This window comes from Leptopilina heterotoma, unplaced genomic scaffold (assembly GCF_015476425.1).
Source record: "Leptopilina heterotoma isolate Lh14 unplaced genomic scaffold, ASM1547642v1 Lhet_128, whole genome shotgun sequence".
NCBI lineage: Eukaryota > Metazoa > Arthropoda > Insecta > Hymenoptera > Figitidae > Leptopilina > Leptopilina heterotoma.
The window spans coordinates 492,323-912,633 of NW_025110846.1; the positions used below are offsets into that span (position 1 = coordinate 492,323).

At 24.6% G+C, this 420,311-nt stretch overlaps 23 protein-coding genes across 42 annotated transcripts; 13 read left to right on the top strand and 10 right to left on the bottom strand.

Annotated features, from left to right (window-relative positions):
• Nucleotides 1-3,374: 3,374 nt before the first annotated feature.
• On the top strand, nucleotides 3,375-5,264 carry LOC122512825 (cuticle protein 21-like). The gene is made up of 2 exons (XM_043628905.1): nucleotides 3,375-3,520; nucleotides 4,402-5,264. The coding sequence occupies exons 1-2, from the start codon at nucleotides 3,509-3,511 to the stop codon at nucleotides 5,218-5,220; spliced, it is 831 nt and encodes a 276-aa protein (XP_043484840.1). The 5' UTR covers nucleotides 3,375-3,508; the 3' UTR covers nucleotides 5,221-5,264.
• A 2,578-nt stretch (nucleotides 5,265-7,842) lies between these two features.
• Nucleotides 7,843-11,987, bottom strand: LOC122512824 (cytochrome P450 4C1-like). Of its 2 annotated transcripts, none has more exons than XM_043628904.1 (12): nucleotides 11,654-11,987; nucleotides 11,463-11,569; nucleotides 11,095-11,185; nucleotides 10,771-10,956; nucleotides 9,591-9,660; nucleotides 9,378-9,504; nucleotides 9,228-9,270; nucleotides 9,040-9,155; nucleotides 8,837-8,905; nucleotides 8,537-8,714; nucleotides 8,262-8,441; nucleotides 7,843-8,120 (listed from the first exon to the last, which is right to left on the bottom strand). In XM_043628904.1, exons 1-12 carry the CDS (start codon nucleotides 11,829-11,831, stop codon nucleotides 7,951-7,953), a joined length of 1,515 nt encoding a protein of 504 aa, XP_043484839.1. In that variant the 5' UTR covers nucleotides 11,832-11,987; the 3' UTR covers nucleotides 7,843-7,950. The 2 variants fall into 2 exon arrangements, with proteins under 2 accessions (XP_043484839.1, XP_043484838.1); XM_043628903.1 differs by having other exon boundaries at nucleotides 11,642-11,987.
• Nucleotides 11,988-13,948: 1,961 nt separating this feature from the next.
• On the bottom strand, nucleotides 13,949-15,176 carry LOC122512800 (cuticle protein 16.5-like). Its single transcript, XM_043628869.1, has 2 exons — nucleotides 15,166-15,176; nucleotides 13,949-14,603 (listed from the first exon to the last, which is right to left on the bottom strand). The coding sequence occupies exons 1-2, from the start codon at nucleotides 15,174-15,176 to the stop codon at nucleotides 13,949-13,951; spliced, it is 666 nt and encodes a 221-aa protein (XP_043484804.1).
• A 485-nt stretch (nucleotides 15,177-15,661) lies between these two features.
• On the top strand, nucleotides 15,662-17,017 carry LOC122512801 (larval cuticle protein A2B-like). Its single transcript, XM_043628870.1, has 2 exons — nucleotides 15,662-15,684; nucleotides 16,373-17,017. Exons 1-2 carry the CDS (start codon nucleotides 15,673-15,675, stop codon nucleotides 17,015-17,017), a joined length of 657 nt encoding a protein of 218 aa, XP_043484805.1. The 5' UTR covers nucleotides 15,662-15,672.
• Nucleotides 17,018-18,835: 1,818 nt separating this feature from the next.
• On the bottom strand, nucleotides 18,836-28,167 carry LOC122512802. Its single transcript, XM_043628871.1, has 8 exons — nucleotides 28,055-28,167; nucleotides 26,215-26,276; nucleotides 25,568-25,948; nucleotides 22,913-22,979; nucleotides 22,603-22,837; nucleotides 19,828-20,033; nucleotides 19,626-19,786; nucleotides 18,836-19,534 (listed from the first exon to the last, which is right to left on the bottom strand). The coding sequence occupies exons 2-8, from the start codon at nucleotides 26,224-26,226 to the stop codon at nucleotides 18,836-18,838; spliced, it is 1,761 nt and encodes a 586-aa protein (XP_043484806.1). The 5' UTR covers nucleotides 26,227-26,276; nucleotides 28,055-28,167.
• Nucleotides 28,168-28,184: 17 nt separating this feature from the next.
• Nucleotides 28,185-29,595, top strand: LOC122512828 (cuticle protein 21-like). The gene is made up of 2 exons (XM_043628908.1): nucleotides 28,185-28,326; nucleotides 28,960-29,595. Exons 1-2 carry the CDS (start codon nucleotides 28,315-28,317, stop codon nucleotides 29,521-29,523), a joined length of 576 nt encoding a protein of 191 aa, XP_043484843.1. The 5' UTR covers nucleotides 28,185-28,314; the 3' UTR covers nucleotides 29,524-29,595.
• A 2,987-nt stretch (nucleotides 29,596-32,582) lies between these two features.
• LOC122512831 (structural maintenance of chromosomes protein 6) lies at nucleotides 32,583-40,353 on the bottom strand. Its single transcript, XM_043628912.1, has 19 exons — nucleotides 40,206-40,353; nucleotides 39,830-39,959; nucleotides 38,953-39,145; nucleotides 38,714-38,866; nucleotides 38,346-38,590; nucleotides 38,119-38,238; nucleotides 37,904-38,034; nucleotides 37,623-37,823; nucleotides 37,293-37,492; nucleotides 36,893-37,221; nucleotides 36,394-36,704; nucleotides 36,062-36,281; nucleotides 35,326-35,496; nucleotides 34,789-34,976; nucleotides 34,488-34,653; nucleotides 34,218-34,331; nucleotides 33,837-34,034; nucleotides 33,597-33,730; nucleotides 32,583-33,334 (listed from the first exon to the last, which is right to left on the bottom strand). Exons 2-19 carry the CDS (start codon nucleotides 39,935-39,937, stop codon nucleotides 33,304-33,306), a joined length of 3,213 nt encoding a protein of 1,070 aa, XP_043484847.1. The 5' UTR covers nucleotides 39,938-39,959; nucleotides 40,206-40,353; the 3' UTR covers nucleotides 32,583-33,303.
• A 993-nt stretch (nucleotides 40,354-41,346) lies between these two features.
• Nucleotides 41,347-47,753, top strand: LOC122512832 (ubiquitin carboxyl-terminal hydrolase 22). Its single transcript, XM_043628913.1, has 6 exons — nucleotides 41,347-42,248; nucleotides 44,217-44,349; nucleotides 44,419-44,634; nucleotides 44,774-45,188; nucleotides 45,582-46,145; nucleotides 46,220-47,753. Exons 1-6 carry the CDS (start codon nucleotides 42,129-42,131, stop codon nucleotides 46,275-46,277), a joined length of 1,506 nt encoding a protein of 501 aa, XP_043484848.1. The 5' UTR covers nucleotides 41,347-42,128; the 3' UTR covers nucleotides 46,278-47,753.
• Nucleotides 47,754-48,503: 750 nt separating this feature from the next.
• On the top strand, nucleotides 48,504-53,045 carry LOC122512756 (hexosaminidase D-like). The gene is made up of 9 exons (XM_043628792.1): nucleotides 48,504-48,545; nucleotides 48,635-48,689; nucleotides 49,263-49,478; nucleotides 49,562-49,910; nucleotides 50,004-50,078; nucleotides 51,695-51,890; nucleotides 52,040-52,315; nucleotides 52,395-52,481; nucleotides 52,582-53,045. Exons 1-9 carry the CDS (start codon nucleotides 48,517-48,519, stop codon nucleotides 52,754-52,756), a joined length of 1,458 nt encoding a protein of 485 aa, XP_043484727.1. The 5' UTR covers nucleotides 48,504-48,516; the 3' UTR covers nucleotides 52,757-53,045.
• A 152-nt stretch (nucleotides 53,046-53,197) lies between these two features.
• On the top strand, nucleotides 53,198-56,387 carry LOC122512757 (centrosomal protein of 112 kDa-like). The gene is made up of 6 exons (XM_043628793.1): nucleotides 53,198-54,276; nucleotides 54,548-54,921; nucleotides 55,045-55,240; nucleotides 55,405-55,626; nucleotides 55,774-55,974; nucleotides 56,073-56,387. Exons 1-6 carry the CDS (start codon nucleotides 53,959-53,961, stop codon nucleotides 56,319-56,321), a joined length of 1,560 nt encoding a protein of 519 aa, XP_043484728.1. The 5' UTR covers nucleotides 53,198-53,958; the 3' UTR covers nucleotides 56,322-56,387.
• Nucleotides 56,388-57,208: 821 nt separating this feature from the next.
• On the top strand, nucleotides 57,209-59,164 carry LOC122512758 (peroxisomal membrane protein 11B). Its single transcript, XM_043628794.1, has 4 exons — nucleotides 57,209-57,358; nucleotides 57,486-57,633; nucleotides 57,731-57,846; nucleotides 58,216-59,164. Exons 2-4 carry the CDS (start codon nucleotides 57,578-57,580, stop codon nucleotides 58,740-58,742), a joined length of 699 nt encoding a protein of 232 aa, XP_043484729.1. The 5' UTR covers nucleotides 57,209-57,358; nucleotides 57,486-57,577; the 3' UTR covers nucleotides 58,743-59,164.
• A 178-nt stretch (nucleotides 59,165-59,342) lies between these two features.
• LOC122512759 lies at nucleotides 59,343-63,297 on the top strand. Its single transcript, XM_043628795.1, has 4 exons — nucleotides 59,343-59,601; nucleotides 59,693-59,869; nucleotides 60,576-60,721; nucleotides 60,798-63,297. Exons 1-4 carry the CDS (start codon nucleotides 59,511-59,513, stop codon nucleotides 61,068-61,070), a joined length of 687 nt encoding a protein of 228 aa, XP_043484730.1. The 5' UTR covers nucleotides 59,343-59,510; the 3' UTR covers nucleotides 61,071-63,297.
• A 789-nt stretch (nucleotides 63,298-64,086) lies between these two features.
• Nucleotides 64,087-282,402, bottom strand: LOC122512760 (MAP7 domain-containing protein 2-like). Of its 18 annotated transcripts, none has more exons than XM_043628796.1 (18): nucleotides 149,479-149,826; nucleotides 146,217-146,452; nucleotides 97,565-97,633; nucleotides 88,917-88,976; nucleotides 85,617-85,682; nucleotides 84,428-84,617; nucleotides 81,160-81,506; nucleotides 78,632-78,814; nucleotides 76,098-76,535; nucleotides 72,566-72,745; nucleotides 71,797-72,107; nucleotides 71,202-71,439; nucleotides 70,910-71,031; nucleotides 70,303-70,544; nucleotides 69,974-70,094; nucleotides 69,508-69,836; nucleotides 65,153-65,397; nucleotides 64,087-64,909 (listed from the first exon to the last, which is right to left on the bottom strand). In XM_043628796.1, the coding sequence occupies exons 1-18, from the start codon at nucleotides 149,739-149,741 to the stop codon at nucleotides 64,896-64,898; spliced, it is 3,654 nt and encodes a 1,217-aa protein (XP_043484731.1). In that variant the 5' UTR covers nucleotides 149,742-149,826; the 3' UTR covers nucleotides 64,087-64,895. The 18 variants fall into 18 exon arrangements, with proteins under 18 accessions (XP_043484731.1, XP_043484734.1, XP_043484744.1 ...); XM_043628799.1 differs by having other exon boundaries at nucleotides 76,380-76,535; nucleotides 149,479-149,820; XM_043628809.1 differs by lacking the exons at nucleotides 146,217-146,452; nucleotides 149,479-149,826 and adding an exon at nucleotides 282,360-282,402.
• On the bottom strand, nucleotides 105,511-108,243 carry LOC122512767 (pre-mRNA-splicing factor CWC25-like). The gene is made up of 2 exons (XM_043628822.1): nucleotides 106,722-108,243; nucleotides 105,511-105,641 (listed from the first exon to the last, which is right to left on the bottom strand). Exon 1 carries the CDS (start codon nucleotides 107,963-107,965, stop codon nucleotides 106,724-106,726), a length of 1,242 nt encoding a protein of 413 aa, XP_043484757.1. The 5' UTR covers nucleotides 107,966-108,243; the 3' UTR covers nucleotides 105,511-105,641; nucleotides 106,722-106,723.
• Nucleotides 282,403-307,167: 24,765 nt separating the features above from the next.
• On the bottom strand, nucleotides 307,168-358,494 carry LOC122512773 (U7 snRNA-associated Sm-like protein LSm10). Its single transcript, XM_043628831.1, has 4 exons — nucleotides 358,283-358,494; nucleotides 358,101-358,218; nucleotides 350,972-351,090; nucleotides 307,168-307,328 (listed from the first exon to the last, which is right to left on the bottom strand). The coding sequence occupies exons 1-3, from the start codon at nucleotides 358,435-358,437 to the stop codon at nucleotides 351,019-351,021; spliced, it is 345 nt and encodes a 114-aa protein (XP_043484766.1). The 5' UTR covers nucleotides 358,438-358,494; the 3' UTR covers nucleotides 307,168-307,328; nucleotides 350,972-351,018.
• LOC122512803 lies at nucleotides 321,951-324,600 on the top strand. Its single transcript, XM_043628872.1, has 3 exons — nucleotides 321,951-322,180; nucleotides 322,369-322,647; nucleotides 323,266-324,600. Exons 1-3 carry the CDS (start codon nucleotides 321,989-321,991, stop codon nucleotides 324,598-324,600), a joined length of 1,806 nt encoding a protein of 601 aa, XP_043484807.1. The 5' UTR covers nucleotides 321,951-321,988.
• LOC122512804 lies at nucleotides 324,800-326,605 on the bottom strand. Its single transcript, XM_043628873.1, has 3 exons — nucleotides 326,340-326,605; nucleotides 326,074-326,270; nucleotides 324,800-325,791 (listed from the first exon to the last, which is right to left on the bottom strand). Exons 1-3 carry the CDS (start codon nucleotides 326,477-326,479, stop codon nucleotides 324,800-324,802), a joined length of 1,329 nt encoding a protein of 442 aa, XP_043484808.1. The 5' UTR covers nucleotides 326,480-326,605.
• On the top strand, nucleotides 351,466-355,883 carry LOC122512768 (acetyl-CoA acetyltransferase, cytosolic). The gene is made up of 8 exons (XM_043628823.1): nucleotides 351,466-351,635; nucleotides 352,769-352,890; nucleotides 352,986-353,098; nucleotides 353,238-353,437; nucleotides 353,934-354,163; nucleotides 354,285-354,473; nucleotides 354,603-354,765; nucleotides 355,309-355,883. The coding sequence occupies exons 1-8, from the start codon at nucleotides 351,587-351,589 to the stop codon at nucleotides 355,425-355,427; spliced, it is 1,185 nt and encodes a 394-aa protein (XP_043484758.1). The 5' UTR covers nucleotides 351,466-351,586; the 3' UTR covers nucleotides 355,428-355,883.
• LOC122512765 (5'-nucleotidase domain-containing protein 1) lies at nucleotides 356,072-357,840 on the bottom strand. The gene is made up of 2 exons (XM_043628821.1): nucleotides 356,384-357,840; nucleotides 356,072-356,206 (listed from the first exon to the last, which is right to left on the bottom strand). The coding sequence occupies exon 1, from the start codon at nucleotides 357,693-357,695 to the stop codon at nucleotides 356,403-356,405; it is 1,293 nt and encodes a 430-aa protein (XP_043484756.1). The 5' UTR covers nucleotides 357,696-357,840; the 3' UTR covers nucleotides 356,072-356,206; nucleotides 356,384-356,402.
• A 2,439-nt stretch (nucleotides 358,495-360,933) lies between the features above and the next one.
• On the top strand, nucleotides 360,934-375,332 carry LOC122512763 (excitatory amino acid transporter-like). Its single transcript, XM_043628818.1, has 9 exons — nucleotides 360,934-361,505; nucleotides 361,634-361,718; nucleotides 361,803-362,001; nucleotides 364,745-364,955; nucleotides 365,020-365,301; nucleotides 365,522-365,755; nucleotides 374,070-374,264; nucleotides 374,379-374,513; nucleotides 374,645-375,332. Exons 1-9 carry the CDS (start codon nucleotides 361,429-361,431, stop codon nucleotides 374,835-374,837), a joined length of 1,611 nt encoding a protein of 536 aa, XP_043484753.1. The 5' UTR covers nucleotides 360,934-361,428; the 3' UTR covers nucleotides 374,838-375,332.
• On the bottom strand, nucleotides 375,273-396,765 carry LOC122512772 (ER membrane protein complex subunit 6). Of its 2 annotated transcripts, XM_043628829.1 has the most exons (5): nucleotides 396,630-396,761; nucleotides 377,872-378,023; nucleotides 377,172-377,332; nucleotides 377,000-377,092; nucleotides 375,273-375,602 (listed from the first exon to the last, which is right to left on the bottom strand). In XM_043628829.1, exons 2-5 carry the CDS (start codon nucleotides 377,909-377,911, stop codon nucleotides 375,552-375,554), a joined length of 345 nt encoding a protein of 114 aa, XP_043484764.1. In that variant the 5' UTR covers nucleotides 377,912-378,023; nucleotides 396,630-396,761; the 3' UTR covers nucleotides 375,273-375,551. The 2 variants fall into 2 exon arrangements, with proteins under 2 accessions (XP_043484764.1, XP_043484765.1); XM_043628830.1 differs by lacking the exon at nucleotides 377,872-378,023 and having other exon boundaries at nucleotides 396,630-396,765.
• LOC122512771 lies at nucleotides 396,644-412,037 on the top strand. Its single transcript, XM_043628828.1, has 4 exons — nucleotides 396,644-396,782; nucleotides 409,099-409,197; nucleotides 409,968-410,209; nucleotides 410,332-412,037. The coding sequence occupies exons 1-4, from the start codon at nucleotides 396,700-396,702 to the stop codon at nucleotides 410,613-410,615; spliced, it is 708 nt and encodes a 235-aa protein (XP_043484763.1). The 5' UTR covers nucleotides 396,644-396,699; the 3' UTR covers nucleotides 410,616-412,037.
• Nucleotides 412,038-412,091: 54 nt separating this feature from the next.
• Nucleotides 412,092-417,645, top strand: LOC122512769 (palmitoyl-protein thioesterase 1). Its single transcript, XM_043628824.1, has 7 exons — nucleotides 412,092-413,088; nucleotides 414,823-414,932; nucleotides 415,138-415,265; nucleotides 415,753-415,911; nucleotides 416,061-416,178; nucleotides 416,265-416,423; nucleotides 417,309-417,645. Exons 1-7 carry the CDS (start codon nucleotides 412,974-412,976, stop codon nucleotides 417,432-417,434), a joined length of 915 nt encoding a protein of 304 aa, XP_043484759.1. The 5' UTR covers nucleotides 412,092-412,973; the 3' UTR covers nucleotides 417,435-417,645.
• Nucleotides 417,646-420,311: the final 2,666 nt, after the last annotated feature.

The following is a 420,311-nucleotide window of genomic DNA, read 5'->3' on the forward strand; positions in this document are numbered from 1 at the left end:
CTTCTTGTTCTCGTATTTTTCTTATTTAAAAAAAAATTCTTTCCATGTTTTTGTCTTTTACGACAATATTTTGAATTTTCGTTCCATATACAAAGTTATACTGTAATAAACACACAGTAACTTTGTATTAAAAAATAACTTTTTCTATACAAAGTATTTTTTTTAAAAATTTTTTGTGTTAAAAAAATTGAATAAATTTTAATAATTCCATGGGGGAAAGAAGGGAAAATATTAAATGTGAAATTTACGATACAAAGATTGTAAAAAAAAAAGATTGAAAAATATGAATAGAATATATAGTTGAATATTTTTAGAGGCGTTTATTCAGAATATTTAGAATGATTATTCTAGTCACGCTGTCGTTCAGTAGTAAGAGTCGCATAAAATCAGACGGCGAGTGAGGACGACGAGACGTGTGAGAATTTTTGCTTTTAACGCTGAATTTCTTGGTAATCTTCAACCCTTTAAGTGCGAGTTTCTTATTATTATTATTTTTTTTTTAGAAACATTTCCATGAAATTTTCATTCAGATTTTAAATTTCTTCGCAAATAGCGGAAATATCATGCGGCTATCGTAACACATCCGATCTACTGGGATATCTGAATATTTATCAAGAGAAATGGTCACCTTGATTTCTTTCTAGCTTTTATGTATTCCCTCTTAACCACGCAGACAGACATTTCACGAAGGTGAATTATCATCAAATAAAAAAATAAATTGAAAAATGTTTTAAACATAACTTTTCAAATTTCATTTTCGATTCATTTCGTCATTTTATTGGGAATTTATTGCAAGGTGTATAATCAATTGCGCAATGAAATTCTTTTTTTTTATTTTGTGAATTTAATTGTTTTGTTGTATTTGCACCTTTCTTTGCTAAAAGATGTGATAGAAAAATTTTTTTTTACAAGAACTTTTTTTTTTGTTTAATATTTATTGAATCACTTTTTTGTTTTTATAAAATTTGACCATTTTCTGGTCCAATACCAGTTGGACCATTTTTTAGTTTCTAGGACTGGACTATGGTAAAAAATTTAGAAAATCATTTTTTGACTACTTTTTAGTCCTGAAAATAATATTCCATTTTTTGGTCCTAAATCTATCGAATTTTTTTTTGCTCTATTGTCAATTGGACCACTTTTTGGTACCAGAACTAAAGAACTATTTTTTGGTTCAATAATTATTGGACCACTTTCTGGTACCAAAACTCTAGAACCATTTTTTTGTTAAATATTTACTGGACCACATTTTGGTCCTAATACTACTGGACCATTTTTTGTTCCCAGACCTAATGAACCATTGTCTGGTTCAATATTTACTGGACCACTGTTTGGTCTTAATACTAATTAACCATTTTTTGGTTCAATATTTTCTGGACCATTTTTGGTACCAATACCAACTGGACCACTTTTTGGTCACAAAACTTATGGACCATTCGTTGTTCCAAGTTTTATCAGATAATTTTTTTATACCAATGTCAATTGGACCACTTTTTGGTCTCAAAATAATTAACCACCTAACGGTCCAAGATTTATAGGGTCATTTTTTGTATACCAATAGGAATAGGATAATTTTTTATGACAGAACATTTGTTCTGACCATCTTTTGGTCCCAAAATAAATGAACCATTTTCTAGTCTAATATATTTTGGACCATCTTCTGGTCCCCAAAGAAATGCACCACTTTCTAGTCTAATATCCTTTGGACCATTTTCTGGTCTAATATATTTTGGACCATTTTCTGGTCCCAAAAGAAATAAACCCTTTTTTGGGTCTAATATCCTTTGGACCATCTTCTGGTCTAATATGTTTTGGACCATCTTCTGGTCTCAAAATAAATGAACTATTTTCTGGTCTAATATATTTTAAACCATCTTCTGGTCCCAAAAGAAATGCACCATTTTCTGGTCAAATATCCTTTGGACCATTTTCTGGTCTAATATATTTTGGACCATCTTCTGGTCCCAAAAGAAATGAACCATTTTTTGGGTCTAATATATTTTGGATCATCTTCTGGTTTCAAACGAAATAAACTATCTTCTGGTCCAAAATGAAGTAGAACATTTTCTGGTCCCAAATGAAGTAGACCACCTTCTGGTCCCAAAATAAATGGACCATTTTCTGGTCCCAAAATAAATGGATCACCTTTTGGTCCCAAAATAAATGGACCATTTTCTGGTCCCAAAAGGAATGGACCACCTTCTGGTCCCAAAATAAATGGACCATTTTCTGGTCCCAAAAGGAATGGACCACCTTCTGGTTTCAAAAGAAATGGACCATTTTCTGGTCCCAAAAGAAATGGACCACCTTCTGGTCCCAAAAGAAATGAACCATTTTCTGGTTCCAAAAGAAGTGGACCATTTTTCGTCCACTATTAATTAATTCACCCTTTTATTAAATATTGATTAATTAATCACGTTTAGTGAAAGATTTTCTCGAGACAATTTTGAATTTTGGTCCAGCGTTAATTTTATCAGTGTTGCGTGAAATTTGATATAGAAATGTACTTGTGCTTTGAATCTTTAGTGATCATCTTTATGGTATTGTCAGGTTACTGAAATTATGTTTTAGTACCTCATATTTTTCAAAAGGATATTTTAAGGGATGCTTCGAGATCTGTGTTGTTTATTATCGTTCTTAAACCAAGAGGTGTTTGCTATGTTACTGAATGCCATAAAGAAGTAACCGAGCTCTTGACGTCGTCCAAGAAAACCTGACTCGATGTTAATAACAGAGCTCGTAGGCGTATTTCTTCGCAATATTTGACAAAAAAAAATTTTGTGTTTTATTATACAAAAATCATCTTCAACCGAGAATTTACACCATGCAGATGACGATCGACTTTTGCAAATTTTTCTAAACTCTATTTCATCTATTTTTTATTTTATTGTTTTTTTTTTCTTTTCCAATATTTTATCTTTTGTATATTTTCGTTTCTTTTCTAATAATTTTTATTTTGTACTTTACTCGATTTTTTTTCTATTCGAATAAATTTTATTTCGTACTTCCCTTTATTTTTTTTTGTTTTCTTCTTTTTTATTTTTTTTTTTTTTTTTTGTATTTTTTTGTTTTCTTCTCCAATATTTTTCATTTTGTATTTTTTATTATTTTCCACATCTTAATTTCTAATTTTTTCGTCTAATATCCATGAGAACAGTAAATTTTGTTCAAACTAGAATTATTGAATCAAAACCCATTTGCGATGAATGAAAAAAAAAATTTTTTTGACGAACGGCGAATACGAGTCGAAAAAAAAATACTTATATGAAAAAAAAAAATTCGAACCGGAGACAAAAATTGATATCTGTCCCAAATATCGAGAATGTGTGCGTGTGTTGATCCAGTTTCTTGCCTAATTTCTCACCTTGCGAGAGAATCGGTCCCCCCGCAAGAGTCTTAGGTAGCTTACATCATACACGCAACATACTCTGTCCGAGACCTATAAAAGCCGAAAATTTCGCAGTGAACGACATCATTTGCAACCAGCAACTGTAACTCTCAACACACAATGGCATTCAAGGTACAAAACGAGTAAAACGTGTTAAACATAAATTTGTGCTTTTCAAGTGTTTTGAAAAAAAAGTGTTGTCGCAAGTGAAAATAGTTTCATTCTCTAAATTTTTCTCTAAACAAAATTTTTAGTGTTTTTTTTTATTAATTTTTGAACTAGTCTCGTGAATTGGAAACTTTAATTGGTCTTTTTTAATTGAATTCGTTTTTTTTTAATTATTTGGCTATTTTGTTTATTTGGTATTTTTTGTATTCGATTTTTTATTTATTTGGTATTTTTTGTATTTGGTTTTTTATTTATTTGATATTTTTTGTATTTGGTTTTTTTTTTGGTTCTTCATTCATTAGATTTTTTATTTATTTGGTTCTTCATTCATTAGATTTTTTATTTATTTGGTATTTGGTTTTTTATTTGGTTTTCTACATAGATTTATTATTTATTTGGTATTTTTCGTATTTGGTTTTTTATTTGTTTGATTTTTTATTTAGTCGGTTTTTTTATTTATTTGCTATTTTATTTATTCGGTTATTTATTTATTTGGTATTTTATTTATTCGCTTTTTTATTTATTTGCTTTTTTATTTATTTAATACTTCTCTTACCTTTTATTTTATTTATTTAGTACTTTATCTATTTTTTTATTTTCTTATTAATTTATAGTTTATTACTATTTTTTTATTTATTGTTATTTTTATTATTTTTACTTTTCTATAACACGAATTTTATTGCAAAGCGATTACTTGTTGAAGAATTTGAGAAACAAAAGTGTTACCACTTTTGTTTCTCAAATTCTTCAACAAGTAATCGCTTTGCAATAAAATTGCAAAATTTAATTCTTCAAGTCTCAAAAAATAATTATGAATTCGCCATTAAAGTAAAAATATTTTTTAGTTCGTAGTCCTCGCCGCCCTCGTGGCCGTCTCCCAAGCCGGATTCATCGGCGCACCTCTCGGCTACGCTGCCGCCCCCGTCGCCAAATTGGCAGTGGCTCCAGTGGCCAGTGTGGTGAAAACCGTCGACGCCGACTACGACCCCAACCCTCAATACAGTTACGCCTACGACGTGCAAGACGCTTTGACCGGCGACTCCAAAAGCCAACACGAAACCCGCAACGGAGACATCGTACAAGGAAGCTACTCCCTCCTCGAATCTGACGGAACTCGCCGCACCGTCGACTACACCGCCGACTCCGTCAACGGATTCAACGCCGTTGTCCACAAGGAACCCGCTGAAATCGCCTTGAAAACAGCCGTAGCCCCAGTTGCCGTCGCCGCTCCAGTCATCAAGACCGTCGCCCCAGTTGTTAAGACTGTCGCTCCCGCCTACACTGCCGCCTACGCCGCAGCCCCAGTTGCTCAATACGCCGCCGCCGCTCCAGTTGCCCACTACGCCGCACCTGTTGCCCAATATGCCGCCGCTGCTCCAGTTGCCCACTACGCCGCTCCAGTTGCTCAATATCACGCCGCACCAGTTGCCCACTACACTGCCCCAGTTGCTCAATATGCCGCCGCTCCAGTTGCCCACTACGCCGCACCTGTTGCTCAATATGCCGCCGCTCCAGTTGCCCACTACGCCGCACCTGTTGCCCAATACGCAGCCGCTGCCCCAGTTGCCCACTACGCTACTGCCCCAGTTGCTCAATACGCCGCTGCTCCAGTTGCCCACATCGCCAAAGTTGCCAGCTACGCAGCCCCAGCATACTACCACTAGTTCTTGTATTTTTTATAAATAAATTTTTCCTAATCTATATATTATCCAGTTGAATCGTTTCTTTACCTCCAAACTTTCTGGTTTTATTAAAAACACAGTAAAATCAAGATTTTTATTTTATTTTACTTTCTTTTTACTTTTATTATAGATTTTTATTATTACTATTATAATTACCACTCTCTAAATTTAAATTTATAAAAATGTTTACTAATTTTAATTAGTAACTGACTTTTTGCTTTTTAATCAGTTTTAAACTGATAAATTATAGTAGAAATTACTTAGAAATAAAATAACTTAGAAAAATTAGTAGAATTACTTAGAAATTAGTAGAATTACTTAGAAATTGGTAGAATTACTTAGGAATTAGTAGAATTACTAAGAAATCAGTAGAATTACTTAGAAATTAATAGAATTACTTTGAAGTTAATATAATTACTTTGAAGTTACTAAATTTATTAGTAAAATAAATAAATATCCAAATTATCCTTCAATTTCTCTTGTACTACTGACAAGTGAACTGGATAAATATATAATAATTATATTCTCAAATTTTTTTCATAAAAAAAAGTATATAACTTCTAGAAGAACTAGTTCTTGTTAGCAATGAAAAATTAATTAATTATATGATCCAGAGTGTGATCCAGAATATAATTATAAATCATAAATTAATTATCAGACGCAGAAGTTGCGCAATATTTCTAATTACTGATAATATTGTAATATTCAGTAGATTCTTAAGCTATAATTAAAAGTCTCTAAGAATCCTTATTTCAATATCTTATGTAATCATCTAATCAAGCCGTATTTGCTTCAATATGATTAATTTTTTTATTCCTAAGATAATGGACCATTATTTTTTATAAAATATATTGAACCATTTTTTTTAAACTCGATCTAGTGGATCACATACTGGTCCTAAAAATAATGGACCATCTTCTGGTACCAAAGGTAATGGACAATTTTTTTTTGTCAAACATATATTGGACCACTTTTTGAACCTTGATACATTTGACCATCTTCTGGTCCTGAAGGTAATAAACCATTTTTTGGACCAAAATACACGGGGTCATTTTTTTTAACAATAATCTAGTGGACCATCTTCTGGTCTCATTGCTAATAGACCATATTCTAGTCAAAAATATATTGGTTCACATTTTAAACCTTGATATAGTGGACCATCTTCTGGTCCCAAAGAAAATGGACAAATTTTTTGTCAAACATATATTGGACCACTTTTTGAACCTTGATACATTTGACCATCTTCTGGTCCTGAAGGTAATAAACCATTTTTTGGACCAAAATACACGGGGTCATTTTTTTTAACAATAATCTAGTGGGCCATCTTCTGGTCTCATAGCTAATAGACCATATTCTAGTCAAAAATATATTGGTCCACATTTTAAACCTTGATATAGTGGACCATCTTCTGGTCCCAAAGAAAATGGACAAATTTTTTATCAAAAATATATTGGACCACTTTTTAAACCTTGATATAGTGGTCCATGTTCTGGTCCCAAAGAAAATGGACAATTTTTTGGTCCAAAATATACTGGACCACTTTTTAAGCCTTGAAACAGTGGACCTTTATTCTAGTCAAAAATATATTGGAACACATTTCAAACCTTGATTTAGAGGACCATCTTCTGGTGCTAAAGAAAATGGACAATTTTTTGGTCAATAATATATTCTACCACTTTTTAGACCTTGACATAATGAACCATTCTCTGGTACCAAAGAAAATGGACAATTCTTTGATCAAAAATATATTGGACCACTTTTTAAACCTTGATACAGTAGACCATCTTCTGGTCCCAAAAATAAAACACCATTTTTTGGTCCAAAGTTCATTGAACTATTTTTTTAACGATGATGTAGTGGACCATCTTCTGGTCCAAAATACCTTGAACCACTTTCTAGTCAATTATCTGTTCCAAAATATCTTTAACTATTTTTTGAACAGTGATGTAATGGACCACCTTCTGGTCCTAAAAGCAATGGACCATTTTCTGATCCAAAATACATTGGACCACATTTTAAGCCTTGATGCAATGGACCATCTTCTGGTCCCAAAGGTAATGGACCATATTCTGGTCAAAAATATTTTTAAAAACATTTTAAACCTCAATATAGTGGACCATTCTCTGGTCCCAAAGAAAATGGACAATTATTTGATAAAAAAGAAAGGACTATTTGTTTTACATGGACCTAGAGGACCAATGGCTAGTCCCAAAGGCAATGGACTATTTTCTGTCCCAAACTAAATGGTACCATTTTTTGAACCGTTAATTATAGAATTTTCTTCTGGTCCCAAAAGTAATGGACCATGTTCTGGTCAATAATATATTGGACCACATTTAAACCTTGATATAGTGGACCATCGGCTGGTCCCAAAGGTAATGATGGTCAGGTCAATTTTTTAAATGTAAATCAAAAGTAATGCTTTGAATATAAATATATTAAATATAAAATATAAACAGATAAAAAAAATCTAATTTTATAAAAAAGTGAAAGATAGTGTTTCTTTCACCTTTTTTACGTATTCCAAAAATCAAAAAAATAATTTACTAATATCAAGTTCTCAGTAATAAAAATTTGCTCTCAGTACTAATTATAAGAAAAAGGAGTTATTATAATTTTTTTCAAAAAAATAATTATTTCCATATTGGTATTTTTAAGTATTTTAAGAACACAAATTGAAACAAAGTTCCGTTTTTCAATTTAAATTTTAAACTATTTTACTCTCTTTTCGATTCTTAGAGTAATAGGCTCAGTCGTTGTAAGTAGTGGGTCAACAGTTAGATTTATATCTTCAATTTTTGAAATTTTATCCTTTATCACAATATATTTTCGAAGGAAATTAGCAGTAAACACCTTTAGGGACATCAGAGCGTACGTGCGTCCTGAAATAGAAAGAAAATTTTTTGTTACGACAATATTTTCATAAACTTTTTGTTATTTCGTAAATTTCATAAATTTCGTTAATTTCTGTAGAAAAAATCGAAAAAGAAAAAATAAATCAATGATTTATTATATTTTCTTACCTATACAGTCTCGCATGCCAGCACTAAATGGAATAAATGAACACGCATGTCGTTTAATCATTTCTTCAGGTAGAAATCTGTCTGGATCAAACTTTAACGATTCGGGCCAAATTTTTTCGTCCCGATGTATATTAAAAATTGGTATAATCACACCGCAATCTTTTGGTATCTTGTAATCATCTAAAAGGAATTAAAAATTCGATAAAATATAAATTATAAATTATAATTGAAAAAATGAAAATTCGTTAAAGATATTTTTATTTTTAAAATATTACCTAAGGTAAAGTTTTCTAAAGCCTTTCGTGCAATTACTGGTCCAGCAGGAAATAGTCTCATTGTTTCTTTAATTATTCTCTCTAAATATTCCAGCCGATTTAGATCCTCATATTTAATTGGATCTTTTTCTGGATCCGAACTGCCGTAAATAGAAAAAATTTCCTCGTAGGCCTTGTCCTGTTAATAATCAAATAATTTATTTCTAAAGAAAAATATCAATAAGTGGAGAAATTATTAGATTAGTTTTATAAAAATTAAATAATTAAATTAAAAATATGAATAAGTGGAGGAATTTTTACCTGAATAGTGGGATGAGATGCCAACATGAGAAAAATAAAATTTAGGGTACGAGCCGATGTGTCATGGCCCTATTAAATAATAACAAAATTTTTTTAATTTTTAATAATTTTAAATTGGATTTTTATCATATTTAAATTTAATTAAAATTTAAAAGTAGTACATTTTTTTCTTTTTGGAAATAATTTGGCGAAATTATAATTACCGCAATTACAATCGTGTCAACTTGCTCTCTAATATCATGATCAGTGAATTTATTTTCACTGTTTGCCAATTCTAACATTAGATCCAAAAAACTTTTTGGTCTCTCTGGACTACTCTCTAAAAATATTAATTTTTTTCGACTTTTAAGAAATATTTTTCTTGAAAATTTAATTTATTCGCATATTTTACCTTCATTTTTAACTTTTAACACTCTTTTTCTTTCTTGTATGACCTGAAATATTATTTATGAAATTTTTTTTTGTAATAGTTCCTGATAGAAAGTTATTAATTTTTAATTAAAGATAACTTAAAAATAGAATGAATTCATTTTTGTCTCACATTATCAGTAAAATCTTGAATCTCCTTGATATTTTTATAGAAATCTTTTGCAAGTTGTGTCAAGTTAAATAATTTATTCGAATGTAACCAGGCACATTTGAATCGTTCAACGAATGTTTGAATTATTCTGTAAAAAAAATTAATGAATAATAATAAGAAAAATTAATTGCAGATAACTGCGAAATTACCTTTTTTTAAATTTAATTTACGCACCTTTTGTTTGTTTCTAAATATTTTACAATCTCTTTTCTTTTCGTTTCGATAGACAATCCAACAGTATTTTCTGTTAAAAATTGAATCAAAAAGAAAAAATCTGTTAAAAAAACTAAACCATTGGAAAAAACTGTTAGAAAATAATGAAATAGTTATTTTCGTATCAAGGGCGCAAAATAGGTGATTGCGACGATGGCGAAATGAAGGGACCGAGGGGACACAATTTCGCGCCCGAGGCGAAGCCGAGGGAGCGAAAGTGTCCCCGAGGTTCCGAAATTTCGCCAGAGTCGTAATCACCTTTGCGCCCATGATGCTAACATAATTTTTTGTCCTAACTGCATGGAAAGTATGTCATTGAGGGCACGAACGATTAAACGCTCATATTAGTTAAAAATTAAACTCTATATAAATGTTAACTCTTTGAAGTCTATAATGATACAAGTTTTAATATAGAAATAAGAAAACAATGTATTCTGAAAATATAGTAATTGACAATTTTTATAACCGAAATGTGAACAAAACCAAATGTGTCATAATTTTTTTTTAGAAAAAATCGAAAAAAAATTGCACATTTTTCTAGACAAAATAAAACAAGTTGAAAATGTTTGCATTTTTATAGTCAACATAAGAAGAAACTCGAAAATATCACATTTTAATGAAGAAAATCGAATAATTAACATGCGGGCGCAAAATACTCTTCCTCCTGCTCGAAGGTAGGGGAAGCGGGCGCAAAATATTTTGCGCCCGCTCGGAGGTAGATGAAGCGGGCGCAAAATATTTTGCGCCCGCTCGGAGGTTGGTGAGCGGGCGCAAAATATTTTGCGCCCGCTTCCCCTACCCCTGGGTGGTAATGAGTCACTTTGCGCCCGCTCTAAGTGCCCGAAATGACATACTTTCCGTGCAGGTAGGACAAAAAAATTGTAAAAACTAAACCTAAAGAAAAAAAGATTCTAAAAAAAATAAATCAAACGAAAAAAATTTAAACGATGGCTATAAATTTTCCTTTTAAAAATTAAAACAAAGAAAAACTGAAACCCAAGAAAAACTATTAGAGATTAAAGTAAAAAAAGTTTGTAAATTTGTATTTTTTTTTTTTAATTTATTTTTTTGTAAATTTTTTTTTTTTGCAAAAATAAACTTTATTTTTTTTTAAATAACGTGCAAATCAATAAAATCTTACCATAAAGACTGAAGAAAATTTCTAATGAAAAATAGGGATGCAATTCAAATTCCGGATCATCTACTCGATCTGATATAGTTTTTATTAATAAAAGCGATTTCTCATGGAAAATTGGTATGAATGTTTTCAGAATTTTATTATGAAATGTTGGTTGAATCAATTTTCGATGTTCACGCCAAAGTTTATCTTGAACCAAAAGATTGAAAAATTTTAATTAATTTCTAAATTATTGAATGAAAAGTTAAAATTTTCAATTGAAAATCAATCCTTTGTTAGTCAATAAAAATAAAATTTCATATAAAAAAATAATAAATTCAAACTCACGATTTGCAGTCATTAATCCATTACCTACCCATGGCTTAGCAAATTTATAGACATCGTCTTTCTCTAGTATTTTCGAACTATGAAGAATAATCTTAAAAAAATATACAAATATATTTCTTATTTATTTAATAAATATCTATTTCTATAAATAAATAGAGAAGGAAAATAATTTATATTTATTACTTAAGAAAAATTATAAATTCTTTTATCCACAATTACTTACAATATTTTACTCTCTAAATTTATTAATTCAAAAGGAAAAATTAAAAATTAAATTAAAAAATTAAATTCAAATTCAAAAACTAATTCAAATTAGTAAACATTTTTAATAATCCAAATTTAGAGAGTGAAAAAATTTTTTTTATTACTTTTATGTGTTCAGGATCTTTGGCGACGATCCAAACTCGATAGCCGAGAACAAAGCGCATTGGTGAGGGATATGAATCGAAAATTTTAACCATTTTTTTCATTAAATCTAAAATAATCAGATATATAATATTTATTTATTAATTCACAATAAAAACAAAAATAAAGAAAAGAAATTTACCTTGAGAATTACCAAGAAGAGAAAAAGCACATCCGATTAATGGAAAAGTATTCGGTCCAGGAATGAGAGATGTTGCATTGTACAACTTTCGATTTCCGAAAAAGTAAAAAATCGAAAAATACAAGAGGCTTAAAGTTAAAACTACACTCACTAGGATATAAAACACTGTTACCATCATTGTTATGGTCATTTTTAAAAAAAATAAAATTTAAAAAGTTTGATGAGAAAGAAAAATATACTGCAGTGATCTATCAATCTCTCTCACACTACTGATAAATGAACTTGATAAATAATAATTACATTCTCTAATTTTTCATTAAAAAAAAATTATAAAAATTTTCTAGAAGAACTTGTTCTTCTTAGCAATGAAAATTGAATAAAATTTATACATATACAATGCATGATCCGGAATACAATTTTAAATTGTAAATCAATTATCGCACACAGAAATTGCGCAATATGATCTTGCCCTTTACACCTATTAAATATATAGGTCTATATTCAACAAATAAAGAAACGAACTTTTTTCCATAATTATGCACCTATACATGGTTATACCTCTAGTAAGTGTACAATTATCACGAAAAAAAGCCATTAGCATTATTTAAAATTATATTTACCTCTTATAAAATGCATTTCATTTGAAGCTCAATTCAAGAAAATTGTAAGACAAGTTAAAATTTTTTATTAGTTAATGATTAAAGTTTAACCTTCAATTCCAAGAATAAAAAACTTTTACGAATATTCAGTGGATGTTGATAATAAAAAGTCAATCACTGATTCAAATAGTAATATTTTCCTACTGAAATATCTAATGGTAACTAATTATTATTTTTTTCTGGTCAAATTAAATTCCCGGCTATTTCCTGATTTTCCTGATTGGTAGAAACTAAAACCCGTCGAAGACGGGTACGACAGCTAGTATTTTATATGTTTTATTTATTTATTTATTTATTTATTTATTTACAAAAAGCCCATCTAATCAAGTTATTTTCTTAAATTTTTATTAGAGGTATATATGAACATTTTTGTAAATTTTAAATATTTATTTTATTTTTATTATTTTAAACCTTAACATTGTGGACCATCTTCTGGTCCCAAAGAAAATGGCCAATTTTTTGATTAAAGATATATTGGACTACTTTTTAAACATTGACATAATAAATCATTCCTTGGTCACAAAGAAAATGGCCAATTTTTTTGTCAAAAATAAATTGGACCACTTTTTAAACCTTGACATAATGAATAATTCTCTGTTCCCAAAGAAAATGCATAATTTTTTTGGCCAAAAATATATTGGACCACATTTTTAACATTTATATAATGGTCCATCTTCTGGCCCCAAAGAAAATGAACCATTTTTTGGTCCAAAATACACTGGACCACTTTTTGAATCCAGCCCTAGTCAATCATATTTTGGTCCCAACAGAAATTGACCATTTTTGGTCAAAAATATATTAGACCACATTTTAAACCTTGATACAGTGGATAATCTTCTGGTCCCAAAAATAATAGACCATCTTCTGGTCAAAAATATTATCGATCACTTTTTAAACCTTGACATAATGAACCATTCTCTGGTCCCAAAGAAAATGGACAATTATTCGGTCAAAAATATATTGGACCACTTTTTGAACGTTGATACAGTGGACCATCTTCTGGTCCCAAAGTTAATACACCATTTTCTGGTTTAAACTACATTGGACCACTTTCTTGAGACAGAACTAGTGAACCACTTTCTAGTCCTAAAAGTAATAGTCAATTATGGCTCCAAATTAATTTTGTGGTCCTAAAAATAATGAACAATTTTTTGGTCCAAAATGTATTGAACCATTTTTTGAACCTTGATCTAGTGGACCATCTTCTGGTCCCAAAAGAAGTGGACCTTTTGTCGTTCAAAAGTGCATTGTACCACTTTTTGAAGCCAGCTCTAGTGAATTATCTGGTTCACCATAGAAAAATGGTCCATTTTTAAGTCCAAAATTTATTGACCCACCGTTTAAATCTTGACCTTATCGGCCATCTTCTGTTGTTAAACATATTGAACCAGTGTTTTGGTCCAAAGTACATTAGTTGTTAAGTAATTATTCCAATTAAAAACATAAAAATTTTATGAAGAAGAAAAGGAAGAAGGATAAATATGGTAAATATAAAATAAAAGTTTTTAACAAGGGTTAATAAAATCAAATAGTATATTTCATCTCATGTTTTATTGTTTTTTCAAGATTTACAAGAACAATAATAGAAAATAAATTATCAGTTAACGCAAAGGTTAAAAAACTGCTATTGATTGATTCATTCTACTAATTACCAGAGATAACGAGCTGCTGGGTAAGACAAAGGAGATGCGTAGTAAGATTGAGCGTAGTTAAGGGAGGCAACTGGTGCAGAGTAAGATGGAGCGTATTTTAGAGCGGCAACAGGTGCAGAGTAAGCTTGGGCGTAGTTCAAAGAAGCTACAGGTGCTGAGTAAGCTTGAGCGTAGTTCAGAGAAGCTACAGGTGCAGAGTAAGCTTGAGCGTAGTTTAGAGGAGCAGAGTAGACAACTGGGTGCGATGCGTATTTTCCAGCGTAGACTGCAGGTGCTTGGTAGAAGGATGATGATGATGTGGCAGCAACGGGAGCTGCTACTGCGTATGATGCTGCAGGCACGTACTTAACGGCAGACACTGGATGGTGAACAGCCTTAACTGAGGCACTGGAGAGAGCAACTGGAGCATATTTGGCAATTGGAGTGGCATAAGCGATGGGTGTTGCGTATTTGGCCGCATACACAAGTGGTTGTTGATGAACTGTCTTCACAACTGATGATGATGAGTGTGCAACTGGAGCTGCAACCGCTTTCACCAAAGTTGTAGCTAGAGGTGCATATTCCAGTGGAGCACTGAGGTGTCCTGCATTGGCAATAGCTGCTAAGGCAGCGAAGACGATGAACTGAAATTTTGAACAATTTTTAATTACTCTTCATTAATTAATAAGCCGCCGTTCTTTAAATGCATTTTTATAGCTTTTTGGAAACCCCCCTAAATTGGTAACGTAGTTTATGGACGGCCCCTTAGCAGAAGTTAAATTACTTTTTTTAATTACTTTTAAATACTTTTCAAAGAACCTAATTTACAGATTTAATTACTCTTTGCAAAAACTCATTAGCAAATGCTGCTAATTCCTACAAATTCATTACATTTTTTACTTTATTTTAACTATTCTGCTTTGACTTTAACTTTAACTATTAACTGCTTATTATAAATCTAATAATCTGAAGACCTACCTTGAATGCCATGATAATGTTGATTACTTCAGTTGCTGCTTGCAAATGATACCAGTTAGTGATAAAAGTCCCCTTTTATAGAACCCTTTTTCATAGGAAATTATACAAGGAAATAGAACAACCTACATACTGACCGTGAAATTTTACTCTCGATCGCAATAACTATAATCACTATTTTCTTTAACACTTGTTAGTCTAAGAAAAGATAACTAATTATTATGAAACATTAAATTGACATCTGGAGAATTTCACGTACCCAAGTATCATATGTGAAATATTCACGTGTATGCTAATTTGAAAACATATCTATCATTTTTCTAACGCTTGCTAAAGTTGTAAATTTCTCAATGAACTCGTAAAACTGAAAGAACCACTGAGTTTCCCAACATGATCTCTTCGGAAATATTTATATTACTAATAGGCACATAACTGTCTGTTAAAATTCTATATCTCAAATAAAATAAATTTGTAAATCAATTTGTATACTCGATTATCATTGTCGTATTTCCCTATATGGTTAAATAAAGCAAGGACACGACCTTGCGGCTATAAATATGTCTAATGATTTAATAACGTTGATTACTTAAAGTATAGCCTAAGGAAATGATCTAGTTTCTTGCCCAATTTTCCATATTTCACTTCTCGAAAACTGTCGACTACATTTTTTCCCACCTATTTTTAAAACCTGACCACTAAGTATAAATACCGAATTCAAAATCTAAAATAGTATCAATTGCATCCAGCAAATCTTCTAATCAGTACCATGGCATTCAAGGTAGGACTTTAAAAGATTCTATACTTAGTAAACAATTTTTATTTTTATAATTAGTCTGAATTAAAAATAAATATTTCCTCTGTTCATAAAGTGAAACAAAGTATCTTGGACTAAAAAATACTCCATTACCTTTGGGACTAGCAAATGGTCCTCTAGGTCAATGAAAAAATAATGGTCCACTATATTTTGGATCAGAAGATGGACCATTACTTTTGGGACCAGAAGCTGGTCCACTAGATCAAGCTTCAAAAAGTGGTCCAATATATTCTGGACCAGAAAATGTTCCACTACTTTTTGAACCAAAAGATGATTCACTAATTCTGTGTCCGGAAAGTGATCAAAGTATTTTGGACCAGAAAATACTTCATTACCTTTAGAACCAGCAAATGGTCCTCCAGGTCAATGGAATAACAATGGTCCACGATATTTTGGATCAGAAGATGGACCATTACTTTTGGGACTAGAAGATGGTCCACTAGATCAAGCTTCAAAATATCGCTCAATAAATTTTATACCATCTAATAGTCCGTTTCTTTTAAAAACAGAAGTTGGTTCACCAGAACCATATTCAAAAACTAGTCCACTATATTCTACCCAAAAAATCGTCCCTTACTTTTGCTCCCGACAACATTAGGCAATACAGTCCCAAAGTCTCAGTACCAAATTTCCAACACTAAACATTTTTCAGTTCATCGCACTCGCCGCCTTCTTGGCATCAGCCCAAGCCGGCTTCATTGGAGGACACCACTCCCCATTGGCTGTTCCATTAGCCTACGCGAGCGCACCAGTTGCTCAGGCAGTGATCACCAAGACAGTGGACGCTGAATACGATCCTCATCCTCAGTACAGCTACGCTTACGATGTTCAGGATTCTCTGACAGGCGACTCCAAATCCCAACACGAAACTCGCGACGGAGATGTTGTGAAGGGAAGCTACTCTCTCTTGGAGGCCGATGGCACCAAGAGAGTCGTAGACTACGTGGCTGACCCCATCAACGGATTCAACGCCGTTGTCAGGAAGGAGCCAACTCTCGCCGTCAAAACTGTCCACGCCGTCCCAGTCGTCCACTCTGCTCCAGTCGTCCAAGCTCAAACCTACGTGAAACCAGTTGTGCAAGCCGCCGTCGTCAAGACCGTCCTCCCCGCTGAAACCACCATCTCCAAGTACTCCACTGGCTTCACCCATCATGCTCCAGTTGCTCACACTGTCGCTGAATATGCACCAGTAGCTCACACTTACGCCGCATACTCTGCACCAGTAGCTCAAACTTATGCCGCATACTCTGCTCCAGTTCAAGCTCATTACGGAGCTCCAGTTGCTGCCGCATGGTGAAGAATGTAGAACACAATGTTGCAAACTTTTTCCTAATAAAGTACTGATTTAATGAAAATTTTATGTTGTTTTTCTGAGTATTTCTTTGGTAGTTTATGAAGCTTCTGATGTAGTATTAGCTTCTAATGTAACAGTTTTATTAGCTGTCTCATTAATAATATTATTATTAGTTGATATTGGTATTTCAACACCATATATTTATTAATTTTATTATTATCAAGTAATAGTGCATTGTGTATCAAGAGCCAGAAAGAAGATATTTTCCGATGAGTTTGTAAATTGCTGCTCTCGCTTCGCTCAAGCACCAAATTACAAACTCATCGGAAAAAAATCTTCTTTTATTTTTTTGTAGTGCACTTAGTCTTTGTGTTACATCTGTTTATGAAAAGCATTATTTGTGTGATATCTGCAAGAAGATCTTCACTTTTCTTTAACTTTTATTTTAATTGCATTACTAGATGAAATTTTCGTTGTGCTTCACTGTACAGTTTAGATGTTACTTCGTACAGTCTGAATGTCAACAGATACACTCTACATTGTTGTTTTTATTTGTAACACTAAAGATGCATGTTTAGTTTTCAAAAATGCTTTTTTAGTTTGTAAAGATGCATCACTAGGTCAAAAAGATGCATCATTAGTTTTAAAAGGAGCATCTTTAGTTTTTAAAGAAGCATCTTTAGTTTCCAAAAATGGTTCTTTAGTTTTCAAAAATGCTTTATTAGTTTGTAAAGATGCATCATTAGGTCTTAAAGATGCATCTTTAGTTTTAAAGGAAGCATCTTTACTTTTTAATGATGCGTCTTCAGTTTTTGAAGAAGCATTTTAAGTTTTTAATGATGCATCTTCAGTTTCTAAAGAAGAATCTTTAGTTTTTAATGATACAGCTGTAGTTTTAAAAGAAGCATCTTCAGTTTTTAATGATGCATCTTCAGTTTTTGAAGAATCATCTTTACTTTTCAAAAATGCTTCTTTAGTTTTCAAAAATGCTTATTTAGTTTGTAAAGATGCAGCTGTAGTTTTTAAAGAAACATCTTCAGTTTTTGAAGAATCATCTTAAGTTTTTACAGAAGCATCTTTAGTTTTTAAAGAAGCATCATTAGTCTTTAAAGATACTTCATTAGTGTTAAATACTGCATATACAATCAGTATCATTATTATCCTACACAGTAACAGATTATTCTTTGTTTGTATCCTTGACTGTAAGTCAAGTTTTAAAATCTTTTCTGTAGGTTCGATCAAAATAGTAAGGATATTATGCAGTAAAATCAATTAAAAATATCTATTTACACTTTTTGTTTCATTTGACTCAACAAGCTTCACTTGGAGCAGCAAATATCTTACTGCAGCAGCAAAACTTTTGTTTTCATTAGAAACTTTCTATACTCGAGTTGAAACTTATCGTTGATTTCGGATATTTTCAAAAATGATTAAAGCTTATTTTAAGAAGCCTGTATTTGTAGTCAAACATCTGGCAGAATTTGTCCAATAATAAACTGTACGTTAATGGTACAACAACACTGTTTCTAAATTGTAATGGATCATTTAGAGAAAATATAAATTAAAGGTAAAAAACAGCATCTTTCTAGCACTACAGATTCTAAACAATGCCACACACCAATCAAACTAGTACCAATTTTTGGGACACAAAAATTAATCCAGCAAAAGCAAAATCGATTTCTTTTAAACAGAATTGTAGGGAATGGATCAGAACAAAAACATTTAAACAGAAGAACAGAAAAATTTCACAAAATAAGTAATTTATTATACGATAATAAATTGTAAGACAAGACAAGATTGTTACATTGTGTTCTACATTCTTCACCATGCGGCAGCAACTGGAGCTCCGTAATGAGCTTGAACTGGAGCAGAGTATGCGGCATAAGTTTGAGCTACTGGTGCAGAGTATGCGGCGTAAGTGTGAGCTACTGGTGCATATTCAGCGACAGTGTGAGCAACTGGAGCATGATGGGTGAAGCCAGTGGAGTACTTGGAGATGGTGGTTTCAGCGGGGAGGACGGTCTTGACGACGGCGGCTTGCACAACTGGTTTCACGTAGGTTTGAGCTTGGACGACTGGAGCAGAGTGGACGACTGGGACGGCGTGGACAGTTTTGACGGCGAGAGTTGGCTCCTTCCTGACAACGGCGTTGAATCCGTTGATGGGGTCAGCCACGTAGTCTACGACTCTCTTGGTGCCATCGGCCTCCAAGAGAGAGTAGCTTCCCTTCACAACATCTCCGTCGCGAGTTTCGTGTTGGGATTTGGAGTCGCCTGTCAGAGAATCCTGAACATCGTAAGCGTAGCTGTACTGAGGATGAGGATCGTATTCAGCGTCCACTGTCTTGGTGATCACTGCCTGAGCAACTGGTGCGCTCGCGTAGGCTAATGGAACAGCCAATGGGGAGTGGTGTCCTCCAATGAAGCCGGCTTGGGCTGATGCCAAGAAGGCGGCGAGTGCGATGAACTGAAAAATGTTTAGTGTTGGAAATTTGGTACTGAGACTTTGGGACTGTATTGCCTAATGTTGTCGGGAGCAAAAGTAAGGGACCATTTTCTATGTCAAATTTTTTTTGACCCTTGTTATTCCATTGACCTGAAGGACCATTTGCTGGTCCCAAAGGTAATGAAGTATTTTCTGGTTCAAAATACTTTGGATCACTCTTTGAAGCTTGATCTAGTGGACCATCTTCTGGTCCCAAAAGTAATGGACCATCTTCTGATCCAAAGTATCGTGGACCATTGTTTTTCCATTGACCTAGAGGACCATTTGCTGGTCCCAAAGATAATGAAGTATTTTCTGGTCCAAAATACTTTGATCACTTTCCGGACACAGAATTAGTGAATCATCTTTTGATTCAAAAAGTAGTGGAATATTTTCTGGTCCAGAATATATTGGACCACTTTTTGAAGCTTGATCTAGTGGACCAGCTTCTGGTCCCAAAAGTAATGGTCCATCTTCTGATCCAAAATATCTTGGACCATTGTTTTCCCATTGACCTAGAGGACCGTTGCGTTTGCTGGTCCCAAAGGTAATGAAGTATTTTTTGGTTCAAAATACTTTGGATCGATTTCTGAACACAAAACTAGCGAAGCACCTTCTTGTCCTTAAATTAGTGGACCATTTCCTGGTCCATAATATATTAGACCATTTTTTAAAGCTGGGTCTAGTGGACCATCTTCTGGTCCCTAAACTAATGCACCATTTTTTGGTCCCAAAGTTATCGTACAAATTTCTGATCCAAAATATTTTTGACCATTACTTTAACATTGACCAGAGTACAGTTTTTGATTTTCACTAATAATTCACTGTTTCTTTTTCTAATTTTAAATTTTTAAATTAAATTTTTAATCACTTGTATTGATTTTACTACTCAAAGAACAATTTCCAAGTTTTCGTCTACTTTTTTGGAACTATTTCTACAATACCTTGAATGCCATGTTGATTTGTTCAATTGCTGATTGCTACTGATGTCGTTCGGAGAACAAATTTGTGCTTTTATAGTAGAAGAAATCTGTTAGAAATGCATTATGAAATTTTCCATGTAAACATTTATTGATATTAATTGTCCAAATTTTAAATTATGAAAATGTGGCAAGAAACTGGATCAGAATTTTTATACGAGATAGTTTAATGAAAATGCGATATGAATTGTGGGACCTATCACTTCCGATTATACAATAAGATCTTATGAATTATTTACGATATAATGTAATCAGAAAAATCCGTCTAAATATGAATAACTTATTCGATTTATTTGTCCAGAGAATATATGATAATATTTATGAGGCAAAAAGTTTAGGAAAAAGTTTTCCATTCTTAATCTTTGTTTATTTTATTTCAAGTTAAGTAATTTAAAATGCTCTTCTTGAGGCGATGTTTCTTTGTCTTTGATATTAAATTTGCTTTCTTCTTTTACAATTTTTTTTCCAATTTCTAAGAATACTATTTTAACGAATGATGTAAATTTCCTTTTGGATTCAGATACGAAACTTTTTAAGATTTTAAAGATTTTTTAAGCTTTGGTAATGGTAAAATTGAAACGTTTCTTTGGTTTGTTTTCTTGATATTAAATTTATTTTAATCTTTTTTTTGACTCTTTTTGTTTATGTTATATATTTTTTTCTTTTTCATAAGAATACTGTCAATTTGGGTTTGGATTGAAAGATTGAAATATAATGGAATAAATTATCTCAATGTCGTTTTATATGGCGTGCATGTGAATAATAGTACTTTAATAGATTACATATGAGTGGAGTGATAGGTGTATTCAGTTGCACAATAAACATTTTATGGTAATAGAAAGTTTCTCAATTTTCATCGTCTTTCGACTTGCGAGATTGTTTAATTTTCAAAATGATTATTTGCTTTTTTATTTCGATTCCCTTCCACTGATTATTTTTCCTGGACAGTGGTATAAAAATGGAGTCTTTTTCTCTAGACAGCATCATTAGCTTGTTGCTTTTGGACCAATCAACTCTACAATGGCATTCAAAGTGAGTATCAGTGCTGATCATCAATTTCTTCTTTAAACAACTTTTCTCAATATTTCTCAACTCTTCTTTTTAATTCTTCTTCTTTTCCTTTTTGTAGTTTAGTCTTTAACTCAATTTTCCTTCATCTTTTTATTCTTTTTCTTTTATCTTTTTTTTCTTTATATTCTTTTTCGGCAATTTTTTTCTAAACGAGTAGCAAGCTTTATGAACTTTTAATTATTTGGCAATGTTGTCCAAAAGATTACCAAGCTGGTTGAATTTTCAGTTGTTCGTTCTCGCCGCCTTCGTGGCTATGGCCAACGCTGGAGTAATCCACGCACCATTAGAAGCGGTACCAGTACTAAAAACCGTCGTCTCATCAGTTCCCGTGGCTCATTCCTCAAGCTCTCTGATCAGAAAGGATCACTCCCATCAAGTGGTACATACCGAAGCTGTGGTACCAGTCGTCCAAGCTGCTCCCGTTCTCAAAACTATTGTCCAAGCTGAACCCGTCCTCAAAACCGTCGTCTCTTCAGCTCCAGTTGCTCACTCCTCAACCACCGTCATCAGAAAAGACCACTCTCATCCAGTTGTGCAAACTGAAACTTTGGTACCAGTTGTCCATGCTGCACCAGTATTGAAAACTGTTGTCCAAGCTGAACCAGTACTCAAAACAGTTGTTTCCTCAGCTCCAGTTGCTCACTCCTCGACCACTGTGATCAGGAAAGATCATTCCCATCCAGTTGTGCAAACTGAAACTTTGGTACCAGTTGTCCATGCTGCACCAGTATTGAAAACTGTTGTCCACGCTGCACCAGTAGTCGAAACTTTCGTTCCTGCTGAAGCTACAATTTCTCAGTACTCAACTGGATTCGCACACTCCGCTCCCGTGTACGCTCATGTTGCCGCTCCAGTCGCCAGTGCCTGGTAAAAATTATAACAAATTGAAACAAAATGTATAGCAATTATTCTTTGTCAATAAACAATTGATTTCAACATCTTACAGCATCTTTAGACTTTTTTTTCACCTTTTTTGAATTAATTTAAGTTATTAATCTTTCCATCAATTTTAAGGGACAATTCCACTTAATTAAAAGTAAACTTTCTGGGCACAGAACTAGTGAACCATCTTTCGGTTCCAAAAGTAGTGGACCATTTTCTGGTGCAGAATATACTGGACCACTTTTTGAAGCTTGATCTAGTGGACCATCTTCTGGTCCCAAAAGTAATGGTCCATCTTCTGATCCAAAGTATCGTGAACCATTGTTTTTCCATTGACCTAGAGGACCATTTGCTGGTCCCAAAGGTAATGAAGTATTTTCTGGTTCAAAATACTTTGGATCACTTTCTGAACACAGAACTAGCGAAACACCTTCTTGTCCTTCAATTAGTGGACCAATTTTTGGATCTTAAATTAGTGGACCATTTTCTGGTCCATAATATCTTGGACCATTTTTTGAAGCTCGATCTAATGGACCATCTTCTGATCCCTAAACTAATGCATTATTGATTAACTTTTAATCGAGATTGTGGAACCAGTCCTCAATCTTTTAACTAATTTTTAATTAATTTTCAAACCTTTGATTAATTTTTAATTGCTTAATTAAATTTAAAACAGTTATTTATAAATATAATAAAAAAGCTCTAGACTTTAGGAAAAATTTACAAAAAAATATTGTGTTGTGTAGTTAAATAGTACTTTAAGCAACTGAAGAGCGACAGCAATCAGACAATTAATTATGTAGCAATCAGACAATGAAACAATTAATAAAAATATTTTTTCTTAAAAATTATTTGTATGGGAAAAAGGGCTAATAATTTTTCCTTAAAAATAATTTGAAGGGAAAAAAGGCTAAAGAAAAAGAAGAAAAAAAGATTTCGTATTAAAGTAATTGCAGATTTTTTAATTTACGAAATTTTTAAAAGAGATTTATCAGTATAATTTTTTTTTCTTCTTCTTCAGGTGTAATTTATTGGTGAGTTTGTAAACTTGCAAACAATGTTAGGTATTTAATTGATTTTATTTTAAATGCTCCTTTACACTTCATTTTCTTCTGTATATAACAGTAAATTATTACCTTTTTTTTATGAAGGAAAGTAAAAGTTATACGATCTTATACAATGATATATGTTGTGTTTATATTGCACAATGACAAACATCTCTGACAAATTATTCAAATAAAATTCTCTTTTAAGTAGTCACCTCGAATTCAATTATTATTATTTATTGACTTCGACAAAATTTCAATGTCCCAGTATGAACAAAGATTACTTAAAATGTTAAAATAGAATAAGAATTTCTCATTAGTGGATTTTTCTATTGTTTTAATTTTAGCTCCGATGAAAGTATTTTTTTTTTATATTTTCCATTAGTGCGTCTATTTTTTAATATGAAATAATTTATTTTTAATTTTAATTTATTTTTTGTGTTCTTTACGATTTTTTGTTTTTAATATTATTTCTTCATTATTTACAGGTATTTTTTTTTTGTTCTTTATCATTTTTTATTTTTAACACTATTTTTTTAATTAATTTTTCTTTATTTATTTGTTTATTAAATATTTATGTTTTTTTTTGTTTTTTTTCATTATTTCTTACTTACATTTTTATTTGTAAAATAAATATTCATAATAAATATTCATATAAATAATAATTTATAAAATAGATTCTTAATTTTATTAAATTTATTTTTTAAATTCTCTTATAATAAGAATATATTTTGCAAAAGATGAAAAACAATGAACAAAAATATCCAAGGTTGTATTTTTAATTTAAGAAAAATTTTTATTAAATAAATTACAAATTTTCTTTTGTATTTTCAAGAAATTTGCAAAGAAAGTGACAAAATCTATATAATTTTAAGAAATTTATAATAACTTTAGAAACTGTGCACTGGAAAAAATTTATGAATTCAAAAAATAATTATTTGACTGTTATCAAGTGAATATTTATTTGTAACAAATATTTATTTATTTCAGTGGAATAAATAATTTCTATACAATTTCAAATGGAAATAATTTAAAACGACACAATTTTGACAAAAAAAAAATTTTTTACTTGATAACAAAATTTTTGATTCAATTAATTTTTTTTGTCTTATAATTGTTAATATCTCAATAATTTCAATTCAAAAAAATTTCCAACAAAAATTAATTTCAATTTAGAATAATTGCAAATCAAATTAATTTCAATTCAAAATAATTGTAAACGCAAAAATTATTCAATTCAAAATAATAACAAATGAAAAGAATTGCAAATAATAATTTAATTTAAAAATAATCGCAAGATATTCCATTTTGTTATTATTATGCAAATTACAAAATTTTCTATTTTCAAATATGAATTTTTTGAATAATTTCAAATTTAAACTTTTAAAAAATTCAATTATTAACTAATTTACTAATTAATTATACTTGTTTATATTAATTTCTTAAAATTTTAATAAATTCTTCGAAATATTTCAGTTATTTTTATAAATAGTAAAATTCTTCGCAATAATCCAATTATTTTTATGAATAGTAAAATTCTTTGCAGAAATTCAATTCTTTTCAAAATTTATTTAATATAGAGAAGATTTTCTCGGTGTAGATATTTATTTCAAAGTTTTTAGTCTTCCAAAATCCCCAAAGTAAATCTCGATTGAAATTCAATACCATTAGACAATAATTCTGTTTAGAATAATTTATTAATTCAAGATGGTAACAAACTGTATAATTAGAAAGATACAAATTTTACTTTAGAGGAAAAATTTTACTTCAGAATGAAAATTTCATTTCAGAGTAAAAATTTTACTTTCCAGTAAAAAAATTCTACATCAGATTGAAAATTCCATTTCAAAGTAAAAATTTTACTTTCCATTAAAAAATTCTACTCTAGAGTGAAAATTCCATTTCAGAGTAAAAATTTTACTTTCTAGTAAAAAAATGTTACTTTTAAGTAAAACATTCTATTTTAGAGTAAAAATTTCATTCCACAGTAAAAATTCCATTTAAATTATAAATTGAAATTTATATTAACAATTTAATATAAATATATTATTATAAATTGAGATCAATGATTGTAGATGCTGTGTTTAAGCCCATCCAGCTGAAGCGTAAGTCAGAGGAGCGGCAACTTTGGCGTAAGAAGGAACTGAGTAGGCGACTGGCGAGGCAATTGTTTTGACAATTGGTGCTGTGTAAGCTGGAGCGGCGTAAGCTGGAGCAGCATAAGTTTGAGCGTAAGCTGGTGCAGCGTAAGCTGATGTGTAAACTGGAGAACTGTACACCTGGGGAACGGTATTCACAGTTTTGACAATTGATGAGCTGGAGTGAGCGAGAACTGGAGCGGCCGCAACTGTCTTCACAACTGGAGCCGAATAAGTCAAAGGCGCTGAATAACTCAGAGGTGATGTGTAGTGCACTGGAGAGGAAATGATTCCAGCTGATGCCATGGCCAAGAAGGCGGCGAAGACGAAAAGCTAAAATTGATTAAAAATATATTAGTAATTTTTTATTTAAACTAAATTATTTTATTTAAAGTAAATTATTTTAATTTTTAATTCTTTTCTTAAGTAAAAATGAATTTAGAATATTTTTTTTAGTGTCTTATTGTTGTTACTAAAATTTATACTTTTTTGTTAATTACTATATTTTATAGTTAATAATTTTTTAATTATTTTAGTTAGTTTGCTTATTTTAATTTTCTTTTAATTGTTTTTAATTTTCTCTCAACTAGTCGACTCACTTTGAATGCCATTTTGTAAAGTGTTGATTAGTACGTTTGCTACTTGCAAATGATGTCTGTCTCTGAAAAAGATTTGGCTTTTATAGTGTATAAAACGTGGTCACGTCATGAAGTTCGTGCGTCCTTATAGATCAACCTGTGACAGACGCACACTAGAATGGAAAGAAATAGGAGAGAAATTGAGTAAGAGATATTCAAAGATAATAGATTATGTGAACTGCGCCCGTGTATTGCGCTATTATATCTAAAAATAGTTTCTCTCTCTTTCAAAAAAAAAAGAAAGAAAAAAAGAAGTTTGGAAATGTTGAATAATTTAACACGTTATTTATGAGACTAATTTCTATACACCGAAAATCTAATGCACTTGAGCAAAAAAAATGCCTTTCAACAAATTTTTTTTAAACCTCTGTAACAAATTTTTTTTCTATCTTTTATTTTTTTCTTATTTGTTTCTTATTATTCAGAAAAAAAATTTTTTAAGTTACATTATAATGTAAAAATCACTATTTATTCTCATTTTAGAAATATTTTTTCTATTTTCAATGAAAAATGAGACAGTAAAATTAAATTATAAATTAAAATTACTATGAAAAATTGAAGAACATTTACTGATTTTTAAAATGTTTTTTTTTTAAGAAAAATCAATTTAATTTACTTTGTTGTTGTAGACTTCTAAAAAACCTTGAATTCATATTTCCTCGAGAGTCTACAGTGGCCAGTGTTTTGATATTTAAAAAAAAAGAATTTGAAATGACTTTACAATATTATTTCTCTATAATAAAAAGTCTGTTAAAACTCATATGCGGTCCTTTCATATAATGACTTGTATAAAAATGAATAATGTTTTTCGTTATGACATAATATTAAAAAATAAAAAATAAATCGTGTCTGCAATAATTCATCGAGAGGAAAAAATTTATTAATTATTGGTGAGAGAACCAATATTTGTAAGGAAAAATTGTAAAGATTTGCGTTGAGAAAAAAATTTGATTCGAATAACAACTTCTGATTATAAGAAATTCAGTTTTTTGAATTTTTTCTAATTTTCCATAATTTCAGATTTTTTACCAAAGGGTGGAGACTATTAAATAAGTAAAGTATTTTTGAAGAGCACAAAAATAATGAAGCTAAATGCCATAAAAAAGAAGGAAAAATGTTGAATTTTAAGAAATTCGGTTTTTTGAATTGTCATAATTTTTAATAATTTTTGATTTTTAACCAAAGGGTGGAGACTATTAAATAAGTAAAGTGTTTTTGAAGAGCACAAAAATAATGAATCTAAATGCCATAAAAAAGAAGGAAAAATGTTTGAATTTTAAAAAATTCGGTTTTTTGAATTTTTGCTAATTTTCCATAATTTTAGATTTTTTACCAAAGGTTGGAGACTATTAAATAAGTAAAGTATTTTTGAAGAGCACAAAAATAATTAAGCTAAATGCCATAAAAGAGAAGAAAAAATGTTGAATTTTAAGAAATTCGTTTTTTCGAAATTTTGATAATTTTTTATTTTTTGCTAAAGGGTGGAGACTATTCAAATAGTTATATTATTCTACCGAAATAGCTAATATAATGGTAACTAATTATTAATTTTTCGGTCAAATTAAATTCCCGGATATTTTCTGATTTTCCAGATTAATAGAATAGAATAATTTAGATTAAAAATATTTAAAAAATTATACTAAGTAATTAAAATTAAGGCGCCAATTTGAATTATTAGTTAACAGTAAAATGAACAGTTGAACAATAAAAATTAAAACAAAAAAGAAGAAAAAGAAAAGAATTTGAATATAAAACGTATAAGTATATATATGAAATTATCGTAAAACTATAGAAAAATTACTTTCAAGAGACAAGGACACGACCCGGTCCTCGCTTAATAGGCCAGTCAAATTGGTCCCCCGACATTGCCTGAGGGTGTGATCCAGTTTCTTGCCCAATTCCTCTCTCATTACAAAGCCCTGACCACCAAAATCGAATGTATACAGTCCGCTTACATCACACATGTATATCTAACGTCTTGTCCGCCTCCTATAAAAGTCGTATTCTTTACTTCGAAAGACATCATTTGCAATCCAGCAACTGTAGCATTCAAATCACAAAATGGCATTCAAGGTACGAAGAAACCTGAAATTTACATTAATATATCATTATACAATTATTACAATTTACAATTCATTATACTCTCGAAAAAAAAAAGATTTCTTAATATCGCAATTAAGTCAATTTTAATTATTTTTAATTTAATTAATTTAATTTTATAATAATAATAATAATAATAATAATAATAATAATAATAATAAATTTAATTAATTAGGTGAAGTAAAATAAAATAAAGTTGAAGTTTACTAATAAAAATCAAATTACGATAAGACTCTGAAGTTAGCGTCGACGATGAGCGACGAAGACGAAACGAATTAAACAATTGTTTGTTAAAAAAGTGCGTCTTATATTTTTAACTCCCTGAATGAAGGAAAAAAGGGAAATTAGTGACATTTTCGTCTCTAAAATCTCTCGAATAATAGTTTTTGACGCTAAGCGTCGACGCTAACTTCAGGGACATCTTACAATTTTTGCTTTCGAAAATTTTTCCTTGAAGTGAAATTTGGAAGTGAATATTGCCGAGATAAGTTTTGATATTGCAAAGTTTTGCCCAGATAAAATAAGAAAAACTAAGTTAAAATAAAATTTAATAACAAGTTTAGGTTTTTACCAATATTTGCAAATTAAAATCTTTTTCTTTTGCAGTTCCTCGCTTTCGTTGCCCTCGTAGCAACCGCACGTGCAGGTTTCATCGGAGCACCAGTCGCCAAAGTGGCGTACGCCGCTCAACCAGTCGCCTACTCGGCTCCCGCTCATTATGCCGCAGCTCCAGTTGCATACACGGCTCCGGCTCATTACGCCGCAGCTCCTCTCGCCTACGCTGCGCCAGTTGCCAAAGTTGTGAAAACCGTCGACACCGAATACGATCCCAATCCTCAATACAGCTACGCCTATGATGTTCAGGATTCTCTCACAGGCGACTCCAAATCCCAACACGAAACTCGTGACGGAGATGTTGTTCATGGAAGCTACTCCCTCGTCGAGGCTGACGGCACCAAGAGAATTGTCGAATACACCGCTGACGATGTCAATGGATTTAACGCCGTTGTACACAAAGAGCCTGCTCATGTAGCCGCTCATGTTGCTGCTCCAGTTGCCTACGCCGCTCCAGCTGTCGCTGCACCAGCACACATCGCCTACAGCGCACCAGTGGCACACACCAAAGTTGTCGCTCCTCTCTCCTACGCCGGCAACGCTTACTACCATTGATTTACCTCAAATACGAACTATTTATTGCAAATTATCGAGTCTCATTAAATGATTTTTATTTTAAAAAGAAAATCGAAGTGTGTTTTTGGTTTTACTTCTCTGTTCTCTTTCCGATTCCTTAATCCTGATTAACGAGAATAATTGTTAATTATAAATCCTGTATTTTTGCTCTTTCGATTCCAGAATTCAGTTCCATTAACGAGAAGAATTATTGAGGAAGAAAAAAATTTGTAATCCTTGCTCGTTGTCCACAAAGCTTTTCCAGGTTCCACTCTCTATTAGTCGTGTGTTCGAATCTTCCTAAAATTGATAAATTCTAATTAGAATTTATAATTAATAATTACATATCTAAATAACATTATTAGTAAAGGATTTATTTTTTAATAACCCAATTTAATTAGTTAATGTATTCAGAAACAAAATTTTAATTTTTTCCCTGACCCTAAAGAAATTATTTTGATTTAATCTCAAAATTATTGGATACTCAAAAAAATGTTCTATAACATTTATTTACAAATTTCTTCAAAAGTAAAATTATTCAAAAACATCAATAACTTCTTTTCAAATAAATATTTAATCATTATTATTTTTCCATAGGATTTAAGATTTTCAAAAATTTCAAATTCAAACCTTTTTTTTTTAAATTCTTCTTTAAATCAATTATTTGCAATCCTTTTTGAAAAAGTTCTTTGAGAATGTTCAAATCCATTTATTTACAATTTAATTTTACAAAATTTCGATTACTTATTCCGAAATTCGTCAATTAAATGTATATTAGAAAATAGAAACTTCAAATTTAAAAAAAAGTAATTAAACTTTTTCAAAAAAAATTAATTCTACAGAATTGTTACTTAAAATTATGAAAAAGTCAAATTTTCAAAGATTTTATTTTGAAACATTTTCAAAATTCAATAATTATCTAAAATTTTAAGTGAAATTAGTATTTAAATCAATTTTTATTAGAAAATTCTACGAGAATTCAATTATTTAAATAAAAAAAATAAATAATTGAGTGCTTCCTAAAATTAAATTCTCTTAAAGAATTTTATTAACAAATTTTTAAATAATTGAATTCTTTTGACGAATTTTAATAAAATTTTTAAGAATAATTGCATTTTTTGAGGAATTCTATTAAAATTGTATTAAAAGTAATTGAAATTCTGCGATGAGTTTCATTATTTTAGAAAATAATTGAATTTCTAAAAAGAATTTTATTATTTAAGAAAATAATTGAAATTCCTTTAAAAAATTTTATTATTCTTGAAAACAATTGAATTATTGCGAAGAAATTTATAAGAAATTTGTAAATAATTCAATTCCTGTGAAATTTTTATTTATTGAAATAATTAAATATTTGCGTAGAATGTTGTTAAATTTTTGTTTAAATAATTGAATTCTTCTGGAAAATTTTATTAATAGATATTGAAAATCATTGAATTGCTTGAAATTTTTGAAAATAATTGAATTTTGGCGAATTTTATTATTTATAAGGATAATTGAAATTTTGACAAGAATTTTATCGAAATTTTTGAAAATAATTTAATTTTGGCGAATTTTATTATTTATAAAAAAAATTGAAATTTTGACGAAAATTTTTTTATTTATAGAAATAATTGAAATATTTGACGAGAATTTTTTTGTTACTTTTGAAAATAATTGAATTTCATTAAAATTTTTGAAAAAAATTTAATTGTTTTAAAGAATTTCTTTGATTTTTTTTTAATAATGAAGTTTTTTTTTAATAATTTTTATTGTAAATATTTGAATGTAATTAAACTTAATGAAAAATTTCTTTCAAGCTCTTAAAATAATCGGTTTTTTTTTAATAATTGTAATTGAAAATTTAATTGAATTTTCTGAAAACTGTTTGGAAATAATTGAATTTTTTCTAGAAGTTTATTATAATTTTTGAAAAAAAAGTAAATTCTTTGGGAGAAATTTTATAAAAATTCTTCTAAAAATAATTAAATTCATGAGAAGAAATTTGTTAATTATGAAAATAATTGAAACCTTTCGAGAAATTTTATTAAAATTGTGTTGAAAATACATAATTGAATTTCTAAGAAGAATTTTATGATTTACAAAAATAATTTAATTCCTAAGAATATTATTATTTATCAAAATAATTGAATTTTTTCAAAGAATTTTAATAATATTTTAGAAAATAATTTAATTTCTAAGAATGTTTTTATTTATAAAAATAATTCAATTCTTGCTGAGAATTTTACTATTTATAAAAATAATTGAATTGTTTCAAAAAGAATTATATTAAAATTTTATAGAAAACAACTGAATCCTTTCGAAAAAATTGTCCACCCCCTTTTTTAAAAAAATTAATTAAATCCTTTCGTGAAATTTAATTAAAATTCTATTGACAATAATTTAATTCAATAAGTAAATTTTTTCCGAAATTTTGAATCTGAAATTAATTCCAAAATTGAAGTTGATATTTGAAAATAAAAAGTTTCCTAATTTGAATAATAATTAAAATAATTTATTACATAGTAATATATTATTTCTGTTAACAATGACATATTTATCTAAAATCTAAACTGAAAAGAATAAAGAAGAATAAAAGACAATCACCTCAGTTCCCGAAATATTATCCGGACGGCATACACCTTGACTTTCACCCAGAGGTTGAATGATTATTACTTAATAAGACCGCGCCTTTATGGAACCAGAGGTAATTTACTGGTAAATCTACGCCCTGTACTCACAATGAACTACATTTATAAAGCGACCTTGACCTAGTTAATCAACCAATTCTCTGTAACTTTAAAGCGAGAATTAATATTTTTTTATAGTAAAAAAAAATTCTAAAAGTTCAAACGAACGAATAAACATTATTTAACGAATGAAAATATTCTTTTAATATTTTCTTTTGATATTTATATTTATATTTTTATTACTCACTGAAATAAAAAGCAAAAACAAATTCAATATTTTGAGACTTAATCTTTTTAATGAAGGAAAAAATTTTAAACTTTTTTTTTTCATTTTAAGAAACAATAAAGAAGAATGTTTAAAAAAAGAGGAATGTAAAGAAAAACAATCAATTTGTTGATATAACGAATTTTGGTACGAAATATATATTTTCTTCTATTTTATATTACACATTAACTCTAAACTAAACGTGTAATACTGTTTATATCAAGGCACCTGATTTCCGAATAGGAAATTACCTTCTTTTTTCTTAACGGAACGATTAATATACAAGAAAGACAAACGACAGAACGACGACAGTAGTTTTAACTCAATAGAGTTAAAAGAAAATATTTAAAAAATACTTTTCAACGGCCAGCACTGTTTTTTTTTTGTTTTTTCTTTTTGTTTGCAAATAAACAGTTTGTATTAACGACAAAATAAATTCTTTTTGATAATATCAAACTATAAATAAATGTCATATATTTTTAAGTTTGCTTTGACGAGACAAAACAACAAACGATGATTGCCTTGGAAACAAGATTTTTAAACGTAGAAACAATATTAATTTTTAATAGATATAATTGTTTCTTTTTTTCATTTTCTTCATTTTTTTGATTGTAAATAATCAGTTTAAATTAACGGCGAAATAAATTCTTTTTTTTGTAATATATTAAGGAACAAGTAAATACCTTATATAGTTTATGTTCACTGGGAGGAACACATCTTTCATTTCTCTTAAGGCATCATTACGGAATCATAAATAGGACATATACTTAATGGTATAAACGAATAAACACTAATTAAAGCGCTTGTGAACGAATAGAAGATTTGTGTGGATGGAATGGATGATTTTTAGTTTTCCGCTCTTTCTGGTGGAGCTAGCCTGCAAATTAAATAATCTTGTTAATTAAATTAATTAATAAACAAATTAATTTTTAATTCAATTAATTTCAAAATCAATTACTTATTAAATAAATTAATTTCTAATTCAATTACTTATTAATTAAATTAATTTCTAATTCAATAGAAATGATTATAAAAATTAAGCAATAAAAATCAGGTAATTATTTTTAGATAGAATTTAAATAAATAAAAAGAAAAAAAGTTATAAATTAATTTTAAAATATTTTTTGAAATAATCTTACCGATGAATTGTTATTTGGTCATTAACATCAATGCTCGATGTATCTAAAGGTGTCAAGAAAGTAAACTGACTTTGAGGATGAGATCTGGTGTGTTCTATCAAGAGGTCCATTATAATACGCCTGTTAATTTTATCCTGAAAAAGAAAAATTTTTGTTATTAAGCAAAAAAAAAAAATTGAATTTTTTACATTTTCATTATTTTTTTAAGTGAAAAAAAGAAAAATTTTTTTATTTAATTACCATGAAAACATCGAATTCATCGAGAAAATAAAATGGTAATCCAGTACAGTCCCAGAGAGCCAAAATAAATGCAACAGTGGAATAGGATCTTTCGCCACCGGAAAGAGATTTCGCATCATTTGTTGGCCTTTTCGCATCATTTTGAGGATTCACTTCGAGCAAAAGTGTTTTCTCCTTGTGATTAATATCAATTGTTCCCTAAGTAAAATTAAAAAATTAATAACATTCTAATTAGTTGATTTTTAAAAATATTAAATTCAAATATTAATTTTTAATTATTTTTCTTTCCACTATTTTATTATCAATTTATTGATCGATTTTTTTTTATTTATATTCGACGATAAATATTTAAATACTAAAAAAATAGATAGTAAAAAATACCTTGTACTTTCGTAGACGCAGAATAGTTTGAAAGGACTGTTGAACTTTGTATCCAATTTCTTTTTTCATTTCTTCAAATAAACGACGACGCTTCTCAAGTCTCACTTTATGTTTCTGTGTGATTAAAAATTAAAAATTAGAAAAATGTACAAAGAAATTTTTTGAAAAGAAAGAAAAGAAATCGAAAGAAAAAAATTGAAAAAAAGAAAGAAAACAAAACAAAAGAACTTATAAAATAAGTAATAATACATAATAGTTGTTTATGATTACCTGGCAAGATTTTGCAAGAACTTTATGAAATTCATCAATTTTACTGAATTTCTCCAATTTCTCCTGTAGCTCTTTATTCAAATCGTCTTTAGAGCCATATTGGTTTTCAATAATTTCGATTGTCGATTGAATCTCTTTTGAAAGACGAGTCAATTCTCTCTGGGATCTGAAAAATATTTTTTTGTTAATAAAATTAATGGAAAAATTAAAATTTACAAATTACAAAATACAAACTTTGAAAAAAAATACAAATACAGAAAAGAAAAACTTTTATGAAGGGTAAAAACTTATTTTTAAGTACCTGGTTACTTCAACTTTCTCGCCCTTATCCGTCGCTTTTTTAGTGGCAAGAACAACAGTACGTTGTTGATTTTCCAAATCAACTTTACATTTATCAATATTCTGCTTAGCGATATTCATTTTTCTCGCCGTGTTTTCATGGTTCGAGCTCAAAATAGATTGTTTTTCTTTCAATTGGGCTATTTCCTCCTGTAATGAAAGAAAACACGGAATAAAAGGAAATGAAAAGAAAATTTTGAACATTTTTCAAGTTCAAAACAATTTCAAATAAAAAAAAAAATAGTAATAATTATAAAACAGGATAACGATAACGATAACGATCCTGTTTTATGACCGAGTGATAAATATATTAAAATTGTGATATTAATAATTAATAAAACAACGATAAATAATATTAAATATAAATAAAATCTTTAGTATAATGTTATAAAAAGTGTAAAGTGATAAAAAAATAATTTCAAATAAAATACTGTTAAATATAAATAAAAACTTTAGTATAAATTAGTGAATAAAGAAACATATTAAAATTTGTTCTTACCCTAACTGGAGTAAGTCTCACTTCAGTTTCATTAACTATATTCCTATAACGTTTCGTATCAGCATCTAATTCTGCAACTCTATTTTGTCTCACGACAATTTCTCTCTGCAAAGCATCTTCCTCTGTTTTTACCTCCTGTAATCTTTTTTGATTTCGATCCATGTCAGTCGTCTGTAATATGTTCATCATTTTAAACGTGTTTCTTAATAATTGAAATTAAACATTTGATTATTGAATTTTATTAGAGAATTTTTAGAAAATAATAATAATAATAATCTATTGAATTAAACAAAGAATTTTTTCAACTTTTAAAAATAATCGTGTGGTTATAATTATAATTAAAGATTTGTTTTTTGAATTCCAATAAAGAATTGTATTGAAAATAATTGAATTACAGTGAAGTACTATTTATCAAAACAATGGAAATCCTGTGATGGATTTTAATAATGGAAATAATTGAATATTCTTAAGAAGAATTTGATTATAATTTATGAAAATAATAACGTATAGTAATTAATTATGTACGAAAATTGAATTATTTTTACTAAAATGAATTTTTTAAATTTTGAATAAAAAATTATTCAATAATTGAAGTTTATATTTAAAAATAAAAAAGTTTGTAATTTGCATAATAATAATAAAGTGAACAGAGCGAGTATTTAAAAAACATTTAAGTAACATTTGCTAGTAATTAAAAATTACTTAAATTAAATTAAAAGTATAAATGAATACTCACAAAAACTTCAATCGAATTGCTTGCAACTACCTCAAGTTTGTCCTTTTCACAAGCAATTGCAGTTTTTAATTTATTCTCAATTGATCTTAATTGATGAACTTTTTCATTTATCTTCTGTAACTCGGCATTTGCAGTGTTAATTCTTGCTGAAACAGCGCGCAATTCTGTTGAAGACCTCTTTTGCTCTTCACTTGCGGTCGCTAAATCTTCTTCTAAAATTCTGAAATTGAAATATTTTTTTGAATTTTACCCTAAAAATACTATATTATTATTTATTATAAATAATTTGTATTATTATTTTTTTTGGCACAAAATAGAAAAAGGAAACTAACTGGATTGCTTGAGAAGTTGAGACTTGAAGGTATTTTGCCCTCATTCCACGTCTGCCACCATAAGTTTTGTAATTGGGTGCAGGAAAGAAGAGATCTCCTTGTTGAGTGAAAGCTCGTTTACAATTGTTTGGAACATATTGAGCTGAACACATTACTTTGCAAGCTTGATCACTGGTTGGAATTAGCAAAACACATTCAATTTCTCGCTGATCAATTAAGCAGTTCGCTATCACTGGATCGGATATCTCCATCATTTCCAAGAGACTCGGAAAGTCTGGTGAACGTGTGCAATGTTGTTGAACATTGTGAACCTAAACAAAATTAATTATAAATAAATAAAATTAATTACAAATAAGTAAAACTTAATTTGAATTAAATAAAATTAACATTTTCTTTTTTTTCCAAAATTATTACAAATTCAGTTTTAATTTTTCAAAATATAGATTTAAAAGTAATGTTATAAAGTTAAGGGTTTAAAGAAAATTTAAAAATTACTCACTCGATCGTAAAATTTGCTGGAAATAATCTGAGGACATCTTTCGTCGCGAAAAATTTCGCGCATAATTAAACCGAGTTTACTTGCGTCTGCTCGATTATCGACGCAAAAAGAACTCAGTGAATTGGAGAGAAAATTCTCAACAGCAGGTATCCACTGGGGATCTTTTACTTTAATAAAAGCTCCAACTGGTCCTTTGGGTTTACATCGAAATTTACCTCTTCGATATTCTTCGTCGATTCGTTTCAAAAGACGAGGCATATTCGGACTGTAAACTGCAATGTCATCGTTCTTTTGTTTCTTGATGGCCGCCAACTTCTGTGAAATTTGTTCTGAAAGAAATAAATTAATTAATTTCAATCACTAAAGAATTAATTCCAATTAAAAATAACTCGAAACTTACTCATCTTATTGTTACTACTTTCAACTTGAACTCTCAAGGTATGCTCTTCTCTCCTCATGTGCTCTCTTATGTCAGCATCCAAATGCATCTGATCCGTTTGCTTGGTGCGTAAAGTGGCTTCAACTTCATCTAAATTCTGTTCAAACTGTGCCAGTTTCTCCCGACATTGCTGTCGTTCTGCTTCTTGTTTGCTGCTACCACTGTAAATCGAAAAATTCAAAATTAAAATTTCCATCTTCTGTACTTAATGGAAATGTGTTTTTTTTTTATTTTTTAAAAATTGTTTTCATTTCCCAATAAGACAAAAAATAAATAAGAATAAAATCTTACGCTTCCAATCGTTCAATTTCCTTTTTAAGAAGTCCAATATCAGTTTCTATTCGTTTCGCTTTACCCTGACAAACACGCCAGTCTTTCACTATTGCAGCATGATCGTCCTTACTCTGCAAATAAGCTTGTTTCGTCTGTCTGTATAATTCAGCACTATTCGCGGATTCAGCCCTTATTTCCTGACATTTAAGATCCAATTTTCTGTTGAGTGAAAATAATAATCAATATTATTAGAATTTTTTTCAAAAAGAAAAAATCGTCTTTATTCTTTAATTACTTACTCTAATTTCTCCTTGATTTTTGATAATTTTTCTTCTCGCTCCCCATCGATAGCTTCTAATTTCTTGACTTCATTCTCAGAATCAGAAAGTTTTTGCTGCAATTTTTTTGCAGTTTCTTCTTCACCAGAAACCTGAAGCAAATTTGAGAAAATTAATCTTAAATTCAATGACATTCAATTGTATCTTTTTGTTTAATTAATAGTTTAGTGACTTACAATCGCCCAATACAATTCGATTTGTAATTTTTCATAATTATCACGCGCTTCATCTGCAGAATTCAACATCTGCAAGCTATCTTGAATTTGAGCAATTTCTGCTCTTGTTTCTTCCATTGACTGAAATGAAAACGAATTTATGAACAATTGAGATAAAAAAGGGAAAAATATATAAAATATTGCGTTTCACTTAATATTTCACTAATAGAAGATTGTTATAAAAATACCTGTTCGGTAGACGCTAAACGACGATGCGAATCATCATTGCAAAGACGAGCTTCATTATAATTTTGACCAATAACATTCAAACGAGTGGCTTTCATAAACAATTCATACTTGTTTTGTGCAGTCGATGAAACTAAAAAGGATCTCGACACATCTTGATTTAATATCGAAATTGGATTTTCAACCTGAATATTCATTGCGTCAACAATTTTATCAAGTTCCTCTCTCTTATTAGAGACAAGTTCGCCTGGAAAAATAAAATAGTAGACAAAAATTTAAATTTAATGAAAATTTCATTATTTCAAAATTTTATTAACGTTTATTAAAGAAACAAAAAATGAAATGCAGAATGAAAAAGTATTTTAAATACCTCTCCAATTTTTGATTTTGTAACCAGAACTCGCACCGATTGCTCGACAAACTGTAATGACATCGCCATAAATATCGTGCTTGTAAGCACCAACTCCTGCATTTGTCAAACTTATTTCAACAGCCGCAGTATTTTTGCCATTTTGTACTAATCCTGTAAAGAAAACGAAGAATTCTTACATATAATGAACAAGAAAAAAAATCAAATTTCAATTACTACAAAAAAATAATTTTGTTTACCTTTTACGGAAGTTCCTCGGTTTGTAATTTTACTCTTACTACCAAGACCAATCATTATAGCAGTCAAAATCGCACTTTTCCCGCTTCCATTGCGTCCCACAATGAAATTAACATTTGGATTTAAATCAACTTCTAATGCATCATGGCACATGAAGTTTCGCATGAAAACTCGTTTCACTTTTCCGATAGTTTGCTGAAAAAAATTCCAAAAACAAGTCCATTCAATAAATATAGCAATAAAGTTTAAAAATTTGATATTTACAGAATATTAATATAGTAATTAATATTCTAATCCTTTTAATGAGTGTATTCGAAATTTTCACTACATTTTTTATAGTTTGCACAAATAATCATTCTTATCATGCGATTTAATAAGTATGTAAACAAAAAATATAATAATCTGATAAATCTATAGAATTACAAAATAGTTGAATTTGAGTCTGTATCTGATAAATCTATAGAATTACAAAAAAGTTGAATTTTAGTCTTTAATCTGTAAATATACTTTATTTTATCTAAATATAAAAAAATATGTAGTACATTTCTTCACAAAAAAATTGAACGTAGAAGGAAAAGATTTAGAAGACGTTTTTTTATCTGTGTTAGAAATATTAGAAATAAAAATATAAATCACAAATATCAAGCTTAAAGCATAAAAAAAACAAATGAACGTTTCTTAAAATTAATATTTTTCAGTAAACTAAAAATTCTTGAAATGTAAATAAAGAGATAAAAAACTATAATTTTCTCAAATTGTGTCACAGAAAAATGATTTTTGGACAAAATCAAATCACTTTTTTTTTGTCAGAAAAAAGTAAAAAAATAAGTGCAAAAACAGCACAGACAAAAAGAAAAATACTAAAAAATGTCAACTCACATCAGCAGCAAATGAATGGGAAATATTTTGTTCCCTTGCTTTTTTCGCTTGCTGCGAATCTCCATTATCTTCATTTCGCCTTTTCTTTCTTTCTCTCTCGTTCGCCATTGTCTTCTTATAAAATCACTTCCTTAAAAAATAATATTAAAATCAAAAATTTGATATCAACATTCGCCCCACAAAAAATATGCGCTAAACAAAAGAATGTCGAACTATAGGTTAGAAAACAATGTTTCGTTTATGAAAAACTAGAAAAGACATTTCATATCACTTATTAATTGAAAGTAAATGATAAACTTCTAATAGAAAATTATCCATTTCTAAACATAATATTCACTAATCTACGTTCTCAAATTAATTACAGACAAGTTTATACCTGCTTATTGCGACTACGACAAGAAAATGCCGCCTTCCTCTTGTTTGCCTTCCAACTTGAATGGTTAACCGTCAGTCAGGTCAGGCTAGATTTTCCATTCTTTTGTCAATCACGTGACTCTTGTTTGAAATATTTGAATTGCGCTTTCAACTGAAAATGTTTCTCTTTTATTTTAAAAAATAGAATTTTTTTAATTAACAAAAATCGAAATTTATCATATTTTTATATGCAATAAGTAACTAGAGTTTTAAAAATTAAAACAAACATAATTTTAGACAAATTAAAAATTTTTTAGACAAATAAATTATTATTGTTTATTTTGAAATTCTTTTTTCACTTTAAAACAAAATATATTTTTTAATAAAGTAAATTTTCGTCTTTTATTTTAAAAAAATTTTTAAATAAAGTTAAAATATCAAAAAGATTGTTATTAAATTAATTTTGTTATTTAGAAAAAATTATTTTTTTAAAAACATCTGTAAATGTTTTCTATTTCTTTTTTATTGTCAATTTTATTTATTTAAATTGAAATTTTACAACTGGGGAAAAAAGTACATTTCTAAGCGGATTAAAAAAAATTGCCGGTGGGAAAATATTTTGAATCGGTTTTATTATTTTTGACACTTTCGAGATAAGATGGAACAAAAAAATGTTGTTTCGCCTTTTAAAGACTGTAAAATTGTATACAATGACTATCCACCAGATGGGTCTTATTTTCTAATCCATAAGGCCCTCGTAGTGATTTTATTACTCTACCTTTTTCATTACACTTTAAGTCTTCAATTTTTACAGTCGCAATAAATTTTCTAATCCGTTTTTGGGGTTTTTCCCAGTCTCTTAAAAAAACATTTTTTGCTATATCCCCCCTTTTTCTACAACTTCTATAGTTAGGCCAAATCTTACTTTTTCTTTCTCTTAAAGACAATAGAAATATAACGATCATAAAGATACAAGTTAACCTAAAAACAAACATTCTAACCTAAGATCTATGTCAGTAATCATCTTTTAAAAATTCACAATACAAAGTTCAAAAATATGTCAATGTAATCATAACAATTTTTTTAAACAACAAAAAACAGCATCTCGTATCAGAATATCAGGGCCGTAATTAAAGGCTTATAAAGTGTATAAAGTTTCCCCCCACTCCTCTTGAAAATCAGCCGATTTGAGATCACACCTGCTCTTCTCAGAACATTGTCTGAAGTGTCTTCACCTGGGTGTTAATAAATTTCCCAAATATCTCTAGAGTGGTGAAAAAATCAATTGGTAGTGTGGAGAAAATTTACCGAGACATCAAGTAAATGGGAGATTCAAGTTTTTGTTTTAAGGAATAAACAAGAAAACGGGTGAAAATCAAGCGGAAGTGTGAACGGGGCCCGAGATAGTGACATACGTACATGGTCTACGCTTTTTTTGGCGTTAGGAGGGAGCAGGGAGGGGCAACCCCTTACCGGCGCCGCTGCAGTGAACACAGTGACCGGCTGGTATTCGTCGGTTCCCGGGTGACTTTATTACAACCCGAAGAACCATAAAATCTCGTGATTTACTCATTCCAACCTAAACGACGCACAATTGTCTCATCCTTATAAATGATTGCGGGTTTTAAAAAACAAACTTGACAGCGTGACAAGACGATAAGACATATGAAAGCAGTTTTCCAAGGCTTACGCGATTTTCCATGTCAACGACACGCGCGCTACTGCCAAGGCCAGCGTGTTACGCCCCGCGCACATTGTTCGTCACCCTGTTCGTAACATCGTTATTTGAAAAAAGTCCCTTGGTGCCCCACGGGTGTGCCAGGGTCTATAAATCAAGGGAAATCAAAACGGGGTACTCTCTGAATCTTTAGCGATTCCGAGCAAAGAACATTATATCGCGAATCACTAAAACTGTAACCACGCCATCGCCTTGTGCCAGCCTGAGATGAGCGACCATGGCTGCATACACTTGAATAATTTCAAGGCAGCCAAGGGTATACAGCCCTACAAAGTGATCCACTCTTATTTCGTCACCAGTACATCAAACGAGGCTCGCATCAGGAAGGTGGGACATTTTTTATCACTCCAAAGCGAAATGCCGGTTGCTTGTACAATTCCTCCTATCTCTTAGTTTTGCTAAACATTTTTTTTAAAAAGTTATTTTCCTAATTTTTATCGTACATTTCATAGATTTCATTTAAGTCCTTTATTTTCCTGGGTTTTGATATTAATTTTCAAGGGTGTCAATTGTTTCTTTTTTTTCTAAATAAATGTCTAAGAACTGTCAAAAAATTGTTCTAGTGGTTAGAATGACAATCCAACACATGGACACCACCCCCGTATTTACGTGCACGTTTTCCCAGCGCAACGTGCACGTCACACACGAGCTTCGGTTCATTCACGTTTTCATCAGGAGCGAAGTTATTGATTTTAGAACCCTGCGGTAATCATTAGATGCTGTAATTAAGTTTGCAATCCACTGATGCATGAGGTATTTCTGGTGTAGAAGGATTAAAAACTGGTTTATAAACTTGAGAAAAAACTTGATCATCTTTATATATATATATATATCAAAATAAACTCTTCTCATTTTTTGGCAAAGGTCCTGTGATGTCTCAAAATAACCTCTCTCTCTCTTTGTTGCACAATATCATGCACTTGCTTTTTTTATATTTTTTACTAAACAAAATTCCTTAACAAAGAAAAAATTTTTATTCCTACAGGTACTGCTTCATTGAAATTTTTTAAACAAATTTTTTAACAACTGTTTTAAACAATTTATTTTAAAAATTAATTCGAACGAAAATGAGTTTTTAAAATAACAACAATGAGATATTTTATTTTAATTCGAAACTCTTTCTTTTTACAATCTTAATTGTGTTTAATTAACACCGAGAGTTGTTAATTGAGTAGAAAATTTCAATTAACCTACAATTTTCTAAGCGACTATTTAGAAATCGAAAAGAAAAGGTCAATTCTTATTCAGTATTATTTTATTCTGCGTATACTTTTGTCTCAAGATAAATCTCGAATAACGGGATTTCAAATTGCAACCCCAGTACCGTTGCGATCAGCACGTTACTGGAATTAATGTTTTCCGAATTTAGAAAATAAACTATATTTATTATTTAAAAAAATACGTCTTTTTATAAAGAAAAAGATTTGGAATATTAAGTAATAATTTCTTAACAAACAGTATATGAAAAGAAATCAAAACAATAAAGAAATCATCAGCAATTTCTAATGAGTTGGAAATAACATCTGCAGATTGCAGGGCCGTATGTATTTTACAAAGGGGCCCTAAAACTTAGAGTAACAATTATTTTACGTTATAATTAATTATTTACAAATTTTATCACAAAATTTATCGGTTTAAAATTTTATTCTCTATTTCAAAAGGTGAAATGTTTTTTTAATAAAGAAAAACACTTTCACCAATATTGTGCAACAGCCACGTGTATTTCAAAATAATTACATAAATCGATTTTTTCAGCGTCACATAAACAATTTTTTATTCAGATTATAATATTTGTTATTTTTTAACAGAAGAGCTATTAGCTACTAGTTATTAGGAAATAAATAGTATTTATCATAATTTATTTCTTAAAATAATTCTCTTATTTATTAATTAATTTTCATTAATTGATTATTGTTATTATGACTTTTCGACTTATTTTAAAAAATTACGACTTTTACGACTTTTCTTTTAAATATTGCGATAATTTTTACTATAAATGCAACTTATTTCGATTTTTATATAGTGTGAAAAATAACTATAGACAAATCTTCAAAAATTATTCTTTAATAATGTTTCTAATTAAATTTTCAAAATTTACTATTAAAAAGTGTTTCAATATTGAAATTTTTTGTAAAATTTAATTGATAATAATTGACTTTTTTCAAAGTGTTTTATAAAAATTTTTGAAAATCAACTTTTGAAGAATTTTAATTGCGCCGAGGCCTGGATTTTATTTAATTTAATTAATTTAATTTAAATAATTTAATTTAATTAATTTAATTTTCTTTTTTTCAGGCTGTAAGTTGTCTCTGTCATATATGTAAAACGTACAAGGATCGATTGCACTCCTGTTTGCACTGTATCTTCTTTGGCTGTTATGTTAAAGGACATATTCAGGATCATGCCAAAACGAAAAAACACTTTTTAGGTATTTTTTTGTTTAATTTTAAATTCAATTAATTTTGAATTATGAAATTTTTATTTATCTAAATTGCAGCTGTGGATTTGTGTTATGGAAATATTTTGTGCTTCCAATGCGGAGATTATGTTTACGACAGAGAATTATTAGCTGTAGCAAAGTCACAATGGAGCGAATCGGCAAAGTCGTTAAGCATAGGAGAATTTTATCGAGCGTGGGAACCAACTCAAAGCGAAACGGAATTGTTAAGAAAACATCCGCGCAGGAGACGAGTAATCGAGAATTCTACAATAGGTGAAAAAAAATGAAAAATTCTCAACGAGAAAATATTAATTTAATTAATCTTATGTAATCTAAATATTTAATTTATTTCGAAATTCGAAAAGTAGAATAAATTCTGTTTGGAGATTTTATTAAACAATTTGTTTTTCAGGTTTAAGAGGATTGATAAATTTAGGAAGCACGTGTTTCATGAATTGCATAGTTCAGGCATTGATTCATACGCCACTTTTGCGTGATTATTTTCTATCTGATCGACATCATTGTCCACAACCAAGTCGATGTTTAGTCTGTGAAGTGGCACAACTCTTTCAGGAATTCTACTCAGGAAATAAAGCGCCCCTCACGCTTCACAAACTTCTCCATTTAATCTGGACGCACGCTAGACACTTGGCTGGATATGAACAACAAGACGCTCACGAATTTTTCATTGCAACACTCGATGTTCTTCATCGACACTGCGAGGCCGCCCCTATTCTCGTCAAGGATAATCCACATCATTGCAATTGCATTATAGATCAAATTTTCACCGGCGGTTTGCAAAGTGACGTTGTCTGTCAATCCTGCAAGTACGAGTCCTTAAAATTCAATTTTCTCCCCTAAAAAATTAAATTAGATTAGATTTACTGAAATTCAAATTAGATTTACTAAAATTCAGATTGGATTAACAATTTACTATTTACTGAAATTTAAATTCAATTCAAGGAAAAGTCGGGAATTTTTCTTCAAAGTACTGGAAAAAATTATTAATAATTCTGAATTTTGGTGTCTTTTTTGTTTGCCTCATAAACTATGAAATTACCACTAGAAAAATTCAATTTCATTAATTGAATCTCCGAATCTTATAAAAGGGCACTTTTACCATTTAAAATCAATGCTGAAAGTGCCCTTTTAAGATCCGTAGTCTCAATTGTTAATGAAAATAAAATAATTTTTTTACAAATCGGAAATTTAATTTACAGTGGTGTCTCAACAACAATCGATCCATTCTGGGACATATCGTTGGACCTGGGTCCAACTGCTGGCAGTTCAATAACGGACAGTACGGGTCCACCGACATCGCTTGTCGATTGTTTGGAACGGTTCACACGCGCCGAACATTTGGGATCAACGGCAAAAATAAAATGCAACAATTGTCAAACATATCAGGAGAGTACGAAACAATTGACAATGAAACAATTGCCAATAGTTGCGAGTTTTCATTTAAAAAGATTCGAGCACTCCAGCATTCAGGATAAAAAGATTTCCACATTTATTTCATTCCCCGAACAATTGGACATGACTCCATTCACTTCACATCGTCGCAATGGCAATAATAATAGTGCATTGAAAAATATGCCGAAAAATGGTGAAGACACTGCCTTTACTGATAATAGATATTCCCTGTTTGCTGTCATTAATCATGAAGGATCTCTTGAAACGGGACATTACACGGCCTTTATTCGTCAACAGCGAGATCAATGGTTTAAATGTGATGATCATTTAATTACGCGAGCTCGACTTAAAGATGTCCTCACTAGTGAAGGGTAAGAGCAAAAACAGATTTCTAAAGATTTAGAAAATTAGAAAAAAAAATTAAATTCTACTTTTTTATTTTCAGCTATCTGCTTTTCTATCACAAACAAATTTTAGAATACGGACGAAATAGTAAGTCGTAAGTCTGAATTTATAAGTAATTTATTATATATATATATATATTGTACTTGAATTTTTTCGGTGTTCGATTTTCGAAACCAGGGTCTCGTTTGTAAATTGTCAATAGCGAAGTTTCGATGGCGATCGAAGGCAATCTAGCCAAAGAATGCCGATATCAAAGATAGTTGCGTGACTAAGTGTGATTGATAATTAGTTTTTGAAAACAGGAGTAGTCAAAAAACTAATTAAAACAAGAAAAAAAACGCTATATTAGCGTAGAATTCTTTTAAAAATAAAAAGAGGACAAATCAATTTTTGTAAAAAAAAAAATAGTAAAGCCAGCGAATTATTTAATATTTATCATCTTTATTTGCAATTAACTAAGATAAAAAGAAAGTTGAAAAAATAAAGTAACGTTAAACTTTTGTTTAGCGATTCTCGATACAAAATCGTCCTCAAGCGTTTCCCATCCATCGTATTGTAAACTAGTTTTTAAGATTAGCTCAATTTTTTTAACATGACCGATTGTGAATTTTTGTAGATTGTCGACTGGTAAAGTATTCCTTATCCTATTTAAAACTAAATAATGGAATGATTTTTTTCATTCAATAGTTTTTATTTTTTTATTGAAAAATTCATTGATATTATTGACAAATTATTTATTTATAAAATTAATACACGTTCCATTATTTAGTTTTGTGAATTATGTTTGGAAAGCTGAACTTTAGATTTTTTTTAAAAAAGTATTTATTCTTTGATGTTTTTTTTTCGTTTACTGGAGAATATAACAAAACTCTTTCTCTCTCTCGACAAATAAAATCGACGTTGCACAAATTGTAGCTAGAAAAAGAAAAATCAATTATTGTTAAAACAGTATCGCAGAAAGAGTGCCAAAAACTCGTCTGTTATTTATGCAGGAAAATATTTCCCCCTGTAGCAAATTTAGAATTTTTTAAAATTGACTCCAAATATGAGTAAAAAGAATTTTTTTTGCAAATTTTATATTCATGGTGAAAATTTTTTATCATGAATATAATAGAGTGTGAAAATGCGCATTTTTTTGAATAATTCTCGCTTCAAAAAAATATAAAACAAAAAAAAATGATTGTGTAAGCTTTGTTGAATATATCAATTACACGTAAATTTACAAATGTACATAAATTTTTTTTCTGTGTTTAACAGAAAGAAAAAACTGTATTGTGTCTATACGATTTATTGTATAAGAAAAAATTGTGAACTGTACTGTTGAAACATAATAATTAAACTTGTACAGAAAAGTAAAAAAAAAAAAGAATGAACAAGTTACGCAAATGTCTTTAAACAATTTTCTGAAATAATGTTCATTCATTGATCCAAGGTATTTCTATACTCTTCTGTATACGATAATGATTCCTAAGGACCGATAAAAACGGGTAGAACAATGACGATTGTAATATTTTATAAAAAGGCTGACAAAAAAATATACCGACGTAAATAAAAACAAAATTTATTTAATCGAATTCACGTTTTTATATTTTGGGTAAATTTTTCTGTAAATTTGTTCTTTTTGATATCATTTTTCTCGCATGGAAAATCGTTTATTAGAATAAATAATTTTGATATTATTTAATAATTTGTATGATTTTTTGTAACAAGTGATTTTAATTTCACTTTTTATTTTACAATTGTGACGCGCTCCGAAAAAAAGTACCTAATAAGGAAAAAATTTTAGGTTGTTTGTAATTTTTTGAATTAAAATTTTGGAAAATATACAAAGAGGATCGACTCTAAATAAAAACGACTGGTTATTTAGTTCTTTATTGCATCTAAAATAATTAATAAAAATTGATTTTAATTTTGTACAATTAAAAACTTTTAATTTAAAAAAAAATAACGAAAATAACCTTAAAATTCTTTGCTTCTTACTTTTCTTCAGAGCTCGTCGTCTTATATTCGAAAATTATTGTTAAAAAGCAAGGCAGCAAATTATTTTTCCATAAAAAATAAAAAGTTTACATTATTTACATCAGCGTGAAAATCAGATTTAAATTTTCCCTCGCAAAATCCGACTTCTTGCGCAAATCTAATCAAAACAGAATTTAAAAAATAAAAATAAATTTACCGAAATTTTGAAATATTTTCAAAACTATGTCAAGAAAGGACAAATAAAATTCAAATTACAGAAAAAAATTTAACATGAAAGATAATTTAGATTGAAATAAAATATTAATTTCTAAAGAGCGTGTATTCATTAGCGCAGTGATGCAAATAAGAACATCAAAGATGGATGCTTTGACATTTGGTTCGCACAGGTAAACAGTGAAATTGAAGAAACAAATCTTGAGAGAAAATCGATAATAAGCAAGTGATACATTATTTTAAACTGTTTTTAACATTACAGATTGGTACATATTGATCTTAAAGGGGCCCCACCAAGAGTCTCTTATTTTGAAAAGGTATATGAAACATTTGTGTAAACATCGCACCTGATATTCTCATCAATGTTTACATACACACAGTTTGACAGTATAAAGTATTGTACATATTTAAACAAATTTATAAATTATAGAAAAATTTTTATTTTTATCTTTTACTTGATGTTTCTAAAGAAGGGCAAATTGGAATTGTCGAAAATTATATTGTAAATATTATAATATGTGGAAATTTTGGTTAAAACGCAATAGAACGAACAACAGCTGTTTTACGGTGTATAACCTGATTAATGTGGTTAAATAATAATTATGAAGAGGAATTTTTAATTGGAGAATTTTTTATTTCTTTTATTTGATAATTTAGATTATATTTATGTATTTGTTTATTTATGAGTTGACAATTACTCAGTGAATTAACAATATTTATTTATTTACTCATAATATAATTGATTGTTTTTGTTTTTTAGTAGTATTTAGTACATTTATGTAATTAGATGAATTAGAGTTAAGTTAGAGAATTGTTTATAATTTATTTCTGTTTAATATTATTTTTAGAAAATTGTAATATAATGTTAATTTGATTTAAAATTGTTTTAGCTATTTCCACTTTTGAGATCATGGGGTGCGACGGGTTTATTGTTAGAATGGGAAGACACTTTTCCGTACAATCGGGAATTGTCTCCAATTGGAAGCAATGGCCCGAGTAGTTTAACAAATGGGTACACGACCCAGGAGGCTCGTCAAATTTTACAAATGGCAGGAGATTCTGGTCTGGCAGTTGTTCCCCTGGTGCAAACATTCGGTCACATGGAGGTGAGATAAAGCAAATTGCAATTATTATAGAATTAGAATTTATGAATAGATTGTAAATATATAAAATGGAATTGTATTTTCAGTTTGTATTGAAACATGATGAATGGAGTTCATTGAGGGAAGTGGATCGTTTTCCGAGTTCAATGTGTCCGTCTAATCCTGGCTCTCTACCTCTTGTGAAATCATTAATTCGACAGATTGTCAGTTTCCATCCGGACATTCAGTATTTGCACATTGGTGCCGATGAAATTTGGCACATGGGCCTCTGCTCTGTTTGCACGAAACGTGTTAATTCTAATAAAGGTGGAAAGTCGTCGTTATTTTTGGAACATGTCGTAGGCATCGCACAATATATTAAAGAAACTTATCCGTGTCTAAAGATAATTATGTGGGACGATATGTTGAGATCGATAGATTTACACGTTCTGAACGGTAAACTATTTTATTTTCAGTAGAAAGTTTTTAATTTCTCTCTCTCTCTCTCTCTCTCTCTCCTTCGCAATATAATGTTATTTTCTTTTGCAGAATATTATATTGGCAAATATGTGGAACCAATGATTTGGCACTATAATTCGAGGGAGAATTTCGCACTTCCTTCAGGTGAAAAGAATATAATATTTACTTAAACGAAATTCAAATTGAATGAAACCTAAATTGAACAAAATTATTAAAAATAATGAATTTATTAAGAATTTTAGAATTTTAGTTAAAAACAATAAAAAATATTGAATATTGGAGAAGTTAGAAATGATTGCAAAAATTCAATTATTTTTAAAAGTACTAAAATTCTTCGCTGAATTTCAATTATGTTCAAAAATTTTTAAAAATTCTCGTCAAAATTTCAATTATCTTTATAAATAATGAAATTCTTCTCCGAAATTCAATTATTTTCAAAAATGTGAACAAAATTCTTCTTCAAAATTAAATTATTTTCAAAAATTTTAATAAAATTCTTGTCAATTTCAATTATTTTCAAACATTTCCCTAAATTCAATCATTTTCAATATTTACTATTTTAATAAAGTTTTCCAAAAGAATTCAATGATTTAAAAAAAATGTTGATAAAATCCTACACAAACATTTTATTATTTTCATAAATAAAAAAAATTTCACAGAAATTCAATTATTTACAAATTTTTTATAAATTTCTTAACAATTATTTATAAAAAATTTTAATAAAAGTCTACGCAAACATTAAATTATTTTCATAAATAATAAAACTCATCGTAGAATTTCAATTATTTTTAATAAACATTTTAATCGAATTCCTCAAAAAATGTAATTATTCTTAAAAATTTAATAAAATTCGTCGAAAAAATTTAATTATTTAGAAATTTGTGGACAACATTCTTTATGAGAATTTAATTTTAAGAAACATTCAATTTTTTAATAAATAATTTATTTTCGTATTTAAATAATTTAATTCTCGTAGAATTATTTAATAAAAATTGATTTAAAAATGAATTTTAGTTAAAATTTTAAATAAGCATTGAATATTAAAAGCATTTTAAGTAGCATGAATTTTGAGAAATAATTGAACTTTGAATAGGTTTCAAATTAAAATCTTTGAAAATTTTAAAATTTTAATACTTTCAACTTTTAATTCTATAGAATTAATTTTTTTGTAAAAGTTTTATTTCATTTTTTTTTTTAAATTATTTCAAGTTTTTATTTTATAATATGTATTTAATTGAAGAATTTCCTAATAGTCGATGAAATTTTCGAAAAATTGAATTGAAAACAAATTAATGTAAAAATTCTCAAAGAACTTTTTCAAAAATTATTTTTAAAAAATTGATTTAAAAAAGAATTTTAGTTAAAAATTATTTTTAAAAAATTGATTTAAAGAAGAATTTTAGATAAAAAATTGTAGAAAATAATAATTGAATTAAAATAATGAAAATAATTTTGAAGAAGTTACATTAACAATATTTTTACAATATAAAATAATGAATTTATCACTCGGTCATCTTTAATTATAAAACATGAAGAAATCAAACATTCCGAGTCGAAGACTCGGAGTGATCGATTTCTTTTTGTTTTATAATAAAAATATTCTTACAAGTTGTTGAATTTCAAAAAGGTTTGAATTTGAAATTTAAATTGAATGAAATCCAAATGATTGAAATTCGAATTTAATGAAACGAAGAATGAAAGTTTATAGATATTTGCTTTAAAAAAATAGTAATAATACTAATTTATTTTCTCTTGAGCAGATATGTGGGATAAATACAGTCTCGTTTTTCCGAATATTTGGGCAGCGACGGCCTTCAAGGGCGCCACGGGATCAAGTCAGCACATTCCAATAATAAGACATCACATAAGTAATCACGAGAGATGGCTCGAAGAATTAAGCACACACGTCAATAAAGTACATGAATTTCGTGGAACTGTTTTCACTGGGTGGTCGAGGTTCGTATAAATTTTAATATAATTTTTAATAAACTACTGAATCGTACATTGTTAAATCTTTTATTATTATAAAATTTCCATTCGTAATAATTAATTGTAAGTTTATAATTGGTTTAAAATTGATTAATTTTCATTTTTTTCTCTTTCAGGTATGATCATTATGCGACAATGTGCGAATTATTGCCAACGGCAATTCCATCGTTGGCAATTTGTCTAAAAGTTTGGCTACATGGCTATTCGGAGCAAACACATTTACAGGTTGCCAAATCTTTGGGTTATGTGGACCATCCCCTGCACATTTCACCGCCACCAAGACCAGCACCGATTCCCAATAATCTTTTATTTCCCGGGTGGCAAGTTGCCGTTGGAATCGAATGGTTCCTTAATTTCAAAATCAAATATCACAATATCGTCCACAGCGAACAGTAAATATTAATATCATTAATATCAAACTTTAAAAAAAATAAGATTCCTGAAGTTAAAAGAATTTAATTTTTTTTTCAGGATAGCAACATGGATGAATCCGTGGCAAGTAATGAACAATTACACAAATCCAATGCAACTCGAGAGTCTGGTACCTGCATTCACTGAGTAAGTAATTTTATCAATTAAATACATTTCCGAATTTTTCCTCAAGTCTAAAATTAGAAAAAAATCTGGTTTTTGCAACAAAAAAAAAACTTATTTCTAGCATGGCATTAGAATTGTCATCGCTCGAAGGATATCTACGAGTGCAAATGGAAAGTATTTTTTTCCCATCCACCATTGAAGAATGGCTGGGAAGTCATATTCATCCAATGAAAAATAAACTCATCGAATTAAAGCAAACCACTGAAAATCAATTAACGCGAAATAGTCATTGTTAATTTTTTTTTATTCCTCCAATGAAGATTTATCTTCAAATTGCTGTGAACAGAGAGACAAACAAAAATATCTACACTAGTATTAACTCACTAGTAAAAATATGACTTTATTTTTTAAATCGTGATATATTAAAGAAAAAAAGAGAATGACTGATGATGAAAATACAAAAAAATATGAACACAAAATAGTGTAAAGCGCACAAAATCAAAAATTCAACAGCCATATGAAAAAAAGAATTAACAAAAGGTACAAAATCTTTTGTAAAGTTTTTAAAAAAAAATATTTTTTTGAAAAATATTAAGGGATTTTTTTTAGAGAAAAAGAATTAAATTATTAAGAACAAGATTTAAAAATTTGATTTTTAGAGATTTTTAAATAATTCTTTACAATTCTTTACGATTTTTATTAATTTTTATTCTTACTTAGCAAAGAAGTAAGAAAAAAGGAATTTTTTAACGAAATTTTACAGTTCATTTTTAATTTCACTGGATTATGAAAACAATTTTTCACAAAAAAAATTTATCTTTGCTGTTGATATTTGAATTTTTGTAATACAAAGATAAAACCTTAGATGTAAGAATAGAAACAATTGTACAGGTTCTGAAAGATTATTTTAATTTTTATATGTAAAGAGAAGATGTACAGTCGAAAATAGTCTTTTAAAGTGTATATAGTAACTGTGTACTATATATAATTTTCGAAATGTATTCTAGTCCATTGTTAAAAGCCTCAATTTATCAAGTCTTCAATATTCTTTTTTTTATTATTTTTATTCGTCTTATTTTCATATATTTCATATATTTCTTATATTTAAAAATTGTAAAATTAGCTTTAAATAGTTTATAAGTAGAAGTACACAAAATATTTTCGTATTTTTTTGATAGATGTGACGTGAGAAAATATATTTCTATCACTGATTTGAAAAAGTGTTTTTTGATTTTGGGAATTTTTAATTTTTGGCAACATTTTTGTTTTTAATCGCACGAAGGAAGAAATTTCATTTTCTTTTGTTTTTTTTTAGTTTCCAGAAGGTAAACAAAGGACTTGGTTATAATTTTTATCATTTTGCTCATTTTGCTAATTGAATATTATGGAAAATGTTTTCAGTTCGTTGAAAATTTCATTTAATTGTGAATGAAATGTACATTTTGTGAAATTTATTAAATGAGATTTTTCAGTAAAGAAATTAGGTGATGAATGGGTCATGAACAGATGTAAAGATCAACAGGGAATGCAAGTACATCGCGAGAGGGATGAACAAGAGGCTTTGAAATTGGACGAATATTTTAAAGAAATATTAGCACAAGTGAGACCTTATATTGTTAATTTAACATCGAAAAAGGACGCACAACTCTGTAAAGTATGGCTCGAGAAGTTGAATTCAATTTCCGATCAACGACAAATAAGAAATAGGTATTTATTGGAACTTTATCGCCAACTCAGTTTTGGACAAATTAAAAGTGTCTTTCGGAATCCACCGCCAAATGGAAATTTAATTCCGCTGCCAATTCAACATCGAGAGGTGAATGTATTTTTTGTTTTTGAAAATTTTGTATCAATATTTAATTTTTAACTCAAATTAATTATTTTTGAGAATTAATAGAAATTAATATTTGTTCGACTAATAATTTAATTATTTTAGTATTTTTCAAAGTAAATTAATAACAAATTAATTATTTTTGAGAAATAATAGAAATTAATATTTTTTAGACTAATAATCAAATTATTTTAGCATTTTTTAAAATAAAATAATTAACAATTCAATAACTAATTTTTAATTTGTATATTTTCAGTTTAATTCGACTTCGTCCTTGACAGACATCACGGATTCGAGTTCTGCTTCTTATTATTTAAAAGTGGAACCAAATTTCAAAAACAATCGTCGAAGATATTCGAAGAGTAGAGCTACGATAAGAAATCGAAATAAAGACACAACGAGCGACACATCGCTACCATTTCTCGATGACGAACAAGTGGATCAAGTTAAATTGCAATTTTACAGACAAAAAATTGAAGCACTAACTGACATTGTCCAGGAATTACAAATTCAGAATGAAAAACTCGGCGATGAATTATTTCAATGTAAGGAAAAAGTTTCCAACTCTGAATCTTCCCTGCGAATTAAAGTCAAACAGATGACGGAGGAGATTTCAATCCTAAAAAATAAGTGAGTTTCTCTAATTTTTATCTTAAATTCTGATTAAAGTATTTTTAATTTTTACGGAAAAAAATTTTTGAAATTTCTAAAAACGATCATTTTTCTAAAGTAAATACTTTATTTTTGTTTCAGACTCAAAGAAGTGCAACAAATGAAAAATGTTTTGGAAGAAAATCATCAGACAATTGTTCAACAGTACCAAGAAACGATGAGCAATCAATTCAGCAAATTAAAAACTCTATTGGAAGAGGCACAAGGCAAAAATGTGGATCTAGAGGAAAATATATTTTCCCTTACTCTAAAAATAGAAGAAATCACTAAAGAGAAGGTCTCGTTTTCTAAAAAACAAAAATATAAATAAATATAGAGAAATAAAAATATTCAAATATTTTATTTAAATAAATTAAGTCTTGAAGAATTAAGTTTTTAAAAGAAAGAATTTGAAAGAAAATAAAAATTGATGTTAAAGAAAAGTTTCCATTTTTATTGCAGGAAGAACAGTCGAGAGTGATGGAAAAAAAATATGAAACCATTCATAGAGAGTACGAGACAATTTTGCAGCAGAAAGACAAAGATTTGCAATGCAAGGACGAAATAATTAATCAAACAGGAGTGGAACTTGCGCAGAAGGATCTGGTGAAACGAGAGGAAATCATTTCTCTAATTAATCAAATCAAAGAGCTGGAGAGTAAATTGGAAATTAAAATCCAGGATGTAATTTTCAATCAAAATTTTTTACACATTTATTTTCGAATGATTTCTCATGATTTACTGGATTTACTATCATTTAGTAAAAGATTTCTCTTTTCAGAGAAGAAAGAAAGAAATTATTTTATTTCAACTAATACAATTTTGTTTCAGGAAGGAAAACTGCAAAATATGCTAGTGAAACAATATACAGCAATGAAAGATGAATTTGCAAAAATGAGAAACGATATTGAATTCAGATCCCAGAAGCAAAATGAAGATTTGATGAACGAAGTGGTAACGTTGAGAAAGAATATTTTTAAATTGGAAAAATCGAAAGAGCGTCTGGCGCAAAAAGTATCTCAAATCATAAAGGTAAAAATATTTATTTATTTATTTAGAATTCAAATTAACATTTTTTTTATTTTTTGAGTTAATATTGTATTCTTTTTTTACATTGTATTTTTTGAAAGGATAAAGAGTTAGAGATAAAAACGCTACAAATTCAATTGCAAGGACAAAGAAGTGATTTATCGGTGTCATTAAATTCAGAGAAACAAAATGAATTGGATTCACTGGTCGATGTGCTGGAAAAAAGATATAAAGCTCTTTTAACAGCCGTCGACGCTTCAGCTGATAATCATATGCAAAATTATCTCAGGGTACAAAAATTTGTTAAATTATTAAGTCACCGATATTACTATGTTAATAAACCCAAATAATAATCATTGAATTAATAATAATTAAAGCAATAGAAAATAAAAGATAATTTAAAGAAAGTAATTAACATTAAGACAATTAAAGAAATAACAATTAAAAGAATAGGAAATTAAAAAATAGTAATTAAAAAAATAGAAATTAAAAAATAGTAATTTAAAAAAATAGTAATAAAAAGCATAATAAATGAATATCAATTCAATTGATTCAATTTATTCAATTAATTAAAAAATAATAAGCAAAAAATAATAATTGAATTATTATTAATTAAAAATTAAAAAATAGTAATAATTAAATTAATATAAATTGCAAAATAATAATTAAAACAATAGAAATTATGTTACAAATAACAAAATAAAAATTCGAAATAATTGCAAGAATTAAAATTTTTAATTTATTTTCAGTATCTATTTAAATTTTAACTGTTCTTAATTTTAATCATAAACGAAGAAATTTAAATCAATAATTAGTGTTAAATATAATTAATTTGCCTTTTTAATTTTTTTTTAATTGTTAAAAATGAGAAAGTAAATTTCCGTCTTTAAAATTTTTTAGAAAATAGTCAAATTAGAACACCAAGTGTCAAACTTAAAAACCAATCTTGAAAAGCTGGCCGATAGAGGAGAAAATACGTGAATTTTAAAAATTTATATAAAACAATTTTGTAATATTAATCTACATGTGAATAATAATAATAATAATAATAATACAATTTTTATAAATTTCATTTCATAATTTTTTAAGCGAAAAAAAATAGTAAAATGGTTTCCTAAAAAGAAGTAAAATTACTTACTGTAAAAAATAGTAATTTTTTCTAATAATAATTTATTCATAATTATAACAAATTAATTTCAAATTTCCCGCACTGCGCACAGCCATTTTGTTTAAAATCAAATGTTTATCGCCAGAGGCGCTGCTGTTCTGTCAACAAAACAAATGTCAAGAACTTACAGTACTTTTTATTTTTAATTTTTTTTTTAATGAAAGAAGAGTGTCTGAAAGTGTCACTTTGATAATTATAGAAGAATTCTGATAACAATCTGTAAGTTAACAAAGTTGTACAATTAAAGACAGAGGGAGAATTTTATTTATGATTTGATATAATATAGTTTCAATGTTTTTGAACAACTGGTGTTTCTCGAAGGATATAATTTATTTAATATTTTCAGGTGTTTGTTAAAATAGATTTTATTTACATTTCTAGTATACGAATTTAGTATACGATTGATTATACGATATTTGGAATAATATTGACTTTGAAATGGATGCATTTATACAGTTAAATAATCAAACTGCTGGTCGTGATAAGATTATAAGGTTAGTTTTTGCTCTAATAGTTTTAACCGTTTTAACTTTGTTAAACATTTTTAGCACTTTTTTCTATGCACTTAATTGACAATTTTTATTTTATTAGGGCTTTACAATATGGTAGTCGTGCTTACTGGTTTTATACTCAAAATAAACACAGTTCATCTTATTCCGTGGATGTTTTGAAAAGTCTCGAGTACACATTCAGCTCATTCAGAAAATGTGAGGACTTAAAATCATTTCGTTCTATAATTCTATCTTTATATATTTATATTTATATTCTTATATTTATATTTATATTTATATTCTTATTCTTATATTTATATTCAAATTCATATATTTATAATCATATTATATTTAATCTTTAATTCAAAAATAATAATTTTAACTTGAAATTATCTTTCTTGTGAATTACTCAGCACTTTTTGTTTCTTTGATATTTTTTTAACGATTCCAAAGTTCAATTTTCTGCAATATATATTTACATTTATAATGTTTATAATTCAAGGAAAATTTTCTTTTCCAGTATTACGACTGGGAAGATTTTTCGATTTATAATATTTATAATTCAAGGAAAATTCTCTTTTGCAGTATTACGACTGGGAAGATTTTTCGAGAGTTTATATTCAACGTTTTCGACAATAAATTATCCGGATGTTGTTCTGAGGATAACAATGTCAATGTCAAGAATTTCGAGTGCTCTCTTCCTGCTCGCAGATCATATTGTTTGGATTGGTCGAGTTGGAATAATGAAAGTCGACATTTCAAAGTGGACCTCAATATCAAATCGTTATTGGTTAATGATGCTTATCATGAATTTGACTCGAGATTTCTATGAAATTCTTCAAATTTTAAAAGACTGTAGAACTAATTTATTATGGAATAGAACATCAAAGGGTAGTGTTTTAAAATATTACGGTCAAGTTTGCAGTCATCTGAAATATCGCACTGATGTTATATCAGATACAATTAAAAATGGTTGCGATATTTTTATTCCACTGACTGCATTGGGTTATACGAAATTAAGTCCTGGGACTGTGGGTATTTTGGGTGTAATTTCATCCTTGGTGGGAATTTACACTCTTATTAATCCCACAACAAAATTGGTGCCATCGTGAAAAATTTTTAAAAATTGAGAGAATATATTGATAAGTAAAAGGTGATTTTTTTTTATTATTTAATGTATAATTTTTCTTTTTTACTCAATACTCGGTGAGAATTTTCCCTTTTTTTGATTAGCATCACCTTTTTTAATTGATGCATCATTATTTTTCATAATGATGCATAATATTAAATTATGAACTAATTAGTAATTGTGAATTAATACATGGTAATCAAGAAGACTCCTTGATAGTAATATATTAAAATTTTATTTAATGATGTGTTAAAATATTTTAATATAAATTATCAAGCAATTAATAGTTTTATAGTTTTACGATCTGATATAAATATTATATAAATCTTTATGAATAATGTTATGCAATATGCATAATTTATATTTTTGTATAAATGAAAATGTTAATATATGTTTATAAAAGTTCATGCAAAACGTTGTATGTTAATTTTTAAAGATATTTTTTAAAAACTTTCAGAGGTTTTTTAAATTAATTATTATTTAAATATTTTAATTTATTATTTAAATATAACCGCCATAACGGCACTTTGATATCCGGTTTTATCTAACCTTACCTGCAATGTAAACCGGTTTAACCTAGTCTTCTTTAAAGATTTTGAAACTTGTTTTTGTTTACATTTTAAAATGTTTTGTAATTAAGTGTTCAAGTTTTCACTAAGAAAATTATTTACAATTTAAATCTTACGATTGATTTTCGTATATTATTTTTTTTCGTTTATTAACATTATTTTCTTTTTGTTATTAACATAAAATGAATATGTCAACAGCTACGAATAATACAAATTTTCAATCGAAAAATGAAAACAAAGAAATCGAATGGCCGTATTATAAAGGGAATAAAGGTAAATATGAAATTAATAATTAAATATTTACATGTTTGTAAGTTATTAATTATGTTTATATCAACTTTAATTTTAATTTTAAATATTTTAGATACATTAAAAGATTATATGCCTCTTCTTATAATGGAAATACATCGACTGCAACCTTTCTATGACAACATTAGGCCTCGATTACAAGTGTTAAATAGGCCAGAGCTGCAAATTCGTAACGCTACGATTATTGGCATTGTAAGGAAAACTTACAGTCGAAGTAGACTTGATCTTATGGGTAATAAGATTAATTTATCTTTTTAAATGTTTTAAATTCTAAAACTAATGTACTGAAATTCATTGAATTCTTGCAAAGTATTCATAAAAGAATTTGAAAATAATTGAATACACTTCAAGAATTTTATCAACATTTTTTTTCATTAATTGAATTCTTTCGAGAAAATGTAATTAAAATTGTATTGAAAATAATTGAATTCGAGAAATTTTATTAAAATTGTATTGATAATAATTGAATTCCTCTAAAATATTTTATTACATTATGAAAATAATTTAATTCCTTTCAAGAATTTTATTATTTATGGAAATATTTTTATTTTTGCGAAGAATTTTCTTATTTATGAAAATAATTGAATTCTTGCCGAGGATTTTACAATTCATAAAAATAATTGAATTGTTTTGAAAAATTTTATTTGAATTTTTGTAAATAATTGAATTTTTTGAAGGAATTTTATTAAAAATTTTGAAAATATAAAATTTTTTAATTTAAAAAATAATAATAAATGGAATACCGCGTTCTGCGCGTGTATCATTTGCTATTAATATAATAATCATTGATCATTAATAACAATTTTAATAAATATTTATCTCTAAAGAAACATTTATTTTAACCACGTAATTCTAATTATAAAAATTGTTTCAAATTGTTGAATATTTGAATACTGGAATATTTTAAATTGTTTTCAATTATTGTAAATAAATTTCAGTCGACGATGGTACAGGGAGAATGCAAGTATTATTCGAATGGGACAAAATAAATAAACTCAAGGAAGAACGTAAAAAGATAGATTTGAAATTCCAAAGATTGAGCAAAATTGCTGAAATAAAAAACAGCGGACCAGAGGAAATTCAAGTTAGTAATTCTTTTAATGAATTTAATTTTTAATATTTATATTTATACAGAATAATTATAATTTACATAATTTTAGAATTTAGAAAAACGATGGATGCAGGAAACGAATAATGGTAAATTGGGTGTAGATTATCAAGTGTTGGATTACGTTAAAGTCACAGGATTTATTGTTTTGGATTATGGACAGCGTAAAGTATCGAAGAAGGATGTATCTCTAGAGAAAGGTTATTTATGCAAACCTATTATTCATGCTGGTAACATTCAACATCAAACTGAAAAGGAATACAACGATCAAATGCAAAACTGGATTTTGGGTAAAATCAAAAGTAGATATGTAAAAGAAAAATAGTTTCAAAAATCCGTTTTTAAAAAATATAAAATTGAATTTTGGGCCAAGTCAGAAAGACAAAAGTTGAAACAAAATAATTTAAAACATCCAATGTTATAAAAAAACTAATTTGTTAAAGTTTCAATTTTATTTTATTCAAGAGTCAGTTATTTTTATGAAATTTATATACATTTCGTAAAATAAAAATTAAAATAAGATTAATTTAGTTTTATATTTTCTACTTTACGCTAATTGCCATTCTTTTAGAACCAAATCAAAAATTTAATTGTCCTGAAGAATTTCAAATAACTAATTAAGAATAAATTATAAATAAATGAAATCTATAAAGTAAAAGTCTTAATCGGTATTAAGTATTTATTACATATAAGCATTTATACAATACGAAGTATTTTTTTTAGACATGACTGGTATTATTAGTGTCCTCATTTTTCTTAAATATGTAGAAACATTCTTCCTTACCTCAAAAAAAAACGTTGGTATTACGCATTGCTACAAAAACAAAAAAAAGATTTTCTTAGAAATTGTGAATTTAAAAACAAAGGGAAATAGGTTCACTGACGGAAAAATAAAATAAATAATTATAACAGCCAACCTAGACCGCAGAATAAGACCCAAATATTTAATTACACACGCAGGAAATAATAATTTCTGTAAATGAAACTCGTCATTAAATTTTTCCAATCGATCGTTGTGTAAAGAAAAAAATAACATCGAAAACGATCGGAAAACAAGAAAAAAAAATTTACGTACAAGATTTTTCCTCTCACATTACACAGCATAATGGGAATTTCATCTTTTTTTTGTGCTACAATATCGCGATTAATATCAATAATAATTAGACGATACATCTTGAAAGTGTGCAGAAAAAAATCAAAATTCTGTCCAGGAAAAAATAATTTTTACAATAGATAAAGAAAAAAATTCATTTGAAAAAAATTAATAAAATATAAAAAAAAGGAAAAAATTTATAAACGAGGTTTAATGAAAATGTTCACAATGCACCGGTATTTAAAATTTTTAGCTAATTCTCGAAATAATTAATAAAAAGTTCTACGATTTGATTTGTGGCGAAAGAAACTTTTTCTTAAACTCTCGTTTTTTTTTTTGATTTATAGAATTAATATATTTAAAAAAAACGCACACGCGCAAATTTTATCGTCTCGATAAATACGTTTTTTTTATATCTACGGTGTAACTAGCACGTGGCGTAAATAAACACGCACATTGCAAGCACGAATTTAAACATCACTTGCCATAGAATGCATTTTGTTTCGTTTCTCATTTTTTTAAACATTTACAATAAAAATATATAGCCACCAAAGGAATATGTTAGTAATTCTAACTTTACTTCACACAGAAATTTCTTTTTTTTTCTAAGATTGATCTCAATAAATACAAATCTACAGCATCGAAGTATTAGAAAGAATAAAAAGAAAGAACATTTAAAATTTTTAAAAAGAAGATATTTTACACAAAGATATTCTCGATGAAATATTCCCTTGAATTTCAATTTTATTTTCATTTTTCAACTTTTTCGATTTCCATTTTTACAGTACTTTACATTTTAACACTTTACAAACTAAAAAAAGTACTATTTCAATTTTTGTAAATAATTTTCGATCGAATACATTTTTTCGAATGTATCATTAATTTTTTTTTCTCTGAAAGAATCTAATTTTCTCGAGGAAAATCGGAGATTTCAGTCTGTCACGAGGGAATTTTTGATTTTTTCACAATCACATTTTCTGAAAGATAAACTAGGATAAAAATAAATTAATAATTAATAAATTTAAATAAATTCTATAATTTAGAATAATAATATTTTAATTCTGAATTTTAATAATTCAATTTAATTAAATTATAAATAAAATGAATTATTAAAATTTATTAATAATAATAATAATAATATAATAATAAGGATAATAACGATGATAATAACTACTAAAATAATGCAATGGTATTTCAAGATCTCTATTAAAAGATCAAGATTCAAATCAAAAATGATTTGCCATTACTTTAAGGAATTATTTGGTTATTAAATTACATATTTAAATATTAAATTCGATAATAATCATCGTCCGTGTGGGGATTATAAATTCGAGAATATTAAACAGATAATATCGATGCTGTACATTTGTAGAATAATAATAATATAGCCATGCAACAAAACAATTATCATCACAGTTTAAAAACTAATGTGGTAAATTTACGAAATCGCAAATAACAATGAAATCTAGTTGGACACCCTAAGACTACCAGTATTTTGATGGTCTCGGTCTCTCGCTCTCATTCTTCATGCACACACATTCCTCATTCTTTCGCTCGTTTTCATCTTTTTTCTTTTTATTTTCTTTTTTCTTTTTTCAACATAATATATCTTGATAAAAACAGTAAAATCGCTTGACTAGTTAGCGCACGCCCCGAAACGTATGGAAGAAAAGCTGTCGCTATCGTTTTCCTCGCAGTACTCAATTAAAAAATGCTACTAAATAATTCATTTTCATTCTAATCAAGGTGCTATTTAAATCTCTCTTTTCTCTCTTTCTTTATCCTCAAAGATGTAATCTTTTTATTATTATAATTATATTCACACCATTTTCGAGATGATATTTTACATTTTTTCCGTAACATTTTAGTCAAAATGTTTTATAATAATTAATATAAAAAATAATTACTATAATAATTGTAAGAATTGTAATAATTAAAATTCTAATTTTAATTTTAATTCTAATTCTAATTAGAATTCTAAAGGAAAAAAAATCGTTTTCCTCGTACAATTAGTACAATTATTATTTTTTTGATTTTTTTTATAATTATTAGTTATTTAATTCTGTAATATGTTCAGAATAAACATAAAATATCGTCATTGAGAAGATATTTTCACGTCATATAAAAATATCTTCGATGAAAATTCAAGAAACGATGTCTCGAATATACATAAACTATATTTATTTTTCCCCTCATTTCGTAATAAATGAAAAAATCCCTAGGCCGTGTTTTACAGGAAATCTTCATATTATAAATACAATATTTTTGTTGTTTTTTTTTTAATCTGCGAGAGTCAAGCAAAGATTCATCGAATCAAACTATAAACTTCTATCAGACAGAAGAATTTTACGTTTATATTATCTTACACGATTCCGAATTGCCCCTTTTTTTATATTTTATCTGCAGAGTATTTCGTGAGAATAGAAATTCATGAAAATAATTTTTTTCTTCCTGTATATATATTTATATAAATAAGAAAAAAATATGACTTCAATTAAATGTTATTAAACAAGGCATTTTTAAATATCTCATTATCGTATTTTTTAAATTCACTAGAAAAGTTAGTCTCGATATCAGTTAGCTTTTTTTGTGATGATGGATCTCTTTCTTTTTTTCAAGTTTCTATTTATATACTTGCCTTTCTTTTTTGATAGTATTATTAATTAACGTTATATATTATTTTGTCATTTTTTCATTATTTTTCGTTTCTTTTATTATTTTTCGTCTCTTTCACTATTATTCTTTCATTATTATTCATTTCATTCATTTTTTATTCATTTTTTTCTCTGATAGTGGATAAAAGTTTAATGGTTCGGAGCTAAACTGTTATCTGCCAAGGATAATTGTTTTGGATCCTATTGTTATACTGTAATTCATCTTCTCATTTTAGGATCCCTTTTTTTCTCCTCTTGTATCTAAATAGTTTGTTTTATTTACAATTGAAATATCTTCAAACTCGATACTCTCAGATTGATTCTATCAGATGCTCGCGGAGCAAATTGATTATTCTTTCTGTTTGTATCTTCCTGATTCTTCTCGAACGGTTTCACGTTTTCATTATGATAGTAGATCTAAATAATGGAAAAGTTTTGAGATTAATATTTCTGTTTCGGAACAATTCTTTCGATGTCAAATTGATTTTTTTTACCAACAAGTAAAATTATTAAATGGGGGGGGGTAATATTATAATATTAAATGAAATTAAATATTATTTGAACATAATTAAATTAAATTGAATTAATTTAATTGAAATTAATTGGGGAAAATAAATAAATTTAGTAGTGAAATGGTTGTGATAAAAAATGAAGACTCACCTGTTACTTGATTATCTTGTTTGTTATTAAAAACATCCTGGAACGGATTAGTGTTGGCATTAGTTGCTGACACAAAGGAATTGGCCATTGGAGTAAATGGCATTGCTGTTGGATTAAGATTTGAGTTGAGCGTGTCTTCGTTTGCTAGATTCGGTGTCAGCTCAAGAATTGGTCCACTACCACTATTACTCAAATTGTCAAACTCCGACAGGTCTAACAGGTTGTTGGTCACGTTGTTTTGCTTGCTATAAAATCAGCCAATGAAAACATACAAGAAAACACTAAATAATGACAAAACACTACTCACTACGATTACAATTTTTTTTTCTCGGTTAATTCAGCTAAACAACTTGGTGGCCTATTACTAGCAAAATTTATTGATATTTACAGATTTTCTATCGATTTCATTGCATTGCTAATTTATTTTAATTTACTTCAATTTTATTCTAATTTATTACAATTTTACTCCAATTTATTACGATTTTATTCCAATTTATTACAATTTTACTCCAATTTATCACAATTTTATTTCAATTTATTAAAACTTTAATTCAATTTATTATTTTCCGAAAAAAAATTTATTTTCGTTAGGTAATTATTTTTCTGAAAATATCGATAAATTTTGTGAGCAAAATATAGAAAGTGTCTTGCAAATTGTGTGTGACATTTATACGGGGTGTTCTTGTAAAAAAGAGAAACATTTTTAGAAAATTCGAACATTCGTCGGAACACCCGGTATATTTTTTTTCTAAAAAAGAACGGTTTCGTTTTTAAAAATGACTTTTAAAAATAATGTTAAGAGTGAAAGAAAAGCGACTGAAAAATCGTCTACTCTCTAATGTTATACTTAAAACTAAATTATTTCTCACATTAAATTTCTGCTAAATGAAGAGATATGATTTCTCTCATGAAACTGATGATTCTTATTTTTTTTAGCATTGTTTTCCGTTTTTACATTATTTTTCAGAAAGAACGAAAACTAATTTTAGAAGCAAAGCGTTAAAACTTGAAAATGCAAAAATTGACTCGAATTTTCTAAATTTTCTAAATTCAAAATGTCTGAACTATTCACATGCAAAATTGTTTCAAAAACCAAAAATTAGAAACATTTAAGAATTAATAATTAATAATTAATGAAATAATTAATTAAATTTACAATTCAGGAAGAAATTTCATGTGAATAGATCAGAAAACTTTAAAACTTGATTAAACTCGAAATTCATTAAACTAAAATACTTGGTTATCTGAATAATAATTAAAATGAAGTATGAAAATTCATGCCCCAATTTTTTTAGTAATAATAAAAAAAAGACAATCAAACGCGAATTATAAAAAAAAAAAATTACAGTACATGGCAAAAGTAGACAGCAGGTTGATATTGACAAATAATGATTGGCGACACAGGAAATAAAATGAATAAAGCAAATTTGTGCAAAAGAAAATTTCAAAAAGTGAAAGGCATTTCCCTTATTTAACATTTATGAGATTAACACAAAAAACACACCATGCAAACTACAAGTGAATTGAAAAAAAACAAGAAAAAAAGGATAAAAATCTATTTAGCGTCACGTAAAATAAAAAAAAAACTGGCGCATTTTTGTATTTACGCAAATATTCACCAAAGTAAATTAAGTATTTCCAGCGTGAAGATAAAGTTGCACAGAGAACTTCCTTGGGCAACAAAAATGATAAGGTAGACGTTTCGGAATGAGAAACAAAAATCGTGTTCCTCAAAGTATTTCTTAGCTTTCTGAATTTTTTTTTTATTTGATTTTTAAAAAAAAAGAAGTAAAATTCTGACATTACCGAATAAAATCTCAGAGCCGAGGAAAAGTGCAAAGAGAAGATCAGTAAAGATTTTTCAATTTGGTAACAAGTATACTTTTTCATTTACAATAGATACAATTCATCTTTTAATTAAATTACCACTTAGAATTTTCGATCTACTTTCTTTATTTTTATTTTTTCAAGAAGCAATTTATTCAATTACTTGTTTTTTATTCTTCAATCAATTTTGTAAAATACCGAAGCTTTCCCGACTAATTAAATCAATTTCTTATTGATTAAATTAGTTTGATAATTAATTATTCTCTTTAAAAAAAAAGATGATTGATTAAAGTAGATATAAATTAAAGTGAAATTAAAATTAAAAATTCTAAATAACGGAAGAATCTTTACTGATCTCAAAACATGAAATTATGAACAATCTTTTTAGATGATTAATTACGTTTATACTTCTTCTTTGATATTTTTACATTATGTACATTGAATTTATTTCTATGATCATTGTCTATGATTTATTTCATGATATTTCTATGATCGACATTAAAATTTTCAAAAATTCACGTTCTCAAATATACGTTAATTTTTCTTTACCTAGCAATGATTTTGTTTTTTCTTTTCATTAAACTAAAACCATAATTACACATTATAAATTATGAAATATACAGTAATTAGATAATATAATATACAATTGCATTAGTTACGAAGTAATTGTTAATAACGATACAGTTCAACGTGAATTATCGGCATGCCGAATTATCAATTTAAATAAACGTAGCGTTTTTTGTTAAATCACAACTGTCATCGTCAAATGCTCTGCGGCTACTTTTGCAATGTACAGTATTAAAAGTGTCGACGATAAAAATTCTTTCTCTTCTGCTTTTTTTTATCAATTCGTTTAACTTCGCTATATTTTTTTAAACTAAATTTATGATAATAGGCAGTTGCTTCTTAAAAAGAAGCGCAATAAAATCTTTTACTCGTTAACTGTGCTGTTTTCACGCGCATACATATTTCGCTTTCGTGTTTAAATGAGTGTTATAATTAATAAATTCCTGTCATAGTCATTTAAATTAGTTTTCCTTAAAAATATTAATATTATTTCTACAATCATTAGTTCTAGTTTAATTTAAAATTAAAACATTCAAATCAATTTGAGAAAAATAAACATCTTTGATTCGTGCCGAATTGCTTTACTTTTAAAATAAATGTGCGTTATAAAATTGATGAAAATGGCACTTTTGCACATTAAAATAAAAAAAAAAGTTTAAGAAAATTAAAATTTTTGAATTATCTACTTCTTTTTAAATACTGTAAAAGAATCAAAGTTCAGGAAAATGAGAACGAGAAAATAAAATTCTACAAATTATTATTTACAGGAAAAAAGTTTATACTTTGAAAAATAAAAATCGAGATAAAAATTTGAATTGATAAAATTTGAATTAATAAAATGTCGAATTTACTGTAAAATTTTTGAAGTTTCAGAGATAAAAAAAAATTGAATTGCTTAAAACAGAAAAAAATGCCTTGCCTTAGAACAACGATTGTTAAGAGAAAAATGAAACAGCACGTGCTGGTTAAATATTGCCAAATAATTAATTAATAATTTAATAACATACATTAAATTTAGTTCTTGCACACTAGATCTTTAAGATCCAGATAACTATGATAGAATTCGTACCTTACATCCATTCAAAAATAATTAAAAATTCAATTTTTCATGATATAACCACGGCAAGTTTTCAGTCATTAATAGTCATCTGTTCTACAGAGCAAACAACTCCCTGCGTCGTCACATATTGAACATTTTAAATGCAAATTTTTTTATTTATTTAGATAATCACTCCTATTTAATGCTATTATTTTTCTTATTAATTTTTGAGAAGTTTTTTTAATTTATGATAATTATAGTCCTTTGATTCTTTCACTCGTGAGTCAAGTTTTTATTTTATCACTCGTCCAAGTGTGAATTGTCAATTTTTCTTTTTTCTTTTACAACAAACACAATCATGCTCTGAATTTAATTTCCATATTTCTATTGAGCTCTTTTATCTTAATTTATTGACTCTTTTTTATTTGAGAAAAGTTTGAGAATTTGATTAAAACGATTTTCTTTTTATCTAATTTCTTAAATTTATAACAATCTTTGTAACTCGTTGGATAAAATTTTAAAAAACATTAAAAATACCTACTTACTAAACTTTTCCGATTTACTAAATTTTTTCGATTTACTAAATTTTTTACTAAAAAATAATTTGTTATTCTGATAAAAATTGCGAATTGCCAATTAAGTAAATTAAATTAGTTTAAACATTTTAAAATTCCTTTTTGAAAATAATTTTAGTCAAATATATCGTATGATACAAATAATATTGCAAATAATCGTGATATCGTAAAAATGTGATTATAATAATAAAAATCACGATTTTTGAAAAAATAAAGTGAAATTAAATTCAGGAATAAGTTTTGCATGATAATATTTGTTCAAATACAATCAATGTAGTTTGAAGTATTATTATTTCTTTTTTTTTTGTATGCCCTAGCCATTGACTATTTGTACTTTGCATACTCACACAGTGGCATTATCCAGGACAATCGTTTGGGTGTTGATACCATTTCCGTGATTCGTGTGATGGCCGTTTAGCTCCCCTCCATTATCCTGATTGTTATCGAGAATTGTTTTATTTTCATTGATGCCATTTGTGTGCATACCATTGCGCACAATGTCTGGAGTTGAATTGTTCTCCTGACGATGAGCATTTTGCTCGCCACTGATAAATTGTTGTGTCGCCTCGGAAATAAGACTGGCAGTCATAATATCGTCCACCTTATCACCGGGCATTGCTTTACTCTCGTCACTTGGACTGTCCTCTTTCGATTTATCGCCATCGCCACCTTCGCCCTGTTGAAAAAATTGCCATTTTATTAATTTATTCATTTTTTTTCTCTTCAGTTTTTAATTTTCACTCAAATTTTTTAAAAATTGACAATCAATTTAAAATAGAAAAAAAGTCGAAAAATAATTTTCCTTTTATTTACCTTATTGGAATTTGATTGATTCTTTCCACGAGTTCGAAGCATAATAGCCTCGACTCTCTTGCGTCTGGCTATTCGCTCCTCTTCTTCTTTTTTCAGACGTTCTGCCATTTCAATTCTTTGTCTAAACAGAGTATTTTGAAAATTGGTGTTAATTTCTAATGTTATCGATCGTGATGTTAATTTTTTTTATGAAAAAAGCGATTTTAAACATTTTTAATTTTTACTAGTTTAATTTTTTACTGGTAATTTTTAATTTTTACTAGTTTAATTTTTAACTAGTAATTTTCAATTTTTACTAATAATGAAAGGAGAAAATTTTTTTTACTTACTTTTCTGCTTCCTCCCTGGCTTTCTTCTCGGCTTCTTCCTTTTCTTGTTTTTGCTTCGCCTCCTCTTCTCGCTTTTTCCTGTCTTCCTCCTCGCGTTTTGTTGCCTCTTCAATGGCAAGACGTAATCTCTGTTCTTCGGCTTGTTTAGCTTCATTAGCGAGCCGGAGAGTTTCTTCCTCCAATCGACGTTGCTCTTCTTCCTCGGCTCTTTGTCTTTCGACTTCGAGTCGAGCTTCCTCCTCCTGTTAATATTTTTTTTGTTAAATACTGTAGTAATTATATTTAAGAAATTAAGTTCCATAAATTAAATTTAATAAATTATAATTGAAGGGAAAGAAATAAATTATTTAGGGAAAAAGTAAAAATTAATTAAAGAGAAGAAAATTATTTAAAGAAGAGGAATAAATCAGTTAAAGGAAAGAAAATTATTTAAAGAAAAGAAATGAATTATTTGAAAAAGAGAAAAAATTCTTTAGAGAAAGGAAATAAATTATTTGAAGAAAAGAAATAAATTCTTTAGAGAAAATTAATTTTTGCAATAAAAATCAAATCTCGTGATTTAAGAAAAATTTTGAAATTTTGAAGACAATAAATTCTAATTGCTTACTAATCGCAGACGTTCAAGTTCAGCCTCACGTTCTGCCTGTTCTCGAGCAATTCTCCGACGCTCTGCCAATGCAGCCTTTGCCTCCTCTTCTGTCGTGATCTTAATTTTTGCAATCATGGACGCTAAATGATAAAAATTATCTCGTTAGATTTTTTTAATTAATAATCATCTCTTGTGTTTTTTCAATTTTAAAAGACATTTTTTAATACATTTTAGCGATTAATAGAAATAAATTTTTAAATCGAAATTCAACAATGAATGAGTGCGTAGAAATTTGAAAAAGAATTTTTACCCGACATATCAATTTGTTCATCGATCTCGATTTCCGATTTCGAATCAAGTTCGGGCGATTTTTTGCCCGATTTGTCATCCTTTTTCTTTGGAGCAATATCTTGTGTTGAAGTTGACAAATTTTCCAAATTGGATTCTTCTTGAGTTGACTTAGCCATTGTTGTTGTCACCGCTTCAGAGAGCTTTGCTTCCTTTTTCATTTCGATGACTTTAACTTCTTGTTTTACATCCTGTTGAATCTAAAAATAAAGCAGTTTTGTCAAAAATTTTCCTTTTCGTCTACTTTAGGAAAAATTGGTTATTTTATCGAAAATGCACAATTTAATTTAATTTTACAGAATTTTTATTGAACCGAATTTTCATTGAATTGAATTTATATTGAGGTGAATTTTATTTGAGCCGAATTTTTACTAAATGGAATTTAAATTGAGGCGAATTTTTATTGAACCGAATTTATATTGAGCCGAATTTTTACTAAACCGAATTTATATTGAGGCGAATTTTCATTAAACCGAATTTTTAATTAACCGAATTTTTATTGAACCGAATTTATATTGAACTGAATTTATATTGAACCGAATTTTTCTGAGACAAACCTCAATTTTTTCCGAGCCCTGATCAATTTTCTCCTCCAGTTTCTCATCGAGTTTAATGTCCTTTCCCTCGAATGGTCGGATGATTTCAGTGGTGTTTTCCCGAATTAGAGGAACGTGCTCGACGCCGGGACTCTGGACAGGAGTTGCTTTAGGTGTGACACGCGGCGATGCCCTGGCGCTCTTGATGAGCTTATCAGAAGGTTTCCGTATAATCTCCGCCGCTTTCGGTGTCGATGGTTTCTTTGGAGTGCTGTGGACCTTTGGCAGTGGCGGCTTCGAATCTTTCGTTAATTTCATTTCTCCAAGCACATCTAGAATAGTTTTTTTGTAAAAAATATTTAACATTCGATTCTTATTAATACAAATTGTGCAAATATTATGTTCACCAAAAAAAAAAAAAATGTTTTGCTCTATGTACATAATTATTGTATGCAATACTCTAGACAAAATGAATTAAAAAACAAAATAAATTTAAAAAAAACATAATTAAAACAGAATAAATTAAAAAATATAATAAAAAACAAAATAAATATTGAACAAAATAATAATTAACGGGAAAATAAAAATTTCAAGAGAAACTAAATTACTAAACTGATTTAAAGAATGATATAAAATTACACTGAAAATGATTGTTGAAAAAAAAGGTAAAAAAATGACAAGGAACGGATCAAAGAGAATTAAGCGAAGTCAAATATAAAATCTATCTCTTGAGAGCTATAATATTTTTGCAAAAGGTGAATTTTAAGGAAAGGTAGAAAGCCATGCTCACTGTGTCGTTCTGGGATAGAAACGCCAGTTCCGGCGATAGAAGCAGGTCGTGGACGACGAGGGGTGGCTGTGCGGGGGCGCAGATTCACGATACTGTTGCCAACGCTGCAGGCACTCTGTTGACTCATAGAGCTGTGAGGTCGCGAATGACTGTTTGGCGTAGCTTCCCCGCTGCGGATACCTAACCACCCGACATTTTTAGTATCTTTTCATATTTAATTCACTCACTTATTCACAAAGACTGAGCACTTTCTTTCTTTCTTTTAGAAAACAAAAAAAAGAAGAAAAAAAATACAAATTGAAGCAACTAATTCAAAAGTATCTGAAACGAATTTAACTGTTTCAGATAATAAAAAAATAGTTAATAATAAACAATTTAGTAGATAGAAAAAAAGAAAAATAAATTTAATAAACAATTTCTCTCTCTGTAATTTAATTTAATAAATAGTAAAACAATAACAAATAAAAATTAAAATAAACAAAAATACAATCTGAATTAAAAAATGAAATTAAAAACAAATAAATAATATTGAAAAAATATAAAAATCTAAATAAAAAAAATTATTATTTAATTATAAAAATGTATAATGAAACAAGTTATTTAATTTTTTAGTCAGTACTCAGTCTATAGTATTACAAAAAATTCCCCAATTTTGAAAAATTAGAGAACACAATATAGAGAAAAAATATACATATTATCCAATATTTTTACCAGATTATAAATATTTATTATTATTTGTTGAAACAGAAGAAAAATAATTTTACGTGTTTCAAGAGGCTGTGATTCTAAAAGAAAAAAATTATTCTGTGCTCAAAGCAAAAGTGAAAAATATTTGTATTATAAATTAATAACTGTGAGAAATTACGACAAATTTGGTTAAAATGTGGTTAAAACTTTTTTACTCTGGTTAAAATTTTCACAAAACATAAAAATTTTATTAGATATTTAAAACACAAAAATTCCTCATTAGCAATTTACTGAATCAAAAATTCGAAAAACTGTTAGTCAAATAGTTTCTGTAATTTTCCAGAAAAGATTAAAATTAGTATTTTCTGTTTAAAAAAAATTAGGTTAGAATTCAAATTATTTTTTATTATTAAAATAATTTATTTTCTATCATCAATTTTTATCAACTTAATTAAATTATCAATTCAAGAAAAAAATTTAATTGTTCATAGTCAACAATTTCATACAGGCCCACCACCACTAAGTGCAAAGCTTGATTTTTGGAACGTAGAGAATTAAAAAGGCAAAAATAAAAAATATAAAAATTCAATATGATATGATACATTTCTGTAAAAGGGATGAAAGAAAAAAATTTTTTAAAAATTTACAATTATTGTCAAGTGAATGAAAAAAGGGAAAAATATAATTTTGTACTGATATAGAAACATATAATTCCATATTGAGTGTGAAAAAAATAAAAATAATTGTTCAGCTTACCAGAATCGAAGGATTACAGGGATACCATCACCTCTTTGTCATCAAAAAGACTGCGAGTAGAAAATTCTTTTTACAGGAGCTTATTGCTAGTCAATGAGTTATTTTCTAAATTTTTGAAATAAGAATAAAAAAAGTAAACAAAAATAAATTAAAATTATTTTTGATTTAATTAATTTAATTTAACAAAAATATATCCTCAGTTAAGTTAGTTCCCAATTTTTTCATATTTTCAATTTTCAACAAAAAAATTATTTTTCAAATGATAATTTAGAAGAATTTGTATACTAATAATATTTCTTTTAATTCTTTCTTGCTTTTAATTTTTTTTACAATTTTAAATCGTTTTCTACTATTTTTAATTATTTCCCACTATTTTTATGTAATTATTTTCTACTGCGTTTTTAATTTTTTTCTGATATTTTTAATTATTTTCTACTCTTATAATTTTCTTCTACTATTTTTAATTATTTTTTCCTTTTTTTGTTCCAATAATTAAATAATACATATAAAATTTCATCATAGTGGAGAATATTAAAAAGAAAAAAGTTCAAGGTTCAGGAAAAATAATAAAATTTTCGCGAAAGTTGAAAAAAAGAATAATTTGTAAGCTTCTCATTGATTCACAAAGGCTCCCATTTAATGTTACCATGCAACGTTTGTGCTCCCAACTCGTAAAGCTCCTATGTACAAGGAATCACAGCAAAATCCACAAAAGTTCAAAAATCCTTTGAGACCCCACGACAATGGTAAAGGGCAATAGAAAAATTTTTTGTCCCGTTTTATTTGAGCTGTGAATCCTTTTTCTAGCGGTAAGCGTGTAAGGGTCTCTCGTGAATATCATTCTCACATTCTACTTCTCGTTATTATTCCTTACGAAATTATTCCATTTCAAAAAAAAAAAAAAAAAAAATAATAAATTAGAAAAAATTCCTTTATGTACTAATATATTGTTCTTTATTTTTCATTAATTTTTTTTTCTATATCTCTTTACTTATTTTTCTTTCTTTGATTTTCTTTATTTATTTTTCCTTTCTATATTTATTTTTCTTTATTTATTTTTCTATTCTATATTTATTTTGACATATTTATTTATTTTTATTCATTATTTATTATTAGGAATAAATTAATTAATAATTGAAACTATTTTAATTTCGAATTTACGAGATAAAAAATATTGGAATATTTCGAAAAGTAGAATTGAGAGGTTGAATAGAAGGATGCATGGAATTTCACTAAAACTCATTGGTTCGAATTCAGAATAAATCGATTTTTACTTTCGAATATTACAAATTAGAGAAGATATTAAACTACACTATGGAGTTTTTTTTTATTTAACAAAAATTTTATTTCACAATTTTTGTGAAATAATATTTATTTCTACTGAAGTTTTCGATTTTTTTTTGTATTTATAATCGACTGAAGAATTTTTTAAAAATAATTAATTACCTACTTTCAATGAATTCAATTATTTTTAGAACAATTTATTTATAAATTTCTCGAGGCAATTCGGAATTCTTCCGAAGAATGTTATTATTTATGATAATAATTGAATTCTTTCGAAGAATATTATTTATGGAAATAATTGAATTCTTGCGTAGAATAATATTAAAATTTTTGAAAATATGTAGAATAATAATTAATTGTGTTACAACTTGCAAAATTTGCATTTGCGAGTATAATAATAAAATTATTAATTTCAATTACAAACAAAATCGAATATTGTCAAGAAATTAAAGAAATACTCAGGGAAAAATTTGCCTAAAGTTTTGAATTTTTAAAATTAAATTCTATTCAATAAACACTTTCGGATAAAATTTAAATACAGTGGCAAATTTCGAATAAAATTTCTCTAGTTTGTAAAATTCGTTTTAATAAAAATCCAAATCGACAAATTTTCAAAAAAACCAAACTCTAATTCTTTTCAGGAAACATTAATGCATCCAAATATAAATCACAATACGAGAATTTCCAAAAAGCAGCTACTAGTCACAATTTCTGTGAAATCTGAATATTGAAATGATTAAAAAAAAAATCGAAAATAAAATAATTTTCCCCCCCTCAGGAGTTGAGTGCACTTTAACGATCATACCTGGCTGCTGATGATTCTGATATTCTCTTGCCTTACGCCGGAGTCTCTCGGCCCTCGTGGGCCGTGGCACTGGCACTGAACCTGGCAATTGACCCATGCTACGAGAATTATCCGAATGCTTAAGAATTTTTGCGCCTGATGCAGCTAAATGACACATGCTTCGACTCATGCTAGAAGCGCCCAAAGGCTGAGCTTGCTGCTGTTCCGTCAGTGTGCTAAGCTCGCTGGGACGTTTCCTAGGTTGCGAAAGTTGGTCCAGCCTGGACATGGAGTAAGTCCTACCTGGCGAACGTGTGAAGGCTTTTGAACTTGAACTGCGCGCTGACGATGGCGGTCCATCACGTGGCGATGGTATCGTTGGCATTAGATCCGTTCGTCTCCTATTCACACGAAGATATGCCGAACTCGGCGTTCCAGGAGATGCATCGCTATCATCACCTGTAAATGTTTTTGCTTGAAAGCCACATCTATTGGCCTAAAATAATTACAACATCAAAAATAAAATATCACACAAACAAAACGTGAATCAATTTTCTTTTTCGGCACGATCAGCATTTCAACTGTAATTTTTTTTCTCCTTTTCTAAATTTAATTCAATTAAAAAAAATTTAACGTTCATGCAGAATTTCTACTCTATAATTCCTACTAATTGGATAATCTCAACATTTGCGAATTTGTACAATTTATTTTACCAATTTTACAAATCGAAAATACGCTCCTTGCTTTTTAACATATTTTTGAAAACGTTTTTCGTTTCTTTAATTATTTGCAAAGTATTTTTAGAATATTATTATTTTTTCTATTTAATTTTTCATCATGTGATTGATAATTAATTTAATTTTAATTAATTCAGAAAAAAGAATTTTAAGAAACAATATTTCTTTTAAATTCCCAAAGATAATGAATTTAATTCTTTGAACAATATTTTCTTTTCGAGAAAATTAGGAACGATTTTGAAATTTGTCTATTTAACGAATTTTTCTTCTGAATTTTCATTCGAAAAAAATTACCAATAAATAAAAACAACGAGTTTCTTTAAAAAATAAGAAAATATAAAATGATTACAAAAAATTGATAAATTTGTAATTTGTAATTCTATTTTTAACGAATTTTACGTTTTCGAAAAAATACGCAAACGAAAAAAACGATTTTCTCTAAAAAAAAAAAGAAAATGAAAATGGAAAACGAAAAAAAATTGTTAGGTTCGATAAATTTGCGATTTGTAATTATATTTTTAAAGAATTTTACGCTTTCAAAAAAAAAAATTCAAATGAAAAAAACAATTTTCTATGAATAAAAGGAAAAAAAATAAAAATAGAAATAAATCATAAAAATAAATAAAAATAACAAAAAAATGAAAAAAATAGAAAATATAGAAAAATAGAAAATCGAATATTAATTTTCATCCTAACTCCATGCAGAAACAAATTGTCGATTACAATGAAAATATTAAATTAATAAAAAAGGGGATTTCACGTCAAGTACATGCTTTCTCTCTTTAATTCAACGAAATCGATAAAGTTGTAACGATTGTGGAAGAAAATAATGGTAAACATTGTGTGCTTTGACAGGAATGTTAATACACATGCTTTTGTAAATAAGAATTTTAACGAACACACACACACTCACAAATCACGCACGTACAAAAGCCTTTAATATAGAAACAAAGATGAAATTTTATCAAATTAAATTATAATAAATAAAAAAATTTTCATTCAGAAGAATTTCATAATTTTCAAAGCAGAATTTCATTCTTTTATTTTATCAAATTAATATGAACGAGTTGGAGGAAAATTTATCAAAGCGCTGTACTTCAGGAAAATTTTTGTATCAAATTATTTAGCTATTTTTTTTAATTAAAAACTATATATGGAAGTTATTAAAAATATATTTTTTTTTTCAAAAGAAAAAGTACTTTTTTGTTCTGTTTTGCAAAATGATATTAAAATAAATTCATTTGACTTTTGAATTGATAATGAAATACAAACGGGAGAAAAATATTTTTCAGAAATCTTTTGAATTTCCTTTTTGAACAAAGTTTTTCTGCGAGTAAAGAATTCGTTTGCTAGAAAAAAATTCTTTAGTAGGAAAAATCTTTTAATAAAAATTTTACTAAAAATTTGTTTACTAAAAAAATGGTTTACTAAATACGAATAAAATTAAAACTAAAAAAAATAATTAAAATTTATTTCTTATTGCAATTGAATTCTTTTTCGGTAATAATTATTGAAAATAGTAACTGAAAGTGAAAAGAGAAAAAAAGGAAAAAGAAAGGAAAAAAAAGGAAAAAAAGAAAAGAAAAATAGAAGGGAAGCGAAAAACGAAAATTACAAAAGTATTGCATGCGAGTAAAAGTGTAAAAGTTTCTTTTTTTTGTGAAAATGTTAACGGAAAATATTTGATGAAAAAAAGTCGAAGTGCTAGTAACAAAATGAAAAAGAAAGATCGACAAATATAATTTTGAAGGCAGAACGTTTTTCCTGATTACATAATTTTTGTTTAGGAATTTTGTTCTGATTTTTTGCGAAACTCACCACAGGCCCCCCGGTGAATTAGTGGACTTCTAGCATTGCTATATGACTTATCGTCAAAAGCAAAGATGTCAGTAGTAGGAGGTAGAGAGAGACTTGCTCTCTTATTTTTAGCAGGAGTTAGGGGAGGATCAGAACTAGTATTCCAATTGAAAACTTCGTACATGGACGAAGACATTCTCATATCTGTGAACAAACCACCGGTTCATGTCTCACCACTCGAAATTTTTCAGAATTTTGTTTCTATTTTTTTGTTGTTGTTGAAAAAATTCACTTTTAAATTTAACACAATTTTCCAATTTCAAAATTAATTTTCAATAGAGGAAAATTTATTTAAATATCTCACAAGCTAAGGACGAATTATTTCGTTAATTCAAACGACTTTAAAGAAGGATTTTTACAAAATTGTTAATTTACATAAGTCATTAATTCAAATAATCAATTATTAATAAATAATTCTGAATTAATTTTACAAAACGAAAATAGAAGAAAAATAAGTAAACAATAAAAATAATTAAATAATAAAATTGTAACGAATAAAAATAAAAATAGATAAACAATAAAATAATAACAAAGAAAAATAAATAATAAAAGAATAATAAATAAAAATAAAAACAGTAATGAAAAAATTAAAACTCTGAAAATTGGATAAAATCAAATTGATAAAAGCTAAATTGAAAAACAATAAATTAAATCCGTACGAATGGAAAACATACCAAAATGACGAATAATAAAAAATAGATCCAAGTGGCAAATAAATTTCACTTTTGCATTAACGGAACAATAAATAAAAAATTGTGCCACTTAATAAGAAATGCAAATAAAAACTATATAAATAAATAATTAAGTTGTGAAAAATTTAAACAATATTTATTAGGTAGTGGATAAAATTCGACACTAGTGAAATGTAAACACTAACGAAACTTAAGCACAACTAAGACGATAATACACAAAATAAAATATTTTCAATTGAAAGTAGCTGCAATAATTATTTGATGAGAATTTCTGAGTCAAGAACCAATCACAATTATCGTTGTATTTACATAACTTTTATTAGTTTTTCAAGTTACCTTCAAAAATAATAGTCATTTAATTTGGTTTTAATGATTCTTTTTCTAATTTTAAGAAATAAATTCCTTAGGCTCGTGAGATATATTAATTACCAATCGATTTAAAAAAACGTTCAAGTTTTTTTAAAAAATTTAATTATGGGAAAGAAATTAAATGTTAACCAATTTTTAAATATTAAATAAATAATAAAATAACTTCTGTTAATTGACGAAAAAAAAATATTTTAAAATATTTACTTAAATAATTTATTTAATAATTTCGCAATTAAATTTAAATTCTATTTTTCAATTGTTTGAACTCTTTTAGTTTTTTAAATTCTTTATTTTTATTTTTTTCTGCAGCTTTTCCATATTTTAAATCTTTTGCTCTTTTCATAATTAAAATTTTTTGAATTCTTTTAGTTTCTTAAATTTTCTGTTTATATCTATTTGCAGTTTTTTCTATATTTTAAGTTCTTTTTACAATTTTTTCCAATTGTTTCTTTTCTAGAGTATTTTTTACGTCCCTGTCTATTTTCCCCAAAAAAAAATTATATTTTGCAAATTTTTTAATTTCTGAATTTTTTTTTTTGCTAATTTCGAAATGAACCCTTTACATTATTTTCGATTTCTCGGAATATTACGAAAAATAATAATTAACACCACTATTATATTGAAAATAATTTCCCAACGTTTGAATATTGTGAAAAAAATGAGAATCTGAGATGAAGTGAGTGCTTGAATTTTTTTCAAAACAAATGTGCTGCAAAATAAGCAAAAAAAAACCACCTGCGTGAAAAAAAAGTTTCTCACAATGTTCGAAGTTTGTGTGATCAATTATTATCATTTTTTCAAGAGGAAAAAAGTGAATTATTTCATGTTAAAAAAATAATGAATTTGAAAAATGTCATGTGTTTTTTCTTTCGCATGCAATTCATAACGAACGGAATAAGGGAACACGTAACAAAAAAATATGCGAGAAAATATTAAATTTGGATCGACAAAAAAATATTGACTGACAAAATATCTCTGAGCCAAATTTAAAATTCTAATCTTCTTAAATTGCTGTGCGGCCTGTTTCTTTCTTTAAGAGAGAAAGAGAGAAGAAAATCAGTGCAACTTATTGTCATTCATCGCAACATCGATTAGCGTAATTCTTACTCACATTTCGGATGATTAGCAAATTGATTTTCGCCGTTTTACTCCTTCGTAAAGAAAAGTACTCGAGAATATAATAAATAATATGGTGAACTAATTATTCTACGAATAAAAAAAAAGATAACACTACTTCCCGACTGACGACAGTCCGATACTCACACATCAAAGATGAGAGAAGAAGCTGGTTTTTGTTTTTTTGAGCAAAATTTATAACGTCGATGTTGGGAGATAATCGTGATAAATTCGGCCCAGTCTAAAATTGTTGGTTTTGTCCAGAAAAAAAAGGGAGAGAAATTATTTTCTGTTTTTTTCGCTCTAACTCACCTTCGCCTGGTTTTCGATCAAGACCACCAGCAGAAGTGGCTCGCTTTTTGTTATTATCTAATTCCCGTTCCGAGGATCTCCTAGTCAATGGTAGAGCAGTGGGGAACATCATAACATTCGTCGTCGATGTTGCACGTCGTGTTCCCCAAAATGTCGAGCCACCAGTGTCCGCGGGCTCCAACATTCGCGGCGTTGAACTGCCAAAGGCAAAAACAATATGAGATCTCTCGTTTCGTCTCTTCGCCTCGATTCGCGCCTCTCGCTCCTGATTCTTTCGCAATATTGCCTCGCGTCTCTCTCGCTCCGCCTCCCATATTAATCGCTTCTTCTCCTCGACTTGAATTCGTCTGAAAATTGAAAAAAAAAATTGTTATTAGAATATTGATAATTATATTTCAGTAGCAAAAAATTTTTTATTTTCAAATATCAATTTCAGTTTTTGAATGATTCCAGATTCAAAATTTCAAAAAATTCAAATAATTTCAAAAATTCTAATAAAATTCGAAATTCTTCGAAAAAATTCAATTATTTTCTAAAATTGAATAAAATTCTTCGCCAGAACTTCAATTATTTTTATACATAATAAAATTCTTCCCAGGAATTCAATTATTTTTCAAAACTTTAATAAAATTCGAAATTCTTCAACAAAATTAAAATATTTTCAGAAAATCCAAAATTCATCGAAAAAATTCAATTATTCTCAAAAATTTTAATAAAACTCGAAATTATCCGAAAAAATTCAATTATTTTCAAAAATTCTAATAAAATTCATCGGCAGAATTTCAATTATTTTTATACACAACAAAATTCTTCCCAGGAATTCAATTATTTTTCAAAAATTTTAATAAAATTCAAAATTTTTTGAAAAAATCCTTTTATTTTCAAAACTTTAATAAAATCTTCATCAGAATTTCAATTATTTTTCAAAAATTTTAATAAAATTCGAAATTCTATGTAAAAATTCATTTATTCTCAAAAATTTTAATAAAATCTTTGCCAGAATGTCAATTATTTTTATACATAATAAAATTCTTCCAAGAAATTCAATTACTTTTTAAAAATTTTAATATAATTTGAAATTCTTCGACAAAGTTCAATTTATTATTGAAAAGAATTTAATTACTTTCGAAAACTCTATAATAAAATTTTTCACAAGAATTCAATTATTTTCAATTAATGTAATAAAAATCCTGGGAAAAAGTTAATTATTTTCAAAAATGTTTCACAAAATTCTATCAAAAATTAAAATTTAATTACATTTTTAACAAATACAATTATTTTAAAAACATAAAATAAATTTTTTGTAAAATTCAAATTTACATTTTCAATAAAAAATATTAAAAAAACTACATCTTCATAAAAATTGAAAGTAATTCTTCAAAAACAATTCAATTGTTTTTGAAAACTCGGTTAAAATTCTTTAAAAGAATTGAATTTTTTTTATCAATAATTTTAATAATAAATAATAAATAAATAAATTTTAATAAAATTTAATAATAAAATTTAGTTAATTTATTAACAAAAACTAATATAATTTCAAGAAATTAAAGAAATGCTTCTTAAGAATTTAAATATTTTTGAAAACTTTAATAGTATTCTTTGAAAGAAATTAATTATTTTCAAAATTTCAATTAAAATTCTTGAAAGAATTCAATTATTTAAAAAAAAAATTGTAATTAAATTTTAAGAATTCAATTATTTGTTAAAAATTTTAATAAAAATCAATAATCGAATTTCAATTATAATTCTTAACAAATAGAATTATTTTACAGTCTGGAAAGAAATTATTTGTAAAATTCAATTACTTTCAAAATTTTCAATTAAAATTATTAAAAAACCACATTTTTTCCAAACAGAAGAAAAAAATTGTTCAAAAGAATTCCATTTTTTATCAATAATTTTAGTAAAATTTAGTAATAAAATTATTAATTACAATTATTAACAAAATGAATTGTATTCACAAAATTAATTTCAATATTTTAATAAATTTTCTTGAATGAATTCAATTATTTAAATAAATTGTAATAAAATTCCGAGAAGAATTCAATTACTTCATAAAAATTTTAATAAAGTTTAATTAACAAATTTCAATTATACAATAATTATAAAAAAAGGAATATTTACAAAATTTGAGAGCAATTCTTTGGTAAAATTCAATTACTTGCAAAATTTTCAATTGCAATTTAAAAAAACTCCATTATTTTCAAAAAAATTAAATTATTTATTATTATTCAATATTTTAATAAAATTCTTCGCAAAAGTTCAATTATTTTTAAAGAAATTTTAATACAATTCGTTGAAATGATTCAATTATTTTCAAAAAAATTCAATTATTTTTTATTTTTAATTATTTTAATGAAATTCTTTGCAAAAATTCAATTACTTTTCAGAAATTCTAATAACATTCGTTTGAAAGGATTCAATTATTTTTCAAAAAATTTTAAATAAAACTTATCGAACAGATATTCAATTATTTTTTAATATTTTATTAAAATTTTATAAAAGAAGTCAATTACTTCCAAAAATGTTATTCAATTTTTGTTTAAGAATTCAATTATTTTCATAAATAATACAATTCTTTGCATGCGAATTCAAATAAATTATTCATATAATTTCCCCAAAGAATCTAATTATTTTTGAAAATTTTAATAAAAGACTTGGAAAGAAGTATTAATTTTTTTAAAAATTATTGAATTCTATTAAGAAATTATATTAAAATTCTATTAAAAAAATTGAATTCCTGCAAACAAATTTTTTTAAATAAAAGTCTTAGAAAAAAGTATTAAAATTTTTTTTAAATAATTGTATTTTCAAGAATTTTATTAAAATTCTAAATTAAATATAATATTAATCATAAATTAAATTATTCAATTTTTTGAAAATAATTGCAATTTTAAAAATTTTAATAATTTTTCTTTATAAAAATTCAATTATTATTTTCAGTATATTAATTTTATTATTAAAAACATTCAAAAACAATTATTGAAGAAAAAATTAAGAAACAAATTCAACTAACTTCAATTTCCAAACTCTTAGCTTTTATAATTAAATAATATAATTAATATAGATTTAATTATAAAAATTAAAATTTTTAATATTTTTCCATTCATAATTTGTTCTCCTATTTTTTTTTTATTATTCTGAATGTAAAAATTGATCAGGTGGAATTTTTTAATTCATCTGCGGAGTTAAAAATATTGGAAAATAAATGAAATTACTACCTAGAGAGTTGATTTTTGTTCAGAAAAATGAAAAAAAAAAAATTTACCTGTCGTTATCACGTGACCTAAGTTCATCGATACGTTTTCGCCTTTTTTCCTCGCGCAACTCGAGGGAACGTTGAGCTGCTAGTGCTTGTTTCCTCAACTCTTCCAACTTCCGCTGTCGTTCCTCATTTTGCCTTTCACGAACAAGCTTCGCCCTGTCCACGTCCTTCGCACTTCCCGTCGACTCTCGTCCTGAAACACCATTGTTTATTAGTTTGTAACTTTCTCGCACAGATAATAACTCATTACAACAGTTGTGTCGAATTCCACACTTTTTCACTTTTTGTGCGAAATCCTCAAAAATATTCATTCCATCAGGATTACAAAGTGCATCGCCTAGAATTGTGTGAATACCTATAATAGAATCATTCATAATAGGCGTCACTTCAATTTTTTCAAACAAAAATTTTTAAATTTTTATTTCAATTTTTTTCGTTTTTTTCAATTAAAAAAAATTTTCATAATGAGGGAAAATAAAAAAATTCTAATTGCCTTAATTTTTCCCTTTTTGGTTTAATTTATTATTCATTTTTCGGGAATGAAAAATATTTTTCAATTTAAAAAAAATTACATAACAAGAAAAACGATTCTAATTGTCTTAATTTTTCCCTTTTTGGTTTAATTTATTATTCATTTTTCGGGAATGAAAATTATTTTTCAATTTAAAAAAAATTACATAACAAGAAAAAAGATTCTAATTGTCTTAATTTTTCCCTTTTTGGTTTAATTTATTATTCATTTTTCGGAAATGAAAATTATTTTTCAATTTAAAAAAAAATTACGTAACGAGAGAAAATAAAAAAAATTGTAATTGTCTTAATTTTTCCCTTTTTTGGTTTAATTTTTATTATTTATTTTTCGGGAATTCAAAATTATTTCTAAAAAAAATTACAACTGTACTTTTAAAAATATTAAATTTTTTCTGTGTATTTTAATGATTTTTATAATTTTTCTTTTCCTCTAATTGCATGTAAAAAAATTCGCATGGGGCAAAAATGTAAATACGAAGAGATGAGTGATAATTATTTATTTTTTTTTTTGCAAATTTTCAAAGAAACAAAATTCAAGAGTAAACCTCATATTAACGACTTTCATCCAAGAGTGAACAGCAAATATATACACGAGAGACGAGCACACGAGAATTTTTTTTTTTGATTTTGGTTTTTGAGTCTATGGAAATGAATTCTCTACCTTGGTTCTCATAAGGATCTTCGCCATCAAGAGAGTCCTCACTGAAGATACTGCGACGCCTCACATCTGCCGAAGAACAAATGAAATTTTGCAGAAAAAACAATATGCGTGAAAATAATGAAATGACACACAACACGCGAATCATTTTTCGCACAATTATTTTTTATTGTGTTTTTATTTTCTATATATTGTATATAAATAATATTGTTTATCAAATAAAAAACTCCATGCTTTTTTTTTGGTGAAGCTGACACACAACAGAAGGAAAAAAAATGAACACGAAAGCAATACATGCCTCATGCAAAAATATTTTTGTTTTTTTTTTCAACAAAAATATAAGAGAAAAGCGAACGAAAGCGAAATAATAAAAGAGTAAATAAAATAAAAAAAAATAAAAAAAAAAAATAAAAGAATGAATAAAATAAGTAAAAAAAATAATAAAATAATAAATAAAATAAATAAAAGCAACAATAAAAGAATAAATAAGAGAAATAAAAGAATAAATAAAATAAGTAAAGAAAATAATGAAAGAATAAATATAAAAATGATAAAAGAAATAATAAAAAATAAATAGAAATTAAAAGTGAAAAATAAAAAAATAATAAAAAAAGTCTTTTCAAAGCGATTTGTGTTTATAATCCGATTAAAATTAAATTTCAAAGAGAAGAATAAATGAATACATAATAAAATATAAATTAATAGCAATATAAATAATAAGAAATATAAATAAATATAATATAGATAAATTAATAAATAATACATAAATAATAATTATAAATACAAAAATTAATTCATGCGAAAAAGTAAAATTATTTTTTGAATAAAAAACTTCCAGGGATTGAATAGTAAGAAAATTTCAAAAATTTAATTATTATTCCAGAGTTTAAATTATTTTCTCAATAAATATTTCAGAGATTAAACTACTTTTTAAATAAAAAAAAAACTCCAGAAATTAAATTAGTCTTTAACTAAAAAATTCCATGGAATAAATTTTTTTTCGAATAAAAAATCCTAGAAATTAAATTATTTTAAAATTTCATAGAGTGAATTATTTTCTAAATAAAAAAACCCAGAAATTAAATAATTTTTTAAATTAAAAAACTCCATCTAGATTAAATTATTTTCTAAATAAAAAATTCCACAATAAACTAAATTATTTTCTGAATTAAAAAATCCAAGAGATTAAACTAATTTTGTAAATAAAAAACCTCCAGGGATTAAAATAATTTTTTTTTCAATAAATATTTTAGAAATTAAATTACTTTTTAAATCAAAAAACTTGAGAAATTAAATTAGTTTTTAACTAAAAAATTCCATGGAATAATTTTTTTTTTTAAAGAAAAAATCCCAGAAATTAAATTATTTTCTAAATAAAAAATTCCATAGAAGACTAAATTATTTTCTGAATAAAAAATCCCAGAGATTAAACTAATTTTGTAAATAAAACACCTCCAGGGATTAAATTATTTTTTAAATATTTATTTTAGAAATTAAATTACTTTTTAAATAAAAAAACACCAGAAATTAAATTAGTTTTATACTCAAAAATTACATTAAAAAAATTTTTTTTTGAATAAAAATACCAGAAATTAAATTATTTTTAAAATAAAAAATTCTATTGAATAAATTATTTTCTGATTAGAAAATCCCAGACATAAAATTATTTTTTCAATAGAAAATCCCAGAAATTAAATTACTTTTTAAATTAAAAAACTCCATAAATTAAATTAGTTTCTTAGGTAAAAAATTCCATGGAATAAATTTTTTTTTTTGAATAAAAAATCCCAGAAATTAAATTATTTTTTAAGTAAAAAAATTCCATGGAATAAATTATTTTCTGAATAAAAAATCCCAGAGATTAAAATAATTTTGTATGTAAATAAAAAACCTCCAGAGATTAAATTAGAAAACATTTACCCAAATAATCTACTACATTTATTTATATTTTATTTTATTTTTTTTTTGTTGAAAAATTTATGTCAAGAATGAAATGCAGAAAATTATTTCGAGAAATGTACTGGAGATAATATATTTTCGTAAAAATGTGCTATAAACTTTTTTCATCCCTCGACATACATATATAGAGATAGTGTTATTTAACTCTCATTATTTCGACCGCACTAGTTCATACTGAATGCATTTCGATTGAAATCGATTGGAACTTGTCCACTACTGGAAGGCAGTAAATTCAGTTAAAAGCATATATTCAGCAATTTCGTCGTCGCCAGCAATGGTCGAATAAAATCACACATACAAGGCACACATCGTTTCATCCACATGTGCATGACATTCAATTTGTTCCACAACAATTGCCTCTTCTCTTCTTTAAATCATAACTTCTTCAAAATCAAACAAGAAGAAAAAAATTCTCTACAATAAAATCTGTTTAGAAATTTTTGCAAAGGAAAATCTGGAAATTTATTTTAATCTTAATTATATTGCGATAGAGATTTTATTTTTGTTTTTGTTAATTAGTTTTATTTTCAATTTGAATTATTAAATTAATTGAAATATTGTTGAATAAAAAAAAAGATTAAAAACGATTATCAAAGATTTTAATTAAATTATCAAAAAATATATTTTTGTTTTAATTAATTAGAATTTGAATTTAAAAATACTAAATTAATTTAATTATTATTAAGTTATAATATTATGATCTCAATTTGTTTCTCAAAATTAATTACAATTTGAATTTAAGTTATTAAAGTAGTTTAATTATTATTAAATTATAATTTTGTTATCACAAAATTAATTACAATTTGACTTTAAATTATTAAAGTAGTTTAATTAAATATATTATTTAATATATTATTAAATATATTATTTAATTATATATATTTATAGTTTAATTTAATCAATTTAACTATTATTAATTGTAACGCGCTTCCAAGAAATTTCTTTTAAAAGCAAAAAAAAGTTTTGTAATATTAAATTATTTATTAGTAAATTATTTAAATAAAAAAAATATAACCTAATAGTATTTAAATAGTATAATTAATTTATAGCATAGTGATTAAATTAGCATTTTAGTAAAAATATTTTTTTTTTCATTAGTAAAAATTATTTAAAAATAATTATTTGTTTGCATTTTTTTTTTTGCGAAAGAATAGAGACACGCATAAATTAGTTATTTTTCCATTCAAAAAAACCAGAATTAAATCGAGAAAAAAAACACTGCAGAACAAATTTTTTTGGATAAATGCCAATGACAACATTACTTCCAACGATTGCTCAGAGAATTAAATGAGGCAAAAACGGTTTCAGTTAATCGACAAACTTTTTGGCAATCTTTTTGTTTACCTGGGGGATGAATCGAGATGTCTTCGCCACCAAGTTGAGCAAACCAATGCATCGTTTGTTCTAAATGGGAAATTAACAAATATAAACAAAAATTCAATTTTTGTCTCAATTTTTTTTAATTTTCAATTTTTTTTTGTGTAAAAATATTTCTTTTTTGTTTTCAATTTGCTTTTTTTATTTTTTTTCGTGTAAAAATATTCCTTTTTGTTGCAATTGCAAATAAAGAAAAAAAATCTTTCAGTGGAAAGTAAGAAAATATTTTCGGTGGAATAATTAAATTATTTTTCAAATAAAAATTTCTATAGAATAAATTATTTTCTGAATAGAAAATCTCAGGCATTAAATTATTTTTTCAATATAGAAAATCCCAGAAATTAAATAATTTTTTAAATAAAAAATTCCACAATATACTACATTATTTTCTGAATAAAAAATCCCAGAGATTAAATTAATTTTCTAAATAAATTCCAGAGATTAAATTATTTTTTCAATAAATATTTTAGAAATTAAACTACTTTTTAAATAAAAAAGCTTCAGAAATTAAATACAATTGCAAATAAAGAAAAAAAAATCTTTCAGTGAAAAGTAAGAAAATATATTCGGTGGAATATTGAAAAAAAATATTCCTGTCGAATAATGAAATAAAAGAATTATCGTGAAATAATAGAAAAAATATTCTCGTCGAATATTTCAATAATTTTTGTTCTATATTTCAATTATTTGAATTTTTTTTCAAAAAATTCCGAATTTTCCGCAGTGAAATATTAAATTTTTTTCAGAAACAAAAAGGAAAATTAAAATTACACAAAAAGGAAATAAAGAAATATTCGAGAATTATAAATAAAAAAAAATTTATTTCATTTTATTTAAGTAGGACAAGTTAAAAAAAAGAAAATTCAAAAATGGTTTTTTGAGAGAGAGAGAGAGAGAGAGAATAGAGAAAAAAAAATTGTTCACTGTGAAGGGTGTGAAATTTCGCAGTGTAGATAATTAGGACACACGTCATTAGTAATTCTAATGTAAAATGTCAGTTGACGCGACACTGCGGATATGAAAATGTCACTGTGCATCGGAAATTTCAGTACCTATCTGCTTTTTAGTTCCAAGATAGATATTTTCTCATTATGAAAATTTATCAGACTCTCTCTCTCTCTCTCTCTCTCTCTCTCTCTCTCTCTCTCTCTCTCTCTCTTTCTCTCTGCACACAATTTAACATTTTCGTGCGCAATGCATTCAATGAGAAAGATAAGAAAATTACACTTTTCCATATAAATCATTAAATACTCGACTTGATAATTTCTGCGGTGAAAATTTCATTCACGAAAACTCGATTCAAAATCGAGACGAAAATTTTTTAAATATTATTTTTATAATAATTAAAAAATGAATAAAAAATAAATAAAAAAGTAAATAAAAAAATAAATAAATAAAAAAATAAATAAATAAAAAAATAAATTAAAAAAGTAAATAAAAAAAGTAAATAAAAAAATTAATAAAAAATAAATAAGAATATAAATAAAAACAAATAAAAAAAATAAATAAAAAAATTAATAAAAAACAAATAAGAAAATAAATAGAAACAAATAAAAAAATAAATTAAAATATAAATAAATAAAAAAATAAATAAAAGAATAAATAAAAATATAAATAAATAAGAAAATAAAAAAATAAATAAAATTAACTAAGCAGATGGATAGTTGCATTTCCAGAGACAAGAATCCTGACAAAATTCCTCAGGAAAGGAATTAGAAGAGAGCCAGCCTATAATCCATAAACGGAATTAAATTGTCACTTCTTCTCTTAAACGTCACTAGTCTCTTATTTCGAAAATTCTCAACTCTTTTCCCAGTAGGGAATATTTTTCTTCTAATTTTGTTTCACTCGTCAAGTTCTTTTTACATTTTTCCAATTTTTTTTTTTTTTCAAGAAACTAAAAAAGGAAACGTCGATACATTTCCAATTCCATCAGGCTAATTGAAGATCTATATTATACTTTTGAAAAGAAGAAAAAAAAAGTTTCAATTATGGATTTCTTTTTTTATATATATATATGTATGTATGTGAAATTTGCTCGCAGCAATTGTAGAATTTGTCCTAGTTGGAAAATTATAAAAGGAAATCCGATTGAAATCCTGTACGTTATTTTCAGGTCAGCAGATACCATAACCGAGAGTATTCAATCATTTAATTACAAGCTTTTCAAGTGCAAAAGGAATACTATATAGAATTCATTTTCAAAATAGCTGTCGTCTCTCTCTCTCTCTCTCTCTCTCTGGATCTATTTAACCATCTCTCTGAATCATGATCTAATTTCAATTGTTTAAATTCGCGTTAATTAATTTAATTACAGTTGCATTGTTCTTTTAAATAAAAATTAAATTCTTTTTTAAATTGTAAAAAAGGGGGGAGGGGGGATTTTTTTCCACTTGATCAGACTTCACACTCGATAATTAATTTTAAAAAAGTAGCAAAAAGTAGCTTTCAAACTAAAAAAAGTAGTAAAAAAAATAGCTATCGAAAAATTAAAAAAGAGGACCAAAAAAAAACTCGTTTTAGAAACTTGCCAAAAATTCCATTCTATATTTTATTTTCATGACTTTTTCCTAATTTACATAAATAATATTTACTTCTTTCTTATCCTATATACTAATACATTGAATTCCTTCAACGAATTTCATATAATTCATGAAGGAATTTAAATATTTATGAAAATAATTTAATTCTTGTGAAGAATTTTATAAAAATTTTTAAATAATTCATTTCTTTCGACTAATTTTATGCAAATTCTAATTTAAATAATTGAATTCCTGAAAAATTTTTATTATTCAAGAAAAGAATTGAATTCTTACGAAGACTTTTACGAAAATTTTTTTAAATAATTGAATTCTGTTTGGAAATTTTATGAAAATAGTAGATATTGAAAATCGTTGAATTGCGAAAAGTTTTTAAAAAAAGCTTTTAATAATTACATTTTACAAAGAATTCTATTAAAATTTTTGACAATAATTGAATGTCTGTGTGATATTTTATTACATTTTTTTGAAAATAATTGAATTCCTGCGATGAATTTTATTATTTATGAAAATAATTGAATTCTTGCAAACGATTTTATTAGAACTTTTTTAAATAATTGAATTTTTAAGAAAAAATTTATTACTTTTAAACATGATTGAATTCTTGTGATGAATATTGTTATTTATGAAAATGATTGAATTTTGCAAAGAATTTTATTAAAATGCCACAAAATAATTGAGTTTTCGGGAATAATTTTGTTCTTTATCTTTAATAATCAAATTCTTTCGAAGAATTATTTATGTAAATAATTGAATTCTTGAGAAGAATTCTATTAAAATCTAAAAGAATAATTGAATTATTTCTAAAAAAAATTAATTAAAATTGTATTTAAAATAATTGACTTCTTTCGAACAATTTTTTTTTAAATGTTTGAAAATAATAATTGAATTCCTGTGAAAAATTCTAATATTTTTGTAAATAATTGAATTTTTCCAAAGAATTTACAAAGAACATTTTTTAAATAATTGATTTTTTCGAGGAATTGAAAATAAATTTTTAAGAATAATTACATTTTTGAAGTAATTTCTGTAAAATTTTATTAAAAATAATTGAAATCTTGTGATGAATTTTATTATTTATGAAAATAATTGAATAGTTGTAAAGAATTTTATTAAAATTTTCAAAAATAATTGAATTCCTTAGAAGAATTTTATTATTTATGAAAATAATTATTGAATTATTGCGAAAAATTTATTAAAATGTTCAAAAAGAATTGAATTTATGTAAAAAATGTTGTTATTTATAAAAATATTTGAATTGTGTAAAAAATTTTATTAAAACACCTCAAAATAATTAAATTTTCGGGAATAATTTTGTGATTTATCGTTAATAATTGAATTCTTGGGAAGAATTTAATTAAAATCTAAAAGAATAATTGAATTATTTCTAAAAAAATTTAATTAAAATTAAACAATCTTATTAGAATATTTATAAATAATTGAATTCTAGTGAAAAATTATAATATTTTTTTAAATAATTGAATTCTTTCAAAGAATTGAAAAAAAACATTTTTTTTAAATAATTGATTTTTTCGAGGAATTGAAAATAAATTTTTAAGAATAATTACATTTTTAAAGTAATTCCTGTAAAATTGTAATTAAAAATAATTGAAATCCTGCGATGAATTTTATTATTTATGAAAATAATTGAATAGTTGCAAAGAATTTTATTAAAATTTTCAAAAATAATTGAATTCCTGAGGAGAATTTTATTATTTATGAAAATAATTGAATTATTGCGAAAAATTTTATTAAAATGTTTAAAAAGAATTGAATTTCTTTGAAAAATTTTGTTATATTTTTAAAAATAATTGAATTCTTCGGAAGAATTTTATAAACATTGTTTTAAATAATTAATTTTTTCAAAACATAATAAATATTACCAAAAATTTTATTGTAAATAATTAAAATAGTTTAACAAATAATTGAAATTCTTGGATGAGTTTTATTTATTTATGAAAATAATTGAATTCTTGTTTAGATAAAAATTTTATCAAAAAATTTTTTTTTTAAATTGAATTTCTATGAAAAATATAATTATTAGTGAAAGTAATTGAATTATTCTCAAGAATTGTGTAAAAATTTTGTTAAATAATTGATTTTTTCTAAATTTTTTTAAAAATGCTGTTCTAAATTATGCATTCCTGTGGAAATTTTTAATTTACTTTATTTATTTTATTATTTATGAAAATAATTGAATTTGGCCTCGGACTGAATTTAGAAATAAAAAATAAAATAAAAAAACTAAGAAAGTATAAAAAATGTAACAAAAATCCTTTTTCTGAAAGAAGACAGTTTATTTTATAAAAATATATTAACATATATAAAAAAAATTCTAACCCGATTTTCCTTAAAACTGTTCTTTTTTTGATGAAAAAGAACATCTCTCGAAGAAAATTATTCAAGATGAGTCTATTACGTAGCATTCAAAGTAAATTACATCATCAGTGAAGTGTGCGATTGTTGAGAGAGGCATGAGTATTTCAATGAAGAGGATGAGCAAGTTGGATGTAAATCAGACGTGGAGTGAAGAGAGAGAACAGTAACTGCAAAATGAATGGTTGAGGGCGAATTCTATTGTTATCGCGGCCCACTTTGAATCAACTGAAAGATTAACACATATTTCTGTATACTACCATTACCATCACCATCACCACCACCACAACCAGAACGTGGTGCAATGAATGAGGGGATTTTCCTGTATTTAACTTTTCTGATATTGCTCTTATACAAACAATCCACTTAACCAACAAAAGCAACTTGAACAATTTCCTCCAAAATCTTCTCTCAACCAAAATTATATTACTGATGAGAGAAAATCTTCCTTGGAGAGTGAGGATACTACTTCTACTTTCAAGAGAAAATAAACACAAAGTTGTTTTTCTTCACTGCGATGAGTAAACTATATTCGTTCTTTTTTTTTTTTTTTATTATTTTTCTCAACTATGGGAAAAATTTATCATAAATTTTTAATTAAAAGAAAAATATTACAGTTGTTTTTTGATTTTTTTTCTCGAAATGACAAAAATCTATCATGAATTTTTTATTTAATGAAAATATTCTTTTCTTGACTAACAAAAATTTATCATAAATTTCTAATTCGAAAAAAGTATTCTTTTCTCAACTGACAAAAATCTATCATGAATTTTTAATTTAATTTGTCTAAATCTAAAATATTTACTTTAGATTCATCTCCTTTTTGGAAAAAAATTTAGTTTTTGAATTTTGAAAAACTAAAATAAAAAAATATTGACTTTATATTTTTCTACTTTTCTCGAAACTGGAAAAAAATTTGCTTTTCGATTTTTAAAAAATTAAATTTGTTTAAAATAATAACTAAAGATTTCTCTGCTTTTCGGAAAAAAATTTTGTTTTTTGAATTTCGAAAAATTAAATTTGTTTAAAATATTGACTTTGGATTTGTCTTCTTTTTGGAAAAAATTCTACTGTTTTCAAATTTTGAGAATTTAAATTTGGTCCAAAATAAATATTAACTTTGGATTTATCTCTTATTTCGTGGAAAAGTATTTTATTTCAAAAAATTCTTTTTTCGAATTTCGAAAAATTAAATTTGTCTCAAATATTGATTTTGGTTTTATCATTTAAAAAAACAGTTTTTTGAAAAAAAAATCTGCAAACTTTGGAAAAAAATTAAATTACCGATTTTTTTATTTTACAAAAAGGAGATTATTTTTTTGATAAAAAAAAAAATTTTGCAAACTTTGGAAAAAAGTTTTACTTTTCTGAATCAAGAAGAAAATTTTGAAAAATAGAAAAACATAAAGAAAAATGTAGACAAAGTTTTCATAACACGTTTCATATCAAAATTCGTTGGGTTCTAAAAGTATAAAGTTTTCACCGAGGCACATAAGAGAAAAGGATAAGAAGAAGAGGAAAAAAATAGATGGTTCCAGTTTGATAGGAAACGCTGAAAACGACTTCCTCTATTCTATCTTGATCGTAATTCTCCTCCCTTCTTCCTATATATATATATATCGATTATCAGTCCTATCAGGCCAACAATATTATCTCTCAATATCACCACAAGGGTCAAGAAAAAGATTCTCTCGACAATCTCATCATACCAGAAAATATCGATACAAAAAGGAAAAAAAAAATTCCCATTCTATAGACTTGAAGTATAATTTTAAGAGACATTTTTGTTCGGAATTTTTTTTTACACAATTTTTTTTTGTTGTAAAATAAAAAAATTCTTTCTTTGTTCCGAGGAAAAAGGAGCGAAAAGTAATTAAGAAACTTATTTAAAAAAAAGAATTTTTAAATTATTAATTTTTAACTAAAACTTGTTAAAAAATAGTAAATAGTTATTATCATACGTATAATTAATTTATAATTATAGTTTGATAATAGAAAATAAATTTGTAGTATGAATAATAATAATAAAATAATAATTATTAAAAAATAATGATTAAAAATAATTGTTTGTAATAATTATTATTTTATTACAGAATAAGTTTTTGGATTTAAATTATATTTTACAGTTTTAGACCGAAATTCAAAAATTTTGGCCTAAACTATAAATAAATATAAAATATAAAATATATTATAATGTTTGCCATAATTATTCTAAAAAAAGAATTATTTTAATAATTAATAATAATTTTGTTAATTAAAATTATTAATTAAAATTGTTAATTAAAATTGTTAATTAAAATTGTTATTCTAATTTGTTAATTAGTTTAATTTGTTTAAATTAGTAGTATTAGTAGGAAAGAGCATTTTTTAAATTTCTTGTAAGCCTGTTTAAATATGCAAATAAATAAATAATAATTAATTAACAATTAAGCAACAAAACAAGGAGAAAATTGTGTTGTATTTTATACTAATCTAAAAATATTGTCTGTGTACATTTTGTGCTTTATAATAAATTTTTTAAATTTATTTTGAGTGGCCAATATTTGCAAAATTTCTTAACTAATATATATTCCTAAATTAATTAATTTTTTCTATGTTTTTAATTTATATTCCGGCTATCAAATTTTAATACTTTGATTTATAGACTCTTTGTGTAAAAAATTTTCCGTATTTGCTACTTTCATAATAAAAAAGAAAAAAATTAATCACAAAATCACGCAATTAATTTTTATTTTCAATTAAATGGCACTTGCTTCAAATTTTGAAATTAGTGGTTCGAACACAAATTATTGGTTCAAATAAAATTTATTTGATTTAGATAAAAATTATTTGATTTAAGTAAACATTTATTTGATTCAAGTAAACATTTATTTAATTCAAGTAAATATTTATTGGATTCAAGTAAAAATGTATTTGATTCAAGAAAATATTTATTTAATTCAAGTAAACATTTATGTGCTTCAAGTAAATATTTATTTGATTCAAGTAAACATTTATTTGCTTCAAGTAAATATTTATTTGATTCAAGTAAACATTTTGTAGTACAAGTAATCGGTTATTTAAATCAAATAAATTTTTTTTTTTTAGTGTAAATAATATTAAAATAAATAAAAATAAATAATAAATAAAAAAAATAAAAACAAAGTTACAGTATTTAGTTCTAATTGTAAGTAAAAAAAAGTGTAGTCTGAATGACAAAGCGTGATAAAAAATTCGAAATAAAATATTTTCGCCAAGTGTATATTAAAAAAAGGCGAAAAAAATAATAATAAAAATTTTTGTATTGTTTGATTAAAAAAAAGCGTGTGTCACATATTGCATGCAAACTTGTGTCACTTGTGACGTGCACAAAAATGGTCTATCGTGAGTTCATATATCTGTATTTTAGACTCAGACTCTATAAACTTTTCTAAAGCTAAATTATAGCTAAACAATTTAAAAATTACTAGAAAAAACATAGAGTCACGAAAACGTGATTTCGTGGAAACAAAATAAAAAACTCTATATTTGAAATACTTTATTTGTAAAAAAAAATGTAAGAATTTAATTTTCCAATTTTTTGAAAGAATTTACAAAAAAAAAAAAATAAAAAAAATATACTTATCTGCATAATTAGCAAAAATAATTTTTTTTTAAAATTTATATTTGTTTAATTTTGAAAATTGTTTTAGTTAAGAAATTATTTAACAGAAAACTTACCCTTCGTGAGAGAGTGGCGATGGTGTGCAGAGCTGGACCTTTGGCTATTTTCATCAGGAGCGGCTCCAGCTGAAGAAAAAAAATTAATAGTTGAAAATAAATGATAGTCGAAAATAAATAATAATCGAAAAATAAATAATAGTCGAAATAAATAGTAGTTGAAAATAAATAGTAGTCGAAAATAAATAATAGTTGAAAAACAATAATAGTCGAAATTAAATAAATAATATTAAATAATTTATAAACTGCAATAAGGAAAAATAATAATATTAAAAAAAAACCAAATAAAAAAATAATAAAAATAATAATAAAGAAAAACCTAAAATTTGTAATAAATTTCTTAGAAAGAGGAAACTATAAATTTTCCTTCTGGAATAATGAAGTTTCGGGAGTTGATTTTTAATAATATGCGCAAATCAATTATGAACCGAGAGGATAGGTTTCCTAAACGGCATAGTGCACTGGCATTATCGAATAATAGCTCATGAATATTGAAACAGACGAAATCCCTTCATTGAAGGATTTTCATTAACGTCATGTCACAATGAACCAAGAGCATTCACGATTTCGAAAGTTCAATTAAATTCAGAAATTAGAGGAATCATTTCCTTTCATTCGAATTATTAGGCGAAAAATAATAAATTTCCCCAAATAATATTTTATCATTATTTATTAAAACTTCTATCATTTATTATAATTATAATAATTTTTCAATTGAAATAATTTTTGAGTACAAATACCATTTAATTGACTTAAATAAAAATCGAGATAAAAATTATTTGAGTCAAGTAAATAGTTATTTGATCGTAAATGTAATTGGTTATTTGAATCAAATCAATTTTTTCCAGTTTCTTTTATTTAAATGAAAATTGTTTTTCTTTTTTTTTCTTTCATCGAGATATCGAGAATTAAATATTTCTATAATATTCCAGTTGTAAATTTTTTACTGTTTGAAAGTGTTTTTTTTTCAAAAAGGAAGAAAATAGAAATAAACACGACTTCATCTTCTTTCTTCTTTAATCTTTATCCCCCCAAACTTAATTCTCTCCCTCAAACATAAAAAAGAAGTTATTTCCGGGTTTTCATCCTTTGTCCTCGAAACTTGATCCAACTTCTTTTCAGGACTTTCTCTCACTGTGAGACATGTATTTTTCGCAGAAATACAATCAGACTTTGAAATTTTTCAACATTCGGCAGGAGAAAAAAACTTTTTAATTTAATCAAGGGAGATTTATATCCTCTTTTTTTTTAATCTCAAAATTTTAATATTTAATCTTGGAAAATTTTTTTTACACCAAATAATAATTTATTTGAGTTAAATAAAAGTGTATTTTTCTCAAAATCATGATAAATTATTTATTTGTTTTAATTGGAAATTTTATATTCGACAAACATAAATTTTTTTGGTTGAAGCAAATAAAATATATTTGAAACTAAATAAAATTTTGAACAAAAAAAAAGTATATTTGAACCAAATAAAATTTGAGGCAAATAAAATTGATTTCAATCAAATAAAATTAATTTGAACCAAATAAAATTTATTTAAATAATTTAAAACAAATAAAATTTATTTGAAACAAATAAAAAGTAATTTTTTAACAAATAAAAAGTCCAGTTGGTCCTGAGTTAATTTTTTTTTCTGGGTGTACAAATTTCTTACCGATTTATTTTATTATTTTTTTTTGTAAAATTATTCTACTGATAATAATTTAAAAATTTTTATTAAAGTGAGAATTTGAAATTTAAATATTTTTTGCAAATTCGCAATTTTTGACTGGAAAATAAAAATAAAAAAATTGCAATATTCGTAAGTATCGAAGTTTTTTTTTGCCTCTCGCTTACTGACCAAATATTGAGTCTTTGTTTGATACAGAAAAGCGTGCGAAGTAGAGAGATCGTGCAATATTTGTTCGCAAGCTTGAGAGATAAGCAGAAAAGCACTTCAATATTGCATGGACAGAGAAAATAGCGCTGGATCAATAACAAAAAATATATTTTTGTTTCTTTCAAAAAAAATCTGTACAAATTCTTTATTTTCACGACTTAATAATTACCAAGTTAAAAAAATACTTTTTATTTTAGTTTCAAAAAAATATTATTCAAATCATTATAATTGATTTGAACAAAATAAAATTGATTTGAACCAAATATAATTTATTTGAACCAAATATAATTGATTTGAACCAAATATAATTGATTTAAAAAAAACTAGATTCAAACCAAATAAAATTGTTTAAATTTGCTTAAAAAAAATGCAAAAACAAAAAAACAATAAAAAAAATAATTTAAAAACTAAATTTCAAGAGTGGATGAAAAAAATTGTTTCTCCATATTCAATTATCTCTTCAATTTGAAAATTGAGGAAATTTGTTTTCAGCATTTATTTATTTTCAAAGGGCTTTAAAAAATCATTTTTTGATAATATTCATTTCGATAGTGGATGAAAATCACGTGATCGCTTTTAACAAAAGTGAAACAAACATTTTTATGGCATCGTTAATGAATATTGCTTCAATAGAATCTCTTGAAAGTGAAAATGCTATGGTTGTAACATTTTATGTTCTCATAATCTCCGCGGCTATATATTGTTATCATTCACTTTTAATGCGACAAAAACAGATTTTCTTTTTTGATGCAAAAAATATTTTTTATTTTGTTCGCGAAAACAAAAAAAAAAATCTCATGTTTCACTCCTGGAAACAATAAAGTAGATAAAAAATAAATTGCATATAATTTTTTTCTCCTTTATTTTTTCGTAGGGAAATAATTTTAATTTACCGGAAAAAAAATCGTGTGACCTTTGAAAATTACTAATTTTTCCAAGAAAATATAGAAAAAAAAAGTTTTACTTCGAACAGGGATAAATTTTTCTCAAATAGCGAAAGTGTTAATTGAACCAACTAAAAATTTCCTTAAAGTAGTGAAATTCTTTTTTTGAATTAAAAAGAAAAAAAAAATAACAAAATCGTAATTAAATAAAAATATTTTTTCCAAAAATATTTTTATTTAATTACGATTTTGTTATTTTTTTTTCTTTTTATTTCTCTAGAATAGCGAAAGTGTTCATTGGACCAAATAAAAATTTCCTTAAAGTAGTGAAATTTTTTTTGAATTAAAAAGATAAAAAATATAATCGTAATTAAATAAAAAAAATATTTTTATTTAATTACGATTTTGTGATTTTGTTTTCTAAATAGAAGTAAGATTAATAATTGAACACACTAACTCACTTGAATGAAGATAACAGTTCATAAAATGTTATAATCGTTTTGAGCCACTTTCGGTCATCGTTATACCTCCGGAAATTGCATTTTAATTTGATTTCTCGAAAAACGAGTGGAAAATTTCTCTCGTATAGTCGAAACAAGCGATACGCCTCAACAAATGCGAACAAAATTTTATCGGAGGAGAAGTTTTTTTTTGTTTTAATTTTGATATAGCCTATGTTAGCGAAGTGCGATGCTTTAACTTAATGGAAAACTAAAATTGAATTATATTTGATTTGAAAATCGCAGCGATTGCTCGTTTCTGTGGAAGAATTAATAATTTTTAAGGGAAAAAAGAAAAATGATCGGATTTATGTAAATTTTTCCTTTCTGCAAATATTTATTTTTTTTTTAAAAAGCGGAAGGCGGAGAATTATTTTAATTATAAATTATTTTCTTTTTGTTGAATTTTTTATTAATTTTCTTTTTTGTTTCCTAATTTTTATAATAATTTTTCTTTTTAAATGTTTAAAATTTGAAAATTGATATACTGATACTTAATCATTGAATTCAATTAAAGTATTTGTAAAAAAATTTTAAAAATAATTGAGTTTTATGACGAATTCAATTATTTTCAATAATTTTAACAAAATTCTTTAGCCAATTTATAAATAATTAAAAATCTTCGTAAAAAATTCAATTATTTTTATATAAATAATAAAATTCTTATCAGGATTTCACTTATTTTTAATACAAGTTTAATTAATTTTTTCGAAAATTTCAATTACTTTTAAAAAATCTTGTAAAAATTCTCCAAGAAAATTCAATTCTTTTAAAAAATAAGTGAATTTTTCACAAGAGTTCAATTATTTAAAAAAATTTTAAACAAAATTCAATTCTCAAGAATTCAATTATTTTTAAAAATAATGAAATTTTCGCTGGAATTCAATTATTTGAAATAAAATTTTAATTAAATTCTAGGGAAAATTTCAATTATTTATAAAAATTTTGTAAAAATTCTCCAAGAAAATTTAATTATTTTTAAAAATAATTGAATTTTTCACAGGAGTTCAATTATTTAAAAAACTTTATAAATAAAATTCAATTCTCAAGAATTCAATTATTTTTTAAAATAATGAAATTTTCGATGGAATTCAATTATTTTAAATACAATTTTAATAAAATTCTTCTAAAAAACTTATTTATTTTTTAAAATTTTGCAAAAATTTAATTATTTGCAGAAATAAATTTTTTTTGACAGGGATTCAATTATTTAAAAAAGTTTCAATAAAATTCTATTCTCAAGAATTCAATTATTTTCAAAAATATTTAAATTTTTGCTGTAACTGAAAATAATTGAATTCTTGTAAAGTATACCTATAAATAAAGAAATTTTAATTAATTGAATTAATTTCAAGAGTTTTATCAAAAATTTTTTAAATAATTGAATTCTTTCGAGAAAATATAATTAAAATTGTATTGAAAATAATTTAATTCTTGGAAAGAAATAATTTTATTAGAGTTTTTGTAAATAATAAACATTTTTTTTTAAAAGAATTTCATTAAATTTCGTAAAAATAATGTAATTTTTTACTTTAATTGAAAATAATTGATAAAATTTTAATTGAAAATTTTGAAAATAATTGAAATTTCCAAAGAATTTTATTAAAAACTTTTGGGAACAACTGAAATGTTTAGAAAAATTTTATTACAATTTTTAAAAATAATTGAACCTGTTTGAGAAATTTTCTTAAAATTATCTTGAATATAATTGAATTCTTTCTCAGAAATTTAATTAAAATTGTATCTGAAAATAATTGAATTTCTCAGAAGAATTTTATTATTTACAAAAATAATTGTTATTCATATCAAGAATTTTACAATTTATAAAAAAAATAACTGAATTGTTTCGAAGAATTTTTTTTATTACCTAATTGTTGAAAATAATTGAATTTTTATTAAAACTCTTGAAAATAATTGAATTTAAATAATATTTTTTAAAAAAAATTGTTTTCTTTCGAGAAATTTTATTAAAATTGTCGTGAAAATAGTTGAAGTCCTCCGAAACATTTTATTATTTATGAAAATAATTGAATTCCTTTGTAGAATTTTTATTATTTATGGAAACATTTTAATTTTTGCGAAGAATTTTTTTATTTATGAAAATAATTATATTCTTCCGGAGAATTTTACAATTCATAAAAATAATTGAATTGTTTCGAAGGATTTTATCTGAGTTTTAGAAAATAGTTGTATTTTTTGAAGGAATTTTATTAAAAAGTTAAAAAATAATGATTTTTTTTTTAAACAATTTCGTCAAATAATCATTTGCTAGTTAAGTAATAATTTATAAGTTAAAGATTCTAAAACTTTATATACAAAACAAAAACTGTTAAAAGCAATCAAGAAACACTCTTTGTAATGTAAAACAACTTCAAAATTGATGTTCATTTCGAATTTCCATAGATTTTCAAATCTGATTCTATATTTTTCCATTTCGCCCTTATTTTCGAATTTTCGATTAAATTTCTTCGATTTTTAAAAGTTCAACAACAACAACAACATTCGATTCTATAAAGGAAATGTTAAACGAGTCCTATAGAAAAACAAGATTTGTGGATAGTAACTGATTGCAATGCCGCCGCTTTCAACTCGTGCTACAAAGTGAGCTAATAAATTGAATTTCTTTGTAATCCCATTTCTTTGGAATTGTTCTCGTCTATATAATATGCAAAAAAAAGTGAGCAACAAAGCAGTAGCACATATATTGCTTAACAGGACGCGCCACTTAAATGAAACAGCCTTTTTTCTTTGTCAATTAAGAACGTGCTGTCATTACTGATTAAAAGACTTCATTAATAACTCATATATTATATCTATTGTAGAAATTTTTATATTCAATTAATTTATTTTTCCTTCTCTTTCTTTCATTATTTTTAATTATCTTGCGAGACTATAAATTATATCACTAATCAATAAATATTTTTATTGAATCGTTTCCTCTTATTTTTCACGTGCAACTTGGAGAGAATATTGTGTATATAATATACAATTCTTTTAATTTTTATAAATTATAATTAGGTAAATGTTCAAAGAAAAATAATTAGCGAATAAAAAAATTATAAAAAATTTTAGAATTTTAATTTTTAAAAATTATAATTAAAAATTAAAATAAAAAAATAGGTATCAAATAAAAACATTAGGATAAAAAATTATAATATAAATTAAAATAGAAAACTAATTAAAAGATTGAACGAACTTACCTAAGTGAAGTTCAATCAGAATTGTGCTAGCTGCCTCGTCCGAAGAGATCAATTATTTTGTAGTAATGGAATTACTATTCGTTTCGCACAGATATTTTAAATTCAAACTAAAATAAAAAGGATAATTCCCTTGCCACTCTGTAGATGTCGTCTCTTCGCCGCCATGACACTTTCATTAATTTCAAAGATATTGTACTATAAATCGCAACCAGGGATGTGGGTGATTTTGTTTTACATGATTTGGGTGGGTGTGATCTCTTCGGACGAGGCAGCTAGCACAATTCTGATTGAACTTCACTTAGGTAAGTTCGTTCAATCTTTTAATTGTACTACGCTGCCTCGTCCTCGAGATCAATTATTTTGTAGTTGTTCAAAGATATAATGGTTGTGATTTTGTACTCTGTGTTACTTTATTTGTTTTATACAGATTTGTACTTTCGTTGTTTAACATTCGAACAGAATTGAGAAAATTGGAAATAACTGAATTTTTAGCTCGATTTACGCTTAACAAAAATAAACTTGATGATTTAAGAAAAAGAGAATAAAGTGAAAATGATAAAGAAAAAAGAAAAATTAGACATGTTATTAATCTGAATCGCTTTCTTCAAAAATCGCTTCTGCAAACGTTTTTTCTTGCCTCAGTGGTAAGTTATAAAAGTTCGCAAAAGTTTTCGATTGAGCAGTCCATCCAGCCGCTTGTCTTATCGTTTCAATGTTTGCTCCATTTCTGAGCGCTGCCGAAGTCGATGCATGTCTTGTCGAGTACGCTGTGAATCCCGAGTCCACTCCACTTTCGTCCAAGATTTGTTTTATCCACCTGCTAATCGACTGCACAGTGGCTTCCTTGTGTGGCTTTTGGTAACATAAAAATAATTTTTGGCTGCTCGTATTTCCTGTCCTCAGTGCATTTGTCCTTTCTATATATGCTTGGAGCGTTGATGCCACACATATTTGTGGTTGTTTTTCGAAAAACGGTATGTTGAGCAGCGGCTGCTTCCTGTTTCTACCCGAAGTTTTTATTTTATCTGGTATTTTTATTTGTATGATATTTTCGCGAGTTACGTTTATGTATTCTAATCTGATTTTATGCAATGTTTGCAACCTCTGTCCTGTGATTAGAGCCATAGATGTTGCTAACTTTTTTGTTAAATTTTCCAACGTGATATTTTCGTTGGGATATAACGTTATCAAATGATTTAATACTAACTGCGGATTCCATGTTGTGTCGTATCTCGGTGCCTGTGGTTTCATGTTGGACACTCCTTTGAAGAACCTGACTATTTGTGGGTTTTTGCTGTGCTCATTATTCATTATCAATGACAACGCTGCCCTATATATATTCAATGTACTGTAGGATTTCACTGAGTCCAGTGTTTCGGTGAAGAATCTCAGAATCATTGGTACTGGGCTGTCGTACAAAGAGTTGTTGTTTAGTTGGCAGAAGCTCCACCAAAGATTAAGTCCTCTATTGTACTGGTTCAACGTTCTATCGGATAACGACGACAACATGATGTTGGCGGTCTCTTCCGTGTGTCCTCTCATCTTGAAGCCTTCCTTGATAACAGTGCGGCCACCTGGATAAGTTTGACCGCGAGTGGGTGTTGCTTTCTGTATGGACATGACAACAATTTTTTATTGGGCTCAAAATGAATAATTTCGGATGCTAAAAGAGATTTGAATAACGGATACCACGGTTGTGATGGCCAGTAGGGTACCACCACAACCCCTTCCGCCTGCTCGCTTTGGATTTCAGATAGGATTACTTGCAAATTCCAATTTCGAAAGCAACCAATTTAGGTCAGTCCGAATTTTGATCTTACATTCTTTTTTTTTTTTTTTTTTTTTTTTTTTTTTTTCTCGAAAATCTCTTATTAATTTTAACGACCCTTGTCTTTTTTCGTCCGGTAATACTACACTCATTTTTATACTATCTATAATTGAACCTAGGAATCTGCATTGAGTTGAAGCGACAAGTTTACTTTTTTTTCCCGGTTAATAACTAACCCAAGAGTTTTTAAAAGTTCTAGGGTTTTTCGAGCACTTTCGTTATACTCCGTTTCAGTTTCGGCAATTATTAGTATGTTATCTAAATAAATGACGAGTGTGATACCTAATTCTCTTAGATTCTGAACTACCGGTTTCAGTAATTTAGTGAACGTGTATGGTGCAGTGCAAAGGCCGAAAGGCATGCACTGAAACTCAAATATGTTCCCGTCAAATTCGAATCTGAGGAATTTTTTGTGTTTACTTGTGATTGGAATGTGCAAGTATCCGTCTTTCAAATCAATTAAAATCATATAGTACCCTTTACTTATTAAATTTAAGGTGACTTTCAAATATTCTAATTTAAAGTGGGGGGATTCAAAAAAAATTTTTCAGTGATTTTAAATTCAAGATGAATCTGTCACTGCCATCTTGTTTTTGACGCAAGAAGTACGGGGACAGAAACTGTTTTTTGTCATAAGGTTTTTGCTTTACTGCTCCCTTTTCCTCTAACACACAAATTGCCTTTAACATCTTAGTCTTTTCCTCTCGTGACATTTTTTGTTCACTGGGTTTATTTGACTGAGATGGTTTGTTTACAAAAGGCAATGTGTAAACGGTGACGCAATTCAAAATATGAGGGTCAGATGACAACAGTTTCCATGAGTCTATATGATATTTTAGCCGACAAGCAATTTTTCTTACCTCTATTTCCTGGGCGCTCGCTGATGGTAACTCCGATTCATCATTGGCCCTCCTTGTTGCTGTCTGTTGTGACTGCGCCTGGGAGGGCCCCGCCAGTTTAAATTGCCGGACTTGAAGTCGTTCCTTCCTCTCGTGGTGTTGGTGCCTTTTTTGACAGTCAAAGTATTCGTGGCTTTGGTGACATCCTCTCCTCTTTTCTCCACCTCCTTTGCGGCCCTCAACTTCTCGGAGAAGGTTTCCCCGAACAATAGGGAATCGACTTCTGTAGTTTCGGCCACTTCACTGACTACAACATTTAGACATGGTTGAATAATGGCCCTTCTTGCCATTGAGATGTTATGATGTAATGCTGCCATTATTTTTCCCGCGTCACTTAATGTTTCGAATAGTTCTTTGTGTTCATTGCGGTTTTCGGCATTTAATATTCGAGTCAATCCCGTGCCAATTGCCGCCAAAGCCGCACTCACTTGATTCTGGTAACTGGTTTGGTATGATTCTCTCTTCAAGGTCTTTGGGTGTTTTTTCAAAGCCGTCTTTATTTCCGGATTTAACTTTGGTGTGGCCATTAAAGTACAGTTTTCCGCTGGCGGATATTTTTCGAGGAGTTCCTTCTCTCGATCTTTTTTGAAGCCTGTTTTGAAAATGTTCGACCACAACTTTGACACGGAATCATTCACGGGCTCCCCCGTCGCTTTTTTCTCGAACTCCGTAGAGTCCAGTTGGCTCAACAGGGGATCTGCATTATCGACTTCCACTGACGCCTGTTTGGCAATCTTCTCCTCTGTTCCAGGCTGATTTTTTCCGGATTGTGTCGTTTCGTGAGCAGGTTTTTCTGTTTCATCCCGAGGCGGACTGCTCGAGCTCCGCTCGTCGGGGTGTGATGATACAGAACTCTCACTCACTGAGTCGTATCTGTTCCTGTCGAGGTTAGAATCATTGTACCTGCTTCGTTTGCGTGGCGCACCGCGTGGGTGACGCTCGCCGCTCCGACTTGCAGGTAATGTTCTGCGTGGCGTTTCTCTGCGTAAACGCTCACTATTTTTGGTTCTTCGGCTGAATTCCCTTGATCCTCTTTCTGTGGAGGATGAGCTGCTACGTGAGGATGTGGATGGGCGTCGTTTTCTTGAACGACTTCGTCGTTTCACTTTTTCCATTGATTTCTCCCGTTTTTTCGGAAAACGATCACCGCTGTGTTGTCTCCTCCGTTTCCCAGCACGCTGATACTCATCCGATGATGAATTCATTCTTCAAGAACACTTAAAAATCACTTTAAATATAACTTTTCCGAGACGAGAATTTTTCGCGATGTGCACGAAACACACAGAAACTCCATAATGTAAGTGTCATGGCGGCGAAGAGACGACATCTACAGAGTGGCAAGGGAATTATCCTTTTTATTTTAGTTTGAATTTAAAATATCTGTGCGAAACGAATAGTAATTCCATTACTACAAAATAATTGATCTCGAGGACGAGGCAGCGTAGTACAATTAGCAAATCAAAAAATAGTGTCAAAAACAATAATATAAATTAAAATAGAAAAAAAATTGTAAAATAAAAACTTGGGGTCAAAAATGATAATATAAATTAAAATAGAAAAATAATTAGCAAATAAAAAATATTGTCAAAAATGATAATATAAATTAAAATAGAAAAATACCTAATATTAACAAATATAAAAAATTAGAGTCAAAAATTATAATATAAACTAAAATAGAAAAATATTTAGAAAATAAAAAAATTAGAGTCAAAAATTATGATATATAAACTAAAATAGAAAAATAAGGAAAAATATCTGGCAAACAAAAATGAGAACTTTAAAGTTAAGTATCAAAATAAGCGGAGAAAATTTTCTAGTTTATGTTTTTTAAGAAGATTATTAAAAGATCCGATTTTAGAACGAGGATTTACGAAGCTCGAGTTCTAATTAACACGTGCAAACTCGGTTCCATTTATATATTTCTTGCTTATAGAGCGTATCCCTGAGGATGGACCTCATTCGACATATTAGAAGGTATTTGTAAATGCTTTTACCGAGTCGAACATTTAATTAATTTCGCAGACGGAAAATGCTAAAAAAAATATTTTCCTCTCGATAAAAATAGGTTAGTTAACATTCTCAATGTGTGTATAGTAGAAGCAAAACTCGTATATTTAAATCTTCTAAATTTACTATTTTAAGCAACTTCAATGCCGACGATATTATTTCTATTTTCTTTGTATTTTATTACTCGAAAAAATAAAAAAATAAATAAATAGAAAAAATATAATAAAAATAAATTATTGTGTTAAAAAAAAACTTGTCATAACTAAATAAATATTTAATTTACATTACTGAACAAATTAATTTGTTTCTTACAACAAAAAAATTATATTCTCATAAATAATAAAATTCTTTAGAGCAATTCAATTATTTCCAATACAATTTTATTAAAATTTCTCGAAAGAATACAATTATTTTTAAAAATATTAATTTAATTCGATTTTCAAGAGTTGTTAAATAAATTAAATTATTTGCAAAATTTTCAATGAAATTCTTTTAAAAAAATTATTATTAAAATTTTAAATAAAAAAATATTTTTTGTTATAATTATAGTAATTTTTGTTATAATAATTATTATTAATTTTGGAGTTGCACCAAAAATATTTTGGTAAACAAAAAACTGTTTGCTCGATAAAGGAAGAAAAAAAATGCAAAATAATGAAACTTTTGAATTTTTGATTCCTGCGGAAAAAAATTTATTCGACGGGGATAAATGTATATTCATATATATGATATTATTCAAACACTCTCGTGTGTTCTTCAAGGGTCGACAGAAACTTGAAGAATAGAAGAACAAAAAGGAAAAAAAAAATACGTGTTTTGAGAGACACTTTTCACTTTGATGGCGAAAAGTTACAGTTTCATTTTTTTTTCTCATCGTGAACCTGTATTCTCATTATGCAAATTTTCCCCTGAATATTCTTCACAATAAATGTCATCTTCGAAAATTTCACGTCAGATACTTTTTCCTTCTTTTGCTTATATTATTTTTCTATCCGAAAAAATAATTTCTGTACATTTTTTTTTAAATAATAATTATTAAAGAAAAAAAATTAAAAATAAATAAAATAACAACAACAACGAATAAAACAGCTCAAGACTTTGAAAATTTTTGTATAAAAATAATTACTAAAGAAAAATTATAATTATATTTATTTATATTATTTATATTTATTTATATTACCTATTTATATTTATTTATATTGTTTATATTTATTTGTATTATTTACATTTATAAATCGGTTATTTATTTCCTTAGAAAAGACATTAATTAATTTCCTAAGACTAGATTTTAAATAACAATTTATCTAGCGAAGGAATTAATTCCAAGAGTGTAAAAAATCCAAGGGGATAAAAAATCGAAAAGGAAAGTATATTACAAATTTATATTTGTTTATATTATTTAGGAAACTCTCTAAATTTGATTAAAAATAGTTATAAAATTCATGAGATTCAATATGGAGACGCTACTCTCCACCTGCGAACGTCAAGGTCACCGCTAGATGTCAGTTCAGTTCCTTTTCTTGGAATTCTTCTGGCCACCTGGTGGTGACCTTGGCGTTCTCAAGTGGAGAAATCAAACCACCATTTTATCCCTCAATTTTTAAAATAAAAAAAACTTTTTTTGAAGCCTCCTTTTCTTTCAAGTATAAAAATTTGTTTCTTATTAAGTATAAAAATTTGTCTCTTATTAACTATAAAAATTTGTTTCTTATTAAGTATAAATTTTTTGTTCCTAGTAAGTGTAAAAAAAAAACATCGTTTCTAACGATTATCGTTCGAAAATGTGAAATTTTTCGCAGGGATAGCTCATTAAGTTAGGGGTTAATTTTATCATCGTCTAGTCTCGCGAGACTTTCTTGGCTTCACGAGTCTTGTTAAGGCGTATAATATAGTGGACCTACAAAAAGTGACATCTTAATAGCTTAGATTTTCCCTGCGAAGCACAACTACTTGGGTAAAACGTTTTCTTATAACGATGTCCCCTCTGCTTCTTCTTCTTCTTCTTCTTCTTCTTCTTTTTCTTTTTTCTTTTCCTTTTCCTTTAACTCTTCAACACTTAAAATTCTCAACATTCTGATAGGGTCTTGCGCGCGTCGTCATTATTTCACTGATTTTATTGCCCGCCACTCAGCAACAACCTTACTCAGCAAAACCTTTCAGCTTCAGAAGTTCAGAGGAAATATCTTTCAATTTTTCCTTTGCATTTTCCTTCAAATATTTTCATAGCGTTAAAAGCTTTTCTATAAATTTATCAAAAAAAAAAAGTACCGAAATAAAAAGAACCGTCATATTCTATAGAGAATAATGTTATTATACTACCGCACAATTTTTGAGAAAAGTAAAAAATGTATTTTATAAATCTTTTTTTGAAAATATATATATATTTTTATTTTTTTAATAAAATTAATATTTTATTATTTATAAAAATAATTGAATTCTTTCGAAGAATTTTATCAGAATTTTTGGAAATAATTAAATTTAATTAATATTTTTTTAAATAATAAATTGTATTCTTTAGAGAAATATTATTAAAAATTGATTATTTATCAAAATAATTGAGTTCTTGCGAAGAATTTATTAAAATTCTTAAAAATCCTAATTAAATTCTTTTGCAGAATTTCTTTGAATTATTTTTTTTTTGAAATAATGGAGTTTTTTTAAAATTTTAATTGAAAATTTTGAAAGTAGTTGAATTTTATAAACAATTTCTTTCAAGTTTTTAAAATAATTGCGTTTCTTAATAATTTAAATTAAGCACTTAATTATTGAATTTTATTAAAATTTTTAGAAAATAATTAAATTCTTCTCCGAATTTTATTACAATTTTCTAAAATAATTTAATTCATTTAAGGAATTTTATTAAAATATAGAAAATAAATTAAATTCTTTCGAAGAATAGATTTTTTTCAAAATTTAGTAGTTTTTGAATAATTTAAATTAGAAATTTTGAAAATAATTGAATTAAACAATGAATTTTTTTTTAAATTTTAAAAATAATAGTGTCTGTTAAAAAATTGTAATTAAATATTTCATTATTCAAGTTTATTAAAATTGAATTGAAAATAATTAAATTCCTGTGAATAATTTTATTATTTATAGAAATAATTTAATTCTTGTTAATAATTCTTCTTTAATAAGAATTTTTGCTATTTTTTTTAAAAATAATTGAATTGTTTCCAAGAATTTATTAGAAGTTAAGAAAATAATTGAATTCTTTCGAAAAATTTTATTAAAAATTGAAAAAAAATTTAATTAAATCATTTTGTGAAATTTTATTAAAATTGTACTAAAAATAATTAAAATTATGAAAATAATGTAGTTTTTTTTGAATAATTTTAATTGAATATTTTGAAAATAATTGAATTAAACAAAGAATTTTTTCAATTTATTAAAATTGTATTGAAAATAATTGAATGCCTGAGAAGAATTTTATTATTTTTAAAAAGTAATTTAATCTTTACGATTATTTTGATACCTTATAAAAATAATTGAAATTGTTTCGAAGAATTTATTAAAATTTTAGAAAAAATAATTGGATTCTTTCGAAAAATTTTATAACAAATTAAGAAATAAATTGAATTCTTTCGTGAAATTTTATTGAACATGATTAAATTTTTGCAAAGATTTTACTAATTAAAAAATTAATTGAATCGTTTCTAAGGATTTATTAAGATTTTAGAAAATAATTGAAATTTTTGAAAATTGTTGAAAACAATTGAATTTTTGCAAAAATTTTACTATTTAAAAAAAAAATTTAATTGTTTTTAAGGATTTTTGAAAATTTTAGAAAATAATTGAAATTTTTGAAAATTTCTGAAAATAACTGGATTTTTGCAAAGATTTTACTATTTAAAAAAATAATTGAAAAAATAATTGAATTGTTTTTAAGAATTTCTTAAGATTTTAGAAAATAATTGAATTTTTAAAAATTGTTGATAATAATTGAATTTTTGCAAAAATAAAATTTCTTGGTATCAAAGAAAATTTGTTTAAATCAAAGACACTTTTTTCGAATTAGAAAATAATTTTAAAAAATTGAAGTAAAATTTTTATTTAAAAAAAGATATAAGTATTAAAAAAGTTAACAAAATATTAATATATTAATCTACTTATTTTTTAACACTTTTTATTCGATGTACAAAATTTAAAAGACCGATTTTATATGAAAATACAGATTTTTAACTAATAGTACAGTTATAAATCAAAAGCAAATATAGAAAGTTTTTCAGAGTCATTTACCATTGGCGAGGAGAACGGTTTTTTCTTTTTCTTTTTTTTTTAATAAAAACTTGAATTTAAAATACTTTAATATTTTAGTTTCCTTCATACGGTTCTATTTAAAAAAAAAAAAAAAATTATGCCAGCACCTGTGGTTTTTTCTTCTTTCTTTTATTCACCCTGGTACATTTACGTCACTCTCGAGGACTTTAGTTGAATAAAAAAGTACTTTTTTTTTATTATATTCAACTCGTCCTGGAGTCGAGAGAAAACCTGCCTTATACGCTTCGTCGAGCAATTTGACCACGGTTCAAAAACATTTCATTTTTTCTAAGTGACTGCATATTATGTGGGAACTGATTGTCGAAAAGTTAATTGCTAATTTTACAACAACAAAAAAATTAAAACTTTTGCTGTTTTTCAATTTTTTCTAAATTTTTAGTTTTATTAAAATAAACAATAAATGAAAATATTAGTAAATAGAAAAAATAAATAAAAAAATAAATAGAAAAAGAAAGAAATAAAGAAAAAAATAAAGAAATAAATAAATAAATATAAAAATAAATAATTTCAAAATCTCTTTTCGAATCGTCTTGCTTCAGTTAAAAATTTTACCGGAACTTGAAAATTTTTTTAGAGAAATAGATTTATTTATTGTTTCAACTTTACCATTTTTCGCCGATTTTATTGTTTTTCGAGGTGGAGAATCGTTTAAAATGTCCAGTCAACAGACACCTTTATGTTTCATTGATATAAAGTGAATGGTTTTTAAGAGAAAACACCCAACCATTCGTTTGCAAGTAACGATGAAAGCTATCAGACTGGAAATTATTGGACTGCATGAGTCGTTATTTTTATATCTCTTTTCTGGTCTTTTTTTTTCTTTTTTGCCAAAGTTTTCATTGTTTCGCGACAATATTTTTATGACTTTATTTAATTAATAAAAAGAAACACCTTTAATAATAGCTTTATAGTGATCGTTTCTTTTTAGTAGTTAAAGGGACGTTTTGGTCAGACGAGGCGGATTTCAAAATTTAAATAATAATTTTTTATTAATTATAACAAATTTTCTTTAACAGCAAGACATTTTTTTTTGCAAAAAATCAATTATTTTCAACAATTTTCAAAAATTTCAATTATTATCTAAACTCTTAATAAATCCTTAGAAACAATTCAATTATTTTCATAAATAATAAAATCCTTTTCATGAATTCAATTATTTTCAATAAAATTTCAATTATTTTCTAAAAATTCAATAAATTCTTTGAAACAATTTCAATTGTTTTTATAAATATATTTATTAAAATAATTGAATATAGTAAAATTCTTAGCTGAAATTCAATTATTTTCTAAAATTTTATATAATCCTTAGAAAAAATTCAATTATTTTTTTTAATAGGGGAATGTAGTCAAGGTTGGCCTACTGTCTAGGTAGGCCACTCGCGTTTTTTTGTCAAGTTCACTAGCGCCACCTACGCGCATTTTTGTCGAAGCTTGTCTTAGTGAAACCTAACTTTTTGTTCAATTACATTTTCGGAAAATCGAAAATTGTGTTTTCTGTGACGTCGGTACAAAAAAAGCTCAAAAAAAGTTTTGTGCATAATGTGAAAAACCATTAATAAAAGATAAAAAACAAATTGAATCGTCAAGGCAAGTATGCAGAAAATTTGTGGGACTCATGGTTGAAAGGAAAACAAAGTAAAAAATCGAATCCCGAAACGTATTTCTTTTTGTTTACAACAATTCGGTAATGTTACTTACTGTCAAGGTCGGCCACTATGTGTTTAAAATGCGCAAAGTTGAGGACGAGCTACTTCATTTGCAAAAACTGCAATTCTGTATAACTCATAATATAATTGATCATCTTATTAATATTTTTATTTAATTTTATTAATATTTTAGTGCAAAACTTTTTTTTATTTATATTTATTTTTTTATATTGTTTATTGTTATTATTTTGTTATTTCATTAAGTTACAAACTGTAAACAATAAAGAATCAATTTTCCGTAACTCCAAACATGTTATTTTATTTTTTAACGATTAATGCCCTTTGAATTTTAAACATGGCCGACCTTGACTGTAATGGCCAACCTGGACTACAAATTTTTTTTTTTTTAAATCTTTATAACTTTTTCATTTTTAAACCTGTCAATTTACTTTGTACAGAAAAAATGTTCCTATTAAACAGGACTTTCCAACCATATACTTCAATTGTCCAAATTCATTTTTAAAAAAAAGTTATAAACAAAAGTCAAAAAGGTGGCCGACCTAGACTATGTTCCCCTAGTAAAATCTTTGCAAAAATTCAATTATTTCCTAAAATCTTAATAAATCCTTAGAAACAATTCAATTATTTTCAAATATTAAAATCTTTGCAAAAAATTCCATTATTTTCAATAAAATTTCAAAAATTTTAATAAATTCTTCGTAACAATTACAATTATTTTTATAAGGTATCAATTTCATCGTAATGAATAAATTATTTTTTAAAAATAATAAAAACCTTCTCAGGAATTCAATTATTTTCAATACAATTTTAATAAATTTCAAAAATCAATTATTTAATTATAATTATAAACAGAAACAATTATTTTAAAAAATTAAAAAAATATTCTTTGTTTAATTCAATTATTTTCAAAATTTTCATATAAAATTATTCGAAAAAATACTTTATTTTTATAAAAACTTGAAAGAAATTCTTCAAAAGAATTTAATTACATAAAAAAACTCAATTAAAAATTGTTCAAAAGAGTTTAATTTTCTCTGAATAATTTTAATAAACTTTGAATAGTAAAATTATTAATTACAATTTTTAACAAAATCGATTGTATTCCATAAATTAAAGAAATTTTTTGAAAGAATTCAATTTTTATCAAAATTTTTAATAGCATCTATTGTTCGAAAGAATTTATTTATTTTTTTATATTTTAATAAAATTCCTTGAATTAAATTATTAAAGAAAATTGGCGTTAAATTCTGAGAAAAATTTAATAAAACAATTGTTTTATTAAATTTTTAAAGTAATTTATATTTTATTAATGAATAAAATAAATTATAGTAATTTTTTATTCTGTTGTTTAACAATGTTTGTAGTATAAGACAAAAGTATTCTAATTTTTGAAATTGAACCATGAAAGTAGTAAAAGTCGATTTTAGTCAGACAAATTCGTTTTAATTTTAAATCGAATAATTTGGGATTAAGTAGTAGAAATCAGCTTTTAGTCAGACAAAACTAGAAATTTTTTTTCGAAAATGTGTTCATGAAATTATCACAAAAAATTTGGATTAGTTTGTGAATTATTCAACATATTTGGTATCAATTCCTTGCAATTTGTTACTTTCAAGTTAACAGTGTGTCAATTTTTTTTATTTTGACTTTAATTTTTTTTTATATAAGATTCTCAAAAAAAAAAAAAAATAAATAAATAAATAGAAAAATTTGTTTTAAACCAGTTTTTTCAGTTTGTATCTCTAAGTAGTAAAAGTCCGTTTTTGTCAGACAAAACTCTTTAAGAATTCGAATATTTGAAATAAACACTTATAAAATTTAGTTATTGAACCAAAAAAAAGTAAATTTGATATTTTTCCTAACCTTCCAAGTAGTATAAGTCGTTTATAGTCAGACGAAGATATTAAAAAAAAAGTCTTTTTGAAACAAGTAAACAATATTATATGAAACGTAAAAAAAAATTGATAGCAATAAATAAATGGATAAATTATTCAGTTGTAGTCAAAATTTAATTTACTCAGTCAAAATTCAAATTTTTGATTGAGAATTCAAAATTCAAACATTGATCATTCTGGTACAAGTAGTAATAGTCAATTTTAGTCAGACGAAACAATTCTGAATAAGTAGTGAATTAAAGTTTCAATTTAGTCGAAATAATTTACTTTCAATTTTTTTTTCTATTCTAAGTAGTAAATTGTAATTTTAGTCAGACAAAAAATAAAAAATTGTAAATCTTCTAAAAGTAGTAAAATAGAGCTTATGTGAGACTAAATAAACTCTCCAAATTTAAATTAGTAAAAATGTTTACTAATTTGAATTAGCGATTGACTTTTTTAGTTTTGAGTTAGTAAATTATACTAATTGTACTATTAAATAGTGTAATTTCTGCTTAGTTAATAAATTGAATTAGTAAATTTTTCTAATAAATTCGTATAGATTGTAAATAGTATAAAATAGTATAAAATAGTATAAAATAGTATAAAATAGTATAAAATAGTATAAAATAGTATAAAATAGTATTAAATAGTATTAAATAGTATTAAATAGTAAAATTTACTAATTCAAAGGCAAAAAGTCAATGACTAATTCAACGTAGTAAACACTATTTAAAAATATTTTTTATCAATAGTAAATTAAGAGAGTAAATTAATTTACAAATTCGACAAAAGTGATATAGTGAAGAATTGAGAAATGAGACTCGAGTGAAATAAAATGAAAAATTCTCTTTCTTATTTTTTCTATAATATATAAAATTGTAATGTGTCAAAGTGAGAGTATAATGAAAATAATATGAAGTGATAATATTATAATGACTATAAGATAACAAAGTGATAATGAAATGATTATAATATGTAATGAAATAGCTTAAGAGGAATATAAATTTAATCAGCTTTCGTAAATCCTCACCAAGAGGAGGAACCCAAATGTTCTTGTGGGATGTGTGTCGATGGTTGCCGTTGCTTTGACTTGTAATGTAATTCAACAGCATTGTAACTCAAGGGGTTTTCCTCACTCTATATATACATAGTTCCAGTGCAACTGAATATTTGTTAAACACGTTTCTCGACTAAGCTCCAACTAAAGACAGCTTGATTGTTTCACTTTTAACTAATTGTTCTCCTCTCCAAATGGAATTTCTCTAACGAATAGTAATTTCAATTTTTCACAATCACTCTTAGTCACCTATTCTCTCTTTCTAATGAATCGAGAATAAATTGTTCAACAATAAACAATTAAGAATTGTGTAAAAATAAAAAAATTATGAAATATTAAATAATACATAATTAAAGTAAACAAAAAAAAATCTAAATTATAAAACGGTTGCAATCCGGTAATAAAAATAATTAAATTCTTTTGAAGAATTTTATTATTTATAAAAATAATTGAATTCTCGTTGAAAAATTTTACAATTTATAAAAATAATTGAATTCTCGCTAAAATTTTTACAATTTATAAAAATAATTGAATTTCTTTAAAGAATTTTATTATTTATAAAAATAATTAAAGATTTAAAAAAGAAAAAAATAATAATTTAATTAATATTTTTTTAAATAATAAATTGCATTCTTTCGAGAAATATTACTAAAATTGAATTAAAAATAATAATTGAATTCCACCAAAGAATTTTATTATTAATAAAAATAATTGAATTCTTTCGAAGAATTTTATCAGAATTTTTTTAAACAATTGAATTTATAATTAATATTTTCTAAAATAATTGTATTATTTAGAGAATAATTACTAAAATTGAATTAAAAATAAAAATTTGATTCATCCAGAGAATTTTATTATATTAATGAAAATAATTGAATTCCTTTGAAGAATTTTCTTATTTATGTAAATAATTGAATTCCTTCGAAGAAATTTATTATTTTTCTTTAAAAAAATTTCTTTAATTTATTGAATATAATCGATTTTATTAACAATTGCAATTAATAATTTTACTGCTAAAAATTTATTAAAATTATTTCTAGAAAAATTAAATTCTTTAAAACAATTTTATTATTTGTAAATAATTAAATTCTTTTGAAGAATTTCTTTGTGTTTTTTTTTCAAAATAATGTAGTTTTTGATTAATTTTAATTGAAAATTTTGAAAATAATTGACTTTAATAAAGAATTTTTTTTAAATTTTAAAAATAATCGTGTCTGTTAAAAATTATAATAAAATATTTTATTATTGAAGTTCATTAAAATTTAATTAAAAATAATTGAATTCCTGTGAATAATTTTATTATTTATAAAAAAATAATTTAATCCTTGCGAAGAATTTTACTATTTTTAAAAATTATTGAATTGTTTCCAAGAATTTATTAAAAGTTTAGAAAATAATTGCATTCTTTCGAAAAATTTTTTTTAAAAATTGAAGAAAAATTTATATGAATCATTTCGTGAAATTTTATTAAAATTGTAGTAAAAATAATTGAATTTCAATAAAGAATTTTACTATTTATAAAAATAATTAAATTCTTCCGCGAAGAATATTATTATTTCATGAAAATAATCGAAATTTTGCGAAGAATTTAATCAAAAATTTTGAAAATATAGTTTAATTCTTTAAAGAAAGTATTTAAAATTCTGAAAATTAGTTTTTAAATTCTATGAAAAGAAATTTTATTTTATCAATAATTTTATTAAAAAATTGACATAATTAAATTTTCATAAACAAATTTGTATAATTTTCTAATTTTTATAGAATAGAAAATAATATTTTACATTTAACTCAATTTTGGAATGATTTTAAATATTTTGTAAATAATTGAATTTTGTAATTATAATTGAAATTTCTCAAGTTTTAAAGAAGATATTTGAATATTTATCAAGAATTTATTAAATTTATTAATCGTTTTGAAAATTAAGGAATTTTACAGAAAAAAATATTTTAAATATTTAGAAGGAAACTAGAAGGAAACATTTAAAATAATTGAATTGTTTCAATGGATTTATTCAAATTTTAGAAAATAATTGAATACTTCCGAAGAAACATTGTTTATATTTTCAAAAATTTTAATTTATTTTTATAAATAATAATTTTTGAAAATAATTGTATTCTTGCGAAGTATGATATTAAAATTATTGAAAATCTAAACAATAATAATTAATTGTGTACTAAGAGAATTTTTTAAATTTTTATTATAAAATTATTCAAAAATTTAAATTTGAAAAAAAAATCCTGAAATTTGCATATTAGTTTTAAATTAATTTCAATTTCAATAAAAAAAATACCTGGAAGCTTTTTCATTAATTTGACAATATTAATGAAAAAGTTCTGAAGTATTTTTATTTTCATTATACGACCAAAAAAATTTAAAGCAAAAATTTGTTTTTTATTTTTTCCGTCGTGTATTAAAAATTTTAAATAAAGGAATTTTTGGTGTGGAATTTAGAATTTTCATTTTGAAATGTGTTAGCTGACCTTTCGCGTGCTAAAACTAATTCTTTTCATATAGAGCTTGATATATGGCATGGGCGAGTGCTTGTTTAAAGCAAACGACAAATGCGCACATATAGTAGTGGGTACTTGAAGTCAACTAAAATTTCGACACTTTCAAAAAGTTTCCGTCCCATTTCGCGTCTCGTACTTTATACATATTGAAAGAAAAAAAAAGACTCACTAAATATTTACCATCCTAAAAAGCTTCTCAATCTCTGGCTAAATTGATCGTTTTAATATTTACACGTCACTTGGTAAACTCTCTCTGTTTATAAAGTTGAAACTTACGAGACTCTCGAATATCAATCATCTAAAAACTTTTCTACTTTCAAGAAAAATGTAACATTGTTCTAGACTTATTTTTAGAATTTTTTTCAATTATTTATAATTAGAAATTAAAATTTATTATTATAAATTTTAATTTCTAATATAAATAATCGAAAAAGTAGATTATTTTTTTTTCAAATTTCAAATCTTTTAATTTCTTTCAAATTTGCCAAAAAAAATATATTGAAAATAAAATTATATTGAAAGTGTGGGCGGTAAAACAATAAAAGAAAATTTGACAAATTTATCAGCGATTCCCTCTGTCAGACTTAATGCACTCTTCAACATAACAATTGGACGAGGATGAGAAAGTGAATAAATTATCACACTACATGCCTATAGACTCTAATTTGCATTCGCCTTTAGTCAAGAGTTCAAACTCAACATAACTCTTCATTTCTTAGTGCGTAATACTGACACGTTTCTCAAAGGTGTAATTTCCGCATTCACCTTACATGGTAATTTTTAATTAACAACAAACAATTATTAGAATATTTTTTAGTCCACGAAAAATCGCTGTTTTTCATAATATACCATAAATCTGCAAATATTAATAACATTTTTCAATTTTATTATTTATTATTATTTTATTTTCAATTCAATTCAAAAAAAAAATTTTTGTTAAAATTCTAAGTAAGAATTAAATTATTTTCATAAATAATAAAACTCATGGAAGAATTTAAATTATTTTTTGTACTATATTTTAAATTCATTAATGGAAAAATTCGATTATTTTCACAAATAAAGTTTTGTAGAAGAATTCAATTATTTAAAATAAATTTTTTTTATAATATTTATCATGTTTGGAAAAATTAATTATTTAAAACAATGTTTATAAAATTCTTATGAAGAATCCAATTATTTTCAAAAATAACAAAATTTCTCATAAAAATTCAATTATTTTTAAACATTTTAATACATTTTTTTGCAATAATTTAATTATTTTCATAAATAATAAAATTCTTCTCAGGAATTCAATTATTTTCATAAATAATAAAATTCGCCTCAGAAATTCAATTATTTTCATAAATAATAAAACTCATGGAAGAATAATAATAATTCTACTCAAGAATTCAATTATTTTCATAAATAACAAAATTTCTCATAAAAATTTAATTATTTTTAAACATTTTAATACATTTTTTTGCAATAATTCAATTATTTTCATAAATAATAAAATTCTACTCAAGAATTCATTTATTTTCATAAATAATAAAATTTTACTCAAGAATTCAATTATTTTTGAAAATTTTAATAAAATTCTTAGGAACTATTCAATTATTTACATAAATAATAAAATTCATAGCAGGATTTCAATTATTTTTAATACAATTTTATAAGAATTGCCCAAAAATTGTTTTCGAAAAATTCCATTCCTCGAAAAATAATGAATCATTCAAAAAAATGTTTTTTTTTAAATTCTTTGGAAGAATTCAATTATTTAAAAAAATATTAGAATTTTTTATAGGAATTCAATTATTTTGAAATATTTTAATAAAATTGTTCTAAAGAAATCAATTATTTTAAATACAATTTTAATTACACTTTTTGGAAATAATTAATTTCTTTTTTATAGATTTTAATAAAATTCTTTTCAAGAATTCAATTATTTACATTAATAATTCTTCGAAACAATTCAATTATGTCGATAAATAACAAAATTATTCCCGAAAATACAATTTATTTTGAGTCATTTTGAATAAAATTCTTTGCAAAATTCAATTATTTTCAAAAATAACAATATTCATCACAAGAATTCAATTATTTTCTAAAGTAATAAATTTCTTCTTGAAAATTCAATTATTTAAAAAAATTCTAATAAAATCGTTCGCAAGAATTTAATTTTTTTCATAAATAATTAAATGCTTTTTAGAAATTCAAATTATTTAAAAATTTTTTGTAAAAATCTTCGTAAGAATTCAATTGTTTTCATGCACGGAGAGACCGAGATTACTAATTTTTGTATAAAATCACACTAGAATTTACTATTTTCACATTGCAACCACCGGAAATAAGGGGACTTTTTGTATTTTTTACTATTTTCTACACTAAGTCACTAATCCCGACAAATGTTCACCAAATTAGCAAAGTTTCTTACTATTTCGTCCAATAGTTCCAAACAACTGTAGTAAAACTCAGAAACATTGTGTACGTAAAATTACTATAGTCGTTGTAAATGCAGAAAGAAAGATTGAAAAGAAAAAATACGGATTTTTGTCGCCGGTTTCCCGTCAATTCTTGACTAGTGGAGACAAACTGGAAGGATTTTTACATACACAGACACACACACACATATATATTTGTTGGATAAATATTTGAAGACACACACATGTTTATTTCACTTATATGTATAGACGCGGTTAATTAATACACTAATACACAACTGCACGCACGACAACGAATTTCACTGAAAGTATACATCTTTGTTTCCTTATATATTGAATGATGAAAATTTACAGCACTTACGAGAAAGCAGTTTACTTTTAACAACTTATTATAAGACATACTTCTTGGGACAGGAATAAATGCAAAATTTATTAATTTATAATGGTCAATTTCTGAGATACCGAACGACCTACGTTTCACTTTATATTTAATTATTGTAGATAATATCCAAATTTATTTTACATACGCGAAACATAGTCACTGTCAATGATCGGAAGGCATCGGCTCATTTACGGAGATTGACGAGGTTAGCAACCAATAGAAATACAGGCGCCATATGACTGCACTCGCTAGCCACACTTGCTCACCAAAAATTACTACAGTGGATAGAAGATTTTAGTGGAAAATGTTTTCATTTGTCAGATTTTGTCTAATTAAATTAGAGAAAACTATAATCAATTTTCGCTACATTTACAACTCTTACACAAAATATTAAAACTTGCTATTTCAATGTAGCAAATTTATCTATTTCTTTTGTAAATTTATCTAATTCTGTAGTACATTATGCTAAAAGTCCCCTTATTTCCGGTCATTGCAACCGTTTTTAGTAATTTTTACGAATGTGGGTCTCTCCGTGTGGATAATAAAAATTTCTCAGGAATTCAATTACTTAAATTAAAATTTACATAAGATTAGTCGCAGGAAATAAATTATTTAAATTTTTTTAATAAAATTCATCGCAAGAATTAAATTATTTTTATAAATATTTAAATTTTTACATGAATGATAAAATTCGTTGAAGAAATTAAATTTTTGTTTGAAAGCAACGTTTTTAAAATTAATTATCATGTGAGTCATTTTTCGTAACTAATTCAATTAGAGAAATTTGACTACTTTTTATTTATTTTGTTAGTAATTTATTTATTTATTTATTATATTATATTTATTTAATTAGTTATATTTTTAACTAATTTAGATTTGGAGAAAATTTTTATTTATGAAAAATTTTTAAATGATAAATTTTTTTATGGATGGATGGAAATTTTATTTATGAATGGAAATTTTAATGGAAAATTTTTATATGGTAAATTTTTTCCTATGCAAAATTAAATTTTATTACCTATTAAATTTTAAAATTGAAAACATATAATGGAATAACGAATTTACTCTTGCATATGCAACTAAAATAATATAATATGGGAATATTGAATTATTATTTATTATAGTGATGATGAATTTCAGTGTCAAATTTTGTTCGGTTTCGTAAAATATATTATATGTACCTATACGAGGAAAATTAATATCATTCGATTAGAGTGACAACCAAATTTCGACATCACTTTCGGAAAATTTATTCAAAAATTAAATATCATTGAATTTCTATTGCCTTGGGTATAATCAAATCAACTGGAAATTTGGTTAACAGATGACGTGTGAGTAATTATTAGTCTAATAATAAACGTCGTTCCCAATATGTACCCGTGTGGAAAAGTGAGGTGGGCCCACGGTGGGTCCCAGGTGGGCTTCCCAGGTTCTAGGTGGGTCCCAGCAGGGATGGCCCAGGTGGGCGATTCCTTGGCTTGTAACGGTGAATCCAGCCACAGCCCACCTAGGAAAAATCCAGCTGGGGCCCATAGATTTAGTGTTCATTTAAATTAATGAATAAATTGTTTATTAATAACAAATAAGTCGAATTATAAATAAATAACGTTATTATTTAACGATTTTTACTTTTTTTAATGAAATTGTGACCAAAAGCAAATTCATAAATAATGTTAGCATATATGTGGGAATTAATATATATCCTTTCATTTATAAATTAAAAATTTATAAAAAAATTAGAAATTTGTTAATTAAATTATTAAACGGTATATATAATCACTAAATTGCATACTTATACGAATACAATGCAGAAAAATCGGAATAAACGCAAACCTAAGAAACAAATAAAATTTAACGCACGCGGGGATTGAACCTATGACCTACGGACTACTAGACTAACGCCCTAACCACTATACTACGGAGACTAACTACTGAACACCGACGTTTTATTGTCAGTGACTTGTTGATCTGCTGTAATGATTCAATAAAGCACTTACTGATACGAATACACCGTAACAAATAAATAGTTTAATAATAATAATAACAATATTAATAATGTAATAATAAACGATAAATATTCTTAAAATAATATTTATATTATTATGAAAAAAATATATCAATACATTTTTATTAAAAATGTGTTTTTTATTGTTTACAATCATTATAAACATTAATTTGTTGGTCTAAAAAAAAAAATTTTTTTTAGTTGTTTGGACTTAGAAATTTTTACTAATTAATTATGTGGACATTACATAAAAAAAATATTGTGAATACATTTTTGTTAAAAACACGTTTTTTCTTAATCTAAGTCATTATAAACATTAATTTTTTGTTGAAAAAAAAATTTTTAGGTTTGGACTTAGAAATTTTTGCTTATATAATTATTGATGTGGGTCCTCAAAAACTGGGAAGCCCAGGTAGGGCCCAGCTCACGCCCACTTACAATATTATTTCGCCTGACCGGAACCCACCGTGAGTGGGTCAATAGACAAACTCTAAAATGCTTCCGTAAAATGTTAACATGTTTGTCAATTGTCAATTCATGTACGAAGATGACCATAATTACATCAAAGTTTTATTATTAAATGTTAAAGAAAAACTAAACTAATTAATAATTTTCACTGTAAACGATTTTTGTTATTATATATAATAAATTTTACTAATGTTATATTGCAGTCGTTATTGTTTAAATAAATAATTGTTGTTAATTAGTAACTCCTGACACTAGCTTCCAGAAAGATGCAGTTTTTTTCTAATTTTGCAATTAACTAATTCGAACCACATGAAATAAAAATAATTTAAGGTTTTAACAATTCAAAAATTGTTTAAACAAATGATTGTTGTTATTTACTAATTTTTGACACAAAGCACCTAAAAAAATGCAGTTTCTTTTTAATTTTACATTTAACTAATCTGAAAAGTATGAAATAACAGTATTTTATGATTTAAACAGTTCAGAAATTGTTTAAACAAATAATTGTTATTGTTTATTAACTTTTGATACAAACAATTCAGAAACTTGCAGTTTCTTTCTAATTTTACAATTACTACTACTCTGATTAACTAATTGCAAAATAAGAAAAAACTTCATTTTTCTAGATGCTATGTGTCAAGAGATAGTAAATAACAACAATTATTTGTTTAAACATTTGATAAATTGTTAAAATTAAAATCATAAAACATCTGAATGATTTACTATTTACATTAGTTAATTGCAAAATTAGGAAAAAACTGCAAGTTTCTAAGTTATGTGTATCAAAAGTTAATAAATAACAACAATAATTTGTTTAAACAATTTCTGAATTGTTAAAACCATAAATTATCTTTATTTTATGTCGTTCGTATTACTTAATTGCAAAATTAGGAAAAAAATTGCAAGTTTCTAAGTTATGTGTATCAAAAGTTAATAAATAACAACAATCATTTGTTTATACAATTTCTGAATTGTTAAAACCATAAATTTTCTTTATTTTATGTCGTTCGTATTAGTTAATTGCAAAATTAGGAAAAAAATTGCAAGTTTCTAAGTTATGTGTATCAAAAGTTAATAAATAACAACAATTATTTGTTTAAACAATTATTAAAATGTATTAAAAACCGTTATACCTTGATGAGTTAATTATTAAATAAATAAATTCAGCTGGAACAACTTTAAAATTTCAATAAAACTAAATGTCTGTTAGTGTAGTACAATAAAAGTTTATAATTATTGACAATAATAAATTGTTTAAAATAATAATGATTATTATTATTATGAATTAATTGTAGAATGATTTATTGTGAATAGTTATATTTAATTTTCAGACTTTTTCTATTATAATGTTAATATTTTTATGAAAATGGGAAGCCCAGGTGGGGCCCAGCTGGCTCCCAGTTTTTAACTGGGCTAACTTGGGCAGATTTCCACACGGGTAATCAATGATTGTTCAAATATTACTGGTTTACATCTACAGATATCAATATTGTTCTATTAAATTTACACTCTTACGGCACAATAACAAGATTTTGTTCAAAGTTCAAACTTTCGAAAATGAGCAGTTTAATTCTTTTATTTATTTTATTAATTATTAATTATTTATTTATTTTAATTTTACTACTATTTATTTATCTACTTTTCTTTAATTTATTTATTTATTTACTTATTTTTATTTAACTACTATTTATTTATTTTTTTTGATTTTATTTTATTTATACTTTATTGGTGGTAAAAGAATATCGACGAAAGCTCTGATAATTTTTTTGCGTCAGTAGCAAAAGCAGTTTTAGTCAGTCAAAGTTGTTTACCACAAAGTTTATTTTACTTTTATCTATTTATCTGCTTAACTTTATTTTATTTTATTTATACTTTACTTCATTGGTCGTAAAAAAATATCGTCAAAAGCTCTGATAATTTTTTTACATCAGTAGTAAAGAACTATTTTAGTCAGACAAAGTTATTTACAATTTAGACTTTTGATCTAAAAGCAGTGCAAATCAATTTTAGTCAGACAGAGGGAGAATCAAATTTAGTAATTATATTCCTAAGGAGTAGAAGACATTTTTAGTCAGACAGAATGATTTAAAATCGAAAAAATTAGCATAAGTAGTAAAACTCTGTTTTAGTCAGACAAAACTAAATTCTAGTGATTTTAGCATTAGTAAAAAAAGATAAAGTTTAGTCAGACATAGTGAAAAAGTAATTTTTGTATAAAAGTAGTGTTAGAGTAATATTTGAATTTGGTGCGTGTCACCCATATCCTTTTTGTTCCCTCTCAAGCGACATCTATAAAGACGCAAAAACGATCGCGTCTATCACATTTACTGACGAGCCGTTTCACGGTGCACAAATAGCTTTTGTATCTTTTGTATTATTTCCAAGTTACAATAAATCTCTTTTGAAGTGTATTCGGTTAATACCTCGTTTATTTTTCCGCTGCCCAACCTAATCGATTCTAACAAGTAGTAAAAGTCAGTTTTAGTCAGACAAGGGGATTCAAAATTTGCTATTTGTTGTCTAAGTAGTAACAGACAATTTTGGTCAGACGGAAAATTAAAAAAAATTTAATTAACAAATAAGTAGTAAAGGTCAGTCTTCAGTCAGACAAATCGGATTAAAATCCAGTAATTACAGGCAAAGTGATTCAAATATTGTTAATTTTTGTCTAAGTAGTAGAAGACATTTTTGGTCAGACAAAACAATTATAATTTTTTAAATTATTCTTTCAGTAGTAAAGGTCAATCTTCAGTCAGACAAATCGGTTTAAAATCCAGTAATTACAGGTAAAGTGATTAAAAAATTTGTTAATTTTTGTCTAAGTAGTAAAAGACAATTTTGGTCAGACAAAACAATTTTAATTTTTTAATTTATTCTTTCAGTAGTAAAGGTCAGTCTCCAGTCAGACAAAATAGGTTTAAAATCCACTAATTATGACAAAAAGTAGTAAAAGACGTTTTTAGTCAGACAGAATGTTGCGAAATCTAGTAATTTTTACATTTAAGTAGTAAAAGCCGGCATTATTCAGACAAAAGACTGAAAACTTTTTATAATTCGACGAAAATAGAAAAATATTGTTTTCACGTAAATAAAGCGTATAAAGAACAGAAAGTCTGGAATAAGTAGTAAAAATCAGTTACTGTCAGACACCGCTGTATTCCCAACGATCAAATAAGAATATTCGAGTATCGTGAATGAAATATATTCCGTGACATGGATGTTGAAAAAAAATTAGAATAAATATTTTCCCAGTAAAGTGGAAATCGAGTCGATTTAAATTTCCAATAATATTTTATTAGCAAACGAGAAAACTCATTTTAAACAGTTACTACCACTACTACTAAATATTTACTACCAACAAAAAAAATTGTCTATTTATTCTTAATTTTTAAAACTAAAAATTTATTTTTAATTAAAAATCTATTAAAAATATTTTTTTAATTGAAAAAATTAAAAATAAATACTACTACTACTACTAAATACTTACTACCAACAAAAAAAATGGTCTATTTATTTTTGATTTTCTAAATTGAAAAATAAAAATAGATATTTGATTTTTTACAAGCAAATTCAATTAGTATTTAAATTTTATTTAGTTTTAATTTTATTAATTAAAAATTTATTTATTATTTTATTATTCATTTTATTTATTTTTGATTTTTTAAATTGAAAATAGATTTTTAATTTTTTAAATTAAAAAATTTTTTTTGATTTTTTTAATTAAAAATCTACTTTTAATTTAAAAAATAAAAAATAAAAAATGAATAATAAAATAATAAATAAATTAAAAAAAATTAGAACTAAATAAATAAATAGTAATTGATATTTGTTGATCAACAAATTCGAGACAAATGAAAAGGGTTGACAATAATATTAATAATAATAATAATTTGATATGTAATTCTGTGACGGCAGAAAGGATCAACTACATCTTTCAAGTGAATACTGTTCGAAGGTAACTTTAAAGGCTTATAGTCTCACATTGACATCAAGTAACGACCTAAATCCACTTCTGAAGCGAAATTCGTGCCTCAGCAGGAAAGTTGAAAACTGAACTTTCAAGGGATTTACCGCTGACTGCGATAGACAAAGAGTACTTTTCCCTTCAGAATATACGAGATGTATACAAGCTCACGAAGACGTACAAGTTCATCATAACCAACTTTATATGTATATTCACTCCCTCCAAGGAATAATAATAATTTCGGAAAATGAAATTCAGTTTATGTTCAAATCATTAAAGTGAAGTTCTCATTTAAATCTCCCTCCCTCACTCTCTCTCTCTCACTCACTTTGTATTCAAAATACACTTTCCATTCGCAAAATAACTGTATACACACATTAAAAAAATGAAAGTAAAATTTTAGCTGTAATAAAAAATAATTAAATCGGATTTTATAAAAGTCGTGTTTTTTTGGAGTTGAAACAAAAGGGATTTTACTCCTTTTGATTTTAACTCTGAATTTTTTTTTTCAAACCAAATTTAACGAAATTTAACTATTAATTAAAATTTCCTTTCTACATAATTCCTTTCCATTAATTATTAATTAAACTATTAATTAATTTAACTATTTTTTCGAATTAAAATTCAATCCTTTTTTTATTATTACTCTCACAAGAATATTTTTTTTATTTATAAAAATTGAGGGAGAAAATGGTGGTTTAATTTCTCCACTTGAGAACGCCAAGGTCACCACCAGGTGGCTAGAGAAATTCCAAGAAGGAACTAAAGTGCCATCTGGCGGTGACCTTGGCGTTCTCAAGTGGAGAAATTAAACCACCATTTTCTCCCTCAACTTTTATAAATAAAAAAAATTGTTCTTGTGCAAAATTAATTTGTAGACTTTCAGAATTTAAATTTTCAAAATTAATTTACAATTTCATATTTTCCCTTTGTTTATTAAAAAAAAAGTAATAGGAAAAAATAACCGAGACGTTTCTCAAGTATAACAGAATGTGACGGTAATTAATTTAAATACTCGTTAGAATGGAGGTTAACGTTTACATTATGTAAATTAATAACAAAAAGTTAATGTTTCGTAAAACTGTTTTTGATCTTAAAGCTCATTAGTTTATAGATATATAGAGAATGATTTTAAATGTAGAATCTTGGAGGTTAGCATAAATCGATCTTGGCACTGAAGTCGACCTTTTTTTCCTCTTCTTTTCACACATACACACTATCTTCTTGCTCTTGTATTTTTTTTGTGGTGAAAAAAATTTTTTTTTTTTTCATCTCTTACATGACAACCAGATAGAAGATGTGAGCTATTATAGTCTTATCTAACGCTGAGACCGCGCAATTATACTTTAAAGGCGAAAGTACCTTTTGGTTCCTCGCTTCTTCTTCTTTTTTTCATTGTCTGCAAGAAATCCCCGAAACACTTCATTTTTTCTTGAAGATAAAAAGAATTCTTCATCATTTTTTTTTTCTTTTTTTTTTTTTTTTTTTTTGAACAAAGAATAATTATTATTCGACCTTTTTCTCTAGTTGAACATAAAATTTTATTTAAATTTTGTTTTTAAATTCTATTTTGGAATTATTATTATTATTCGACCATTTTCTCTTGTTGTAAATAAAATTTCAGTCAAATTCTATTTTAGACTTAATTATTATTATTTTTCCCTAGGAATTTAAATTTTCAAAAAATCGGATTGAAACTTTCTGATGAAATTCATCTATTTAGAAAAATTGGAACCGAAACTGTTTCAAAATTAAATTATTTTCTAAATTCTAATGCAAAATTGTTCCCTAAAATTATTTATAAATAATAATTTGGAAAAAAGTTCAGCAGCGAATTAAATTATATAAAATAAATTCAATTACAATATTTTCTAAAGTGTATTTTTTATAAATTCTTTGTCTTGTTCCTTATTTCTCTGATTCTTGGCAAAGTTAAAATTAATTAGTTAATTAATTAATTGATTATTTAATATTTCAAGAAATACTTTACAGGATTATTTGTAGGAAAATATTTAAATGGAAATAATTTTGTAATTAAAAGGTCTTATTTACATAAAATGTAATTAAATGTAAATTTAATTAAAATTTATTGAAAATCAAGTGCAAATATTAAATATTTTAGTGAAATTAATAACACGTGGAAGAGAAATACAACGAATATTATTTTAATATTATTTTTCTTCTTTTTTTTTATTATAAACAAAGGAAAAATTTAATAAAATTGTAAATTAATTCTTAAAATTTATAAATTAATTCTGAAAGTTTACAAATTAATTCTGAAATATTACAAATTTATTAATTTTGCAAAATTTAACGAATCGTCTTAAAATTTTTCTTTTTGTTATTATTTTTGTAATTATAAACAGGAAAAATATACTAAACTTGTAAATTAATTCTGAAAATATACAAATTAATTCTGAAAGCTTACGAATTAATTTTGCAAAATTTAACAAAACGTCTTGGAAATTTTTTCTTCTATTTTTTTATAATGAAACAAAGAGAAAACATACTAAAATTGTAAATCAATTCGGAAAATTTATAAATTAATTCTAAAAGTTTACAAATTAATTCTGAAAGTTTACAAATTAATTCTAAAAATTTAAAATTAATTTTGTAAAATTTAACGAATCGTCTTATTGGAAATTTTTCTTTCTATTATTAGGGGAGAGTCTCCAGTTGTGAGACACCCCCAGTTGTGAGACAGTCAATTTTTTTTAACATGCAATATTAAAAAGCCGATTGGTTTATATAAAAACATTTCTTTTTATATGAGCCAACTTTTTCGTGTACGCCGAAGCGGATATATAAACTGTTTTTGTTAAATACCAACACTGTGTGTGATAATCGACTAAATAGCGTTTTTTCAATAAATGCAAAGTACTTTTTTTTCAAGTTAATTAATTGGAAAAGGTAAATGTAATGCATTTTCTTTTAGTGTTTTCCTTATATTTTGTGATGCAATATTGCATTGTTCCAATCTACGGTTGAAAATAATTTAATTTTCCTTTTTCAAAATAGCGCCAATTTCTGGGTGTGAGACACAGCATATCACCAGTTGTGAGACGGTGTCAACACCCATCTGGGCAGCATAAAAAATACGACTTTGCAGGCATACTATTTAAATGTTTTTTTATTTTGTTTTCTAGTATTTTTGGGCATGTCAAGTGGAAAAAAGTCAATTGATTCAGAAGAAATCAATTTTAATGCTCTTGTTGAAGCTATTAAATTGTGTTTATTTGATAGTCATATTTTGGCGAATAAATATTATTATTTAGTATATAATAATATATATTATTAATATATTTAATTATTTATACTAAACATAACTTTTTATGTCAAACTTATTAAATTTTAGCAATTTTTAATGAGTGTCTCACAACTGGAGACATTTTTTTTTTTTGAAAAAAGCGATGTGCTCGGAAAATGTATCGTAAAATTTTTTGAGTTCATCGAAACACTATACTTTCTTTTAATAAAAGTTGCGTATTTCTGTTACCTTTCGAACGGTGTATTTTATTATCAATTTCGTTTACCCGTTTACAATTTACGGGTCAAAAATGAAACCCGTCTCACAACTGGAGACTCTCCCCTATTATTTTTTTTTGTAATTATAAACAGAAAAAATATATTAATTTTATAAATTAATTCAGAAAATTTACAAATTAATTCTAAAAGTTTGTATTTTTGCAAACTTTAAAAATTAAGTTTCCAAAGTTTACAAATCATTTTGAACATTTTTTTTCTGTTTCAAATTATTGCAAAATTTACAAACATTGAAAAATCAAGACTTTTAGAAAATTTGTCACAAAGCAACTGTTATATAGATTCATCAAAAAATATGTCAATACTTTGGAAGAAATAATAAAATAAAAAAGAATTTTTGAAAAAAATTTTTCTAAAAGCTTTTGAAGCAATATAGCGAAAAATAAAAAAATATTGCTGTGGGGAAAAAAATTTGAAAATGGAGGTCACAGGAACGATATTGAAAGCAGTATAGTAGTTTTTCATATTTCGTGACAAGTAATATCTTCATAGATACAAAACTATTTTTTAACTGTGTATCGAGGTATTTTTATACAATGAATACTCGGTCTGTGGAAAAGCTCGTACTGGACACGATAAATGTCATGAGAAATATCAAACAGTTTCACTCGAGCTGAACATGAGTTAAAATGAAAAGTCGCGAACAAAAAAGAAGTATGAAGGAAAAATCCGTGCATCAACATAGAAAATAATATTGACAATAAATATCCATTGATATGTAAAAAATATCTATTTTTACTATATTTCTTTTCGCCTTTTATCACTATATAATCAAAGGCTATTTATATAAACAATAAAAGTTGTTTAAAAAAAATCAAAATTTAATATTTTCGAATCTTTTATTTTAATTCTTCAATATTTGACACATTTTTCAAAAATTACTGATTGCGATAAAAATAAAAAATTTAAATTAAATACGTTGAAACTTTATAACTTTTTATATTTTAATAAATAAATTTCTAATAAATAGTTTATAGAAAAATGTAGAATAAAATAATTTATAGAAAAAACTTAGAATAAAATTTATAATAAATTAATTTTTAATAAAAATAGTACAAATATCGGTAAAATTCGAAAAAAGGGAATTTTCAATGACTGGTATGAAACTTTTTCCGCCTGCATTAACAAAAAGTTTTGAGCACGAAAGAAATATTGTTGGACGAGAAAATTTTTTTTAAAACCAAAAAAAAAAGAAATTTTCTAAGATTTACATAGTATGAAAGATTTTAAAGGATCAAGAAAGACTTTTAGAGAGTTTTCAAGGATTGTATAAAAGATTTTAAGAAAAATATCCCCGTGAATTTAAATAGATTTTTAAGAACTTTTCAAACACACACACACACAAAAAAACATAAAAAGATTTTAAACGAGTTTGTTTTTTAAAAAAGGAATATATAAAAGTCTTGCAAAATTAAGGTCACAATGTTTTACAATGCTCTTTCAAGTTTAAAATTTTTTTTTTAAATTATCGTCTTTCGTCTAAAAAACTCTTCTCGAGATAAGTTCATAAATATATCAATATAGAAAATATTTTTATTTATTTATTATTATTTTTTATTTTATTTATTTCGTTTTTTCATTTATGCATTCTATTTTATTTATTTATTTCGGTTTTTATTTATTCATTTTATTTTGTTTATTTATTTCGTTGTTTTTATTCATTCATTTTATTTTGTTTATTTATTTCGTTTTTTATTTATTCATTTTATTTTGTTTATTTATTCATTTTGATTATTTAGTTAATTTGTTTGATTTTTATTCTAACAAACGAAAAAAAAATACAAAAATACAGCGAAAATTCTATTGAATTATTTTCTTTATTTATTTATTCATTTTTATTTTATTTTTTTTAATTTTTATTATTGCAAGAAACGAAAAAAATGCAGCAAAACTTTTATTGAAGTTCCTCTTTAAATTTTGAACGAATTTTTCGATAAAATAGTAAAAAGAAAAAAAAAAAAAAAAAACTCGAGTCCTTTAAAGGAGAAAAAAAATTTGACATTAAAAATATTTTCTGCAGTGAAAAAAATATATATATAAACGCTGAAGAGTATAGAGTTTCAGATATATATCGAATAAATGTTTGCCGTCACTCTTTGGCCTTTCAACTCATCCTTGGTGCAAGTGCACCGGAGGAAGAAGCTGCACTCGAATTCATCCGCCACATAACGCTATAGACTGAGATATAAACTGTTTCGACTTGGCATACCCTAAGGGTGTCAAAATGCAGACACTTTCGAATATTGAGTCAAAATCTTATAAAACGATGGAAACTATATAGTAGTTTGGTGGGTATCTCTCGATTGACTCAGCGAATTTTCAAGTAGACGTGTCACCTCGAACGATCAAAGAGGCCAGATACATCCAATAAATGACAAAAAGATAAAAAGTTGAATCGAAATATTCGAGTTAAAAATTCAAATTCTACTTTTTGTTTTTAGCTCTTTGTATTATTTTTATTTGTAATTTTTTATTACCACTCACTTAATTTGATTTTTTTTTATTTTACTCATTAATTATTTTAATTACTTTATTTTATACCTACATTTATTTATTTATTTTACCTTTACTTTTAATTTAAAAAAAATTTTTTTTCTGTATTAATAAAATCTCACTTTTTTGTTTCTATATTGCAGAAGATTAATTTTTTTCCACTTAAATTTATCGTTTTAATCAGCAAAGAATTGAAACATGACAATGGAAAATTTATTCTTCTTTCACTTCATTTTTTAAACATAAATTTTAATTTTCACAAATTTTTTTCAATTTTCAAACACTTTTTATAATTTAAAATTAAATCTTTCTGTTTCAATTGACTGGAAAAGAATTCAAAAATGACAGAAAAAAATGTGTGTTTTTTTAAATTCATTTTATAATTTAAAATTAAATTTTCTTTTTTTAATTGATTAGAAAACATGTTTTGCAAATCTGTTTGCAGTTTGTTTGTAGTTTAAAGTTAGTTGTTGTTTGATTTTTTGTTTCTCAACTTTTTTAATGATTTTTATTTATAAATATTTTCAATTTTAAAATTAATTTATTGAAAATTATTGAATTTTTGCAAAAGATTTTATCAAAAAATTTTAGAAAATAATTGAATTATTTCGAAGAATTTTATAATGAATTAAGAATTGAATTCCTTCGGTGAAGTTTTATCGAAAATAATTGAGTTTTTGTAAAGATTGTACTATTTTAAAAAATAATTGAATTGTTTCAAAAGATTAAATATTAATTAAAGTTTTAGAAAATAATTAATTAAATTAAGGAAACTAGAAATAAAAATAGAAACAATCAAAATAGTAAGAATAATACCTAATAATAATAATAATAATAATAAAAAATAAAAAAAAATAATACAAATAACTAAAATTAAAAATAGTAATAATAATAAGAATAAAATATTTTCTTGTGAGAGAGAAAAATTAATTTTCAGCAAAATAAAAAATGCATTGACAGTGCGAGGGAATAAACGAGAGGAAAAAATGAAATTGAAGTTATATATGTGTGAAAAAGAAGAGAAATGTCATAGAGGCGTAAAGAAAAAAAAATGGTATTGAAAAGACATGGCAGAAGATATTTCCAGGTCGCGGCAAGATATCACGATTACGAGACGTATTACTTTTTTTTCCCTCTCGGATTATGTCGAGCCAGGAGTTCTTTCCGTCAAGATTTTCAAATCAAAAAGGACGAGAAAGTATAATATGTTGACAATTTTTTTTTCTTTTTTCCTTTACAAAAAAAAAAAAAAAAAAAAAACAGGAAAAAAAATCAAAAAACAAGAGTTTCATTGTCAGGGTGATTCCATTTTATAAATATAATTATAAATTTTATAATGAATCATTATTGTAGTTAAAACAAAAGTTTTTAAATATTTACCGCAAAACGAACTTCTTTTTTTCTTACCAACAACCCTTTTATGAAAGTTTTGAGAAGATTGAGAAACTCACCTGCAACAGAGAAAAGAAAAGGGATTATTATTTGCTATTTTTTGTATTTAAGAAAATAAAATATTAAGTTAATTAAAAATGAAATATAAAAATTATTTATTCGCAATTTTTTAAGGATATCAAATTGAGATTTTTTTCGACAAATATTATTAAAAATTAAAAAAAGAATTGAATTCTTTTTCTTTTATTTTATTAACTTTTAATAATTCATCGCAAAATTCAATTCAATTCGTTCTATTAAAATTGCATTATAGAAATAATTAAATTTTTGCCAAGAGTTTTACAATTTATAAAAAATAATTGAATTGTTTCGAAGAATTTATTAAAATTTCAGAAAGTAATTGAATTCTTTTCAAAAATTTTATACCAAATTAGGAAAAAAATTGAATTCTTTCGTGAAATTTTATTGAAAATAATTGAATTCTTGTGAAGAATTATATTAAAATTTAGAAATATCAACAATAATAATTAATTGTGTACTTGATAAATAAATTTTAAAAAATTTTGATTACGAAATTATTCAAAAATTTCTATTTGAAAATAAAAATTTTCTATTTCCATAATTAATTTATTAATTTCATTTATGTTTTAATATTTTTTTAATTTTTAATTAATAATTCAATTAAAATAGAAAAAAATAAAAAAAATACAAAATAATTAAATTAAAATAAATATTTATTTGACAATGCAAAAGTAATTTTTCATTTGAATGAGAAAAAAATTTTTCCCCGCTTATAAATTATAACAAAAAACTTGAATGAATAGAGAGAGAAAATTATAAATGCTAATAAAAAAGAAAAAAAAAAGTGGGAAATTATTAAAAATGAATTGAATTGCATTTAACAGATGAGTGCATCTTAATTGAATTTTCCTTGGATAATACGTTTCTCTTGAGTGGAGAGAGGCCTCATAATTTATACCCTTGTTTCATATATAGACGACTTAATTCCACTATAATTGTTTCGTATATACTTAGGATAGGAATATACATATAGAATGAGAGAGAGTGAGAGAGAGAGGATGGGACGCATATCCTGGGCTTCGGGAATTAACGCTACACTACTCTGACACTTTGAATTATGGAACGCTGCCATAGCACTAAAACGATAACATTGCTCTCTGTCTCGAGATTTCACCGGAATGTGAAATAAAAAAAAAAAAGAATGCGGATTATTCCACTTGTACAATGGAAACTTTTTCCCTAATTCAGGTTAAATTCTCTCTCTCTCTCTCTCTTACTCTCAGTCACTCTTACTCTCTTCTCTTCTGCCTCAGAGAAAAACGCTTGCCGCAGTTATAAATTTTTTTCTTGTTCACGCCTCAGTAAATCGCGAAAACATTGTCTCATGATTTTTTTTTCATATGCGGATAATATAGATATATGTTCGCACCTGAGAATGTGGACCACTTTTAATTTTAAGTGTCTTGTTATTTTTTTTTATTTTCTATTTGTAACGATATAAGAATAATTTAATTTCTCAGGGCGAGAAATTGAGTTAATTTTTTAACTCAAAGGATTTAATTGTGTGCAGTAATTAATTTTTGCAAAAGGATTTTCATGTTCCTAAAATTCTGAAATCTGAACGTTTAATTAAACGAAATTAATTTATTTCTTCTGTATTAAAAAATAATTAAACTAATGTCTCAAAATATTTAAGTTATTTTCTTGTAATTAATTAATTAATTTATTTATTTCTTCTGTATTAAAAAATAATTCATATAATGTCTCAAAATATTTAATTTACTTCCTTGTAATTACTGAATTAATTTATTTCTTTATTTATTTATTATTTATTTATTATTTATTATTTATTTTTATTTCAGGGCGAATAATTTTTAAGAATATTTATACAGAAAAGTATTTAAATAAAATTTGCTTGAAATACAGAAAATAATTGGTTTTATTTAATTTAATTTAATTTACTTGATTTAATGAAAAAAGTTATTTGATTCAAGTAAATATTTATTTGTTAATAAAAAAGTAATTAGTTTGCTTGAAATAAATTTTTTCAGTTTACAACAGAAAGCAACAAAGTAATTAATTGCAAGCATTTTTTTTTTATAGTAAATTTAGAGCAATTTTTTCGAAATTAATTTAGAGTTAATTATTAACAAATTCTCTAAACGAAAATGTGAAATCGACTACATACAAAGTTCAATTAATTGACCCAATTGCAATATTAGTCGATTTGCAATTAATTGACATACTAATTGTAATTAATTTTACAATCAATTCTATACATGACGCATCAATTTTTAATTATTACTCAATTATCTTTTTAATTTGAATAAATTTGCTTCATTCTTCACTATGAGGAAAATTTTACGTCTCTTTATTTTTGCACATTAAATAAAAATTATTATTATTTTATTTATATTTTATTAAAAAGATATTTTTTTTTCTTTCTTTTATTTTATTTTATTCTATTGATTTTTCTTTTAATGAGGAAAAACTAAATAAATGTTCAAATTACATTATTCTTTATAATTTGATTAATCAATTTTTATATCGTAATTTAAAAAAATATTCAAGTTGAAAAAAATTTTATTCATTTGAAAGTTCAAAATTTGAGTGAAAACAAGGAAATATTTTTAAACTTGAATATTTTCAAATTGGAATTTAATTACTGACTGCAGTAAAAATGAAAAACGTACATTAAATATCTTTTAAATTAAGAATTAATTTTTAATAGTGAAAAAAAATTGCAAATAATAAAATATTTCATTAAATAAATAAATAAATAAATTCTGTAAATTCAATAAATAAAAAAAAATTAAAATTCAAAAAAGTTACACAATATATTTTTGTTCATTTGCATTCAGAACTCAAGGGACTATTTTATTAATTTTCAACAATTAAATTCAATTTTCCGCCTTAATTCCCTAATTTTTCTCCAATTTGGGTTAATTTTCAAGTTTTGAAACAATTTTAACTTGAAATAGTCGAAACTTTTGTATAGAAAGTAGAAACATCTCTCTACCTTTAGGGAAATGATTTACATTAAAGCCATCTTACTTTTCTCAAAAAGTATGTCAAGGACATTTCTATTTCATTTTGCTACTGTATCATCACACTCTGCTTTCCCTCAAATTAGTTAAACTCCACCTTAATTACTCTAATTTCAAGTTAAAATATCAGTTCTGATGAAAGTCCATCATTTCACATAATTCCTAGTAAGAATTTTTAATCACACGAGTAATTCACTTTTTTTTCTCTCATATCTTTTATTCGACAAAAATATTTATAAAAGCTCACAAAGTATTTCACTAATTAGTTTAGTAATTACAAATTAGTAAAAAGTTATTCACTAATTAAAATTAATAAAAAAAATTTCTACTAACTTTTACTAATTTTTACTCATTTTTTACTAATTTGTTACTATTTTTTCACTAAAATTTTAGTTCATAATTTTTCAACTAACTAAATAAATAAAATTTAATTTTAAACAGTTTAATTAGTTAATACATTAAATTTTACTATAAATTAAAAATTAGTGAAATGCTTGACTAATTTTTGTCATTTTTTACCAAAACTTTAGTAAATAATGTTTTTTAACTGCTAAATAAAAATGGAAAAATTTTAGTCACTTTTAGTCACTAAAACTTAGTAAGCAATAAAATGAAATTAAATAAAAATTAAATTAAATTTTAAAATAATTGGAGGGAAAAATTTACAAATTCAAATTTAAATTACAAAAGTTTTCTAAATCCAAATTCGTTGGATTTGCAAAAATAATTTAAATACCAATTTAAATAAATAATTCCTAACTTTGCGATAATATGAAATTTTCCCTATTATGCAACGAGTGGATGACAAAAAAAAAAAAAAAAAAAAAACATGAAACCGTGGAAAAGGGAGAAAAGAATTGAAATTCTAGCCAGTCACTTGTGTGGATCGTTAACAGACATGTGTAAATCGACTGGTGTCCTGGCAGATAATGGACTCGGACACGCCTTTGGCTGTTGAGAAGGCGCTTCAATGGATTTTCCACGTTTCCTACTCAAAGTGGTCGAACACAGTTGTCACTAAAATAAAATAAAATGAAAAAAAAGAAAGAAAGAAACGAGCACAATAAAATGTATTAACCTCCTACCTATTTCGATATACTGTAATTTCAAATAGAGCTCATAAAAAAAAAAAAAAAAAAAAAAAAACAACTAACAGCCAATACATTTGTTGAAATTCGGAGAAAAAATAGCTCCGCTAATGAGATTAACCAAGATTTCCATTAGAATTGGGTCATACAAATAGTGATGATTGGAATTAAATTTCCAATAAATTTATTTCTATTCATCTGTTTTTGTTCTCATGGCTTCGAATTTATCTGCGAATTCTTTATTCGTGTTTATTATTATTTCTTTATTTTATTATTTATTTTCTTATTTTGTTTATTTACTATTGTTTTATTTATTTTATTTTTACTACTTTTTTTTGTTATTTACGTAAGTAAATAACAAAAAAAAGTAGTAAAAATAAAATAAATGAAACAATTTACTCATGTTAATAACAAAAAAAATAGTAAAAATAAAATGAATGAAACAATTTACTCATGTTAATAACAAACTTAAATAGTAAAAATAAAATAAATAAAACATTAGTTCAAAATAAATAAAATATTATTATTATCTTTTTTATAATTAATTACATTTTGAAACTAAGTTTCAGTTTTTCCTAATTTCCTTTTCTAAAAAAATTTTTCTTTTATTGCAAAAAATAAATAATAATAATAATATATATATAATAATGTAAAAAATATTATAGAAATTTTTTTTTAAAAAATGCAAGAAAAAAAAATTATAAAAAAATACTAAAGAAAAAATTAAAACCAAATACTAAAAGAAAAATTATAAAAAATACTAAAGAAAAATTCTGGAGAAAAAATTAAAAAAAAACTATTAGAGAAAAACATTATTATAAATATTACCAACCGAAAATTATTAAAATATTAGAGAAAAAGTTGTAAGAAAATACTCGAGAAAAAATTATAAAATAAAATACTAGAGAAACCAAAAAAATACTGGAGAAAAAATTATAAGAAAACGTAGGAGAAAAATTTGTAAAACAAAATACTAGAAAAAATAAAAAAAATTATAAAACAAAATACTGGAAAAAATTAAAAATTAGAAAACAAATATTAGAAAAAAATTTCACTATTTCAAATTAGAAAAAAATACTAGAGATAAAATTATAACAAAATACTGGAGATAAAATTCGAAAAAATACTAATAAAAAAATTAAAAAAAAATACTAGAGAAAAGATTCTAAAAAAATACTCAAAAAAAAAATAAAAATAAAATTCTGATAAAATTTTAAAGAAAATATTCCAAATATTCAAGGAAAAATTATAATAAAAACTAAAGAAAAAATTCTGGAAAAATACTAAAGAAATAATTAACTTTTGTCAAATTTTTATTAATATTGAAAATTAAATAACAAAAATTCCTGAGAATTCCTATCAAATATATTTTTTTTAATAACAGAATAATCAATTTCCTCCAAGGAGAAATTACCTCTTATTATTATTATTACTATCATATTTATTGTTATATCAAAATTTACATCTCTAATTAAAAAATCCAATGGGAAAAATTTTAATTAAAATATCCGTATTTCAATTGAAACAGAAATATATACAATTAAATTGAATGAATAAAAGCGTGAAATGGAGAGCAAATAAAAACAATTGATCACTGCTTTTAAATTAGTATTTCTCTCTATTAAAAAAAAAAAAGAAAAAAAAAACAATTTTTCTTCGTTATATTTCTCAAAGAAATAATCATTTTTTCACTCTCTACTGCTTATTAGTTTTATATACTTTTTTTTTTTTTTTTTTCATTTGCCAACTTTTGACGCACGTTAAAGGAGAACTAGTGAGAGTGAAATGTGATTGGTGTTCCGATTCTCACCCGGTCGTCGCGCACAACAAATAATTCACACAACATTTTCGAGTTGATCCTATAGAGAGAATCTGGAGATCGTAAATAAATTTCCGTTTTACGTGACTTTGAATCGTGAGCGAATTTTTTTTTTTCTTTTTTTTCTGGAAAAGTGCCCGGGGAATCCTTTCAAAAGTCGACTTGCTTATATAAAGTTTGAAAACGAGTAGTATGTGCGAAATTTTCATATTTTTGAATTTTTGCAATACATTTTTTTTGAGAGAGAAAAAAATTCAAAGACAGAAAATTTTTTTGGGAAAATTTTATTTTTTATTTATTTTTAATGGAGAAACGACAAAAAAACCAAATATATTTGCAAATAAAAACATTTTTGCAATTAATAAGCAAATAGATAAGTTTTTTTTTAAACTTTCAGTTTTAAAATTTAATTTTCAATTTTTATTTTTTTAAGAAAGTAGTAACAGAACGTTTAGGTCAGACAACATTTTTTAAGTAGAAATCTTAATACGAGTAGTAAAAATTATATTCAGTCAGCCAACTAGAGTATTTTTTTGTAATTTCACTATCAGTAGTATAAGTAAACTGCACTTTTGTTTTTTAAAAAAAATTATGATTATAACTAAATAGACAATTAAGGGCAGACAAAACTTTTCGAATTCAAAATTTCATTATCAGTAGTCAAAGTCGATTTCAAATCAGACAATTCTTGAAATTAAACCAATTTTCCTATCAGCTGTTAAAGTTAATTGCATTTTGATTTTATAAATTTATGTTTTTAAGTAGTACAGGTCTATTTAAGTCAGACAGGTTTTTTTTTAAATAAAAAGATTCCCATCCTTTTTATAATAAAAAAATTCTATATTAAAAAAAAATTAAATTCATATAAAAATGTAAATTTTTAGTTTTAAGTAGTACAGGTCAATTTAAGTCGGACAGATTTTTTTAAAATAAAAATATTTCCATTCTTTTTAAAATAAAAATATTTCCATTCTTTTTATAATAAAAAAGTTCTGTATTGATAAAAAAAAATTATATTTTGATATAAAAATGTAAATTTTTAGTTATAAGTAGTACAGCTCAATTCAAGTCAGACAGATTTTTTATAATAAAAAGATTTTCATCCTTTTTATAATGAAAAAATTCTATATTGAAAAGAAAATTATATTTATATAAAAATGTAAATTTTTAATTGTAAGTAGTACAGGTCAATTTAAAGTCAGACATATTCTTTTATAATAAAAAGATTTTCATCCTTTTTATGCTTTCTAAATTCTAATTAGAAAATAACTAATTTGAATTAGTGACTTACTTTTTGCTTTTTAATTAGTCAATTTTACTAATAAATAGTAATTACTACTAATTTATTAGTAAAATTTACTTAAAAAACTAAAAAACAGTTTTCGTACCTTTGACTTAGTAAATTTTACTAATAAATAGTAATAGCTACTAATTTATTAAAAGTTACTAAAAAATTAAAAACTAAAAAAAATTACTAATTTGAATAAGTGAGTGATTTTCAACTTTTCGAATTAGTAAATTTTACTAATAAAGTAGTAGAAATTACTATTTATATAAAAATTACTATTTTTTTTATAAAATAATAAGTTTTTGGATTTATTATGTAATTTAGAAGATATTTTTGGCCAAATAATTACTATTTATATAAAAATCATATTTATGCAAAAATTTAAATTTATATTTTCAAGTAGTAACAGTCAATTTAAGTCAGACAAATCATCTTCAATTACTATATCCTTTCCAAGATTGTAAAACTGTTTTTTTTTCTTAATTAAAATATTTTTCTCAGTAGTAAAAGACTATTTAAGTCAGACGTATGTTCGAAATTTTTTCAATTCTACTATATTTACTTTTAAAACAAAAGTTTTTTTTGTATTTCTCGCCCTCGGCGAAAGTAAATCGCATTTTCATTTGATAAATTCGGCTCATAAGTAGTACCAGCCAATTTAAGTCAGACAAACCTGAAAATCGTAATTCTTCAGTAGTAAACGAGCGTTTGAGTCAGACGAGGAGATTTCAATCCCTAAATCATGGTTTTAGTGATAAAAGTACCTCTTGAGTAGTGAAAGATCGTTTAAGTCAGACGGTGAGATTTCAATTCCTAAATCATAGTTTCAGTGATAAAAAAAAAAACTTTTAAGTAGTAAAACACTGTTCGAGTAAGACAAGGCTATGGTAATTTTTAAATTTTTTACTTTAGGAGTAAAAAATAATTTGTAGACGAAGAAATTTACTTTTTTTTCACTTTTTCCTTTAATTTCAATGGAGAATGTAAACGGCAGTGAAACAAAATATTTAACAAGTACTTAAATATTTTTTTCAGTGCAGTTTTAGTAATTTAATTTTTAAAATACTTTTAGTAATTTAATTTTAAAATATACTTTTAGTAATTTAATTGTAAAATATACTTTTAGTAATTTAATTTTAAAATACTTTTAGTAATTTAATTTTAAAATATACTTTTAGTAATTTAATTTTAAAATAATTTTTCTCCCAGACAAAAAATGTTAATATATTTTCTAGTAGTAAAATTTAGTTTAAGTCAGACAAAGTATTAATATTTTCGGTTTTTTGAATATTTTAAATATTTTCGAAATTTAATTTTTACTTTCGAAAATAGTTTCAATTATCAATTAGTAGTCGCTGTAAACTATAGTCAGACCTTTTAAATTTGTCTGAAAGCAGTAGTATAATCAACTTTTAGTCAGACATTCGAAAATTAAAATAAAGTAATGATTTAAAATAGTGGTCAGTATTTAGAAAATAATTTCAAGTCTCAATTAGTAGTCACTGTATATTATAGTCAGACTGTAAATTCATAGGAAACAGTAGTAAAAACCAACATTTAATCAGACATTAGAAAATTTAAAAAGTAGTAGTTTTAAAAAGTTGTAGTTGTTCAAAGTAGTGATGAGAGTTTTCAAAATAATTTTAATTATCAATCAGTAGTCATTGTATGTTATAGTCAGACTGTAAATTCGTTGAAACCAGTAGTAAAAGTAGGTCTTAGTCAGACATTAGAAAATTTTCGTAATTTTACCATCAGTAGCGGTTTGTATTTGGAAAATAATTCCAATTAGCAATCAGTAGTGACTGTAATTTAGTCAGAGAATCTAAATTCGTTTCAAACAGTAGTAAAACCAAATTTTAGTCAGACATTTCATTTCACCCACTTTTTCCAAATTTTTTCCCCCAATTTTTTCTCACTTAATAATTTCAAAAAATTTCCATATTATTAATTTCACGTTCAACTTTAAAAGCGCGCGCGCGCGGGCGACATTATCATAAAAAGCGGTGGGATTTATTTAGCATAATAAATTATCCACGCTTTGAACAAATTATAAAAAAAAAAAAAAATATGACGAACAAAAAAAGAAAATTGAAAAACTCAAGTAGATTCTCTCTTTTTTCTACCTTCGTCGCCAGAAGTCGAGGAGTCATCTGGTTCTGGTGATGATCCAGGTGATTTCCAAATGTATTTTCGTTCCCGTTTTCCTCCATCGTGAGTTTCTTCGTTTTCATCAAAATTTCCTTTATCTGAAGCTGTTGATCTTGCATAATCTCTTGTGTCAGATGTCGTGTATGGTGATCTTCTACCATCAAGACTTGATGATCTTCGACTGAAATCCGTTGGCATTGCTGGTCGTTTTCTACAAATAAAAAAAAAATTCCCCTTCGTTTTTTGTCACGTTTACGCGCCACTTGAGAAAATATATCTCGTCCTAGGGGATTATTTTTTTTCTCTTTTTGTAGAAAAAAAATCCGTAGTTTTTATTTTTTTTTCACAATTCAATTTCGTTTTTTATTGAATCAAAAATTCTCAAACGAGTAGTAAATTTTTTTGCAATTTTAAAAATGTTATATTCAATTTTTACAATTTTAAAAATTATTTATTCAATTTTTATCATTTAAAAATTTTAAACGTAATTTTCTGACTTTATCACTCGGTAGTATTAATTATAAATAACAACTTTCTATTTAAAAAATAAAAATAATTCCTAAATTTGAAAGAATTAGATGTTAATAAAAAAAATGTAATTACTAAAAATAGTAATATTTTACTAAAAATTTGTGAATATTCACCAAAGTTAAGAATTTTAAGAATTTTTTACTAATTTTAAGTCAAATTTCACTAAAACTTTTGAAACAAAAATTTATTTACTAAAAAGACTAATATTTTACTAAAAACTAGTAATATTCACCATTGGTCAGAATTTTCAGAATTTTTTTACTAATTTTAAGTCAAATTTGTCAGAAACTTTAATAAATAAATTTAATTACTAAAAATAGTAATATTTTACAAATAAGAATTTTTTACTAATTTTAAATTAAATTTCACTGAAATTTTAATGAAAAAAATTTAATTACTAACAATAGTAATAATTTACTAAAAACTAGTGAAAAATTTCTTTCAATTTTTTTTTTCAAATAATGGAGTTTCTCTAATAATTTTAATTAATGATAAATTAAACATTTAATTATTAAATTTTATTAAAATTTTTAGAAAATAATTAAATTCTTCTCAAAATTTTATTTAAATTATTGAAAGAAAATTAAATTCTTTTAATTTTTAATTAAAAATTTTGAAATTATATGAATTAAACAAAGAATTTTTTTCAACATTTGAAAATAATCTTGTCTGTTAATAATTATAATTAAATCTTTGATTATTCCAGTGCAGTAAAATTGTACTGAAAATAATTGAATTTCTGAAAAGAATTTTATTATTTATAAAAACGACTTCATTTTTGTGAAGAATATATTAAAATTTTAGAAAACAATTAAATTCTTTTAGAAAATTTTATAAGAAATTAATGAAAAAATTGAATTTTTCCTGAAATTTAATTGAAAATAATTGAACTTTTGCTTAGATTTTAATATTTAAAAAAGAAGAATTGAATTGTTTCGAAGGATTAATTTTAATTTAAGAAAATAATTGAATTTTTGCAAGAATAATTGACTATTTAAAGAAATAATTTAATTTATAAGAAGAATTTATTAAAATTTTAGAAAATAATTTAATTCTTTTGGAAAATTTTATAACAAATTAATGAAAAAAATTGAATTTTTCCTGAAATTTAATTGAAAATAATTGAACTTTTGCCTAGATTTTAATATTTGAAAAAGAAGAATTGAATTGTTTCGAAGGATTAATTTTAATTTAAGAAAATAATTGAATTTTTGCAAAAATAATTTACTATTTAAAGAAATAATTTAATTTATAAAAAGAATTTATTAAAATTTTAGAAAATAATTTAATTCTTTTGGAAAATTTTATAACGAATTAAAAAAAAATTCAATTATTTTCTAAAATTTAATTGAAAATAATTGAACTTTTGCCAAGATTTTAATATTTAAAAAAAAAGAATTGAATTGTTTCAAAGGATTAATTAAAATTTTAGAAAATAATTTAATTCTTTTGGAAAACTTTATAACAAAATAAAAAACAAATTGAATTCTTTTCTGAAATTTAATTTAAAAATAATTGAATTTTTGCAAAAAATGTTACTCTATTTAAAAATAATTAAATTGTTTTGAATGATTAATTAAAATTTTAGAAAATTATTCAATTCTTTTGGAAAATTTTATTAAAGTAAGAAAAAAATTGAATTCTTTCCTAAAATTTAATTGGAAATAATTGAACTTTTGCAAAAAATTGTACTATATTTAAAAATAATTTAATTGTTTTGAAGAATTAATTAAAATTTTAGAAAATAATTTAATTTTAGCAAAAATTTTACTATTTTATAAAAGTAATTGAATTGTTTCGAAGTATTAATTAAAATTTTAGAAAATAATTCAACTCTTGCAAAAAATTTTACTATATTTAAAAATAATTGCAATTTTTTCGATAGATTAATTAAAATTTTAGAAAATAATTGTATTTTTCGAAAAAAAAATTTACTTTTTCTTTAAAATAATTGAATTGTTTCGAAGGATTAATTAAAATTTTCTGAAATAATTGAATTTTTCCAAAAATATTTACTATTTTTAAAAATAATTGAATTGTTTCGAAGAATTAATTAACATTTTAAAAAAAATTGAATCTTTTCTAAAAAATGTTACAATTTTTTTTCAAAATAATTGAATTGTTAGGAAGGATTAATTTAAATTTTTTAAAAAATTGGATTTTTTCCAAAAAATTTTACTATATTTATAAAAATAATTGAATTCTTCCGAAGAATATGTTATTATTTATGAAAACAAAGGAATTTATACAAAGAATTATATTAAAATTTTTAAAAATATAAATAATAACAATTAATTATGTACTTAATTAAGTGAATGTAAACAATTTTAATATTGAAATTATTCAAAAATTGAAGTTTATATTTAAAAATAAAAAATTCTGTTATGGCATAATAATAATAATAATTGAATATCAAGTTCCGCGCGCGTAAAATTTGCTGGTAGAAGAAATAAAAGATAATATAAAAAAATATAAAAAAACACTAAAAAATAAAAAAGACTTAGATTTGCTGGGAGAATAAATAAATGAGAATAAAGTTTAAAAAAACAGTAAAAAATAGAAAAAGACGTAGATTTGCTAGTAGAATAAATAAATGAGAATAAAATAAAAAAAAATGGAAAAAGACGTAAGAAAAGGAAAAAAATGGTTAAAATACAGTAAAAGGGGTGACAAAAAAAGGAAAGAGAAAGTGGCGCGTGAACGTACTCTCTAAACTCAACGGAGGACGATCTTCTAGAGGTGAAATCGCGGATCTCAGTGGATCGTTTATAGTTTGATGTTCCGGCGTCCTTGACCTCGAAGTTGGGGTCACGGACATTTGCCAATTCAGCGTTGGCAGAAGTCTTTGCTTCCTTGGCTGGTGATTGCGGCGGAGACGTTGGAGGCGATGGTGATGGACTTCCTGTACGGCCAGAACTGTAGCAGACAGCTGCCTTCCGGAGAGTCTCCCTGCACAGTTCGGAGAACATGCTTCTTCCCCCATGTCCCTTTTCGGAACCTTTCTTCTTCCGTTTCTTTTTGGGGTTCTTTTTTACTAATTTTCTCCTCCCACTAACCACTTAATTGTCCTTGGCATTTTTTTTTTTAATTTTCCTCTTCTTGTGTATTTTTTTTCCCTGTTACTTTCTCTCTGTCAATTTTTTAATCACATTTTTTTTATTGCATCGATAAATTAGTCTACTACTTTTTTTTCTTCCTCTTCTTTTTCTTCTTTTTGGCTGACCTTTTAACTTAATTTTCTACTATCGATTTTGTTTTCGGAAAATAATTTTCATCTCGCTTCTCTTTGGCACAAAGATTCTTTTTTAATTTGATTATGTTTCGCAAGATAAGGATACAGTGAATTTGTTTTGAAATTGTTTTTTGTTTTTGAATGTTCGTAAAAGTTCCGAATGTTCAATTTAAGGAATGTTTATTTTGTTCTTAAATTCAAAATTTGAATTTAAAAATTTTTAACTTCAAAAATTCAGTCGTGTAATAAAAAATAATTCAAAAAGTGAATTATTTCAAAATGTTTAATTTGTTTTTGATTTTTATTTTAGTGATGAGGAATTATTTGTATTAAATTATAATTTTTCTCGACAGACATATAATTATATTTTACAACAAAATAAAATTTATTTTTTCTAACAAAATAATTTTCAAAAAAATAAAATTTATTTGTTTAACAAAATAATTTAAAAAAAATAAAATTCATTTGTTTTAACAAAATAATTGTTAATAATTTTTATTCGACACAAATAAAGTTTTATTTCATAACAAAATAAAATTTATTTTAGCAAAATAATTGTTAACAGTTGTTTCCAACCAAATTATCAAAAATTTCTTCGTTAAATTTGGAAATTAATGAAAAAAATCATAAAAAGCAATTTATCATAATCTGAACAATAGGGAGATTTTATTTTTGTTTGGTACATAATTTATGTTCGAGTGGAATTAAGGCCTTAAGTTTCAAATGTCGCTGAAAGATTGTTCGAATGAATTTATTGCTTAATTAACAATCAGAACGTAAAACAAAGAAGGTACCACCGGTTGCAATAAAAACGTGTGGCTCGATGCCAACTGTTGAAACTTTTACGATTCCTAAAGTCTATAGGGGCTTATTGTTCACTATGCGGCACAGAAGAAAAAAAAATAGATATGAAAAGAAGAATTTTTTTCACCTTTGTCACTTGGACACAGCTTTCAGAAAATTTAGCAAACGAAAAATAAATACAATTGTTTCTTAATTTTTTTTTGCGAAAGAAAAAAAAATCTTTGAATTTTTATTCATCACTTAGGAAATTAAAATTTCTTTTTTTAATTATTGCGAATTTTGAGATGTAAATTGAAATTTAAATAATATGAATAAATTAATTAAAAAAGTTTTTTCATAATATCGTTATTAAAAAAGATTGAAAGAAAAAAAAAGAAATTGAAATGTTTTTTTCGAAGAAGATTAGTGTTTAAATAATTTAATAATTTTTCATTTAATTAACTTAATTTTCTTCTTAATTAACTTAATTCATTCAATTACTTAATTTATTAACTAAATCTTTCTATTTTTTTAAATTTAAATTAATTTACTCAATTTTTATTAAATTCAAATTAATTTAAATTTAAAATTAAACTAATTTAATTAATTTTTCTTAAATTCAAATTAATTTAAATTTAAATTGAAACTAATTTAATCAATTTTTATTGAATTAATTTTTTAAAATTAATTTCACCAATTTTTAAGTTAATTTTTCAAATCAAATAAATAAATTAATTACTTTTAAAGTAATAAGCTTAATTCTTTTTCCGAAAAGTTTTTTAAAAAAAGGTTCAAAAAGTATTAAAAACTAAAAAGTAAAGAGCATTTTATATTTTGGTTAAATATTAATTTTTTAAATTAATTATTCAATTGAAATTTTACTTTAAATTTATCCAGATAAATTATTATTTTGAAAAATTAATTTCTAGAATACGAAGCTAGAATAGAATATTTTTAGAATAGAAAAAGAACACTTTTTAATTTAAACTAATTTTTGAATTATAAAATAATTTTTTTTAATATAATTAATATAAAGAAAATTAATTATTAATTAATAATTAAATATTAAATATAATTAAAAAAAACACCGAATAGAAAAAACAGTTTTTGCGAATTGTTTTCCAATTTTGAGATTTGATAAGATTATTAAAAAATTAACACAAACTGAATTCACAGGAGAGATTGGAGAAATTTTTGTCATTTCAAATATATATTATGACAGCAATTAATCTTGATTCGGAATTTTAATCGCCCATACTTTCGAAACAGTGATTGCATCATTTTTATCTGTCAAACGTTAAATGACTTTTTGTAAATATTTTTTTTTATTATTTCATGTTTCATTTTATCCTTTTATTTATTTTTTTATTATTTTTGCTTTTTTTCTCATTTTCGTATTACTCTTTTTTTTCTTTCTTCTTCCTTCTTTCAATTATTAATCTTAATTTTACAATTAACAAATTCATAACAAAATTTGTTTCATAAAATTTTATTTTAGTTTATTTCACAAGAATAAACGAGATGAGCTTTATTTATTTAAATTAATACCGAAAAAATTGAATATTTTCCAAGTAAATACACCAAAAAAAGTTAATTTTTTCAATGATTGGATCTTTGATTAAAAAATAATTTTTGTGTAAAAATTTTTTTATAAATAATAATGAAATTAATAAGAATAAAAAAATAAATATTTTTATTAAATGAATTTCTAAATTGTAAAAGAGTGGAAAAATATAAAATTTGTATATTAATTTCTAAGTTGTGAGGAAAGAAAAAATGTTAAATAATTTTATTATAATTGTCTAAATTCTAAGAGAATAAAAAAAATAGTTATTAATTTCTAAATTGCAAATGAAAAAAAAAATAGAAAATAAGTGTATTATTAATTTCTAAATTGTTGCAAGAAAAAGATAAAATGAAAACTCTAATAAAAAATTAAAAAAGTTAATAAAACTTTTCGAATAAAAATACACTGGGGGAAAAAAAAATATAGAAACAAACTTTCCTTAGATGCAAAAAGACACTTTTTGGTAAATTTAATTAAAAAAAACACTAAGTAGTAAATATTATATTTTTCTCGAAGAATAATCTACCGGAAATCTATCAGTAAACATTTATACCCCAAGGACTTATTTCCACGCGGAAATAGAATCTATCGAGCGAATCTAATTCATCCCTATAATGAAATTGCCAATTAAATTTTCGTCTCTAGTGTAAGAAAAAAATAAAAAAGAGAATAAATAAATTATTTCGTCTCTATATAATATTTTTATTTTTAAAATATAAATATTTTCGTCTCTAGTATAAGAAAAAAATAAAAAATAAAATAAATAAATTATTTCAATTGTTTATTTTTCTCGATTTCCAGTTCGATTACCGACTGCCAAAGAGATTCGAGAATGAAATAGTCGAGAAGAGAATAATTCAAACGAAACCACGAGAATTACTTGTTTTTTTTTTATTCCATTTACAAGTGACGAGAGTTAATTGTCAAAAAATTGATAAGTAGCAGTGTTGTTGTAAAGAACGAACTGTAAGGAAATGCAAGAGCACATCCTCGTGGCGCGGCACGTCATCCCAGAGAGGGACACACGCAACGCATGCGACTCTACAAATGTTCAAAGAAAATTCCACGAGGACGATAGTGAGAGAACTGATCGTGCCGGACTCCAAAAGAGGACTGAGCCGAGCAACACCAAGAGGCGAATACAGAAGAGAGAGAGAGAAACAGAGAAACAGAGACACCAAGAGAGTTACCAACCCCCAGGGCCGTACTGCATATCCTGGTCCATGATCACACTATTACAGAACATCCCTCTCATTTCACGCAAATCATCCCGTATATTTCAAGTTGACAACTAAATTTCCAAAACAAACATTTTTCCTGCACTTATTTACATAAATGTAAAACATCCACATTGTTAACATTTTTTAAACCATGGGAATAATTTTCTTTTTTCTATTCTCTATATTTTTATTTTTTAACAATAAAAATATTGCAGACTTAATTTTTTCTATTTCAATTTTATTAATTTTTTATTTTAACTACATTTTTACCATTATTTGAAAACAATTATTATTATTATTACCATAATTATAATAATAAATCTAACTCTGCTCTCAAAATTTGAATTATTAACTGATTTTTTGCTTTTGAATTAGTAAATTTTACTAAGAAAATAGTAATTTCTACTAATTTTTTTTTAAAGTAAAATTTACTAATAGTAATTTTTATTACTTCGTTTGAGTAAATTTTACTAATAGTAATTTCTACTAATTTATTAGTAAATTTTACTGATAATAATTACTACTACTTTATTAGTAAATTTTACTAAAAAATTTACTAATAAATAGTAATTTCTACTAATTTATTAATAAAATTCTCTAATTCAAAAGCGAAAAATCAAACTAGTAAACATTTTTAGTAATTAATTTTCTTGCTACTTTCTAAATTTGAATTTTACTAATAGTAATTTCTACTAATTTATTAGTAATTTCTACTAATTTATTAGTAAATTTTACTAATAAATAGTAATTTCTACTAATTTATTTGTAAAATTTACTAATTCGAAAGCAAAAAGTCAGTCACTGATTAAAACTAGTAAACATTTTTAGTAACCAATTTTTTTTGTTACTTTCTAAATTTGAATAAGTAAAAATATTTACTAATTTGAATTACTGACTAAATGTTTGCTTTTAAATTAGTAAATTTTACTGAAAAGTAGTAATTTCTACTAATTTGTTTGAGTAAATTTTACTAATATAGTAATTTCTATCACTTTATTTGAGTAAATTTTACTAATAGTAATTTCACCTAATTTATTAGTAAATTTTACTAATAAATAGTAATTTCTACTAATTTATTAATAAAATTTACTAATTCAAAAGCAAAAAGTCAGTCACAAATTTAAACTTATAAACATTTTTAGTAACTAATTTTTTTACTACTTTTTACATTTTAACTAGTGAAAACATTTACTAATTTGATTTGCTAACTGAATTTTGGCTTTTCAATTAGTAAATCTTGTTAATAATTTAGTAAAAATGAATATTTATTAGTAAAATTTATTGAAAAAATTATTTATTCAAACAAATTAGTAAAAATTACTATTTAGTAGTAAAATTCACTAATTATAAAGCAAAAAATCAGTCCGTAATTCAAAGTAGTAAATATTTTTACTAATTCAAAATTAGAAACTAGAAAGTAGCAAAAAAATTAGTAAAAATGTTTACTATAGTTGGAGTTAGTGACTGAATTTTTGCTTTCGAATTAGTAAATTCTTAATAAATTTAGTAGAAATTAGTATTTAATAGTAAAATTTACTATTTCAAAAGCAAAAAATTAGTCATCAATTCAAATTAATAAATATTTTTACCAATTCGAAGTTAGAAGGAAGCAAAAAAGAATTAATTAGTAAAAATATTTAGTAATCAGAATTACTGACTGTATGCTTTAGAATTAGTAAATTTTACTAATAAATTAGTAGAAATTACTATTTATAAATAAAATTTACTAATTATAAAGCAAAAAATTAGTCACTAATTCAAATTGATAAATATTTTAACTAATTTAAATTTAGAGAGTATCAAAGAAAAAAAAAATTAGTGAAAATGTTTACTAATTTTAATTAGCGACTGACTTTTCGGTTTTGAATAAGTAAATTTTACCAATAAGTAAGTAGAACTTACTATTTATTAGTAAAATTTATTCAAAGAAATTAGTAGAAATGACTATTTATTAAAATTTCGAACTAAATTTTCCATTTTGAATTAGTAAATTTTACTAATAAATGAGCAGAAATTACAATTTAATAGCAAAAATTACTATTTTTTAATAGTAAAATTTACAATTTCAAAAGCAAAAAATTAGTAATCAATTTAAATTAATAAATATTTTTACCAATTCGAAGTTAGAAAGTATCAAAAAAAGAATTAATTAGTAAAAATATTTACTAGTTAGAATTACAGAGTGTTTGCTTTAGAATTAGGTAATTTTACTAGTAAATAGTAATTTCTATTAATTTTTGTTTCAATAAATTTTACTGAGAAATAGTCATTTTGCACTAAATATTATTAGTAAAATTTTCTAATTGAAAAGCAAAAATTCAGTCAGTAATTCAAATTAATAAATATTTTTTATATTTTAAATTTAGAGGCCCATGCAGAAATTGAGATTGGAATTTTATGGGGTCCTAGCCAGAATTCCCTATCTGTAGTGGGGAACTGATTAGAGAAAATCGTTAGAACCCAACTACTTTCATAACGGTCGGCAGATGGGGTATAGACTAGAATATCTAGTCGGGAACTAGTATTAAAACTAGCTGTGTGTTGATAGGGCCCCGACTAGAATTTTCTAGTTGACTTTTAAAAATTATTATTTTTCAACTTAACCTATTTATAATTAAATTCTTCATTCATATTAACATTATTAATGAATGTTGTACACGAAAAACCTGAAACTTGAGTTGAAAAATCTCGTGCCCATGGGGGATCGAACCTTGGACCTTGGGGACTCCAGTCGGATACACATACCTCCCGGCCGTGATAGCTTGGAAGCACCTCCGCTTAAATAACATCCCGTGCAGCAATTCACCATTTGCCCCTATCTCTAGTAGGGCTCTCGCTAGATTCTAACTAGAATCTCTAGTCTAGAAAAACTAGTCGGGTTCCAATCAAATTCTAGTTAAATAATTTTTACCAGCATTATTTTTTAAAAAATTTTGCATATTATTTAATTATTTCATTTTTTAACATATTTGAAACCCAATTTTTAATATTGTAGAACATTCTTACATAAAATTCCAATAAAACAATTTTATTAAATAAAAATCTTTTATTTAATAAGTAAATTAAAAGAATAAGACACAAATAAATATTAATTATGTGAGTATAATTAATTTTTATTACCTAAATATTGTAATATTATCCGTAAAAATAATTATTTAAAAATATATGTAAGTGCAATTATACTTTAAAATGTTTTTGACAATTCATAAAAATATTTATTTATAGAAAGACAATTTATGTATATTACTTGTACACTAGTTTGTCGCTAGTTGGAAATCAATAAGGTCCTAGTGAGTTTTTCTAGTCTGAATTATCTAATAATTTCAATTAATAATAATTCTTTATAATCTAATAATAATTTAAATTAAAAAATTATAAAGTTATTAAATTATTTAAATTATTAAAATAATAAATAATAATGTCAATTAATAATAATTCTTTATAATACAAAATTAGTAATAATAATTCTTTAACTAGAATTTGATTGGAAACCGATTAGTTTTTGTAGACTAGAGATTCTAGTCAGAATCTAGCGAGGTTCTAGACAGATTTTTCTAGAGTAGATTTTCTAGGATGGTTCTAATCAGAATCCAACATTTGGTAGGGACAAGTAGGGAAATTTCTACATGGGGGGTATTAAGAAAAAAAAATAATGAAAATGTTTACTAATTTTAATGAATTAGTATAATTGGTTTTGATTTTTGAATTAGTAAATTTTACAAAAAAGTTAGTAGAAAATAGAAATTACTGGTTATTAGTAAAATTTACTCAAATTAGTAGAAATTAATGGTAATTAGTAATATTAACTTGAACAAATTATTAGTAAAAATTACTATTTATTCGTGAAATTTACTAATTCAAAAGCAAAAATTCAGTCAGTAATTGAAATTAATCAAAAATTTTACTTATTCAAATTTAGGGATTAAAAATCAGTAAATAATAAAACTAATTTAAATTTCTCTTTCCCTGTAATCAATTTTCCTCTAGAAATTAATTTTTTACATCCTCTTCTTCTTTTAATTTTTTTATAGTGAGAGAAAGATATCGAAAGAAAATTTCCATAGCAATCTCCTAAATGACATAAAAACGCCATTCTTGAAGAGCTTTCATTAAATTAGTTACCTATCGGAAAATGAATTAATAAAATTATCGCCTGTTAGAAAAGTAAATATATGAGGCTGACGTGTGTAATGAGTATCCTCTTAGTTGTGTCTTGTCGGAAGGAATTTTTCCACTTACCAGTGAAGAAGTGTACGTCTCGTAAAACGTTGCCTTTTCCACTGAATAGGGCCATCAAGTGGATGAAGCACGTTTCGGTAAGACCGACTTATTTAGCAAAAAAAAAAATCCCCTTTATTTATGACTCTCTTCTTAGTCTTTTTTTTTGTTGACAGTTACATTATAAAGAATTATACAATTTTTAAATTGTGGTTAAAAAAGAAAGTTTTTTAAAATTTGAAAATGAAAATCTTCTTTTTGCAATGCAACTTTTTATTCTTGATTTTTCTCATGTCTTGGTTTAATGTCTTCTTTGCCGGGCATGACTTGTGAATAAATGAGACACACGAGTTGGGAAAAATCAGGAACAGAATGTTAAATATAAATTGATGTTAAGTGAATTAATGGTTAATTGTTATTATGATGAATAATTATTAATTTAGTTATTAATTAACTTAATTATTAATTAATTAATTAATTATTAATCAAATTTTTATTAAACAAATTTTTATTATGATTGTATATTAATATACTCTCTAAATTTTTGACACTTTTGATACTATTTTATATTTCTAAATATTCAGTCCGAGACTTGGAATTTCAATTAAATTTCTCGCCTAAAGATTCGTTTTAACTAAATTATTTTCAATTAAAATTTTTTTTAATATTAATTTTTAGGGTAATGAATATAATTAAACACAAAAACAGAAAATACTAAATAAGTCTCTGGTTTGTATGGATCGGAATAAAATAATCTCAGACTCAGGGAAAACCGCACTTAAAATTTTACACTAACAAAAGACTGTCGCAGTAGTGAATCATAAACCAATTGTTCTAAAGTGACACTTGTTACAAATAAATGGCAGTAATAACCACCTTTTACAGTCTCTTTTATTACCTTCTCTTTTTAGCCAATAAACGACAGAAAATTCCACTAAAAACATATATCTAATAAGAGAGGAAAATAAAAATCATTACCTAATGTACTGCCAAGTAAGGAGAAAAAAAGAAAAAAAAGAAAAAAAAGAAGAGGAAGAAAAAAAAATAAGCAAAATTGAAAATCGTTCCTACATCAAACTGGAATAAATCCAAGCATCGAATTCCGGGAAGTTTCTAAATTTCCCTATTCATGATAGAGTCTCGTAAATTTTCCCCTCGTGAAGGGTGCGCACTTTCTTGGAAACCGATACTGGTCTCTTTCTCTATATATCGTGTTTGTTAGTTTCGCGCATATAATAAAGAGAGAGAGAGAGAGTATTTGGCGCGGTATTGGGAAAATTTCACATAGGGCCAAAGTACGTGCAGAGAGTAGTAGTCACCCTTCTACAGGGGTGCCACCCACCCACCACCATTTCCTTGTGGCGCTGTTGTAGCATCGATCAGTTGCGCACCATCGCAAAACACCAACACAAATAACACCATTACCGTCACACAATTTTCCCTCTGTTCTGTCTATAACTAAATTCCTAAATACTGCAACTTGAGGGAAAAGGTATCCTTTACTAAGATGAAATTTCCACTCTCTTGCACTGCACAGTACACCTGCCACTGGACTTCACTTGTCCAATATTATATTTGCCTGTCTCAACTATCGATCTCTCTCTATCTCTCTCTCTCTCTGTGTGTTGTATATCCATCGGGTCCAGACGTCGAGAAATATTCCATTATAATATATTAATGCTATTTTTTCCTTTTTTATTGATATTTTTTTAAAATAGTTCTTTATTTCTTACATTCTTTCTTTCTTCTTTTTCTCCTTTGTTTCTCTAATTTCCTTTTATCCCTCTTTCTATAACTGTTCATTTTATAAACAAAATTTTATAATTTAATTCTATTTGAAAAATATTTAAACTAACAAGAATTCTAACACATTTTTTTTTTGAAAATATTAAATTCAGACAAAAACTGTCTAGAACTAAAAATATTCCAACTACAAATATTTAAACTAAAAAGTATTCTAACTAAAAATATTCCAACTACAAATATTTAAACTAAAAAGTATTCTAACTAAAAATATTCAAACTAACAAATATTTAAACTAAAAAGTATTCTAACTAAAAATATTCAAACTAACGAATATTTAAAATAAAAATATTTCAACTAAAAAGTATTCTGACCGAAAATATTTAAACTAACAAGTATTTTAACTAAAAATTATCTAACTAACAACTATTAAAACTAACAAGTATTCTAATTAAAAACTATTTTTAAACTAAAGAGTATTCTAACTAACAATTATTTAAACTAAAAATATTCTAACTAAAAAATATTTAAACAAAAAAGTATTCTAACTAATAATACTTAAACTAACAAATATTCTAACTAAAAAATATTTAAACTAAAAAGTATTCTAACGAATAAATATTCAAACTAACAAATATTTAAACTAACAAGTATTTTAACTCAAAATATTCTAACTAAAAAATATTCTAACTAAATAGTTTTCTAAATAATAAAATAATATTCTAACTAATAAATGTATAAAACCAGCAAGTATTCTAACTAATAAATATTAAAACTAACTAGTTTCTCACTAAAAAAAATTTTAATTAAAAATTATTCTAACAAAAAATATTTAAACTAACAAGTATTCTCACTAAAATATTTAAATTAACAAGTATTTTAACTAAAAATATTCTTACTAAAAAATATTTACACCAACAAGTATTTAAACTAAAAATATTCTAACTAATAGATATTAAAACTAACAAGTATTCTAATTAAAAATTATTCAGACGTCGCAATCGATAATTAATTTTAAAAAAGTAGCAAAAAGTAGCTTTCACATTAAAAAAAAAGTAGTAAAAAAGTAGCTATCGAAAAATTAAACTTGACGACAAAAAAAAAACTCAATTTAGACACTTTACAAAACTGACAATAATTTTATTCCATATTTTTTATTTTCCTGACTTTTTCCTAATTTTCATCAAAAATATTTACTTCTTTCTTATCTTGCTAATAAATTGAATTCCTGCAACGAACTTTATTATTCATGAAATAATTTACATATTTGTGAAAATAATTTAATTCTTGCGAAGAATTTTATAAAAATTTGTAAATAATTGATTTTTGTTTCGACTAATTTTATGGATATTCTAATTAAAATAATTGGATTTCTGAGAAATTTTTATTATTCATAAAAAGAATTGAATTCTTACGAAGATTTGTACAAAAATTTTTTTAAATAATTGAATTCTTTTTGAAAATTTTATGAATATTGTAGATATTGAAAATCATAAAATTGCGAAAAGTTTTTAAAAATAATTGAATTTTACAAAGAAATCTAATAAAATTTGTCAATATGCCTGTGTGGTATTTTATTAATTTTTTTTGTTTTGAAAATAATTGAATTCCTGAAAAGAATTTTATTATAATTTTCAAAAATAATTTAATTCCTGAGAAGAATTTTATTAATTATGAAAATAATAATAATATTAAATTGCCTAAAAATAATTAAATTTTCGGGAATAATTTTGTTATTTATCTTTAATAATTGAATTCTTTCGAAGAACTATTTATGCAAATATTTAAATTCTTGGGAAGAATTTAATTAAAATCTAAAAGAATAATTGAATTATTTCAAAAAAAATTTAATTTAAATTGTATTTAAAATAATTGATTTTTTTCAAACAATTTTATTAAAATATATTCGTAAATAATTGAATTCCTGTGAAAAATTCTGATTTAACTAAAAAATATTTAGACTAAAAAGTATTCTAAAGTATTCTATTATTATTTTTCCTAAAAAATATTATGCTTAATGAATATTTAAACTAAAAAATTTTATTTGTTTCTTAGCTTAAATATTTTTTAGTTTAAATATTCATTGGTTATAATATTTTTTTAGTTAGAATACTTTTTAGTTTAAATATTTGTAGTTAGAATATTTTTAGTTAAAAAACTTGATAGTTTAAATATTTTCACTGAGAATCCTTGTTAGTTTTAATATTTATTAGTTAAAATATTTGTTAGTTTAAATATTTTTCGTTAAAATACTTTTCAGATAAAATATTTTTTAGTCAGAAATGTCAGAATACATTTTACCAAAAAAACTTTTAATTAAAGTACTTGTTAGTTTAAATATTTTTTAGTTCGAATATTTTTTAGTTCAAATGCTGTTTAGTTCTAAACAATATTACTTAAAATATTTGATAGTTTTTATTATTAATTATTAATTATTAATTATTCCTTCTGTTAGCATTGCTTGAAAAAATAGTTGTTAGTAAAAAATTAAACTACTCTCAAAAAAAGGACAAACAAATAAATAAATAAAAAGATACATAAAAAAATTGAGTAGAATTTATTTTAATTTCCAACGGAATTTATTTTCTGTTATCGAAGGTTTGCTGAATGTTTTTTTGATAACTATTTGAGACAAATGGAGAAAAGTGGTGCTCCATTAAAATTTTTCGTATTCCTCTTTTTCTTCTTCTGCATTTTTACTTTTTCTTTTCTTTTCTTTTTTTTATCATTTACCAAAAACTTTGGACTTTTTATATCCCAATTCTTCATTGGTAATGGTCTTTTCCTCTCGAAGTCTATTTCCGCGCAGTTCTGTGTACAAACTCAGCAAAAGTACCACTCGTGATATCCGCTTTCGGGTTATTTATTTCTTTGATAAGAGTGGCCAAAGCAATTCGTTCGACCTGGTTTCTGATGTAGTCTAAATTTTTGGTTTTGTCGAGAATCGCCAATAAAATCTCGTTCAACGATTTATGTTAAACTTCGAAACAAATTTTCTTTTCAAATGAAGAAAATGATGCGATAAATTAAGTGAATTTTTTTTTCTTTCTCTTTTTTTTGGAGGGAGAGGGAAAAAGGGGCATGTAAAGAGAAGAAAAGTACTTGGAGATGCCGAGTAATGTTCTTAAATCAGTGTATTAAAGAACTATTTTTTGGTTTGGACTATTTTGATTTTTTTCTATTTATTTTTTGTATTTGGAAATTACTGTTTTCAATTTGGATCTGTTGGAACTCTTTAAAATATTTTACTAATAATTTTTTTTTGTTTGCCAATTTTCTGATAGGAAATTTCTAATTCCTTTTTGGAGAAAGGAATTAAAATGATTGAGTTTTTTTCTTTTTTTTGGGAGAGGGGGGTTTCCAGCAGAAAATCCCTTATGTTTTATACATTGAGAAGAGTGATATTGAATCTGTTACGGATATATTTGATAGTCATAGTAGATTGGAACGACTGAGAGATTTCCTCCTCTCATCTATCACTGAATAAGTGACAGTAACGAGATAGATGCTTACGGATTAGAATTTTGAAAAATTTTCCCATTTGTATAATTTTTTTTTTTGTCTATAAATAAATAAATTAGAGAGGTTTATGTATAGTTTATTTATGCATCGTTTAGTCAATTTGTAAAGTAAATTACTAGTAAAAAAAATTTTTTTTTAGTCAGTTTATAAAATAATAAAATAATAGTTAATAATAATTATTTTTAAAAAAATTATTATTCTCCACGATTTAAAAAATACTTCATTCTCTTATATAATGAAGATGAAAATCTTCGAAATCTCGGATGAAATTGTTTTTTTTTTTTTGCTTGTTTACTGGAACAAGGTTTTTACTATTCTTGAGAAACTGTCAATTCCTTTGTGAGTTGAGCAATAAAATTTTACGAGTAGGATTCCACCCTTTTTCCAAGGTCACCGGCAGAAGTAGCTCGCGTCGCAGCATCCCCCATGTTTCTGAGAAACGTGCTGAGGCTATCGACTCTTTTGGATGGCGCTGCGAGAACGATAAAGATAGAGGAAGAGGAAGTGTAAGGCAAGAGAGGATCCGGCTCCTCTTTTACTCTCAAGGTCACGTTTCTCCTCCGAGTATAGTCGATGCTGTTCCTCCACAGCTGCAGAATATTTTTTTTTTTTTTTTTTTTTTTTAAATTCAATCATTTTTTATTTTACTTCAATTTCATAAGCAGTAAAAATTTTATTGAATCAGCTTTAATTGTTGTTTCTCATTTATTAAAATTCCACAATTTTTCTAAGAATATCAAATTGAGACAAAAAAAAGGGATCAAAAGTGTTGCGTTCTAACCAAAAAATTTTGACTAAAAATATTCTAAGTAATGAAGAATTAAACTAAAAATATTCTAACTTAAAAATATTTGATTTAATAAATATCCGAATTAAAAAAAAATTCTGACTAATAAATGTTTTAGTTACAAAATATTCTAACTAAAAAATATTCTAATTAATAAATATTCGAATTAAAAAATATTCTGACTAATAAGTATTTTAGTTAAAAAATATTCTAACTAAAAATATTCTAACTAAAAAATATTCTAATTAATAAATATTTGAATTAAAAAATATTCTCACTAATAAATATTTTAGTTAACAAATATTTGAACTAATAATATTTTAACTAAAGCAAATTACTATTCTATAATGCCTTTAAATTGACGACTTCGATCAGCTATTAAATAAAAAAAAAAAATTGAAAATCGGATTTATTTTAATTTTCAATGGAAATTATTTTCTTTATGGAAATAAAGAAAATACTTTCCATTGAAAATTAAAATTAATCCTATTTATTTTCCTGTCATTTTATTTATTTATTTATTCTTCTTTTTTGGCACTATTTTGAAAATAGATAAAAAAATTAAATCGGTGAATTTCCTTTTAGTTCATAATCAATAATTCTTTGAGATTAATTTCCCTGATTTATTCCCTGGTGCTTTATTCGTTCTAGAGTGTAGCTTTTATTCTATCCTTCCAAGAGCTTTTCCATCATCAATAGCTTAATTGAAAGTTTCATGTCGATTTATATATGAATAACTCTCGCTCTCTCTCTCTCTCTCTCTCTCTCGGATAATGCATTTGTAACATTCGTCATTCATAATTTCTTAAAAGCTATTTTTCCCCTTTTATTTAGTTTTTTATACTTTTTCAATATTTTCGAGTCGTTTTTTTCAATTTTCTTTTTTTAAAGACACTCATCTCTGGAATACTTATTTATTCCCTGCATCTCTTTTTTCCCCCTCAATAAAAAAAACCCCAACCACTTATAAAGGTCTAGACTGGCCAATAAATATTCAAAAATGTCTAAAAGATTTCCGACACTCCTCGTGTATTCACACGCACTTCATATTTATAAGGAAAATTTTTTTTTATTTTCACGCTTTTGAATTAAAAAAAAGGATTTTTTGAATTTTTTATATTAAGTAAAATTCACTTTTACGCTTTTGAATTCAAGAAAATGAATTTTTAATTTTTTAAATTAAGTGAAATTCATTTTCACTCTTTTCGATTCGAAAAACTGACTATTTAATTTTTAAAATTAAAATTAAAATTTATTTTCACGCTTTTCGATTCAGAAAACTAAATTTTAATTTTTAAAATTGAGTAAAATTCTGTTTTAGCTTTAGAAAAAAAACATGAAGCAACAGACACGATATTTTCCTGGAAAATTCATTTCTCAGAGCTTTTTCCCTTTAGAGTGATTTATTTTTCTAAAAAAGGGGAAAAAATCGATCACTATTATCGGAAAGTAGAGCTCAATGTAAAGGTAAAGAAATAAAGTAAAAGTTATTTGAATTGTTTCCAATATTCTAATCGAATTTCCCAATATTCTTGACACAAAAGAAACGTGAAGATTCAAAATATTAAAAATATCCCATAAGAAAGTTTTTCTTTTTTTTTATTACTATTTCATTATTTATTGTGTCTTATGTATTATTTATTATTTAGTTTTTATTATCATTTATTTTTTTATTACTTGTTATTTTCTATTATTCATTATTTACTATAATATTTAGTATTCATTATAAATTATTAACAACTTTTTATCTAAAAAAAATCTGAAATAAAATCTAAAAAAATATAGTAAAACTAATAGATTTTTAAAAATATCGAGATTAATTAAAAACTAACTTAAAAACGTTTCAAGTCAAATTAAAAAAACGCAAAAAAAAAATTGTTAACATAGTTAAAAGATATTTTAAAAAAATAAAATTATAAAAGCAATTTAAAAGATCCAGTTGAAAGAGAAATTAAAAAAGTGAAACTTAATGAGAAATAATAATTAAAAAGAGAGGAGAAAGAAAAAAAAGAGTCAAAAGGAAAAAAAATATTTAAAGTGTAAAGTGGAAATAATAACAAAAGAAATTTAAAAATCCTGTTTCTTAAATGATACGGCAACAATCTTATTCACTCCATATAATTCATTCGGGATCAAGATTTTCAACTGTGTCAAGATTTATGTGCTCCTAAATTATCTCGCGACATCTTTCTCTACGCTTTCCTCATTATTTTCACATATAAATATACAATAATAAGCGAGAGCAATTAATAAAATTAAATGGAAATAAGTTAACAAAAAATGTAAAAATTATTTTGTAAATAAAGTATTCTAACCAAAAAAAGTTTTATCCAAAAAGTATTCTGACTAAAAATGTTTTAACTAAAAAGTATCCTAACTAAAAATGTTTAATCCAAAAAGTATTCTAACTCAAAAATGTTTTAAGCAAAAAGTATTCTAACTAAAAAGTATTCCAACTAAAAATATTCAAACTAACAAATATTTATACTAAATAATTTGTTAACTAAAAAATGTTGGCACTAATAAATATTTTAACTAACAAGTACTCTAATTGACAAATATTTAAAATAAAAATATTCCAAGTAAAAAGTATTCTAAGCAAAAATATTTAAACTAACAAGTATTTCAACTAAAAAATATTAAAACTAACAAGTATTCTAATTAAAAAATATTTAAACTAAAGAGTATTCTAACTAAAAAAATTCTAACTAACAAATATTTAAACTAAAAAGTATTCCAAATAAAAAATTTTATAACTAATGAATATTTAAACTAAAAAATTTTATTTATATTTTATAACTATAATATTTTTTAGTTTAAATATTCATTAGTTATAATATTTTATTATTTACAATACTTTTTAGTTAAAATATTTGTTGGTTAGAATATTTTTAGTTAGAATACTCTTTAGTTTAAATATTTTTCAGTTAGAATACTTGTTAGTTTTAATATTTTCTAGTTAGAATATTTTTAGTTACAATTCTTGTTAGTTAAAATACTTATTAGTTCAAAACTCAATTATTTTTAATACCTACTATTTTAAATTAATAAATCGAAAAATTCAATTATTTTCACAATAAATAAAGTTTTCCACAAGAATTCAATTATTAAAAAAAAATTTTTACAATATTTATTATATTTCGAAAAAATTAATTATTTACAACAATGTTTATAAAATTCTTATAAAGAATTAAATTATTTTCAAAAATAACAAAATTTTCCGCAGAAATTCAATTCTTTTTAAACATTTTAATAAAATTTTTCGCAATAAATTTCATAGGAATTGAATTCTTTTCATGAATAATAAAAATCTCTCGGGAATTCAATTATTTTAATTAAAATTTCCATAAAATTAGTCGAAGGAAATCAATATAATTGAAATCATACTTTATTTTCTTCCCGCGTGCAATATTGATAAATTATATAAGATCACAGTTAATATTGTTCCTTCGAAAGAAGAAAGAAAAAAAAATAGAAAGAGAGTTTGATTGATTGGCGGAAATCTTAATTAAATGTTAGCTCGTGAGTTGTATATATATTTATTTTCAAAGACGGATAATTGAGTTTAATTGATTCGAATTGTCGACAATGGGAAAACATTCCCAGACACTTGGATTGAAAGAAAGTGCGGTTATAAATCAGGATTCCTTAACAACTTCGCATTTTCATGATTAAGAGAGAAGCGATCGATGACGTTTGAAAGACAAAAGGGCTTGCCACTCTCATTTTGCTTTACTGGAGAAATTATATTGCCAGCTATTTATTTTTTTTTTTTATAGGAATTGACAATAGAAATGTATTTATTTGCTAATTGTCAGGGAGAGAGAGAGAGAGAGACTTTGATTCAGCGGAGAAATCGAAAATATTTTCTTCTTTGAGAAAATATAGTGAAACAAGATGAATTCTATAATTTTCAACTGTATTTTCTCTCTGTTTGCGCCTTTCTCAAAGTTGTAACGGTACAAATTTCCAGGTTCCGGTGCTAACTTCTTTTTAATTACGCCTTGCAATTGTTACTGTTTTTAATGATATCTGCGCCATTACTTTACTTGTTATATTTCCGTTTTTAAGTGAATTTTTACAAAAGAATCATTTCAAGCGTAAAGGGAAAATGGATATAGATCGTTATCAATGGAGGGAAAAATTTTCAAATTAAAGAAAACTTGGAAAAAACTTTTACGATTTGAGGGAACTTTGTTCCAGATGGTGCGCTCACTGTATATAAAGCGGAATTTTGTTTTTATTTATAAATATTTTTATTTCCATATTTACGGTATAAAAAACTTTTATTTATTAATTATCATTATAATTATTATTTATTTATTTTTATTTCCATTATTTCTTTTAATTTTCTTTCGATTTATTTTTGTCGATTTTATTTCTTTTATTTTTATTTATTTTGCTTCTTTTTATTTTCTCTTTCAATTTATTTATTTTGTTGATTCCTGAGAAGTATTTTATTATTTAAAAAAAATAATTTAATTGATTCGAAGAATTTATTAAAATTTTAGAAAATATCTCAATTTTTTCGAAAAATATTATAAAAAATTTTTTAAAAAATTGAACTTTTTCATTAAATTTTATTAAAATTGTATTAAAACTAATTAAATTTTATCAAAGAATTTTACTATTTATAAAAATAATTGAATTGTTTCGAAAAATTGATTAAAATTTTAGAAAATAATTGAATTCTTTTGGAAAATTATATAATGAATTAAGAAAAAAATTGAATTCTTTCGTGAAATTTTATTAAAAATAATTGAATTTTCTCGAATTTTTAAAATTAATTAAATTTATACGAAGAATTATATTAAAAAATATAATTCTAAAAAAATATTAAATTTTTTTTAAAATAACTAAATTCTTTTAAGAAATTTTAATAAAATTTTTGAAATTGAAATCCTGCGATGAGTTTTAACAGTTATAAAAATAATTGAATTTTTGTAATGAATTTTATTTAAATTATTAAAAATAATTGAATTCTTGAGAAGAACTTTAGTGAATTTTTTTATATAATTGAATTCTTCTGAAGAAATTTATTAAATTTTTTTAAATAATTGAATTCTTCCAAAGAAATTTACTGAATTTTTTTAAATAATTGAATTTTGTCGAAGAATTTGATAAAAATCTTTTTAAATAATTGTTTTTTTTCGAAAAATTTTATGAAAATTGTTTTTTAAATGATTGAATTTCTATGAAAATTTTATTATTTACGAAAATAATTGAATATTTGCAAAGAATTTTATAAATTTTTGATTACATAATTAATTTCTTTTGGGAAATTTTTTATTAATATAGTAGATATTAAAAATAATTGAATTTCGACAAATTTTTGAAAATAATTATTAAATTTTAATTGACAAATTATAACAAAATTTTTTAAAACATTTTAATAAAATTCTTAAGAATAATTGAATTTTTTCAAGAATTTATTTAAATTTATTTAAATTTGTAAAAATAATTGAATTTTTGCCAAGAACTTTATTAAATTTTTTTAAATAATTGAATTCTTGCGAAGAACTTTATTAAATTTTTTTTAAATAATTGAATTCTTCCGAAGAAATGTACTAAATTTTTTTAAATAATTGAATTCTTGCGAACAATTTGATAAAATTTTTTTAAAATAATTGATATTTTTCGAAAAGTTTTTGAAAATAATGATTAAATTCTAATTTACAAATTATTTTAAAGAATTTTAATAAAATTTTTAAGAATAATTGCATTTTTAGAGGAATTTATTTTAAAATAATTGAAATCCTGCGATGATTTTAATAATTATGAAAATAATTGAATTTTTGCAACGAATTTTATTAAAATTTTTATAAATAATTGAATTTCTGTGAAGAATTTTATTAAAATTTTATAAATAATTGAATTCCTGTGAAAAATTTTATTATTTATAAAAATAATTGAATTTCTATGAAAAATTTTATTATTCATAAAAAAAAATTGAATTCTTGCAAAGAATTTGATAAAAATCTTTTTAAATAATTGTTTTAAACATTCAAATGAATGGACGTTTTTTCTGTATATTATTTTCAAAAATAAACATAGTTTAATGGAAAATAATAAAAATGAAAAATTTTCTGATAGTTATAAAAATTTATTCCTTTTAATTTAAAAAATAATTTTCTGAAAAAAATTCAAATCAACAAAAATAATAAAAATATCGTCCTTTATTTAAACGTTCGAAAAAAGCAATTTTGTTTTTTGACTATATTTATCTCAACGAGAAAATATTTTCGATTTTTAAATTTCCATTGAATTTAAATTTAAATTAAAAATTAAAAAATTTAATTTAATTCTAAAAAAGAATAAAACATCATAATTAATTTAATATTTCTAATTAATTTCCATTAAAGTAAAACTCATCTGACTTTGTGTAATTAAAAAAGAAAGGAAAAAAATGTCGGAAATCAACCTTCAACGAATTTCCCTCATTGTTCTTTGCTCATAGTGATGATGGAAAAAAGGGTAATAGAGAATTTTCTCGTGTGGAAATATAGGAGCAAAAAAATTGAAACTGAACTAGGATCTCTATCACAATGAATTTTAAATCCACTTGGGGAAGAAAAGTGTTGAAAAAGGCTCGGGATTTCCATTTTTATGAAGATTTAATGAAAGAGGTAAATTCAACGATTTCCTTTAAAACTTTTCCTTTTTTTTTGCCCCCCTTATACACATTCCCATTATAAAAGCTCCTCTTGATTTAATTGTCTTCTCCTTTTCTTTACATCAATTTTTTTCTCGAAAGAAGAAAAAATCCGTGTTCATTCAGTCGAATAACAGACAAAACTAAACTAAAAAGTAATTAATGATTTATTTTCCCAACTCCTTCGAGGATTTTTCGATTTTTGAAGCAAAAAAAAAAAGTGACCTAGATTTATTCTTAGTTTTTGATGATAAAAACTTTAAAGGAAGAAAATACGGACTTGAAATATTGTCACTGATTTATTGTCATGGGAAGAAATTCGAAAGGTTTTGAGAAATTATAAGAATTAGAAATTTTTTTTTTTTTTTTGAGTGAAAAAGTATTTTTCTTTTTTGTAAAATTAGAATGAGTGTATCTTTAGATATTTTTTTTTAAAGGCGCTTTTTATTCGATCGAAATATTTTATCAGGCATGAAACATTCAAACAATACGGTATATCCCGAGCTTGACACTTTCTGTAGAGCATGAGCTTTACCAGGAAACTGAAGCAAAGTTCTCCTCACTCTGTGTATATATATATAAATGTGGTATCATATACTCCACTATAAGAGAACGTTTTACAGCAAATATTGCTTATGTCAGAGTTTCAAAGTATCCGACGTGCCATGAGACCTGATCGCAAGTCTCACATTCACGTTGGAAATTTTCTCGAAATTCTTATTTTCACAGTTAATAATTTTAGTTTTATTTTGAAAATGTGACTAAAGTTTCGAATAAAGGACCGAATTTTTATTCTTTGATACAAATTTGAATTTTCAATAAATAAATATAAATAAAAAAATAAATAAAATTCTAAATTTAAAAAATTAAATTCCAAATTTAATTTAATTTTATTTATTTCAATAAATAAAATAAAATTAAATTAAAAAATTCCCTGATTTCCAGACAAAACTTTGACTTTTTCCCTGGCTTTAAAGAACTTTATTTTTAAATAAATATTTAATTATTATTTTCTCATAGAAATTGATCAGAAAAAATTGCGAAAAGATAAAAGGTGAAAAAAATATACAAATTTGCTTCGTGGAAAATTAGTTTTCCAGTCAAATAAACAACTAATTTAAAAAAGAGGTTAAAAAAAATTAAAATAGTATTAAAATAATATTGCAAACGATTTATTTCGAAAATCAGAAATGCAATTTGAAACTACTCTTTGAGAATTAGACACATCTGAATGAATATGAAATATTCTCTTATAAAAGACGAGTTAGCTTGGTGATACTTTCCACAAAATTATCATATTTTACTATAGAATTTAGTTTAAATATTAATCATTTTCCCCAAAAAAATTTACATAACCGAAAGGATCCAAATTAAAATGAATGAAAATAAATAATAAAATAAAATGAACTAAAATTTCGTTAAAATAAAACTTAAGAAAGCAATTTCTGGAATATTTTCCCTTTCTATTTTATTTTATTTTATTCATTTTAATTCAGTCAATTAAATTTAACTCAATCAATTTAAAATACCGTTAAGATCGAATTTTTCCAAAAACTGATAAATTTCTCATAAGGAATCTAATTCTCATTCCGAATGTATAAAAGAGCAAAGGAATAATAAAGATACAAGAAAATGTAATATATAAGAAAACGAAAAGAAAATATAGTGGTAGGAAATTTTTTTTCTCCAACAAACATAAAATTTCCTTTTTGAGAATTATTTTAATGAACCGTACTGCAAATATAATATTCGAAACTCTCCGACACACGTGCGAGGACAGCCTCACCCCCTTTAAATTCATATAATATTATTTTATATGAAACCCACACAATTACGTCAAATTCAATTATTCCACCCACGCGACACTGGCAAAATATATATATACAATATAGAAACGATAGGAGGACCTCCTTTTGAAGAAAATGAACCGCCATTAGCCAAGCCGGTCACGAGGTAAGAACATTTCATATCGACAGATAAATAATTATCTCGATTATTTCGCGCGGAAAATTGTACTTTTCTAGTTCGTGATTTGTATTCAAGATTGCTTTTAATGACTAAAGCCATTATTGGTTGGAGATTGCTGCTAACATTATATAAGTTCTCTATATTACTGCTCTTTTCTTTTATCAGGAATAATTGAATCTTAATAATTTTCTTCTGATTATCGTCTATATACTGTGCGATTTTTATTTTTATTCTGCGCTATAGATATTGATTGAAATTATAATTGATTTCAATTAGAAAATATTTTTGATGGGGAAGTTATAATTTTTCTTTAATATTCACTTTAGAGCTGATAAAGTATTACAAATATTTAGCAACTGTTCAAACTAATAATTATTAAAAGTACCTTTTTTAAAACTGATTACAATTAAAAATATCTGTCAACTATTAAAATTAACAGTTATTAAAAGTACCTTTTTTAGAACTAAGAACTATTTAAAAAATCTGGTTTAGAACTAACGACTACTAAAATACCTTTTTTTTTAGAACTTATTCAAAGTTATTTGTCATAGAACTGACAACTATTAAAAATACCTGGATTAGAACTAACAACTAATCAAACTACCATCGCTTAGAACTAACAACTATTATAACTACCATTGCTTTAAACTAACAACTATTTAAACTACCATCGCTTAGAACTAACAACTATTAAAACTACCATTGCTTGAAACTAACAACTATTAAAACTACCATCACTTAGGACTAACAATTAAAACTACGATTTCTTAGAACTCACAACTATTAAAACTATCATTGCTTAGAACTAACAACTATTTAAAATACCATCGCTCAGAATTAACAACTATTAAAATTTCCCTATTATAGAACAAACTATTAAAAATACCTGGTTTAGAACTGACAAATATTGTAATTATCATCGTTTAGAACTAACAAATATTATGGGACTTTTTAATATTACTGTCGACTATTAAAATAACGATAATTTCAAACTGACAAATAAAATTTTCGTTGCTTATATCTGACAACTATAGAAACTACAATTGCTTATAACTAACAACTATTAAAATTGTCATTGCTTAGAACTAACAGCTATTAAAACTGTCAATTCTCAGAACTATCAACTATTAAAACTACAATTGCTTAGAACTAACAAATATTAAAACTACGACTTAGAACTGACTACTATTTAAATTACCCACGCTAAAGTTAAAATTATTAAAACTACCATTGCTTAGAACTTATAACTGTTGAAATTAATATTCCTTAGAACTGGCAACTATTTAAACTACTAAAGCTTGAAGTTAATAATTATTAAAATTGCAGTTCCTTTGAACTAACAACTATTAAAACTATTAAACTAAACTAACTAACTAACTAACTAAACTAACTAACTAACTATTAAAACAACTATTAAAACAACAAACTACAAATTTTTAGAACTAACAACTATTAAAATTACCATCGCTTAGAACTAAAAACTATTAAAATTATCATTGCTTAGAACTAACAACTATTAAGACTGACATTGCGCAAAACTAACAACCATTAAAACAGACATTTCTTAAAACTAACAAATATTAAGACTGAAATTGCGTAGAACTAACAACTATTAAAACAGACATTTTTTAGAACTAATAAATATTAAAACTACCATCGCTTAGAACTTACAACTGTTAAAATTATTATTCCTTAGAACTGACAACTATTAAAACTGACATTCCGTAGAACTAACGACTATTAAAACAGACATTTCTTAGAACTAACAACTATTGAAACTACAATCGCTTAGAACTAACAACTATTAAAACAGACATTTCTTAGAACTAACAACTATTGAAACTACAATCGCCTAGAACTAACAACTACAAAAATTACAATCGCTTAGAACTTACAACTATGAAAACTTTTATTGCCTACAACTGAAAATTATTTAAACCGATTAAAAGAAATCGTGGGTTATCCGAAATCGTTTTGCATTTATACAACTCTTTTCCCTCGTTCCTAGAAAAAATTAATTTTTTACACCAACTTCAGAGACCTTTCACCTCAAAATACTTCCAAGTTGCAACCTCCACTACAAGTGATATCAATTCCAATTAATGATATTACATACTTTCGCAGAAAATCGCCTAAACAGTACCTACATTCACCACTCTGAAAAATAATGATAGTTTTAAACGGCTATTAACTTTCCGCAAAATGTATTTATCGAAGTAAGAGAGAAGGATATTCTCTCCCATTTAATGACTAACACTTTTGCTAACAAGTCAAAATAATAATAATAATCGAGGAGAAGTTTAATAAAGTAGCCCGCACAACTTTACCCGATTGGCCAAGAAATTTAACCACAAACGGTGCGCAATTCCCCTCCTGGGCCATCAAGGTAAGTCAGTTCCATATTTGGGACTCACTCTCGTAAGAAGTAATGAAGAAAACGTACGATCGATCCTCTCACGCGTTCATACACAACTGTCGATCCCGATCTACGAGCCAAATCGTGTCACGTATACCAATGAATCGATTCCCTTTTTTAGTCAATGACAAATAATTCAACTTTATATATCTCTCCCCTTCAATCGACAATTTCAAAGAATCGGCTTTTATTTTTATTATTCACTATAATAAATAAAACATTCCGACTTTTTTTCTGGAATGTTTACAAAATAGCCGAGGTAATTGAATTGGAGCATTTCTTTTCTTTCGCGATTTTCAATGTTCGATTCTGTTCAGTTCAATTCGATCCGACTCAACTCGATTCTATTCTGTTAAATTTGATTTATTTCTATTCGATTAGATTCAACTTGATTCAATTCAATTAATTCAATTCGTTATAATTAATTTCAACTTGATTAATTTTAATTCGATTCAATTAAATTCGATTCAATTCGATCCGACTAAACTCGATTAAATTCAATTAATTTCAATTCGATCTGATTCAACTCGATTCAATTAAATTAATTTTGATCCATTACAATTCGGTTCAATTCAACTTGATTCGATTCAGTTTAATTCGATTCTATTTAATTAAATTGGTTTGAACTCGACTCGATTCAATTCGATTCAATTTGATTCAATATTACAAAAAGTAAAAAGAATCACAGTTTACAATCATAACACTACACAATTATAATTCCCAGCAATAAATTATAATAGAAAACAAACATTTCCACTCGTCGAAAATTTGTATACTTATCGCAAAAGTAAATCAATCGGTAATTGGGAGAAATTCTCGATGTCCATCACTGCTGTAAGTGTGATGTAATAAAAAAAAAGAAAATATTGTGCAACACGTGGCGCCTCGCACAGTGAAATATATATAATGAAGAACCTGTATTTTATACGCGTATATATATATACAATATACAGGTTCGACAAATTCGTTAAAAGAGGTGCAAAGAACGTTGTATATTTATATATAATATATATGTACTTATTTTTCATGGGCAGAAAAGAGATTCAAGCTCTCTCGACGTTTGCAATGCCCCAGGGGAACGACAAAAGCGAACACACTTTTAATGAGTTTCGCGAGGATGATACAGTCGGGCCGTTTTTCATGAGCTTTGACGACTCTCGTCACAGTATATTTATACCTACTTATATGAAACTGCAGCAGATCTGCTACATGAAATGTTACTCACCTGAAACAGAAAAAGAAACGACTCGTTACTAGATTGCACTTCACATAATATAACAACTATAACAATTTATGGAACTTGTATTACTATAAATATTGTCTACATGTATTTCTATTTTTTATCTAAATGCGAACATGTCGTGAGAATATTTCTTTTTTATTTGGGGAAAATTCTTTTCGTTTGTAATTTTTTGGTGTTTAATATTATCTGTATACTATTATTGCTATCATTATTTTTTTATTGATATGCTTGCTATTATTGCTATCATTACTCCTATCATTGTTATTATTGTTATCATCATTACGATTTTTGATTTAAATTAGTAAATTTTACTAATAAATTGTAAATTCTACTGATTTATTAGAATTGAATTTTTAAAATTCATGAAAAAACTCTGAATTTTGATGTTTTTTTTTCGTTTGCCTCGTAAACTATGAAATTATCACAAATTTTAATACAAAACCATCAATTTTTTCTATTTCTAAAAATAATTTCTTTTTAAATAACTTAATTTTTCAAAAACTATAATAAAATTATGACTTATAAATTATTTAATGAATAAATTTTACAATTTTCATAAATACTAGATTAATAGAAGAATTTTAGTTAAAAATACTAAAAAAAAAAATTGAACATTGGAAAAGTTACAAAAATGATTCCAGAAATTTAATTATTTTCAAAAGTTATAAAAATTCTACACAGAATTTCAAATTTGTTAAAAAATTTTTTCAAAATTCTCGTCAAAATTTCAGTTATCTTTATAAATAATAAAATTCTTTATCGAAAATCAATTATTTTTAAAAATTTTAATAAAATTCTTGGCAAAATTTCACAGGAATTCAATTATATTTACAAAATTTCATAAAATTTTTCGAAAAATAGCAATTATTTAAAAAGATTTTAATCAAATTCGTCGCAAGAATTCAATTATTATTTAAACAAATTTAACAAAGTTCTTTTCAAGAATTCAATTATTTTTATAAACTTGAATAGAATTCGTTGCAAGAATTCAATTATTTAAACAAATTTAACAAACTTCTTCTCAAGAACTGAATTATTTTTATAAACTTGAACAAAATTCGTTGCAAGAATTCAATTTTTTATATAAATAATAAAATTTTTTACAGAAATTCAGTTATTTTTATAAACTTGAATAAAATTCGTTGGAAGAATTAAATTATTTTCAAAAGTAATACAATTTTTCGCAAAAATTCAATTATGTTCAAAAATTAAAAAAAAAATTCTTGTCAAAATTTCAAGTGTCTTTATAAATAATAAAATTCTTCTCCGAAATTCTATTATTTCAGAAAAATTTTTATAAAATTCTTGGGAAAATTTTCATTAATTTCGTAAATAATAAAACTCATTGCAAGATTTTAATTATTTTTGATACAATATTTTAATAGTATTTCTCGAAAAATATAATTATTCTTAAAATTTTTATTTAAATTTCTCAAAAGAATTCAATTATTAAAAAATTTGTTGATAAAATTCTTAATGAGAATTCAATTTTAACAAACATTCAATTGTTCAATAAATTATTTATTTTTTAATTTAAATAATTCAATTCTTCTAGAATTTTCTTATAAAAATTAATTTTAAAACGAATTACCGAATAATCGATCTATTATTTATGAAAATAATTGAATTATTGCAACGAATTTTATTACATTTTTTTCTAAATAATTGAATTTTTTTTGAGAAATTTTACTTTTTGTAAAAATAATTGAATTCGTGCGAAGGATCTTATTAGGATTTTTGTAAATAATTAACTTTTTCTGAAAAATTTTATAATAATGATGACTGAAAATAATTGAATTTCTGCAATTACTTATAATTTTTGCAAAATTCAATTTTTTTTAGTGTTTTTAAAAAAAATTCGAATTAAAAATTTCCAAACTCTATTATTATTAAAGTTGATATTTTTTTTTAAAAAAAGTAAGTAAGAATAATTGAAAAATAAATTTTAGAGAGAAAGGGGATTTTTATTTCTAACAATTAATTTGTTAATTTAGAACAAACAAATTTGTTCTTCTAATAATAATTGTAATTGAAAACAAATTTAATAATAATAAATTTGACAAAAAAAATATTTTCAGTATCAACAAGAAAAGAAATTTCTAGTTGTAAATTGTAAAATAATTGTAAATTCCATTTTTTAATTTACAATAATTTGTAAATTATAATTAAAGCAGTAAACTATAATAAATTTCATTTTCCGAAAAATCGAATTATTTATCGAAAATCCAATAAATTATATACTTAAGTTTAAAAGAAACCTAAATAAAAGTGAATTTCGTTTGGAATTTAGATTATTATTAACACGTATCCATTTTTCGATTAAAAATTGTAAGGCTATTTATTATCGACCAATAATATAATTTATATATATAATATAAATATATCATTGAATTTTTTTTAATATACATTATATTATATTTATCACTCTTGTATTATTTATTACTCTAAAGAGAAATCGATTATAATTTCTTCTTTACAAAACAGAAATAAATGATATTCTTCAAAAGTAGGCCAAAATTTTGATTACACGGTTTAGAGAGAACGTGTTCTAAAACGGATCGTTGTCGTAATTGTTAATTACGCGATAAATCAATCCACACCTCAATTATGAACTCATCTCTCCCATTTGTCATTTGACAGATAACTTCAATTAATTAGAAATAAGGTGATTTATATTTTGCGAATTCGTGAATAATAGACGATTATTGAATTTAATGCCATAGACGGATTTTATTTATAACTATAAATTAATTATTAATTAGACAACTAATTGCCTATTTGATTCGAAACAAAAAGTCAGTCACTGATTCAAATCAGTTTAAAATCACTGTTATCTTAAAAGTATCAAATTGCAAGGAATTGATACCAAAAATGCGGATTAAATAAAAAAATTGATCCAAATTTTTGGCATCAATTGGATTTGTTTTAGTATCAATTCTTTTTGATTTCGCAAGAAAAATTTTATTGTTTTCGTCTAGACGATAACTTCAGACACCTCTTTTTTTTAATATTATCCGTAGAAAAAATAATAAATTAAGTATTTTCTAATGTGTGAAAGAAATTTTCTTATCTCAGCATTGTCTATATAAGTTTTATCGATAAATATTTTAAAGAGGAAGTGTATTGGAACAACATCAGCGCGCACATGTTCGTTAATGGTGAAAAAAAGGCGATAAATTCTGATTTCTCATCATTTCAGTTGTTTAGACGCGCGCCGTTATGGTTTATCTTTTCAATGTCTACTTTAAGAATATCCCACATAATTCAGGATAACGTGGGTTAATCGATTCTTGCACGAGTGCCCATAATAAACAGCTATATATACAGACACACACACACTCTCTCGGATATCTTATAAATCAATCGCTGATACAGTCAGGTTGAGGGCACCGATACTTTTCTATTCTTTTTCCAAAAGTGATCTTTCACTTCTTTAAACTTGTTATCAAACAGTTCAAGGCACATCGATCGACTGGCAATAAAGTTTCAAAATTCTTTCACACACACTTTAGTCTCAAAAGATTAGATTTTAGATCTCAATATCTTTTGTTATTGGAATTTAGCGCGAGATTATCGAAAAAAAATTCGACAAGACTGGTTTAGAATTAACAATATTAAAAGAAAAAATTACGCGAGGAAAATTAATAGAATTTTTGTTTTCGAAAGTTATCAACTCAAAAAAGTAAATAAATATTTCTTCTAAATTTTTCCTCGAAGTTGTAAACTAAAAGAACTACACGATAAAAATAACATTGTACACACATAAAAATATTATTCCATATTCAAGAAAAATTTATTCGATTTATAAATTTCGGTTTGTAAATTTCGCTTGCAGATACAAATAAAAATATTCTTTCTCCAAAAAGTCAAAAGCAGAAAGAGAATCTTGATCCTATCGGCGAGGCAACTATACAAAATGCAATAAAAATGTATTCGACTGGAATAAAGTCAGAAGCGAACGATTTTTCCAACGTGCATATTCAAATAGATCTTTATTTGTCCCAAAGCCTTTTTCTCTCTTTCTCTCTTGCAAAACTTTTGAGAACGTCCCAATGTGACCTACTTGCCAGATTTAAATTATAGTTCTTGTCACACTTTCCGAAAAAAAAAAACAAACAAACGAATCCTTTTATTTTTCTCGCCCGTCAATGTTTATTTACATCCTACAGGTGATTAATCTCACCATACAGAGTATTATACGTGTTTCTACTGATTGTGAGTTTAAAAAAAAATACCTTCATGAAAGTGCACTTTTCGCGAACGAAATGGAAGATCATGGGGTCCGAGATTCTCCCTCGACAGGGAACTGACAAGAATCCCTCGAAGAGTTGCCAAAGTGCTGCTGGGTATTCCTCTGTCTTTATCATCTGTTCCCATTTTCTTTTTTTTCTCTTTTCTTCTTCTTACTTATTACTCTTTAGATCAACGCCATTCCGTTATAAAAAAAAAAGAAATCGATTACAAAAGTGTAAAAAGGCACAATAAATCGTCGCACTGTATTCCAAAATTCCGCAATCACTTTGTAAAACTCGTTCTTTCCATTTTCGATAATTTGCCACTTCACTCGCACGAGTCACTTTCACTGAGGGATTTTTCATTTCCGATTAAATAATTTTTATCAATCGCCTCCATTGTTTCGCTCTCATATTATTCACTGTCACTATTCAAATTTTTTATTTCGGTTATTTTAATTGATCTTTCGATTTTTAATTCCTAATTTTTTTATTATTATTTCTATTATTTTATCTGCTATTTCGTCAGTTCATTTTACTGCTTTTCTATTATTTTTTCTGCTCCTTTATTATTTTTTGTATTATTTTTTCTACTCCTTTTTCTACAAATTGTTTTCCATTTGTCATTCCTTAAAACTGACAACAATAAAAATTACCATCTTCTGCAACTGATAATTTCTTAAAGGACTATTATAGAACTATTAATTAATTTAGAACTGACAACCATTAAAATTTCCATTGCTTAGAGTTTACAACAATTAAAACTTAAAATGCTTGGAACTAACAACTATCATGACTACCATCACTTAGAACTAACAACTATTAAAGCTACCATTGCTTAGAAGTAACAACTATTGAAACTGCAGTTTCTTAGAACTAACAATTATTCAAACTACAATTGCTTAGAACTACCAACTATTCAAATTAATATTACCTAGAACTCACAACTATTAAAACTGTAATTGCTTAGAACTAAGACCTATTTAAACGACTGTCACTTAGAACTAATAACTATTTAAACTACTATCACTTAGAACTGACATTTATTAAAAGCATCATTACTTAGAACTAACAACTATTAAAATTAATATTAATTAGAGCTCACAACTATTAAAACTACCATCGCTTAGAACTAACAACTATTAAAACTATCATCGTTTAGAACTAACAAATATTTAAACTACTAGCACTTTGAACTGACAACTATTAAAACTACAAATACTTTGAATTAGTAACTATTAAAACTACTTTTACTTAGAAATAATAACTATTTAAACTACTATTACTTAGAACTAACAACTATTTAAACTACTAACACTTAGAACTGACAACTATTAAAATTATCGATGCTTAAAACTCACAACTATCAAGACTACCATCACTTAGAACTAAAAACTATTAAAATTATAATTGCTTAGAACTTAAAACTATTAAAATTATGGTTGCTTTGAACTTACAACTATTAAAACTGTTATTTCTTAGAACTAACAACTTATACAACTACCATCGCTTAAAACTAAAAACTATCAAAACTATCATTGCTAAGAACTAAAAAATATTATAACTACCATCGCCTAGAACTAACAACCATTAAAACTACAATTGCTTAGAACTGACAACTATTAAAAATACCATTGTTTAGAAAATACATCTATAAAAACTACAAATTCTTGGAGCCAACGACTATTGAAACTACCATCGCGTGGAACTTAAAACTAATTAAACTACCATTGTTTAGAACTAACATATATTACAACTACAATCAATCAAATCTGCCAACTATTAAAAATACCATTGTTTAGAAAATACAATTATAAAAATTACAATTACTTAGAACTAACGACTATTAAAAAAACCATCGCTTAGAATTAACAAAACTATCAAGACTACCATCGCTTAGAACTGACAACAAATAAAATCACAGTTGCTTAGAACTCACAACTATTAAAACTATAATTTCCTAGAACTAACAACAATTAAACCTATCATTTCTCGATTCAATGACAAAAATGACTGTTTTGATATTGAGGAAACAAAAGAACACAACGTTTGTCATGTAATATACAATAAAGAATTTTGGACAAAGATATTAAAGAGCAAGTATCGCGATACAAATAAGTGACTTGTCAAATAAAAACAAGCAGACCAGATTAACTGAACTGTTATTGACCAAGAGACAAGACGAGGCACCCAAGCAAAACGTTTACTGTTCAAAATTACAGTTAGAATCGTCAAGGTGATGCTTCAATTAAGGTGTCCTCTCTTCTAATTTATAAGTACAACAAATATAAACACTTCCTCAAGACACTTTTTCACGATTTATTATAAAAAAAAAAAAACAATAGAGTCCCATTCGTTTTCGAGAAAAAAAATTTGTCTCTACTTTTTTTCTAAAGCTATTTCTCAGAAACGAATATTAATTTTTTTCTTTTCTCAACAACTATTTCAGAGAAGCGAAAATAATTTTTTTTCTTCTGATAAAAAATGCTGATAAACTGCCTAGAACAATAGTAACAAAATTAAGTCATTTTAAATTATGTTTAGCGTTAATGAAAGTGTAAACATGCTGTAATTTTTATTGTGACTATTAAAAAAAAGAGAATGAAAAATTTTGTAAAAATTTACAAAAAATTAATTTTTTAAATTATTTTTTAATAAAGTATGTCAGTACTTTATTAAAAGATAATGAAAAAGAGAGATTTAAAAATTGTTTTTAATTGTTTTTAATTAATATTGATAATTTTCTAATAATTAGAAAGAATAGTTTAGCGCAAAAGTGGAAAAATTCCCGCATAACGCGACTCTCGTGACTAAACACAATAAATTCATTGTTACACCCGCTGACATATTGTTGACTCAACGGAATGATTGTCTACAATACGGAAGATTATGTTATTTATGCCTGACGTATGCATAGAGAAATAATTGTGAAAGCATAATATTGTGTACATGAAAAGAGAAAGTAGTTTTTGGCGCATAGGAGTCATGATGCCAATTTCAATGTCAGCGTTTGCTCACAGTGCTCGCGCAAAACGTTATTTTACATGTAATGACAGTGTAATTTTTACGACAAAGACCTCCTGTAACGATCAGCACGGCTCGGTATCGCAAAAAGGAACGTTAATGATCGTATAACCACAAAGAATATAGTGGCAACCGGCACTCCATACCAAGGCGCTGCTACGCTGTATAGCACTCTGTAATTCCAAACGTTTTGCGTCAGCCTGCAAATTTAATCAGCCGTTTAACGGAGATATGTACATGCGCGTATTCTCTCTCATCTTTTTTGAGAGCAAAGATTCGTTGCAATTAGATCAGTTTTTAAACTTTTACTATTTTCAAAATATTTAGTGACTTATCGACCGGAAACAATATATATTAAATATATCGAACTTGAAGTATTAAATTTGATCAGAAAATTTCATTGAACTTGCGGAATTTCGCTAGTGAAATACAAAGGGAACAGAGTAGTAGCTCTGACAGAAAGTTTTTCGGGCGAGGATCAACTTTAATTTCAATTAATTTCAACTCGTCCCAGTAGTTTAAGTTTTCGAGAAAGGAGAATAAATACGAGAGTACTTCAAGTTCTGCTGTTACAAGTTTCGGAATACTTTTGAGCATTTCGGAATTGTGAATGTGCTTTCTGTTGTAATTTGTGGACTTGAATTTACTAATGCATTAAAAGGGGAGAAAAGAAGAAGTTTTTCCAAAAAAAGGGTTAAATATAGGAGTATTTAGAAACATACTAACTATTCTAATATCAATTCTACTATGAAGATTTAAAAAGCTTCGACTATGAAAGCTATAAAAAATAACAAACTAAAGCTTTCCCTGTTTATAACTAACAATTAGGATTTTATTAAAAATCATTACATAATACAAATAAGTATTTCATTTTTAATTGAGAATTGAAACACATTTTTAAAGTAGAAGTACCATTACTTAGAACTAACAACTGTTACAAATGTCATTGCTTAAAACTTACAATTATTAAAACTACTATCGCTTAGAACTAACTGTAAAAACTATTATTACTTAAAATTAACAATTATTGAAACTACCATCGCTTAGAACTAACAATTATTAAAAGTATAATTACTCAAAACTAACTATTATGGCTTAGAACTGACAACTATTAAAACTACTATTGCTTAAAACTGCCAACTATTAAAAATACCATTACTTAGAACTAACAACTATTACAAATGTCATTGCTTAGAACTAACAACTATTAAAACTACCATTCCTAAGAACTAACAACTATTAAAACTACCATTGCTTAGAACTAAAAATTATTAAAATTAACATTACTTAGACCTAACAATTATTAAAACTGTTATTGTTTAGAACTATCAATTGTAAAATCTACCATCGCTTAGAACTAACAACTATTAAAACTGTCTTTGCTAAGAACTAACAAATATTATAACTGCAATTGCTTAGAACTGACAACTATTAAATTTATCATTGTTTAGAACTGACAACTATTGAAACTAATATTGCTTAGAACTAACAACTCTTGAAACTACCATCGTTAGAACTAAAAACTATTAGAACTGTCATTGCTAAGAACTAAAAAATATTATAACTATCATCGCTTAGAACTAACAACCATTAAAACTACAATTGCTTAGAACTGACAACTATTAAAAATACTATTGTTTAGAAAATATAACTATAAAAACTACAAATTTTTAGAACTAACTACTATTAAAACTACCATCGCTTAGAACTAACAACTATTAACACTTTTGGAGTTTAGAACTGACAACTATTGAATGTACTATTATTAGGACTAACAGTTGTTGACAGTCACTACTTAGAACATAAAGTTTTAATAAGTTTTTAAGTATTTTAATTGTAAAATATAGTAATAATATTAATAATATTAATAATAATGATAATAATAATAATAATAATAATAATAATAATAAAAAATAGAAATAAATATAGATAATAAAAAATACTTAATAAAAATAAATAATAATAAAAAATTAAAAAATAATAATTCTTCTTGTACGAGAATAAGCAATATTTTGCTTTCAGTAGAAAAAAAATAAATAAACTTGAATTGATAAAAATATTTAAAAATTTACCCCGCAAGGTGCTTAATTGGGCAACAACGTTTAACAAATTAATTTTGACTGCGTAGGAAAATAAATAAATTAACGGCACGTTGAATTGTGTTTTTTTTGCGATGGAAAAGAAATGAAAACTGTAATCGACATTTTGCAACCGGCGAGTTCCTTACGATACCGTTGAGAGTACCTTGCGCGCGTAAATTTTATAATACACTCAAGTGCAAAGAGTTTGGAAAAATTCCTCCCGCGAGATTGTTTGTAGTCACGAGGCACGTTTAAAAAGTTTTAAAAGTTTTTCGCCCACCCACATATATATATGTATAAGAATAAAAGGGGATTCCCCCCTTCTTAGCGGCAAAATTTAAAACTCATGTCACGCTTCATGTCGGGAAAATCTGCATCCTCGTGACAGGGAACAATAACTTTCAGTTAAATTATTATTAACTCGAGTTTCGAAACAAAATTATTGTCATAATTTTTTCCTTAATAACTTTATTAATATTTTACTAATAAATGTTCATATAAAAATTATTATAACAAGCTTGACAAATTATTATTATTATTTTTTAATATTATTAATACAGAAGTAAATTAGCAAAAAAGGAATTTAAACAAATTTTTTTATTTGTAAAACATTGCAAAAAGAGTCCAAATAGTTTTTTAATTATTATTTCAATAAAAAACATTGTTATCGCATGAATGAAAAATTATTAAACGATGTTAAAAATTGAAAGGAAACGACCTTGACCCAATCAAAATAAATTGCCACTTCACTGAGAATATAACATTTCTTCCAAAATGAATATTTCACATTTTAAAGGACAATCTCCGACGATTGCCAAAATACTTTTTTATTGTTTCCTCTTTTTCGACACATTACTACCGATTTGTATTGGAATTTGTCAAATAATTTTCGTGATTTTACATATTTTCTCCATGAAACTTGTATAAAAACTGGTTTGCATTAAAAAAACATTTGGAAAAATATTCGAGTTAAATTACTGTCTACGATAAGTGGCATTCAAAAATTTTATTCATAAAGTTAAAAATTACTGTTTTGTATCAACAATTTCTTTTTATAATTTCAGTTTTTCAAAAATGTAATTTTCTTTCTTCAATTTAATTTCTTTAATTTAGTGTTTTGTTATTTAATCTAATAGACTTTTTAAATTTACTTTAATAGAATTTTTTAATTCAAATCAATTTTTTAAAAATTTATTTTAATTAAAATTTTTAATAATAATTTTTAACTATAAATAAAGTAGTGTAAATAAACAATGATACAAAATTTAAATAAAATGTCACGAATTGTTTTAAATGTTGATTAACTATTCGTTAAATTCTTTTATAAATGAATGTTTCTGCAATTTTTATGACTCATAAATGCAAAATTGTTTCTTTTTCCTTCATGCAAAAGTTTGCATAATATTTCTGCATCGATGCATTTTCTTTACTTTGACATTTGACAGCATGACCAGAAATTTTTTTTTATTTTTCGACAAACATATATATACGTTAATTTGAATGTATAATTTAAAAAAAGAAAACTGTCTGACAATGAAATAAAAAAAAAGTAAATAGAAAAAAAAATTAAAAAACTCTTTTTCCAAACAGTTTTTCATCTTCTATTTTTCTCTCTGAAGTACGCAATAAATTCTTGACTAACACATTTACGTGTTAGATCTACTCTTATCATCGCGGTTTCTCAAGTTCTCCAATATCCTCCGTCAGGTAAAATGAAGGAAACTCGATTTAAACCAATTACATTAAATTCGCACTTGATAACTAAAACTCCATTATCAACCATCAGAAAATCTATTATTCTTTTCTCAACTATTCGAAAGATCAATTAAAATAATTAAAACTAACATTTCACTATACCAAAGACACAAATTTCAATTTTCAATTGTCACATTTCAAACAAATATTAAAGTAGCAAAAATCCATTCCATTCATTTTAATGAAAATGTTATTCCAACTTGTTACGTGTTTTAAGGAGTAAACAAAAAAAAGAGGAAGGTTTCGGATCGTTACACCACTGGCACTTGTCATTTCCGGTGTATTGGATTTGGGTCCAACCCAATTGAAGTGAAAGTTGAAAACATCATTGAGGATTCACGGAATTATTTCAGAAAAAAAAGAAAATAAAAACAGGAAGTACCTTGAATAGAATTCTAAAATGAAATGTTTGACAACAATACTTATAAATTGTCAAGTAAACGTGTTTCAATCGCACGTCCCGATAGACGGTGTGTGACTGACTTAAGTTGTCTCGAGTGAATGCATTACTCCTTCGACAATGTGCTTCATGACCCCCCACACTGGGCCCCCCTTTTATTTATCGGAGTAGGGAAATACAAATATGCTTCTGGTCAGACACACTTGCGGAGCTTACTGTAACGTTTGTAAACCGACTTTTTCAAAGAAAACACACCGAGTGAAAGTTATTTCGCTTAATTCTAATTCAATCCCAACCGCCGCTAATCACTGTCAATACTTAATTAATCTATGTAATTAAATTAATCAATCAATCATTTTTATTTACACACGGAAAAGAATTGGTCGAACAAAATTATATTTAAATGTTAATGCTATTAAATGTTATTCAACTGTTATTGATACAAATTACAGTAACTATTCTGATGTTAAATAATTATAAATAACTGAATTCTTAAAATTGTTAGACTTCAGTTATTTATAATTATTTAATAGTTCTTTCTGGTTTCTTTAATTACACTACTTTTTCAATTATTAATTTATGCAAATTTAAAAATGAACTTCTGTAATTTTAGCAATTATTATTAAGTAAATTAATGATAGAACTTGCAACTATTTAAACTACTAATGCTTCAAGCTAATAATAATTAAACTGCAGTTTCTTAGAACTAACAACTATTAAGACTTCAAAAGGTTAGAACTAACGACTATTGAAACTGACATTACTTAAAACTAACAACTATTAAATCTGCCATTACTTTGAGCTAACAGCTATTAAAACTACCATTACTTAGAACTAACAACTATTAAAACTACTGTCGCTTAGAATTTACAACTATAATCAAACTATCATCGCTTAGAACTTAAAACTATTTAAACTACCATCACCTAAAATCTGCAATTATCAAAATTAACATCGCTTAGACCTAATAACTATTTAAACTAGGAAAACTTAGAACTTATAACTATCAAAACTACCATCGCTTAGAACTAACAACTATTAAAACTCATCGTTTAGAACTAACAACTATTAAAACTATAATTGCTCGGATAATTAATTGTTGAAATTCTCATTGTTTAGAACTGACAGCCATTAAGATAAACATTATCTAGAACTATCAACTATTAAAATTACCATTTTTTAGAACTCACAACTATTAAAACTATAATAGAACTACTAGCATTGCTTAGAACTAACAACTATCAAGACTACCGTCACTTAGAACTAACAATTAAAACTACGATTTCTTAGAACTCACAACTATTAAAACTGCGGCGGTTTAGAACTCACAACTATTAAAACTACAGTTGTTTAGCAAACAAAAAACTATTAAAACTTCAATTGCTTAGAACTCACAACTGTTAAAATTATACTTAGTTAGAACTCGCAACTATTAAAATTACTATTGTTTAGAAAATACAACTATAAAAACTACAAATTTTTAGAACTAACGACTATTAAAACTAAAAACTATTAAAATTACCATTGCTTAGAACTAACAACTATTAAAACTAATATTTCTTAGAACTAACAATTAAAACTACGAATTCTTAGAACTCACAACTATTAAAACTGTGGTAGTTGAGAACTCACAACTATTAAAACTACATTTGGTTAGAACTCACAACTTTTAAAACTACAATTGCTTAGAACTCATAACTGTTAAAATTTTACTTACTTAGAAGTCACAACTATTTAAACCACATTTACTTAGATCTAAAAATCTACATTTCTATTTTCATTTTTTATTTATTAATTATTGAAGTTTTATAAATTATGAATTATTTTTTCTCTGCTGTACACAGTCCAAGAGATAAGATTTGTAATGATATACTCTCTGAGTCGAGTGTGTCATACGAGACATTTTTCAAGATTTGGGATAAAATCGATCAGAGGGAGATTTGGCACAACTAGTCACTTAAATATTGCAAATATTGGGCCAAGTTTCTGCACGTATGTCAATCTAATTTCTTCAAGTTCGTAACTCTGTCTGGGGTCATACCACTCCAATACTATATAAAATGCCAAATTTTTTTTACACAAAAAAGAAGTTAATTCAGGTCATATATTTTATTAGTGCAGCAAAATATTTAATTTTTATTTTCTTTTATTTGTCACTAAATAATGAATACAAATTATTAGGTATTTTTATTATTTTTATAAAGAAAAATTATTTACAATTATATTTATTATAAGTTATAATTATTAAGAATTATTTTTTTATAAGTGATAATAGTAAATAATTTTTTTTTGTAAGTATTAACTATAAATAATAATTATTTTCATTGAAAGTATTGATTATATCCAGTAATTAAAAATAATAAATAAAAATAGATATAATTTAATTCCTTGTATAGTTTTCAGTAACTAGAAATTGCTTTTTTCAAACTAAAAAATTGGAAATATATAAAATTAAAATAGACTTGAAAAAGAACTAAAAAATTTTTTTTTTCAAATTCAGACTGAATTTCATAAAGAGAAAATCGCAGAATATAAAAATCACTAGTAGAAATAGAAATATTAGAAAATAAATGACGAGATTATAATAAATTAGTCACAAATTGTATGATACATTCATAATATTAGATATACATACTTAAAAATAAAGACAGTGATTCATAAAATCATCGCAACTTTGATTAATATCTCGCAGTCTTGGAGAGTAAATAAAAGTACTAGTCGCAATATCAACAATAACTAAAAAGAATTAACTAATTAGATTTCTAATGAAAAATTTTTCCAATTCTTTTTTCTCCATTCGTCTTAGAAAAATGTCTAATATACGAAAATAGTAATTTAAAACTCGAAACACGTGTGTGACGTGACGTAATCGGACATGTGACAAGCAGAAAACGATTCTTTGCCTTTTTCAGTTGCCAGCCAATTATTTATGTCTGCGAGGAATTAAAAGAATTTATAAATATTTATTTACTAATCGAATAGCAATGGTTAATTATAGGTATTATTTTTGTTCTTAATTTTCCTTTCAAGTAAATCAAGAGGCAAAGAAAAAAAAGAAAAGATTCCCCCTTGAATGAATGGAATTCTTCGCTTGAATCGTTGGAATTTACAGGAGGACAAAAGGTTTATTTAAACGAATGTTCAAGTATTTTTCTCGTGTGTAAGAAATTATTTCATTAATTCGAGAAAAGGGTATTTAATAATTTATACTACTATATAAATAATGCTACTGCTACTATAAAAATGCTACTATAAATATTACTACTACTAAATTACTTCTATAAAAATTATTACTACTATAAATACTGCTGCTACTATAAATGTTACTGCTACTAAAAACCTACAGCTATATAATAATACCACAACATTTTTGAACTCCACAATCCCATTTTAAATTCAACTTTTCCTTCTCGTGAAAATTTCCGAATATCCAAGAATAGGGAAACAGATCTTTAAATTTTTGAACTATTTTCTACTGGTTTGAATAAAAAGAACAAGTCATTTTCATTTTCTGTCACGACAGTGACAAGGACGATGTATACAAACCACTAAAGCAATGCAATGAATGTATAAGTGTGGAATATATAGTGAATAAGCGTATAAAATGCAAAAAGCATTATTGTTCATCGTTATTCGCATAAAGTATGAACATGAAACAAAGTAGTGATGTCACCCAGAGTAGAAGGTGTTGGATATCAAACAGAAAAAAAACATCACACTGATGTAAATCAAATACCCTACAAAAAACAATCTTGAAAGATGATCCTACGAACCTCTTTGCAACTCTGATTAAACTGCAAGTTCACAATTATGCAAGCATAATCATAATTTTAATCTCCCAGCGTTCAGTATAAATCACTGGAGGAATTTCTTGGGCAAAAAAATCATTTAGCATTATCAAAAAGGGAAAATTCCCTAAATAATTAAATAAGTATAATAAATTATAAATAATCGCCGACTATTATCTGAAGGGAAATAAAAATTTTCTATTAAATAAATAATAATATAGTGAATCAAATAACGCCTGGTCATAGCATAAGCAAAAGAAAATCACAAAAGTGATTATTTACCACAAGTTTATTTCACTGTTTTTCTGCGGATATCAAATTGAGACAAAAAACGTATCAAAATTATTGCCATGCAATAATTTTGATACGTTTTTTTGTCTCAATTTGATATCCCTAGAAAAAACTGATGCGGTTTTATATCGAAACTGAAAGAAACGAATAAGAAAATTTTTTTTCCCTTGATGAATCAATTTCTTTCTGAAATAATCGATTTTGAATTTATCAATAATATATGGAATATGAATTCGAAGGCTATCGGGTTTGACGACACTGAAAGTAAGGGGCAACGTACGTTCTCACGACTATACCTTAACGAACACAGTTGAGTCGATATGACTCAAATCTCAAGTGCGAAACTAATGCTGCCACGGGAGTTATACACAGGGCGTAGTATGAATATCTTTCGGAGCAAGGTCGTCGAACATATGGTACACGTTTATCTGCTGGGAAACACTCCTACACATTTAGTGGCACTGTTGTTTTCATGGTTGTTAGTTCCTAACAATCGTTGTCTACACGATCCTTTGTTTTTAACATATAACTATTTTTGGCACTTTCAAAAACTAATTTTTTATTTATATAGAGTTTTAATGGTAATTTTCATAGTTGTCAGTTCTTAACTAAATTACTATCACTTAGAACTAACAACTATTAAAAGTGCCATTGTTTAGAACTAACAAATAACTAAATTACTATCACTTAGAACTAACAACTATTAAAAGTGCCATTGTTTAGAACTAACACATATTCAAATTACTACCACTTAGAACTAACAAATATTAAAACTACTATTACTTAGAACTAATAACTATTTAATTAATCATCGCATAGAACTAACCACTATTTAAACTACAAAAATTTATAACTTACAACTATCAAAACTTCCATCGCTTAAAACTAACAAATATTAAAACTACCATCGCTTAAAACTAATAATTATTAAAACTGTCATTATTTAGAACTAAAAACTATTAAAAATATATTCGCTTAGAACTAATAACTATTGAAATTTGAAACTGACATTATTTAGAACTGGCAACTATTGAAATTACAATTTTTTAAACTTACAACTAGTAAAACTACCATCGTTTAGAACTAACAACTATTAAAACTACCATAATTTAGAACTAACTACTATTAAAAGTACCATCACTTAGAACTAACAACTATTTAAACGACGAAAACATAGAACATACAAGTATTAAAATAACCATCGCTTAGTACCAACAACCATTTTAACTACTACCACTTTAAACTGAACATTAAATCAGAATTGATGAAATTATTAATCTTAAAATGGTAGTTTGAATACTTATGAGTTAAAACCAACATTAATTAGAACTAACTAGTAGTTTAAGTAGTTGTTGGTTATAAGCATGGTAGTTTTAATAGTTTGTTCTGAGCAATGGTAGTTTTAACAGTTGTTAGTTCTAAGCAATATTAGTTTTAATAGTTGTTAGCTCTAAGCAATGGTAGTTTTGATAGTTCATAGTTCTAAGAGGTAATAGTTGTTAGTTCTAAGCGATGATAATTTTGATGATTGTAAATTTTAAGTCGTGGTAGTTTAAATAGTTGTTAGTTCTAAGCAATGATAGTTTAAATAGTTGTAAATTCTAAGCGACAGTAGTTTTAATAGTTGATAGTTCTAAGTAATGGTAGTTTTAATAGCTGTTAGTTCAAAGTAATGGTAGTTTTAATACTTGTAAGTTCTAAACAATAAAAATTTTACTAGTTGTCAGTTATAAGCGATGATAGAATTAATAGTTGTCAGTTCTAAGTAATGGTAGTTATAATAGTTGTTAGTTCTGAGTAATGATTTTTTCAACTTTGCTTGTTCCAAGTAATTGCTACTTTTAACAGTTGTTAGTTCTAAGTAATCGTATTTTTAATACTAGTCCTTTTTAAACAATAGTGAATTTTATATCAACCAGCTCTTAATAAATTTTTCAGAATCATAAAGTTTAAACCAAGCAAACATTCCAATTTGAAAAACTTAAAAAGAAACATAAAATTTTACCACACAGTCAAATTGAATCGTCAAATATAAAAAAAAATTATTCAAATTGCAAACTAAATTTGAAAACATTTCAAAATTTCAACTTGAATATTTTTGAATGTATTATCCTCTGGTTTTCTACAATTTTTAATCCGCAAATAAATATTAATGTCGTTGGTCACCCTGACTGCTCAAGGTTCCATACCTTAAGTGAAACTCTCATAATCAGTAATGAGACCGTCAAGTATACAAGGAAAGAAAAAAAATCTATATTCTTCTGAGTAACTCGATTCTTTTCAATTACCTAGAAGAAAATTTTCTTTCTACCAATATAATATAAGAATTCTGTTAAAAGAAAAGTCGAAATTGAAAATAAATTTAATACACGAAAAGAAATAAAACCGTTATAAAATGATTGGACGGATATAGAAAGAAAGTAAAATAATTTGAATGACGAAGATATATCCAATAGAGAAAATATTATTTCTTTGGAAACTTTCTCTAATAAAATATCTAATATTTTTTTTATCAATACCAAAAGTTTACGATTTTTTTTTTCTGTTTTGTTTCTTTAAATTTGTCAAATTAAGCAAAGATTGTAAACACGAAACATAAATAATTATCAACAGAGTGTGTTAAAATGTTTTTTTTACAGAAAACGAGGTCCCATCAATGCGTAGGAAGAGTAAAGCGTCCTTTGATTCTTTATAAGTTAAAAGACACCTACGTTTTTTTTCATCGAATGTCACAAAAAGAAAATTATCATAGTGTTTAAATTTTGTTTGTTTATTTTGTTGATAAATTCAATGCTATCAATATATTGATTTTGAAATAAAATTATCATATAATATCATACCTTTGAAAGATCTCGAAAAAACCCATTGATGATTTTTACAAAACAAAAAATATTGAGTTTGATCAATTTCCTTTAATTTTGATTTCATAAACTAATAAATTTATCAAAAATATCAAATTTTGACATTTATTGAAGAAAATTTAAGCCAATACATAAATCTGCGATGATGAAAAGTATTTTCTCGACTGAAACTTGATTTTTTATGCGAATAGGAAAGAGGCTCGTTATGTACAGGAACCAGAGGTTCTTTGAAAAATACGAGTAAATTCTGTTGAGGGTGTATTCAGGTTGTTGTCGACAGGGAAATAATTTCAAAGAGCAAGAGCCGTCAACTAGAGAAATCCTGTTTAACATTTCCGAGGTTGAAATTACAGAAAAAGAAAAACAAAAAGAAAAAAAAACAAAAAAAAATAAAATAAATAAAACGAAAATAGAAGAAAACGGCAAAAAAGGAAATGTATATAAAATTGAAAAATAAAGTAGAATGCAAAAAGGAAGGAAAAAAATATTGGAATACTTTTTCAAATAGCAGAGAAAACACAATTCTTTCATTTCTTTTTTGATTCAAATCATATTATTTTAAATATTATCACATGAAAATTTAATTATTTTATCTGAACCTTAAAGCAAGAATATTACGAGTCCTTGGCATTAAAACTAGCTGATGAAAATTTTCAGAGATTTCCCAAAGGTAGACGAATTATATGATAATTTTATTTCAAACATTCTGCTCTAAGGGTACTCGAGTTAAAGAAAATGTTACCAGAAAATTTCAAAGTGATTGCTACAGGAATAAATTAAAATCTCTCAAACAATGGTAGTTTGAATATTTGTCAGTTCTCTGAATGATGATTATTATTTTCAAAGAAATTTTACAATATTAATAATTTATTTAATGCATTTAAATGGTTTTTATTTGTAAATAATAGTATTTTTTGTAATTGGTAGTTAAAAACAATTGTAGTTTTAATCGTTATCAGTTAAAAACAATTGTAGTTTCAATCGTTATCAGTTATAAACAAATGTAGTTTTAATAGTTGTCAGTTCTGAAATATTGTACTTTTAATAGTTCTCATTTATAAACTACTGTATTTTTAATAGTTGTCAGTTATATGCAATTGTAGTTTTAATAGTTGCCACATATATTTACAGTTTTAATTATTACCAGTTATAAGAAATTGTAGTTTTAATAGTTGTCAGTTATAAGGAATTGTATTTTTAATAGTTATTAATTCTAAGCGATAGTAGTTTTTATAGTTGTTAGTCCTAAGCAATGGTGGTTTTAATAATTGTTAGTTCTAAGCAGGTTCTAAGCGATATTAGTTTTAATAGTTGTTAGTTCTAAGCAATAGTGGTTTTAATAGTAGTTAGTTCTAAGCGATAGTAGTTTTAATAGTTGTTAGTTCTAAGCGATGGTAGTTTTAATAATTGTTAGTTCTATAAAATTGTATTTTTAATAGATGTTAGTTCTAAGAAATGATAGTGTCAATAGTTGTTAGTCCTAAGCAATGTTAGGTTTAATAAAGTTTCCAGTTATATTCAATTGTAGTTTTATAAGTTCTCAGTTATAATCAATTGTAGTTTTAATAGCTTTTAGGTCTAAGCGATGGTACTTTTAACAGTCGTTAGTTCTAATAAATGACAGATTGTTAATTTTTTTAAAATAGTTGTCAGTTATAAATGATGTTACTTTCATAAATGCTCGCACTAACGTTTAGGTCTTTTATATAGTTGTATGTATATTTAGACTGGAGTGATGGTGGTTTTAGTAAAATGTCCATTTGAATAAGAACGTGATAACAAATTTGAAATTTATTCGATCTTATGCGATATAATACGTTAATGTTTGAATTTATAAATATTTTCGTGACTGTTTGCTGAAAGGCGTTGTGTGTCATGTGAAGTGTAACCTGGTGGCATATAAATTGCACGGCGCACAGTACATTTTACATAACAGAGAACACCACTGACGAAGCACCTTGGCCCGTCCTATGCACACCGACATTCCATTCGCGGATCGGCAACCTGTTCCTCTATTTTTCCTATATAGTTGTTGCATATCCATTACTATTATCTCTAGCCACTCTCTATTCTCTGCCCAGTGTTATATGCGTGTAACCGCACAAGCGTATTTCACCGTACATCACCTTTAATCGATTTACTTTCAGATTTGCTTTAAGAAAACTGTTCTTTTTTTATCCATTACGCAATTATCCTCGAATTAGAATTAAATTTTCTTCTGATCAATTTACAAGAAATAATTCAAAAATATTTTATTACCATTATTTAGTTAGTAATATAATTTATAGCACATGAAGTAGCAGCCATTTTTTCGTACTTTTCTGTAGAAGTCTTGTTAATTAGAAAAATTCTCATAAGTTTTTCTTTTCTCATTTGAAAAATTAATTTGAAAAATCAATTTGAAAAATGTATCTGCAGTAAGATGGTTTTTTTACTTCTTCAAAAGAAAATTTGTTGTTGGGTACTTGAAATTAGTTTCAACGATCCAGCACTAACTTTGTGAAACAAGATTTGTCAAGGAGATTCCTTTACTCTCCCATAACTACCCTCGATTAATTTCAACGTGGGTAATTGGTTTAGAGTGACAGCTGCAGCAATGGAAGCGCCAGTTGGGAGGCTTACAACTGACACTCTGTGAGTCATCTCTAAGAATTGGTCTGTACCAAGTGAATAGACGCCATTCTCAACTGAAATCTGTCGATAATATGCAAATTAATCCAGAATATGCATCAGCAAACCACTAGAAATGATTGATCAAGTTTGCGATTCTTGTAATTTATCAAATTTTCCCAAAATCTATATATTCTTCTTCATTAATATTCATATAAGCGCCACTATAAAATTATTCTCTTCCTCCACCTTTTTTTCCCCGCGAATCCTTTCTCTTTTAAAGAGAATTTAAAAATTTGGCAAATTCATTATTACAAATCATTTCTAAAAAAAGTACCGATTTGCCAAGGCAAATTGAGCAATATAAAAAATATTTCAAATCATTTCTAAAAAAATACCAATTTGCTTTAGCAAATCATTTTTTAGAAATGATTTAAAATATTTTTCTTGAAAAAGAGTTGTGATTTTTGTTTGAAAAATAATTAAGGTACAAGTTTCAGAGGGTGAAAACGATAATATGTGTCTTTGATACGTATGAGAGGATTGCTGACACTTTTGGAAAAGAGAAGGAGACGAGGGTAATAATTGCAATCTCCCTTTCATCAAAGGATGAGAGGGTGCGACACACGTGAGAGGGCACAAGCTTATTCAATTTGGTGCGATGCTGCGAGATTCCTATACATAACGAATCAAGAGTTGTCGGCTCAACAGTGCAAATATTTCAATATCACAGTATTGAAATTTCACTTTTTATTATAATAAAAAAAATGCAGTGAATTTTATCAAAATTACTTTTATAATAAATATGAAAACCTTGTAATAAAAAAAATTTAAATTATACCAAAAGAACTGACAACTATTAACACTACCATTGCTTAGAACTAATTACTAATAAAACTGTCATTGATTAGAACTAACAGCTATTAAAACTTCAATTTTATAGAACTAACAACTATTAAAAGTACCATGACTTAGAACTGACAACTATTAAAAATACAATTTTTTAGAACTAAGAAACTATTACAAATATCGCTTAGAACTAACAACTATTAAAACCACCATTGCTTGGAACTAACAACTATTAAAAATACAATTTTTTAGAACTAACAAACTATTAAAAATATCATCTCTTAGAACTAATAATTATTAAAAGTATCATTACTTAGATCTATCAACTATTACAACTACTATCACATAGAACTAACAACGATTGAAACTACAGTCGCTTAGAACTAACAACTATTAACACTACCATTGTATAGAACTAATTACTATTTAAACTGTCATTGCTTAAAACTAATTACTATTTAAACCGACATTGCTTAAAAATATAACAACTATTAAAACTACCATCGCTTAAAGCTAACAACTATTAAAACTACCATCGCTTAGAACTAGTAATTATTAAAACTAACATTGCTTAGAATTAATAACTATGAAAACTACAATTCTTTACAACTGACAACTATTAAAATTGACATTATTTAAAACTGACAAGTATTGATTGAAACTAAAATTTTTTTTAGAACTGACAACTATTAAAACTAGCATCTCTTAGAACTAATAATTATTAAAACTATCATTGCTTAGAACTAACAACTATTAAAACTACAATTCCTTACAACTGACAACTATTAAAATTGACATTATTTAGAAGTGACAACTGTTGAAAATACAATTTTTTTAGAACTGGCAACTATTAAAACTACTATTGCTTAGAACTAGTAATTATTAAAACTGTAATTGCTTAGAATTAATAACTATTAAAACTACATTTTCTTACAACTGACAACTATTAAAATTGACATTATTTGGAACTGACAAATATTGAAACTGCAATCTTTTTAGAACTGTCAACTATTGAAACTACAATCGCTTAGAACTAACAACTATTAAAACAGACATTTCTTAGAACTAACAACTATTGAAACTACAATCGCCTAGAACTAACAACTACAAAAATTACAATCGCTTAGAACTTACAACTATATTGAAACTACCATCGTTCAGAACTAGATGTTCAATAGATAGTCATTAGAACTGACAATTTTAAAATCTGTTAGTCCTAAGTTTTTGTATTTTTAATAATTAGTTGCTAGAGTAACTAATTATTCCAACATTTGCTATTTCTAATGAGTCCTAATTATCTAAACACTAATTCCACTGTCAATAGTTATTAGTTCTTGCGAGTTTAATTATTCGAAACAATTTATTAGTCAAATCTAATTTCTTGACAGACTTTATTTGATTATACGCAGTGAGTTACACACCCCTTCGTTTGATTTAATTCAATGGGTAATTTAGTTTCAAGAAAGCCAGAGGCGTACAATTGTATATACGCGCAATTTCGCCGAAAATTCTCGAGCAATATAACTGATGACAAAATAGACGAATTTTAGGTAATGGTCTTATTTGAACTTACTGAGGGCGTTACATTTTATAGTCAGTAATTCGTTTTATGGAATGTGACTTTTATGTTACTTCTTACTGTTATATACGTATGACCCCCAAGAGAGAAAAATTCTTCACTGTCCCGAAAAGAAAAGTCAGAGAAAACTTGAAATATTCAACACCTCTCAAATATTTAAGAATATTCTTTCTTTCAATTTCACGTGGTGATCAACGATTCTTCGTAAAAGCTAAATTTCCCCTTTCTTGTGATTTATGAATTCTGAACTTTCGAATAAAAAAAAACGGTGATAGAAATATTTCCAAATTTTTAATTTTTCTTTAAATTGCTTCAAAAAGATATTTAGATACCAAAAGTAAAAAAAACAACCAAATTAGATGAATATTACAATAATTTAAAATCCGAGTTTCCATTATCAGTACTTAAGAATTCTTTACATACTATTCAAACTTTTCGAAACGGAATTTTCACTCGAAGAAATTCAAAGTTTAAATCATCCAATTATCTCAAAAAGACGATTCTTATTTGATCGAAAAAGATACTGTTATATCTAACTCGTCCCGTTTTTGCCTGAAGGAACAATAAAAAAAAGAAGTAAAAAGAACTAAAAGAAGAAGAAATAAAGACTCGACTAGAAAACCGAGAAGAAAATCCATTTCAGTATTCCGAGGATCATGGTGCAATTATACACGTTAAAGGTGTAAAAATTTCATTCCTTACGAAGTCAACTAATTGTGTTTAATGAGCTTGTTAATTTAAATCGCGGGGAATTAAGGCAGGCGCGACTGCGTGGCTCGATCGATTATTCTGCGTCTCGAGTTTCGCAAAACGTCCAAGGTCTGCAAAGGATCGTGCGCCATCATCTCTGGAAAAATGATTTTTGCCCTCCAAACAAGTAAAAATATTTATCAAATCGTCGGATTAGAAAATTTAACTCCTTATCGAGGCAACATTAGGAAAAAAAGTATTCCTCTCCTTTTTTTGTTAAATAAAAATTAATGTCGTTATCAGAGCATGAAATTGACTTCATTGCGGATCGATAGTAATGAGAGAAATACGCGAAAGGTAGAGAAGGGATTTTGAAAAAGGGACTTCCGGAAATGATCGGAATTGAAAAGTTTAACGTCGGTCGGTATTTGTAGCATCTAGTTTCACTGAAGTTAAGAGAGGATTTCGTTATTCGACTGTCGGTAAGTGTTGTGATGCCTGGGGAAATCTTCCTTACTGACAAAACGCCAGCGAGTGATATTATCCTCAAATGTTCATTAAAAAAAATTCTACTTGCAATGATAAATAAATTACTCTAATGAAATAAGACCAAGTTCATTAAGAAAGTTTTCAAGGCTTCAAAATAATGGAGAATATTGATTAACTCGGTGGTGATTGATGATCACCTTGATGAAAGGTCATTTTTTTCGCTTATTTTATGGTCAATTTGCAGTGATTGAATAAAAAAATTCTGCCACTTTCTTTTTTTTATTAAAATAAAAAAGAGAATTTTATTTTTTTATTAAAATAAAAAGAAGAATTTTATTTGTTTATTTTTGAAATTAAAAAGAAGACTATTATTTCAATAAAAAGTAAAAAGAAGAATAAAAAAGAAGAATTTTGTTAAAATAAGAAGAAGAACAAAAAAGAAATTTATTAAAATAAAAAGAATTTTCGTAAAATAAAAGGGAGAATAAAAAAGAATTTTGTAAAAATAAAAAAAGAAGAAAAACGAAAATTATTCAAATGAAAATAATAAAATAAAGAATTTTATAAAAATATAAAGAACAAAAAGAAATTTATTTAAATAAAATTTTTATTTTTTATTTTAATAAAAAGAAGATTAAAAAAAAGATTTTTATTTAAAAAATAAAAAGATAAATAAGAAAGAAAAATTTTTATAAAATAAGAAGGATTTTCGTTACATAAAAAGAAGAAGAAAAAAGAAAATTAAAATAAAAATAATAAAAAAATAAGTTCGATTTTTCTAGTTATTAACGTTCAAATAAACAAATATTTTTTTCTTTTTTAAATATTTTCAAAAATTACTAGAGAAGAATTAAAAATAAAAAGAATTGAACATGAATTTTGTTAAAATAAAAAAAAGAACAAAAAAAGAATGTTATTTAAATAAATAAAAACAAAAAAGAATGTTATTTAAATAAAAAGAAAACAATGTTATATTTAACTAAAAAATGAATATTATTTAAAAAAAATAAAAAAAGAAGAAATTTACTAAAATAAAAAGAAGAAAGTAACGAATTATTTTATTACAACTTAAAAATTAAATGTAATTATGAAAATTTAGTAAATAAATTTATTCGATTAATAAATTCAATAAAAATAATTTTTTTTTGTAGCACAAAAACTAATTCCAATCGATAACTAATCTTTTCACTCGACAATAGAAATATTTATTCTCACGAAGAAGAAAATATTCTTTTTTTTTCACAATTAATTTCCACTCTTGCATATTTATAATTTGAATCTCGGTAAAATTATCTTGCATAAATTTATTACTTTCAAGTAAGTGAATTCGGTTCAATTAAACTTCACAACAAATTACGTGCCTTCCCCTCGTTAAGTGAATACAATTCATAATCGAAAATCGTCCAAAGAAACGAAAGGAACTTTCCATTTCTAATAATAATATAATATGAACATATTAAGAATGAATTAAAGAATTTATGTTTCGATTTCTCTTATTACCGTTGAGAGAATTAAAGAAAAAAAAAGAACAAAAGCAAAAAAAAAAATTAATTGCTTACGAATATTTTTGGTAAAATGCTTACATAATATTAAAATGAATGAACGTGATGTAATGAAAATTTAAAAATCAAAGTAAAAGTAATGTCGATAAATTAAAAAGGGAAAATTATTCCCATAGGTCAGTGATTTTTTTTTCTTCTATGATTGCGACAATTACGATTCATTTTATATTTTGATGACTAGAATAACGAAAGTCTTAATTGAAAGAACTAAAAATTTTGCTAGTAATTTTTTTACACACAAAAAATATTTTATTTGGAACAACTAAAAGTTGAGGTAATATAATAAAATTTGTAGTTGTTCCAAATAAAAATTTTCTGCGTGTAAAAAAATCATTTCCTTGAGTTAAATTAAATTTTCATCAAATTAATTAAAAATCTTTTTATAGTCAATAAGTTTTCGTAATAATAAGTCAACAAGTTGTTTAAAATTTAAATTGAATTCTTTTTTCAATAATACGAAATTTTTCTTCCGGGTCTAAATTTAGAACACAATTTTTTTTTCGTAGAAATTAGAATTTTTACTATACAGTAAAAATTCTAATTTCCGCAAAAAAAAAAATTGTTTCGCCTATCGTCGAGGTGATTAAACATATCGATTGGACTTAGAATGAAATTGCAAATTTTTACCGAGAAGAGATTAGCTTGCAAATTTTTTTTTTTTTTCAAAGAGGAAAATTAAAAGGTGACACAGCACTTGCCCATAGAATTCACGCACGACATTCTGCATACGAAATGAGAGAGGGTAGGTCTTCATTGCAGGTACAATATAAAGCGAGTGGTTATCTCGCCTCCACGCAAACAAAACTCGAACTACGTGGAGTGAGAAGAATTTTTCCCTTGAAAATGGTTCATCCACCCACGACATGCAAAAAAAGAGAGAGACAGTTCGGCTCCAAACACTTACCTGCAACAAAAAGAAATAAAATTCATTAAATGCAGTTCAATCTCAGAAAGGAGCGTGTTACAAAAAAAGGGACTCAACATGTTGAAAGTGTTATTTATTATTACTGCAATTATTTACCACGAAAATAAATTGCAATTGCAATTGCAACAAATTACTAACTATAATTGGAATAAAATAATGATTGTAATTAAAATAAACGAAATTAAATAATTGTGATTGGAATTACAGGGTTGCCACAAATATTTAATTTTAATTTTCCCTGACTTTTTTCTGATTTTCAGACAAAATTTTCACTTTTTCCCTGACCCTGAAGAATATTCTGATTCAATCTAAAAATTATTAGATACTCAAAAAAATGTTTTATTACTTTTATTTACAAATTTCTTTAATTGTAAAATTATTCAAAAACATCAATAACTTCTTTTTTCAAAAAATATTTAATCATTAATATTTTTCTGTAGGAATTAAAATTCTTCAAAACGTTCAAATTCAAATATTTTTGAAATTCAACAACTTTTAAGATTATTTTACTTCAGATTTAAAAAAAAAACAAAAATCACAAATTTTAAGATTATTATTACAAAACATGAGGAATGTTCTTCATGTTTTATAATAATTTAAATTATCATAAAATTTTTCAAAAAAAAGTTAATTATTTACAAAAATTCTATTAAAATCCTTCGCAAGAATTCAATTATTTTTACAAGTAGTAAAATTCCTCAATAAAAATTCAATTATTTAAGAAAAAATGTAATAAAATTCGTTGCAATAATTTCAATTATTTACATGAATAATAAATCAATTATTCGGTAATTCATTTTTAAATCAATTTTTATTAGAAAATTCTAGAAGAATTCAATTATTTAAATTAAAAAATAAATAATTTATTGAATAATTGAATGTTTGTTAAAATTGAATTTTCATAAAAAATTTTATCAACAAATTTTTAAATAATTGAATTCTTTTGACAAATTTTAATAAAATTTTTAAGAATAATTACATTTTTCGAGAAATTCGAATAAAATATTGTATCAAAAATAATTAAAATCCTGAGATGAGTTTTATTATTTATAAAAATAATTAAAATTTTTCCAAGAATTTAATAAAAAATTTTCTAAAATAATTGAATTTCGAAAAAGAATTTTATTATTTATAAAAATACTTAAAATTTTGACAAGAATTTTTTTTTTTAATTTTTGAATATAATTGAATTTCTGCGAAGAATTTTATCACTTTTGAAAATAATTTAATTCTTCCAACGAATTTTATTAAAGTTTATAAAAATAATTGAATTTCGGTGAAGAATTTTATTATTTATAAAAATAATTGAATTCTTGCGACGAAATTTATTCAAGCTTATAAAAATAATTGAATTTCGGTGAAGAATTTTATTATTTATAAAAATAATTGAATTCTTGCGACGAAATTTATTCAAGCTTATAAAAATAATTGAATTTCGGTGAAGAATTTTATTATTTAGAAAAATAATTGAATTCTTGCGACGAAATTTATTCAAGCTTATAAAAATAATTAAATTTCGGTGAAGAACTTTATTATTTAGAAAAATAATTGAATTCTTGAAACGAACTTTGTTAATTTTTTTAAATAATTGAATTCTTGCGACGAATTTTATTCAAGATTATAAAAATAATTGAATTTCGGTGAAGAATTTTATTATTTATAAAAATAATTGAATTTCGGTGAAGAATTTTATTATTTATAAAAATAATTGAATTCTTGCGACGAAATTTATTCAAGCTTATAAAAATAATTGAATTTCGGTGAAGAATTTTATTATTTAGAAAAATAATTGAATTCTTGAAACGAACTTTGTTAAATTTTTTTAAATAATTGAATTCTTGCGACGAATTTTATTCAAGATTATAAAAATAATTGAATTTCGGTGAAGAATTTTATTATTTAGAAAAATAATTGAATTCTTGAAACGAACTTTGTTAATTTTTTTAAATAATTGAATTCTTGCGACGAATTTTATTCAAGATTATAAAAATAATTGAATTTCGTTAAAGAATTTTATTATTTTTATAGATAATAAAATTGTTTAACGAATTGAAATTCTGCGAAGAATTTTTATAACTTTTGAAAATAATTGAATTTCTCCAATCATTTGTAACTTTCCAAAATTCAATTTTTTTTAGTATTTTTAACTAAAATTCTTCTATCAATCTGGTATTTATGAAAATTGTAAAAATTATTTATTAAATAATTTATAAGTCATAATTTTATGATAGTTCTTGAAAAATTAAGTTATTTAAAAAGAAATTATTGCATATAATATAAATAATAATAAATAATAATTGCAATTAAAATAATTTAACTAAATAATTGTAATTTAATAATATTAATAATTATTATTATTATTATTATTGTTATTAAAATAATTCGAAAAAAAATTATTTTACTACCTTCAAAAGACAAATAGAGAAAAAATCTATTTTGGGATTTTACTTTTGCCTTCGAGGTCAGTGTAGGACGCATTTTTAACGCGAAAATTTTTCCCTGCATAAAAAGTAGTTTCATTCTCTCTTTATACACCGGGATATAAAATTTGTATCGAGTTTTAAACTTGAAAAAAAAGAGATGAAAGTTCCAAGTTGTAAAGTTTAGAAATTATTAGACAGAGCTTTGAGTATTTCCTTAAAGTTTTTTATTTATGAAAAATAAACTTTGCTTGCGATACGAGAATATACAGTCGTGCGGTATTTTTAGCAGCAAAAATATTGCAGAACAATTTTAGCCAATAATTTTCGAATTAAGGAAACTTATTTCTATTTATAAAATCTTGTGTTTGAATTAAAAAAAACTTTTATTTAAATTAAAGAGACTTTTATTTAAATCAAAAAACTTTTGTTTGAATTGAAAAAAGTACTTTTTCGAACTCGGTAAAAATTTGTGAAAAATTTACAATCGAATTATAATTTATTTATATTGAATAATAATCGACTACAATTTAATTGACTGGAAGTTTTCTCAATTGAACAGTAAAAAAAATTCCTACAATTTTATGTTTTGAATACACTTTTACTCTCTCGATGTTCCATGAATGAAAAAGTAGCATCACTAAGCAGCGACTATTAGTAATTTAATAAGCAATTAATAGTCTTTATCGCCCACTTGAAAGTAGGAAAAAAAACATCACTTCCCGCAGTGATGATCCTATAATAAACGATGACGACCAGTAAAAAAAATTTTAGACACCTAGCGGATTATAAACCTCGTCAAAGAGAGCTATATAATCTTTTTTAAAACTTCATAAATCAACAAGTATTTTACAATCCTTTTTTCTTCTGCCGACCTAAAAAGACACAACTTTACTACATTTCGAACAAAAAACACAGATCTAAACACACCTTTATTGTCGCAAAACAAAAAACCCAAATCTAAACACATCCAAACAAAAAATACTTTATTTTCATCCTAAACGAGAACCAACAAAAAAAAGAGTAATTTATCGATTGTTGTTACTATACAGAAGTTGAAATATATTTTCCCTCATAAATCCTTACATTTCGTTTCATAAAAATTTCAATAAAAATCAACTCAATTATTCCACTTGACTCAAAATTTTTACACATGTAAAAAAAGGGCTCGAATATATTTTTATATTTTTGTCAGTAATTTTATTTTATTTGTCCGTTTTCATTTTTGGTGCAAAAAGTCCGTATTTTTATATTTTTAAATACTTTCACTGGTTCGAGCCCTAAAAAAATCATTTCTCGAAAAATTTAAAGAGAAATTCTTTGTTATAATATATTATAAGTGAAAGATAATTCATTTTGACATGAATATAATGATGAAAGAATGTTTCCCAAGAATCAGCATTTCTCGAAAAAGTTGGTACACTTTCCATGCTTGAGAAACTAGAAAAATATACTTTGAACTTTTAATAAAACATAAGACATGTTATAAGAAAAAAATACCACTTATTATCGTAATAGAAATTAAATCTCGAGGAGTATTATAGTACATATATATAAAAACTGTCCCGCCCTCCTCTTTTTTTCCTATAAAAGAAATCACATATATGTACGTATACGTATATTGCTCGACTGCTCGAGAAATGATTATTTCGACATATGAAAACCAGTGGCATAAACTTTATAACACAAACCACTGTCATATGCATATTTTATTTGATATATAGAAAGCCACCGTAAAATAACTGAATTGCACCCAGAAAATATGTTCTATTTTGATGCCTAATTTACTTTTAGTTCCAAAACAAAAAAATATATCTATATACAGAAATATAATTTACAGGCTGTTATATTTTGATCATTAAAATTTTCTTGTCGGTGAAAATTAATTATTATCGACGAAAACTGGTATAGAAGAAAAATTTTAATTCTGACGATTAAAATAGAAGGTAGGCGATTTTTTTTTTGAAATAAATTCCTGACTTTATCGACTCTCAAAACGTGTGTATCGAGTATAAGACATGAAGTTAAGAAATTTTACCTTGCAATGAATTAGACGAGCGTGTGGATATAATTCTTGTTCTTCAATATTTCCAAGGACTGTGCGAACATTTTAGACACTGCCACTTGTTCGATTTAGTATTTTTACTAAAATTCATTTTTACTTTTACATTTTACATTATTTTTTACATTTTTACTTTTACTTCATATTCATTTTTTTCACTTTTCCTACAATTTATTTTTACTATATTTTTTACTATTTTTTTACTATAATATCTACTAAAGTAAATTTTTGCAATAATGAATTTTTACTACAATTTAGTTTTACTGTACTATATTCTTTCTTTAATATTTTTATGATTCGATTTTTATAATTCGATATTACTATAATATTTTTACTAAAATAGACTTTTACTAGAATACTATTTTATTATTTTTACTATAATTTCTTTTTACTGTAATTAATTTTGACTATAACGCACTTTCATTGTAAAGTTTTATAAAAATTTCTATCACAGTACCTTTTTTACTATAATTTTGTTTTTACTACTCTAAAAATAAATCTCTTTTTTACTGTAATTCATACTGTAATTCATGTTTACTGCAATGTACTTTTACTATAATTTTTTACTATAATTTTTTACTATAATTTATTTGTAGGGGAACATAGTCTAGGTCGGCCACCTTTTTGACTTTTGTTTATAACTTTTTTTTAAAAATGAATTTGGACAATTGAAGTATATGGTTGGAAAGTCCTGTTTAATAGGAACATTTTTTCTGTACAAAGTAAATTGACAGGTTTAAAAATGAAAAAGTTATAAAGATTTAAAAAAAAAAAAATTTGTAGTCCAGGTTAGCCATTACAGTCAAGGTCGGCCATGTTTAAAATTCAAAGGGCATTAATCGTTAAAAAATAAAATAACATGTTTGGAGTTACGGAAAATTGATTCTTTATTGTTTACAGTTTGTAACTTAATGAAATAACAAAATAATAACAATAAACAATATAAAAAAATAAATATAAATAAAAAAAAGTTTTGCACTAAAATATTAATAAAATTAAATAAAAATATTAATAAGATGATCAATTATATTATGAGTTATACAGAATTGCAGTTTTTGCAAATGAAGTAGCTCGTCCTCAACTTTGCGCATTTTAAACACATAGTGGCCGACCTTGACAGTAAGTAACATTACCGAATTGTTGTAAACAAAAAGAAATACGTTTCGGGATTCGATTTTTTACTTTGTTTTCCTTTCAACCATGAGTCCCACAAATTTTCTGCATACTTGCCTTGACGATTCAATTTGTTTTTTATCTTTTATTAATGGTTTTTCACATGATGCACAAAACTTTTTTTGAGCTTTTTTTGTACCGACGTCACAGAAAACACAATTTTCGATTTTCCGAAAATGTAATTGAACAAAAAGTTAGGTTTCACTAAGACAAGCTTCGACAAAAATGCGCGTAGGTGGCGCTAGTGAACTTGACAAAAAAACGCGAGTGGCCTACCTAGACAGTAGGCCAACCTTGACTACATTCCCCTACTATAATTCTCTTCTACTGTAACTCATTTTGACTATAACGCACTTTTACTATAAGACATTTCTATCACAGTACCTTTTTTACTATAATTTATTTTTACTACAATATATTTCTACTATTATACATTTTTACTGTAATATATTTTTACTGTAACAAATTTCTACTATAATACACTTTTACTATAATACACTTTTACTGAAAATACACTTTTACTATAATACATTTTTACTGAATATTTTTTATTGTAACATATTTCTACTATAATACACTTTTACTATAATGCATTTTTACTGCAATACTATATTTCTACTATAATCTATTTTTACTAAACATTTTTTTACTACAATTCCTTTTTTCGCACCTTTTTACTATAATCCTTTTACCATATGATTCAAATTTTTACTAAAATACCAATTTACTCTAATTTGACCTTAAATAAAAAAAAATAAAAAAAAAACATTTTTACTACAAAAAATCACAATAACGAATAATTCCGTTCATTTAACCTCTTATTTTCAAATTTAAAACAAAAAAAAGTATCCACTTAAAAAAATTCACTCCACTTTTTACTTCCAACTCCAATTGTATTTGACTTTGCGATTTTCACACGAGACATTTAACAAAAACTAGGTATAACATCTGCTATTTCTAAATTGAATTTTCAAAGAACGACCAAATTCTCGTTACAAATATACAATAGAGAAAGAAAAAGAGAAACTTTTAAAACAATACAAGATGAGCAAAAAAATTTTTTTTTTACCTTCTTTTTTTGTTTGTTTGTTTTGTTAGTGAAAATAGGAGAAAAATAAATAAAATTATTATAATTTGCAGATTAATTTCACTTTCGATTATATGGATCATGAATACATATTGAATTACTGACCTCGTCAATTCTCAACCTATATTACACGACTGTTATTTCTGTCATTTCCTTTTTCCTGAATAATTAAGTGATTTCAGTGACACGAATAAAAATACAAAAATAGAATCTCTAAAAGAAAATGACGAAAAAAAAACCTATAATGGATTGCATTCAGACATTTTTAAATATAACTAAAATAGAAAAACAAAATCACAGTCCATGACTTTTCTTTATTCTCTTAATGTGTAAATGTTTGCGAATTTTCACTAAAAAATTATTACATTTCTAACTAAAAATTTTTTTTTTTCACTAAAAATGATTATTTTTACTAAAAAATATTTTTTTTTCACTAAAAATTATTACATTTCTAACTAAAAATTATTATTCTTACTAAAAAATTTTTTTTTCACTAAAAATTATTATTATTATTATTAAAAATTATTTTTTCCACTAAAAATTATTACTTATCTTTTCTCACTAAAATTTTGAACGTTCAAATAAACGAAAATAAATAAATAAAAGAATAAATAAATTAATGAATAACAATTGAGGTAAAATGAATTAGTAAAATGAAAAATAAAATAATAAATAGAAAATTTGGACTAATTCTGTCCATTTAAAAAATTTCGTTCCATTTATAGAATAGCAAATATTTAATTACGTAATTAAATTTTAAACCGAATTTTAAAGTATAATGCATGCAGCGTAAAATAATATTCCACCTGTAATTTCACAGATTCTGTTAGCGTGACTAATCCAACTTGAGTTAATTATATATACGCGATTCAAAGTGATCCAATCAAAATACATAAATCTTCTAATATCAAGATTAAAATTTTATAAAAATATCACTTATAATTTACCAGTTTACATTTTATTTTTCTTACAAGAAAAAATCTCATCTCTAGATTAGAGAATATTTTCCCTCAAACTATAAACACACTGTGTTCTATCTAAAAGTGCATAAAAAATAATAAGAATAAAATTTTTTTTTTAAATAAATATTTTTTACTTGTCATTCAAGAAAATCGCATAATTGCAAAAACGTAAATTAAAACTTTTTTGGACTTTACAATTTATTTTTTTATTTCATTTAAAATTTAATTTTTTCATTTACAATTTAATTTTTTAAATTCAAAAATCATTTTCAACATTACGATTATTCATTTCTAGAATTTTCAACTAAAATTCTAGTTTAAGTCAATTTTTTAAAAATAATTTCTGAAAAAGTTCTTTGAGAATTTTCAAATTCTTTTGTTTACAATTTAATTTTATAGGAAATTTCGATTATTCTAACAATTTTTCAATTAAATATATTAGGAATTAAAAACTCGAAATAATTAAAAAAAAAATTCCATATTAAACTTTTTTAAAAAAATTAATTCTACAGAATTCTTAATTAAAAGTATGAAAACTTCAAATTTTCAAAGATTTTAATTTGAAACCTTTTAAAAATTCAATTATTTCTAATAATCCTTTCAATATTCAATTATAATCGATGGTAGTTGTAATCAGTGGTAATTGTATTCTAAATTATATTATTTATATTTATTAAAAATTTTTTTTTTTTGCAAATTAGACCCAGTTTGATGAATAAGCTTCTAACATAATATTCGCGTTGAAAACGTGCGCGAAAATTATAATATAGTTGCTCTGGCCTCAATTTCAATGTATTTCAACAAAACCAGTTATAATTGACACGTTAAACAATTAAATACGTTGTTGTTAAAAGATTCGATCGACGGAAATTAGGTCGAGAATTATTAAACGATCATATCCGAGTAGTCCACACCTCATAATAATCTACGAAGTCGTCTCTGGCTAGAAAGCTGTGTTACCGAAGGGAAAGCGCTTATTACCTTTCGGTGAATAAAAAAAATCACTGATTTGATAATTGAATAAAGTCTGCATTGCGAATAGTAAACACGTGTTTTTTTTCCTAAAAAGTTTATCGATTACAGGCAATCTCTCTCGATACATGAATATTATAAAAGTAAGAAAAGTGTGACAATGCAAATATGTTGATAATATTTGGTTTGAAAATCTATTTTTCTAATATTTTCTTTTAAATTCGTTTTTTGGTACATTTTTCGAAAAATGAAATTATTATTAAAAATTGCATTAAAATTTATCAAAGAATTTTAATTATTTTAAAAACCTTTGCCTATTTTCAATACATTTTTAATTCAATTTTTTCAAAGAATTAAATTATTTTCAAAAATTTTAATGCAACTCTTTGTAACAATTCAATTTCTTTTAAAATAATTTTAATAAATTTTGTCAAAATTCAATTATTTTCAATGTCTACTATTTCAATGAAATCTCACAAAAGAATTCAATTATTTAAAAAGAAATTTTAATAAAATTCAACTCAAGAATTCAATTATTTTCAAAAGTAATATAATTCTTCGCAGAAATTCAATTATGTTCAAAAAAATTTACAAAAACTTTGACAAAATTCAATTATTTTCAGTAGTTTTAATAAAATTCATTGCAAAATATAATTATTCGCTTAAATTCAATTATGTTCAAAAAATTTACAAAAACTTTGACAAAATTCAATTATTTTCAAGGAATTTTAATAAAATTCATGTCAAAATATAATTATTCGCTTAAATTCAATTATGTTCAAAAAATTTACAAAAACTTTGACAAAATTCAATTATTTTCAAGGAATTTTAATAAAATTCATGGCAAAAATTCAATTATTTTCATAAATAACAATATTTATCAGAAGAATTCAATTATTTTCAAACTTAATAAAATTCTTCGCAAAAATCCACTTATTTTTCGAAAATCCAAAAAAAAATTGTCAACATTTCAATTACTTATTTATAAATGAATAGCAAAATCCTTGGATAAAATTCAATTATTTTTGGGAATTTTAATAAATAATTTATTGCAAAATTCAATTATTTTAATAAATAATAGTATTCATGACAAGAATTCGATTATTTTCAAAAGTAATGAAATTCAATTATTTTCAAAAATTTTAATATAATTCTTGATAGAATTTCAATTATTTCTTAATACAATTTTTAATTTTCTCGAAATTGAAATTATTCTTAAAAATTTTATTAAAATTTGTAAAAAGAATTCAATTATTTTCAGGAGTTTTAATAAAATTCATTGCAAAATTCAATTATTTTCATAAATAACAATATTTATCAGAAGAATTCAATTATTTTCAAACTTAATAAAATTCATATCAGAAATTCATTTATTTTCAATAAATCGAAAAAAAAATTGTCAACATTTCAATTACTTATTTATAAATGAATAGCAAAATCCCTTACATAAAATTCAATTATTTTTAGGAATTTTGATAAAATTTGTTGCAAAATTCAATTATTTTCAGTATTTATTTAAAAATAAAGTTCTCTATAGAGTCAGGAAAAAATCATTGAATTGAGGAAAGTTTAATTGAGTTTCTGAGAAGAGTTTTACTATTAATAAAAATAATTGAATTTTTACGAAGGATTTATTTGACTATTTATAAAAATAATTGAATTTCGGTGAAGAATTTTATTATTTATGAAAATAATTGAATTTCGGTGAAGAATTTTATTATTTATAAAAATAATTAAATTCTTGCAACGAATTTTATTCAAGTTTATAAAAGTAATAATTGAATTCTTGCAATGAATTTTATTCAAGTTTATTAAAATAATTGAATTTCGGTGAAGAATTTTATTATTTATAAAAATAATTTAATACTTGCAATGAATTTTATTCAAGTTTATAAAAATAATTGAATTTCGGTAAAGAATTTTATTATTTCTAAAAATAATTTAATACTTGCAATGAATTTTATTCAAGTTTATAAAAATAATTGAATTTACGTAAAGAATTTTATTATTTATAAAAATAATTGAATTCTCGTAAAGAACCTTGTTAAATTTTTTTAAATAATTGAATTCTTGCGACGAATTTTATAAAAATCTTTTTAAATAATTGATATTTTTCGAAAAATATTATGAAATTTTATATTTTAAATAATTGAATTCCTGTGAAAATTGTATTACTTATGAAAATAATTGAATTATTTCGTAGAAGTTTATTAAAAATTTTGTAAATACTTGAATTCCTTTAAAATTTTGCCAAGAATTTTATTAAAATTTTTAAAAATAATTGTATTTCGATGAAGAATTTTATTATTTATAAAGATAATTGAACTTTTGATGAGAATTCTTTTAAAATTTTTAAACATAATTGAAATATTGCGCAGAATTTGCATAACTTTTAAAAATAATTGAATTTCTGCAATCATTTGTAATTGCTTCAAAATTCAACCTGAAAAAGTCAGGGAATTTGAAAAGAGCAAAAACTTGACAACCCTGGATATTAATTTTTTCTAAAACTTTGTTCGATACTTTTATTATTTTGCCTGGTATAAAATAAATGGTATTTACAAACTTTCATCGATTTTATTATTAAAAATACAGGACATAAATATAAGAAAACACGTTTTATTAATGAAGTAGAATAAAGACCAGACAGATTCTAATCATGAGAACATAATATTAATAAATTTCGATGTCAAGACTTTTGAATAAAGTGTGTTTACTAAATACTAATTTGCCTATCAGAATTGCAAACAGGCACACACAAGATATCGTGAGAGTTGCCCGGCAAAATGATAATGTCTTGTTTCCTACTTTTCATTTCCATTGGAATTCATCACTTGAAAATCTTATTTACAAGTACACATCTCTTTTTTCGCGAATATATATATATATATATATATATATATATACTGAGAGAGGAACATAAATTACACGTGAAAAGGTCAGTTGGCATGATCTCAAGTTTAACTCGAATAGAGATCTCATTATAAATACACACACATGTATTGCTTATCGTATTCGTGAAACATATAAATAATGAATAAAAGTGGAACCGGAAACAAGTGTTAACCAATGTTTACGTCTATAACAATTATGTTTCTGGTTATAAGGAAAGAAGAATTTTTTTTATTTACTGGAACAAATTAATAATTGATGCAGGATGCAATCGATACGATGGGAAACCGAAAGATTTGTTTATGATTGAACACAATCTTGGTGTAATCGATGAAAATACAAATAACATTATCAATAGAGCGGAAATTAATCTTCAAGTTGGAAAATCTTGTTTCTCGATCAAGGTTGATATTTGTTGACGTGTTTTAAGAAAGTGATAAATTGCATTTTCACTTGGAAAAGAATTGCAATATTGCAATATTGCAATATTATTTAATTTATTCTTTTTTTTTTTTGAAACCAATTGACAATCAACCATCGGATTATAACTGAGATCGATTTTAATTATCGTTGATAAAAATATCAGTTACTTTCAATTATTCTTAATACAATTTTAAATGGAATTCCTCGAAAAATGTAATTATTTTTAAACATTTTAGTAAAATTTATCAAAGAAATTCAACTATTTAAAAAACTTAATTGCTACAATTTATTTATTACAATTTAAGTATTATTTTCAAAATATTTTTAATTAAATTTAAAGAATTCTTCAAAAAATTAAATTAGTTTCAAAAAATTTTAATAAAATTCTATGTAACAATTCAATTTTTTTTTCAAAAAAATATTAATAAAATTCTTGGTTGAAATTTAATTAATTTCAAAACATTGTCAAAATTAAATTATTTTCAATGTCTGTACTATTTCAATAAAATTTCACAAAACAATCGAATTATTTAAAAAGAAATTTTATTAAAATTTTGTCTCAAGAATTCAATTATTTTCTTCGCAGAAATCCAATTATCTTCAAACATTCACAAAATTTCAATTATATTTATAAATAATAAAAATTTTCTCCGAAATTAAATTATTTTAAAATTTTTTTATAAAATTTTTGGCAGAATTTGAATTATTTTTAACACCTACAATTTTCAGGAAATTTCTCGAAAAATGAAATTATTCTTAAAAATTTTATTAAAATTTGTCAAGAGAATTCAATTATTTAAATTTTTAAATACAAAAATTCAATTTTTTTATAATAATTGTTTACTTTTAAAAAATTATAAAAAATTAACTATTTTCAATTAAATTTTACAAAATTTCAATTATTCTAAAATTTTTTAATTTCATATACAAAATTTGTCAGTGTAGTCAGTTTTTCTAAGAATATCAAATTGAGATCAAAAATGTTGCTTCGCAAAACTTTTGATACGTTTTTTGGTCTCAATTTGATATCCTTAGAAAAAAATTGTGAGAAAAAAATGAGAACAATTGTTCTCGGCTAATTTCCACTTCATAAAAATATTTCCCGACAATTTTCGCTTTCTATTCTTCAATACTCCTGCAAATATTATTATAAATAATTGGCGCTCAAAAATAGAAAAATTCGTTAACATAAATGTCAAGATTTTGATGAATTATTGTAACTACATTCAGAAAGTAATGCTCCGATATTCACTTTTTTCTTCATTTTTTCCCTTTTTTAAAAATTAAATGAGAACTTTCCCACTTTTAGAAGGAGAAGAAAAAAATTTATTGCCTCCAGTGTAGTTCATAAAATAGTTATTGAAAATAACTTCATAAAATCGATATTGAAAATTCATTTAAGTTATGGTAAATATAAATACATTGAGAATTACATTTTCTTGATAAAAAAAACAGTTATTAAATATAAATACACATGTATAGATTTACTGATACTTATACTATATATAGTGTTTAATAGTACCATATATAGTATTTTATAGTATTTTATAGTATTTTATAGTATTTTATAATATTTTATAGAATTATGCATACTTCTATAATACAGACGAGAAAATTGTTATTGAAAATGCAAACACTTTATAAAAACGATTGTAATATAATCTCCATCGAATGGATGAAAGTTGTTTTCGGTTAAATAAATTAAAATTTATGCACTTCCTAGAATTGTAAAGTTTTATAAAATTAGTTTAAATTTTCTATTAAGCAATCATTTCCTCGTCTATATCCAAAAGAAAATTTATCGTTTCGTGAAATATTTCTAATTTCTAATCAATAAATATTTATAAAAATGCAACATTTATTTTTCTTTAAATATATGAGAGAAAATGTCTTGATAAATAATTTAAAGGAATAGACAATTTATGTAAGGTTCTGTATTATTTTTCTACTCTTTTCCATTCTTTTCTATTTTTACCCACTTTTTTCCAATCTTTTCCACTTTTTTCTACTCTCTTCTAATTTTTTCTACATTATTTCTACTTTTTTTTTTAGTTTTTTTTCTACTTTTAAAAATATTTTTTTTTTTAGAAATTTGTTAAAATTTTTTTAGAAATTTTTTAAAAACATTTTTAACAACTTTTTTAGTATAGAAAAGAAATGTAAAACTCCTTTTTTTGAAAATAAAAATGTACGGTATTAAAATTAATTAAATCTAATGATTTATGTACATTTAGTAAAATGTCAACTCGGTGGAAAGAAAATTAATTTTAATTAATCCAATGAATCATTAAATATTTTTGCATTTATTAAAGCCGGTTTCATCAATGTGAGTCAACTTTCGAATTTGTCTCTCAATTTACGTAAAATTGCATTTTTCTCTCTGATGTCACACAAGGAAAATTATTATTGTATTAAAAATTTTTTTTAATTAATTACTAAGATTTTATTGATATACACAAGGAGCATGTCCCTAAAGTTTTTAACTTTCAAATATTCTTTTACTATTCCTTTAACTTTTTTTTTTTGCAAAAAACAATTATTTTATTTATTAAAAAATAAATTCTCAATTCTAAGTAAAAATATTTAATTTTAATTATTTTTCTTTCTCTGGATAGTAGTTTTTGAATAATATTTAATCAGAAGAAAAATTGTCGTTCAAATAGAGATTTTAATTAATTTAATTTTTTTCTTCATAATTAAAGATTAAAATGTATAGTATTCTTTAATTAATTTTTTATTTATTGATTATTAATTTATTGTCAGGACAAAATTAATTAAGTAATTAAATTAATTAAAATAGGACTGAAAATTGTTATCAATAAAAATTAGGACGTTCAAATAAACAAAATATTTTTTATTAAAAATATTTTCAAATCTTATTAATTGCGATAAAAAATAAAAACTCAAATTCCACAATTAAATACTTCGTAATTTATTTTTTTCCACACTTTACATAATTTTGTACAAAATTTGAATTTAAAAATGAAATAAATTTTCCTCATTTCAACGTTTACATTTTTATTCAAAAAATAAAAGTTTAAAAAAATTAAAATTAACATTCATTAAAATAAAAATTAATTAAAAATTTCCAGAAACTAAACTTTCGATTAAAATATTAGAAAAATTTACAAAAAAAGGTGAAAAAAGGAGTAAGCGAAATTTAAATTAAATTTAAAGTTTAAAGTTTTTGAAAATTTAATTTTTAAAAACGATAATTTAAAGAAGAAATAAATTAATTTTCGAATAAAGGAAACAATGTCTCTTGAATAATAAAACAAAAATCATCATTAACATTAAAAAAAAAAAAATCAAATCATTAAGACACAAACACAAACACATCGTACCGAGAGGAAATTATTCTCCTTTGATTGGATATATTCGAAAGTGAAATTGAATTCGAGACCAGCATTAAGATCGTCATTTAGATTCCGCGACTTGTCAGTTGATTTAAAACCTTCAAGATGATGATTGATAAGAATTTGGTTGAATGGGGTCAAAAGGCTAATTGAATTAGTGGAGGAATAATAAAAACCCTATTCTAATACAATATAACACTTTGGTGAAAGTGTTGGAAACATGATTTGAATTAATTAACATCATTTCCGCTCTCGGGAGAGAAAAAAAAATCCCATTATTTTTACATTTTCACTTTCATTAACATTTTAACATTTTTGATTCACTATCAAAACATTATTATATTGTTTAATAATGACACAAAAGAAATGCGATGAAAATGAAAATGTAGAATAATAGTTTTTTTTCTCTCGCTCTCCAGGAATTAATTTCTTTTTCACGCGGGAAGAAAACTGGTTAACATCATTTTTGATGATCTATGGTGAAGTAATACTCTTAAACAAAAATTATCTAACTTTCATTTATAGCTCTTTTTATTAAAAAAAAATTAAAAAATTAATTAAATGTAATTAATCCTTGGAATTGGTTGGTAATAACCCGTGTGGAAATCTGCCCAAGTTAGCCCAGTTAAAAACTGGGAGCCAGCTGGGCCCCACCTGGGCTTCCCATTTTCATAAAAATATTAACATTATAATAGAAAAAGTCTGAAAATTAAATATAACTATTCACAATAAATCATTCTACAATTAATTCATAATAATAATAATCATTATTATTTTAAACAATTTATTATTGTCAATAATTATAAACTTTTATTGTACTACACTAACAGACATTTAGTTTTATTGAAATTTTAAAGTTGTTCCAGCTGAATTTATTTATTTAATAATTAACTCATCAAGGTATAACGGTTTTTAATACATTTTAATAATTGTTTAAACAAATAATTGTTGTTATTTAATAACTTTTGATACACATAACTTAGAAACTTGCAATTTTTTTTCCTAATTTTGCAATTAACTAATAGGAACGACATAAAATAAAGAAAATTTATGGTTTTAACAATTCAGAAATTGTTTAAACAAATGATTGTTGTTATTTATTAACTTTTGATACACATAACTTAGAAACTTGCAATTTTTTTCCTAATTTTGCAATTAAGTAATACGAACAACATAAAATAAAGATAATTTATGGTTTTAACAATTAAGAAATTGTTTAAACAAATTATTGTTGTTATTTATTAACTTTTGATACACATAACTTAGAAACTTGCAGTTTTTTCCTAATTTTGCAATTAACTAATGTAAATAGTAAATCATTCGGATGTTTTATGATTTTAATTTTAACAATTTATCAAATGTTTAAACAAATAATTGTTGTTATTTACTAACTCTTGACACATAGCATCTAGAAGAATGAAGTTTTTTCTTATTTTGCAATTAGTTAATCAGAGTAGTAGTAATTGTAAAATTAGAAAGAAACTGCAAGTTTCTGGATTGTTTGTATTAAAAGTTAATAAACAATAACAATTATTTGTTTAAACAATTTCTGAACTGTTTAAATCATAAAATACTGTTATTTCATACTTTTCAGATTAGTTAAATATAAAATTAAAAAGAAACTGCATTTTTTTAGGTGCTTTGTGTCAAAAATTAGTAAATAACAACAATCATTTGTTTAAACAATTTTTGAATTGTTAAAACCTTAAATTATTTTTATTTCATGTGGTTCGAATTAGTTAATTGCAAAATTAGAAAAAAACTGCATCTTTCTGGAAGCTAGTGTCAGGAGTTACTAATTAACAACAATTATTTATTTAAACAATAACGACTGCAATATAACATTAGTAAAATTTATTATATATAATAACAAAAATCGTTTACAGTGAAAATTATTAAATAGTTTAGTTTTTCTTTAACATTTAATAATAAAACTTTGATGTAATTATGGTCATCTTCGTACATGAATTGACAATTGACAAACATGTTAACATTTTACGGAAGCATTTTAGAGTTTGTCTATTGACCCACTCACGGTGGGTTCCGGTCAGGCGAAATAATATTATAAGTGGGCGTGAGCTGGGCCCTACCTGGGCTTCCCAGTTTTTGAGGACCCACATCAATAATTATATAAGTAAAAATTTCTAAGTCCAAACCTAAAAATTTTTTTTTCAACAAAAAATTAATGTTTATAATGACTTAGATTAAGAAAAAACGTGTTTTTAACAAAAATGTATTCACAATATTTTTTTTATGTAATGTCCACATAATTAATTAGTAAAAATTTCTAAGTCCAAACTAAAAAAAATTTTTTTTTTTAGACCAACAAATTAATGTTTATAATGATTGTAAACAATAAAAAACACATTTTTAATAAAAATGTATTGATATATTTTTTTCATAATAATATAAATATTATTTTAAGAATATTTATCGTTCTTATTACATTAATAATATTGTTATAATTATTATTAAATTATTTATTTGTTACGGTGTATTCGTGTCAGTAAGTGCTTTATTGAATCATTACAGCAGATCAACAAGTCACTGACAATAAAACGTCGGTGTTCAGTAGTTAGTCTCCGTAGTATAGTGGTTAGGGCGTTAGTCTAGTAGTCCGTAGGTCGTAGGTTCAATCCCCGCGTGCGTTAAATTTTATTTGTTTCTTAGGTTTGCGTTTATTCCGATTTTTCTGCATTGTATTCGTATAAGTATGCAATTTAGTGATTATATATACCGTTTAATAATTTAATTAACAAATTTCTAATTTTTTTATAAATTTTTAATTTATGAATGAAAGGATATATATTAATTCCCATATATATGCTAACATTATTTATGAATTTGCTTTTGGTCACAATTTCATTAAAAAAAGTAAAAATCGTTAAATAATAACGTTATTTATTTATAATTCGACTTATTTGTTATTAATAAACAATTTATTCATTAATTTGAATGAAAACTAAATCTATGGGCCCCAGCTGGATTTTTCCTAGGTGGGCTGTGGCTGGATTCACCGTTACAAGCCAAGGAATCGCCCACCTGGGCCATCCCTGCTGGGACCCACCTAGAACCTGGGAAGCCCACCTGGGACCCACCGTGGGCCCACCTCACTTTTCCACACGGGAATTCAATTATTATAACAATAAGAAAATACACTCTAGGAAAATAAATATCTTTTTACAATCTTTTACTTTATTTTCTTCTTTTCTCTTTTTCTTTTTTTTTCTTTATAACTTTTTTGTTTCTTTGTTTTTTTTTGGTTTCTTTGTTTTTTTGTTTCTTTGTTTTTTTATCCATAAACAGTTTTCTTACCCCATTAAAATAATTATACCCCCGCCAATTTAAATGTTAGACAATAATAGGAACTTTTTCCGAATTTTTCATTCATTATTATGTAAGATAAGTAATCAGTGTTTAACAATACAGGAAATATTTACGTAAATCCTTATTATGGTTCTCCAATAAAGAGGAACGAGAACATAAAGGATTTAATACTACTTTTTAAAATTATTTTTTTTAATAATCCTTTTACATCCCTCTATAAAATTTGTCATGCACATAAATCCGAGATAGAAAGGATTAACTTTTTCCAACTGTGTGGAATTGAAACAAAAAAGAATATATACGATAAAAAAATTTACTATCTTCGTTGAAAATTAACAATAATATAAATATAAATTACGATATTTTTACTAATAAAACAACTTTTATTGAAATGCGTGACTTTTCAATTTAATTAGAAAATTTTGAAAATTTAATTCTTTACCCTTTCGAGGAAAAAAATAAAAAAAAAAATTGTTCTTTTAAATTAAAATTCAAAATTACGATTCTTTTACAAAAACGAATTTAAAATTTAGTTTTTCATTTAAAATACAACGTTTTATTGTGTTTCTTTTCACTTTTCATCTTTATTATTTTTAATTGAACAAACTTTTACCCCTGATTATATTTCTGACTCTTAGCCAAGTAATTATTTTATTTACTTTTTTTATTAATTAAATTTTCTAATTAAATAATTTAGTTTTACTAATTATATTAAATTAAATTAATTTAGTTTTACTAATTAAATTAAATTAAATTAATTTAGTTTTACTAATTAAATTAAATTAAATTAATTTAGTTTTACTGACTAAATTAAATTAAATTAATTCAGTTCCTAATTGAATTTAATTAAACAATAAAAAACTAATTAAACATTTAACGTAAACAAAGTAAACAAAAAATATTCCAAAAAATTGAATTTTGAATAATTTTATCAACTTCTACAAAAAAGAATCAAAACAAACAAATAATAAAAACAAAATAAAAGAAAAAATAGAACAAGAAAAATACCGAATTCGTCTCATATATTTATTTCAACCTTTCTCCCACACGGTGAAAAATACAAATTACGTGAAATTCGCGAAAATTCATTTAGTTTTGAATGACTTGAATACAGAAATAGGCGTCCGTGTAAACACGAACTTTCCTGAATTTTTCCGAGCAACATAAAATCCACTGTTTGATGGAAATATTCCACGTCCCTCTATCTATATATACGACACGACGAGAATAAAATGAATAAAAAGAAATTTTTCTTCTATTATCAAAAAAAAAAAAAAAAAAAAAGAAAAAATAATAATAAAATCTTTACGTTCAAGTTTCATAATAGAAGTATAAACCATCTTTATTATCGCATCTCCCATTGGTAAGTGTGTAATGAAAAGGGAATGTGATTCCTTCTGATTGAAATAAAATGCACTTTCTAAACATGCTATTTCGAAAGAAATATATTCTCGCACTAAAGGGAATTGTTCTCCTGGGGGTGTAAAAGGTTGATTTGAGCAATTCGCGCATTGATGTTGTATTGATAAATTGCTAAATATACGGATGATTAGAAATCGACAAATGCGCATGAAATTCTGTTTACGCTATTCTCTATACCATCTAATCGCAATTGTGTGCTAGGAATATTTTATATTTCACAAAAAAATAAAAAATTCAAACAGTAGATTTTATCGTAAACTTATTATATATGCAGGAGGTTTTTTTTTCTCTTTTCTTTTTTGAAAAAGAAACGGAATTAATGGGAATTTTATTTGCAATTCAAGGATACAGACTTGGGCGTCACGTAGCCTATCGATCGCTTCTTCAACTGACCTACCGCGCCCTATTCAGAAAATGTACTGAATGCGTTACTTGAGGATTTGTCAAGATTTTTTTTTTTTTTTTTAAATAATTGAGAAAACTTTTTTTTTATTCCAACCTTGGATTGTATAAACTTCTATTTGGAAAAATGTAGAAAAGAAGAAATTGGAAATAAAATAAAGACTTTTTTTATCAATTTTTATTTTTTATTGCTAAGAAACTAATTCAACTTTACAAATTCTGTCAAGATTTTTACTAATTTTTTTTTGGTAAAGAAAACTTCTTTTAATATTAAATTAAATGTTGTTTATGTATAGCTAAGTAACTTTTAAAGAAAACCAAAAGTAAAAAGTAGCAAAAATCACTTTTTGTGATTTTAAATTACTGAATTTTATTAATAAATTTTTCCACTAATTTATTAGTAAAATTTATTAATTCAAAAGCAAAAAGTCAGTCAAGTATAAGTAAAAATTTCTAATTAGTAAAAAATGTTTACTAATTTGAATTAGTCTTTGTTTTTGGTTTTTAATTAGTAAATGTAACTAATAAATTAGTAAAAATTATTATTTATTAGTAAAATTTACTAATTCAAAAAATTCAGTCACAAATTCAAATTTAAAGAGCAATAAGTAAAATCTTTAAAAGTCTCCACCACGTCAAGATTTTTAGTAATTTTACCTACTTTTACTAATTTTTTTTTTAGAAATAAAAACTTTTTTCAATATTGAATTAAATATTATTTTAATATTGAAATGTAGTAAAAGAAAAATGTAGAAAGTAGTAAAAAGTAAAAAGTAATTAAAAGTATAAAATAAAAAGTAATTAAAAGAAAAAAAATAAAAAGTAGTAAAAAGTAAAAAATAATAAAAAATAAAAAGTAGTAAAACAATTTATTCCGACAAAAACGGTGTAAATTCTATGAAATTTCATCCAAGTGGCAAAAGCCAGTTTCAGTCAGACGAAATAATTTAACTTGTAAATTTGCTGTTAGTGAAGAAATTCAATAATATTCAGACAGGAAGTTTTCATTTCATCAATTTCAAATATTGAATTTCGTAATTCTATCAGTATCAGTAGTAAATGCGATTTAGAGTCAGACAATTTGCATTTTCAGAACTGTAATCCTAGTATTCCGAATATTTTCCCTAAAATTTGAAAATTCCTATGTAAATTTTCTAACAACTAGTTACAATTTATTAAATTAATTTATAAGAAAAAATGTAATTGTTTTAGTTAATTTTAGTTGTCAAAAGTTGTAAATAAAAAAAATTTTTTTTAATCAGTAGCAAAAGAAGTTGAAGTCAGACTTTAGTAGATTTTCCTAATTTTGAAATCAGTAGTAAATTAAAATTGCGGTCAGACGTTTTGAAATTTTTCCTAACTGTAGCTTTATTTCTAAAAAAAAAATTTCTAACGTGTAGAAAAAAATAAACTTTTTAAATAAGTAGTGAAAAAAGTTTTTAATCAGACAATTTGTAAATTTTCGTAATTTTTGACTGACAGTAGTAGAAGAAAATCGTTGTCAGACGTTTCGAATTCTTCTAATTTTAGCATAAGTAGTAGAAAGTAAATTACAAAGAGTGCAAAATTTTCTTTCTTTTTGTAATTTTTATGTTAGTAGTAAAAGAAATTTGAAGTCAGACTAAAAAAGAACATAATTTTTAAGTCAGTAGTAATGGAAGTTTTTAGTCAGACCTATACAATTTTTCGTCTTTTTTACGTAAAGTAGTAAAAAAAAATTATAATCAGACGTAAAAATCAATAGTTTTTAAATCAGTAGTAAAATAAGTTTGTGGTCAGACTCTTATTATTTTCTGGCTTCTTTTATTGCAGTAGTAAATGAAAATTATAATCAGACAATTCGAATTCTAGTAATTTCAGTAAAAGTAGTAAAATCAAATTGCAAAGAGTTAACAATTTTTGAACTCTTTAACTCTTTTGTTGGTAGTCAAGGAAAGTTAAAGTCAGACGCAAAAAAGAATATAATTTTTAAATTAGTAGTAAAAGAAGTTCTTAGTCAGACTTTTATCATTTTTCGAATTATTTACTGAAGTAGTAAAGGAAAATTGTAGTCAGATGTAAAAATAGTTTTTAAATCAGTAGTAAAAGAAGTTTGCAGTCAGACTTTTGTATTTTTTTTACTGAAGTAGTAAAAGAAAGTTATAGTCAGACAATTCGAATTCTTGGAATTTTAATAAAAGTAGTAAAAGCAAATTGCAAAGAGTTAAAAATTTACGAATTATTTTAAATCTTCTGTTAGTAGTCAACGAAAGTTGAAGTCAGACGTAAAAACGAATATAATTTTTAAGTCAGTAGTAAAAGAAGTTTGTAGTCAGACTTTTATAATCATCTGTATTTTTTTACTAAAGTAGTTTAAAGGAAAATTGTAGTCAGACGTAGAAATAGATTTTAAATCAGTAGTAAAAGAAGTTAGTAGTCAGACTTAAAAAAAAATTTCGTATTTTTTTACTGAAGTAGTAAAGGAAAATTATAGTCAGACAGTTTGAATTCCTCCACTTTCGGTAAAAGTAGTAAAAACTAAATTTTCCTGTCGGTAACAAAAGTCAATCGAAATTTTTTTTTTAATTTTTACCCTAATTTCAAAAATTTAATTTAATTCCAAAAAAAAATTACTCACATTCTTCAAGAATCACAGTTTCTTAAAGACGAAATAAAACCACAAAAGATCCATATAGTACTCACCTGAAACAAACAGAAAAAAAAACTCCATTAGTACCATGATTTAATTTCTATAAATTGATGCTTTAAAAATCAATTAATTAAAAGAAATATTGTTGGTTATTTAAATTTTTTTTCACCAAAGACTACAGCAATAAAAATGAAATGTAACACGCCTGTTTACAAAGTTGCCGAAGCAAAACAGATTACAACTGTGTTACATTTGTTAGACTATAATATTGGCACACTGCCCCAGTTTATATATCAAGCGCGCAGCTTCACGAATTAAAATTCTTCTTTTCCGCTATAGTTTTGTTAGTGTTAATCACGCCAAAAACACATAAATTGTCTTTTATTATTTCACTGGACGAACAAATGAAAATTTACTCCTTGCAGAAAAAATACAAAAAAAAAATTCCATTTATATTTAAACAATTTTTTAATCGCCAAACAAATCTGTGGCAATTTAAAAACTAAATTTTTATTTATTACTTTTTTTATTTTATTCATTCGTTTTCATTTTATTTATTAATTTTTTTTCCTTTGTAAGTCTGTTTATAGTGTAAATTAATAAATGATTTATATTTTTAATTTATTACTGAACTTTTTAAATTTATATTTTTCTTTTACTTTTAGTCAAAATCGTTTACATTCGAAATATTTTTTGTTCAGTTTAACAAGTAAAATTAGTACCCAAAAATTATTAACGAAATAATTGTAGACAAAATTAATTACTTGAAAAACTACATTTTGAAGGAGAATTCTAGAAAAAAAAAGTCTAGAAAAAATGTTAAACAACGAAAACGTTATTAAAAGTCATTAGACACATTTTAAAGGATGAAAGAAAAGTTTCGAAAGTTGTTTTTATATTCGTCGTCTTCCCAGAAAAGCGAGTTTCAATGATTCATTATTGAAGTATTGTCAAATGAGGAGGTCAATTTCGTTGATATTATAATTGGATTAAAGAGAGATTAGATTACCTCACACCCCGGCGGCATTTTGCAATGGCAACTAATCGACTGGAATTAATGACGAATAGACTAGAAAAACGATTCAAGCTCGACAGTAGTTCCTTCACATTTTAACCCTATACAAATTGCTTTTTCTCGATGACTTATTTTCACGGGAAATTAGTGTCCAACCTTTAGAGGTAATCTCAAGTCAGTGCTTTATTGATATAATTAATTAAAGAACTCCTCCAAAAAAAAACGAAAAACAAAAAACAAAAAAAAAAAAACTGTTGAAAAAAAATTTATATTTTTTATTTATTTCAATTATTTTTATTCAAAAATTTTAATAAAATTTCACTAAAGAATACAATTATTTTCTAAAATTTTAATACAACCTTATCTAAACAATTCAATTATTTTTTTAAATAGTAAAATTTTTACAAAAATTCAATTCTTTTCAAAACAATTTCAATTAAATTCGTCGGAAGAATTCAATTTTTAAAACAAATTTTTAACACATTTCGAAAAAATTGAATTTTTTTCTAAAATTTTAATAAATCCTTCGAAAAAATTAAATTATTTTTATAAATCGTAAAATTCTTCGCAAGATTTCAATTAATTTTATAAATAGTAAAATTCTTTGCAGGAATTCAATTATTTTCAAAACAATTTTAATGGAATTCCTCGAAAGAAATCAATTTTTAAAAAATTTGTTTACACATTTCGTAAAAATTCAATTTTTTCTAAAATTTTAATAAATCCTTCGAAAAAATTCAATTAGATTTCATAAACACTAAAATTCTCTGCAGGAATTAAATTATTTTTATTCAAATTTAAATAAAATTACACGAAAGAATTTAATTATTTTCAAAAATTTTGATAAAATTTAATTTCAACAAGAATTTAAAATTCTCTAAGAATAATTCAATTATTTAGAATATACTTAATTTCAATAAAATTCTTTAAAGTAATTCAATTATTTTCGAAAAAACTTTAATTAAATTTCTCGATAAAATTTCATTATTTTCAAATATATTTCTATAAAATTCTTCATAACAATTTAATTATTTCTAAAAATATTAATAAATTTTTCGAAACATTTCAATTATTTTTATAAATAGTAAAATTCTTCGCAATAATTCAATTATTTTTAAAAATAGTAAAATCCTTTGCAGAAATTCAATTATTTTCAAAACAATTTTAATAAAATTCCTCGAAAGAATTGAAATTTTCAAATATTAACATAAAATTCATGTATTTTCTAAATTTTTAATAAATTTTTAGGAACAATTCAATTATTTTTATAAACAGTAAAATTCTTCGCAAGAATAAATTAATTATTGAAAATAATTGAATTAATTATTTTCAATTCAATTTAAATAAAATTTTTCTTCATAAAATTCAATTGCTTTCAAGATTTTCAATTAAAATTATTTTAAAAAACTCTATTAGTTTAAAAAAAATTCAAAGAAATTCTTCTAAGATTTTTAAAAATTTTAATAAAATTCTTCGCGAAAATTCAGTTTTATTTATTTTATTTATTTATTATTATTAATTAATAATTGAGAATTTAATCAAAATTAAAAACAGTTTTAAATTAATGAGTTTAATTAAAATTAATTAAATAAGAAACCGAATTTTATTTCACTTCTCTATTTTTTATTTACTCCCTGAATTTGAGTTAGTAAAAATGTTTACAAATTTGAATTAGTAATCGACTTTTTGCTTTTGAATTAGTAAATTTTTTTTAATAATTCAGAAAAAATTAATATTTTTGATTAGTAAATTTTACTAATAAATTAGTAGAAATTACTAGTAAAAGTAAAATTTACTAATTCAAATCTAGAGAGTAAATAAAAAATAAAACTTCAGTAAAAAAAATCTGTTTCTTTATTAAAATTAATAGAAATTACTAATTATTATTTATTACATTCAAAATTAAAATCAAAATTAAAGTAAATTCTGACGAATTCAAATGAATTAAAAAATTACAAAGAAAAGTTTAACTGACACAAGTAAATATTTATTTTATTCAAATAAATTTTGTTTTCTTTAAAGTTTAAATAAATTTAAAGAAAATTATGTTAATAAATTTTAATTAATATTTCATAATTTAATTAAATTTCAATAAATAAATATAATTATGTACACGAAAATCAGTGTTTTTTTTATGTGGTTTTTAATGCGGATGATTTTCGCACGATTATTGAGACAAGATTTTTTTTTTACGCAAGTTTGATTGATTTACGATCGGCTCACGAATTAATTTAAATTGAAGTCCAATTATTGCAAAAGAATTGCAGTCAACTTTTCTCAAACACAATGATCCAAACATTATAATGTGACGTAATTGCCTGTAAACATTTTAACGTTATTCTTGGACATTCTTTTCGCTTACATAAATTGAGATTATCCTTTTCTAATTCGCATTTCCTGGAATTAAATTATTTCGCCAGAGTCACGACTAATTTTTTGTTTAACTAAATTAAAATTAGTTGGTTTCCTTTTACCTTTAGAAAAATTTAAAACGATCGACAAACATTTAAGCTATGATGTATTTTAATATATTTAATATATTTTAATTTAATTTAATTTAATATTATTTATTATTTATTTATTATTTAATTTAATATATTTTAATATATATTTAGTATATTCTAATTTTATAATATTTAATATTTGTTAATTATATAATATTTAATAGTTTTTAATTGTAAAAATAAATTGCATCGACAGGGATTCGAACCCTAATCAACGTATTACTTGGTGCCTTGAACCTCACGACCAAACTATCACTAGTTTTTAACTATATGCCCAATTTTACCAAAGATATCAAATTGAGACGAAAAACGTATCAAAAATTTTGCGAAGCAACGTTTTTGATACGATTTTCGTCTCAATTTGACATCCTTAGGAAAACTTTCTATTTAATAAATTTAAATTATACTTTTAATGTATTTTAATGGTTTTCAGTAATTTTAATTAATTAATTTAATTTAATTTAATATTTTAATTTAATTTTTAAAAAAACTTTAATTACATATTTTATAACCAATTAATTTTGTATTTAAATTCAAAAACTAGAAGTGATGCAAATAAGATGACAAAAAAAATTCGACAGATACTTTATTATAAAGTTTAAGGAAGACCTTATTTCTCTCTTTTTCTTTCAGAATGCGAATAAAAGTTGAAATTCAAAATCGATTTCGTCTCTATATGACTCGATGTAATGGTTTTACGATTCATCTAAAAATAGAATCAATTTTTCTGTTACTGATAACAAAACAAGGACGCTGGCACAACAAGTGACAGTGGTGAACAGGAAGCAACAATATAATGTAGAATAAAAAAAAAAAATAAAACTGAATCTGTATTGACAATACTCTTGATGTCAAGGTGAAATGAAATTACCAACGATTTCTGTAAACGAGTTTAACCCGCAGTCGAAATAGGAAAATCAAGATAAATTTGTCGTTTTCTTGCGACATTTTTCGGACAGTTGCCAAATAATGGTGATTTTAACTTTTGCAGTATAAGTCGTCGTCTAATATTAAAATTAACAATCGACTTTACCTCGATTTTTCAAACGGAAAAAAAATTGTGTCCATAAATCTTTTTTTGAGTTTTAATACTGAAATCGACTTTTGCTTCGATTTTTCAAAAGCAAAAAAAAAAGAGTTTTTTTCCGGAATAGAATTTAATAGAAAAATATAGAAACAAAAAAAAATAAAAGTGAAAAAAGAAAATAGAAAAATAGAAAAAAGAAAAAATAGAAATTTGTATGGAAATAGAAAAAAAATTTTGAAATTAAAAAATCAATTGGAAAATTATTTGTTTTATTTATTCTCTTGAGACAATTATTCCTAACAAGAGACACGGGAAGAAAATGTTTCCATGCCTCTCCACGACAAATGTATCGGTAATTCAATGACGCATGAGAATACTTCGCAGTCATTATGCTGATACTCATCAATATAAAATTTTTACCGCACCTTAACGCCCATCGGAATTCATTATTTTTCATTTCTTCGAAATACAACAAAACAATATTTCATATCATAGGATCTAAATTGTGATTTAGACAAAAAGTAATTATAATTGTAGAAAATAGAAAAAATTAAGAAGATATTTTCGTTTTTGAAACAAATCTCGTTTCCAAGGTTGATATATAATTAATTCTCATGTTAGTTTGTCATTAAAAAATTAAACATTAATTTGCGTTAAAATTATTTGAATTAAAACGAGTTAAACTATTTGGAACTTGCAAAGAAAATAAAAATAAGAAAAGTAAATAAATAAAAATAAAAGTAAATAAATAGAAATAAAAATAAAAAAAGTAAATAAATAAAAATAAGAAAAATAAATAAATAAAAATAAGAAAAGTAAATAAATAAAAAAAAAATAAAAGTAAGAAACTAATTTTTAGTTTTGTACTAAATTAATAATTCAACGAAAGTACAATTATAATAAAAGCTAGAGCAATAAAATAACCGAGTTTTGCTTTAATTAAAACTTGTAGATCCACAAATAAAGTGAAGCAATTGAAAATATTTTTATGCACAATCTGCTATCATCAAATTATATTATTCTAAATACCGATAAAGAGAAGTAATTTAAAAACATTTTTTTTTTGTTTTTTTTGCAATAAAATATACGTAAATAGAACGAGCCTTGATCTACATATTCAAACAGAAACATCCTAGTGAAACTTTAATTGTGACTATCAAGTCAGTTGTAGTCAGTAATTGGACATCAACACAACTGTAAATGCGCAGCATCCCTTTCTTTTTCCGCATCTTTTTTCCAAGAACAATATTCGATTCCAGACTTGGCCGAGTTAATTTTCAAAGGAACATTCCCATTTTCCTCGAATTGGAAAATTTTAAACTAATACAAAATTATATTGCACTACATCCGGATGTAGGTGAAAATCACTAAAATAGAGAGACAATTTTACATCGAGATTCGATTCATTGGATTTGGATTTTTTTTTCAAAATAATGCGCATCCAAATTGTCTCGCCAATTATTTATAAATAATAATTTCCTAAACTGTGTCAATCGAAAAATCGAATAAAATCGAAAAAAATTAATAAAAACTAAAAGTAAAAACCACTGCTGCAACTTTTTTACAAATTTAACTGAAATCATCACGATCATATTTTCAATATAAAAACTCTCATTCACTATTATTACACCCAAGTTCATAATCTAAACGAGATATTTTATTTCTCATTACATTTCGAGAGAGAGAGAGATAGAGAAAAAAAGGACTTCAAGGATTTTTAGAAAATTCTAACCGAAGAACGTACACATTTTCTATCCGCAAGATAGAATTTAATCTCTTATAATATATCTGAGATAAGTTGCTCGATACGCGCGTGTCACTCCAATGGAACTCATAAAAGGACCACCCACTTTGTGTGAAGGATTCCGGAAAATAAAGTAAGGAAATCTGTAGATTTCAAAATACGTAGTATAATAGAGGCGAAGGTCGATGCGACACTTGATAAATCGAGGTCGCATTCTCGTGTATAAAGTTTTGCCAAATATAGTACAGCAATTTTAGCCACACGATTTACTATCCTTTTTCTAACATTATCATTACAAATGGCAGAAAAAAAACACTTGCAAATTCCATCATTTGGAGAAAAGAAAAAAAAACGGAAAACCAATTTATTCACGCCTAGAAAATATTATCCAATTGTCAACTAACACCAAAATTTAAACATATTTTAAAGTTTGAAGAATTTAAATTGAATTAAAAAACCGAATTAAAATTATTCCTAATTTATTAAAATTAAATTAAAATGAATTAGACAACCGAATTAGAATTATTAATTTATTAAAATTAAATTAGAATTAAAATTAAAAAGAATAATAATTTATAATTGAATTAAAATTAAATTAATTTAAATTATAGCAAATAATTTGCGATATTATTAATCCGCTCAATATTTATGAAAGTTGTCAAATGATTGATTTTCACCGAGATTAATTTAAACATTACGTCATAGAATATTTTCCAATATTTAATTACGATATTAAATTTAATCTACATTGACACATTTATTAAATGCTTCTCCTTTTGAAACTAATAATAGCCACCGACAAAATTTAAATTCAACTTCTTTGCTATAATAGAAAAGCGATCATGTAAAAAATTACGACACACGTTAAATTTCCTATCTATACACCTGATCTACATGCTCGGAAAAAAAATATTTACTACGCCAGGGGGAAAAATTATACTCTTTTCGAATCTCTTGGAAAAACGTAATAAAATCGTATTATTAAAATAAACAATACAATAGTTTGTTTTTAATAACAATAATCATTGTTTCCTATGAATATAATTGTGTATAGTAAATAAATTTAATAATTAATTAATAATTTATTTTAACAATAATATTTACTACACATAAATGTGAATAGTAAATATTATTGTTAAAATAAATATTATTATTGTTAAAAATAAGAAAGGAGAAATAATCTAGAAAAAAATGCAGAGAATGTTGAATCGAAAGAGAATAAAGAAAGCAATAAAAATCAATCGAGAACGGAATATAAGGGCTTCTTAGAATTGAACCAAGTTTCATTGATTCTTACCTACTTGCACTGACCAATCGAATATTATCCAGGTTTTAATTTTTCTCAACAAACTTGGACTTGAGAGTAAAATGAAGAAACTATAGTTCTTATATTTTTAATTATTAGTAGTAAATTCTTATTTACAAAAAAAGAATGTACTTTTTTAGTTTTACTACTACTAGTTTTACTACTATTTTTCAAATAAAATTTTTATATCAATAATTTTTGCGTCACTATCGACAAAATTAATAATAAAGTTTCTAAATGTAAAATTTGAATTTTAAATAAAAAAATACATTAATAATATTTATACTTTTGCTTTCCTCTATAAGGAAGCAAAAATAAATAAATAAAACTAAAAGTATTTAATTATTTTTAATAAAAAATTGTAGCTAATTGTAAAATTTGTAAAAGAAAAAAAATAGATCGTTTTAATATTCAAAACTTGTGGAACATGTTTTATTTTTATTAAATTTTATTTATAATTTATTCACTTTTTTTATTTATAAATAAACAAAAAAGTTTTTATTAATTTTAAGTTTTAATTTTACGGTATACAAAACCGTTTTATATAATTATTTATTTTATATTTACTTATCTATTTTCAATTTAATCCATTTCTGACTTTACTCGTTTCGAAAAATTATTTGTGCGACAAACAAATATTTTATTATAGAAGCAAATCGATATCTCCTCTAAACAAGTAAATATTTTTTTTAAACAAACAAATGTCTTTCCGATACAAATAAATGTTTTTTCAAACAAATAAATGTCTTCTCGAAACAAGTAAATACTATTTTCAAACAAATAAACGTCTTTTCGGAACTAATATATACAATAATAAGTTCGATAAAATAAATATTAATAATCTACAAATAAATAAAAATAAATATTTTTTCTCGAAACAAATAAATTTAGTAGACTTTGGGACAAACCTACTTTTATCTATCTCACCAAAAAAATTATACATTTCACATTTAAAAACTTTGTAAATTTTTTTTATGACAAAAAAATTTATTTGATTAAAATAATTGATTAATTGACTATTATCAAGTAAATATTTACTTGAATTAAAAAAATATTTCTTGGAGTCAATTAAATTTTATTTGAACAAAAAATTTCAGTATTTGAGGCAAATTTGAATTGAACCATTTAATTGACTCTAATAAATATTAATTTGATTCAATTAAACATTAAATTGATAATTAAACAATTAAATAATTAATTAATAATCAATTAATCAGTTATTTGAATCAAATTTTTTTTTCACTGTACTCTACGTAATTTTTTAGAAAATCTCATTTTAAAAAAGAAATAAATAAATTTCGTTTAGAATTTAACGTTCAGAAATTTGAACTTTAAAAATTTTGAAAGTTCAAATGAAAAAAACTGTTTTTTAGTAAAAATATTTTCATGAATTTTTTTAATAAATTGAAAAATAAAAAAAAACCTAATTTTTACTTCGTTTAGAATTAATTTGAGTTGATAATTAAATTAATTAGTTAATTAATTTATTAAACTAATTAATTAAAGCAATTAATTAAAGCAATTAATTAAAGCAATTAATTAGAGTAATTAATTAAAACAATTAATTAGAGTAATTAATTAAAGCAATTAATTAAAGCAATTAATTAAAGAACCTAATTAATTAAATTCATTGAAACAATTAATTAAATTAAGTAAAATTGAAATTAATTAATTAAAGTAATTCAAATTCAAATTAATTAAACTAAAAATAAAATTTTGTGATAAAATTTAAATTTTGAAGATAGTATCAAAACAACGATCGTTAATTCGAACGTTCCAAACTTTAAGTTCTTTGAAAATAACAAAAACACTACAATAAAAATAAGTAAATGAAAATTAAGGAACTAAATAAACAAAAAAACAAAAAATTAAACAAAAACAAAATTACCTTATTTATAATAAATATACAAGTTTTTTCTACGTTTTTTAATTTCTTCTACTGAAATATATAATTTAATTAATATTTAACTGGCACCCTCTTAATGTTGGAAATTAAATTTTAAAGTTGAATATTTTTTTTTGTTGAAAACAAAAAAAATATTTAACTTTAAAATTTAATTTCCAACATTAAGAGCGTAATAATTTTTTTGTTGAAAACAAAAAAAAATTAACTTTAAAATTTTATTTCCAAAATTAATTAGGTGCCAGTTAAATATAATTTCCAAAATTAAGTGTATAATATTTTTTTTTGTTGAAAACAAAAAAATACCAACTTTAAAATTTAATTTCCAAAACTATAAGTGGTTGCCCAATTAAAATAAAATTTCCAAAATTAATTACAGGTGTCAGTTTCAGCTTCTTTTAAAAAAAATAGTCACAAAAAAAAAATTGTATAATTTTGAAGTGAGGAATTTTTAAGTAATGAATTTAATTTTAGTGTCTAAAAGAGCCGAACTTACATAGCCATACGTTGCCCTTGGGCGCAGTGTGCAGTAGGTTGAGGTGAAGGTTGAAGTCAAGTCCTGCCAAGTCCTGTCGAAGGTGGGTTGTGTCCATGCCGAGGGCTCTCTCCGGCAGTAGAAAAAGATGATCGCTACCCTCGGCGGGCCCCAGGGTTCGAGGCACTCCGAGCCCAAGAGGCCCTGAACGGGCAGTCAACATTCTTGCTTTACTACTGGTACCAATTGCCTTTCCACGCGGCGAACCATGCTCCTCCGTCTCTGGCACTCTGCTCCCCGACACTCTCCTTTTCCTATCTATCTTGCTCACTCAACTGGCCCGATTTCCTTCTCCACTTTCGGCTCCTCAAAATCAAATTCTCTTTCTTCACTGTTTTTTGGATTCTTTCTTTCTTCACTGGTTTCTAGGTTCTTTCTTTCTTCACTGTTTTCTGGATTTTTGCTTTCTTCACTGTTTTCTGGATTTTTGCTTTCTTCACTGTTTTCTGGATTCTTTATTTCTTCACTTTTTGTTAGCTTCAAAATGCTCGATTCTTTCTTCACTGTTTTCTAGATTCTTTCTTTCTTCACTTTTTTCTAGATTCACTCTTTCTTCACTGTTTTCTAGATTCCTTATTTCTTCACTTTTTTCTAGATTCACTCTTTCTTCACTGTTTTCTAGATTCTTTCTTTCTTCACTGTTTTCTAGATTCCTTATTTCTTCACTTTTTTCTAGATTCTTCTTTCTTCACTTTTTATTAGCTTCAAAATGCTCGATTCTTTCTTCACTGTTTTCTAGATTCTTTCTTTCTTCACTTTTTTCTAGATTCACTCTTTCTTCACTGTTTTCTAGATTCTTTCTTTCTTCACTGTTTTCTAGATTCCTTATTTCTTCACTTTTTTCTAGATTCTTTCTTTCTTCACTTTTTGTTAGCTTCAAAATGTTCGATTCTTTCTTCACTGTTTTCTAGATTCTTTCTTTCTTTATTTTTTGTTAGCTTCAAAATGCTCGATTCCTTCTTTCCTCACTTCTTTCTAGCTTCAAAATACTCTATTCTTTCTTCACTGTTTGATTCTTCAAAACACTCAATTCTCTCTTTCTTCACTTTTTATTAGCTTCAAAATGGTCAATTCCTTCTTTCTTCACTTTTTTCTAGCTTCAAAATACTCGATTCTTTCTTTCTTCACTGTTTGGTTCTTCAAAACGCTCAAAATTCTGACCTTTTTCGCTTTTAATTCTTCAAAACACTCAATTCTCTCTTTCTTCACTGTTTATTCTCAAAAATACTAAATTCTTTCTTTCTTCACCTCTTCGATCTTCAGAACCACTCAATAGAAACTGTGCAACACTTTTTCTGGAACATTCACTAAATAATCCAATTGCGAACTTTCTTTTTTTCGACTCTAATAGGTTTTTGTTTTCTTTTTGTCCCCCGCAAATCAAATAGACTTTAATAGTCCACTTGAAAAAAGAGAAGTTGCAGCAGAGTTAAAACAATGACACTTTGAGAGTAGACAAAAGATGCTTGTTTTGAAACGGGATGCACGGTTCGAAGAATTAAATAAGCACACTGATTTATCTCAGGGTAGAAAGAGAGCGATTGTAAATGAATACATTCCACACACGTATAGAGTAATAATAATAATACTCTATCGACAGACTTGTGACTCAACGAGTCAATCAACTTGGAAGATATATTTTTTTATTTTTCACATATAAAAGAGAATACCTTACGCAAAAATCACGCGCAGTCGATAGAACAGGGATCGATTGGTACGACAGTAACGAGCGGTCGTTGACACTGGCAAAACATAAATGTCTCGTGTTAAAAGAATTACGATCAGTATCTCCCGAGGTCCTCGAAAGTATACACACCACACTTGCTTTAAATCATTAACCGGCGAGATGACCCACTTTGACAATAAAAAAACTACCAACGACCTTCAATTATTGTCGAAAATTATTCACAACAACTTACACACCTAAAATACTTTTTTGTTTTGTAAAACATTTTTTTTATATTCACTTAAATTATTTATTCACTTAAATTATTTTTCATTACACAAATTAGAAGAAATAGGTATAATCCCCGTTTACAATGATGATGTGTCCAAAAGAGATGATTTAATTTTTTATGTAATTTTTAATGAAATTTTTGATTTAATGTATATGAGAAAAATTGTTTTCAAAATGTTAATATGAAAAATGGAGAAATGATGGAAATGTCAGTCAAAAAATGCGCGGCGAGAGTAAAAGACTCGTGACATGGGAGAAAAAGGAAAGACGATACACGATCCCTCGCTTTCAATGGTCAACAGCAGACTGTCGAGAGTTGGTGTGTAGAGCGCGCACTCCGACTTTACGCGAGGGTCGACTCGCGGTACTCGCAACGAGCGCAAGACTTTTCTTGTTATATTACACCTATATAGATATATTGCCGTACAATTTACGAATCACAATGAGAATCTTTATTGATAATACAAGTGTCGTTACCACTATTTATTAATATTGTCAATAATAATTTTCATTGATATCTAATCGCAAATATTTCACTCGTACAATCCAAATTTCACTAAAATAATAATAATAATAATAATAATAATAATAATAATAATAATAATATTGAAAAATAAATTTAAAACAATGAAAAAATGTGAGACTAACTCTGCTGGGGCAGAGATATTATTATTTAAAAATTTATTTATTATTATTATTAAAAAATAGTAGAAAATAATAATAAATAATCCAGAAAAATTTCCTGAAATTGATTAAATACAAATAATTATCTGGAGTACTTATTATTTTGACAACTTGGCAAAAATGTTTAAATAAATAATAATTTAAACATCTTTTATTTATATAATAATTTATGGCTTCCGAAAAATATTGAAGTAATAAATAATTTTACTACTATAATTTTATACTGAAAAAAATTTATTTAATTCAAATAAAGAATTACTTGTCTATTATTAAATAAATATTTACTTAAATCGAATAATGTTTATTTGAATCAATTAAATGGTATTTGCTTCGAATACTAAAAATTTTGGCTCAAATACAATTTAATTTGCTTAAATTAAAAAAAATATATTTGATTCAAATAACCGATTACTTGAGACTATTAAATAAATATTTACTTGAATCGAATAATTTTTATTTTAATCAATTAAATGGTATTTGATTCAAATACTGAAATAATTGACTCAAATACAATTTAATTTACCTCAATAAAAAAAAATTTATTAGATTCAAATAACCGATTACTTGACTATTAAATAAATATTTAATTGAAACAAATAATTTTTATTTGGATCAATTAAATGGTATTTGATTCAAATACTGAAATCATTAACTCAAATACAATTTAATTTACCTAAATAAAAAAAAATTTATTAGATTCAAATACCGAAATTATTGGGTCAAATACAATTTAATTTACTTACTTAAAAAAAATTGATTTGATTCAAATAACCAATTATTTGACTATTAACTAAATATTTACTTGAATCAACTAATTTTTATTTGGATCAATTAAATGGTATTTGCTTCAAATACTAAAAATTTTGGCTCAAATACAATTTTAATTTACTTAAATAAAAAAATAGATTTGATTCAAATAACCGATTATTTTTCTATTGTCAAATAAATATTTACTTGAATCAAATAAATTTTTTTATTGTAATTTTTTAAATAAAATTTACTTGTATTTCCGAATAACACGTAAAATTTTTATTTTTTTACAATATTAATTTAATTTTACCTTGTATTATAATTATTTTAATTTACTATCTAATTTTTGGTATTTTTTTATTCTTATCAATTTTGAGTAGTAATCATTTGTTAAAATTTGAAAACTAAATTTTATGTAAATATTTGTTCTGGGATATTAGCTCTGGGAACTTTATTTTTTAAATAAATAAATTTGTAATTTTTAAACAAAATAAATACTCAATAAATTATTATTATTTTTCCACGTGAATTCAAATTTTGAAAAAAAATTATTAAAAACCTTTGAAATTTTTCATTTTAATTTAATTAAATAAATTGCATTAATTTAATTATAAATAAATTTGCTTATTCTCTAAAGTTCAATTATTATTGTCAAAATAAAATTTTACTATCTTGATATAATTCCCACCCAGAAGTTTATTGCATTCAAAATGCATTTTCATTGTTGCAAATAAATTATATTTGTTTCAAAAAGAGTTTGTTAGTTTAAAAAACATTTTATTTGTTTCAAATAAATTGTATTTGTTTCAAAAAGAGTTTGTTTGTTTAAAACACATTTTATTTGTTTCAAAGAAATGTTTTTGTTTCAAACCCATTTTTATTGTTGCAAATAAATTGTATTTGTTTAAAAAAAAAGTTTATTAGTTTAAAAAAAACATTTTATTTGTTTCAAAGAAATTTTTTTTGTCTCAAGTACATTTTCTTTGCTTGAAATACATTTTATTTGTTTCAAGTGCTTTTTTTGTTTCAAGGAAATTTTATTGTTTTAAGTAAATTTTATTTGTTTTGAAGAAATTTTATTGTTTTCAAGTAAATTTTATTTATTTCAAAGAATGTTTATTTAATTCAAATAAAAATTGTATTTATCTCGAAAAAAATTTATATTTAATTCAAATAATTCAGTAGGTTCTGACACAGATATACTTTTATTTAACTCAAATAAATCATATCTGCTTTAAATAAATGTTTACTAGAAAAACGAAAGTTAAAAAAATAATAAATCACAAAAATAAAGCAATAAATATAACGGATTTCGAAAAAAATTATAATCCCATAAATAAGAAATAAAGATGCGTAAAATTAATACAATTTTTCCTAAACAGCAAAAAAATGATCGTTTCGAAAGTGCTATCTTTTTCTATATTATACAATTGAGCGGATGGGAAGAAGAACTCGATGTGACGCTCCGCTGCACGCTGTATTGTCAGTCAAGAGTTCCAAATGCCGATAAAATTAAAGTTTGAAATTTTGAATTTTAAAAAGTGCTACATTATAGAAAATAAAGAGGCGCATCTTTTTTTCCTTTGAATTTTTTTTATAGGACAACTAGTTTAAATAGTAAGTGCAAAAAACAAAAAAATTTTATTTTTATTTTTCATTCAATTTTAAAACATAAATCATCGTAGTTAAGACAAATATTGATAAAATTAATCGGTATTTGATATACAAACTCGTTAGGGTCTATAGAAGACGATAACATATCAAAAAACTTAAAAATTATTAATTGTTTAATAATATTTAATTATTATTAATGATCTACCAGCAATCACATTTTCTTACCTTCGCCGACAAAAAGTCAGTGGGGAAGTTTCGAATTAAAAGAACTTCCAGTGAGACATTTGTTCTTCAATGTATAAAGATGTTTTCTGAAAAATTTCAAATTGATTTATTGAAAAGTTTAGAAAATATCGAAGTTTAAACAAATTGCGCGTGGCGCGCTAGCGAGTCGCCGTGTATAGAGAATTATATTCTGTGTATAAATGATCTGCTTCTCATAACTTTTACATATACATTTATTTACTATCGCAAATAAATTGTTTTCAATTATATTAAACTTTTATAATAATAAATAATAAAATTATTTAAACATTTTTTAAATGGAATATATAATATTGAAACCTTATATTAAATTATTATAATTAAACACATTTTAATATGTGAAAATAAAAATAAATAAAATATTTTTTAAATACTAATTATTATTATTATAGATATTTGAAAATGTTATACATAAAAATATTTTTAAATAACAAATTAATAAGAAAAATATTTATTCATATAGGTAATATAAATAATATTTTATTCTATTCATTTAGTAAAAATTTAATAATTTAAACATTAAATCAATTTTAATTTATCAATATAAATAAATTGAAAACAATTTATTTGCGATAGTAAATAAATGTATATGTAAAAGTTATGAGAAGCAGATCATTTATACACAGAATATAATTCTCTATACACGGCGACTCGCTAGCGCGCCACGCGCAATTTGTTTAAACTTCGATATTTTCTAAACTTTTCAATAAATCAATTTGAAATTTTTCAGAAAACATCTTTATACATTGAAGAACAAATGTCTCACTGGAAGTTCTTTTAATTCGAAACTTCCCCACTGACTTTTTGTCGGCGAAGGTAAGAAAATGTGATTGCTGGTAGATCATTAATAATAATTAAATATTATTAAACAATTAATAATTTTTAAGTTTTTTGATATGTTATCGTCTTCTATAGACCCTAACGAGTTTGTATATCAAATACCGATTAATTTTATCAATATTTGTCTTAACTACGATGATTTATGTTTTAAAATTGAATGAAAAATAAAAATAAAATTTTTTTAGTTTTTTGCACTTACTATTTAAACTAGTTGTCCTATAAAAAAAATTCAAAGGAAAAAAAGATGTGCCTCTTTATTTTCTATAATGTAGCACTTTTTAAAATTTAAAATTTCAAACTTTAATTTTATCGGCATTTGGAACTCTTGACTGACAATACAGCGTGCAGCGGAGCGTCACATCGAGTTCTTCTTCCCATCCGCTCAATTGATTCCAAGAAAATTACTTATTTTATATCACATATAAAAATGTAGTTAACGATTTTTTATAAACCGAAACGTATAATTTCACACTCACTGGATGCGTCAAGACAATTCTGTTAAAGAAAAAAAAAAGAAAAAACTAATTAAACACATAACACTGACAGTGAATTCTTTGATGATTTCACTATGAATAGCGGAAGTAAACTTGTCATTAAAAGTTACAGTAAGGTATTTAATACACAGAAGCACCGTTTCGTAGTAAGAAAAACTTGTGTGCATACAGAAAGCTTTTAAAATGAGAAAAACTTTTATGCATCAACTTTAGGAAATTTCCAACATCCTTCAATATTAGTTTGTCTTCATGAAAATAAATTAATATACCAATAAAAAAAATAAAATTATATATAAATTTTTTCTTCGAGACAAAATTTTCTGCTAAACACAATATTTACGGACTAAAAAAAAAAATTACGGACCAATTATTACTGACAAAAATATAACCAGTCCGAGTCAAATAAGAGAACATTTTACTTAAAACTAGAAATTAAATTTTTCATGACTATAAAACATAAAGATATCGATATCTTCATAATCGATTTCTTCATATTTTATAATAATTAAACATTAATTTTGTTACTGCAACTTATTCAAAATTATTTTTAACATTTTAATTCAATTATTATTTTCTAGAATTTTTAACTAAAATTCTTCTTTAAATCAATTATTTTTAATTATTTCCAAAAAAGTTCTTTGACAATAATTTCAAATCCATTTGCTTAAAATTTAATTTTATGAAATTTCAATTATTCCAAAATTCTTCAATTAAATATACATTAGAAATTAACAACTTCAAAAAATTCCAAAAAAAAATTCTATTAAACGTTTTGAAAAAAATTAATTTCACATAGAATTGTTAGTTGAAATTTTAATTTTCAAAGATTTTAATTTGAAACCTTTTGGAAATTCAATGATTTTTAAAAATCTACGCTATAATGCTTTTAAAATTCAATTGTAATCTAAAATTTTTAATGAAATTCATTTTTAAATCAATAGTTATTAGAAAATTCTATTAGAATTCAATTATTTAAATACAAAAACTAATAACTTATTGAATAATTAAATGTTTCTTAAAATTCAATTCTCATAAAGAATTTTATCAACAAAATTTTAAGTAATTAAATTCTTTCAACGAATTTTAATAAAATTTTTAAGAATAATTACATTTTTCGGGGAATTCGAATAAAATTGTATTAAAAATAATTGAAATTCTGCAATGAGTTTTATTATTTATAAAAATGATTGAATCCTTGTATAAAATATTATTATTTATGAAAATAATTGAAATTTTGACATGAATTTTATCAAAATGTTTCAAAATAATTAAATTTCGGAAAAGAATTTTATTACTTTTGAACATAATTGAAATTTTGCCAAAAATTTTTAATAATTCTGAACATAATTGAATTTCTGCAAAAAATTTTATCACTTACTTTTGAAAATAAGTGAAATTTTGTCAAGAATTTTATTAAAATTTTTCGAAATTGAATTGAATGTTTCATATGAGAATTTTATCAACAAATTTGTAAATAACTCAATTCTTTTGACAAATTGTAATAAAATTTTTAAGAATAATTACATTTTTCGAGAAATTCTATTAAAATTTAATTTGAAATAATTGAAATTCTGTGATGAGTTTTATTATTTATGAAAATAATGAAATTATTGGGGTAAATTTATAAAAAAAATTGTAAATAATTGATAAATAATTTCATAAAATTTTTTTAAAATAATTGAATTCTTTTGGAAAATTTTATTAAAATAGTAAATATTGAAAATCATTAAATTGAGGTAAATTTTTGAAAATAATTGAAATTTTTGCCGAGAATTTTCTATAAAAATATTTTAAAATAATTGAATTTCGGAGAAAATTTTTACTATTTCTAAAGAAAATAATTGAAATTTTTGCCGAGAATTATATAAAAATTTTTTTAAATAATTGAATTCTTGCAACGAATTTTATTATAATTTTCAAAAAAAAAATTTAATTCTTACGAAAAACTTAATTAATTTTTTTTAAATAATTGAATTCTAGCGAAGAATTTAAAAAAAAAATGAATTCATAAAAAGAATTTTATTATTTACGAAAATAATTGAATATCTGTAATAATTTTATAATCATTTATGAAAATAATTGAAGTTATTGCGAAAAAATTTATAAAAAATTTGCAAATCATTGAATTCTTGCAAAGAATTCGGAATTTTATCAAAAAATTTGATAATAATGGAATTTCTTAGAAGAATTTTATTATTTATGAAAAAAATTGAATTTACTTTCATGAAATGTTATTAAAGTTGTATTAAAAATAATTGAATTTTTGCAAAGAATTTTACTATTTCTAAAAGTAATTGAATACCTTTGAAGAATTTTGTTATTTCTCTGAATAATTGAATTTTTTCAAGAATTTTTGAAAATAATTGAATTTTGAGAAGAATTTTATAATTTATAAAAAGAATTGAAATTTTGATGAGAATTTAAAAAAAATTTTGATAATAATTGAATTTTAAGAAGAATTTTATTATTTATAAAGAGAATTGAAATTTTCATGAGAATTTAAAGAAAATTTTGAAAATAATTGAATTTTTGTGAAGAATTTCATTACTTTTGAAAAGAATTGAATTTTTGCAATTATTTGTAACTTCTCAAAAATTGTCCAAATTATATCGTTAAATTTACGAACTTTTCTTGCTTTTTCAATGAAATTACGGACTTTAGGGATAAAAGATATAAATTCACATGCTTCTCTTAATTTCGCTCGCCATGTAATAAAAACAGAATAGAAAATAAAAAAAACCAAATGATTGATTTTGCTATTTACATATACGCGAAAATTGCCTGCAATCATCCTGTCAATATTCAATTATTTTATCAATATTATTGTCAAAGTGTGTCACAAAAATGATGCAGAATATCTAATATTCGAAAGCCGATATACATAATTTTTTTTATTTATTTATTTTTTTTTCTGATGTAAAAAAGTAGAACTAAAAAGCAGTATAAATATTCGAGAAGAAGAAGAAGAAGAAGACAAGAGAGGACACTAATGAATATTGTTTAATTTTTCAACAACATAATTACTGTCATTGAAATGCATTTCTATCTCGCACTCGTTGTATATAAATAAGTCCCAGGAGGAATAATCACGACTACTTTTTGAATAACGTTTCGAGGTAGTAGGTCGGAAGAGGCAGTTTAAAGAAGGCCTAATGTCTAATGTCTGCCTCATTCGAATGTAGTCAGACAACCAACTCCACCCGTCACTTTAACTCGATAATTAATGACCTACTATTCAAACCAAACTGAAAGTAACGATCATGTCACTTTGCAATGGTAATCAGATTGGAACCACAAAATGAAAAAAAATATTTTATATCTTCAAAATAAACTTTCCACCAACTTTATATTGTCTATAAATATTCCTACATGTACGAATACATACATGGCAATCTATGTATAGGAATATTTACTATACACAGGAATATATAGTATATATGTGTGTGTGGAATCATTGTTATAATGGGTGAGTTGTACATTTTTCTGAGAATATCAATGGTTCTTTTCAGAAACTGTGCAATTTAGAGAAAAAATATTCTCCTCTTCTTAATTTAATACATCATGTAGAGATAGTCCCTATAACGGTACGGCAGTGTTTAATCAGATACAGTAATGCTATTATCTTCTATTAATAACATCATCAATCAAAAAGTATCATTAGGTGAAATTATACCTGCTGTTGACTGAAACTATTCTTTATAAAGACAATCGTTTTTTTAATAAAACTAATAATATTTGGAATCAACGAAAAATATTTGTTTTCTTTAGTTCTCTATTTGCCCCTACTATCTAAATTAGTTTAATCAGTTATTAATTATCAATTAATAGTAATTATTAGTAATCAATTTTTAATAATTAATTAATTAATAAAAATACCAATTTAGTTAAAAATAACTATTTATTTATTATTAACTTAGATAAAAACAACTAAAATTTGATTGTAAAAAGATGATCACTATATTTCGAATAATAATATTTCTACTAAACAATTAGTTAACAATGACTAATTATTAATAGTTAAATTTAGTTTTAGGTTATGTAAAAATAACTAACATTTTTGGTAACTAATTCAATTAATCAACTGTTACTATTTTCTTAGTTACTTATTTACTTAATTTATTTTATTTACTTATTTAATATTTAGTTATTAGTTTACTAATATTTAGTTGTTTATTTACTACTATTTAATTGTTTGTTCACTAGTAAATAGTTATTCGCTAATAATTTTTCACTAATTACTACTCTCTAAATTTGAATTAGTAAAAATTAAATTAGTGACTGATTTTTTGCTTTGGAATAAGTAAATGTTACCAATAAGTAGTAATTTCTAGTAATTTAAGCAACAACAAATTTTCTAACAATAACAATTAGTTATTATTTAATTGCTGAAGCCAAAAGTAGAAAAATAAATAAATAAAAAGGTAAATAATAGAATTAAAAACTTCTGCTCATTATCTCTCTCTCTCTCTTTTTTTTTTGTCTGTGCATTTATTTTTTTATCTGCAAATTTTTCTCACTGATAATCTACTTATCACATCTAATTACTATGTGTGAACAGTAATTTAATAAAAGTACTGATAATTTACATATTTTGTGCTTCGAATATAATTACAGTTGCAACAGACAATTTGAAAATTAAACTAGAACTTAAAACTACTATTATTTCAAATTACTGTTTAGCCACACAATTATCAACTCCAATTGACAAACAGAAGCGAGTTTATGAAAATACAGAGAAATATGGAAATACAGATGCAACGTGAATAGAAAAAAGTAATTTTTAAAAATTGTATAAAAATTGTCAAGTTGTAAAATTAATTTAAAATTAAAGTAACTAATTAGTAGTAAAATCTTGTCTGACTTTTGTTTCATAGTAAAAAATAACTAAGTATTAGTAAATAGATGTTAGTTATTCTATAACACAACCTAAAAGTGAATTTAACTAATTAGCTGTATTTTATTAATTATTATTTATTATTAATTTAATAGTTAGCTGTGTTAATTATTTGATTAGTAGAAATATTACTAATTACAAGCCAATGTTTGACTTTTTACTAATAAATTACTTTTGTTCCTTGGGTTAAAAAAAAGCAATAATCTAGAATTTTTTTGGTTCAAACTCACCACAAATAGTCGTTGTTAGTGCGTCAAAGTCATTTTTAACAAGAATTTTTTCTTTCATTGCTTACCTGAAACAAAAATAAAAATCGAAAATTAGTACAAAAAATTTTTATTAGAGTTTTTATGAATAATTAAATTCTTTTGACGAGTTTCTTTAAATTTTTCGAAACTAATATTTTTTTTATTCATTTTAATTCAAAATTTGTAAAATAATTGAATTAAACAAAGAATTTTTTCAATTTTTTAAAATAGTCTTGCCTGTTCATAATTATAATTTAAAATTTGATTAATTCCATTTTATTAAAATGTATTGATACTAATTGAATTTCTGCAAAGAATTTTATTACATTTCAAAATAATTAAATTTTTTTTTTAGAATTTTATGGAAATTTATAAAAGAAATTGAATTCTTGTTTCTAGAAATAATTGAATTCTTTTCACGAATTTTTATAATAATAATTATAATAAAATTTTTAAGAATATAAAATGTGACTACATTTTTCGAGGAATTCGATTAAAATTGTATTAAAAATAATTGAAATTCTGCAATGAGTTTTACTATATTTATGAAAATAATTTGTATTGCGAAGAAATTTTGTAAAATAAAATCATAATTACGGTGACTAACTTCCCTTGATTATTTTCGAAAAATTAAAATAAAATTGAGGGGCTGGATGCTATAATGTGTTACGCGCCATGTTAAGTGAATGGCGCGTAACACATTATAGCATCCAGCCCCTCAATTCTTTTTAAGAATTTAATTTTTTTTAATAGAATGTAAAGAAATTTTAATTATTTCAAAAATTTTCAATTATTTGTTTATAAAAATTTAATTATCTTGAAACGATAGAATTGAAAAATTTCAAAAATCTTATTTTTCAGAGTTTTCAAAAAAACTTTGCGAAAATTCAATTTTATTAAAAAAATTTCAGTATCTTTTTTTAAATTAACTAATAAAAATTTGAATTATTAATCTTCGCATTAAGAAACCCTACATTAGAATGTGACTATATAAAATTCAATTATTTATCAATTATTAAATTAAAATACTTTGAAAATTCGATTTGTTAAAAAGTTTTTAATGAAATTCTTTAAGAAATTGAATTATTTTCAGTTGAATATCACAAAATTTCCTTTAATTCGATAATTTTTTTTTAAATTCATTTACATACTATATTTGAACCAGTGACTGATTTTTTACTATCAAATTAATTATTTTTAACTAATTCAAATTTAGAGAGAACAGTATAAATATCTATAAAAATTGAAATACTAAAGCGATTTTTTAAAAACAAATTAAAAGAATAAAACTTTTTTTAAGGTGAAAAAATTCCCGGTTTGACACAAAATTCCTGACTTATTTTCGGTTTTTTCCGGTCAAATTAAATTCCCGGTTATTTCTCGGTTAATAGACTCCCTGAATTTATTTTTGTGCAATTTCTGTACTAATATGTATAAAACATGAATTCAGTAATTTGAATAGAAGTAAAAAAAATTCGTACAATAAAAGTTCGGGTTAAACAATTTTCACTTCGGACAAAAGAGGGTTCGAAAGATAGACATTCGACTAATCGAGGTTCTACTGTATTGAACTAATTGAAAAAACGAATCACGACCTAAATTTCATAAAGTATATATACATGTATATATATAAACACAGTCTACGAACTTGGTACATATGCTACACGACTTTTCCATGAATGAAAAAAACGAGACTGACGTATATCTACTAATTGAGAGTCGTAAACCGGAAAGGTATTACAGCTACACACACACATATATATATATATGCACACACTCATAGGAAAATGGAGACACAAACCACGAAAGAAATTGCGTGCAGTGCCATTCGCCTCAAAACTCGCTTTACGGCCCTGAAATCGTTTCAGGAAACCGTATCAACAACTCCATCGACATTATTTACCCATTTTACACTAGTTTTTCCATAGGAATTACTTCGTGGAAACGAACTTTCATAAGCGAGGCAAAAAAGTATATCGAACAGAGGTAAAAATAGATTATCAACAAAACTGTAAATTTAGCGTTGTTTTTTTCTTCCTTACTCCCCCTACAAAGTCTCAAAGAAGAATTGAACAAGAATTGAACAACAAAAATTAAAGAATTATCCTACAAATTAGAATATAACAGGAAATAAAATAGTTCCGCATTTCTCTTCAAGAGTCAAAGGTTTATTTTTCAATGTATCTAAAGTACAAATCGTATTTCTATTTTCTTTTTTAATTTTTCTAGCATAGGAAACAATAGATGCTGATGGGCGAATTTTGTGGGGAAAAAAAAAAAATTTACATACGTGTTGGTTTTGTTAAGCGACTTGGAAAATAACGGTATTTGCAAGAGTGGATATGATAGCACACTATATACACTAAAAAGAAGCACTGTTACATGGGATTAATTTAAATCATGTCTGACCGGTGAGGATCCATTATTCTACATGAAAGGCCATCAGACGTATGCTTCTTTCTCGCTATACTATACTGCTGAGCGAGAAATGATCGCATACACGTGATAAATACGAAAATCACTTTGCACTAAATACAAAACGCCATAATTCCGATTCGCGCTCATTAACCGTATTTTTATGTAACTCATCAATTACTATTGTTAACAGGAATCAATTTTAACAAATTCTTACTAAAAAGTTTCTAAATCGTTCTACTTCTTGTGTTTTTAAATATGCACAAGCACACACAAGCACACACACACAGAAAAAAAATTACTGACACTAGAAAAAAAGAAGTGAATATCAAATGAACTATTTGAAATTCACTCCTTTTCACAGCAAAACTTGAAGTGTTAAAATAACACCAGAGTGGATTAAAATAATCGGCAACAGTTTAATCCCTCTAGGATTAAATTAACACCAGAAAGGATTAAAATAATAAATTTTGGTGTTATTTTTAACTGTGAATGAAATTTTACTTTAAATAAAAAACCAAAGTCAACGATTTGTAAAAATTCAACGAATTTAGCTTCTCCAGGGAAAATAGTAAGTTAGTTGCTAACTAACTTAGTAACATAGTTACTAAATTCAATTGTGTTCAAAAATTAAAAAAAATTCTCGTCATAATTTCAATTCTCTTTATAAATAATAAAATTCTTCTCTGATATTCAATTATTTTACAAAATTTAATTTTAATCAAATTCTTGTGAAAATTTCAATTATTTTCAAAAGTTTTCTAAAATTCAATGATTTTCAATATCTACCATTTCAATAAAATTTTCCAAAAGAATTCCATTATTAAAAAAAATTTCAATAAAATTCTACGCAAACATTCAATTATTTTCAAAACTTTTTCGCAATTAAATAATTTTTAATATTTACTATTTTCATAAAATTTATAAAAAGATTTAATTATTGGAAAAAATTTCTGTCACAATTCTACGAAAACATTCAAATATTTTCATAAATAAAAAAATTTCATTTAGGAATTCAATTATTAATAAAAATTTTATTAAAACTTGAGAAAAGAATTCAATTTTAAGAAACATTCAATTATTCAATTACATAATAAAATTCGTTGATATAATTCAAATATTTTCATAAATAATATTTAATTCGTCGTAGAAAATCAATTATTTGAAATTTTTTTTAAGTAATTCTGCAAAAGAATTCAATTAGTTTGATAAACAACAAAATTCTTCACAGAAATTCAATTATTTTTAGGAATTTTAATAAAATTATTTTCCAAAATTCAATTATTTTCATAAATACCAATATTCATTCCAAGAATTTAATTATTTTCAAAATTAATAAATTTCTTCGAAGAAATTCAATTATTTTTAAAAATTTTAACGAATATCTCCTTAAGAATTCAATTATCTTTACAAATAGCAAAAGTTTTCGCAAAAATTCAATTATTTTAAAAATTTAAATAAAATTCTTTGCAAAATTTCGATTATTTTTAAAAAATTTTGAATTAATTCTCCAAAAGAATTCAATTAGTTTGATAAACAACAAAATTCTTCCTATAAAATCAATTATTCTAAGGAATTTAAAGAAAATTCTTTTCCCAAATTCAATTATTTTGATGAATATCAAAATTTATCACAAGAATTCAATTATTTTCAATATCTACTATTTCAATAAAATTTTCCAAAAAAATTTCATTATAAAAAAAAATTTGAATAAAATTCTACGCAAATATTCAATTATTTTCATAAATAATAAAAATTTTTACAGGAATTCAATTATTTACAAATTTTTTTTATAAATTTCTTCGCAATAATTCAATTATTTTCATAAATAATAAAACTCATTGCAGAATTTCAATTATTTCTAATGCAATTTTAATCAAATTCCTCGAAAAATTTAATTATTTTTAAAAATTTTATTTAAATTCGTCCAAAGAATTTAATGATTTTAAAAATTTGTTGATAACATTTTTGATAAGAATTTAATTTCAAGAAACATGAAATTAATAAATTATTTATTTTTGTATTTAAATAATTGAATTCTCGTAGAATTAACTAATAAAAATGGTTTTAAAAATTAATTTCACTTAAAATTTTAGATTATAATTAAATATTAAAAGCATTATAACGTGAATTTTTAGAAATAATTTAATTTTGAAAAAGTTTCAAACTAAAATCATTAAAATTCTTAATTTTTCATATTTTTGACAAAAAATTCTATGGAATTAATTCTTTTTAAAAGTTTAATATAGGATTTTTATGGAAATTATTTCAAGTTTTTATTTTTTAATAAATATTTATTTGCAGAATTCCCAAATAATTTAAATTTTGTAAAATTGAATTGTAAACGAATAAATTTGAAAATTCTCATAAAACTCATCGCAGCGTTTCAGTTATTTTTCATACAATTATAATTGAATTCCTTGAAAATTATGTTCATGCAAGTTTTAATAAAATTTGACAAAAAGAATTCAATTATTTACAAATTTGTTACTAAAATTCTTTATGAGAATTGAATTTTGAGAAACATTCAATTATTCAATAAATTATTTACTTTTGCATTTAAATAATTAAATTCTTGTAGAATTTTCTAATAAGAATTGATTTTCATTTCATAAAAATGAATTTCAGTTAAAATTTTAGATTATAATTGAATATAAAAAGCAATATAGCGTGAATTTTTAGAAATAATTGAATTTTGAAATTAATTTTTTTGAAAAAGTTTTAATTGCATTTTCTTTTATTTTATTCCAAATTTTTATTTTCTAATATGCATTTAATTAAAGAATTTAGGAATAATTGAAATTTCGTGAAATTGAATATTGTAAACAAATGGATTTGAAAATTGACAAAGAACTTTTTCGAAAATTATTAAAAAAAAATAATAGATATAAAGTAAAATTGTAGTTAAAAATTTTTGAAAATAATAATTGAATTGAAATAATGAAAATAATTTTGAAGAAGTATAATATTCTTATAATATAAAATAATTATTTTATTACTTGGTCATATTTAATTATTATAAAATATGAAGAAATCGATGACTCCGAATCGAAGACTCGGAGTAATCCATATCTTCATGTTTTATAGTTATAAAAAAATTTAATAAACTAAAATTTCATTTATTGTAAAAAATAATACCAAAATTGATTAGTTTAATATTTTTTGGTGTTTAGCTTTTATTATAAAAGTATAGTAAAAGTTACTTAATTCGTTTTTTCCATGTAAGAAAATTTAAAATCTTCAGAAATTCTTTTTTTGATACATCGTATAATATTTTTGCAATTTTTAATTTCAAGGAAAAAGAAACAAATTTAATTCACATTTCAAAGTTCAAACACTAGGAACATAATAAATTTTTTTTAAAATAAATGTTTGGAAAAAATAAATTGAATACCACGACGAGGATGTCATTTATAAATTTAAAACACTCATCTAAGAAATTCCTTCGAATTAGTAGATTAACGTTGTGTAAAGATTGGAGACAATTATGTCGAGCAATAAAGTTGGCAAATTCGCTGGATATGGTGTAGTCAAGTTGTGACTCAAATGTTGAAAAATTACCACAATTGTTGACATTGATATTAACGCCATCATTAAACGTGAGGTGTGCATAATATGACAATGATAAAATGACTCAATCATTGTCCTCCGAACCACGACAACCTCATAATTATAATAAAAATAGAAAAACAAAAACAAGAGTTTGAAAAAAAGTATTTTTTTAAAAACAAATTTAAACATATTAAATATTAAATATAAAATAACTAATATTAAATATTAAATAATTAATATTAAATATATTAAAATCAAAAATATTAAAAATTGAAAATATATTTACAAATTGAGACAAAAAACGAATCAAAAGTGTTGCGAAGCAATAAATAAATCTTGATTCGTTTTTTGTCTCAATTTGATATCCTTGGAAAAACAGTGATGGATTTTTTTTGGAATTTTTTAAAATAGAAAAAATTTCATTTAGGCATAAATAATTTTTTAATATATTTAAAATGGTTTTCATTTATCGGAAGTCTGAGTTATTTTTCGTGAAAGTTCAAAGTTCTTATGGGAATTTTTCCCCCGAGGCGATGGGTAATTTTAATGTAGAGAGAAGGGATATTAATTTATAATATTATATATTCTTTAATTAAAAAGAAAATTGTTTTCGTAAACGCGACGCGTGGAATTCTCAAAAGAATGTCAAGTGTGTATGTATGCTCATCAAGATATGTTCGCATCGATTACATGGAATCTTGTCGGAAGTGTTTTTAAAGCGCATCCTTGGTCCATGAAACTAACCGCAAGATGCAGGAAAGTGCGACCACAAAATAAACGAGCATCTTCCAAAGCCACAAATTACTAATTCCTTTCTTTCTTATTTCTGCATTTTCAATGCTTCCCCCTCCGGGGGGTTTTTGTAAATAATTAAGTTAACGAAGAATGGCAAATAATTCTTCTTCTGTGTCACATTTCGTGAAAATTAATTTAACACTTTTTTCCCTCCTTAAAAAGTATTAATTTAAAAAAAAAACTTAAAAAAACTAAAAAAAAGGGTTGCCACAAAAAAATTAAATTTATTTTCCCCTGATTTTGATCTCCGATTCTTTGACTCGGAGTGATCCATTTCTTTATGTTTTATAATAATTAAAAATGACTCAGTGACAAAAACATTATTTTATTATTATAAAAATATTGTTACTGTAATTTCTTCAAAATTATTTTCATCATTTCAATTCAATTATTATTTTCTACAATTTTCAAATATAATTCTTTGAATCAATTACTTCAATTATTATTCATTTAAACTTTTTCAACAAAAATTAATTCTACAGAATTGTTCGTTAAAAGTACGAAAAATAATAATTATATTCTACGAGAATTCAATTATTTCAATACAAAAATTAATAATCTATTCAATAATTGAATGTTTCTTAAAATTTAATTTTTACGAAGAATTTTATTAACAACTTTTGAAAAAATTTAATTTCTTTTAAGGAATTTAATTAATTATTTAATTAATTATTTTCGCTATCTATTTATAAAGATAATTTAATTCTTGACGAGAATTTTAAAAAAAATTTAATTTCTGCAAAGTATTTTATTACTTTTCAAAAGTATTGAATTCTTGTGATGAATTTTAATATTTATCAAAATAATTGAATTTTGGAAAAGAATTTTATTAAAATTCCTTAGAATAATTGATTTTATGAGAAGAATTTTGTTGTTTATCAAAAGTAATTGAATTCTTTTACAGAATTACTTAAAAATTTTTTTAAATAATTGAAATTTTGCAAATAATTTTATTTAAATTTTTGAAAATAATTGAATTTTTGGCGAAAAATTTTGCTATTTGTAAAGATAATTGAATTCTTGACGAGATATTTGTGAAAATTTTTTAAAATAATTGAATTTCTTTGAAGAATTTTATTACTTTTGAATATAATTGAATTCTTGGGATGAATTTTGTTATTTATGAAAATAATTGAAATTTTGTAAAAAAATTTTATTAAATTTCCTAAAAATAATTAAATTTTTGTAAAGAATTTTGTTATTTATGATGATAATTGAAATTTTGAGGATAATTTAAAAAAATGTTTAAACATAGGTAATTGAATTTCAGCGAAGAATTTTATTACTTTTGAAAATAATTAAATTCTTGTGATAAATTTTGATATTCATCAAAATAATTGAATTTTGGAAAAGAATTTTATTAAAATTCCTTAGAATAATTGATTTTATGCGAAGAATTTTGTTGTTTATCAAACTAATTGAATTCTTTTGCAGAATTACTTAAAAATTTTTAAAAATAATTGATTTTCTGCAATGAATTAAATGTTAGTTAAGAAAATATTTAAATTATAGCAACGAATTTTATCATTTTATTGAATAATTGAATGTTTCTTAAAATTCAATTCTTTCCTCAAGTTTTAATAAAATTTTTAATAATAATTGCATTTTTCAAGGAATTTATTTAAAATTGTATTAGAAACATTTGAAATTTTGCAAAGAATTTTATTTAAATTTTTGATAATAATTGAATTTTTGGTGAAAAATTTTACTATTTGTAAAGATAATTGAATTCTTGACGAGATATTCGTTAAATTTTTTTAAAATAATTGAATTTCTTTGATGAATTTTATTACTTTTGAAAATAATTGAATTCTTGTGATGAATATTGTTATTTATACGAAAATAATTGAATTTCGGAAAGAATTTTATTAAAAATTTCTAAAAATAATTGAATTTCTGTGAAGAATTTTGTTATTTATTAAGATAATTGCGTTATAACTTTTGCAATAATGAAATAATATTAAAAAATTCATTTTTGTCAGAAATAGAAAAAAATTATTGAAGGTTTTGTATTAAAATTAGTGTCAGTTTCATAGTTTATGAGGCAAACAAAAAAGACACTTTCTTATGAATTCTAAAAATTTAATTTTTTCCAGTACTTTTAACAAAAGAATCCCTGACTTTTACCTGAATTCCCTGATTTTCCTGACCTGTGGCAACCCTGTAAAAAAAACTTTTAAAAAACTTAAAAAATAATTATTGTTTTTTAAAGAAAACAAAATGAAAAGTTAGAATTAATTTGATATTGAATTTTTTTTGAGCCAATCATAAATCGAGAGTTGGGAGAATAAAGTGTATTAATGAGGGGAAAGAAAAATAAATTCAATTACTCTTTTAATGAAAGCCAAGTGTCTTTTTAATGAAACTAATCGAATCTTCTTCCATGAAGTGGTTCGGATGAAAAATTCTTTTTTTTTCTTTTTTTTTAGTTGACGCTTATATATTGGAATTTATATGCACGTGGTGCACTTTACTCACGCCTTGGCACGAATAAATTCAAGCTTTTCAAAAACACATAAAAATTCATCTTCTTTTCTTTTTATTAATGGTCCTTTTCTCTTCTCTCGTGTCAATTGCTATTGTTTACGTAATAATAGTGTGAGAATTTATTTTTTTTTACAACCGGAATGGTCTTGGTTTAGAAAAAGGAAAAAATATTTATAATAGTCACTTACGTTTCCTGTCACGTGTTTTGTAACAATTCTTTTAAAACATTTGTGGACGAAGACAGCAGATTTATATATTATACGTTTGGAGAAAAATTATTTTCAAAAAAGTTGATCTATTATAAACTACAAGATTAAAACTTGATATCAAGAGATACTTTCTAACCGTGTTTATTTAAGAGGGAAAAAAATTAATTGTGAAATTTATAACGTGTATTTTCATACAATACATTTAATTTCGAATTTCTTTTTTTTTTTTTTGCTAAATGAAAATTGTTTTAATTTTGGTTTTTTCGATTTTAAAAATCGACTTCTACCAGAATTAAAGAACAAAAATTTTGGTCTAATAATTAGTTTGGTAATAACAAAATAAATGAATATTCAAAAAGGAGAAAAAGGATAATTTTCTAAAATAGAAAATAGGAACAGCTGCGAAGCCTGAAAGCTTAATAAATTAATCATTAAAGTCAATTTGCCTATATTTCATAATAACCTCGCAAGAGTATAATTATAAATTCAATTATAATTCCTCCAAGATATTATAAAACGTAAGATTTTAATTGATAATTTTTTTTATCTCCCTAAATAGAAAATAGTTGACTATAGAAAATAGTGGACTAGTAAATTCCCCTTCACTTACAAAATAACTAATTCGAAGAATCGAAAATAATTTACAGAACACAAAAAAAAAATCTAATTATTAATGGGAATCATATTGGAGCAATTTTTCAGTTTGGAAATAATTTCTCTCCTACTTTCTAGAAATTCATATATAGAAGAAGGATAACATCCGATCACACGCTTGCCCAAGCGCAGAGAGCGAAGTTCGCTTTCATGTTCGCAACACTGTCAGGTCATGCATTTGGAAAAAAAAAAAATAAAAATCTTTTACTAAAGATCATTCGCGTAGATCGTGTCCCAAGACCAATGTGTTTGCTATGTTTTTCAATTCTCTCATTCTATATCTCTTACTCTCTGTTATTCAATAAAATATATGTGCCTAAACTTTCATAATTTACATCGTTTTTCGTACTCTTAGCTTCCGGTCTAACATTCATCTCTTTTCCTTTATATAATGTTACGGTCATAAAATTATTTTATTACTTGAAAATAATATAGTTAGGAATACCGCATTATGTTTGTAAACCGTGGAATCTGCTATTACTTGCAATAATGCGGAATTTATTCAATTCGTTCAATTCATTCAATTGGTGAAAACTTTAATTGATTGAAACTTTATTAGTAGAAAATATTTTTACTAAAGAGAGAACTGAACGTGTTTCTAAATACAGACTTAGCAGTCGATAATTAATTTTAAAAAAAGTATCAAAAAGTAGCTTTCAAACTAAAAAAAAGTAGCCATCGAAAAATTAAACTTGACGACCAAAAGAACTCTTTTTAGACACTTCACAAAACTGACAAAAATTCCATTCCATATTTTTTATTTTCCTCACTTTTTCCTAATTTTCATCAAAAATATTTACTTCTTTATATCCTGCTAATAAATTGAATCCATGCCACGAATTTTATTATTCATGAAAGAATTTCAATATTTATAAAAATAATTTAATTCTTGCGAAGAATTTTATAACAATTTTTTAATAACATTGATTTCTTTCTACTATAATTTTATGCAAATTCTAATTTAAATAATTAAATTCCTGAGAAATTTTTATTATTCATAAAAAGAATTAAATCCCTACAAAGATTTTTACAAAAATTTTTTTAAATAATTAAATTTTGAAAATTAAATTTTAAGAAAATAGTAGTTATTGAAAATCATTGAATTGCGAAAAGTTTTTAAAAATAATTAAATATTGAAAAGAATTCTATTAAAATTTTTGTCAATAATTAAATGTCTGTGTGGTATTTTATTATTTATGAAAATAATTGTAGGATTTCAACGAATTTTATTATTCATGAAAGAATTTAAATATTTCTAAAAATAATTAAATTATTGCGAAGAATTTTATAAAAAATTTATAAATAATATTGATTTCTTTCCACTAATTTTATGCAAATTCTAATTTAAATAATTGAATTCCTAAGAAATTTTTATTCTTCATAAAAAGAATTGAATTCTAACGAAGATTTCTACAAAATTTTTTTTTTAAATAATTGAATTTTGTTTGGTAATTTTATAAAAATAGTAGAAATTAAAAATCATTAAATTGCGAAAAGTTTTTTAAAATAATTAAATTTTACAAAGAAATTTATTTAAATTTTTGAAAATAATTGAATTTTTGGTGACAAATTTTACTATTTGTAAAGATAATTGAATTCTTGGCGAGATATTCGTTAAAATTTTTAAAAATAATTGAATTTCTTCAAAAAATTTTATTACTTTTGAAAATAATTGAATTTTGCAAAAAAGTTTATTCAAAATGCCTGAAAATAATTGAATTTACGGGGATAATTTTGTTATTCATCGACATAATTGAATTCTTTTAAAGAATTATTTATGTAAATAATATTGAATTCTTGGGAAGAATTTTATTAAAATTGTATTTAAAACAATTGATTTCTTTCCAACAATTTTATTGAAATATTTGAAAATAATTCATATCCTGTGAAAATTTTTAATATTTTTGTAAAATTATTGAATTCTTCCATAGAAATTAAAACAAACATTTTTTTAAATAATTGATTTTTCGAGGCATTGAAATTAAATTTGTCAGAATAATTACATTTTTTGAGCAATTTCAGTAAAATTGTTTAAAAAATAATTGAAATTCTGCGATGAATTTTATTATTTATGAAAATAATTTAATAGTTGCTAAGAATTTTATTAAAATTTTCAAAAATAATTCAATTCCTGAGAAGAATTCTATTATTTATGAAAATAATTGATTTCTTTAGAACAATTTTATTAAAATATTTGAAAATAATTGAATTCCTATGAAAAATCTAATATTTTTGTAAATTATTGAACTCTTTCAAAGAATTTTAAATAATTGCTTTTTTCGAGGAATTGAAATTACATTTTTTATGAATAATTACATTTTTTGAGCAATTCCTGTAAAATTGTATTAAAAATAATTAAAAACCTTGCGATGAATTTTATTATTTATGAAAATAATTGAATAGTTGCTAAATATTATTTTTCAAGATTACAAAAATAATTGAATTCCTCAGAAGAATTTTATTATTTATGAAAATAATTGAATTATTGCGAAAAATATTATTAAAATATTTAAAAATAATTGAATTTCCGTGAAAAATTTTGTTACTTTTGAAAATATTTGAATTCTTCATAAGAATTTTATAAGCATTGTTTTAAATAATTAATGTTTTCGAAATATAATAAATATTATGAAAATTTTATTTTATTTTTTTTTTATTAGTGAAAGTATTTGAATTTTTGTGAAGAAGTTTATACAAATTTTATTAAATAATTGAATTATTGCAAAAAATTTTATTAAACTGTTTAAAAAGAATTGAATTTCTGTGAAAATTTTTGTTATTTTTGAAAATACTTGAATTCTTCAGAAGAATTTTATAAACATTGTTTAAAATAATTAATTTTTTCGAAATATAATAAATACTATGAAAATTTTATTTGAAATAATTGAAATTTTCTGGAAAACTTTATTTGTAAAAATGATTGATTTTTTGATAAATTTAGTTAAAATAGTATTAAAATGAATTGAAATTCTTCGATGAGTTTTATTATTTATGAAAATAATTGTATTTTGGATGAATTTTATCAATTTTTTTTTAAATAATTGAATTCTTTTGCGTAATTTTATGAAAATACTAGATATTGAAAATAGAATTTCGAATATTTTTTGAGAATAGTTTTTTTATTTCTAGTATTAGCAAATTTAAAGTAGTGGAAATTCTCAAAAAAATAACAGAAATAATTGCTTTTAGTGGCTGAAATCTAAAAAAAGCACCGAAATAGTTTCATAACGTAAAAAAAGTAGTAAATAGTAGATAAGTGCACAGCTTGCTACTAGTAAAAAATTCCAAAATCCTTCCATTTTTAATGAGAATAAAAGAATAAGAAAATAGTTCGAAAAGCAGATGCGACTGTAAATTTTTGGCATCACGTTCATAAAGTTTATTCATTAATGATCCTATAATGGAGAGCGTGGGAGAGGTTGAAACTTATTTATAGTGAACGTGAGGTTTTGTATATAATCACACCTGCACACCTTCGCAGAAGATGTTGCGGTTGTATATACTTGAAGTTCCGGTGTAGTCACTAATGAAGTGCACCAGCCAAAAGGGCCCTTTTGGAAATGTCTGCGGGTATATTTCGCAGGTCTAGCTTTCGGTAGACAAGTTAGCAGAAGGAAGTGAGTGGCTCGACTATGTTGCCAGGGGTGACGCCCGACGTCGTCAAGGAGGGTCGATAATAGAGACGACGCCATTGCCACACGTACGCCTACTCTTTAATTCACTTAAAGAAAATTCTACTCATTATTATATTGTCTCAATCTCAACTTTTAAAGGGAAAAATTCAATTGCATTCAAGTGCTCTTGCGAATGGTGACTCCAAAAGTTGAAGGGGTCAAGAGACTCGATGAAAATTTCCACCAAACGAATGGAATTCAAAAGCATAATTCAAACATAATTTATCAAATTTTATGTTCCTATAATAACAAAATTGGCATAAATTTATTGTCCTATAACAAAACAAATGTCAATCGTTGGCGGTGAGAATTTAAAAATATTTAAATCTTTATTTAAAGTTATTATTATTTAAAATTTTTAAAACATGAAGATATTGATAACTCCGAGTCGAAGACTCGATTTCTTCATGTTTTTAAGTATCAAAAAAATTAGTATTCCTAATCTAAAAAAATAATATTGATTACTATCATTAACTACCATAGTGAACTGTTAAGAAAAAAATGCAAAATATTACGCCATTGCTCGTTATGGATTGCGAAGAAGCACAGGTGCAACAGGAAGTCTACAACTTGTCGCTCGCAAAATGACTATTGGCGCGCATATGTTGCAATTCCAGAAAGCTCGACTCCTTTCTCGTCGCAAACACACAATGTCACCCGTTTGTGCGCACATACACACAAAACACACTCACACAAAGGATTTCAAGAAAATCTGACAAGTTTCATCCTGACATTCTTCACTATCACGAATCTTTAAAAGATAAATCTGAATCAGACGTTTTCTGAAAACAAAGTGCAACCTTAAAGGTCACACACATTACTTTCTGATCAAATATCTGAATAATGTATGAATGAAAATCTTTCTTTTCCATAATCTCAAAAGTCAATCAAACGTTACGATAAATTACTCAAAGTTAAATGTACACATCAAGATAAATCATTAAGAAAAAAAAAAAAAGATGATGATGAGGGAAAAAACGGAAAAAGAAGTTGTCAATTAGTAAATGTAATCATTTCCATATAGTTCATCGAAAGTAAATGTTACATGCGAGAGATTTTATATAGGAAATTTTCATGATTGATTTTCTGTGAATCAGGCTTCGTACTAATCTGCTATAACCTACTATTTACTACTTTTTTTAGATTTCAGCTACTAAAAGCTACTATTTCTGTTTGTTTCTTTTTAGAATTTTCACTACTTTAAATTCCCTAATACTAGAAAATAAAGAACTATTCTCAAAAATAATAATCAAATTCTTTCAAACGATTCAATTATTATCAAAAAATCGCAAAAAATATTCAAAATTCAATTATTTTCAATATCTAGTATTTTTATAAAATTTCACAAAAGAATTCAATTATTTAAAAAAAAATAATTGATAAAATTCATCCAAAATTCAATTATTTTCATAAATAATAAAATTTCCACAGGAATTCAATTAATTTAGAATATCATTTTTACAAAAAAAAATCAATTATTTAACAAAATTTTTATACAATTCTTCACAATAATTCAATTAGTTTTACTAATAATAATATTTTTCATAAAAAATTCAATTTTTCAAAAAATTTTTTAATAAAATTCTAAGCAGGAATTCAATTATTTTCATAAATAATTAAACTCATCGAAGAATTTCAATTATTTTTTATACTTTTCTAACTTAATTAATCGAAAAATTCAATTATTTTCACAAATAAAGTTTTCCTCAAGAATTCAATTATTTAAAATAAAATTTTCATAATATTTATTACATTTCGTAAAAATTAATTATCAATGTTTATAAAACTCTTCTGAAGAATTCAATTATTTTCAAAAATAACAAAATTAATCAAAGAAATTCAATTATTTTTAAAGAATTTAATAAAAATTTTCGGAATAATTCAATTATTTTAAAAAATAACAAAATTATTCACGGAAATTCAATTATTTTTAAACATTTTAATAACATTTTTTGCAATAATTCAATTATTTTTGTAAATTTATAAAAAAAAATTCTAATAAATATTCAATTATTTTAATGAATAATAAAATTCATTTCACGATTTTAATTATTCTTAATACAATTTTTACAGGAATTTCTCAAAAAATGTAATTATTCTTAGAAATTTAATTTCAATTTCTCGAAAAAGTCAATTATTTAAAAAAATGTTTTGTTTAAATTCTTTGTAAAAGTTCAATAATTTACAAAAATATTAGAATTTTTCACAGGAATTCAATTATTTTTAAATATTTTAATAAAATTATCGGAAATAAATCAATTATTTTTATAATTCAATGTTAATTAATTTTTTTGAAATAATTCAATTATTCTTTTAGATTTGAATAAAATTCTTCCCAAGAATTCAATTATTTACATCAATAATTCTTCGGAAGAATTCGATTATTAAAGATAAAGAACAAAATTATTCCCGAAAATTTAATTATTTTGAGGCATTTTGAATAATATTTTTTTTAAAATTCAATTATTTTTATAAACAACAATATTCATCACAAGAATTTAATTATTTTTTAAAGTAATAAATTTTTTCTGGGAAATTCATTTTTTTATGTACTAATAAAATAAAATCGTTCGCAAGAATTCATTTATTGTTAAAAATTTTAATAGAATTCTTTGTACAATTTAATTATTTTTAAAAAGTTTTCACAATTCAATGACTTTTAATATTAATTATTTTCATAAAATTTCCAAACAGAATTTAATTATTTAAAAAATTTTTGTAAAAATGTTCTTAAGAATTCAATTCTCTTCATGAATAATAAAATTTTCTCAGGAATTCAATTATTTAAATTAGAATTTGCATAAAATTAGTCGAAAGAAATCAATTATTTAAAAATTTTCATAAAAGTCTTCGCACGAAATAAATTATTTTTATAAATTTTCAAATTCTTTCATAAATAATAAAATTTTTTGCAGGAATTCAATTTATTATCAGGATAAGAAAGAAGTAAATATTTTTGATGAAAATTAGGAAAAAGTCAGGAAAATAAAAAATATGGAATTTTTGTCAGTTTTTTGAAGTGTCTAAAAAACGAGTTTTTTTGGTCGTCAAGTTTCATTTTTCGATAGATATACTTTTGTACTACTTTTTTAGTTTGAAAGCTACTTTTTCTACTTTTATAAAAATAATAAATTAATTATCGAGTGCGAAGTCTGCTTCTTAAATGAAGTTCAATATGTTTCAAATATCATTGTTTTATTTCATTTAAATAATTTTCATCTCTTAAAAATCAAATTCACTTGTTCAATACAAAAATTCAAAGTACTTAATATTGCATCCTTTTATATGGATATACTAAAGAATCTCAAAGAAATCTTGATAAACACAATCAAAATATCTATCACACCTTAATAAATAAATTCCTCAGAAGAAATTTAATTAACCTGGAGCAAAGTAAAAAAAAAAAAAAAAAAAAAAAAAAAAAAAAAAAAAAAAAAAAAAAAACAGTATAACCAACGATGATGATAATTTCTAATGAACTACAGGATATACAGCGCGACTTGATGCAAGTTTTTCTAGAGTAATCGCGAATCACTATAAATATAACAGATAAAACTGGAAGCTCATTGAGTGCAAACCTATGTAATCAGTCACACTTTCGTCTCGTTGTTAATCGTTCATCCAGGAAGATGTGATTAGTCGCTGGGTTCTGGTTTAATTGGTAACATTATAGCACTACGGGGAAGTGTTATTCGCGATTTCACCATATATACAAAAGGGGGTCGCGGATTCTCTCCGACATATTCATATAATACATTATAAAGACTCAACCATCATTAGGCAAAAGAACTCGTTGTCAGGAAAAATTTACAATTCGTATCACATACTCGTTCCGCATGATTAAAAATGAAATCTTCCTGATTATACTTTTCTCTTTTGCTCTTGTCTTCTTTTCTATTTTTTCTTCTTTTCTATTTCTTTTCGATTTTCTATTTTTTCGCTTTTCTGTTTTCTTTCGCTTTTCTATTTTCTTTTCTTTTTCAATGTTTTTCGCCTTTCTGTTTTTTTTCTCCTTCCTCTTTTGAAGCAATACCTATGGCGCAACAAGAACTAAGATCAACAAGAACAAAATCCATTATTTAGCCTGAAAATTGCGAAATATGGGGAAATATTCGTAACTAAGCTAAATATTCATGTTCCCTCTGTAGTTCATCACTGAACATTGCTTTTCTACTTCTGAAAAGCGTTCACCAGTAGCGTGAATGTGTTAAGATCGTAGCCGCGGGCGCAAAGAGCCGTAAACATGAACACCAACCGGCCTTAAATCACGAGCAAAAGCCCGTTAGTGATTTTTACGAAACGAGGGGAATGCAACTTGCATGTTCGATTTTTCTCCCACAATTGAAACAATGATAATGTTTCGAAAAAAATTACAACAACAATTCGAAAAATTCCAAACAAAATTCATTAAGACCCCGAAAATTAACCAAACAAACAACCAAACAATTAATCAAACAATTAATCAAACAATTAATTAAACAATTAATCCAACAATTAATCAAAAAATTAATCAAAAAATTAACCAAACAATTAATTAAATAATTAATCAAACAATTAATCAAAAAATAAACCAAACAATTAATTAAACAATTAACCAAACAATCATACTACAGAGTTACCACAGGTCAGGGAAATCAGGGAATTCAGGGAAAAAGGCAGGGAAAGTAGAATTGGTCAGGGAAATCAGGGAAAAGTCGGGGATTTTTATTAAAACTACTGGAAAAAATTAATTCCTTATAATTCATAAGAAAATTCTGAATTTTTTGTGTCTTTTTTGTTTGCCTGATAAACTATGAAACTACCACCAATTCTAATACAAAACCTTCAAAATTTTTTTTCTATTTCTGACAAAAATTAATTTTTTAATATTATTTAATTATTACAAAAGTTTCAACACAATTATCTTAATAAATAACAAAATTCTTCACAGAAATTCAATTATTTTTAGTAATATTTATAAAATTCTTTACAAAATTCAATTATTTTTTAAATAACAATATTCATCACAAGAATTCAATTATCTTCAAAAGTAATAGAATTCTTTGAAGAAATTCAATTATTTAAAAAAATTTTAACAAATATCTCGTCAAGAATTCAATTGTCTTTACAAATAGCAAAATTTTTCTCCAAAAATTCAATTGTTTTCAAAAATTAAAACAAAATTCTTTGCAAAATTTCAATTATTTTCAAAACCTTTTCGCAATTAAATAATTTTCAATATTTACTATTTTCATAAAATTTATAAAATGATTTAATTATTGGAAAAAATTTTTGCCACAATTTTACGAAAACATTCAATTATTTTCATAAATAACAAAATTTCATTCAAGAATTCAATTATTTTTATCGCAGAATTTTAAATATTTCTAATACAATTTTAAATAAATTCCTTGAAAAATTCAATTGAGCCTCCCAATTCAAGAACTCGCCCGACGCTCGGATGAACACTCTAACGCCAGTCAAACGTTAAGAAAAGTCACAAAAATTAAAATTTGAAATTTTGATTTTTTAGAAGCACTACCTTGTAGGAAATTGAATAGCGCATCTTTTTTTCCTTTGAATTTTTTTCGTAGGATGAATATTGTCGGAAATAATGACGAAAAATGGTAAAATTTTGTTTTTCAAATTTCATTGCTTTTTAAAACATAAATCATCGTATCTTCGACAATTATTGTCGAATTGACTTCAAATTTGGTATGCAAGTCTATTTGGGTTCTGGGAAGACGATAAAATGATCAGAATGTAAAAATTTCCTAATTGTTCACTAATTTGTTAATGTAAATAAAGGCTTGTCAATTTTAGGTTAACTTACCTTCGTCGACAAAAAGTCTGCGGTGAACTTTCGAATTGAAAAGACTTCCAGTGAGACATTTGTTTATTAGTATATAAGGAAGTTTTTTGGAAAATATTAGATTGATTTAGTAAAAAATGTGGAAAATATTAAGGTTTAAAGACAGCGCGGAGAGCGCGACATCGAGTCGCGGCGTGCAAATATCACTAAACACCAACTTTATAGGACGTCAGTTGTTGAATTTGTTCTTATTACCTCGGTTATTACTCAGAACTTTAAAAAAAGCATTAAATAAATTATTGGGATATAATTATAACGCTATGTTTAACATTATAACAAACATAAAAATTCTATAAATAATAAAGAACTAGCAACAATTCGCGCGGCTAACTTTTTACTACATTTTATAAATAAAATTAGCAATTTTAAAAATAATAGAATTTGAAAACTTTCTAATTTAAATTTTTGTTGAAAACACTAAAAGAATTCAATTTTGGAGAAATTACAAATAATTGCAGAAATTCAACTATTTTCAAAAAAAAAAAAATAATAATTATTCTTCTTATAAAATTTAACTATGTACAAAATTTGAAGAAAAATTTTGTAAAAATCCCGATTATCTTTATAAATAACATTTAGGAAAATAATTAAACTTTGGAAAAGAATTTTGTTATTTATAAAGATAATCGGGATTTTTACAAAATTTTTCTTCAAATTTTGTACATAGTTAAATTTTATAAGAAGAATAATTATTTTTTTTTTTTTTTTTGAAAATAGTTGAATTTCTGCAATTATTTGTAATTTCTCCAAAATTGAATTCTTTTAGTGTTTTCAACAAAAATTTAAATTAGAAAGTTTTCAAATTCTATTATTTTTAAAATTGCTAATTTTATTTATAAAATGTAGTAAAAAGTTAGCCGCGCGAATTGTTGCTAGTTCTTTATTATTTATAGAATTTTTATGTTTGTTATAATGTTAAACATAGCGTTATAATTATATCCCAATAATTTATTTAATGCTTTTTTTAAAGTTCTGAGTAATAACCGAGGTAATAAGAACAAATTCAACAACTGACGTCCTATAAAGTTGGTGTTTAGTGATATTTGCACGCCGCGACTCGATGTCGCGCTCTCCGCGCTGTCTTTAAACCTTAATATTTTCCACATTTTTTACTAAATCAATCTAATATTTTCCAAAAAACTTCCTTATATACTAATAAACAAATGTCTCACTGGAAGTCTTTTCAATTCGAAAGTTCACCGCAGACTTTTTGTCGACGAAGGTAAGTTAACCTAAAATTGACAAGCCTTTATTTACATTAACAAATTAGTGAACAATTAGGAAATTTTTACATTCTGATCATTTTATCGTCTTCCCAGAACCCAAATAGACTTGCATACCAAATTTGAAGTCAATTCGACAATAATTGTCGAAGATACGATGATTTATGTTTTAAAAAGCAATGAAATTTGAAAAACAAAATTTTACCATTTTTCGTCATTATTTCCGACAATATTCATCCTACGAAAAAAATTCAAAGGAAAAAAAGATGCGCTATTCAATTTCCTACAAGGTAGTGCTTCTAAAAAATCAAAATTTCAAATTTTAATTTTTGTGACTTTTCTTAACGTTTGACTGGCGTTAGAGTGTTCATCCGAGCGTCGGGCGAGTTCTTGAATTGGGAGGCTCAATTATTAATAAAAATTTTATTAAAACTTGAGGAAAGAATTCAATTTTAAGCAATTATTCAATAAAATAATAAGATTCGTTGCTATTATTCAATTATTTTCATAAATTACATTTAATTCGTCGCAGAAAAACAATTATTTAAAAATTTTTTAAGTAATTCTGCAAAAGAATTCAATTAGTTTGATAAACAACAAAATTCTTCCCATGAAATCAATTATTCTAAGGAATTTGAATAAAATTATTTTCCAACGAAAATTCTTCTCAAGAATTAAATTATTGTCAAAAATTTAAATAAAATTCTTGTCAAAATTTCAATTATTTAAAGAAAATTTAATAAAATTCTTCGCATGAATTCAATTGTTTTCAAAAATTATTATTTAAATTCTTCTCAAAAATTCAATTGTTTTTAAAAGTTTAAAAAAAATTTTTAAAAAGTTTTCAATTATTTTCAAGTATTTTTCAAAATTGTTAAAAAATTCTTTAATTATTAAATTTCAGAAAAATTTTAATTAAATTCCTTAAAAGAAATTAAATATTTTCAAAAGTTGTCAATAAAATTCTTCGTAAAAATTAAATTTTAAGAAACATTCAATTATTGAATAAATGATTTATTTTTTTATTTAAGTAATTGAATTCTCGTGGACTTCAATTATTATTTTTCGTACTTTTAACTAACAATTCTGTAGAATTAATTTTTTAAAAAAAAAGTTTAAATGAATAATTGAAGTATTTGATTTAAAGAAGAATTTTATTTGAAAATTGTAGAAGATAATAATTGGATTGAAATGATGAAAATAATTTTAAAGAAATTACTGTAACAATATTCTTATAATAATAAAATAATGTTTTTGTCACTCAGCCATCTTTAATTATTATAAAACATAAAGAAATGGATTACTCCGAGTCGAAGACTCGGAGTGATCCATATCTTTATGTTTTATAATAACATTCTTATGAGTTGTTTAATTTGAAAAAGTTTGAACCAATTCCGAACAAAATCTATCAAATAATCCTTTAGTCGGAAGAGCAAAAAGAAAAAATCTACTCGAAAAAAATTAATTTTACGCACTGTAATAAAAACTGGTCTTTACATTTCCTACACTGTAAAAGACGACTATTACAACTAGAACCAAAGAGAGAAGAACAAAAAACCATCTAATGATATAATTAAAAAGTCATTTATATAATAAACATCGTTAAAGAAAATTATATTTCCACAAAATCGGATTAAATTGCACAAAGTATTAAGACTTGGCAAAGAGAAATATGTTTATGCAACAATATTATATACCTAAATCGCTACTTATGATTATGTTTTATGACAATTAATGGCCGCAATAAAAAGGAAGAGCGCAGAAACATGAAAAGCGATCAACATTGAAATGAAAATCCCGCTAGATTCATCTTGATTTAATGGAACTAAATTGATCCTAAACATGAGATAAGCTCTCAATAAAAAAAAAAAATATTTCAACTCAGTTTTTGTATTGCAGAGCACTGAGAAAAATTGCCGAACATCATTAAATCAATTTATCATTTGAAAAACAAAATAAACATATCTTTAATTTCCGATTGCGGATTACTTAATTAGAGATGAAAGGGAATTAATAATTCCTTTCTACAAACTAGAATTTAATAAGAGGATAAATAATAACAGGATGACTACAAAAATTTAATTTTTTTCCCTTATTTTTAGAGACATAAGAGAATATTAAGAGAATGAACAACAAACAATTGATTTCAATAATTAGGAAATCAAACTAAAAATCATTGTCCAATGATGAGAGAGGAAAGAAATCTCCGAGTGAAATATTACTCATTCGATCAGGGAAATGTTTCAATGAAATAAGATTTAAATAGACAGCATTTAACACGATCGAGAGCTGAGAGAGAGAAACACGACAACTGTGTTTTCTTATTGAATTTATATAAATAACGATTCGTTTCAATACTCAATCGAGCAATATACAATATTTATAGATAGATCACGATCAACTCGCTGTAATTTACCTTGATTTGTGAACCGTAAAGCTCGCACTCTTTTGAAAAGAGAAAACTTCCATTTATAGATATAGAATTGGTGGCTGTTTTCCTTCAACTTTTGTCATTAAAGTTAAATTTACTTATCGCCAATTGCATAACGGAAGTGAAATCTTGCTGCAAATTTATTGAGCGAAGCGAGTCAGTGCAAATTATTTGTTATTGCAATTTCTTTTTAAATGCTCTGCTAAAACTTTTTAACAAGTTCCGTTTCAACTTCAAGTTTCTCACACACATAGTTCGGAAAAAATTTTAATCTAACATGTCTTGTCATGTACGATGACTACATTTCTATTTTACAAAATTTTTAATTCAAACCTTTTTAAAATTAAACTTTATAAAAATTTTTATAAAACATAAAGAAATCGACCACTCCGAGTCTTCGACTCGGAGCAATCGATGTCTTCATGTTTTATAATAATTAAAAATTACTTTCATCACTTCAATTCATTTATTGTTTTTCAGAATTTTTTTAACTAAAATTCTATTAATTATTCATTCATTATTAATAATTTTTGAAACATTTCTTTAAACATTTTCAAATCCTTTTTTTTCAATTCAATTTTACGAAATTTCATCCATTATTCGAAAATTCTTCAATCAAATATATATTAGAAAATAAAAACTTGAAATAACTTTAAAAAAATCCAATTCAACTTTTACAAAAAAATTAAATCTACACAATTTTAAGTTAAAAGTATGAAAAATTCAAACATTCAAAGATTATAATTTGAAACCTTTTCAATCCTCAATTATTAAAGTTTTAACTGAAATTCATATTTGAATGAATTATTATTAGAAAATTCTACAATTCATTTATTTAAATAAAAATAAAATGTAAATGAATAATTTATTGAAGAATTGAATGTTTTTTAAAATTGAACTCTCATTTAAAGAATTTTATCAACAAATTTTTAAATAGATAATTAAAATTCTTTTAAAGAATTTCAATAAAATTTTTAAGAATAATATTATTTTTGGAGAAATTAGATTAAAATTGTATTAAAAATAATTGAATCTCTGTAAAAAAATTTCATTGAATTGAGAAAAGTTTTTGAAAATAATTGAAAGAATTTAATTATTGCCAAGAATTTTATTAAAATTTTTGAAAATAATTGAAATATTGTCAAGATTATTATTAAAATTTTTGAAAATAATTGAATTTTGAAGAAAAATTTTAATATTTATAAGAATAATTGAAATTTTGACAATAAATTTTAATATTTATAAGAATAATTGAAATTTTGACAATAAATTTTAATATTTATAAGAATAATTGAAATTTTGACAATAAATTTTTTGAACTGAAAATAATGGAATTATTGCAAGGAAATTTATAAAAAATTTGTAAATAATTGAATTGCTGTGAAATATTTGTTATTTATAAAAAGAATTCTTTTCCTGTGAAAAATTTTATTAAAATAGTAGATATTGAAAATTATTGAATGGAGGAAAATTTTTGAAAAAAAATTGAATTTGTTGAAAAGAATTTCATTAAAATTTTTTTAAATAATTGAATTTTGAAAAAAAATTTTAATATTTATGAAGATAATTGAAATTTTGACAATAAATGTTTTAAACTTTTGATCATAAATTGAATTTCTGCGTAGAATTTTTTATTCCTTTTGAAAATAATTGAATTCTAGAGACGATTTTTTTAATAATATTTCTTTTTAAATACCTAATTATTTTTAACACCAAAATAAATAATTTAATAAATAATTGAATATTTTTCAAAATTGAATTCTCATAAAGAATTTTATGAACAAATTTTTAAATAATTGAATTCTTTTGACGAATTTTAATAAAATTTTAAGAATAATTACATTTTTCGAAGAATTCGATTAAAATTGTATTAAAAAATAATTGAAATTCTGCAATGAGTTTTATTATTTATGAAAATAATAATTGAATCCCTGTAAAAAATTGTATTACATATTTATAAAAATAATTGAATCTTTGTAAAAATACATTGAATATTTTTGAAAGTAATGGAATTATTGCAAAGAAATTTATAAAAAATTTGTAAATAATTGAATTGCTGTGAAATATTTGTTATTCAAAAAAATAATAAAAGGTTTGCTTAGAATTTTATCAAAAAATTTTTAAAATAATTCATTTCTTGTGAAAAATTTTATGAAAATAGTAGATATTGAAAATTATTGAATGGAGGAGAATTTTTGAAAAAAAAATTGAATTTGTTAAAAAGAATTTCATTAAAATTTTTGATAATAATTGAATTTTGGAAAAAAATTGTAATATTTATAAAGATAATTGAAATTTTGACGACAATTTTTTAAAACTTTTGATCATAATTGAATTTCTGCAAAAAATTTGATTACTCTTGAAAATAATTGAATTCTTGTGATGAATTTTTTAATAATATTTCTTTTTAAATTCCTAATTGAATTCTTTTCTGAAATTTTATTGAAATAGTAGATATTGAAAATAATTGAATTTTGATAAATTATAGAAATTAATGAAGTGTTAAAAAAAATTTCATTAATATTTTTGAAAATAATTTAATTCTTTCAAGAAATTTAATAAAAAATGAATTGACAATAAAAATTAAATTCTAATAAATAAATTATAGGAATGCTTTTTAAAATAATTGAGTATCTTTGATGAATTTTAATAAAATTTTTAAGAATTATGCCATTTTTCGGGAAATTCCATTAAAATTGTATTAAAAATAATTGAAATTCTGCAATGAGTTCTATTATTTATGAAAATAATTTTAAATCTATAAAGTTTTTTATTATTTATGAAAATAATTGTAAATCTATAAAGTTTTTTTATTATTCATGAAAATAATTGAATTATTGCGAAGAAAAATTGTAAAGGCAACTCTTTTAAAATTGAATTATGAAATTTGAATTAAGAAAATTGAATTAAAGAAAAATTAGATTTCAAGAATAAGCACAATAACTTTCCAGAATTCCAATCAATTAAAAATAATTTAAAGGGACTTTAATTTTTAATTTTTACACTTAATTTTAATTCTTTTATAACATTTCATAATTATTTCCTTCCATTAGATAAAATAATAATAAAAAAATTTCTTTTCGCCTTAAAAGCAGATACAAAACTAATTATCTCATTAGCAATTGAATGAATTGAATAAAAGAATTTTGCCGCTTCTCACTGACCGGATCTTTTCCACCGGAACGAATTACAATCGAAATTGAATTGTTGATGACGCGCGTTTAGTGGGATAAATTATTCGCTCTATGCTACGCGGCTACCGAGCAAATAGGGCCATTTAGCGTTTAAACGCGCACTCCAAAGAAAATTGTTACAGCAGCGTAAATGAAAAGTCCTGTTGGAAATATCTGATTCGAATATTAATAAGAATTCGTGCTCGGAATCCAAATGTAATATGTTTTAAATGACGATGAAATCATACGATTTCTTGTTCATTTACTTAAGTCGCAGAGAATCTCGAAGAAATTATTATATTGTCTGAGAAAATCTCGCGTCTCAATTCAAGAATAAAAAAAATTTATATAGTCGAAATCTTTTATAATTAAAATTTCTTTTTAGTTACCGCTAAGAAAAATAGAAAAGATAAATCAACGTGTCATACTCGATGTAATGAGAAAATTGTCTATTTTAAAAGAATGCTAATTAATATACGCATTACGCACACTTATTATTTTATGAAATGTGTATTAAATTTTACGCAAGATATTAATCTTGCGTAATTTGACATTTGGAAAATTTTCTTAATAATAGGTTTACATGAAATTGTATATAAGGGGAAACATTTCAACTAGCTGTAAAATTTTATTAACTTTATAATATTGAAAGAAAATATCGAAAATATTGAAAAATATTCTCAGTTTTTCTAAGTATATTAAATTAAAACAAAAAATTAATTTTATATTTCAATTATTCAAAAAAATTTCAATTAAATATGTATTAAAAAACAAAAAATTCAACTAATTTCAAAAGAATTGGAATTTACAATTTTTCAAAATAAAAATTAGTTCTGCAGAATTTTTAATTAAAAGTCTTCTCTAAATCAATTATTTTTTTTATAATTTTTGACAATTCAAATATTCAAAGAATAAAGAAAAGCTTTTTTTGTACGAAAAAGAAAGAAAAGTGCACAGTGTACAGAAACAATAATTATAATAAAATTAATCTAATTTTCCTAACAAATTTTTTTACAGCAATTAACATGAGTAATTTATGCCTCGGATTAATTTACGAACCTCACAAACATAGGATTACATTCTGCTTTTAATATTCCATAATTACTGGTTCATCCAACTGTTTATAATAAATCAAGTGAATATAAAATAACTAACTTTCAACGCGGCTGCAAATATAATTATAGTACGTAGTAGTGGGAACAAAAAAAATCATTCATGAACTTTCAATTGATTGGATTTAGAAGGTATCGATAGATATTAAACACTATTACAAACAAGTCTGTACTTATTAAAAAAGTCTAAAATCGAATAAATTATTTATAGATATGAATTTATATTTTGTCTCCGGAGACCATGATTAGGAATTAAAATATTTACTTTATGCTTTCTATTCCATTACTAATAAATATGCAAATATTTGTTATTTATTATTTTTGCACAGAAATTAAAATTTATTAATTTTCAATTTCGACCTTTCTGAAATTTAATTATTTGTAAAAATTAAAACTGTAACCTATCCAAGATTTAATTATTTTCTTGAATTTATTATATAGTTAATTATTTATAAACCTTTTGTATAAAACAATTATTTTTTAATAATTTTATAAATATTCTACAAAAATTCAATTACTTAAATACAAAAATCAAATTCTTTTAACAATAGTTCTAAAAATCACTTTTTTTTATAAAACATTTGAATTTCTTTAAGACAATTTTCTTTTATTTTTGTTTTCAAATTTTCGTAATGAAGATTTTTCTGTTAAATTTTCGAGAATTCAATTATTTTCAAAATTTTGCAATTAAAGTTCTTCAAAATTTGATTTTTAAATAATTTTTTTGAAATTCTTGAAAAAATCAATTATTTTAAATAAAATTTTGCAATATTTCAGTTAATTGAAAACTGTTAAATTATTTAGTTCAAAAATTTAATTATCCTCAAAAAAAAACTATACGGAAACAAATAATAAATTTTATAAAAGTATTTTACAATTTGGGGAGCTTTCCAAATTTTAATTTTATTGATAAATTAGTAGAAATTACTATTTATTTATAAAATTTACTAATTCAAAAGCAAAAAGTCATTCACTAATTTAGTAATCATTTTTACTAATTCAAATTTAGAGAAAATTTTATACACATTTTTTAAAACAATTCAATTCATTCAAAGAATTTGATTATAGATTCTAAAATTAATTGAAAGTTGTTGAAAAAATGTTTAGAAATTATAATTAAAATAATTAGAATTAGAAAAATTAGAATTTTGTTAAAATGTTTAAAAAAAATACTCAGTTAATAGTATTCATAATATTTTTTTCTCCCTTTTTTAACTAAAATTCTCCTCTAAATAATTTTAGGATTCAATTATAATCTAAAATTTTAACTAAAATTCATTTTTAAATCAATATTTATTAAAAAATTCTAAGACTAGAATTCAATTATTCAACAACAAAGAACAATATTTTATTAAATAATTAAATGTTTAGCTTAAAATTGAATTTTCATATAAAGAATTTTATAAACAAAATTTTTAAATAATTTAATTCTCTTGACAAAATTTAATCTAAATTCTTAAGAATAATTTCAGTTGTTGAGAAATTTGATGAAAATAGTATTAAAAATAATTGAAATTCTGCCAAGAATTTTATTATAATTTTTGAAAATAATTGAATTTCGGAGAGGAATTTTATTTTTTATATAGATGATTAAAATATATTTTTCAATAATTGAATTTTTTTGTGAAATTTTATTGAAATAGTAGACTTTGAAAATAATTGAATTTTGACAAATTTTTGAAACTAATTAAATTTCTGACGTAGAATTTTATGAAAATTATTTTTGAAAAAAATTTTATTGTTACAAAGAATTTCAATATTTATGAAAATAATTCAATTTTTTTGAAGAAATTTAATTAAAAATGTATTGAAAATAATACTTAAATTGTAATAAATAAATTGTAGCAAAAGTTTTTTAAATAATTGAATTTCTTTGCTGAATATTAATAAAATTTTTAAGAATAATTAAATTTTTTCGAGGAATTCCATTAAAATTGTATTAAAAATTTTAAAAAATTGAAAGTCTGCGATGAGTTTTATTATGAATTTATGAAAATAATTGAATCCCTGTAAAAAATGTTATTATTTATGAAAATCATTGAATAATAATTTTAAATTAAAATTTTGTTAAAAATCTTTAAAAACAGGCGAAATTCCAGAAATTTTTTTTAATTACATTTTATTTCCAGGTTTTTCATACCCTTTTCTAAATTCCATACCTTTTCCAGGTTTTCCAGGATTTCCAGGCTTTGTGGCAACCATGAAATTATTATAGTTAATTTTTGAAAAGAATTGAATTACTGCGAAGAATTTCGTTATTTGTGAAAATAATTGAATTCTTGAGAAGAATTGTATTAAAATTTTTTTAAATAATTGAAATGTTTCGTAGAATTTTGTTGAAACGTTTAAATAGATAATTACTTAATTTTATTTATTATAAAGAACAGAAGTGCAATAGTTTGTATTTTTAATGATAAATATTTCGTTCACCTGAACAATAAAAATTTCTAGATCATCAAATAGTAGTTAAATAATAATAATAATAATAATAATAATAATAATAATAATAATAATAATAATAATAATAATAATAATAATAATAATAATAATAATAATAATAATAATAATAATACTTTTATTATAAATAAATAAAATAAATTATAGTTAAATTAAAAGATGTATCACTGCATTAATTGCATCAGGACTTTCTACACGACAGAGGTCTCTTTTTGTTCCGAAACCGTAGACAAATTCTGGAACGAATGTCCAATGGATCTTTATTTGCCGCATTGGGGCGTTTGCCTTAGCGAAAGTCACGAAGATACTTTAAACGTCGATTATATGCGTTGAGATTGTTGAGAATAATCATAATCATTACTCAGTACATAAATAAGCGTTTCATTTAGTGAAATGAATGAAAAAAAGAAAAAAAAAAGAAAAAATAAAATCTTCACAGCCAATAACTAATAAGCCTCACACACTAGATGAGATTGACATACTCAATGTGAGAAAGTCTAACACACAAAACATGCAAGTGTTTTCTCTTCCAATACAGCATATTATGCATTAATTGAGCTTCATTATAATCATAAAGCTATTTTTGTACACACAAAAGATGAGAAACTGATCATTAAATATTTTTTTAAACTCACGTTTTCAAGTGTTCAAAAAACTTATTGCGTTATACCTTCCATTTCTAGAAAGTATAATATAATGCTCAACCGTTTAGAAAGGGATATTAATACACTGGTAAGTATGTAAAAAAAAATTATGTATTATTTAAAAATTTATATAATAACTATTTCTCTTAATATTATATATGAAATTTAATTTAAATAGTTTTCAATGTCATTATAAAATAAAGTTTTTTTTTATAAAACTAATTCAGTAATAGGCTACGATACTCATCACAGATGCGCACACATTGTTATCCCGGAAAATTAGAAGTAATTAAGGCCATCATTAAGATGTTAGTACTCAGCGCCGTCACGCTGTGCTCCAGAGTATTTTTTTTTTCATCATCAAAATGAAAATAACAGACAATGAAATATTTTATTCCATCACGCATTTTTCGAATTTCCTTCAAATATAATTTAATTACCGTAATTAGAATTAAAATTAATTATTCACTTTCAATATCATTGCATTTTTTATTTTATTCTTTGCCCTGATTTCAAAAACAATTTTTATTTTCAAAATTAAAAATTTTCAAATTGACTCAAAAGTTACGAACAATTGAAAAAACGGTTATTACTTTGAAACTTTCTTCTTGAATTTTAATAGAAACTAGAAAAATTTTTCTTGTTTTTAACGATCAAATGAACGAAATATTTTTTTGTATTACATTTTTAAAAATTATTGGACCGAATGAAACTCAAGTTTTCGTCGACGCAAAAAGAGAGAAATAATTTTTTTAACGACCAAGAACAAATAATTTTTGATAGAACAAATTTTGACTTCTTTCCTGACACCAAAAAATATTCTGATTCACTCTAAAAATGATCAGATACTAAAAAAGATGTTCTAATTATTTTTATTTGAAAATTTCTATATTTGTAAAATTGTAAAACTGCTACTGTAACTTCTTCAAAATTATTTTCATCATTTCAATTATTTTTTTGGAATTTTTAACTAAAATTCTTCTGTAAATCAATTATTTTTAATAATTTTGAGAAAATTCTTCCCTAAATAAATTATTTTTAATAATATTCAACAATTTTGAATTAAAATTGAAATTGAATTCTAATAAAGAATTTTATCAACAAAAATGATTGAATATCTTTAAATAAAAATTTTATTATTTACGAAATTAAATAAATTCTTGCGAAGAATTTCTGAGAAATTTTAATTATTTGCTAAGGCAGTTGAATGATTGCCAAGAATTTTATTGACATTTTTGAAAATAATTGAATTCTTTCGAAGAATTTCATTATAATTTTTAAAAATAATTTAATTTTGTTGCGAAAGTTTATAAAAAATATATATGGAAAATAATTGAATTCCTGTGAAAAATTCTAATATTTTTTGTAAATAATTGATTTCTTCCAAAGAATTTAAAACAAAAACTTTTTTAAATAATTGATTTTTTCGAGAAATTCAAATTAAATTTTTAAGAATAATTACATTTTTTTTTAACAATTTCTGTAAAATTGTATGAAAATAATTGAAATCGTGCAATGAATTTTATTATTTATGAAAATAATTGAATAGTTGCTGAGAACTTAAAAAAATAATTGAATTCCTGACAAGAATTTCGTTATTTATGATAATAATTGAATTCGTAGAATTGTATTTACAATTTTTGAATGAAAATTATTTGTTAAATTAATTTAATTAATTAATTGACAAAATTAGAAAACTAATAAAAAACTTCTTCGTTAAAAATAAAAAAAATTAGCAGTGACAACAAAAAGAGAGCAAAGTTCGAGGTTAAAGCATTAAACGAACTAGCAAAAAAGAAAAAAAAAGAAAATAAAAATCTAGTGGTACTCAATGTGACAAAACCAGATCGAGATGTACCGTTAAAAGTGCTTCAAGATCTTCTTCTTGTCCCTTCATTGGAAACAGTCTTTCATATAAACGTCCCATCGACTTCTCAAAGATTTCAAGATAAAACGAGTCTATTGATTTTAAATCGAAAGAGCAGGAAAAAAATGTCTTATCTCTTCATTCGAGTGGCATTTGAATCATTACAGATGTTAAAAAAGTTGAAGTCAGTAATATTTTGAAAAATTACACACAAAAAAAAGAAGAGTAAAATCCGGTAAAGATAAAAATAAAAGTAAATATACGCACTGAATTTAATGAATTTAACCTGCGATTGTAAACATAGGGTAGAGTGGGGTAAAAAAGCCACATTTTTACTTTTGATGCTGTAAAATCTGTATTTAAAATTTTTTCTCAAATTTCCAATTGTTATTGAAAGTTTAGTTATTAAGCTTGAAAATTCTTGACGAAAATATTTTTTATCTCATGAAAGGACTAAGTTATAAGAGTTTTACGAAAGCACTGTAAGTGGCTTTTTTGCACCACCTGGTGGGGTGAAAAAGCCACGCTACGAATTTAGCAAAACATGTTATCAATTTAGGTATTTTTATAGTTTTCCTTTATTTATATGATAAATAGTCTTATTTGAAAAATATTTTAATAATTATGAAAGAGTTTTTAGCAAGCAAAATTGAAAATTATATTAAGTTTACCTGTTTTCGATTTGCACTGCCAATTTTTCGTACCTTTTTTAGAAGTTCTCTTTAAGTTTCACCACAGATAACATATTTCGTTGCAACCGTTTATTCATTGTTTATTTTTTAAATGCACTTTGAACTACTTTTTCGTCGTGTTTAATTTATTTTATTAAATAAACACGAGAAATTTTGTAAAATAAGATGGTTAGTTTAAATAGAAAACAAGTGAATTTCACAAAATATTCAATGGATTTTTTGCCCTGGCTTTTTTACACCCAAGACCAGTTATTAAAAAAAGCAAAAATAAATTGTTAATTCAGTTCAATTTCCAAAAATTAACATTGTATACGTTTTCAGTATACTTTTCTCCTTATGTACAAACATTTACTTTTATTATTCGTTCACTTAATCAGATTGTAATATGTTTGAAAAGTTCACCAAAATGTTTTCAAAAAAGCAACAAAAAATTAAAATTACAATAAAAGCAATATTAATCTAGGTACAACATTCAAATTAGATTCAAAAGTTGCGTATTACCTAATAGTATTTATATTCTAAACAGCTGATAAATCGGCTTAATAGTTTTTAAATAAAACTCAAATGGCTTTTTTACACCATGGCTTTTTTACCCCACTCTACCCTACCGAGCGAAAATGTGATTTTATTTTTAGAATACGTATTTATATCATTGTGGAATATTTAAAATTTTAAATATAGTAATTTATTTATTTTTGAATAAACAAATAAATAAATAATTTATTCTACAGAATATTGTGGTTCGAATTTAGAACATTTAGGATTTTTAATAAATTCTATTATAATTAGAATCTATTCTCAAATACCTGAATATACATTGAAATATTTTAAAAGAGGTAAAGTTTTATTTTATAATATTTACTTTTCATTTTCGAAACAATTTTTTAATTCTGTTAAAATGTGTAGATTATAAGAAATAATAAATCTTTGTTAAAAAATATATAGTAATGCTTCATACCTGACAGTGTTAAGATGAAGGGTTTCATCCCAAATGCCTAATGATAGTAGATAAATTATCAACTCACCTGCAACAGAAAAATGTCATAAATTTTAGTAACAGAAACTATATTTTTGATAATAAATCATTTTCACGATAAATTACTCGGACAATTTTTCATTTATTATTTCTATAACTTTTTAATACTTTTTTATATTTATTAATTATTTATTAATTTTAAAAATAAATAATTCTCCTTATAAATTACTCAGACAATTTTTTTGTTTCCTATTTCTACAATTTTTTTTATATTTATTGATATTAATAAAAAATGTATTACTATTTACTACTGTATTTTTTAATTCGTATCTATAAATATAACGAATGATAAAAAAAATTTCGTAATAATAAATTATATTTACGAAATTTCGTAAAATATAAAAAATAAAAATATAAAAAAAAAAATTCGTAAATATAATAAATTATATTTACGAAATTTTTATTATCATTCGTTATTATATTTATTGATTTGTGTTTATTGATTTTAATTAATATTTATTATTATTATATTTCTTAACTTATATTTTTATTAAATTTTATTAATTTTTTAATATTTATTAATATTTTTATTATTTTTAAATATTTATTTATATTAGTTAAAATTTTTTTTTTCAATAATCGACGTGAATTAATTGTGAGTACCTAATTCACTATTTGTTTGAGAAAAACAAAAAAAATATTTCGCCAAATAATAAAAAAATATCAATAAAATTTTTAATTAATAAATATTTATTATCATACAAGGATTTCTGCTTTCTGCAATACCGACTAGATGTTTAGAAATGTTTCCATATTTCTTCGCAGCGTGGCGCTACCTACTTAAGGTAGGAATTTATTATCTACCGAAGAAACAATATTTCCTACCTTATAAAAATTGATAAACAATAAATAAAAAAAAAATTTTTTAATCAATAATTCCCATTTTCGTAGAATGAAAAATCTTTTCTTAAATCTAAATATCCACCAATTTTGAACCAAATTATAACATAAATTATATTTTGAAAATTAACATAAATAATCATAATAATAATATTAACGTATGTTTTTTAATAAAAGTTCAAATTATGTAAAAGATAAAAAAAATTCAATTAAAGATTTCTAAAAAGAAAAATAAAATAAATTTTTCATGTAAGAAGCAACAGTGATTAAAAATTAAATTTTAATAATATTGTTATAATATATTATTCTAACATTTTACACCCAGAGAAAAAAATTTATTTAAACTAAATATTTTCTGAGTTAAATTGTAATATTTTATATTACAATTTATTATTTATATTTTAATATTTGTCTCAGAGCCTACTAAATTATATTTATTTGTTTAAAAAAATTTTATTCTACATAAATACCTAAACATTTTATTTAAACGAAATAAAATTTATTTGAAACAAATAAAAAGTCTAGTTGGTTCCGAACCAAATATATTTTTTTCTGGGTGTCTATATATTATAATACTATATATTAGTATAATAAATATAACAAATTATAATAAAATAGTTAAAAATAAACAAAATAAAATAATAAAAATAATATTTAATTAAAGAAATAATTTGATCGTTCGAGCTAATTTTTTGGTTGAACCAAACAAATATTTGGTTAGCTATTCAGCAAAGAATTAATTTAGTTGATTCAATTAAAATTTGCTTGAATCAAATCAATTTCTTCCCAAGTGTTCATTATTAAAAAAGAAAAAAGATAAAAAATCGATAGGAAAGAGAAAAATTGTAGCCACGACTTAAAATCCCTAAAAGTTTCAAAATCAGAAAATTTGTCTTCACTCTAAAAAATGAAACACTTGATTCAATAAAAAAATGTGCCATAAAATACCTACATTCTTCATAAAAAAAAGAACTCCCAGGAGTTGATCAATAATTCTATTTACAAAATAAGAGCTCTAAAATTTTGAAATCGAAAAGTTTACGTAACAAATTTAATTTTTTAAAAAGCGATATCAAAGTGGATAAAAAAAAGAGCAAATAACTATAAAATTCCCTTTTGTATATAAAGAAAGTGGGTACAAAAATCCTACGGGCCTTGAAATGCCTAAGAACATAAAATATCGATTAAAATATGATTCTTGAACATGGACGTCAATTTTTTTCGGATTATGAAGACCTTGTTCTGACAATACAAATCCTATCAAATATATTAACTTTGATAATATTCCGAAGAGACTTGACTTTATTCACAATATATAAATATAATAGGTACAAAAGAGCCATTCCCTTTCAAGGAAATTAATGTTACAACAATGAACACGAAAACAGGTCCTGAAATTAATTAAAAAAAAAAATACTCTTAATGTGCCTTTGTTTCACGAATTATTAAGTTTAGGATTATTTTATTTTTTTCCCCTTTTTACACCAAATATAATTTATTGTCAATTATTAAGTCAATGATTATTAAATTTATTTTTCAATTTTTGCACCAAATATAATTTATTGTCAATTATTAAGTCTACGATTATTAAATTTATTTTTCAATTTTTACACCAAATGTTTTTTAATGTTAATTATTAAGTCTACGATTATTAATTTTTTTCTAATTTCTACACAAAATATTATTTTTACTTAGTGTTAATTATTAAGTCTACGATTATTAATTTCTTTTCTAATTTTTACACCAAATTTAATTTATTATCAATTATTAAGTCTATGATTATTACATTTTTTTCCAATTTTCGAACCAAATATTTTCAAATTAGGTAAAAATTGGTATAATTTTTATACCATAAATGGGGCATAAAAATATTCGCAGATTAGCATTAGGTATAAAAATAGGAAGAAAGAGAAAAAATATATTTATAGCAAACTAGGAAAAACTGAAAAAAATTTCATGTTTACGAGAAAAAAGTACTAAATATCGCAATCTCATTTACGAGTATAATTTAAAAACGATAACAATCTGTTGAATTTTAAGAAGCAAATTTAATGCCACGATTAATATTCATCGCTGTTGAATGTATTATTTCGATATTAATTGTAAATTTCAATTTCGAAAAAACAAATTAACTCTCAATCAATAAGATTACACGAGTGTTATCATATTTTTATTGCTGATTTTTAAGAATGTATTTCTTCCGCAAACAAAAATTGAACCCTTTTATAAAAAATAATAATTAATAATTATAATTAATAATTAATAAAAAATAAATACCTATCAACATCGTTACAAAAAATAAATAAATTCATTTATTTACTTAAGAAATAGATTCAAAGAAAGAGAAGAGAAAATCAAAAAATAAAGAAATAAAGAAATTGAAATAAAAATTAAAAAAATGTCAAATAAAATAAATTTTCATCTATAGATGAAAATAAAAATAAAATAATAAAACGGAAGTCATTTTTCAATGAACTGAATAAAAAAAAACAAAAATACTATACCATTTGCATAAAATAATAGCAAATGAATAGAAATTCTTAATTTGTTTTTATTTCCCGGCAAAGGGGAATAAATATTATTTCTATGAAGTTGTTATTCATATGTATAGAGGTTATAGACTCGAAATATTGTTCAAATGACTGGTAACTATTTCTTAAAGATAAAGAGGAAGACCTCTCATTTACAGAGGTCAGCTAATTAAAGGTCCTCCTTTTCCCCCCTTTTATAAACGAGTTTTCAGTTCCGCTAATGATGTGCCATATTGTGAAAGCGATTATGCAGATCGTCCACTATCAGACCACTCAAACAGCATTTATACAATTCAATTATCTCTGATCTTACCTCCCCGAGAACTTATCCATAAGTCAAATGCAGTAGATCGAAGGCACAATATTCTGATATCAAAGAAAAAGGAATATTTTCTTTTTCTTTTTTTTTATACCTATTTTCAATATACGCTTATAAAGTATTCCATTCAACGTCAGAGAAATTCTTCTTCAACAATAATCAGATTTCCCTCTGAAGAAATTCTTCTAATTTTCTTTTTCTATTGTAGAAGAATTTCTTTCTGCTCTCTAAATCTGAATAAGTCACTTTTGACTGATTTAAGAGCATCTATTTTTTTATTAAAATACAGGCTTCGCACTCATCTACTAAAACCTACTATTTACTAATTTTTTTGTTATATGATAATATTTGGGTACTTTTTAGATTTCAGCCATGAAGAAATTGATTGGTTCGTAATTTTTCATGTTTTGATCCGTAATTTTTTATTTTTGGTTCGTATTTTCGGTTATGTATTTTTAATACTGGTTTCGTACCTTGTATTGCGGCTAATTGTAAGATTTATGATTTCTGAATGAATCGAAATCTGCGAATATTTTTCGCATACAATATAAAATGCAGGGCTTTGCTCGGTATAGGGAAACGTGACGTCATGTCCGCCAACTGAAAGGCAACGCACGATTTTGAGTCGCGTGGGTCGTTTAAAAATAGTTGCCGCATCTGTAAGAAAAAGCCATTAACAAAGCACTGTTTCAATACAAAGAGTTTTGTTGCCCGTTGCTATTGAAAGATATACGAATACGTTCAATTATCGAATGTATTGAACTTTTTCAATAAATTTGAAATAAAGCAAAATTCTTAATTTCATATTTTTATCGAAAGAAGCAAACGAAGTCATCGATTATTTTCCGAACTTTATTATTCCTGTCGCAGTAAATTTTAATTTAACAAAAAAATTTTTAAAAAATGCAGTAGGGAAATTTTCTTCTTATGGTAAAATAAGTTGAGGGAGGAAAAATTGCTCATTTGCCTCTTTTTTCGTAAATATGGTAAAAATGACTAGAAATGTTTTTAAAGGTTCTAGTAATTTTAGTAATTTTTACCATATTTACAGTATAGAAAAAGAGGCAAATGAGGAAGATAATAGTGTGATAACAAATGCAAACTGTCCATCGTAAATCGTTTCTTCTACACCGGCTTGAACGAATTGCTCGTTCACGAAGTTTCATTGAAGAATCGTGACTGATCAGAGCTACTGAACGCTGTTAGGCTTGTATTTGAAGAGATGTAAGGAGAAAGGATTATCGTGTACTAGATACGCCTACATTAACTCCCACACGGTTATATAGATCTCGACCGAGACCAATATAAAAATATAATCTATATACATAAAAGGGAAAAGAATAATTATCTATGAAATTTTATGTCACAACTCAGCATCATTTGGATTTTAAATGTTTATGTATAGTTCCCAACCCCAACCCCCCTCCCCACACCCGCTAAAGAGCAAACATTTATCGTCCTCTTTATCTTCTCCTCGTGACCAACATCAAAATATAATAACAATGGGTACAGATCGATTCCCCGATTTAAGGAGAAAATGCATTAGAACTTTAGGTTCAAACTTGACGTAATTCATCGTGAACTTTGTTTTTTTCTTTTAATTCTTATTTCTAAAATAATTTAACATTGATTTATGATTTAAAACGAAGAACTAATGAATCAGTTGATTTTGACTAGAATTTAGTTAGTTGTGCTAATTATTAATTGACAGACTTCGCACACGATAATTAAATTTAAGAAAGTAGCTTTCAAAGTAAAAAAAATCAGTAAAAAAAAGAGCATCTATCGCAAAATTAAACTTGACGACCAAAAAAACTCGTTAGACACTTTACAAAATTGACAAAACTTCCATTCCATACTTTTTATTTTCCTGACTTTTTCCTAATTTTCATCAAAACTATTTACTTCTTTCTTATTACTCTGCTATTAAATTGAATTCCTGCAACGAATTTGATTAATTCATGAAAGAATTTAAATATTTATAATAATAATTTAATTCTTTTGCGAAGAATTTTATAAAAAATTTTAAATAATTCATTTCTTTCGACTAATTTTATGCAAATTCTAATTTAAATAATTGAATTCCTGAGAAATTTTTTTTCTTCATGAAAATAATTGAAATATTGAAAATCATTGAATTGAGAAAAGTTTTTAAAAATAATTAAATTTTACAAAATTAAAATTATTAAAATTATTAAAACTATTAAAATTTTTGACAATAATTGAATGTCTGTGCGGTATTTTATTAAATTTTTTTTTTTTAAATAATTGAATTCCAAAAAAGCATTTTATTATTTATGAAAATAATTGAATTCTTGCGAACGATTTTATTAGAATTCTTTTAAATAATTGAATTTCTAAGAAGAAATTTATTACTTTTAAAAATAATTGAATTTTTGTGATGAATATTGTTATTTATGAAAATAATTGAATTTTGCAAAGAATTTTATTAAAGTGCCTCGAAATAATTGAATTTTCGGGAATAAGTTTGTAATTTATTTTTAATAATTGAATTCTTTCAAAGAATTTTATTAAAATCTAAAAAAATAATTGAATTATTTTTAAAAAATTTATTTTACATTGTATTTAAAATAATTGACTTCCTTCGAACAATTTTATTAAAATATTTCAAAATAATTGAATTCTTGCGATCGATTGTATTATTTATGATATGTAATAATTGAATTTTGCAAAGAATTTAAAACAAATATTTTTTTAAATAATTGATTTTTCGAGGAATTTTAAAATAATATTTAAGAATAATTATATTTTTGGAGGAATTTATTTAAAATTGTTTAAAAATAATTTAATTTCGAAAAAGAATTTATTTAATTATGAAAATAATTGCATTTCTAGGAAGAAATTTTATTAATATTTTTAGAAATAATTGAATTTTTAAGAAGAATTTTATTATTTATGGAAGTAATGGACTTCTTGCGAAAAATTTATTATTTTTTAAAAATACTTCAATTTTTTTTAAGAATTTGATTAAAGTTATTAAAAATAATTGAATTTCAGAGAAGAATTGGTATATTTATGAAAATAATTGAATTCCTATGAAGAATTTTATTCATATTTTTAAAAATAATTGAATTTCAGAGAAAAATTGGTTTATGTATGAAAAGAATTGAATTCTTACGAAGAATTTTAATAATTTTTTTTTATTAAAATAATTGAATTCATGAGCCGAATTTTAATATTTATGGAAATAATTGAATATCCTGAGGTGAATTTTATTATTTATAGAAATAATGTAATGCTTGCCAAAAAAATAATGGAATTCTTCCAAAGAATTTTATTAAAATTATTAAAAATAATTGAATTCCTGAAATTTATGAAAATAATTAGAAGAAATGTATTGAAAATAATTATTAAATTCTAATATACAAATTATATCAAGATTTTTTTAAATAAATGAATTCTTTTGACGAATTTTAATAAAATTTTTAAGAATAATTTCAATTTTTCCAGAAAATTAGTTAAAATTTTATTTATATAATTGAAATTTTACGATGAGTTTTATTATTTATGAAAATAATTGAATTTCTAAAATCCCTAAAAAATTGAATTCTTTACGAAGATTTTTAAAAATAATTGAAATTTTGCCAAAAATTTTAATAAAATTTTTGAAAATAATTGAATTTCGGAGAAGAATTTTATTAAATTTTTAAACATAATTGAATTTCTGCGAAGAATTTGATTATTTTTGAAAATAATTGTTATTAATTCAAAATGTATTCAAAACAATTATTAAATTCCAATAAACAAATTAAATCAAAATTTGGTAAAATAAATAATAATTGAATTTTTTTGAAGAATTTTAATACAATTTTTAAAAATAATTAGATTTTTCGAGGAATTAGATTAAAACTGTATTAAAAAAAATTGAAATTCTGCGATGAATTTCATTATTTATGAAAATAATTGAATTACTAAAATGAATTTTATTATTTATGAAAAGATAATTGAATTATTGTGATGAAATTTATAAATAATTAAATTCCTTAGAAAATTTATATTATTTATTTATTTATTTATTTATTTATTTATTTATTTACAATGTCCCAGTGGTCAAAAGACCATAAAAAAATTTTTTTTAAATAATTTAATTTTTCCCAGAATTTTATCAAACATTTTTTTAAATAATTGAATTTCTTTGGAAGATTTTATTAAAATAGTAGATATTGAAAATTGAGGAAAATTTTCCATCACAATTGAAATTTTAACTAGAATTTTATTAAAACTTTAGCAAATAATTTAATTTCTTCGAAGAATTTTATTACTTTTGAAAATAATCGAATTTCTACAATCATTTGTAACTTCTTGAAAATTGTATCCTACAATTAACCAACTTTTTGTATTTTTTCAAACAAATTTTATGGGAAAAAATTAGTTACTAAACGATTTTGATTTACAGGTAAACTTTATATACATATATACGTATATATTACTTAGCAAACAACTTTCCTATTGAACGTTTTATATATATATGCTGACTTTGAGTAAGGTCAGACAAGATTCCACTTTAATCGGATCTCGTCTCCTACACTCCAAGAAACTAGTTCCCCCCACGTCAATTAAAATTAAAAATGCCCCCTACTGTTTAATACTTTTCAGCAAGTTTCGATTTATTTCTAATATAAAAATCGTTAAATCTTGAAATCATAAAATTTTAAATTCTATTTTCATTCATTATTACAGTAAAATTTATTTCAATATGAAAAATTCATTATGAACTCTAAACAAAATACTAAAAATCAAAATAATCAACTCTAGTAAAATGCACAAAGTTTATGATCACTTTTTATCTCTTGCAATGAATTGACAACAAAAATCTGAATCGAATCATAAATTGATCCAAATTTTTGACGTTCGAATCATCTTGGTACTAATTTGTTGCAATAAAAAAACTGTCTTGCAATTTATTTTATAATTATGTAAAATAAATTGAGAGGCAGTTTTTTTTTGAAGAAAGAAACAATTTTTTTGCAATTATAAGAAAAAAAATGTTTAGAAGAAAAATTATTAAATATAAACTATACTAGTATGTTGAATTTGAAAAATAATTTACAGTGAAATATTTATTTATTTATACTTTTTAAAAATATATCCGAGCTCGTTATTTATTCACTATTTTAAAATATTTTCATTTTGAATTGAATAGCAAAAAAAGAAAAAAGGAAAAAAAAATCGATGGTGCTTTATGGTGTACACATTGTTCTCTCCTTATACCTATGCGATTGCGTCACAAGTGGAAATTAATCGGATAAGTAATTTGAACGAGCAATGCGATTAGGGAAACGATTTATAGTACTGTCAATACGGCTTCGTTACTAACATATAGTGGTTTGTTCTCAATTTTTTGTGTATTAAGTTTCGAGCACAGCCAACACATTTATACGACTGTATTTCGAAAACAGTGCACGTATTTTAGCATATAGTACAATTCAAGTGTACCCAACAGCTGGAAGACACTGAGAGAGTCAAATATAGAATTTCTTATTCAAATCCTCACTATATACATACTAAATCCAGTAGAGTAAATGGCACATTAAAACAATTATAGTATTACAAATATATCCCCGACTATTTCGAGCGAGAGTAGCCTCTACGGAAACAATAACAATAATTCTCCTCACATTCGAATTAATCAAACTGTTTCCGTAATTATACCCACTCATCACTGTAAAAATCAAAATCTTACTTCCTTTTTACTTATTTCAATTGCAGGCTTCATACTCGAAAATTAATTTTAAATTTATTATGATTTGATCCACTTTTCGATACAAAATTTTTTGCAATTTAATATTTTTTAATCAACAGTGAGGGTATTATAAATTACATTTTTACTTTTGTCAAACAAACTGAAAATTCCATTATTTTATATTTCGACACAGAAATAATTGAAACTATTATCGATGAGTGCAGTAAAGTGAAAATGCGACAAATATAAAGGGCCAATGAACCATTAGAAATGGTTCAACAACGAATTTTACATCGTTGGCGAGAGGATTGCGATTCCGAGTGTGCCATGAAATACCAAGAATACCGGGTGATCTAAAAATACTGAAAATCGGACGGCAAGCATGACATGCTTACTGCGTTTGAATTGTTGTTGCAAGAGGTCGCCTCTTCATTATCAGATTGAATCATTAAGGGAACAATGAACCAGCAGATGACGTTTATTGCTGACTAATCACTGGATGATGTTTCAAGTCCAACGCATCTCACTCACACAACAAAAAATCTCTCCCTTCAATCTCTTTTATAATTTTTATATTCATATTATAGAACAATTCAATCTCATACTCTTTTCAATTTTCAAATCAAAATATTTATATTAAAAAAAAACTCATTGAAATTTTGCGTGAAACAATTATTATCTAAAATCGTCTCGGAATATTTAGAATGTTGACCCACTTCGAAGTCATTCAAAAGTGATAATAATTGCAAAATGCAAATAATGCAAATTCACATCATTATAAATTTATAATATATAAATTTGTAAATTTATAAATTCATATAATTATATAATTATATAATTATATAATTACATAATCATATAATCATATAATTATAAATGCATCTTTTACTTTTTATTTAATTATGAATAAAGGTTTAAATATTAAAGAATGTATAATTTAACTTAACAATTTTACAAGGCATATTTTATGCCTGCGTGTAATGTGGAAAGAAGGCGAGAGTGATTTTTCATTCGAGATCAATTGTTTTTGTACAATTGTATGCAAATATTACAACTTTGGTTGTTTCACGTAATTTTATACTTAGCGACTGCATATATAAAATGTAATAAACATAAACCTAATACACTCGGGAAAATGAGACTCTACATAAACTTTGTGTTACTCTTGAAAAGTAATTTCATACTTATGTATATATATGAAAGGGAAAAAATATAATTATTCCCACGTGTGTTAAAAGCCTGGATGTAAATTGCAATAATACTTATTGAAAAAGAGGGGAGAATGAAGAAAGTATTTCGAAATATAATTTTTTTTTTAATTTCCTGTAATGTAATTTATGTATAAACAATTTTTTCTTCTATCTGAAAAAAATTATCTAATCTATTCCCATCTTTTTTTTTAACAAGAAAACTTTCCTTATATAGAAATTTTTAATCAACTATAGGAAACAAAATATTGTAATATTGTGCGTATAGTTGATTAAAAATTATGCTTCAAATTATGGAGCTCAATTTTTTAACACACAGAAGAAAGCATTTTTTTTTACTGGAAATAGCAGAACTATAGAAAATTAAACTGAAAACAAATTTGATTCAATAAAACCGACTACTTGAGTATTGTCAATTAAATATTTACTTGAATCAAATAATTTTTATTTGAAGTAATTAAATTCTTTTTGAACCAATAATTTTAGTATTTGAAGCAAATAAAATTTAATTGACTCAAAAATTATTTGATTCAAGTGAATATTTAATTGATAATACTCAAGTAATCGGTTATTTGAGTCATATACATTTTTTCAGTGTAAGAATATTGCCTGACTGAAATTGACTTTTACTACTGATAATAAAAGAATTTTTTAAATTATAATTTTATTTTTCTTTAAATTTAAATTTTAAATTAATTTCTACTGCAAATAAAACAATTTAGGAAGAAATTTGACAAGACTGACTGACTTTTTCTACTTTTATTGTTTATTTTGTCTGACCAACAATCACTTTTATCACTAATAGTAAACATTTCGAGAATTTACTAAAATTTCCTATGGAAAAAATTTGTATTACTACTCATACGATTTTAGAATTCCAAAACAATTCTAAACGTCTGACTAAAGTCGATTTTTACTACTTGTATTACTATAAATTCTAAAATTTATCTTATATTATAAAATTGATAATTTAAAGTCTGATTATAAAACTGACTGTTTTAAATAAAAAAAAATTATTAGAAAGTGTTGTCTGACTGTGACTGACTTTGACTACTAATAATAAAAAGGATAATAATTAAAACCCTGATAGAAACTGAAAATTAAAAAAAAACAGTTACTGGAAATTTTTGTCTGTCTTTCACTTATATTACCTACTGATAATAAAATGGGTGAGAATTTATGTCTGACCAAAGCTAACTTTTACTACTGATGTAGAAAATTGTAAATATTTCCTACTAATTTTTTCAAGTAATTGCTAAATGTAGCATTTACTAGCAATTCTAGTAAGGGCGAAAATTTTTTTACCAGAAAATAATTAGGAATTTATAAGTCTGAATAAAAACGAGTTTTACTCCTAATGGCAAAAATATCAGAATTTATGTCTGACTAAAGCAAACTTTTACTACTGGTCCAAAAAAATTTAAGTTATTATTATTAAAATTTTTAAGCAAACGCTAATTCCTTGTTGACTGGAAAATTATTTTTTTCCGCTCTAATTACATTATTAAAAATTTCGAAGTCTGACTAAAACGGATTTTTACTACTAAATGTAAAAAATACAAAAATTTGACTGACAAAAAATAACTTACTACTGTACTAGAAAATCGAAAGTATTTCACACTAAATGCTGCTTATAAATAATAAATGCTGATGCACTAAAAAATTTTTTTGCCATGATCATAAACTTCTTTAAAATTTACAAGTCTGACTGAGACTGATTTTTACTACTAATGTCAAAAATACAAGAATTTGTCTGACCAACGCTAAACTTTACTACTGATCCAAGAAATAGCAAATATTTTCTACTAAAATTTTTTAATAGAATATTATTTTTACCACTATGATTAAATTATTAAAAATTTAAGTCTGACTAAAACTGATTTTTATTACTAAACGTAAAAAATAGAAAAATTTGTCTGACAAAAGTTGACTTTTACTACTGATCGAAAAATCGCAAGTATTTCCTACTAAATGCTATTAATAGAAAATAAATGCTGATGCACTAAAAAATTTATTTTACCATTACATGTCTGACTAAGACTGATTTTTACTACTAATGTCAAAAATACAAAAATTTGTCTGACCAAAGCTAACCTTTACTACTAATTTGAAAAATAGCAAATATTTTCCACTATAAATGCTTCTTGTAAATGCTAATTTACTGAAAAAAATTTTTTTACCACTAATATTATAAATAGTTAAGAGTTTAAGTCTGACTAAAACTGTCTTTTACTACTAATGTAAAAAAAAATTTATTTCAATTCTTTATCACTGGAACTGACCGTTAGCATTAAAATGATGTTATATAAGAACTAATAAAGCTGACTGAGCATAGTAATCAATTAATTAATAATTAACAATTAATTAATTAATAACTAACAATTAATTAACAAAAATTATCAAGTCAGACCAAAATTAAATTTGACTACTTATAAAAAAACGTCTTCCTAAAATTACTTTTTATTATCAATTTTACAAAAATTTATAAATTCGTTCTATAATTACCGATCGAAAACGACTAATTTGAAACAATTTGTCTGACCATAACTATTTGTTTCCACTGATGCCTAATAAATTTACAAAAATTCCAAATGCCTGACCGTAAATTCAATCAAAAAAAGTTATTTAAACAATTTTAGTCAAATGTTTTTAGTCACTATAAAAAATTATATTTTTTACATTAAAGTTAAAACACAGAAAACGAATAAAAAACCACAGTTTTTCTAAGGATATCAAATTGAGACAAAAAAAAAAGAATCAAAAGTGTTGCGAAGCAACATTTTTGATTCGTTTTTTGTCTTAATTTGATATGCTTAGAAAAACTGTGACAAAAAAAATAATACAGTAGTTAAAAAATTATAAAAAAAATTTAAAACAATTGCTATTGTTAAAATAATTCTTAACTCGAATGTTTAGTCTAAATTTGCCTCCCTTAGAAAAACAAAAAAAAAAGTATAAATTTAATCTCTCTTGTAATCCTTTCAGGTTTTTTTTCGCAGTAGTACTTTTTTGATTCATTAAAGTTAAACACAGGGTGGAGGGAGGGAGAAGAGAGAAATTTTAATCGCAACCCTCCACAGAGGCAGCAGTTCAATGAGGGCGCAGTGAACTTGATGTCGCGTCGAGGCATGGCGCCGGCAAATGGCGTCTGAGGTCGATACGTTTGTGCTTTCGCATTCAATTGCATCCCCTGGAAAGTGGGAAAGAAAGAGGGACTGAGAGAGACAGAGAGCGAGAGGCAGTAAAATTGAAGATGGAGTTAGACTAAGTGGTGCCACATTGACCTTGAAGCTGCCCAAGTCGTAGACTTACTTTAGCTTTATGCTTTGTTTCTCAATCACGGTCTACTTTTTTTTAACGCCAATATAATAATAATTATTCAAGGTCTAAATGCGTATGGAATACGCGACACCTGCCATTTCCAGCAGGGCTTATTTTTCCTCTTGTATTTATAAAAAAAATGTATTAATATATGAATTAAAAATGTATTAATATATATGAATAAAAAATTTATTAATATATGAATTAAAAATGTACCTATTAATATATGAATTTCGGTATTTTTTCAACAACCTTAATTTTTAAGGTCAAATAATGTTCGTTAATTCTGGTCTTAGGTCCAAATAATACATGAATAAAAAATTTATTAATATCCAAAAACGATTTTAACGCTACTTTTTTATTATATTTTGGTTTTAAGATGTAAACGGTTTCATTCTTTGCTTTTTTGGTAATTTATCTGAAACTATTGACTTAAATCCTGGTTTTCGAAACTTACTAAATCAATATGTTTTCGGAAAAATTACCTCCTTTCGAGTGTAAACTATAATTTTTTATGTAAATAACCTTAAAATTTTGGAATATACTCAAGACACCGTTACAAAAACAAAATACACGAAATGATGGTTGTATGTATAGAAATTAAAGAAAGTCGAGGAGTGAATCATGCACCTTCTAAGTCTAAGGTATGAGTCACTGCTAACACGACCTACAACTGCCTTGAACATTTATACAGTCTCTAAAGCGATGACAATCATTTGAATCATTATTAAATTGACACTAATTGAAATAACAATAAAAGAATTACGTATTCTGCTTATAGTCAAAAATGACTAAATTTTGAAAATTTTATACAAAAACTGTGGAATAATCTCTACAATTAATTCAGCTTCGATATAACAATATACTCTCTAAATTTGAATTAGTAAAAATGTTTACTAATTCGACTGACTTTTTGCTTTTGAATTGGTAAATTTTGCTAATAAATAGTATTTTCTACTAATAATTTATTAGTAAAATTGACTAATTCAAAAGCAAAAAAGTCAGTCACTAATATTTGAATTAGTAAACATTTTTACTAAATTTAGAGAGTAGTAACAATAATAGAAAGTTGACAAAAATTTATAGTCTGACTATAACCGATTGCTACTACTGAAATAAAAATTATACCAAAACGAAACTTTGTCTGACTGTGACTGATTGACTAAAAAATATAAAATTGATAATTTAAAGCCTGATTATGAAACTGTTTTTAATAATAATTTTACTGGAAAGGTTTGTCTGACTGTGACTGACTTTGACTACTAATAATAATTAGTAATTTAAACCCCGATTGGATTTGACAATTTTTACTAAAAATAATTAGGGGAAAATTTCGTCTGACTCTAACTTACATCACCTACTTATTAAAAAGGTCGAGAAATTATGTCTGACAAAAACTAACTTTTACTACTGATCCAAAAATTTCAAATATTTCCTAATTTTTTCTAGTTAAATACCAAATGTAAGTTAACTAAAAAATTTGTTTACCTCTAACATAAAATAGTTAAGAATTTTTTTCATCTATTAACGTTGAAGAAACAATTTATTCTTTTTTAATTCAGTAAAATGAAAAACAATTTTTATTAAATATTTAAGGCTTCGGCCTTTATTACATTTAAAATATTTAATAAAAATCGTCATGTTAAAGGTAAATTTTTGAATTAAAACAATAATAATAAAATAAAAATAGATTTTCTTTCTTGCACGACGTTTCTTATTGTATGTGCATATATATGTATGGTATATATCTATATATCTAAGCACACATCCTCCAGTTCTGGTGACTTTCGAGACTCGCCCGTTACTTTCTATTTCTGCATACCAAGGGAGACGACCTTGGGAGTGACCTTCGGCATAGAAACAACCGCGAATCATCTTGGCGAAACACGCAAGGTGTATCCACCTCGTAATCATCGGTTGGGATTAAACGGTCAAATTGGCGGGTGCGTGCTCCTCAGATTCACGAAAGGAGCATCAAAACGAACAAAAACAAGAAGGAAGCGAAGAGAAGAGTCTGCGCCCTCGCAAATTCCAATGCCGAAGCATCGGGAGCCCTGCGGACGAGCTCCTAATTTATGCCGTTCTTCTCTCTTTCTCTCTCTCTCAATTTCTTTCTCTCTTTCCCTTTCTAGAGAGAGATGAAATGCACACACATTTATATAGGAAGAAGAAAACAAAAAATGTTAATCACAATATACCCAGGCGGAAAAGTCGGACGAACGTCGGAGTTTACAACCGGCTGGGATCCGCGCCCGTACAGACCGCAAGTACCGACGGTCTGAACCGATTCGGATCTGAAAAAGCAACCGGCGCGGTACAGATTATGCTTCGACTGTCGGAACCGTCTTCCCACTATTGTCAGTACTGGCTCGGTACTGGATTTCTTCCGCCGGCGGATCTTATTCTTCTGCGGCGTCGGAAGAATGACGGATATGTTGAGTCTGTACTGGCTCGGTACTGGGGCGGATCCGACTGCGGATCTTGTCATTTATTGTCACATTATAAATTAAATAATTATTACAAGTAATTGCATTATTTTAGAAAATAATTATTAATAAATGAATCTAATCAATATATTAAGTAATTATTTATTGAGACTTTTTTAAAAATTAAATAATTAGAAAAATTCGTTATTAATTAATATTATATATTATTAATTAATAATATCTCAATAATAATTGAATAATTGTTTCTCAATATAATAATATTGAAGGTAATGATATTAATAATTTTAATTAATATCTCAATAATAATAAATTTATGGTTATTGATATATTATTAATTAATATTAATATTGATAATTTATTATTAATTCTCAATAATATTAATGTTAATTAATAATATCTTAATAATAATAAATTTATTATTATTGAGATATTAATTAAAATTATTAATATTATTACGTTCAATATTATTATATTGAAAAACAATTATTCAATATATGTATTATATAATAATAAAAATATAACAAGTTTCTTTTTTAACGAAATATTGAAATAGTCCTAAATATACATTCAATTAAGTATTGAAAATATAGCGGTATCATTGACGCGTAGTAATTCTGCAAGTTTTATTTGAGCTAGTGACACTTGAGAGTATTTAAGATTTGAGAGTCCCATGCGAGCGTAGCATAGTGGTTAGCGTGCGAGATTTCGGTGCGTAAATATTCGGTTAGGCGTAGGTTCCGTACCCCCAAGCGTTAGGATTTTTCAAATGTCTATGTAATAAAAAATTGCGTTTAAGTGTATAAAAAAATAAAAAAAATGTGTAAAGTGAACTGTCAATGAATTGTCATCAGTATTTATCTTTTGCAATTAATTATTATTTTTTTTATTGATATTTGTTGAAATTATCATTTGGATCCGATCCGGTTGTCAGTTGGTAGAATGCCAGCGCTCGGCTGGCTATTAAATGAAAAATCCACGGTCGGTAGAGTGCCAGGTCCCAGCCGGTTGAATTATACACGGAACGGCTTCTCCCGGCCGGTCAGCGGGCGGTAGAATGCCAGTTCCGAGCCGGTTGCCAGCGCGCTCCTGGCCTAGTCACTATTCGGTAGAATGCCCGTTCACATTCGGTTGGCAGGCGGTTCCGAGCCAGTACAGTTACACCGGCGTCAGTACGGGCTAGGATCCGCGCCGGTTGGAAATTTCCGCCTGGGTATATAAATAATATGGAATAAGGAACTCAAATATTTCAAGAAGAAGAAGAAGAAGGCAGGCCTCACGGTGTAAAATATGTTCAGAAAGGGGGAAATTTTGATTTTAAAAAAGGGGAAAATTTTCCCTACAGGGGGAAATTTGACAGTGGAAATTCTTAGTTCCAAAATCTGAATCAGTGAAAATCCACTGAAGATCAGTGAAATTTGACTGAAAATCAGTGAATCTATTCTCGCGATTTGAATCAGTGAAATTCCACTGAAGATCAGAGAAATTTGACTGCGAGAATCAGTGACTCTATTCTCGCGATTTGAATCAGTGGAATTATACAAAAAATCAGTTGAAAATTACTGAAATATATCAGTCATTTTCCACTGATTCGCCAATTAAAAAACTACTGAAAATTTCTGTTACACATATTGAAAATTTCAGTTATTTTTTAATCGGCCAATCAATGAAAAATGACTGAAATTTCAATCATTTTTAACTGATCAATTATTTTTAATCATTTATGGAAAAGTTCTTTCAGAATTTTCAAATCCATTTCTTTACAATTCAATTGCACAAAAATTTCATAATATTCGGAAAATCTTTAATTAAATATGTATTGTTAGAAAATAAAAACTTCAAATAATTTCAAGAAAAAATGCAATTAAACTTTTTCAAAAAAATTAATTCTACACAATTTGTTAGTTAAAAATATGAAAAATTCAATTATTTCTAAAAATTCATGCCATAATGTTTTCAATATTCAATTATTATCTAAATTTTTAATTGAAGTTAAAAAATCAATTAAAATCAATAAAATTAGAATCAATAAAATCAATTTTTATTAGAAAATTCTACGAGAATTCAATTATTTAAATACAAAAATAAATTAGTAAATAATTGAATGTTTACTTATTATCTGAATTTTTAACTGAAATTCATTTTTAAATCAATTCTTATTAGAAAATTCTACAAGAATTCAATTATTTAAAATTTTAAATACAAAAGTAAATAATTTATTTAATAATAAAATGTTTCTTAAAATTTAATTCCCGTAAAAAATCGTTATCAACAAATTTTCAAATAATTGAATTCTAACGAATTTTAATAAAATTTTTAAGAATAATTACATTTTTCGAGAAAATAATTAAAAATTGTGTAAAAATAATTGAATTTCGAGAAAAATTGTTTGGTAGAATATGAAAATAATTGAATTCCCAAGAAGAATTTAATTATTTATGAAAATAATAAAATTCTTATAACGAATTTCATTAAAATATTATTAAAAATAATAATTAAATTCCAATGGTGAATTTTATTATTTATGCAAATAATTGAATTCTTGCAGAGAATTATATTAAATTTTTTAAATAATTAAATTCATGTGGAAATTATTATTTTATTTTATTATTTAAAAAAATAATTCAATTCTTGCGAAGAATTTTATTAATAGTTTTAAAAATAATTCAATTCCTAAGAAGAATTTTCTTACTTATAAAAATAATAGAAATCTTGCATCGAATTTCATTAAAATTTTAAAAAATAATTGAATTTCCGAGGCGAATTTTATTACTTATGGAAATAATTGAATTCTTGCGAACAATTTTATTATTTTTTAAAAATTATTCAATTCTTGCGTAGAATTTTATTAAATTTTTTTAAATAATTAAATTCACTTGAAAATAGTACTTTATTTTATTTTTTAAGAAATTAATTTAAATCTTGCGAAGAATTTTATTAAAATTATTTTTAAAAAATTGAATTCTTTTGACGAATTTTAATAAAATTTTTAAGAATAATTACATTTTTCTAGAAATTTGATTAAAATTTTATTTATAAGAATTGAAATTTTACGAAGAGTTTTCTTATTTTTGAAAATAATTGAATTTCCAAAATTCCTAAATAATTTAATTCTTTTCGAAGATTTTTAAAAATAATTGAAATTTTTGCCAAGAATTTTACTAAAATTTTTGAAAATAATTGAATTTCGGAGAAGAATTTTATTATTTATAAAAATAATTGTAATTTTGACGAGAATTTTATTAAATTTTTTAACATAATTTAATTTCTTGCCAAGAATTTTATTACTTTTGAAAATAATTAAATTTCTGCAATTATTTGTAACTTCTAAAAAATTTTCCAAATTGTATCGTACAATTTACGAACTTTTCTTGCTTTTTCAAACAAATTTCGAACTTAAATCTTTATAGTTTGCCCAATAAATCAGAGTTTAAACGTAAAATAGCGAAAATGATTCCCAAAAAAAGGAAAAAAAAAAAACTCATAAACAAAAGGGAAAAAAATAAAAGTATATACAGACAAACACATAAATAACAAAAAAAAACTAGGGGAATAGAGAAGGCGTATTATGAAGACTAAGAAAAGAGATAAGATTACATAAATTGAAGAAAAATGAAATATGCGAAACAATGTTAAAGGCATTCAAAACAATTAGTTAATTATATGCCAAAAAGGGCATATTCGTGATATAAAAGTTTTTAATTCCGGAAATTCCTTCGACTAATTACAATATAATTAAAGTACATAGTTGGGAAACACTTTTGGAACTGATAAAAATCAGTCTCTCGAACACGTGGAATGAAGTCATTAGAAAGGAGTGTCTACAGATATAAACACGAATATAATGAACCAAAGTTATTGGGCTACGACCTTAAATTAATTTCCAACTGATTACATGAATTACCAACAACTTATTGACCATACAGTCAATTGCTATCACTATTCTATATACGGAACACCAAAGATAAATATCTCTAATAAAACGCAATAATCTATTGAAATTGATTATGCGAATTGATTTGCATAAGCGAAAATTTCTCATTTCTCAGATTAATCACTTCTGGAAAAATGTTGCCACGCAAAGCAAAAATGAAAATTTCTCATTATTATTCTCACTGGAGAATGAGAACATTAGAGAAAAAGTCTTTTCTATTCAATTTCAAATGAGCGCCGAATTTAAAAATTATTTTTTAACTTTAACTTTAATTTAATTTCTTTATCTTTAATTTGAATTTAATTTTCTCAACTTTAATTTTAATTTTTTAGCGTTAATTTTAATTTCACTTCTTTAATTAGAATTTTAATATCATTTTTTAACTTTAGTTTTAATTTCAATTTTTTAGCGTTAATTTTAATTTCACTTTTTTTACTCTAATTTTAATTTAGTTTTCATATCTTTAACTTTAATATTTATTTAATATTTTTACTTTAATTTTCGCAAACTTTAATTCAATTTTTTTGAACTACAATTCAGGTGAAAGATGAAAGAGTTATTTAAAAATTCCTTCAGTTTTAAGTAAAACAAACTTTACGTACGATAAGCAAACTTTGTCGTGAATTTAAAAATCTACTTTGCATGAAATTTACCTAATCTCTCCGTGACTCCTGACAATTAAAACAATAAGCCTCTTAGGTGAAGAATCGAAGCTAATAATTGAGAATATTTTCCACGACTAAACTTTCGCCGTTCGAACAAAAGATCAAATTTACTATTCTTGTATTATATCTACAAAGTAAAAAAAGGCAGAAAAGAATTTTTCTTTGGAATTTATTATTTGCAATTTATCGAAAGAAAAATTCGTCTACTTAAATTTTATTCCAAAACTTCAACTTCTTTTTCGTTTTGGAATAAAATAATTGATTATTAATTAAAATAGTAAAGTTTCATTAAGAAATTATCACTTTCGACAAAATTGAAAATTTTAAAAATACAAATGACAATTTTTTCTAAATTTATCGTTTCACTTTTATGAATGCCTATAAATAAATATATCAAAGCAAAGAAGTCGTTCAATAATTTTCTCAAAGCTTAATATCGATTCTTCCTTTCAGCATGCTTATTTCCTTAGATACGTCACAGAATGTGGGTCGGAAGTATTTCCAACAATAAGCCTCTCACATTACAAACAAATGCATTTTCATTTCGAAATACAATGCAATTCCAAGATAACACCCTAATGAACCCACAATGTATATTCACTCTATAAGAAAATGACCTAACAAACTAAAAAAAAATTGCAAATTCATTTTCTTCCTTTGAAACAATAATAAAATAATTAATTTCAAAACCTAATGAGTTTAAAATTAATCTTACGAACATTGCTTAATGTTTTCTTTATTACTACTTCTGTTGGAGAAAATTTATACTTGAATCGCTATATTTATCAGATATATCGTCATATTTAGCCATATAATAGGTATTAGATGAAAAATTAATTTAAAGACTTTAAGAAAAAGAAACTATTCGTCTGACATGAAATATTTATGAAAAATGTAAAAAAAAAATTATTGACGTGAATCTTTCTTTCTACAACTTTTCAATTTTTCGCTTTGGCCTTAGCGAGACAAATTATTACTATTCACACTTGAGAAGTGGAAACAATTTAGTTTTCACTCATCCATGAATTAACCGTTAAGGAGGAAGAACTAAATCATCAATGACTTCATCGAGATTGGATATTCGATAGACTTTTACAAAGGGAAAATATTTTCCAGAAATAACAATGATTCTTTTTACTGTCAAAGATAATATTAAAGATACTATTAAAGATATACTATTAAAGATACTAATAAGGATACTAATAAAGACACTAATAAACATTGGTTAGTAAATCATGAATTATGCAAATCGTGAAAATTATGAAAATTTAATTATGAAAAATTTTCATAAAATAAAAAAGAGGCAATCATTTAAAGAGGTAGAAAAACAGGAATGCCAGAAAAATTTAATTTTGTTTTTCCTTAATTTCCAGACAAAATTTTGACTTTTTCCTTAATTATAAAGAATATTCTGATTCTGATTAAGCTTATAGAAAAAAATTAGTTCCATAGAATTTTTCATTAAAAATATATGAAAAATTCAGATTTTTCAAAAAATTTAATTTTGAAACCTTTACAAAATTCAAATATTTCTAAAAATTGCAATTATTAGTAACTTCTCAAAAATTCAATTATTATCTAAAACTTTAACTGAAATTCATTTTGAAATCAATTTTCATTAGAAAACAATAAATTTTTAAATAATTGAATTTTTTCAACGAATTTGAATAACATTTTTAAGAATAATTAGGTACATTTTTCAAGGAATTCGGTTAAAATTGTATTAAAAATAATTGAAATTTTTCAATGAGTATTATTATTTATAAAAATAATTAAATTATTGAAATTTTATAAAAAAGTTTCAAAAAATTGATTTTTTGCAAAAAAAATGTATGCAAATTCTATTTTTAATAAATCAATTCCTGTTAAGTTTTCATTATTTTAGAAAATAATTGAACATTCGTGTAGAACTTTGTCAAAATTGTTTTAAATAATTGAATTCTTTTGGGAAATTTTATTAGAATAGTAGAAAATAGAAAATCATTTAATTAAGAAAATTTTTTGAAAATGAAATTTTGCCATGAATTTTACTTAAATTTTTAAAAATAATTGAATTTTGCAAATTAATTTTATTAAAATTCCTGAAAATTATGAATTTTGTTATTCATTTTTTTTAATTGAAATGTTGACGGCAATTTTTTTTTATATTTTTTGAAAATTATTCAATTTTATTAATTTTGAAAATAATTTAATTCTTGTGATGAATATTGTTATTTATGAAAATGATTGAATTTTATAAAAATTACTAAATATAATTGAATTTCGGCCAAGAATTTTGCTATACTTATAAAAATAATTAAAATGTTGACAAGAATTTTTTTTTAATTTTTGAAAATAATTGAATTCTTCTGATAATTGATAAATATTGTTATTTATGAAAATAATTGAATTTTACAATGAATTTTATATAAAATTTCTGAATATAATTGAATTTCGGCCAAGAATTTTTCTATATTTATAAAAATAATTAAAATGTTAATAAGAATTTTTAAAAAAATTTTGAAAATAATTGTACTTATGGAAAAAATTTTAATATTTTTTAAAATAATTGAATTATTTTAAAGAATTGCGTTAAAATTTTTGAAATTAAAGCGAATTTTAAGAGAAATGAAATTAAAATTTTTCAAAAAAAAATTACTTCAATTAAATGATTAATTAGTAATAACTTTATGGCAGTTCTTCAATAGAATTAAGTAATTAAATTTTTTCCAGTACTTTTAATAAAAATCCCTGACTTTTCCCTGATTTCCCTGACCTGTGGCAACCCTGAAAAAGTACACAACACATTTGATTTCTTTAACAACACTTCCGGATAATAAAGGAACAAATTTAAATCTTGAAAACGTGGAAAATGCCTCTTCTTCTTTTTTTTCTCATTTTCTTTTCTTTTTTTTTTTTTTGAAGAAACTTTTAAGTACAGGAGACTTTTAAGTGAAGAGAATCGAAACGCGAGTTTACAGTGCAAAATCGAAGTGCAGTTTGCCGACAAAGAAAGAGCAACATTTAAAATACAGCACGTATTGCGAATGTTCCATTTATGGAACACTATTGCTAGGCAGTTAAGTAAAAATAATAAACGATTCTTTCAAGGCATTCCCTTCAAGCTACTGGATTCTTGAACTTTAAACCCACAGCATTCCGTCTCGATAAAAAATATAACACGTTCGAAACAAACAATCCCATTCTTGTGTGAGTACTCCGGAGTATGTTGCTGCACAATGTATTTTTTTTCCTTTTCTCTAACAAAAACAATGTTTCCATTTAGAGTGGAAAATTTTTTCAAAAAAACCTCCCGCTGATCGTTTTCAAAACATTTGGATAACAATTTTTCATTTTCAAAAGCGGGAGCTTTTCGGAAAAAAGTTTCCATTTAGAGAGAATTAGAAATTTTTTTCAAAAATTGTTCCAAATGAACAATGAAAAATTTTTTTCAATATTTTTGATATAAAAACCCATTTTACCGAAGAGTAAAAATAATCAACATTTACTTTCGTACTTGTTTTGAAAAAAAAAATAGTTTTGAAAAGAAAAATGCAGAGACTATTAGAAAAGAATTTTTCCTCCTAATAAAAAAATTACTACGGATGTAATATTAAGAAAAAAAAATCATTTTAAAGAACTTATGTTATCCTTCGACTTCAGATTATATTTGAATAATATAAATAATATTTCCTCTTTACATTATACCTTCTATATATTTGTATAATGTGATCTTGCAAGGCCAATTTGGAATGAGCCGATAAAACGGGAAAACACACGCGGAACTTATAAATTACAGTGAGCGCAAACTCAGGTAAAACTTGAGGCACCTTTTGCTATTATGTATACGTATCGAGACCGAATATCTGCACACGTGTGTTAATGTCTACTTACTTTAAAGTGTTTCACACTCACGCAACATGGCAATCACGAGTCATACACCTACCTGTAACATACAAAAAAAATAATAATCGTTAATCAAACATTCGATGTGGAAGCTCGCGCACGAATACAAAAGAATTTTTTTTTCACTTCTTCATATTGTTTGGCAATTAGCGGAGGAAAAAAATTATCATTTTTCTCATATTTAACGCAATCTTGATGAGTGAAAGTACATTATTATTTGTTCTTCAAAACTATGAAGAAAGGGAAAACATTTTTTTTTTTTCACCTGAAATCTTTTTATATTTTCATAATATTTTTTATTTACAATATTTTTTTGTTAAATATTTGCAATTTTAAAATTAATATATTTAAAATCATTGAATTCTTGCAAAGAATCTTAACAAAAAATTTGAACAGAATAATTGAATTCCTTCGAAGAATGTTTTTATTTATGAAAATAATTGAATTCCCGCGAAGAATTTTATTAAAATTCTATTATTTTTAAAAATAATTTAATTATTGCGAAGAATTTTACTATTTATAAAAATAATTGAAATGTTTAGAAGAATTTTCCTATTTATAAAAATAATTGAATTTTTTTAAAGGATTTATTAAAATTTTAGAAAATAATTGAATTCTTTTGTGAAATTTTATTAATATTTTTGAAAATAAATAAATTCTTTCGAGGAATTGTATTAAAATTTTTTTCAAAAAAATTGAATTTCTCCAAAGAATTTTACTATTTCTAAAAAATAATTGAATTATTGCTAAGAATTTTACTATTTATACAAATAATTGAAATGTTTTGAAGAATTTATTAAAATTTTAGGAAATAATTGAATTGTTTTGAAGAATTTTATAGAAACATTTGAAAATAATTAAATTCTTTCGAGAAATTCAATTACAGTTGTTTCGCGAAAATAATTGAATTTCTGTAAAGAATTTTATTAAAATTAAGTATATAGTCAAAAAAATTGATTTCATCAGAAGAATTTTATTAGTTTTTGAAAATAATTGAATTCTTTTAATTTTTTTGACGAATATATTTAAAAATTGCATTGAAAGTAATTTAATTTTTGTATAGAATTTTTTAAAAATATTTTGAGAATAATTTAATTATTTTTAGAGAATTTTAAATTCTTGTTGAACTTGAATTTTATGGAAACTTTTGAAGATAATTAAATTCTTTCGTGTAATTTTAATTACATTGGATTAAAAATAATTTAATTCGTGCAAAAAATTTTTACTATTTATACAAATATTTGAATTCTTACGAAAAATTTTACTATTATTTATAAAAATATTTAAACTGTTTCGAAGGATTTATTGAAGATTTTAGAAAATGATTGAATTTATTTGAAATCTGTTAAATTTTTTTTAAAAATTGAATTCTTCTAGGGAATTCAATTAAAATTGTTTTGAAAATAATTGAATTCTTGCAAAGAGTTTTACTATTTATAGAAATTATTAAATTTTTGCGAAAAATTTTACTATTTATAAAAATAATTGAATTGTTTTGAAGGATTTATTAAAGATTTTTGGAAATAATTAAATTTATTCAAAATCTGTAAAAGAATGTTTCAAATATTGAATTCTTCTGGGGAATTTAATTAAAATTGTTTTGAAAATAATTGAATTCCTGCAAAGAGTTTTACTATTAATAAAAATAATTGAATTTTTACGAAGGATTTATTTGACTATTTAAAAAAATAATTGAATTCTTCCGAAGAATGTTATTATTTATATAAAAATAATTGAATTCTTGCGAAGAATTATATTAAAATTTTTGAAAATAAAAATAATAATTTAATTTTTCAATTTTTCTTTTAATTTTCTAATTTCTTTTTGAAATTTAATTATTTTTAGGAACTACAACCGTAATTCTTCAAAAATTCATTTTTTTTTTGTTAAAAATTTTAAATAAAATTATTCAAAACTTTAATAATTTTTTACGAAAATAATAAATTAATAGTTTTTTAAAAATAAAAATTTGAATATTAATAGATACAGTTTTACAAGAATTAACATTTTCAATGATTTCAATTTAAAAATGGTTTGAAATTTAATTACTTCTAAATATTTTACATTTCTTTTAAGAAAATCAAAAGGTAATTATTTTCAATGAAATAGAAAAAAGTGAATACGACATTGCAATTGTTACTAATTTTTAAAAATGACACGCTACATTTCCACTAAAAAAAATTCGTCAGTCTTTAATTTTCTTGTGTGCATTAATATAATTACTTTAAAGTGCGATGCAAAACAATGACAGAGTGAATCTGAAAATAAATGTTCTTTCTTTGAAAAAATTGACCGCGAGCCAAAAATGTCGCATTGAACAAAGTACGAGATTTATACACAGATAAATAAAAGAAAAAAATTTAAGGCAGACCTTTCTGTTAATTAAATTCACTCTAAATCTAAAGTTAAAATTTTAACTGATTCATACTTAGAAAGCAACTTGTAGATTTCCAAAATTTGTTTTTCAAAAATTTTTTTAAATAGAAGATAAAAACGTAAAACAAAATAAAAATAAAAAAATATTTTCCATTTCTACAAATATTAATATTAAGATTAATAAAATAAAAAATTCCATTATTAAAGATATTAATACTACCCACACTTTTTTTAATTTAACATTTTTTTTAGTATTATTTCAGCATGAACATTTAGAAAAATTGAATAAAAAAATCTAATGAAAGACTAATTAAGAAATCGATTTATTCGCATAAGGGCGTTGTATAATGAATGAAAAGGTCAGAAACGCTTAAGGCGTTACCATCGGATGAATTTTCAGGTTATAAAGGATAATGTTTGCCCGATAGATAATTATACACAATTAGCGCGAATTTGAGTGACATTTAAAGTAATATTCGTTTGAATTACATTATAGCTAATTAAAGGTTTTCATGTACAGTTCCGCATTCATGGCATAAAATCCAACCTCTAACCTAAACGCGATTAACTTGTAACGGTTGTCATTTACCATATAGAATCTAAACAGACAATTCCCTTTATAGTGAAACATTTTAGTTTAATTCCTCTCATTGTAATAGTTCATTTCAAAAATAATTTGTTTAAACAAAAAAGACAAATTCAATTATTTACAAATTTCTTCGCAATAATTAAATTATTTTCATAAATAATAAAATTCTTTTTTGGAATTCAATTATTTTCAAAAAATTTTATTAAAATTCTTTGGCAAAGAATAATAATTATTTTATATATTTAATAATTATTTTCAATATATTTTTAATTAAATTTCTTGAGAGAATTTAATCATTTTTATAAATTTTAATGAAATTCTTCATAACAATTCAGTTATTTCTTAAAAATAAAAAAAATTTTAACGGAAATTTAATTATTTTAAAAAAACATAATAAAATTCTTCCCAAGATTTAAATAATTTTCTTTAAATAATAAAATTCTGGTCAAAAGTTCAACTATTTTAATAAATAATAAAATTTTTCTCAAGAATACAATTATTTTTAATAATTTAAATAAAATTCTTCGCAAGATTTAAATTAATTTCTTAAAAAATAAAATAAAGCAATAATTTTCAAGTGAATTTAATTGTTTAAAAAAATTTAATAAAATTCTACGCAAGAATTGAATAATTTTTAAAAAATAATAAAATCTTTCGCAAGAATTCTTTGTAGGAATTTAATTATTTTCATATCCTATAAAACAATTCTTCTCGAAATTCAATTATTTTTAAACAATTTTAAATTATTTCGTCCAAAAATGTAATTATTCTTCAAAATTTAATATTTATTAAAATTCGTCGAAATAATTCAATTATTTAAAAAATTTTGATAAAATTCTTTAAAATAAGTATTCAATTTTTAGAAATATTCAATTATTCACTAATTTATTTTTGTATTTAAATAATTGAATTCTCGTAGAATTTTTTAATAAAAATTGATTTAAAAATGAATTTCAGTTATAAGTTTAGATAATAATTGAATGTTAAAAGCATTATGGCATGAATTTAGAAATAATTGAGTTTTTTAAACGTTACAAATTAAAGTTTTTGAAAATTTGAATTTTTCATACTTTTAACTAACAATTCTGTAGAATTAATTTTTTTGCAAAACTTTATAGTTGATTTTTTTTAAAACTATTTGAGGTTTTTATTTTCTAATATGTATGTATTTAATTAATGAATTTGCGAATAATCGAAATTTTATAAAATTTAATTGCAAGTAAATGGATTTGAAAATTCTCAAAAAAGTTTTTAAAAAGTAATTAAAAATAATTGATTTCAAGAAGAATTTTAGTTTTAAATTCTAGAAAACAAATTGGAAAAAAAAGTAGAAAAAAATTACTGCACAGATGGAGAAAAAAATTGATTAATTTATGAATATGTAAATATGTAAAATGTAAAAAAGCAGTATGCTAATTATTGCGATGCTCTGGTTTCTACTTTCATAATGCGCAGTGCTATGGGAAAAACGAATGCAATGCATCCAGGTGCAATGGCAAGTTCAAGTTCACTTGGGGAAACGGAAATTCTGTCCGTGTGTTTGTACGCACGAAACTTGAGATGAGTAAGTTCGACAGTCGCTAAGTTTCTCAGTATTACTTTCATTCATTATGTGTGTACTTTAGTTTTATTCCCAGTAGCACTTAATTTAATTAAAGGAGCGGAAAATTTTTTTCTAAATTACCCTCAATCGAACAAATTTTTTTTAATTCACTTTTGAATTTAAATTCAAACTAATTTTTCATTAAAATTATTTTTCAAAAATTACAATAATTAAAAAATAAACTGAAATTTAATACTTCGAAAATTCGTGATTTATTTTCATACAATATTTTTGCAATAAATTTTTAATTTGAAGAAAAAATAAATAAATTTTGTTTATTTGAACGTTCAGACATTTATAGGAACATAAAAAAAACAAGATTAGGAGAACAAGTGAATCACCTGATTCAAATCGCAAATGTACTTGATAACCTGTTCTAAATGTACAGGTTCGATTGAAATATAAAACTGCAGAAACAATACGTTCAGTGGGAGTGTAGAGAAGAAATAAAGGTGGGGGAGGAGTTGTGCAATAATAATAATAAGAGAAGAATTAACGATCTCAGATCACAATAAATATCGATCATCAAACAAAAAAAATATTCTTCACTCCAAGAAAAATATAAATCTCTAATCTTTGAAAATTTTTTCCTGTAACATTTTTGAAAAATAGTAAAAAAAAAAGTCGAAAAAGTTATAACAACCGAGGCCTGAATTAGTAAAGTGTAATAATTAAAAAGCAAAAAGTCAATCACTAATAATTCAAGTTTAGAGAGTAATTTAATAATTTAATTTTCCAAAGTCGAAAAAGTCATTTATTTAATTCAGTGTTGTCACAAAAAATTTTATTTTGTATTTCCCTGATTCTTCACTGATTTCTAAATTCAATTAATCAAAACACGAATAATTTTGCTAAATAAATATTTAAATACTTCGTATTTATTTTTTCACGGGAAATAAAATTTTAAAAATTTCAACTTCTGAAATTTATAATTTCTAAAAATTGCAACTACATATATAACCCTTCCAAAATTTAATTAGTTTCTACAATTTTGAACTAAATTTCATCTCTTAATCAATTATCTATATTAATTTTTAATAATTTTCCGAAAGTTCTTCGAGAATTCAATTATTTCAATACAAAAATGCAAGTTTTTATAACAATTGAAACTGTCCATTTTTCTCTTTAAAGATTATTAAGGTATAGAATATTTTCAAAAATAAGCATTAATAAAGAAATTCTTAAAATTAATTTTTTTTAAATATTTCTAAATAATTTTTTAAAGATAATATTTTCACAATTACATACAATTAAAATATGTTCAAAAAATTGAAATTTGGAAAAATATTTTAAAAAATAATTTTAATTTGGTAAAATCTTTGAAAATAAATTTAAGTTTGATAAAATCTCTTCAAAATAATTGAGTTTTTTAAAAAATAAAAAAAAAATAATCAAATTTTTGAAGAATCTTAATTATAAATGATTTCTCCAAAATTTTATTAAGTCTAAAAAAGTAAATTTAAAAAAAATTTTAATTTACTTCGTTCAATTATTTTCTCCAAAATGTTAAAAATAATTCTCAAAAATTTTTAATGTTATTTTTTGTATGTATTTAAATTTTCGGAAATATGTAATCGAAAATATTTGAATTTGAAAAAATTAGAATGAAAAAATTCTGAAAATTTGTTTTTTCAAAAATACTTTAATATTATTTTTATAACCTAATTTTCAATAATTTTCATTTTTATTAAATTTACACTGGAGGAATTTTTATTAAAATTTTTGAGAATTCAATTATTTTCAAAATTTTCAATTAAATTTCTTTAAAAGTTAATTATCAAAAATTGTAATAAAATACTTGAAAAAAATTATTTATTCTCAATTAAATTTTACAAAATTTCAATTATTCAAAATCTTTTTAATTTTATTTCAAAAACTTAATTAGAAAAATTATTCAAAAATAAACTTTCAAAGATTTGTCTATAGTTATACTTTTCACACTACAAGAATCGAAATAAGTTACATTTTATACTAAAAATGTGGCATTTTGTTGCAAAATTTGAAAGAAAAGTCGAAAAAGTCGCAATTTTTTAATATAAGTCGATAAAAGACTAAATTAATGAAACGTTTTTAAATCTAATTATCGAAAAATTAAAATAAAAACTAGAGATAAGTTTCAAATTACAAAATGAAGATTTCTTTAAAAGTTTCTTTCCACAAACAGTCGAGACAGAAAATATAGTATTTAAAGCTTGTTCAACAAAAATAACATATGGCAAATGCATTTTTTAAAAAGCCTAGAACTAGTTGTCCTCCGAAATGTGAAGGTTTGACGAAAAAAAAACGACGACTAAAGCAAGAAAAATAGGAAACGGCAAAAACAAAAAACGAACCGAACAGCGGATGAGTATTTTAGTCATGGAAGCTAAAACACCTGACTCTAATACCTAAATTTCCGTTATTGCTTCACTTTTTTACCGTAAATAAAATTTCTTTTCTTTTTCTCTTTCTCATTAAAAAAATAAATCTTAACGAACCAGTTATTATTATTATTATTAACCAGTTAATTGGATAGATTTTAACACAATTTTGACTAATTTAACCCCAATTACAAATTTCGAAACAAAAAATTTTGAGAGTAACCTTAAAACCTCAGAAGGTTTCCTTTTTCTTTTTTCTCTTTCATAAATCGAATATTTTTCCATTTATAAATTATTTGTTGGTTTGTTTAGTTTGTTTTTATGGTTTTTTTATTTTTAATAAAAAAAAACCTAAAAACTTTCCACATATTAAAAAAAAGCAGTTCGAAAATAAATAAAGCAAAATAAATTAAAATGCCTCAAAGGTGATAAAGTTGCAACTTTGTCATCTAAACGATAGAATTTTAATTCCTCTATGAATACCATTATAAATTTTTTTAAATCCTTTTTTTTCCTATATAAACGTGAATTCTTAATTTTGAAATGAGACGTTTATCTAAATACGTTTCTTTAATCGTGGGAATAAGTTTTGAGCGAATATTATTTTTTGGTTAGGACCAACAACCTTATAGATCGTTTTATAGGAAAAACAGGTTACGATCGACCTTCAACTCGACCTTGAAAAGTAGCGACTACCATACACTAACAAAAGTGAAACAAAACTTGCCATACCGTACTGCTATTTATCGCAATTGTAATTCATGATTTCCGCAGTTACGTAAGACTGTGAATGTTTTTTTTTAATACGCAATCACGTACATTTATCTATATTTTTTCTCTCCTATAGACTGATTACTTTTTAAACATCATAATCGGGGATAATTGGTACTTTTTTTCTAAAATTTACTATACAGTGTTTATTAATAATTCAACAATCTTTTTTTTCAATGCAATTCTTCTTGGAAACATAAATTGATTATTAGTTTTTTGTAGCGTTCAAATTTAATGTTTGTTGTGCAAAAAAACATATATTGTGCAAAAAAAAACATAAACTATTCAAAATTTTAAAAATTTTTTGCTATCTTTTAAAATTTTGAATAATTTAACAAATTGAATTAAAATTTGTTTAAAAGAGTAATAATTTAATTTCGTAGCCAAGTTGCAATTATTTATTATAATGAACTTAATTATTTAATAATAATAAATTGCAGCAAAATTTAATTTCTTCTCCAAACACGAAAATTTATTTAAACACAAACCACTTTCTTAACGTCATGATTTTATTTAGTCTAGAGAAAAAGAGAGAGAGAGAATTAATATAAAATTCTAATCAGTAGAGTATTACATTATCATAAAAGTAATAATAAAGAAAAAAAAAAGTGGAATGAGACCAGAAAGTCTAAAACGCAAAATCATCCTCGAGTGATTTAAACACTGGGTCTAGCCAGAATTGAGAGAACACTATAAACATTTTTTTTCAACGCTTCATTGACTCTTTAAAATCATCGATGACGATGAGTTTTTAAATATAGGATACTGTTTCCAAATCGATGAAGATATATCGATTACCATAGACAAATCTCTTCAAAATCATTCTATTCAACTCTATAAAGCCTACACTTGAAAAAGAAATTAAACTTTTTTCCATTATTCATTCAACATTTTTTTTTTGTTTTATTAAAAAATAAATTTATTTTCTTCTCTCTTTTTAATACTTTTAATTCTAAAATTTATGCTCTTCTATAAAAAATTACAAATATAAATTATTAAACAATTTTTTTATTAACTATTTACAAATAATTTATAAGGATTTTATAAAAATTATCCACTCAGAAAAATTATGTTTAAGTAATTACATTTTACTAATTAAACACTTTATTTTGTCAAGAAAAAACTTATTTTTGTTTTAACCAAAGTCTATTTAAATTAAAAAAAACATTTATTTGATTCATAGAATCATTTGGTTCAGTTTAATAAATTTTGCCTTCGAATAAAGAATTTAGTCACTCGAAGCAAAAGTTTACTTGAACCAAACAAATATTTGATGACAATTCATTCATTTGGTTGATTCAAACATTTTTTTTCACGTTTTTTTTCTCAATGAAATTTTTGCCAAAAAGACAAAAATTAAAAAAAGAAAAAGCCCCAAAAGACAAACTAAAATTATTTCAAGAAATCAGAATTTTAAATCTATACTTTCCTCCCCGGGACTCACCCTCTTCTTCTTCTTCTTTTTTTTTTTTTTTTGCTAGCACAATAGAAGACCTCGCCCACGTTCCATTATACGATTACATAAAACCTTACACTGTCAGCGATTCTGACTTATAGGAACTAACCAACGTTGAAAAGGAAAAAATTTATTAACTTCAATGAAAATGAATTGAATCTAACTTTCAAGGTATTTACTATGGAAAAATGTCTTTCATTTTCACATGTACAAACATTTTTAAGAAATTACAATAAAAAAAAAAAATAGAAATAGTAGAAAATCAAAAAATATCAGAATTTTTTGAAAAAATTCAAAAAGTAGCAGAAATTTTTTGAACTATAAAAAAATTTTCATCAAAGAACATATTTGAATAAAAAAAATGAATTAGAATGCCTCAATTATTTCCAATAAAATCTATCTACGTAACACATAGTAATACTAGGTCAGTAATTTAACAACAATAAAAGGTTAAACCTCCACATGACCCATAAATAAAAATGTAACTTCCAATTATTAAATTCTCTTGGAAAAAAATTTATCAATTCCACACCTAATGCATTTTTCACTCAATAAATTTTTAACTGATGGAAAATTAAATTTAACCTTTAGAGGGCCGGTAAATTTGCACCCTCTAAAGGTTAATAAAATTTTGCATAACTCGTTAAAGTAAATGTTTAATACAACAATTAATATATTAAAGGTGGAAGAAGTTAACAATCTCTCCGAATCAATTAATTAACAATTAATATAATTATTGTATTAATTACACTGAAAAAAATTTTCTACATTCAGTAGACATAAAAATTATGTTAGCAATTTTTTCTTTTTCTAATAGAAACATTTAGTAAAAATAAAAATGATTCTTGAATTTAGAATTATTATTATTATTATTATTTTCATAATTTTTTTTTCTTTATGAATTTTTAGTCACGTTTGCGGTAAGCAATTAAAGTTATGAGTTAAGCCAAGACCCAATTTGCAAAATTAGCGGCTCTTCGATTCGCACGAAGGCACCTGCAAGTTTTACGGAAGTTAATGTTTCTCGACCACGAAACATTCAACGACTATTGTTGCCTCCCTTCCTATTTTTCTCGTTACCCCTTTAAGCAGTTCTCTGACCTACGTTACTGTTATTCTGCTTCATTTTTTACGACCAGTAATGAATAAGCTATATTGCGACTTCCTAAAAAGGCATCAAACTTTAATTTTCCTTTCTTCTCTCTATTTTCCTAAAAATACATTCATTGTCCTCAAAATGTGATGCCTCTTTACCAAGAAACTAACGTGAATAAATTTTTTTTTTCCTTTTGTTCTCTCTTCTTCTAGAAATGAATAATTAAATTTGCTTCCAAGGGGGGAAAATATTTAAATTCAAAGATATTTACAATAAAAAATGTACTGCAATTTAAATTTTTTTCCATTTGGATTTTTTTTCAAAATGAAAAAAATTTTGAACTCAAATTCACACTCGCTTGACTTCAATTTTGTCAGAAGAATAAAAAATATTCAATACACGAAATAATAATACAAAATTTCCCACTTTATACTTTTCAATTAGACGGGAAGAATTTACATAGAAAAAAGTTGCAATAAAAACTCAAGAGTCGATGATGAAATTGAATAAAAATTTTCTGCATCGAAATTGACAATGAAAAAAATTTGATCTTTAAGGTAAACTGAAATCTCCGTTAGTCATCATTTCAACTATAGTAACGGAATCAGTAAATCGTCTTTCTCGTTTTCATCGCAAGTGGAACGATAAAAGAGACGACTAAATAAAATAAAAAAAAAAACAATCGACTAGTTCCTCGGCTTAAAAAAAACAGCAATAATCTAGAATTTTTTTTTTGTTCAAACTCACCACAAATGTTCGTTGTTAGTGTGTCAAAGTCATTTTTAACAAGAATTTTTTCTTTCATTGCTTACCTGAAACAAAAATAAAAATCGAAAATTAGTACAAAAATAATGTAATACAAATAATACTTTTCGTTAAATTTAGGCTTTTTTTTATTTGTTATTTTTAAGGCTATTTCTGAGGCTAAATTTAGTCTACTTTTTTAGGGTCATTTTTAGGCTAAATACCATTGGGACGAACTTTTGAAAGAAAGATTAATTAAGAAACTTAATATAATATTTGTAATATAATTACAATAATTTATGCAATTTATACCCTTCAAAAATTCAACATAAATTTGTATTAATGATTCTTTTTTTTAATATTCCTACATAATTTTATAAAATTTATTTATTGTAATATATTATAATTTTATTTATTATACTTTCATTGTAATGAAAATATTCAGGGTGACTACTATTTATGTTCAACAAAATTCACGGTTTTGTTCTAATTTTTCCCGGTTTTTTAATAATTTTAATTAAAAATTTGGAAAATAATTGAATTAAACAAAGAATTTTTCAACCTTTTAAAATAATCTTGTCCGTTCATAATTATAATTAAAACTTTGAGTAATTCAATTTTATTGAAATGTATTGATACTAATTGAATTTCTGCAAAGAATTTTTCTATTTATAAAAGTAATTGAATCCTTTCAAAGAATGTTATTATTTATGAAAATAATTAAATGTTTGTGTAGAATTTTATTAAAATTTTTGAAAATAATTGTATTCTGGAGAACAATAATTGAATTATTTATAAAGATAATTGAAATTTTGAGGAGAATTTAAAAAAATTTTTAACCAACATAATTGAATTTCTGCGACAAATTTTATTACTTTTGAAAATAATTGAATTGTTTTTTAGAATTTTATGAAAATTTATGAAAATAATTGAATTCTTGTGAAGAATTTTTTTAAAAATAATATTCACAAGAATTTAGTAAATCTGAAGAATTTTGTTTTTTATATAAATAATTGAATTCTTGAGAAGAATTTTTTTACAGTTTCTAGAAAGAATTGAATTCTTTCGACGAATTTTAATAAAATTTTTAAGAATATAAAATGTAATTACATTTTTCGAGGAATTCGATTAAAATTGTATTAAAAATAATTGAAATTCTGCAATGAGTTTTGCTATTTATGAAAATAATTGAATATATTGCGAAGAAATTTTTAAAAATAAAATAATTACGATGACTAACTTCCCTTGATGATTATCGAAAAATTTAAATAAAATTCTTTAAAAGAATTTAAATATTTTTAATAGAATGTAAAAAAAAACTTCAATTACTTTAAAAATTTTTAATTATTTGTTTATAAAAATTCAATTATCTTGGAACAACAAAATTGAAAAATTTCAAAAATCTTATTTTTCAAAATTTTCAAAAAAATTTTGCGAAAATTCAATTTTATTAAAAAATTTAAAGTGTGTATTTTTTTTAATAATAATAAGAAGATAAGAAGATAAGAAGAAGGAGAAGAAAAAGAAAAAGAAGAAGTAGAAGTAGAATAATAATAATAATAATAATAATAATAATAATAATAATTTTTAAAAAAAGTATATAAAAGATTTTCCAATAGACTTATAAATATTACAATGACGAGCTTAATAGTATAATTTCCATTACACTGACACTTAATCCAAGACGGATTCTCTTCCTGATAGTATAAAAGCAAATAAATATCTATAGAGTGAGTAGTCATTCGATTACCGTTCCATTCAATGAACGCGACGCGACATAAAGAAGTGTACATCCTGTCCAGGTATAAATATATTCGTATCTGTATCAAAAGTTGCATTATTTCCGTAAGACAAAAAAAGAGAAAAAAAAATGAAAGGAAAAAGTATTTCAAGGCCCGCAACCATATCGTTGTCGTCTACACGTGTAATACGTATATTTATTACTATCCGTTCAAATCTTATAATTCATGTAAATGTATCTCCATCTAGTGTAATTTAAAAATAGAAATAGATTCATTTCTATCTCATAAATTATTTTCACCGTCCCGCTCGCGTGATACATTTTTTTTTCTTTCATTTTAAAGAATCATATACGAGAGAGATTTAGATTCTCGCTCGCATATTTCGTGTGAAAAAAGAAGGAAAAGAAGAGAAAAAAGAAAAGAAGAAACTGAAATTCAAGTAAATGCGGAAAGAATATTTTTCTATTTAAATTTACATAAATTTTTCTATAAGAAATATTTTGCATAGCTTTTAATCAATAATTTTTTAATAAAAAATATTTGTAATCAAAAAATTTTATTCTTTTAGTCAGGAAAAATATTTTTTTCTCTCATTGATCATAAACGATAATTCATTCCATTTAAAAAAAAAATTGTAAAAATACCAATAAAATATTTGTTTTAAACTTGAAAAAAATTCCAATTCAAGAATAAAGAAACATAAATTATAATCTTCACATTGGAATTTTATGGGGAAAATATTTTAATGACATCGTATGAATTTCAAGAAATATTATAAAAACAAACAGAAACAAAAAAAGTTGCAAATTTCAAATAAATCTTGCTATCACAAGGATTTCCCCACAAATTTTCTTTTATTACATTACTCTACTGTATATAATCGCCCCGCTGTGAGATTGATTGCAAATCTACACTCTCGCATCAGAAAAAATATTAAGCACATATATATATATATATATATATATATATATATATATATATATATATATATATATATATATATATATATATAATATAATACCCGATATGCGAGAACACTTCACCTGATTTGCTTTCTATTTTCTTGAACTATTATATTTACAGTGTACAATATAAAAAAATTCACAGATCAGTAAAGATCGTGATCTCTTTCGAAAAATGATACTCTCATCGGAGATGCGACAATAAACAAAAAGAAAACAAGTGAAAATTGACAATTGGAAATTAAACATTTGTCAAAAAAAAAAAAAAATAGTCCAAAAAAATTAATTTAAAAAATAATTTATAAAATAATTATAAAAAAATAATGAAAAAAATAATTTATAAAAAATGATTACAAAGAAATTAATTTAAAAAAATGATTGCAAGAAATTAATTTCAAAAAATAATTACAAAGAAATACTTTTCAAAAAATTAATTACAAAAAATTTAGTTTTAATTTTAAACATACAAAAAAATAAAATTTCAAAAAAAAAATTACAAAAAATCCATTTCATAAAATATAAAAAAAAATAAATTTCAGAGAGTTAATTTCAAAAAATCGTACTTTCGTCAATTTTTGGTGAAGGGAAGAAATCTTTCCGAGTATTTTAGGATCAATTTTTCATGAATATTTCTTTGATAATGTAACATGAGAACAAATTTTTTTTCGAGTTTTCAGACGTGCATTAAGAGAGAAATGAAACCAACATTACGTAATAAAGCCAATAGGGAGTTATCATCAAAAAATTTTTTTTATTTAATTGATAGATTAGGTTAGATTTATATAACAAAATTTTTTTCCCAGAATTTTTTAGTGACAAATAAGCACAAAATTAAATAATAATATTTTACATAACTTTCAAATACCGAAAACGATCCGGAAAGACCCGAGTTCTTCCGAAGGGCATTGTGACGTCATAGTCGTATGTGCAGAACACTGCTGTTGTGAGTTTTATATGTAAAATTGTAAAACAAAATTGTATTGTTCCGAAACTTATACAAAATGCAGGAAAGCAAAAAATATAAAACGTGTTTTGTGCCTCAGTGTATAAGTACAACATTCAAAACACCAGAAAAGTTATTTTTTTTTGTGCCTCAAACTGAAAACGTCAGGAAACATTGGTTTCAAATTGCGAGACGAAATGATACACCATCAATAAAATCAAAATTTTACTGTTGTCAAGATCATTTTAATGTAAGTATTTTCAATGTAAAATTTTTCAATTTTATTTTTTAAGGTGTAAGCAAAAATTTCGTTCATTAATGTGTAATGCAAGTGAAAAGTACTCAACATAACCTTAAAATTCAGAATAATAAAAACTGAAAACTTTAAAGATGTATTATAATTGGTATTTATATTTTTTAACTTTGGATTCATTTTAGCTAAAGGAGGATATGGACAATTATGTAAGATTTTGTTTAATGGGAGCTCCTAAAAAATTGAAACAGGGTATAACACCGCACAAATTCGACTGTCAACCTAATCGAGTAAAAACTTGGATACAATCATCTCGTTCTGCTTTAGAAAAGCTAACCAGGAAAAGAGAAATTTCTGAGATATTGTCCAGCTCGGAAAAGGAAAATTTAAAATTGAGTAGCGAGGAACAAATATTAAACAAACGAAGAAAAACAAACACAATTTTAGCAGATTTAAGTAATTGCGTAAGTTTACAAGTGTGCTACCTAATTTTTGATTTAGAAGTAAAATTTTGCTGGCTTTGAATTGTACAACATTTTTGCACTTTTTCCTTATTTTTTTTAATAAAATTATTCTACATAAAATTAAAAAAAATATATTTTTATGGATTATTCTTAGTAAAAAATAAAAGTTGACTTAATATTTTATAAAAATTAACTAATACATGGTGGCCACTAAAATCAGTCGAAAAAATTCCCTGACTTTTCCCTGACTCTTTTCTGATTTTCCCTGACCTTTTTTTCTTGAATTTTCTCCCTAAAAATCGGAGAATTTTTATTTTTTTTAAATTTCCCTGACCAATGAAAAAATTCCCTGACTTTTCCCTGACTAATTATAAAATTTCTTGACTTTTCCCTGACTTCCAGGTTTTCCCTGACCCGTGGCCACCATGTAATATTTTACTCAATTATAATTCTAAATAAATTAATATTTTAGTTAAATTATTTTATTAAGAATGGAATAATTGATTTTTTTCGCAAATTTTTGAACAATAAAATACATCTGACTTTTTATGAGCTTTAAAATTGATCCCAGGCTTGATTTAAAATTTAAATTATAATAATGTTTTATGTGATTTATAGAATGATTTGCCATCTCAACCGATCAAGGACTTTCTACAGGATTCTTCTCATGTTGAAATAAAAACACAACAGAAACTTATGGAACCTTATCAGCCCGAAGATTCGACATCTCCGTCAGTTCAGAATTTTTCAAAACAGTCTCGCGATTTTGGAGTTCAAGTTCAGCAAAATCTTGTGAAACCCCATGTTCGAAGCAAATCAATTTTATGCAAGCCTGAAAATAATAGTATATCTATTATGTGCAAACCAGATGTTGCTGATGCAACTGTACAGTGTGATTTAATTACTGGAAATAAAGTAAAAATACAAACTCAAGATTTTTCTGACAATACGAGTTCAGGTTTGCTATCTTGTTCAACGAATCCATTGAGTACAAATCCATCGAGTGGATATAAACTTCCATCTTCTCTCAGTGCAACTCAAACCTCTTCCGTTTGCAGCGATGATAAGAAACAAAAAAACAAAGTCATGAAAGAAACGGCTTTAAAAGTAACTAAATATTTTATTAGTATGGATTCGAAAAAATATACTGGTATTACTAATGACTGGATGTGGATTGTTAATTTATTAGAATCTACGACTGGATGTCCGAGTGATAATATTCTTTTAACTTTAATGAAAATTAAAACAAATGACACATTCAGCAGATTGGGCGATCGTTTTGGATTGTTAACTTCTCAAACGAGTAAAATTTTTCGAAAAACTGTTAAACCCTTAGCTCATTATTTGAAAACTCTTGTCTTCTGTCCGAATCCCACTCTGATTAAAAAGAATTTACCTATCCCATTTCGTGCGTCTTATAATCAGGTTTGCATAATAGTTGATGCCTTTGAAATCGAAATCGAAAAGCCATCTGATCCAATACAGCAATCTTTAACTTGGTCAGATTACAAAAAGTGCAACACTTTAAAATATTTGATAGGATGCACTCCAGATGGATTTGTTTCCTTCATGTCTCCTGGCTACGGAGGTCGTACGAGCGACATTGAAATTTTCAAAGAAAGTGGAATAATGGACATTATTCCTGAAAAATGTGGTGTAATGGCAGACAGGGGATTCAAGCAGATTCAAACTATTTTGAATACAAAGAAATGTAAATTAGTGCGTCCTCCTTCTGTTTCTGCTTCCGTCAAATCGTCAAAAAGTGATGTACTGAAAACGAAGAGTGTGGCAAGTTTACGAATTCACGTCGAAAGAGTGATACGGAGAGTTCGAGAGTATAAAATGTTATCACCACATGCATGTCTGGATTGGAATTTAATACCGTACGTCGACGACATTTCAAAAACTGCAGCAGGTTTAATTAATTTTCAAAAACCAATTATAAAAAAATGAGTGTAAAACCCTTGTAAATATTTGTATTTAAATTCAGAAATGGAAAAATCGACATAATTTTAAATGTAAGTTTTATGAAATATTAATACAAACTTCCATTTTTATAATTTTATTTAAAAAAATTTATACAACTTAAACAATAAATTATCTTCAAAATATAAACGTTGCATGAAATTAATAAATTTCCTACAGATAAATTTTAATGTGCCATTGCATTTAGTAAGATAGGAAAGACATGATTCTTCCAAAAATTTTCCGCTTTTTTCATCAAGGCTCTAATGTATTTTTCCTCATATTCAATCCACATAAATTGGATTTGATTATTTTTTTCAAAATCCGGATCAGCCACACAAAACAATCCTTTTTTCTTCCCGGTACACATCATTTGCAAATTAATTTGTCCCCTGCATTTATCGCTTATTTTACCATCCGATATGTAATTTTTCACAGTTTTAGACGAACTAGGACACTTCACTTCTACGACAAAATCGTCCCCCATACCATCAGGTGAAGCTCCGAAAATAGGTCGTGATGGAAGAAGAAATAATCCAGTTTCAATAATATCTACATCTAGTTGTTTTTTTAATTCTGCGATAACTTGGTCTTCCAATTTTCTTCCACGTTCCATGTACATATTATCAAACGTTTTTGCAGCTCCTATAATCCGTTTGACCAATGAACCGTCCGGTGTTTTACATCTACTAGCTTCATAAATATTTGACGCTGTTATTCGTCCGAATCTTAATTCATGCCACAAAACATTGTTTTTTTGATCTCTTGTCTTATTTTCTGCCAGCATACACAAATTTTGTAACATTTTCTGCGTAGCATAATTAACAAAATCGTCAAAGGAATCCTCGTTATTCGAACAAAAATCAGATAGCAGTTGGTGAATCGACAATGAATGAACCTCTCGTTCTGTTAAAGTAATCGTGTATCGTGACAACTGACTGTCTACTTGTCGTGCTTCAGCTTCTGCAATAACTTTTTGCAAAAATGTCGAATTATCGCCAAAATCTTCAGCAGATGTCAAAGAATATTTTGCCATTTCACTGGCTGTTATAAATTTCATAGATGTTCCGACATTTGACAGCGTTGGTTTTTTCCAGTAACACTCGACGTCAGTGGGAGAAGCAGATTCAGATCTCCGATTACCCCACATTAAAAATGCAACACCATGTTTACATCCTCCTAAAATTATGAATATTATTAATTCATTAAAAGTTGTTAAAATTATTTTTTCATTTAAATGTTTTTAAAAAATACTGTGATCCAGTCAGGAAAAAAATAAAATTTATTATGTAATTCATTTTCAATATTGCAAAGTAATATTTTAAAATAAATTTCAAACTTAAAAATGTAGAAAAAAATCGATTAATGGACATAACAGTTACGGAGAATTGAAAAAAAAACAGGTTAAAGTGTAGGAATTTATTTAAATTATTTAAGCAGGAAAATTATTAGATTTATTACCTTCTGATGCTGCACAATCTAAACATTTCAAAGTTTTTATTTTCTCCTCTTCTTCATCAACTTCCATTAATACTTGATAAGCTTTTTGACGAACGCGATGTTCAGGGCAAATTCTTCCTTTTACAGTACACAAATTATTCTGTCGTTTGACGCTGACATAACCTATAGCGGAATCGCCGTAACTTTCTCTGGCATTTCTGAAAGTCGTATTAAGATGTTTATTTTTTTATTTTAAAAAATTGTGCAAAATATTCTCATATACTTACACAGAAGCTTTTACACCTCGAACTTCGGGAGCATTGTACCTGTCATCAGTTACAAGGTACTCCCAAACCATAAAAATTGATATTTTCGGCAAATTCGACGAATCTGCTTTTTCAAATCCTGAGTCCAATTTACAAGGCATCTTACTTTCACTTATTTGTACAAATGTAATTACACACACGATAAATCAATTAAATTCACGTTGAAAAAGGAAATTCATTTCAGAAATATAATGGTTAACAGTAGTAAACGCAGCAGACGATGCGACCATGCGACAGTCGTGTACGACTATGACGTCACGGTCGACCAGCCAATAAAAATCGTTTTCTCCCAGCATGAATATTTTCAAATATTTGCAAATTTGAAATTAAATTTTTAATATGTAAACTTTTAAAAAAATTAAAACTCCTAACGCTAAAATATTTTAAATTACCTATATTTACAATTATATTAAAAAAAACCAAAAAAATTTTTTGATGATAACCCCCTATTAACACATGTCTGCAACGATCGTGTGAGTACTTCGAGTCGCGGAATGTTCAATTAACCTGTCGACTTTACTCATATACCGGGTGGATGAAGATTAAAAATTCGTCTAATTCTCTAAAGAATCGGTCATGCAAAATTCAAGAGAAAAAACTGCTAAATATTTATTACAGGGTTAGCACAAAAAATTAATTATGTTTTTTACTGACTTTCAGACAAAGTTTTGAATTTTTCCCTGATCCTAAAAAATATTATTATAAAACAAGAAAATATTAATCACTCCGAGTCGAAGACTCGGAGTAATTAATATCTTCTTGTTTTATAATAAATTAAATTTCCATAAAATTAAAAAAAAATTAAATTATTTACAAAAATTTCAATAAAATCCTTCTCATGAATTCAATTATTTCTACAAGTAATACATATTTTTTTCTCATGAAATCAATTATTTTAAAAAAATGTAATAAAATTCATTGTAAAAATTTAATTCAAATTAAATTAATTTTCAAAATATTTTTTGAAAGAATTCAATTACATTTCAAAATTATTAAAAATTCTTCGCTGAAATTCAAAAAAATTTCAAAATCTACAATTTTAATGAAAATTCTGAAAAGAATTCAATTAGGTATTTAAAAAAAATTTAATAAAATTCTTCAAAAATTCAATTATTTTCATAAATAATAAAATTTTTTCCAGGATTTCAATTATTTAAAAAAATGTAATAACAATTAGTTGCAATAATTTAATTATTCTCTTGAATAATAAAATTCTTCACAGGATTTCAATTATTTTTTAAACAATTTTAAGTAAATTCTTCCAAAAATGTAATTATTTTCAAAAATATTATTAAAATTCTTCAAAAGAATCCAATTATTAACTATTTTTAATCCTTTTTGCAAAAATTCCTTGAGAAGTTTCAAATCCATTTGTTTACAATTCAATTTTACAAAATTTCGATTATTCAGAAATTCTTCAATTAAATATTTAGAAAATAAAAACTTGAAATAATTTCAAAAAAAAAATTCAATTAAACTTTTTCAAAATTCAATTGTTTTTGAAAATTCATCCTATAATACTTTTAACATTCAATTATTATCTAAAAATTAAACGGAAATTCATTTTAAAACAATTTGTATTAGAAAATTTTACGAGAATTCAATTATTTAACTAAAAAAATTAATAATTTATTGAATAAATTAATATTTTTGAAAATTAAATCCTCATAAAGAATTTTATTAACAAATTTTTATAAATAATTGAATTTTTTCGACGAATTTCAATAAAATTTTCAAGAATACATTTCGCGAGGAATTCGATTAAAATTGTATTAAAAATAATTGAAATTCTATAATGAGTTTTATTATTCATGAAAATAATTGAATATCTGTAAGAAATTTTATTATTTATGCAAATAATTGAATTATTGCGAAAAAAATTATTAAAAAAATTGTAAATAGTTGAATTCTTGTGAAATTTTTATTATTTATAAAAATAATGTAATGTTTGCTTAAAATTTTATCAACACTTTTTTATAAATAATTGAATTTATTTTGAAAATTTTTATTAAATTAGTAGATATTGAAAATCATTGAATTGAGAAAAATTTTTGAAAATAATTGAAATTTTCCCAAGAATTGTATTAAAATTTTGTGAAAATAATAGAATTTTGCCAAGAATTTTATTAAAATTTTATGAAAAAGATTGAATTTTGAAGAAGAATTTTATTATTTTTAAAGATAATTTAAATGTTAACGAGAATTGTTTTTTTAATTTTTTAACATAATTGAATTTCTGCAAAGAATTTTATTACTTCTGAAAATAATTGAATTTCTGCAATCATTTGTAACTTCTCCAAAATTCAATTTTTTTCCAGTACTTTAACAAAAATTCTTAACTTTTCCACGATTTCCCTGACTAATTCTACTTTCCCTTACTTTTCCCTGAATTCCCCGATTTCCCTGACCTGTGGCAACACTGTATTAATAAAAATAGAACAAAAAAAAAATCTTAAAAATCGAACCACTGGAAATTTGCACCAACGATTAATAAATAATATTTATTTTCAATTTAAAGCTAATTTCACAGTTTTCTTTAATTTTTTTCTAAAGTTTATTTAGTATTCAATGTACGAATAGGCACTGTCCGTAAAATGTTATAAATATAATAAATAAATATAATAAGAAATATAATGAATAAATAAAGAAATAAAAGGAAATAAATAAATAATTCATACATCAGAAATTAACATCTCTAATATCCAAACGCCCAACAATCAATTTCATCTAAAACCAGTATCTTATCAGCTCCTTTCAACATTGTTGTACACAATATAAATTTCCCCTCAGCTTTGTGTCATTAATAATAAAAGAAAAATTTTCATACGAGCGCATAAATTATAAACTTTTCTTCAGCTCCACTTTATTTACCGATAGAGAAATCGGATCATTTATATATCTATCGAGAATTATATCGTGTACGATACTTTAAACATCCTAATTAATAAATCTAGACGAGGAGAAATTCAGTCTGTACATGGACATAATTATGTTCATTCGACAGTAAATAATAATAATTTTTTTCAAATTAGATTAAAACACCAATTCGGAAACCAAGTGAGCTCAAGTCTTGTGTTTCATCTTGTGTATACGATCATGACCTACAACATATATTGTTGTGTACATACAGTGTTCGCCTAACCCACTTATATTCATGCACAACGTGGACAATTCAATGCAATTGTATAAGCGTAACGGAAAATTGAAAGTACAATATACAACTTTGATATTACACTCTCCTAAAAGTGTATGTATACGTATTTTCACCATCAACACACAAAAGTTGATTGTTGTGGGCAATAAAAATTATTTCACGATGCGATTATTTTCAAATTCGCATAAAGCTGGGAAACGATGTAGAAAGTTATAGTTGTAGATGCAACTATGGCAAAAGTATTAATTTAACAAAAAGTAAACTTAAAATGCAATAAAAAGCAGACGTACTCTCTAAATCTGATTTAGTGAAAATCATCCTATAAGATGCTAACTGTTTTCAACGCTCAAATGTTTTTAATTTTTTATTACTTCTTTCTGAATTTTTAATTTTTAATCGAAATATTTTCAAAAACGATAACAAAATTGGTACTTTTTTCATAAACAAATCATTAAAATGGTTCCCACGGGTCTCAAATGTTGCGTGTCTTTAATTCCCCAAGATTCTATGAATCCCAATCAGTCGAGAACGTTTTCGCATGATCGAATTTGCGACTTACCTAATACGTCATACAGTTTTCTCACGTCGCAAAAAAATTCAAACATAGTAGAACTCATTTACATATTAACTAAATTCATTATTATTAATAAATAATTTTTTCAATTGACAGTTTTTCAATTAATTTTCAACTAATTTTTCAATTAATTTTTTCTATGAACAGTTTTTACAATTTGCTAAATTAGTGAAGTTTGTAGCTGTTTCAATTGAAAGTTTTTTTCTGTGTAATTTTCTCAACTAATAATTTAATCCGAAAATTTAAAAAATTCCGAATGCTTAAATTTGTCCCCCCCCCAAAAAATAATTATGAACCAAATAGTGCCAAAATTTAAACTCAAAATTGAAATTCACTACACAAAAAAAAATTAAAACATTGTCACGATTTCAAACCGTATTTAAAAATCTCTATAAATTGAAAAACAATATTTCTTTTTCTTTTTTGAAATTTATTCCAAGTAAATATTTGCAAAAATTTCCAGTGGCGATTTTTAACTGGCCATTGCGCCAAGAAACCGGATGGATGCGAGAGCGGGCCCATCAGAAGGAATGTGATTATAGTTGGTTCGTATGGCGGTGCGTTGGTAACCATGGAAGAAGGGCACTTTTTAGTGCCATGATTATGTCTCGTAATTCACGTAAAACACGGACCACAACGCATCCTTTTTGCAATAATGTTACAGTCCATAACCAAACACATCCTTTCATCAACAAGATGATTAAATTTCTTCCTCTCATTCCAATTTTTTCCCCCAAAAAATTATTCTATCCACAATTCTGAATATACAATTCATTTTCTCAATTATTTCAATTATTTCATTTTTTAATTAATAATTTTATATTTTCAAATATATTTTATTCGCAATTTTTTCTATTTTAAATGCTTAAATTTCTTTCCAATAAACTATCACCCATATAAGGGCCCATAAATTATTATTTTGTCAAATTAATTTAAATGTTAATTTCGAAAAATAATTGTAAAATTAATTTGGAAAATTAATTAAAAAATTAATTTGGAAAATTAATTAAAAAATTAACTGTAACATTAATTGAAAAATTAATTTTAAAATTGATTGTAACATTAATTGAACAATTAATTGTAACATTAATTGTAATATTAATTTAGAAAATTAATTGTAATATTAATTTAAAAATGTAATTGTAATATTAATTTAAAAATGTGATTGTAATTATTAATTTAAAAAATTAATTGCAATATTAATTTAGAAAATAAATTATAAAATTACTTTATAAAAATGATTGTTTTTTTATCGCAATGAGAATCGGATTAATATTATTATTTTTCAAGCGTGAAGTTATATTTCCTCTATTAGGAAGCAAAATTGTCAATTAGAAAAAAAATGTTAAATAAATAATTACAGAATTTTAAAAAAAACTGTTCTGAAAAACATTTATTTGATTCAAATAACCGAGTACTTGTCTATTATCAATTAAATATTTACTTGAATCAAAAAATTCTTTATTTACATCAATTAAAATGTATTTGAACCAGTAATTTATGTATTTGAAGCAAATATGCTTATTGCCTTAATTAATTAATTAATAATTGCCTCAATTGGCAAAAATTATTTCATTCAAGTAAATATTTAATTGATAATAGACAAATTTTTTTCAGTGTATTAAATAAGAATTCAAAATTTAATTAATAACAAGTTCTGAACACTCAAATATATTGAATATTTTCATAAATTATTACTGAATGCAATAATTAAATGTAAAATTAAGAACTTAAATTTAATTAAAATTTGAATTTAATTTAATTTAATTTAAATTTTTAATTTACATTTTTAACTACAAATTTTAACTATGTTGGCAAAAAAATGGCACGTGTCCAAAAAATGATTTTCGTGATTTGAAAAACATACCTAAATCAGTCTGGTCGTAATCCGAAAGCATGGCGACCACCATTATGAATACTTTTATAGAACGAGGTCAATAAACTTCACAGTGACTGGGATTTTTTATATAAATTTTTTTTTAAACTCGAATGCACTTAAAAATCCGGTGACAAATTAAAATGTCCAAATACCGGCACAACTACAGTCCTGCCTTTAAACATCGAACAAAACAATAGTGTGCGGAGGCGCACTAAACACTCACAAGACACATGTCGAAATACCAAAATGTTCCACCTTAGTCACACTATGAATAACAATAATAATAATAATAATATTAACAATCCAGAGAAAATTCTCTTTCTACAAATCCAACAAAATCCAAATAATTTATTTACTTTTTCTCTCTACTTTCAAAAAAACTATTCTTTTAACTCAGAAAAAAGTTCTTTGTTTAAACTAAAAACAATTTAAAAACTCAAAACTAAATTCAAGACTCAAGACACAATTTAAAGAGGACTCAGAAAGAATTAAAAATACTGAAACAGAATTTGAAAAGACAGGGAAAAATAAAAAAATCAAAACTAATTTTAAGACTCAAAACAATATTTTTAAAAATTGTGCCAGTTTAGTGGAAAAATAAACAAAAAACAAAAAGTGTTTACAGTGAGGAAAACAGCAACTAAACATAACCGGAAAATATTAAAAACAGAAAATCAAAACTGGAAAAAACTAGAGAAAGGTTTAAGAAGAAAAAATATTTTATACATTTAAATTGAAGTTATTTGCCACTTAAAATCGAATTTGACACTCAAAATCGAATTCATGCACTTAAAACCGAATTTATTTATTGACATTCAAGTACTGAATTTATTTATTTATTTATTTATTGACACTTAATACTGCATTTACATTTAAAAATTGTGCACTGGTATACTTTTTCTCCTAAGCGAATAACAGTGTGCGTACTAATAAGATTTGTCTTTGGCTGTTTGGATTATGTAGAATGATCTAGATTCCCTGAGAGGAATAATTGAAAAATCAGTGGTAAATAGTCACGCGAACAACAAGCCGGCGAATCGCGATTGGACGGAGTTTGTCGAACGGCTGTGTAAGACGGAATGTGGCATCTCCGGTGAATCAACCCCCTTCCTGACCCCACCTCGATTCCCTTCTTGTTAGTTACTCAACTCCCACCCCCGCACATGAAAGTGAACTCGCTGCCATGCCGCCACAGACACTCACACACAAATATATATACATATATAAATACATACAACAAACACGTCACACGACTTCAGAATGACTTCAGAAGAAGCCTCCGCCCGTTGGCACATTGGCAGCTAGTCTGCCGCGAACTTCACCTCTCTGCATTGACCTCACAATATATATCTTTTCCATGAAACATAAACCCCCCTTAAAGAACACGTGTTTTGCTCGAAAATCACACGCACCCTTAGAGAATGTTTAGTGTTTTAAAATTAGAATCAACTGCCATTTAAGAAGCAGATGGTATAGAAATTATTGTGAAAATTATTCCTTGCTTTAAAGTGAATTTTTTTTTAGAGGGAAAAAAATGAAGTCATTTTTTCTATACTTTCGTAGCAGAATCTACTCTCTAATTTGTAAAATTATTCAAAACATCAATAGTCATTTTGTTACTTTATAACTTCTTTAGAATTATTTTCAACATTTAAATTCAATTGTAAGGTATCTAGAATTTTTAACTGAAATTCTTCTCTAAATCAATTATTTTCAATCATTTTTCAGATTCAATGAAAAAAAGGTCACTTAAACTCTTTCTGAAATTCCCTTATATTTACAAATCCATTTCAAGAAATTTCAACAATTTGAAAATTTTTCAATTAAATATGTATTCAAAAATTCAACTAACTTAAAAATAATTTTAATACAAATTTTTCATAACGTTACGTTTTCAGAACTTTTATATAATTTTAAACCTAAAATAATTAAATTCTTGCATTAGAATTTTAATAAAATTTTTGAAAAAAATTGAATTGTTTTAAAGAATTTTATGAAAAATTTTTAAAATAATTAAATTCTATTGAAGAATTTAATTATAATTTTATTGACAATAATTGAATTCTTATAAAAATTTTTGAAAATAATTGAAAACTCCTGTATAGAATTTTATTAGTTATGAAAATAATTTCTTTCGAGAAATTTTATTATAATTGAATTCCTGTGAAGACTTTTATAATTTATTAAAATAATTGAATTTTAAGAAGAATTTATTTAAATTTAAAAAAAAGTTTAATTCTCTCGAAAAATTTTATTATAATATTTTAAATTTCTGTGAAAAAATTTATTATTTTTTAAAATAATTGACTTCTTGGAACGAATTTTATTCAAGTTTATAAAAATAATTTAATTTCGGTGAAGAATTTTATTATTTATAAAAATAATTGAATTCTTGAAAAAAACTATGTTAAAATTTTTTAAATAATTGAATTCTTGCGACGAATTTTATAAAAATCTTTTTAAAAAATTGAAATCTTTCGAAAAGTTTAATGGATTTTTGTATTTTAAATAAATGAATTCCTGTGATGAATTTTATTTGTTTATGGAAATAATCGAATTTTATTAAAATTATATTCAAAATAATTGAATTCATCTAAAGAATTTAATTATTTATCATGAAAATAATTGAAATTTTGCGAAGAATTTATTAAAATTTTTTAAAAAATTGAAGAATTTTATTATTTTTGAAAATAATTTAAGTTAGTTCGACCAATTTAATTAAAATTGTATTAAAAATAATTGAATTTCTGCAAAGAATATTTTTATTTCTGAAAATAATCGAATTCGTGTAAAGATTTTTATTACAATTTTTAAAAATAATTGAAAACTCCTGTGAAGAATTTTATTAATTTATGAAAATAATTGAATTTTTAAGAAGAATTTATTAAAATTTTTAAAAAATTTAATTCTCTCGAGAAATTTTATTATACCTAATTGAATTCCTGTGAAGAATTTTATTTGTTTATAAAAATAATTGAATTTTTAAGAAAAATTTATTAAAATTTTAAAAAAAATTGAATTCTTTCGAGAAATTTTATTATAATTCAGTTCCAGTGAATACTTTTATAATTTATGAAAATAATTATTCTTGCAAATTTTTTCGATGAATGTAATTCAAATTGCATTGTAAATAATTCAATTTTTATATAGATTTTTATTAATTTATTTATTTTTTAAATTCTAATTGTATCATAATAATATGCGTCACGTGTTAAAAAAGCATTTTTAAGGTTTCAAAATGTTTAATTTATTATTTTAATGTTTATCGCAGTCTGTAATTTGCAAAAATATTTACCCAATTTTTTCTTTTTAAAAATTTCCCTAAAAGTATTATTATACTTTAATAAAAAAATAATGTAAATTAAACATTTCCTCAGATGAAAAAAATGTCTTTTAATTTACATAATTTTTTCCAAAATCTTCAAATTGTCAGAAATAATAAAAATATCGTTTGTAACTTTAAGAACCTCTTTGAAAATTTATTTATTTTATTTATTCAACAGAAAATAAAAAATGTCTGGAAAAAGAGGGCAAAAAATGCCAATGTTTTAGGACACAGAAATTAAATACAAGAGCAAAAAGTTCTAATTTTTTCACTCTAAAATTGAATCAGTGGAATTCGACTAATAATCAGTGAAATTTTGACTGAGTCTCAGTAATACTGACTGAAAAGAACTTATTGAAATAAAGAGAGTATACTCTCTAAATTTGAATTAGTTAAAATTTATAGCAGTAAAAAAATTTTTCTACAGATAAATCAGTAATTTTTGACTAATTTGAAAACAACAAACCAATCACTGATTCAAAACAGTTAGAATTTTAATTTTAATTAATTCAGCTTTAGGAGAGTAATATTTCACCGATTCAAATTTAAACCAGTGTAAAAAAATACTGATAAGCAGAAACTCAAACTATCAACCCTTTTTATCTAAACAAAAAATATGTGACCACCAGTCGGCTATTTTATCAAAGATTAAGTAGCACATTATAAAGCCCCTATCAAGTCCAAATTTACACCTTTCCCGTCTGCATTTCAAATTTATACCCCAACATCGAATAGTTACACTCGACTTTATTTACAATTTGCGTGTAAATGAATAAGGCGCACAGTATATAAGTTCCTGTTAGTCACGTTGAACAAAGACGCATACAATAAAGCAACTCACATAATGTGTGTGCATTACATTTATAACTACAAAGAATTTCTAAATATATACTTTGTCAAAATTTTCCAACCCAATAAATTGCGAGAATTATTGAAGAAAATAAATTTAAACCTGCTGTCAAATTTGTCAGAATAAGACTATAAGAGAGACATTGAATATTTTTACGCGCACTAAAGACAAAAAACAAGTAACTCATTCATATACTTAGGATTATTTCCATGAGAGGAAAGAAAGTATAACTAGAGGAATGCGGTATATCTGTTCCTGATTTTTTTCTCAACTTCATTAATTGAACATGTTTGAGAAAGGAGAAACCTACAAGGCATCGCGGATAATTAAAACTGACAGGAATTAGCGATTGTAGTCAATGGGCATAACATTCTTCTATTCGGAGAGTGTTTTCCATAAATTGTCTATAGTCCACAAGGTCATCGACTTGCTAATTTTTCAATTTCAATTGTTTTTATTGCAACCCATTCTTAAATTCACTATTACACTTACTTTCAATATTAAAATTCTTCTCTTAATATTAAAAAATTTAACTCGATCTAAAATCATAATAATAAACCTAATATAAAGCCTTTTAAAGTTATGTCCCTAAAGTAGGCTTCGTAATCTATAATTAATTTTAAATAAGTAGTAAAAATGTAGCTATCGAAAAATTAAATTTTACAATACACAATTTTTTCATAATTTATAATAAATTTCTGATAAATTTTACATATTTAATTTTAACTGAAATTCAATTTTAAATCAATTCTTATCAAAAAGTTCTGCGAGAATTCAATTACTTAAACACAAAAATAAATAATTTATTCAAAAATTCAACATTTCTTAAAATTGAAATCTTATAAAGACTGTTAATAAAATTTATTTAATAGTGGAATTCTTGCAAAAATTTTTAGAAAAATTTGTAAGAAAAATAACATTTTTCGAGAAAATTTAATTAAAATTGTATTAAAAATAATTAAAGTCTAGCGATGAGTTTTATTATTTATGAAAATAATTCAATTCTTGACAAAAATTAAAAATTTTTTAAAAATAATTGAATTTCTGAGAAGAAAATTATTATTTATGAAAAGAATTGAATTTTCTGTAAGAAATGTATCAAACTTTTTGAAAATAATTGAATTTATACGAAGAATTTTGTTATTTATGAAGATAATTAAATTTTTACAAGAATCATATCCAAATTTTTTCAAATAATTCAATTGTTTTGGAAAAATTTCTTTAACTTTTTTTAAAATCAATGCAGATATTTTTAATAATTTTAATTGAAAATGTTCAAAGTAACTAAATTTTATGAAGAATTTATTTCAAGCTTTTAAAATTATCGTGTTTGTTAATAATTGTAATTAAACATTTGATTCTTGAATTTTCTTAAAATTTTTAGAAAATAAATTAAATTCTTCTCAGAATTTTTCTGCAATTTTTTAAATTAATTAAATTAATTCAAGGAATTTTATTAAAATATTAAAAATAATTTAATTCTTGACAAGAATTTTATTATTTATAAAAATAATTGAATCTCTGCGAAGAAATTTATTTTTTACAGAAATAATTGAAATCTTGCAAAGAATTTTATTCACAAATTTTAAAATAATTGAATTCTTTCAAGAAAATTGAATAAAATTGTATTTAGAAATAATTAAATCCCCGAGAAGAATTTTATTATTTCTGAAAATAATTGAATTGTTACAAAGAATTTCGTTAAAATTTTTGAAAATAATAAAATAAATAAATAAATAATTAAATTCTTTCAAAAAATTGAATTTAAAAAAATGTATTGAAAATAATTATTAAATTCTCATAAACAAATTATATTAAATTTTTTTTAAATAATTGAATTCTTTTGAAGAATTTTAATAAAATTTTTAAGAATAATTTTCGAGGAATTCATTTAAAATTTTTATTAAAAATAATTAAAATCCTGTGATGAGTTTTATTAGATATGAAAATAATTGAATTTTTACAACGAATTTTTTAAAAAATTTTAAATATTTGAATTCCTGAGAAAAAGTTCAGTATTTTATAAAAAAAATTTTTTTTTTTAATAATTGAATTCTTGCGAAGAATTTTATATAAATCATTTTAAATAATTAATTTTTTTCGAGTGTTTGAATATACTTTCAAAGATTTTATAGTTTAAAAGAACGAAAGACAGATATCTTTAAAGGAAAAAGCTAAAGAAACTTCTTATGACATTTTGTTAATATTATCATCAATAATAGATTTCGCCTTTGACATTAAAAGATAATGGATTTTTTTCTCTCGTACCTCTGAATTGAAGCTTATGTCGATAACACAAAACAAAAGTAAAAATTATAAATTGAACGCAATTCTGCTCCAACTAATTTGCATTGCAGTCAGAATTTTAATGAACTCTCCTCATAAAAACCATAAAAAAGAATGTAATAAATAATCAAAAACTAATTACACTGGAGCTTCACTTATTTTCAGTCTCACTTATTTTCAGTCTCACTTATTTTCACCATTTCCAGTCTCACTTATTTTCAGTTAAATGGTTCTCCGTGCGTTCTCATTGGTTGATGTTAAAGAATCCACCAATCAAATCAACTCGAATGTTACGTTTCAGAGTGAAAATAAGTGCGACTTTGCCTTTCAGTTTGTTTGGACTTAGTGAAAATAAGTGAAGCTCCAGTGTATACCACTTTTGATATTCAAATCTACAATAATTTCTAAAAGAAAAATAATTTTTACAAATAATTTATTAATTTTCCATAAATGCTAAACAAAGAATAATAAGAAAATTCGAAAATTACGTAAAAAATTATGCAATAAGCATATATATAACCAAAAGTAGGTATTTATAAACAAAAGCGAAGACAAATCACCGGAAATGACCATTATCATCTAAAAACAATTCGAAAGTGTTTATTTTTGAAAAAAACTAAGAAGCAACCTAACAATTATCACACATTTATTTTTAGTATCTGATTCGTCTTATAAGGAAAAAAACTACATTGAATTGTAAATAAAAAAAATGACAAGTTTTTCCGCTGGTAGAAAAAAATTAAAGAAACTAAATTTATAGCGAATAATCGAATTCAAACAAAAGAGTGGATAAAAAAATGTTACCTAATCCAAATCGAATAAAAGTTATCAAAATATAATTCGGATATAAAGTAGATTAATGTCCGAATGATTATGTAATAAATTACTGTTGACAAATTCTTGCCTATATATCAGAGATTATAATAGTTTTTATAGAGGGATAAAATTCGCACTATTATTCTTGACAATGACAATAAAGAATGATACTAAAAGAATTATGAATCTACGAGCAATCAAAAAGCTATCAAGCTACTAATCCAAGTCCAAAGAAGATTCAAGCAGGAAAAAAAAACGATGAAAAAAAATTACAACCGAAGTTAGTTTTCTCTATAAATAATATTTATTCAAACATTAAGATTTGCAACCGAAAAAAAGTTTATATTATACCTCTCTCTCACAAAAACTTTTAATTCCGCGTTATTTATTTCTTCCAATATTCACTTTCCACAAACCGTACAAGAAAATAAATTCGAGAAAGTTAATTATTTGTCTGTATAAAAATAGATATCTATAAATTTACTATATTTTATTATTTTATAATTTTATCATTTAATTATTTTATTATTTCATTATCTTATTATTTTAATATTTAATTATTTTAATATTTAATTATTTAATTATTTTATTATTTTAATATTTCATTATTTTATTACTTTAATATTTAATTATTATATTACTTCATTATTTTACTATTAACTATTTTATTATGCAGCAAAATAATATAAAATTATATATTTAATAATAAATAAAAAGAAAAACTCACGCAAAACGAAATAAATAAATATTCAACATAAATTACAATTAATTTTTGAAATACACCTGTCTAATATTCTCTTCTCTTTTTCTGTATAACAAATTAGTCTCTTGTTAACAAGTTATTATGTAACGGTTTAGAGAAATAATTTGCGCAAATTATAATTTAACCGAAGCAATGTGTATGTCGTGAATATTATTATATATATTTTTAATGCATCGCAATATGCGCGGGTGTGGTGCACGAGCGAAACGTTTAAAAATATATTTTTAATAAAGGATGTAAAAACAATTATATATCTTGCTTCAGCGATAATTGAAAGCAATTACATAAAAATTCTTAATAACATGAAAAAACAGACAAGAAAAAAGAAGTGTCAGACTTAAAATAGAAAATCGCATAACAGAAAAAAAGAAAATTAATTTCTCTGGACAATTTCCCTTGTTTATTTCCAAAAATTTGAATATATAACTCTTAAAAAAATTCAATTATTTTTAATAGAATTTGAAGAAAATTCAATTATTTCAAAATTTTTCAATTATTTTTTCAGAAAAATAAATTGTTTTTAATCGAATTTGAAGAAATTTCAATTATTTCAAAATTTTCTAACTATTATTTCATTAAAAATCAATTCTTTTTAATGGAACTTGAAGAAATTTCAATTATTTCAAAATTTTTCAATTAATTATTCATAAAAATTCAATTATTTCTAATGAAATTTTAATTATTTCAAAATTTTTCAATTAGATTTTCAGAAAAATTGAATTATTTTTATTGGAATTTGAAGAAATTTTAATTATTTTAAAATTTTTCAATTAATTATTCATAAAAATTCAATTATCTTTAAAATAGTAGAATTAAAATATTTTAAAAACCATACATTTTTTAGAATTTAAATAAAATCTTTTCGAAACTTTAATTACTTAAAAAAATGTTTAATTAAAATTTTTTTAAAATCAACTAATTAAGAAAAATTTAAATTGGCAATTCTTTCAGAATTAAATTATTAAAGATAGAATTTGAATTTGTACTTGACAAAATTATAAATAAAATTTTAATCCAGTTTTAAGAAATTTCAATTATTTTAGAAATTTTCAATTACTTGTCCATAAAAATTTAATTATCTTTAAAAAAGTTTAAAATATTTAACTTTAAATTTAAAAATTTTTTAATATTTTAAAAACCAAATTTTTTAAAATTTTAAATAAATTTTGAAAAACTTCATTCATTTATAAAAAATTAATTTAAATTTTCTTGAAATTAACTAATTTATAAAAATTTTATTTGGAAAATAAAATTGTTTAAAATGCAATTTGAATCCTTTTTCAATATTTGAACCCTCATTAAATCAAAAATTCGATTTTTTCTGAAGTCTAATGAAATTCCTTATGAAATTTAATTATTTTCAATTTAAATTCACAAAATTCCAATTAATTTAATAATTCTGTAGTAAATTTTTTTAAATTCAAGTGTAATTGAAAAATAATTGCTATTTTAACTAAAATCCTGTCTAAGTTAATTACAATTTAATAAATTTAAGGAAGCTATTTTAGAATGAATTATTATAAATAAATTTAATTATTAATTGAAATAAGGAAGAATCAAAATATTGTAAAATTCAATAAGATTCAAAGTTTTGAGGTTGAAAAAAAATTCAATGAAATTTCAAGTTTTCAAGTAGTTTAAAAATATTTTTGGACAACAAAATCCGAAATTTTTGATGCAATTCTAGAAATTTGATATTTTTTCAAAAAATTCACTGATTTTTCTAACAAATTTAATTTTCCCTGACTTTTTCCTTATTGTCCTGACCTTTAACAACTCTGACTAATATTGATAGAAAATTTTCTGTGCTTTAAACAATTATTTGTTGTTATCGAAAAGAATTTAACAAAATAAGTTAGTTTTTTGTATTAAGAATCTGATTGTTAACTGTAACAATAATCGTCACAGTAACAATCCTTTTTCCTCATGCTGAAATATTTCAAATATTTTGTTTAAAAAATTCCAGTAAAAACTTTGATTTCTATCCCAGCTTTGAAAAAATAATCCCTACATCCAGCAACAAGTAAATAATATTCTTTCGAACAAACGTATTATTTTTCATTTGATCCATAAAAGCGTGACGATCATCGTAATTATATAGACACGAGGATAGTAAATACTGCTTCAAAAGTATCGCTTTCAATGATATAGAAATTTGCACCTGTGACTTTTCCCGAAGTCTCAATTGCAAACGGACTCAAAAAGAAAAAAAAATTAAATGGTAAATGCAATTCTTCATCTCAAGAGATTTAAAATGATATTTATAAATCTAGTCGACATTTTGCACGCGACCTAACTTACAATCCAACAACAACAACAAAAGGTCTTTTAAAGATGATTAACAAGGACACAAGATGCACGACTATTGCATTCAGGTGTTGAGGTGTTCAAAGCAACGTTAAATCAACCATCATCTCACAAATCATAATACCACATCTATACTCTTTACTCTTGTATGTCAGCAAGAAAGGGAAATAAAATATGATTTCTATTTATTAGTTTATGTCCCTATGAGCAAAATTTATTTCTTCAAATTTTATTTTAAGAATTGAAATCATTTGAACCATTAAGATATAAAAATTATTTATGTTTCGACTAGACAACATTTGGTTGGTTATCCAAAACTTTTGTTGCATCAGTAAACTTTCGGTTATTTAAACAATAAAATTTATTTAATCAACCAAACATTCTGTTGTTAAATCCATTTCTGAATGTAGGATTTAAAGCAATTCCGTTACTTTGTTTACTACTAGGTTAGTTCTAGTAAAGTTAGGTTAGTTATAGTATGCTCTTTATAGTTTAGTTCATCATTGAAAATCCACTAACAAAATAGCAAAAATAAAAGTTTAAAAATGGTTAATTTTTAGAATACATCAATTGCGAAGGTGATGGCTTGACGGACATAGATAATAATTAAAGGGTACATGAACATATCGGAACTGCATTTCCGTAGAGTTTGAGTTCATACAGTTACCAGTGGAACGGCCTCTATTATCCCGACCTATCAGGCTGTGACCACCGAGTTTAAGGTTATGGTTATGCCACTTTCTTACGCCGCACTCAACTAAACCGCATTTGTTCTTTGTACCGCATAATATTGTTTTGTAACAAATTCTTCAACATTTCATCGTCTCAATTTTCTCCACAGCTACACACAAAAAAGCATCTAAAAAATATCACTAGATTTTGTTTCATGCAACCGAAAAAATGCATCCTATCTTTTTCCATCAAACCAAATAAATGCTATCAAACATTTGTTTGGTTCAACTTTATATTCCCTTTAAGCAACAAAATTCTTTCTTCGAAGGCAAAATTAATTAAACCGAACATCCAATTTTGGTTCGTTTTTTGTTCAAAATAACCTAAAAACTACCTTTTTACAACAAAGCAGTTAAGTAGAGAGTATTTGATGATTCACAATTTTTCCCCAAGTGAATCCTCTAAAATTCAAGTCCAACAAATATTCCACTGTTATAAACCACTCGTACTGATTGAAGTCAAACTTGACTCGAGATGAAAATTAAATACCAAAATAATAATAATTTGACTTTCAGTGAAGTGTCTGTTTGAGACTTTTCCAAGTGAAAAAGAATAAGAGATAAAAAAGTAAAAGTGGTATATCGAACGAGATTCCAGACAGGGAGGTCGTTGTATAATCTCGTTGACACGGATAGCCGACAACTGCCACCGATTATGTCCTCGTATGCACAAGATTCTTATATACATTATAAATTGCGGAATCAAGTTAAATAACACTGCATAAGTTTTAAATAAACTAAAACTCCATTAATATTGCGAAATATTCTCAAGTACCATCTTTTAAATAAAATAATCTGCCAGAGCACAATTTTTTATTTTCCCAATTTTTTTTTTGTTAAAATAATTAACACCAAAAGAAGAAAAACAATTTTTATCTAAATTGAAATACACGGTATATTATATATGCGGAATCCACAACACGTGATGATAAACTCGTTAAGAGGATTTAGATTGCAATCAATGCATCCTGATTATTCTTATAACGGAGTTTTGCACTCCAGATGTTAACAGGAATTAAGAAGCTGTGTATTAATTACCCTGACTAATTATTACATTACTTTGCTTTTTCACTTCACTGCCCCTTAATGTCAAAACTGACAACTCACAACACAATTCATCACATAAATGTATTAAAATTTAAATTCTAAACCAAATACCGCAAATTAATTTCATTAATTTCACCTAATAACTTTCATCCATATCAATCAAATTATATTTCTTCCGCAATAAATCTTAGACAAAAAAACAATTCAAACAATTCTCTTCTTTTTCATTCATAGGAATAAATTGAAAAGAGAAACGGAAATAAAAAATGAGAATATATTTGTCAGAATGATAATTCATTTTTATAATTATCAAAACTCATTTTGTTTGATAAATGAAGAGATTAAGTATCTCATTAAGTATCTTCAAAGTCAAATTATAAATATTTCAAGTAAGAAACAATTTTTTTTTCGTGTAAGAAGAAAACAAGGTCTTGTGTGTAGATTAAGGAAAGCAATTTCTTATCACGTATTTTAAAATATGAACAAAGTCAATGATTCGTGTTATTACAGCTTAGATATTAAAGTTGAACGAACGACCCTGCATATTTAATCTAGAGAACCAAAATTGGAATGAATCTCTCTCTCTCTCTCTCTCCCTTGAGTGACTCACCAACCTTTATCCATAAACTGAATCTGTACAGCTATTCATCCTGAGACAAACGACAGCAATTTAATTCGCAACAAGAGAAACAAATTCCGATCTAGTAATACGATCTGATGCAAATAAGTAGCGGGAAATGCATCAATCAATATTTTTCTCCTTTCGAAACGTCAAAAATTTGAAAATTCGTTTTATTTCTTCTTACTGTTTTCTACAATTTTCACTGCTCTGCAAAACTGTTGTCCTCACAATCGGAAGTAATAAAAGTTCAGGTTCAAAATAATTCCTGCTTTTTAAAATGAAAATTATTCGAAAACATCAATAATTTCATTTTTAAATAAACATTTAATTATTATTTTCAACTAAAATTCTACCGAGTGTCTACTATTTTCGTTCAACAAAATTTCCGGTTATTTCCCGGCTTTGTCCTAATTTTTCCCGGTTTTTTTTCTCATCAAATTTAAATTTATTTGATTTCGAACATAAATAAATCTACAACTGGCTTCAAAAATTTTTATTAGAGTTTTTATGAATAATTAAATTCTTTTAACGAGTTTCTTTAAATTTTTTGCCAATGTTTTTTTTAATCATTTTAATTAAAAATTTGGAAAATAATTGAATTAAACAAAGAATTTTTTCAACTTTTCAAAATAATCTTTTGTCTGATCATAATTATAATTGAAAATTTTATTAATTCAATTTTATTAAAATTTATTGTTACTATAATTGAATTTATGCAAAGAATTTTACTATTTATAAAAGTAAATGAATCCTTCCAAAGAATGTTATTATTTATGAAAACAATTAAATGTTTGAGTAGAATTTTGTTAAAATTTTTGAAAATAATTGAATTGTGGGGAACAATTTAATTATTTATAAAGACAATTGAAAATTTGGAGGAGAATTTAAAAAATTTTGTAAACATAATTGAATTTTCGCAAAGAATTTTATTACTTTTGAAAACAATTAAATTGTTTTAAAGAATTGTATAAAAATATATTAAAATAAATAAATTCTTGTGAAAAATTCTTTTAAAAATAATATTCAAAAGAATTTAGTAAATCTGAAGAATTTTGCTATTTATAGAAATAATTGAATTCTTGAGTAGAATTTTTTTACAGTTTCTAGAAATAATTGAATACTTTTGACGAATTTTAATAAAATTTTTAAGAATAATTACATTTTTCGAGGAATTCCATTAAAATTGTATTAAAAATAATTGAAAGTCTGCGATGAGTTCTATTATGTATTTATGAAAATAATTGAATCCCTGTAAAAAGTGTCATTATTTAAAAAAATAATTGAATAATATTTTATGGAAATAATTTGTAGATGATTAAATTCCTGTGAAATTTTGATTATTTATGAAAATAATGAAATGTTTGCGTAGAATTTTATTAAAGTTTTTTTTAAACTTATTGAATTCATTTGGGAATTTTTATTAAAGTAGTGGATATTAAAAATCATTAAATTGAGGAAAGTTAAAAAATAATTAAAATTTTGTAAAGAATTTTATCAAAGTTTTTGAAAATAATTGAATTTCTGCAATCATTTTGTAATTGCTTCAAAATTTAATTTGTTTTAATGTTTTTAACTAAAATTCTTCTATAAATCCATTATTTTTAATAATTAAATATATATTAAAAAATTTAACTAACTTCAGAAGAATTTTAGTTATTAAAATTTTTTAAAAATCTATGTTTTTTAAAATTTCTAATTAAATTCATTTAAAATTGAAATAAAAAAAAAATTTAAATCAAAATCTTTTGAAGTTCATCTGCTTATGAAAATTGTAAACGCAACTCTTTTAAAAATTGAATTAATTTTAAAATATTTAAGTAAAGTTAGATTTCAAGAATAAATACAACAATTTTCAGGATTTCGATCAAAATTCCCAGACTTTTCCAGGTTTTTTCAAGGTTTATAAAATTCCCTGACATTTCCAGGGTTTTCCAGGTTTCCAGTGTGCGTGGCAATCCTTACTCGGTTTTACCACAAAATTTTAATTTTCCCCAAATATTTAAAAAAAAACCAAAAAGGAATAATTAATTTAAGAAAAAAACATCTCTTTGAGGAACAAACCAGAAGATTTCCTAGCGAGCATACGTTTCTCTAGTTAAATCATTGGCCACATTCCTTTCCAATATTGGAATCTTTAAACTATTTGATTGCCAAATAAAGAGAGAGAATTCCAGTTTTAAAGAAACAACTGTACATATTTGAGGCTGTTTGACTAGTTAAAAAAAAAAAAGATTGAGTGGTGAAACAGCGGCGCAACAGGTCGTGAGGAATTAGAAGAAGAATTACCTCACAGGTTATGGAATAATAGACCGGATATAAAATAGTATAGGAAAAATAGCAGCTGACATTGCCATGCAATATCTATAAATTCGTTAAACATCGACTTCCTCACGTGTAGGGGGAGAGGAGGGGGAATGCAGCATGTTTAGTGAATCAGACCAACTGGCATGGCGCATTGTTCAATATTATATACTCAACTTCTTTCAAGAGTGTGCACTCGAGACGAAGGGTTTGGGATCTTTGGAATCGAGAAATATGTCCTGGAGACTAACAGCTGACGTCGTGAATAATCGTTACAATATATAAATATCCTAACTACAATGATAGAAATATAACCACAAGTATTTTTTTCACTATTTCTTGATTAGAGTCGATGTCTCGATAACCAAAAAAAGATTCAATTTATTTTTCATAAACTAACTGCTATGAATAACCTTCTTGTATATTCTAGAATTTATCCAAAAAAAGATTCGACGACAATTATAAAAAAATTAGATTATTCGCACATTTAATTTAATTTTTTTCTTTTTTAAAAATATTTTTCGTACTGTTTTCATGTTTTCTAATCAATTTTATAAATGAATTTTCAATTTTGATTGACAATATTTAATGAATATTAAATATAAATTCAAAAGTTTCGATCCTTTAAATGAAATAAGTATTTTTTATTACAAATATTTTCATAAATATTTGTAAAAAAAAATAAAAATTTTTTAAACTTCATAATTAACTTTTTTGATGCAAATTTATTGTAATACAAATTTTATTTCAAGAAAAAATATAAGGTTGCAACCAAAAAATTAATTATGTTTTTCCCTGACTGATTGATATCTTTATGTTTTAAATAATTTAAATTTCCATACAATTTTCCAAAAAAAATTAAATTATTTACAAAAATTTTAATAAAATCCTTCTCATGAATTAAATTATTTTTACAAGTAATAAAATTTTTCACATGAATTCAATTATTTTTAAGAAATACATAATAAAATTTGTTGTAAGAATTCAATTAATTTCATAAATAATAAATTTTTTTCATAAGATTTCAATTATTTTTAATAAAATTTTAAATAAATTCCTCGAAAAATGTAAATATTTCCAAAAATTTATTTGCAAGAATTGAATTAAATTTCACAAATAATGAAAAAATCAATTATTTAAAAAAATGTTAATAAAATTCGTTGCAAGAATTCAATTATTTTCAGAAATAATAAAATTTTTCACAGGATTTCAATTATTTAAAAAAAATGTATTAAAAATTCGTTGCAAGAATTCAAATATTCTCCTAAATATTAAAATTCTTCACAGGATTTCAATTATATTTAATACAATTTTAGTAAATTTTTCGAAAAATGTAATTATTTTCAAAAATATTATTAAAATTCCTCGAAAGAAATCAATTCTCAATTATTTTTAATACTTTTTGAAAAAGTTCCTTGAGAATTTTCAAATCCATTTGTTTGCAATTCAATTCAATTTTATTATTCAGAAATTCTTCAATATTTAGAATATAAAATCTTGAAATAATTCCAACACAAAAATTCAATTAAAGATTTGAAATTAAAAAAACCTTTTTAAAATTCATGCTGTAATATTTTCAATATTCAATTATTATTTAAAATTTTAACTGAAATTCATTTTTAAATTAGTTTTTTTTAGAAAATTTTACGAGAATTTAATTATTTAACTACAAACATTAATAATTTATTAAGTAATTAAATGCTTTTTAAAATTGAATTTTCGTAAAGAATTTTATCAACAAATTTTTAAATAATTGAATTCTCTTGTAAAGAATTTTATAAACAAATTTTTAAATAATTGAATTTTTTCGACAAATTTTAATAAAATTTTCATGAATAATTACATTTTTCGAGGAATTCGATTAAAATTGTATTAAAAATAATTGAAATTCTATTATGAGTTTTATTATTCATGAAAATAATTGAATCTCTGTAAAAAAAATTATTATTTATGCAAATAATTGAATTATTGCAAAGAAATTTATAAAAATTTGGATTGAATTGTTTTGAAAAATTTTATTAAAATACTAGATATCGAAAATCATTGAATTGAGGAAGAATTTTAAAAATAATTGAAATTTTGCCAAGATTTTTATTAAAATTTCTGGAAATAATTGAATTTTGGAAAAGAATTTTATTATTTTTAAAGATAATTGAACTTTAACGAGAATTTTTTTTAACATAATTGAATTTCTGCGAAGAATTTTATTACTTTTGAAAATAATTAAATTTCTGCAATCATTTCTAACTTGTCCAAAATTTATTTATATTATAAAAACTGCTAAAAAATATTCTAGGTGAAATAATCAAAATTCTGGTTAATACCAACAGTATAAAATTCTATATAAACTAATAATATAAAATTTTTCATTACCAGTATAATTTTAACAAATATTTATATTTCCATCGATTTCCGATAAATCACGCAAGTAAAATATTCAAAACAGTGATAAAATTCCGCAACAAACAATACAAAAAATACTAAAGTAAATTTACAATTTTTTTTTCTATGATTTTGTTAATAACATTCAAAAATCTCAAGGGTAAAAAATAAAAAAAAAATCTACGCAATACCAGGTATAATTTTAACCTCTAAAGAACCGTTTAAATTCTCCCCACAAATCCTCTATTTGTATTTTATTTTTAAATATTCACTCCAATTTCACACTGCGGATTTTTGGTCACATTTTCTACTAAAAAATTTATGAAATTTTCCAACGAATTCCGTGAAATTAAAACACAACTTCCTATAGAACTTTCCTGAGTATTGATTATACCACGAAATGACGAAACACACACTGCTTATAATTCTGACTTTGCAGAAATGACATCTTACACACAAGAAAAAATAAAAAATGACAAATTGCATTTAACTAAATATCAAGACACTGAATAAAGTTGATGAATCGGTTGACAATTCCAAGGATGAGAATGACGTATAACCGTTTATCTGAATAATCAACATCTACGAAAGATAACGAGAGAGAGAGAGAGCGACATAACCTCAAAATTCAACTTCTCTGTTTCACGCTGTCAAGAGAAATTGTTTCAATTTCAAAACACTCGATTATGAAATTAGGTTAGACTATTAACTATTACCTAGTTGTATACACGACACAAACACATCCAATAAATAAATAAAAGAAAAAAGCCTGTTTAACCGGTCATGTGGGAATCGATTCGTGGGTCTGTTTCACGGACGATAAAACGTAAATCGGTAATCACAGTGTAATACAACGTTGCCACTGAAAAACGAACACATGTCAGTTTCCCCCCTACCCAGTGAAGGTTCCTTTCCAGAAATGGATCCACGAATTAACACAGCATGAATCACGGTATTTTAATTTGGCGAAAAAAAAATACCGGGTTTGGATTGTGCCATTTTTTTTCTCCTTCCCCTCTGACGACAAATCTCTATAAACTTTTAACGTCAGTGACAATTGCAAGGCCGTTGGTATTATGACCTTAATGAGTAACGAGCATAGGAGCATAGAGTAATATACTCGACACACGTTCGCATGTGTCTGTCTGTCTGGCCGACCGTGTCGTACACGAAGGGTGTGCGATCAAGTCCAGTGCACGTAGGCTGTCAAGTAGACGTCGAGGCACTTGTCAAAAAAAAAAAAAATGAGAAAAAAAAAGTTGACTCTCATCTTCACAGGTGGTTGATTATCATCAACCGACACTTAAAATTCATAAAGAACAGAGAGCAATTGAGATGTTCTCAATTAAACATACGAGGCTAAATTTGCTCGACAATCGGCAAAAAAAGATTCGCACTCTTTCATCGAGACATGTACTACACGTACAGATGGTGGTAATTTTCACGGTTTTACGAAGCACAGGGAATTCTAAAGCTAACCTGATTATCATTTGGGAATGGGCAATCTTTTAAGAAGGACCAACAAGACGGGCAAGTCATGAATGTTTGATAAATACCTCGTTTTACGACGAGCTCCGAAATCTCCTCCTTGTTGTCAGCCATCTTAGCACCAGTCACTGATCACAATGCATTCTGGGTAAAAACAAACGAACTTCAAATTCAACCGCTGCGCCACCTGTTGGATAAAAGTTGTATTACTCGATACGTCATGTACACCGACAGGTGCGTACATATTGAAAAAAAAGCCCCGGTTCTAACAAGTGCTGTAGGGTGGAAATATTAACAGTGGGGAAAATTATTATTTATACTTTATCACCGGGGGAAACTTTATTTCCAACGTTATTAGACAATTTTGCTTGTAATACTATAAATAAAAACTTAACCTTTTAAATATTTTTTTCTAAAATAGCGTCACACTATTTTCGAAATATTTTTCTATTTTTCAAATACGATAAACCCGAAAAATTTTATTTTGCATCCAAAAAGTGTAAATTAAGAAAATCAAAATTTTCTAAAGTACGCTGGCTACTTGATTTGAGTATACGGCCCTGAAAAATGTCGTCGGCCCGGAATATCGGCTGCTATATATTTCTCTAACGAAGATTCACGGCGGCAGTCTGTCTTTAGTTGTTGTTATTTATTATTTAAGTAAAAACCGACAATAAGCAACAATGAGTGATCGTGAAGTAGTTATTGTTTCTGCAGTTAGAACACCAATAGGTAAATAAAAATAATTGTAATAAAATCATTTTTTTTAAATTTCCAGAAAATAGCCAAATTACATCTCATGTGTGCCACTAACCCCATTCAAATTCCTTTAAAGAATACAAAGTACCGTTTTTAAATTCTACAACTTTTCTAAAATATTCTATCCTTATGGAGAACTTTCTTTTGCCTGAATGAAAATTTATTTAGGAAATAATATTTTTTTAGATATAATAAACAATTAATTAGTGATTCAATAAGATTATTTATAATTTTAAAAGTTGAGTTAAAATTTTGCTTTGAATTTAAAATTGTTGAATTAAAATTTACACTTTTGTGTACAAATTTTTGATTGATCCATTAAAATTTTCATTGTAAGAATTAAAATTCAAATGGTTCAATTAAAATTTTAATAATGTGATAAATATGTTAGTTTTAATTAACATTCTAAAGTAGTGTATTTTTTTACATAACTATTTTTGAATTTCTGAATATTCAGTATTTTGTTACTCAGTATTTTCGAATTTTAAAATTATTTATTTGGACAAGAAATATTTCTTTAATCCAGAAAAAAATTTGTAAATAGAACATTTTTCAGTAAAATTAATTTAGCAACTAATGTAAATTAATAAATAATAAAAAACCTAATTTTCTTTTATTTGAAATAAAATTTCTATTTAGTTTCGAATAAGTTGATTGTACATTAAATTAAATTAAATTAAAAGAAAAATTAGCAATGAAAAGTTATTTACAAATTAATTATAATTTTAATTCTAAATAAAATTCTGAAATAAAATTTCTATTTGATTTCGAATAAGTTACATTAAATTAAATAAAAAGAAAAATTATCAATGAAAAGTTATTTACAAATTAATTATAATTTGAATTCTGAAATAATAACTAAATATTTCTTTGGTAATTTCCGATCCATTTAGTATTTTGACAAAAAATAATTTATTTTGACAAAAATTAATTTATTTTATCAAAAAATAATTTATTTTGACAAAAAATAGTTTATTTTACCAAAAAATAATTTATTTGACCAAAAAATAATTTATTTTGCCAAAAAATAATTTATTTTGACAAAGAATAATTTTCACAACTAAATTAATAATCAAATTAATAATTAATTAATTTTTCTTTTCTAGGCTCATTCTGCGGAACGTTATCAACACTAAAAGCCTCAGATTTAGGAAGTATTGTAATAAAAGAGAGTCTGAAAAGAGCAAATTTAGAACCAACCGATGTTTCCGAGGTCATTTTCGGTCAGGTGATGAATTTACATACTAGATAAAATGGAGAATAGATAAAAGAATATTGAAACAATAATATTAAACTTGGAAATTTTTAATAATAATTTTCCAGGCATTGACAGCAACTCAAGGACAAAATCCAGCACGACAATCGGCAATAAATGCAGGACTTCCAATTTCTGTGCCTGCTTATCTGGTGAACATGCTCTGTGGCTCTGGCCTCAAGTATGTCAACTCCTTTTCTTTTGATGACCCTTAACAAATATTCCAAGAGAAAATGCTAAATAATATTTTATCTATTTAAATTTATTTCATTCTATTGAATAATGGTTTTTATGATTCAAAATTCTTTTTTCATATTTAGATCTGTCACCAATGCCTATATTTCCATCAAGTCAGGAGAGAATGACGTAATTGTCGCTGGTGGACAGGAAAGCATGAGTCAAGCACCACATGCAATTCATTTGAGAAATGGAACAAAAATGGGAGATGGAAATCTAGTCGATACGATGCTCGTTGATGGTCTGACTGATGCGTTCAATCAAATCCATATGGGAATTACCGGTAAAAAAACATCCAAAAAAATATGGAATGAAAAAATATGAAAATTAAAAATATTTACTCAGAACAAAATTATTTCAGAATTAAAAACATTGTTGTTCGTTTGAAAGTTATTTTCATTTTTTAGATTTAATTTTCTATATAAAACGTTATATTCGAGATTTTGAAATAAACACTAGTATTCCAACTTCAAGTGATTATGAAATCTAATAAGATTTCGTAACTTAATATATTCAAAAAATGAGAAAATAATTAAGTAAATATTTTGTTTGTACGAATTTCGAAAATAAGGGAATTTATGGAAATTTAAAATATCTAAATATTCATACAACTTGTATTTTTATTTTTGTAGTAAAAAAAAAGAAAAAAAGAGACGAAATAGGCAAAAAACAAGATTTACGAAAAATTTTTAAAGAAGCCTTACGCCTTCTTTAACAAATTTTCGTAAATCTTGTTTAAAATCTTGTTTGTAAACATTATGAAACTATGTATTTTTTAGCGGAAAATATAGCTAAAAATTTCACAATTAATCGAGAGGATCAAGACGAGTATGCGGCAAAATCTCAACAAAAGGCTGAGGCCGCGATAGCAGCTGGATATTTCGATAAAGAAATTGTCCCAGTAACGATTCAGTCTAGAAAGGAAACTATTGTTATGACAAAAGACGAATTCCCAAAAGCAGGAACCACTGCTCAAGGACTCGGCAGGCTAAGGCCAGCATTTCTCAAAGTACCTACAAATAATTTTCATCCTTTCGTTATAAATTAAAATTATTTTAATTTAAACAATTTTTTAATTTTAAACAAAAATCAAATTGAAATAACAACATTAATTTTAAATCCTTCTCTAGTCAAACGGCACTGTAACGGCAGGAAACGCTTCTGGAATAAACGACGGAGCGGCAGCTGTTGTTTTAATGTCTGCAGAAGTCGCAACTAAAAAGGGAATAACTCCAATGGCACGAATTGTCGCTGTTGCTCAAGCAGGAGTCGAACCAGATATTATGGGTACTGGACCAATACCCGCTGTTGAATTAGTGGTAAATTTAAAAAAAAATTAAAATGCTTCAAATTTTAATTTTTTTTCAATTCAAATTTCAAAATTCAAATTAATTGCAAAAATTAATTATAATTATTAAATTATTAAATTATAAATTTATTTTTTCTAGTTAAGGAAAGCCAATTGGACGAAAGATGAAGTTGATCTTTATGAATTGAACGAAGCGTTTGCGGTTCAATCGCTCGTTTGTCTTCGAGCTTTGGGACTGGATCCCAATAAAGTAAATGTAAATGGTGGAGCAATTGCCTTAGGTCATCCAATCGGAGCATCGGGTAAATTATCCATTTTTAATGCAAGCTAAAATACTATTTAGAAATTATTTAATTTCACTGCAAGCCTAATTACTATTACGAAATTCTTTAATTCCAATACAAGACATTATTTCGAAATTAAGATTTGAAAAGGTAAAAAAGCCAAATTACTATTTCGAAACGTAAAAATTAAATTCAAAATCAAACGTCAGTGAAACTAACGATTAAATATAATCAACGATTTAGAAGAAATATTTGTCTGTTTAAATTTAGATAAATTATTGTATAAACATTGTTTTGCTTAGCTTTTTAATTAATAATTTTCGAATATTTGTAAACAAAAAATTTTATTGTCTTTGTCAGGAAAGTTTTTTTTTCTTTCAATCGTTGATTATAAACGTTGTGAATTTTACCGACAAAAAAATAACAATCCGAATGTGACAAAAAATAGTGAAGAAAATAAGAGAAAATACAGAAGAGAATAATAAAAATAGGTGAAAATAAATAAAATAAACAACAAATAGAAGTCTAGATATCAAATAACAGAATTTGGAAATTTTTCAGGTGCAAGAATTCTAGTAACCCTTCTACACTTACTAGAACGAAAGCAATTAAAAAAAGGAGTGGCATCCTTGTGTATAGGAGGAGGAATGGGAATCGCTATTGCCATAGAAAGAATATAATACAAATGAAAACTAATAAATTTTCAAATTAAACAACGATTTAGAAGAAAAAGGTTGAGGAACGATCATTCATTGAAAAAAAAAATTGTTTTCGATCTGAAACTGAGCATAGAACGATTTTTAATCTCAAAGAGAAAAATTATACATTCACTCATTAAATATAAAATGACTAACAATGAATTCAAAGAGAGCAAAATACATTTTTTTTTTTCAATGAACACTGATCCAATGACGTATTTAACGAGATTGATATTTATGACAAAAAATTGTTTTCTCTTCTAAAAACTCTAGTTTATTATAATATATGTATAAATACAAACTTCGAAGACTTCTATGTAATCGAAAAGTTTTTAACAAATCTTACACGAATTTGTGAGAATAAAGACATTTATTTTTTATACCGAAAAAAGCTAACATTTTTATGAAACAATAAATATTTCTAACGAAGTTTGTCAATTTTTTTTTTTTTTTAAAGAAGAAACCTATTTGTTTCAACAGCAAAATAGAAAAAAAATCCTCTTACATATTCTAATTCGATTTTTTTCGATAAAAATAACCTATCAGACTTTTTTAATACTATTACAATTCTAATTCGTCTTTGACGTGCTCTCTATTGCTCTACTTTTCCTCTCCTCTAAAATCTGCTTAACATCAGCTAATCCTTGCCGTTGAGAATTTAAAACTCTCGATTGTTTGCCTGTGAGTTTTGTACTTTTCTCTTTGACCAGATGCCCAGACACTTTGTGCAGCTGATCCTTAATAGCCGGTATTATAGGCATCTTTAAAAAAAAATTCAGACTTTCAAACATAAACAATTCGCAGAACAGAATAAATTTTTTACTCTAATAGAATAAATGGTAAATTTAAATTTACAAAACAAACTTCTTTTCTAAAAAACTAGAAATAATTCAAATTGTCAACACAAGAAATAATTTTTCAAATCACAAAAAAAATACCTTTAAACAAAAGATGAAATCAAAGGTGCAAAGAAAGAGGTTTCCCAGGATAATATCCACAAGAATTAACATCGTCTTTAACGAAACATTTTATCGACTGTTCTAAAGGAATCGTGGAAATAATATTTACTTGAGGAATACAAACTTTCGCATGAGTTCGAATAATATGATTCCAAAATGTATCTTTAAAACCATCGGGTTCTCTCAACGAAAAATAGGAACCCCAAAATTCAGAATTAATAATACTTTCGTCAGTGTGCGATAATTCGTGATGTAACATTCTCTCAGCTAATTGTTCGTCGACTACAACCATAGTATCACAATTGGCTTTCTTATTCGGAACGTAAACATCCTGCATTATATTATCGCCAAAATATAAACAAACAGGTTCATGTTTCCCTGTAATACGAGTGAAAAATTTCACCAAATCCTTCCAATTCCCTCGTCTGTAAACACCTCCCTCTAAAAATTCTTCAACAGGCACAATTTCCTCCGCTTTATCCTCAATTCCAAAATATGGTCTTTCAAAAGCGAAAAATCCCGGTTTACACGCAAAACAAACAACAACGTCAAAAAGTGATCGCCAATTCTCTCCCATTGCGTAACTAGCCGTAAAATTCATAAAATCATAATCCGATCCAGTAATCAAAAAAGTCTTCCTCTTCTTCTTCAATTCACGAATCCAGGAAATTGTTTCCGAACTGCATTTATGAAAATACTTTTCCGGATTTGATTTAAATTCCAAAAATACACCTTCACTCGACTTAAATTTTTCCACCGAGTAAATATATTTCAGCGAATCAAGAATATCAGGCCAAAAATCGTAAACTGACTGCTTTCCATTTTCCCCGTCGATAGAATCAACCATATTCGCAAAAATAACACTCACCGATATATCAAAATAGTCTAAAACTGTTCTAACTTGCAGTGAAAGTTCACCATTCCATATGGAATGTAAATCTGTCGTGAAAATATCGGAAAATTCAAATCTCTGATTTGGATAAAAAGACAGTAATTCTTCAGTTGTTAATAATTTTGTTCCATGAGTTGCTTTCCAAACCAATCCATTAGCGTCAAGTTTTAAAATATTACCTCGTCTTATATCCAAAACTAAGCCTTTTTGCATAAAATCAAAGTCACTGTCAGTTAAAGTTCTCTTTAAATACTTTTCACTATACTTTTTGTGTTCGACCAAAAAATCAGTTAACAATCCGTAGGATAATTTTATTAAATTTGATACCTTGTATTGTAATAATGTATTGTCCAAATCAAAACCAATGCAGTCGTAGTTACTTAATTTAAAAGAAGCCATGACGAAATTAACAAACAAGTAGGGCGACAAGAACAGAATTGAATCGTTGAGACTCAAGCGACAAGAACAAAATTAAGAGTGATTACTCTAAAGATTCTAACAATAAGGAAGGTTATAACTGTTTACACGTACACGTGACAAATTTAGTTGTTTTTCTCGATTTTCTTTCACTAGAATCGATAGTTTTGGATAGTTTCATTTAGCGAGAATCGAGTGTCGACTGTCGACTTACAAAAAGTAAACACGTTTTTAGGTTATGTTCGCGACCGGCAAATTTTATGAATTTTATACTCGATTTTCAACATCAAGTGGGGCAAAAGATCACGAATAAAGATAATTGCAAGTAATATTCAACAGTTATTTAGCATAATAGTAACGAAAAGGAAAAATTGAAAAACTACTTACATGGGGAGGAATGTGAACAAAACGAATATTTCGTGCTTGTACGAAAAACATTTCAAACTTAAATGAATCTCCTCGGGAATCGGTAAAAATGCAGTCCTTCATCTCAACATTCATGTATCTGTAACAAAAAAGAAATAATTATGTTTATTTACTCGATAAAATTACTTCTTTAACACACACACCCGTCAGCATGATTTACTATTCCAGTAATGTACGATTCATTTCGTAAATCGATTGTTGTTTTATGACCTTCTACAGCTTTTAACAAAACAGCTAAAGTATTATAAAAGTTAAATTTTTCTCTTGCAGAAGCTCGATCTGCGTTTAAAAAACTCATTTCTAAGTTCTAACTGTTTTTCAACTGTCACTTGTTGCTGTTTACTAATCGCGAGCCAACAGTGTGAAGTGAGCAGACAACCATCCCCACTCTACCGCTCTCTAGAAACGCGCGAACTTTTAAATTTATATTTATTGAAAAATGTTTTCTTTTTATTATTTAAACAAATAAAAATACGAATAATACGATTTAACCATTTAACAAAACAAATAATAATATAAAATTACTAACTATTAATTACAAGTTACTGCAATTATTAATTAATCATATAAAATTAATACAATAGTGCATTGCATATTAATAAATTAAATGCAACAATGAATAAGATAACTATTTAATTAATTAATATATCTTGTAAATAACATTTTTTTTAAATATGTTAAATATTAAAATACGTAAAATATTTTAATGTAAAAAATATAAAATATTTCACTTAAAAAGTAATAAATAATTAAGTTTAATATATTACTAATAAATAATAAATAATTATAATAATTTTATTTTATTATCTAAATTTTATTATATAAAAATAAATAAAATAATAAAATAAAAAATATAATCAAATATAAAATATTTAAACATTACAAAAAAATGTAAACGTGTTTCATAAAATGAATTTTTGAGATTAAAAAAAAGTTGTAAAAAAATCTATTCCTTCTAAATACTAATTTATAATAAAAATTTTAGCAAATTTTCACTAATTATTTCTTTTTGGAAAATATAAAAACTCTCCATTAAGAAAATTTCTGGGGGGTTAATGAATAAGGGCATTTTTTTCTAAATTCAAACTCATGGTATTTTCACCATGGGAGATAAACTACGCGGATCCAATCATAGATCATAATCATTTGAATTACGTTCATTCAATATGCAAGGGGACTCTTGTAAATGACCTAGATAAATGGCATCATTCTCGAAAAGAATGTCGAGCTTATTTCAGATCATTTAAAAATTTCTGCATATAAAATAATTAATATTATTATTAACATATTAATTATAATAATACTGATTATTATTTTTATCATATTAATTATTATTATTTATATTTAGTATAAATATTTATTTTAATAATTAATTTTATACATTCATTTTAGCCGCGAAACAATTTTATAAATTTTATTTTATTTTTTTAATTAAATTTTAAGTTAATTAGTTTATTAATTTAGTTAATACCATTAAATTCATAATTAAAATATGTAAACTAAGAAAATTAACTAAAATAACTAAAATAAATTTTTTGGTAATGAAAGTCTGTAATTTTTGATTGTGTAATTAATTTGAAATTATTTTACAATTACTTTGAATTTATATTTAAAAATAAACGAAGTTTATTAATGAAAATGAGTTTTATTTAAAATTTTTTTTGAGCGAAGTTAATTAATTAAAATTATTTTCAATTAGAATGTTTATTTAAGTACAGTTTATTAAAGAAAAACTCCAAGTAAAAATAAATTTAATACATATAATTTTCGCTTCATTAATATTATTTTTAATTTGGAATTTTCATTTAACAATAAACGAAGTTTATTAATTAAAATTATTTTTATCTAGAATTTTTTTTAGCGAAGTTTATTTAATAAAAATTTTAAGTAAAAATAATTTTAATTAATAAACTTTAGAATTTTTTTGAGCGAATTTGGAATTTTTATTTAATAAACCAAATAAAAATTCCTAGTGAAAATAATTTTAATTAATAAACTTTACTTAATTAAAATTACTTTTACTTGGAAGTTTTATTTATCAATAAGCGAAATTTATTAATTAAAATGATTTTTATCTAGAATTTGTATTGATCAAATTTTATCAATTAAATTTATTTTCTTCTGGAATTTTTATTTGTGCTAAGTTTATTATTTAAAATAATTTTTACTTGGAATTTTTATTTGAGCCAAGTTTATTAATTAAAATAATTTTTACTTGCAATTTTCATTCAATAAAATTTGCTTGAATAAAAATTCCAAGTAAAAGTACTTTTAAACGTCTCTTAAATAAAAATTCTACGTAAAATAATTTGAGCGAATAAACTTCGCTTGAATAAAAATTCAAAGTATGAATTAACTTTAATTAATAAACTTATTCGCTTAAATAAAAATCCCAGATAAAAATAATGTTAGTCAATAAAATTCGCTAAAAAAATTGCAGTTAAAAATAATTTCAATTAAAAAGCTTCGGCTGAATAAAAATTCCAAATTGTGAAAATTCGTTTCAATATTAATTCCATTTTAGAATAAATTCCACCTAACAAGATAATAAATTTACAAAGGACTAATTTTTTTCCTAAAATTTAAGAAAATCTTTGTATTCAAAAGAAGCTCAAATTCACACATGAAATTCTGACGCCCATTGAATTAGCATGGCGGTCAGAATTTTATGTGTTGTTATACTTTCCGGAGGCTCATATATACGTCTGAAATAGATCAGGAATAATGGTATTCGCAAAAAGGGGCTTGAGATGAATTAAATCGGTGCCGTGCGACCCGTCGTGATGAGTGCCCTCTTCCTGTAAGACCCTCTCCTCCGTCCCTCTCCTCCCTCTCGTGAACGAATCAGCTTCCTGGATGGGGCTACATTATCTGCCTGATTCTAGAACGCAACGAGGCGATACCAACACGAGCCTACGGAGATTAGATCGTACGACAGTCACTTTCAGTTCTAGAAGTCTTATCAATCGCGAAATTAGTTTCCTTTTTTTCCCTCCTTTTTTCAACAATAATTATCATCATCAAGACAATTAATATTCAAGTCAAATATTTCCCTAAATAATATTTTTAAAAAATTCAATACAAGTGCAAAGTGATTAGAAATTTTAAAATTCTTCGCAAGAAGAAGAAGAAGAATTCCGGATAAAGTGGATTCCAAATTTGGAAATCGAGATAGATTGGACATGAGACACAGAGCGATACTTCCGGGGGATTCCCTGTTCCAGTTATTTCAAGGACGACTCACAAAGTATTCCTGAAAGTCTTTTTTCCAGGAGATCACTGAAGCAAAATGTCACTGGGTCAACGAATTTCCGGGGCTGTCGCTGTTCTTCGAGGTGCCCCTCTGGAGACGCAGCAAGGCTACACGTAAATTAAATTTTATCGAAATTTATTTCATAAAACAACTTTCAGAAGAAAGTTTTAGAAAGAAAAAAATTTTTCTTTCTAAAAGAAAGATTTTTTTTCTGAAAATTTGATTTTTATTTTCTGTCTAGATCAAAGGATTTGGAAAAAATGACTTCTGAAGATGAGGAGGAGAACAAACCTCTTCCGTCCGAATCTCTGCAAAGACTTCAAGTGGTTTGTTCATGATTTGAAATTGAAAATTTCCAAAAAAAAATTGAAGAAAATGTTCTTTCTTAATCAATTTGATTTTAAATCCAGGTGATAAAATGGATAGGAGAGAATTCGGTACTGGTGCTGACGATTATTGCCGTTTTATTGGGTTTGATTCTCGGATTCCTAGGTCGATTAGCAAATTTCTCTTCCCATTCAATAATGCTAATCAGCTTCCCAGGAGAAATTCTAATGCGAGTGTTGAAAATGTTCATTCTACCCTTGATTATATCTTCGCTCATTACAGGTACAACAAATTATTTAATTTATTCAGAGTGGTCACAAGTTTCAGACAATCAATTTCCCTGACATTTTCCTGACAATTTACTGACATTAAAATTATATTCCCTGACAAAATTCTTTTTACAGAAAAATAAAAAACTTCATGGAAAATGAGTAAAATTTATGAATTTTAATAATTTCTAAAAATTACAATTATAACCCTTCCTGAATTTAATTATTTTCTACAATTTACAACTAAACTTCATCTCTACATCAATTATTTTGAATAATTTTCTAAACGTTCTATTAGAATTCAATATTATTTAAATACAAAAACTCAACTTTTTATAATAATTGTAACTGTACATGTTTTTTTCTTAAGCTATTTCAAACAATTATATAATAAAGAAATTCTTACAATACATTTTTTTAAAATATATTTGAATAATTTTTGAAAGATATTAGTTTTTAATATTATAAACAATTGAAAAATTTACAAACAATTGAAATTTGGTAAAATCTTTTTAAAATAATTGAAGTTTTGAAAAATATAAATAAAAATAATCAAATTTTGGAAGAATTTTATTTATAAATATGATCATAATTTCTTCAAAATTTTAAAAAATCTAAAAAAGTAAATTTTTATTAATTTTTTATTTACTTTGTTCGAAAATAATTGAATTTCTTAAAAGAATTTTTGAATAATTTTAAAAAAACTAATTAATTTCTTGAGGAATTTTAATTAAAAATTTTGAACATGATTTTTTTCTCTAAAATGTTAAAAATTATTCTAAAATGTTATTATTTTTGGTATGTATTTGAATTTTCAAAAATATATAATTAAAAATACTGAAAATATTGAATTTTAAAAAATTAGAAGCAAATTTTCATTTTTAAATTTACATTTAAAGATTTTTCATTAAAATTTTGAATAATTTGATTATTTTCAAAATTTTGAATTAAAACTCTTCAGAAGTTGATTTTCAAATAAATGTAACAAAACACTTTAAAAAAAGGTAATTATTTTCAATTAAATTTTATGAAATTTCAATTATTTAAAACGATTTTAATTACAGATATATTTGAAAGATTTAATTATCTTAAAAAATTATTCAAGAATAATTTTTGAAAGAAATTAATTATTTACTAAAATTATGATAAAATTTGCTTATAAGAATTAAATTATTTTTATAAATAATAAAAATCATTGGAAGAATTTAATTACCTTTATACAATTTTAATTAAATTATTATTCGAAATAATTGAATTATTTTTTAAATTTTCATAAAAGAATTGAAAAAAATTCAATTATTCCCTTAAACTTTAAGAAAATCATTCACAAGAATTCAATTTTTTTTAGAAATAATAAAATTTACACTGGAATTCAATTATTTTAAAAAGTTCAATAGTTTTCAAGATTTCAATTATTTTTATTTTAATTTAAAATTTTAAATAAATTTTTCGAAGTATTTGAACTATTGTTTTAAATTCTTATAAAAAAATTGAAAAAAAATTAATTATTTCCCTAAATTTTAAAAAAATCCTTCGCAAGAATTTAATTATTTATGCAAATAATAAAATTTTTCACTGGAATTCAATTATTTTAAAAAGTTCAATAAAATTTATTTGCAAGATTTCAATTATTTTCATAAATAATAAAATTCTTTGCTGGATTTCAATTATTTTTAATACAATTTTAAATGAATTCCTTGAAAAATGTAATAATTTTCAAAATATTTATTGAAACTATTCGAAGGAAATCTATAATTTAAAATATTTCAATAAAATTCTTTGAAAGAAATTAATCATTTTCGAAAACTTTTATAACATTTGTTTATAAAACTTGAATTATATTCATAAATAATAAAATTCAAATTTTTCAAAGTAATTAAACTGTTGTTTTAAATTTTCATAAAAGAATTGAAAAAAATTTAATTCTTCCTCTAAGTTTTACGAAAAGCATTCGCAAGAATTCAATTATTTATACAAATAATTAAAATTTCCACTGGAATTTCATTATTTTAAAAAATTCAATAAAATTCTTTAAAAGAGTTAAATTATTTTCATAAAGAGTAAAATTTTTCACAGGCTTTCAGAATTAATTATTAATACAATTTCAAATAAATCCCTTCAAAAAATGTATTTATTTTCAAAATTTTGAATTAGTACTCTTCAAAAGTTGATTTTCACAAATAATTGTAACAAAATACTTGAAAAAAATTAATTATTTTCAATTAAATTTTTCAGAATTTCAATTATTCAAAATCTTTTTAATTCGATATTTTGAAAATTTAAATAGAAAAATGATTTAAGAATAATTTTTGAAAGATTTGTTTACAGTTATTTTTCACACTATTAAAATCGAAATAAGTTGCATTTTATACTTAAAAATGTGGTATTTTGTTGCAATATTTGAAAAAAGAAGTCGAAAAAGTCGCAATTTTTTAAAATAGATCGAAAAAAGTCTTAATTTTCTTCATTTTCCTGACAAAAAATTTTATTTCCTGTCATTTCCTTGACTTTACTGACAAAAATTTTGTTTTCCTGACATTTCCCTGACTTTATACAGATGTGTGGCCACTCTGCTTATAATATAAATTAATTGTTTTCCAAATTTTCCTCGCAAGGCGTTGAAGAAAACTTCTTGTACAATTTAATGATAAAAATGACTGATTTAACGAGTGGGAAGTTGGCTAAGTAAACTTCCCACTCGTTAAATCCCTAATTTTTAGCTCTAGTTCAAAAAAATATTTCCAAATCTTTCACAGGAATGGCTCAACTTGATGCACGAAGTTCCGGAAGAATAGGCTTTCGTGCCCTGACCTATTACATGGTGACAACAATTCTAGCAGCAATAGTGGGCATTGCAATGGTACTGATAATTCATCCTGGAAATCCGGAAATCAAACCAAAAGTGGTCGACACACTCGGCGAGGAGGCAAAGATATCAACGATTGATGCAATTCTCGATATAATAAGGTAAAACCAACTCACAATCAACTTGAAAGCATCGCTTGTGCGAAGAACAAGTTAATTTCCACAGAAACATGGTACCGGAGAACCTGGTGCAAGCATGCTTCCAACAGGTGCAGACATCGTACGTGAAGAAAAAAATCCTCATTCTCGAGGGTAAAAATCGTACCGACTACATTTTGGAGCCAACATTGGTCTACAAGGACGGCACCAATGTCATGGGAATGATTGTCTTTTGCATTGTCTTTGGACTGCTCGCCGGACAAATTGGACCCAAGGGGAAAATAATGATCGACTTCTTTGCTGTTTTAAACGATCTTGTTATGAAACTGGTTGGCATCATTATATTGTGGTCAGTTCTAACACCAAATTTCTCTACAAAAAAACAAAAAAAAAAAACAAAATCAATTTTCTATGTATAAGTATAGATAAAAAAAAAGGTGGAGAGAAAAATAATGTTTTTAAATAAAAAAAACTATCCACTGTTCTTTTGACAAAACAAAAAGTAAGTGTGTCATCGATTAACAGTTTCTGCTTTTCGTTTACTAGCCTCAATTGACGAAATCTCGCAGGTACTCGCCGTTCGGAATAATGTGCTTGATAGCAGGAAAAATCATGTCCATTCAAAATCTAGCAATGATGGCACAAATGCTTGGATTATACATGATCACTGTCATCATGGGTCTTTCAATTCACGCCATTATCACGCTTCCATTGATTTTTTGGCTGGTGACGAAAAAGAATCCGGCTGTTTTCTTTCGAGGTATGATGCAAGCCTGGATCACGGCAATGGGAACAGCTTCCAGGTATTATATAAATATTCAAAAAAACAGGCTTCGTACTCGATAATAAATTAAAATGAATTAAATTAAAATTAAATTAATTTTAAAAAGTAGCTTTAAGAATGAAAAAATCATCAAAAAGTAGCTTTAAGACTACAGAAAGTAGTAAAAAAGTAGCAATCGAAGGATTAAATTTGACGACTCAATTTTTCATAATTTCTAAATTTAATTACATTCATAAAAAGAATAATTTTCTTTAAATAAATGGCTCGGTGAAACTAACGACCCGCCGGCCGCCAGCCGTCAGAAAAAACCAAAGGCGCCGACACACATATAGTAGCGCGGTGGCCCTATACGGTTTAATCAACGCAAAAACAACGTACGCTAGCTATTACAGTTTATAGAAAAAAATGCAATAGTCACATTTTAAACAGCAATAATCTCCCTTTAATTTGCGACCAAGAAACAGGAATTTGGTCAAAAATTGATCGAGTTATGAATTTTTTTTGAACTTTTTTTTCCATTTTCGTTTTTCTGATACGGGCGGGTGGGGACGCTGGCTATCAAAATTTTTTTAATCATATTCCTATTGGTCTAATGACAAGAATCAATTATCTCTCTTTAATTTGCGACCAAGAAACAAGAATTTGGTCGAACATTGTTCGAGTTATGAATTTTTTTTAAATTTTTTTTTTCAATTTTCGTTTTTCTGATACGGGCGGGTGGGGACGCTGGCTATCAAAAATTTTTTAAACATATTCTTATTGGCCCAATGACAAGGAGCATTAATCCTTCTTTAATTTGCGACCAAGAAACAGGAATTTGGTCAAAAATTGATCGAGTTATGAATTTTTTTTGAACTTTTTTTTCAATTTTCGTTTTTCTGATACGGGCGGGTGGGGACGCTGGCTATCAAAAAATTTTTAAACATATTCCTATTGGTCTAATGACAAGAAGCATTAATCCCTCTTTAATTTGCGACCAAGAAACAGGAATTTGGTCAAAAATTGATCGAGTTATGAATTTTTTTTGAACTTTTTTTTCCATTTTCGTTTTTCTGATACGAGCGGGTGGGGACGCTGGCTATCAAAAATTTTTTAAACATATTCTTATTGGCCCAATGACAAGGAGCATTAATCCTTCTTTAATTTGCGACCAAGAAACAAGAATTTGGTCAAAAATTGATCGAGTTATGAATTTTTTTTGAACTTTTTTTTCCATTTTCGTTTTTCTGATACGGGCGGGTGGGGACGCTGGCTATCAAAAATTTTTTAAACATATTCTTATTGGCCCAATGACAAGGAGCATTAATCCTTCTTTAATTTGCGACCAAGAAACAAGAATTTGGTCAAAAATTGATCGAGTTATGAATTTTTTTTGAACTTTTTTTTCCATTTTCGTTTTTCTGATACGGGCGGGTGGGGACGCTGGCTATCAAAAATTTTTTAATCATATTCCTATTGGTCTAATGACAAGAAGCATTAATCCCTCTTTAATTTGCGACCAAGAAACAAGAATTTGGTCAAAAATTGATCGAGTTATGAATTTTTTTTGAACTTTTTTTTCCATTTTCGTTTTTCTGATACGGGCGGGTGGGGACGCTGGCTATCAAAAATTTTTTAATCATATTCTTATTGGCCCAATGACAAGGAGCATTAATCCTTCTTTAATTTGCGACCAAGAAACAGGAATTTGGTCAAAAATTGATCGAGTTATGAATTTTTTTTGAACTTTTTTTTCCATTTTCGTTTTTCTGATACGGGCGGGTGGGGACGCTGGCTATCAAAAATTTTTTAATCATATTCCTATTGGTCTAATGACAAGAATCAATTATCTCTCTTTAATTTGCGACCAAGAAACAAGAATTTGGTCGAACATTGTTCGAGTTATGAATTTTTTTAAAATTTTTTTTTCAATTTTCGTTTTTCTGATACGGGCGGGTGGGGACGCTGGCTATGAAAAATTTTTTAAACATATTCCTATTGGTCTAATGACAAGAAGCATTAATCCCTCTTTAATTTGCGACCAAGAAACAAGAATTTGGTCAAAAATTGATCGAGTTATGAATTTTTTTTGAACTTTTTTTTCCATTTTCGTTTTTCTGATACGGGCGGGTGGGGACGCTGGCTATCAAAAATTTTTTAATCATATTCCTATTGGTCTAATGACAAGAATCAATTATCTCTCTTTAATTTGCGACCAAGAAACAAGAATTTGGTCGAACATTGTTCGAGTTATGAATTTTTTTAAAATTTTTTTTTCAATTTTCGGTTTTCTGATACGGTCGGGTGGGGACGCTGGCTATGAAAAATTTTTTAAACATATTCTTATTGGCCCAATGAAAAGGAGCATTAATCCTTCTTTAATTTGCGACCAAGAAACAGGAATTTGGTCAAAAATTGATCGAGTTATGAATTTTTTTTGAACTTTTTTTTCCATTTTCGTTTTTCTGATACGGGCGGGTGGGGACGCTGGCTATCAAAAATTTTTTAAACATATTCTTATTGGCCCAAGGACAAGGAGCATTAATCCTTCTTTAATTTGCGACCAAGAAACAGGAATTTGGTCAAAAATTGATCGAGTTATGAATTTTTTTTGAACTTTTTTTTCCATTTTCGTTTTTCTGATACGGGCGGGTGGGGACGCTGGCTATCAAAAATTTTTTAATCATATTCCTATTGGTCTAATGACAAGAATCAATTATCTCTCTTTAATTTGCGACCAAGAAACAAGAATTTGGTCGAACATTGTTCGAGTTATGAATTTTTTTTAAATTTTTTTTTCAATCTTCGTTTTTCTGATACGGGCGGGTGGGGACGCTGGCTATCAAAAATTTTTTAATCATATTCCTATTGGTCTAATGACAAGAATCAATTATCTCTCTTTAATTTGCGACCAAGAAACAAGAATTTGGTCGAACATTGTTCGAGTTATGAATTTTTTTAAAATTTTTTTTTCAATTTTCGGTTTTCTGATACGGTCGGGTGGGGACGCTGGCTATGAAAAATTTTTTAAACATATTCTTATTGGCCCAATGAAAAGGAGCATTAATCCTTCTTTAATTTGCGACCAAGAAACAGGAATTTGGTCAAAAATTGATCGAGTTATGAATTTTTTTTGAACTTTTTTTTCCATTTTCGTTTTTCTGATACGGGCGGGTGGGGACGCTGGCTATCAAAAATATTTTAATCATATTCCTATTGGTCTAATGACAAGAATCAATTATCTCTCTTTAATTTGCGACCAAGAAACAAGAATTTGGTCAAAAATTGATCGAGTTATGAATTTTTTTTGAACTTTTTTTTCAATTTTCGTTTTTCTGATACGGGCGGGTGGGGACGCTGGCTATCAAAAATTTTTTAAACATATTCTTATTGGCCCAATGACAAGGAGCATTAATCCTTCTTTAATTTGCGACCAAGAAACAGGAATTTGGTCAAAAATTGATCGAGTTATGAATTTTTTTTGAACTTTTTTTTCCATTTTCGTTTTTCTGATACGGGCGGGTGGGGACGCTGGCTATCAAAAATTTTTTAATCATATTCTTATTGGCCTAATGACAAGGAGCATTAATCCTTCTTTAATTTGCGACCAAGAAACAAGAATTTGGTCAAAAATTGATCGAGTTATGAATTTTTTTTGAACTTTTTTTTCCATTTTCGTTTTTCTGATACGGGCGGGTGGGGACGCTGGCTATCAAAAATTTTTTAATCATATTCCTATTGGTCTAATGACAAGAATCAATTATCTCTCTTTAATTTGCGACCAAGAAACAAGAATTTGGTCGAACATTGTTCGAGTTATGAATTTTTTTAAAATTTTTTTTTCAATTTTCGTTTTTCTGATACGGGCGGGTGGGGACGCTGGCTATCAAAAATTTTTTAAACATATTCTTATTGGCCCAATGACAAGGAGCATTAATCCTTCTTTAATTTGCGACCAAGAAACAGGAATTTGGTCAAAAATTGATCGAGTTATGAATTTTTTTTGAACTTTTTTTTCCATTTTCGTTTTTCTGATACGGGCGGGTGGGGACGCTGGCTATCAAAAATTTTTTAAACATATTCTTATTGGCCCAAGGACAAGGAGCATTAATCCTTCTTTAATTTGCGACCAAGAAACAGGAATTTGGTCAAAAATTGATCGAGTTATGAATTTTTTTTGAACTTTTTTTTCCATTTTCGTTTTTCTGATACGGGCGGGTGGGGACGCTGGCTATCAAAAATTTTTTAATCATATTCTTATTGGCCCAATGACAAGGAGCATTAATCCTTCTTTAATTTGCGACCAAGAAACAAGAATTTGGTCAAAAATTGATCGAGTTATGAATTTTTTTTGAACTTTTTTTTCCATTTTCGTTTTTCTGATACGGGCGGGTGGGGACGCTGGCTATCAAAAATTTTTTAATCATATTCCTATTGGCCCAAGGACAAGGAGCATTAATCCTTCTTTAATTTGCGACCAAGAAACAAGAATTTGGTCAAAAATTGATCGAGTTATGAATTTTTTTTGAACTTTTTTTTCCATTTTCGTTTTTCTGATACGGGCGGGTGGGGACGCTGGCTATCAAAAATTTTTTAATCATATTCCTATTGGTCTAATGACAAGAATCAATTATCTCTCTTTAATTTGCGACCAAGAAACAAGAATTTGGTCGAACATTGTTCGAGTTATGAATTTTTTTTAAATTTTTTTTTCCATTTTCGTTTTTCTGATACGGGCGGGTGGGGACGCTGGCTATCAAAAAATTTTTAAACATATTCTTATTGGCCCAAGGACAAGGAGCATTAATCCTTCTTTAATTTGCGACCAAGAAACAAGAATTTGGTCAAAAATTGATCGAGTTATGAATTTTTTTTGAACTTTTTTTTCCATTTTCGTTTTTCTGATACGGGCGGGTGGGGACGCTGGCTATCAAAAATTTTTTAAACATATTCCTATTAGTCTAATGACAAGAAGCATTAATCCCTCTTTAATTTGCGACCAAGAAATAAGCATGTGGTCTAAAATTGTTCCAGTTATGAATTTTTTTCCGATTTTTTTCCAATTTTCGTTTTTCTGATACGTGCGGGTGGGGACGCTGGCTATCAAAAATTTTTTAAACATATTCTTATTGATCCAATGACAAGAAGCATTAATCCCTCTTTAATTTGCGACCAAGAAACAAAAATTTGGTTGAAAATTGATCGAGTTATGAATTTTTTTTCAATTTTCGTTTTTCTGATACGGGCGGGTGGGAACGCTGTCTATTAAAAATTTAATAAAATAAAAATTTGCAATTGTTTTATTTTAAAAGGCGATAATCCTTTTTTATTTTCTATTAAAAAAAAAAATTGTTAGAAAACTGTTTGAGTTTTGAATTTTTTTAGTACTTTTTTTAAAGTTTTTATATTGATTTTAGTTTGCATAAGTTGTTTCTATCCCTGCGATTAGCTGATGAATAAATTCATTACCCCAGAGTGTGCCGCGTGGAGGTTGCAATTTTCTACAGTCCTTGTTTAATTTTTTGTTTTAATTTGTATTCGTAATTCATAATAAATTGGAAAAAAAATCGAAAAAAATTCATAACTCGAACAATTTTAGACTTAATTTTTATTTCTTGGTCACAAATTAAAGGGAGATTATTGCTGTTTAAAATGTGACTATTGCAATTTTTTCTATAAACTGTAATAGCTAGCGTACGTTGTTTTTGCGTTGATTGAACCGTATAGGGCCACCGCGCTACTATGTGTGTCGGCGCCTATGGATTCTTCTGATGGCTGGCGGCCGGCGGGTCGCTTGTTTCACCGAGCTTAAATAAATATTTAAATGCCTATTTATTTTTCCATGGGAATTAAAATACTTTAAATGATTTCAATGTAAAGCCTTTCTAAAATTTAATTATTTCTAAAAATTACAACCGTATTTCTTCATTCTTCCAAAATTCAATTCATTTTTCATTGAAATTTTTAAATCAAATTATTTAAAACTTTAATCATCTTTACTTCAAAATCAAAATTTATTTCTAAAAATTTATACTATACACTTTTAATATTCAATTATTACCTGAAATTTTAACTGAAATTCAATTTTAAATAAATTTTTAATACAAACTTCAAAGGGAATGTAACTATTTAAATACAAAAGTTAATAATTTATTGAATAATTGAATATTTTTTAAACCTTAATTATAATAAACAAATTATAACAAATTCCTATCAAAATTTTATTATTTATGAACATAAAAGACAAAAATGATAAGAAAAATAAAATTTGTAAAAATTCAAATTCAATTGTTCCGAAGAAAATTTAAATTCATACGAGGAATTTAATGAAAATTGTACTGAAAATAATTGAATTCTTCTACAAAGTTTGTCACAATTTTTAAAAATAAATCAATTCTATCAACAAATTTTCTTAAACTTTTTAAAAATAATTCCAGTTCAAGAAATTTTTTTAAAATTGTATTAAAAATAACTGAGTTGTTACAAAGAATTTCATTAAATTTTTTGAAAATGATTAAATTCTCTTAAAAAATTTAATTAAAAATGCATTGAAAATAATTATTAAATTCTTATAAACAAGTTGTATCAAATTTTTTTTAAATAATTGAATTCCTTTCAGATTTTTAATCAAATATTTACAAATAATTGCATCTTACAAAGATATTATTTAAAATTTTCTAAAATAACTGAATTCTTGAGAAGAATTTTATTATCTACAAGAATAATTGAATTCTTGCGAAGAACTTCATTAAATTTTTTTTAATAATTGAATTCCTATGAAAATTTAATTATTTATGAAAATAATAAATAAAAATAATAAAGAAAGAAAATTTGTGAAAATACAAATTCAATTGTTTAGAATTCAAATTCAAATTTAAATTCTTTAGAAAAAAAATTTAAGTTCGAACGAGGAATTTAATTACAATTATACTGAAAAGAATTAAATTCTTCTAAACATTTTTATCACAATTTTTAAAAATAAGCAAATTCCATCAGCGAATTTAGTTACAAATTTTAAAAAGAATTTAATTCCATCAAGAAATTTAATTCAAATTCTACGAAAATAATTGAATTTTTCCCAAGGATTTTTTAACTTAATAAAAAAATTATTCCAACGAATTCAATTACTTAAAAAAAAATTTTGTATAATTTGTTTATTATAAATGAAAAATTCTTTTCAATACATTTTTAATAAAATTTCCTGAAAGAATTTGATTATTTTCAAAAAAATTTAATGAAATTCTTTTTAATAATTGAATCCTTGGGATGAATTTTATTAAATTTTTTTTAAATAGGTACCTAATTGAATTCTTCTGTGGAAATTTTATTGAAAATCTAGATATTAAAAATAATTGAATCTCGACAATTTTTTGAAATTAATTAAATTTCTACAAAGAATTTTATTAATATTTTTTTAAAATAATTGAATTGTTACGAAGAATTTCATTAAAATTATTAAAAATAATTAAGTTCTTTCAAAAAATTTTATTGAAAATCTATTGAAAGAATTTTCAAATTCTAATAAAAAAAATGATATTAAATTTTTTTTTTGAATAATTGAGGGCTAGGATCGAAGAAACGACGCTTGTAAACGCACAGAACATTGCGAAGCGTCGGTTCTTCGATCCGAGCCCTCAATTGAATTCTTTTGAAGAATTTTAATAAAATTCTTAAGAATAATTCCATTTTTCGAAGAATTTATTTCAAATTGTATTCAAAATAATTGAAATCCTACAATGAATTTTAATATTTACGAAAATAATTGGATTTTTGCAACGAATTTTATTAAAACTAAAAATAATTGAATTCATGTGGAGAATTTTCTAAAAATCTTTTCTAATTGCTTTTTTCGAAATATTTTATGAAAGTTGTGTTTTAAATTATTGAATCTCTGTGTAAATTTTATTATTTATGAAAATAATTTAATATTTACAAAGAATTTTATAAAAATTTCCTTTAAATAATTGAATTCCTTTGGAAAATTTTTTATTTAAATATTAAATATTGAAAATTGAATTTCGAAAAATTTTCGAAAATAATTGAATCGTTTGAAAGAATGTCATTAAAATTTTTGAATTACTTCTAAGAATATTATTAAAATTTTTGAGAATAATTTTTTTACTCCAAATATCAGAGAATTTAAAGTAGTTCAAATTTTCAAACATAGAAAAGAGCTTTGAGTGTCAGAAATCTAAAAAAAAGTATCCAAATAGTAGGAAATTGTAAAAAAAAGTAGTAAATAGATTTTAGTAGATGAGTACGAAGCCTGGGAAAACAATTTTCTTGGTTTTTTTTTCTGCAAATGGTTGTAAAGAGAAAAATTGCTTTGGGCCTGATTAAAACGAATTCCACAGTGCAGCAACACTGCCAATTACCTTTCAGTGTTTGGAAGAAAATAATAAACTTGATCCAAGAGTGAGTCGATTTGTTGTTTCGGTCGGAGCGACAGTAAACATGGACGGGACTGCTCTCTATGAAGCCGTTGCCGCAATTTTTATTGCTCAAATGAATGGAATTTCCCTCGGAATCGGCGACGTAATCACTGTCAGGTTTGTTTGCGTAAAAAGTTATTTTCTCCTCCGAATAATAAAATGAAACATCCGGCAAGAAAAAGTAATTTACAATTCCAAATTTCTCGTCTTCTTAACGTGTCGTTCTTTTAGTTTTACTGCCACATTAGCAAGCATAGGAGCTGCAAGTATTCCCAGCGCTGCTCTAATTACTATGCTTCTGGTACTAACTGCCCTTGGACTCCCAACAAGCGATGTCTCTTTACTTTTCACCGTAGATTGGCTATTGTAAGTTCGAAAATAATTCCTCCGAAAACTCCTCAAATTTCAAAGTCCTTCTCCTCAAAGTTTAAACTCTAAATCTTCCTACAATTAAATTAGAAAAGTTAATAGAAAAGAATTACCACACTTACTTCTAGGGATCGACTGAGAACATCAATTAACGTCCTTGGCGATGGTTTTGGAGCTGGAATTGTCTATCATCTCAGTAAAGACGAAATCGAAGAAATGGACGCGGAAAAAAAATTAGAAGGCATGGAAACAGGAATTTCTCCCTTTGAAATCGAATGTCAAGAATCTGACCCTGTCTCTACATCTGAAACAAAAATTTAAACAGAAACCGATCCTTATTATCAAAGAAAGAAACTCAATTTCCACTTCAGCAATATTTTTCACCCTCAAAAAGAAAAAAAGAATTTTAGAAATAATTATCAAGAGCATGATAAGTACAAAGTAGAGAACGAGTGATTTTAAAAAATCTACTAAAGATTAATCGAATTCTCGAATAAAAAAATAAAACTCTAAGAAAAAAAATATGTAAAACGATCTAATATAATTTAAGACTAAGTGTGTGCGAGTCCCCCTCCTAGACAATGCGCCAATTTAAAAGAAAGTTTACCACTGAAAAGTCTATTTGAAAAATGCAAACAAAATATAAACAAGTTTTTGAAATTCGTTTCAAATGAAAGCAATTTTAAAAATAGATTTTCCAAGGCAAACTCTAGAATAATTAATTTTTACAATATTTTGTTAATGACATCATTCAAGTATTTATCAATGACGTTTATTAAAATTGTACATTATGAAAGAAATAAAATGTGAAAACTCCACATTATCGGAATATATATTATTTCTACCTTATCGCCTATGGATTGCGCAGTGAAATACATATTTACATCAATTTGTCTAATTATTATTTTTTGAGAAACACATATATATGACTCTTTGTTATTAGAGCGAAGATCCCTGATAGAATTATTCTTGTGTCTTAAAAAGAAAGATTTTTAATGTAGAAAAAAAATTTTTTTCAATAAAATAGTTGCAGTCTCAGTACACGTGTACCATACCGTAGAGGAATGTCCAGAATAAAACATACGTCTATTTAAAAATGTTAAGGAAATTTCCAATATTTTTTTAGGAGAAATCTATTTCAAATCCAAAAATTGTATTCGAATCCAAAAATTGTTTTCAAATCCAAAAAATTTCAAATTCAAACTTAGTAGATTTAAAAAAAAGAAGTAAAATAATTCCAGAAAAAAATTTAACAACGATTTCTAATTTCAAGAATTGAATGATAAATTACGAAAATTAAATTCAAATTCATTGTCGCTAAAGTTTTGAACATTCAAATCAACGACGATATTTTTATTATTTACTATAATTTGAATTTTATTTGCAAAATAATAATTTTCATAATTACTATTATATTTTTTAACTAAATAAATTTTTAATTACAATATTTTTCAAATAAAATATTATAATTAACTATATAATAGAATAATGCAATATTTTTTTTAATAAAACACTGGGAAACCAATATATTTGAATCAAACTTAATTAACTTTGTTATACAGTGAACCAAAAATTATTTTTGAATTAAATTAAATTAAACCACTTATTTTTGTATAATTCCGTTTATTTAAACGTTCAAAACTTTAGAAAAATTCAAATGAAACGTTACTACTAATTTATAGATCAATTCATAAATCAAACCAATTAAAAATATTTTTATCAACAAAATTTTCAATATTGATCTAAACTGAAATTAAATTTTTAATTTAGATATTGAACTACCAACAAACTGTCGAAAAGAGAATGCTCCATAAGTTCTGTACATTCAAATAAACAATAATCATTGTCAATATAAAATATTTTCAAAAATTACTGACTGTTATAAAATACAAAAACAAAATTAATCATTTAGAATATTTACAATTTATTTTTCTTTTAATACGTGACGCAATAAAATTGAAATAAAATTTTAATTTGAAGAACTAAATTAATTTTGATCAATTCATTAATTAATTTGACAAATTTAATTAATTTTAAAAAGTATCGCAATAACATGCAAATAAAATTTTAATTTAAAGAATTGAATTAATTTTAATACGTGACGCAATAATATTGAAATAAAATTTTAATTTAAAGAATTGAATTAGTTTTCATAAATTAATTAATTAATTTGAATTACATTTAATAAGTGTCGCAATAAAATTGAAATAAAATTTTAATTTGAAGAATTTACTTAATTTTTATGAAGTAATTAATTAATTAATTTAAATTTAATTTGACAAGCAGAATTAATTTTAAGAAGTGCCGCAATAATATGTAAATAAAATTTTAATTTGAAGAATTGAATTAATTTTAATACAAGACGCAGTAAAATTGAAATAAATTTTTAATTTGCAGAAGAAATAAATAAATTTTGTTCATTTGAACGTTCAGAACTTGAAGAGAAATAAATGAGAAGAGAAGAAAATGTTTAGAAAGGATACGAATAATCCACCGAAAAAACCATTTGTCAATAAAGCTCGCCTGCTGATAAAATACTTTTTCCACTGCCCACCTGCCTTCATTAGAAGCATTGCCTAAAATTAAAAACAATTACTAGACCTTTCTCTCCCTCTGACTCGATAATAAATTGCAGAAATGAAATTATTAACTCACCCACAATCCTATGACTGCAAAAATGTAAAATCCAAACCCATATAAACTGGTTAAACCTAAAAGACCTGCGATACCACCAGACAATGCGGCCATTGATATTCTACAATATTCTACAACTGCTGCATTATTTCTCACAGCCATTTCGCTGTAGGCGATAACATCTAATAAACAATATCACAATTTTTATTAATTTTGTGACTTAATAACAATTCCAACTTCTAAAAGTGTAATGAAATCTACATAAAAAGTACATGAAATGAACATGTAATAAAATGGTAATGTACGTGAAATGAACATATCATTAAATTAATACACAACATTCGTGAATAACTGTATAAATTTATCACTACTGAAAATTAGTGAAAATGTAATGAAATATGTAAAATTCGTGAATGACTGTATGAATTCAGCAGTACTAGAAATTAGTGACAACTCATTTGATTTTCAATCGAAATTACAAGGTTAGTAGTTGCAATAGAAATTAAATTAATAGGAAAACTGAAAAATGTTAACAATAATAAAAGATTATTTACTTCCATTCAGTTTTCCATAATATACGAATAATAAATAACTTTTACTAAAAAAGAAACTTTTAAAGTACACATCACGGTACACAACCAACATAACCTTAAAATTGACTGTATCAAACAGAGTTCAATAATCGAGGTAATATTCAAAGTAATATATGATTTTTACTAACCACCAGTCTTCTCCTGTTTTGTTTTTACTTTTCCGGACATTTTTGCAAAAACTTTGATTCGATATAATGGCAAAAAGAGTAAAATTAAGATCACAACAAACCACGTATGATTATTTCGTCTGCTCACTGTCAAAAATCCACAGCTGATGAAACTGTCGGTAAAACAGAAAGTGGTTGCAAATTTGACCCCCAGAGGGCGATAGTGTCAATTTGTTGATAAAGTAGATATTTTCTTTTATAATTTAAAAAAATAAGAAATTGAACGAGATAAATAATAAAAAAAATAACGAGATAAATAATAAATAAAATAACGACATCAATAATCAATAAAAAAAATGAATAAAATTACAAGAATAAATAAATAAATAAATAAAATATTAACTATTTTCTAAATAAATAAAGATTTTAATTTTATTCATTCGTGAAATTAATTAAAATCTTAATTCAATTTTATTTATTTGTTTTTAATAATAAATAATTAAAAAAAAGACAAATGAACTAATACAAAAAAAAATTACAAGAATAAAATATTTAAAGTTATTTAAACAAATAAAATACTGTTTTCTAAACGAATAAAAAGTTTAATTATAATAATAAACAAAATTAATTGAAATTATTTTATTCTTTTTTTTATTAAAACAGAGGCAAATAAACTAAATGAATATAATTTTTAATAGTCATTAAATGAATTTAATATTTACTGCTATCCAAATTAAATAAAAAGTTTAATTTTATTCATAAATAAAAATAAATTTAAAATTATCATTTTATTGCTTTTTAATTAAAACGAAGGCAAATAAAATTCAATAATTTTAATTGATTAAAAGAATTAAATTTTAAATTGCTTCCATGAAAGTAAAAAATAATGAAATTTGAAATATTTTTAATTAAATAGCTTTAATAAATTAAGTAATTAAATAATAATAAATAATTAGTAAAAAAAATGTAATAAAAAATTAATTAAATAATTAATTGAATTAAATTGCTTTTATGAATATAATTGGAAAAACATTTTTAAATATAATTATTAAAATTATTGTCTAGAATTAATTAATTAATTAATTTAATTTAATTTTTTAATTAATTAATTTTTCATTAGTTCATTATAAATTGCTTTTCTTAATTAGTATTACCTTATTAACAACTTAACAAATACAAAAGGTGTTATATTTTTGAGAAAAGTTATTTTTATTTTAAAAGAACAATTTTTTAAATGGAATATTTTTAATTTTTTATTTATTATTATTGTTACTATTTTATTTATTATTTGTGAAATAATTTGAATTATTGTATTATTTTATAACTATTTCAATTATATTATTGTACATTTTTTTATTTATTACTTTTTTATTTCATTTTTAATTATTAAAATAACTATTGTACTCAATATAACTATTATTGCATCTAATATACAATATACAAAATAGAAACAAAGAGAAGAATTTCATTCAAGGATATAAAAATGTTTTAAGAGCATCTAAAAAATTTAAGAATAAAAAATAACAATGAAATGAAAGCAGGCCAACCCCCCTCGAGGGCAAATAATTTTAAAATTATTTTGGCTCTTATCCATGAAAGATTTTTTTTTGAAATAAAAAAATATATATAACGCGATTGAGTCAAAATATCATTTTGCCGCGAGTTGTATATAAAAATGCTCTACAAAAATAAATTTGTTTAAAAAAAAAAAAAATAAGTAAAATTAGTTGAATGGAATTATAATTTTTTTTTTTAATTTAAATATATATCTGATGAGTCTGTTACTTTTTTCTCTTAAAACGTTTACAAAATTTGAATGAATCACTTTTGTAGTCTCAATATCATCAACGAGTGCACATGCACTGAGGGTCTGATTCTCTCGGTTAGAAAATATAGATATAATGTTGGGTGTGGCAAATATCTTTCAGGTTTATGTATCGTCAATTAATAATTTATGTGCGTCTACTGTAACAATATTATGCGTGAGTCGAATTATAAAAATTAAAAATAAATAAATAAATTTATTTTTTTTGTTCTTTTTTTTCTTACTTTTGTTCTTAAGGAAGAAAAAAATAGGAAATAAATTAAAGAAACACAAAAATTAGAAATAAAAAAAATTTTTTTATTTCTAATTTTTGTGTTTCTTTAATTTAATGTAATTTTTTAAAAAAATAAATTGTTTTCTTTTTTAAGAAAGAAAATAAGAAAGCAAAAAAAAATTAAAAAATAAAAATTGAAAAAAAATAAATATGAAATAAAAATGAAAAAAGAAATAAAAATTTAGCATACAGCAGTTAACAAATAAAAATAATTATTCATTCACATCTTCATTATTAAACAAACAGATAAGATAAATTAAAATGAAATTTGCATATTATTTAGATGTTATAAAAGTCTTACGCGATACTCTATTTAGAATGATATTTCTAATAAAATTCAATCACACTTTATAATCATTCGTCATAGTGTTACAAATTAAATTCAATATCTTAAGTCATAAATTTTCTAATACACCCACTTAAATTGTATGAATATTCAAAATTCAAGTCTATTTAAAAAATAAAAAAAATAATAAAAAAAAAAAAAAATACGTCGCAAATATCTCTAAATGAATCGAATTAAAATTCTATTTATATACATTTCAGAATTTTAACCAAATTTTATAGAGTTTGACGTCATTTTCTCCATGTGTTATTCGAATAAATATTTATGACATAAAATTATAATAACTATGACCGCTTTTAAAAAATTGTGTCGAATAAAAAAATTATCTTTATAAACTATTTATATGATAGTTTTTAATTTCTTTTAAGTTTTTTTAGTTTTTTATTTTTCTATCTTTTTATTTTTTCATTTTTAATTCTTTTAAATTATACCATTAATAAAATTGATTATACAACAGGTTATCTGAATAATATAATTTTATAAAACAAATTTATATAAAATTTAAAAAAAGTTGAAGGTAGGTCACACCAATCAATGTTGTGAATTTTTAATGCCTATATGCATATATATGTTTACCTAAATAATCATTAAATAAATTAAAAGAAAATAAGTGAAGACATTTTTTTAATAAATTTTAACAGTAAATTTTTCTATCAAGTTTTGCTAAGTTTTAAATTAAATTTATAAATATAAAATAGTTTTTTAATAAATAATTATTATATTTTCTGAGATATATTATTTTTTTTGTATACAGAATATGATATAGTTTTTTGTGCGCGAATATAAAATGTAGATATATAATTAAAAATTAAAGCGCTGAATCATGCGCTGACTTTTCCATATCGGTTTACCACTCAGACATGTCGTGTATGTGACATGCCATTTTAACACTTCAAAATTACAATATAAATTGTATTAAAAAGAATTAAAAAATAAATGAATTTTATTATAATAACGTAAAAATTAAGAAATAAATAAAAAAGTATATTAATTAGTAGATTATGTTAACACTGTAATAACATTGTTAACATAATTTACAAATTAATAACTTAATTGCTTTTATTTAATTGCTATTTATTTGTTGCTATTATTTTTGTACTATTATTCAATTGCTATTGATTGCTATTAAATAAATAGTTACTTAACTTAATGTATGTGAAGTTGGCCCCCCACTTTCAAAAAAATTAAATTTTTTTTAGAGTTCTGACTTCCTCTACAATAGTTCTGGAGTTCCTGATAGTTTTTAGAAATAGTTCCGGCGATTAAATGGTAAAAAATAGGTTTTTTCATAATGGGGGGCTAACTTCACGCAGCCCCCCACTATTGAAAAAATGGATTTATTATTAGAGTTCTAAGTAGCTATAAGAGAGTTCTAGAGTTCCCTACAGTTTATTTCAATAGTTCTCATAATCCAAAATCATAAAAAAAATAATTGAAAATTCCAGAATTTTTCAAAAAAATTAAAATTTTACGAAAAAAGAGTTCTGATCAGAGTTCTGTTAGCCCCCCATCGAGATAGATAAAAAACATTTATAACAATTTTTTCAAAACCGAAAAACTACTAAACTACAAAAGTTTGAAAATTACAAAAAAATTTTTTATCATAAATTAAGAGTTCTATGAGTTCTGTTAGCCCCCGATAGTGTTTGACAAAAAACCTTAATAACAATTTTTTCAAAACCCAAAAACTACTAAACTACAAGAGTTTGAATTTTCAAAAAAATTTGATCTTTTATATTTTGAGAGTTCCATGAGTTCTGATGAGAGTTCTGTTAGCCCCTTATAGTGTTCGACAAAAAACCTTAATAACAATTTTTTCAAAACCCAAAAACTACTAAACTACAAGACTTTGAATTTTCAAAAAAAATTTGATCTTTTATATTTTGAGAGTTCCATGAGTTCTGATCAGAGTTCTGTTAGCCCCCGATAGTGTTCGACAAAAAACCTTAATAACAATTTTTTCAAAACCCAAAAACTACTGAACTACAAGACATTAAAGTTTCAAAAAAAAATTGTTTTTTTATATATTGAGAGTTCCATGAGTTCTGATCAGAGTTCTGTTAGCCCCCAATAGTGTTTGACAAAAAACATTAATAACAATTTTTTCAAAACCCAAAAACTACTAAACTACAAGAGTTTAAATTTTCAAAAAAATTTGATCTTTTATATTTTGAGAGTTCCATGAGTTCTGATCAGAGTACTGTTAGCCCCCGATAGTGTTCGACAAAAAACCTTAATAACAATTTTTTCAAAACTCAAAAACTACTGAACTACGAGACTTTGAATTATCAAAAAAAAAAATTTATTAGAAATTGAGAGTTCCATGAGTTCTGATCAGAGTTCTGTCAGGCCCTCATTAAAATTAATAAAAAATCTATATTGCAATTTTGTCAAAACTTAAAAACTACTGAACTACAAGACTTTGAATTTAAAAAAAAATTTATCATAAATTGAGAGTTCCATGAGTTCAGTCATGTAAAGTTAATATTACTTTTTAAAAAAATCAAAAATTTTACAAGAGTTCTGGGTACTTTAGCAATAGTTCTAGAGTTCTCTAACGATTATTTAAATAGTTCTGATGATTAAGGGGTCTTGTTACTTTTTTAGCACTAAAATCGGATGATTTTAAAAAATTTTTTGCTCATAAGTTTTAAAATATAATTGATCGAAAGTTTTTACATGTCATTGTGTATGTTAAGAAGTTTTAAAAAAAGGATTTCAGATTGGAAAAAATATATATACCTTCCTTCTACAGAGGGCGCTTTGTCTACTGGTAAAAATTACTTTCAATTACGGTTGTCTATGTAGCTCATAGAAGAATCATTAAAAATAAAAAAATCGAACATAATTTTAAAATAGATGACTTAATACAGGACCTAAACCTCGAAATACTTAAAAATATCAAAAATTAAGAAAATGGCAACCCGTGTGGAAAAATTTTAGGGCGCTGACCAAGCGCTTAATAGACTGTCTAACGTCTTTCTAGACCCAGGGCAGACGGTCTTGTCGAGCGGCTGTTCAGAATTGAAACGAAACTTCCACGCTATAGTCTAGAATAGACCAGCGTTTCTGGTCTGATCAGCAGTGCTAGTAAATTCTAATCTACGTCTATTCAAAATTTCTCATTATATGTTATGACAACTATTCTTAGAATGATAAAACTTAATTATATTTGAAATAATTTTGATGACTTTTTTTTACATAAAAAGTATAAAAAAATATTTTAATTTTCTGTATTTTTCACTTCAACTTTCTTTAAGCGAAAGGCTTTGTGTCCCTCCCAATCTTTGGCATTGGAGATATAGTAGTCTTTTTGTAAAATAAAATTTACTGCAAATCAAAACAGCCGGATGAAACTAGCAGTCGTACTCAGCACCAATCTTTAGGCGCAATTTTACCACTAATTGATGAAATTAATAAATAAAAACTTACTAAATTTGCTATTTAGTGTACAATTGAACGCCTTGATGCAAGAACCAGACATAGCTCCGAGAAAAGAGTGGGGGGTAGTCCCCTGGCAATAAAATATTCAACTTCAAAATTTTTGAATTTTTAAATTTTATTCTTATAAAGAATAAAAAACTGCATCTTTTTTTCCTTTGAGAAAAAGTTGTAGAATTAATATTTTTTTAAATAAAATTAAAAAACTTGTTTTTTCTCAAACGAATTTTTAATTAAAATTTCATCTTCAACTCGCTGTCAAATCTACAATTTTGCATATTTTTCAATCAAATTTGGAATGGACACACTTTATATTATCCTTTTTGAGCATATATGTTTTAAAAATTTATATGTTTGTTTATAAACAAACTAAAAAATATTTATTAGCCAATGGTAAAATTTCAACACCATAATCTTTGAACGCTTCGTTTATCGAGGAAATTTTGAGCAAATGAAAACTTCCAGTGAAGAAGTTGTTCAAAATAGTATAAAAAAGTTTTCTGGAAATTATTAAATTATCAAAATTGATAGAAAAAATTCTAACAACGTTTAACTTTTCTCGCGCGGCGGACTCTAACGAAACGAATTTCTATATCTGGCGGAGCCAGCCAGGACTGTCTGTTTTTTCATTTCACAGCTTAGAATAATGAAAATAATTAATATTTATTATTTTAATAATATTTTTTAACGCTAATATAATAATTTATTTATTCTTATATTGAGTGATATGAAAAAATATTGTTTTCCGAAAAAAGCATATTAATGTTTTGTTTTCATTATTCTAAGCTGTGAAATGAAAAAACAGACAGTCCTGGCTGGCTCCGCCAGATATAGAAATTCGTTTCGTTAGAGTCCGCCGCGCGAGAAAAGTTAAACGTTGTTAGAATTTTTTCTATCAATTTTGATAATTTAATAATTTCCAGAAAACTTTTTTATACTATTTTGAACAACTTCTTCACTGGAAGTTTTCATTTGCTCAAAATTTCCTTGATAAACGAAGCGTTCAAAGATTATGGTGTTGAAATTTTACCATTGGCTAATAAATATTTTTTAGTTTGTTTATAAACAAACATATAAATTTTTGAAACATATATGCTCAAAAAGGATAATATAAAGTGTGTCCATTCCAAATTTGATTGAAAAATATGCAAAATTGTAGATTTGGCAGCGAGTTGAAGATGAAATTTTAATTAAAAATTCATTTGAGAAAAAACAAGTTTTTTAATTTTAATTAAAAAAATATTAATCCTACAACTTTTTCTCAAAGGAAAAAAAGATGCAGTTTTTTATTCTTTATAAAAATAAAATTTAAAAATTCAAAAATTTTGAAGTTAAATATTTTATTGCCAGGGGACAACCCCCCACTCTTTTCTCGGAGCTATGTCTGGTTCTTGCATCAAGGCGTTCAATTTATTCTCAAATAACAATATTCGATGGTTTTTTAAATCATTAAGTATTACTAAATTTGAAGGAGAGGCATATTTGTAGATGACGCCTAAACATTGATGCTGAGTACGACTGCTAGCTTCAGCCGACTAGTCAAAACACATAGAAACACATCAAAATCTATTTTTTCAGTGCACATTTAAAATTAAATTATACAGAAAACAGCAACAACATAGCACATTATTATTCACATAAAACAGAAACCACAACGAATACTAAAATTCACAAAGAAAATGCACCATACGCTGACTGATCTAACGACGCCAAACGACGCGACGCCATTAGGCGCCATGTTAATTAACAGCTGGGCATACATCGACGCATGCGCATATAACATCCTAGACCAAATCTAGACGGTCTTAATAACACCGTACTAGGCGGACATATTTGACTTAGATTTTTTCTAATAAGCCCATCTGTTAAGTCACTGATTCGGGACTTGATGGACCGTCTAGAATTAGACGGACTTGATGATTGCTAATCGGGAAATCATTGGACTCTAGACTGCCACAATATTTTTCCACACGGGAAGCTTTTGAATCTAAGAATCTGAAAAAACACAATTTTTTTTAACATAAATGATACACAAAAAGTGTAATTTTGTACATTAGTAGTAAATAAGAGGTTTAGGTCCTGTATTAAGTCGTCCATTTTGAAATAAAATTTGATTTTTTGATTTTAGACGATTCTGCTATGAGCTACAATGACAACCAATAATTTTTACCAGTGACCAAAGCGCCCTCTGTAGAAAGAAGATACTTATGTTTTTTCAAATATGAAATTCTTTTTTTAAGACTTCCTAACATACACAATGATATGTAAAAACTTTTGATCAATTATATTTTAAAACTTAAGAGCAAAAAATTTTTTAAAAACTTCCGATTTTAATGCCTAAAGAAGTTACAAGACCCCTTAACAATAAAAAAAGCGACAATGAAAAATCATAGTGCTAACTTTGCATAGCACTATGATTTTTGCAAAAAAGAGTTCTGACCTAATATTATGAAAAAGAATAAAAAGTTCTAGAGTTCTCTACCAAAGAAAACAAGAGTTCTGCAAAATTTCAAAAGTTATTAACAAATTAAAAAAGTTATGAAAATAATATTCTGCGAGTTCTGAATAGAGTTCTGGCATTGTTGCAAAGAGTTTTACAAGTATATCTCATAAAATTTTGTTCTAAATCCAAAATCAAAAATGTTACGGGACATTGAAGTTTTCAAAAAACTTCAAAATTTTAAAATTCAGAGTTCTGAGAGTTCTGGAATCGTCATAAAGAGTTGTATAAGTATTTCTAATGACATTTTGTTCTAAATCCAAAATCAAAAAATTACAGAACTTTGAAATATTCAAAAAATTTAAAACTTCAAAGTTCTGAGAGTTCTGATTAGAGTTCTAGCATCATTGCGAAGAGTTCTAGAAGCAACTCTGATGACATTTTTCTCTAAGCCCAAAATCAAAAAAATTTCAGGATTTTGAAATTTTTTTAAAACTTTAATGGCCCGTAACTTTTTTGATTTTTTGATTTAGAACAAAATGTCATTAGAAATACTTATAGAACTCTTTATTACGATGCCAGAAATCTTTTCAGAACTATCAGAACTCTGAAATTTAAAATTTTTTGAAAACTTGAATGTCCCGTAACATTTTTTTTTATTTTAGAACAAAATGTCATTAGAAAATAGAAATACTTATAGAACTCTTTATGACGATGCCAGAACTCTTTTCAGAACTCTCAGAACTTTGAAGTTTTAAATTTTTTGAATATTTCAAAGTTCTGTAATTTTTTGATTTTGGATTTAGAACAAAATGTCATTAGAAATACTTATACAACTCTTTATGACGATTCCAGAACTCTTTTCAGAACTCTCAGAACTCTGAATTTTAAAATTTTGAAGAATATTATTTTCATAACTTTTTTAATTTGTTAATAACTTTTGAAACTTTGCAGAACTCTTGTTTTCTTTGGTAGAGAACTCTAGAACTCTTTATTCTTTTTCATAATATTAGGTCAGAACTCTTTTTTGCAAAAATCATAGTGCTATGCAAAGTTAGCACTATGATTTTTCATTGTCGCTTTTTTTATTGTTAATCATCAGAACTATTTAAATAATCGTTAGAGAACTCTAGAACTATTGCTAAAGTACCCAGAACTCTTGTAAAATTTTTGATTTTTTTAAAAAGTAGTATTAACTTTACATGACTGAACTCATGGAACTCTCAATTTATGATAAATTTTTTTTTAAATTCAAAGTCTTGTAGTTCAGTAGTTTTTAAGTTTCGACAAAATTGCAATATAGATTTTTTATTAATTTTGATGAGGGGCTGACAAAACTCTGATCAGAACTCATGGAACTCTCAATTTCTAATAAATTTTTTTTTTTGATAATTCAAAGTCTCGTAGTTCAGTAGTTTTTGAGTTTTGAAAAAATTTTTATTAAGGTTTTTTGTCGAACACTATCGGGGGCTAACAGAACTCTGATCAGAACTCATAGAACTCTAAAAATATAAAAGATCAAATTTTTTTTGAAAATTCAAAGTCTTGTAGTTTAGTAGTTTTTGGGTTATGAAAAAATTTTTATTAAGGTTTTTTGTCGAACACTATCGGGGGCTAACAGAACTCTGATCAGAACTCATGGAACTTTCAAAATATAAAAGATCAAATTTTTTTTGAAAATTCAAAGTCTTGTAGTTTAGTAGTTTTTGGGTTTTGAAAAAATTGTTATTAAGGTTTTTTGTCGAACACTATCGGGGGCTAACAGAACTCTGATCAGAACTCATAGAACTCTCAAAATATAAAAGATCAAATTTTTTTTGAAAATTCAAAGTCTTGTAGTTTAGTAGTTTTTGGGTTTTGAAAAAATTGTTATTAAGGTTTTTTGTCGAACACTATTGGGGGCTAACAGAACTCTGATCAGAACTCATGGAACTCTCAAAATATAAAAGATCAAATTTTTTTTGAAAATTCAAAGTCTTGTAGTTTAGTAGTTTTTGGGTTTTGAAAAAATTGTTATTAAGGTTTTTTGTCGAACACTATAAGGGGCTAACAGAACTCTCATCAGAACTCATGGAACTCTCAAAATATAAAAGATCAAATTTTTTTGAAAATTCAAACTCTTGTAGTTTAGTAGTTTTTGGGTTTTGAAAAAATTGTTATTAAGGTTTTTTGTCAAACACTATAAGGGGCTAACAGAACTCTCATCAGAACTCATGGAACTCTCAAAATATAAAAGATCAAATTTTTTTGAAAATTCAAACTCTTGTAGTTTAGTAGTTTTTGGGTTTTGAAAAAATTGTTATTAAGGTTTTTTGTCAAACACTATCGGGGGCTAACAGAACTCATGGAACTCTTAATTTATGATAAAAATTTTTTTTGTAATTTTCAAACTTTTGTAGTTTAGTAGTTTTTCGGTTTTGAAAAAATTGTTATAAATGTTTTTTATCTATCTCGATGGGGGGCTAACAGAACTCTGATCAGAACTCTTTTTTCGTAAAATTTTAATTTTTTTGAAAAATTCTGGAATTTTCAATTATTTTTTTTATGATTTTGGATTATGAGAACTATTGAAATAAACTGTAGGGAACTCTAGAACTCTCTTATAGCTACTTAGAACTCTAATAATAAATCCATTTTTTCAATAGTGGGGGGCTGCGTGAAGTTAGCCCCCCATTATGAAAAAACCTATTTTTTACCATTTAATCGCCGGAACTATTTCTAAAAACTATCAGGAACTCCAGAACTATTGTAGAGGAAGTCAGAACTCTAAAAAAAATTTAATTTTTTTGAAAGTGGGGGGCTAACTTCACATACATCTTAACTTATAACAATAAATTTGCTTTTAGTAATTTTTTTTTATTTTATTTTTTTTATTAATTTTAATAATTAATACATATTTGTATTTATAATAATTAACACGAATTCTCAATTTATTATTATAAATAACAATAAATATCACGAAAACCCCAGAAACTATTATTAAATAAAAAAAACTAATTTCAGAAAATATTCATACACTGAGAAAACTGGAGTGTCAAATTCGGAGGTTCAAAAAGTGTATGTTTCCTTTGCTTATGAAGAGAGTTAAATAGTCCTTCTAAAATAAATTTTGAATTGATAATGGAAATCTACTTGTATATTCTCTCCCATTATATCTGAGGGTTAAAAGTTGCGCAGAAAATGTGTACGATCTGATGCGCGCGAAATTATTTTTCTGACATTTTATGTATTTAATTTAGAGGTTAGGTTGCCATATTTATTCATTTCGCGCCGGATAAGGAAGGGATTTCTCAAGATGGTTAATTTTTCCCTCTGTTATAAACTCATTTTCCCTCCAAGAGAAATGGCACGAATATATGTCAATGGTGTATTTGAACATTTAGATTGTTATCCAATAGCTAACTCTCAAATATCAACGATTTGTCCCTCCAGATGTTTAGTCCAATACTCCAGTTTTCTCAGTGTATTGAATTTATTTTTAAAGGAATTTAGTGATTAAAATTTATACTATTAAAATAAAATAAATATTTTATTTATATTTTATTAAAATATTAAATTTTATAAAAAGAAGGGAAAAAATTAAAAATTAATTCGAAAACAATGTAATAATAAACACGTAGAGCATCAGCGGAATATTTTCGAGCGCACAAGTTAATTTGACGAGGAAACATATGCTAAAATTTAATTACGACCAAGTTTCAATTGCGAGTTAATTAATTAAATGAAAACTAATTGACGTTATTCAGTATTAAATTAATAAGAGTGTTATTATCAGTAAGTAAAATTAAATCATAGTCCTACGAGTTTCTTTCTGCGAGCGACTATAATTGCTTTTCTGCTAACTTCATTTAAATGATGAAACCGAAAGAGTTCATTTTTTTATTAAAGCGATTAAAGTTTCCTTAATAGAATAACGATTTCTGTGGAAAAATAAAATTTTCTTGTATTAAAGTCCTTTTTCTTTAATTGAAAAAAAATTGTTTTAAAATTTTTTAAAAAAATGTAAAAAAATTCTTTTTACTTTTTTTTCCTTTTATAAAAACTAACTATATCAATATAGGAATAAAGAATAAATAAATTAAATATTAAATAATTAAAAGCAGAGAAATACAGTTTATGGCTGATTGAATACAATTTTTTCCACTTAAAGAGTATGTCTTGCCGAGACGACTTTATCTACTTATTAATAAATTTCATCTCGAAGGAATACATTCGTTACTTTAAAAATGGAATATGATGTCTTACGAAAATAACTTTTTCTACTTAAAAATTTATTTTGCCTCAGGGGAAAATTGCTCATTTTACTTCGAAAAGTAATTATTTGAAAACGTGATTCACATCCTGTATAATAATAATAAAAGAAACGAAAAGAATTTAATACAAATCATATTGTATTATTTAATAATCAGAAAATAATTATTTCTTTAAGAAAATAGTATCTAGCAATTTCTCAAAAATTGTAAAGTTCGAAAAAAATGTAAACAAACTATTTTTTTAATGAAAAAATGATAGACAATGCATTCATTAGACTTTTATTTAAATTAGAAAATTTGTCCTTTTCAAAATAATCCAAACAAAAAAATATTTAAGACAAATTCGAAAAGATAATTCCAAAAAATAATTCAAAAAATAGTTTTTAAAAAGTTATATAAAAAACAGTTTTAAAAAATCGAAAAATTAAGTAAAAAAAGAGTTAAAAAAATTTAGTAAAAAAATAGTTTAAAAAATAATTCAAACAACAAAATAGTTATTTATTTATTAATATTTGGTTTTAAAAATTCAAAAAGATCATTCAAAAAATTAATTAAAAAAATTATTCAAAAAATATAATTCAACAAAAATGCAACTAAATAATTTAAACAAAAAAATAGTTTAAATAGAAAATTTTTAAAAGTAATTTCGAAAAAATAATTCAAAGAATAATGCGAACAAAAAAAATTATTTAGAAAGAAAATCTAATAATAAAATAATTTAAAACTAATTAAAACTCAAAAAAATAGTTTAAAACCAGCATTCAACACAATAATTCAAACTCAAATAAAAAAAATTTTAAAAAGAAAATTTAACAAAATAATTCAAACTGAAACAAAAAAGTAGTTTAAAAAGAAATTTCAACAAAATAATTCAGACAAAAAATAGTTCAATAAGAAAAATCAGCAAAATTATTTAAAAAATATTCAAACAAAAAATAATTCAAACAATAATGCGCAAACAAAAAAATATTTTAAAACGAAAATCTAACAAAATAATTCAAAAAAATAAATAAAATATCCAAACATAAAAATACTTTAAAAAGAAAATTCAACAAAATAATTCGAAACAATAATTCAAACTCAAATAAAAAAAATTGTTTAAAAAGAAAATTTAACAAAATAATTCAAACTGAAACAGAAAAGTAGTTTAAAAAGAAATTTCAACAAAATAATTCAGACAAAAAATAGTTTAAGAAAAGAAAATTTAACAAAATTATTTAAAAAATATTCAAACAAAAAATAGTTTAGATAGAAAATTCAAAAAAATAATTCAAACAATAATGCAAAAAAAAAAATAATTTAAAACGAAAATCTAACAAAATAATTCAAAAAAATTATTCAAATAATATCCAAACAAAAAAATACACTAAAAAGAAAATTCAACAAAATAATTAAAAAAATAGTTTAAAAACATATTTAAAAAAAAAAATTCAAAAGAGCAATTAAATTTCAAAAAAATATTAATATTTCCTGCTGTCTAAAATTTCTATTCACATATCTTTTTAAAGAGACTGTCGCGAGAAATAATAACCGTAAAGAATTACATTCGAAATAGAAATTCCCTGTAACAATTTGTGAATCATCATCTCCCATTGTTAATTGTATGCGCGCAATATTGAAGGCCACGGTTACAAGCGTGAGTGCATTTGTACCAGAATAAGATTTTTTTTTCTAGCCTATTTCCGAAGGTTAAATTTCCTGGACCAATACCAAAGGAAACGCACATCAAGGACATAATTTTTTCAAATCGATTTCTTCTTTATATATTGTATATAAATTTTTTTTTTTTAGAGAAACAATGAATACAAAAATATTAACACAAAAATAAACTATACATAATATAGAGACTCTTATGAAACATTAGTAAAAACTCGTCACACAAACAAAACAGATGAATATGCAATTTTTTTTTTTTAAATTCCAAACACGATATATAAGTACAATGAAGCAAAATTTCGATTAAAAATACACAGTAATTACAGTATAATTACAAGTATAATTATGTGGAGATTAATGTTGTTGAATATTACAATCAAAATGTTCTATAAATAAAAATAATCGTTTACAAGAAAAAATGATTTTTTTCCATTTATATAAAAATTTAAGTTACGAACTAAAAATTATAATTGATTAAATATTAAAAATTAAAAAATATTTAAAAAATAACAAAAATATTCTAAAAATATTTTTAGAGTGTTCGTGATATTTTCGAAATTTCTAATTTAACTTTTATTCAATTACAATTCTTTCTTATTTTTTTTTATTTTTTTTTAAGTGTGGTAAATTTGGAGAATAACTTTTTTTACTTTTTTTTATTTTATTTCGCATGTGGTTTATTTTATTTGCGGTCACGTTCTCGATCGGAAAACATGTCGATGACTAAAACGATTGACGAACAATAAATTTTGCAATATTCTCTATCAGTTTTATAAACATAAATAAAGGTCAATATCGTCGGGAAAATCGATGAATGAATTTGAATATATATGTAAATTCCAATAAAAACGCTATTTCTTCGAAGAAAATGTAACTTTTTTTTGTAAATTCAATACTAGCAGTATATTTAAACATAATAAATTAATAATTGATTAGTAGAAAAAAAATATATTTTTCTAAGTAAATTTCTATAAATTTTTTGCTAGAAAAGTTGTTTTCTGTTGAATTGACTCATATTCAATTATCAATTCTCATTAGAAATTTCTACGAGAATTAAATTACTTAAATACAAAAATAGAAAATTGAATGAATAATTCATTATTTCTTAAAATTGAATTCTTATAAAGAATTTTATCAAAAATTCTATAAATAATTGAATTCTTTCGAAGAATTTTAATAAAATTTTTAAGAATAATTGCGTTTTTGGAGGAATTTACTTCAAATTGTATTAAAAATAATTAACATCCTACGATGAATTTTATTAGTTATGAAAATATTTGAATTATTGCAATGGATTTTTTAAAAAATTTTAAAAATAACTAAATTCCTTAGAAAAATTTTATTAGAAGAAAAAAATATATTTTTTTAATTCATAAAAGTAATTATATTCTTGTGAAGAACTTCATTAGATTTTTTTTAAATAATTGAATTCCATCAGCGAATTTTGTTAAACTTTTAAAAAACAAATTCAATTCTATCAAGAAATTTTATTCAGATTCTATGGAAATAATTCAATTTTTCCAAAGATTTTTTTAACTCATAAGAAAATTGTTCAAAGGAATTCAATTATTTAAAAAAATTTTGATATAATTTTTTTATTATAATCGAAAAATTCTTTTCAATACATGTTTAAAAAAATTTCCTAAAAGAATTTAATTATTTTCAAAAATGTTAATGAAATTATTTTTAATAATTGAATTCTTGTCATGAATTTTATTTAAAGTTTTTTAAATACCTCATTGAATTCTTTTAGGGGAATTTTATTGAACGACTTGATATTGAAAATAATTGAATTTCGACAAATTTTTTAAATTAATTAAATTTCTATGAAGAATTTTATTAACATTTTTTTGAAAATAATTGAATTGTTATGAAGAATTTCATTAAAATTATTGAAAATAATTCAATTCTTTCGAAAAATTGTATTGAAAATCTAATAAAAGAATTTTCAAATTCTAATAAAAAAATTATATCAAATTTTTTTAAAATAATTGAATTCCTTTGAAGAACTTTATTAGTTTTAAAAATAATTTAATTCTTGTGAAGAATTTTCTAAAAATCTTTTTAAATAATTAATTTCTTCTAAAGAAATTTATAATAATTGTATTTTAAATAATTAAATCTTATTAAAATGGTGTTGAAAATAATTTAATTGTTATAGAGAATTTTATTAAAATTATTGAAAATAATTAAATTCTTTCACAAAATTTTATTGAAAATCTATTGAAAGAATATTGAAATTCTAATAAAAGAATTATATCAAAAATTTTTTAAAAATAATATTGAATTCCTTTGAAGAGTTTTATTATTTTTTAAAATAATTGAATTCCTTTGAAGAGTTTTATTATTTTTAAAAATAATTGAATTCTTGTGAAGAATTTTCTAAAAATCTTTTTAAATAATTAATTTCTTTCAAAGAAGTTTAGGAGAATTGTATTTTAAATAATTAAATTTCTGTAAATAATTAATTTCTTTCAAAAAATTTTTTAAAAAATAACATTGAAAATAATGGAATTTCTGTTTAGAATTTAATTATTTGTGAAAATAATGGAATTTTTTCGAAGAATTTCATTTCAATTTTTTCAAGAAATTCAATTATAATTGTATTAAAAATATATCAATTCTTACAAACAGTTTTGATTAAAATCTTTATAAAAATAATTGAGTTTTTGCAGAGAATTTTATAAAAATTGTTTTAAATAATTATTTTCGTTCAAAAAAATTTATGAAAATTGTACTTCAAAATAATTAAATTCTTTCAAAAAATTATATTGAAAATCTATTGAAAGAATTTTCAAATTCTAATAAAAGAATTATATCAAAATTTTTTTAAAAAATAATTGAATTTCTTTGAAGAATTTTATTTTTTTTTAAAATAATTGAATTCTTGTGAAGAATATTCTAAAAAATCGAATTATTAATTTCTTTCAAAGAAATTTATGAGAATTGTATTTTAAATAATTAAATTTCTGTAAATAATTAATTTCTTTCAAAAAAATTTTTATAAATTAGTGAAAAGAAATGAATTCTTGCAAAGAATTTCATTTAAATTTTTTCAAGGAATTTAATTATAATTGTACTAAAAATATATGAATTCTTACAACCAATGTTTATTAATATCCTTATAAAAACAATTGATTTCTCGCATGTAGAATTTTATAAAAATTGTCTGAAATAATTAATTTCTTTCAAAAAAGTTTATGAAATTTGTACTTCAAAATAATTGAATTTCTGTAAAAATTTTATTTTAAAAGAGTAATTGAATTTTATGGAAGAATTTAATTAATTTTTTTTTAAATAATTGAATTCTTGCGAAAAATGTTCTTTAAATTTTTGAAGATAATTGAATTAAAGAATTTTTAATTGCATTAAAGAATGCAATTAAAAAATTTTTGAATTGTTTCTAAGGATTTTATTAAATTTTTTTAATCGTTTCTAAGAATTTTATTTTAATTTTAATTAAAATATTTTCTACTTTAACCATTAGAAGATTTAAAGTATTTTCCAATTTAAAAAAAAAAAGTGGCTTTTAGTTTCACAAATCTAAAGAATGTATCTAAATAGCAGCAAATCGTAAAAAAAAGTAGTAAATAGTAGGTTTTAGTAGATGAGTATGCGAAGCCTGATTATCAGATTGATAAACTGGAAAAACTGCAGAAAAGTGAAAACTAAAGAAATTTACTTCTTAGTTTACTTTACTAAGTTTACATAGTAAAGAGAGATTTACTTTTCTTTTCCAGAAAAGAAACAAAAATTAAATACGAAGAAGAAAAGTTAAAACAAAATCCAACGAAAAGAAATGAAATTCCCTTCTTCAAAATTCAAAGAAGTCAAAATCACCCATCGAAAAATTCAGCCTAAGAAATAAATAAAAAGAAAAAAATGTAAACACCATGTAAGCCTAAGTGCACGTGCACTCAAGAAAATCCTATATAATCCACATAGGTTCATCGTCCACGTGTTCACTGTACACAAACTGTACAGTTGTATAGTGTTCGTTTTTGAGTATATTAGTACATGTAGCATCATTGGAAGGGGGCTATAGTGTATAGATAGTATAGTAGTGATATAAACTGGCAAGAGCGAGAACCAAGATTGCTTTCAGTGTGTAAAGGTGAGGTTAGGTGCGGGTGTCATTCAGTGCGCTTGTACTCAGCAAAACCGACTGGCACACATGAAAACGACAAAACTGTTCTCAATATTCCAACCATCTCTCAACACACAACACACAATAAACAAAAGCCTTAAATAATTTCATTATCCCATACAGAAAAAGTGAAATTTCCTTTTCTTTTCAAGTGCAAGTGAAATCAGCAAAATAAAATTTACCTCAAACCGAAATAGAGTGAAAGGAAAATTGTGTGATTATATACAAAAGAAACTCTAATTCCTCATATAGTTATCGTCTCCATATAAACATTTATCGCATAGTTTTTGAAACATTTCGAAAATCGCAAATGTGTGTTAATCTGTTAATTTACCTGGATTTATAAATGTAAACAAATTTCATGCAAACAAAAAGCAGTGAGAGGAAAAGAACTAACCTTACTTAATGTAGAAACTCTGTAAGCTTAATGTTGGAATTGACTTCATTGCAGATTGAAATTAATAATTATGGGAATAATTTCATCGACGTTTACATCTTTGGCTCTTCAGTTCGCTTGGAATTATCAGAGACTTCTGGATCCGAGATATAGGTTAGTTTTTATAATACTCTGAAACAAAAAAAAAAAAATCAATCGTCATTATTGTAAATTGGAGCATTGTATTGTTGCAATTTTATCATTAATACTATTACTCAGTAATAAATTAATAATATTACTCAGTAATAATATTACTTATTCTTTTTGAATTACTTTTCCCATTTTCATATTGAAACACTAAACTTTTTTCTATTCTTAGCCTACCGAATAATTTATTTTTGAATATTGAATCTCTAATCATTTGTTAACAAACTGTAGAAAAAGAAAGAGCTGTTAAAATAGAAGTAATTTCATTTGTTACACAAATTTTGTTCTTCATAATTTCAATAACAAACTACGAATCTGCATTGTTGGACAAAAGAATAAATTTGTTAGTTCTACATTAAAAAAACGGAATCTAAACAAATAATCCATTCTTTAATATAATCTATGGAATATAGTTATCTTTAATCAACAGCACAAAAATAAAAAATTGCACAAAGAAGATTTGTTAAAATAAAACTATTTTCGTTTGTTGTTGCAAAATGTTTTGATTCTTAAAACAGATTTATTTCTATCACAACAAATCTTCGTTGTTGGTCAACAAAATAAATCTTTTAGTTGTGGATTAACAATTCGGAATAACAACACTACCAAATAATCAATTCTTGAATATAATTATAAACTATACAATAATGATCGTTAATCAACAAGAAATAAATAAAAGATTGCACAAACAAGAATTGTTAAAATAAAACAACTTCGTTTGTTGTAAATTTTTTGTTTCCTATATACAGATTTATTTCTATCACATAACAAATCTGCATTGTTGGTCAATAAAATAAATCTTTTAGTTCTAGATTAACAATCCGGAATCTAAAACTATCAATTAATCTATTCTTGAATATAATTATCACTACTATGTAATAATTATCTTTAATTAACAACAAACAAATCAAAAATTGCACTAACAAACAAGAATTGTTAAAAAAGAAACTAATAAATTTTGTTTGTTGTTGCAACATTTTTTTTTCTCAAACAGATTTATGTCTATTACAACAAATCTGCATTGTTGATCAACAAAATAAATCTTTTAGTTCTATATTAACAATACGGAATTTAACACTACAAAATATTCTTCAATATCATTATCTATAATCAACTGTTGACAGTTTGCACAAAAAAAAATTGTTAAAATAGAACTAACAAATTTCGTTTGTTATTGTTGTTACAAAATTTTTTGTTTCTTAATCAATGTTCCTAAAGTTCTGAATGTTGAAATGAACTAATTTTAATTTTCTAAAATTTTGAACATTTAAATAAACGAAATATTTGTTATGCTTCAATATTTTGAAAAAAAAATTACTAGACTGAAATGAAAATGATCGTAATTCAGCATTTATTATTAAAATTATTGTTTTAATTTAAAAAAAATAATAAATAAATATTAATAAAAGTATCGTCGTTCATTTGAGCTTTCAAAACATTAGTTTCCTCTTGACTTAAAGAAATCATTTGCTTTGACTTGTTTTCTTGATTAAAAATTAATTTTTCTTTGATTCAAAAAAAATTATTTGTTTGAAATAATTTTAATAATTTTAATAATTTTTTTATTATTTGGATTACAAGAAAATGTATTTGATTCAAAAGCAATTTATTTACTTTAAAGAAACTTTTCTTTTTAAGTTAAAGAATTATTTTCTTGTCTCTATCATTAAGATGATAAAATTTCTTTGCTTTGAGGAACAAATTTTTTGGACTCAAAGAAAATTTGTTTGAATCAAAGAAAATTTGTTTTGAATCAAAGAAAAGTTGTGCAAATCAAAGAAATTTTTTTCGAATCAACAACCCTCTTTTTATTGAAAAAAAATTCTCTTCTTTTGAAAGAAAAATTTAGTTTGAACCAAACAAAACGAGTCTAAGAAACTGAGTATATTTCTTAAAATCAACAAAAACTATTTTCTGGTGTAATTTTATTTCAGAAAAACTACGTCACGCAAAAAAAGAAAATAAATTATAAACTCTCCAAAAGCTAAATTCAAGTTTTTAATCTGTATTGCATTCAGAAATGTTTGTAAATATTTTTAATGGCAAATATTTCCTTTAGTTTAAACGTTCAAAACTTGTAGATAATCTTTAACAGATATCAAAGCTGCTACAACAATAAAAATATTTTGTTGATTGTTGCATTGTTGGTAAATAAAATAATTTTGTTGTCTATATTAACAGTCCGGAAATTATATCAACAAATAATTACATATAATAATACTGATAATATGATGCTAAATATACAATAATGATTCTTTTTACATTCTCATAAAAAATGAGATCTTGAATTTCTTTTTCCCTCTAAATGTTATAATTTAATCATTTTTTATTTTCCTCCAGAAAAAAGCTCTAATTTTGTAAAATATTTGCTTTTTTAAAAAAAAATCAAACAAGTTATGGTTTATGAAAACAACCTTGCAAATATGAATGTGTTTTAAAGCATAAAACGCAATAAGGAAAAGTTGCATTTGAGAGTTGATTTTTGCTTTTTCAAACAAGTTACAAATTACACACACAACATCGCGAATGTACACCACTATATTTTTATTTTTTAATTAACAATCCACAGTGATAAAGTTACCTGCAGTTTGTCATTACAGTCAATAATAAATTCGATAAAAAATTATTGCCCAATTATTTCACTAAAGTTATGAATTTTCCAGTGAACCGAAATTATTTTTTCTGTTTAAATATTTCCAAAAATTGCAATATTGCTCTCTAAATTTTTATTAGTAAAAATATTTTCTAATCTATAAATAAAAAAATAAATAAATAAATTTGAATTATTAACTGACTTTTTTCTTCTGAATTAGAAAAATTTACTAAAAAATTGTACTTTCTAGTAGTTTCTACTAATTTATTAGTAAAATTAACTGATTCAAAAGCAAAAAGTCAATCACTAATTCACACTAGTAAACAATTTTACAAATTAATTTTTTTTTTTGATACTCTCTATTTTCAAATTGGTAAAAATATTTACTAATTTGAATTACTGACTGATTTTTTGCTTTTTAATTAGTAGAATTTACTAATTCAGAAGCAAAAATTCTGTTACTAATTCAAACTAGTAAACAATTTTACTAATTAATTTTTTTCGCTACTCTCTAAATTAAAATTGGTAAACATATTTAACTAATTTTAATTACTAAATGATATTTGCTTTTTAATTAGTAAAATTTACTAATTTAAATTTACAGAGTAAATTGAAAAATAATGTAAATTCATCATTTTCTTAGTTTGAAATTAGTTTTTTTTAGTAGGGGAATGTAGTCAAGGTTGGCCTACTGTCTAGGTAGGCCACTCGCGTTTTTTTGTCAAGTTCACTAGCGCCACCTACGCGCATTTTTGTCGAAGCTTGTCTTAGTGAAACCTAACTTTTTGTTCAATTACATTTTCGGAAAATCGAAAATTGTGTTTTCTGTGACGTCGGTACAAAAAAAGCTCAAAAAAAGTTTTGTGCATAATGTGAAAAACCATTAATAAAAGATAAAAAACAAATTGAATCGTCAAGGCAAGTATGCAGAAAATTTGTGGGACTCATGGTTGAAAGGAAAACAAAGTAAAAAATCGAATCCCGAAACGTATTTCTTTTTGTTTACAACAATTCGGTAATGTTACTTACTGTCAAGGTCGGCCACTATGTGTTTAAAATGCGCAAAGTTGAGGACGAGCTACTTCATTTGCAAAAACTGCAATTCTGTATAACTCATAATATAATTGATCATCTTATTAATATTTTTATTTAATTTTATTAATATTTTAGTGCAAAACTTTTTTTTATTTATATTTATTTTTTTATATTGTTTATTGTTATTATTTTGTTATTTCATTAAGTTACAAACTGTAAACAATAAAGAATCAATTTTCCGTAACTCCAAACATGTTATTTTATTTTTTAACGATTAATGCCCTTTGAATTTTAAACATGGCCGACCTTGACTGTAATGGCTAACCTGGACTACAAATTTTTTTTTTTTTAAATCTTTATAACTTTTTCATTTTTAAACCTGTCAATTTACTTTGTACAGAAAAAATGTTCCTATTAAACAGGACTTTCCAACCATATACTTCAATTGTCCAAATTCATTTTTAAAAAAAAGTTATAAACAAAAGTCAAAAAGGTGGCCGACCTAGACTATGTTCCCCTATATAAATGACACTTTATAATTTTTTATAATATAAATGACACTTTTTTTCATCATTATATTACTTTTTTCAAATGAACAAAATTGATTTTTCTGTTTCACATATTTTCAAAAACTTTCATATTGAAATGAAAAACAATTTTAATATTCAAATTAAGTGATATTAAAAATATGGATGTTCAAAATTTTTGGAACTTTAAGGACATGGCCGAACTATAAAGATTACTATAAATTTTACAACCAACATTTTTATTATTCATAAAAGAAAATGTTTCCTAATTTTCTTCCCTAAATTCGAAAATTTCTTTTCCTTGCACAAAACAACATAAATAAAATTGAAATGACAACCTAAAAACCTTGTTTCTAAAAAAAATTATTGCCGCATAACAATTTTCATTCTCGATTTATAATTTTTTTCTACCCATTAGCCTATTTTTCTATGATAAGGGCAAATATTTTTCCATAAAGTTAAATTAGTTACTGGAAAATGTGCATGAATATGAGGTCGAATCGAGTACGTGTACAAGGAGCACTGTGCTAAACTAATTTTTAAAGGTCACGTCCATAAAGGTTTTTAGACCAAGATATGATGGTTGTTCAAGAGTTCTTTATAAGACACGCAAATGATTGTCGAACATGCAATAATAATTATTCAACATAGTATGCCTTTTTAAACTTCAAAAAAAAATTATTCCTCTGTTAATAATATCATTGACAAATAACAATATCAGGAAGGAAGACGATTTTTCCCCGAATTCCTACAAGTGCAAAATATTTCTTCTCTAATCACGCAACTGAACTCATTACGAAGAATTAAGGCAAAAAAACAGCTTTAGATGAGAGTTTAGAAACCAAATAACTGCAAAAATGGTTTCCGGTGTTGTGGACCAATTATATAATAAATGAAGAGGGGAAATTATTTGATACTGTCTTCGTGGAGACATAAAATCAGATATTTTCGGGGTCATGTCTCGGGTCAACGACGACACTTTCGTTCATTATTATATTCGATGTGGGAGTGAATGCCAAGTGCCTTTAGTCAACCCTTCTTTTTTTTGCCAGGGGCCTCTCTCCTCTCTTCTTGCATATTGTGTAACGGACCAAAGTTTATTTTTAGCATCTTTTCGATCCAACTCCCCAAAGGCTTCCAGCCAAGTTCATAAAGCTCGAGAGATTCCTTTTCTCTTTTTTACCGCAACTTTCTTTTAATGTTCCATTTGTTCATCATTACAACATGTATATATGCCATTATACAGATGTCGAGCTCAATTTTCCGCAAATGTATAAAAACACGATTATTCCTTGGTCTGAATATTGTCTCCAGTTGTTTTTATTTATTCACTTATTTTGTTTTTTTATTTATTAATAAGAAGCAATTACTAGTAGTAATTAATAGAATCGATTACTAGTAGCAATTACTTGTAGTAAATTGCAAAATTTACCAAATTATTAATTATCTGCATCAAATAAATTTTGTCAATGCTTTTTTTTTTAATAGAAAACTAATATTTCTCTTAAATTGCGAAGATTTTGCTCTCGAGCAATTAATTATAGATTCACTAGAAATTTCCCCCAATGACCTTAAACTTTAAAAAGTTTCTTGACTTTTTGAGGAAAAAAAAAATGATTGTCTAACGATGCATGAAAAGTTGGACCGTTACAGGAATCATTAGAAATATTGACGAGTCATTATTTTTCTACACTACTTAATCACGATTAGTGAGTAACTTCCGCATTTTAAGAGTGAACCGATGTTAGTTGAGTGCACGTGCACTCAAATTTGTTCTCTCCTCGTCTCTCAATAAACATTTATGTACCTGGTGGCAAGAAGGAAACTCGTTTGCATCTCCCAACAATTTTCTCAATTCAAATTACATTTAATTGAAAAAAATAAATTACATTTTACATCTTTAATTAATCTAATTTACTAAAATGTATTTAATTATATAAATCAATTAATTTAATGACGTAATTTAATTAGTTTTAAGAAAACAGAATTTTAATCTTTTCTTTTCTTTTGTTCTAAAAGATATATTTGACTCAGAAATTATATAAATAATTTGTTACATATTCACCACCTTTCCAATGTTTGAGAATTTTCCAGATATTTGTATCAATTATTACTCTACTTTTATATTCGTCTTCATATCATGACTAAGACTTTAATTATCAGCATTTACCCTGACCGTAATCGTCATAAATGGAAATAATTATTAATCTCTACGGTAGACTTTTTAACATAATTTTTACTACGCACAAAGTGATACCTTCGTTTTATTCCTCTTTTAAAAGAGTTGTACACATTCCAGGTATTCATTAAAAAAAATCTATTTCTTCACTGGAAAAAATTTTTTTTTTTTAAACTGACGCATATAGAAATTATCTCCCCGTGTACTGTAAAAAATAATTACAACTAATTTTATAAGAATTCAAATTAGAATTCCCGTTTAAGAAAATGTATTCTGTAAAAAATGTTAACTTATTAAAAATGTGTTTTCTTCATTTTTGGGGTTAAGATAGAATAATTTAAAATTGAATAAAAGAAGCTTAAACATAAGCCAACTTTAGGTCTAAAAATCAGTTTCCTATTTAGAAATAAAAGTCAAATAGTTGGAGAAATAAAAATTAAAAAATTAATAATTATTGTCTGTTTAATTATAATAATCAATAATTATTGACTGTTTAATTATAACTTTTTACTTTACTTGGCTGCTTAATTTAATTTGCACTTTTTAAATTGTTAATAATTGTTAATAATTAAATAGTCAATGATTGTAAAAAAGTCAATTGAGTTAAGCATTAAAAATTAAACTAAGGAGTAAATTAGACTGTAACAGCTTCGTGGAAATTTAAATCCATATTTTAAAAATCCATAAGTAAAATACTATCTTGTTTTAAAATCATTTGGATATCTCGATCTGCAATATAGAAGTTGTGTGCCTATCTTGATTCTAGACAGACGTCAGATTATAGCCTTCAACGTAAAACTTTCACTCTTCGCGAATCTGGAATGTTTGTCATATTTGTAGTTGGAAAAACCTTGGATACTTTGAACGGAAGCCCTTTATAAGCACATTACGCGTTTAATTTTGCAAGAGAGTGGATAACAATTTTGTCTCTCGTACCAGTCGCCGATAATGATTTCATACAACTTGTATTTTTGTCAATCAAAATAAATTATTTATTAGGAAAAAAAAAGAATAGAAAAAACAGAGAAGGAGAAAAGAAAATGATTTCATGTCTACAACTTGTATTTTTGTCAATCAAAATAAATTATTTATTTAGAAAAACAAAAAAAAAGTAAAGAAAAAACACAGAAGGAGAAAAAATAAAAGAAAAAGATCAAAAAAAGAGAAAAAGCAGAAGAAAAACAGAAAAAAAAAGAAAAAGAGCAGAAAATAGAAAAAGCAGAAGAAAAACCCCCAAAAAAAAGAAAAAGAGCAGAAAAAGAATAAGATTAACAATTTAATTAAGAAAAAAAAGAAAAAGAGAAAAAATTGTTACAAGGAAAAAAATAAAATGCGGAATAAAGTATAAAAAATAAAAGTCACACATTTTAAAGTGGATCGATTTCTCAGAATCATTACTATTTGATGTTCTTTTTTATTGAGCTTATGAAATAATAAATGACGCACTACTTTCGATTATTTATATTTCTAGAGCTAAATTTTTTATTCTCTCTCTAAATTGTTTGCCAACAATAATCATTTCATGATCACGCATTAAGAAACGTGCAAATTGCACAGAATATTTTTTAATAATAATAACAATGTTTCATCGTCCCTCTATATATATAAAAATATCAATTCTAATTTACAAATGTATTTTTTCAATCATAACGTTAAGCAAAGCAAATAAAATAAAAGTCTCCTCAAATAAAACCGAACTCCAAATAGATCTATCGCATAATCGATTATGTTGCGTTAAATAAAAATTTATATTTAGAAAATTTTATAACTGAAATTAAAAATAATTTTTAATTTCAAAATTTAATTTCTTAAAATAACAACTTATTTAGTTTCCAAATATTGTGAGACTTGCATTTAATTTAGGAAACTGATTTTCAGAGCTAATATTTGCTTAAAAAATTAAATCGCAATTGTAAGCTTGAAATAAATAAATTAAATAAATTAAATATAATTCAAATAAATATTTACATACTTGAATCAAATAATTTTTGAAGTAATTAAATGATATTTGTATTAAATACAGAAATTAATGGTTCAAATAAAATTTAATTGGTTTAAATAAAAATTATTCGGTTCAAGTAAATATTTATTTATTTTAAGTATAAACATTTATTTGATTCAATTAAGTAAATAATATTATTTATTTACTCTCTTAATTTGAATTAGTATAAATATTTACTAATTTGAATCAGTGACTAAATTTTTGCTTTTTAATTAAATCAATTTTACTATAGTAAATTATTAGAAATTACTATTTATTAGTAAAATTTACTAATTTTATTTTTATAGTAAATTTTATGTAATTTATAAATTTTATTTGCAAATTACTAAATTCTATTAATAAACTAGTAGAAATTATTATTATTCACAATTTTTCTAAGGATATAAAATTGAAACAAAAAAAGAATCAAAAATTTTGCTAAGCAACTTTTTGATTCGTTTTTTGTTTCAATTCAATAAGTGACTGATTTTTTTGCCTTTGAATTAGTAAATAACTTTTACTAATCCAAATTTAGAGAGTAAAACTGATAATAAATAAAAATTCAAAATTTTCCAAAGTCAAGAAGATTCGAACGCAAAACCCAAAACTCACGCACTTTTAACGCCTTAACGACCTCGACCAAGGACCACTATTTAAAACTGCCACCGCAATTTTTCCTTTCTATCATAAATTAACCATAACATTAATCAATAAAATATACACACAATCATTGATTGAAAGTGACATTTCTATTTTCAACCTTTATACTCCAATTCACTTGCTCTTTAATAAATGCTACAAAATTTAGCATAACATTTCTCTTTTATATAAAGAGGACAAAAATTTTTCCACAAGACAAAGTAAATGTAAATTTTATATTAGTATAATGAATATTCATAACGTAGGTCATTATTTATTCTTTTTTTTTTTTTTTTTTTTTTTTGCCTAAAGACATTTTTTTAAAGGGTGCGCTACCATTTCATATATGAATTTACCCGCGTATTGCGTCAATTTAGGTCATCACTTGCCCTTAATTTTTTCTCCATTTTTCAAACACAAGCGAAATTTATTGTCAATAAAAAAAAAATTCTCTTGTTTATAAATGAGAAGTGACATTAAAAATAATGTATGAAAAATTGATTTTTAACCACTTTTATAAACGTATCGCAAAGTTGAGCGTCATTTATTGAATAAAAATTATTTTCCTATTTGGAAATTAATTTTCTATATGAAAATTAATTTCATTAATCGAAGAATGAAGAAAATTTTTTTCTATTTAAATACTTTTCAATTATTTGATAATATTTGAATACTTAATATTTAATATTTAATGTCTCTAAAGACTTGAATTTGAATTTTGTTCGAAAATATTTTATTATTAATTTAGAAAATTAATTCCTATCCATAAATGTAGAATTTATTTTAGTTTTATTTTACTACATAATTTATTTTATTCTTTTTTACTTTCAAACTGAAAAATTTTCAGACGTTAGGATTCGAACCCCGAACACCTTGTTTATTAATAATTCAGTGACGAGACCACTCAGCCATTTCACATAACATTTGAATATATTTAAATAGAAAAAAATATTCATTCATTTTAACGAAATTAAATTTTTTTACTCTAATACGAGAAAACTTTTAGTAATAAATATTTCTGTAGAAAAGCAAAAAGTAGGTATATTAATTAAAACAACTAAAAATAAATACACGGGAATAAAAAGAATACACGAAAAAAAATATAAATTTAAATTTAAACAAAGTATAAAAAAATCGTCGTTTACTTTAACTTTCGAAACTTGAAGAACATTAAAAATTGAAAGTCACGGCTGAATGTATACAAAACAAACAATATTAGGAAAAGTTGAAAAAGTAACAAGTCTTTTAACACACTATGTATGTACGTATTGTATGTATAATAAAACGATCCGATGAAAATTTAAATTATTCAATGCAGTTAAGGTTCGTTTAGTGCAAAGTTGTTTTGATTGAAGATATTCTACCGCTTTATATACATACGTAGTAAGCGACTAATAATGCATTCATTCATGTACAATTACTGTTTACACTTGTTGCGAACCGTGCAAAAATTTTAACCACGTGAGTTTGTAACATTAATTTTAAATGACGCGTTTCTAATTTAGAAATTTGAAACATATGCCTGTCTCTCCTCCTATAACACGCCAGACTCATTAAATGTCATTGACTTTTAATGTTAGCATTGCATGACGTCTATATTGAACTCTATATATAGGTGTATTTTGCGAATTTACTCTCTTAATCAAACTTTTAATTTATTATCAATCACTTTTCATTTTATTGTTTCCTGACCAACAATAAATAACTGAGGTACAAAACAATTTACTCAAAAAAAAAAATTGTTAAAATAAATAAATAAAATTAAAACCAAAAAAAGAAAACAAAAAAAAATTGTTAAAATAAATCAAGTATTAAACAAAGAGGAAAAAAATATTCCGAATAAAAATTATTTATTGTCTTAATTATTATTTTTAATAGACTAAAAAAATTATTTGAATCTAATAACCGATTATTTGAATATATTATTAAATAAATATTTTCTTGAATCAAATAAAGTTTTGCTTTGAATCAAATAAATATTTACTTGAATTAAATAAATGTTTACTTAAACTAAATAAATATTTACTTGAATCAAATAAATGTTTACTAGAACTAAATAAATATTTACTTAAATCAAGTAATTTTTATTTAAGACAATTAAATTGTATTTGAACCAACAATTTCTGAAATTTGAAACAAATACCATTTAATTTTTTTAAATCTTAAAAATTATTTTATTCAAGTAAATATTTATTTGATAAAAACCAAGTAATTGTTTATTTGTATCAAATACATTTTTTCAGCGTAATTATCAAAATTCAATTATTAAATTTTATTAAATTATATTAAATTTAATTATTAAATTAAAATTGTTAAATTTTTTATGTCCCTAAAAATTTGAACGTTTAAATATTAAAAAAAAAATTACTTGTGTATTTTTTAAATACAAAACATTTGTATTTAAAAAATACAAATTAAAAGATGTAATGAACTAATGTAATTAATAATTAAAATTTATTTTCTTAATAAAACTAATAAAATTGTAATTTTCATTTTGCAACTTTTAATTCTGTCTAAAGTGTAAAAATTAAATTCTTTACCTTTTCACCAAAACGAATTTAAAAAATAGTATTTTTTTCACAGTTTTTCTAATAATTTCTACTGAAATTAATTTAATTTTTAATAATTTTTAATTTAAATAATATTATTTTTTAATGTTATCATTAAAAAATGTTCGTTTAAGTTTGTTTAAGTAAATTTTCAAAAATGAATAGTTTTCAATTTCTTTTCTTTTCACAAAAAAAAATCGATTCTTGCTCACAAAGCAAGAAATTCGAGTTTCAAATCTGAAATTGAAATTTGTCTTGTGTAGGTAAAGAAGAATAAAATTTCTAGGCGCGAAATTTAAACCCAAATTACATAAAAATAACTTTTACTCCTTGATTTACAAACTTCCTGCTATTATCAAGATAAAAAAAATAATTATGAATATTATTCCCGATAAATTATCGGTCAGTATAAAAAGAAATCGGTAATTATTACGCCACAGAAGCGTTTGCGTAATTTATATTGTCATCAGTGCAATATGGCACACCTCAAGGCGGAAGACACACATATTGAATCGTTGATTAAGTTTCCAATTGTAATGATTAGATTACAAATGAATTTAAAAAAAAACGACAACTTTAATTATAAAAACATTGTTTTCAATTTTTAATTAATTTCTATTATCGTGATTATCAAGATCCTCTAATATATGGAATTTTATTATTGTCTCAATAACAAAAGAAAAAAAAAATTTACATTGGAAATTATAGCTATAAAACTAGAAATAAGTTACGCAATTCAAAGAAACTAATTTCAAAAAATTTTCCATTAATTTTTTTCAGATGCGCTGAAGTTAAAAAAGCTGTTGAATATTCACCTCCCCTTAGCAATGAAGTGCCTAAAATTAATGAAGTCACGCAAACGAGTTCATTGCCGACAAAGTGAGTTTTTAATAAATATTATTAAAAATAAAATTAAAAATATTAAATATTATTTAATAATAATATTTTTATATTATTAAAACGAAAAATAATTTTCTAATCGAACGAAAAATAAAATAAGTTATACATTTATTTAAGAAGTTTTTTAATTTAAAAAGAAAAAAATGACAAATTTTGAAAGTTCTTTCATTTTATTCATTAATAACAATTATTTATAATTTATTTATTGTTGTAATTTGCATTATTCATTTTATAAACGAAACGAAACAATTTTTCATCACCACTCTGATTCTTGTAATCTGCGCTTGTGAGAGAACTTTCATGCCATCTGGGCGGCGATTTAAAGATGTGAATTGGCGCGAAATTTAAAAAATAGAAAAACCTAATAGTATATTATTATTAAATAATAATTTTATAATTAATTAATATCAATAAATAAATTTTCCTATAGTTTCGAAAAATTATTTTTCGTTTTAATATTTTCAAACAGCATATATGCTGTTTCTTTAAGAATTTTTTTTAATTTACAAAGAAAAAAAAATGACAAAATTTGGATGTTTTTCTAAATTCAAAAAAGGAAAAAAAAAAGAAAATAAATTATGTCAGGTCTTCTGGGAATTTTTGACAATTAAGGGGAGAAAAAAGGAAGAAAGGGGACTAACTGAGTTTCTTGTAATAATTTTTAATGGCAAATATATTATTAGATTAAAATTTTTAGAATATTAAGAATGTAGACGAAAATTTTTGTAACTTTTCCTTTTATTTAACAGAGTGGAAGCAAAATTATCGCTTCACCAGGAAAAAAGAAGAAGAAGAGCAGCCCAACTTCGCTACAGAGGAAGACCATCAAGTTTCGATGCTTCCTTCATTGTGAGATGTCCAAACAGAAAATGTGTTCGAAGTGTGGCCCAAGTCGTCACATCGAAACCAAATTTTCCCCGCAGACAAAGAACTCTCCAATGGGAAATAACTTCCTCATCTGGATGTTCATCAGACTCTGCCTCTGATTTCGGTTAGTTCACAAAATCTCAAATTAAAAATTCTTAATAACAAAATTTAGATATTTAAATTCTTAACTAACAATATTCTAAACTAAGAATATATCAACTAATAATATTCTTTTTCCAATTCTAGAATCAGAATCAGATTCCGATACCGAACTGAGAATAAATCTCGTCGAAAATTCAACGCATTCAGAGGGAGTGCAATCTAAAGAGGGCGAAGAAAATGGAGAACCCGTTGCCATGACTGCCGCTGAAGAAGCAGCATTAAGAATAACCGTTGGTAGAGGACATTTTAGTCAATCGAAAAAGGATCGATTTTTAAATAATCTTCGACTTGAAAAAAGATTAAACGATCTAAACAACGATTTCTTTGGCGCAGTTTGTCGGGCGCACTGTCACACACTACCAAGATGACTCTGACCAGATATTTACACAATAATTTAACACTAAGAATTTTAAGACTAAAAAAAAAATCTCTAATTATCGAGGTGTTAACTTGATCCAATTTGGTATCAATTCGATTCAAATTTTTGGAATCAATTTGATCCAATTTGGTACCAATTCGATTCAAATTTTTGTTAGCAATTCGATCCAAATTTTTGATATAAATTTGATCTAATTTGGTACCAATTCGATTCAAATTTTTGTTAACAATTTGGTTCAAATTTTTTGCTAGCAATTCGATTCAAATTTATAGTATCAATTTATAGTATCCAATTTAGTATCAATTTGATTCAAATTTTTGTTAGCAATTTGGTTCAAATATTTCCTAGCAATTCGATTCAAATTTTTGCTATCAATTTGATACAATTTGGCATCAATTTGCTACCTTCAAGAAAACTGAAAAAAATGTCGAAAGATTCTAGCTTGCAATCTAGTTTTCTTTATAGATATAAAAAAAAAACATTTTTGAAAATTGAAATTTTATATGAGTAGGAAAAATTTTGTTACGTTACGGCGAGACCAATATTCAATGTTTTTTTATCATATATATTTTATAAATATAACGTGAATCACGTAAGATTTTAAGAAATTTCAAGTTTCAAAGAATTCACTTTTAATTAACATTTTTTTTTTTTTAATTAAGAAAAGACTGACAATTTAAGTTTATATGTTCGTTAACGATAATCATTCTCGATTCAATAATTGTTTTTACCTATAAACTGTTATTGAAACATTAAGAAAATATTTCCGAATTTGAGAAATGATTGTAAAGTTCTTCTCAAATTTGCGATTGAGAATGAAATTTTTAAAAAAATCAGGGCTCCTACGGTTACAGAAGATGTAAAAATCTATTTTCTCTTTTTAAAATTCGTAAAAACATTACCAATTTCCTTACGAAGCAAATATTTTTAAATATCAATTATCAATTTTAGTTCAGTTTTAGTTAATTACTAATTACTAATGTATTTTATTTAATTTCTACTTATTTTCTATTCTATCTTTAATCAATTGTCTATTTATTTTTATTCAGTTTTCAATTCTTAATTCTTAGGTTTCAATTTTATTTTTATTCAACTTCCGTTTTAATTTTTTTCATATTCTTTAATTTGTGTTTATTTAAATTATCAAATGTATAATTTTTCTTTATTGTAAAATTTTTCAAAAAATCCGAAAACCTTTAAAACCGTAGCAACCCTGAAAAGTCAACCGGGCCTTACAACTTATCCTTCTAGTCTTGTATATTTGCGAATGCGAAAAGTTTCCCTATCATCAAAACGATAATCACAAAAAGAGAAACTAAGGACGATCGGTAATTTTTAATTTAAAATAACTTTTTTTTTTTGTAAAAAGCTTCGAAATTGATTTTAATTTCAAATATTTCCAATTTTGTTATATTTACAAGAAAAATTTTTATATATAACTTTAGATTTAAATACTTTCGAAATTTAAAAATCTGTGATGAAAAAATTCCACAAAAAATTCAAATTTTTTTAAATATTCCAAAAAAAAGTAAATATAAAAATTTCTACTTTTATTATAAACTAGCAAAATTTAAAAAAAAACATTTAGACTAAGAAAAGTTCTGTTATCCAACACTTTTCACATACGATTAACCTTAATTCTTTTCACATTATAAGAAAAAGTTAAAATTTTACCTCCAATTAGTCGTAAAACTTTAACTTTGAATCTCAATATATTATCAATTTATATCATTATTAATTATTTAATCGATAATTTATAAATCGAATATTTTTAATCATAAAATATGCTTAAGTTTCATAAATATGTATATAAAGATGTACAAATTAGGAAACAAGAAATCAATGGAAGTAATATTTTCCTTTGAAAAAATTTTACTTCCAAATTGACCTACGACGAAAAAAAAAAGAAAACAAGGAAAAAATGAAAAATTATTAAAAATATTTATAAAACAATATTTAAACTTTGACTTGTCAATTAAAACTGCTAATTCAACGTCTTCACAGCTGACCTTGGCAATTTTTATTAAAGATGAAAAAATATTGACTCGAGTTTCAATTCAAATGGAAATTGTAAATAAATAAACATGTAAAATTAAACATCAAGGTCTGTTTTAAATAAGCTTACAGGAAAATCCGTCCGTGGCGCAATTTGCGTCAGTAACATTTGGGCATATGGCGCGGCTTCTCTATAACTAAATATATACTTTTACTCTTTACAAAGGAAAAAGTATCATCACTCATTTTATAAAATATATAAAAACAACAATTTCAAATGAGAACACAGTTAACATTTATAACACGACTTGAATGAAACCGCGAGTACCTTAAACTGTAAAAAATTACTATCATGTATTTTGTGAAAAGAACTATTGTATTTATATTTTTGTTAATAAATGCTAGTCAAAATTTAAGTTTCGCTGATGATTCGCCGCCGTTACCTGTTGTTCTTTGGCATGGAATGGGTAATTTACGAATTATTATTTATTATCCCCGATTATTTCAATTTTTTTACATTTATACAACTATAGCAAATTTTATTTCCAAGTATATTGAAACTAATTATTTTTTTCTTAGCAGTTATTTTATTCCAAATAAAAAAAATTAACAAAATAATAAATTTCGAATAATTTCGAATCAAAATTTTTCAATAAAATACCTGCGCAAGCAGGATGCGCACATTTTTAAATTGCAAATTAAATTTTTCTTTAATATCGAAAATATTCATTTGTGCTTTTTGTAAATTATATTTGCTATCAATAATATTCTCTTTTGTATTTTTTTCAATTCACAGTTCTTTGAGAGAAACATTAAATAAATTATTTATATCCTGGATGACTAAGAGACCACAAATTTACACCACAGAAAGTAATTTTAAAAAACTGTTAATAAAAATGTATTTTTACAAAATGTTTTTAAAATTTGTTCAAAGGTGAAAAAATTTTAGAAATTCATAAACGTTTTTAACTTAATTATCTATCAAAATTAAAATAGTTATTTTAATAGTTTAGAGACGATAAATAAACACAAACGAGTACAATTTATGAAAAAAAATCTTTGTTAATAAAAATTTATTTACAAATCGTTTTTAAAATTTGTATTTTCAATTCAATACAGTAATTTTTATGTTCCTAAAATTTCGAAATTTCAAATAAACGAAATTTTTTACTTCTTTTAATTTCTATTTTTTGTACAAAAATATTATTTTGCATATTACGTAAAATTAATTTTTAACTAAATGTTTCTTTTTAATAATTTTTCCTTTTTATTTAGTATAATAATTTTTAAAAATATTTAAAGATACAAAAATTTCGATCATTTGAACGTTTAAAATTTAGGGAACTTTAATTTTGAAAAAAATATTTAAGTGGAAAAAAATTTCGTTCATTTGAACTTTCAAAATATTGGGAAATTTAATTTATTGAAAAATTACTTAAGCAGAAATTAATTTGTTCATTCGAACATTAAAAAATGAAGGAAATTTAATATTGAAAAACATTTAAAGAGGAAAAAATTCCGTTCATTTGAACTTTCAAAACTTTGAGATCTTTAATTTTGAAAAATATTTAAAGAGGAAAAAAATCGTTCATTCAAACATTATAAAAGATGAAGAAAATTTAATTTTGTAAAATATTGAAACAGAAAAAAATTTCGTTTATTTAAAAGTTCAAAACCTTGGGAAAATATTCAAATAGAAAAATATTCGTTCAATTCGAACGTTCAAAACTTTCGAAATGTTAATTTTGAAATTATTTAAAATAGGTTAAAAATATTTATCAATTTAATTTGATAAAATAACAAAAGATTTGAAAACTAAATTTCGAGACAATTTATTTTTTTTATTGAAATATAAATTTTTATTTTTTTAATAAAACGTTTTCTGCGTAATAAGTACAAAAATATAATAAAATTTCTAATAAGGAAGAAACGGCAAAGAAACTAAAGAAACTAAATAAAGAAAACGTAGTTATTTAGTGCGACATTATCGCTGATTTAATGGACAAAAGAAAAAAAATCCCAGGTCACGACTCCCATTGAATCTCACACATGATTCATAGTTATTAATTATAGCAAATCATCAGCAAGTATTTCAAATCTGAAAATTGAATATAACTGAAAATTGAAAACCACAAAATTTAAAAATAAAAAAAAAATACTTCTGATTTTAAAAAAGCAAAATTAATTTTTCTTCCCCCTAGGCGACAGTTGCTGTTTTTCCTTTAGTTTGGGTGCAATTAAGAACATCATAGAAAACGAAATACCAGGAGTTCAAGTGATTTCCATTCGAATTGGAAAAGATACCGTGGAGGTTAGTATAATATATATTCTATAAATTCGTTTTCTATTCACTTTCACATATAAATTAAACAAACAGAAATTTCTCCACGTTTATCGCGAAGAGTTGAACTGTTCGGAGAAATCATCCATTTTTCTTCTCTGTATAATATTAATATATTAATAACAGAATGAAAATAATGATTCAAGATTATATATAATTTATTGAATTTTTCCAGGATGTAATGAACGGCTTTTTCAAAAATGCTAATCATCAAATCGAAGAGGTTTGCAATTTGCTGGCAAACGAAGATTCGTTGAAAAATGGATATAACGCGATTGGATTTTCACAGGGGTCACAATTTTTGTGAGTCATTTTTCGAAACTTAAAAAAATAAAATTCATTTCTGATCCGCAACTTTTTTTGAAAACGAAAAATTAAAAAGAAATTTTAAACAATTTAAATTAATTTCTATTGTTCAAGTGCGTAAATTTTTAAGAAATGTTAACTTAATAATTGTTACTTGAAAGAAAATTGATAAATAGAAAATTAATTTGATACGAAAATAAAATAAAATCATTGAGTTATTTTTCTGTTTTCGTTTTTAAAAACGTTGCGGACTTCAACCTCATCAATTTGGTACCAATTTGAACTTTCAAGAATTGGATAAGTTTTACGGATTTTAATTTTAATATTTAAATAATTGATTCAAACAAATGAACAATTGTTTCAAATGCAGGAATTAACTCTAGGAACAGAAGATCGAAAGCAAAATTAATAAATTTTGATAATGTAAAGTGCAAAAAAGTTGTTTTTTGATGAATTTAATAAAAAATAATTTTTAAACTTTCAGGAGAGCTGTGGCCCAAAGATGTCCCCAACCTCAAATGCAAAATTTGATTTCAATTGGTGGTCAACATCAGGGAGTTTACGGTCTGCCCAGATGCCCTTCCCTCGATCATGGACTTTGCAATCGTCTCAGACAAATTTTAAACCATGCAGCCTACTATCAGTAAATTATTATTTTACAAATATTCAAAACCTTATTCAATTTGTAATTTATATTAATTAATTAATTAATTAACATTTTTTTAAATTCTAAATTCTTAAAAACATTAAAAGCACTATACTAAAATTAAGCGAAATTTTGTTTTCATGTAGATTTGTGCAAAACAATTTTGTTCAAGCCGAATATTGGCACGATCCTCTTCAGGAAGATGAATACAAAAAGTACAGCATTTTCCTAGCTGACATTAACAATGAACGAACATTAAATCAGGTTAGTGGGTTTTGCGAAGAGAGAAGAATAATTATATGTGCATCTATAATGAAAGCGGATGGAATAAGTAATTGCATATTTTGCAGACCTACAAGGATAATTTGCAGAAATTGAAGAAATTGGTCTTAATCAAATTCACTGAAGACTCAATGGTTCAACCGCATGAAACAGAATGGTTTGGATTTTATCAACCGGGACAATCTGAAAAGACGCAAAGTCTTCAAGAAAGTGATTTGTACAAAGAGGTAATCTAATGATTTTTAATTTCTTTTCTTTAAATTTTTTTTTTCTTTCTAAAATTTAATATTCTACAAAACTTACTATCCATCAGCAGTCAATATCGACAATTTTTATGATCCCCAAGTTTTGAACGTTCAAATGAACGAAATATTTTTTATTAAAGATATTTTTATAAATTACTAATCACAAAAAAGTTTTAAAACTGAAATTTTACGTTTAGAAACTCAGTAATTGTGACGCGATCTGAAGAAAGGGACCTTAGAAGCAAATTATTTTAAGGTTGGGTTTGAGTTACTTTTTTCTTGTTTGAAAGTTTCTTTTTACTTATTTCGAATTAAAATCAGTGTTTATTAAATATTTTAGTTTTAATGAAGACTTAAACTTCAATGATTTATATTGACAGTTGATCCTTTTTTTATATTTTCATTTAAAAAATTGCAAACATAACCTATAATTTTTTGCTTCTAAGGTCCCTTTCTTCAGATCGCGTCACAATTAATTTTTTGGATAGTGACACAAAATCATTGCAATAAAAATTTAATTTGTAAAAGGAACAAATAAATTTCGTTCATTTGAACGTTCAGAACTTTAGGATCTTCAATTTTTATCTTAAAATAATTATTAACAGTGGAACCTCGATTATTTCAACTGCACTTTAATATAAGATTTTCGAACCATTATATAAAAATTGTATTTAAGATTATTTTGGGTTTAAGAAAACGAAAAAGTTCGGTTAAAATAATTTATAATTCTGATAACAGAAGTCTGGATAATCGAGGTTCCACTAAATACCTATTTCTCAATTTATGATTCTTTGAAAATAAATTCCATAGTAATATATAAATTCCACTTCAATTTCAATTTTACAAAAATACATTTCGTTTATTCAGGATCGTCTTGGATTAAAGCAGATGGATGAAGATGGAAAGATAGATTTTCTCCAAGTGCATGGCGATCATTTGCAATTCACCGCTGATTGGTTTATAGACAACATTATTCAAAAATATCTCAAGTAAACAGATCTATATTTATATCCAAAAAAAATTATATATACTCAAAATCAACTGTCTGAAATTAGAATTTAAATACTTCATTTTATATTATCGTTTGTAGATATAAGTACAGAAAATAGTTTATATTTTTCTTTACATTACGACCAAAAAAACATTGTAATTTTCTATATATGTATCTTTTTAGTCAATAAAATGCGCTTAATTATTTTGTAAATCGACTTTCTAAATATTAATTTTTCATCAATTATATTTTATTAAACATTTAATATTTGCTTACAATTCAATTTTCCAAAATTTCGTTTATAAGGAAATTCTTCAATTAAATATATACTAGAAAATAAAAGCTTCGAATAATTTCAACAGAAATGGAATTTAAATTTAAAAAAAAATTAGTTCTAAAAAATTGTTAATTAAAAGTATGAAAAATTCATATTCTCAAAGATTTAAGTTTAAATTAAAAATATTTAAATTAAAATAATTTAATTATTCATAGAAATTGCTATTATTTGTAACTTCTCTAAAAATTCAATTTTTTTAGAGCTTTTAACTAAAACTCTTCCCTTAATTTATTATTTTTAATAATTAATTAAATAGATATAAAAAATTAAACTATAATTTCAAAAGAAATTGAATTATCAAATTTTTTCAAAAAACTTAGTTCTTTAAAATTTCTAATTAAATTAATGCAAAATTTAAATTTTCTAACAGTAGAAATAATAGAAATTCGGCAAAGAAATTAATTAAAATTTGTAAGAATAATTGAATTCCGTTACTTTATTAAAATTCTATTGAAAATAATTGAATTCTTTTGAGAAATTTTATTTAAAATAATTGAATTCATGTGAAAAATTCAAAACTATTGAAACTTTGCAAAGAAATTTATCAACATTTTTAAGACTAATACAATTCAGATATTTTATTCAAATTGTATTGAAAATAATTAAATTCTTTTGATAAATTTTTTTTTAAATAATTTAATTCATGCGAAAAATTCAAAACAATTGAAATTCTACAAAGAAATTTATCAACATTTTTTGAAATAATTGAATTTAAATATTTTATTAAAATTGTATTGAAAATAATTTAATTCTTTTGAGAAATTTTATTTAAAATAATTGAATTCATGCGAAAAATTCAAAACAATTGAAATTCTGCAAAGAAATTTATCAACATTTTTAGAAATAATTGAATTCAAATATTTTATTAAAATTGTATTGAAAATTATTGAATTCTTTTGATAAATTTTTTTTTAAATAATTGAATTCATACGAAAAATTCAAAACAATTAAAATTATGCAAAGAAATTTATCAACATTTTTAAGAATAATTGAATTTAAATATTTTATTAAAATTGTATTGAAAATTATTGAATTCTTTTGATAAATTTTTTTTTAAATAATTGAATTCATACGAAAAATTCAAAACAATTGAAATTCTGCAAAGAAATTTATCAACATTTTTAAGAATAATTGAATTCAGATATTTTATTAAAATTGAATTGAAAATAATTGAAAATTTGCCAAGAAACATAAAAAAAATTAAGGATAATTGAATTCATTTGAGAAATTTTATTTAAAAATATTTTTCTTTGGGAATTTATTTAAAATCCTGCAATGAGTTTTATTAGTTATGAATATAATTGTATTTTTGCAACGAATTCTATTAAAATTTTTAAAAATAATTGAATTCCTGAGAAGAATTTTATTTCTTATTTAGAAAAATAATTGAATTATTGGGAAGAAATTTATTAAATTTGTTTTAAATAATTGAATTTCTTGTGAAGAATTTTATAAAAATCTTTTTAAATAATTGATTTTTTTTCGAAAAATTTTATAAAAATTGGTTTTAACTTTTAACTAATTGAATTTCTGTAAAAATTTTATTATTTATGAAAATAATTGAATGTTTGCAAAGAATTTTATAAACATTTTATTTTAAACAATTCAATTCTTTGGGGAAAGTTTTTATTAAAATAGTAGATATTCTCTCTTAATTTGAATCAGTCAAAAATTATGGTTTTAACTGACACTCACTGACTGACTTTTTGCTTCTGAATCAGTGAAAACATAACTGATTTTCAGTAAAAAAAAATAACTAAAAAATTAGTTAAATTTGACTAACTGAATCAGTCAACAAAATTACTGAAATAGTTATATTTTTATCTGATAATTAGTTATTTTTAACTGACAATTAGTTATTTTTAACTATTTGTGAGTAGAAATATTACTATTTGAATTAGTGACCGACTTTTTTGCTTCTAAATCAGTTATTTTTAACTGATTAAAATTTAGAGAGTAGCTTTTTTGAATGATGGTTCAGTTGCGTGTCAAGTCATCAAGTCAATCGACTGCACTTCCATCAAGTGCACTCAAACTTGACAAACAGCGCCTGAAAAGCTACCGATTTTACAACCCCTTAAACTGAAAAGTATGTATACATATACATACGTATAAAATTTTTGAACGAAAAATAAAGTAAAAAATATAAAGAGCATCGCTTCTGCAAAAGGAAAGCGGACGTCGGCGCGCGATATTCTTAAAGGTTTTCATGCAATTTTCATGAGAAGATATCTCATCTCGTAATGTGTAGTGCGTTTCGTCTCTCAACGGAGAGAAAAAGAGAGTAGGCGGATTGGGGTGGTGTAATCATATGATGACCGTGTTTGTATGGGGCGCACTGGGCGGTGGTGGTAGTAGGGGGTAAGGGTAACTTTTTTGTATAAAAACATATTTATCCGCGTGCATGAAGCCCTCTCTCGCTAGCGAGGTACAATGTTGGGTGTGGGTTCGAGGCATATACATACTGTTAACTCTATCTGCGCGAGAAAAAGAGAAAAAAAAAGCAGGAAGTGTACTGTACCTCGTGCGCGAGAGTGAGAGA

Excerpts from the sequence above, each read along its gene's own strand:
- LOC122512767 (XM_043628822.1), bottom strand. The coding sequence starts at position 107,965 with ATGAATTCATCATCGGATGAGTATCAGCGTGCTGGGAAACGGAGGAGA.
- LOC122512773 (XM_043628831.1), bottom strand. The coding sequence starts at position 358,437 with ATGAGTTTTTTAAACGCAGATCGAGCTTCTGCAAGAGAAAAATTTAAC. Across the intron at positions 358,219-358,282 it reads ATAGTAAATCATGCTGACGG|ATACATGAATGTTGAGATGA; the intron begins GTGTGTGTGTTA and ends TTTTTGTTACAG. Across the intron at positions 351,091-358,100 it reads TTGTTCACATTCCTCCCCAT|GTGGCGCAGCGGTTGAATTT; the intron begins GTAAGTAGTTTT and ends TTTATCCAACAG.
- LOC122512772 (XM_043628829.1), bottom strand. The coding sequence starts at position 377,911 with ATGTCCGGAAAAGTAAAAACAAAACAGGAGAAGACTGGTG. Across the intron at positions 377,333-377,871 it reads AAAACAGGAGAAGACTGGTG|ATGTTATCGCCTACAGCGAA; the intron begins GTTAGTAAAAAT and ends ATTGTTTATTAG. Across the intron at positions 375,603-376,999 it reads GTTTTTTCGGTGGATTATTC|ACGTATGTTTTATTCTGGAC; the intron begins GTATCCTTTCTA and ends ATTTTTAAATAG.
- LOC122512832 (XM_043628913.1), top strand. The coding sequence starts at position 42,129 with ATGAGCGACCATGGCTGCATACACTTGAATAATTTCAAGGCAGCCAAG. Across the intron at positions 42,249-44,216 it reads ACGAGGCTCGCATCAGGAAG|GCTGTAAGTTGTCTCTGTCA; the intron begins GTGGGACATTTT and ends TCTTTTTTTCAG. Across the intron at positions 45,189-45,581 it reads GTTGTCTGTCAATCCTGCAA|TGGTGTCTCAACAACAATCG; the intron begins GTACGAGTCCTT and ends TTTAATTTACAG.
- LOC122512769 (XM_043628824.1), top strand. The coding sequence starts at position 412,974 with ATGTATTTTGTGAAAAGAACTATTGTATTTATATTTTTGTTAATAAAT. Across the intron at positions 415,912-416,060 it reads AACCATGCAGCCTACTATCA|ATTTGTGCAAAACAATTTTG; the intron begins GTAAATTATTAT and ends GTTTTCATGTAG. Across the intron at positions 416,179-416,264 it reads ATGAACGAACATTAAATCAG|ACCTACAAGGATAATTTGCA; the intron begins GTTAGTGGGTTT and ends CATATTTTGCAG.
- LOC122512763 (XM_043628818.1), top strand. The coding sequence starts at position 361,429 with ATGTCACTGGGTCAACGAATTTCCGGGGCTGTCGCTGTTCTTCGAGGT. Across the intron at positions 361,719-361,802 it reads CTCTGCAAAGACTTCAAGTG|GTGATAAAATGGATAGGAGA; the intron begins GTTTGTTCATGA and ends TTTTAAATCCAG. Across the intron at positions 374,265-374,378 it reads GGCGACGTAATCACTGTCAG|TTTTACTGCCACATTAGCAA; the intron begins GTTTGTTTGCGT and ends TCGTTCTTTTAG.
- LOC122512768 (XM_043628823.1), top strand. The coding sequence starts at position 351,587 with ATGAGTGATCGTGAAGTAGTTATTGTTTCTGCAGTTAGAACACCAATA. Across the intron at positions 353,099-353,237 it reads CTCTGTGGCTCTGGCCTCAA|ATCTGTCACCAATGCCTATA; the intron begins GTATGTCAACTC and ends TTTCATATTTAG. Across the intron at positions 354,474-354,602 it reads TACCCGCTGTTGAATTAGTG|TTAAGGAAAGCCAATTGGAC; the intron begins GTAAATTTAAAA and ends TATTTTTTCTAG.
- LOC122512765 (XM_043628821.1), bottom strand. The coding sequence starts at position 357,695 with ATGGCTTCTTTTAAATTAAGTAACTACGACTGCATTGGTTTTGATTTG.
- LOC122512804 (XM_043628873.1), bottom strand. The coding sequence starts at position 326,479 with ATGCCTTGTAAATTGGACTCAGGATTTGAAAAAGCAGATTCGTCGAAT. Across the intron at positions 326,271-326,339 it reads CGAGGTGTAAAAGCTTCTGT|AAATGCCAGAGAAAGTTACG; the intron begins GTAAGTATATGA and ends TACGACTTTCAG. Across the intron at positions 325,792-326,073 it reads AGATTGTGCAGCATCAGAAG|GAGGATGTAAACATGGTGTT; the intron begins GTAATAAATCTA and ends TCATAATTTTAG.
- LOC122512758 (XM_043628794.1), top strand. The coding sequence starts at position 57,578 with ATGGATGCATTTATACAGTTAAATAATCAAACTGCTGGTCGTGATAAG. Across the intron at positions 57,634-57,730 it reads GGTCGTGATAAGATTATAAG|GGCTTTACAATATGGTAGTC; the intron begins GTTAGTTTTTGC and ends TTATTTTATTAG. Across the intron at positions 57,847-58,215 it reads ATTCAGCTCATTCAGAAAAT|TATTACGACTGGGAAGATTT; the intron begins GTGAGGACTTAA and ends TCTCTTTTGCAG.
- LOC122512759 (XM_043628795.1), top strand. The coding sequence starts at position 59,511 with ATGAATATGTCAACAGCTACGAATAATACAAATTTTCAATCGAAAAAT. Across the intron at positions 59,602-59,692 it reads GTATTATAAAGGGAATAAAG|ATACATTAAAAGATTATATG; the intron begins GTAAATATGAAA and ends TAAATATTTTAG. Across the intron at positions 59,870-60,575 it reads AAGTAGACTTGATCTTATGG|TCGACGATGGTACAGGGAGA; the intron begins GTAATAAGATTA and ends AATAAATTTCAG.
- LOC122512824 (XM_043628903.1), bottom strand. The coding sequence starts at position 11,831 with ATGACCATAACAATGATGGTAACAGTGTTTTATATCCTAGTGAGTGTA. Across the intron at positions 11,186-11,462 it reads AAGATCCTGAACACATAAAA|ATTATTCTTCATAGTTCGAA; the intron begins GTAATAAAAAAA and ends TATTTTTTTAAG. Across the intron at positions 8,715-8,836 it reads CATCTCATCCCACTATTCAG|GACAAGGCCTACGAGGAAAT; the intron begins GTAAAAATTCCT and ends GATTATTAACAG.
- LOC122512803 (XM_043628872.1), top strand. The coding sequence starts at position 321,989 with ATGCAGGAAAGCAAAAAATATAAAACGTGTTTTGTGCCTCAGTGTATA. Across the intron at positions 322,181-322,368 it reads GTTGTCAAGATCATTTTAAT|CTAAAGGAGGATATGGACAA; the intron begins GTAAGTATTTTC and ends GATTCATTTTAG. Across the intron at positions 322,648-323,265 it reads TAGCAGATTTAAGTAATTGC|AATGATTTGCCATCTCAACC; the intron begins GTAAGTTTACAA and ends TGTGATTTATAG.
- LOC122512757 (XM_043628793.1), top strand. The coding sequence starts at position 53,959 with ATGAACAGATGTAAAGATCAACAGGGAATGCAAGTACATCGCGAGAGG. Across the intron at positions 54,277-54,547 it reads TGCCAATTCAACATCGAGAG|TTTAATTCGACTTCGTCCTT; the intron begins GTGAATGTATTT and ends GTATATTTTCAG. Across the intron at positions 55,627-55,773 it reads TGGAAATTAAAATCCAGGAT|GAAGGAAAACTGCAAAATAT; the intron begins GTAATTTTCAAT and ends ATTTTGTTTCAG.
- LOC122512760 (XM_043628796.1), bottom strand. The coding sequence starts at position 149,741 with ATGTTCTCCGAACTGTGCAGGGAGACTCTCCGGAAGGCAGCTGTCTGC. Across the intron at positions 85,683-88,916 it reads CATCTCGATTCATCCCCCAG|ATGTGAGGCGTCGCAGTATC; the intron begins GTAAACAAAAAG and ends GTTCTTCGGCAG. Across the intron at positions 78,815-81,159 it reads TGATCGAAAACCAGGCGAAG|ATATGAGAATGTCTTCGTCC; the intron begins GTGAGTTAGAGC and ends GTTTGTTCACAG.
- LOC122512831 (XM_043628912.1), bottom strand. The coding sequence starts at position 39,937 with ATGGCGAACGAGAGAGAAAGAAAGAAAAGGCGAAATGAAGATAATGGA. Across the intron at positions 37,824-37,903 it reads AAAATCAAGGAGAAATTAGA|AAAATTGGATCTTAAATGTC; the intron begins GTAAGTAATTAA and ends TTCACTCAACAG. Across the intron at positions 34,977-35,325 it reads TGAGACTTACTCCAGTTAGG|GAGGAAATAGCCCAATTGAA; the intron begins GTAAGAACAAAT and ends CTTTCATTACAG.
- LOC122512771 (XM_043628828.1), top strand. The coding sequence starts at position 396,700 with ATGGGAATAATTTCATCGACGTTTACATCTTTGGCTCTTCAGTTCGCT. Across the intron at positions 396,783-409,098 it reads CTTCTGGATCCGAGATATAG|ATGCGCTGAAGTTAAAAAAG; the intron begins GTTAGTTTTTAT and ends AATTTTTTTCAG. Across the intron at positions 409,198-409,967 it reads ACGAGTTCATTGCCGACAAA|AGTGGAAGCAAAATTATCGC; the intron begins GTGAGTTTTTAA and ends TTTATTTAACAG.
- LOC122512802 (XM_043628871.1), bottom strand. Across the intron at positions 22,838-22,912 it reads ATATTATGGACCAGAAAATG|AAAGTGATCCAAAGTATTTT; the intron begins GTCCACTAATTT and ends TTCTGTGTTCAG. Across the intron at positions 19,787-19,827 it reads GTGTCCGGAAAGTGATCAAA|CAAATGGTCCTCTAGGTCAA; the intron begins GTATTTTGGACC and ends CTTTGGGACCAG.
- LOC122512756 (XM_043628792.1), top strand. The coding sequence starts at position 48,517 with ATGGATGCTTTGACATTTGGTTCGCACAG. Across the intron at positions 49,911-50,003 it reads AGATTTACACGTTCTGAACG|AATATTATATTGGCAAATAT; the intron begins GTAAACTATTTT and ends TTTCTTTTGCAG. Across the intron at positions 52,316-52,394 it reads AATATCGTCCACAGCGAACA|GATAGCAACATGGATGAATC; the intron begins GTAAATATTAAT and ends TTTTTTTTTCAG.